The sequence below is a fragment of the Microcebus murinus genome, chromosome 31, assembly GCF_040939455.1.
Source record: "Microcebus murinus isolate Inina chromosome 31, M.murinus_Inina_mat1.0, whole genome shotgun sequence".
Classification (NCBI taxonomy): domain Eukaryota; kingdom Metazoa; phylum Chordata; class Mammalia; order Primates; family Cheirogaleidae; genus Microcebus; species Microcebus murinus.
Genome location: NC_134134.1, coordinates 3,548,777 through 4,033,355, shown reverse-complemented (window position 1 = coordinate 4,033,355; position 484,579 = coordinate 3,548,777). Strand labels below are relative to the sequence as shown.

Below are 484,579 nucleotides of genomic sequence, written 5' to 3'. Positions count from 1 at the left end.
CAGGCATTATCTACATGTGACACCACATTATGAGTGTTATAAGTTTTATCTCAGTTATACCTGAATAATTGCTAGGAAATACATGCTAGCATAATCCCCACTGTGAATGGTGGGAGGTTCTGGAAGCCCTGAAACACAAAATGACTTTTCTAGGGATACAGAAATTATAAGAAAAAGGAGCTTATGACCTAGCTCCATCTTCCCAAATCTGCAGCCCTGGCTGCATTCAGGTTTCCCCAGGATAATGAAGGTGGTGTGTTTGCTTATAAGGTGACATGGGGAAGGAAGGTGGCCAGTCAGTATCACAGTGTGGCCTATTGGTAGCTCTTATTGAAGGAGTGGAAGGGACAAAACCTTGAAAAAATGACTTCAACTTCTGGACAGATCCAAAGAGAACATGGAACTCAATGACAATGAAAACCATTTAATTTTTATGGGCAGATTCTGAATCGGGACCCATAAGATTTTACAGAAATGAATTTGAAATAACAAAGAGAATATATACTTACTTTTGAATTTTTTGAGGCTTCTACATTACTAGTAGATTATCAACATTTTTGGGATTGTCTGTTTTTGTCAATGTATATATTTTTTTTCTGAAACCAGATACACACTAACATAGACACAGTTACCTTTTCCATAATCCTCTTGAAGCTAAAATCTATACTTAGAGTGATATAATTTTATATTTCACTTCCTTAAATAAAAAATAATAGTATGTTTATGGTTTGCAGGCCAGAGAGTTCACAGGTTCAAAACAAATGTAAGATGCACTTTTGTAAATTGTCTCTTCAGGACTCAGAAACATATGCCTTTTTATGGCATTTTACCTATGCAAAGAATAATAATATAACCTATGGAAATGATGTTTTTCAAAATACTTGAAGTTTACAGCATATTGGAATAAAGGTCGCTAAACATGTCATTACGTCATGATATCCAATAGTATACTGTTACCATCTGTTACCTACAACTTTAAATAAGGTGAGACAGGTTAAGGTTGGTGGCAATGTAACACTTTATTCAATGTACAACACTCAACACATTAAACACTACTCTGTACAATTAATGCCAACATCACCTGCAATGCACTTACAAGTTAATCAAAAAGAGTCTCTCCATTTTATTCATGCATCTTAAATTTTAGTGTTTAGTGTACATTGTAAGAGCATATGAATGATGCCCACAAAATTTACAAAGACCTTTCATATCTTTGATGCAGCAACGATTGAACACACTCTTTCACAAAAATACTAGGAATGCTGGAATAGAATCAAGTAATTAAAATTGAATTACCTTGATATTCGATTTTCAAAAAAATATAAAAATTTTAATGTGAAAAGTAAACTCTAAATATAACTCTCCATAAAAGTCAATCTCCTGCTGATTTTAAACATATACATCAATTATTAAAGTATTTAACTTTGCATTCTCTATAACCAAAATTCTACTTTAGAAGAGTCTAGAAGTAATAGCACTAAGGTTCTTCCTACTGTGAGTCCTCCAGTATTTATTTAGACGTGATTTTTTTTTTTTTTTTTTGAGGCAGAGTCTCGCTTTGTTGCCCAGGCTAGAGTGAGTGCCGTGGCATCAGCCTAGCTCATAGCAACCTCAAACTCCTGGCTCAAGCAATCCTCCTGCCTCAGCCTCCCGAGTAGCTGGGACTACAGGCATTCGCCACCATGCCCGGCTAATTTTTTGTATATATATTAGTTGGCCAATTAATTTCTTTCTATTTTATATTAGAGACGGGGTCTCGCTCTTGCTCAGGCTGGTTTCGAACTCCTGACTTCGAGCAATCCGCCCGCCTCAGCCTCCCAGAGAGCTAGGATTACAGGCGTGAGCCACCGCGCCCGGCCTAGACATGATTTTTTAATTAACTATTTTTTCAGATTATAACATAAGTAAAATATATTTTCATATAACTTCTGGTGTTTTCAAAGCTATGTTACAGACCAAAAGTTTTTCTGAATTCATTCATTACATTCCTAGAGTGTCTCCACAACCCAAATTCCCTTAATTTAAATAAAGTTTGAGCAATAAATGGAGGATTCCACCTCCACTACAAATTCTCTTGTGTACAATATCTGTGATAAAAGTAAAGGTATCATGTCACTCTTTATAGTTGTAATTTTTTCTTAGTATAAATACTCCACTGTACTCTCAAATTTTTATGTTCAGAAAGGTGTTTTGATGCTCGTTACATTTATACCAGTTACTCAGTATAACTGGTGTTGAACAATGTGTGATGGATTATTAAAGGCTAGGCCACTTTATTAACATCTGTAGGATCCTGTTCCTGTATGAATTGTCTCATGTATGCTACCATAAAAGCACCAGGTAAAGCATTTGACACATATTTCATTTTTCTATGATTTCCTTCTGGTACCCTAGTTAAATTTAATCAGCTTTTAAAGCTTTTTTTCACATTCTTCACATTCATAAGTTTTCTCTCCTATATGAATTATCTTATATACAGAAAGATGTGAGTATTAGATACAGACTTACCCACATTGTTCACATTTGTAAGGATTTTCTCCAGTCAAATTAGCTCATGCATAGAAACTTAGAGCATAAGGTAAAGCATTAATACATTCTTTTTGTTTGAAAAGTTTCTCTCCAGTGTAAATTCTTTTTTGCATTCTAGTGTATGAACACAGATAAAAAGCTTTCCCTAATTGTTCTCATTTGTAGGGCTTCTCTTCAGTATGAGTTCTTCTATGTATGGAAAAGTGTGAGTATTGGTTAAAGGCTTTACCACATTGACATGTGAAGGGTTCTCTCCAGTATGAATTCTCTTAAGTCTTTTAAGTATTGAGGGACAGCTAAAAGCTTTGCCACATTCTTCCCATTTTACAGTTTCTCTCCAGTACAAATTCTCTTATCTCTATTGTCTTTTAAGGTCTGAGGAACAGCTAAAAGCTTTGCCACACTCTTTACATTTGTATGGTTTATATACAGTATGAATTATTGTATGTCTAATAAGGTGTAAGATCCGGGTAAAGGCTTTTCCACATTCTTAACATTTGTACAGTTTCTCTCAGGAATGAATTACCTTATGTGCAATGAGGACTGAGGACCACTTAAAGGATTTACCACATTCCTCACATTTGTATGGTTTCTCTCCAGTATGAATTCTTTTATGTTTAGAAAGGGTTGAGCTCTGGGTAAAGGCTTTGCCACATTCTTCACATTTGTATGGTTTCTCTCCAGTATGAATTCTCCTATGTATTTTAACTTTTGAGGAACACTTAAAAGCTTTGCCACATTCTTCACATTTGTATGGTTTCTCCCCAGTATGAATTCTCTTATGTATTTTAAGTTTTGAGGAATAGCTAAAAGCTTTTCCACATTCCTCACATTTGTACAGTTGCTCTCCATTATGAATTACCTTATGTGCAATGAGAATTGAGGACCAGTTAAAGGATTTACCACATTCGTCACATTTGTATGGTTTCTCTCCAGTGTGAATTCTTTTATGTTGAGTAAGGGTTGAGTTCTGGGTAAAGGCTTTGCCACAGTCTTCACATTTGTATGGTTTCTCTCCAGTATGAATTCTCCTATGTATTTTAACTTGTGAGGAACAGTTAAAAGCCTTGCCACATTCCTCACATTTGTACGGTTTCTCTCCAGTATGAATTCTCTTATGTGTTTTAAGTTTTGAGGAACAGCTAAAAGCTTTTCCACATTCTTCACATTTGTACAGTTGCTCTCCAGTATGAATTCTTTTATGTTGAGTAAGGGTTGAGCTCTGGGTAAAGGCTTTGCCACATTCCTCACATTTGTATGGTTTCTCTCCAGTATGAATACTCTTATGTTTTTTAAGTTTTGAGGAACAACTAAAAGTTTTGCCACATTCTTCACATTTGTATGGTTTCACCAAAGTATGAATTCTTTTATGTTCAGTAAGAGATGAGCTATGGGTAAAGGCTTTGCCACACTCATCACATTTGTATGGTTTCTCTCCAGTATGAATTCTCTTATGTCTTTTAAGGTCTGAGGAAGAGCTAAAAGCTTTTCCACATTCTTCACATTTGTACAGTTTCTCTCCAGTATGAATTACCTTATGTGCAATGAGGATTGAGGACCAGTTAAAGGATTTACCACATTCCTCACATATGTACGGTTTCTCTCCAGTATGAATTCTTTTATGTTTACTAAGAGTTGAGCTATGGGTAAAGGCTTTGCTACATTCCTCACATTTGTATGGTTTCTCTCCAGTATGAATTCTCTTATGTCTTTTAAGTTTTGAGAAACAGCTAAAAGTTTTGCCACATTCTTCACATTTGTATTGTTTCTCCACAGTATGAATTCTTTTGGGTTGAGTAGGGTTTGAGCTCTGGGTAAAGGCTTTGCCACATTCCTCACATTTGTACGGTTTCTCTCCAGTATGAATTCTTTTATATTGAGTACGGATTGAGCTATGGGTAAAGGCTTTGCCACATTCTTCACATTTGTATGGTTTCTCTCTAGTATGAATTCTTGTATGTCTTTTAAGGTCTGAGGAACAGCTAAAAGCTTTGCCACATTCTTCACATTTGTATGGTTTCTCAACAGGATGAATTATTTTATGTTTAGAAAGGTTTGAGATCTGGGCAAAGGCTTTTCCACATTCTTCACATTTGTACAGTTTGTCTCCAGTATGAATGACCTTTTGTGCAATGAGAGTTGAGGACCAGTTAAAGGATTTACCACATTCTTCACATTTGTAGGGTTTTTCTCCAGTATGAATTATCTTATGACTTTTAAGTTGTGAGGAGTAGTTAAAGGCTTTGGAACATTCATCACATTTGTAAGGTTTCTCTCCATTATGAATTCTCTTATATCTTTTAAGTTCCAAGCAACAGTTAAATGCTTTGCCAGACTCATCACATTGGTGTGGTTTCTCTCCAGTATGAATTATATTATGTCTTTTAAAGCATGAAGACCAATTAAAGATTTTGCCACATTCTTCACATTTGTAGGATTTCTCTCCACTATGAATTCTCTTGTGTTTAGTGAGGCTTGAGATATGATTAAACTTTTTGCCACACTCTGCACACTTGTAGGGTTTCTCTCTTTTATGAATTACTTTATGTATCAAAAGGGCTGAGTACCTGTAAAAGGCTTTGCCACATTCTTCACATTTGTGTGCTTCTCCTCCAGTATGAGCACTCTTGTGTTTAGTAAGGTAAAAGCACTGATTAAAGACTTTGCCACATTCTTTGAATTTGTAATAGTCTTTTGTATTAAAAATTATTTTATGTTGAGTAATGTGTGAGTATTGGTTACAGGCTTTCCCACATTCATTACATTTTAAAAATTTCTCTACACTATGTCCCACCTTATGTCTATTTTGATTTAACATTTTCCTGAAGACTTTCAAACATGCATTAGACTGGAAGATTTTGCTATATGTAGTCAAACATTGATTACATTTATTGTAATATCCTTTCTGTTCCTTACACTCACCCACACTTTCCCAGTCATTTTTAAATTGTATATTCTGAAGGCCGAAGCTTCCATATCTTCTTCTTATCACTTTTGGTAAAAGAAATTTTAAATGCTGCTCTGGCAAATAGTGTTGGGTAGAATGAGAAGATATTGCTGAAAGAAATTTTAAAAACAACAAATTATCCCACTTGTTTCTTACCTTCATAATCAAATAATAAATATTACAAAATTTATATGTAAAATTATCCTAAGCACATTAGCAGGATGGCACAATACAATATGTATGCTCTAATTCTCTTTTACACAAATAAATATAAAAAATTATGCTTACCAAATTGACTTTGTGAAATTCTAATAAGGAAAGAAGAGTTCACAGAAAATCATGTGAGAATAATACCAAAAGCAACAGAGAAAAGAAACAAAATTTCTTATACTGACACTCCAAGACCTCTCCTCCTCCTTAATACAGCATAGAAGTATATTACCAAACCCCAGCTTCTTTCTCAAAGAAAAGGAAAATGTTGATTATATTTCTAGCTTTTAGAAACCCTTCCAAAGACTGGTTTCTGTGTCCCATAACACAGAGTTCAGAAAAGAATCATGATATTAAGTGAAGGACAGAGTGTGCTGAAACCAAAGATAAAAGATTATTACAACGTCAGGGAAATTTCACTACCACAGATGGAGAATAGTTATAGAATATGATGACAGGCTACTAAGAAGAAATGTAGGAAAGTTTCTTTAAATGGAAAACAAATATAGTCACAGAAGATGCATTCTCAGAACATTTTTAAGGCTTCTTCAATCTCCAGTAAGGTGAATTGCTATCAGAGTCCCCCAGGACAAAGCCACTTGATGAAGTTTATGGAGCTGATTTTGCTAATTCTCAAATCTCAACCAACGATTACAATATTCACAAAATTCAGGGTAACATATCCCCATCCAAGAAACAAAATAACAAGAAATCAACCATAAAGGATTGGAGATGTATAAATTAAAATTAACCATAAAAATTAAAAATAACCATCTGAATGATGCTTAATTGGTGAAATTAGAATGATATTGAACATTAAATGAAATCAGGTAAATGATAATATAAACAAAACATAAGAAGCAGAAGAAAACATACACTGTTCAGCTGAGGCATACAATAAGAAATGACTTAGAAATTCTCAAAGGTAAGAAGAAATACACAAACAAATTGAGAATCTCAACATACTTCAGCTAAGAAAAACACAAAAGGACCCATAAAGGACAGGATGTAAGCAAAGTTTTAAAGTCATATAACAGGGGAATCTTCAAAGCAGCAAGAGAAAATTGATGTCATCTATAAGCATGCTTCCTAGAGATTACTAGTGGATTTATCAACAGAAAAGATGCATGTCAGAAAATAGTTGGGTGATATAGTCAAAGTGCTAAAAGAATGAAAACTTTAAAGCAGAACTATGTTTGACAAAACCACTCTTCTAAATGGAGAAAAATAAACATCTCTCAAGATAATTCATACTGAAAAGGATTCTTACCCACAAGAAATTTTAAAGGGAGCCCCTTGTATTAAAAATAAAAAAAGATGCTAGAAAATAACACAAATTATATGAAATCAAATAACTCTGGGAAAGACATGGATATATCTAAGTATATCTAAGTAAAATTCTCTGTTATCATAATAACAATGCAGAAGACATTTTTATTTATGATCTAAAATTTGAAGACAAAACAGAAAAATAACACCACACCTCTGTTAATGAGTATACAATATAACGAGATAGAACTGGTGACACTAATAACAAAGATAATGGCAGACGTAATGAGGCAAAATTTTTGTTTGTGTCTAAATTTCAGTTGTTAACATTTTAAAATATATTACTGTAACTCTAAGAAACACTGTGTTGTCAACATGGTAACCATAGTAAAAATACCTATAGAGATACACTAAAATAATAACAAAGGCATCAAACCATGTCACTATAGAAATCAATGAGACACAAAGGAGGAAACAAAGAGAAAAAAAGGAGCAAGAGATCTACAACAATAAAAATACAATTGATAAAATGGCAACAGTAAGTCAATCTCTTCCAGAAAATTATGAAAATATTAATGGAGTAAACTTCACAATAAAAAGACATACGTTGAATACAGATAGAGATTTAAGAAAATACTACTGAAAACATCCAACTATATACTGTCTGCAAGAGAACCACCTTACATCAAATGAGAAAATATGAAATAAAATTCATAGCACAGAAAAAAACATTTCATGCAAATGTTAATCAAATTAGAGCAGGAGAGGTCAAAATTAGGCACAATATATTTTGAGTCAAAAAAAAAAGTCAAAATATACTTTAAATCAAACCTGTTACAAAAGATACAGAATGATATTAAATAATAATAAAAGGGTTCATTCACTTGAAACCTGATTTATTTTTACATTTCTATATAAGTCTGTGTTTGTGTGTGTGCATGTGTATGTATATGTAAGTGTAAAATAAAGGTTGTCAAATATGGAAAGCAAACATAGACAGAATTAAAGCTAGAAATACATAGCGATGTGATAATGGTAGGATCCTTGAATACTCCACTTATGGTAATGGTTAATAATGCAAGAAACAATATTAACTGAGGGAACAGAGAACTTTAAAGCACTATAAAACAATTATACCTGATAGACATAGATAGCACTCCATGCAACAATACAATACAAAATCTTATCAATAGCTCAAAAAATATTCTCCTGGATAGAATAGCATTACGCCACAATACATTTTGTTACATATTTTTAACACTTAAACAATTACAGACATTTATGACTGAAATGTAATAAAACTAGAAATCAATAACAGATGGAAAAAGAGAATATCTGTAAATAGATGGAAACTAAATGATGCATTCTTGAGAATGCTCTTCAAAGGTTGAAAGACTTACCATTTTTAAGATGTCCCTACTGCCCAAAATGATCTACAAATTCAATGCCATCTTTTTAAAATTCTCAAAGTAAAATTTTTTAGAAAAAGAAGTTAAGAACTCATATGAAATGCCAAAGTACCATGAAGAGAACAACAATCTTGAGAAAAGAAATAATGTTGGAGGCATCACATTTTCTGATTTCAAGACATTTTACAAAGGTACAGTAATCACAGTAGTTTGCTACAGACATAGAGTCAGACAACGAGAACAATGAAACAAAATGTAGAACAGATATAAATCCCTCACATACATGGTCAAATGAAGAGTTATTTGCATATCCATATTTGCTGCAACATTATTCATAAAAGCCAATATATGAATACAACCCAGATCTGCCTCATAAAACAAATGGATAAATATAATTTCATATATAATAATAATGGAGTGTTATTCAATTTCAAAAAGGAGAAAATCTTCTAAGTTTACAATAAAGATAATGACTTCATGCTAAATGAAATAAGCTTGCCACCAAAACAATGACACTTTATGAATCTACTTACATAAAATACTTAAAGTAGGTTGATTATTAGAAACAAAATAAAAATAGAATAGTATTTGTAAAGGATATATGTTGCATAACATTGTTAATATACTTACTGTGAATAAACTGTATAATCAAAATATTTAAGATGTTAAATTTCATGTGTTTTATGAAAAATCAATAATACCAAAAATGGTTTAAAAGGTTTTCAAAAATCATCTTCAAATAATTCATTAACACAAATGAATCACACAAAGATAATATATCTTTACCAATAAATATGTGTCGAATTTAAGATAATTTTCATGACTATTCACCATCAGGGTAAAATATCCATTTACCACCAAGAAAAAAGTGTACTACTCATAAACAAAATAGGAATAATATTTATACAGGCAAGGAAACACAAAGAAAATCACATTCACAAAAGATATATGGCTGATTTATATTTTACATTTGCCCCACAATATGTTAAAGTATACAGAGTTCAATACTATCATGCAAAAGTAAAATATACACATAAAAACTAAAAAACATAATTGCCTAATGTGAAGTGGCCTACGTTAAAAAAGGATAGAGGAAAAAATGTAAAGAACTATGAAATCACAAAACAAAATTATAAAATTAATCTATAAAATTCTGAATAAACATAGTAAATGACTGAACAAGAATTCTAGATAACTGTAATTTTCAAACATGACTGGGCACCATGAAGAGCACAGATTCTGAAACATTAGCTTACACATAGGGCAATTTTATTTCACAAAACACATAATCATACATAAAGATCTTTGATAAATAAATGTTAAGGATTACGCATTGAAATGATGCTAGAGAACCTTATTTCTTATGTCATTGCTGTGACTTTAATTTGTTTTTGTTCTCTCCATTTCTCAAGGTGTTGAAAAAGAAACTACAGAAGATAAACTAAAGAAAATTTAAAAGGAACCAAAACAAGAAACTACAAAATCAATACAAGATATATTAAGGCAGTAAGAGAAAAATGAGTGAGGACATAGCCACAAGAAACAAAGTCAGAGTAACTTAATTTCTTTCAGTGGTAACTTTTAATATAAATGGATTAAACTCTTTAATCAAAAGAAGATAATATGGCTGAATGGATCAAGATTAAATAATTTTCTATAATATTTTGTCTACTAGAAACTCATTTTAGCTGCAAGGACTCAAATAAGCTGAAACTAAATACATGAAAAATATATTCCATGCAAATAGTAACTCTAAGTGGATACAGTATACATAATTATTACTATATTAGATAAAACACACACTTTAGGGCAAAATTGTCATGAAATAATATGATTGATATTACATAATGATAAAATAGGTCCATCTGCCAGGAAACTATTATATATGCGAGGTGCACATGTGTATTAATATTTATAAAATATATGTTGAGCAGACGAGAGCCAGAAGGAGGGGTACCTGAGACCCCAGGAGACTCCACGGGAGGAGGCTGCGGAGGAGAACTGGAGGCTGAGACCACCGGAGCAGCCCGGAGACCAGCGGCAAGAGTAGGCGGATTTGCTGTTTCCGCTCCTCTGCATTTGGGACTGGGGGTGGGCTCCCCAGAGGGTGGAGAGACCTGCGGACACCAGCCCAGAGATGGCTGCCGACAGCCAGAAGTGAGCCTGTAGCAGACATGGCACCAGGCTCCCAACTCCCAGCACCTCTGTATGCACAGACTCCAGCCACGCGGCAGGCGCCATATTGCCTCCTCCTCCCCTCCGCCAACCCTACCCACGGCTGCCCAGAGAGACAATACAGCCACCAGCCGGAGGCACCTCCAGGGAACGGGACCCTCCCTTTTGGGACCCTACAATTGACTCAGGGGAACTCAGACTGTGAGCTCCCTACCGGCCAGCCCTCCCAGGTGCTGCTGGCACAGTGTTCCCAGGAGAACGGTGCTGACTCAGAGGCTGAGACACATAGACCCAGCTTGGGCTCTCTGTGGGTGAATTGGGACCGGAACTCTTCTCCCTGGTGGGGATACAGTTTGAACTCTGGGACCCCTGCAGATGAGATCCCGAGCACCTAGGTCGAGCATTGCCTGGGGCACAGAAGAGTTATACCTGGACAGCCTACTGAGGTGTGTGTGCCTTCAGGAGCAGATCAGCATCCTAGAGGGCAACCCTCCTCCCAAAAGGAGGCAGTAACCCAGCCCAGGTGGCGTTCCTCCCCGCCGGCAAGGAACCTCCCCGCCGGCATCACAGTCTGGGGAGGCCCGGTGGCGTGTGGTCTGGCCTGCTGGAAGAGACCCAGGAGTAGCTGCGGAGCTGGGGAGGGTGGAAAGAAGCCAGGCCCTCTCTAGACTGCAGGTCTCAGACAGCCCCACCCCCACACGCAGACGTTCTGGCTGAGTGGGACCATTCCAGCCCTGCCCTGACAGCTTTTCCTGGAAGCAGAGAACAGAACTTTCACCCCTGCTAAGGACATTGGTGGTGCCTGAGGGCAGGCTTACCCAACCCAGATCCGCCCAGAACAAGAGCTGATAACAGGACACAAAATCAACAGAACAGCCTGTTCCTCCAATCTGGTGCCACCTACTTACAGGGACGGCATCCTGCACAGCCTTTTCACGGCACCCACTGACTCAATATACAGGGAATGGTTGAATCTCACCCACAGACACCACCTAACAGCTCAGAAACTAAACAAGGTGTGTGAACACCCAAACAAAAACCTAAAGGAAAGAAACAACGATGGATCGGCATGGGAAGAAATTAGCGAAAGAACTCAGGAAACATGAAGAACCAAACGAAAAACACACCCCCAAAGAGGAGCACCAGCCCCCTAGAAACGGACACCAACCAAAATCAGGCAACCAATATGACAGAAGAGGAATTTCGTATGTGGATCATAAGAACACTCACCGACCTGCAACAACAACTCAATAACCAACACAAAGAAACCACAAAAAGCCTCCAGGATATGGAACAAAGGTTCACTAAAGAGATCAGCACAGTGAAGAAAACATTAACCGAAGTCCTGGAGATGAATAATCAACTCAGAGAATTACAAAATACTGTGGAAAGTCTCAAGAACAGGGTAGATCAAAAAGAAGAAAGAATCTCAGAGATTGAAGATAACACCTTCCAATTAAATAAATCAGTCACAGAGATAGAGCAGAGAAACAAGAGAAAAGAGCAAAGCCTACAAGAGCTGTGGGATTATGTGAAGAAACCTAACGTGAGGGTCATAGGATTAGCAGAAGGGGAAGAAGACAACACTCAAGGGCTGGACAAGCTTTTTGAAGATATAATAGAAGAAAATTTCCCAGGCCTTGCTAAAAATCTCGATATACAAGTTCAAGAAGCCCAGAGGACCCCTGGGAGGTTCAATGCAAACAGGAAGATGTCATGTCATGCAGTCATCAGACTGACCAAAATATCAAATAAAGAGGCCCTTCTAAGAGCTATAAGAGGGAAGAAGCAAGTAATCTACAAGGGAAACCAAATACGAATAACACCAGACTTCTCTAATGAGACTTTACAAGCAAGGAGAGACTGGGGCCCCATTCTCACTCTTCTGAAACAAAACAATGCCCAGCCTAGAATCTTATTCCCTGCAAAACTAAGCTTTGTATATGAAGGAGAAATAAAGACATTCTCAGACAAGCAAAGTCTCAGAGAATTCACCAAGACAAGACCAGCCCTACAAGAACTACTGAATACAATGTTACGCACGGAGCACTATAATAAAAACTCACGAATATGAAAACAATGAAGACCCAAAGATTAAAGGCCAGATAATACAATGGCTGAAGAGATATCAAAGCAACAACATCCAACCCAACAGAATGAACAGTAATCTACCTCACATATCAGTTCTCTCAATAAATGTGAATGGCTTAAACTCACCACTCAAGAGACATAGGCTGGCTGAATGGATAAGAAAATACAGGCCAGGTATATGCTGTCTTCAGGAAACACATCTAACCTGCAAGGATGCATATAGACTAAAAGTAAAAGGGTGGAGATCAGTATTCCAGGCAAGAGGAAGCCAAAAGAAGGCTGGCGTGGCAGTTCTAATTTCAGACAATTTAGTTTTTAAACCAACAAAAGTAGTGAAAGACAAAGAGGGTCATTATATAATGGTGAAGGGCACAATTCAAAAAGAAGAGATAACAATTTTAAATATATATGCACCCAACTTAGGTGCACCCAGTTTCATAAAGCAAACCTTACTGGATCTAAGCAAATGGATTAATAGCAACTCCATAATCACCGGAGATTTCAACACCCCACAGATGGGACAAGACAGATCCTCCAAACAGAAAATTAATAAAGAAATAATGGACCTAAACAAAACCTTGGAACAACTGGGTCTGACTGACATCTACAGGACATTCTACCCACAATCCACTGAATATACGTTCTTCTCATCACCTGACGGGACATTCTCTAAGATTGACCATATCCTAGGACACAAAGAAAGGCTCAACCACGAAGAAATAGATTCCCTGTACAGACCAATCTGAACAGCTGAAATAGAAACAGCAATTAAAAATCTCCCTAAAAAGAAAAGTCCCGGTCCCGATGGCTTCACACCCGAATTTTACCACACTTACAAAAAGAATTAGTACCTATCTTGCAGAAACTATTGCACAACATCGAGAAGAACGGAAACCTCCCTGACACTTTTATGAAGTGAATATTACTCTGATACCAAAACCAGGAAAGGATGCAACAAAAAAAGAAAACTACAGACCAATATCCCTAATGAATATAGATGCAAAAATTTTCAACAAAATCTTAGCTAACGGAATCCAGACGCTTATCAAAAAAATTATCCATCACGACCAAGTGAGCTTCATCCCAGGGATGAAGGGATGGTTCAACATACATAAATCTATAAATGCAATTCACCACATAAACAGAAGCAAAAACAAAGATCACATGATTCTTCAATAGATGCAGAAAAAGCTTTTGACAAAATTCAACACCCTTTCATGATACGGACATTTAAGAAAATAGGCATAGAAGGGACATACCTAAAAATGATACAAGCCATATATGACAGACCCATAGCCAACATCATACTGAATGGGGAAAATTGAAATCATTCCCACTTAGAACTGGGACCAGACAAGGCTGCCCACTATCTCCACTTCTATTCAACATAGTGCTGGAAGTCTTGGCTACAACAATCAGACAGGTAAATGGAATTAAAGGTATCCAAATAGGGGCAGAAGAGATCAAACTTTCACTGTATGCTGATGATATGATATTATATCTAGAAAACCCCAAAGATTCAACCAAGAAACTCCTGGAACTGATCAATGAATTTAGTAAAGTCTCGGGATACAAAATCAACACACAGAAATCAGAGGCATTCATATACGCCAACAACAATCTAATTGAGAACCAAATCAAAGACTCAATTCCCTTCATAATAGCAACAAAGAAATTAAAGTACCTAGGAATATACTTAACCAAGGAGGTAAAAGACCTGTACAGGGAGAACTATGAAACACTGAGGAAGGAAAGAGCAGAGGATGTAAACAGATGGAAATCCATACCATGCTAGTGGATCGGCAGACTCAACATCATCAAAATGTCTATACTACTGAAACTGATCTACAGATTCAATGCAATACCTATTAAAATTCCATCAGCATTCTTCACAGATATAGAAAAAATAATTTTACGCTTCGTATGGTACCAAAGAAGACCCCGAATATCAAAAGCAATTATAGGCAACAAAAACAAAATGGGAGACATTAATATGCCAGATATCAAACTATACTACAAAGCTGTAGTAATTAAATCAATATGGTATTGGCACAAAAATAGTAATATGGACCAGTGAAATAGATGTGAGAATCCTGATATAAAACCATCCTCATATAGCCATCTAATCTTTGACAAAGCAGACAAAAACATACCCTGGGGAAACGAATCCCTTTTCAATAAATGGTGCTGGGAAAACTGGATAGCCACCTGTAGAAGGCTAAAACAGGACCCACACCTTTCACCTCTCACAAAAATCAACTCACGCTGGATAATAGACTTAAACCTAAGGTATGAAACTATTAAAATTCTAGAGGAAAAAGTTGGAAACACTCTCCTAGACATCGGCCTAGGCAAAGAGCTTATGAAGAAGTCCCCAAAGGCAATCACAGCAGCAACAAAAATAAATAAATGGGACATGATCAAACTACAAAGCTTCTGCACAGCGAAAGAAATAGAAATGAAAGTAAACAGACAACCTACAGAATGGGAGAAAATTTTTGAATCCTATGCATCCGATAAGAAACTGATAACTAGAATATACTTAGAACTCACGAAAATCAGGAAGAAAAAAATCAAATAACCCTATTAAAAAGTGGGCAAAGGACTTGAACAGAAACTTTTCTAAAGAAGACAGAAGAATGGCCAACAAACATATGAAAAAATGCTCAACATCTCTAATCATCAGGGAAATGCAAATCAAAACCACAATGAGATATCAGTTAACCCCAGTGAGAATGGCCTTTATCAAAAAGTCTCCAAGCAATAAATGCTAGTATGGATGCGGAGAGAGAGGAACACTCCTACACTGCTGGTGGGACTGCAAACTAGTTCAACCTCTGTGGAAAGCAATATGGAGATACCTTAAAGCGATACAAGCGAATCTACCATTCGATCCAGCAATCCTATTGCTGGGCATCTACCCAAAAGATCCAATGACACTCTACAAAAAAGACACCTGCACTTGAATGTTTATAGCAGCACAATTCATAATTACAAGGCTGTGGAAACAGCCCAAGTGCCCATCAATCCAAGAATGGATTAATAAAATGTGGTATATGTATACCATGGAGTACTATTCAGCTCTAAGAAACAATGGTGACATAGCACATATTATATTTTCCTGGTTAGAGCTGGAACCCATACTATTAAGTGAAGTTTCCCAAGAATGGAAAAACAAGCACCACATATACTCACCAGAAAATTGGTATTAACTGAACAGCACCTAAGTGGACACATAGATCCTGCAGTGATAGGGTATTGGGCAGGTGGGAGGGGGAGGGGGATGGGTATATACATATATAATGAGTGAGATGTGCACCATCTGGGGGATGGTCATGATGGAGACTCAGACTTGTGGAGGGAGGGGGAAAATGGGCATTTATTGAAACCTTAAAATCTCTACCCCCATAATATGCCTAAATAAAAAAAAAAGTAAAAATATATATATATATATGTTATGGATTATATGTTATATAATATATAAATTACATGTATATATAACATCAGGGATTTCAAACACATGGAAAAAAATATTGGCAGAAGTGAAGCAAAAAATAACACAGCAACATGGTTGCTGTTTATTTTAAGGCCACACCATCAATAATGATTAGGGGAATTAGAGAAAAGATCAATAAGAAAGTTGGAAACATAAATATTATATAGCAATTAGAACTAACAGACAAATACAGAATTCTCAAGTCAAAGCAGCAAAGTATACAGTATTTTCAATTACATATGGTGTCTTCTGTTAGAACACGTAAAAATCCTAATCAAATTTAAGATGACAGAATGGCAAGAAAGTTGATGAGAAAACCCACCAGCCAGAGTCTCTAAGCAAGAAAGACAAATTTTAGAAAAAAAGTGAAAAAAAGCCAAGGGGCAGGAAAACATAGATTGGTCAAGGATCAAAAGGAAGAGTGCCTGAAACTACAGAAGACTATAGGAAGAAGTTGTAGCAGAGAATTAGAAGAAAGACCCCCCCAAGAGATATAGAGACCAGTAAAAGGAAGGGTAATAGGAGCAGTTAAATTTCCCTTCCCTTGCATCTCAGACTGCTGGTGGACACCGGAGCAGTTAGAGAGACCTGCCAACATCAGCCCAGAGATGGCCACCACCAGTGAGTGGTGAGCCCCTTGCAGACTCCAGAATCCCAGCTCCCTTTGGGTACCTCCCAGCCCATAGACTCTAGCCAATATGTAGGCACCATACTGCTTCCTTCTACCCTTACCCTATCCTACCTGTGGCTGTGAGAGAGACAATTTAGCTACCACTCAGAGGCATCTGCAGGTAATGTGACCTTTCCTTTTGGGACCCTCTAGCAGACTGAGGGCTATTCAGACTGTGACCTCCTACCCTCCAGCTCTCCAGGGCTCCACACCTGCCTGGACTCCAGAACAATGGGGCATATCCTGGGGCAGAGAACGTTTATCCACTTTGGACACCTTGATCTCCTGGGCCCAGGAGACAGGCCTGCAGATGAGATCCCTTACACTGAGGTCCTAATCACATACACTGGGGCACAGAATGGATATTTGTGAATGAGCCTACTGACGTGTGTGTGTGCCTTCAGGGGCAGATCAGCATGCTTCAGGGACAACAGTCTTCCCACCAGAAGGCTGTCCACCTGGCCCAGGCTGCAATCCTGGGCAGGGAACCTCCCAGTGCACATCATGGACAGGGGATACGAATTGACTTGTGGTCTTGACTGCTGGCAGAAGTCCAGGAAAAACTGTGGAATGGGGGGATGAAAACGAGTGAGGCATGCTCCAAACTGCAGTCTCAGACAGATCCACTCCCACACATGGACTTTTCAGCTGAATGGGACAATTTCAGCCCCTCCCTGGAAGCTTTGCTCAGAAGTAGAGAACAGATCTTTGACCCCTACTAACAGCATCTGTGGAGTTTAAGAGCAGGCTCACCCAACCCAGCTGTGTCCAGTCTCATTCTCTCACCTACTACCACTGAGGTGAAGAATAAGGACACACCTGGAAGTCCCAGGGTCCCACTTACCACCTGAGGCATTAGAGGACCTCTGCAGAGGAATAAAAGCTAGTTACAGAACCCACAAACAACACTGCAGCCTGCTCCTCCGAGAAAGTGCTACAAACTGACAGGGAGGTAATTCTGCACATACCCTTTTACTGCATCTACTGACTCATCATAAAGGGTGTAATTGAACCTCACCCACAAACACCACCTACTGGCTCAGAGAATAAACAGGGTGTGTCATATTCGAATGAAAATCTAAAGGTAAGAAGCAATAGCTGATCCACATGGGATGGAATCAGTGAAAGAATTCTGGAAGTATGAAGAATCAAACAGAAAGCACACCTCCAAGGGGGAACACCAGCTCTCTAGCAATAGACATAAACTAAATTCCAAATGCTAAAATGACAGAAGAATTTTGAACATGGATTGTTAGAAAACTGAATGATGTGCAAAAAAAAAAAAAATGGATAACCAACACAAAGAAACCACACACAAAAAAACCCCAAAATCCAGGACTTTGAAAAAAAATCACTAAAGCAATTGAAATAAAGCAGTCATGAGAGGAAAATTTATATCCATAAATGCCTACAAGCAAAAGACAGAAAGATCACAAATAAACAACCTAATGAATCATCTCAAAGAACTGCAAGAATGAGCAAACCAACCCCAAACCCACCAGAAGAAATGAAGACAGAAAGATCACAAATAAACCATCTAATGAATAGTCTCAAGAACTGGAAAGGATGAGCAAACCGACCCCAAACCCACCAAAAGAAATGACATCACAAAGATCAGAGCAAAACTAAATTAAACTGATAACAAAAGACCTGTATAAAAGATTAATTTTTAAAAAGTTAGTTCTTTGAAAAAATAAATAAAAGTGACTCGCCTTTGCATAGATTAATGAGAAGCATATCAGAAAGAACTCTAAAGCTCCAATAGGAAGGAAAAAGGAGAAATTACAATGATGCAATGGAAATACAAAATATCATCCACGGATTTTATAAAAACTGCTATGCACATAAACTGGAAAATGTGGAGGAAATGGACAAATTCTTAGAAATACACAGCCTCACTACTCTCAATCAGGAAGAAATAGAATTCCTGAACAGACAAATATCAAGGTCCAAAACTGAAACAGCACTAAAAACCTTTCCTGAAAAGAAAAGTCCCGAACCAGATTTTTTCACACTCTAATTTTACCAGACCTACAAAAAGAAGTGGCGCCTATCCTGCAGAAAATATTTAACAACATGGAGAAGGAAGTTAACCTCTCTGACATGTTTTTTTGAAGCTAACATCACCCTGATATGAAAACCAGGAAAGGATGCAACAAAAAAACAAAACTACAGGCCAATATCCCTTATGAATATAGATGTAAGAATTCTCAACAAAATCCTAGCAAACAGAATTCAGCTTATTATAAAAAAAATAATCTATGACGATCAAGTGAGTTTCATCCCAGAGAAGCAGGGATGGTTCTACATCTGCAAATCTATAAATTCAACTTACCACATAAATAGAAGCAAAAACTAAGACCATATGATCCTCTTAATAGACACAGAAAACACATTTGAAAAAATTCAACATCCTTTGGTGATAAGAATGCTTAATAAAATAGGCAGAGACAGGACTTACCTACAAAAGGTAAGCCACATATGACAAACCCACAGCCACCATCATACTGAATGGGGAAAAACTGAAAGCATTCCCACTTAGAACTGAAACCAAACAAAGTTGCCCTCTATCACTGCTTCTATTCAACATAGTGCTGGAAGTCCTAGCCAGAGCAATCAGACAAGAGAATCAAATCATGTGCATGCAAATAGGGGCAGAAGAGATCAAACTATCTCTCTTTGCTGATGATATGAACTTGTCATCAGTAAAACCCCAAACAGTGTGCCATTAGATAGGGACAACAAGAATACAAAATGCAAAAAGAACGGTCTCTTCAGTTGGTGCTAGGAAAACAGGATATCCATAAGCAAAAAATAAGATTAGACAACTTTGCTTATAGCACTATCAAAAATTAACTCAGAATAAAACAAAAAGTCTCATGTAAGACATAAATCCTTTAAAATTTTAAAACATATTTTAAAAACCTTCTTGGTATTGATATTAGTAATACATTTTTTAGATATGACACCAAAGGTATGAAAACCAAAAGAAATATAAAACAAGTTGGGCTGCAACAAATTAAAAAGCTTCTGTGTGGAAAAGAAAACAATAAAAAAAAGAGTATTTTCTGATTTACAAATAATATACCTGCAGCCCATACTTATCAGGTATCCCAATTATGTAAGAAAGTTATTCAAATCAAAGGTAAAAATAATAAATAGTTTGAAAATAGGCAAAGACTAAATGTGTATCTTCTAGATGAAGTCACACAAATAAATGACCAAGAAGTATGTCAATATCACTTATAATATCTCAATATCAGAAATCATCAGAGAATTGAAAATCAAAATCGTGATGAATTATCACTGTATACCTGATAGAATGGCTCACATCAAAAGGAAGAGATAAGATTTAATAAGAACATGAAGAAAAAGAAAAAGAAATCCTGTAACCAGTTGGTAAATTTAAATTGGTCAATTATGAAAACCAATACAGAAATTCTTTAAACAATAAAATAGAAAAGGACTACCATACAATGCAACTGCCTCACTTCTATGTATATAACCAAAGGAAATAAAATCAGTATCTTGAACAAATATCTGCATCCTCATGTTTATTGCAACATTATTCAAAATTGCCAAGACATGAAAACCTAAACATTTGTAAAAGCTGAATGAATAAAGAAAATAGGGCACATATGCAAAATAGAATATCACTCAGCTATAAAAATTGTATTCAATCATTTCTACAACATGGATGGACGTGGAGGACATTATGCTAACTGAAATCATTCAAGCACACAAACATAAATACTGTAGAATCTTACATACATGGGGAATCTGAAAAGTTTAAACTCATAGAAACAGAGATTACAAGGCTAATTTCCAGGGCCTGAGGTGAAAAAAAAAGCAAAGATGTGGTTCAAGAGTACAAACATTAAGTTACAAGACCAAAAAGTTTTGTAGACATAATGTATATCATGGTGTCTATAGCTAATAATAATGTTTTGCATCTTAAAATTTACTGACTGTAGACCTTAAGTATTCTCACTATAAAAAAATAAGTAATTGTGAGGTAATATATATTTTCATTAACTTGGTTGTGTTAATCATATCAAAACGTATAATATATCAAATCATTACATTGTACATAATAATTATATAGTTATACTATTTTTATTTGTGAAGAAAATTCATATGACACACACAAACACATATATATATATACACACACAGATAAACATTTGAATGACACAGTACCAGTAGGCTTCATACTAAACAAGAGAAAATTATAGAATTAGAGTTGGTAACAGTTAAAGACTGGGAGTTTAATGTATGCTCAGCCGTGTTCTATGCACCCCAAACATATTTCACAATTGTAGGGTGTTGCAGGGCTTAGTGGCTCACGCCTATAATTCTAGCACTCTGGGAGGCCGAGGTGGGCGAATCGCTCCTGGTCAGGCATTTGAACCCAGACTGAGCAAGAGCAAGACCCCATCTCTACTAAAAATAGAAAGAAATGAATTGGCAAACAAAAATATATAGAAAAAATTAGCCGAGCATTTTGGCACATGCCTGTAGTCCCAGCTACTCCAAAGGCTGAGGCAGTAGCATTGCTCTAACCCAGGATTTTGAGGTTGCTGTGATGTAGGCTGATGCCACAGCACCCTAGCACAGGCAACGAAGGGAGACTCTGACTAAAAAAAAAATGTAAAGTGTACATACATTAAACTATATTAAAATTTAGAAATTTGGGCACATAGAATTAAATTATTAATCACAGTCACAAAAAACCCCAGAATTTTGAAGTAAAATAACATTATATTTTCTAATATTTAAGGAAATACTTAGTGTTCTGATAATGAGCATGAATTTCTATAGAAACACATTTAATCATTTCACAGGATAACAAAAACTAAAGCAGAAAACATATAACATCTGCTTGTGGTGACCCTGGGATTTCTGAACTAAATACCAATATCACCACCACACTCACACATTCCAGACATGATGCAATAAATGCAGAGCAATTAAAAGAAGGTTTGCAGACAGGTGTGGAGGCTCGTGCTTGTAATCCTAGTGCTCTGGGAGGGCAAAGGGGGAGGATCGCTTGAGCTCAGGAGTTCAAGACCAGTCAGAGCAATAGCAAGACACCATCTTTACTAAAAATAGAAAAATCAGCCAGGGACTTTGGCACATGCCTATAGTGTCAGCTACTCAGGATGCTGAGCAGGAGGATCACTTGAGCCCAAGAGTTTGAGGATTCAGTGAGCTACCACAAAGCCACTGCACTCTATCCAGGTTGAGAGAGTGAGACTCGGTCTCAAAAAAAATTCTTTACCATAGATTTTCTCAAATATACACACATATTTCCATGTCCTGTAATGTAATGGAACGCAGTCAGTACCTGCAGTCCATTATAAACCAAGAGTAGGGCTTTTGTTCTCACTCTAACCTTAAAAGAACAATAAAGAAAAATAAAGTCCTTAGATAATTTAAGAATAAAGGACAGGGAAGCCTCTATCAAAGATTAAGAGAAAGAAACCCAGGCTTCCCAGATCCAATTTCCATTGAAGCAGAGTTTTCCAAAGCACTTTTTAAGGTCTGGCTTCTTCCTTGACCTTTGAACTTCTAATATGTGTCATCTGCTTTATTCACTCCCACCTACCTGAGTTTTTGGCTACTGTCTTCTTCGTCTTCACATTCCAAGGCTCTTTTCCTTGCTCCAGACAGGTGATCAGGTCTGGCTTAGAGGCAACAAGACCTGTTTTATTTGAAAAATGTAACATATTTTTTGGGATTCTTCCATTACCAATTGAGTACTGTGCTCAGTAGAGAAAGGGGAACAATATAGAAAGATTCTTAAAAAAATCCCAAAATACTAATTTCTAACAGACACTTTAGAATATTTAGAAAGTATTTAAAATTTGGGGGTCCTTAGCTCCATTGCCCAATACTGTGGAATCAAATGTTGGTTATGGAAATTGGAATTTAAGATGTGAGCAATAGCATCTTATGCCACTAATGTTTTGGAATTACCACTGACGAAGAGTGAAGGGTACAGATCAGTTCAAGAAAGGGAAAGATTCATGTCAAGATAAAACAGATTGAAGATTTTCTTTCCTATACCAACAAATTTTTCCTTGAAAACAAACATCTTAACTTCCATTATGCAAAGAAGAAAATCCCGGAAAAATTCTACAAAGTTAGAATATAAAATCTGTAGTATGAAATAAAAATTGTGTATTGAAATGATCTTTACCCATGAACACCAAATGTCTGTAGTTGTCAAGCATCACATCTCTATACAACTTCTGCTGAGCATTGTCAAGACATGCCCACTCCTCCAGAGAGAATTCTATGGCCACATCCCTGAATGTCAACAGTCCCTGAAACAAAACAAAACAAAACACATATTCACCAAGTGGTCATGTAGAGAATTCTTAATCTCACAGCTGGTGAAATAATGGAGTGAAGAGAACTGGTTCTGACTCATATGAATAACTGGAATTATTCAAGCAGACAAATTTTAACACAAAAATATTCTCTAATATATTATCTAACTCTGGAGAGAGAGGGTGACATAAGGTCCACAAATCTCATGTAGATATTATAATTTTCTGGATAAGGAATAAAATTCCAGTCACCAACATAGACATTTATATTTGTGAGTACTATATTTATATCATACAGGATAAGTTGTGTATATTTTTCAGATAGAAAAATCATGTTGACTTAGAAGGTATTAATGCTTCTTAAATTTTGCAAAGACTTTAATACATACAACAACAAACTAGAAATAATCCTAAAATACAAATTTTTGATTTCAAAAATCTGGAGTGAAGCCTGAGTTTCTGAATTTCTAACAAACTCAGCAGTGACATCATTGCTTCTGGTAGAAAGGAAATATTTTTCAAACATTCAGTAAGCAGCAGAACCTGGCTTCATCTGAGTTCACTGTTCCAGGAAACAAAGATGAGAGACTTTACTTTCCAGAGCAAGTAATATGCAAATGGAATCTAATATAAAAGAAGAGCTTCCACATAAACTGTGATGGTTTATGCTCATCACTAAGTAAATCTTCACAAGGTACTTCATAATTGACAGGAAAATAATTAACTCTATACTAGAAAAATGATAGAGAACACATTAACCAAGTGAATGAAATTAATACCAACTATAATACAACAAATTACTATCAGGTATCAATGCACACAGACATACCACCACTGCTGTGATATTTTGATATTTTTGGCCAAAAGAAAACAGTAAATTATCATCTGAATCTAATCATGAACATGAGTTTTATGCAAAGTTCAAGCTACAGTTATCTCTCATGTTCTGTCATCTCAAATAATGTATTTAAATAGTCTTTCTTTAGTATCCCAGAGAGCTAGTGTCTTCTAATTATTCTTTTTCGCAGAACTTTCTAAGTTATCTAAACAATTAATGTGTATTCCACTAATCTCTTTCTGCACAGAACTGATGGAGCATCTAGATAGAACATAAACCGTACATGTACCCCTTCTTCACTGATATCCTGGGGATTGAACTCATCTCCAATAGTAATCTTGGGCATCCAAGATTCTGCCTCCAAGATGTTCAACAGCAAAGGGAATATTTTCAATATTGCAAGTTTTAAATTTATGGTGACAATTGTTCATGGTGCATAAGCATGGATGGAGAGAAGGCTCTGGCATATAGGGGGAGAATAATTTTTTAGAGCTCCTCGACTATCATTAAGAAAAAGAGGGAAAAAAGTATTTGAAATGAAGGCATTAGGTAGGAACAACAATGCAAAGTCTGTACACAAGACATAACAAGAGGAAAAGTGAACACAGCCCCTGACCTGGGACACATTCCCAGGAGAACCAGCCATTTCTTTCTCTTCCTCCTTCGAGAAATACCTTCTTAGTTAAGATTATCTGGAAAGATCACACATGTATCTTGAGAATATGCATCTAAAGGTGTTCGCACAACCTTTTCCCCTGCTACCACCTCACCCACAGCAAAAGGACCATGGTGCAGAAAAATTCACACTTCCCATTCCTTTATCACAGGAGACAGTTAGAAGCAATGATCTCCTACATATAGATCGAAATTTGAGGTTTTTTCCTTTCCTGCCCTCAGCTTTTCTGTCCTGCCAAAGTCACCAGCAATTTTTGCTGCAGCAGTGAGAATATGGACCATATTGACCTGCCCTTACAAAACACAAGAAACTTTTCTAAAGAAGACAGAAGAATGCGCAACAAACATATGAAAAAAAATGCTCAACGTCTCTAATCATCAGGGAAATGCAAATCAAAACCACAATGAGATATCACTTAACTCCAGTGAAAATGGCCTTTATTAAAAAGTCCCCAAACAATAAATGCTAGTGTGGATGTGGAGAGATAGGAACACTCCTACACTGCTAGTGGGACTGCAAACTAATCCAACCTCTGTGGAAAGCAATATGGAGATACCTTAAAGTGATACAAGTGGATCTACCATTTGATCCAGCAATCCCATTACTGGACATCTACCCAAAAGATCCAATGAAACTTTCCCAAAAAGACACCTGCACTCGAATGTTTATAGCAGCACAATTCATAATTGCAAGGCTGTGTAAACTTGCCCAAGTGCCCATCAATCCAAGAGTGGATTAATAAAATGTGGTATATGTATACCATGGAGTACTATTCAGCTATAGGAAACAATGGTGATATAGAACATCTTGTATTTTCCTGCTTAGAGCTGGAACCCATACTGCTAAGTGAAGTATCCCAAGAATGGAAAAACAAGCATCACATGTACTCACCAGCAAACTGGTATTAACTGAGCAGCACCTAATTGGACACATAGGAACTACAGTAATGGGGTATTGGGCAGGTGGGAGGGGGGATGGAGGTGGGCATATAGATACATAATGAGTGAGATGTGCACCATCTGGGGGATGGTCATGCTGGAAACTGAGACTTGTGGGGAGAGGGGGGAAAGGGCATTATTTGAAACCTTAAAATCTGTACCCCCATAATATGTTGAAATAAAAAACAAACAAACCTTAAAAATATCTCTAATCTTGTGAAGGGAATCAGGTCAGGTATTGTTGACCAATCCTTGTGCTGCTAATTTGAAGATCAATGTCTCTTATAGTAATTAACAATTCTAAACGGCCTATAAATTGAGCATTCCCATAACTCCCTTCTCAACTCCACTAATTCAATATAACTACTGATAGAACACAGCAAAACATTTTAATTACATTTTACAGTTTATTAGAATTGGTACACGCAGGAATGGCCAAATGGAAGAAATGTGCAGAGCAAGGCAAAGTGGTGGGGCAAGATGGCGCTAGAAACTAATGCTGGTAAATAGCTGTGATCTATTAAAGAAATCTCCCATCCTTTTTGTTCATTAAGAGCAGCTCACTGCAAAGAAACACCCTTTATGTTATGACTTAGATGATGCTCCCTATTTTATCTATCACAAAGCCAGACACAGACCCTAAAAAATCCCATTTTTGCTTCACAAACAATTAGAAGAACAATTCTGTATTCACTAGTGTAAACTAAATACTTGCTAACCATATGTGAGCTAAGTTACTCTCCTTTTGCCAGGCCCCTGAACTGTCATCCTCCCTCAGCGTTAACCAGTATATAACCCCACTCTCTGCCCCTCCTAAGAATAGTCTGACTTCAGGGTAATTTATTCTCTGATTTACCATCTACTTGTGCCGGCTGACATCCTGACATCTCCCTGAAATGCTGTTTCTAATCTCATTTTCTCTTTCCTATAAAAGGAAGCCCCTTTTTGCCTAAACTTTGAGATGCTTGCAGATCTTATATTTGGTGCTTCCCACAGTCGCAATACTCCTTCACAATAAAGACACTTCTCACCTAAATCTGAAATGGGGCCAGGCGCAGTGGCTCAAGCCTGTAATCCTAGCACTCTGGGAGGCCGAGGCAGGCGGATTGCTCGAGGTCGGGAGTTCAAAACCAGCCTGAGCGAGACCCCGTCTCTACTAAAAATAGAAAGAAATTAATTGACCAACTAAAAATATATATACAAAAAATTAGCCGGGCATGGTGGTGCATGCCTGTAGTCCCAGCTACTTGGGAGGCTGAGGCAGGAGGATCGCTTGAGCCCAGGAGATTGAGGTTGCTGTGAGCTAGACTGACGCCACGGCACTCACTCTAGCCAGGGCAACAAAAGTGAGACTTTGTCTCAAAAAAAAAAAAAAATCTGAAATGGTTGTATTTGCCAATGTCTAAAAACAGTCCCAGGACAATAACAGATGCACTCCCAAAAGGGGTATCACACAGTTTTCCATCCCTAAACCAACCAAACCTTCCAATGTGTCCTTGTTCCCAGTTTTCCAGGGGTCTGTAGCTTCTTTCACTATAAAGAGCTCCTTCCCTGGCAGACATGAGTAGGCTAGAACACCTAAGAGTTAGGTCCCTTAGGAAAAACTCACTGGGCATTCAATGACCTCCTTTTACAGGCTGAAGATTGGGGTAAGCTTGGAGGCCCTGGTTCCATGCCTCTGCTTCTCATTCAGGGTTACTCATTTCATTGTAAATAAAAGAATACCCAATGTTTGAAGAATCTAGCAAAATTTCTTAAACTCAGTTTCTTAAACTCAGCAAAACTTCTATAAACTCAGGTTTATAGAAGGACAATTCAGAAGGGAAAATACTCAGACCACAGTGTTTTTCCTCTGCTCTCACAGGACAACAACCAACACAGAAGATTTATAGGACCAAATGTGTACAAATTTCTCCCTAATAACAAACAAGCAATCACTTTTACAGCTAACTGTCCTCAAATACAGCTCAATCTGATACTATCTGACTGAAGATAGTCTCAAATCACACAGGTTTAGGATTCAACCCCCAAAACTATCCCCCCTTTCAGACACCACTTGCATGTCCAGGAATCCAAATCTTCTGATAGACCAGCCTCAAGTTGGAGTTCCATGACCTCCTCTGTATATTTGATTCATTTCCCAGACCAGCTCACAAAGCTCAGGAAAATACTTATTATATTTACTGATTTATCACAAAGGATATCTTGAAAGATATAAACAAAAATCCAGGTCAGGAGATACATAAGGCAAAGTATGGGGAAGAAGGGGTGCACAGATTCAAGCCCTTGACAGGCTTCCCACTTCCAGGAACCACCACCTGTTCAGCTATCTGGAAGTTCTCCAAACCCTGTCCTTTGGGATTTTTATAGAAGCTTCATTTATAAGCATAATTAGTTTGCCCATATAAGTTATTTACAATCCAATTAACCTTCAGCCCCTCCCTGCTACCCAAAGGCTGGGAATGGGACTGAAAATTCCATCCCTGGAAACAAATGGCAGGTTTCCCTGGCAACCAGCCTCCCACCCAGTGATTTCTGGCAGTTTTATAAAAACTGCCTTATTAACATAAGCTCAGAAGTGTTTGATAGGCTAATTATAAATAACAAAAGATTGCCTTTCACCTTTACCATTCAGGAAATACTTCAGGAACCAAGAAAGAAAGGCCAAATATTTTAACAAAAAGATATTGTTATTGCTATAGACATTTAGAAAATAACAAAGTCTACAGGAGCTGAGAGCCAAGAATCATGCATAGAAAAACAAAATATATCTATCATAATATCACAGAAATTGTAAGGCACTTAAATTTCATATTTCTAAAGGAAAACCAAAAGTATTTATCTCGTTTAGACAATAAGTAGGTCATTTATTATTTTCATTATAACAAATCATTTAGGAAACAATGGCATGTGAACTCTTCTAAGAGTTGCCAAATCTCATCTCATAGGCTTTATCGTTAAACTCCAATATCCAGATAACAGGACACAAAACAGAGTGATCCACTTTCACAAATCCTCAACCCTAAAAAAAAAAGAAAAGAAGTAGAAATAGGTGTGTGGTGACTCTTTGTCACTCACTAATTTTTTGCCCACACTTCCTTGTGGAAACCTATTCATTTTTCTGCAACCAAAATGGAACAAAAATTTGTTTCTATTTCAATTGCTGGGTATACTTGCCAAAGCAAAGCCCTGAAATTCTATTAAAAATAACTGGCAGGCTGGGTGTGATGGCTCAGGCCTGAAATCCCAGCACTCTGGGAGGCCCAGGGGGGCGGATTGCTCGAGGTCAAGAGTTCAAAACCAGCCTGAGCAAGAGCAAGACCCCATCTATACTATAAATAGAAAGAAATTAATTGGCCAACTAATATATATAGAAAAAATTAGCCAGACATAGTGACCCATGCCGTTAGTACCAGCTACTTGGGAGACTGAGGCAGGAGGACTGCATGAGCCCAGGAGTTTGAGGATGCTGTGAGCCAGGCAGACACTAGAGCACTCAATGTAGACTAGGCAACAAAGCGAGACTCTTGTCTCAAAAAAAAAATAAGTTTTCAAAATGCAATATATAAATAGAGTTTTTCTGAAATCTACTTTTATATGACTCCTTTTTATGATGACATAAAGACTACACAACTATAACCACTGAACTATTGAATTTGGTTTGCTGTCCCCTGGACTTTTTGAAAGTCTTTGATTTAAGCCCTCCTGATGGACCTCAAAAACAAACCATAGATGACTGCTCTCAGAACCATAAATCGCAGTTTGCTTTAATAAATACTGTCACCTTTTTAAGCGATGCCTTAGTTTAACTTTTAACATGAGAGTGGAGTGGTGGGGACCCCAGGGGCTACAGATTCTCCCACGCATGAACCCTGCAGCCCAGCTTAAATTCCTCCCTGATGACCCTGTAGTCACCCCACAATGTAGTGGAGACGCAGGGCTGCATCACAGAACTACCCAGATGACTCCCACTGGGCCACAGATGCCTGGGAGGATGAGACAGGGCGCTTCTGGTTCCAGCTGCGGCCCAAACCTGCTCTAAGCCGCAGGGGACTGAGGGCCAAGCCGGCCTAACGAGTCCCTTGTCGGCAGACTCCGGGTCTGGTGGGAAGCCGGGGTCCTGCCACAGCCAGTTCCACTGGGTTTCAAATCCCCTGGCACAGCCGGCCCCACACACTCACCATTTTCCAACTTCCTGGTGCCCTGGGATCCTTCTTGCAGATGTTTCAGAACCCGCAGTTCAGAGGGTGACAAAGGCTGAGGGTTACCTGACTTTCCCAAAGCAAAGAAGAAGGAGCACTGAAGACAAAAAGGAGCGTGGAGGACAGGCAGGAGACAAAGGCCCCTCCCCTTCCCCCCCCCCCCCCCGCAGGTCCCGGAAGTCCCGCCCTTCCACTGCGTGCCTGATTGGAGAGTTCCCATTCCAGGATTTCTGATTGGCTCGGACTCTAGGCCACACCCCTTCGAGCCCTGATTGGCATATAATGGGATCCACCTACTAATGGCGGCAACCAGGGATTTCTGTCTGCTCTGGGACCTGTTGGTACCTGCAGCACATTTGCATTTAACCTTGTATGTAGATTATATCAAAGCCAGGCATGGTGGCTCACGCCCGTAACCATAGCACTCATCTCAGGAGTTCAAGACCACACTGAGCAAGTGGGAGACCCTTGTCTCTACTAAAAAAATAAAAACAAATTAGCCAAACAACTAAAAATAAAAAAAGTTTAGCCAGGCATGGTGACACATACATGTAGTCCCAGCTAATCAGGAGGCTGAGGCAGGAGGATCCCTTGACCCCAGGAGTTGGAGGTTGCTGTGAGGCAGGCTGATTCCAGGGCAATCTAGCCCCAGGTGACAGAGAGAGACTCTGTCTCAAAAAAAAAAAAAAAGTTATATCCACTTATGCATAATGTGTATTGTATTCAAAATTAGAAACTGTATGATGACAAACATTTTAAAATTTCAGATTCAGTAAAGGTTGTATTTTTTTATTTCTTAACTTTTCTTATACACTTTGGTAGGTTTGGGAATTTTCTGCTGTCCTAATCTGTTTGTCTACTATCCTCAACACCACACTGCTTGAAATATAGAACATTTTAATGTGTTTTAATATGTTATAGGAGCAAAAGTGCTCATTGTGTGTTTTCCTCAGGAAGTTTGGCTATCCTTATATGTTTGTTTTTCCATGTGCAATTTGCAAAATCATTGCTGGCTTTAAAAATGTGACAGAATCTATTATGAGATCCAATAAATGTTGACGTTAGCTTAAGGGTAAAGGACGTCTTTATATTATTGATTTTGTTTTGTTGTAAATCAGTGGATCAAGGTGACTTGGACACCAGAATCCAATCAGCCAAATTAGTTTATTGATACCTGCACAGGGGCTGTCACCACTCCATGCAAGGAGGGAGAAGCAGCCATGAACAAAGCCTTTGTGGTTTTCTTATACCTTAGGGGCTGGCAGCTATGCAAGGGAGCAATCACAGAAGCAGAACTTTGTGGATAGTAGTTAATCAAGAGAACAATTGAAAGGTACATTGAGGGACAAGGAACTTTTCCAGGGACAAAGAACTTTTCCTGGAACAGGACCCATCTATTCTTTTTGGGAACAGGCCTCCTTGACTCCCTTCCTCCTCTGGGAACTTCCTCCAGGAACTTTAACTAATAGTTAGAGCAAGACTGATTCCATTTTAGATTTACAGGAGCCATCTTTTGTCTATCTACTTTATTCTCCACTGGTATTACTAGCTAATCAAATTCTTGATTCTACAAGGTGATCTGTGTCAGGTAATGTTTGGTATTGGGTGCTTAAGACCAACAGCTTGACTGCTTGCACCTGGTTTTGCACAAATGCCATGATAGGGTTAATTATGAGGGGGCCACAAGTAAGCCCTAGGAGAAGAAGAATTAAGGGGCCTGTGAGGGCAGATACTAGGGTTGTTGGAACAAAAACTGAAGTCATACCAAATTTTAATATGGTTTTTGGCGTCAGCGTTTTTCCAGGGGGCTATAGTTTCACAACCCCAGTGCTTACAGTAGTAATATGTGGCTCCTCCACAGCCTATAGCATTGGCTGGGCATGCGTAGACCTGTATATTGTTTAGATTGTGATCTTTGCAATGTGATGCCTGCACCAGTGGCCTCACCCCATAGCCTCCTGTGAATGATTTCCACCACCGTACTTGGTTAGGGAGGTTTGGGCCCATGAAGTCACACAGATCAACCACAAAAAAGGGTTGCTGATTGGTAGCGTTTGTCCAGGCAATCTCCTGTCGATCCTCCATGTGCAACAAAATCCAGGTATATGGGGACATGTAGTGGGATGTGTCCCAAGTCTGACTGGTCCAACCCAGGGGAGTTGCTGCTAGGAGCAAGAGGAGGACTATGGAGAGTGTCGGAACAAACGTACCTTTAGAACACACGCCTGTGTGTTCTATTTTCCATGTTTTTGGTATCTGGCTATCTTGGGCCCTTTTCACTTGCGTATAGTGGACCCAGGTCTTCTTTCCCCACAACCTTGACAGCTGTGAAAGTAGTGAGGATCACAGGGTATGGTCTGTCCCACCGAGCTTTGAGGGAGTCTAGGTTGTGTCTCTTAATCCACACCCAATCACTGGGCTCCAAATGGTGAAGCGGATCCAGACCAGGAGGGAGAGGCCTTGTGTCCTGCTGGGCCCAGACAGCTTTTTGGAGTTCCGATCAGAGATGCTGGAAGGCCTGTAAAGAGCTAATAAGGTTATGGTTACTTATGGAGGCCAGTGCCTCTTGCCTTAATTTTGGCAATATTGGCAGGGGAACTAGGTACATGATTTTAAAGGGGGTGATTCCCTCCCTGTAGGGAGTACAGCGGGTTTGCAGTAAGGCAAAGAGGAGTAGGCTAACCCAATTTTTGCCAATCTCTAAATGCCATTTGTTCAAAGTTTTTTTTTTTTTTTTTTTTTTTTTTTTTTTTTATGGTCCTATTTATTCTTTTAACCTGCCAGGAACTCTGAGTCCTATATGCACAATGCAACTTTTAAGTAATTTTTAATGCCTTGGCTACTGTTTTGGAGATCTGGGTAGTAAACACCAGGCCATTGTTGGACCCCAATGCTAGAGGGAGGCTGAATCAGGGGATTATCTCAGTGAGTAGGAACTTAGCCACTACCTGTGCTGTTTTCTTTTTAGTAGGTAAAGCTTCAGTCCAGCCTGAAAAAGTATCCACTAATATAAGGAGGTACCTGTACCCATACTTTCCTGGTTTTATTTTAGTGAACTTGAGCTCCCATTGTTTCCAGGGCTTTGTCCCCTTTGGCGTTGTCCAATGTATTGGGGGGTCTTAGTTTTATTCACTTTTACACAGGTTACACAACAACTAGCAATGTCCTTTGTTATCCCAGCCAGATTTGTGAGGATAAAATGCCTGGACACAAGCTGCTGAAGTTTTGAGCTCCTAGGTGAGATCCCTGATGAAGGTGTTGTAAAAGCTCCTGCCCTACTGCCTCAGGAAGGAATATTCTTCCAGCTGGGTCTTTATCTATCCATTTTCTCCTTGGACATAATTATCTCAGCCCCTACCCTTTGCTTCTTGTGGGAGTAAGTTGGTTTGGGGGGCAGGATTCTTTCAGGCAAGACAGGCAAAACATTGATAGGCCCTACTGGGCTTTGGGCTGCTTTCTTGGCACTCTGGTCAGCAAAGGTATTGCCCTTAGTTATGTCTGATTTATCTTTTTGGTGGCCCTGGCAATGGACAATTGCTACTGCTTTTGGAAGCCAAATGGCCTCTAACAGGGCCAGGATTTTTGCTTTTTTTTACTTTTTTTGTCCCCTGAGGTTAGGAGTCCCCATACCTGGTACAGAGCTCTGTGTACGTGTGTTGTTGCGAATGCATATCAGCTGTCTGTGTAGATATTGACAGTCTTTCCTTTGGCCAGCCTTCAAGCCTGGGTCACAGCTAGTAGCTCTGCCCTTTGAGCTGAGGTGTCATGCCCTAATGCCTGTGCCCATAGTACCTCAGTCATGGTGGTGACCACCGCTTCCACCACTCGCACTCCATCCAAGATGAAACTGTTCCCATCTGTGAAGAGTTGCAGGTCAGAGTTTGGCAAGGGCTCATCTCGGAGGTCCCGCCTTAGGCTAGATAAGGCTTCTAGAACCTGTTTACATTCATGCACTGGCAAGGTGAGGTCATCATCAGGTAGAAGGGTGGCTGGGTTAAGGGCCGTGGTGTGTGAGAAACTCACCCGCAAGGGGTCCAGCAGGAGGACTTGATACTGGGTGATACGAGCATTAGAAATCCACTGATCAGGAGGGCTTCGCAGTAGAGTTTCTACTGTGTGTGCCCCACCAACCTGTAAGTCCTGTCCCAGAGTTAGTTTCTTTCCCTCTTTTACTAAAAGGACTGTAGCCACAACAGCTCACATACATCCCAGCCACCCAGAGGCTGTGGGGGCCAGCCGTTTGGATAAGTAGGCTATTGGTTGCCACCACAGTCCCAGTGTTTGGGTTAGAACCCCTTTGGCTATTCCTGGGGCCTCAGATACGAACAGCTGCAACGGCTTTGTGACATCTGGTAGTGCCAGAGCTGGTGCAGCAGTGAGAGCTGCTTTTAGCGCCTCAAAGGCTTGTTGTTCTTTTTCTGTCCACACCAAGGATGGGTCCTTGCCCCCAGTGCTGGAGTATAGGGGCTTGGCTAAGTCTGCAAACCCTGGAATCCACAGATGGCAATATCCCACCGCCCCTAAGAACTCTCTGACTTGCCTTTTGGTGGTGGGTACAGGTATCTGCAATATGGCTCGGATTCTGCTCTGAGAGAGGGCTTGATGACCCCCAGTCAACTCATATCCCAGGTATGTTGACATCTTGGTGCAGAGTTGAGCCTTTTTTGCTGACACCCTATAGCCCAACCTTTGTAACTCTTGCAGGAGACTCAAGGAGGCGTGCTGGCATTCCTCCCCAGTTTCAGTAGCTATCAGCAGGTCATCGACATACTGTAGCAAAGTGACCTCGGGGTGTCTTTCCCGGTACCCCTGTAGATCCCTACATAAGGCCTCATCAAAGAGGGTTGGTGAGTTTGTGAACACATGGGGAAGGCGTGTACAGGTTAACTGCCCTGAATAACCTCCTTCAGGGTCTGTCCATTCGAATGCAAAAATTGGCTGATTCAGTGGGGAGATAAGCAAGGAGAAGAAATCATCTTTGAAGTCTAGAACAGTGTAGACCACCCGGTCAGGGGGAATGAGGCTCAGTAGATTGTAGGGGTTGTGTACCATGGGGTGGATAGTTTCCACTCTCTGGTTTACCTCCGTCAGTTCCTGTACTGGTCGATAGTCATTAGTTCCAGGCTTTTTAAATGGTAACAGTGGGGTTTTCCAGGCTGACCGACAGGGGATTAATATCCTGCATCCCTCAGGTGCTTGATGTGCACTGCTATGCCTTGTTGGGTGTCCAAAGAAATAGAGTACTGGCGTACTCACACTGGGCTTGCTGTACTACAGAGTTGCACTACTATGGGTGGTTAATGCTTTTCCCAGCTTGGGGGATTTGTTTTAGCCCATACGCCCAGGACTTGAGTCCTCCATTGTGCCAATAAGGCAGAGCTTCCTGAAGCCTGTGAGGCTTCCTCTTCAAATAGGACATATTCCTCAGACAAGGGGGTTGGGTACAGGATGCACTGCGGGGTCTCAGGAAGAGACAGAGTGGTTCCTTCCAAACTGAAGGAGATGGTGGCATGCAACTTTCAAGCAGATCTCTCCCGAGCAGTGGGTATGGGCAGTCTGGCATAACTAGAAAGGAGTGTGTGATGACCCCTTTTCCTAAATCTGTGGGCCTGGCAGTAGTCCATGGATACATCTTGGGCTGCTCCATTGCCCCCTCTGTGGGAGTCTTGGTTGTGGTTAGCGGTCCCACAGCCTCTTTTAGGATGGAGAAAGTAACTCCCGTGTCAACTAAAAAGTCCACAGGCCGGCCCCCTACCTTGAAGGTTATCATGGGCTTCCAGGGGCCAAGAGGGAAGGAGCCCAACCTCTTCATTGGGCACTTTCCAGGAGGACCTGGGCAGGCCTCTCCTTTGGCTTCCCCCTGCCGGGGCACTCGTTTTTCCAATGCCTGAATTGCTTCCAGACTGCACATTGGTCGGGGGCTAACGTTTTTCCTCTACTGGAGTGTCCTCCTGGGGGAGTTTTGCAGCTTCCTGGAGCGGGGCCTCCCTGTCTTCAGGGTGGCCTTGTTTCCTGCAGTGTGGCAATGACAACCCTTGCTATCATTTTAGAGGCTGCTACCTCAGCTGAGTCCTTGTTATTGAAGAACTCTTGAGCTATTTTTCCACTAACTCACTGAGATTTTTCCCTTCAAACCCATCTAATTTTTGCAACTTCCTCCAGATGTCTGGGGCAACTGGGACACAAAGGCAACATTAATAGCTCTATGGTTTTTAGGGGCCTCTGGGTCCATGGCGGCATAAATCTGGTAAGCCTCAAACAATCGCTCTAAGAAGGTGGCCAGACTTTCCCCACTTCCCTGAGCCAATCCACTAACCTTAGACATATTTGTGAGCTTCCTGGCTGCTCCACAGAGGCCCAGCAACAGAGTCTGGCGATATTGGGTCAGCGACCCCCTACCTTGATCAATGTTAGGGTCCCAGTCTGGTCTATGGTTGGGGAAGCGAGTCTCTGTGAAGTCTACATCGGATGCTGCTGCCCATCTGGGCCAAGGACGGCTTTTCTCACCTCCCAGTTTATTAGCTCGTGCTCTTCAGATGTGAAGAAAACCTGGAGGAGCTGCTGGCAGTCGTCTCATGTGGGTTGGTGAGTGTGACACACCATTTCCAAGAGGGAAATGAGACCCTGTGGTTTCTAGGAAATAGGAGGGCTTGGGGCCTTCCAGTTATACAAATCACTGGTAGAGAATGGGGCATAAACCATAAAAGGGCAGTCACTCCCGGGCAGAGGGGCCATCTGGCGCAGTGGTAAGATAGCCTGGGGTCCCCTGATGAGTCTGGCGAAGGGGTCGGTGTCCCCATCCACGGGTTTTTGTTGGGCTATAGGGTGGTTTAGGGGTTGCTTCTCTCTCACCCTGAGCCTCCTGTCACCTACCTAATTCTAGGGGCCGACCCCCTCTCCCATCCTGCTCATCTCCCCTGTCTTGTGTGGCCTCAGGGGGAGCATAAAACGGAGGTCACCATGGATAGCACAGGGGGCCTTCACTCTGCGATGGGAAGACCAGGGGACCGGTTTGAGGTGGGGGAGGGGGGTCCTGCCACATCTTTAGAGACTTATCAGGGAACGGAGATGTTCTACGCCTGCTCCCTGGGGTCTGGCTGGAAGTACCTGTGAATAAGACTTGAGAGGATTTGATGTCAACACACTTGGTAAGGTATTGGGGTCTTTCAGTAGCTATGTCAATCCAGACATCGATATATGGAAGTAGGTCTGGGTGACCTGGGTTATTGTAGACCACCCGATAAGTTAAAGAAGCCCTCAGGTGGCCAGTGAGTGCTAAAAGAAGGCCACTCTAATTCACATAAAATCCTAAAAGTGGGGTGTTGCCCCAGCACCACAATCCCTGGCTTGCCTGGAAAAGTCGGAGAAGTTTTTCAGGAGACAACCCAAGGGGGTTTTCTTTCTTTCTTTCTTTTTCTTTTTCTTTTTCTTTTCTTTTCTTTTTTTTTTTTTTTGAGACAGAATCTCACTTTGTTGCCTAGGCTACAGTGAGTGCCATGGTGTCAGCCTAGCTCACAGCAACCTCAAACTCCTGGGCTAAAGCAATCCTCCTGCCTCAGCCTCCCAAGCAGCTGGGACTACAGCCATGTGCCACCATGCCTGGCTAATTTTTTCTATATATATTTGTTGGTGAATTAATTTCTTTCTATTTATGGTAGAGATGGGGTCTCACTCTTGCTCAGGCTGGTTTCAAACTCCTGACCTCGAGCAATCCACCTGCCTCGGCCTCCCAGAGTGCTGGGATTACAGGTGTGAGCCACCGTGCCTGGCCCCAAGTGGGTTTTCTGAGCCAATGGACCCTGTCCCATCCTGAAAGTGAAAAGGCCAGCCGAAAGTGGGAGAGAATTTAGAAGTTAGTTCCAGGAAGGGATCCACCAGGACCCACAGAGAGGGGAGTCCCAAAGTCCTGTCCGGGTCAGCAAAGGAGAAGATGGTGGTGGATTTGTCATATGTTTAGGTGGCTCCGGCCCGGAGGCTCCCAACCACTTTTTCTTTTTCTCACAGTAAAAACAACACAGTACCGGCCCCTGGGGAGACAAGTCCCCCGTTTATGTTGTTGTCCCTCCCTTTCCCAACTTGAATGGAGCCACAAGACAGACAAAGGAGGGGGAGTTTTTTCTTTCAGGTGTCCACCTGGCTGCGTCCCTCGTGGGAACTTAGGTGCATCTTGGCTAATGCAAACCCATACAAAGCCCAGCCCGGTCACTCCCTATCACGGGGAGTGCATCGCTGTTATGCCGTATGCTGCCACCACAGAACCGCAGGTTAGGACCCACTCAGACCCTGTAGCCAAAGCCATGGGGCCACAGACTCAGTGGCTGCAAGCAGTCACCGAGTTGCTTTCACTCACACATGCATACAGAGGTTAAACTATTCCTCTCCCCAACACCCTGGGATATCCACTATCTTATCCTGACCTGGGTATCCTTACTGATGTCTCACAAAGATACCAGAGGTGGCCCTAGTGCTGCGTCAAGCAGTTCCAGTCCCCCAGAAAACTCTATACAGACACCTACTCACCAAGAGACGTCCCTTGTCCCGGCTCCACTGATCAATGGGGTCCCCAGTTTACAGCGGGGTGGAGGAACGTCTCTCCGTGGCCTCCCCTGCAGCGACTAGGGCCTGCCCCAATAGAATTTTCCCAGGAGGAGCCAAGACTCCTCCGATCTGGGTCTGCTCAGCAGTTGATCTCGCTGAGGCCTCCAAATGTTGTAACCAGTGGATCAAGGGGATTCAGACACCAGAATCCAATCAGCCAAATTAGTTTATTGATACCTGCACAGGGGCTGTCAGCACTCCATGAAAAGAGGGAGAAGCAGCCATAAACAAAGCCTTTGTGGTTTTCTTATAACTTAGGGGCTGGCAGCTATGCAAGTAAGCAATCACAGAAGCAGAACTTTGTGGTTAGTCACTAATCAAGTGAACCATGGAAAGGTACATTGAGGGACAAGGAACTTTTCCTGGAACAGGACCTCTCTATTCTTTTTGAGAACAGGCCTCCTCCATTCCCTTCTCCCTCCTCTGGGAACTTTCTGAACTTTTACTAATAGTTAGGGCAAGACTGACTCCATTTTAGACTTACAGGAGCCATCTTTAGTCTATCTACTTTAGTTTCTATCCAACAACAAGATATGACTCTCCATTTCTTTAAATCTTCATTCATATATTTCAGAAATGCTTTATTATTTTCTTTATATAGACTGCACATTTCCAATTAAATTTGTTACTGAGTAATAGTATTTTGATTTTTTAACTTTACTTTATATTATACTCTTTCATTGCATCCTTACACTGTACTGATGAGTTATTGTGAATTATACACAGGCTATTGTCTGGCTTCTGGCTGGTGGCCTCATCCCCTGCAGGGCAGGGCAGGGAAGGCACTAGTTAACTGGGTAACAAAGTATGCATCTGGGTGTTAATACAACCAGCGCTAGAAGCCTGTGGGAGGCAGGGCTGCAAGAGCAGGAATCACAGCAGTAGTGGGTTACCTGTGACCCACATCCTCTAGGAAGTGATTGTGCCAGCCCCAAGCAGCACTGCCGGGTGGGACCCACGTGACCTACTGTAACGTTAGGTGTACCTGGTGACCAGAAGCCTACAGGCACTGAAGTACTGAGAGAAATCTGTAGTGGGCTGGAGTGCCCTTTGCAAAGAGTCAGAGGAAGGAAAGAAAAGAGACCAAGAAAGAATGTAGCTTGGAGGAGGAGTCCTTAATAGCTAGGCCTACAGTTCCAGGTGCATGCGTGCATGGCAGGGAGCCATGATGTGCCCTGAGCCAGAGGAAAAGAGGGTGCCTGCAGGATTGTCCTCTGTGGAGCAGCCCTGTTTTGTCTAGATAGTTTGTGCAACAGTGGGGAAAACAAAGCACTGGTCACAGGAGGCCTACCAAGCTGTTTCCCAGTGTGTATTCCTCCCCCCCCAACTTGTCCCTTGATCCCTGCCTGGAACCTAAATGGTGGTCTCATCCTTGCTTCCAACTGCCTCAAGGGAGTCAACCAACACTTGGGGGAAGGTGAAGCCATGACCTGCAGAATTCCCCCAAAAGTGCCCGCTTTGTTTATCTGGTTAGCCTGGGCTACCACAGCAAAAACCTAGAGAGGAAGTGGACCCAGAGAAGAGCAAAGGGGAACAACCTGCCTGGATTTGTTCACCCAAGACAGGAGCCAAACAGACATGGGGAGTGTGAACTAAAATAAAATGTTAAGGCTTCCCCACACAGGCTAACAGAATCAGCCCCCTCTCGGCAAAGCGGATAACCTAAACTTCAGTTACTAGCCATGAGAGGGGAGGTCAGAGGTGCCTTATCATGGCCCCCTCCCTTCTTGCAGAGAGCCTTTGTTACTCATTATCAGGCCTAAGGCTATGTAAGACAAACCTGCAGATCCTCAAATTATACAACAAATAGGTAGCTGGTCTCTGAATAGCACACTTCCTTAACTTCACTTAAAACATTCCAAGACTTTATAGGAAACTTCATTTCTTTAGCCAATTACAAGTCAAAGAGTCTTTAAACAAACCTATAACGTGTAACCACCCCTCCTTGGAGATGTCCCACCTTTTCATGCCAAGCAAATGTATGCCTTCCACATATTGATATATGATTTACCTTTAATCCTTGTCTTCCTGAAATGAATAAAATGGAAGTGTAACCCAACCATGGCCAGTCCACTTTCTCAAGGCTTCTTGGGCATTGCTTGGGCCATGGTCTGAAATTTGGCTCACAATAAACCTCTTTAAATTATTTGACAGAATTTTGCTTCTTTTCCATTGACACCAGACACCAAGCTTCATGGCAGCACTTCAAGCTCACTATCCTGGAGCCCCTGGACCAGATTAAGGAGACATTCCAGTTCCTGCAGGTGCAGTATCACCACCTTCAAATAGAATGTGAGAAACTGGTAAGTGAAAACACAGAAATTGGGAGGCACGATGTGATGTATTATGAAATGTCATATGGATTAAACACTGAAATGCACAAACAGGCTGAAATCACCAAGAAATTGAATGTGACTTGTGCACAAGTCATCCCATTTCTGTCTCAGGAACATCAACAACAGGTGGACCAGGCCTTCAAGTCTGCCAAACCAGTGATCATGGCAGAGTTGAATGTCATCCTTGTGTAAGAACTTGCAAGCTCAGGGTGTATCACAATGTGAGAAACCACCAGTACCCCTAAAGTTCCAGCTTTAGGGACTTGGTACAATGGGGGTGAAGGAGCAGGTGGTAGGGCTGTGGCAGGTGATGACAGCTGGAAAGTGACAACTGAGATGGATCCTCGGTGCTTAATGGGGTGTGGGACCTTGGGGGTGACTGGTTCAGTGTAGGATCTATTCCTGAGATTTTTACTAGTGGTACTAGTAGTAATAATTATTATCAGAAATATAAAAATAATAGTTATTACAATTTTAGCATAACTAGAGCTGTTGTTGTTGCTACAAAGACACTGAATAAACTTTATCTGTAAAACCTGTTGGTTCAACTGAAAATCATTCAGGAGAGATTAACACCCCTGGGCTTTTGTGCATCTTAGTCTGGCAAGGCCCTGACCCAGCACTTTTGCAGCAACCACCACAGAGAGCCTGAGTCCCCACACCTCTTCAGCCCTTGTGTCCAAGTAGGCAGGACTGCACTGACAGTTTTCCTCATTTTCCTCTTCTTCCTCTTCTTCCTCTTCCTCCTCTTCCTCCTCCTCCTCCTTCTCCTCCTCTTCTTCTCTTCTTCTTCTTCTTCTTCTTCTTCTTCTTCTTCTTCTTCTTCTTCTTCTTCTTCTTCTTCTTTTCCTTGTAGAGACAGGGTCTTGCTCTGTCACCCAGGCTGGAGTGCAGTGGCACAACCATAGCCCACTGTAGCCTGGGTATCAAGTTATCTTCATGCTTCAGCTTCCCAAGTGCTGAGATTACAGGCATTAGCCACTGGCTTTCTCTAATTTTTGTTGTGGCTTCTAACATAGAACTGGTGGGGAAAGGAGAGCCAAACATGTCCTCACTCAACTGGCACATAGAGTGGTCATTGGTTGTATGCCCTTGCCTCCTTTCTCAAGCAGGCAACATCCTCCCAACAGGACTCTCCTTTCCCTTCTTCCCCCACACAGCTCACCCTCTCCTCTGCCTGCCTTCTAGTCTCTGCCAGAGGCAAACAAATGGTGGTGTTAGAGGTTTCTGGTGGTGGAGTCAACGCTCTTATTATATATAGCAAGCTGTCGGTAAACACTCCTCCTTCTCATTTGGGTGACACTCATGTGTCTTCATCCAGGAATTGAAGGAATCATTAATGAGGGCATAAGGAATTTGGAGACATCAATTATTAAGAGGTTACATAGAAATCAAAATCCTCCTGGAGGTTCCTCTGTCTAGACAGAAAAAAAAAAAAAAATCAACAGAGCAACCCCAGGAGTTAAAGTAAATTCTGAGCTTTTCACAAAAGGCAGAGATGTTAAGCCTGGCAGGTTTCAAATAACCTGCAAGATCTGTATACCTGAAAACTCACTCCCCAAAGCTGGAACACCATGTGTTCTGAGGGTCACCATCTGTGACTCTAAGACATTGGCCTCTTAGTCTTCATTGGAGAAGGGGCTTACAATTTCAAGTGTGAAATGCCTAAACAATCATCACCTTCAGGAGGATTTTGGGAAGTCTGTCCACTTAAACAGATGGGTGGAAATCACCCACAGACACATGCCTGGGAACTATATTCTCCTCTTCTCTTAGCAAATCCTGGGTAACCCAATAATTATGCTCTCTCATGACTAAACGTCCACATTAGCTAAAAAATGGAGTCAGCGAAGGTGACATTTCCATGAAGCCACAGTCCATGTCACCACCTGCAAAGCTCTGAAGTTGTTCAAAAGTGAGCCACGCAGAGAATTTCTCCAACAAGGGGCCAAACATGCACTCTAGCTGGAGAAAGCAGGGGCAGCGGCACAGTGGATGATGTCTGGGCTCTAAGGCTAGTGCCTATCTATAGTAGTTTGGGAAAGCAGGCAGCTCCGTGGGCTGGAGGAGATGGATGCTGTGGAAAGACCCCTGGGTGCAGGTGGGAAAGGAAATCATTTTGCACACCAGGAGGTTGAGCCAGGAGGAGACCCACCATATTAAGACAAATGCTAGGTGTTCTTTGCAGCCTCACACTCTCCTTACTATCCCGCCAAGGCCTGCCCCACCTGACCCTCTCCAGACTGACTTCCATCCCCAGACTGTGGCAGGGAACCACTAGCAGCCAGCAGCGCTTTGAAAATTTAAAGAGTTCACTGTCCTGCCCCTGCCTCTCCAGCTGCAGCAACTCCTATCTCTGCACACCCTGAGAATGTAGTCCTGCAGCTCTGGGAACAATGGGCTGAGAGTAAACAAGAGACTACAACTCCCAGAAAGCCACGCGAGGCAAGCACCTCCTTGAATTTCCTGCCATTTTGGCGCACTGCCCTAGAGCTTGATGCATGCTGGGATTGTATCCTGCAGCTCTGCAAACAATGGGCTCATAGTCCTTAAGAGACTATAGCTCCCAGCATGCCTTGCAGGGAGTGCTCCATATTGCCCCTCCCTACAGGAGCATGCACTGCCCTCAATCCCAATGCATCCTGGGATTGTAGTACTGCAACCTTGAGACACACAGGGCCTGGTGGTGGTGTAGAAACTACTACTTCTAGCATGCCTAGTGAGGCCACCATTCTTCCCTCCCTTCCAGGACTGTGGACCTCCTCTCAGGTCGATAAATGCTGGGATTGTAGTCCCATAGCTTTGAGACCAACAGGCTTGGAGTGTTAATGGACTACACTTCCTAGTGTGCTATGTGAATGTCCCTCCTTCTGCCTGGCCTACTTGTGTGCTCATACCAGTTTCTCCAGCTTGCCTTGGGCACAGCTTTTCAGAAACCTCTCTTGACTGCCAGAAGCTAGCCTGATCCGTATGATCATCTCTCTGTGTAATTGTGACACTGCCTCTCCAGTAGCTGCCAGCTTCTGACTTGGCTTTCCTGAAGTTTTATTCTTCACAAACCAGCAAGGGGACAGGGCATCTCAACTTTGCTCAGGGTTTCCATGGTTATGCTTGCCCTCCCAGCCCATTGCTTCTGCCCTCCACCTACACTTCTTTCCACCCTTGCCATATTCCCCTTCTCTCAGCACCACTCTTTCCCTCTCCTCCTTCTCCTCCATTTCCATTTGGACATGAACAGAACTGTCCTCCTTAGGAAGGGGGCTAACTGCCCATGGCCCTGGTGGTTCTCAGGCTTTTTGGGAACCCAGACAGAAAACTCCCTGGAAAGTGTCAGAAATGCCAGTTCACTGCTAAAATGATAATACCTAGTTCTTGATAATCTGGTAGTTCCCTTTTCAAAGCCACCATTTTCTCGATCCTTCTGGGGTGTCTCAGATCCACCTCTGCACTTATTGGACCTGTGGGTTAGCTGCATGACCCACACCTGAGTCAGGTTTCTCCAAATGACACCCCTGTGTCTGTTATAAAGAGGAGAAAACACAGGGGAAAGGTCTGATCCCTGCTTCATACAGTTAGGAGACTCAAGGAAGGACCCCCTAAGCTGCTTTGGGGCCACATGCACCACTTGTCTGAACCCCACTGAGGCTGGTTCCCAGGACTTGGGTTTCCTACTCTGGGCCTCTCGGCCATAATTGACACAGGCCAAAAGGACCCAAAGTGCATCTTGGTCCTTCCCAAAATATTAAGAAACTTTACATACGGATGTAATATACAATGTCTACATTTCTATTCTGACTTATGCTCCCATGGAAACTCTTTTGATATTCCCTATTAAATATTGTTTGGAACCATTTTTAATAATTTGCTATTGGAACTTCAGAGTGTTAATTTCCTTAATTCATGTTGGGGACTGACATTATACTTCCCTGGTTTAAGAAATAAATTCAATGAATAATGTACATGCTATGCCCAGAGCATTTGAAAGTAATGTGTTCCAGACAAGGTCCTTGTGACAAACGAGGTTGCTGCCTGGAGGCATAACTATAGACCCGAGTTTCTGCATTGAGGCAAGAGCTGCCCAGCACTATGATAAGTGGATGCCTGGGGGCCACACAATAAACACATTGTTCCTGTGATTGCTGCTTAGCCCCATAAGATGGCTGGTTAGTCAATGATGGGTAAGTCCCCTCAAGGAAGGGGCGACCTAAGACAGGCACAGCTGCAGGGGATTGGCCTAAGAGGAACTAGGGACAAAAAATGCTCCCTGTGGCTGCCTTACCCAACCTTGCTAATCTTGGTCTGTGATCTATGCCTGGCACCTTGAGCAACTGCCTGGAAAATTAGAGTCAGGGGACATCTGTGTCCTTAGACTACATGTTCCGGAATTTATGGCCATTGCTACAAGGTCTAGTTGGTCATGTACAAGAAAGTAACTTTGATTTTGGGGTGTATAAAAATAAAATGACTGGTGCATTCAGCACTGCAGTCTTGTAACAGACTTTTTGTGTGTCTGTGTGTCTTTTTGTGTTCTATGTTCATCCTCTGTCCTGCAAATGGGCCACAACAATTCTTTTATTTTTTTTTAAATCTTGCTCTGTCACCTGGGTTAGAGTGCTCTAGCATCAGCCTAGCTCACAACAAGCTCATACTCTTAGGCTCAGCAATTCTCTTGCCTCAGTCTACTGAGTTGCTAGGATTATAGGCACAGGCCACCACGCACACTTTAGTTTTCTATTTTTAGTAGAGACCAGGTCTCACTCTTGCTCAGGCTAGTTTCCAACTCCTGACCAAAATCAATCCTCCCGCCTCAGCCTCCCAGAGTTCTAAGATTACAGGAGTGAACCACTGTGCCCGGTCAATTTTCTTAATTCCTTTTTCCATTTAGTTTTTCAGATTAAGTTCTATACCACTACACACTTCTGAAACGGGAGTAGGCACAATGGCAATTCTGTGCAGGAAGTCTCCACAAGAGCATAATATCCATGATACATATGTCTGGAGCATCAATTTTACTTCTAGATTTGAAAGACACAAATTGAGTGATTTCCAAGGTAAGAAATTAAACTGGGAAACAAGGCTGGAAAATAATCTGGCTTAAATAACTCTCAGTAACACATGTCTGACATGTCAGAGTTTGTATGAGGAATAAAAATTAAAAATAAAAGAAGCTCTAAAGATAAAATTTTCTATTACTAAAATTAGTAATAATTAGAACTCATATCAAGTTAACTGAAACTCTGCCAAGCGTGCATCTGGACTCCTAGTTACTTGGGAGAATGAGTCGGGAGGATCGCTTAAACCCAGGATTTCCAGGCTGCAGTGAGTATGATTGCACCACTTCACTTCAGCCTGAGCAGCAGAGTGAAACACTGTCTTAAAAAAAAAAAAAGAGCAAAGAAATCCTGTTTTCTAAATCACAGAATGGCCTTTTTATGGTATTATTTGTATTTTGTTGAAGGTTGTTGACCCTTAGGATATAAACATTTAGGTTTTAAACAATTTTTAGAAGTTTTCAGCTAGTGGTGTTGATGTACTTTTGTACTTCATTTAAATTTTCTGTCTTTCCCATCTCCTTCTCAGACTCAATTATTCTACAGATCTCTAAGGCTCTGTTCATTTTTTCAACCTTTTTTAAACACTTTTCCTTAGATAGGATAGTATCTATTGCTTTGTCTAATTTGTTTAATCTGTGGATAAGCCCAAAAATATTTTTTTTCTTTTACTATCTTTTTATTTGGACTTTTTAATAATCTCCAATTCTCTACTGAGATTTCCACCTGTTCACTCATTAGAATATTTTCTTTTACACCTATTAATATATTTATAATGCCTGCTTTTAAATCCTTGTCTGCTCATTAGAGTATCTTAGACATCTTGGGGATAGCTTCTTCTGCCTGCTTTTTATCTTGCATATGGATTATATATTTATTTATTTATATTTGTCATGAATTTTATTTTGTATTATTTCAGAGTTTATTTTTTTGAGACAGAGTCTCACTGTGTTGCCGACACTAGAGTGCCATGTTGTCAGCCTAGCTCACAGCAACATCCGACTCCTGGGATCAGGTGATCCTCCTTCATCAGCCTCCTGAGTAGCTGGGACTACAGGTGTATGTCACCACTACCTGTTGGGTTTAAGGGTATGCTGCAGAAAGCATTTGCTAAATCTAGGACACTATGCCTTCTACCTAAATAAGTAGACAGCCTTTCCAATATTTGAGCCACCTCTGGGACAGCAGCATGTATGGCTGGAGGAAACTTATCTAGTTCCTGGTAATCAGCCACCCCTCTGCAGGTGCTCACAGGCTTTTCATGGCCACCCTGGGCTGCTGTGTGGGCTCTGTGTGTGTGCTCAATCCCACCCCTCCAGTTTGTGAATAGCTGCCACTATTTATTTGTGCCTTCCTGGGAAATAATATTTTTGGATACTATACACTAAAAATAAAATTTGAAGTCCCCAACTGACTGAATGAACCCTCTCTTGGCCAAGGGGACCTTAAAATCTGAGTTTCCAGACATGATGGGCTGAGAGGTCAGACAGCCCTCATTATACTCCCTACCTTTTAGGGTTTAGACATGACAACTGAGCAGCATTATTAATGTTAAAATAGAGATCATAAGACTGACAGAATGGACTCTACATGGCAATAAGATACCAGGTTATAAACAGAACCTAAGACACGTAAGAAAAGGGTTAAGTCACACACCCTTGTACTTAAAGAATCAGCTATGTTCTAACTGCCACCAGGTTTTCTTTTTCTCTAGCAGCTAAGTAAGCACTGGCCTCCATATGAGTAACATTAAAACAATTTTTAGCTCCACTGACAGATGCTGAGCCTTGCTCCCTGTTCCATTAGCCATAACCACAGCTTGGACTGGCACAAGAGACTGACTTCAGTAACTTTCCCCTGATACAAAGACCACTGACCTTGGACTGCTGCTGGCTTGCTTTATAGAGGCTGCACACTTGAGTGCCTTTGTGTCCTAAAAAAGACCTTTTGATGTAAGAGGCCTAATTGTAATATATTGACACGTTAATTCCCCATCCCATGGTGAACATGGGTCATATGCAACATGTATGTTTGTTCAATACATATTTGTTATGGCCACCTTCATGAATATTTTTAGATTCTCCTATAATTTGTTAAATATGCATATTTGGCCAACCTGGAGCTTAAATTTCTGTCTTACCCCTCCCTTCTCTGCTCTTTGATGAAGGTGATGCTTCCCAGCCTGTCATAATGGCCACCTTCCGGGCAACCTCAAACTCCTGGGCTCAAGTGATCCTCTGCCTCAGCCTCCCAAGGAGCTGGGACTACAGGCATGTACCACCATGCTCAGCTAATTTTTTTTATATATTTTTAGTTGGCCAATTAATTTCTTTCTATTTATAGTAGAGATGAGGTCTCACTCTTGCTCAGGCTGGTTTCAAATTCCTTACCTTGAGCGATCTGCCTGCCTCGGCCTCCCAGAATGCTAGGATTACAGGCATGAGCCACTGTGCCCAGCCAAGAAATAGACTGTAAATAAGCAACAGTTAAAAAAAAGACAAAAAACACATCACATAAAGGAATAGATTCCACAAGAAGATACAAATTTTCTACATATATAATGCACCTAACATCAGAGATTCCAGATTCATAATATAAATACTATTAGAACTGATAAAATAAATAAACAGTAATACATTAATTATGGTAGATTTCAACACTCCACTAATATTACTAGACAGAGCACAAGAAAAAAGTCAAAAAAGAAATTATAAAAAAAAAAAAAAAGAAATTATAGACTAAGTGGAACTTTAGAACAAATGTACCTAACAGATATTTTCAGAACATTTTATCCCCAAAGTGCAGAATATACGTTCTTCTCATCAGCATATGAAACATTTTCCAAAATATACCACGTATTAGGGTACAAAACAAGTCTCAACAAATTGAAAATAATTAAAATCAAACAAACTATCTTCTCAGTCCACAGTAGAAAAAAACTAGAAATCAATTGCAAGAGTAACTCTAAAAGCCATATGAACACATGGATATTAAACAACCTGCTGCTGAACAACCTTTATGTCAACGATAAAATTAAGATAAACATGTGAATTTTTTTCAAAATGAATGACAGTAAGGCCACTAGTTATCAAAATCTATAAAATGACACGTACTCACCAGCAAATTGGTTTCACTGATCAACACATAACTGCACATATAGGAATAACATTTATCAGGCATTGGGCAGCTGGGAGGGGGGAAGAGGGCATTAGTATATACATACATAATGAGTGTGATGTGCACCCCTTCTGGTAGATGGATATGCTTAAAGTTCTGAGTAGGGGTGAGGGGAGGGCAAGGTCAACGTATCCTAAATATTTGTAGCCCCAAAATATGGGGGTATAAATTATATATATAATATATAAATATATAACATATATATTATATATGTATCTATATCTATATGTATTTGTATATCTATCTCTCTATATGTATATGTTTAAAAAAACTCTAGGACACAGAAAAAACTGTGCTCAGGGAGAAGCTTATATCACTAAAAAACTACATCAAAAATACAGGAATATCACAAATCAACAACCTAAAATCATACTTCAAGAAACTAGAAGACAAAAATAAACCAAGAACAAAGTTAGCAGAAGAAAAGAAATACCAAAGATCAGACCATAATTAAATGAAATCAAAACAACCAAAAATTAAAAAGATCAATGAAATGAAAAGTTAGTTCTTTGAGAAGATAAACAAAATCAATATTACTAACTAGTTTAACCAAGAAAAATGAGAGAGGATTCAAATAAGCTCACTCAGAAATGAGATAGGAGACATGGCATCTGATACCACAGCAATACAAAAGATATTCTGACACTAGTATGAACACCTCTACACCCACGGACTAGAAAATCTAGAGGAAATGGATAAAATCCTAGAAGCACACAAACTCCTCTGGAAGATCAATAATTAGTAGCAAATTGAATCAGTAATTTTTAAAAATCCAAACTAAAAAGGCACAAAGACCAGATGGATTCACAGCTCAATTTTACCTGAACTTCAAAGAATAACTATTATCAATCCTACTGAAATTGTTCCAAATTATCAAGAAGGAGGGAAGTCTCCTTAACTCATTATACAATGTCAGTATCATCCTGAAACCAAAGCCAGGAAAGCACACAACAAAAAAAAGAAAACTGGCCGGGCGCGGTGGCTCACGCCTATAATCCTAGCTCTCTGGGGGGCCGAGGCGGGCGGATTGCTCGAGGTCAGGAGTTCGAAACCAGCCTGAGCAAGAGCGAGACTCCAACTCTACTATAAATAGAAAGAAATTAATTGGCCAACTAATATATACAAAAAATTAGCCGGGTATGGTGGCGCATGCCTGTAGTCCCAGCTACTTGGGAGGCTGAGGCAAGAGGAATGCTTGAGCCAGGAGTTTGAGGTTGCTGTGAGCTAGGCTGATGCCAGGGCACTCACTGTAGCCTGGGCAACAAAGCAAGACTCTGTCTCAAAAAAAAAAAAAAAAAAAGAAAACTATAGGTCAATATAGCTAATAAACATGGAAACAAAACTTCTCAACAACATATTAGCACAATGAATTGAAAAAACACATCAAAAATTATTCATCACAATGAAATGGGTTTCATCCCAGCGATGCAAGAATGGTTCAACATTCACAAACCAACAAGTGTGATTCACCACACAAAGAGATTTATAGAACAAAATCCATATGATCATCTCAATAGATGCAGAAAAAAATTTTGAAAAATAGAACATCCCTTCATGATAAAACCTTCAATGAACTAGGCATAGAGAAAACGTACCTAAAATTTTTTAAAAGGCAATATATAATGAAGACACATCTAAAACATGTTGCATAAGGAAAAAAGTAGAAAGCATTCCCCCTAAGAACTGGAATAAAATAAGGAGGCCCACTTTCACCACTTCTATTCAACATGGTACTGGAAGTTCTAGCCAGAGCAATCAGCCAAGAGAAACAAATAAATGACATACAAATTGGGAAAGAGAAACTCAAGTTATGTTTTTCAATGATAAAATTTTATACCTAAAAAACCCTAAAGACTACTTCAAAAGAGTCCTTGAATAGATAAGTGAATTCAGTAAAGTCAGGTTACAACATTAATGTACACAAATCAGTAGCATTTTTATAAATTTACAGCAACCAAGTTAAGAATGAAATCAATAACCCATTCCCATTGATAATAGCTGCAAAAATGAAAATACCTCGAAATATACTTAACCAAGGAGGTGAAAGATCTTTACAAGGTGAACTACAAACCGCCAATGAGAAAAACTGTACATGACACAAATAAACGGAAGTGCATCCCATGCTCATGAACTAGAAAATTCGATATTGTTAAAATATCCATACTGCCCAAAGTAATCAACTGATTTAATGCCATTACTATAAAAAAAACCTATGTCATTTTTCACAGAACTAGAAAAATTTATCTTAAATTTTAAATAACTGATCTTTAAAAAATGAGAAAAGATATGTAGACAGATATATTTTCCAGAGAAACCATTCATAATTACCATAGAAATGCAAATTGAAACCACAATGAGTTATCACCTCACACATGCCTCACACACATGTCAGGGTAAAGTTTATCAAAATTTCAGGCCGGGCGCGGTGGCTCAAGCCTGTAATCCTAGCACTCTGGGAGGCCGAGGCGGGCAGATTGCTCGAGGTCAGGAGTTCGAAACCAGCCTGAGCAAGAGCAAGACCCCGTCTCTACTATAAATAGAAAGAAATTAATTGGCCAACTAATATATATATATATATATATATATATATAATTAGCTGGGCATGGTGGCGCATGCCTGTAGTCCCAGCTACTCGGGAGGCTGAGGCAGAAGGATTGCTTGAGCCCAGGAGTTTGAGGTTGCTGTGAGCTAGGCTGATGCCATGGCACTCACTCTAGCCTGGGCAACAAGCAAGACTCTGTCTCAAAAAAAAAAAAAAAATTTCAAAAGAAAACAACAATTAGCAAGAATGTAGAGAATGGGAAACCCTCATACACTGTTAATGGCAATGTAAATTGATAAAGCCATTATGGAAAATAAACTGAAGGATAATCAAAAAATCAAAAAAGAACTAACATATGATTCAGCAATCTTACATCTGGGTACATGTCCAATAAAATTACTATCTTGAAGTGATATCTGCATTCCCAAGTTCATTGCAGCATTATTCACAATAGACAAGAAAGGAGAACAATCTAAATGTCCATCAACACATGAGTCAATTAATAAAACGTGATATAAATGTATTTATATATATTTATAATACATAATATGATATATATCAACACGTTATATTATGGGAATTATGGGAATTATGAGTAATTATGGGAAGTGATGGGTGTGTTATTTAACTTGATTGTGGTAATAATTTCACAACGCACACATATATCAAAACATCACATTATGCACCTTAATATATATATATATATATATATATATATATTTACTTGTCAGTCATACACAAATAAAGTCAAGAAAATATTAATTGGAACCAAAATAAATCTATCTGCATGTGAATTGCATTTAAAATTCTTTTAAATGAGTTCTAGATATGTAAAATACAAATTAATAAAATTTTTTGCAGTCAGGAAAGTTCTAATGAGCAAGCATGGTGTAAATACTAGAATTGGATATATGGCTAAAATATCTTAATAAATAAGAGCCAATTAAAATATCTTCAGAGGTAAAAATATTGAGAGACTCAATTATATATAGGAGATTATTAATATTATCCCTTGAGTAGAGAGAAACATTTCCTGGTATGAAGCTAAAATGAAAATGAATGTGTAAGAGACTTAATATGAGAATATCAACTCTGCTGGACATTGAACTAAATAAATTACATAGTCCTTGGATGCATCAGTTTCAAAAGTATTTAAAGATTTAAAAAGTGTAATTCCATGCATTCTATTTAAGTTAGATTTTTAAAATCTGGGCTGCTTGAACAATTTAACTATAGGGAAAAAAAAACTATATTTCAGAAAATGTTTTTCTTCACTAACTTGCTCAAAATTGGTTGCACTGTGGTTGCATATTTTGGAAAATATTGATCATTCTTTTATCAGAGCATATCTGTACCAAAGGAGCAACAGTGGCATGGGTATGACTGACAAGAATATGGACACTCAGGATGAAAGTGCTGTACATCCGTCTATGGTATGAAGAGGCTGAGATGATAAGGTCCACCAAGTATGTGACTACAAAGAAGCTCACCAGCAGCAGGATGGTCTGGGAGGCCCTTTTCTCTGGGGAAACTCTTGGAGAGAGGCTGGTGCTGTGAAGGTTCTGGGATTCTCTTTGATGCCTGGACAAAAAGATCACCATGTATGCACTTGAGATGAGCGTGATTCCTACAAAAAAGACATCTCTGGATAATGTGAGGGCTAAAAATACTCCTCTGATAACAGCAGTCATGGGAAAGACTGAGCAGTATTTACTGGCCTTAAGTAGATTGGTCTGGGTCACATTGAAAGCAGCCACAGTGAAAAATATCATGTTACCACTGAAAGTCAAATTGATGGACCAGAGAAATAAATAAACAACGATAATATTATTTCTGAATTTATGTTTAAACTTTGCCAGCCAGGAGGTGCTGGGGCTGATGGTGATGGCCTGAAACACACTCAGGTGGCAGGTGGTGCAGATAGAGAGGCCCCTCAACACTCTGTTTATGAAGAACAAAGTTTTACATTTGAAGTCATTCAGAAAAGGCAGTGGTTCAAATGTATTTTGAGACGAATTAAATACCACGGTGAGAAGCATCACTACATGAATGAAGGCCAAGTGACAGCTGATGAGGTCATGAGGCTTAGGCCTGTGATCCTGAAGGAATATGAAAATATGGAAGAAAAGGAAAATGATATTGGCTGAAAATCCAATGGCAGTTTGGACAAAAAACGCATTTTCAATAATACAATGGTTGGAAAGTATGTCCATGCTAATGGTGTAGAGGAAATATATTTCTTATATCTGGAGGAAAAAAAAACCAATAAATCTGACATCATTAATGTTTGTTCTTCAGTGTTTGAAATGATCACCATTATTATTATTTTAATTTGACCCACTGATTTTTGGTTAATCCTAACTATCTCATGTAAATTCTGGATAGTACTGTCTCTGCAGTATTTTCTACATCAAATAACATAGATGTAGAAATTAACATATCTGCAATAATGCCTGTATAGAGTGCACACTTTCTCAACTCTTAATATGCCTGAGCCTCCCTTTTAGAAATTATATTGTTGTTATTCTGTATTTCCTCATTTTACATTCAGCACCCAGAATAGCAATGAACATATGAAATTACTCAATGTAAACTTGTCCTTACACCAAAAAAAAAAAAGTACTCAGTGATATTCATGTAGTTGAATTGAAAGAAAGTTTTTGTGCATGTAGAAAGAATTTAAAATTCAGTTAACTCATTCTCACAAACCTTCACCTTAAGACATTCTATTCTTCATCACCCTTTCACAGTTTTGAACCGTGGTGATTCTACTGGACCGACTGTAATAATTAATGACAATGTCCATATGCTTTAATCAACAGATTACCCTCTTGACTACATAAGAAATCTTATATTTCCTTTGCATAAATTATAATGTATTGCAAATGTCTGAAAATTAATCTGGACATCTTTGGGGTGGGGGCCATTACCGTGCTTACCAGAAACCTGCTAACTGTATTATCTAAAAATTGTCCAGTCTCTCTCCAAGTTTATTTTCCTCAGAGATCCTTTATTTATTCTTTTTTTACTTACTTTTATTTTTATCTTTAAATTGTATTACTCTTTCTTTTTTAATACAAATTCTTCAGTGGGACATAGATCCTTTATGATACTTTTTAAATCTAAGTACAAGACTACTAATGTCCACTTCTCAGTTATCACAAGAAAAAGCACACTTTTAATCAATTTAATATAACAATGAGGTTGCATCAATGTGATCACATGTTTATTCCTTTCCTGAGACTTCACTTACTCCAGGGATACTCTGAAGTGTCTAGTAAAATACTGTCTTCAATAGTAAAGATAATTCCACTAAAGTTTTGTTAGAATATTTCCAAAACCAGAACATCTTGTAAAATTTCACAGAATAAATTTGCAGTTATTTTGTCAGATTACTTAGCTTGGACTCAGGCATCATTATTTTATCAATTGAATTTAACCCAGGGATTAGAACAACTTATTATTATGGCATTGAAGAATAAAAAAAAATACACACTCTGAGAAAAAAGTATGTCAACTATATTTTCAAGGTTACTTATCACTCTACTGTTATATAAATATGAATATGTGAGAAAGTGTAGAAATGTTCACAACCAACATTCTTTGATAGTAAAAAGGAATTAATGGGTGAGGTAGAAAATTGCTCTAAAACAATTTGACATATACACTTTTACAAAGGATACATTTTATAGTTGACTAAATGGTTCTTTCTCTTTCTCCAAAATCTTAATCTAGTAAGGGAATATATTTATCTTAGCTGAAAGAACAAAACAAGTAGTTTCTACCCATATGTAGTGGCATTCTTGGCACTGTTGCATTCTGCAATCCATTGAGAACAAAGAGGCTTATTGCCATAAGGTTAAATAAATGGTTTAATGTTCCCCACATATTAATATACTCCAGTACTAGTAAAAGAATATTTGGGCATGGACTAAATATATATGGAAAATTACTTCATTAGATAGTGTAGATAATAATTTTAGTGTTTTAGTCTCTATCAACAGATAATCAGCTCACCCCCTCTAATTCATGCCCTTCACTTTTTAAATGTATATGTAAAATTACATATTGAAAAAGACTTTATCTTCTGGATCATCAAATGGTGTATTTCTCCATGAGATTCTTGAGGACATTGCCACTGAGCCTGCACAGAAAAGAATCATGGTCCCCATGGAATAGGGTGTACAAATAATTAATTTTAATAATAAATATGCTGTATTATATTTTTGAAATTTATCTCAACTGCCAGAATTAAACAGATAGTTACCTTCAAAATTCAAATTTTAGGCCGGGCGCGGTGGCTCACGCCTGTAATCCTAGCACTCTGGGAGGCCGAGGCGGGCGGATTGCTCGAGGTCAGGAGTTCAAAACCAGCCTGAGCAAGACCCCATCTCTACCAAAATATAGAAAGAAATTAATTGACTAACTAAAAATATATATACAAAAAAAAAATTAGCCGGGCATGGTGGCGCATGCCTGTAGTCCCAGCTACTAGGGAGGCTGAGGCAGTAGGATCGCTGAGCCCAGGAGATTGAGGTTGCTGTGAGCCAGGCTGACACCATGGCACTCACTCTAGCCTGGGCAAGAAAGTGAGACTCTGTCTCAAAAAAAAAAAAAAAAATTCAAATTTTAAACTGGTTGTCCTTTATATTAATTTGGTAATTATGACAACTCCATTATAGGAGAACGATAGGATTTGTAATAATATGTTGATAAATTGGGAGCAATGAAATAGAAGAAAAATCTACAGACATTACTTATATTTTGGTTAAAGTGCAACAAAGAATTGGATTCTAACTGGTACATTTAAAAAATGGGAATGCACATCTTAGTTCTCATTATGGGAAGTGACAACCAGAGGCTGCTGGGGCTTAGAGTGAAGCTCTTGAACACTCATTGTAGAAAGACAATGCAGGTTACATTCACTGACTGACTTTCACCTTAGACTAGTCTCAATATTGTAAGTCCCAAAGTGAATGAATAATTATGACTAATGGTGGGGAAAATAACATCATTAAATGCACCAAGAAAAAAACTCATCATACAGGGTATGAATCAGACACTTGAAGTAAAGATAAAATGTACAATCAAAAGAGGGAATAATTTATAAGAAACCAACAGCTATTTTAGCTAGAATGAATAAGAAATTTTAAAGACAAAGTAGTTTGGGAAAATCTAAATTCTTATCTTTATCACAATATTTAATTTTTATAGTAGTGTTATTTTATTAGTTTTATGACAAATTCATAAATTTTACTTATAAACATTATGAATTTTATTTATCAATGATGGCACTCGAAAATGATATTTGTACTCTGCTTATTTAAAATTAAAAATATGATATATTTAATAAAAATCAGATGTTTTATTACTATATTAATTCAAAGTGCCATTTTTATTATAAATTTCCTCATATTCATTGAACAGTCCTATAAGACCTATCATTGACAGGAAAAACTGATTATGAGGATTTTAATTTCCAAATCATGGGTTTTGATTGACTAGTGGCAATAGGTTGCATCATAAGAAAGATAGCAGGCAGGCCGGGCGCGGTGGCTCATGCCTGTAATCCTAGCACTCTGGGAGGCGGAGGTGGGCGGATTGCTCCAAGTAAGGAGATTGAAATCAGCCTGAGCAAGAGTGAGACCCCATCTCTACTATAAATAGAAAGAAATTATTTGGCTAATATATATATATATATATATTCTATATATATATTACATATATAGAAATATATATAAATATATGTATATAGAAAAATATATATATATATATAATACTAATATATATAGAAACTAATATATATAGAAAACTAATATATATATATAGAAAAAATTAGCCGCACATGTGGCACATGCCTGTAGTCCCAACTACTTGGGAGGCTGAGGCAGTAGGATTGCTTGAGCCAAGGAGTTTGAGGTTGCTATCCGCTGGGGTGATGCCATGGCACTCACTCTAGCCTGGGCAACAAAGTGAGACTCTGTCTCAAAAAAAAAAAAAAGGAAACATAGCAGGCAAACTCAGAAAAGCAGAATACATACCCACCAAGGTTAATTCCATGAAAATATCTTATGAGATACACACGTCAGAAGAATAAATATGATAAGCATTAGATATCATTTTATGATTGCAATGCATGAATTAACAATTCTTTAGAAACTGAACTTAATTTATGGTACAGTTGGAAGTACAACTTTTGCTGACAAGGATATTGATAATTACAAAATATTTAATTATCAGCTGTCCTGTGGGAAAGATTAGGCAGGGAAAGTGTCACTGCAGAAGTCAGAGACAGAGAAACACTAGAGGGACTTGATCAAAAATTCTGTGCTACAAATTTTGGAAAACTTTAAAAATGTTGGATGTTTTCTTGGTTCCTATTTTGTTTCTTTGCTTTCTGATTATCCCACCCAAAAAGATGCCAGTGAGTGTAAAACTCTTTTTTTTTCTAAAGGCTTGAACGTCCTTGTACCATCATGTCCCTGTGCCTTACAGTAGAGAGATGATGAGAGTCATAATAACTGTGTCAAACACTAAATTTAGAGACATATTTTTTAGTTAGAAATTGAAATTTGCTGGATTGCATTCTTTTCTTTTCATGTACATTGACTAAAGATACTTGAGGTTATTTTGCCCTGACATTATTCTTCTTAAATGAATAAAATCAAGACATTTACAGCATTTAAAAATACATTCATTCCTTTGTCTCATGTTCAAAAACAAAAGTATTTTGTACTGTTAAATTTTCTTGAGGCTTTGATGCAATCATTGGTCACAAATGTGCAATCATTATTATTACTTTTTATTTCTGTTTCATTACCTTTACCTCATTCTCTCTGCATTCCATTTTAAAAACCAGACAGTAGAATGGAAATACCCCTCCTGAAATTAGTCATTAATTTGTGTATTTCAAGAATGAGTTGAAATATCACACTTGTGAATATATGTTTTAATAAGCAAATTCCAAATTTGAAACTTTCAGAGGAGACTGTAAATATAGAAAATTTACAATTTTTTTAAAGTAAGGAAATTTTCTGTCTCTCAAATTGTACAAAGTATTATTCTTTCATTACTATAAAATTACCTATATTAATACACAAACCATTTTATAAGTTTTAGTATAACAAAAAATATAAAATAATAAAACTGAATTCATATAAGTATTTGTAAACATGCTTGATATTACAATCTCTCATATCTGTCATGTAGTAATTAACACTACATATATTTGGCAAATGGCAAAAGGAGGTATTTTTAATTTCATAACAACCAGGAATAAATCCTATATGAGCAGTTATTATAACAGAGTAAAACAAAATGATATTTACGATCATTTGCTAAGAGATAATTAATATAATATGTTGAAAAAATTATTTCATATGACATCTTAATTTTAAATTGTTGTGAACAGTATAAAGGCACTATAGTTTTTCTAAATTAAAAAAATTTAAAAGAACAATGAAGAATGACTAAATCCTTTTGAAGTGGTTCAGATTTCTTTTCTTATACAATGTAAAATTTTACCAATGTACATGCCATAAGTCAAACTAAAAAAAAGTAAAATACAATCTCAATTAAAATGCAAATTATAAAATTTGAATTTTAACGGCAAGTAAAAAATTACAAAAACCTTTCAAATTTATAAATGTATAGCCTCATAAAATGTACAAAATTTATCTTTGATTTTGGAAACATCTAGTGTATTTAGTTATTATTCACTGAACTATAATACTGAGATTATGAGAAGACAATTCTTTTAGCAATTTGTTAAGAAAATTCTGACACCCAGCCACCCAGCTGAATATTGAGCTCTCTCTGTTAGTAATGCTGACAAATAGATGCTCACCCAGCTGTGTCTTGAAGTACATCCATGTGTGAGAGATGAAGTCCTCAAAATATGATTTAAAAGAAGTCATGACATCAGCTCATCTCTCCCCAGGCCAATAATTTTTAAGGCAGCTACAGAAGGGAGACAAGGACTAGCTTTGTGGTGGTTACAAAGGGAGCCACCAAAGGGAAAACCGAACTTACCTAATTACCAGAAAACAAAATAGGAACAGCAGGGTTCCCAACTTTTCCCCATGTGAGCTCATTTTCTAGATAACTTAGGCCTAGTGAATTGTATGATCTCAGTCCTTGTCAACAAAACAGATATGTCCCAATAATACAATCTTCAAAATGAGTTGAAGAGCTTGTCAGATTTCCCAGTGCATCCCCGCTGGTTCAAATGTTTCATAATGCATTTCATATATGTTCCTCATTGGTCTCTAATTTTCAGGGTAAGAACCAGACCAAAAGTACCTTTGGGGGAATCAGAAAAATAACACCTCTATTAGCTCTACATAGGCAAAGTGCTCTGTTCCCCAGAGGACACAGCTCTGAACCAGGGCACCAGATATGAATTAAAAAGTAGGCTGTTTTTCACTTTTCCTTTACACTAACTTGTCCAGGTGCACTTATTAAGAACAGGAGAATACCTCAATTCCAAGTACCATGAGTTTTGAGTTGTGAACTGTACCCTTTCAGAGACACTCTAATGATATGTGAGGTATTAAGCTATTCTGATGATGCTTAAGAGTGTGCTCAACCCACACTCTTACCTGGTGCTTCTACTCATAGGAATGTTTTATTGAAAACACTCAGCAGTAGAGCACCCACAATCTAGCAATAGCTATTTTTTCTTTTGTGATGCTCATATAGGAAACACTTCTGTTATTTTTAAACCTAACTTCAACTTAATCATAATTATGATTCATGATTCACTTAATCAAACATTATCTAATTTTAAACTTATGAATGTTTTTGCTATCAACCTATGGACATTATCACAGGGTAGAGCTCAGGCTGCTGGTGCTCAGCATGATGTGCTGTCACATGCCACCTATGATCGTCTAAAAAATAAGTTTTCCATCTGGTCTCAGTCAGAACCACTAGCTTCACAGACTTGTATTTTACAAAAAGTTTAATTCTTTCTGCCATCTCCAACCCAGTCCATTATATCATCTGTTATCATCAATATGACTTCATTTCTCAATGCAGTTGGCTTTCTTAGGTCTTGATTTGTTTGCTGTCTTGTAAGATTTCAACTCCACTTTAAACTCTTTTGTCAACTCCCCACATATAAAAACTGTTGGTCTGGAAGAATGGCTCACACCTGTAATCCTAGCACTCTGGGAGGGCAAGGAAGGAGGATCACTGGAGGTCAGGAGTTTGAGACCAGCAAGAGTGAGATCCTTTCTGTATTAAAAATACAAAAAAAAAATTAGCTGGACAACTAAAAGTATATAGAGAAAATTAGCTGGGCAAGGTGATGAATGCCTGTAGTCCCAGCTACTCAAGAGCCTGAGGCAGGAGGATTGCTTGAGTCCAGGGGTCTGAGGTCACTGTGAGCTAGGCTGATACCAGGGCTCTCTAGCCTGGGCAACAGAGTAAGATCTTGACTCAAAAAAAAAAAAAAAAAGAAAAAAGAAAAAAAAAGGAAAAGGAAAGAAAAAACTGTTGACCAAGAGTCTTATATCAAGGCAAGCTATCTATCAATAATAAAGGCAAAATAAACATATTTTGGGCAAGCAAAACCAGAAAATTTAGTGCTAGCAGACCCACCTTGCAGACAATATTAAAGTGAAGTTTTTATAGGCTGAAAGCAATTTATCATAGATACTTACTTGAATTCACATAAAATAAGAAAGAGCAATAGGCAAAAGTAATTATGTCATTATAAAATATAGTATAAAAGCCCATTTCTTTTCATTTCCTATCTTAACTCATCTAAGAAATTATATAAAAATATGAGTATATGTTTTATTGTTGAGCCTATTACAAATTTAAATTTAATATATTTTTCAATAACAACACAAAAAAGGCAAATAAGAACAAAGCTGTTTTTGTTTTGTTTTTTTTTTTTTGAGACAGAGTCTCGCTTTTTGCCCAGGCTACAGTGAGTGCCATGGCATCAACCTAGCTCACAGCAACCTCAGATTCCTGGGCTTAAGCAATCCTCCTGTCTCAGCCTCACAAGTAGCTGGGACTACAGGTATGCACCACCATGCCTTGCTAAATTTTTTCCTATATATATTAGTTGGCCAATTAATTTCTTTTTGTTTATGGTAGAGACTAGGTCTCACTCTTGCTCAAGCTGGTTTCAAACTCCTGACCTTGAGCGATCTGCCTGCCTCAACCTCCCAGAATGCTAGGATTACAGTCGTGAGCCACCGCACCCGGCCTCAAATTTTTTTGATAGAGGCCAATCTCACTGGGTTTAAGTGATATTGTGGTTTTGATTTGCATTTCTCTAATGATTAGAGATGTTCAGCATTTTTTATATGTTTGGTGGCCATTATTCTGTCTTCTTTGGAAAAATGTTTGTTCATTTCCGTTGCCCATTTCTTGATGGGGTTGTTTGATTTTTTCTTGTTAATTTTTTTGAGTTCTACATAGATTCTTGTTATTAGACCTTTATCAGAAGTGTAGAGGTAAAATAATTTCTCCTATTCTGTAGGTTGTCTAATGATAGTTTCCTTGGCTGTGCAGAAGCTTTTTCATTTGATCAGACCCCATTTGTTTATGTTTGTTGCTGTGGAGATTTCTTTGGAGGTCTTCTTCAAGAATTCTTTCCCTAGGCCAATGTCTGAAAGAGTCTTCCCAGCATCTTTGTCCAGGATTCTAAAGGTTTCATGCCTTAGGTTTAAGTCTGTTATCCATCTTGAGTGGATTTTTGTGAGGGGGAAGAGGTAATGATCCAGATTCTTTTTTCTGCATGTAGATATCCAGTTTTCTCAGCATCATTTATTCAAAAGAGAATGACCAGGTTGTCCTTATTCCAGGGATGCAAGGCTGGTTCAACATATGCAAATCTATAAATGCTATTTGCTTCATAAATAAAAACAAGAACAAAGACCATATGATTATCTCAATAGATGCAGAAAAAGCATTTGGCAAAGTCCAACACACCTTTATGATAAAAACTCTTAACAAAATAGGCATAGGGGGCTCATATCTTAAAATTATCAAGTCTGTTTATGACAAACCCATACTGAATGTGGAAAAATTGAAACCATTCCTACTTCCAACTGGAACTAGACAAGGATGCCTACTATCTCCTCTTCTATTCAGTATAGTGTTCAAAGTCCTAGCTATAACAATCAGGCAAGAGAGGGGTTTTAAGGGCATCCAAGTGAGGACAGAAGATATCAAACTCTCATTCTTCACTGGTGATATCATATTATATCTAGAAAATCCCATGGATTCGTTAAAGAGACTCTTAGATTTGATAAATGAATACAGTAAAGTCTCAGGTTACAAAATCAATATACACAAATCAGAGGCATTCATATATGCTTATAACAGTCAAGCCAAAATTCAAATAAAAAATACAATACCTTTTACTATAGCCCCGAAGAAAATTAAACATCTAGGAATATATTTCATGAAAAATGTGAAAGATTTAATACAAGGAGAATTGCAAAATGCTAAAAAAAGAAATTGTAGAAGATGGAAACAGATGGAAAAATCTATTTTGTTCATGTATGGGGGGAATCAATATCATTAAAATGTCAATAGTACCTAAAGTGATCTACAGAATAAATGCAATCCGCATCAAAGTCCCATCATCATTCTTTACAGATCTAGAAAAAAATAATTACTCACTTGGTATGGAACCAGAAAAGACCTCGTATAGCCAAAGCAATCTTAAGAAAAAAGAACAAACTGGGAGGTGTCAGTCTTGCAGACTTCAAGCTGTACTATAAAGCAATAATAACTAAATCAGCCTGGCACTGGCACAAGAACAGAGCCATTGATCTTGGGAACAAATAGAGAATTTTCATAAGGTGGAAATTTTTAAAAATGAGCCAAAATTAATTATGAATCTTAAAAGTACAATAAGTAAAATAAAAATGACTTAAGAGAGTCATTAAATAGCAGATTTGAGCATACAGAGAAAAGAATCAGCACATTTGAATATAGTTTAATTTTAATTATTCAGTCTGACTAACAAAGAGGGAAAAAATGAAGAAAAATGAACCTATCCTACGAGACAGGTAGTTGAATCTCAAATGTACCTACACAGGCATTATGGAATTCAAAGATGGAAAGAAGAGAGAAAAAGGGGCAAGATTATTTTTAAAGAATAATCACTTAAATCATTATGGAAAGGTATAAATTGCACAACTCCAAGAATCCTTATGACCTCCAAGTAGCATAATCTAAGAAAGATTCACCTTTTTTAATTCAGCTTTCAAAAGCCAAAGACAAAAAAAACATTGAAGGCAGTAAGAGAGACTTGACTTTTCATTTGCAAAGCATACTCGCTAAGTTAAAAGCTGATTTCTCATCAAGTCAGCTGACAGCAGGATTACATATGCAAGTAATGAGTATTGGTGGAATTTATCAACCTAGAATTCTATCTTCAGAAAAATGTTCTCATAGCACCTGTTCAGCAGGTGAATGTCCACTCACTCTGAGGCACAATGGTGACTCAGTTGTCTACCAGCTGTGTCCTTAGGATATCACTGCTGTTCCTCTGACAGGTAGTGTGGGCAGAAGATGAACCTCATAGGGTTCCTGTAGGGACTGAATAGCCTACAGCATGGCAAGCAGGCCCCTAGCATCTGACTCTGTGGAAAAGCTGTGGGGTGTGTTGTAGTTGTTCATATTTATTATTTTTCCTCTCCTCCTTCACTGAAGAAGCTTTCTGCCTCATGCTTCAATGGCCCATATTTCTATAGATAATAGAAAAGAACATAGAAAGCAAACATGGTTTCCCATTGTTAAAGAATATTTGGGTGTCCTTTTAGCTAGTCTTTACTCTTGATAGACAGAACAGTGGTCCCAGAGTACCACAAGAGTGTCTCCAGGCTTAGATAGATATTTGGGAAGGTTCTAGTTTGGGTTCATTCATTAGCCAGGTGTTTTGTATAGGCACTTTTATAGATACTTGGCATAATTTAATGAGCAAAGCAGATGACAGTCCCTGAGTCTCAGTTCTATTCAGAAAGCAGACACAGTAGACATCAGATGAAGTTCATGGCCTCCTCTGTGTAAAGAGGCATCTCTCTGATTCTTATCAGGATGACAAACACCAGGAACAACTAAAAAAATAATGAATTTGGGATCTGAAAAAAGAAACTCCTGCCCCACCCAAAGCATGGGAGATTCTGAGGACTGTGGCTGGAGATGACTGACAGATTCCTGGGTCTCACACATCTTATAATTCTCATGAGGGGCCTGAGGTCTAGGGTTTCTCTTACAAGAGGAAACGATTCAAAGATGGCTGTGGGTGGGGTCCCATGTCTCTGAAAATGAGAGGACCATCTCCATATTATACTAGCAACATCTCCATATGGCTGCTCTCCATGCCCACAGCCAGCCACTCTCTAATGGGGCAGTATCCCAGGGAGAAGATCTGGAAGGTGTAGTCATTCTGCTGCAGCTGTCATCCTCACACAATTCCCAGGATCTGACAGTGCTGTCCAAACTGTTCCCCAGAGCTTGGTGCCATCATTAGAAATGTCAATACACCTGACTGTATCTATGTGGCCCTGGAACTGTCTCATTAGTGTCTGGTTGTGCAGATCTGTGACATCACAGCGTGAGAAGCAGACCTTGGAATTCAGGCTGATGGCCAGGATATAGCAGGTAGCAGCTGAGGATGTCAGTTCTGCTTTGATGCATGAGGTCTGACCTGCCAGGTCTCAAATGGGCAAAGTACTGGCCTCCCCCTCACTACCAGAGTGCCACAATCAGGTAGCAATTATAGAAATGGATATAAATATCTTTATTTAGACAGTCAAGCTGAGAAACAGAACTCTTATTGCCAGGGGATTGATGTCCCAGATCTTGATGCAACCCTTCCTACTCATGTACACATGTCTCATGGGGTTGTGGATGTTCATCCTGGTTGAGGATGTTGATCTGGTGAGCATTCTGAGGGATTCAAGGTCCAATGAGGACATGAGGTTAAAGGGAACAGGTTGCATCAGAAACATTGCAGTAATGTAGAAGGAATATGTAGGTTTCCACCTAGGGATTCTTACTAAGTTTGGAGGCAGGATAGGTACTCTCATGTGAGGTAGAGGATCAAACCCCACTCATTGGGAAGCATACTTAGGCCATTCCTGCAGCCACCACACTTATCTGGGGAAACAAGATGTGCAGCCTTCTGTAAGTGGCACTTGTTCTGGTCAGCTTGCTGTTCTTACTAGTTTTGGGGACCATCCCAAATGTAGCAGTGTTCAGAGTTGGTCATTTCCAGGTGTGTTCTCAAACGAGCTGCCATTTAGTTAATGAGGTGGTCCCTAACTGGAGGCATGATGAGGCCTGGACCAACTCCCGGATAGGCATTGATGCCCAGCATTGGCACATCACTTTGAGGTATTGGTGTGCTGTATTCAAGAACAGGTGTGCTGGTTTTTTCACGCAAGCCCTTTCTTTGGATTTCAAAGAATTGGAACTTCCCAAGGGGGCCATGGAGGCTGGGCTGCTACAAGTATCTTTTTTGGCTTACAATTTTTTTTTTTTTTTTGAGACAGAGTCTCGCTTTGTTGTCCAGGCTAGAGTGAGTGCCATGGCGTCAGCCTAGCTCACAGCAACCTCAAACTCCTGGGCTCGAGCCATCCTCCTGCCTCAGCCTCCCGAGTAGCTGGGACTACAGGCATGCGCCACCATGCCCGGCTAATTTTTTATATATATATCAGTTGGCCAATTAATTTCTTTCTATTTATAGTAGAGACAGTGTCTTGCTCTTGCTCAGGCTGGTTTTGAACTCCTGACCTTGAGCAATCCGCCCGCCTCGGCCTCCCAGAGAGCTAGGATTACAGGCGTGAGCCACCGTGCCCGGCCTGGCTTACAATTTTTGTTAGTTTGGTTTTCCAAATGTGAATAGACAGTGATTGTTTTTTGAGGCGGGTCCTCAAAAGACACATCCACACGTAAGGTGTCACATTATTTGTCACCATCACTGGTGAAAGCTGGAGTCTTTATCATTAACCTTCATTTTCTTGAATTAATCAGAAAACTCTGGTACATTTATGCATTTATCTGTGCCTTTTAGACTGGGCCAAAGAGGGCATTATTTGTGCTTGACACTCTATCTTTGTGGTGCTCTGCATAGTGCTGCTTCTTGTAATCCTTTAATGCTAAGTGAGACAGCCCACTCAGAGCACTACATAGTGCCAGAAGGTGGGGACTGCCCCAGATGGGCAGGATTTCTGGAGGAAGAGGTCCCCAAGCCTGAGACATTAGGGGTACTGGTGGTCTGTGGCACTGTGACAGACACGGATCTTGCAACTGCTGTAGCACAAGGATGACATTCAACTCTGCCATGGTAAGTAGTTTGGCAGGCCTGAAGGCCTGGGTCACCTGTTGTTGATGTTCCTGGGACAGAAATGGGATGACTTGTGCATGTCACATTCAATTTCTTGGTGATTTCAGCCTGTTGGTGCATTTCAGTGCTTAATCCATATGACATTTCATAATATATCACATAGTGCCTCTGCATTTCTGTGTTTCACTTCCCATTTTCTCACATACAATTTGCACATGGTGATACTGCACCTACAGGAACCGGAATGTCTCCTTTATCTGGTCCAGGTATTCCAGGATAGTGAACTTGAAGGGTTGGCCTGAAGCTTGGTGCCTGGTGTCAATGGAAAAGAAGCAAAATTCTGTCAAATAATTTAAAGAGGTTTATTCTGAGCCAAATTTGAGGACTATGGCCCAAGCAATGCCCAATAAGTCTCCAGCAAGTGTACTTGCCATGGTTGGGCTACAGCTTAATTTTATACATTTCAGGGAGATACAGGGATTACAGGTAAATCATAAATCAATATGCATAGATGGCATACATTGGTTTGGCATGAAAAGGTGGGACATCTCAAAAGGGGGGTGTTTATAGGTTATAGGTTTGTTTAAAGACTCTTTGACTTGTAATTGGTTAAAGAAATGAAGCTTTGTCTCAATGCTTGGAATGTTTTAAGTTAAGGAAGTCTGCTAATCAGAGACAAGCTACCTATTTCTTGTAGAATTTGAGGACCTACAGGTTTGTCTTACATAGCCTTAGGCCTGATAATGAGTTACAAAGGATAACTTCAAGAAGGGAGGGAGCCATAATAAGGCACCTCTGACCACCCTTCTCATGGCTAGTAACTAAGGTTTAGGTTATCCCCTTGGCCAAGAGGGGGTACATTCAGTTAGCCAGTGGGGGACAGCCTTAAGATCTCATTTTAGTTCACACTCCCCATGCCCCCTGGGCTCATGTCCTGGGCCATCAAGTCCAGGCGGGTTACTCTCCTTTCCTCTTGTCCCGGTCTGCTTCCTCTCTCTCTTTTCGCTGTGGCAGCCCAGCCTAATGAGATACACAAACCAGGCACTTTTGGGGACTCCCACAGATCGTGGCTTCACCTTCCACCAAGTACGGGTGGACTCCCTGGAAGTGGTTATGAGCAAGGTTGAGGCCACCATGGAGACTCCAGGTGGGGAGCCAGGGATGACTGGGGGTGAGGGAAATACACACCGAGAAGGAGTTTGGCAGGTCCCCTGTGACCAGCGCTCAGTGCTCCCCACGGTTGCACAAACCCTTCTGACCTGGCAAGGCTGCTCCACAGAGGACAGTCCCACAGGTGCCCTCTGCTCCTCCAACTCAGGGCACATCATAGCTCTTTGCCTCGAGCATGGGTGCCCCCCACTGCAGGCCTGGCCATTCAGGACCCCTCCTCCAAGCTACATTCTTTCTCGTTCTCTTTTATTTCCTTTCTCTGACTCCCAGCAAAGGGCACTCCAGCCCACAACAGAGTTCTCTCAGTAGTGCAGCGCCTGTGGGTGGTCACCAGTGACAGCTGAGGTCGCTGTAGGTGCCATGGGTCCTGTCCTGCAGTGCCAGCTTGGGGCTGGCACAATGGCTTCCTGGAGGATATGGGGCATAGGTAACCCACTGCTGCTGTGATTCCTGCTCTTGCAGCCCTGCCTCCCACAGGCTTCTAGTGCTGGTTGTATTAACACCCGGATGCATACTTTGTTACCTACTTAACTAGTGCCCTCCCTGCCCTGCCCTGCAGGGGATGAGGCCCCCAGCAGGAAGCCAGACAATAAATAGCCTGTGTATAATTCGCAATTACTCAACAGTACAGTGTGAGGAAGCAATGGAAGAGTATAATATAAAGTAAATTTTAAAAATCAAAATACAATTACTCTGTAACAAATTTAATGGGAAACGTGCAGACTATATAAACAAAATAATAAAGAATTCCTGGAATATATGAACAAAGACTTAAAGAAATGGAGAGTCATATCATGTTCTTAGATAGAAACAAAACAACAATATAAAAAGGTCCTTTATCCTTAAGCTAACTTCAACATTGCGTTGTATTTCATAATAGATTTTTGTCAGCTTTTTTAAAGCTAACAATGATTTTGTAAATTGCACATGGAAGAACAAACGTATAAGGATAGCCAAATTCCTGAGGAAAACACACAATGAGGTGTTCTGCTCCAATAAGATATTAAAACACATTAAAATGTTCTATAGTTAAAGCAGTGTGGGGTTGATGAAAGCAGACAAACGGATTAGGACAGCAGAAAATTCCCAAACCTACCAGAGTGTGTAAGAAAAGTTAAAAATAAAAAATACAACCTTCACTAAATCTGAAATTTTAAAATGTTTGTCATCATACAGTTTCCAATTCTGAATACGACATAAATTATTTATAAATGGATATAACATTTTTTTTTAGACAAAGTCTCGCTCTGTCACCCAGGGCTAGAGTGCCATGGCGTCAGCCTCGCTCACAGCAACCTCAAACTCCTGGACTCAAATGATCCTCCTGCCTCAGCCTCTTGAGTAGCTGGGACTACTAGCATGCGCCACCATGCCTGGCTAATTATTATTATTATTATTTTTAGTTATTTGGCTAATTTCTTTCTAATTTTTTTTTTTTTTTGAGACAGACTCTCACTCTGTTGCCCAGGCTAGAGTGAGTTGCGTGGTGTCAGCCTAGCTCACAGCAACCTCAAACTCCTGGGCTCAAGCGATCCTCCTGCCTCAGCCTCCCAAGTAGCTGGGACTACAGGCATGTGCCACCATGCCTGGCTAATTTTTTGTATATATATTTTTAGTTAGTCAATTAATTTCTTTCTATTTATAGTAGAGAGGGTCTCGCTCTTGCTCAGGCTGGTTTCGAACTCTTGACCTCAAGCAATCCGCCCGCCTTGGCCTCCCAGAGTGCTAGGATTACAGGCATGAGCCACCACACCCGGCCTCTTTCTAATTTTTTAGTAAACACGGGACCTCACTCTTGCTCAGGGTGGTATCAGACTGCTGAGATGAAGCAATCCTCCCGCCTGGCCTCCCAGAGTGCTACGATTACAGGTATGAACCACCATGCCAGGCTTGGATATAACCTATATACAAGGTTAAATGCAAATACCCTCCAGGTGGTGCCAGGTCCCAGTGCAGAGAGAAAGCCCTGGTTGCCGCCATTAGTAGGTGGGATCCCATTATGTGTCAGTCAGGGCTCTGAGGGGTGTGGCCTAGAGCCCTACCCAATCACAAATTCGTTGGTTGGAACTGTCCAATCATGCACGCAGCGGGAGGGCGGGACTTCCGGTTCCTGCTGGGTTTTTGTCACCTGCTGGTCCTCCATGCTCACCCTTGTGTTCAGTGCTCTTTCTTTGCTTTGGGAAACTCAGGTAACCCTCATCCTTTGTCAACCTCTGACCTGCGGGTTCTGAAACATCTGCAAGACAAATCCCTGGGCACCACAGAAGTCGCAAAATGGTGAGTGTGCGGCCAGCTGTCCTAGGGCGTTTGAAACCCCGAGGAACTGGCTGTGGCAGGACCCGGAGTCTGCAGACCTGGGGACCCTTTAGCCCAGCTCGGCCTTCAGTCCCTGGGGCTGAGAGCGGGGTTGGGCTGCAGCTGGACCCAGGAGCCTCCTGTCTAATCCTCCCAGGCATCTGTGGCCCAGTGGGAGTCGTCTCGGTAGTTGTGTGATGCAGCCCTGCGTGTCCCCTGCATTGTGCAGTGACAACGCAGGGTCATCAGGGAGGAATTTCGGCTGGGGTGCGGGGTTCATGCGTGGGAGGGGCTGTAGCCACTGCAGTCCCACCACTCCGCTCTGGTGTTAAAAATTAAACTAAGGCACCGCTTAAAAACATGATAGAGGCCGGGCGTGGTGGCTCACACCTGTAATCCTAGCACTTTGGGAGGCCGAGGGGGGCGGATTGCTGGAGGTCAGGAGTTCTAAACCAGCCTGAGCAAGAGTGAGACCCCGTCTCTACTATAAATAGAAAGAAATTAATTGGCCAACTAATATATATAGAAAAAATTAGCTGAGCATGGTGGCGCATGCCTGTAGTCCCAGCTACTTGGGAGGCTGAGGCAGCAGGATTGCTTGACCCCAGGAGGTTGAGGTTGCTGTGAGCTAGGCTGATGCCACGGCACTCACTCTAGCCTGGCCAACTAAGCCAGACTCTGTCTCAAAAAAAAAAAAAAAGAGAGTTTATTAGAACAAACAGCGATTTATGGATCAGACAGCAATCGTCCATGGTTTGTTTTGGGCGTCCACCAGGGGGGCTTGAAGCAAAGACTTTCATAAAGAGCAGGAGACAGCAAACCGGATTTAAGAATTGAGTGATTACAGTTGTGTAGTGGTTATGTCTTCATAAAAAGGTAGATTTCAGGAAAAGTCTATTTATATATTGAATTAAAAAACTTATTATGTACCTATTTTCTTCCCCAGAGTAAGTGTAGTAGGTCTCTCAGGTCTGTTGCTTATTTGCAGGTGATTTTCAATAGAATTTCAGGGCTTTGCTTTGGCAAGTATACCCAGGAATTGAAATAGAAACAAATCTTTGTTCCATTTTGGTTGCAGAAAAATGAATACATTTCTACAAGGAAGTGTGGGGAAAAATTAATGAACGACAAAGATTCATCAAAACACCTATTTCTTCTCCTATTTCTTTTTGGGGGGTGGAGGGATTTGTAAGAGTGGTTCACTGTTTTGTGTCCTGTTATCTGGATGTTGGAGTTTACCAATAAAGCCTTTGAGATGGGATTTTGCAACTCTGAGAATAGTTCACATGGCATTGTTTACTAAATGATTTGTTATCATGAAAATAATAATTAAATGACCTACTTATATCTCAAAGAGATAAATACTTTTGGTTTTCCTGTAGAAGTATGAAATTTAAGTGCCTTATAATTTCTGTGATATTATGATATATATATATATTTTTGAGACAGAGTCTCACTTTGTTGCCCAGGCTAGAGTGAGTGCCATGGTGTCAGCCTGGCTCACAGCAACCTCAATCTCCGGGGCTCAGGGATCCTACTTGCCTCAGCCTCCCGAGTAGCTGGGACTACAGGCATGTGCCACCATGCCCGGCTAATTTTTTGTATATACATTTTTAGTTGGTCAATTTATTTCTATTTTTGGTAGAGACGGGGTCTTGCTCAGGCTGGTTTCGAACTCCTGACCTTGAGCAATCCGCCCGCCTTGGCCTCCCAAAGTGCTAGGATTACAGGTGTGAGCCACCACGCCCGGCCTGTTATTTTGGTTTTTTAATCTATGATTCCTAGCTCTGAGCTCCTGTAGGCTTTGTTATTTGCTAAATGACTATAGCAATAAGAATATATTTAAAAAACATATTTGGCCTTTCTTTCTTGGTTCCTGAAGTAGTTCCTGTATGGCAAAGGTGAAAGAAAATCTTTTCTTTCTTTACAATTAGCCTATCAAACACATCTGAGCTTATGTTAATGAGGCAGTTTTTGCAAAACTCACTGAAATCCCTGGGTGGGAGGCTGGTTGCCAGGGAAACCAGCCATTTGTTTGGAGGGATGGAATTTTCAGTCCCACTCCCAAGCTTTGGGGAGCAGGGAGGGGCTGAAGGTTAAGTGGATTGTAAATGACTTATACAGATAAACTAATTATGCTTATAAATGAAGCTTCTATAAAAACCCCAAAGGACAGGGTTTGGAGAACTTCTAGATAGCTGAACAGGTGGTGGTCCCTGGAAGTGGGGAATCTGTCAAGGGCTTTAATCTGTGCACCCCTTCTTCCCCATACCTTGCCCTATGTATCTCCTCATGTGGCTTTTTGTTTATATCTTTCAAGATATCCCTTATGATAAACCAGTGAATATGATAAGTATTTTCCTGAGGTTTGTGAGGTGGTCTGGGAAATGAATCAAATATACAGAGGAGGTCATGGAACTCCTACTTGAGGCTGATCTATCAGAAGATTTGGAGTCCTGGACATGCAAGTGGTGTCTGAAAGGGGGGATAGTTTTGGGGGTTGAATCCTAAACCTGTGTGATTTGACACTATCTTCAGTCAAATAGTATCAGATTGACCTGTATTTGAGGACATTTAGCAACAAAATTGATTGCTTGTTTGTTATTAGGGAGAAATTTGTGCACATTTGTTCTCATAAATCTTCCGTGTTGATTGTTGCGGTGTGAGAGCAGAGGAAAAATATTGTGGTTTGAGTATTTTCCCTTCAGAACTGTACTCCCTTGTATAAACCTATGATGCAGAAAATGTTGGGTGCCGGGATGTGGCCTCTTGCTGCCTCCCTGTAGCTACGGAACTCTGTGGACCAGTGCTGCATGTGGCCACCCCAGGCCCACAGGCTGCTGCCTGTTTCAAGGCCACACTGCTTGCATGATCCTGATTGGGTAAATTTTGAATCCCACTGTTGTTTTTTTTTTTTATTTATTTTTTATTTTTATTTTTTTTACCTTTTTGAATCCCACTGTTGTTAATTTGATGTTAAAGCTTGTTGTTGATTGGATGCTAAAGCTTGTTGTTGATTGGATGCTAAAGCTTGTTGTTGATTGGATGTTAAAGCTTGTAGTTGATTGGACGCTTTTTGAGCCCTACCAAGGGTATAAAAGCAGGAGCAAAAGGGGCTGAAGGCTCAGAAGATCGGAAGACACGAAGAGAGCTGTAACACTAGGTGTGCTGAGCCTGCTGTAGAAGAATAAAGGCTGTTCTCCAACTCTTCCGTGTGCCTCTTGGTTCTTTCCCTGGTCACATGAATAAGAGCTGTAACAAGAACTATAACGGCTCGCTAGCTGTACAGATTGCCACAACACCTAAGCACTGACTTTAAGTAATTTTGCTAGATTCTTCAAACACTGGGTATTTTTTTTTTTTTTGAGACAGAGTCTCACTTTGTTGTCCAGGCTAGAGTGAGTGCCGTGGCGTCAGCCTGGCTCACAGCAACCTCAATCTCCGCGGCTCAGCGATCCTACTGCCTCAGCCTCCCGAGTAGCTGGGACTACAGGCATGCACCACCATGCCCGGCTAATTTTTTTGTATATATATTTTTAGTTGGTCAATTAATTTATTTCTATTTTTGGTAGAGACGGGGTCTCGCTCAGGCTGGTTTCGAACTCCTGACCTTGAGCAATCCGCCCGCCTTGGCCTCCCAAAGTGCTAGGATTACAGGCGTGAGCCACCACGCCCGGCTGGGTATTTTTTTTATTTACAATGAAATGAATAAGCCTAAATGAGAAGCAGAGGCATGGAACCAGGGCCTCCAAGCTTACCCCAATCTTGAGCCTGTAAAAGGAGGTCATTGAAGGCCCATTGAGTTTTTCCTAAGGGGCCTCACTCTCAGGTGTTCTAGCCTACTCATACCGGCCACAGAAGGAGCCCTTTATACTGAGAGAAGCTACAGATCCCTGGAAAGCTGGGAACCAGGACCCACTGGAAGATTTGGTTGGTTTAGGGATGGAAAACTGTAATGCCCCTTTTGGGAGTGCATCTGTTATTTGTCCTGGGGCTTTTTTTTTTTTTTTTTTTTTGAGACAGTGTCTCACTTTGTTGCCCAGGCTAGAGTGAGTGCCGTGGTGTCAGCCTGGCTCACAGCAACCTCAGTCGCTGGGGTTCAGCGATCCTACTGCCTCAGCCTCCCGAGTAGCTGGGACTACAGGCATGCTCCACCATGCCCGGCTAATTTTTGTATATATATTTTTAGTGGGTCGATTAATTTATTTCTATATTTGGTAGAAATGGGGTCTCGCTCAGGCTGGTTTCGAACTCATGACCTTGAGCAATCCGCCCGCCTCGGCCTCCCAAAGTGATAGGATTACAGGCGTGAGCCACCACGCCCGGCCTGGGGCTGTTTTTGACATTAGCAAATACAACCATTTCAGATTTAGGTGAGAAGTGTCTTTATTGTGAAGGAGTATTGCAACTGTGGGAAAGCACCAATTATAAGATCTGCAAGCATCTCAAAGTTTAGGCAGAAAGGGGCTTCTTTTTATAGAAAGGAGTAAAAAAGATTAGAAAAAGCATTGTAGGGAGATGTCAGGATGTCAGGTGACACAATTAGATGGTAGATCAGAGAATGATTTACCCTGAAGTCAGACTATTCTTAGGAGGGGCAGAGAGTGGGGTTATCTACTGGTTAAGGCTGAAGGAGGATGACAGTTCAGGGGCCTGGCAAAAGGAGAGTAACTTAACTCACATATGGTTAGCAAATATTCTGTTTACACTAGTGAATACAGAATTGTTCATCTAATTGTTTGTGAAGCAAAAATGGGAATTTTTTGGGTCTGTGTCTGGCTTTGTGGTAGGTAAAATAGGGAGCGTTATCTAATTTATAAAGAGGGTGTTTCTTTGCAGTGAGCTGCTCTTAATGAACAAAAAGGATGGGAGATTTCTTTAATCACAGCTATTTACCAGCATTAGTTTCTAGTGCCATCTTGCCCCACCACTTTGTCTTGCACTACACATCTCTTTCATTTGGCCATTCCTGCGTGTACCAATTCTAATAAACTGGAAAGTGTAATTAAAGTGTTTTGCTGAGTTCCATGAGTAGTTATATCACATTAGTGGAGTTGAGAAGGGAGTTATGGGAATGCTGAATTTATAGGCAGTTTAGAAGTGTGAATTATTATAAGAGACATTGATCTTCAGTTTAGCAGCACAGGGACTGGTCAACAATACGTGACTGGATTCTCTGCACAAGATTAGAGGAAATTTTTTTAAATGATATTTTCAATAAATATACTTTCTAGGGTGCAGGTCATGATCTTTGATATTGGCATATCCTGGAACCTTGATGTAAAAAAGGAATGTTTAATTAAAATTAATTAATTTTCAATGTCAATTTTTTTTTTTTTTTGAGACAGAGTCTCACTTTTGTTGCCCTGGCTAGAGTGAGTGCCATGGCGTCAACCTAGCTCACAGCAACCTCAAACTCCTGGGCTCAAGTGATCCTCTTGCCTCAGCCTCCCAAGTAGCTGGGACTACAGACATGCACCACCCTGCCCGGCTAATTTTTTATATATATATTTTTAGTTGGTCAATTAATTTCTTTCTATTTTTAGTAGAGATGGGGTCTCGCTCAGGCTGGTTTTGAACTCCCAACCTCGAGTAATCCGCCCGCCTCGGCCTCCCAGAGTGCTAGGATTACAGGCGTGAGCCACCGCACCCGGCCTCAATGTCAGATGTTTAATGAGAAGCTTTGTAAGGCTTTGGCAGTAATGAAGAATATTATCTTTAAGGAAATCTGCTTTGTATGCTACTTAATGCATGTCCATGGGCCTCCCTAATCTTATTTTTATTTATTTATTTTTTGAGACAGAGTCTCACTTTGTTGCCCAGGCTAGAGTGAGTGCCGTGGTGTCAGCCTGGCTCACAGCAACCTCAATCTCCGGGGCTCAGCGATCCTACTGCCTCAGCCTCCCGAGTAGCTGGGACTACAGGCATGCGCCACCATGCCCGGCTAATTTTTTCTATATATATTTTTAGTTGGTCAATTAATTTATTTCTATTTTTGGTAGAGACGGGGTCTTGCTCAGGCTGATTTCGAACTCCTGACCTTGAGCAATCCGCCCGCCTCAGCCTCGAAAGTGCTAGGATTACAGGCGTGAGCCACCACGCCCGGCCTACATAATATTTCTGTGTTAAAAATTGTCTTTTTGAATAATTCCAGTTACTCATATGAGTCAAAACCAGTTCTCTTTACTCAGTTCTCTTTACTCTGTTATTTCACCAGCAGTGAAATTAAGAATTCCCCACATGACCACTTGGTAAATATGTGTTTCGTTTTGTTTTGTTTTTTCAGGGACTGTTGACATTCAGGGATGTGGCCATAGAATTCTCTCTGGAGGAGTGGGAATGTCTTGACAATGCTCAACAGAATTTGTATAGGGATGTGATGTTAGAGAACTACAGAGATTTGGTGTTCATGGGTAAAGATCTTTTCAATGCATAATTTTTATTCCCCACTAAGAATTTTATATTCTACCTTTGCAGAATTTTTCTGGGATTTTCTGCTTTGCATGAGTAAAGTTCAGATGTTTGTTTCCAAGGAAAAATTGGGATTTGTTGGTATAGGAAAGAAAATCTTCAATCTGTTTTATCTTGACAGTAATCTTTCCCTTTCCTGAACTGATCAGTATCTTTCACTCTTTGTTAGTGATAATTCCAAAAATTTGGTGGCATAAGATTTTGTTGCTCACAGTTTACAATCCAATATCCACCACCAATATTTGATTCCACAAGTATTGGGTAATGGAGCTAAGGACCCCCAAATTTTAAGTACTTTCTAAATATTATAAAATGTCTGACAGGCATTAGTGTTTCGGGATTAATTTTTTTTAGAGTCTTCTGTACTGTTCCCGTTTCTCTAGTGAGCACAGTGCTCGATTGGTAATGGAAGAATCTCAAAAATGTCATGTCACTTTTCTTTGAATAAAACAGGTCTTGTTGCCTCTAAGCCAGACCTGATCACCTTTCTGGAGCAAAAAAAAGAGCCCTGGAATGTGAAGACAAATGAGACTGTCGCCAAACACTCAGGTAGGTGGCAGTGAATGAAGCAGGTGACACAGGAGAGAGGTCCAAAGGTCAAGGAGGAAGCCAGACCTTGAAAAGTCTTTTGGAAAACTCTGCTTCAATGGAAATGTTTTCTGGGAAGTCTGAGTTTCCTTATCTTAATCTATGATACAGTCTTCCCTGTCCCTTACTGTTAAATTATCTAAGGACTTTATTTCTCTTCAGTGTAGTTAATTTAAGGTTAGAGTGAGAACAAAAGCCCTGCTCATGGTTTATAAGGGACTGCAGGTACTGACTGCTTTCCATTCCATTGCAGGACATGGAAATATGTGTGTATATTTGAGAAAATCTATGGTAAAAAAAATTTTTTTTTGAGACAGAGTCTCACTCTATCAACCTGGGTAGAGTGCAATGGCATCTTGGTAGTTCACTGCAGCTTCAAACTCTTGGGCTCAAGTGATCCTCCTGCCTCAGCCTCCTGAGTAGCTAGAACTATAGGTATGTTCCACAGTCTCTGGCTAATTTTTCTATTTTTAGTAAAGACCAGGTCTCACTCTTGCTCAGGCTGGTCTCCAACTCCTGTGCTCAAGCGATCCTCCCCCCCTTGGCCCTCCAGAGTGCTAGGATTACAGTCATGAGCCACCACATCTGTCTGCAAACCATTTTTTAATTTCTCTGTATTTATTACATCATGTCTGAAATGTGTGAGTGTCGTGGTGATATTGGTATTTGGTACAGAAATCCCAGATCACCACAAGGAGATGTTATGTTTTCTGCTTTATGATTTGTTATCCTGTGAAAGGATCTGGGTCCCAGATTTCAAACTGTATCCCCACCAGGGAGAGGAGTTCCAGTCCCAATTCACCCACAGGGAGCCCAAGCTGGGTCTATGTCTCTCAGCCTCTGAGTTGGCACAGTTGTCCTGTGAACACCGTGCCAGCAGCACCTGGGAGGGCTGGCGGGTAGGGAGCTTACAGTCTGAGTTCCCCTGAGTCAGCTGTAGGGTCCCAAAAGGGAAGGTCCCATTCCCTGGAGGTGCCTCTGGCTGGTGGCGTATTGTCTCTCTGGGCAGCCATGGGTAGGGTCAGCGGAGGGGAGGAGGAGACAATATGGTACCTGCCGCGTGGCTCGGGTCGGTGCACACGGAGGTGCCCGGAGGAAGTTGGGAACCTGGTGCCACGTCTGCTACAGGCTCACCGCTGGCTGGTGGCAGCGGTCTCTGGGCTGGTGTCCACAGGTCTCTCCACCCGCTGGGGAGCCCACCAGCAGTCCCAAATGCAGGGGAGGGGAAACAGCAAATCCACCTACCCTTGCCGCTGGTCTCCGGGCTGATCCAGTGGTCTCAGCCTCCAGTTCTCCTCCGCAGCCTCCTCCCATGGAGTCTCCCGGGGTCTCAGGTACCCCTCCTTCCGGTCCTTTTCCGCTGTATGCTCATCTTCTTGCTTCTTTCCTCTAATTTCTGCTAGAATCTGTCTTTTCTGCAGATACACTCTGTCTGGCGGTATTATTCATCCGCGATCTTGCTCTCCCCCCCTCTTGTGACAGTTTTGACTTAAAGTATATTTTAAAAATTATAACGTTTTTCACTTTAAAATAATATGCCTAATATAATTTTGAACTCCACTGCTCTTTGATGCTAAATGTTTTTCTGATATATCTTGCTATATCCTGCCAGTTGTAGTCTATTGTTCTCACCAGGTATGAAGTCAAGTCACTTTAGATTGAATATAGTTGGATTTTTTTTAACTCTTTATTTAACTGTGCTTTCTCACTGGAAACAGTAGTACATAAATATTTACATAATTTTCTCAAAGGAAGGACTTACAATTTCTCTTATGTTAATTGTTTTATATAACTTTTTTCACTGTCTTTTCTTTCTTTCCTCTCCCTCTGTCCTGCATTGTGCCTCACTGATTTTTAGTGACATATTTTGTTTCTTTGCCTAGCTTTCTTTTTTCTCTATAAACATTTTTTTCTGATGTTCACTGTGAGAACTATATAAAACCTTTTGAACTTGCAACTTATGTTAAATGAATAACTACTTCAGTTGCATATAAAAATTCTTAATCTTTACATCTGCCCTCACCTTTATGATATCGATGTCAGTAATTATGTCTTTTTATATTGTATAGAAATTAACACATGACAATGATCATTTTTTTATTTTGCCTTTCAAATTTTATAGCACAATTAAATATTTTGCACCATCATTATGATAATGCAGAATTTTATTCTTAATATGTGCATATTTTTCTCAGAGAGTTATGTAGTTGTCAAAGAAGGTGGAAACCAGCCTTTGGAAAGGCCACAAAAAACACATGTGTGGACATATGCCCATAGTTTCATTCTCTTTTGAAAGGGAATCCAGGAGATAGGATTTTACTACTAAAGTGATAACTCAGTGTCAGCATGGAGGAAGGGCTTTGGTGGGTAAATACAACAAAGTTTCCTTCCCCTTCCTGTGGTTCTTGGTGTTTTTCTCAATTGGGGTGCTATCAACTATTAGCAGTTATGATTTCTAAAAGAATCATGGTTGTAATTATATTATTAAGTTCATACATCTATGATGGAAGTAAGACCATGGTATTCTATTGTGCTTTCTTTCTAATGTACTTTCTATAGTTTTATCTATTCAAATTTTTAAGTATATTCACCAGAGTCTGCTTAGTGAGATACTTTATTTTCATCTCTTTCAGAACTCTCTTCCCATTGCAACAAAGACCTGTTGCCTGAGCAGTGTATAAAAGACCCCTTTCAGAAATCAATAATGAGATTATATGGAAGAAATGGCCTTGAATATATACACTTAAGAAGAGACTGGGAGTGTGGGGGTGAGCATAAGAGGCAGAAAGCATGTTATGATGGTCTTACCCAATGTTTGTCAACTTGCCACAGAAAATTATTCAAATGTTATAAATGTATAAATGTCTTTAGCAAATCATCAAATCTAAATAGACACAAGACAAGACATACTGGAGAGAAATGTTTCAAACTTAATGAAAGTGGCAAAACTTATAACCACAGCTCTAATGTTTCTGGACATAGAAAAAATCATACAAGAGAGAAATTCTACAAGTGTGAAGAATGTGGAAAACCCTTCAACTGTTGCTCAAAACTTATTATACATAGGAGAATTCACACTGGAGAGAAACCCTACAAGTGTGAAGAATGTGGAAAAGCCTTTATGTGTTGCAGAAAACTTACTCTACATAAAAAAATTCATATGGGAGAGAAACCATACAAATGTGAAGAATGTGGCAAAGCCTTTACCCATTTCACATCCCTTACTCAACATAAAAGAATTCATACTGGAGAAAAACCCTACAAATGTGAAGAATGTGGAAAAGCCTTTAGCCAGTGCACAAACCTTACTCGACATAAAAGAATCCATACTGAAGAGAAACCCTACAAATGTGAAGAATGTGGCAAAGCCTTTAACCAGTCCTCACTCCTTACTCGACATAAAAGAATCCATACTGGAGAAAAACCCTACAAATGTGAAGAATGTGGAAAAGCCTTTAGCCAGTGCACAGACCTTACTCGACATAAAAGAATCCATACTGGAGAGAAACCCTACAAATGTGAAGAATGTGGAAAAGCCTTTACCCTGTGCCCAAACCTTACTCGACATAAAAGAATCCATACTGGAGAGAAACCCTACAAATGTGAAGAATGTGGCAAAGCTTTTACCAGCTGCACACACCTTACTCCACATAAAAGAACTCATACAGGAGAGAAACCCTACAAATGTGAGGAATGTGGCAAAGCCTTTACCCAGGTCACACACCTTACTCGACATAAAAGAATTCATACAAGAGAGAAACTCTAAAAATGTGTAGAATGTGGCAAAGCCATTATCCCGTTCAGAGACCTCACTCAACATAAATGAATCCATACAGGAGAGAAACCATACAAATGTGAGGAATGTGGCAAAGCATTTCTCAGTGCTCACACATTAATCTACACAAAAGAGTTCATATCAGAGAAAAATTCTATGAATGTGAAAATTGTGACATAGTCTTTAATAACTGTTTACATCTTATTCTACATCAAAGAAATCAGACTAGATAAAAGTGAGATAAATGTAATGAGTATGTAAGTGCTTTACCAAAGGATTAGCCTTAAAATGCACAACAGTACTTATACTTAAAGCAAAGCTAATAATGTAGACTGCTGGCAATACCATTAGTTATAACAGATCTTATCGGACATGGGAGAACTTACACTGAAAATAATGCTCCAATATTTTCTCAAACATTGCTCATCATCACAAAAATTTTAAGGAATAGAAACCTTACAAATATAATGAATATGAAAAAATATTTATGCAAATGATATACCTTATAGAACAATGAACAATTGATACTTAAAATACTTTCATAAATTTCAGAATGCAATTAATCTAGAATCAAGTCTAAACATATATCAGAGGGCTCACAGTGCAATACACTAATGCACTAACACATTCACTCATTTCTTTAAACTAGGTTGTTGATTATAGAGAACGACTAAAATATTCAGTTGATTTAATTGTATGTCAGCTTTAAAAAAGAGAGAGATTTTGTGAGAGTTATAATGACATGTAAAATATACTTTCTGGTCCGGGTGGGGTGAAAATGTAATAAAGTATACATTTTTGCTATTTTTTGCAAGCAAGTACTGATATTATTCAACTTTAAATACCGTAGTTGGTATGCTTTCATTCTTAGTGTGTATGTGAATGTGTGCTTAATGATAGCTACATCACATTTATTAGAAGTCTTTTGTATTAAGTAGGCATTATTCATGTACGTTTCCATGGAAAATTAAAAACACTGATATGTAAGATCTATGAAATGGATAGGTACCAAGGATTTTCTTATAATAAACAGTATTTTAAGTGATATATGATGTAAGTATATGATGAAGTAATATTCTTCTCATTATAATCAGAATGTAAAAATTACAATATTAAAAATAACTAGTTTTACTACTGCACGTTACGATAATAAAATAGAATGTAATTTGGAATATTTTTAGATTACATGTAAACTTAATTTGTTTCATTAAATTAAAAATGTTTTTACTGTTTCCAACATGTTGTAGATTGAATAAAGTGTTATTATGCCACCAACATTAACCTATCCCATGTTACTCAAAGTTGGAGGAAATCGATTTTAAAAATGTACTATCACGCTACACAATACAAAGACCTAATTTGTGATCCATTTTATCAGTGGCTGTACTTTAAAGAGTAAGGTTCCCAAAGCTTTTTTTCATTACGTTTGTAATTACATTGTTACTGTAATGCTTATAATAAAGATTTTGCACTTAATGAAAGCCATACATTTCTTAACCCAGAATGACTAGATGTTATATTCTATCTTACAGTTTTCTTTCAACATGCAACCTGCCTGGCCAGTGAAACAGAAATAAGCATATTTTTTATTTATATTGAATCAGATATACAAATACATCATGGTTAAGTTGAACTATAGTTGTAGTATATTTACAGACTAAGGAATTTCTGTTTGTGGATGTATGCCTATTTTGAACAGAAAAGAAGAAATATTAGAAAAAATGGGTAATTTCAATTGTCGAGAATTTACTAGCAAACTAGAAACTTCAAAGATTCTGAAAGGAAATATTTTGTTTGCTTCATGTTTAATTAATTGTTTTAAACCCTAAAGCTTCTGAATGGGAACCTGCCCATTCCAATCCTCTGTTCTTACATACTTATTGCTCTTGATAGGCCTACTATGTTATTTTATTATTTCAAAGTTCATTACGTATCGTTTATATGACCTGATCTGCAATTCCAACAAGGATTGTTATAAAACTTAATGGTGCTCATAAAATTATCTGAATGTATTAGTAATTGCACAGTGTGGTAATATCATTTCACTTAGTACATTCTATCTTTTCATTCTAATTTGGGAAGCATATTGAAAGCACTTTTTGGTTACTCCTTTTTTTACTTTTGGTCATCGAACTAATTGATTTATTGACTTTATCAGGCTACTTTGTTCAGGTAAACACTAAGAAGGATTTATAAATTATGGAGTTGATTTTATATTTAAATAGAAGAAATAAGTACAGGACAGTGTTAGATAGGCAGTAGATGCTTTATAATTACCAGTCAATATTTTTGTGGGAGTGAACTTGTGGCTCCAGAGAAGAGATTGAAAATGCCCAGGGTAAAAAGTCACTGATTTTGCATGTAGAGTGAAGGAACTGGCAGAACAACCAACTCTTGGAATTTATAAGTGGAAATTCTGCTTCATTCATTGCATAATTATCTCCAGTTTTTTGCCATTTTTTTAAATCTTCATTCTGTTCTACAACTGTATCTAAGCCAGTCTTCTTTCTGCCTGTGCTTGGGCTGCAATATTCTCACTGTCGTACTCAATGCATGTAATTCTACATATAAGATATACCATATAATAAGATGTTATTAATAGGAAGAAATATAAAAGAAACAGAATGTATTCTTGTTAAAATATATATCTTTGTATAATTCATGGGTTATTTAAAGAAAAAGATGTAAGATATCAAAGAATTTAAAGTTTTATTTAGAAAGGTTAAAGAAAAGATAATGTAAAGAAAGGATCTTGCATAGAATTTTTTATCCTAAAATGATTCATTATGTAGGAAAAAGGAATTTTAGGACAAAACACAAAGTTTTATGGAAGGTGTTATAGATGCTGTGCATGATGAGATAAAGTTTATGAAAGGACATTTATTAAGAAATTTTGACTAAAACAAAGATTTTGGTTAATAATATACTCTTAATAAAATGGCATAATATACTTATCCTAATTCTTTAACATGTTTTGTTTTTAATTTTAAAATTATGACTACATAAATTTTTTCTTTAATTTTGGTAAATAACCTACAAAAATAATAACAAACTAGAACAACTGAGTGGCCAAGATCCTGAATAAAGTATTATTCCCCTTACTAATTCACAAGGTCAAAAGGCTTATCAGCAAAATCTGGATTGGCAATCACATATATCTGATTTTATAGAAACAATTGATAATCATTATCCACAAAATAAATTATTCCAGTTTCTACATTTAACTCAATAGATATTACCTAAAATAGTAAAAGACATACTCATCAAGCCTTAAAATATGTTATTTAAACAAAAAGGGGAGGTATATGTTCCCCTAGAATAGAAAAAATTAAGCCTTATTTACTTTAAATTTTTTTGAGTTATCATAAAAAAGATGATTTAACAGCAGTAGAGAAGTATTGGAAAGGGAGCCATCCACCAGATCCTTTCCCTCACCAGCCTATCTGGTAGAAAGATGATATAGAAGAATAAATGGAAAGAAGGATGGGCAAAGGTGTGGGGGAGAGGCTTTTCCTTGTCTTTTGAGAGCTGATGGACAAATAGTCTGGATTCCAAGCAGAAGAATCAAACCCAGAGTGGAAACAGGAGGGGAAAAAATGGAGGAGACCACCAGAAGGGAATGAGGCCCTGGTTGAGGGCTTTAAAAGGATGAAAATAAAGAATAGGAAGTGCTGAAGCAAGAAAACGTGCCAGCCACTGATCATGACATGTGGACAGCTGAAGAGGACCTGTGAAGAAGCAGACAGAATACTGAAGTCTATGTCTGCATCTAAAACATCTGTAAACCTCTTTCTTGCCATGATCTGCATAGTGAGCATGGTGGTAAGAATGTCTGATAACCACACTTATCATTACTGGGCCTATATTCCCAATGCACCTTTAAATGAGATTGTCAACTGGGCTGACATTCCTTTCTTAGTATTTAATAATGATTCTAATTGGCTACCAGGACCTTATGATTATTGTGGTCCAATGAAACTCAATGAAGCCATAGCTATAATTAATAAATACGAAGTTGAAACAAAAGGCCCGCCCATATGTATTGGTAAAGGTATTCATTGTTTAAAACCTGCATCTCAAATCTGGCTAGTCACCTACAACTCTACCAGTGATAAATCAAAAGCCTTGTTATTTCTTGTAAGTGCAACCTTTTTTTCTGCTTCTGGACATACTAAATTTGCACCTCCAGATGTACCCATCTGTAAGGAGGTAGTAATTTCTGACCCTTAAATCTGGGTACAATGGAAAAATTGTAAAAGTCACATGGGACGCATTCTTACTGGCTCACCTTCTTGAGGTTATGTATTAATTAGACTGGAGTCCCTATGGGCATCCTGCCTCATCTTATAAAGTTAAAAAACTTCGTTATAAAAAACCTGTCACCTCGATGTCTATAACAGACACTAACTTTGAAAGTCATGTTACCTGGCACCATTATGGTATGAGCACTCCAGCTACTCATAGTTTAGATGGCCCTATTCATCAGCAACTGTGGAAATTATTGGCAGCTTCACACCCTTTGCAGGCCTGGATTACCAAAAACACATTAGATATAAACAGCAGTGGAGAGTGGAATTTTTACCTAAACTCTACTCATTATACTCAACCTTGTGTTAAATTGCCCTACTTATTCATGATTGAATATGCTATCTATGATGCACCTTCCTTCCTAGTGACTTATACCAACTGTTCTTATTTTTCCTGTATCGATTAATCCATAAAATTCAATCCCCATAAAGAAGCACTTTATATTTTTAAAGCCAGAGCAGGGCTGTAATTACCTGTTGAAATGAATAGAATTTGGCAGGAAACCCCAGCAAAGTTTGCTTTGCATAAACTGCTTACCCAGATTCTTAAATGTACCAAAAGATTGATTGGTCTATTAATAGCAGCTACTTTGGGAATTATTGCAGTCACTGCAACTGCCACCAAGGCCAGTGTAGCATTACACCAAACAGCTCAAACCACTGAATTTGTTCAAAATTTGCATCACAAATCAAATCAATTATGGTCCACTCAGAATCAAATTGACAGCAAATTGGCTACCTAAGTGGCTGCCTTACAACAAGCAGTCACCATACTGGGAGACCAGGTCATAAGTCTGCAAAAGCAACTTAGGCTCTGTTGTGATTGGAATATTACTCATCTGTATTTCTCTCTCTTTCTCTGTCTGTATATATAAAATCAAACTGTATTTCCTTGGGAAAACATTAAAAAACATCTACTCAATCAAGAACGTCTGACTGAACAGATTGGAAATTTACAACAAAAAAATCCTAAATACCTTCAGTCACAAACTGAATTTACTCTCTAAGTCTGACACTATTACTGACATCTCATCTTGTTTGGAGTCAGCTGATCCACTTTCTCATCTTAAAATCTATAAAAATTCCACCATAATAACTTGTAACATTATTTCACTCACTTACCTGTGCTTATTTATAGTCTGGAGAAAACTCTAAAAAAACCCAAAAAAACAGCAGAGGACCGACGCATCACCATGATGGCCATACAACTGCATCAACTGATGTCTAATAAAAATAAAAAAAAGGGGGAATTTGTTGGAAAAATATGATTGAGGAATTAATGAAGTGTAGCTCATAAGACTATTATAGTATCACCCTATGTTACTATATTAAACACAGAAACAGGAGTGTGCAGGGTTTAGCCCTGAAAGAATGTGTGAACTCAATGGTTCACTTATCAGAAGCTGCTATCAAGGGCGTGCTCTCATGGCTCCCATAGGGATGTTTTCCAGAAAGGCTTCCTGGTATCTCAAAATCTGTGAGCTTCCTTGTTTCCTTAGAAGACAAGAAAGGGCAAATATGACTCACAGGATGGGAGCCAGAGACAATGAGTGCCCTTTGCCCAGAGAGATGCCCCTGTGTTCTAAACAACCTGTTCATAGAGATCATTTTCCTGCTCTCTCCTCACTGTTTACCTTTAAGTCCACAACAACTAGATCAAAAAATATAATGTCAGTATGCCTCTTTTGTTATACCTTTGTTAAATGATGACTATGTCTTAGAACTTAGAATTTAGCCCTTGAAAGACTTTGTACCTATTTGTTCACCTAGATAGAATAGAAACCCTATGAAAAGATTTTTGACTCCAACCAACTGCCTGTCTCCCATAGCAACTGCATGGCCTGATATTTAAATATGTTACCCTGAAAACTGGTAATTGATATCTGTGATTATAAGAACCTATGTAAGTCTAACCATACTTTTAGACATTCACAATGATATGTCTAGTCTACTGAATAAGCCCACTGTTATATCTGATCTTTTTATATAAAACTATAAACTATACTTTAGTCTCTGTATATTCTTTTATTCTATTTCCTATCAATTTTCTTATCCTCTGTGGTGACCACTATCTAAGGGACCAGGCTTCACGGGGAAAAGCAACTGATCTTTCCACAGCTCTGCCTCAACTCTTCCCCATACTCTATTCCACCTGGGATGTGAATCATCCCTTTGTCCAGCCTGTCCACACTATATATGCCACTATTTTTTATTAGTCATTGAGTTGCTATCACAGATATTAGACTGACTATCGTGCTACCAACATGTGTGTTTTCAAGTGACACTTATTTTACTTAATAACGAACACAGAACACAAGAGTAATAATGTTGGTATGTTGCTGTAATTGCTCTATTTTAATGTTAATTATTGTTAATCTCTTACTGTGTATGATTTATAAATTAAAATTTATAAAACGTATGTACATATAGAAAAAAATTCAAAGTATACATTGGTTTGGTGTATATCTGTAGCTTCAATCATTCACAGAGAGTCTTAAATATATGTCCTATGAAGAAGGGTGACTCCTGTATATGTTGACTAGATTAACTAATAAGGTCATTTGAACCCAGAGGGTCATACTGTAGAAAATGTTTTTAGTGTCAAATTCGATTTCTTAAACTAGATACAAGGCTATGCAGGTTTTCTTTTCTTTCTTTCTTTCTTTCTTTCTTTCTTTCTTTCTTTCTTTCTTTCTTTCTTTCTTTCTTTCTTTCTTTCTTTCTTTCTTTCTTTCTTTCTCTTTCGTTCATTCTCTTTTTTTTTTTTGGAAAAGGAGTCTCGCTTTTTTGCCTAGGCTAGAGTGCCGTGGCATCAGCCTAGCTCACAGAAAACTCAAACTCCAGGGCTCAAGCAATCCTCCTTCCTCAGCCTCCTGAGTAGCTGGGACTACAGGCATGTGCCACCATGCCTGGCTAATTTGTTCTATATATATTAGTTGGCCAATTAATTTATTTGTATTTATAGTAGACACGGTGTCTCGCTCTTGCTCAGGCTGGTTTCAAACTCCTGACATTGAGCAATTTGCCCGCCTTCACATCCCAGAGAGCTAGGATTATAGGTGTAAGCCACCACGCCTGGCCTATATAGGTTTTCTGTTTCTTGTTTTATAATTTCTGAAAATTTATATCTTTACAGAACTTACCCATTTGTCTTAAGCTGTCAAATGTATTGATCAAATTGTTAGTACTATTTCTTTATAATAAATTTAAATCTGTATGATTTTTAATGAAGTTCCACCTTCATTCATTATATTGGTCATTTGTGTTTTCTTTTATCTCCTAGATTGATCTAGCTAGAAGTTTATCCAGGGTGTTGATATTTTCAATAAACCAGCCTTAACTTGATTGGTCTGTGTAGTCCGTGCTAGGTAAGGATACTCAGACATGAGTTTCTTCACTAGCTCAGCCAGCATGTGATGAGATCTGTTTGTTTCTGTATGATGCAATGGTTTACGCAATGATATAAGCAGAAGAATAAAATTATAGTGCTGACTTGTCACACTCCCAGGCAGCCAACAGGGTAGTAGCACAGGAATGTTTTTTTCTCGGGACAATAGAAGATCCTGGACCAGACCAACTGCCAGAGAGTACTGAGAGAGCCCTGGACTAGATGAAGCAGTGGCAAGGCCACCATGGCACACCAGAGGGAGAAAGTGATCTAAGATGATAGTCATCAGAACTAAATTGATTGTATATTGGAAGGATGAGAGGGTGCAGAAGGAGATGGTTATATACACACCCAATGATTACAGTGTTCACCATCTGGGAGATGGACACACTTGAAGCTCTGACTCTTTTGAGGCAATACATAACCTAATCATCTTTGCCCCTGTAATATGCTGAAATAAAAAAAAATTAAAAAGAACTAAATCTTGTGGGAAGAGTACCACAAGGAGCTACTAATGCAGAAAGTCTATACTCAGCATTACAGAAATCCCCTCCAAAATTGAGAGATGTGGTGATTGGTACAATGGGCAAACATGGGGAGGGCACCCCAGGAAGGAGGTGTCAGGGGCTGGGGGATGGTGGTTGCAGGTGCCAGTGAAAGAAAAGACGCCTTTTTGCATGCCCCAACCTCTTTCATAGACTTCAAAAAAAAATTTTGAAGGGCTCTCATTCCACACTACATTATACATATTAGCTATATGAAAATTCATCCACAATATGATTCAATAATGTTGTAGGAAAAAAACAGAATGGCTTTTGATAATATCTCCTTGCAAATAATTATATTTTGCAAGGTTTTCATGTTTTCTTTTTGTTTGTATTTTGGTTTGTTTTTAACAAGCTAGAGGTTTTACATCAGGCTTCTGATATTGTTTTAGACCTTTGAAAGTTCACAGGTAGTAGCTTTTAGGCCTGTGTTGCTCCCCTGATAAAACAACCTTACCCTCCACTCTTCACTGTGCACACTGGGTAGTTTTATCTAGTCCTGTCACATCAGCTCCCCCTAAATGCTACAAGTGCTAAAATAAAGCTTCAGGTCCACATGGTAAACCACCACCAAGAAGTGGTTGCCTTCCCTGGACAACCAATACTCACACTTAGCTGGTTGGAAGCTATGCTCACACTGTACCTTCTTTCACAACCACCTAGGTACTTCAGAACATCTTGTCTCAGCAGAAGACACCACAATCATTCATCCTCTGAATTTGTAAGTCCAAGAGTTGTTATCAAGGCCTATCCTTCACTCCATATTCTTAACCACTTTGGTACTCGCTCACCAGCTGTGGAACCTTGCCTGGAGCTGGCAATGATAGTCCACAGGATAGTTTGTGCTGTACATTGGTGACGAATCCATTTTGCTCTTGTGTGATGAGGAAAGCTTTAAAGCACTGAAAGCTTGTTTTACTTTACAGGCAGCTTTAGGAAAACAACTATAATAACTCATAGTAAGGACTTGTTAAAAGGTCACAGATTTGTAGTAACTTATTTGCTGAACATACACACTGCAACTACAGAGATAAAAGCTGTAAAAGTAAAAGCTTTTGCTTGTTGCCTAAAGTCTACCTCAGCTGTGCACCTTCATATCATGGCTGTTGGCTAAAGTCAATACTCAGCTGTCCGTTTTCATCTGTGGCTGTCGACTATAGTCAATGCTCCTATAGAAGTGGTTAGTAGGCTTCAGTCCCATTGATTCCTTACTATTTCTGTTACCTGACTCATATGTTCCTACCTCAGTAAAAAAAATACCATTGTGCACTTCATTTCACCTCTAATATTACCTGAATCTACCTCTCTCCTTCCTGATTCCAAAGCCTCAGCTGGGCCCCAGTCACTGCCACCTTGATTGGTCTGATGGGTTCCCAACATGCCTTTCCCCTGAAAGTTGGCCACTCCAATCCGTCTTCTACACCTCTACTAGGTAGTGGGATTCTAAAAGGCCAGTTTTATCACATCAATCCCTCAGTAAAATTCTTCAGAGGCAGCCACCATTTCTGAGCTCTCAGAATCAGTATATAGGCCGGGCGCTGTGGCTCACGCCTGTAATCCTAGCTCTTGGGAGGCCGAGGCGGGCGGATTGCTCAAGGTCAGGAGTTCAAAACCAGCCTGAGCAAGAGCGAGACCCCGTCTCTACTATAAATAGAAAGAAATTAATTGGCCAACTGATATATATATAAAAAATTAGCCGGGCATGGTGGCGCATGCCTGTAGTCCCAGCTACCCGGGAGGCTGAGGCAGAAGGATCACTCGAGCCCAGGAGTTTGAGGTTGCTGTGAGCTAGGACGCCACGGCACTCACTCTAGCCTGGGCAACAAAGTGAGACTCTGTCTCAAAAAAAAAAAAAAAAAAAGAATCAGTATATAAAGCTCTTTTGTATGGACTCCAATTCCTGATAGTTTCCTCCCATGCTCTCCTCCATCACTCTGCCTGTGTTATTTTCATAAATGGTTAGGTATCTGCTATGCACCAGCCACTGCTGAAGGATCCTAGACATGTCCCATGCTCTCTCACCATTTACAAATAAATGGATGTTCTAAATACACCATGTCATTTTCTACTACTTTACCCATACAAACATTGTGGGTTTTTTTTTCCTGAACTCCTTCCCCAACTCCTGTGCCTAATTAGCTACAGTCCATAGAAGTGTTACTACAGACATAAAATATAGTGTGTTTTCTTTACTTAAAACTTACCTGGTTTTCTCTAGGAGCCCCCAGTCACAAATTTCAGGAAGAAAAAATTAAGTCCAACTCTCATTTCACAAATGAGAGCACTGAGATTCATTAAGCATAAAGAACTTGTTCAAAGTTATACAGGAAGTAGAGGAGCTTGATTTGCCCAAAGTGGTACTTAGAAGTATGCTATACAGCTTCTTTCCAAATGACATGGTTATAGAAGTTTTCGCACTGCTTACAGGAGCTTTCTGCTGTGAAGAAGCTTTGCTATGTGCTGAGTGGCTAAAATTTGGTCCATTCATTCAATTTAATTAATCCCTTCTGGCAACTTTCAGACTTTATAAGGAAAGAAAATCTCTCACTTAATGTTCCTTAGGCAAATGATACATTGGGGTATATTGAAAGAATACTAGAACTTGTATTGATGTTTACTTTTACCTTTAAATGTAGTGATGATGCTTTGCTAATATACAGATGATAATAAATAAAGACTCTCATATGCATGAATAAGGGTTGCATGCCCCCAAGTTTTAGATAAACAGTAGGGACCCCCGTTCTCTACTGACCTCAGCTCATTTCCTTCTACTCTCCACCCAAGTCATTCCACTTGAGCCACAACTCACCAAGCTCACACTCATTCAGCCCAAACCACCTGTCCACTGCCCTATATATTTTCTGATCAGCAAGCCATCCCTCATGTGCCAGTTTTCTAAGTCTATGTTTGTTTCTCAAATGGCCCTCAACTTTCTCTCTAGGGATCATCCCATCTCTGTCACTGACTGTGGCATTCATCTCTTCCTCCACATCACCCTGTTGGCAGCAGAGTGTCAGATGCTGGCCTTCCTTGCTTAGAACTGCTACCTGGCCATCTGTCACCCATTGTGCTACCCCATCCACATTCCCCATGTTCTCTGTGTTCTCCTAGTGCTTCCATCTTTGCTGGGGACAATGTTCAATGCCATGATCCATGTGCTCTGGCCTCTGACTTTCCATTACTTCACCTCCATGGAAGGTCATCATTTAGTTTCTGAGATCCCAGCTGTATTTAAACTAGTCTCTGCTGACACTTCCCTCTATATAAGGATCTTTTTATCCATGGTGTTATTTTTCTCTTCCCTCCTGTCTTAGCTATTACAGCCTCATATGTATATATACTGTCCACTCGACTGGTGACAGTCTCAAGCGTGGGGCACATGGAAACCCTGGCTACTTACTTCTCTCACATGCCCCTGGAGTCTCTATTCTATGTGGCTTCCATTACCAAGTACCTTCTACAAAAGTCTCATTCCCCTGGGCAGAAAAAGTGGTCTCTGTCATCTACACCATCCTAATTCCAATACTTAACCCTCTTATCTACAATCTGACAAATGGGGATGTCTTTGAAACCCCAAGAACAGTTCTCAGAAAATAGGGAATATGACATACTTAACTTTCCACTGAAAATCCAAATCTAAAACAGTGAAACATATACATTGAAACTGTGGAATTTACCATATGTAGAGACACATATTCATATGCATTGAACTATAAAGCCAGATATTTTTAAGAACGGATAATAGACAATCAGAAATGATCCTGTCTTCAAAGTTGATATGTAAATTGGTCATTTTCTTCCTTTTATATATTTCTGTATTTGTACTCCAATATAATACATTTGGAATGTAGCTTATTTGTGTACTATGTCAAATATCCATTTCTTATACCTGTGCAATCATCTTATTTGGTCATTGTTATTTATTTTGCTATATTTTTGTTTTTATTTGAGAAATAATTGTATATGTACATGTTGGACACAGTGTGATGATTTTATCTAGGCATACTTTGGGAAAGATGTGATAAAACTAATTGACATTTCTCAAAAAGCAGAAATGAATTTTCCACAGCTATATGTCAAAAAGCTCAACCAATCTAATCATCATGGAAATGAAAGTTAAAGCCACAGTGAGCTATTACCTCATACCTGTGAGAATGCCTGTTCTCAATATGATGAATGCTAAGTTCTGGTGAGGATGTGGAGAAAAGGAAACACTTGCATATTGTTTCTGTGAAAATAAATTAGGACAGCCAAATTTATTTGTATTTCAATAAATTAAGAGGGTATCAGTTGTGTTTTTTTCTTTTATGTCTACTCCCCAGCCCTGAATCCCTGGTGAGCACCACCACCATTTGAGCACTGTAGTGTTAATCAGTCAGTACCAATTTGATGGCAAGTATATGTGAAGCCCATTCTTCTGATCTTGTGTCACTAAAATTTGGATATTGGGCTCACTCAATTCAGGAAAATATAAGCAGTTCTAGCTAACTGTCATTTCTTAAAATTGAGTAATATTTCATTGTAAACATATGCCAAGTATTAATAATCCACTCATGAATTGATGGACTCTTGGGTGGTTATTTTTTTACTTTAAAATTGTAACATGCTCATTAATTTTATTTCATCAGATTTTGTATCTTCGGAGGTGTAGGTGCTTATCAAATAATCAACTGGTGTCTTGAAAGTTTCATCAAACTATAGGAGCTCCCTCTAAGAAAGCCCACAGGGATGTTGAACTGCAATGCAGATTAAGGGTAATGACATATTGATTACCCTTAGGATAACCTAGTTCACTTTGCAAATCTTATTATGTCTTGATGGGGAAACGCTATATTGATAAAACTTTCCCTCCTTCCTCAGGTGTAAAAGTGGCTCAGGGTAGAATTAAGGGTGGAGCAGCACCAAATTGGAATGGCAGCCTTATCCATCTCCCCAGCTGGAGCAATTGCTGGAAACAGCACCAAAACAGGGCACCATTGTCCCAAGAAGGACCAGAGATACTAACTATCTTCTTAAGATTTCTAAATCCTTTTGAAAGATTTCTAAAATGTTTTTATTAAAGAAATGCTTTTTCTGAAACTGAGAAACATCACTTTCAAATGAAATATCAAGGAACATAGCTCCCTATCCCACAATTTCCATGTGATGATGGGATCCAAACTTCAGTGAGCACCTAGCTTTAATTTGCAAAATTATCTCCTCCTGCATTCACTTTGAAGCTTGTTTTTTATTGGAATTTAACCAATTATCAAAAAAATAGAGTCTCACTAATTACCCAGTAAGTTTATGGTGCACTGTTCAGGACAAATAGGGCTGTCTAGACCTCTTTCTTCAAAGCTAATTATTATTTATCTAGATAACATGTATGTAAAAGTTAGGATATGCTTAGTTATATACAGGAAGGACTTTATGTGTCCCTTTGCAGTCTCTCAGTGGATTGGCACTGTGCACATCACATTGTGATTTGAGTAATAAAAGGGTTTCTTTTAATTCTCTTTTACCTTTTTGGAGTGGTTTTCTTAGTTGGATACTCTATACTATTAATATTTCCTGATCACTTTCCAGAATTAAAACTGCAACATAAACATAAAATGTGCCCACCACTTCTAAAATACAAGTGCTTTGAACACCAGATTCCTTCTTGAGCTTCTACTCTGTAACCTGCAAGTCTGCAGCACAGAGCTTCTCTGTCCCCACATCTGCACACAGTAAGTTCTCTAGGCCTCTTTGGTGTCTACTCTCCCTCCCAAGCATACTTAGACCAGATTCTTGTGAATACACTCTCATAATAATCAGTAGTTCTATCTTTTCTCTAAATGCATCTCACATCTTTAGCACTGAAATGGATTCAGAGACCATGGGGCTCAGACACAAATGGGAACAAGATAATGCACTCTGGGTTGGACACATAAACTCCTGTTCTGCCTTCTCTTCTTGCCCAAATGCCAGGAAATGTGCAGTGAGCCCAACTGAATTCATGGCTCTCTAGAGACCTAAATCTGCAGCTCTGAATTCTGAATCCAGGTTCTGAGGTTCCTCAGGATGCATTAGAGCAGCTTCCAAAGAGGAATTTCTCTTCCTGTTTTCATTTCCTCTCTGTACAAGCAAAGTATACAAAAGTTCAATCCAAACTAGACCTGGCCTGAACCTGGAATTCACAAGACAGTGACATTCTATGGACTGAGGAAGGACCAAAATCTCAGGGGAGACATATGCTTCAGTGTAAGAGATCAACATGGACTTGTAAATTGACTTTCAAAGGACCTATTTGGAGTGAGTGTAAAGAATTTTCTAGATCTTATGTAGTGTCATATTATAGTTGTGTGAGAAGAATAGAAAGAATGGCACCACATCTAAATTTTTCTGTAAATTATTGCACACTTACTATTCACCTTTCTGGTATAACAAGGATTAAATCACACAATGTAAATGCTCTTCACAGTGCAACAAACCATACTTCTGAGCACATAGCACATGTTCAGTAGACATTGCATTATGCTGCTCTTCACTTTGGAAATTAAGTATATGTTGTGATGAGTTTTGGGCAAAAGGCAGTATGTATGCTGTGCTTGCTGTCTCTACCTGAGTGCTACTAATAATGGATCTAGGTTGAGAGACATCAGCACCAAAGGGGGACCTGACAAAGAACCCAATGAATGTACCCCTTCGACACCAGCAAACCACATTTCTTTGAGTGAGGCCCACAGTACCACATGATTTATATTCACAGTAATGTTTCAGAGACGATTTTAAGGTAACTACCTCTCAGCCCAGGATTTCAATTAGGATAACCTGGCTAGATTGAAGAAACACCATCACCTGCCTACTGGGCTGGGTGGGAACATCCATGTGGTTGTAATTGTGCTCCAAATAATTCTAATTTGATACCAGGGTCAAGCATTAGGACTCCTGCATATATTAATGAGAATTGAGTTTAACCTTTGTTCCCGAGGGAAGTCACAGGTTCTGCTCTCTGGGTTTTGGTATAGGCAGATCAGTGTGGTCCAGACTCCAATTCCTGTAGCAGAAACTCCTGGCACCTGTAGCAGGAGAAGGTAACCAGAAGAAAAGACAGGAGAATCTCACATTTTGGTCTCCATGAATGAGCTGATCATAGCAGACTCTTTCCTGTGACTAAAAACAAGTGATTGTAGCCTTTCTGCATTTTATGTTCCTCCTGCTTGTGAATGTTGTGGAAACAAGGGGATAAATTGTGCTGACTCCTTTAAGGGCAGTCTGAAGATTTAATTGTAATTGTTCTACACAATCTCACCTGAAAAGAAATTTCAGAGTAGGAGAAGAAGGAGAAGAAATGGCTGGTTTTCAGGTAAGTGTGTCCCAGATTAGGGGGTGTGTCCACTATTTCTTCCAGATAGTCATGTAGAATGTCAATTTTTCGAACTTGTAAACCTTTACTTCTGATGTGTATGCCTAATAAGTTTTGTAACTACATTTTTTTAAATTTCTTCTTATGGTAGTCAAGGTTCTCTGGGAAATCGTTCCTTCCTATATAGCAAGCCTGCTGTACATTCTCTCCCACAAGCTTGTTACCACAATAACCATGTTTTCTAAGAAATATATGGCATATAATATTAAAAATGTTCCCATCGTGACACGTCAAGATACAGTAGTGTGAATGTTTGAGATTCCCATTGGGGATAGGATAGAGTCTTTGGATTTGAGTGAGGAAGGGAAACAAGTACTCTCAAAGTTTGATCTAGATGCTTCATCATCTCTACATAATATATTATTAGGAAAGTTCAGAAAGAAGAAAGCATTGATTGCCTAGGATAACCAGAAAATTATGGAAAAACTAGAAAATAAAAGACTTGCTCCGTATGATGCTAAAGTATTTACATACATTATTAAAGATAACAAAACATGGGAAGTATCTACATCTGAAATTTGCATAAATATGATGATTCTTCATGGTTACATACTGTTGGCCACTACCATTCCAGCAGTGATTTTGTATCCTCTTCTTTGCAAGGATGCCTAACACCAATTTGTTCGACTAAAGTTATATTAATTTCATTCATTTGCTTAAGATGCTTTCTGATAGTCATCCAATACGAAGTTAATTGTTTTTTTTTTCTTTATCGATAAGTGTCTTGTAGAGATTTATTGACTAATGTGCATGAGCCATCACATTTAATCTGGAAGCTCTAATTTTTTCTTCTAGCTTGCTTTGAAAAATGAGGGCTATTATCTGTGTTCTGTTCAGGTGAACTGAGATAAATTCAAAGTCTACCACTTATTAGATAATGACAAAATACGCTCCTTAGGCAAGAAGCATTGTTATCAGTAGTTATATCATGTGACATGCAGACATTCAGACCTCACCCAAGATCTACTGAATCAGAGTCTGTCTTTTAACAAAATCTCCAATTCTTTATTGTACTCGTAAAAATTAGGTGACACTTTCTAACTCTCTTTGTATCTCTATGTGAGAAATATGCACAATTTATTGACATGATGAAAATGTAACACTCATAAACTTATATTACTGTTGTAAGGGCCATAATTTTGTATTAAATACTTTATCATCCAAAGCAGAATCATATGCACATAGTTTCATACATCTTTTGTGATCCTCATTGCTATGAATAAGAGAATATATGCAAGAATATGAATGTGCTAAATAATATCTTATGGGATAATTCCAGTCCCTCATATGTCAGATAAAGTTCTCATAACCATTTTCCTTGTAGTCAAATTGAGAACTCTCCATTTGGCCACTTGGGAAATATGTGTCTTTTTACAGGAGATGGTGACATTCCAGGATGTGGCTGTAGAATTCTCTCCAGAAGAGTGGGCATGCCTTGACAACGCTCAGCGGAATTTGTATAGGGATGTGATGTTAGAGAACTATGGAAACCTGGTCTCCCTTGGTGAGGATCACTTATATACAGAATTCCTATTCCACATTAAGGCCATTATTTTATTTTTGTAGATAGTTTCTTAAAAGTTTCTTCTTTACATGAATGAATTTTATAGCAATTCTTTTAAAGAAAATTTGAAGCTTTTTGTTGTATAAAATAAAATCAGTAGATGTTTCATATTATCTTGAACCTTTACCTTTTTTGGGCTGATATGTATATTTCACAGTAGACTAGTGGTTACTCTAGACATCAGGGTATATAATTGTTGCCTGCACCTTAGAATAGAATTCACACCTCTTATTTATTTGGTGCTACTGGGGATTGGTGCTATAGTCATAAATTAGAAATAATTTTTTTGACATTCTACAGGGTCTGTGAGAAAACAATATGTTGCAAAAGAAGTTTCTAGAATATTCTATAATGTTCTCTCTACTAGGGATAGTACTGCATTAGTAATTGGAAAGACTTCAGCAAGAGTCATGTGAACTTTTTTCTTACAAAACAGGTCTTGCTGTCTCAAAACCAGAGCTGATCACATGTCTTGAGCAAAGGATAGAGCCCTGGATTATGAAGAAAGAGGAAACAACAGCTAAATATCCAGGTAGGTGAGATTCAGGGAAGCAGATAACAAATGTTAGAGAGGTAAACTCTAGGAAGAAGGCAGATAGTAAAAAGTGGTTTGGAATATTCTGCTGTGTTGTAAATGATTTTTAGAAGCCTGTGTATGTTTCTCCTTAACTTACAGATGGACTTCTTCTATCTCATGCTCTTAAGCTCTCTAAAAATCTACCCATGCAGTGATTTTCCTTAGAATTCAGTAAGAGCCAATCTTCTTGTCATGGCTTATAAGGGACTCTGTTATGTGTCAGTATTTGTATGGTTTGGGGGGATATGAGAATATATGTAAATATTTTTAAGACCTTTACATTAACCATCTTTTGACAGAATTTTGCTCTGCTGCCCCTTCCAGAGTGCGGTGGCTGATCATAGCTCACTGCAACCTCAAACTTCTATGCTCCAGTGATCCTACTACCTTAGTCTTCTAAGTAGCTAGGACTAACTATGGGCATGAAATATCATTGCAAGCTAATTTTTTATATTAATATTTTTTTGAAAAAAATGGAGTCTCCTTATGTTGCTGGTGCTGGATTCAAGATTCTGGCCTCAAGTGATCCAAGGCCTCCCAAAGTGCTGGGATTTTAAGTGTGATCCACCATATCCAGCTCTGTGTTAAATGTTCCCTTTGTTGCCTCATTGCTGTAATTTGTAAAGGGGGATATTAGAGATATTAAGATTTGTTTCAGTGATGCTAGAAACACTAGGGACAGATGTTCATATTGTGTGCATCATAAATTCCAATTCGAAGGTTTCAGAGGCAATCCTACAGAAATTCAGACTTATTAATTTTGTACAAATGTATAGCCTCTTCCTAAACATCAGAAAATCTAATCTTATTTTACTTCTAAATATCCTTTTATCTAGTACAAAATAAGAGTAAATTTGCAACTTAATTATACCCAAATCCCCAAACAGTAATATAGTTCATTTTGCATACTCACCTTATAGAATTCTTAAATATACTATCTCATTGAGTGCTTCAAATTGCTGAATATACTTATAATCACAATAGATACATAATATTTTGATAACTTATATTTCATAATTTTCCCCTAATTGGTACTATCAGGAATGTGTCATTCCTATGTGTGTGTGTGTGTGTTTGTATGTGTGTGTATGTGTGATAGGTGAACTTTTCCACAAATAAGAATTGTATAATTGTATACATTTATTGTTTATGCTGTAATGATTTGATGTGTGTATACACTGTAAAATAGAGTTAAAGTAATAAACATATCCATCACCTCACACGTTTATCATTTATTTATAGTGAGAACATTTACTTATAGTGAGGTCAACGGTCTTAACAAATTTCAGGCATATAAATCATTATTAATAACTGTAATCATGATACCATGCATTAGATCTCCAAGATTTATTTATCTTATAACTAAAAGTTTTTTCCATAAAACATTTCCCAACTTTTCTTGCCTCCACACTCTGGAAACCACTGTTGTACTATTTATTTTTAAAAGTTCTTCTTTTTTATATTACCCATAGCATTATTTATCTTTCTAGGAATGGCTTATAACTTAGCACAATGCCTACCATGTCCATCCATGTTGTTGAAATGGCAGAATATTTATACTTTTTATGGCTTAATAATATTCTATGGTATGTGTTTGTATACTCATTTTTTACTCTATTGATTATAAACAGTCATTTAGTTTGCTTCAATTTTACTGGCAAATGTGCATAGTGCTGCGAAATACATGGGGCTGCAGAATCTTCTTAACATACAGTTTTTACAACTTTAGTAATACCCATAAGTAGACTTGATGAATGATAAGGCAGTTCTATTTTTTACAATTGTTAATGAATCTCTATGATGACACTACCCATTTACAATCAATAACTGTATACAGGGATTGCTTTCCTTCACACTCTTGCCCACACTTGTTATGGCTCTTCTTTTGGACATTAGCCATTGAAACAGTTGGAAGGGGATACCCAACAAAAAATTTGATTTTTATTTCCATGGTGTTGTAGTGATGTTGAGTTTCCCTTCATGTTACTTGTTGTAAACTTGTATGATTTTTTTGAAAAAAATCTACACAAAGTTTTGCTTATTTTTGATTGTGTGATGATGATGATGATAATATTGTTTCTGCTTTTGAACAGTAGGAATTTCCTATATATTTTGAGTATTAATATATTATACAATGTAAAGTTTGAAAATATTTTCTCATTCTATATTTTCTTATTATTTTTGTTTCCTTGTTGTACAGAGCATTTGAAATTTGATGCAGCTCAATTTTTTTTTATATTTTGTTCCAGTGCTTATTTTGTCAAATACAAAAAAAAAAAGCAAAGAAAAGAAAATTTCAAGACTTATATCAAGGTTTACCCATATTTCTTCTTTTCATTTATACTTTTTTTAAAAGAAATATTACACTTTTAAGTCTACTGTTTAAATCTTTAATACATCTCAAGTCAGTTTTGGTGTGTCATGTAAGAAAATATAGTCTACTTTTATTAATTTGTTCATGGGTATCTAGTTTTCCAGCACCAAGCTTTGAAGAGACCATACTTCCTGCATTCGCATTGTTAGTGCCTTAGGTTAGTTACCTTATATGCTTCAGTTAATTTCTGAGCTCTCCATTCTCTTCCTTTGCTTTTTATGGTAGTTTTTGTACACATATTTTGTTGTTTTTTATTACTATCATATTGATATACAGTTAAAAATCAAAAATTGTGATGCCAGAACCTTTTCTCTTCTTTCTCAACATTGTTTTGGCTCATTAACATTATTTGCGCTATGATACAAATATTAGGATATTTTTGTTAATACTGTGAGTAATACCCCTAGAATTTTGATAGGGAGTGCATTGAACGTATGCATTGTTTTGGATAGTATCATTCTATTTACTGATGTCATCTTCAATTTCTTTTATTAATATCTTATAGTACTCAGTGCAAAGGATTTTTTACCACTTTGGTTTAATTTATTTCTTAGAAATCTATTATCTTGATGCTGTGGTAAATGACAGTGAATTATTTTCTTATTGGATAGCTTATTAGTGTATAGAAAAACAACTGATATTTGTATGTAAATTTTATATCCTGTGATTAGCTGAGTGGTTTTACTACTATATAATTTTTTTTCCTATCTTCTTTATGGTTTTTGATATATAAGATAACGTCATCTGCAAATAGTGTTATTTATACTTTTCTGTTTCTAGTTTCAGTAGATTCTTGTTATGTTCTTGCCTAACATGTCTGATTAGATCTTGTGGTAATATGATAAAATAGAAGCATTACAAGTGGTTGCACATTATCCTTATGTTGGTGTCTGTGCATGTGAAGGATTCAATACTTTTCCAGTTTTTATAAACTGATTTTGGAAGGTAAAGATATTTGCTTTAGTGTTCTGGGTTTTCAATGGATAGTTGCTATAGCTAGGTAACAAGGCTCCCCCTTGCTCTGCAGTGGAGTCTGCATTTGGTAGGCCAGTTCTGAAGTACTCGGGCGATTTTCAATGCTCTCTTGTGTCTGGGTAAACTGGTTTCCTTCAGGATTTTGATCTGTAGGACACCGACTAGGGCATGCTTGTATAGTGAGTCTGCATATAGTGGGGCTGATATTAGCTGTGTGGATGGGTGTGGCTCCGAATGAGTGCATTGGAAGTTTCCCTTCAGGTCACCATGTGGATCTATGCACTGAAAGAACTGGACATGGACTGTAGTTGAGACTGCTGTAGCAGAGTCACAGGTCTGCTTTACAGATGATAGCAAGACCAAGTTATACAGGCCTGCCTTCCTGGCTTCACATAGGTGTGTCTCTCCCAAAGTCACTGGATGAGCAGCACCACTCCAACTATGTCACAGGGAACCACTGGAGACTCTGTGTATCCCAGATGGTTGACCCATGTTATAGTGTGTTGTGAGGTCAAGGAGTCCTTAATTTTGCCACTAGATGAGAGCCTGAATATTCAAAATGACCTTCCTATTTCTGTGGTCCCTCTAGCATTTAATGACCATCAATTTAAGTCCCCCAATTCAGATAATTGTAATTTTCTGTTGATGGCTGCCAAATGTTTGTTGTTTGGGATAAAACTAGTGGATAGTTCCCCTCCGACCATATTGCTCATTTTACTCTTTTTTTAATTTCAGCATATTATAGGGGTACAAAAGTTAAGGTTATATATATTGCCCATCCCCCCCCTCCTCCCACCTGCCCAACACCCGATAAATGAAATTCCTATTTGTCCATTTAAGTGTTGATCTGTTAATATCAATTTGCAGGTGAATACATGTGGTGCTTGTTTTTCCATTCTTGAGATACATCACTTAGTAGAATGAGTTTCAGCTCTATCCAGGAAAATACAAGAGGTGCTACATCACCATTGTTTCTTAATACTTAATAGTATGCCATTGTATACATATACCACATTTTATTGATCCACTCATGTATTCATGGGCACCTAGGTTTTTTCCACACCTTTTCACGATTTTGAACTCTTCTGCAATAAATATTTGAGTGCAGGTGTCCCATTTGTAGAGTGCCTTTAATCTTTTGGGTAGATGCCCAGTAGCGGAATTTTTGGATCATATGGTAGATCTACTTGTATTGCTCTAAGGTATCTCGATATTGCTTTCCACAGAGGCTGAACCAGTTTGCAGTCCCACCAGCAGTTTAGGAGTGTTCCTATCTCCAAATCTATGCCAATATTTATTGTTAGGGCCTTTTGATAAAGGCCATTTTACTGGAGATAAGTGCTATCTCATTGCAATATGCTTAACATCTCTAATAATCAGGGAAATGCAAATCATTTTACTCTTTATGTATTTTAAATTTCTGATCACTTCTATATCTATTTTTTATAATATTAGAATTCAAGATTCAGAATGACATGGCAGCTTTTCAATTTCTCTACATTCTTACCATATATATTTATGTATATAGGTATATATATTTACTTATTTAAAAATTCTCAATGTAATGGATATGAGGTAATATTGCATTGTGATTTTGCTTTGCATTTCTCAAAACATTAATAATTTTGAGGACCGTTTCAAATTCCATTTGGCCATTTGTAGACCTGCTTTGCAGAAATGCCAGATCAATCCATTGTCCATTTAACTATCAAGCCATTCACTTTTTGTTGCTGAACTGTAGTCTTTTTTTATATATTCAGGATATTAAGTCTTATGAAATACGTAATTTCCGTCTATTTTTCCCAGTCTGCAGGAAGCATTTTTACTCTACTAAGTTTTGTCTTTGTGCAGAAATTTTGAAGTTTGATGCAATCTCATTTTTTCTTCATTTTTATTGCATATTCATGTGATGTTACCTCTACTAAAACAGCATCAGTACCAATATCATGATCTTTCCTTTATATTTTACTCTAAGAGTTTTATATTGTATTTCTTATGTTTAAGCATTTAATTCAATTAAAATATATTCTACATATAGTGGAAGGAAAGGGCCCAACATCATTATATTCTTTCATAGATATTCAGTTTCTACAATATTTGTAGAAAGGACTCTTCTTTTTCATTGTGTGGTCATTGTAATCTTGAGGAATGTAATTTGATCATGGACACAAAGGTTTATTTCAGGGTTCTCCACTGTGTTCTTTTATCTCATTATTTGTCTTTGTGCCAGGACCATGTTGCTTTTATTCCTGTAGATTTGTTTTCAAATCAAGAAGTGCAATGCTCCATGTTTGTATTTTCTAAAACTGTCTTGGTATTTATTGTTCCAACACACTTTAGAATTTATTTTTATATACCTCCAAAACAAGTATTAAGCATACCATTGTCATAGATAGGCAGAATCAACATTGTTAAAATATCTATACTACCCCCCCCAAAAAAAGTAATCTACAAATACAATACAATTCATGTTAAAGTAATAACATCATATTTTACACATTTAGAAAAAGGAATTCTATACTTCATATGGTACAAGAGAAGACCCCATAACATAAAAACAACCTCAAGGAAAATGAACATATTGAGAGGCATCTGTTTACCAGACTTTAAGCAATACTACAAGACTATCTCAACCAAAACAGCATGACACAGTCACAAGAACTGGACATAGAACAAAGGAACAGAACTGAGATCCCAGACATAAAACCATCCTCATGTAGGCATGTAATAGCAGACGAGAACATGTACTGGGGAAAGGAATCCCTTTTGTATAAATGGTCCAGTAAAATTGGATAGCCATATGTAGAAGAGTGAAACAGGATTCACACCTCTAATCTGTCACAAAAATCAATTCAAAATAGATGGCATGAAATCATAAGAATTCTAGAAGAAAATGTTGAAAATACTCTTACATACTTCAGCCTAGACAAAGAATTTACGAAGAACACCCAAAAACAATCACACCACCAACAAAAATAAATAAATCGGCCCTCATCAAACTAAAAAGCTTCTACACAGCCATTAAAGGTATAACTAGAGCAAATAGACAACCTAGAGAATGGGAGAAACTATTTGCATGCTATATATCCAATAAATTGCTAATAACTAGAATTTATACATAACTCAAGAAAATCAGTAAGAAGAAGTCAAACAACCTGATTGAAAGTGTGCCAATATATGAACACAAAGTCTTAAAAAGGACATGTACTATGGCCAAGAAACACATGAAGAAAGTGTGTACATCTCTAATCATCAGGGAAATGCAAATGAAAACCATAGGGAGGTATCCCTTAACTCCAGCGAAAATAGCTTTTATCAATAAGCCCAAAATAAGTGTAGCTGTGGATGTAGAGAGGTAGGAACACTTATAAACTACTAGTGGGGCTGCAAACTGCTACAATCTTCCTGGAAAGTTATATGGAGACACATCAAAATACTAAAAGTAGAACTACCATTTGATACAGAAATCCCACTAATTGGTATCTAACCTATGTAAAAATATCATCCTATAATAAAGACATCTGCACTTGAATGTTTATAGCATCAAAATTTACAATTGCAAAGAGGTGAAAACAACCTTGGCACTTAAAAATGCATTTATATAAATATATCTATAAATACATATAATATGTGATATATGTATTCGTTGGAGTACTACTGAGCCTCAAATTCAGTGGCTAAATAACACCTTTTGTATTATCCTTTATTGTGCTGGAGTCCATTCTTTGAAGTGAAGTATCACAAAAATGGATAAACAAGCACCAAAAATAGTTACTATCAAGTTGTTACCAATCGATCAACACATATGTGGACAAAGGGAAGTAAAATTCAGTGGATATTGGGCAGTAGGAAGGGTGTGAAGGTTTTGGGAAAATTCACTCATAATGGGTGTGATGCACACTATCTGTGGATGGGCACAGTTGTAGCTCTGATTGGTCAGTGCAAAAGCAAGATACGTAATCTAAATGATTTACTCCCATAATATTTTGAAATTAAAAAGACAGTTTTGTAATATGTAATATTTAAGAAAGTTTTGAAAAGTTGATCACTGTATCTCTTTAAGATATTATTTTTATTTTAATTATTGTAAAATCACAAAAATTGCAATGGTAATTACTTTTAGTTATTCACATCAGTCATGTTAGCTACATTTACATCATCATGCAATATATGTCTAGAATGTATGTTTTAAGTAAAAGTAAAATTCAGTACACATGAGAAAACTACCCATTATGCCCATTGCCTAACTGCTGACAAAAAGCATTGTTTTCTTTTGCTAGGAGTGTAACAGCTTAGAAATATTCTATAAATATAATCAACATACATCTGACTTACTGTGACTGACATTTCATTAAGCATGAAGTCATCAAGGTTTACCTATACTGTGGATGTTACCAGAGAATCTGTTTTATTAAGCTGAGAAATCATCCATTATTTCTACATTTCAAATTGTATTTATCTGTTCATTTGTCAAAGGCAGTTTATGTTGCTTTCATCTACTGACTTTTGTAAACGATGGTGAAATAAATATGCATATGAAGATAACTATTTATTTTACAATATATGCAAGAGTTTATTTGTGTTTCTTTCTCTTTCATTGGTCCAGATGTCTGTCTTTCTGCCATTAGATAACTTCATTGACTACTATATCATCTTTTTTCTATTTTTATTTCAGCATATCATCGGGGTAGAAATGTTTAGGTTATGTGTGTTGCCTTCATCCCGGAGTCAGAGTTTTAAAGGTGTCCATGCCCTGATGGTGCATATCGCACTCATTATGTTTGTATATACCCATCCCCTCCTCCCCCTCCCACCTGCCCGACACCCGATAAATGTTATTCCTATATGCCCACTTAGGTGTCGATCAGTGAAACCAATTTGCTGGCAAGTACATGTGGTGCTTATTTTTCCATTCTTGGGATATTTCACTTAGGATAATGGGGTTCAGCTCTATTCAGGATATTACAAGAGGTGCTATATCACTGTTATTTCTTATAGCTGAATAATACTCCAAAGTATACATTTTTGATGTTTTAAAATGGGTAAGCATGGGACCTATAGCATTGCTTCTCTTTGTGATGACTGTTCACATCTTTGTGGTCTCTTGAGATTTCATATTATTTTAGGGTTTGCTATTTCTATTTTTAAAAAAATGAAATTGAAAATTTGAAAGGAATTGTATTTAATCTGTAGATCACTTTGGACATCTTCACAATATTAGGTCTTCTTCTCTTGAACAAGAAAGTGTTCAAGAGTGTGTTGTTTATTTTCCTATGCTTTTGAATTTCTCTGTGTTTTTTGTGTCACTTATCTACAGTTTCATTTCATTCTGATCAGAAATTGTATAAAATTTCAATTTTCAAAAATTGGTTAAGACATGTTTTGTGTCTGAACAGGTAGATTTTGTAGAAAGAATTTTTATGAGCTATCGAGAATATTGTATATTCTGTTATTATTTAGCAGAGTGTTCTCTGTATATGTCTGAGGTCTTGTTGCTCTCTAGTGTTTTCAAATCTCCTATTTTATTACTAGTAATTTGACTATCTTTATTAGTATTGAGAGTGGAATACCATGCTATCCTATTATTTTTATGTCCATTTCTTGCTTCAATTGTGTCAATGATTTTTATATATTTGAGAACCTTTATGTGAGATATAGATAAATATCAGATATATCTATTATACTTAAAGAGTTCTCAGTGAATGACCTCTTTTTATATTAAATGTCCTTGTTTATCTCTTATGGCAGTTTTGACTTAAAGTATATTTTATAAACTATAACATTTTGCACTTCAAAAGTCATGTGCCTAATATAATTTTGAACTCCACTGCTCTGATATGGTGAGCATTTTCGTGGTATGTCTTGTTATTTCCTGTCACTTTTTGTCTATTGCTTTCACCAGGTATGAAGTCAAGTCTCTTTAGAGAGAACAGAGTTGGATTTTTTAATTTCTTTATTTAACTGTGTCTTCTGACTAGAAATACTATTACATAAATATTTGCATAATTGTCTAAAAGGGAAGGATTCAAAATTGCCCTAATATTAATTGTTTATATAACTTTTGTCACGATTTAGTCTTTCTTTCCACTCCTTTTCTCCTCATTCCACCTCACTGACTTTTAGTGATATATTTTGTTTCTGTGGCCACCTTCATTTATGTATTGCTTTAAAGATTTTTCTGGTGTTCACTGTGAGAATTACCTAAAATCTTTAGAAGCTGCAACTTATGTTAAACTGATAACTACTTAACTTCAATTGTACATAAAAATTCATAATATTTATATCTGCCCTCAACTTCATGATATAGATGTCAATAATTATGTCTCTTTATATTATGTCAATTAACATGTGGGAATAATCATTTTTATTTTGTCTTTCAAATTTGATAGCATAATTAAATATTTTTGCACCATCAATATAATACTGCAGATTTATATTTTTCATATGTGCATATCTTTCCCAGAATGTTATGTAGTTGTCTTGGGAGATAGAAACCAGCCATTCAAAGGCCATCAAAAACCAGATGTATGGGCACATGTGCCATTGATTTGAATCTCTTTTGAAAGGGAATCAAGGAAATAGAATTTTACTGCTAAAGTGATACCTCTGTATCAGTGGGGAGGAAGTGTTTTGCCGGGTAAATTAACAAATGTTCCTTCCCCTTCCATATGGTTCTTGGTGTCATACTCATCTGGGGTACCATGAAATATTACCACTTATGATTTCTCAATGAATCATGTTTGCAAATATATTTTGGAGGTCATATATCTATGATGGAAGTAAGACTATGGTATTCTATTGCACTTTCTTGCTAATGTGCTTGGTATAGTTTTGTATATTCAAATTATGAAGTATATTTACCTAAGTATAATTAGTGAGATACTTTATTATTTTCATTTCTTTCAGAACTCTCTTCCCATTGCACTGAAGACCCAATGCCAGAGCAGGGCATAAAACATTCATTCCAGAAATCAATAATAAGACCATACGGAAGCTCTGACCAAAAAATTGTACTTTTAAGAAAAGACTGGGAGTGTGTTGATGAGTGTAAGAGGCAGAAAGTATGTTATGATGGTCTTACCCAATGTTTGTCAGGTAACCATAGGAAAATCTTGAAAGGTTATAAATGTATAAAAATGTTTAGCAAGTCCTCAAATCTAAGTAAACCTAAGATAAGGCACACTGGAGAGAAAGGTTTCAAAGATAATGAATGTGGCAAACCTTTTATGCACAGCTCAAAAGTTCTTGGACATAGGAAATTTCACACTGTAGACAAACCCTCCAAGTGTGAAGAATGTGGAAAACCCTTTAACTGCTATACAAATCTCACTATACATAGGAGAATTCACACAGGAGAGAAACCCTACAAATGTGAAGAATGTGGCAAAGCTTTTACCCATTACTCAATCCTTACTCAAAATAAAAGAATTCATAATGGAGAGAAAACATACAAATGTGAAGAATGTGGCAAAGCCTTTACCCAGAGCACACACCTTACTCAACATAAAAGAATTCATAGTGGAGAGAAACCTTACAAATGTGATCAATGTGGCAAAGCCTTTATCAAGATTGGAGACCTCAATCGACATAAACGAATTCATACAGGAGAGAAACCCTACAAATGTGAGGAATGTGGCAAAGCCTTTACCTGGTGCTCAAGCCTAACTGTACATAAAATAATTCATACTGGAGAAAAACCATACAAATGTGAAGAATGTGGCAAAGCCTTTACACAGTGCATAAAACTTACACAACATAAAAGAATTCATAGTAAAGAGAAACCCTACAAATGTGAAGAATGTGGCAAGGCCTTTACTCAGAGCACATACCTTACTGAACATAAAAGAATTCATAGTGGAGAGAAACCCTACAAATGTGAAGAATGTGGCAAAGCCTTTAACCAGATTGGACATGTCAATCGACATAAACGAATTCATACAGGAGAGAAACCCTACAAATGTGAGGAATGTGGCAAAGCCTTTACCTGGTGCTCAAGCCTAACTGTACATAAAATAATTCATACTGGAGAGAAACCATACAAATGTGAAGAATGTGGCAAAGCCTTTACCCAGTGCAGAAAACTTACAGAACATAAAAGAATTCATAGTGGAGAGAAAGCCTACAAATGTGAAGAATGTGGCAAGGCCTTTACCCAGAGCACATACCTTACTGAACATAAAAGAATTCACAGTGGAGAGAAACCCTACAAATGTGAAGAATGTGGCAAAGCCTTTAACAAGATTGGACATGTCAATCGACATAAACGAATTCATACAGGAGAGAAACCCTACAAATGTGAGGAATGTGGCAAAGCCTTTACCCAGTGCTCAACACTTACTCTTCATAAAAGAAATCATAATGGAGAGAAACCATACAAATTTGAGGATTGTATCCAGTGCTCACACCTTAATCTATATGAAAGAGTTCATAACAGAAAAAAATTGTATAAATGTGAAAATTGTGACAAAGTTTTTAATAACTGCTCCAATCTTACTCATCATCAAAGAAATCATACTAGATATAAGTGAGATCAATGCAATGACTTTGGAGGTACTTTCCCAAAATATTAGCTTTAAAATGCACAACAGTCCTTATACTTATGTAAACAATAATAATGTAGAGTGCTGACAATATCTTGAGTTATGACAGAGATTTTATTGGACATGGGAGAACTTTCACTGAAAGTAATTCTCTAATATTTTCTGAAACATTGATCAACATCACAAAAATTTTCATAGATAGAGACCTTACAAATATAATGAATGTGAACAAATATTTATGAAAAAGGTATACCTTAGAGAACAACAAAGAATTGATACTTAAAACTCCTTTACAGATATAATAAATTTCTGAACAGATTTAATCAACATTAAGTCTAAACAGATATCAGAGGACTCACAGGAAAATGTGCTGAGGCACTAACACATTTAAACATTTCTTTAAACCATGTTGTTGAGTATAGAGAATAACCCTGTTAAAATAGTTAGATCACTTATTTGTATGTCAGTTTTAAAAACGAGATTTTTTGAAAATTATAATGATGTGTAAAATATACTTTCTCGTCAGGGTGGGATGCAAATGCAATAAAGTATATTTTTTTTGCAACCTTTGACAAGGAAATACTGATGTTATTCAACTTTAAAAACAGTAGATGCTATGCTTTCATTTTTAGTGTGTATGTGAATGTCTATGGTTAATGATAGCTGTGTCACAGTTATTAGAAGTCTTTGTGTATTAAGTACACATCATTCATGTACTTTTCCATAGAAAACTAAAATCACTGAAATGTAAGATGTATGAAATGGAGAGGTGCTGTGTGGTAGACTTCTAAAAAACAGTATTTCAAGTGATATATGATGTAGGTATACAGACTAATATCCTTCTCATTAAAATCAGAATGAAATGATGACAATATTACCAATAATTTGTTTTACTAATTGCACATTAGAATAATGAAACAATGAATTTTTAAATACTTTTAAATTACATGTAAACTTAATTTGTTTTATTAAATTAAAAAATGTTTTTATTGTGTCAAACGTGTTGTAGATTGAATGAACTGTTATTTTGCTTCAACATTCACCTATTCCATGTTACTCAAAGTTGGAGGCAATGAGTTATAAAAATGTATTATTGGGTTACACAGTAAAATTAAATCATTTGTGATCCTTTTTTCAGTGGCTTCAAATTTCTAATTATTTGAAGAATAATGTTCCCACAAGTTTTATTTTTATTATTTTTATAATTCCACTGTAACTGTAATGCTTATAATAAAGTTTGTGCATTTAATGAAAAGCCATATATTTCTGAATACTGAATGAGTACTACATTTTTCTTTCAACATGCAACCCGTCAGGCCAGTGAAACAGAAATAAACACACTTTTTTATTTATACTGAATCAAATATACAAATACATCACGTATAAGATGAACTTTGGTTGCAGATTTATAGAGTAAGTAATTATGTTTGTGTGAATATGGATGTATACTTATTTTGAAAAGAAAAGAAGAAATATTGAAAAAAATAGGTAATTTCATAAATGTTCATAATTTACTAACAAACTAGAAATTCCACAGATTCTGAGAGCAAATTTGTTTTTTGCTTTATGTTGAATGAATTTGCTTAAAATTCTAAAGTCTCTAATTCAGAACCTGCCCATGCATATCTTCTGTTCTTACATGGTTATTACTTCTGCTAGGCTTAATATATCATTTTATTATTTCAAAGTTCGTTATGTATTGTATATATGACCTGCTCTGCAATTATAAGAATGCTTTTTATAAAATTTAATTGTGGCTCCAGGTAATAGATTGAAATGTCCAGGGAGGAAAAATGTCACTGATTTGCATGTGCAGTGATGAGACATGCAGAGAAAACAACTCTGAGAATTTATAAGTGAGAATTCTGTTTCTTTCATTTCATATTTATTTCCAGTGTTTTTTTTTTTCTATCTTTTTGTCTTCATTCTCTTCTACAAATGTATCTAAGCCATTTTTCTTTCTGCCTGCACTTTGGCTACAATATTCTCACTGTTGTACTCACCCGCTGTGAGTTCACATAATACTTTAAAAGTTCTGATGAGAATTGTAGAATTATTTATTTTGGTGAAAAACATTTAACTAGAGAGTTTGAGGCCATTTATTGGCTATACATGCAGTATTCTGATTACTTAATTAAGATTAGAGAGATTCAGAATCCTAAGCTTAAAGTAAGAGCCTTAAGTGCAAAGACAGATATACAATTCTGAATGCCACAGGATTAAATCAGTAACTCAGTATTGTTTGCTTTATAAAAGCAAACTGTTATTAGATGCTAACATATAATGCCACAAATATGAAAATAATTTAAAAAATAAAGCATTAATAAGTGTGTGATGCATACAGTAAGTACTACATAAAGAAACATGAGAATCTGGCAATCTCTTAATAGAGAGTTTGGGTAAATAAAGAAGTTTGAATTTAATTTTCTATAAAGTACTTATAGTACAACATATGCATCCATCTAGAATCTACTTATGAGTGTGTATTTTCAGTGTTAGAATATAATAGAATGATTTCTGTGCATTTAAAATATTTGGAATACTATTTATCTGATATTTCAATCTAGAGAATTTATTTTACATGACTTTATCTTCCTTTATTTTAGTGGGTGTAGTACACAGTCCACAGTTCTCATTTTTAGTAATCTAATTTTGCCAAACTATTTGGTCATTCTCTCTAGAGGAATCTCATGGATCATAGCTGCTTTTTGATTGAAAATTTCACTAGTGATTTTGGATAAAATCTTGTTTTCTATGCTCACAGTGGCCAGAGGTGACACAGTGAGTACCACATACCTCTTTAGTCTCTTCCATAACATAATGATCAGCACCAGGAAGTCCAGGTGTCTTTAGCTTCAAATAAAAGCATTAAAACCCCTTTCATGTTCTGTGCTGGATTATGAATCTGCTGGTAAATATCAGAGTTTCCTTGCTTATGAATGACAAATGGAATGACAAAAACAGCACTCTCATTCTGTTGCCCAGGCTAGAGTGCCATGGCATCAGCCTAGCTCACAGCAACCTCAAACTCTTGTGCTCAAGCAATCCTTCTGCCTCAGCCTCCCTAGTAGCTGGGACTACAGGCATATGCTACAATGCCCTGCAGATTTATCTATATATTTTTATTTGGCCAATTAATTTCTTTCTATTTTTAGTAGAGACACAGTCTCATTCTTGCTCAGGGTTTTTTCAAACTTCTGACCTTGTGTGATTCTTCTGCCTTGGCCTCCAAGAGTGCTAGGATTACAGGTGTGAGTCATTGCACACAGCCAGCACAAACTCTCTTTACACAAACAGTTCACTTAAAGAATTGGCTCAATTAGAAATGTTAATTCCTTGGGATTGGAAATCTCCTGGGCAAACAGTTATATCTCTGATGAAATTTTTACAGTTCACCACCTGGCACAGGGATAATATGTGTCAGAAACCCTAGCTAAATGAGTCATCGGACCCACCAGTAAAAATTTCTGGCACAAATTATGGGTCAAGAAAATTGGTTTGATATTAATGTTCAACTAAAATGTGATTATCGGGCTATTTCTCAAATTCAACAGTGCTGTATTAAAGTATGGGAAAAGATAGCTTCTCTTATACTGTAGCTTTCTATATATATGTTAAAAATGTTAATGAAACTTATGTAGTTTTAATTGCTGTATTGCAATAAATATCAGGTACAAAAAATGGTAAGTCCTCCTATTTTAAGAAATATAATTTTGCATATATTGGCTTTTAATAATGTTAATTCTAAATGCCAGCAGCTTTATGCCAAGCAAAATTAAACAGCATGGTGCCACCACTGCCATGGCTGCTGAGCTACCCAGGCTGTGGCTGTGCTCAGCCAGGCAGCCCAGCACCAGCTCCCCACCACCACACCCCAATGGCACCTTATGGCCAAAGGGGAGCACCTGGCTGCTGAAAAAAACTTTTAAGAAATTGCCAGAAGGTCTTATCAGACATTTAAAATGCAACTTTTGGCTGAAACTGTTGGTCCAAAAGGTAATTTCACAGAACAAAGACCATATTGTGACAATGGCCTTTTCATACTGCCTACTGATAAATATATATATATATATATATATATATATATATATATATATAATTTGGCCAAATCCTCCAGGCACATTAATATTATTTAATAATTTGGTCATATTTCTGTTACATAAAAACGAGTATTAATACATTTAGGTATAACTGATTCACCTTATCTAAAAGACATTTCAGTTATGATGAGTTTCCCTTCCGTTTCTGCTATTCAGGCTGGAGACTGTATTGCACAACTTCTGTTATAACTTAATATGCAAATTAGAAAATCTAATGTTTTAAGCCAAGAAGTTTTTGGAAGTACTGGAACAAAAGTGTATTGGTAAACTTTTATTAATGACCAAAAACCTCAATTAGAAATTAAGCTAAATGGCAAATCTTTTGTTGGACTTATAGATACTGGAACTGATGCTAAAATTTTTTAAAGGTTTTTGGCTAAGGATTGGCATATTATAATAATAGACTTATTTTTTTAAGTTTTTTTCAAATATATTTAATTATCACATTCTTCACATATGCAGTAATTTGCCTCTTTCGGTATATACAAATTTTAAAATGTTTAAATTAATGCTAATACAATACATACTAATCAAAGTATTGGGACCAGTGATTAGACAATCAAGGATTTGCAGGACAGATTAGGAATTCAGGAAAACAACAAACAACAATAAATTGGAAAAGATACCTTTAATTAAAATGAAAAACTTTAAAAACAACTTCACATTTATGTGACCTTTCTGTTGGTTTCAGAACACTATGGATTAACATATAGACTGGAAAGACATGGGAACAGGAATGTGCTGCTCTATCCCAAATGGCAGAGCCTTGAGTGGGGCTTCAGCTCTCTTCCCACCCAAGAATTGGCACATTTGCACATGGGAATATAATAATACACTTAAAACACTGTTTTTTACTATCCTTTTGCAAATATCTTTTAGAGAAAAATTTGCCTTCACCATATGTCCTTTAAACAATCAACAGCCAACTAAACAGTATCAATGGAATGAAAGGGAAACAATTCTATACAAAAATTCTTTTTTTTTTTTTTTTTTTTTTTTTTTTATTTTGGCATATTATGGGGGTACAGATTTTAAGGTTTCAATAAATGCCCATTCCCCCCCTCCCCCCAAAAGTCTGAGTCTCCATCATGACCATCCCCCAGATGGTGCACATCTCACTCACTATGTATGTATATACCCGCCCCCCTCCCCCCTCCCACCTGCCCAATACCCTATTACTGTAGCACCTATGTGTCTACTTAGGTGCTACTCAGTTAATACCAGTTTGCTGGAGAATATATCTGGTGCTTGTTTTTCCATTCTTGGGATACTTCACTTAGTAGTATGGGTTCCAGCTCTAACCAGGAAAATATAAGGTGTGCTATATCACCATTGTTTCTTAGAGCTGAATAGTACTCCATGGTGGACATATACCACATTTTATTAATCCATTCTTGGATTGATGGGCACTTGGGCTGTTTCCACAGCCTTGCAATTATGAATTGTGCTGCTATAAACATTCGAGTGCAGGTGTCTTTTTTGTAGAGTGTCACTGGATCATTTGGGTAGATGCCCAGCAATGGGATTGCTGGATCAAATGGTAGATTCACTTGTATCGCTTTAAGGTATCTCCATATTGCTTTCCACAGAGGTTGAACTAGTTTGCAGTCCCACCAGCAGTGTAGGAGTGTTCCTCTCTCTCCGCATCCACGCCAGCATTTATTGTTTGGAGATTTTTTGATAAAGGCCATTCTCACTGGGGTTAAGTGATATCTCATTGTGGTTTTGATTTGCATTTCCCTGATGATTAGAGATGTTGAGCATTTCTTCATATGTTTGTTGGCCATTCTTCTGTCTTCTTTGGAAAAATTTCTGTTCAAGTCCTTTGCCCACTTTTTAATGGGGTTATTTGATTTTTTCTTCCTAATTTTCGTGAGTTCTAAGTATATTCTAGTTATCAGTCCCTTATCGGATGCATAGGATGCAAAAATTTTCTCCCATTCTGTAGGCTGTCTGTTTACTTTCATGACTATTTCTTTGGCTGTGCAGAAGCTTTGTAGTTTGATCATGTCCCATTTATTTATTTTTGTTGCTGCTGTGATTGCCTTTGGGGACTTCTTCATAAACTCTTTGCCCAGGCCGATGTCTAGGAGAGTGTTTCCAACTTTTTCTTCTAGAGTTCTAATAGTTTCATATCTTAGGTTTAAGTCTGTTATCCAGCGTGAGTTGGTTTTTGTGAGAGGTGAAAGGTGTGGGTCCTGTTTCAGCCTTCTACAGGTGGCTATCCAGTTTTCCCAGCACCATTTATTGAAGAGGGATTCTTTTCCCCAGCGTATGTTTTTGTCTGCTTTGTCAAAGATGAGATGGCTATATGAGGATGGTTTTATATCAGGATTCTCACATCTGTTCCACTGGTCAATATTCCTATTCTTGTGCCAATACCATATTGTTTTAATTACTACAGCTTTGTAGTATAGTTTGATATCTGGCATATTAATGCCTCCCATTTTGTTTTTGTTGCCTAGAATTGCTCTTGATATTCGGGGTCTTCTTTAGTTCCATACGAAGCGTAAAATTATTTTTTCTATATCTGTGAAGAATGCTGATGGGATTTTAATAGGTATTGCATTGAATCTGTAGATCAGTTTGGGTAGTATAGACATTTTGATGATATTGAGTCTGCCGATCCACGAGCATGGTATGGATTTCCATCTGTTTACATCCTCTGCTATTTCCTTCCTCAGTGTTTCATAGTTCTCCCTGTAGAGGTCTTTTACCTCTTTGGTTAAATATATTCCTAGGTACTTTAATTTCTTTGTTGCTATTGTGAAGGGAATTGAGTCTTTGATTTGGTTCTCAATTAGATTGTTGTTGGCGTATATGAATGCCTCTGATTTCTGTGTATTAATTTTGTATCCTGAGACTTTACTAAATTCATTGATCAGTTCCAGGAGTTTCTTGGTTGAATCCTTGGGGTTTTCTAGATACAATATCATATCATCAGCAAACAGTGAAAGTTTGATCTCTTCTGCCCCTATTTGGATACCTTTGATTCCATTTTCTTGTCTGATTGCTGTAGCCAAGACTTCCAGCACTATGTTGAACAGAAGTGGAGATAGTGGGCAGCCTTGTCTGGTTCCAGTTCTAAGTGGGAATGATTTCAATCTTTCCCCATTAAGTATGATGTTGGCTATGGGTCTGTCATATATGGCTTGTATCATTTTTAGGTATGTCCCTTCTATGCCTATTTTCTTAAGTGTTCGTATCATGAAAGGGTGTTGAATTTTGTCAAAAGCTTTTTCTGCATCTATTGAAAGGATCATGTGATCTTTGTTTTTGCTTCTGTTTTTGTGGTGAATTGCATTTATAGATTTACGTATGTTGAACCATCCCTGCATCCCTGGGATGAAGCCCACTTGGTCGTGGTGGATTATTTTTTTGATAAGTGTCTGTATTCGGTTAGCTAAGATTTTGTTGAAAATTTTTGCATCTATATTCATTAGGGATATTGGTCTGTAGTTTTCTTTTTTTGTTGCATCCTTTCCTGGTTTTGGTATCAGGGTAATATTCGCTTCATAAAAGGTGTCGGGGAGGTTTCCGTTCTTCTCGATGTTGTGGAATAGTTTCTGCAAGATAGGTACTAGTTCTTCTTTGTAAGTATGGTAAAATTCAGGTGTGAAGCCATCTGGACCGGGACTTTTCTTTTTAGGGAGATTTTTAATTGCTGTTTCTATTTCAGCTGTTGAGATTGGTCTGTTCAGGGAATCTATTTCTTCCTGGTTGAGCCTAGGGAGGCTGTGTGTTTCTAGAAATTTGTCCATTTCCTCCACATTTTCCAGTTTGTGTGCATAAAGATTTTTGTAGTATTCATAAATTGTATCTTGTATCTCTTTGGGATCAGTTGTGATATCTCCTTTTTTATTCCTGATGGAGCTTATTAGAGATTTCTCTTTTCTGCTTTTCGTTAGCTTAGCCAACGGCGTGTCAATCTTGTTTATTTTTTCAAAGAACCAACTTTTTGTTTTATTAATCTCCTGAATAGCTTTCCTGTTTTCAATTTCGTTTAGTTCTGATTTGATCTTGTTGATTTCACTTCTTCTGCTGGGTTTGGGGTTGGTCTGTTCTTCTTTTTCCAGCTCTTTGAGTCGTTTCATTAGATTGTCTATTTGTGATCTTCTTGCCTTTTGGTTATAGGCATTTATGGAGATAAACTTTCCTCTCAGAACTGCTTTAGCTGTGTCCCAGAGGAGTTGATAACTTGTCTCTCCATTGTCGTTTTCTTCATAGAAGTTTTTTATTTCCATCTTGATTTCTTCATTTACGAAGTAATCATTTAGTAGGAGGTTGTTTAATTTCCACGTTTTTGTGTAGAAATGTGCGTTTCTGTTAGGGTTGATTTCTAGTTTTATTCCACTGTGATCTGAGAAGGTACATGGTATGATTTCTATTTTTTTAAATTTCTTGAGATTTTCTTTGTGTCCTAGGATATGGTCAATCTTAGAGAATGTCCCGTGAGCTGATGAGAAGAACGTATATTCAGTGGATTTTGGGTAGAATGTTCTATAGATGTCTGTCAGACCCAATTGTTCTAGAGTTTTGTTTAAGTCCATTATTTCTTTATTAATTTTCTGTTTGGAGGATCTGTCTCGTGCCGTCAGTGGGGTGTTGAAATCCCCGGCGATTATGGAGTTGTTATTAATCCATTTGCTTAGCTCCAGTAAGGTTTGCTTTATGAATCTGGGTGCACCTAAGTTGGGTGCATATATATTTAAAATTGTTATCTCTTCTTGTTGGACTGTGCCCTTCACCATTATATAATGACCCTCTTTGTCTTTTACTACTTTTGTTGGTTTAAAAACTAAATCGTCTGAAATTAGAACTGCCACACCAGCCTTCTTTTGGCTTCTGTTTGCTTGGAATATTGATCTCCACCCTTTTATTTTTAGTCTATGTGCATCCTTGCAGGTTAAATGTGTTTCCTGAAGACAGCATATACTTGGCCTGTATTTTCTTATCCATTCAGCCAGCCTATGTCTCTTGAGTGGAGAGTTTAAGCCATTCACATTTATTGAGAGAACTGATAGGTAAGGTAGATTACTGATCATTCTGTTGGGTTGGATGTTGTTGCTATGATTTGTGTCTTGAGCCATTGTAATATCTGGCCTTTAATATCTTTGGGTTTTGGTTGTTTTTATATCCGTGGATTATTATTATGATGTTCCGTGCATAACGCTGTTTTAAGTACTTCTTGTAGGGCTGGTCTTGTCTTGGTGAATTCTCTGAGCCTTTGCTTGTCTGCGAATGTTTTTATTTCTCCTTCATATATGAAGCTTAGTTTTGCAGGGAATAATATTCTAGGCTGGGCATTGTTTTGTTTCAAAAGAGTGAGAATGGGGCCCCAGTCTCTCCTTGCTTGTAAAGTCTCATTAGAGAAGTCTGATGTTATTCGAATTGGCTTTCCCTTGTATGTCACTTGCTTCTTTTGTCTTACAGCTCTTAGAAGGGCCTCTTTAGTTGATACTTTGGTCAGTCTGATGACTGCATGACGTGACGTCTTCCTGTTTGCATTGAATCTCCCAGGGGTCCTCTGGGCTTCTTGAACTTGTATATCGAGATTTTGAGCAAGACCTGGGAAATTTTCCTCTATTATATCTTCAAAAAGCTTGTCCAGCCCTTGAGTGCTGTCTTCCTCCCCTTCGGCTAAACCTATGACCCTCACGTTAGGTTTTTTCACATAATCCCACAGCTCTTGTAGACTTTGATCTTTTCTCTTGTTTCTCTGCTGTATTTCTGTGACTGATTTATTTAATTGGAAGGTGTTATCTTCAAGCTCTGAGATTCTTTCTTCTGCTTGATCCACCCTGTTCTTGAGACTTTCCACAGTATTTTGTAGTTCTCTGATTTGATTCTTCATCTCCAGGACTTCGGTTAAAGTTTTCTTCACTGTGTCAATCTCTTTGTTGAACCTTTGTTCCATTTCTTGGAGGTTTTTTGTGTTTTCTTGGTGTTGGTTATTGAGTTGTTGTTGCAGCTGGGTGAGTGTTCTTATGATCCACATACGAAATTCCTTTTCTGTCATATTGGTTGCCTGATTTTGGTCGGTGTCCGTTTCTAGGGGGCTGGTGCTCCTCCTTGGGGGTGTGTTTTCCGTTTGGTTCTTCATATTTCCTGAGTTCTTTCGCTGATTTCTTCCCATGTCGATCAGTTGTTGTTTCTTTCCTTAGGTTATTGTTTGGGTATTCACACACCTTGTTTAGTTTCTGAGGCGTTAGGTGGTGCCTGTGGGTGAAATTGGACCACTCCCTGTATATTGAGTCAGTGGGTGCCGTGGAAAGGCTGTGCAAGATGCTGTCCCTGTCAGTAGGTGGCGTTTGCTTGGAGGAACAGGCTATGGTGTTGATTTTGAGTCCTGTTATCAGCTCTCGTTCTGGGCGGAGCTGGGTTGGGTAAGCCTGCCCTCAGGCCGTTAGCAGGGGTCAAAGTTCTGTTCTCTGCTGTCAGGGCGGGGCTGGGATGGTCCCGCTCAGCCAGAAAGTCTGGGTGTGGGGGTGGGGCTGTCTGAGACCCACAGTCTGCAGCAGGCCTCGCTTCTTTCCACCCTCCCCAACTCCGCAGCTACTCCTGAGCCTCTGCCAGCAGGCCAGACCACAAGCCACCAGGCCTCCCCGGACTGTGATGCCGGCGGGGAGGTTCCCTGCACAGGAACGCCACCTGGGTTGGGCGCACGGCCTCCTCCTGGGACGCCGTTCCGCCCGATCCGCCCCTGGAGGCACACAGACCTCAGTAGGCTGTTCACGTATAATCCTTCTGTGCCCCGGGCAATGCTAGCCCTCGGTGCAGGGGATCTGGTCTGCAGGTCCGACCTCTGGGTCCCAGAGTTCAAACTGTATTCCCACCAGGGAGAGGGTTTCCGGTCCTAATTCACCCACAGGGAGCCCAAGCTGGGTCTATGTCTCTCAGCCTCTGAGTCGGCACCGTTTTCCTGGGAACAAGGAGCCAGCAGCACCTGGGAGGGCGGGCGGGGTCCCAAACGGGAATGTCCCGTTCCCTGGAGGTGCCTCCGGCTGGTGGCTGTATTGTCTCTCTGGGCAGCCGCGGGTAGGGTCGGCGGAGGGGGGGAGGAGGCAATATGGCGCCTGCCGCGCGGCTCTCCGTGCACACGGAGGTGCCCGGAGGAAGTTGGGAACCTGGTGCCACGTCTGTTACAGGCTCACCGTTGGCAGGCGGCGGCAGTCTCTGGGCTGATGTCCGCAGGTCTCTCCACCCGCTGGGGAGCCCACCAGCAGTCCCGAATGCAGGGGAGGGGAAATAGCAAATCCACCTACCCTTGCCGCTGGTCTCCGGGCTGCTCCGATGGTCTCAGCCTCCAGTTCTCCTCCGCAGCCTCCTCCCGTGGAGTCTCCCGGGGTCTCAGGTACCCCTCCTTCCGGCCCTTGTCCGCTGTATGCTCGTCTTCTTGCTTCTTTTCTCTAGTTTCTGCTAGAATCAGTCTTTTCTGCAGAGACCCTCTGTCTGGCGGTGTTATTCGTCCGCCATCTTGCTCCCAAAAATTCTTAATGAAAAAGATTTAATACAAAAGTATTATATTTATTAAAAGATAATTTTGTTTATTGGTTTCTTAAACTATTATATTCAATATATAAATGGTCATTAAAAATTAAGTGTGTGTAAAAGTTAGTGATTATAAAACATTTATAAAAGTCTTAACAGTCAAACTGGTTAGAATTAGATGGATTTGTTTATAAGATTTTGTTAAAATTAACTTTATCATTAATACACCAATACAATGAAATTTGGTTTTCTCTTTCAAAATAGATTGTCATATGACATGAATAGAAATAATAAGATTTGTATTCATCTTTTAATAAATTGCAAAAATGAAGGCAAAGAAAAAAAGACAGATTCAGCCTCCTTATTAACTTGTACTACAGTCAGTGTATTTGGTCGTATACTTGTTTGAAAAACTGAGTCTACTCTCTCTCAAATGGAAGTTTTGGATTTTAAAAAATATTTGAATTGGCAGTTTGGCTATAAATTTATAGGAACCTACAATCTTTTTTCATGATGACAAGTGTTTTATGATGAACAATTGATGGCATCCTGCCTTTTAGGCTTTCATTAAAATTTAATGTTACTAAAAATAAGAATTCTGGTCAATGCATGTAATTCTACATGTAAAATATACCATAGAATAAGATGTTTTTAATAGGAAAAAATATAAAAGAAACAGATTGTGTTCTTGTTAAATATATATCTTTGCCCAATTCATCAGGTATTGGAAGATTGAATGAAAATAAATTTAAAAACAAAATAAAAAAAAATTGGACTTGTGAGAAAGAAAAAAAAATATAAGAAGTCAATGAATATAAAGTTTATTTCAAAAGTTTAAACAGAAGAATAATGTAAAGAAAAACTCGCATGCATTTTTTTGTCCTAAAATGACTGGTTATTTACAAAAAATCTATGTTAATACAAACAAAATTTCATTTTATTAATCTCCTGAATAGCTTCCCTGTTTTCAATTTCATTTAGTTTTGATTTGATCTTGTTGATTTCACTTCTTCTGCTGGGTTTAGGGCTGGTCTGTTCTACTTTTTCCAGCTCTTTGAGTAATATCATTAGATTGTCTATTTGTGATCTTTTTGATTTTTGGTTATAGGCATTTATGGAGTTAAACTTTTCTCTCAGAACCTCTTTAGTTGTGTCCCAGAGGATTTGATAACTTGTCTCTCCATTATCATTTTGTTCATAGAATCTTTTTATTTCCATCTTGATTTCTTCATTTATGAAGTAATCATTTAGTAGGAAGTTGTTTAATTTCCACGTATTTGTGTAGAAATGTGAATTTCTGTTAGGGTTGATTTCTACTTTTATTCCACTGTGATCTGAGAAGATACATGGTATGAATTCTATTTTTTAAAATTTCTTGAGGCTTACTTTGTGTCCCAGGAAATGGTCAATCTTAGATACTGTCCCATGAGCTGATCAGAAGAATGTATATTCAGTGGATTTTGGGTAGAATGTCCTTTAAAAATTGTGTCCAGACACAATTGTTCTAGAGTTTTGTTTAAGTCCATTATTTCTTTATTAATTTTCTGTCTGAAGGATCTGTCTCGTGCCGTCAGTGGGGTGTTGAAATCTCCGGTGATTATGGAGTTCCTATTAATCAAGTTGCTTAGCTCCAGTAAGGTTTGCTTTATGAATCTGGGTGCACCTAAGTTGGGTGCATATATATTTAAAATTGTTATCTCTTCTTGTTGGACTGTGCCCTTCACCATTATATAATGACCTTCTTTGTCTTTCACTACTTTTGTTGGTTTAAAAACAAAATTGTCTGAAATTAGAACTGCCACTCCAGCCTTCTTTTAGCTTCCACTTGCCTGAAATACTGATCTTCACCCTTTAACTTTTAGTCTGTATGCATCCTTGCAGGTTAGATGTGTTTCCTGAAGACAGCATATACTTGGCCTGTATTTTCTTATCCATTCAGCCAGCCTATGTCTCTTGAGTGGAGAGTTTAAGCCATTCACATTTATTGAGAGAACTGATAGGTGAGGTAGATTATTGCTTATCCTGTTGGGTCGGATGTTGTTGCTTTAATTTCTCTCTTGATCAATTGTAATATCTGGCCTTTAATCTTGGGTTTTGGTTGTTTTTATATTCGTGAGTTTTTATTATGGTGTTCTGGGTGTAACACTGTTTTGAGTACTTCTTGTAGGGCTGGTCTTGTCTTGGTGAATTCTCTGAGACTTTGCTTATCTGATAATGTCTTTATTTCTCTTTCATATATGAAGCTTAGTTTTGCAGAGAATAAGATTCTCGGCTGGGCATTGTTTTGTTTCAGAATAGTGAGAATGGGCTCCCAGTCTCTCCTTGCTTGCAAAGTCTCAGTAGACAAGTCTGGTGTTATTCGAATTGGCTTTCCCTCGTATGTTACTTTCTTCTTTTGTCTTACAGCTCTTAGAAGGACCTCTTTAGTTGATATTTTGGTCAGTCCGATGACTGCATGTTGTGATGTCTTCCTGTTTGCATTGAATCTCCCAGAGGACCTCTGAGCTTCTTGAACTTGTATATCGAGATTTTTAGCAAGGCCTCAGAAATTTTGCTCTATTATATCTTCAAATAGCTTGTGCAACCCTTGAGTGTTGTCTTCTTCCCCTTCTGGTAACCCTATGACCTTCACATTAGGTTTCTTCACATAATCCCACATCTCTTGTAGGCTTTGCTCTTTTCTCTTTTTTCTTCTCTATCTCTATCTCTGTGACTGATTTATTTAGTTGGAGGGCGTTATCTTCAATCTATGAGATTCTTTCTTCTGTTTGATCTATCCTGTTCTTGAGACTTTCCACTGTACTTTGTAGTTCCCTGAATTGATTCTTCATTTCCAGGAGTTTGGTTAAACTTTTCTTCATTGTGTCAATTCCTTTAGCGAACTTTTGTTCTAAGTCCTGGAGGCTTTTGGTGGTTTCTTTGTGTTGGTTATTGAATTGTTTTTGCAGTTCAGTGAGTGTTCTTATGATCCACATACGAAATTCCTCTTCTGTCATTTTGGTTGCCTGATTTGGGTTGGTGTCCGTTTCTAGGGGTCTGGTGCTCCTCTTCGACAGTGTGTTTTCCATTTGGTTCTTTATATTTCCTGAGTTCTTTCACTGATTTCTTCCCATGTCGATCAGTTGTTGTTTCTTTCCTTTAGGTTTCTGTTTGGGTATTCACATGCCTTGTTTAGTTTCTGAGCCATTAGGTGGTGTCTGTGGGTGAGATTCGACCACTCCCTGTATAATGAGTCAGTAGGTGCCGTGAAAAGGCTGTGCAGGATGCCATCCTTGTTAGTAGGTGGTGCTTGCTTGGAGGAACAGGATGTGCTGTTGTTTTTGTGTCCTGTTATCAGCTCTTGTTCTGGGCGGAGCTGGGTTGGGTAAGCCTGCCCTCAGGCACCACCAATGCTGTTAGCAGGGGTGAAAGTTCTATTCTCTGCTTCCAGGAAAAGCTGTCAGGGCGGGCTGGAATGGTCCCACTCAGCCAGAAAGTCTGCTTGTGGGGGTGGGGCTGTCTGAGACCTGCAGTCTGGAGTGGGCCTCGCTTCTTTCCACCCTCCCCAACTCCACAGCTACTCCTGGACCTCTGCCAACAGGCCAGACCTCACGCCACCAGGCCTCCCCAGACTGTGATGCCAGCAGGGAGGTTCCCTGCTCAGGAACTCCACCTGGGCCCACGGCCTCCCTTTGGGGGGAGGGTTGCCCTCTAGGACGCTGATCTGCCCCTGAAGGCACACACACCTCAGCAGACTGTTCACAAATATCCCTTCTGTGCCCAGGGCAATGCTAGACCTCGATGCACGGGATCTGGTCTGCAGGTCCTACCTCTGGGTCCCAGAGTTCAAATGTATCCCCACCAGTGAGAGGAGTTCTGGTCCCAATTCACCCACAAGGAGCCCAAGCTGTGTCTGTGTCTCTTAGCCTCTGAGTTGGCACCGTTCTCCTGGGAACACCGTGCCAGCAGCACCTGGGAGGGCTAGCGAGTAGGGAGCTCACAGTCTGAGTTTCCCTTAGTCAGCTGTAGGGTCCCAAAAGGGAAGGTCCCGTTCCCTGGAGGTGCTTCCGGCTGGTGGCTGTAATGTTTCTCTGGGCAGCTGCGGGTACGGTCGGCAGAGAGGAGAAAGAGGCAATATCGCGCCTGCCGCGAGGCTCAGGTCTGTGCACACGGAGGTGCCTTCGCTACAGGCTCATGGCTAGCTGGCGGTGGCCGTCTCTAGGCTGGTGTCCGCAGGTCTCTCCACCCACTGGGGCGCCCACCAGCAGTCCCAAATGCAGTGGAGGGGAAAGTGAATTATCCACCTACACTTTCTGCTGGTCTCCGGCTGCTCTGGCGGTCTCAGCTTCCAGTTCTCCTCCCAATATCGTTTTTTTTTTTTTTAACCACTGTGGTTAAATTTTTTTCTTAGAAATCTGTTATCTTGATGGTATTGTACATGAGAATGTTTTCCTTTTTTATTGTCTACTTTATTGGTGTATAGAAAAGCAACTGATATCTGTATGTAAATTTTACATCCTGTGACTTAACTGGGGGGTTTTATTACTTTATAAAGCTTTCTTCCTATCTTCTTTATGGGTTTTGATATATAAGATAATGTTATCTGCAAATGGTGTTATTTTTACTTTTTGCTTTCTAATTTGAGTTGATCTTGTCATGTTCTTGCCAAACTTTTCTGCTTAGGTCTTGTAGTAATATGATAAAATAGTAGTATTTTCAGTGGTTGCACATTATGCTTATGGTGGTATGTGTGCATATGAAGGATTAAATACCTTTCTAAGTTTTTATAAACTGGTTTAGAAAGGTAAAGATTTTTTTTCTTTTGAGTACTTGGGCTAAAGGTATCTCTACTGAGTTTTCCATGAAGAGTTTGTGTAGCTAGGACACAAGACTGTGCCATGCTCTGCAGTGTAGTCTGCATCTGGTGGGCTAGTTCTAAAGGGCTTGGGTGGTTTTCAATCCTCTCCTCTTTCTCGGTAAACTGGATGCTTTCAGGATTTGGATCCATATGACCCATACTAGGGTAAGGTTGTGCATTTCAGTCTGCATATTTTAGGGCTAATAACATATGTGTGGCTGGGTGTGGTTCCCAACGAGTACCTAGGAAGAGTCCCTGCAGGTCACTGTGTGGATCTTTGCACTGAAAGAACTGGATATAGACTATAGTTGAAAGTGCTGTAGCAGAGTCACAGTTCTGCTTTACAGATGACCAAGTTATTCAGGTCTGCCTCCATGGCTGCAGATAGCTGTGTCTCTCCCAAAGTCTCTGGATGAGCAGCAACACTCCAAGTTTGTCACAGGGAATCATCGGAGACTCTGTGTATCCAAGATGGTTGACCCATGTTGCAGTCTGTATTCAGGACAATGGGTCTTTAAGTTTGTCAGCTGGATGAGAGCTTGAATATTCTAAATGATCCTCCCAGATCCATGGTTCCACTAGAGTTTAATGACCTTCCATTTCAGTCTTCAAATTCAGATAATTGTAATTTTCTGTGGATGGCTGCCAAATTTTTGTTGTTCTTTGGGAAAAAAAACAAGTGGATCCTTCCCCTCCCACCATATACCTGATTTGCTCTCCTTATATATTTTAAGTTTTTAATCTGTTCTATTTCAATTTTTATAATTTTTAGAATCAAAGGCTCAGAATAACATGGCAGCATTTCAGTGTCTCTACATTCTCACCATATGTATGTATCTGCATATGATTTTATTTATTTAAATGTTTTCAATGTAATGTATGTGAGGTGATATCTCATTGTGATATTGATTGCATTTCTCTAAAGATTAACAATTCTTAGGATGCTTTCAAATTATGTTTGGCTACTAGTATATCTTCTTTGCAGAAATGTCAGATCAATCTATTGTCCATTTGTTAGTCAAGCTATTCACCTTTGTTTTTTAATTTTAATCAGTGTTTTTTCATTAAAGATGTTAACTTCTATCAAATATGTGATTTGCATCTATTTTTACCCATTTTGTAGGAGGCATTTTTACTCCACTAAGTTTTCATTTCTGCAAAACATTTGAAGTGTGATACATTCCCATTTTTCTTCTCTTCCTTTTTCTTGATTATGCATTTGATGTTACATCTACTAAAACAGTACCAGGACCAATATCATGATGTTTTCCTTATATTTTCTCTAAGAGTTTTATACATGTATTTATTATGTTTAAATATTTAATTTATTTAAGATATATTTTATATAGTACAAGGGAAGGTACCAACATCATGTTTTCCTCTCATAAATATTCAATTTGTACAACATTCGTTTAAGGGATTTTTCTCTTTCATTGCACAGTCATTGCAATCTTGAGGAACATAATTTTGGTCATGGACACAAAGGTTTATTTCTGGGTTCTCCATTCTGTTGTTTCATGTCATTATTTGTCTTTGTGCCAGTAGCATGTTTTTTTTATTCCTATAGATTTGGTTTTAAATCAAGAAGTGCTATTCCTCCTTGTTTGTATTTCTAAAACAGTCTGGCTTTACTTTGTTCCAATACACTTTAGAATTTATTTTTATATATCTCCAAAACAAGTATAATTGGACTATTATAGACACTGATTGAATTTGTATATCACTGTGGATAATATTGACATCTTAAAAATTTTAAATCATCTGACCATTGAGCATGAATACATTAAAGAGTGTGTTTAATTTTGACATATTTTTGTATTAGTGAGTTTGTGTTGTGCTTTTGATTTCTAGTTTTGATTTCTAGTTTCACTTCATTTTTGTTAAAAAGTATATGTTGTATGTTTTTAGGTTTCTTTGACTTGATAAAACTTAAGTGTCCTAACAGCATTTGCTATGTATGATTGAAACCATAGTGTATTCTGCTGCTTTTGACTGAATAGCTCTGTAAGTATCTTTTACATCTAAGTGGGCTATAATGTCTTTCCCATGATCTGTTTTCTTATATACCTTCTGTCAAATTTTTATATTCATCATTGAAATCAGACAAAGCCCTGATATATAATATACATTTTTAAATATCCATGCTAAAATATGTAAATTACATGTATATCATCTATGTGTATTCTGTTCCTTAGATTTCTCCTAAATGACCCATTTTGTCATTATAAAAGTCTTCTTCTCTTCTGATGGTTTTTGACTTAAAGTGTGTTTTCTTTAATTATGGCCACAATATCCTTCTCTTATTATTTATGTAGATTTTTTTTACAATTACTTTCAACCAGTTTGACTTTTTAGAAGTAAATGAAGGCTTTTGTAGGTGGCATATTGTAGGGTTCTGTTTGTTTTTATTCATACATTCATCTTATTTTCCATTATAGAATCTAAACCATTTATATTTAATAAAACTTCTGAAGGAAGAGTTTGCTGTTTTTTATTATTCAAAGTATGAAATTGAGAATTAGAAAGGAATTGCCTTTAATCTGTAGATCAATTTGGACATCTTCACAACATTAGGTATTCTTCCCTTGAAGAAGAACATATTCAAGAGTGTGTTGTTTATTTTCCTATATTTGTTAATTTTTCTGTTTCTTCTACTATTTATTTTATTTATAAATTTAAATTTATTTATTTACTTATTTCTGTTTCATTCCATTCTAGTCAAAAATTAAAGTGTGTAAAATTTCAACTTTCTAAAATTGGGTAAGACTTGTGGCTGAACAGGTAGTTGTTTAGGAAGAACGTTTTAGGAGCTGTCAAGAAGATTGTATATTCTACTAGTAATCTGTAGAGTGTTTCCAATATATCTGTTAGGTCTAATTGCTCTATAGTGTTTTGAAAACTTTTGTTTTCTTATTCATAATTTGAATCATTTTATTATTATTGAAAGTGGAATATCAAAGTATCCTATTATTTGATATCCATTTCTTCCTTCAATTCTGTCAATGCTATTTAAAATATATTTGAAAACCTTGATGTGAGATAAAGATAGTTATTATATATATGTATTATTTTCACAAGCCCTCAGTCAATGACCACTTTTTATATTTAATGCCCTTGTTTGTCTCTTGTGACAGTTTTGACTTAAACTATATTTTAAAAATTATAACATTTTTCACTTCAAAATAATGTGCCTAATATAATTTTTAAATCCACTGCTCTTAGATGCTAAATGTTTTCCTGATATATCTTGCCATATTCTGCTAGTTTTAGTCTATTGTTCTCACTAGGTATGAAGTCAAGTCGCTTTAGATAGAATATAGTTGGATTTTTTAAATCCCATTATTTAACTGTGTCTTCTGACTGGAAACACTAGCACATAAATATTTACATAATTTTCTCAAAGGAAGGATTTACAATTTATATAATGTTAACTGTTTTATATGACTTTTGTCATTATCTTTTCTTTCTTTCCTCTCCTTCTGTCCTGCATTGTACCTCACTGATTTTTAGTGACATATTTTGTTTCTTTGCCTAGCTTTCTTTTTTTATCTCTATAAACATTTTTTCTGCTGTTCACTGCGTGAACTACGTAAAATATTTTCAACTTGCAACTTACGTTAAATGGATAACTACTTAACTTCTGTTGTATACAAAATTTTTAATCTTTACATCTGCCCTTACCTTTATGATGTTGTTGTTAATAATTATGTCTTTTTATAATGTATACAAATTAACACATGGAAATGATCATTTTTTAATTTTGCCATTCAAATTTTATAGCATAATTAAATATTTTGCACCATCATTATGATAATGCAGAATTTTATTCTTGATATGGGCAAAATTTTCCCAGAGAGTTATATAGTTGTCTTGGGAGATAGAAACCAGCCTTTGGAAAGGCTATAAAAAAAACAGATATGTGGACATGTGCCTATAGTTTCATTCTCTTTTGATAGGAAAACCAGGACATGGGATTTTTCTACTAAAGTGTAACTCAGTATCAGCATGGAGTAAGGGCTATGGTGGGTAAATGCAACAAAGTTTCAATCCCCTTCCATGTGGTTCTTGGTGTTATTCTAATTTGGGTTGCTATTACCAATTAGCAGTTATAATTTCTAAAAGAATCATGGTTGTAAGTATATTTTTAAGGTCATACATCTATGATGGAAGTAATACCGTGGTATTCTAGTGTGCTTTATTGCTTATGTGCTTTCTATACTTTTATATATTCAAATTGTGAAGTATATTCACCTGAGTCTAGTTATTGAGATACTTTGTTATTTTCATTTCTTTCAGAACTGTCTTCCCATTGCACCAAAGACCTATTGCCAGAGCAGGGCATAAAAGACCCATTTCAGAAATCAATAATGAGACTATATGGAAGCTATGGCCTTGAAAAGGTACACTTAAAAAGAGATTTGGGGCCGGGCGCTGTGGCTCACGCCTGTAATCCTAGCTCTTGGGAGGCCGAGGCGGGCGGATCGCTCAAGGTCAGGAGTTCAAAACCAGCCTGAGCAAGAGCGAGACCCCGTCTCTACTATAAATAGAAAGAAATTAATTGGCCAACTGATATATACATAAAATTAGCCGGGCATGGTGGCGCATGCCTGTAGTCCCAGCTACTCGGGAGGCTGAGACAAAAGGATCACTCAAGCCCAGAAGTTTGAGGTTGCTGTGAGCTAGGCTGATGCCACGGCACTCACTCTAGCCTGGACAACAAAGTGAGACTCTGTCTCAAAAAAAAAAAAAAAAAAAAGGATTTGGATTGTGTCGTTGAGTGTAAGAAGCAGAAAGTATGTTCTAATGGTCTTACCCAATGTTTGTCAAGTTGCCATAGAAAAATCTTCAAAAGTTATAAATGTATAAAAGGCTTTAGCAAACCATCAAATCTAAATAGACAGAAGACAGGACATACTGGAGAGAAAAGTTTCAAACTTAATGAATGTGGCAAAATTTTTAATCACAGCTCTAATGTATCTGGACATAGGAAATTTCATATGACAGAGAAATCCTACAGGTGTGAAGAATGTGGAAAATTCTTTAACTGTTGCTCAAAACTTATTATACATAGGAGAATTCACACTGGAGAGAAACCCTACAAATGTGAAGAATGTGGCAAAGCCTTTAAGCAGTCCTCAATCCTTACTCAACATAAAAGAATTCATACTGGAGAGAAACCCTACAAATGTGAAGAATGTGGAAAAGCTTTTACCCAGTTCACACACCTTACTCAACATAAAATAAGTCATACTGGAGAGAAACCCTACAAATGTGAGGAATGTGGAAAAGCCTTTACCCAGTTCACATACCTTACTCAACGTAAAATAATTCATACTGGAGAGAATTCCTTCAAATGTAAAGAATGTGGCAAAGCCTTTAAGCAGTTTTCAATCCTTACTCAACATAAAAGAATCCATACTGGAGAGAAACCCTACAAATGTGAAGCATGTGGCAAAGCCTTTACCCACATTTCAACCCTTACTCAACATAAAAGAATTCATGCTGGAGAGAAACCCTAAAAATGTGTAGAATGTGACAAAGCCTTTATCTGGCTAAGAAACTTCATTCTACATAAATGAATCCATACAGGAGAGAAACCATACAAATGTGGGAATGTGGCAAAACATTGTCCCAGTGCTCACACCTTAATATACATAAAATAATTCATATAAGAGAAAAATTCTACGAATGTGAAAATTGTGGCAAAGTCTTTAATAACTGTTCAAATCTTATTAAACATTAAAGAAATCATACTAGATAAAGGTTAGATAAATGTAATGAGTATGGAAGTGCTTATTCAAAGTATTAGCCTTAAAATGCACAACAGTACTTAGAGTAAAGTATAATAATGTAGAGTGCTGACAATACCTTTAGTTATAACAGACATCTTATTGGACATAGGGGAACTTACACTGAAAGAAATGCTCCAATATTTTCTCAAACATTGTTCAACATCACAGAAAATTTAAAGAATAGAAACCTTACAAATATAATGTATGTGAAAAATATTTATACAAACGATATACCTTAGAGAACAAAGAATTGATAATTAAAACTACTCTACAGATATAATAAGTTTTGGAACGGATTTAATGAAGAATCAAGTCTAAACAGATAGAGTTCTCACAGGGCAATGCACTGAGTCACTAACACATTCTCACATTTCTTTAAACCAGGTTTTTGATTATAGAGAACAACCCAGTTAAAATAGTTAGTTGATTTATTTGTTATCAGCTTTAAAAAGAGAGAGATTTTTTAGAGTTATAATTACATGTAAAATACACTTTTTGTCAGGGTAGGGTGAAAATGTAATAAAGTATAATTTTTTGCTATTTTTGACATGCAAATACTGATGTTATTCAACTTTATATACAGTAGATGGTATTCTTTCATTCTAAGCATGTATGTGAATATGTGTGTGGTTAATGATAGCTACATCACATTTATTAGAAGCCTTTCTGTATTAAGCAGGCATTATACATATTCTTTTCCATGGAAAATTAAAAACACCGAAATGTAAGATTTATGAGATGGAGAGGTACTATGGAGTTTTCTTATACAAAAGAGTATTTTAAGTGATGTATGATGTAGGTATACAGACTAATATTCTTCTCATTATAATCGGAATGAAAAAATTACAATATTAAAAATAACTTGTGTTAGTATTGCACATTATGATAATAAAATAGAATGAAATTGGGAATATTTTTAGACTACATGTAAACTTAATTTGTTTCATTAAATTAAAAATAATTTTAATGTGTCAAAAATGTTGTAGATTGAATGAACTGTTATTTTGCACCAACTTTAATCTATACCATGTTACTCAAAGTTGGAGGAAATCAATTGTAAAAATGTACTGTTGGGTTACACAGTGAAATGACATCATTTGCGATCCTTTTTATCAGTGGCTCTACTTTGAAGAATAATGTTCCCAGTGCTTTTTAAAATTACATTTATAATTACATTGCTACTGTAATGCTTATAATAAAGATTTGTTTTTTTTCATTATATTATTTTTTTTTCTCTTTTTTTTTTATTTTGGCATATTATGGGGGTACAGATTTTAAGGTTTCAATAAATGCCCATTTCCCCCCCTCCCCCCAAAAGTCTGAGTCTCCATCATGACCATCCCCCAGATGGTGCACATCTCACTCATTATGTATGTATATACCCGCCCCCCTCCCCCCTCCCACCTGCCCAATACCCTATTACTGTAGCACCTATGTGTCCACTTAGGTGCTACTCAGTTAATACCAGTTTGCTGGAGAATATATCTGGTGCTTGTTTTTCCATTCTTGGGATACTTCACTTAGTAGTATGGGTTCCAGCTCTAACCAGGAAAATATAAGATGTGCTATATCACCATTATTTCTTAGAGCTGAATAGTACTCCATGGTATACATATACCACATTTTATTAATCCATTCTTGGATTGATGGGCACTTGGGCTGTTTCCACAGCCTTGCAATTATGAATTGTGCTGCTATAAACATTCGAGTGCAGGTGTCTTTTTTGTAGAGTGTCACTGGATCATTTGGGTAGATGCCCAGCAATGGGATTGCTGGATCAAATGGTAGATTCACTTGTATCGCTTTAAGGTATCTCCATATTGCTTTCCACAGAGGTTGAACTAGTTTGCAGTCCCACCAGCAGTGTAGGAGTGTTCCTCTCTCTCCGCAACCACGCCAGCATTTATTGTTTGGAGATTTCTTGATAAAGGCCATTCTCACTGGGGTTAAGTGATATCTCATTGTGGTTTTGATTTGCATTTCCCTGATGATTAGAGATGTTGAGCATCTTTTCATATGTTTGTTGGCCATTCTTCTGTCTTCTTTAGAAAAGTTTCTGGTCAAGTCCTTTGCCCACTTTTTAATGGGGTTATTTGGTTTTTTCTTCCTGATTTTCGTGAGTTCTAAGTATATTCTAGTTATCAGTCCCTTATCGGATGCATAGGATGCAAAAATTTTCTCCCATTCTGTAGGTTGTCTGTTTACTTTCATGACTATTTCTTTGGCTGTGCAGAAGCTTTGTAGTTTGATCATGTATTTCTAAAACAGTCTGGCTATTTATTATTTTAATACACTTTAGAATTTATTTTTATATTTCTTTAAAAGAAGTATGATAGGAGTATTATAGACATTGATTAAATTTGTATGTCACTGTGGATACTATTGACATCTTAACTTTTTAAAATCATCTGACCATTGAGCATGAATGCATTAAAGAGTGTGTTTAATTTTGACATATTTTTTTTTAGCCAGTTTCAGTTGTGCTTTTGATTTCTAGTTCCACTTCATTTATGTCAAAAAATATATGTTGTATATTTTTAGGTTTCTTCAACTTCATGAGACTTAAGTGTCCTAACAGCATTTGCCATGAATGATTGAAACTATAGTGTATTCTGCTACTTTTTACTGAAGAGCTCTGTAAACATCTTTGACATCTAACTGATCTACAAATTTTTCCCATTATCTGATTTCTTATTTATCTGCTGTGAAATTTTTGTATTCACCATTGAAAGTGAGGTCTTGCAGTCTCTATAACTAGTATGTTACTAGGTGTTTCTTGCCACACTTCTGTCCATACTTTTGTTCATATTTTCTTAATATATTTAGAAGCCCTGATATATATTTTTTAAAACCTCTATGCTAAAATATGTACATTCCATGTATATTATCTAAGTGTATTCTGTGCCATAGATTTCTCCTAAATGAGCCATTTTGTCCTTATAAAAGTCTTTGTCACTTTCGAAGGTTTTTGACTTAAAATGTATTGTCTTTAATTATGGCCAAAATATCCTCCTTTTATTCTTTATGTAGATTTTTTTTACAATTACTTTCAACCAGTTTGACTTTTTAGAGGTAAAGGAAGGCTTTTGTACGTGGCATATTGTAGGGTTCTGTTTGTATTTATTGATACGTTCATCTTATTTTTCATTAGAGAGTCTAAACAACTTATATTTAATGCAACTTCTGAAGGAAGAGTTTGGTTTTTTTTATTATTCAAAAACTGAAACTGAGAATTTGAAAGGAATTGCATTTAATCTGTAGATCAATTTGGACATCTTCACAACATTAAGTCTACTTCCCTTGAAGAAGAACATACTCAAGAGTGTGTTGTTTATTTTCCTATATTTGTGAATTTTTCTATGTTTCTTATATAATTCATTTTCAGTTTCATTTTATTCTAGTCAAAAATTAAAGTGTGTAAAATTTCAACTTTCTAAAATTGGGTAAGAGTTGTGGCTGAACAGGTAGTTTTTTAGGAAGAATGTTTTGTGAGCTATCAAGAAGATTATATATTCTGCTATTATTGTATAGAGTGTTTCCAATACATCTGTTAGGTCTAATTGCTCTATAGTGTTTTCAAATTTTTTGTTTTCTTATTAATAATTTGACTGGTTTTATTATTGTAGAAAGTGGAATATCAAAATATCCTGTTTTGCTGTCCATTTCTTCCTTCAATTATGTCAATGCTATTTAAAATATATTTGAAAATCTTGATGTGAGATAAAGATAGATATCATATATATGTATTATTTTCATAAGCCCTCAGTCAATGACCACTTTTTATATTTAATGCCCTCGTTTGTCTCTTGTGACAGTTTTGACTTACACTATATTTTAAAACTTATAATGTTTTTCACTTCAAAATAATATGCCTAATATAATTTTGAACTCCACTGCTCTTAGATACTAAATGTTATTCTAATATATCTTGCTATATTCTGCCAGTTTTAGTCTATTTTCTTACCAGGTATGAAGTCATGTCGCTTTAGATGGAATAGAGTTGGATTTTTTAAATCCCTTTATTTAACTGTGTCTTCTGACTGGAAACACTAGTACATAAATATTTACATAATTTTGTCAAAGAAAGGATTTACAATTTTTATAATGTTAATTGTTTCATATGACTTTTGTCACTATCTTTTCTTTCTTTCCTCTCTTTCTGTCCTGCATTGTACCTCACTGATTATTAGTGACATATTTTGTTTCTTGCCTAGCTTTCTTTTTTTTATCTCTATAAACATTTTTTCTGATATTCACTGTGAAAACTATGAAAAATCTTTTGAACTTGCAACTTATGTTAAATGGATAACTACTTAACTTCGGTTGCATACAAAAATTTTTAATCTTTATCTCTGCCCTTACCTTTATGATATTGATGTCAATAATTACATCTCTTTATATTGTATACAAATTAACACAAGGAAATAATATTTTTATTTTGCCTTTCATATTTTATAGCATAATTAAATATTTTGCACCAACATTATGATAATGCAGAATTTTCTTATTGATATGTGCATAGTTTTCCCATAGAGTTATGTAGTTCTCCTGGGAGATAGAAACCAGCCTTTGGAAAGGCTATAAATAAACAGACGTGTGGACATGTGCCTATAGTTTCATTCTCTTTACATAGAAAATCCAGGACATGGGATTTATCTACTAAAGTGATAAATCAGTATCAGCATGGAGGAAGGGCTATGGTGGGTAAATGCAACAAAGTTTCCTTCCCCTTCCATGTGGTTTTTGGGGTTATTCTAATTTGGGTTTCTATGAACAATTACCAGTTATTATTGCTAAAAGAATCATGGTAGTCAGTATATTTTTAAGGTCATACATCTATGATGGAAGTAAGACCATGGTATTCTATTGTGCTTTATTGCTAATGTGCTTTCTACAGTTTTATATATTCAAATCGTGAAGTATATTCACCTGAGTCTAGTTAGTGAGATACTTTTTATTTTTATTACTTTCAGAACTTTCTTCCCATTGCTCCAAAGAACTATTGCCAGAACAGGGCATAAAAGACCCATTTCAGAAATCAATACTGAGACTATATGGAAGCTGTGGCCTTGAAAATATACACTTAAAAAGAGAATGGGATTTTGTGGTTGAGTGTAAGAAGCAGAAAGTATGTTCTGATGGTCTTACCCAATGTCTGTCAAGTTGCCATAGAAAAATCTTCAAATGTTATAAATGTATAAAAGTCTTTAGTAAATCATCAAATCTAAATAGACAGAAGACAAGACATACTGGAGAAAAAAGATTCAAACTTAATGAATATGGCAAAATTTTTAATCACAGCTATAATGTATCTGGACATAGGAAATTTCATATGGCAGAGAAATTCTACAAGTGTGAAAAATGTGGAAAATCCTTTAACTGTTACTCCAAACTTATTATACATAGGAGAATTCACACTGGAGAGAAACCCTACAAATGTGAAGAATGTGGCAAAGCCTTTAACCAGTTTTCAATACTTACTCAGCATAAAAGAATCCATAGTGGAGAGAAACCCTACAAATGTGAAGAATGTGGCAAAGCCTTTACCTGGTGTACAAATCTTACTCTACATAAAAGAATTCATATGGGAGAGAAACCCTACAAATGTGAAGAATGTGGAAAAGCCTTTACCCAGTACACATACCTTACTGAACATAAAAGAATTCATACAGGAGATAAACCCTACAAATGTAAGGAATGTGGTAAATCCTTTACCCAGTCATCAACCCTTACTTGACATAAAAGGATCCATATTGGAGAGAAACCCTACAAATGTGAAGAATGTGGCAAAGCCTTTACTCAGAGCACACAACTTACTCAACATAAAAGAATCCATAGTTCAGAGAAACCCTACAGATGTGAAGAATGTGGCAAAGTCTTTACCTGGTGTACAAATCTTACTCTACATAAAATAATTCTTATGGGAGAGAAACCCTACAAATGTGAAGAATGTGGAAAAGCCTTTACCCAGTACACATACCTTACTGAACATAAAAGAATTCATACAGGAGATAAACCCTACAAATGTAAGGAATGTGGTAAATCCTTTACCCAGTCATCAACCCTTACTCAACATAAAAGGATCCATACTGGAGAGAAACCCTACAAATGTCAAGAATGTGGGAAAGCCTTTACCCAGTGCACACACCTTACTCGCCATAAAATGACCCATACTAGAGAGAAACCCTACAAATGTGAAGAATGTGGCAAAGCTTTTGCCTGGTGTACAAAACTTTCTGTACATAAAAGAATTCATATGGGACAGAAACCATACAAATGTGAAGAATGTGGCAAAGCATTTACCCAGTGGACAAACCTTATTCGACATAAAAGAATCCATACTGGAGAGAAACCCTACAAATGTGAAGACTGTGACAAAGCCTTTACCCGGTGCACATACCTTACTCAACATAAAAGAATTCATACAGGAGATAAACCCTACAAATGCAAGGAATGTGGCAAAGCCTTTACACAATCCTCAACCCTTACTCAACATAAAAGAATCCATACTGGAGAGAAACCCTACAAATGTGAAGCATGTGGCAAAGCCTTTACCCACTCCTCAACCCTTACTCAACATAAAAGAATTCATACTGGAGAAAAACCCTGAAAATGTGAAGAATGTGGCAAAGCCTTTACCTGGCTAAGAGACCTCACTCTACCTAAATGAATCCATACAGGAGAGAAACCATATAAGTGAGAGGAATGTGGCAAAACATTGTCCCAGTGCTCACATCTTAATCTACATAAAAGAATTCATATCAGAGAAAAATTCCACACGTGGATATTGTAGCAAAATCTTTAATAACTGCTCACATCTTAATCAACATCAAAGAAATCATACTAGATAAAAGTTAGATAAATGTAATGTGTATGAAAGTGCTTTCCCAATGTATTAGCCTTAAAATGCACAACAGTACTTAAAGTAAACTATAATGTAGAGAGCGACAATAGCTTTAGTTATAACAGAGATCTTATTGGACATGGGAGAACGTACACTGAAAGAAATGCTCCAATATTTTATCTAACATTGCTCAACATCACAAAAATTTTAAGGAATAGAAATCTTACTCATAGAATGAATGTGAAAATATATTTATGCAAAAGGTATACCTTAGAGAACAACAAAGAATTGATACTTAAAACTACAAACAGATATAATAAATTTCAGAACGCACTTAATCAAGAATCAAGTCTAAACAGATATCAGAGGACTCACAGGGCAATGCACTGAGTCATTAACATATTCTCACATTTCTTTAAACCAAGTTTTTTATTATAGAGAACAACCCAGTTAAAATAGTTGAATTTTTGTACATTAGCTTTAAAAAATTGGGATATTTTTTGAGACTTATAATTACATGTAAAATATACTTTCTGGTCAGGGTGTGGTTAAAATGTAATAAAGCATTGTTTTTGGCTATTTCTGACATGCAAATACTGATGTTATTCAACTTTAAATACTGTAGATGGTATGCTTTCATTCTTTGCATGTATGTGAATGTGTGTGGTTAATGATAGCTATATCACATTTATTCTAAAGAATACAGTCTTTCTATATTAAGTAGGCATTATTCATGTACTTTTCCATGGAAAATTGAAAACACTGAAATGTAAGATTTATGAAATGGAGAGGTACTATGGAGTTTTCTTATAACAAACAGTATTTCAAGTGATGTATGATGTAGGTATACAGACTCATATTCTTCTCATTATGATCAGAATGAAAAAATTACAATATTAGAAATAAATTGTTTTATAATTGCACATTACAATAATAAAATAGAATGATATTTGGAATGTTTTTAGATAACATGTAAACTTAATGTGTTTCATTAAATTAACAATATTTTTAATGTGTCAAACATGTTGTAGATAGAATGAAGTGTTATTTTGCACCAACTTTAACCTATTCAATGTTAGTCGTAGTTGGAGATCATGAATTGTAAAAATGTACTGTTGGGTTACACAGTACAAAGACATCATTTGTGATCCTTTTTATCAGTGGCTCTACTTTGAAGAATAATGTTTCCAAAGCTTTTTTTCATTATATTTATAATTACATTGTTGCTGTAATGCTTATAATAAAGATTTTTGCACTTAATGAAAAGCCATACATTTCTGAACCTGGAACGAGTAGTTGTTACATTCTATCTTATATTTTTCTTTCAACATCGACCTTCCTGCCAGTGAAACAGAAATAAGCATATTTTTTATTTATATTGAATCAAGTATATAAATACATCACAGTTAAGTTGAATTATAGTTGTAACATATTTATAGAATAAGTAATTATGTTTGTGTGACTGTGGATGTATACCTATTTTGAGCAGAAAAGAAGAAATATTAGACAAAATGGGTAATTTCAAAAGTGTCGAGGATTTACTAGCAAATTAGAAACTTCAAAGATTCTGTAAGGAGATATTTTGTTTGCTTTATTTGAATTAATTGTTTAAAACCCTAAAGCTTCTGAATGGGAACTTGCCCATGCCAATCCCCTGTTCTTACGTGCTTATTACTCATGCTAGGCCTACTATGATATTTTATTATTTCAAAGTTCATTAAGTATTGTTTATATGACCAGATCCGAAATTACAACAAGGATTGTTATAAAACTTAATGGTGCCCATAAAATTACCTGAAGGTATGAATAATTCCATCGTGTAGTAATTTAATTTTACTTAGTACATCCTATATTTTCATTCTAATTAGGGAATCACATTGAAAGCACTTTTTGGTTACTTTTTCTTTTACTTTTGGTCATAGAAGTATTTGATTTATTGACTTTATCAGGCATCTTTGTTCAGGTAAACACTAGAAGGATTTATAAATTATGGAGTTGATTTTATATTTAAATAGGAGAAATAAGTACAGGACAGTGTTAGATATCTAATAGATGCTTCATAATTAGCAGTCAATACTTCTGTGGGAGTGAGCTTGTGGCTCCAGAGAAGAGATTGAAAATGTCCAGGGTAAAAAGTCATTGATTTTTCATGTGGAGCGAAGGGATGAGCAGAACAACCAACTCTCGGAATTTATAAGTGGAAATTCTGCTTCTTTCATTTCATAATTATCTCCAGTTTTTGCCATTTTTTATCTTCATTCACTTCTACAACTGTATCTAACTCATTCTTATTTCTGACTGTGCTTGGGCTATGACATACTCAGTGTTGTACTCAACCCCAGCCAGTTCACAAAGTATTTAAAAAGTTTTGATGAGAAGTGTAGAGTATTTTTAATTTGGAGAAAAATAACATTTTAACTAGAAAGCTTGAGACCATTTACAAGCTATACATATAGCATTCTGATTATTTAATTAAGATTATAGAAATTCATTGTACTAAGTTTAATCTAAGAGTCTTAGTCCTATGAAAGATAAACAATTCTGAAGGCCAGAGGATTAAATGAAGAACTCAGCATTGTTTGCTTTTTAAAATGAAACTGTTACTAGATCCTAACATATAATGCCATAAATATGAAAATAATTACAATAAGTGAAGCATTAATAAGTGTGCGATGCATATCTTAAGTACTATATAAAAATATGAGAATTTGGCAATATCTCAATAGGGAGTTTAGGTAAATAGGATTGAATTTAATTTTCTATGAATTACTTATAGTACAACATATGCATCCATCTAGAATTTACTTATAAGTGTGTATTTTCAGTGTTAGAATATAATAGAATGATTTCTCTGGATAGAAAATATTTGGAATAATCTTTATCTGATATTTCAATCATGGAGAATTTAATTTACATAACTTTATCTTCCTTTATTTTAGTAGGTGCAGGGTGCAGTACACAGTTCTCATTTTTAGTCATCTACCTTTGGCCAACAATTCGGTCATTCTCTCTAGGGTTATCTCAGGGATCATGGCCACTTTTTGATTGAATATTTCATTAGTGATTTTGGATCCAATCCTGTTTTGTATGGTCACAGTGGCCAGAGGTGAAACAGTGAGCACCACATACCTCTTCAGTCTCTTCCATACCATAATCATCAGCACCAGGAAGTCCAGGTGTATTGAGCTTCAAATAAAAGCATTAAAAGCCCTTTCATGTTCTGTGCTGGAATATGAATTTATTGGAAAATATCAGAGTTCCCTTGCTTATGACTGACGAATGGAATGACAAAAGCAGCACTCTCACTCTGTTGCCTGGGCTAGAGTGCCATGGCCTCATCCTAGCTCACAGCAACCTCAAACTCTTGAACTCAAGCAATCCTTCTGCCTCAGCCTCCCTGGTAGATGGGATTACAGGCATATGCCACAATGCCCTGCTTATTTTTCTATATATTTTTATTTGGCTAATTAATTTCTTTCTATTTTTAGTAGAGACACAGTCTCATTCTTGCTCAGGCTGGTTTCAAACTCCTTGAGTGATCCTTCTGCTTTGGCCTCTCTGAGTGCCAGGATTACAGGTGTGAGCCACTGCTCCCAGCCAACACAAACTGTCGTTATACCAAGAGCTCAATTAAAGAATTGGCTCGATTAGAAATGTTAATCCATTGTGATTGGAAATCTTTTGTGCAAACAGTTATATCTTTGCCTAAAGTTTTATAGTTCACCACTTGGTGCAGGGAAAAGACGCATCAGCAGCCCTAGCTAAATGGGTCTATGGACCCACGAATAAAAATTTCTGACTCAAATTATGGGCCATGAATATTGGTTTGATATTAATGTGCAATTAAAATATGATGATCAGGCTATTTCTCAAATTCAACAGTGCTGTATTAAAGTAGGGAAAAGATAGCTTCTCTTAGGCTGTATCTTTCCATATAAATGTTAAACAAAATGTTAATGAAACTTATATAGATTTAATTGCTAAATTGCAAGAAATATCAGGTCAAGAAATAGTAAGTCCTCCTAATTTAAGCATTATCACTTTATATATACTGGCTTTTAATAATGTTAATTCTAAATGCCAGCAGCTTTATGCCCAGCAAAATTAAACAGCATGGTGCCACCACTGCCATGGCTGCTGAGCCACGTAGGCTGTGGCTGTGCTCAGCCAGGCAGCCCAGCACCAGCTCCTCACCACCACACCCTAGTGGCACCTTATGGCCCAAGGGGAGCACGTGGCTGCTAAAAAATCTTTTAAGAAATTGCCAAAATGTCTGATGAGACATTTAAAATGCAACTTTGGCTGAGACTCTTGGCCCAAAAGGTAATTTCAGAGAACAAAGACCATCATGTGACAATGGATTCTTAGCACCATCTACTGAGATATATATAACTATAGATATATGTGGCCTGATCCTACAAGCACATTAATATTAGTTAATAATTTGGTCATATTTCTGTTACATTAAAAAGAGTAATAATCCATTTAGGTATAAGTGATTCAGCTTATTCAAATGAAATTTCAGTTATGAGTTTCACTTCTGTTTATGTTATTAAGGTTAGAGACTGTATTGCACAACTTCTGGTATTAATATGAAATTTAAAAATCTAATGTTTTAAGACAAGGAGGTTTTGGAAGTACTGGAACAAAAGTATATTGGCAAACTTTATTAATGACCAAAAACCTCAATTAGAAATTAAGCTAAATGACAAATCTTTTGTTGGACTTATAAATACTGGAACTGATATTAAAATTTATCTAAAGGTTTTTGGCTAAGAATTGGCATATTATAATAATAGATTCAAAAGACTGTTTTTACTATCCTTTTGCAAATATCTGATAGAAAAAAATTTGCCTTCACCATACTTGCTTTAAACAAGCAACAGCCAACTAAACAGTATCAATGGAATGAAAGAGAAACAATCTATACAAAAATTTTTAATAAAAATGATTTGAAACAAAAGTATTAGTTTTAATAAAAGATAATTTTGTTTAATTTATTGATTTTTAAACCACTTGGTTTATATACTGATATAAGCAGAAGAATAAAATTACAGTGCTGACTTGTCACACACGCAGTCAGCCAGCACACATTTACCCAACACGCACATCTCCATACTGTGTCAGGCATTAGTAATGCAGAGATTGATCAGATATATTTGTTGACTTTAAGTAACTTACATATAAAAATACATTTAGTAAAGTACCTATAGATTTCAGGTAGAGCATAGCACAAATAAACATAAAAATGTGGGCCATAAAGTCTGGAAAAATTTTTGTATGTTCTCCAGACAGACGTTAAAAATGGGAGTGAGGAAGCCTTCAGGTAAAAGAGCAGGAGGTAATAAGGGAGGAATTATGGAATAGATTGTTGGACTCTTAAAACTGCATAAATGTCTACAGAGCTCATATGTTCAACACTGTGTTTTTCAGTCCTAAACGCATTGTAGATCACATTGCTTCCTGAATTAATAAATGAATGAATAAAAATACAGTGAGGAAAATTACAGGCCATAAAGTCAGTATTTAGGTATTTACTGAAACTGGGGGTTCCTTCTTTCTCTCTGTTGGAGATACTTTTGTTATTGTCTGTTTAAAAAATAAACTATGTTGCACAAAGTATCTAGAAGAATCAAATTCATAGAAGCAAAAATTAAAATGGTTGTGCCAGGGACTGGATGGAGAAATGGAGTTATGTTTAATCGGTGTTCTGGAAAAAAGTTCTCGAAATTTCTTGCACATAATGTGAATATGCTTAACACTACTGTACTGCATACCTAACAAGTTTAAGATGGTAAATATTATATTGAGTGTATTTTACCATAATTAACAATTTGAAATTACCTATATAGTCAGCAAGTGATTTAGAATAGGACAGGGTTATTCTGTCTATATTATCACATTGGTGATATTGGCCAAATTGGCCAGAATTTTTCTCAGTCATGAAATCCCCATTTTTGTTTTCATTGTTGATTTTTGTCAGATAGTCCTAGAGGGTTTTGATTCTATGTACGTGCTTAAAGTGGGAGAGGTTTTAGAACTCTTCCAAATCCTTTTTTAGAAAATAGATATCCAAGCTGAGATCCAATATTATGTCCATTACCTTGTGGGTTTGCCCTATACAGCAAGCTCTTTCCTGGGAGAATCCAGAGGAAGTTCTAGTAACAAGGCAGGTCCTCCGAAGGGCATGTGGGTGGAGCTAGAAGAGGGTGGGACATGATATAAGATCCTGGGAGGTAAGAACATGATGGAAAGGATGCTGACAGTGAAGTGAGTGACCTCTTTGAGGTCTACACCAGCAGAGGAGTAGCACAGGAATGCTTTTGTCAGGAGACAGCTTTTGTCAGGAGACTGCTTTTGTCTGGACCAGGTCAGCTGCCAGAGAGTATGAGAGAGTCCTGGACTAGATCAAGCAGTGGCAAGGCCACCATGGCACACTAGAAGGAGAAGGTGATCTAAGATAATGTTCATCACAACTAAATTCATTGGGTGTTGGGCTAATGGGAAGGTAGAGGAGGACACGGGTATATACACACCTAATGGCTGCAGTGCTCTCCATCTTGGGGATGGACACACTTGAAGCTCTGACTCAGGTGAGACAAAGGCCATGTACATAACCTCAACATTTTTACCATTGTAATATGCTGAAATAAAAAAAAAAATTAAAAAGTGCCAAATCTATTGGGAAAAGTACCACAAGGGACTACTAGCCCAGAAAGTCTACACTGAGTATTAAAGGAATTTCCTTGAAAAATGAGGGATGTGCTGAGGTGTAGAATGGGCAAGAGTGGGGAGAACACTCCAGGTAGGAGGAGTCAGAGGCTGAGGGATGGGTGTTGCAGGTACTAGTGAAATTGAAGATGCATTTTCACATACCCCAACCTCTTTCATAGACTTCGAGAATAATAAATTGGAAGTGGTCTCATCCCACATTACATTAGACATATTAGCTATATGAAAAGTCATCCACATCATCATTCAATAATTTTGTTGTAGGAAAAGGGCAGAATGACTTTTAAGAATATGTCTTTGGAAATAATTATATTTTGCAAGATTTTTATGTTTCTTTTCTTTTTTTTTTTTTTTTGTATTTTTGTTTTTAACCACTTCAGTATGGTGCTCACTAGCCCCGAAACCTTGCCAACATGGCACTCATATCTACACGATAGTTGGTGCTTTGCATTGACGACGAATCCATTTTGTTCTTGTGTGATGAGGAAAGATATAAAACACTGAAAGCTTGATTTACTTTACAGGCAGCTTTACTTGTAATGTAAATCAGAATAGGTAACATATACATATATATTTTTATTACATTATTTTTAAATGTTCACAATTTTATTTTGATAAATGAAAAATTAGAAAAGTCATGTCATGCTGTTCGTTTAGTTGATGCTCGGCTGTGCACCTTCCTATCACCGCTGTCGGCTAAGTTGCTGTGCATGTTCATCTGTGGCTATGGACTATAGTCGATGCTCAGCTGTGCGCATTCATCTGTGGATATCAACTGTAGTTAACACTCGTACTGAAGTGGTTAATAAGCTAGAGATTTTATATCAGGCTTCTGATATTGTGTTAGATCTTTGAAAGTCCACAGGTAGTAGCCTCTAGTGCTGTGTTGCTCCCCTGATAAAACAACCTTACCCTCCACTCTTCACTGTGCACACACCTTAAGCAGTTTTATCTCATCTTGTCACATCAGCACCCCTAAATGCTATAAGTGCTAAAATGCAGCTTCAGGTCCACACACCAAACCACCTCTCAGCTGCCTTCCCTGGGGAACCCATAGGAAACTCACACTTACCAGGTAGAAAGCTAGGCTCACTCTGCAGCTTCTTTCACAACCCCCTGTGGTACTTCAGAATATATTGTCATAGCAAAAGACACCACAATCATTCACCCTCTCGTTTGGAAGGCTAAGTGTCATTGTCAAGACCTATACTTCACTCCATATTCTTAAGTAGGCATAAGTCCCATGGATTACTTAACATTTCTCTTACCTCACTCATGTGTTCTAACCTCAGAAAAAGACACCCTTGTACACATCATCTCACCTCTAATATTACCTGAATGTACCTCTCTCATTTCTCAATACCAAAGCCTCAGCAGGGCCCTAGTCACTGCCATGTTGATTGGTCTGATAGGTTCCCAACTGTTCCTTTTCCCTGCAAGTTGGCCCCTCTAACTCATCCCCTAAAACTCTAGTAGCTACAAGATTGCCAAAATGCAAGTTTTATCACCTCTATTCCTCCCTAAACTCCTTCAGAGCCCCCCCCCCCCCAGTTTCTAGATTATCAGAATCAGTGTATAAAGTTCATTTGGATCGGGCTCTGATTCCTGCATAGTTTCCTCCCATACTCCCTTCCATCACTCCGCCTGTGTTATTTTCATAAATGTTCAAGTATCCACTATGCACCAGCCACTGCTGAAGGATCCTACACATGTCCCATGCTCTCTCACCATTTACAAATAAATGGATTTCCTAAAACACCATGCGATTTTCTACTACTTAACCTATACAAACATTGATTTTTTTTCTTCCTGAACATCTTCTACAACTCCTGTGCCTAATTAACTACAGTACATAGAAGCCTGACTACAGTGATAAAATGTAGTGTGTTTTCTTTACTTACAACATACTTGGTGTTCTTTAGGAGCCCCCTGTCACAAACTTCAGGGAAAAAAAATTAAGTCAAATTCTCACTTTACAAATGAGAAAACTGAGAGTCAGTAAGCATAAATAACTTGCTCAAATTTATACAGCAAGTAGAGGAGTTTGATTTGCCCAAAAGTGGTACTTATGAGTATATTATAAAGCTTCTTTCCAAATGGCTTGTTTATGGAAGTATTTGCACTACTTACACGGGCTTTCTGCTGTCAAGAAGCTTTGCTATATGCTAAATGACAAAAATTTGGTCTATGCAAGCAGTTTAATTAAACCCTTCTGGCAACTTTGAGACTTTATAAGGAAGCACCATTGCTCACTTAATGTCCCCTAGGCAAATGATACATTGCGGTAAAGTGAGAGAATACCAGAACTTGTATTGATGTTTACTTGTATCCTTAAATGTAGTGATGATGCTTTGCTAATATACTGATAATAGTAAATAAAGACTCTCTATATGCATGAATTATGGGTGCATGCCCCAAAGTTTTTTACTGGTAGGAGTTTGAGATAAAAAGTATAGGGTCCCATGATCTCTACTGACCTCTGTCCATTTCATTCTACTCACCACCCAACTCATTCCACTGGAGCCACAACTCACCAAGCTCACACTCAAGATTCTTCCCACATATCCTCACACAGTGCACTCACTACCTTTATCCAGGCCCCTGCTCAAATGGATCTCCCTAGGGGGACATCACCCATACCCCAACCCACCCCACCTTTAACGCTCCCTCCAATTATCCTGCTTTACTTCTCTCTGTCACAGCTGCATTTACCTGAAATTATATTTTGTGTAAATCACCAAAAACAGAATTAAAGCTCAGGGAGCCTGGGAGCCTTCTCTGCTTTGTTTCCCGCATTTTGTCCAGTGCAGTAGGAATTATGTTCTGAATGGATGAACGTAGATTTTGCTCTTCTGTTACCATGTACACTCTTGAGTGTAGGTCATTCTTTTGCTAAACTTGTTTGGCTGCCTTGTGGGTTTGTCTTATGTATAGGCCAGTATTGTCTCTCCCAGTGGCTGGTTTTTGCTAGGCATCCAAGGGAACATTCTTCAATACTGAAAAAGTTTAGTATCCATGCTGTAGTATAAGCTGTAGCCTTTAACTGCATGTTGCTATTTAGCTCTTGAAAAGTGTCTAGTGTAACTAAACACTGCATTTTTTATTGTATTTAGTTCTTCGGAATGTTTACTGTAATTGTGAGAGGATTTCAATTTCTAGAACTTTACTTAAGGAAAATATATTTCAAAAGTACATGTTCTAATTCAACAGTGATTATGCAAGTGTCATATTCTAGAACTCTTTCATGATTCCTTAGTAAATGATGGTGAAATGCAAATGTAATGATTTACTGAAACTAAAGGCAAAGGGAATGACAAAAATGAAATGAATGGGAACCTCTTCGGATCCCTCAGGATTCTTCTCAGAAAATAGGGAATATGCTATATTTAAATTTCCACTGAAAATCCAAATCTAAAACAAGGAAACATATTCATTGAAATGGTGTGATTTACCATATAGAGAGAGACATATTCATATGCATTTAACTATAAAGCCAGATATTTTGAGGAACAGATCATATACAGAAAGAAATGATATTGTCTTGAAAGTTGGTATGTAAATGGGTCATTTTCTTCCTTTTATTCATTTCTGTATTTGTAATCCAATAGAATATATTTGGAATGTGGCTTATTTGTGAACTATATCAAATATCCATTTCTTATTCCTGTGGAATCATCTTATTTGGGCATCATTATTTATTTTGCTTTATTTTTGTTTTGAATTGACAAATAATTGTATATGTATATGTCAGACACAGTGTGATGATTTTATCTAGGCCTATTTTGGGAAAGATATGATAAAACTAATTGACATTTCTCAAAAGACAGAAATGGATTGTCAATAGATATATGTCAAAATGCTCAACCTATCTAATCATCATGGAAATGAAAGTTGAAGCCATAATGAGCTGTTACCTCACACCTGTGAGAATGCCTACTCTCAATATGTGAGAATGCTAAGTGCTGCTGAGGATGAGGAGAAAAGGAAAACCTTGAATATTGTTGCTGTGAATATTAATTAGGGCAGCCAAATTTATCTGTATTTCAATAAATTTAGGGGGTACCAGTAGAGTTTTTTTCCTTGATGAATGTATGAATTATATAGTGTTAAATTCAGGACATTGAGTGTATCATTCATTCAATGAATACAGGTTTCACCCAGTAGATAAGATTTGATTGAACAATCCCAATCACCCTCCTCCCTTCTGAGTCTTAAAAATCTATTTTCTCATTACAGCCAATGTAGAAAATAGTATAGAGATTCCTCAACAATGAAAATTGAGTTACCATATGATCCATCACTCCCATATCTTCATGCATATTCAATTGAAGCAAAACCAGTATGTAGAAGACATATCTGTCCTTCCATGTTCATTACAACAATATTCATTCTATTTTAGGTAGAGAAGCAGCTTAAGTGTCCACCAGCACATGAGTGGATAAAGAAAATGAGGTGCATTTACACAATGAGCCTTCAAATGGAATGAAATTCTGTCATTTGTGACAACATGCTTTGAACTGGAGGACATGATGCTCAGTAAAGTAAGCCAGGCACAGGAAGACAAATACTGTATGATCTCACTTATCTGTGGAATCTAAAGAAAGGTGATTTCATAGTAGGAAGTGTGGTGACCACAGAGAGTGGGATTAGGAAAGTGAAAATCAAAGGGTACAAAGTATCAGTTTGTGCCTTTTTAAAAATTCATAGACCTCTAAATGGAAGAACAATGGTATCCTTACATAATTATCTCTATTAAAATGTAGTAATCTTCCAATGGTACCATTATAGACAATATAATAATTTATATTTTTTAATGTACAATTTTTCCTAAATTATAAATTTACCCTAAAGTCACCCTAACCCTAACTTCCTGGCATGAAATTACTAAGTCAAAATTTATTGATATATTTATAATTTTTAAAGAAGCTTGAAATTTTAGCTTAAGTTACTTTGAAATGATTACTTGATTGACCTTTGTATTTGCTTTGTGACTCAATATTGGGTATTTTTATGAAGTTTAGAAAAGATGTATGGTTTTTATATTTATTTTTTTATTTCAAAAAAATATGAGAGTATAAACATTTTAGTCGCATTATATATCTTTGCCTCTCCCTAGCAAAGGTTAGATTTATGCCATTCTGCTCCATGATGATCAAGGCGTCTTTCAGATGTGGGTCTATCCCCAAACACCTAAATTCCTGGTGAACACTACCACCATTTGTGCACCGTAGTGTTAATCATTCAGTACCAATTTCATGGCGAGTACATGTGGAGTCCATTCTTCTGATCTTGTGTTACTTCACTTCTGATAAAGGACTCACTCAATCCAGGAAAATATAAGCAGTGCTAGCTCACTGTCATTTCTTAAAATTGAGTAATATTTCATTGTATAGATATACCAAATATTAATAATCCACTCATGAGTTGATGGGCTCTTGGGTGGTTTTAATTTTTTTACTTTAAAATGGTAACATGCTCATTAATTTTATTTCATCAGACTTTGTATCTTCATGGGTGTAGGTTCTTTTCAAATATTCAAAAGGTGTCCTGAAAATTTCATCACACTATGGGATATCCCACTAAGAAAGCCTATGGTGGAGGGTGAACTGCAATGCAGATTAAAGCTAATGACATATTAATTACCCTTAGGATACCCTAGATCACCTTGCAAATCTTATTATGCCTTGGCTAGGGAAACATTAGAATGATAAAGCATTCCCTCTTTCCTCAGGTGTAGAGGTGGCTCAGGGTTGAATTAAGGGTGGAGCAGCACTGAAATCGAATGGCAGCCTTATCCATCTCCCCAGGTGGAGCAATTGCTGCGAACAGCACCAAAACAGGGCACCATTGAACCAAGAAGAGCCAGAGATCCTAACTATTTGCCTAAGACTTGTAAATACTTTTTAAAGATTTTAAAAAAAATTTTTTTAAGAAATGCTTTATCTGAAACTAAAACATCTCTTCGAAATGAAAGATCAAGGAAGATAGTTTCCTATACCACAATTTCCATATGAAGATGGGATCCTAATTTCAGTGAGCACCTAGCTTTAAGTTGCAAAATTATCTCCTCCTACATTGATTTAAGACGCTTGATTTGTATTTGAATTTAATCAATTACGAAAAAAAAAAGAGTCTCACTAATTACCAAGTAAGTTTATGGTGCACCTGTTATGACAAATAGGGCTGTCTAGTCTTCTTTCTTCTTTCTTGAAAGCTAATTATTTTTTGTCTAGACAACATGTATGTAAAAGTTATGATTTGCTTAGTTATATACAGTAACAACTTTATGTGTGCCTTTGAAATCTCTCAGTGGATTGGCACTGTGCACATCACATTCTGCTTTAATTCAGTAATAAAAAGGGTTTTCTTTTAATTCCCTTTTAACTTTGTGGAGATGTTTTCTTATTTGGAGACTCTTGACTTTTAATATTTTGGGAACACTTTCCAGAATTAAAATGCAGCATAAACATAAAATGTGCCCACCACTTCTAAATTAGAAGGGCTTTGGACACTAGATTCCTTCATGAGCTTCCAGTCTATAATCTGCAAGTCTGCAGCACAGAGCTTCACTGTCCCCATATCTGTACACAGTATGATCTCTAGGCCTCTTTGGTGTCTACTGTCCCTCCAGAGCATTCTTAGACCAGATTCCACTGAATACACTCTCATAGGATAAAAATCAGTAGTTCTATCCTTTCTCTAATCGCATCTCACATCTTTAGAGCTGAAATGATTTCAGAGACCATGGGGATCGGATACAAATGAGAACAAGATAATTCTCACTGGGTTGGACACATAAACTTTCTGCCTTCTCTTCTTGCCTAAATGCCAGGAACTGTGCAGTGAGTCCCACTGATACATGCCTCTCTAGAGACCCAAATCTGAAGCTCTGAATTCTGAATCCAAGGTCTGAGGTTACTCAGGATGCATTAGTCCAGGTTTCAAAGAGGAATTTCTCTTCCTGTTTTCCTTCCCTCTCTGTAAAAGCAAAGAATATACCAGTTTGATGCAAAGTAGACCTGGCCTCCACCTGGAATTGACAACACAGGGACATACTTTGGATTGAGGTTGTATCAAAAACTCAGTAGAGACATGTGCTACAGTGTATGAGATTGACATGAACTTGTAAGTTTGCTTTGAAAGGACCTTTTTGCAGTGAGTGTAGACAATTTTCTAGATATCGAGTAATGTTGTATTTTACTTGATTGAGAAGAATAGAAAGGCTGGCACCACATCTAAATTTTTCCACAAATTATTGGACACTTACGCCTCAGCTTTTCTGTTATAATAAGGATTACATCACACAATGTAAAGGCTTCTTCACAGTGCAACATAACATACTTCTGAGCACATAGCACATGCTCAGCAGACATTGCACTATGCTGCTCTTCACTTTGGAAATTAAGTATATGTTGTGATGAGTGTTGGGCAAAAGGCAGTATGTATGCTGTGCTTCCTGTCTCTACCTGAGTGCTACTAATAATGGATCTACATTGAGCAATCAGCACTAAAAGAGGACATGACAAAGAACCCAATTAATGTACCCCTTCCACACCAGCAGACCACATTTCTTAGATTGAGGCTCATAGTACCACATGGTTTATATTCACAGTGATATTTCAGAGACAATTTTAAGGTAATTACCTCTCAGCCCAGCCTTTCAATTAGGATAACCTGGCTAGATTGAAGAAACACCATCACCTGTGTGTTGGGCTGGGTGGGACCATCCATGTGGTTTCAATTGTGTTCCAAATTATTCTAATTTGTTTCTGGGTCAAGCATTAGGACTCCTGCATACATTCATGAGAAGTGAGTTTATCCTTTGTTCCAGAGGAAAGTAACAGGTCCTAATCTATTGAGTTTGGTAGAGGCAGATCAGTGTGGTCCAGATTCCCATTCCTGTAGCAGAAACTCCTGACACCTGTAGCAGGGGAAAGTTACCAAAAGAAAACACAGGAGAACCTCACATTTTGGTCTCAATGAATTAGCCACTCATAGCTGACTTTTTCTAGTGACTAAGAACCAGTGAGTGTAGCCCTTCTGTATTTTATGTTCCTCCTGCTTGTGAGTGTTGTGGAAACAAGGGAAGAAATTGTTCTGAGTCCTTTAAGAGCAGTCTCAAGATTCAGTTCTCATTGTTCAACACAATATCACCTGAAAAGAAATTTCAGAGTAGGAGAAGAGGAAGAAGAAATGGCTGGTTTTCAGGCAGTATGTATGCTGTGCTTGCTGTCTCTACCTGAGAGCTACTAATAATGGATCTAGGTTGAGCAACATCAGCATAAAGGGGACCTGACAAAGAACCCAATGAATGTACCCCTTCCACACCAGCAGACCACATTTCTTAGAGTGAGGCCCACAGTACCACATGATTTACATTCACATTGATGTTTCAGAGACAATTTTAAGGTAATTACCTCTCAGCCCAGGCTTTCAATCAGGATAACATGGGTAGATTGAAGAAATACCATCACCTGCCTGTTGGGCTGGGTGAAAACATCCATGTGGTTTTAATTGTGCCCCCAAATAATTCTAATTTGATACCAGGGTCAAGCATTAGGAATCCTGTATATATTCATGAGAATTGAGTTTAACCTTTGTTCCCGAATGAAGTCACAGGCTCTGCTCTCTGGGTTTTGGTAGAGGCAGATCAGTGTGGTCCAGATACTCATTCCTGTAGCAGAAACTCCTGGCACCTGTAGCAGGAGAAGGTAACCAGAAGAAAGGACAGGAGAAATTCACATTTTGGTCTCCCTGAATGAGCTGATCATAGCTGATTCTTTACTGTGAGCAAGAATAAGTGAGTGTAGCCCTTCTACATTGTATGTTCCTCCTGCTTGTGAGTGTGATGGAAACAAGGGAAGAAATTGTGCTGACTCCATTAAGGAAAGTCTCAAGATTTAATTCTAATTGTTCCACACAATCTCACATGAAAAGAAATTTCAGAGTAGGAGAAGAAGAAGAAGAAATGGCTGGTTATCTGGTAAGTGTGGCCCAGATTTGGCATTGTGTCCACTATTTCTTCCAGATAGTCATATAGAATGTCAATTTTTTGAACCTGTAAACCTTTACTTCTTTACTTCTGATGTGTATGGCTAATAAGTTTTGTAACTACATATTTTTATTTCTTCTTATGGTAGTCAACGTTTTCTGGGAAATCCTTCCTTCCTATATAAAAAAGCCTACTGTACATTCTCTCACACAAGCTTCTTACTACAATAACCATGTTTTCTAAGAAATATATGGCATATAATATTAAAAATGTTCCCATTGTGAGAGGTCAAGATAGAATAGTATGAATGTTTGAGATTCCCATTGGGGATAGGATAGAGTCTTTGGATTTGAGTGAGGAAGGGAAACAGGTACTCTAAAGTTTGATCTAGATACTTCATCATCTCTGCATAATATATTATTAGGAAAGTTCAGAAAGAAGATAGCATTGATTGCCTAGGATAACCAGAAAATTTTGGAAAAACTATAAAATAAAAGACTTGTTCCGTATGATGCTAAAGTATTTACATACATTATTAAAGATAAAACATGGGAAGTATCTGTATCTGAAATTTGCATAAATCTGATGATTCTTCATGGTTACATATTGTTGGCCACTACCATCCCAGCAGTGATTTTGTATCCTCCTCTTCTATCCTCCTCCCAACAATGCCTAACACCAATTCATTCTGCTAAAGTTATGCTAATTTCATTCACTTGCTTAACATGCTTTCTGACAGATTCATCCAATATAAAGTTAATTGTTTTTTTGTTTATCATTAAGGGTCTTGTGGAGATTTACTTTCTGATGTCCATAAGCCATCACATTTAATCTAGAAGCTCTAATTTCTTCTTATAGCTTGCTTTGAAAACTGAGGGATATTATCTGTGTTCTGTTTAGATGAACTGAGATATATTCAAAGTCTACCACTTACTGGATATTGACAAAATACTCTCCTTAGGCAAGAAGCATTGTTGTCAGTAGTTATATTATGTGAAATGCAGAGATTCAGACCCCACCCCAGATCCCCTGAATCAGAAGCTGTATTTTAACAAAATCTCCAGTTCTTTACTGTACTTCTAAAAATTATGTGATACCTTCTAACTCTCTATGATCCTGTATGTGAGAAATATGCACAATTTATTGATGTGATATAAATATAACACCCCAAAATTTATATTACTGTAGTAGGGGCCTTAATTTTGTATTAAATACTTTATCATCCATAGAAGAATCATATGCACACAGATTCATACATCTTTTTTGATCTTCATTCCAGCGGATAAGAGAATACGTTCAAGAATATCAATGTGCTAGAGAATATCTTATTGGATAATTCCAGTACTTCATGTGTCAGAAACAGTTCTCACAACTCATTTTCCTTGTAGTCAAGTGAATAACTCTCTCTATGGCCACTTGGGAAATATGTGTCTTTTTACAGGAGATGGTGACATTTCAGGATGTGGCTGTAGAATTCTCTCCAGAGGAGTGGGCATGCCTTGACAATGCTCAGCGGAATTTGTATAGGGATGTGATGTTAGAGAACTATGGAAACCTGGTCTCCCTTGGTGAGGATAACTTATATACAGAATTTCTATTCCACATTAAGGCCATTCTTTTTTATTAATAGTTTCTTAAAAGTTTCTACTTTACATGAATAAATTTTATTTTATTTTATTAATTTATATTTTAGCATTTTATGAGGATACAAGTGTTAAGGTCACTTATATTGCCCATGCCCCCCTCCTCCCTCAAATAAGAGCTTCAAACATGTCCAATCCCCAAACGTTGCACATCTTACACATTGTCGTTGTATATACCTATCCCCTCCTCCCACCCTCCCAACACCAGATAAATGTTACTCCTATATGTCCACATAAGTGTTGATCCATTAATACCAATTTGCTGGTGAGTACATGTGGTGCTGGTTTTTCCATTCTTGAGATACTTCATTTAGTAGAATGGGTTCCAGCTGTATCCAGGAATATACGAGAGGTGCTATATCATCATTGTTTCTTAAAACTGAGTAGTATTCCATGGTATACATATACCTCATTTTATTAATCCATTCATGAATTGATGGGCACTTGGGTTGTTTCCATAGCTTCACAATTGTGAATTGTGCTGCTATAAACATTCGAGTGCAGGTGTCTTTTCATAAAATGACTTTTGATCTTTTGGGTAGATGCTCAGTAATTGAATTGCTGGATCAAATGGTAGATCTACTTGTATCTCTTTGAGGTTTCTCCATATTGCTTTCCACAGAGGCTGAATCAGTTTGCCGTCCCACTAGCAGTGTAGGAGTGTTCCTATCTCCAAATCCATGCCAATATTTATTGTTAGGGGACATTTTACTGGAAGGTCATTCTTATTGGAGATAAGTGATGTCTCATTGCAGTATGTTCAACATCTCTGGTCATCAGGGAAATGCAAACCATTTTATTATTTCTGTATTTTTTCTGATCTGTTCTATGTCTATTTGGTATAATATTAGAATCCAAGGTTCAGAATAACATGGCAGCATTTCAATTTCTCTACATTCTCAACATATGTATGTACGTATGCATGTGTATATATATTTACTTATTTAAAAGTTCTCAATGTAATCAAAAAGTCCCCAAACAGCAAATGTTGGCGTGGATGCAGAGACAGAAGAACACTCCTACACTGCTGGTGGGACTGCAAACTAGTTCAACCTCTGTGGAAAGCAACGTGAATGAATTTCATATCCATGCTTTTAAAGAAAATTTGAAGATTTTGGTGCATAAAATAAAATCATTAGATGTCTCATGTTATCTTGAATCTTTCCTTTTGTTGGGATTTCACACTAGATTAGTGGTTAATCTAGAAATCAGGGTATAAAATTGTTGTCTGCACCTTGGAATAGAATTTCCAACTCTTATTTATTTGGTGCTAGTGGGAATTGGTGCTCAAGTCATAAATTAGAACAATTTTTATCATTCTACAGGGTCTGGGAGAAAGCAATATGTCGCAAAGGAATTTTCTAGAATCTTCACTAATGTTCTCTCTACTAAGGATAGTACTGCATTAGTAATAGGAAAGTCTTCAGCAAGAGTCATGTGAAATTTCCCTAATGAAACAGGTCTTGCCGAGTCAAAGCCAGAGCTGATCACATGCCTGGAGCGAAGGATAGAACCCTGGATTATGAAGAAAGAGGAAACAACAGCTGAATATCCAGGTAGGTGAGATTCAGTGAAGCAGATTAACAAATGTTAGAGAGCCAAAACTCAAGGAGGAAGGCAGATATTAAAAAGTGGGTTTGAATATTCTGTTCTTTGGAAATGATTTTTAGAAGGACATCTTCTGTCCCACGCTATTAAACTCTCTAAGAACTCTACCCATGCAGTGATCTTCCTTAGAATTCAGTGAGAGCCAAACTTCTTTTCATGGCTTATAAGGGAATACATTATCTATTAGCATGTCTATTGGTTAGGAGTTATGGGACTATCTGTGCATATTTGGAAGACCATGACATTAAACCATCTTTTGATAGCCTTTCGCTCTCCTGCTCTTTCTGGAGTACAGTGGCTGATCATAGCTCACTGCAACCTCAAACCTATGGGCTCCAGAGATCCTACAACCTCTGTCTTCCAAGTAACTAGATCTATGGGCATGAGCTACCATTTTGTTATTATTATTTTCTTATAAAAATGGAGTCTCCTCATGTTGCTAGGGCTGGTATCAAGATCCTGGCTTCCTTCTTGCTTGGTCTCCCAAAGTGCTGGGATTATAAGGGTGATCCTCCATGACCAGGTCCATGTTTTAAGTTCCTTTTGATGCCTCATTTCTGAAATGTGTAAAGGGGAATAGTGAAGATGTTGGGATTTGTTTCTGGAATGCAAGAAACACTAGGGAAAGATATTTATATTTTCTGCATCATGATTTCCAATTCTACGTTTTCAGAGGCAATCCTACAGAAAGTCAGATTCACTAATTTTGTACAAATGCATATCCTCTTCCTAAATGTAAAAATATCTAATGTTATTTGACTTAAAATAATCTTTTTCTAGTATAAAATGAGAGTAAAATTTCAACTTTATTATACCCAAATACCCAAACTATAATATAGTTTATTTTCTCTGTTCACCTTATATAATTCTTAAATACACTGTCTCATTCAGTGCTTCAAATAACTGAATATATTTATACTCCCAATTGATACATAATACTTTGATAACTTATGTTCCATAATTTCCTCCTATTTAGTAGCATCAGAAATGTGTCACTCATATGTGTGTGTGTGCATATATTTCTGTGTGTGGGGTGTTTAATGGGTGGAAGTCTCCACAAATAATATTTGTATAACTGCATAAATTTATTGTACACACTGTAGTGATCTGATGTGTGTATGAATGGTAAAACAATATAATTAAGGTAATAAACATATCCATCATCTCACATATTTATCATTTAATTATAGTGAGAACATTTATTAATAGTGAGTTCTATGGTCTTAAAAATTTTAAGCATATAAAACATTATTAATAACTCTAATCATGTTGCCATACAATAGATCTCTAAGATCTATTCATCTTATAACTAAAATATTTTACCCTTAAAATCTCCTCATTTTTCCTTCCTCTACACCCTGGAAACCACTGTTGTACTCTTTACTTTTGTAAATTCAACTTTTTAAAAATAATTATCCATAGCAGTATTTATCTTTCTGGGAATGGCTGATTTTACTTAGCATAATGCCTCCTATGTCCATCCATGTTGTTGAAATGGCAGGATATTTATCATTTTCATGGCTTAGTAATATTATATGGTATGTGTTTGTACAGTCATTTTTTATTCTATTCATCAAAGCAGGCATTTAGTTTGTTTCCATTTTCTTGGCTAATGTGCATAATGCTGGAATATATATGGGGGTGCAGAATCTTCTTCAGATACTGATTTTACATGAGTATACTCATAGGTAGAATTGGTGAATGACGAGGCAGTTGTATTATTTACATTTTTTAACAAATCTGTATGATGACACTATCCATTTATAATCAATAACAGTCTACAGGGATATATTTCCTGGACACCCTTCTCCTCACTTATTATGTCTGTTGTTTTGGACATTAGCCATTTTAAAAGTCTACAAATGTGAAGAATGTGGCAAAGCCTTTACCCAGTGCACACACCTTACTCGACATAAAAGAATCCATAGTGGAGAGAAACCCTACAAATGTGAAGAATGTGGCAAAGCCTTTAACCAGTGCACATACCTTACTCAACATAAAAGAATCCATAGTGGAGAGAAACCCTACAAATGTGAAGAATGTGGCAAAACCTTTACACGGTGCACACACCTTACTCAACATAAAAGAATCCATAATGGAGAGAAACCCTACAAATGTGAAGAATGTGGCAAAGCCTTTTCCCAATCCTCAATCCTTATTCAACATAAAAGAATACATACTGGAGAGAAACCCTACAAATGTGAAGAATGTGGCAAAACCTTTACACGGTGCACACACCTTACTCGACATAAAAGAATCCATAATGGAGAGAAACCCTACAAATGTGAAGAATGTGGCAAAGCCTTTTCCCAGTCCTCAATCCTTATTCAACATAAAAGAATACATACTGGAGAGAAACCCTACAAATGTGAGGAATGTGGCAAAACCTTTACAGGGTGCACACACCTTACTCAACATAAAAGAATGCATAATGGAGAGAAACCCTACAAATGTGAAGAATGTGGTAAAGCCTTCAGCCAGTGTACAAAACTTACTCTACATAAAAGAATTCATACAGGAGAGAAACCCTACAAATGTGAAGAATGTGGCAAAGCCTTTAACCATTCCTCAATCCTTACTCGACATAAAAGAATCCACACTGGAGAGAAACCCTACAAATGTGAGGAATGTGTCAAAGCCTTTACCCGGTGCACAAACCTTACTCGACATAAAAGGATTCATACTGGAGAGAAACCCTACAAATGTGAAGAATGTGGCAAAGCCTTTACCCAGTCCTCCACCCTTACTCAACATAAAAGAATTCATACTGGAGAGAAACCCTAGAAAAGTATAGAATCTGGCAAAGCCTTTATCCAGCTAAAAGGCCTCACTCTACAAAAATGAATCCATAGACCAGAGAAACCATACAAATGTGAAGAATGTGGCAAAGCATTTTCCCAGTGCTCACACCTTAATCTACATAAAAGAATTCCTATCACTGAAAAATTTTACGAATGTGAGATTTGTGGCAAAGTCTTTAATATTTGTTCACATCTTATTCAACATCAAGGAAATCATACTAGATAAAAGTTAGATAAATGTAATGAGTATGTAAGTGCTTTACCAATGTATTTGCCTTAAAATGCACAACAGTACTGAAACTTAAATATAATGATGTAGACTGCTGACAATACCTTTAGTTATAACAGATCTTACCGGATATGGGAGAACTTACACTGAAAGAAATGCTCCAATATATTCTCAAATATTGCTCAACATCAGAAAAATATTTAAGAATAGAAACCTTACAAATATAATGAATGTGAAAAAATATTTATGCAAAAGATATACCTTAGAGAACACAAAAACAATTGATACTTAAAACTACTTTAATAAATTTCAGAATGTAATTAATCAAGAATCAAGTATAAACATATATCCGATGACTCGCAGTGCAATACACTAATGCACTAACACATTCACACATTTCTTTAAACAAGGTTGTTCATTATAAAGAACTACCCAGTTAAAATAGTTAGTTGATTTATTTTTATGTTAGCTTTAAAACGAGAGAGATTTTCTGAGAGTTATAATTACATGTAAAATATACTTTCTTGTCAGTGTGGGGTGAAATTGTAATATAGTGAAAAAAAGTGATTTTGTTTTGCTATTTGTGACAAGTAAATACTGATATTATTCAACTTTAAATACACTAGATGGTATGCTTTCATTCTTAGCGTGCATGTGAATGTGTGTGGTTAATGATAGCTACATCACATTTATTAGAGGTCTTTCTCTAGTAAGTAGGCATTATTCATGTACTTTTCTATGGAAAATTAAAAACACTGAAATGTAAGATTTACTAAATTGAGAGGTACTATGGAGTTTTCTTATAACAAACAGTATTTTAAGTGATGTATGATGTAGGTATACAGACTAATATTCTCCTCATTATAATCAGAATGAAAAAATTACAATATGAAAAATAACTTGTTTTAATATAGCACATTCCTATAATAAAATAGAATGAAATTTGCAATGTTTTTAGATTGCATGTGAACTTAATTTGTTTCATTAAATTAAAAATATTTTTAATATGTCAAACATGTTGTAGATAGAATGAAGTGTTATTTTGCACCAACATTAATCTATCCCATGTTACTCAATGTTGGAGGTAATGGATTACAAAAATGTACTGTTGGGTTACACAGTACAAAGACATCATTTGTGATCCTTTTTATTAGTTGCTCTACTTTGAAGAATATTGTTCCCAAAGCTTTTTTTATTATATTTATAATTATATTGTTGCTGTAATGCTTATAATAAAGATTTTGCACTTAATAAAAAGCCATACATTACTGAACATGGAATGAATAGTTGTTACATTTTATCCTACAGTTTTCTTTCAACATGCAACTTGCTTGGCCAGTAAAACAGAAATAAGCATATATTTTATTTATATTGAATCAAATATACAAATACATCATGGTTAAGTTGATCTATAGTTGCACTGTATTTACAGAGTAAGTAATTATGTTTGTTTGAATGTGGATATATACTTATTTTGAACAGAAAAGAAGAAATATTAGACAAAATGGATAATTTCAAAAGTGTTGAGAATTTACTAGCAAACTAGAAACTTCAAAGATTCTGAAAGGAAATGTTTTGTTTGCTTTATATTGAATTAATTGTTTAAAACCCTTAAGCTTCTGAATGGGAACCTGCCCATGCCAACCCCCTGTTCTTACATGCTTATTACTCATGCTAGGCCTACTATGTTTTTTTATTATTTCAAAGTTGATTAAGTATTGGTTATGTGATTTGATCTGCAATTACAGCAAAGATTGTTATAAAACTTACTGGTGCTCATAAAATTACCTGAAGGTATGAATAATTCCACAGTGTAGTAATATCATTTTACTTAGTACATTCTACCTTTTCATTCTAATTTGGGAAGCATATTGAAAGCACTTTTTGGCTACTGTTTCTTTTACTTTTGGTCATCGAACTAATTGATTTATTGACTTTATCAGGCGACTTTGTTCAGGTAAATACTCAGAAGGACTTATAAATTATGGAATTGATTTTATATTTAAATAGGATTAAAAAGTACAGGACAGTGTTAGATATGTAATAGATGCTTCATAATTAGCAGACAATATGTCTGTGGGAGTGAGCATGTGGCTCCAGAGAAGAGATTGAAAATGTCCAGGGTAAAAAAAAGTCATTGATTTTGCATGTGGAACAAAGGGACAAACAGAACAACCAACACTCGGAATTTATAAGTGGAAATTCTGCTTCTTTCATTTCATAATTATCTCTAGTTTTTTGCCATTTTTTATCTTCATTCCCTCTACAACTGTATCTAGCCATTGTTCTTTTTGTCTGTGTTTGGTCTACGATATTCTCACTGTTGTACTCACCCCCAGCCAGTTCACAAAGTTTTTAAGAAGTTTTGATGAGAATTGTTGAGTATTTATAATTTGGAGGAAAATAACATTTTAACTAGAAAGCTTGAGACCATTTACAGGCTATACATATAGCATTCTGATTATTTAATTAAGATTAGAGAAATTCATTGTCCTAAGGTTAATGTAAGAGCCTTAAAGTCCTATGAAAGATAAACAATTCTGAAGGTCAGAGGATTAAATCAAGAACTCATTGTTTGCTTAGTAAAAGCAAACTGTTACTAGATCCTAACATATAACGTCATAATATGAAAATAATTACAATAAGTGAAGCTTTAATAAGTGGGTGATGCATATGGTAAGTACTATATAAAGAAATATGAGAATTTGGCAATCTCTTAATAGGGAGTTTAGGTAAATAAAGAGCATTGAATTTAATTTTCTATGAATTACTTATATTATAACATGCATCCATCTAGAATCTACTTATGAGTGTGTATTTTCAGTGTTAGAATATAATAGAATGATTTCTCTGGATTGAAAATATTTGGAATAACCTTTCTTATCTGATATTTCAATTTTAGAGAATTTGTTTTACATAACTTTATCTTCCTTTATTTTAGTATGTGCATGGTGCAATACACAGTTCTCATTTTTAGTCATCTACCTTTGGCCAACAATTTGGTCATTCTCTCTAGAGGAATCTCAGGATTCATGGCCACTTTTTGATTGAAAATTTCATTAGTGATTTTTGATCCAATCCTTTTTTGTATGCTCACAGTGGCCAGAGGTGAAACAGTGAGCACCACATACCTCTTCAGTGTCTTCCATAACATAATCATCAGCACCAGGAAGTCCAGGTGTCTTTAGCTTCAAATAAAAGCATTAAAACCCCTTTCATGCTCTGTCTGGATTATGAATCTCTTGGTAAATATCAGAGTTCCCTTGTTTATGAGTGACAAATGGAATGACAAATGCAGCACTCTCACTCTGTTGCCAAGGCTAGAGTGCCATGGCATCAGCCTAGCTCACAGCAACTTTAAATTTCTGAGCTCAAGCAATCCTTCTGCATCAGCCTCTCTAGTAGCTGGGACTACAAGCATATGCCACAATGCCCTGCTGATTTCGCTATATATTTTTATTTGGACAATTAATTACTTTCTATTTTTTAGTAGAGATATGGTCATCTTCTTGTTCAGGCTGGTTTCAAACTCCTGACCTTGAGTGAACCTCCTTCCTTTGCCTTCCAGAGTGCTAGGGTTACAGGGGTGAGCCACTGGGCACAGCCAGCACAAACTCTCTTGACACCAAGAGCTCACTTAAAAAATTGGCTCAATTAGAAATGTTAATTCCTTGGGATTGGAAATCTCCTGTGTGAACAGTTATATCTCTGATTAAATGTTTACAATTCACCACTTGGTGCAGGGATAAGATGGGTCAGAGACCCTAGCTAAATGAGCTTACAGACCCACCAGTAAAAATTTCTGGCTCAAATTATGGGTGAAGAAAATTGGTTTGATATTAATGTTCAACTAAAATGTGATGATCAGGCTATTTCTCAAATTCAACAGTGCTGTATTAAAGTATGGAAAAAGATACCTTCTCTTAGACTGTAGCTTCCTATATAAATGCTAAACAAAATGTTAATGAAACTCATGTAGATTTTATTGCTAGATTGCAAGAAAGATACGGTGCAAGAAATGGTTAGTCCTCCTAATTTAAGGAATAGTATTTTACATATATTGGCTTTTAATAATGTTAAATCTAAATGCCAAAGGCATTATGCCCAGCAAAATTAAGCAGCATGGTGCCACCGCTGCCATGGCTGCTGAGCCACCAAGGTGGTGGCTGTGCTCAGCCAGGCAGCCCAGCACCAGCTCCCCACCACCACACACCTATGGCACCTTATGTAGCAAGTGGAGCACCTGGTGGCTGAAAAAACTTTTAAGAAATTTCCAGAAGGTCTGGTCAGACATTTAAAATGTAACTTTTGGCTGAGACTGTTGGCACAAAAGGTAATTTTAGAGAACAAAAACCATCTTGTGACAATGGCCTGTTAATACCATCTACTGATATATATCTACTGATATATATCAGTTATATATATAATCAGTTATATATATCCGTTATATATATATATATATATATATATATATATATATATATATATATATTAGTAGATGATATAGCTTGCTGGACTCTGAAAATTGCAGAAATGTCTACAGAACTCATATGTTCAACACTGTGTTTTTCAGTCCTAGACACATTGTAGAATATATTCCTTCCTCAGTGAAAGAATGAGTGAATGAATAAAATATACAGGGGGGAACATCACAGACCTTAATCTCAGTGTTTAGGTACTTACTAAACCAGGGGTGTCTTTATTCTCTCTGCTGGAGATACTTTTGTTTTTGTCTTTAAAAAATACCTATATTATACAAAGTATCTAGAAAAATCAAATTCATAGAAACAAAAATTAAAATGGTGGTGCCAGGGACTGAACAAATGGAAAAATGGAGCTATGTTTACTGGGTGTAAAAAAGTTATGCAAATTTCTTTCACATAGTGTGAATATACTTAACACTACTGTACTGTATACCTAACAATGCGTAAGATGGCAAATATTGAACCTGGGGCCATCTTGTGACCGTTAGGTGAGGGGGAGGAGGCTGCGGTTACTAGGGGCTACTCTCGTGAAGCCACCTTTAGAAATCACCAGTTCTTAAAGCCTTCCTGGGATTGGAGTTTGATCTTCCCATAGGTACCAGCAAGATAATTGTTTAGATTAAGAGCTCTCTAAAAAAAAACAAAAAAACTGATCTTCGGAGCAAGATGGCGGAAGAATAACACTGCCAGACAGAGGGTCTCTGCAGAAAAGACAGATTCTAGCAGAAACTAGAGGAAAGAAGCAAGAAGACGAGCATACAGCGGACAAGGGCCGGAAGGAGGGGTACCTGAGACCCCGGGAGACTCCACGGGAGGAGGCTGCAGAGGAGAACTGGAGGCTGAGACCACCGGAGCAGCCCGGAGACCAGCGGCAAGGGTAGGTGGATTTGCAGTTTCCCCTCCCCTGCATTCGGGACTGCTGGTGGGCTCCCCAGCGGGTGGAGAGACCTGCGGACACCAGCCCAGAGACTGCGCCGCCTGCAAACGGTGAGCCTGTAGCAGACGTGGCACCAGGTTCCCAACTTCCTCCGGGCACCTCCGTGTGCACGGACCCGAGCCGCGCAGCAGGCGCCATATTGCCTCCTCCCCCCCTCCGCCGACCCTACCCGTGGCTGCCCAAAGAGACAATACAGCCACCAGCCGGAGGCACCTCCAGGGAACGGGACCTTCCCGCTTGGGACCCCGCCCGCCCTCCCAGGTGCTGCTGGCACCGTGATCCCAGGAAAACAGTGCCGACTCAGAGGCTGAGAGACATAGACCCAGCTTGGGCTCCCTGTGGGTGAATTAGGACCAGAAATCCTCTCCCTGGTGGGAATACAGTTTGAACTCTGGGACCCAGAGGTCGGACCTGCAGACCAGATCCCCTGCACCCAGGGCTAGCATTGCCCGGGGTACAGAAGGGTTATACGTGAACAGCCTACTGAGGTCTGTGTGCCTCCAGGGGCGGATCAGCAACCTAGAGGGCAACCCTCCTCCCAGGAGGAGGCCGTGTGCCCAACTCAGGTGGCGTTCCTGTGCAGGGAACCTCCCCGCCAGCATCACAGTCCGGGGAGGCCTGGTGGCTTGTGGTCTGGCCTGCTGGCAGAGGCCCAGGAGTAGCTGCGGAGTTGGGGTGGGTGGAAAGAAGCGAGGTTGCTGCAGACTGCGGGTCTCAGACAGCCCCACCCCCACACCCAGCCTTTCTGGCTGAGCAGGACCATTCCAGCCCCGCCCAGACATCTTTCCCTGGAAGCAGAGAACAGAACTTTGACCCCTGCTAACGGCCTGAGGGCAGGCTTACCCAACCCAGCTCCGCCCAGAATGAGAGCTGATAACAGGACTCAAAATCAACACCATAGCCTGTTCCTCCAAGCAAACGCCACCTACTGACAGGGACGGCATCTTGCACAGCCTTTCCACGGCACCCACTGACTCAATATACAGGGAGTGGTCCAATTTCACCCACAGGCACCACCTAACGCCTCAGAAACTAAACAAGGTGTGTGAATACCCAAACAATAACCTAAGGAAAGAAACAACAACTGATCGACATGGGAAGAAATCAGCGAAAGAACTCAGGAAATATGAAGAACCAAACGGAAAACACACCCCCAAAGAGGAGCACCAGCCCCCTAGAAACGGACACCGACCAAAATAACGCAACCAATATGACAGAAGAGGAATTTCGTATGTGGAACATAAGAACACTCACCCAGCTGCAACAACAACTCAATAACCAACACCAAGAAACCACAAAAAGTCTCCAGGATATGAGAAAAGAAATAGACACATTGAAGAAAGTGTAACCGAACTCCTAGAAATGAAGAATCAATTCAAGGAACTACAAAATACAGTGGAAAGTCTCAAGAACAGGGTAGATGAAACAGAAGAAAGAATTTCAGAGCTTGAAGATAACACCCTCCAATTAAATAAATCAGTCACAGAAATAGAGCAGAGAAACAAGAGAAAAGAACAAAGCCTACAAGAGCTGTGGGATTATGTGAAGAAACCTAATGTGAGGGTCATAGGGTTAGCAGAAGGGGAAGAAGACAACACTCAAGGGTTGGACAAGCTGTTTGTAGATATAATAGAGGAAAATTTCCCAGGCCTTGCTCAAAATCTTGATATACAAGTTCAAGAAGCTCAGAGGACCCCTGGGAGATTCAACGCAAACAGGAAGACGTCACGACATGCAGTCATCAGACTAACTAAAGTATCAACTAAAGAGGCCCTTCTAAGAGCTGTAAGACAAAAGAAGCAAGTAACATACAAGGGAAAGCCAATTTGAATAACATCAGACTTCTCTAATGAGACTTTACAAGCAAGGAGAGACTGGGGCCCCATTCTCACTCTTTTGAAACAAAACAATGCCCAGCCTAGAATATTATTCCCTGCAAAACTAAGCTTTGTATATGAAGGAGAAATAAAAACATTCTCAGACAAGCAAAGGCTCAGAGAATTCACCAAGACAAGACCAGCCCTACAAGAAGTACTTAAAACAGCGTTATGCACGGAACATCATAATAATAACCCACGAATATAAAAACAACCAAAACCCAAAGATATTAAAGCCCAGATATTACAATGGCTCAAGACAGAAATCATAGCAACAACATCAAACCGAACAGAATGATCAGTAATCTACCTTACCTATCAGTTCTCTCAATAAATGTGAATGGCTTAAACTCTCCACTCAAGAGACATAGGCTGGCTGAATGGATAAGAAAATACAGGCCAAGTATATGCTGTCTTCAGGAAACACATCTAACCTACAAGGATGCATATAGACTAAAAATAAAAGGGTGGAGATCAATATTCCAAGCAAATAGAAGCCAAAAGAAGGCTGGTGTGGCAGTTCTAATTTCAGACGATTTAGTTTTTAAACCAACAAAAGTAGTAAAAGACAAAGAGGGTCATTATATAATGGTGAAGGGCACAGTCCAACAAGAAGAGATAACAATTTTAAATATATATGCACCCAACTTAGGTGCACCCAGATTCATAAAGCAAACCTTACTGGATCTAAGCAAATGGATTAATAGCAACTCCATAATCACTGGAGATTTCAACACCCCACTGACGGCACGAGACAGATCCTCCAAACAGAAAATTAATAAAGAAATAATGGACTTAAACAAAACTCTAGAACAATTGTGTCTGACAGACATCTACAGAACATTCTACCCAAAATCCACTGAATATACGTTCTTCTCATCAGCTCACGGGACATTCTCTAAGATTGACCATATCCTAGGACACAAAGAAAATCTCAAGAAATTTAAAAAAATAGAAATCATACCATGTACCTTCTCAGATCACAGTGGAATAAAACTAGAAATCAACCCTAACAGAAACTCACATTTCTACACAAAAACGTGGAAATTAAACAACCTCCTACTAAATGATTGCTTCGTAAATGAAGAAATCAAGACGGAAATAAAAAACTTCTATGAAGAAAATGACAATGGAGACACAAGTTATCAACTCCTCTGGGACACAGCTAAAGCAGTTCTGAGAGGAAAGTTTATCTCCATAAATGCCTATAACCAAAAGACAAGAAGATCACAAATAGACAATCTAATGAAACGACTCAAAGAGCTGGAAAAAGAAGAACAGACCAACCCCAAACCCAGCAGAAGAAGTGAAATCAACAAGATCAAATCAGAACTATACGAAATTGAAAACAGGAAAGCTATTCAGGAGATTAATAAAACAAAAAGGTGGTTCTTTGAAAAAATAAACAAAATTGACACACCATTGGCTAAGCTAACGAAAAGCAGAAAAGAGAAATCTCTAATAAGCTCCATCAGGAATAAAAAAGGAGATATCACAACTGATCCCAAAGAGATACAAGATACAATTTATGAATATTATAAAAATCTTTATGCACACAAACTGGAAAATTTGGAGGAAATGGACAAATTTCTAGAAACACACAGCCTCCCTAGGCTCAACCAGGAAGAAATAGATTCCCTGAACAGACCAATCTCAACAGCTGAAATAGAAACAGCAATTAAAAATCTCCCTAAAAAGAAAAGTCCCGGTCCAGATGGCTTCACACCTGAATTTTACCATACTTACAAAGAAGAACTAGTACCTATCTTGCAGAAACTATTCCACAACATCGAGAAGACCGGAAACCTCCCCGACACCTTTTATGAAGCGAATATTACTCTGATACCAAAACCAGGAAAGGATGCAACAAAAAAAGAAAACTACAGACCAATATCCCTAATGAATATAGATGCAAAAATTTTCAACAAAATCTTAGCTAACCGAATCCAGACACTTATCAAAAAAATAATCCACCACGACCAAGTGGGCTTCATCCCAGGGATGCAGGGATGGTTCAACATACGTCAATCTATAAATGCAATTCACCACATAAACAGAAGCAAAAACAAAGACCACATGATTCTTTCAATAGATGCAGAAAAAGCTTTTGACAAAATTCAACACCCTTTCATGATACGAACACTTAAGAAAATAGGCATAGAAGGGACATACCTAAAAATGATACAAGCCATATATGACAGACCCATAGCCAACATCATACTGAATGGGGAAAGATTGAAATCATTCCCACTTAGAACTGGAACCAGACAAGGCTGCCCACTATCTCCACTTCTGTTCAACATAGTGCTGGAAGTCCTGGCTACAGCAATCAGACAGGAAAATGGAATCAAAGGTATCCAAATAGGGGCAGAAGAGATCAAACTTTCACTGTTTGCTGATGATATGATATTGTATCTAGAAAACCCCAAGGATTCAACCAAGAAACTCCTGGAACTGATCAATGAATTTAGTAAAGTCTCAGGTTACAAAATCAATACACAGAAATCAGAGGCATTCATATACGCCAACAACAATCTAATTGAGAACCAAATCAAAGACTCAATTCCCTTCACAATAGCAACAAAGAAATTCAAGTACCTAGGAATATATTTAACCAAAGAGGTAAAAGACCTCTACAGGGAGAACTATGAAACACTGAGGAAGGAAAGAGCAGAGGATGTAAACAGATGGAAATCCATACCATGCTCGTGGATCGGCAGACTCAATATCATCAAAATGTCTATACTACCCAAACTGATCTACAGATTCAATGCAATACCTATTAAAATCCCATCAGCATTCTTCACAGATATAGAAAAAATAATTTTACGCTTCGTATGGAACCAAAGAAGACCCCAAATATCAAGAGCAATTCTAGGCAACAAAAACAAAATGGGAGGCATTAATATGCCAGATATCAAACTATACTACAAAGCTGTAGTAATTAAAACAATATGGTATTGGCACAAAAACAGGAATATTGACCAGTGAAACAGATGTGAGAATCCTGATATAAAACCATCCTCATATAGCCATCTCATCTTTGACAAAGCAGACAAAAACATACGCTGGGGAAAAGAATCTCTCTTCAATAAATGTTGCTGGGAAAACTAAATAGCCACCTGTAGAAGGCTAAAACAGGACCCACACCTTTCACCTCTCACAAAAACCAACTCACGCTGGATAACATACTTAAACCTAAGATATGAAACTATTAGAACCCTAGAGGAAAAAGTTGGAAACACTCTCCTAGACATCGGCCTGGGCAAAGAGTTTATGAAGAAGTCCCCAAAGGCAATCACAGCAGCAACAAAAATAAATAAATGGGACATGATCAAACTACAAAGCTTCTGCACAGCCAAAGAAATAGTCATGAAATTAAACAGACAACCTACAGAATGGGAGAAAATTTTTGCATCCTATGCATCCGATAAGGGACTGATAACTAGAATATACTTAGAACTCACGAAAATTAGGAAGAAAACATCAAATAACCCCATTAAAAAGTGGGCAAAGGACTTGAACAGAAATTTTTTAAAGAAGACAGAAGAATGGCCAACAAACATATGAAGAAATGCTCAACATCTCTAATCATCAGGGAAATGCAAATCAAAACCACAATGAGATATCACTTAACCCCAGTGAGAATGGCCTTTATCAAAAAATCTCCAAACAATAAATGCTGGCGTGGTTGCGGAGAGAGAGGAACACTCCTACACTGCTGGTGGGACTGCAAACTAGTTCAACCTCTGTGGAAAGCAATATGGAGATACCTTAAAGCGATACAAGTGAATCTACCATTTGATCCAGCAATCCCATTGCTGGGCATCTACCCAAATGATCCAGTGACACTCTACAAAAAAGACACCTGCACTCGAATGTTTATAGCAGCACAATTCATAATTGCAAGGCTGTGGAAACAGTCCAAGTGCCCATCAATCCAAGAATGGATTAATAAAATGTGGTATATGTATACCATGGAGTACTATTCAGCTCTAAGAAACAATGGTGATATAGCACATCTTATATTTTCCTGGTTAGAGCTGGAACCCATACTACTAAGTGAAGTATCCCAAGAATGGAAAAACAAGCACCAGATATATTCTCCAGCAAACTGGTATTAACTGAGTAGCACCTAAGTGGACACATAGGTGCTACAGTAATAGGGTATTGAGGAGGTGGGAGGGGGGCGGGGGGCGGGTATATACATACATAATGAGTGAGATGTGCACCATCTGGGGGATGGTCATGATGGAGACTCAGACTTTTGGGGGGAGGGGGGGAAATGGGCATTTATTGAAACCTTAAAATCTGTACCCCCATAATATGCCAAAATTAAAAAAAAAAAAAGATGGCAAATATTATATTGGGTGCATTTTACCACAATTTCAAATTGTAAATTACCTATATAGTCACCAAGTGGTTTAGAATAGGACAGGGTCATTCTTTCTATATTATCACATTGGTGATATTGGCCACATTGGCCAGAATGTTTTCTCAGTCATGAACCCCCATTTTTGTTTTCATTTTTGCTTTTATTCAGATAACTCATAGAGGGTTTTGATTCTATGTATGTGCTTAAAATTGGGAGAGGTTTTAGACCTCTTTCAAAATATTTTTTTAGAAAATAGATATCCAAGCTGAGTTGCAATATTATGTCCATTACCTTGTGGGTTTGCCCTACACAGCAAGCCCTTTCCTTGCAGCATTCAGGGGCAGTTCTAGTAACAAGGAAGGTCCTCAGAAGCCAGAGCATGTGAGTGGAGCAAGAAGAGGGTGGGGCATGAAAGAAGATCCTGAGAGGTGAGAACATGGTTGAAGGGGTGTAGACAGGAAAATGGGTGACCTGAGTGATCTCTACTTCAGCAGAGGAGAAGCACAGGAATGCTTTTGTCTCAGGACAGCAGAAGACCCTGGACCAGGCCAACTGCCAGAGAGTACTGAGAGAGCCCTTGACTGGATCCAGCAGTGGCAAGGCCACCATGGCACACCAGAGAGAGAAGGTGATCTAAGATATTCATCAAAAGTAAATTGATCTTGTGTCAGGTGGCATAGAGGGTGGAGGATGGGCTGGGTATATACACACCTAATGCTTGCAGTGCTCACCGTCTGGGGGATGAACATAATGGAAGCTCTGACTCATGTGGGGCAAAGGCCATATACATAATCTAAACATTTTTACCCCTGTAATATGCTGAAATAAAAAAAAAATTAAAAAGACCTCAATCTTTTGGGAAAGGTACTACAAGGAGCTACTAACCCAAAATGTCTATACTCATCATTACAGAAATGCCCTCCAGAAGTGAGAGACATAGTGATTGGTCCCATGGGCAAGAGTGGGGAGGGCACCCCAGGAAGGAAGAGTCAGGGGTGAGGATGGGGGTTGCAGGTGATAGTGAAAGAGAAGACATCTTTTTGCACACCCCAACCTCTTTCATAGACTTCAAAAATAGTAAATTTGGAAGGGGTGTCTCATTCCATATCACAGTGGTAAGTAGGCTTAAATCCCATCAATTCCTTAATATTTCTCTTACCTGACTCCTATGTTCTTACCTCAGTAAGAAATACCATTCTGCACTTCATCTCACTTCAAATATTGCCTGAATCTACCTCTCTCCTTCCTCAATGCCAAAGCCTCAACAGGGCCCTAGTCACTGCCACCTTGACTGGTCTGATGGGTTTCCAACTATGCTTTTCCCCTGAAAGTTGGCTCCTCCAACCCATCCCCTACACCACTACTAGCTAGAGGGATGCTAAACAGCCAGTTTTAACACATCAATCCCTCCATAAAATTCTTCAGAGCCCTCCACAGTCTCTGAGCTTTCATAATCAGTATATAAAGCTCCTTTGGATTGGACTCTAATTCCTGATAGTTTCCTTCCATACTCTCCTTCATCATTCCGCCTGTGTTATTTTCATAAATGTTTAAGTATCTACTATGCAGCAGCCACTGCTGAAGGATCCTACACATGACCATGCTCTCTCACCATTTACAAATAAATGGAATTCCTAATGACACCATGCCATTTTCTACTACTTTACCTATACAAACATTGTGGTGTTTTTTTTTATTCCTGAACTCCTTCTCCAACTCCTGTGCCTAATTAACTACAGTCCATAGAAGCCTGACTACAGAGATAAAATATAGTGTGTTTTCTTTACTTATAACTTACCTGGTTTTCTTTAGGAGCCTCCAGCCACAAATTTATGGAAAAAAAAATTAAGTCTAATTCCCATTTTACAAATGAGAAAACTGAGAGTCAGTAAGCATAAAGAACTCGTTCAAAGTTATATACCAAGTAGAGGAGCTTCATTTTCCCAAAAGTGGTATTTATAAGTATGCCATATGCCTTCTTTCCCAATGGATTGTTTATGGAAATGTTTGCATTACTTATAGGAGCTTTTGGCTGTGAAGAAGTTTTGCTATATGCTGAGTGGCAAAAATTTGGTCCATTCAACCAATTTAATTAATCCCTTCTGACAACTTTAAGACTTTATAAGGAAGCACAATCACTCAATTAATGTCCCTTAGGCAAATGATACATTGGGGTAAAGAGAGAGAATACTAGAACTTGTATAGATGTTTACTTTTATCCTTAAATGTAGTGATGATGCTTTGCTAATATACTGGTACTAGTAAATAAAGAGTATATGTATGAATTTTAGGGGTGCATGCCCCAAAGTATTTTACTCTAGGAGTTTGAGAGAAATAGTATAAGGACCCTGTTCTCTACTGACATCTGCACCTTTCTTTCTATTCTCCACACAGATCGCACCACTTGAGCCAAAACTCACCAAGCTCACACTCAGGTTCTTCCCACATATCCTCACACAGTGCACTCACTACCTTCATCCAGGCCCTGCTCAAATGGATCTCACTAGGGGCACAACACCCACACCCCACCCCACCATCAACTCTCCTTCCACTATTCCTGCTTTACTCCTCTCCATCACAGTTACATTTACCTGAAATTATATATTTGTGCCCATCACTACAAACAGAATGAAAGCTTACAAAGCCTTGGAGTCTTCTCTGTTTTGTTTACAGCCTTTTCTCCAGTGCAGTAGGAATTATGACCTGAATGGATGAATGTAGATTTTGCTCTTCTGTTACCATGTACACTCCTGAGTGTAGATCGTTCTTTGGCTATACTTGTTTGGCTGCCCTGTGGGTTTGTCTTATGTATAGGCCAGTACAGTGTGATCCCATGGCTGGCGTCTGCTTGGCATCCAAGAGAACATTATTCAATACTGAAAATGTTCGGTATCCATGCAGTGGTATAAGCTGTAGCCTTTAAACACATGTTGCTATTTAGTTCTAACTAGCTCTTAGTCTAGTGTAACTATATTATTGTATTTGGTTCTTCAGAATGTTTACTGTAATTGTGAGAGGATTTCAATTTCTAGAACTTTAATTAAGAAAAAAATATTTCAAAAGTACATGTTCAAATGCAACAGTGATTATGCTCTCTCCTCCAATGTGTCAAGTGTCATATTCTAGAACTCTTTTATGATTCCTTAGTAAATCCTAGTGAAAGGGAAATGTAATTATTTACTAAAACTGAAAGAAGAAGGGTAGGACAAAAATGAATTTGAAGTGCTGGAAAGTGCCTTCTGATTTAGAGTAATTATGTACAGATTTGTCGCGCCCTCTCGCCAGCAAGGAAGACGCGGCAACCTGAGTTCTTCTGACAGCGCTTTAATGGGGATTGCTTAGCTAGTTACATGTGGAAGACGCCGAGGTGTTCTCGGCAGCTGCTTATATAGACAGTAAGTACACGGGGCATACCCTGATTGGCCAACACAGAACAGGGGAGGAGGCAAGGCTTTGCACATGCGCTGAACATCTGTTTGTCAGATGCACAGTAGGGTGTGACCAGGAAGCGGGCGCCATCTAGGAATGGCGTTGCCACCGCGCCCCACACAGATTGTGAATATATTTCTTTCAATCTATCTTGAAAGTTAACAAATAAGGAACAAGCATGGCAGAACAACCAGACATAAGGGGTGATGTCATCCTTTAGGCCTGTTTCATAGCCCCCAGGATTCCTGGCTTCTTTTTGTCCTCACCATGCCAGAACTCTTGGTCCTTTCTGGAAACACCACAGTCATCCTTCTCATTCGGCCCTACCCACCTCTCCACTGCCCTATATATTTTCTGATGAGCAAGCCATCCCTCATGTACCAGTTCTATATGTCCATGTTTGTTCCTCAAATGGCCCTCAAGTTTCTCCCTAGGAATCATCACATCTCTTGCACTGACTATGGCATTCATCTCTCCTCCTCATCACCCTGTTGGCAGCAGAATGTCACATGCTGGCCGTCTTGGCTTAGGACTGAGACATGGCCATCTGTCACCCATTGCGCTACCCCATCCACATTCCCCATGTTCTCTGTGTTCTCCTGGTGCTTCCATCTTGGCTGAGTGCAGTGCTCAATGCCCTGATCCATGTGCTCTGCCCTCTGAATTTCCATTACTTCACATCCAGGGAAGGTCGTCATTTTGTTTCTGAGATCCCAGCTGTATTTGAACTAGTCTCTGATGACAATTACCTATTTATTGGGTCTTTTTATCCATGGAGTTATTTTTCTCTTCCCTCCTATCTTAGCTATTATGGCCTCCTATGTATTTATACTGTACACTCAACTGGTGACCGTCGCAAGCCTGGGGCACATGGAAACCCTGGCCATTTACTTCTTTCACACGCCCCTGGAGTCTCTATTCTATGTGGCTGCCATTACCAGATCTCTTCTACAAAAGTCTCATTCCCATAAACAGGAGAAGTGCTCTCTGTCATCTACACCATCCTAATTCCAATGCTCAACCCTCTCATCTACAATCTGACAAATCAAGATGTCTTTGGGGCCCCAGGAGAGTTCTCAGAAAATAGGGAATATGAAATGCTTAACTTTCCACTGAAAATCCAAATCTAAAACAATGAAATCTATACATTGAAATGTGAGATTTACCATATGTAGAGCAACATATTCAGATGAATTTAACTATAAAGCCAGATATTTTAAGAACAGATAATAGACAAAAAGAAATGATCCTGTCTTGAAAGTTGATATGTCAATTGGTCATTGTCTTCCTTTTATTGATTTTTGTTTTTGTACTCCAATGTGATATATTTGGAATGTGGCTTATTTGTGTACTATATCCAATATCCATTTCTTATTCCTGTGCAATCATCTTATTTGGTCATTTATTTATTTTGCTATATATTTGTTTTTAATTCACAAAAAATTGTATATGTATATGTTGGACACAGTCTGATGATTGTATCTAGGTATACTTTGGAAAAGATATGATAAAACTACTCGAAATTTCTCAAAAGATAGAAATGAATTTTCAACAGATATATGTCTAAATGCTCAACATATCTAATCATCATGGCAATGAAAGCTAAAGTCACAATGAGCTATTACCTCACACCTATTAGAATGCCTGTTCTCAATATGATGAATGCTAAGTGCTGGTGAGGATCTGGAGAAAAGGAAACACTTGCATAGTTTTGTTGTGAATATAAATTGGAACAGCCAAATTTATTTGTATTTCAATAAACTGAGGGGTACCAGTCGTATTTTTTTCCTTTATGCATGTATTAATTATATAGTGCTAAATACGGGACATTTAGTGTGTCATTCATTCAATGAATATAGGTTTCACCCAGTAGATAAGATTTGATCCCTCAATCCTAATCATCCTTATCCCTCTGAGTCTTAAAAATCTATTTTCTCAATACAGCCATTGTAAAAAATAGCACAGAGATTTCTCAACACTGAATTACCATATGATCCATCTCTCCCATGTCTAGATGCATATTCAATTGAAGCAAAACCAGTATGTAGAAGATATATCTATCCTTCCATATTCCATTACAACAATATTCATTCTAGCCCAAGAATACAAGCACAAGTGTCCAATAGCACATGAATGGATGAAGAAAATGAGGTGCATTTACACAATGAGCCTTCAAACAGAATGAAATTCTGTCATTTGTGATAACATGTTTTGAACAGGAGGACATGATGATAAGTAAAGTAAGCCAGGCACAAAAAGACAAATACTGTATGATCTCATTTTGGAATCAAAGAAAACTGATTTCATACTGAGAAATGTGGTTACAACAGAGAGTGGGATGGAGAAAGACAAAATCAAAGGGTACAAAGTATCAGTTTGTGCAGTTTGTTAAATTCATACACCTCTAAATAGAAGAACCATGGTATCCTTACATAATTATCTCTATTAAAATGTAGTGATCTTCTAATCCTACCATTATAGACAATATAATAATTTATATTTTTAATGTATAATTTTTTCTAAATTATAATTTTCCCTAAAGTCACCCTAACCCTAACTTCCAGGCATGAGATTACTAAATCAAAATTTGTTGATACATTTATAATTTTAAATAAACTTGACTTTTTTGCTTAAGGTACTTTGAAATCATTGCTTGATTGACATTTATATTTGCTTTGTGAGTCAATAATTGGTATTTTTATAAAGTTGTATATTTATACTTTATATAAATTTATATTTATGGTATATTTATAAATACCAATACCAAAATATTGGTATTTTTTTAAGTTTAGGAAAGAAGTATGGTTTTTATTTTTATTTTTATTTCAGAAATATGAAGGACACACATTTCAGTCACATTTTATAACTTTGCCTCTCCCTAGCAAGGGTTAGAGGTATACCCTTCCCTTCCATGGTGATCAAGGCATCCCTCAGATGTGGGTCTACCCCAAACCCCTGGTGAACACCACCACCATCTGAGCACTATTGTGTTAATCAGTCAGTACCAGTTTGATGGTGAGTACATGTGCAGCCCATTCTTCTGATCTTGTGTCACTTCACTTCAGATAATGGGCTCACTCAATCCAGGAAAATATAAGCAGTGTTAGCTCACTGTCATTTCTTAAAATTGATTAATATTTCATTGTAAACATATACCAAATATTAATAATCCACTCATGAGTTGGCAGGCTCTTGTGTGGTTTTTATTTTTTTACTTTAAATTTGTAACACACTCATTAATTTTATTTCATCAGAATTTGTATCATCGGAGGTATAGGTTCTTATCAAATAATCAAAAGGTGTCCTGAAAATTTCATCAAACTATAGGAGCTCCCTCTAAGAAACCCCATGGGGGAGGGTGAACTGCAATGCAGATTAAAGCTAATGACATATTAATTACCCTTAGCACACCCTAGGTCACATTGTAAATCTTATTATGCCTTGGCTAGGGAAACGCTAGATTGATAAAGCATTCCCTCCATCCTCAGGTGTAGAAGTGACTCAGGGTAGAATTAAGGATGGAGCAGCACTGAAATCCAATGGCAGCCTTATCCATCTCGCCAGGTGGAGCAATTGCTGGAAACAGCACCAAAACAGGGCACCATTGTCCCGAGAAGAGCCAGAGATCCAAACTATCTGCTTAAGATATGTATATCCTTTTGAAGGTTTTTAAAAGTTTTTTTTTTTTTTTATTATAACAAATGATTTTTCTGAAACTGAAAAACATCTCTTTGAAATAAAACATCAAGGAAGTTAGGTCCCTATCCCACAATTTCCATAGGAAGATGTGATCCTATCTTCAGTGAGCATCTAGATTTAAGTTGCAAAATTATCTCCTCTGCATTGACTTCAGACGCATGTATTTTATTTGAATTTAACCAATTACCAAAAAAAGAAAGTCTCACTGAAAACTAAGTAAGTTTAGGGTGCACCGTTTATGACAAATAGGACTGTCCAGTCTTCTTTCTTCACAGAAAATTATTATTTATCTAGATAACATGTATGTAAAAGTTAGGATTTGCTTAGCTATGTACAGTAGCAACTTTGTGTGTGCCTTTGAAATGTCTCAGTGGATTGGAACTGTGCATATCACATTCTGCTTTAATTGAGTAATAAAAGAGTTTTATTTCAATTCTCTTTTATCTTTGTGGAGAGGTTTTCTTAGTTGGAGACTTTTAATATTTCCTGAACACTTTTCAGAATTAAAAATGCAACATAAACATAAAATGTGCCCACCACTTCTAAATTAGAAGGGCTTTGAACACTAGATTCCTTCTTGAGCTTCCAGTCTGTAACCTGCAAGTCTGCAGCACAGAGCTTCACTGTCCCCACATCTGCACACAGTAAGTTCTCTAGGCCTCTTTGGTGCCTACTGTCCTTCTGGAGCATACTTAGACCAGATTCCTGTGAATACCCCCTCATAGGATAAAAATCAGTAGTTCTATCCTTTCTCTAAATGCATCTCACATCTTTAGAACTGAAATGGATTCAGAGACCATGGGGCTCAGACAGAAATGGGAACAAGAAACTGTGCACTGTGTGTGATACATAAACTCCCTTTCTGCTTTCTGTTTTGCCCAAATGCCAGGAAGTGTGCATGAGTGCTACTGAATCCATGCCTCTTTAGAGACCTAAATCTGCAGATCTGAATTCTGAATGAAAGGTCTATGGTTCCTCAAGATGCATTAGACAGGTTCCAAAGAGGAATTTCTCTTCCTGTTTTCCTTCCCTCTCTGTAAAAGCAAAGGATACACAAGTGTATACACACGTTGTATACACACGTTGTATACACATGTTGTGTATCCTTTGCTTTTACAGAGAGGGAAGGAAACTAGCCCTGCCTCAACCTAGAATTCGCAAGACAGGGACATAATCTGGAATAGGGATGTACCAAAAACTCAGGGGAGACATATGCTGCAGTGTTAGAGATCAACATGGACTTGTAAGTTGAGTTTGAAAAAACCTTTTTGGGGTGAGTGTAGACAATTTTCTAGATCTTCTGTAATGTCATATTATAATGTCTTATAATGTCTTGTATTATAATGTCTTGTGTAATGTCATATTATAATTGTGTTAGAGGAATAGAAAGGCTGGCACCACATCTAAAGTTTTCTGTAAATTATTGGACAATTACTACTCACCTTTTCTGGCACAGCACGGATTAAATCACACAATGTAAAGCCTTCTTTACAGTGCAACATACTATACTTCTGAGCACATAGCACATACTCAGTAGACATTGCATTATGGTGCTCTTCACTTTGGAAATGAAGTATATGTTGTGATGAGTGTAGGGCAAAAGGCAGTATGTATGCTGTGCTTGCTGTCTCTACCTGAGTTCTAATAATAATGGATCTAGATTGAACAACATCACCACTAAAAGGGGACATGTCAAAGAACCCAATTAATGTACCTCTTACACACCACCAGACCACATTTCTTAGAGTGAGGTCCACAGTACCACATGGTTTATATTCACAGTGATGTTTCAGAGACAATTTTAAGGTAATTACCTCTCAGCCCAGGTTTCAGTTAGGATAACGTGGCTAGATTGAAGAAACACCATCACCTGCCTGTTGGGCTAGGTGGGAACATCCATGTGGTTTTAATTGTGCCCCACTAAATTCTAATTTGATACCTGAGTCAAGCATTAGGACTTCTGCATATATTCATGTGAATTGAGTTTAGCCTTTGTTCTAGAGGGAAGTCACATGTTCTGCTCTCTGGGTTTGGTAGAGGCAGATCAGTTTGGTTCAGATTCCCATTCCTGTAGCAGAAACTCCTGGTAATTGTAGCAGGAGAAGGTAACCAGAAGAAAAGATAGAAGAACCTCACTTTTTGGTCTCCATAAAGTAGCTGATCATAGCTGAATCTTTTCTATGACTAACAACAAGTGAGTGTAGCCTTTCTGCATTTTATGTTCCTCCTGCTTGTGAATATTGTGGAAAAAAGGGAACAAATTGTGCTGACTCCTTTAAGCGTAGTCTGAAGATTTAACTATAATCGTTCTACACAATCTCACCTGAAAAGGAATTTCAGAGTAGAAGAAGAGGGAGAAGAAATGGCTGGTTTTCAGGTAAGTGTGTCCCAATTAAGAGGTTGTGTGCACTCTTTCTCCTAGAAAGTCATGTAGAACCTCAATTTTTTGAACTTGTAAACCTTTACTTCTTTACTTCTGATGTATATGCCTAAAAAGTTTTGTAACTACATGTTTTTTCTTTCTTCTTATGATAGTCAAGGAGCTCTGGAATATCCTTCCTCCCTATATAACAGAACCTGCTCTATATTCTCTCCTACAAGCTTCTTACTACAATAACCAAGTTTCATAAGAACTGTATGACATGTAATATTGAAAATGTTCCCATTGTGGTGATATAGCACACCTTATATTTTCCTGGTTAGAGCTGGAACCCATACTACTAAGTGAAGTATCCCAAGAATGGAAAAACAAGCACCAGATATATTCTCCAGCAAACTGGTATTAACTGAGCAGCACCTAAGTGGACACATAGGTGCTACAGTAATAGAGTATTGGGCAGGTGGGAGGGGGGAGGGGGGCGGGTATATACATACATAGTGAGTGAGATGTGCACCATCTGGTGGATGGTCATGATGGAGACTCAGACTTTTGGGGGGAGGGGGGAAATGGGCATTTATTGAAACCTTAAAATCTGTACCCCCATAATATGCCAAAATAAAAAAAAAATTAAAAAAAAAATGTTCCCATTGTGACAGGTCAAGATGGAATAGTGTGAATGTCTGAGATTCGTCCTGGGGATGGGATAGAGTCTTTGGATTTGAGTGAGGAAGGGAAACATGTACTCTCATTGTATGATCTGGATGCTTCATTAGCTCTACATAAAATATCCTTAGGAAAATTTTGAAAGAAGATAGCATTGATTGAAAAGAATAACCACAAAATTATGGAGAAAAACGAAACTAGAAGAGTTGCTCTGTATGATGCTAAAGTATTTAGATACATTATTAAAGACAACAAAATATAGGAAGTATCAGTATCTGAAATTTGCATAAATTGATGATTCTTCATGGTTACATATTGTTGGCCACTACCATCCCAGCAGTGATTTGTGTCCTCCTCTTTGCAACGATGCCTAACACCAATTTGTGCAGCTAAAGTTATGTTAATTTCATTCACTTGCTTAAGATGCTCTCTGACAGATTCATCCAATATAAAGTTAATTGGTTTTTTTTCTTTATTGTTAAGTGTCTTGTGGAGATTTACTGACTGATGTGCATGAGGCATCACATTAAATCCGGAAGCTCTAATTTATTCTTATACATTGTTTTGAAAAATGAGGGCTATTCTCTGTGTTCTGTTCAGATGAACTGAGATAAATTCAAAGGCTACCACTTATTGGATATTGACAATATACTCTCCTTAGGCAAGCAGCATTGTTATCAGTAGTTATATTATGTGACAGGCAGAGATTCAGACTACACCCCAGATCTACTGAATCAGAGCCTGCTTTTAAAAAAAAAATCTCCAGTTCTTTATTGTACTGATCAAAATTATGTGATACTTTCTAAATCTCTGTTTCCCTATGTGAGAAATATGCACAATTTACTGATATGATGTAAATATAACACCCATAAATTTATATTTCTGTACTGAGGCCTTTAATTTTGTATTAAATACTTTATCCTCTAAAGCAGAATCATATGCACACAGTTTCATACATCTTTTCTGATCCTCATTCGTGTGAATAAGAGAATATGTTCAAGAATATCAATATGCTAAAAAATATCTCATTGGATAATTCTAGTCACTCATATGTCAGAAAAAGTTCTCATAACTCATTTTCCTTGTAGTCAAATAAATAACTCTCTCTATGGCCACTTGGGAAATATGTGTCTTTTTACAGGAGATGGTGACATTCCAGGATTTGGCTGTAGAATTCTCTCCAGAAGAGTGGGCATGCCTTGACAATGCTCAGAGGAATTTGTATAGGGATGTGATGTTGGAGAACTATGGAAACCTGGTCTCCCTTGGTGAGGATCACTTATGTACAGAATTCCTATTCCACATTAAGGCCATTAGTATATTTTTGTAGATAGTTCCTTAAAAGTATCAACTTTACATGAATGAATTTAATATCCATGCTTTTACAGAAAATTGGAAGATTGTTGTTGTATAAAATGAAATCAATAGATGTCTCATGTTACGTTGAACCTTACCCTTTCTTGGAGTGATATGTATATTTCACACTAGATTAGTAGTTACACTAGAAATCAGGGTATATAATTGTTGCCTGCACCTTAGAATAGAATTTCCACCTTTTCTTTATTTAGTGCTAGTGGGAATTGGTGCTCTTGTCATAAATTAGATATAATTTTTTATCATTCTACAGGGTGTGTGAGAAAACAATATGTTGCAAATGAATTTTATAGAATCTTCTGTAATGTTGTGTCTACTAAGGATAGCACTGCATTAGTAACTGGAAAGTCTTCAGGAAGAGTCATGTGAAATTTTTCTAATGAAACAGGTTTTGCTGTCTCAAAGCCAGAGCTGATTGCATGTCTGGAGCAAAGGATAGAGCCCTGGATTATGAAGAAAGAGGAAACAACAATTAAATATCCAGGTAGGTGAGATTCAGTGAAGCACATAACTAATGTTAGAGAGGTATATCTCAAAGAGGAAGGCAGATATTTAAAAGTGGCTTGGAATATTCTGGTCAGTTGGAAATGATTTTTAGAAGCCTGTGTAAGTTGCTCTTTATCTTCCAGAAGGAAATCTTTTGTCCCAGGCTCTTTAACTCTCTAAGAATTCTACCCATGAAGTGATCATCCTTCGAAGTCAGTGAGAGCCATACTTCTTGTGATAGCTTATAAGGGACTACATTATCTATTAGCATTGCTAATAGACGCGACTATCTGTGCAGGTGGAGTTTATGAGTTATGGGACTATCTGTGCATATTTTGAAGACCACTACATTAAACCATCTTTTGACAGGGTTTTGCTCTCCTGCCATTTCTTGAGTACAGTGGCTGATCATAGCTCACTGAAAACTCAAACATCTGGGCTCCAGGGATCCTAAAACCTCTGTCTTCCAAGTAGCTAGAACTATGGGTATGAATTATCATGGCCAGCGATTATTTTTCATTATTATTATTATCTGGTAAAAATGGAATCTCCTTATGTTGCTAGGGCTGGTATAAAATCCTGGCCTCAAGTGATCCTTCTTGCTTGGCCTCCAAAAGTGCTGTGATTATACGTGTGATCCTCCATGCCCAGCTCCCTGTTTTAAGTTCCTTTTGATGCGTCATTTCTGAAATGTGTAAAGGGGAACAGTGGAGATATTTGGATTTGTTTCTGTAATACCAGAAACCCTAGGGAAAGATAGTCATATTTTCTGCATCATGATTTCCAATTCTAAGTTTTCAGAGGCAAGTCTACAGAAAGTGAGGCTCACTAACTTTGTACAAATGCATAGCCTCTGCCTAAATGTAAGAAAATCTAATGTTATTTCACTTCTAAGTAATCTTTTTCTAGTATAAATAAGAGTAAATTTTCAACTTTATTATAGTCAAATACCAAAACTATAATATAGTTTATTTTGCACTCTCACCCTATAGAATTCCAAAATAATCTGTCTCATTCAGTGCTTCACATACATGAATATATTTATATTCCCAATTGATTCACACTATTTTGATAACTTATATTCCATAATTTCCCCCTGTTTAGTAGCATCAGAATTGTGCCATTCATATGTGTGTATGTGTGCATATATTTCTGTGTATGGGATGTTTAATGGGTGGAAGTTTCCACAAATAAGAATTGTATAACTGTATATATTTATTGTACACACTGTAGTGATCAGATGTGTGTATAAATAGTAAAACAATATAATAAAGGGCATAAACTATTCCATCATCTCACATATTTACCATTTAATTATACTGAGAAAATTTATTAATAGAGAGGTCTATGGTCTTAACAAATTTTAAGCATATAAAACATTATTAATAACCCTAATCATGTTGCCATACAATAGATCTCCAAGATCTATTCATCTTATAACTAAAAGATTTTACTCTTAAACATCTCCTCATTTTTCCTGACTCTACACCCTGGAAACCACTGTTGTACTCTTTATTTTTGTAAATTCAACTTTTTAAAAATAATTATCCATAGCAGTATTTATCTTTCTGGGAATGGCTGATTTTACTTAGCATAATGCCTACTATGTCCATCTATGTTGTTGAAATGGCAGGATATTTATCATTTTCATGTCTTAGTAATATTATATGGTATGTGTTTGTGCAGTCATTTTTTAATCTATTCATCAAAGCAGGCATTTAGTTTGTTTCCATTTTCTTTGAAAATGTGCATAATGGTGCGATATATATGGGGTGCAAAATCTTCTTCAGATACTGATATTACATGGTTATAGGTAGAATTGGTGAATGATAAGGCAGTTGTGTTATTTATATTTTTAACAAATCTCTATGACAACACTATCCATTTACAATCAGTAACAGTCTATAGGGATTGATTTCCTGCACACTCTTGTCCTCACATGTTATGTCTCTTGTTTGAAACATTAGCCATTTAACACTTGTGTGGTGATCCCTTATCATAGTTTTCATTTGTGTTTACATGATGTTTTGGTTATGCTGTGTTACTCTTCATGTTTCCTGTTGAAAACTGGTATGTTTTCTTTGAAAATAATCTACATAAACTTTTGCTTATTTTTAAGTGGGCGATGACATTGTTTTGCATTTGAAAAATATGAGTTTCCTATATATTTTGGGTGTTAACATTTTATACAATATAAACATTGAAAATATTTTCCCCCATCCTATATATTTTCTTATTTTGTTTTTTTCCTTGCTGTGCAGAGGATTTTAAGTTTGATGCAGCCAAAATTGTTCATATTTTGGTCCAGTGCTTATTGTGTCATATCCAAAAAAAAGATAATTGCAAGTCTTAGGTCAAGGTTTTCTCATATTTCTCCTTTTCTTTATACAATTTTTCTAAGATATATTACAGTTTTATATCTTCCATTTAAATCTTTATTACATATGGAGTTACATTTTGGGTGTCATATAAGAAAATAATAGTCTGCTTTTATTCATTAGTTTTTGGGTATCCAGTTTTCAAGCACCAAGCATGGAAGAGCCATACTTTCTGCATTGTGCATTACTAGTGCCCACATAAATGTTACTTGACCTTATATGTTTTGGTTTATTTCTGAGTTCTCCATTCTCTCCCATTGTTATTTGTGTTGGATTTTAGGCACATATTTAGCTGTTTTTATTACTCCCACCTTAAAATTTATTTTGAAATCTGAAAGTGTGATGCTGGAACCTTTTTTCTTCTTTCTAATTATGTATAGGGTTCATCAATGGTGTTTGTGAGATCATATAAATATTAGAATTTTTGGTTAATACTGTCAAGTAATGCCCCTGGAATTTTGATAGGGAGTGCATTGAATGTATACATTCTTTTGGATAATGTATTTCTATTTCCTCATGTCATCTTCAGTTTCTTTTATTAATATCATAGAGTAGTCAGTGTAAGAGGTTTTTTTAACCAAATGTTAATTTTTTTTTCTCAGAAATCTATTATCTTGATGGTATTGTACATGAGAGTATTTTCCTTTTTTATTGTGTACCTTATTGGTGTATAGAAAAAAAACTGATATCTGTATGTAAATTTTACATCCCGTGACTTAAGTGGGGGTTTTATTACTTTTAAAGCTTTCTTCCTATCTTCTTTATTGTTCTTCATATATATGATAATGTCATCTGCAAATAGTGTTATTTTTATTTTTTCCTTTCTAATTTGAGTGGATCTGGTCATGTTATTGCCTAATTTTTCTGCTTAGGTCTTGTAGTAATTTGATAAAATAGAAGCATTAAGAGAGGTTACACATTAACCTTATATTGGTATCTGTGCATATGAAGGATTAAATAGCTTTCCCAGATTTTATAAACTGGTTTTGGAAGGTAAAGATTTTTTTCTTTTGAGTATTTGGGCTAAAGGAATCTCCACTGGGTTTACAATGAAGAGTTTCTGTAGCTAGGTCACAAGGCTGCCCCTTGCTCTGCAGTGGAGTCTGCATCTGGTGGGCCAGTTCCAAAGGGCTTGGATAGTTTCCAATCCTCTCTTGTTTCTGGGTAAACTGGTTGCCTTCAGGATTAGGATGTGTATGCCACATACTAGGGTATGGTTGTGCATTTCAGTCTGCATATTTTAGGGCTGATACTATATGTGTGGCTGAGTGTGGCTCCCAACGAGTATCTTGGAAGAGTCCCTGCAGGTCGCTGTGTGGATCTATGCACTGAAAGAACTGGACATGGACTATAGTTCAGACTGCTGTAACAGAGTCACAGTTCTGCTTTACAGATGATAGCAAGACCAAGTTATTCAAGTCTGCCTCCATGGCTGCAGATAGCTGTGTCTCTCCCAAAGTCTCTGGATGAGAAACACCACTCCAACTTTGTCACAGGGAACCATTGGAGACTGCATATCTAAGATGGTTGACCCATGTTGCAGTCTGTATTCAGGACAATGGGTCCTTAAGTTTGTCAGCTGGATGAGAGCCTGAATATTCTAAATCACCTTCCCAGATCTATGGTTCCACTAGAGTTTAATGACCTTCCATTTAAGTCCCCAAATTCAGATAATTGTAATTTTCCATGGATGGCTGTCAAATTTTTTTGTTCTTTGGGGGAAAAACAAGTGCATCCTTCTTTACCCACCATAGAGCTGATTTTGATTCCTCATATATTTTAAATTTGTGATCTGTTCTATTTCAATTTTTTTGTAATTTTTAGAATCAAAGGCTCAGAATAACATGGCAGCATTTCCCTTTCTATACATTCTCACCATATGTATGTATTTGCATAGGCTTTTATTTACTTTTAAGTTCTCAATGTAATGCATGTGAGATGGTAAATCATTGTGATATTGTTTTGATTTCTCTATAGTTTAATAATTTTTAGGATGCTTTCAAATTATGTTTGTCCATTAGTATATCTTCCTTGCAGAAATGCCAGAACAATCTATTGTCCATTTATTAGTCAAACTATTCACCATTGTTTTTGAATTTTAATCATTTTTTACTTATTCACCATGTTAACTTCAATCAAATATTTGATTTGCATCTATTTTTACCCATTTAAAAGGAGGCATTTTTACTCTACTAAGTTTTTCCTTTCTGCAAAAAAATTTGAAGTGTGATACAATCCCATTTTTCTTCTCTTCCTTTTTCATTATTATGCATTTCATGTTACATCTACTAAAACAGTGTCAGGATCTTAACAATTTTAAATCATCTGACCATTGAGCATGAATGCATTAAAGAATGTGTTTAATTTTGACATATTTTTGTATTAGCCAGTTTATATTGTGCTTTTGATTTCTAGTTCCACTTCAATTTTGTCAAAAAATATATGTTGTATGATTTTAGGGTTCTTCAACTTGATAAGACTTAAGTGTCCTAATAGCATTTACCATGTATGATTGAAACCATAGTGTATTCTGCTGCTTTTGACTGCAGACCTCTTTAAATGTCTTTTACATCTAACTAGTCTATAATGTCTTTCCCATTATCTGTTTTCTTATTTATCTTCTGTCAAATTTTTGTATTCATCATTGAAATCATATATATGAGGCATAGCCTTATATATTCATCATTGAAATAATCACATATCATGCAAAGCCCTGATATATAATATATATTTAAAAAATATCTAACCTAAAATGTGTACATTACATGTATATCATCTGTCTATGTGTGTTCTGTGCTATAGATTTCTCCTAAATGACCGATTTTGTCATTATAAAAGTCTTTGTCTCTTCTGATGGTTTTTGACTTAAAGTGTATTTTCTTTAATTATGGCCACAATATCGTCTTCCTATTATTTATGTAGTGTTTTTTACATTACTTTCAACCATTTGACTTTTTAGAGCTTTTAAAGGAAGGATTTTGTAGGTGGCATATTGTAGAGTTCTGTTTGTTTTTATACATACATTCATCTTATTTTTCATTTGAGAGACTAAACCATTAAATTTAATGAAACTTCTGAAGGAAAAGTTTGCTGTTTCTATTATTCAAAAACTGAAATTGAGAATTTGAAAGGAATTGCATTTAATCTGTAGATCAATCTGGATATCTTCACAACATTAGGTCTTCTTCTGTTGAAGAAGAACGTATTCAAGAGTGTGTTGTTTATTTTCCTATATTTGTAAATTTTTCTGCGTTTCTTCTATTATTTATTTTCAGTTTCATTCCATTATAGTCAAAAATTAAAGTGAGTAAAATTTCAATTTTCTAAAATTGGTTAAGACTTGTGGCTGAACAGGTAGTTTTTTAGGAAGAACGTTTTATGAGCTATCAATGAGATTGTATATTCTACTATTATTCTGTAGAGTGTTTCCAATATATCTGTTAGGTCTAATTGCTCTGTAGTGTTTTCAAATCTTTTGTTTTCTTATTAATAATTGACTGGTTTTATTATTATTGAAAGTGGAATAGAATATCAAAGTATCGTATTACTTTGTTGTCCATTTCTTGCTTCATTTCTGTCAATGCTTTTTAAAAATATATTTGATAACCTTGATGTGAGATAAAGATAGATATCATATAAATGTGTTATTTTCATAGGCCCTCCATGAATGACCACTTTTTATATTTATTGCCTTTTTTTTCTCTTGTGACAGTTTTGACTTAAAGTATATTTTAAAAATTATTACGTTTTTTACTTCAAAATAATGTGCCTAATATAATTTTGAACTCCACTGCTCTTAGATGCTAAATGTTTTTCTGATATATCTTGCTATATCCTTCTAGTTGTAGTCTATTGTTCTCACCAGGAATTAAGTCAAGTCGCTTTAGATAGAATATAGTTGGATTTTTTTTAACTCTTTATTTAACTGTGCCTCTGACTGGAAACACTAGTACATAAAATTTACGTAATTTTCTCAAAGGAAGGACTTACAATTTCTCTTATGTTAATTGTTTTATATAACTTTTGTCACTGTCTTTTCTTTCTTTCTCTCCTTCTGTCCTGCATTGTGCCTCACTGATTTTTAGTGACATATTTTGTTTCTTTGCCTAGCTTTCTTTTATCTCTATAAACATTTTTTCTGATGTTCACTGTAAGAACTACTTAAAATCTTTGAACTTACTACTTATGTTAAATGAATAACTACTTCAGTTGCATATAAAAATTTTTAATCTTTACATCTGCCCTCACCTTTATGATATCAATGTCAATAATTATGTCCTTTAATATAGTATAGAAATTAACACATGGCAATGATCTTTTTTTATTTTGCCTTTCAAATTTTATAGCATAATTAAATATTTTGCCCAACATCATTATGATATTCCAGAATTTTATTCTTAATATGTGGATATTTTTCTCAGAGAGTTATGTAGTTGTCAAGGGAGGTGGAAACCAGCCTTTGGAAAGGCCACAAAAAACACATGTGTGGACATGTGCCCATAGTTTCATTCTCTTTTGAAAGGGAATCCAGGAGATGGGATTTTACTACTAAAGTGATAACTCAGTGTCAGCATGGAGGAAGGGGTTTGGAGGGTAAATGCAACAAAGTTTCCTTCCCTTCCTGTGGTTCTTGGTGTTTTTCTCAGTTGGGGTGCTATGAACTATTAGCAGTTATGATTTGTAAAAGAATCATGGTTGTAAGTATGTTTTTAAGGTCATACATCTATGATGGAAGTAAGACCATGGTATTCTATTGTGCTTTCTTGCTAACGTGCTTTGTATAGTTTTATATATTCAAATTGTGAAGTATATTAACCTGAGTCTGGTTAGTGAGATACTTTGTTATTTTCATTTCTTTCAGAACTGTTTCACTATTGCACCAAAGACCAATTACCAGAGCAGGGCATAAAAGACCCCTTTCAGAAATCAATAACGAGACTATATGGAAGCTGTGGCCTTGAAAATATACACTTAAGAAGAGACTGGGAGTGTGTGGCTGAGTGTAAGAAGCAGAAAGTATGTTCTGATGGTCTTACCCAATGTTTGTCAACTTGCCATAGAAAAATCGTCCAATGTAATAAATGTATAAATGTCTTTAGCAAATCATCAAATCTAAATAACCACAAGACAAGACATACTGGAGAGAAAAGTTTCAAACTTAAAGAATGTAGCAAAACTTTTAACCACAGCTCTAATGTTTCTGGACATAGAAAAATTCATACCACAGAGAAATCCTACAAGTGTGAAGAATGTGGAAAACCCTTTAACTGTTGCTCAAAACTTATTATACATAGGAGAATTCACACTGGAGAGAAACCCTACAAATGTGAAGAATGTGGCAAAGCCTTTACCTGTTGCACAAACCTTACTATACATAAAAGAATTCATACTGGAGAGAAACCCTACAAATGTGAAGAATGTGGCAGAGCCTTTTCCTGGTGCACAAACCTTACTGTACATAAAAGAATTCATACTGGAGAGAAACCCTACAAATGTGGAGAATGTGGCAAAGCCTTTAACCAGTTCTCAATCCTTACTCATCATAAAAGAATCCATACTGGAGAGAAACCCTACAAATGTGATGAATGTGACAAAGCTTTTAACCTGTTCTCAAGCCTTACTCAACATAAAAGAATTCATACTGGAGAGAAACCCTACAAATGTGAAGAATGTGGCAAAGCCTTTACCTGTTGCACAAACCTTACTCTACATAAAAGAATTCATACTGGAGAGAAACCCTACAAATGTGAAGAATGTGGCAAAGCCTTTAACCGGTCCTCAATCCTTACCCTACATAAAAGAATTCATACTGGAGAGAAACCCTACAAATGTGAAGAATGTGGCAAAGCCTTTAACCAGTCCTCAATCCTCACTCGACATAAAAAAATTCATACTAGAGAGAAACCCTACAAATGTGAAGAATTTGGCAAAGCCTTTAACCAGTCCTCAGTCCTTACTCTACATAAAATAATTTATACTGGAGAGAAACCCTACAAATGTGAAGAATGTGGCAAAGCCTTTACCCAGTGGTCAAGCCTTACTCAACATAAAAGAATTCATACTGGAGTTAAACCCTAAAATGTTGTAGAATGTAACAAAAGTCTTTTTCCAGCTCAGAGACTTCACTCTACATAAATGAATCCATACAGGAGAGAAACCATACAAATGTGAGGAATGTGGCAAAGCATTTTTCCAGTGCTCACACCTTAGTCTTCATAAAATAATGCATAACAGAGAAAAATTCTATGAATGTGAGAATTGTGGCAAAGTCTTTAATAACTGCTTGCATTTTATTCAACACCAAATAAATTATACTAGATAAAAGTGAGATAAATGTAATGAGTATGGAAGTGCTTTCCCTAAGTATTAGCTTTAAAATGCACAACAGTACTTATACTTAAAGTAAACAATCATAATGTAGAGTGCTGACAATACTTTTAGTTATAACAGAGATCTTATTGGACATGGGAGAACTTACACTGAAAAAAATGCTCCAATACTTTCTCCAACTTTACTCAACATCACAAAAATTTTAAGAAATAGAGACCTTACAAATACAATGAATGTGAAAAAATATTTATGCAAAAGATATACCTTAGAGAACCACAAAGAATTGATACTTAAAAATACTCTACAGATATAATGAATTTCAGAATACATTTAATGAAGAATCAAGTCTAAACAAATATCAGAGGATTCACAGTGTAATACACTAATGCACTAAGACATTCACAAATTTCTTTAAACCAGGTTGTTGATTATAGAGTACCACCCAGTTAAAATAGTTAGTTGATTTACTTGTATGTCAGCTTTAAAAAGAGAGAAATTATATGAGAGTTATAATTACATGTAAAATATACTTTCTGGTCAGGGTAGGGTAAAAATATAAAAGGTAAATTTTTTTTTTCCTTTTTGACAAGCAAATACTAATGTTATTCAACTTTAGATACAGTAGATGGTATGTTTTCATTCTTAGCGTGTATGTGAATGTGTGTGGTTAATGATAGCTACATCGCATTTATTAGTAGTCTTTGTGTATTCAGTAGGCATTATTCATGTACTTTTCCATGAGAAATTAAAATCACTGAAATGTAAGATTTTTGAAATCGAGAGGTACTATGGATATTTTTTTATAACAAACAGTATTTCAAGTGATGTATGATGTAGGTATACAGACTAATATTCTTCTCATTATAATCAGAATGAAAAAATTAGAATATTAGAAATTACTTGTTTTAATATTGTACATTATGATAGATAATAAAATCGAATGAAATTTGGAATATTTTTAGATTACATGTAAACTTAATTTGTTTCATTAAATTAAAAGTAATTTTAATGTGTCAAACATGTTGTAGATTGAATGAAGTGTTATTTTGCACCACAATTAACCTATCCCATGTTACTCAAAGTTGGAGGTAATGGGTTGTAAAAATGTACTGTGGGGTTACACAGTAACAAGACATCACTTGTGATCCTTTTTATCAGTGTCTCTGCTTTGAAGAATAATGTTCCCAAAGCTCTTTTTCATTACATTTATAATTACATTGTTACTATAATGCTTATAATAAAGATTTTGTACTTAATGAAAAGCCATACATTTCTTAACACAGCATGACTAGTTATTACATTGTATCCTACATTTTTCCTTCAACATGCAACCTGCCTGGCCAATAAAACAGAAATAAGTATATTTTTATTTATATTGAATCAAATATACAAATACATCATGGTTAAGTTGAACTATAGTTGTAGTATATTTACAGAGTAAGTAATTATGTTTGTGTGAATGTGGATGTATACCTATTTCAAGAGAAAAAAAGAAATATTAGAAAAGATGGATAATTTCAAAAGTGTTGAGAATTTACTAGCAAACTAGAAACTTCAAAGATTCTGAAAGGAAATATTTTGTTCACTTTATGTTGAATTGTTTAAAACCCTAAAGCTTCTAAATGGGAACCTGCCCATGCCAATCCTCTGTTCTTACATGCTTATTACTCATGCTAGGCCATCTATGTTATTTTATTATTTCAAAGTTCATTAAATACCATTTATGTGACTGATCTACAATTACAACAAGGATTGTTATAAAACTTCATGGTGCTCATAAAATTACCTAAAGGTGTGAGTAATTCCACATTGTAGTAATTACATTTTACTTAGTACATTCTATATTTTCATACTAATTTGGGAAGGATATTGAAAGAACATTCTGGTTACTGTTTCTTTTACTTTGGGTTATCGAACTAATTGATTTATTGACTTTATCAGGCTACTTTGTTCAGGTAAACACTCAGAAGGATATATAAATTATGGAGTTGATTTTATATTTAAATAGAAGAAATAAGTACAGGACATTGTTAGATATTTAATAGATGCTTTATAATTAGCAGTCAATATTTCTGTAGGAGAGAGCTTGTGGCTCCAGAGAAGAGATTGAAAATGTCCAGGGTAAAAAATCACTGATTTTGCATGTAGAGCGAAGGAACTGGTAGAACAACCAACTCTTGAAATTTATAAGTGGAAATTCTGCTTCTTTCATTTCATAATTATCTCAAGTTTTTTGGCATTTTTTATCTGCATTCCCTTCTACAACTCTATCTAAGCCATTCTTCTTTCCATCTGTGCTTGGGCTATAATATTCTCACTGTTGTACTCAAGCCTGGCCAGTTCACACAATACTTTAAAAGTTCTGATGTGAAGTGTAGAATTTTTTTAGTTTGGTGAACAAAAATTTTAGCTAGACAGCTTGAGGCCATTTATAGGCTATACATACAGCATTCTCATAACTTAAGTAAAATTAGAGAGGTTCAGTGTCCTAAGGTTAAAGTAAGAGCCTCAAAGGCCAAAGAAAGATAAACAATTCTGAAGTCCAGAGGAGTAAATCAAGAACTCAGCATTGTTTTCTTTTGTAAAAGCAAACTGTTACTAGATCCTAACATATAACGTCATAAATATGAAAATAATTGCAATAAGTGAAGGATTAATAAGTGTGTGATGTATATTTTAAGTACTATATAAAGAAATATGAGAATTTGGCAATCTCTTAATAGGGAGTTTAGGTAAAGAGCTTTGGATTTAATTTTCTATTAATTATAGTACAACATATGCATCCATCTAGAATCTACTTTTGAGTGTGTATTTTCAGTGTTAGAATATAATGGAATGATTTCTCTGCATTGAAAATATTTGGAATAATCTTTCTTTACCTGATATTTCAATCTTAGAGAATTTATTTTACATAACTTTATCTTCCTTTATTTTAGTAGTTGGAGTGTGCAGTACACACTTCACATTCTTAGTCATCTAACATTGGCCAATAATTTGGTCATTCTCCCTAGAGGAATCTCAGGGATCATGGCCACTTTTTGATGGAAAATTTCATCAGTGATTTTGGATGCAATCCTGTTTTTGATGCTCACAGTGGCCAGAGGTGAGACAGTGAGCACCACATACATCTTTAGTCTCTTCCATAACATAATCATCAGCACCAGGAAATCTAGGTGTCTTTAGCTTCAAATAAAATCGTTAAAGCCCCTTTCATGTTCTGTGCTGCATTATGAACCTGCTGGTAAATATCAGAGTTCCCTTGCTTACAACTGACAAATGGAATGACAAAAGCAGCACTCTCACTCTGTTGCCTGGGCTAGAGTGCCATGGCATCAGCCTAGCTCACGGCAACCTCACACTCTTGGGCTCAAGCAATCCTTCTGCCTCAGCCTCCCTGGTAGATGGGACTACAGGCATATGCCACAATGCCCTGTGTATTTTTCTATATACTTTTATTTGGCTGATTAATTTCTTTTTATTTTTAGTAGAGACACAGCCTCATTCTTGCTCAGGCTGGTTTCAAACTCCTGACCTTGAGTGATCCTCCTGCTTTGGCCTCCCAGAGTGCCAGGATTACAGGTATGAGCCTCTGCTCCCAGCCAACACGAACTGTCATTACACAAAGAACTCGATTAAAGAATTGGCTCAATTAGAAATGTTAATCCTTTGCGATTGGAAATCTTTTGTGCAAACAGTTATATCTTCACCTAAATTTTTATAGTTCACCACTTGGTGCAGGGAAAAGATGCATCAGCAACCCTAGTTAAATGGGTCTAGAGACCTACGAATTAAAATTTCTGACTCAAATTATGGGCCAGCAATATTGGTTTGATATTAATGCGCAATTAAAATATGATGATCAGGCTATTTCTCAAATTCAACAGTGCTGTATTAAAGTAGGGAAAAGATAGCTTCTCTTAGGCTGTATCTTTCCATATAAATGTTAAACAAAATGTTAATGAAACTTATATAGATTTAATTGCTAAATTTCAAGAAATATCAGGTTCCAGAAATGGTAAGTCCTCCTAATTTAAGCAATATCACTTTACATATACTGGCTTTTAATAATGTTAATTCTAAATGCCAGCAGCTTTATGTCCAGCAAAATTAAGCAGCATGGTGCCACCGCTGTCATGGCTGCTGAGCCACCCAGGCTGTGGCTGTGCTCAGCCAGGCAGCCCAGCACCAGCTCCCCACCACCGCACCCCAGTGGCACCTTATGACCCAAGGGGAGCACCTGGCTGTGGAAAGAACTTTTAAGAAATTGGTAAAAGGTCTGATTAGACATTTAAAATGCAACTTTGGCTGAGACTCTTGCCCCAAAAGGTAATTTCAGAGAACAAAGATTATCTTGTGACAATGGACTCTTAACATTATCTACTGAGATATATATAACTATAGATATATTTGGCCTGATCTTACAAGCATATTAATATTAGTTAATAATTTGGTCATATTACTGTTACATTAGAAAGAGTAATAATACATTTAGGTATAATTGATTCAGCTTATTCAAATGAAATTTCATTTATGGTGAGTTTCACTTCTGATTATGTTTTTCAGGCTAGAGACTGTATTGGACAACTTCTGCTATTAACATGCAAATTAAAAAATCTAATGTTTTAAGACAAGGAGGTTTTGGAAGTACTAGAACAAAAGTATATTGGCAAACTTTATTAATGACCATTAACCTCAATTAGAAATTAAGCTAAATGACAAATCTTTTGTTGAACTTATAAATACTGGAACTGATATTAAAATTTATCTAAAGGTTTTTGGCTAAGGATTGGCATATTATAATAATAGATTTAAGAGACTGTTTTTACTATCCTTTTGCAAATATCTGAGAGAAAAATATTTGCCTTCACCATACCTGCTCTAAACAATCAACAGCCAACTAAACAGTATCAATGGAATGAAAGGGAAACAATTCTATACAAAAATTTTTAATAAAAATGATTTAAAACAAAAGTATTAGTTTTATTAAAAGATAATTTTGTTTAATTTATTGATTTTTTTAACCACTTGGTTTATGTAATGATATAAGCAGAAGCATAAAATTACAGTGCTGACTTGTCACACACACAGTCAGCCAGCACACATTTACCCAACACACATCTCCATAGTGTGTCAGGCATTAGTAATGCAGAGATTGATCAGATATATTTGTTGATTTTAAGTAACTTACATATAAAAATACATTTAGTAAAGTACCTATAGATTTCAGGTAGAGCATAGCACAAATAAACATAAAAATGTGGGCCATAAAGTCTGGAAAAAATTGTTGTACGTTCTCCAGACAAGTGTTCAAAATGGGAGGGAGGAGGCCTTCAGGTAAAAGAGTAGGAGGTATTAAGGGAGGAATTATGGAATAGATTGTTGGACTCTTAAAACTACATAAATGTCTACAGAGCTCATATGTTCAACACTGTGTTTTTCAGTACTAAATACATTGTGGAACACATTGCTTCCTGAAATAATAAATGAATGAATAAAAATGCAGTGAGGAAAATCACAGCCCTTAAAGTCAGTATTTAGGTACTTACTAAAACCAGGGGTTCCTTCTTTCTCTCTGCTGGAGATACTTTTGTTATTGTGTGTTTGAAAAATAAACTATGTTATCCAAAGTATTTAGAAGAATCAAATTCATGGAAGCAAAAAGTAAAATGGTTGTGCCAGGGACTGGAAGAATGGAGAAATGGAGTTATGTTTAATCGGTGTTCAGGAAAAAAAGTTCTTGAAATTTCTTTCACATAGTGTGAATATGCTTAACACTCCTGTACTGCATACCTAACAAGTGTAAGATGGTAAATATTATATTGGGTGTATTTTACTACAGTTAACAATTAGAAATTACCTATATAGTCAGCAAGTGATTTAGAATAGGAGTGGATTGTTCTGTCTATATTATCACATTGGTGATATTGGCCACACTGGCCACAATGCTTTCTCAGTCATGAAACCCCAATTTTTGTTTGTATTTTTCCTTTTTTCAGATAGTCCTAAAGGGTTTTGATTCCATGTATGTGCTTAAAAGTGGGAGAGGTTTTAGACCTATTCAAATTTTTTGGAAAATACATATCCAAGCTGAGGTCTAATATTATGTCCATTTCCTTGTGGGATTGCCCTACACAGCAAGATCTTTCCTGGCAGTATTCAGGGGCAGTTCTAGTAACAAGGTAGGTCCTCAGAAGCCAAGGCATGTGAGTGGAGCAAGAAGAGGGTGGGATATGAAATAAGATCCTGAGAAGTGAGAACATGGTGGAAGGGATACAGACAGTAAAGTGGGTGACCTCTGTGAGCTCTATTTCAGCAGAGGAGTAGCACAGGAATGCATTTGTCTTGGGATAGCAGAAGACCCTGGACCAGGTCAGCTGCCAGAGAGTACTGAGAGAGCCCTGGACTGGGTCAACCAGTTCAAGGCCACCATGGCACTCTAGAATGAAAAGGTGATCCAAGATACTGTTCATCACAACTAAATTCATTGGGTGTTGGGCTAATGGGAGGGTGGTGGAGGGGATTGGTATATATAACCTAATGGTTGCATTGCTCGCTGTGTGGAGGATGGACACACTTGAAGCTCTGACTCATGTGGGGCAAAGGCCATATACATAACCTAAACATTTTTACCCCTGTAATATTCTGAAATAAAAAAAAATTAAAAAAAGCTAAATCTTGTGGGAAAAGTACCACAAGGGACTACAAACCCAGAAAGTCTACACTCAGTATTACAGGAATCTCCTCCAAAAGTGAGGGATGTGGTAAAGTGTAGAATGGGCAAGAGTGTGGAGAAATCTCCAGGAAGGAGGAGTCAGAGGCTGAGGTAGGGGTGGTGCAGGTGCTAGTGAAAGATAAGATGCATTTTCACACACCCCAACCTCTTTCATAGACTTCAAGAATAATAAATTTGGAAGGGGTCTCATCCCATATTACATTAGACCTATTAGCTATATTTAAATGCATCCACAACATGATTCAATAATTCTGTTCAAAAGAACAGAATGGCTTTTAAGAATATTTATTTGGAAATATATTTTGCAAAATTTTTATGTTTCGGGTTTTTTTGTATTTTTATTTGTTTTTAACCACTTCAGTAAGGTGCTCACCGGCCCCGAAACCTTGCCCACAGGTGGCACTCATAGTCTGCATGATAGTTTGTGCATTGCAGTGACAGCAAATCCATTTTGCTCTTGTGTGATGAGGAAAGCTTGAAAGCACTGAAATCTTGATTTACTTTACAGGCAGCTTTACTTGTAATGTAAATCAGAATAGATAATATATACATATATGTTTTCATTATGTTATTTTTAAATGTTCACAATTTTATCTTGATAAATGAAAAATTAGAAATGTCATATCATGGCTTTCAGCTACAGTCAACACTCAGCTGTGTGGTTTCATATCACGCTGCCAGCTAAAGTCACTGTGAGTGTTCTTCTGTGTCTATCTATTATAGTCGATGCTCAGGTGTGCGCCTTCATCTGTGGCTATCAACTATAGTTGATGCTTGTACCTACATGGTTAATAAGCTAGAGATTATATGTCAGCCTTCTGATATTGTCTTAGATCTTTGAAAGTGCAGAGATAGTAGCCTCTAGTGCTCTGTTGCTCCCCTGATAAAACAACCTTACCCTCCACTCTTCACTGTGCACACGCCTTAAGCAGTTTTATCTCATCCTGTCACATCAGCACCCCCTACATGCTACAAGTGCTAAAATGCAGCTTCAGATCCAAATGCCAAACCACCTCTCAGCTGCCTTCCCTGGGCAACAAATAGGAAACTCACACTAACCAGGTAGAAAGCTAGGCTCACCCTGCAGCTTCTTTCACAACCCCCTGTGGTCCTTCAGAACATATTGTCGCAGCTAAAGACACCACAATCATTGACCCTCTCAATTTGGAAGGCTAAGTGTCATTGTGAATGCCTATCCTTCACACCATATTCTTAAGTAGCCATAAGTGCCATGGATTCCCTAACATTTCTCTTACCTGGGCCATCTGTTCCTACCTCAGAAAAAGACATCATTGTGCACATCATCTCACCTCTAATATTACCTCAATCTGCCTCTCTCCTTCCTTAATACCAAAGCCTCAGCATGGCCCTAGTCACTGTCATGTTGATTGGTTTGATGGGTTCGCAACTGTTTTTTGCCCTGCAATTGGCCACTCCAACTCACCCCCTAAAACTCTACTAGCTAGAGGATTTCCAAAATGACAATTTTATCACCTGAATTCCTCCATAAACTCCTTCAGAGGCCCCCAGAGTTTCTGGGCTATCAGAATCAGTGTATAAAGCTCATTTGTATCGGGCTCTGATTCCTGCATAGTTTCCTCCCATACTCCCCTCCATCACTCCACCTTTGTTATTTTCATAAACGTTTAAGTATCTATGATGCACCTGCCACTGCTGAAGGATCCTACACATGTCCCATGCTCTCTCACCATTTACATATAAATGGATTTCCTAAATTCACCATGCCATTTTCTACTACTTTACCTATACAAACATTGATTTTTTTTCCTGAACTCCTTCTCCAACCTCTGTGCCTAATTAACTACAGCCCATAGAAGACTGACTACATAGATAAAATGTATTTTGTATCCTTTACTTATAACTTACCTGGTTTTCTGTAGGAACCCCCAGTCACTAAATTCAGGAAAAAATTAAGTCCAATTCCCATTTTACAAATGAGGAAAGTGAGAGTCAGTAAGCATAAAGAACTTGTTCAAAGTTATACAGCAAGTAGAGGAGCTAGATTTGCCAAAAAGTGGTACTTATCACGATGCTATACAGCTTATTTAGAAATGGATCATTTATGGACTTTTTAGCACTGCTTTAGGGGCTTTCTGCAGTGAAGAAACTTTTTTATATGCTGAATAGCAAAAATTTGGTGCATTCAACCAATTTAATTAATGCCTCTGGAAACTTTAAGACTTTATATGGAAGCACAATCGCTCACTTAATGTACCTTTGGCAAATGATACATTGGAGTAAAGTAGGAGAATATTAGAACTTGCATTGATGTTTACTTTTATCCTTAAATGCAGTGATGATGCTTTGCTAATATACTGATAATAGTAAATAAAGGCTCTCTATATGAATGAGTTAGGGGTGCATGCCCCAAAATTTTTTACTTGTAGGAGTTTGAGATAAAAAGTATAGGGACACCTGTTCTCTACTGACCTCTGCTCATTTCCTTCTACTCTCCACCCAGCTCACACCACTTGAGCCAAAACTCACCAAGCTCACACTCAGGTTCTTCCCACATATCCTCCCACAGTGACCTCACTACCTTCATCCAAGCCCCTGCTGAAATGGATCTCCCTAGGGGAACATCACCCACACCCCACCCCACCATCAACTCTCTGTCCACTAATCCTGCTTTACTCCTCTCCATTACAGCTACATTTTCCTGACATTATATATTTGTGTGAATCACCACAAACAGAATGAAAGCTCAGGGAGCCTGGGAGCCTTCTCTGTTTGGTTTCCATCCACTTCTCCAGTGCAGTAGGAATTATGACCTGAATGGATAAATGTAGATTTTGCTCTTTTGTTACCATGTACACTCCTAAGTGTAGATCATCCTTTGGTTACACATGTTAGGCTGCCTTGTGGGTTTGTCTTATGTACAGGCCAGTACTGTCTCTTCCCATGGCTGGTTTCTGCTTGGCATCCAACAGAACATTCTTCAATACTAAAAGTGTTCAATATCCGTGCTGAAGTATAAGCTGTAGCCTTTAACCACATGGTGCTATTTAGCTCTTGAAAAGTGTTTAGGGTAACTAAAACACTGAATTTTTTATTTGTATTTAGTTCTTTAGAATGATTACTGTAATTGTGAGAGGATTTCAATTTCTAGAACTTTAATTAAGGAAAAATATTTCAAAAGTACATGTCCAAATGCAGCAGTGATTATTCTCTCTCTTTCAATGTGGCAAGTGTCATATTCTAGAACTCTTTTATGATTCCTTAGTAAATTCTGGTGAAATGCAAATGTAATTATTTCTTGAAACTAGAAGAAGGGGAGGGAAAAAATGAATTTGAAGTGCTGGAATGTGCCTTGTGACTTAATTTGGTGTAATTATGTACAGATTGTGAACAAAATACTCTTTCAAACTGTCTTCAAAGTTAACAAATAAGGAAGAAGCACGGCAGAACAACCGGACATCAAGGGTCATGTCATCCTTTAGGCCTGTTTCACAGACCACAGGATCCCTGGCTTCTTTTTGTCCTCACCATGCTGGAACTCCTAGTCCTTTCTGGAAACACCACAGTCATCTTCCACATTCAGCCATACCCAGCTCTCCACTGCCCTATATATTTTCTGCTCAGCAAGCCATCTGTCATGTTCCAGTACTATATGTCCATGTTTGTTCTTCAAATCGCCCTCAACTTTCTCTCTAGGGAACATCACGTCTCTCTCACCGAATGTGGCATACATCTATTCCTTCTCATCACCCTGTTGGCAACAGAGTGTCACACGCTGTCCATCCTGGCTTAGGACTGATATGTGGCCATCTCTCCCCCATTGCGCTAGCCCATCCACATTCCCCATGTTCTCTGTGTTCTCCTGGTGCTTGCATCTTGGCTGAGGACAGTGCTCAATGCCTTGATCCATGTGCTCTGCCCTCTGACTTTCCATTACTTCACCTCCAGGGAAGGTCGTTATTTTCTTTCTGGTATCCCAGCTATATTTAAACTAGTCTCTGATGACACTTCACTCTATATAAGGGTCTTTTTTATCTATGGTGTTATGTTTCTCTTCCCTCCTATCTTAGCTATTATGGCCTCTTATGTATTTATACTGTCCACTCGACGGGTGACAGTCTCAACCCTGGGGCACATGGAAACCCTAGCCATTTCTCTCAAATGCTCCTGGAGTCTCTATTCTTCTGCTGCCATTACCAAGTACCTTCTACAAAAATCTCATTCCCCTGAGCAGAAGAAGTGGTCTCTGTCATCTACAGCATCCCAATGCAGATGCTCAACTCTCTCATCTACAATCTGACAAATGGGGATGTCTTTGGAGCCCAGGAGAGTTCTCAGAAAATAGGGAACATGACATATTTAACTTTCCACCGAAAATCCAAATCTAAAACAAAAAAATAAACATATATGTTGAAATGGTGGGATTTACCATATGGAGAGAGACATATTCATATGCATTTAAGTATGAAGCCAGATATGTTGAGGAACAGATAATAGACAAAAAGACATGATCCTGTCTTGAATGTTGATATGTAAATTGGTCATTTTCTTCCTTTTATTCCTTTCTGTATTTTTACTCCAATGCTTATTTGCATACTATATCAAATATCCATTTCTTATTCCTGTGCAATCATCTTATTTGGTCACTGTTATTGATGTTGCTATATTTTTGTTTTATATTGACAAACAATTGTATATGTAAATGTCAAACACAGAGTGAAGATTTTATCTAAGCCTACTTGGGGAAAGATATGATAAAACTAATTGACATTTCTCCAAAGACAGAAATGATTGTTCAAGAGATATATGTCATAATCCTCAACCTATCTAATTATCATGGAAATGAAAGTTAAAGCCACCATGAGCAATTACCTCACACCTGTGAGAATGCTTGTTCTCAATATGATGAATGCTAAGTGCTGGTGAGGATGTGGAGAAAAGGAAACACTTGAATATTGTTGAGGTGAATATAAATTAGGTCAGCCAAATTTATTTGTATTTCAATAAATTTGGTGGGTATCAGTCGTGTCTTTTTCTTTGATGAATGTATGAATTATATAGTGTTAAATTCAGGATATTTAGTATATCATTCATTCAACGAATATAGGTTTTGCCCAGTAGATAAGATTTGATCCCTTAATACCAATCACCCTCCTCCGTTCTGAGTCTTAAAAATCTATTTTCTCAATACAGCCACTGTAGGAAATAGTATAGAGATTCCTCAACAATCAACAATGAAAATTGGATTGTTATATGATCCATCACTCCCATTTCTAGATGCATATTCAATTGAAGAAAAACCAGTGTGTGAAAGATATATCTATCCTTCCATATTCATTACAATAATATTCATTCCAGCACAGGTATAGAAGCAGCTTAAGTGTCCACCAGCACATGAGTGGATAAAGAAAACGAGGTGCATTTACACAATGACCCTTTAAACAGAATGGAATTCTGTTATTTGTGACAACATGTTTTATACTGGAGGATATGATGCTAAGTAAAATACGCCAGGCACAGAAGGCAAATACTGTATGATCTCACATATCTGTGGAACCTAAAGAGCGCTAATTTCATATTTTGAAGTGTGGTGACAACAGAGAGTGGGATGGGGAAAGAGAAAATCAAAGGGTACAAAGTATCAGTTTGTGCTGTTTTTAAAATTCTTAGACCTCTAAATAGAAGAATCATGGTATTCTTACATAATTATCTCTATTAAAATGTAGTAATCTTCTAATGTTACCTTGATAGACAATATAATAATTTATATTTTTTAATGTATAATTTTTCCTAAAGTTTAAATTTTCCCTAAAGTCACCCTAACCCTGCCTTCCTGGCATGAGATTACTAAATCAAAATTTATGGATACATTTATAATTTTTAAATAAACTTGAATTTTTTGCTTAAATTACTTTGAAATCATAACTTGATTGACCTTCATATTTTCTTTATGACTCAATATTTTGTATTTTTATGAAGTTTAGGTAAGATGTATGGGTTTTATTTTTATATTTTTATTTCAAGAAAATATGATAGTACAAACAATTTAGTCACATTTTATATCTTTGCCTCTTCCTAGCAAGGGTTAGATGCATGACCTTCCCCTCCATGATGATCAAGGCATCCCTCAGATGTGGGTGTACCCCCAAACCCCTGACTCCCTGTTGAACACCACCACCATTTTAGTACCATAGTGTTAATGAGTACCAATTTGATGGTGAGTACATGTGGAGCCCATTTTTCTAATCTTGTGTCACTTCACTTCAGATAATGGGCTCACTCAATCCAGGAAAATATAAACAGTGTTAGCTCACTGTCATTTCTAAATATTGAGCAATATTTCATTGTAAACATATGTCAAATATTAATAATCCACTCATGAATTGGTGGGGTCATGGGTGGTTTATATATTTTTAATTTAAAATTGTAACATGCTCATTAATTATGTTTCATCAGAGTTTATATCTTTGGAGGTATAGGTTCTTATCAAATAATCAACAGGTGTCCTGAAAATTTCATCACACTATAGGAGCTACCTCAAAGAAAGCACATGGGGAAGGGTGAACTGCAATGCAGATTAAAGCTAATGGCATATTAATTAGCCTTAGGATACCCTAGGTCACTTTGTAAATCTTATTATGCCTTACTGGGGAAATAGTAGATTGATAAAGCATTCCCTCCTTCCTCAGGTGTAGAAGTGGCTCAGAGTAGAATGAAAGGCTGAGCAGCACCAAAATAGAATGCCAGCCTTAGCCATCTCCCCAGGTGGAGCAATTGCTGGAAACAGCACCAAAACACGGCACCTTTGTCCGAGAAGAGCCAGAGATCCTAACTATATGCCTAAGATGTGTAAATCCTTTGAAAGACTTTTTAAAAGGATTTTTTAAAGAAATTCTTTTTCTGAAACTGAGAAACATGTCTTTGAAATGAGATATCAAGGAAGATAGCTCGCTATCCCCAAATTTCCATAAGAAGATGGGATCCTAACTTCAGTGAGCACCTAGCTTTAAGTTGCAAAATTATCTCCTCCTGTATTGAGTTGAGACACTTTTTTTATTTGAATTTAGCCAATTACCAAAAAAAAATGAAAGTCTCACTAATTACCAAGTAAGTTTACAGTGCACTCTTTATGACAAATAGAGCCGTCTAGTCTTCTTTCTTCTTTCTTCAAAGCGAATTATTATTTACCTAGATAACATGTATGTAAAAGTTAGGATTTGCTTAGTTATGTACAATAATAACGTTATGTGTGCCTTTGAAATCTCTCAGTGGATTGGCACTGTGCACATCACATTCTGCTTTAACTGAGTAGTAAAAGGGTTTTCTTTTAATTCTCTTTTAACTTTGTGGAGAGGTTTTCTGAGTTGGATACACTTTACTTTTAATATTTCATCAAAACTTTCCAGAATTAAAAATGCAACATAAACATAAAATGTGCCCATCAATTCTAAATTACAAGGACTTTGAACATTAAATTCCTTCTGAAGTTTCCAGTCTGTGACCTGCAACTCTGCAGCACAGAGCTTCACTGTCCCCACATCTGAACACAGTAAGTTCTCTAGGCCTCTTTGGTGTCTACTGTCCATTCGGAGCATACTTAGACCAGATTCCTGTGAATACACTCTCATAGGATAGGAATCAGTAGTTCTATCCTTTCTCTAAATACATCTCGCATCTTTAGCACTGAAATGGATTAAGCGACCATGGGGCTCAGACACAAACAGGAACAAGATAATGCGCTTTGAGTTGGACATATAAACTCCCTTTCTGCCTTCTCTTCTTGCCCAAATGCCAGGAAATGTGCAGTGAGTCCTACTGAATTCATGCCTCTCTAGAGACCTAGAGACCTGCAGCTCTGAATTCTGAATCCAAAGTCTGAGGTGCCTCAGGATGCATTAGAGCAGCTTCCAAAGAGGAATTTCTCTTCCTGTGTTCCTTCCCTCTCTGTCAAAGTAAAGAATACAGAAGTTCGATCCAAACTAGACATGGCCTCAACCTGGAATTCGTAAGACAGGGACATACTTTGGACTAAGGATGTACGAAAATCTCAGGGGAGACATAAGCTGCAGTGTAAGAGATCAACATGGGCTTGTAATTTGATTTTGAAAGGACCTATTTGGGGTGAGTGTAAAGAATTTTCTAGATCTTGTGTAGTGTCATATTATAGTTGTGTGAGAAGAATAGAAAGGCTGGCGCCACATCTAAATTTTTCTGTAAATTATTGGACACATACTACTCAACTTTTCTGGTATAATAAGGATTAAATCAAATGACGTAAAGGCTTCTTCACAGTGCAACAAACCATACTTCTGAGCACATAGCACATCCTCAGTAGACATTGCATTATGCTGGTCTTCAATTTGGAAATTAAGTATACGTTGTGATGAGTGTTGGGCAAAAGGCAGTATATATGCTGTACTTGCTGTCTCTACTTGAGTGCTACTAATAATGGATCTAGGTTGAACCACATCAGCACTAAAAGGTGACCTAACAAAGAACCCAATTAATGTACCCCTTCCACACCAGCAGAACACATTTCTTAGAGTGAGGCCCACAGTACCACATGATTGATATTCACATTGATGTTTCCAAGAAAATTTAAGGTAATTACCTCTCAGCCCAGGCTTTCAGTTAGGATAACCTGGATAGATTGAAGAAACACCATCACCTGCCTATTGGGCTGGATGGGAAGATCCATGTGGTTTTAATTGTGCCCAACATAATTCTAATTTGATACCAGGGTCAAGCAAAAGGACTTCTGCATATATTCATGTGAATTGAGTTTCGCCTTTGTTCCCAAAGAAAGTCACAGGTTCTGCTCTCTTGGGTTTGGTAGAGGCAGATCAGTGTGGTTCAGATTCCCATTCCTGTAGCAGAAACTCCTGGCACCTGTAGAAGGGGGAGGTAACCGGAAGAAAAAACAGGAGAACCTCCCATTTTGGTCTCCATGAATGAGCTGATCATAGCTGACTCATTACTGTGACCACGAATAAGTGAGTGTAGCCCTTTTGCCTTTTATTTTCCTCCTGCTTGTGAATGTTGTGGAAACAAGGGAAAAAATTGTGCTCACTCCTTTAAGTGCAGTCTCAAGATTTAATTGTAATTGTTCTGCACAATATCACCTGAAAAGAAATTTCAGAGCAGAAGAGGAAGAAGAAATGGCTGGTTTTCAAGTAAGTGTGCCCCAGATTTGGATTGTATCCACTATTTATCCTAGAAAGTCATGTAGAACATCAATTTTTGAACTTGTCAAGTTTTACTTCTTTACTTCTGATATGTATGCCTAATAAGTTTTGTAACTACATTTTTTTTATTTCTTCTTAAGATAGTCAAGGAGCTCTGGAAAATCCTTCCTCACTATATAACAGAGCCTGTTTTACATTCTCTCCCACAAACTTCTTAATACAATAATCAAGTTTCCTAATAAATATATGACATGTACTATTGAAAATGTTCCCATTGTGAAAGGTCAGGATAGTATAGTGTGAATGTCTGAGATTCCCATTGGGGATGGGAGATAGTCTTAAGATTTGAGTGAAGAAGGGAAACATGTACTCTCAAAGTTTGATGTGGATGCTTCATCTGCTCTATGTAAAATATTACTAGGAAAACTCAGAAACAGTATAGCATTAATTGCTTAGGATAATCAGAAAATTATGAGAAAAAGAGAGAATAGAAGGCTTGCTCTGTATGACGCTAAAGTATTTACATACATTATTAAGATAACAAAACATGGGAAGTATCTGTATCTGAAATTTTCATAAAACTGATGATTCTTCATGGTTACATATTGTTGGCCACTACCATCCCAGTAGTGATTTGGTATCCTCCTCTTTGCAATGGTGCCTAACTTCAATTTGTCCCAATATGGTTATGTGAATTTCATTCACTTGCTTAAGATACTCTCTGACAGATTCATCCAATATAAAGTTAATTGTTTATTTTTCTTTATCATTGAGTATCTCATGGAGATTTACTGAGTGATGTGCATGAACCATCACATTTAATCAGGAAACTTCCCTTTCTTCTTATAGCTTGCTTTGAAAAATGAGGACTATCATCTCTGCTCTGTTGAGATGAACTGAGAAATTTTTAAAGTCTATCATTTACATATGTTGAGAAAATACTCTCCTTAGGCAAGAAGTATTGTTATTAGTAGTTATATTATGTGCCATGCAGAGATTCAGACCTCACCCCGATCGTCTGAATCAGAAGCTGTATTTTAACAAAATCTCCAGTTCTTTATTGTACTTGTAAAAATTAGGTGATACCTCCTAACTCTCTACGATCCTGTACGTGAGAAATATGCACAATTTATTGATGTAATATAAATATAACACCCATAAATTTATATTACTGTAGTAAGGCACTTAATTTTGTATTAAATACTTTATTATCCATAGCAGAATCGTATGCACACAATTTCATAGACCTTTTGTGATCCTCATTCCAGTGGATAAGATAATATGTTCAGGAATATCAATGTGCTAGAAAATATCTTATTGGATAATTCCAGTCACTCATGTGTCAGAAACAGTTCTTATAACTCATTTTCCTTGTACTCAAATGAATAACTCTATGGCCACTTGGGAAATATGTGTCTTTTTACAGGAGATGGTGACATTCAGGGATGTGGCTGTAGAATTCTCTCCAGAGGAGTGGGCATGCCTTGACGATGCTCAGCGGAATTTGTATAGGGATGTGATGTTGGAGAACTATGGAAACCTGGTCTCCCTTGGTGAGGATCACTTATGTACAGAATTCCTATTCCACATTAAGGCCATTAGTATATTTTTGTAGATAGTTCCTTAAAAGTATCTACTTGACATGAATGAATTTTATATCCATGCTTTTACAGAAAATTTGAAGAATGTTGTTGTGTAAAATAAAATCATTAGATGTCTCATGTTATGTTGAACATTTTCCTTTCTTGGGCTGATATGTATATTTCACACTAGATTGGTGGTTACTCTAGAAATCAGGGTATATAATTGATGCCTGCACCTTAGAATAGAATTTCCACCTTTTATTGATTTAGTGCTAGTGGGAATTGGTGCTCTAGTCATAAAGTAGAAATAATTTTTTATCATTCTACAGGGTCTGTGAGAAAACAATTAGTTGCAAAGGAATTTTATAGAATCTTCTGTAATGTTGTGTCTACTAAGGATAGCACTGCATTAGTAATTGGAAAGTCTTCAGTAAGAGTCATGTGAAATTTTTCTAATAAAATAGGTCTTGCTGTCTCAAAGCCAGAGCTGATTGCATGTCTGGAGCAAAGGATAGAGCCCTGGATTATGAAGAAAGAGGAAACAACAGTTAAATATCCAGGTAGGGTGAGATTCAGTGAAGCACATAACAAATTTTAGAGAGGTAATCTCAAAGAGGAAGGCAAATATTAAAAAGTGGCTTGAATATTCTGTTCAGTTGGAAATGATTTTTAGAAGCCTGTGTACATTGCTCTTTATCTTCCAGAAGGACATCTTTTGTCCCAGGCTCTTTAACTCTCTAGGAATTCTACCCATGAAGTGATCATCCTTAGAAGTCAGTGAGAGCCATACTTCTTTTGATGGCTTATAAGGGACTACATTATCTATCAGCATTTCTATTGTTTAGGAGTTATGGGACTGTCTGTGCATATTTTGAGGACCACTACATTAAACCATATTTTGACAGGGTTTTGCTCTCCTGCCATTTCTTGAGTAAAATTGATGATCATAGCTCACTGCAAACTCAAACATCTGGGCTCCAGGGATCCTAAAACCTCTGTCTTCCAAGTAGCTAGATCTATGGGCAAGAGCTACCATAGTGAGCAATTACGTTTCTTTATTATTATTATCTGGTAAAAATGGAATCTCTTTATGTTACTAGGGCTGGTATAAGTTCCTGGCCTCAAGTGATCCTTCTTGCTTGGCCTCCAAAATTGCTGGGATTATAGATGTGATCCTCCATGCCCAGCTCCATGTTTTAAGTTCCTTTTGATGTGTCATTTCTGAAATGTGTAAAGGGGAACAGTGGAGATATTTGGATTTGTTTCTGTAATACCAGAAACACTAGGGACAGATAGTGATATTTTCTGCATCATGATTTCCAGTTCTAAGTTTTCAGAGGCAATTCTACAGAAAGTCAGGCTCACTAACTTTGTACAAATGCATAGCATCTGCCTAAATGTAAGAAAATCTAATGTTATTTCACTTCTAAATAATCTTTTTCTAGTGTAAATAAGAGTAAATTTTCAACTTTATTATAGCCACATACCCAAACTATAATATAGTTTATTTTGCACGCTCACCTTAAAGAATTCCTAAATATACTGTGTCATTCAGTCCTTCACATACATGAATATATTTATACTCCCAATTGATTCACAATATTTTGATAACATATTCCATAATATCCCTGTTTAGGAGCATCAGAATTGTGCCACTCATATGTGTATATGTGTTCATACATTTCTGTGTAGAGGGTGTTTAATGGGTGGAAGTTTCCACAAATAATAATTGTATATTGTATATATTTATTGTACACACTGTAGTGATCTGATGTGTGTATAAGTAGTAAAACAATATAATAAGGTAATAAACTGTTCCCTCTCACATATTTACCATTTAATTATAGTGAGAACATTTATTAATAGTGAGGTCTATGGTCTCAACAAATTTTAAGCATATACATTATTAATAACCCTAATCATGTTGCCATACAATAGATCTCCAAGATCTATTCATCTTATAACTAAAAGATTTTACCCTTAAACATCTCCTCATTTTTTCTGACTCTTTACCCTGGAAACCACTATTGTACTCTTTATTTTTATAAACTAAACTTTTTAAAAATAATTATCCATAGCAGTATTTATCTTTCTGGGAATGGCTGATTTTACTTAGCATAATGCCTACTACGTCCATCCATGTTGTTGAGATGGCAGGATATTTATCATTTTCATGTCTTAGTAATACTATATGGTATGTGTTTGTACAGGTATTTTTTAATCTATCATCAAAGCAGGCATTTAGTTTGTTTTTATTTTTTTGGCAAATGTACATAATGCTGCGATATATATGGGGGTGCAGAATCTTCTTGAGATACTGATTTTACATAGTTATATTCATAGGTAGAATTGGTGAATAATAAGGCAGTTGTATTATTTACATTTTTTGACAAATCTCTGTGATGACACTATCCATTTACAATCAAGAACAGTCTACAAGGATTGCTTTCCTGCACACTCTTGTCCTCATTTGTTATGTAACAAATGTCTCTTGTTTTGGACATTAGCCATTTTAACACTTGTGAGGTTATACCTTATCATAGTTTTCGTTTGTGTTTACATGATGTTTTGGTGATGCTGAGTTACTCTTGGTGTTTCCTGTTGTAAACTGGTATGCTTTCTTTGAAAATAATCTACATAAACTTTTGCTTATATTTAAGTGGGTTATGACATTGTTTTACATTTGAAAAATATGAGTTTCCTATATATTTTGGGTATTAACATATTATAGAATATAAACTTTGAAAATATTTTCTCCCATCCTATATGTTTTCTTTTTTTCCTTGCTGTACAGAGGATTTTAAGTTTGATGCAGCCCAAATTGTTCCAATTTTGTTCCAGTGCACATTGTTTCATATCCAAAAAAAAAAAAAAAAAGAAAGAAAATTGCAAGTCTTATGTCAAGGTTTTCCCCTATTTCTTCTTTTCTTTATACTATTTTTTAAGAAGTATTACAGTTTTATATCTTCCATTTAAATCTTTATTACATCTGGAGTTAGTTTTTGGGTATCATATAAGAAACAACAGTCTGCTTTTATTCATTTGTTTTTGGGTATCCAGTTTTCCAGCACCAAGCATTGAAGAGCCATACTTTCTGCATTGTGCATTGCTAGTGCCTAGATAAATGTTACTTGACCTTATATGTTTCAGTTTATTTCTGAGCTCTCCATTCTCCTCCATTGTTATTTGTGTTGGTTTTTATGCACATATTTTGCTCTTTTCATTACTCCCACATTAACATTTAGTTTGAAATCAGAAAGTGTGATGCTGGAACCTTTTTTCTTCTTTCTCATTATTGCATAGGGCTCCCAATGGTATTTGTGATATCATACAAATATTAGGATTTGTTGGTTAATACTGTCAAGTAATGCCCCTGGAATTTTGATAGGGAGTGCATTGAATGTATACATTGTTTGGATAATATCTTTCTATTTACTCATGTCATCTTCAATTTCTTTTATTAATATCTTATAGTACTCAGTGTAAAGGGTATTTTTACCACTTTGGTTAAATTTTTTTTCTTAGAAATCTATTATTTTGATGGTACTGTACATGAGAGTGGTTTCCTTTTTTATTGTCTACTTTATTAGTGCATAGAAAAGCAACTGATATCTGTATGTAAATTTTATGTCCTGTGACTTAACTGAGGGATATACTTAACTTTTAATGCTTTCTTCCTATATTCTTTATGGTTTTTGATCTATAAAATAATGTCATCTGTAAACAGTATTATTTTTAGTTTTTCCTTTCTAATTTTAGTGGATCTTGTCATGTTCTTGCCAAACTTTTATGCTTAGGTCTTCTAGTAATATGGTAAAATAGTAGCATTAACAGTGGTTGCATATTATGCTTATGGTGTTATCTGTGCATATGAAGGATTAAATAACATTTCCAGTTTTTATAAACCGGTTTTGAAAGGTAAAGATTTTTTTCTTTGAGTACTTGGGTGAAAGGTATGCCCACTGGGTTTTCAATGAAGAGTTTCTGTATCTAGGTCAAAAGATTGCCCCTTGTTCTGCAGTGGAGTCTGCATCTAGTGGGGCAGTCCCAAAGAGTTTGGGTGGTTTTCAATCCTCTCTTGTGTCTGGGAAAACTGGTTGCCTTCATTATTTTGATCTGTGACACATACTAGGGCATGGTTGTGGATTTCAGTCTGCATATTTTGGAGCTAATACCATATGTGTGGGTGGGCATGGCTCCCAACAAGTACCTTGGAAGAGTCCCTGCAGGTCACTGTGTGGATCTATGCACTGAAAGAACTAGACATGGATACAATCCCATTTTTCAGACAGCTGTATCAGAGTCACAGTTCTGCTTTACAGATGATAGCAAGACCAAGTTATTCAGGTCTGCCTCCATGGCTGCAGATAGGTGTGTCTCTCCCAAAGTCTCTGGATGAACAGCACCACTCCAAATTTGTCACAGGGAACCATCAGAGACTCTGTGTATCCAAGATGGTTGGCCCATGTTGCAGTCTGTATTCAGGACAATGGGTCCTTAAGTTTGTCAGCTGGATGAGAGCCTGAATATTCTAAATGACCCTCCCAGATCTATAGTTCCACTAGAGTTTAATGACCTTCCATTTAAGTCCCCAAATTCAGATAATTGTAATTTTCCAGGGATGGCTGCCAAATTTTTGTTATTCTTTGGGAAAGAGTAAAATAAAACAAGTGGATCCTTCCCCTCCCACCATATAGCTGATTTCCTCTCCTTATATATTTTAAATTTGTGATCTGTTGTATTTCAATTTTTATAATTTTTAGAATCAAAGGTTCAGAATGACACAGCAGCATTTCAGTTTCTCTACATTCTCACCATATGTATGTATCTGCTTATGCTTTTATTTATTTAAAACTTCTCAATGTAATGGATGTGAGGTGATATCTCATTGTGATTTTGTTTTGCATTTCACTAAAGATTAACAAGTTTTAGATTGCTTTCAAATTATGTTTGGCCATTAATATATCTTCTTTGCAGAAATGCCAGATCAATCTATTGCCCATTGGTTAGTCAAGTTATTCACCTTTGTTTTAGAATTTTAATCATTGTTCATTTATTCATGATGTTAACTTCTATCAAATATGTGCTTTGCATCTATTTTAACCCATTTTGTAGGAGGCATTCTTACTCCACTAAGATTTTCCTTTTTGCAGAAAATTTGAAGAATGATAGAATCCCATTTTTCTTTTCTTTTTTTTTTCTTTTTTTTTAAATTTTTTTCCATTTTTCTTTTTTTTCTTTTTCTTTTTTTAATTTTTTTTTATTTTGGCATATTATGGGGGTACAGATTTTGAGGTTTCAATAAATGCCCTTCCCTCCTTCCCCCACAAGTCTGAGTCTCCAGCATGACCATCCCTCAGATGGTGCACATATCACTCGTTATGTATGTATATACCCGTCCTCCTTCCCCCCCCCAATACCCTATTACTGTAGTACCTATGTGTCCACATAGGTGCTACTCAGTTAATACCAGTTTGCTGGAGAATATATCTGGTGCTTGTTGTTCCATTCTTGGGATACTTCACTTAGTAATGTGGGTTCCAGCTCTAACCAGGAAAATATAAGAAGTGCTATATCACCATTGTTTCTTAGAGCTGAATAGTACTCCATGGTATACATATACCACATTTTATTAATCCATTCTTGAATTGATGGGCACTTGGGCTGTTTCCACAGCCTTACGATTATGAATTGTGCTGCTATAAACATTCGAGTGCAGGTGTCTTTTTTGTAGAGTGTCATTGGATCATTTGGGTAGATGCCCAGCAATGGGATTGCTGGATAAAATGGTAGATTCATTTGTATCACTTTAAGATATCTCCATATTGCTTTCCACAGAGGTTGAACTAGTTTGCAGTCCCACCAGCAGTGTAGGAGTGTTCCTCTCTCTCCACATCCACACCAGCATTTGTTATTTGGAGACTTTTTGATAAAGGCCATTCTCACTGGAGTTAAGTGATATCTCATTGTAGTTTTGATTTGCATTTCCCTGATGATTAGGGATGGTGAGCATTTTTTCATATGTTTGTTAACCATTCTTCTGTCTTCTTTAGAAAAGTTTCTGTTCAAGTCCTTTGCCCACTTTTTAATAGGGTTATTTGATTTTTTCTTACTGATTTTCATGAGTTCTAAGTATATTCTAGTTATCAGCCCTTTATCGGATACGTAGGATGCAAAAATTTTCTCCCATTCTGTAGGTTGTCTGTTTACTTTCATGACTGTTTCTTTAGCTGTGCAGAAGCTTTGTAGTTTCATCATGTCCCATTTATTTATTTTTGTTGCTGCTTTGATTGCCTTTGGGGATTTCTTCATAAACTCTTTGCCTAGGCCAATGTCTAGGACAGTGTTTCCAACATTTTCCTCTAGAATTCTAATGGTTTCATACCTGAGATTTAAGTCTGTTATCCAGCGTGAGTTGATTTTTGTGAGAGGGGAAAGGTGTGGGTCCTGTTTTAACCTTCTACAAGTGGCTATCCAGTTTTCCCAGCACCATTGGGGACTCCAAATGTATTTTAAATTTGTGATCTATTAATTTCAATTTTTATAATTTTTAGAATCAAAGATTCAGAATAACATAGTAGCATTTCAATTTGTCTACATTCTCACCATATGTATGTATCTGCATATGCTTTTATTTACTTAAAAGTTCTCAATGTAATGGGTGTGGGGTGATATCTCATTGTGATTTTGTTTTGCATTTCTCTAAAGATTAACAATTTTTAAAATGCTTTCAAAATATATTTGGCCATAAGTATATGTTCTTTGCAGAAATGCCAGATCAATCTATTGTCCATTTGTTAGTAACGTTATTCACCTTTGTTTTTGAATTTTTATCATTTTTTACTGATTCATGATGTTAACTTCTATCAAATATGTGATTTGCATCTATTTTTAACCCATTTTTTAGGAGGCCTTTTTACTCCACTAAGTTTTTCCTTTGTGCATAAAATTTGAATTTGTATACAATCCCATTTTTTTCTCTTCCTTTTTCTTGATTATGCATTTGATGTTACATCTACTAAAACAGTGCCAGGACCAATATCATGATGTTTTTCTTATATTTTCTCTAAGAGTTTTATAGATGTATTTCTTATGTTTTAGTATTTAATTTATTAAAGATATATTCTATATTCTATATAGTGAAGGTACCAACATCATTTTTTTTTTCTATCAGAAATATTCAGTTTTCTACAACATTTGTTGAAGTGACTGTTGTTTTTCATTGCATGGTCATTGTAATCTTGAGGAACCTAACTTTGGTCATGGACAAAAAGGTTTATTTCTGAGTTCTCCATTTTATTATCTCATCTCATTATTTGTCTTTGGGCCAGTAACATGTTTTTTTAATTCCTGAAGATTTTTTTTCAAATCAAGAATTGGTATGTCTCCTTGTTTGTATTTCTAAAACAGTCTGGCTATTTATTGTTCCAATATACTTTTGAATATATTTTTATATATCTTCAAATATGGTCCTAAGGTCCTACAAATGGTCCTACGTATGATAGGACCATTATAGACATTGAATTAAATTTGTATATCACTGTGGATATTATTGATATCTTAACAGTTTTAAATCATCTGACAATTGAGCATGAATGCATTAAAGAGTGTATTTAATTTTGACATATTTTTGTATTAGACAGTTTGTGTTGTACTTTTGATTTCTAGTTCCACTTCAATTTTGTCAAAAAATATATGTTGTATCATTTTAGGTTTCTTCAACTTGATAAGACTTAAGTGTCCTAATAGCATTTATCATGTATGATTGAAACCATAGTGTACTCTGCTGCTTTTGACTGAAGACTTCTGTAAATGTCTTTTACATCTAACTAGTCTATAATGTCTTTCCCATTATCTGTTTTCTTATTTATCTTTTGTCAAATTTTTGTATTCATCATAGAAATCATATATATTAGGCATAGCCTTAAATATTCATCATGAAATAATCATATATCATGCAAAGCCCTGATAAATAATATATATTTAAAAATATCTAAGCTAAAATATGTACATTACATGTTTATGATCTGTCTATGTGTATTCTGTGCCATAGATTTCTCCTAAATGACCCATTATAAAAGTCTTTGTCTCTTCTGATGGTTTTGACTTAAAGTGTATTTTATTTAATTATGGCCACAATATCCTCCTATTCTTATTTATGTAGAATTTTTTACATTACTTTCAATCATTTGACTTTTTAGAGCTAAAGGAAGGATTTCGTAGGTGGCATATACTAGGGTTCTGTTTGTTTTTTATTCACACATTCATCTTATTTTCCATTGGAAAGACTAAACCATTTACATTTAATGAAATTCCTGAAGGAAGAGTGTGCTGTTTCCATTATTCAAAAACTGAAATTGAGAATTTGAAAGAATTGCATTTAATGTGTAGACCAATCTGGACATCTTCACAACATTAGGTCTTCTTCCCTTGAAAAACAATGTATTCAAGACTGTGTTGTTTATTTTCCTATATTTGTGAATTTTTTTATGTTTCTTTTATTATTTATTTTCAGTTTTCATTCCATTCTAGTCAAAAATTAATGTTAGTAAAATTTCAATTTTCTAAAATTGGTTAAGACTTGTGGCTGAACAGGTAGTTTTTTAGGAAGAACATTTTATGAGCTATCAAGGAGATTGTGCATTCTACTATTATTCTGTAGAGTGTTTCTACTATATCTGTTAGGTCTAACTGCTATGTAGTGTTTTCAAATCTTTTGTTTTCTTATTAATAATTTGACTGGTTTTATTATTATTGAAAGTGGAATAGAATATCAAAGTATCGTATTATTTTGATGTCCATTTCTTGCTTCATTTCTGTCAATGCTTTTTAAAAATATATTTGAGCACCTTGATGTGAGATAAAGATAGATATCATATAAATGTATTACTTTCATAGGCCCTCCATGAATGACTACTTTTTATATTTATTGCCCTTTTTGTCTCTTGTGACAGTTTTGACTTAAAGTATATTTTAAAAATTATTACGTTTTTTACTTCAAAATAATGTGCCTAATATAATTTTGAACTCCACTGCTCTTAGATGCTAAATGTTTTTCTGATATATCTTGCTATATCCTGCCAGTTTTAGGCTATTGTTCTCACCAGGTATGAAGTCAAGTCGCTTTAGATAGAATATTGTTGGATTTTTTTAACTCTTTATTTAACTATGCCTTCTGACTGGGAACAGTAGTACATAAATATTTACATAATTTTCTCAAAGGAAGGACTTACAATTTCTCTTATGTTAATTATTTTATATAACTTTTTTCACTGTCTTTTCTTTCTTTCGTCTCCTTCTCTCCTGCATTGTGCCTCACTGATTTTTAGTGACATATTTTGTTTCTTTGCCTAGCTTTCTTTTTTCGCTATAAACCTTTTTTTCTGATGTTCACTGTGAGAACTATATAAAATCTTTTGAACTTGCAACTTATGTTAAATGAATAACTACTTCAGTTGCATATAAAAATTCTTAATCTTTACATCTGCCCTCACCTTTATGATATCGATGTCAATAAATATGTCTTTTTATATTGTATAGAAATTAACACATGACAATGATCTTTTTGTTATTTTGCCTTTCAAATTTCATAGCATAATTAAATATTTTGCACCATCATTATGATAATGCAGAATTTTATTCTTAATATGTGCTTATTTTTCTCAGAGAGTTATGTAGTTGTAAAGGGAGGTGGAAACCAGCCTTTGGAAAGGCCACAAAAAACACATGTGTGGACATGTGCCCATAGTTTCATTCTCTTTTGAAAGGGAATCCAGGAGATGGGATTTTACTACTAAAGTGATAACTCAGTATCAGCATGGAGGAAGGGCTTTGGTTCGTAAATGCAACAAAGTTTCCTTCCCCTTCCTGTGATTCTTGGTGTTTTTCTCAATTGAGGTGCTATGAACTATTAGCAGTTATGATTTCTAAAAGAATCATGGTTGCAAGTATATTTTTAAGATGATACATCTATGATGCAAGTAAGACCATGGTATTCTATTGTGCTTTCTTGCTAATGGGCTTTGTATAGTTTTATATATTCAAATTTTGAAGTATATTCGCCTGAGTCTGCTTAGTGAGATACTTTGTTATTTTCATTTCTTTCAGAACTGTCTCACTATTGCACCAAAGACCTATTACCAGAGCAGGGTACAAAAGACCCCTTGCAGAAATCAATAACGAGACTATATGGAAGCTGTGACCTTGAAAATATATACTTAAGAAGAGATGAGGAGTGTGTGGCTGAGTGTAAGAAGCAGAAAGTATGTTCTGATGGTCTTACCCAATGTTTGTCAACTTGCCGTAGAAAAATCTTCAAAAGTGACAAATGTATAAAAGTCTTTAGCAAATCATCAAATCTAAATAGACACAAGACAAGACATACTGGAGAGAAAAGTTTCAAACTTAAAGAATGTAGCAAAACATTTAACCACAGCTCTAATGTTTCTGGACATAGAAAAATTAATACCACACAGAAATCCTACAAGTGTGAAGAATGTGGAAAACCCTTTAACTTTTGCTCAAAACTTATTATACATCGGAGAATTCACACTGGAGAGAAACCCTACAAATGTGAAGAATGTGGTAAAGCCTTTACCCAGTGCATACACCTTACTCAACATAAAAGAATCCATACTGGAGAGAAACCCTACAAATGTGAAGAATGTGACAAAGCCTTTATCCAGTTCTCAATCCTTAGTCGACATAAAAGAATTCATACTGGTGAGAAACCCTACAAATGTGAAGAATGTGGCAAAGCCTTTAAATGGTCCTCAACCCTTAGTCTACATAAAAGAATTCATACTGGAGAGAAACCCTACAAATGCGAAGAATGTGGAAAACCCTTTAACTTATGCTCAAAACTTATTATACATCGGAGAATTCATACTGGAGAGAAACCCTACAAATGTGAAGAATGTGGTAAAGCCTTTACCCAGTGCATCCACCTTACTCAACATAAAAGAATCCATACTGGAGAGAAACCCTACAAATGTGAAGAATGTGACAAAGCCTTTATCCAGTTCTCAATCCTTAGTCAACATAAAAGAATTCATACTGGAGAGAAACCCTACAAATGTGAAGAATGTGGCAAAGCCTTTAACTGGTCCTCAACCCTTAGTCTACATAAAAGAATTCATACTGGAGAGAAACCCTACATATGTGAAGAATGTGGAAAACCCTTTAACTGTTGCTCAAAACTTATTATACATAGGAGAATTCACACTGGAGAGAAACCCTACAAATGTGAAGAATGTGGTAAAGCCTTTACCCAGTGCATCCACCTTACTCAACATAAAAGAATCCATACTGGAGAGAAACCCTACAAATGTGAAGAATGTGACAAAGCCTTTATCCAGTTCTCAATCCTTAGTCAACATAAAAGAATTCATACTGGCGAGAAACCCTACAAATGTGAAGAATGTGGCAAAGCCTTTAAATGGTCCTCAACCCTTAGTCTACATAAAAGAATTCATACTGGAGAGAAACACTACAAATGTGAAGAATGTGGCAAAGCCTTTAACCAGTCCTCAATCCTTACTCGACATAAAAAAATTCATACTGGAGAGAAACCCTACAAATGTGAAGAATGTGACAAAGCCTTTAACCGGTCCTCACACCTTACTCAACATAAAAGAATTCATACTGGAGAGAAACATTACAAATGTGAAGAATGTGGCAAAGCCTTTACTCAGTGTTCAGGCCTTACTCAACATAAAAGAATTCATACTGGAGAGAAACCCTAAAATGTTGTAGAATGTGGCAAAGTCTTTATCCAGCTCCGAGACTTCACTCTACATAAATGAATCCATACAGGAGAGAAACCATAGAAATGTGAGAAATGTGGCTAAGCATTTTCCCAGTGCTCACACCTTAATCTTCATAGAAGAATGCATAACAGAGAAAAATTCTATGAATGTGAGAATTGTGGCAAAGTCTTTAATAACTGCTCACATTTTATTCAACACCAAATAAATTATACTAGATAAAAGTGAGATAAATGTAATGAGTATGGAAGTGGTTTCCCTATGTATTAGCTTTAAAATGCACAACAGTACTTATATTTAAAGTAAACAATCATAATGTAGAGAGCTGACAATACCTTTAGTTACAACAGAGATCTTATTGGACATGGGAGAACTTACACTGAAAAAAATGCTCCAATATTTTCCCCAACATTGCTCAACATCACAAAAATTTTAAGAGATAGACACCTTACAAATATAATGAATGTGAAAAAATATTTATGCCAAAGATATACCTTAGAGAACCACAAAGAATTGATAGTTAAAATTACTCTACAGATATAATGAATTTCAGAACACATTTCATGAAGAATCAAGTCTAAACAAATATCAGAGGATTCACTGTGCAATACACTAATGCACTAACACATTCACAAATTTCTTTAAACCAGGTTGTTGATTATAGAGTACTACCCAGTTAAAATAGTTAGTTGATTTACTTGTATGTCAGCTTTAAAAAGAGAGAGATTTTGTGAGAGTTATAATTACATGTAAAATATACTTTCTGGTCAGGGTAGGGTAAAAATATAAAAGGTATATATATTTTTTCCTTTTTGACAAGCAAATACTAATGTTATTCAACTTTAAATACAATAGATGGTTTTCATTCTACAACATTTCAATAGAATGTTTTCATTCTTAGGGTGTATGTGAATGTGTGTGGTTAATGATAGCTACATCACATTTATTAGTAGTCTTTGTGTATTCAGTAGGCATTATTCATGTACTTTTCCATGGGAAATTAAAATCACTGAAATGTAAGATTTATGAAATGGAGAGGTACTATGGATATTTTTTATAATAAACAGTATTTCAAGTGATGTATGATGTAGGTATACAGACTAATATTCTTCTCATTATAATCAGAATGAAAAAAATAGAATATTATAAATAACTTGTTTTAATATTGTACATTATGATAGATAATAAAATCGAATGAAATTTGGAATATTTTTAGATTACATGTAAACTTAATTTGTTTCATTAAATTAAAAGTAATTTTAATGTGTCAAACATGTTGTAGATTGAATGAAGTGTTATTTTGCACCACAATTAACCTATCCCATGTTACTCAAAGTTGGAGGTAATGGGTTGTAAAAATGTACTGTGGGGTTACACAGTAACAAGACATCACTTGTGATCCTTTTTATCAGTGTCTCTGCTTTGAAGAATAATGTTCCCAAAGCTCTTTTTCATTATATTTATAATTATATTGTTACCATAATGCTTATAATAAAGATTTTGTACTTAATGAAAAGCCATACATTTCTTAACACAGCATGACTAGTTATTACATTGTATCCTACAATTTTCCTTCAACATGCAACCTGCCTGGCCAATAAAACAGAAATAAGCATATTTTTATTTATATTGAATCAAATATACAAATACATTATGGTTAAGTGGAACTATAGTTGTAGTATATTTACAGAGTAAGTAATTATGTTTGTGTGAATGTGGATGTATACCTATTTCAACAGAAAAAAAGAAATATTAGAAAAGATGGATAATTTCAAAAGTGTTGAGAATTTACTAGCAAACTAGAAACTTCAAAGATTCTGAAAGGAAATATTTTGTTCCCTTTATGTGGAATTAATTGTTTAAAACCCTAAAGCTTCTGAATGGGAACCTACCCATGCTGATCCTCTGTTCTTACATGCTTATTACTCATGCTAGGCCACCTATGTTATTTTATTATTTCAAAGTTCATTAAATGCCATTTATGTGACCTGATCTGCAATTACAACAAGGATTGTTATAAAACTTCATGGTGCTCATAAAATTACCTAAAGGTGTGAGTAATTCCACATTGTAGTAATTACATTTTACTTAGTACATTCTATATTTTCATACTAATTTGGGAAGGATATTGAAAGAACATTCTGGTTACTGTTTCTTTTACTTTGGGTTATCGAACTAATTGATTTATTGACTTTATCAGGCTACTTTGTTCAGGTAAACACTCAGAAGGATATATAAATTATGGAGTTGATTTTATATTTAAATAGAAGAAATAAGTACAGGACATCGTTAGATATTTAATAGATGCTTTATAATTAGCAGTCAATATTTCTGTAGGAGAGAGCTTGCGGCTCCAGAGAAGAGATTGAAAATGTCCAGGGTAAAAAATCACTGATTTTGCATGTAGAGCGAAGGAACTGGCAGAACAACCAACTCTTGGAATTTATAAGTGGAAATTCTGCTTCTTTCATTTCATAATTATCTCAAGTTTTTTGGCATTTTTTTATCTACATTCCCTTCTACAACTCTATCTAAGCCATTCTTCTTTCCATCTGTGCTTGGGGTATAATATTCTCACTGTCGTACTCAAGCCTGGCCAGTTCACACAGTATTTTAAAAGTTCTGATGAGAAGTGTAGAATTTTTTTAGTTTGGTGAACAAAAATTTTAGCTAGACAGCTTGAGGCCATTTATAGGCTATACATACAGCATTCTAATAACTTAAGTAAAATTAGAGAGGTTCAGTGTCCTAAGGTTAAAGTAAGAGCCTTAAAGGCCAAAAAAAGATAAACAATTCTGAAGGCCAGAGGAGTAAATCAAGAACTCAGCATTGTTTTCTTTTATAAAAGCAAACTGTTATTAGATCCCAACATATAATGTCATAAATATGAAAATAATTACAATAAGTGAAGCATTAATAAGTGTGTGATGCATATGGTAAGTTCTATAAAAATAAATATGAGAATTTGGCAATCTCTTAACAGGGAGTTTAGGTAAAGAGCATTGGATTTAATTTTCTATGAATTACTTATAGTACAACATGCATCCATCTAGAATCTACTTTTGAGTGTGTATTTTCAGTTTTAGAATATAATGGAATGATTTCTCTGCATTGAAAATGTTTGGAATAATCTTTCTTTACCTGATATTTCAATCTTAGAGAATTTATTTTACATAACTTTATCTTCCTTTATTTTAGTAGTTGGAGTGTGCAGTACACACTTCACATTCTTAGTCATCTAACTTTGGCCAATAATTTGGTCATTCTCCCTAGAGGAATCTCAGGGATCATGGCCACTTTTTGATGGAAAATTTCATCAGTGATTTTGGATGCAATCCTGTTTTTGATGCTCACAGTGGCCAGAGGTGAGACAGTGAGCACCACATACATCTTTAGTCTCTTCCATAACATAATCATCAGCACCAGGAAATCTAGGTGTCTTTAGCTTCAAATAAAATCGTTAAAGCCCCTTTCATGTTCTGTGCTGCATTATGAACCTGCTGGTAAATATCAGAGTTCCCTTGCTTACAACTGACAAATGGAATGACAAAAGCAGCACTCTCACTCTGTTGCCTGGGCTAGAGTGCCATGGCATCAGCCTAGCTCACGGCAACCTCACACTCTTGGGCTCAAGCAATCCTTCTGCCTCAGCCTCCCTGGTAGATGGGACTACAGGCATATGCCACAATGCCCTGTGTATTTTTCTATATACTTTTATTTGGCTGATTAATTTCTTTTTATTTTTAGTAGAGACACAGCCTCATTCTTGCTCAGGCTGGTTTCAAACTCCTGACCTTGAGTGATCCTCCTGCTTTGGCCTCCCAGAGTGCCAGGATTACAGGTATGAGCCTCTGCTCCCAGCCAACACGAACTGTCATTACACAAAGAACTCGATTAAAGAATTGGCTCAATTAGAAATGTTAATCCTTTGCGATTGGAAATCTATCGTGCAAACAGTTATATCTTCGCCTAAATTTTTATAGTTCACCACTTGGTGCAGGGAAAAGATGCATCAGCAACCCTAGTTAAATGGGTCTAGAGACCTACGAATTAAAATTTCTGACTCAGATTATGGGCCAGGAATATTGGTTTGATATTAATGCACAATTAAAATATGATGATCAGACTATTTCTCAAATTCAACAGTGCTGTATTAAAGTAGGGAAAAGATAGCTTCTCTTAGGCTGTATCTTTCTATACAAATGTTAAACAAAATGTTAATGAAACTTATATAGATTTAATTGCTAAATTGCAAGAAATATCAGGTTCAAGAAATAGTAAGTCCTCCTAATTTAAGCAATATCACTTTGTATATACTGGCTTTTAATAATGTTAATTCTAAATGCCAGCAGCTTTATGTCCAGCAAAATTAAACTGCATGGTGCCACCACTGCCATGGCTGCTGAGCCACCCAGGCCGTGGCTGTGCTCAGCCAGGCAGCCCAGCACCAGCTTCCCACCACCGCACCCCAATGGCACCTTATGGCCCAAGGGGAGCACCTGCGTGCGGAAAAAACTTTTAAGAAATTGCCAAAAGGTCTGATCAGACATTTAAAATGCAACTTTGGCTGAGACTCTTGCCCCAAAAGGTAATTTCAGAGAACAAATATCATCTTGTGACAATGGACTCTTAACACCATCTACTGAGATATATATACCTATAGATATATTTGGCCTGATCCTACAAGCACATTCATATTAGTTAATAATTTGGTCATATTACTGTTATATTAAAAAGAGTAATAATACATTTAGGTATAATTGATTCAGCTTATTCGAATGAAGTTTCAGTTATGATGAGTTTCACTTCCGATTATGTTATTCAGGCTAGAGACTGTATTGCACAACTTGTGCTATTAATATGCAAATTTAAAAATCTAATATTTTAAGACAAGGAGGTTCTGGAAGTACTGCAATGAAAGTATATTGGCAAACTTTATTAATGACCAAAAACCTCAATTAGAAATTCAGCTAAATGACAAATCTTTTGTTTGATTTATAAATACTGGAACAGATATTAAAATTTATCTAAAGGTTTTTGGCCAAGGGTTGGCATATTATAATAATAGATTTAAAAGACTGTTTTTACTATCCTTTTGCAAATATCTGATAGAAAAAAAATTTGCCTTCACCATACCTGCTTTAAACAATCAACAGCCAACTAAGCAGTATCAATGGAATGAAAGGGAAACAATTCTATACAAAAATTTTAATAAAAATGTTTTAAAACAAAAGTATTAGTTTATTAAAAGATAATTTTGTTTAATTTATTGATTTTTTAAAACCACTTGGTTTATGTAATGATATAAGCAGAAGAATAAAAGTACAGTGCTGACTTGTCACACACACAGTCAGCCAGCAAGAATTTACCCAACACACACATCTCCATACTGTGTCAGGCATTAGTAATGCAGAGATTGATCATATATATTTGTTGATTTTTAAGTAACTTACATATAAAAATACATTTAGTAAAGTGCCTATAGATTTCAGGTAGAGCATAGTACAAATAAACATAAAAATGTGGGCCATAAAGTCTGGAAAAAATTGTTGTGTGTTCTCCAGACAAATGGTAAAAATGGGAGGGAGGAGGCCTTCAGGTAAAAAAGCAGGAAGTAATAAGGGAGGAATTATGGAATAGATTGTTGGACTCTTAAAGTTGCATAAATGTCTACAGAGCTCATATGTTCAACACTGTGTTTTTCAGTCCTAAACACATTCTAGCACACATTGCTTCCTGAATTAATAAATGAATGAATAAAAATACAGTGAGGAAAATCACAGGCCATAAAGTCAGTATTTAGGTATTTACTAAAACCAGGGGTTCCTTCTTTCTCTCTGCTGGAGATACTTTTGTTATTGTCTGTTTAAAAAATAAACTATGTTACGCAAAGTATCCAGGAGAATCAAATTCATAGAAGCAAAAATTAAAATAGTTTTGCCAGAGACTGGAATAATGGAGAAATGGAGCTGTTTACTGGGTGTAAAAATGTTCTTGAAATTTCTTTCACACAGTATGATTATACTTAACACGACTGTGCTGTGACCTAACAATGTGTAAGATGGCAAATACGTTGCGTATACTTTACCACAATTTCAAATTTTAAATTACCTATATAGTCACCAAGTGATTTAGAATAGGATAAGGTTATTCTGTCTGTATTATCACATTGGTGATATTGGCCACATTGGCGAGAATTTTTCTCAGTCATGGCATCCCCATTTTTGTTTTCATTTTTAGTTTTCATCAGACAGTCCTAGAGGGTTTTGATTCTAGGTATCTGCTTTAAAGTGGGAGAGGTTTTAGACCTCTCCCAAAATCTTTTTAAAAAAATAAATACCCAAGCTGAGGTCCAATATTATGTCCATTGCCTTGTGGGTTTGCCCTATACAGCAAGCCCTTTCCTGGCAGTATCCAGGGGCAGTTCTAGTAACAAGGCAGGTCCTCAGAAGCCAGGGCATGTGATTGGAGCTAGAAGAGGGTTGGACATGAAATAAGATCCTGAGAGGTGAGAACAGGGTGGAAGGGATGCAGACAGGAAAATGGGCTGAGTGAGCTCTACCCCAGCAGGGGAGTCGCACTGGAATGCTTTTGTCTGGAGACAGCAGAAGACCCTGGACCAGCTAAGCTGCCAGAGAGTACTGAGAGTGCCCTGGACTGGATCAAGCAGTGGCAAGGCCACCATGGCACACTAGAAGGAGAAGGTGATCTAAGATAATGTTCATCACAACTAAATTCATTGGATATTGGGCTAATGGGAGGGTGGAGGAGGGGATGGGTGTATACACACCTAATGGCTGCAGTGCTCACCATCTTGGGGATGGACACACTTGAAGCTCTGACTCAGGTGAGACAAAGACCATGTATATAACCTAAACATTTTTACCCTTGTAATATGCTGAAATTAAAAAAAAAAATAAAAAAGAGCTAAATCTTGTGGGAAAAGTACCACAAGGGACTACTAACCCATAAAGTCTACACTGAGTATTACAGGAATTTCCTTGAAAAATGAGGGATGTGCTGAGATGTAGAATGGGCAAGAGTGGGGAGAACACCCCAGGAAGGAGGAGTCAGAGGCTGAGGGATGGGTGTTGCAGGTACTAGTGAAATCAAAGATGTATTTTCACACACCCCAACCTCTTTCGTAGACTTCGAGAATAATAAATTGGAATTGGTCTCATCGCACATTACATTAGACATATTAGCTATATTCAAATGCATCCACCTCATGATTTAATAATTTTGTTGTAGGAAAAGAGCAGAATGGCTTTTAAGAATATTTCTTTGGAAAAAATTATATTTTGCAAGATTTTTATGTTTTATTTTTTTTGTACTTTTGTTTGTTTTTAACCACTTCAGTATGGTGCTCACCAGTCATGAAACCTTGCGCACAGGCGGAAGTCATAGTCTGCATGATAGTTTGTGCTTTGCATTGAGGGAAGAATCCATTTTGCTCTTGTGTGATGAGGAAAGCTTGAAAGCACTGAAATCTTGATTTACTTTACAGGCAGCTTTACTTGTAATGTAAATCAGAATAGGTAACATATACATATATGTTTTCATTACCTTATTTTTAAATGTTCACAATTTTATCTTGATAAATGAAAAATCAGAAAAGTGATGTCATGGCTGTCGGTTTAGTTGACGCTCGGCTGTGCGCCTTCCTATCATGGCTGTCAGCTAAAGTCGCTGTGCATGTTCATCTGTAGCTATCGACTGTAATCGATGCTCAGCTGTGAGTTTTCATCTGTGGCTACCAACTATAATTATGATGCTCACCTGTGCACGTTCATCTGTGGCTATCAACTATAGTTAACACTCGTACCAAAGTGGTTAATAAGCTAGAGATTTTATATAAGCCTTCTGATATTGTCTTAGATATTTGAAAGTTCAGAGATAGCAGCCTCTAGTGCTGTGTTGCTCCCCTGATAAATCAACCTTACCCTCCACTCTTCACTGTGCACACGCCTTAAGCAGCTTTATCTCATCCTGTCACATCAGCACCCCTAAATGCAACAAGCGCTAAATGCAGCTTCAGATCCACACACCAAACCGCCTCTCAGCTGCCTTCCCTTGCAACCCATAGGAAACTCACACTTACCATGTAGAAAGCTAAGCTCACTCTGCAGCTTCTTTCACAACCCCCTGTGGTACTTCAGAACATATTGTCACAGAAAAAAACACCACAATAATTCACCCTCTCTTTTTGGAAGCCTAAGTGCCATTATCAAGGCTTATCCTTCACACTCTATTCTTAAGTCGGCATAAGTCCCATTCATTCCTGAAAATTTCTTTTACCTGACCCATTTGTTCCTACCTCAGAAAAAGACACCATTGTGCACATCATCTCACCTCTAATATTACCTCAATCTGCCTCTCTCCTTTCTCAATTACCAAAGCCTCAGCAGGGCCCTAGTCACTGCCCTGTTGATTGGTCTGATGGGTTCCCACTGTTCTTTTTCCCTCAATTTGGCTCCTCCACCTTATCCCCTAAAACTATACTAGCTACAGGATTGCCAAATTCCAGTTTTATCACCTCAATTCCTCCATAAACTCCTTCAGAGGCCCCCACAGTTTCTGGGCTATCAGAATCTGTATATGAAGCTAATTTGGATCAGGCTCTGAATCCTGCATAGTTTCCTCCCATACTCCCCTCCATCACTCCACTTGTGTTATTTTCATAAATGTTTAAGTATCTACTATGCACCAGCCACTGCTGATAGATCCTAAACATGTCCCATGCTTTCTCACCATTTATAAATAAATGGATTTCCTAAAGACAACCTGCCATTTTCTATTACTTTACCTATACAAGCATTGCTTTTTTTTTTTTTTCTTCCTGAACTCCTTCTTGAACTCCTGTGCCTAGTTAACTATGGTCCATAGAAGCCTCACTAGAGGGATAAAATATAGTGTATTTTCTTTACTTATAACTTACCTAGTTTTCATTAGGAGCCCCTAGTAACTAAATTTAGTGAAAAAATTAAGTCTAATTCCCATTTTACAAATGAGAAGAGTGAGAGTCTGTAAGCATAAAGAACTTGTTCAAAGTTATACAAAAAGTAGTGGAGATAGATTTGCCCAAAAGTGGTACTTATAAGTATGCTATACAGCGTCTTTTGAAATGGCTTGGTTATGGAAGTTTTTCCACTACTTACAGGGGTTTTCTGCTGTGAAGATTTGCTATATGCTGAATGGTAAAAATTTGGTCCATTCAACCAATTTTATTAATCTCTACTTGGAACTTTAAGACTTTATAGGACAGCAGAGTCACTCAATGTCCCTTAGGCAAATGATACATTAAAGTGAGAGAATACTAGAACTTGTATTGATGTTTACTTTTACCCTTAAATATAGTTATGATGCTATGCTAATATACTGATAATAGTAAATAAAGACTCTCTATAAGCATGAATTAGGGGCACGTGCCCCAAAGTTTTTTAATGATAAGAGTTTGAGAAAAATGATATAGGGACTCCTGTTCTCTACTGACTTCTGCTAATTTCCTTCTACTCTCCTCCCAGCTCACTCCACTTCCGCCACAACTGACCACACTCACACTCAGGTTCTTCCCACATATCCTCATACAGTGCACTCACTACCTTCATCCAGGCCCCTGCTCAAATGGATCTCCCTAGGGGAACATCACCTACACCCCACCTCACCATCAATGCTCCCTCCACTTATCCTGCTTTCCTCCTCCCCTTCACAGTTACATTTACCTGACATTACATATTTGTGTCAATCACTGCAAACAGAATGAAAGCTCCAGGAGCCTGGGAGCCTTCTCTGTTTTGTTTCCAGCCTTTTCTCCAGTGCAGTAGGAATTATGACCTGAATGGATGAATGTAGATTTTGCTCTTCTGGTACCATGTACACTCCTGAGTGTAGATCATTCTTTGGTTAAACTTGTTTGGCTGCCTTGTGGGTTTTTCTTATCTATAAGCCAATACTGTCTCTTCCCATGGCTGGTTTCTGCTTGGCATCGAAGAGAACATTCTTCAACACTGAAAATGTTTGGTATCTGTGCTGTAGTATAAGCTGTAGCCTTTAACCTCATGTTGTTACTTAGCTCTTGAAAAGTGTCTAGTGTAACTAAAACACTGAATTTTTTATTCTATTTAGTTCTTAAGAATGTTTACTGTAATTATGAGAGGATTTCAATTTCTAGAACTGTAATTAAGAAAAAAATGTTTAAAAAGTACATGTTCAAGTGCAACAATGATTGTCTTCTCTCTTCCAATGTGGCAAGTGTCATATTCTAGAACTCTTTTATGATTTCTTAGTAAATCCTGGTGAAAGAGAAATGTAATAATTTACTGAAACTAAAAGAAGAAGGGCAGGGAAAAAATGAATTTGAAGTGCTGGAAAGTGCCTTGTGATTTAATTTGGTGTAATTATGTACAGATTGTGAACATAATGCTCTTTCAAACTGTCTTCTAAATTAACAAATAAGGAACAAGCACGGAAGAACAACCAGACATCAAGGGTGATGCCATTCTTTAGGCCTGTTTCACAGACCACAGGATTTCTGGCTTCTTTTTGTCTTCACCATGCTGGAACTCCTGGTCTTTCTGGGAACACCACAGGCATCCTCCTCATTCACCCTACCCACCTCTCCACTGCCCTACATATTTTCTGATCAGAAAGACATCGCTCATGTACCAAATCTATATGTGCATATTTGTTCATCAAATGGCCCTCAACTTTCTCTCTTGGGATAATCACATCTCTCTCACTGACTGTGGCATTTATCTCCTCCTGATCATCACCCTGTTGGAAGCAGAGTGTCAGATGCTGGCCACCCTGGCTTAGGACTGCTACGTGGCCATCTGTCACCCATTACACTACCCCATCCACATTCCCCATGTTCTCTGGGTTCTCCTGGTGCTTGCATCTTTGCTGAGCGCAGTGTTCAATGCCTTAATCCATGTGCTCTGCCCTCTGACTTTCCATTACTTCACCTCCAGGGAAGGTCGTCATTTTGTTCCTGACATCCACGCTGTATTTAAACTAGTCTCTGCTGACACTTCCCTCTATATCAGGGTCTTTTAATTCATGGTGTTATTTTTCTCTTCCCTCCTATCTTAGATACTATGGCCTCCTATGTATTTATACTGTCCACTCGACTGGTTACAGTCTCAAGCCTGGGCCACATGGAAACCCTGGCTACTTACTTCTCTCACATGCCCCTGGAGTCTCTATTCTATGTGGCTGCCATTACAAAGTACCTGCTACAAAAGTTTCATTTCCCTGAGCAGGAGAAGTGGACTCTGTCATCTACACCATCCTGCTGCCAATGCTCAACCCTCTCTTCTACAATATGACAAACAGTGATGTCTCTGGAGCCCCCTGAAGAGTTCTCAGAAAATAGGAAATATGACATATTTAACTTTCCACTGAAAATCCAACCTAAAACAATGAAACATATACATTGAAATGGTGGGATTTACCATATGTAGAGAGACATATTCATATGCATTTAACTATAAAGCCAGATATTTTGAGGAACAGATAATAGATAAAAAGACATGATTCTGTCTTGAAAGTTGATATGTAACTTGGTCATTTTCTTCCTTTTATTCATTTCTGTATTTGTACTCCAATAGAATATAATGGAATGCAGCGTATTTGTGTATTATATCAAATATCCATTTCTTATTACTGTGCAATCATCTTATTTGGTCATTGTTATTTATTTTGCTATATTTTTGTTTTAATTCACAAATAATTGTATATGAATATGTCAGACACAGTGTGATGATTTTATCTAGGCATATTTTGGGAAAGATATGATAAAACTAATTGACATTTCTCAAAAGACAGAAATGAATGTTCAACAGCTATATGTCAAAATGTTCAACCTATCTAATCATCATGGAAATGAAAGTTAAAGCCACAGTGAGCTATTACCTCACACCTGTGAGAATGCCTACTCTCAATATGATGAATACTAAGTGCTGGTGGGGATGTGGGGAAAAGGAAACACTTGCATATTGTTGCTGTGAATATAAATTAGGTCAGCCAAATTTATTTGTATTTCAGTAAATTAAGGGGGTACCAGTCGTGTTTTTTTCTTTGATGTCTACCACCCAAGCCCTGAATCCTTGGGGAACACCACCACCATCTGAGCACCGTACTGTTAATCAGTCAGTACCAATTTGATGGCAAGTACATGTGGAGCCCATTCTTCTGATCTTGTGTCACTTCACTTCAGATAATGGGTTCACTCAATTCAGGAAAATATAAGCAGTGCTAGCTTACTGTCCTTTCTTAAAATTGAGTAATATTTCACTGTAAACATGCCAAATATTAATAATCCACTCATGAATTGACTGGCTCTTGGGTGGTTTTTTTTTTTAACTTTAAAATTGTAACCTGCTCATTAATTTTATTTCATCAGAATTTGTATGTTCAGAGGTGTACGTGCTTATCAAATAATCAACAGGTGTCTTCAAAGTTTCATCAAACTATAGCAGCTCCCTCTAATACAGTCCATAGGGGAGGGTGAACAGCAATACAGATTAAAGTTAATGACATGCTAATTACCGTTAAGATAGCCTAGGTCACTTTGCAAATCTTATTATGCCTTGGCTGGGGAAAAGCTAGAATGATAAAGCATTCCCTCCTTCCTCAGGTATAGAAGTGGCTCAGGGTACAATTAAGAGTGGAGCAGCACCAAAATGGAATGGCAGCCTTATTCATCTCCCCAGGAGGAGCAATTGCTGGAAACAGCACCAAAACAGGACACCATTGTCCTGAGAAGAACCAGAAATACTATCTGCCTAAGATTTGTACATCCTTTTGAAAGATTTTTTAAAAGGTTTTTTTTTTAAGAAATGCTTTTTCTGAAACTGAGAAACATCTCTTTACAATGAAATATCAAGGAAAATAGTTCCCTATCCCACAATTTCCATGTGAAGATGGGGTCCTAAATTCAGTGAGCACCTAGCTTTAAGTTGCAATATTATCTCCTCCTGCATTGACTTCAGAAGCTTGTTTTTTATTTGAATTTAACCAATTACCAAAAATATACAGTCTCACTAATTACCAAGTAAGTTTACGGTGTACTCTTTATGACAAATAGGGCTGCCAAGTCTTCTTTCTTCTTTCTTCAAAGCTAATTATTATTTATCCAGATAACATGTATGTAAAAGTTAGTTACATACATTTTGTACATACATACAATTGTACATACATACAATTTGCTTAGTTATATAAAGACTTTAGGTGTGCCTTTGAAATCTCTCAGTGAATTTTCAGTGTGCACATAATATTCTGCTTTAATTGAGTAATAAAAGGGATTTATATCGATTCTCTTTTAACTTTGTGGAGAGGTTTTCTTATTTGGAGAGTCTTGAGTTTTAATATTTCCTGAACACTTCCCATAATCAAAAATGCAACATAAACATAAAATGTGCCCACCACTTCTAAATTAGAAGGGCTTTGAACACTAGATTCCTTCTTGAGCTTCCACTCTGTAACCTGCAATTCTGCAGCACAGAGTTTCACTGTCCCCACATATGCACACAGTAAGTTCTCTAGGCCTCTTTAGTGTCTACTGTCCCTCCAGAGCATACTTCGACCAGATTCCTGTGAATACACTCTCATAGGCTAATAAGTAGTTCTACCCTTTCTCTAAACAAATCTCACATCTTTAGAATTGAAATGGATTCAGAGACCATGGGGCCCAGACACAAACTGGAACAAGATAATGCGCACTGGGTTGGACACATAAACTCCATTTCTGTCTTGTCTTCTTTCCCAAATGTCAGGAAATGTGCAGTGAGTGCTACTGAATCTATGCCTCTCTAGAGACCTAAATCTGAAGCTCTGAATTCTGAATCCAAGGTCTGAGGTTCCTCAGGGTGCATTAGAGCAGGTTCCAAAGAGGAATTTCTCTTTCTGTTTTCCTTGTCTCTCTGTATAAGCAAAGACTACACAAGTTTGATCGAAAATATACATGGCCATGGACTCTACCTGGAATTTGCAAGACAGGGACAGACTTTAGACTGAGGATGTACCAAAATCTCAGGGAGACATATGCTGCAGTGTAAGAGATCATCATGGACTTGTAAGTTGACTTTGAAAGGACATTCTTACGGTGAGTGAAAACAATTTTCTAGGTCTTGTGTAGTGTCATATTTTAGTTGTGTGGGAAGAATAGAAAGGCTGGCACCACATCTAAATTTTTCAGTAAATTATTGGACACTTACTACTCACCTTCTCTTGTATAATAAGGATTAAATCAAATAATGTAAAGGCTTCTTCACAGTGCAACAAACCATACTTCTGAACACATAGCACATGCTATGTGCTCAGGAGACACATGCTCAGGAGACATTGCATTATGCTGCTCTTCACTTTGGTATTAAGTATATGTTGTGATGACTATTGGGCAAAAGGCAGTATGTATGCTGTGCTTGCTGTCTCTACCTGAGTGCTACTAATAATGAATCTAGGTTGAGCAAAATCAGCATTAAAAGAGGACAAGACAAAGAACCCAATTAATGTACCCCTTCCACACAGCAGACCACATTTCTTAGAGTGAGGCCCACAGTACCACGTGATTTATATTCACATTGACGTTTCAGAGACAATTTTAAGGTAATCACCACTCATCACAGGCTTTCAATTAGGATAATCTGGCTAGCTTGAAGAAACACCATCACCTGCCCGTTGGGCTGGGTGGGAACATCCATGTGGTTTTAATTGTGCCCCAAATAATTCTAATTTGATACCAGGGTCAAGCATTAGTACTCCTGCATACATTCATGAGAATCGAGTTTAGCCTTTGTTCTACAGGGAAGTCACAAGTTCTGCTCTATTGAGTTTGGTAGAGGCAGATCTGTGGGGTCCAGATTCGCATTCCTGTTGCAGAAACTCCTGGCACCTGGTGCAGGGGGAGGTAGCTGGAAGAAAAGACAGGATACCCTCACATTTTGGTCTCCATGAAGGATCTGATCATAGCTGAATCTTTCCTGTGACTAAGAATCAGTGAGTGTAGCCTTTCTGCATTTTATGTTACTCCTGCTTGTGAATCTTGTGGAAACAAGGGAAGAAATTCTGCTGACTCCTTTAAGAGCACTCTGAAGATTTAATTCTAATTGTTCTACAAAATCTCACCTGAAAAGAAATTTCAGCGTAGGAGAAGAGGAAGAAGAAATGGCTGGTTTTCAGGTAAGACTGTCTCAGAATAGCGGTTGTGTCCAATATTTCTTCCAGAAGGTCATGTAGAACGTCAATTATTTGAACTTGTAAACCTTTACTTCTGATGTATATACCTAATAAGTTTTGTAACTACATTTTTTTATTTCTTCTTATGATAGTCAAGGTTCTCTGGGAAATCTGTCTTCCCTATATAACAGAGCCTGCTGTACATTCTCTCCCACAAGCTTGTTACTACAATAACCAAGTTTCATAAGAAATGTATGACATTTAATATTAAAAATGTTCTCATCTTGGGCCGGGCGCGGTGGCTCAAGCCTGTAATCCTAGCTCTCTGGGAGGCCGAGGCGGGCGGATTGCTTGAGGTCAGGAGTTCGAAACCAGCCTGAGCAAGAGCGAGACCCCGTCTCTACTATAAATAGAAAGAAATTAATTGGCCAACTAATATATACAAAAAATTAGCCGGGCATGGTGGCGAATGCCTGTAGTCCCAGCTACTTGGGAGGCTGAGGCAGGAGGATTGCTTGAGCCAGGAGTTTGAGGTTGCTGTGAGCTAGGCTGACGCCACGGCACTCATTCTAGCCTGGGCAACAAAGCGAGACTCTGTCTCAAAAAAAAAAAAAAAAAAAAAAAAAAAAAAAAAAAAAATGTTCTCATCTTGACAGGTCAAGATAGAATAGTGTGATGTTTTAGATTCCCATTGGGGATGGGATAGTCTTTGGATTTGAGTGAGGAAGGGAAACATATACTCTCAAAGTTTGATCTGGATGCTTCATCATCTCTATGTAATATTATCAGGAAAGTTCAGAAAGAGATAACATTGATTGCTTAGGATAACCAGAAAGTTATGGAAAAAAAATAAAATAAAAGACTTGCTCTGTATGATGCTAAAGTATTTACATACATTATTAAATATAACAAAACATGAGAAGTATCTACATCTGAAATTTGCATAAATATGATGATTCTTCATGGTTACATACTGTTGACCACTACCATCCCAGCTGTGATTTTGTATCCTCCTCTTTGCAACAGTGACTACCACCAATTTGTTCCACTAAAGTTATGTTAATTTCATTTATTAGCTTAAGATGTTTTCTGATAGAGTCATCCAATACAAAGTGAATTGTTTTTTTTTCTTTATCAATAAGTGTCTTGTGGAGATTTACTGACTTATGTGCATGAGCCATCACATTTAATCTGGAAGCTCTTATATCTTTTTATAGATTGCTTTAAAAAATGAGGGCTATTATCTGTGTTCTGTTCAGATGAACTGAGATAAATTCAAAGTCTACCACTTACTAGATATTGACAAAATACTCTCCTTAGGCAAGAAGCATTGTTAGCAGTAGTTATATCATGTGACATGCAGAGATTCAGACCTCACCCCAGATCTACTGAATCAGAGTGTGTCCTTTAACGAAATCTCCAGTTCTTTATTGTACTCCTAAAATTAGGTGAAACTTTCTAACTCTCTTTCTTTCTCTATGTGAGAAATATGCACAATTTATTGATATGATGTAAATATAACACCCATAAACTTATATTACTGTTGTAAGGCCCTTAATTTTGTATTAAACACTTTATTATCCAGAGCAGAATCATATGCACACAATTTGATACGTCTTTAGTGATCCTCATTCCTGTAAATAAGAGAATATGTGAAAGAATATCAATGTGCTAAAAAATATCTTATTGGATAATTCCAGTCTCTCATATGTCAGAAACAGTTCTCACAACTCATTTTCCTTGTAGTCAAATGAATAATTCTCTCTGTGGCCACTTGGGAAATATGTGTCTTTTTACAGGAGATGGTGACATTCCAGGATGTGGCTGTAGAATTTTCTCCAGAGGAGTGGGCATGCCTTGACAACGCTCAGCGGAATTTATATAGGGATGTGATGTTAGAGAACTATGGAAACCTGGTCTCCCTTGGTGAGGATCACTTATATACAGAATTCCTATTCCACATTAAGGTCATTATTTTATTTTTGTAAATAGTTTCTTAGAAGTTTCTACTTTACATGAATGAATTTTATATCAATGATTTTAAAGAAAATTTGAAGATTTTTGGTGTATAACATAAAATCATTAGATGTCTCATCTTGAACCTTTCCCTTTCTTGGGCTGATATGTACATTTCACACTAGATTAGTAGTTACTCTAGAAATCAGGGTGTATAATTATTGCCTGCACCTTAGAATAGAATTTCCACCTCCTATTTATGTGGTGCTAGTGGGAATTGGTGCTCTAGTCATAAATTAGAAATAATTTTTTATCATTCTAGAGGGTCTATGAGAAAACAATATGTTTCAAAGGAATTTTCTAGAATATTCTATAATGTTCTCTCTACTAAGGATAGTACTGAATTAGTAATTGGAAAGACGTCAGCAAGAGTAATGTGAACTTTTTTCTTACAAAACAGGTCTTGTCCCAAAGCCAGAGCTGATCAGATGTTTGGAGCAAAGGATAGAGCCCTGGATTATGAAGAAAGAGGAAACAACAGTTAAATATCCAGGTAGGTGAGATTCAGTGAAGAAGATAACAAATGTTAGAGAGATAAACTCAAAGAGGAAGGCAGATATTAAAAAGTGCTTTGGAATATTCTGCTCGGTTGGAAATGATTTTTAGAAGCCTGTTTCTCTTTACCTTATAGAAGGACATCTTCTGTCCCATGCTCTTAAACTCTCTTAATATCTACCCGTTCACTGATTATTTTTAGAATTCAATAAGAGCCAATCTTCTTGTCATGGATTATAAGGGACTCTATTATCTGTCAGTATTTCCATGGTTTGGTGGGATATGAGAATATCTGTAGGTATTTAGAAGACCTCTACATTAACCATCTTTTGACAGAATTTTGCTCTGCTGCCACTTCCAGAGTGCCGGCTGATCATAGCTCACTGCAACCTCAAACTTCTATGCTCCAGTGATCCTACTGCCTTAGTCTTCTAAATAGCTAAGACTATCTATGGGCGTGAAATACCATTGCAAGCTAATTTTTGATATTAATATTTTTAGAAAAAAAGGTATCTCCTTATGTTGCTGGGGCTGGTTTCATGATTCTGGCCTCAAGTGATCCAAGGCCTCCCAAAGTGCTGGGATTATAAGTGTGATCCACCATGCTCAGCTCCATTTTTTAATTTCCTATTGTTGCCTCATTGCTGTAATTTATAAAGGGGGATACTAGAGATATTAGGATTTGTTTCAGTAATGCTAGAAACACTAGGGACAGATGTTCATATTGTCTGCATAATAATTTCCAATTCATAGGTTTCAGAGGCAATCCTACAGAAATTCAGACTGTTTCTGCTATAACAATATATCTTAATCTCATAACAACTTCACTTCAATTGAATACTAAACCCATATGTCTTAGAGTGCCACATTTTGTTATTAATGTCACAAATGACATGTTTTTTTTTAATTTTATATATGAGAACAGATTTTTTCACACTTGTGCTTTTGGTTATTTTTAATTCTATAGAATAATTATGAGGGTTTATGAGCCATCATGATCATATAGAATTCTATATCTGTTTATAGATTTATATTTAACCCAGAGGTTTATGTTTTTAAGTGTTTATTATGGTACCCAACATCATTTTATTTTTCATCACAGTGGACTCCCTTTACTTTCTTGTGGGCTATTCTAGTGGAGATGAACACCATTGGATTTTGCTTGAGTTGGAAAATATTTAATTTTTGTATTGGTTTTGAAAAAAATTTCTAGGTGAGGTATTCTTAGTTGGTATTATATTTTTTATCACTATGAAATTTAGAAAATTGTCTGCTGATTTATTATCCAAATAATCTTTATTCCATTTTCCCACTACATTCTTCTTCTAGGAGTCTTTCTTAAATATATTGATCTATTTGACTGTGTCCAATAAATCCCTTTATCCATCTTTACTTGTCTCCCTTTTAAAATTTTGCTTCTATGACTCAATATTTATACATGAAATGTCTTCAACTTTCTGATTCTTCTGTTTCATTAAGTGTGCTTCTGTGCTTGTCCAGTGAATTTCTCAACTCACTAATTGTATACTTAAGCTCTACAATTTTTATTGGGCTCTTGTTATACTTTTTATGTTTTGTTAATATCTCACTTTCTTCAGGCATCATTTTTCAGATTGTGTTGGCAGTGTTCTGTAATTTCTTGTAGAGCATGTTTCAGATGATTATTTTTAATTGTTTTCAGATACAGTAAACATCTCTATTTCTTAAGAGTTGATTCCTGGAGATTTGTATTTTTTGTGGATGTGGGACAAGTTTTCTGAATCATCTGCATGGCCTGAAATCTTGTGATAAGTTCAGTTAATTTTGTCTTTGTTTTTAACTCTATGTTGTAATTTTGTGTGACGATACTGAATTCTGTTCACATTAACACTTTATGGGTTAATATTTTAAAAAGAAATAGCCATTCATCCATTGCCAAAATAATTATCTATGTATTGGGGTGCCCATATGAGTAAAAATGATGTATATTTTGCTTGAAATTTACATATTTGTTTTCTTGGTTTCCAGTCAATAGTTGTTTTATCTTCACTAGGTCATTAGTCATGACAATTGTAATTTCCGCAGCTCTTTATATGTGAAAGTGTATTATATTTCTGTGAGAGAAATAATTGTGTAAGGAGACTTCAAAATGACTGATGATAATCAAGGCTTGTTGGACCTTCCAAGTAGAACAGTTGAGGATTGAACATAGGGGAGTGGGAGATGATTCCTGATCAGCAGGGGACAGTAGGGAAAGAAATAAGTGGAGTCCAGGACACTAACAGCAGGTAGTGAGCAGTTGAGAGAGAGGAAGATAGAAGCTCAAAACTCACATAAACAAAATCAGAGGACTTCTAGAGCCCAGCGAAAGAGTAAGGGATTTTGACCTCCCCCACCCAGTTGCCTCAGGCGTACAATGGGATGCAGGTCTCTCATCCCATGGGAGTGTGCTAAGAGCAACACGAGAGCCAGAATCATTACACCTGGACACCCCTTCCTCTGTATCTACTACACTCCATGCATCTCAGATACTAATTTTGGTTCAAGGTTCTCATAGATGTGTGACCACACTCACCTCATAGCAACTGCCAAAGCACGTTGTACTGAGTGACTGAGCCTGCCGTGGGCAATGGGTAGCACACTTCCAGCAAAAGCTGGACTGAGTGACAGAGCCTGCCTTGGGCAATGGGGTGCAACATGCCAGCCAATGCTGCCTTTGAAAGTATAGCTGGTGCTACACTCAAAGTGGAGGAGGGTGGTTTGGCACACAAACAACAGTTTCATAGTACTACAGGAAGACCATGACACCTTCTCGCCACTATAGTCAACGATGGAATTGTCTGTGCTGAGATGCCCCCCTTTCAGTGCCAGGGGTGCATTTTCACCCAGCTCCAGCAGGATGGCCTTAGCTTGTGATCTTCCCATTGACAGGTATTTGGTGCTATTTCTATTTTTGAAAACATGAAATTGAGAATTTGAAAGGAATTGCATTTAATCTGTAGATCACTTTGGACATCTTCACAACATTAGGTCTTCTTCCCTTGAACAAGAATGTGTTCAAGAGTGTGTTGTTTATTTTCCTATACTTTTGAATTTTTCTTTTTTTTTTTTGTTATTTATTTACAGTTTCATTCCTTTCTGGTCAGAAATTAAAGTGTGTAAAATTTCAGTTTTCTACAATTGGTTAAGACATGTTTTGTGTCTGAAAAGGGAGTTTTGTAGGAAGAAAGTTTTCTGAGCTATCAAGAATATTGTATATTCTACTATTATTCAACAGAGTGTTCTCTATATATCTGTGAGGTCTAATTGCTCTCTAGTGTTTTCAAATTCCTGTTTTCTTATTAGTAACTTGACTGGCTTTATTATTATTAAAAGTGGAATACAATGGTATCCTATTATTTTTCTCTCCGTTTCTTGCTTCAATTGTGCCCGTGGTTTTTTATATATTTGACAACCTTTATGTGAGGTATAGACAGATATCAGACATATCTATTATATTTAAAGGGTTCTCAGTGAATGACCTCTTTTTATATTAAATGTCCTTGTTTATCTCTTGTAGCAATTTTGACTTGAAGTATATTTTATAAGCTATACCATTTTGCACTTCAAACGTAATGTGCCTAATATAATTTTGAACTCCACTGCTCTTGTATGCTTAACATTTTCTTGGTATATCTTGTTATTTCCTGCCACTTCTTGTCTATACTTTCAGCAGGTATGAAGTCAAGTCTCTTTAGAGAGAATATAGTTGGATTTTTAAATTCCTTTATTTACCCATGTCTTCTGACTAGAAATACTAGTATATAACTTTGCATAATTTTCTCAAAGGAACGGATTTATAATTTCCCTATTATTTATTGTTTTATATAACTATTGTCACTATTTTTTCTTTCTTTTCTCTCCTTTTCTTCTCGTTGCACCTTCTTGATTTTTAGTGATATATTTTGTTCCTGGGCCACCTTCCTTTGTGTATCTCTTTAAACATTCTTCTGCTCTTCACTGTGAGAATTACCTAAAATCTTTTGAAGTTGCAACTTATGTTAAACTGATAACTACTTAACTTCAATTGAATACAAAAATTCATAATCTTTACATCTGCCCTCAATTTTATGAAATTGATGTCAATAATTATGTCTTTTTACATTGTAAGTCAATGAACATATGGGAATGAGAATTTTTATTTTGACTTTCAAATTTGATAGCATAATTAAATGTTTTTGTACCATCAATATTATACTGCAGAATTTTATTTTTGATATGTGCATATATTTCCCAGAGAGTTGTCATGGAAGATAGAAACCAGCCATTCAAAGGCCATCAAAAACCAGATGTATGGACACATGTGCTATTGGTTTGAATCTCTTTAGAAAGGGCATATAGGAAATTGAATTTTACTGATAAAGTGATAACTCTGTATCAGTGGGGAGGAGGGGTTTTGCTGGATAAATGTAAAAATATTCCTTCCCCTTACATATGGTTCTTGGTGTCATACTCATCTGGGGTGCCATGATATATTACCACTTATGATTTCTCAATGAATCATGTTTGCAAGTATATTTTGAAGTTCATTCATCTATGATGGAAGTAGGACTATGGTATTCTATTGCACTTTCTTGCTAATGTGCTTGGTATAGTTTTGTATATTCAAATTGTGAATTATATTTATCTAAGTATAAATAGTAAGATACTTTGTTATTTTCATTTCTTTCAGAAATGTCTTCCCATTGCACTGAAGACCCATTGCCAGAGCAGGTCACAAAAGATTCATTCCAGAAATCAATAATGAGACTATATGGAAGCTGTGACCTTGAAAATGTACAGTTAAGAAAAGACTGGGAATGTGTTGGTGAGTGTAAGAGGAAGAAAGGATGTTATAATTGTCTTACCCAATGTTTGTCAAGTAACCGTAGGGAAATCTTCAAATATTATAAATGTATACAAATCTTTAGCAAATCCTCAAATCTAAATAAACCTAAGAGAAGACATACTGAATCGAAAAGTTTCAAACATAAAGAATGTGGCAAACCTCATAGCCACAGTTCAAACGTTCTTGGACATAGGAAATTTCACACTGTAGAGAAACCCTACAAGTGTGAAGAATGTGGAAAACTCTTTAACTGCTACCCAAAACTGACTATACATAGGAGAATTCACACAGGAGAGAAACCCTACAAATGTGAAGAATGTGGCAAAGCTTTTATCCATTGCTCAAACCTTACTCAACATAAAAGAATTCATAGTGGAGAAAAACCATACAAATGTGAAGAATGTGGCAAAGGCTTTACCCAGTGCACACAACTTACTCAACATAAAAGAATTCATAGTGGAGAGAAACCATATAAATGTGAAGAATGTGGCAAAGCTTTTACCCATTGCTCAAGCCTTACTCAACATAAAAGAATTCATAGTGGAGAAAAACCATACAAATGTGAAGAATGTGGGAAAGGCTTTACCCAGTGCACACACATTACTCAACATAAAAGAATTCATAGTGGAGAGAAACCATATAAATGTGAAGAATGTGGCAAAGCTTTTACCCATTGCTCAAACCTTACTCAACATAAAAGAATTCATAGTGGAGAAAAACCATACAAATGTGAAGAATGTGGCAAAGGCTTTACCCAGTGCACACACCTTACTAAACATAAAAGAATTCATAGTGGAGAGAAACCATATAAATGTGAAGAATGTGGCAAAGCTTTTACCCATTGCTCAAGCCTTACTCAACATAAAAGAATTCATAGTGGAGAAAAACCATACAAATGTGAAGAATGTGGGAAAGGCTTTACCCAGCGCACACACATTACTCAACATAAAAGAATTCATAGTGGAGAGAAACCATATAAATGTGAAGAATGTGGCAAAGCTTTTACCCATTGCTCAAACCTTACTCAACATAAAAGAATTCATAGTGGAGAAAAACCATACAAATGTGAAGAATGTGGGAAAGGCTTTACCCAGCGCACACACCTTACTGAACATAAAAGAATTCATAGTGGAAAGAAACCATACAAATGTGAAGAATGTGGCAAAGCCTTTACATGGTACACACACCTCTCTCTACATAAACGATTTCATAGTGGAGAGAAACCATACAAATGTGAAGGATGTGGCAAAGCCTTTATCCAGATTGGAGACCTGAATCGACATAAAAGAATTCATACTGGAGAGAAACCCTACAAATGTGAAGAATGTGGCAAAGCCTTTACCCAGTGCACAAACCTCACTCTACATAAAAGAATTCATACAGGAGAGAAAGCCTACAAATGTGAGGAATGTGGCAAAGCCTTTACCCACTGCTCAAACCTTACACATCATAAAAGAATTCATAGTAGAGAGAAACCTTACAAATGTGAGATATGTGGCAAAGCCTTTACCCTGTGCACACACCTTACTTCTCATAAGAGAATCCATACTGGAGAGAAACCCTAGAAATGTGAACAATGTTGAAAAGCCTTTTCCCAGCGCTCAATCCTTACACTACATAAAAGAATTCACAGTGGAGAGAAACCATACAAATGTGAAGAATGTGGCAAATCCTATATCTAGTGTAGAGACCTCACTCTACATAAAACAATTCATACTGGAAAGAAATCATACATATGTGAAAAATGTCACAAAGCCTTTATCTGGTTCAGAGACCTCACTCTACATAAACGAATTCATACAGAAGAGATACCATACAAAGGTGAGGAATGTGGCAAAGCTTTTGCCCAGTGCTCACACCTTAATCTAAATGAAAGAATTAATAACAGAGAAAAATTCTACAAATGTGAAAATTGTGACAGTCTTTAATAATTCTTTACATCTTTCTCATCAAAGAATTCATATTAGATAAAAGTGAGATAAATGTAAGGACTTTGGAAGTACTTTCCCAAAATGTCAGCTTTAAAATGCACAACAGTACTTATACTTAAGTAAACAGTAATAATGTAGAGTGCTGACAATACCTTGAGTTATAACAGAGATCTTATTGGATATGGGAGAACTTACACTGAAAGTAATGCTCCAATATTTTCTGAAACATTGTTCAATATCACAAAATTTTTTATAGATAGAAACCTTACAAATATAATGAATGTGAACAAATATTTATGCAAAAGATATACCTTAGAGAACAACAAAGAATTGATACTTAACTCTACTTTACAGGTATAATAAATTTCAGAACACATTGAATCAAGAATCAAGTCTAAATAGATACCAGAGGACTCACAGGGCAATGCACTGAGGCACTAACACATTCACACATTTCTTTAAACCAGGTTGTTGAGTACAGAGAATAACCCTGTTAAAATAGATAATTCATTTGTATGTCAGTTTTAAAAAAGAGATTTTTGAGGGTTATAATGACATGTAAAATATAGTTTCTGGTCAAAGTGGGATGCAAATGTAATAAAGTATAATTTTTGCAGCTTTTGACAAGGAAATACTGATGTTTTTGAACTTTAAAAACAGTAGATGCTATGCTTTCATTTTTAGTGTGTATTTGAATGTCTATGGTTAATGATAGTTACATCACAGTTAATAGAAGTCTTTGTGTATTAAGTACACATCATTCATGTACTTTTTCATGGAAAATTAAAATCACTGAAATGGAAGATGTATGATATGGAAAGGTGCTTTGTGCTAGACTTCTGACAGTATTTCAAGTGATATATAATACAGGTATACAGGTTAATGTCCTCATTATAATCAGAATGAGGCAATGACAATATTACAAATAACTTGTTTTACTAATTTCACATTAGAATAATGAAACAGTGAATTTTGAAATATTTTTAGATTACATGTAAACTTTGTTTTATTAAATTAAAGAATGTTTTTATTGTGTCAAACGTGTTGTAGATTGAATGAACTGTTATTTTGCCACCAACATCAGCCTATTCCATGTTACTCAAAGTTGGAGGCAATGGATTGTAAAAATGTACTATTGGGTGACACAGCAAAATTAAATCATTTGTGATCCTGTTTTCAGTGGCTTCAAATTTATAATTCTTTGAAAAATAATGTCCCCAAAAGTTTTATTTTATATTATTTTTATAATACCATTGTAACTGTAATGCTTATAATAAAGTTTGTCCACTTAATGAAAAGCCATACATTTCTGAACACTGAATGAGTACTTGTTACATTTTATCCTACATTTTTCTTTCAACATGAAACCTGTCTGGCCAGTAAAACAGAAATAAACACATTTTTTAAAAATTTATACTGAATCAAATATACAAATACATCACGTATAAGATGAACTTTAGCAGTAGTAGATTTACAGAGTAAGTAATTGTTTTCTTTTTGTGAATGTGGATGTATACTTATTTTGAAAAGAAAAGAAAAAATATCAAAAAAATATAAGTAATTTCATAATTGTTGAGAATTTACTAGCAAACTAGAAACTCCAAATATTCTGAAAGCCAATTTTTTTGGCCTTTATGTTGAATTAATTTGTTTAAAATTGTAAAGTTTCTAGGTCACAACCTGACCATGCCAATCCTCTGTTCTCACATGCTTATTACTCATGCTAGGCCTATTATACTATTTCATTATTTCAAAGTTTGTTATATATTGTATATGTGACATACTCTGCAATTATAAGAATGATTTTTATAAAATTTAATTGTGGCTCCATGTAAGATAATGAAATGTCCAGGGTGAAAAATGTCACTGATTTTCATGTGGAGTGATGAGACCGGCAGAACAAACAACTCTCAGAATTTATCAGTGGGAATTCAGTTTCTTTCATTTCTTAATTATTTCCAGTGGTTTTTTTTTTTTTTTTTTGGTCTCTTTTTCTCTTCATTCCTTTCTACAAATGTATCTATGCCACTCTTTTTTCTGCCTGCACTTGGGCTACAATATTCTCACTGTTGTACTCACCTGCTGAGAGTTCACATAATGACTTTAAAAGTTCTGATGAGAATTGTAGAATTAATTTAATTTGGTGAAAAACATTTAACTATAGAATATGAGGGAAATTATTGGCTATACATGCAGTATTCTGATTACTTAATTAAGATTAGAGAGATTCAGAATCCTAAGCTTAAAGTAAGAGCCTTAAGAACAAAGACAGATATACAATTCTGAATGCCAGAGGATTAGATCAAGAACTCATTATTGTTTGCTTTGTAAAAGCAAACTGTTATTACATCTTAACATATAATGCCATAAATATGAAAATAATTTCAATAAGTAAAGCATAAATAAGTGTGTGATGCATACAGTAAGTACTATATAAAGAAACATGAGAATCTGGCAATCTCTTAATAGAGAGAGTGGATAAATAAAGAAGTTTGAATTTAATTTTCTATAAAGTACTTATAGTACAACATATGCATCCATCTAGAATCTACTTATGAGTGTGTATTTTCAGTGTTAGAATATAATAGAATTATTTCTGTGTATTTAAAATATTTGGAATAATATTTATCTGATATTTCAATCTAGAGAATTTATTTTACATGACTTTATCTTCCTTTATTTTAGTGGGTGTAGTACACAGTGCAGTTTTCATTTTTAGTCATCTAACTTTGACAAACGAATCGGTCATTCTCTCTAGAGGAATCTCATGTATCATAGCTGCTTTTTGATTGAAAATTTCATTAGTGATTTTGGATGCAATCCTGCTTTCTATGTTCACAGTGGCCAGAGGGGAGACAGTGAGCACCACATACATCTTTAGTCTCTTTCATAATATAATCATCAGCACCAGGAAGTCCAGCTGTCTTTAGCTTCAAATGAAATTGTTAAAGCCCCTTTCGTGTTCTGTGATGCATTATTAATCTGTTGGTAAATATCAGAGTTCCCTTGTTTATGAATGACAGGTGGAATGACAAAAACAGCACTCTCACTCTGTTGCCCAGGCTAGAGTGCCATGGCATCAGCCTAGCTCACAGCAACCTCAAACTCTTGGGCTCAAGCAATCCTTCTGCCTCAGCTTCCCTAGTAGCTGGGATTACAACCATATGCCACAATGCCCTGCTGATTTATCTATATATTTTTATTTGGCTGATTAATTTCTTTCTATTTTTAGTACAGAAACAGTCTTGCTCTTGCTCAGGCTGGTTTCAAACTCCTGACCTTGAGTGATCCTCCTGCCTTAGCTTCCCAGAGTGCTAGGATTACAGGTGTGAGCCACTGCACCCGGTCAGCACAAATTCTCTTTACACCAATAACACGTTTAAAGAATTGGCTCAAATGGAAAGATTAATTCCTTGGGTTTGGAAATCTCTTGTGTGAACCATTATATCTCCGTGTAAATTTTTAAAGTTCACCACTTAGTGCAGGGATTAGATGTGTCAGAAACCCTAGCTAAATGAGTCCACGGACTCACCAGTAAAAATTGATGGCACAAATGATGGGACAGGAAATTTGGTTTGATATTAATGCTTAACTAAAATATGGTGATCAAGCTATTTCTCAAATTCAACAGTGCTGTATTAAGGAATGGAAAAAGATAGCTTCTCTTAGACTGTAGCTTCCTATATAAATGTTAAACAAAATGTTAATGAAACTCATGTAGATTTTATTGCTAGATTGTAAGAAAGATATGGTGCAAGAAATGGTTAGTCCTCCTAATTTAAGAAATATGGTTTTACATATATTGGCTTTTAATAATGTTAAATATAAATGCCAGTGGCTTTATGCCCAGCAAAATTAAAGTGCATGGTGCCACCGCTGCCATGGCTTCTGAGCCACTAATGCTGTGGCTGTGCTCAGCCAGGCAGCCCAGAACCAGCTCCGCACCACCGCACCCCAATGGCACCTTATGGAGGAAGGGGATCACCTGGCTGCTGAAAAAACTTTTAAGAATTTGCCATTATTTGTCCTGGTCCAACAAGCACATTAATATTAATAATTTGGTCATATTTTTGTTACATGAAAAGGAGTATTAATACATTTAGGTGTAATTGATTCAGCTTATTCAAAAGAAATTTTAGTTATCAAGGAAAATAGCTCCCTATCCCACAATTTCCATCTGAAGATGGGATCCAAAGTTCAGTGAGCACCTAGCTTTAAGTTGCAAAATTATCTCCTCCTGTATTAACTTCAGAAGCTTGTTTTTTATTGGAATTTAACCAATTATCCAAAAAAGAGAGTCTCACTAATTACCCAGTAAGTTTATGGTGCACTGTTTAGGACAATAGGGCTGTCTAGACTTCTTACTTCAAAGCTAATTATTATTCATCTAGATAACATTTATGTAAAAGTTAGGATATGCTTAGTTATGTACAGGAACAACTTTATGTGTCCCTTTGCAATCTCTCAGTGTATTGGCACTGTGCACATCACATTGTGATTTGAGTAATAAAAGGGTTTCTTTTAATTCTCTTTTAACTTTGTGGAGTGGTTTTCTTAGTTTGATACTCTTTACTATTAATACTTCCCGAACACTTTCCAGAATTAAAACTGCAACATAAACATAAAATGTGCCCACCATTTCTAAATTAGAAGGGCTTTGAACACTAGATTCCTTCTTGAGCTTCCAGTCTGTAACCAGCAAGTCTGAAGTAGAGAGCTTCACTGTCCCCACATCTGAACACAGTGAGTTCTCTAGACCTCTTTGGTGTCTACTGTTCCTCTGGAGTATAGTTAGACCAGATTCCTGTGAATACACTCCCATAGGATAATAATTAGTAGTTCTATCCTTTCTGTAAATGCATCTCACATCATTAGAACTTTTATGGATTCAGATACCATCGGCCTCAAACACAAATGGGAACAATATTATGCACACAGAATTGGACACATAAACTCCCTTTCTGCCTTCAATTCTTGCCCAAATGCAAGGAAATGGGCAGTGAGCCCTACTGAATTCATGCCTCTCTAGAGACCTAAATCTGCAGCTCTGAACTCGGAATCCAAGGTCTGAGTTTCCTCAGGATGCATTAGAGCAGCTTCCAAAGAGGAATTTCTCTTCCTGTTTTCCTTCCCCCTCTGTAAAAGCGAAGAATACACAAATTTGATCCAAACTAAACCTGGCCTCAACCTGGAATTTGCAAGACAGGGACACGCTTTGGACTGAGGATGGATCAAAATCTCCGGGGAGAAATACGCTGCAGTGTAAGAGATCAACATGGACTTGTAAGCGGACATTGAAAAGACCTATTAGGGATAAGTGTAAACAATCTTCCAGATCTTGTGTAGTGTCATATTATAGTTGCATGAGAAGAAAAGAAAGGCTGGCACCACATCTAAATGTTTCTGTAAATTATTGAACACTTATTACTCACCTTTTCTTGTATAATGAGGATTAAATCACACAATGTAAAGGCTTCTTCACAGTGCAACAAACCATACTTCTGAGCACATAGGACATGCTCAGTAGACATTGCATTATGCTGCTCTTCATATGGATATTAAGTATATGCTGTGATGAGTGTTGGGCAAAAGGCAGTATGCATGCTGTGCTTGCTGTCTCTACTGAGTGCTCCCAATAATGGATCTATGTTGAGCAACATCAGCACTAAAAGGGACATGGCTAAGAACCCAATTAATGTGCCCCTTCCACCCCAGCAGACCACAATTCTTAGAGTGAGGCCTACAGTACCACATGATTTATATTCACAATGATGTTTCAGACACAAATTTAAGGTAATTACCTTTCAGCTAGGCTTTCAATTAGGATAACCTGGCTAGATTGAAGAAACACCATCACCTGCCTGTTGGGCTGGATGGGAACATCCATGTGGTTTTAATTGTGCCCCAACTAATTCTAATTTGATAACAGGTCAAGCATTAGGATTCCTGCATATATTCATGAGAATTGGGTTTAGCCTTTGTTGTAGAGGAAAGTCACAGGTTCTGGTCTCTTGGGCTTGTTAGAGGCAGATCACTGTGGTCAGATTCCCATTCCTGTAGCAGAAACTCCTGGCACCTGTAGCAAGGGAAGGTAACCAGAATAAAAAACAGGAGAACCTCACATTTTGGTCTCCATGAATGAGCTGATCATAGCTGACTCTTTACTGTGAGCAAGAGTAATTGAGTGTAGCCCTTCTGCATTTTATGTTCCTCCTGCTTGTCAATGTGGTGGAAACAAGGGATGAAATTGTGCTCACTGCTTTAAGCGCAGTCTCAACATTTACTTCTAATTGTTCTACAAAATCTCAGCTGAAAAGAAATTTCAGAGTAGAAGAAGAGGAAGAAGAAATGGCTGGTTTTCAGGTAAGTGTGTCCCAGATTAGAGGTTGTGTCCACTCTTTCTCCTAGAAAGTCATGTAGAACTTCAGTTTTTTGAACTTGTAAACCTTTAATTTTTACTTCTGTTGTGTATGCCTAAGAAGTTTGTAAGTACATTTTTTTTTCTTTTTTCTTATGATAGTCAAGAAGCTCTGGAAAATCCTTCCTTCCTATATAACAGAGCCTGCTCTACATTCTCGCCCAGAAGCTTCCTAATACAATAACCAAATTTTATAAGAACTGTATGATATGTAATATGAAAATGTGCCCACTGTGACAGGTCAAGATAGAATAGTGTGGATGTCTGAAATTCCTGTTGGGCATTGGATATAGTCTTTGAATTTGAGTGAAGAGGGGAAACATGTACTCTCAAAGATTTATCTGGTTGCTTTATCAGCTATACATAAAATATCATTAGGAGAATTCAGGAAGAGGATAGCATTGATTGTGTAGGATAACCAGAAAATTATGGAAAATAAAGAAAATAGAAGACTTGCTCTGTGTGATGCTAAAGTATTTACATACATTATTAAAGATAACAAAACATGGGAAACATCTGTATCTGAAATTTGCATACAACTGATAAATTTTCATGGTTACATATTGTTGGCCACTACTATCCCAGCGGTGATTTTGTATTCTACTCTTTGCAATGATGCCTAACAACAATTTGTCCCACTAAAGTGATATTAATTACATTCACTTGCTTAAGATGCTCTCTGAGAGATTGTTCCCATATAAAGTTAATTGTGTTTTTTTTCTCTTTATCATTAAGTGTCTCATGGAGATTTACTGAGTGATGTGCATGAAGGATCATATTTAATCTGGAAGCTCCCCTTTCTTCTTGTAGCTTGCTTTGAAAAATGAGGGCTATCATCTCTGTTCTGTTCTGATGAACTGAGATAAATTCTACCTTTTACTGGATGTTGACAACATACTCTCCTTAGGCAAGAAGCATTGATATCAGCAGTTATATCATGTGCCATGCAGAGATTCAGACCCCACCCCAGATCTCCTGAATCAGAATATGTATTTTAACAAAATCTCTAGTTCTTCATTGTACTCGTAAAAATTAGGTGATACTTTCTAACTCACTATGTTTCTCTATGTGAGAAATATGCACAATTTATCAATGTGATGTAAATATAACACCCATAAATTTATATTACTGTTGTAAGGCCCTTAATTTTGTATTCAATGATTTATCATCCAAAGCATAATCATGTGCACACTTTTTCATACATCTTTTGTGATCCTCATTCCAGCAGATAAGACAATATGTTCAAGAATATCAATGTGCTAAAAATTATCTTATTGGATAATTGCAGTCACTCATATGTCAGAAACAGTTCTCATAACTCATTTTGCTTGCAGTCAAATTAAGAACTCTCTCTATGACCACTTGGGAAATATGTGTCTTTTTACAGGAGTTGGTGACATTCAGGGATGTGGCTGTAGAATTCTCTCCAGAGGAGTGGGCATGCCTTGACAATGCTCAGCGGAATTTGTATAGAGACGTGATGTTGGAGAACTATGGAAACCTGGTCTCCCTTGGTGAGGATCACTTATATACAGAATTCATATTCCACATTAAGGCCATTACTTTTTTTATTGATAGTTTCTTAAAGGTTTCTACTTTACATGAATGAATTTTATTTTTTTAATTTTTATTTTAGTGTATTATGGGGGTACAAGTCTTAAGGTTACTTATATTGCCCATGCCCCCCTCCCCCCTTGAGTAAGAGTTTCAAGCATGTCCATCCTCCAAACATTGCACATCTTATTCGTTGTGGTTGTATACACCCATCCCCTCCTCCTCCCTCCCACCCTCCTGACACCTGATAAATGTTACTCATATGTGTCCCCTTAGGTGTTGATCCGTTAATACTAATTTGCTGGTGAGTACATGTGGTGCTGGTTTTTCCATTCTTGAGATACTTCACTTAGTAGAATGGGTTCCAGCTGTATCCAGGAATATATGAGAGGTGCCATATCACCATTGTTTCTTAAAGCTTAATAGTATCCCATGGTATACATATAGCAAATTTTATTAATCCATGCATGAATTGATGGGCACTTGGGTTGTTTCCATAGCTTCACAATTGTGAATTGTGCTGCTATAAACATTCGAGTGCAGGTGTCTTTTTCATAAAGTGACTTTTGATCTTATGGGTAGATGCCCAGTAGTGGAATTGCTGGATCAAATGGTAGATCTACGTGTATCGCTTTGAAGTATCTCTATATTGCTTTCCACAGAAGCTGAACCAGTTTGCAGTCCCACTAGCAGTGTAGAAGTGTTCCTATCTCTCCACATCTATGCCAATATTTATTGTTTGGGGACTTTTTATTGGAAGGTCATTCTTACTAGAGATAAATGATATCTTATTGCAGTATGCTCAACATCTCTGATCATCAGGGAAATGCAAATCATTTTATTCTTAATGTATTTTTAATTTTTGATCTGTTCTATGTCTATGTTGTATAATATTAGAATCCAAGGTTCAGAATAACATGGCAGCATTTCAATTTCTCTACATTCTCAACATATTTATGTATGTATGTATGTATGTGTATATACGTTTACTTATTTAAAAGTTCTCAATGTAATCCAAACGTTCCCAAACAGCAAATGTTGGTGTGGATGCAGAGAGAGAGGAACACTCCTACACTGCTGGTGGGACTGCAAAGTAGTTCAACCTCTGTGGAATGCAACATGAATGAATTTTATATCCATGCTTTTAAAGAAAATTTGAAGATTTTGGTCCATAAAATAAAATCATTAGATGTCTCATGTTATCTTGGACCTTTCCCTTTGTTGGGATTTCACACTAGATTAGTGGTTACTCTAGAAATCAGGGTATAAAATTGTTGTCTGCACCTTGGAATAGAATTTGCACCTCTTATTTATTTGGTGCTAATGGGAATTGGTGCTCTAGTCATAAATTAGATCAATTTTTATCATTCTACAGGGTCTGTGAGAAAGCAATATGTTGCAAAGGAAGTTTCTAGAACCTTCTCTAATATTCTCTCTACTAAGGATAGTACTGCATTAGTAATTGGAAAGTCTTCAGCAAGTGTCATGTGAAATTTCTCTAATGAAACAGGTCTTGCCGAGTCAAAGCCAGAGCTGATCACATGCCTGGAGCAAAGGATAGAGCCCTGGATTATGAAGAAAGAGGAAACAACAGCTAAATATCCAGGTAGGTGAGATTCAGTGAAGTAGATTAACAAATGTTAGAGAGCCAAAACTCAAGGAGGAAGGCAGATATTAAAAAGTGGGTTGGAATATTCTGCTCTTTTGGAAATGATTTTTAGAAGCCTGTGTATGTTTCTCTTTATCTCACAGAAGGACATCTTCTGTCCCACGCTCTTAAACTCTCTAAGAACTCTACCCATGCAGTGATCTTCCTTAGAATTCAGTGAGAGCCAAACTTGTTGTCATGGCTTATAAGGGAATACATTATCTGTCAGCATTTCTATTGCTTAGGAGTTATGGGATTATCTGCATATTTTAAAGACCATGACATTAAACCATCTTTGACAGTATTTCGGTTTTCTGTCCTTTCTGGAGTACAGTGGCTGATCATAGCTCACTGCAACCTCAAACCTATGGGCTCCAGAGATCCTATAACCTCTGTCTTCCAAATAACTAGATCTATGGGCATGAGCTACCATTTTGTTATTATTATTTTCTTATAAAAATGGAGTCTCCTCATGTTGCTAGGGCTGGTATCAAGATCCTGGCTTCCTTCTTGCTTGGTCTCCCAAAGTGCTGGGATTATCAGGGTGATCCTCCATGCCCAGGTCCATGTTTTAAGTTCCCTTTGATGCCTCATTTCTGAAATGTGTAAAGGGGAATAGTGAAGATGTTGGGATTTGTTTCTGGAATGCAAGAAACACTAGGGAAATATATTTATATTTTCTGCATCATGATTTCCAATTCTATGTTTTCAGAGGCAATCCTACAGAAAGTCAGATTCACTAATTTTGTACAAATGCATATCCTCTTCCTAAATGTAAAAATATCTAATGTTATTTGACTTAAAATAATCTTTTTCTAGTATAAAATGAGAGTAAAATTTCAGCTTTATTATACCCAAATACCCAAACTATAATATAGTTTATTTTCTCTGTTCACCTTATATAGTTCTTAAATACACTGTCTCATTCAGTGCTTCAAATAACTGAATATATTTATACTCCCAATTGATATATGATACTTTGATAACTTATGTTCCATAATTTCCTCCTATCTAGTAGCATTAGAAATGTGTCACTCATATGTGTGTGTGTGCATATATTTCTGTGTGTGGGGTGTTTAATGGGTGGAAGTCTCCACAAATAATATTTGTATAACTGCATAAATTTATTATACACACTGTAGTGATCTGATGTGTGTATGAATGGTAAAACAATATAATTAAGGTAATAAACATATCCATCATCTCACATATTTATCATTTAATTATAGTGAGAACATTTATTAATAGTGAGTTCTATGGTCTTAAAAATTTTAAGCGTATAAAACATTATTAATAACTCTAATCATGTTGCCATACAATAGATCTCCAAGATCTATTCATCTTATAACTAAAAGATTTTACCCTTAAAATCTCCTCATTTTTCCTTACTCTACACCCTGGAAACCACTGTTGTACTCTTTACTTTTGTAAATTCAACTTTAGAAAAATTATCCATAGCAGTTTTTATCTTTCTGGGAATGGCTGATTTTACTTAGCATAATGTCCATCCATGTTGTTGAAATGGCAGGATATTTATCATTTTCATGGCTTAGTAATATTATATGGTAGGTGTTTGTACAGTCATTTTTTATTCTATTCATCAAAGGAGGCATTTAGTTTGTTTCCATTTTCTTGGCTAATGTGCATAATGCTGCAATATATATGGGGGTGCAGAATCTTCTTCAGATACTTATTTTACATGAGTATACTCATAGGTAGAATTGGTGAATGATGAGGCAGTTGTATTATTTATATTTTTAAACAAATCTGTATGATGACACTATCTATTTATAATCAATAACAGTCTACAAGGATGGATTTCCTGCACACTCTTGTCCTCACTTATATGTCTCTTGTTTTGGACATTAGCCATTTTAAAAGTCTACAAATGTGAAGAATGTGGCAAAGCCTTTACCCAGTGCACACACCTTACTCGACATAAAAGAATCCATTCTAAAGAGAAATCCTACAAATGTGAAGAATGTGGCAAAGCCTTTAACCAGTGCACATACCTTACTCCACATAAAAGAATCCATAGTGGAGAGAAACCCTACAAATGTGAAGAATGTGGCAAAGCCTTTACCCAGTGCACACACCTTACTCGACATAAAAGAATCCATAATGGAGAGAAACCCTACAAATGTGAAGAATGTGGCAAAGCCTTTTCCCAGTCCTCAATCCTTATTCAACATAGAAGAATACATACTGGGGAGAAACCCTACAAATGTGAAGAATGTGGCAAAACCTTTACATGGTGCACACACCTTACTCGACATACAAGAATCCATAATGGAGAGAAACCCTACAAATGTGAAGAATGTGGCAAAGCCTTTTCCCAGTCCTCAATCCTTATTCAACATAAAAGAATACATACTGGGGAGAAACCCTACAAATGTGAAGAATGTGGCAAAACCTTTAAATGGTGCACACACCTTACTCGACATAAAAGAATCCATAATGGAGAGAAACCCTACAAATGTGAAGAATGTGGCAAAGCCTTTTCCCAGTCCTCAATCCTTATTCAACATAAAAGAATCCATACTGGAGAAAAACCCTACAAATGTGAAGAATGTGGCAAAGCCTTTTCCCAATCCTCAATCCTTACTCAACATAAAAGAATACATACTGGAGAAAAACCCTACAAATGTGAAGAATGTGGCAAAACCTTTACACGGTGCACACACCTTACTCAACATAAAAGAATCCATAATGGAGAGAAACCCTACAAATGTGAAGAATATCGCAAAGCCTTTTCCCAGTCCTCAATCCTTATTCAACATAAAAGAATACATACTGGAGAGAAACCCTACAAATGTGAAGAATGTGGCAAAACCTTTACATGGTGCACACACCTTACTCAACATAAAAGAATCCATAATGGAGAGAAACTTTACAAATGTGAAGAATGTGGTAAAGCCTTCACCCAGTGTACAAAACTTACTCTACATAAAAGAATTCATATGGGAGAGAAATGATACAAATGCGAGGAATGTGGCAAAGCCTTTACTCAGTGCACACACCTTACTATACATAAAAGAATCCATACTGGAGAGAAACCCTACAAATGTGAGGAATGTGTCAAAGCCTTTACCCTGTGTACACACCTTACTGGACATAAAAGGATTCATACTGGAGAGAAACCCTACAAATGTGAAGAATGTGGTAAAGCCTTCACCCAGTGCACAAACCTTACTCGACATAAAAGAATTCATACAGGAGAGAAACCCTACAAATGTGAAGAATGTGGCAAAGCCTTTAACCATTCCTCAATTCTTACTCGACATAAAAGAATTCACACTGGAGAGAAACCCTACAAATGTGAGGAATGTGTCAAAGCCTTTACCCAGTGCACACACCTTACTCGACATAAAAGGATTCATACTGGAGAGAAACCCTACAGATGTGAAGAATGTGGCAAAGCCTTTACTTGGTGCACACACCTTACTCAACATAAAAGAATTCATACTGGAGAGACACCCTAGAAAGCAATAGAATCTGGCAAAGCCTTTATCCAGCTAAAAGGCCTCACTCTACATAAATAGAGCAGAGAAACCATACAAATGTGAGGAATGTGGCAAAGCATTTTCCCAGTGCTCACACCTTAATCTACATAAAAGAATTCCTATCACTGAAAAATTTTACGAATGTGAGATTTGTGGCAAAGTCTTTAATATTTGTTCACATCTTATTCAACATCAAAGAAATCATACTAGATAAAAGTTAGATAAATGTAATGAGTATGTAAGTGCTTTACCAATGTATTTGCCTTAAAATGCACAACAGTACTGAAACTTAAATATAGTGATGTAGACTGCTGACAATACCTTTAGTTATAACAGATCTTACCGGATATGGGAGAACTTACACTGAAAGAAATGCTCCAATATATTCTAAATATTGCTCAACATCAGAAAAATATTAAAGAATAGAAACCTTACAAATATAATGAATGTGAAAAAATATTTATGCAAAAGATATACCTTAGAGAACACAAAAACAGTTGATACTTAAAACTACTTTAATAAATTTCAGAATGCAATTAATCAAGAATCAAGTATAAACATATATCCGATGACTCGCAGTGCAATACACTAATGCACTAACACATTCACACATTTCTTTAAACCAGGTTGTTCATTATAAAGAACTACCCAGTTAAAATAGTTAGTTGATTTATTTGTATGTTAGCTTTAAAACGAGAGAGATTTTCTGAGAGTTATAATTACATGTAAAATATACTTTCTTGTCAGTGTGGGGTGAAATTGTAATAAAGTGAAATTTTGTTTTGCTATTTGTGACAAGCAAATACTGATATTATTCAACTTTAAATACAATCGATGGTATGCTTTCATTCTTAGCGTGCATGTGAATGTGTGTGGTTAATGATAGCTACATCACATTTATTAGAGGTCTTTCTGTGTTAAGTAGGCATTATTCATGTACTTTTCTATGAAAAATTAAAAACACTGAAATGTAAGATTTACTAAATTGAGAGGTACTATGGAGTTTTCTTATAACAATCAATATTTTAAGTGATGTATGATGTAGGTGTACAGGCTAATATTCTCCTCATTATAATCAGAATGAAAAAATTACAATATGAAAAATAACTTGTTTTAATATCGCACATTACGATAATAAAATAAAATGAAATTTGGAATGTTTTTAGATTGCATGTGAACTTAATTTTTTTTATTAAATTAAAAGTATTTTTAATATGTCAAACATGTTGTAGATAGAATGAAGTGTTATTTTGCACCAACATTAATCTATCCCATGTTACTCAATGTTGGAGGTAATGGATTATAAAAATGTACTGTTGGGTTACACAGTACAAAGACATCATTTGTGATCCTTTTTATTAGTTGCTCTACTTTGAAAAATATTGTTCCCAAAGCTTTTTTAATTATATTTATAATTATATTATTGCTGTAATGCTTATAATAAAGATTTTGCACTTAATGAAAAGCCATACATTCCTGAACATGGAATGACTAGTTGTTACATTTTATCCTACATTTTTCTTTCAACATGCAACTTTCTTGGCCAGTAAAACAGAAATAAGCATATTTTTTTTTATTTATATTGAATCAAGTATACAAATACATCATGGTTAAGTTGACCTATAGTTGCAGTATATTTACAGAGAAAGTAATTATGTTTGTTTGAATGTGGATATATACTTATTTTAAACAGAAAAGAAGAAATATTAGACAAAATGGGTAATTTCAAAAGTGTTGAGAATTTGCTAGCAAACTGGAAACTTCAAAGATTCTGAAAGGAAATATTTTGTTCCCTTTATATTGAATTAATTGTTTAAAACCCTTAAGCCTCTGAATGGGAACTTGCCCAGCCAATCCCCTGTTCTTACATGCCTATTACTCATGCTAGGCCTACTATGTTTTTTTATTATTTCAAAGTTCATTAAGTATTGGTTATATGATGTGATCTGCAATTACAGCAAAGATTGTTATAAAACTTACTGGTGCTCATAAAATTACCTGAAGGTATGAATAATTCCACAGTATAGTAATATCATTTTACTTAGTACATTCTAATTTGGGAAGCATATTGAAAGCACTTTTTGGTTACTGTTTCTTTTACTTTGGGTTATCAAACTAAATGATTTCTTGACTTTATCAGGCTACTCTGTTCAGGTAAACAATAAGAAGGATTTATAAATTATGGAGTTGATTTTATATTTAAATAGAAAAAAGTACAGGAAAGTGTTAGATATGTAATAGATGCTTCATAATTAGCAGTCAATATGTCTGTGGGAGTGAGCTTGTGGCTCCAGAGAAGAGATTGAAAATGTCCAGGGTAAAAAAAAGTCATTGATTTTGCACGTGGAGTGAAGGGACAAACAGAACAACCAACTCTCTGAATTTATAAGTGGAAATTCTGCTTCTTTCACTTCATAATTATCTCCAGTTTTTTGCCATTTTTTATCTTCATTCCCTCTACAACTGTATCTAGCCATTTTTCTTTCTGTCTGTTTGGTCTATGATATTCTCACTGTTGTACTCAGCCCCAGCGAGTTCACAAAGTTTTTAAGAAGTTTTGATGAGAATTGTAGAGTATTTATAATGTGGAGGAAAATAACATTTTAAGTAGAAAGCTTGAGACCATTTACAGGCTATACATATAGCATTCTGATTATTTAATTAAGATTAGAGAAATTCATTGTTCTAAGGTTAAAGTAAGAGCCTTAAAGTCCAATGAAAGATAAACAATTCTGAAGGCCAGAGGAGTAAATCAAGATCTCAGCATTGTTTGCTTAGTAAAAGCAATCTGTTACTAGATTCTAACATATAACATCATAAATATGAAAATAATTACAATAAGTGAAGCATTAATAAGTGGGTGATGCATATGGTAAGTACTATATAAAGAAATATGAGAATTTGGCAATCTCTTAATAGGGAGTTTAGGTAAATAAAGAGCATTGCATTTAATTTTCTATGAATTACTTGTAGTATAACATATGTATCCATCTAGAATCTACTTATGAGTGTGTATTTTGAGTGTTAGAATGTAATAGAATGATTTCTCTGGATTGAAAATATTTGGAATTATCTTTCTTTATCTGATATTTCAATCTTAGAGAATTTATTTTACATAACATTATCTTCCTTTATTTTAGTAGGTGCAGGGCATAGTACACAGTTCTCATTTTTAGTCATCTAACTGTGGCCAACAATTCGGTCATTCTCTCTAGAGGAATCTCAGGGATCATGGCCACTTTTTGATTGAAAATTTCATTTGTGATTTTGGATCCAATCTTGTTTTGTATAGTCACAGTGGCCAGAGGGGAGACAGTGAGCACCACACACCTCTTTAGTCTCTTCCATAACATAATCATCAGCACCAGGAAGTCCAGGTGTCTTTAGCTTCAAATAAAAGCATTAAAACTCCTTTCATGCTCTGTGCTGGATTATGAATTTGTTGGTCATTATCAGAGTTGCCTTGCTTATGACTGACAAATGGAATAACAAAAGCAGCACTCTCACTCTGTTGCCTTGGTTATAGTGCCATGGCATCAGCCTAGCTCACAGCAACTTCAAACTCTTGGACTCAAGCAATCTTTCTGCCTCAGCCTCCCTAGTAGCTGGGACTACAAGCATATGCCACAATGCCCTGCTGATTTCTCTATATATTTTTATTTGGCCAATTAATTACTTTTTATTTTTAGTAGAGACATGGTCAAGGTCTTGCTCAGGCTGGTTTCAAACTCCTGACCTTGAGTGATTCTCCTGCCTTGGCCTCCCAGAGTGCTAGGACTACAGGTGTGAGTCACTGCACCCAGTCAGCACAAACTCTCTTTACAGCAATAACTCATTTAAAGAATTGGCTCAAATAGAAAGTTAAATTCCATGAGTTTGGAAATCTCCTGTGCGAACAGTTATATCAATGCCTAAATTTTTGTGGCTCACCACTTGGTGCAGGGATAATATGTGTCAGAAACCCTAGCTAAATGTGTCCACGGACCCACCAGTAAAAATTTCTGGCACAAATTACGGGTCAAGAATATTGGTTTGATATTAATGCTCCACTAAAATATGATGATCAGGCTATTTCTCAAATTCAACAGTGCTGTATTAAAGTATGGAAAAAGATACCTTCTCTTAGACTGTAGCTTCCTATATAAATGTTAAACAAAATGTTAATGAAACTCATGTAGATTTTATTGCTAGATTGCAAGAAAGATATGGTGCAAGAAATGGTTAGTCCTCCTAATTTAAGGAATAGTATTTTACATATATTGGCTTTTAATAATGTTAAATCTAAATGCCAATGGCATTATGCCCAGCAAAATTAAGCAGCATGGTGCCACCACTGCCATGGCTGCTGAGCCACCAAGGCGGTGGCTGTGCTCAGCCAGGCAGCCCAGCACCAGCTCCCCACCACCGCACCCCAATGGCACCTTATGTAGCAAGTGGAGCACCTGGTGGCTGAAAAAACTCTTAAGGAATTCCCAAAAGATTTGCTCAGACATTTAAAATGCAACTTTTGGCTGAGACTGTTGGCACAAAAGGTAATTTTAGAGAACAAAAACCATCTTGTGACAATGGCCTGTTAATACCATCTACTGATATATATATATATATATATATATATATATATCTACTGATATATATCAGTTATATATATATCAGTTATATATATCAGTTATACATATATAATCAGTGATATATATCAGTTATATATATATATACATATATATATATTAGTAGAAGATATAGCTTGCTGGACTCTGAAAATTGCAGAAATGTCTACAGAACTCATATGTTCAACACTGTTTTTCAGTCCTAGACACATTGTAGAATATATTCCTTCCTCAATGAAAGAATGAGTGAATGAATAAACTATACAGTGGAGAACATCACAGACCTTAACCCCAGTGTTTAGGTACTTACTAAAACCAGGGGTGTCTTTATTCTCTGCTGGAGATACTTTTGTTTTTGTATTTAAAAAATACCTATATTATACAAAGTATCTAGAAAAATCAAATTCATAGAAACAAAAATTAAAATGGTGGTGCCAGGGACTGAACAAATGGAAAAATGGAGCTATGTTTACTGGGTGTAAAAAAGTTCTGCAAATTTCTTTCACATAGTGTGAATATACTTAACACTACTGTACTGTATATCTAACAATGTGTAAGATGGCAAATATTATATTGGGTGCATTTTACCACAATTTCAAATTGTAAATTACCTATATAGTCACCAAGTGGTTTAGAATAGGACAGGGTTATTCTTTCTATATTATCACATTGGAGATATTGGCCACATTTGCCAGAATATTTTCTCAACCATGAACCCCCATTTTTGTTTCCATTTTTGCTTTTATTCAGATAACCCATAGAGGGTTTTGATTCTATGTATGTGCTTAAAATTGGGAGAGGTTTTAGACCTCTTTCAAAATATTTTTTTTAGAAAATAGATATCCAAGCTGAGTTCCAATATTATGTCCATTACCTTGTGGGTTTGCCCTACAGAGCAAGCCCTTTCCTTGCAGCATTCAGGGGCAGTTCTAGTAACAAGGCAGGTCCTCAGAAGCCAGAGCATGTGAGTGGAGCAAGAAGAGGGTGGGGCATGAAATAAGATCCTGAGAGGTGGGAACATGGTGGAAGGGGTGTAGACAGGAAAATGGGTGACCTGAGTGATCTCTATTCCAGCAGAGGAGAAGCACAGGAATGCTTTTGTCTCAGGACAGCAGAAGACCCTGGACCAGGCCAACTGCCAGAGAGTAGTGAGAGAGCCCTGGACTGGATCAAGCAGTGGCAAGGCCACCATGGCACACCAGAGAGAGAAGGTGATCTGAGATGATATTCATCAGAGCTAAATTGATCTTGTGTCAGGTGGCTTAGAAGGTGGAGGATGGGATGGGTATATATACACCTAATGCTTGCAGTGCTCACCGTCTGGGGGATCAACATAATGGAAGCTCTGACTCATGTGGGGCAAAGGCCATATACATAATGTAAACATTTTTACCCCTGTAATATGCTGAAATAAAAAAAATTAAAAAGACCTCAATCTTTTGGGAAAGGTACTACAAGGAGCTACTAACCCAAAATGTCTATACTCATCATTACAGAAATGCCCTCCAAAAGTGAGAGACATGGTGATTGGTACAATGGGCAAGAGTGGCGAGGGCACCCCAGGAAGGAGGAGTCAGGGGTGAGGATGGGGGTTGCAGGTGATAGTGAAAGAGAAGACGTCTTTTTGCACACCCCAACCTCTTTCATAGACTTCAAAAATAGTAAATTTGGAAGGGGTGTCTCATTCCATATCACAGTGGTAAGTAGGCTTAAATCCCATCAATTCCTTAATATTTCTCTTACCTGACTCCTATGTTCTTACCTCAGTAAGAAATACCATTCTGCACTTCATCTCACTTCTAATATTGCCTGAATCTACCTCTCTCCTTCCTCAATGCCAAAGCCTCAGCAGGGCCCTAGTCACTGCCACCGTGACTGGTCTGATGGGTTTCCAACTATGCTTTTCCCCTGAAAGTTGGCTCCTCCAACCCATCCCCTACACCACTACTAGCTAGAGGGATGCTAAACAGCCAGTTTTAACACATCAATCCCTCCATAAAATTCTTCAGAGCCCTCCACAGTCTCTGAGCTTTCATAATCAGTATATAAAGCTCCTTTGGATTGGACTCTAATTCCTGATAGTTTCCTTCCATACTCTCCTTCATCATTCCGCCTGTGTTATTTTCATAAATGTTTAAGTATCTACTATGCAGCAGCCACTGCTGAAGGATCCTACACATGACCCATGCTCTCTCACCATTTACAAATAAATGGAATTCCTAATTACACCATGCCATTTTCTACTACTTTACCAATATAAACATTGTGGTTTTTTTTTTTTATTCCTGAACTCCTTCTCCAACTCCTGTGCCTAATTAACTACAGTCCATAGAAGCCTGACTACAGAGATAAAATATAGTGTGTTTTCTTTACTTATAACTTACCTGGTTTTCTTTAGGAGCCTCCAGCCACAAATTTCAGGAAAAAAAAATAAGTCCAATTCCCATTTTACAAATGAGAAAACAGAGTCAGTAAGCATAAAGAAATCGTTCAAAGTTATATACCAAGTAGAGGAGCTTGAGTTGCCCAAAAGTGGTACTTATAAGTATGCCATATGCCTCTTTTCCAAATGGCTTGTTTATGGAAATGTTTGCATTACTTATAGGAGCTTTTGGCTGTGAAGAAGTTTTGCTATATGCTGAGTGGCAAAAATTTGGTCCATTCAACCAATTTAATTAATCCCTTCTGACAACTTTAAGACTTTATAAGGAAGCACAATCACTCAATTAATGTCCCTTAGGCAAATGATACATTGGGGTAAAGTGAGAGAATACTAGAACTTGTATAGATGTTTACTTTTATCCTTAAATGTAGTGATGATGCTTTGCTAATATACTGATACTAGTAAAAAAAGAGTATATGTATGAATTATAGGGGTGCATGCCCAAAGTATTTTACTCTAGGAGTTTGAGAGAAATAGTATAAGGACCCTGTTTTCTACTGACATCTGCACCTTTCTTTCTATTCTCCACACAAATCACACCACTTGAGCCAAAACTCACCACGCTCATACTCAGTTTCTTCCCACATATCCTCACACAGTGACCTAACTACCTTCATCCAGGCCCCTGCTCAAATGGATCTCCCTAGGGGCACAACACCCACACCCCACCCCACCATCAACTCTCCTTCCACTATTCCTGCTTTACTCCTCTCCATCACAGTTACATTTACCTGACATTATATATTTGTGCCCATCACTACAAACAGAATGAAAGCTTACAAAGCCTGGGAGTCTTCTCTGTTTTGTTTCCAGCCTTTTCTCCATTGCAGTAGGAATTATGACCTGAATGGATGAATGTAGGTTTTGCTCTTCTGTTACCATGTACACTCCTGAGTGTAGATCATTCTTTGGCTATACTTGTTTGGCTGCTCTGTGGGTTTGTCTTATGTATAGGCCAGTACAGTGTGATCCCATGGCTGGTGTCTGCTTGGCATCCAACAGAACATTCTTCAATACTGAAAATGTTCGGTATCCATGCAGTGGTATAAGCTGTAGCCTTTAAACACATGTTGCTATTTAGTTCTAACTAGCTCATAGTCTAGTGTAACTAAATTATTGTATTTGGTTCTTCTGATGTTTACTGTAATTGTGAGAGGTTTTCAATTTCTATAACTTTAATTAAGGAAAAATATTTCAAAAGTACATGTTCAAATGCAACAGTGCTTATGTTCTCTCTTCCAGTGTGGCAAGTGTCATATTCTAGAACCCTTTTATGATTCCTTAGTAAATCCTGATGAAAGGGAAATATAATTATTTATTGAAACTAAAAGAAGAAGGGGAGGGCAAAAAATGAATTTGAAGTGCTGAAAAGTGCCTTGTGATTTAATTTAGAGTAATTATGTACAGATTGTGAATATATCTCTTTCAATCTGTTTTCAAAGTTAACAAATAAGGAACAAGCAAGGCAGAACAACAAACATCAAGGGTTGTGTCATCCTTTAGGCCTGTTTCACAGCCCCCAGGATCCCTAGCTCCTTTTTGTCCTCACCATGCTGGAATTCCTGGTCTTTTCTGGAAACACCACAGTCATTCTTCTCATTCAGCCCTACCCTCCTCTCCACTGCCTTATATATTTTCTGATGAGCAAGCCATCCCTCATGTACCAGTTCTATATGTCCATGTTTGTTCCTCAAATGGCCCTCTAATTTCTCTCTAGGGATCATCACATCTCTCACACTGACTATGGAATTCATCTCTTCCTCCTCATCACCCTGTTGGCAACAGAGTATCAAATGCTGGCCATCCTGGCTTAGGACGGCTACCTGGCCATCTGTAACCCACTGTGCTACTCAATGCACGTTACCCATGTTCTCTGTACTCTCCTGGTGCTTCCATCTTGGCTGAGGACAGTGCTCAATGCCTTGATCCATGTGCTCTGCCCTCTGACTTTCCATTTCTTCACCTCCAGGGAAGGTCATCATTTAATTTCTGAGATCCCAGCTGTATTTAAACTAGTCTCTGCTGACACTTTATAAGGGTCTTTTTATCCATGGTGTTATTTTTCTACTCCCTCCTATCTTAGCTATTATGGCCTCCTATGTATTCATTGCATCCACTCAATTGGTGACAATCTTAAGTCTGGGGCACATGGAAACCCTGGCTACTCACTTTCCTCACATACCCCTGGAGTCTCTATTCGATGTGGCTGCCATTATCAAGTCCCTTCCACAAAAGTCTCATTCCACCGAGCAGGAGAAGTGGTCTCTGTCATCTACACCATCCTAAATCCAATGCTTAACCCGTTCATCTACAATATGACAAACGGGAGCCTCTAGGAGAGTTCTCAGAAAATAGGCAATATGATATATTTAACTTTCCACTGAAAATCCAGATCTAAAACAATGAAACATATACATTGAAATGGTGGGATTTACCATATGTAGAGAGACATATTCACATGCATTTAACTATAAAGCCAGATAATTTGAGGAACAATAACAGACAAATAGAAATGATTGTGTCTTGAAAGTTGATATGTAAATTGGTCATTTTCTTTCTTTTATTCATTTCTCTATTTGTACTTCAATGTAATACCTTTGGAATGTGGCTTATTTGTGTACTATATCAAATATCCATTTTTTATTCCTGTTCAAAAATCTTATTGGGTCATTGTTATTTATTTTGCTATATATTTGTTTTTAATTGAGAAATAATTATATATGTATATGTTGGACACAGTGTGATGATTTTATCTAGGTATACTTTGGGAAGGACATGATAAAGCTAATTGACATTTCTCAAAAGACAGAAATGAATTTTCAACAGATATGTGTCGAAATGCTCAACCTATCTAATCATCATGGAAATGAAAGATAAAGCCACAATGAGCTATTACCTCACACCTGTGAGAATGCCTGTTCTCAATATGATGAATGCTAAGTGTTCATGAGGATGAGCAGAAACTGAAACACTTGCATAATGTTGCTGTGAATATAAATTAGGACAGCCAAATTTATTTGTATTTCAATAAATTTAGGAGGTACCAGTCATGTTCATTGATTTGATGAACCTATGAATTATATAATGTTAAATTCAGGACATTTAGTGTATCATTCATTGAACAAATATAGGTTTCACCCAGTAGGTAATATTTGATCCCTCAATCACAATCACCCAATGTAGAAAATAGTATAGAGATTTCTCAACAATGAAAATTGGGTTACTATATGACCCATCACTCCCAATTCTAGATGCATATTCAATTGAAGCAAAAACAGGATGTAGAAGATATATCTGTCCTTCCATATTCATTACAACAATATTCATTCTAGCCCAGGTATACAAGCACAAGAGTCCAATAGCACATGAATGGATGAAGAAAATGAGGTGCATTTACACAATGAGCCTTCAAACAGAATGAAATTCTGTCATTTGTGACCACATGTTTTGAATTGGAGGACATGATGCTAAGTAAAGTAAGCCAGGCACAGAAAGACAAATACTGTAAGATCTCACTTATCCATGGAATCAAAATAGCTGATTTCATACTGGGAAGTGTGGTTACAACATAGGGTGGGATGGAGAAAGAGAAAATCCAAGGGTACAAAGTATCAGTTTGTGCATTTTTTTAAATTCCTAGACCTCTAAATAGAAGAACCATGGTATCCTTACATAATTATCTCTATTAAAATATAGTAATCTTCTCATGCTACCATTATAGGCGACATAATAATTTATATTTTTAACGCATAATTTTCCCTACATTTTACATTTTCACTAAAGTCACCCTAACCCTAAATTCCTAGCATGAGATTACTAAATCAAAATTTATTCATACATTTATAATTTTTAAATAAACTTGACTTTTTTGCTGAAGTAACTTTGAAATCATTGCTTGATTGATGTTTATATTTTCTTTGTGACTCAATATTTGGTATTTTTAAAAAGTTTAGAAAACATGTATGGTTTTTATTTTTTTATTTGAGAAAATATGAGGGTACAAACATTTCAGTCAAATTTAAATCTGTGCCTCTCACTAGCAAGGGTTAGAGTTATGCCCTTCCCCTCCATGATGATCAGGGCATCCCTCAGATGTGGGTCTATTTCCAAACTCCTGAATCCCTGGTGAACACCCACCACCATCTGACCACTATACTGTTAATCAGTCAGTACCAATTTTATGGCGAATACATGTGCAGCCCTTTCTTCTGATCTTGTGTCACTTCACTTCTGATAATGAGCTCATTAAATCCAGGAGAATATAAGCGGTGCTAGTTCACTGTCATTTCTTAAAATTGAGTAATATTTCATTGTAAACATATAGTAAATATTAATAATCCACTCATGGGTTGATGGGCTCTTGGGTGGTTTTTATTTTTTTACTTTAAAATGGTAACATGCTCATTAATTTTATTTTATCAGAATTTGTATCTTCAGAGGTGTAGGTTCTTATCCAATAATCAACACGTGTCTTGAAAATGTCATCAAACTATAGGAGCTCCCTCCAAGAAAGCCCATGAGGAGGGTGAACTGCAATGCAGATTAAAGCTAATGACATATTAATTACCCTTAGGATACCCTAGATCACTTTGTAAATCTTATTATGCCTGGGCTGGGGAAAGGCTAGATTGATAAAACATTCCCTCCTTTCTCAGGTGTACAAGCAGATCAGGGTCGAAATAAGGATGGAGCAGCACCAATATCCAATGGCAGCCTTATCCGTCTCCCCAGGTGGAGCAATGGCTGGAAACAGCACCAAAACAGGGCACCATTGTCCCGAGAAAAGTCAGAGATCTTAACTATCTGCCTAAGATATATATATTCTTTTGAAAGACTTTTGAAAAGGATTTTTTAAAGAAATGTTTTTTCTGAAACTGAGAAATATCTCTTTGGAATGAAATATCAAGGAAGATAGTTCCCTATCCCACAATTTACATATGAAGACGGGATCCTAACTTCACTGAGCACTGAGCTTAAGTTGCAAAATTATCTCCTCCTGCATTGACTTGAGATACTTGTTTTTTATTTGAATTTAACCAATTACCAAAAAAAGAGCCTCACTAATTACCAAGTAAGTTTATGGTGCACTGTTTATGACAAACAGGGCTGTGTAGACTTCTTTCTTCTTTCATCAAAGCTAATTACTATTTATCTAGATAACATGTATGTAAAAGTGAGGATTTGCATAGTTAGGTACAGTAACAACTTTATGTGTGCCTTTGAAATGTCTCATTGGATTGGCACTGTACACATCACATTACGCTTTAATTGAATAATAAAAGGGTTTTCTTTTAATTCTCTTTTAACTTTGTGGTAAGGTTTCTGAGTTGGATACCCTTTACTTTTAATATTTCCTGACAACTTTCCAGAATTGAAAATGCAACATAAACGTAAAATGTGCCCACCACTTCTCAATTAGAAGGGCTTTGAACACTAGATTCCTTCTTGAGCTCGCAGTATGTAACCCGCAAGTGTGCAACACAGAGCCTCACTGACGCACATCTGCATATAGTAAGTTCTCTAGGCCCCTTTGGTGTCTACTGTCCCTCCAGAGCATACTTAGACCATATTCCTGTGAATACACTCTCATAGGATAATAACCAGTAGTTCCATCCTTTCTCTAAAGGCATCTCACATCTTTAGCACTGAAATGGATTCAGAGACGATCGGCCCCAGACACAAATGAGAACAAGATTATGCGCACTGAATTGGACACATAAACCCCCTTTCTGCCTTCTCTTCTTGCCCAAATTCAAGGAAATGTGCAGTGAGCCCTACTGAATCCATGCCTCTCTAGAGACTTAAATCTGCAGCTCTGAATTCTGAATCCAAGGTCTGAGATTCCTCAGGATGCATTAGAGCAGGTTGCAAAGAGGAATTTCTCTTCCTGTTTTATTTCCTTCTCTGTAAATGCAAAGAATACAAAAGTTCAGTGCAAACTAGGCCTGGCCTCAACCTGGAATTTGCAATAAAGGGACATGATTTGGACTGAGGTTGGACCAAAAATCTCAGGGGAGGCATATGCTGCAGTGTAAGAGATTACCAGGGACTCGTAAGTTGACTTTGAAAGGACCTATTTGGGGTGAGTGTAAACAATTTTCTAGATCTTGTGTCTTGTCATATTATAGTTGTGTGAGAATAGAAATGCTGGCACCACATCTAAATGTTTCTGTAAATTATTGTACACTTACTACTCACCTTTTCTGGCATAACAAGGATTAAATCTCACAATGTAAATGCTCTTCACAGTGCAACAAACTATACTTCTGAGCACATAGCACATGCTCAGTAGACATTGCATTATGCTGCGCTTCACATTGGAAATTAAGTATATGTTGTGATGAGAGTTGGGCAAAAGGCAGTATATATGCTGTGCTTGCTGTCACTATCTGAGTACTACTAATATTGGGTCAAGTTTGAGCAACATCAGGACTAAAAGGGGACACAATAAGTAACCCAATTAATGTAGCCCTTCCACACCAGCAGATCACAATTCTTAGAGTGAGGCCCAAGGTACCACATGATTTACATTCACATTGATGTTTCAGAGACAATTTTAAGATAATTACCTCTGAGCCCAGGCTTTCAATTAGGATAATCTGGCTGGATTGAAAAAACACCATCACCTGCCTTTTGAGTTTGATGGGAACATCCATGTGGTTTTAATTGTGCCCCACAAAATTCTAATTTGATACCAGCGTCAAGCATTAGGACTTCTGCATATATTCATGTGAATTGAGTTTAGCCTTTGTTCTAGAGGGAAGCCACAGGTTCTGCTCTCTGGGTTTGGTAGAAGCAGATCAGTTTGGTTCAAATTCCCATTCCTGTAGCAAAAACTTCTGGCACCTGTAGCAGGGGAAGGTAACCAGAAGAAAAGATAGGAGAACCTCACATTTTGGTTTACATGAAGGAGCTGATCATAGCTGAATCTTTTCTATGACCAAGAACAACTGAGTGTAGCCTTTCTGCATTTTATGTTCCTCCTGCTTGTGAATATTGTGGAAACAAGGGAACAAATTGTGCTGACTCCTTTAAGCGTAGTCTGAAGATTTAATTATAATCATTCTACACACTCTCACCTGAAAAGGAATTTCAGAGTAGGAGAAGAGGGAGAAGAAATGGCTGATTTTCAGGTAAGTGTGTCCTAATTTAGGGGTTGTGTCTACTCTTTCTCCTAGAAAGTCATGTAGAACTTTAGTTTTTTGAACTTGTAAAATTTACTTCTTTACTTCTGATGTATATGCCTAAAAAGTTTTGTAACTACATGTTTTTCTTTCTTCTTATTATAGTCAAGGAGCTCTGGAAAATCCTTCCTTCCTATATAACAGAACCTGCTCTATATTCTCTCCCACAAGCTTCTTACTACAAAAAACAAGTTTCATAAGCACTGTATGACATGTAATATTGAAAATGTTCCCATTGTGACAGGTCAAGATGGAATAGTGTGAATGTCTGAGATTTGTCCTGGGGATGGGATAGAGTCTTTGGATTTGAGTGAGGAAGGGAAACATGTACTCTCAATGTATGATCTGGATGCTTCATTAGCTCTACATAAAATATCATTAGGAAAATTTCGAAAGAAGATAGCATTGATTGAAAAAAATAACCACAAAAATATGGGGAAAAGTGAAAATAGAAGAGTTGCTCTGTATGATGCTAAACTATTTACATACATTATTAAAGACAACAAAATATAGGAAGTATCAGTATCTGAAATTTGTATAAATTGATGATTCTTCATGGTTACATATTGTTGGCCACTACCATCCCAGCAGTGATTTGTGTCCTCCTCTTTGCAACGATGCCTAACACCAATTTGTGCAGCTAAAGTTATGTTAATTTCATTCACTTGCTTAAGATGCTCTCTGACAGATTCATCCAATATAAAGTTAATTGTTTTTTTTTCTTTATTGTTAAGTGTCTTGTGGAGATTTACTGACTGATGTGCATGAGCCATCACATTAAATCTGGAAGCTCTATATTATTCTTATATATTGCTTTGAAAAATGAGGGCTATTATCTGTGTTCTGTTCAGATGAACTGAGATAAATTCAAAGTCTACCACTTATTGGATATTGACAATATACCCTCCTTAGGCAAGCAGCATTGTTATCAGTAGTTATATTATGTGAAAGGCAGAGATTCAGACTACACCCCAGATCTACTGAATCAGAGCCTGCATTTAAAAAAAATCTCCAGTTCTTTATTGTACTGATCAAAATTAGGTGATACTTTCTAAATCTCTATGTTTCCCTATGTGAGAAATATGCACAATTTACTGATATGATGTAAATATAACACCCATAAATTTATATTACTGTACTGAGGCCTTTAATTTTGTATTAAATACTTTATCCTCTAAAGCAGAATCATATGCACACAGTTTCATACATCTTTTCTGATCCTCATTCCTGTGAATAAGAGAATATGTTCAAGAATATCAATATGCTAAAAAATATCTCATTGGATAATTCTATTCACTCATATGTCAGAAAAAGTTCTCATAACTTATTTTCCTTGTAGTCAAATGAATAACTCTCTCTATGGCCACTTGGAAAATATGTGTCTTTTTACAGGAGATGGTGACATTCCAGGATGTGGCTGTAGAATTCTCTCCAGAAGAGTGGGCATGCCTGGACAATGCTCAGAGGAATTTGTATAGGGATGTGATGTTGGAGAACTATGGAAACCTGGTCTCCCTTGGTGAGGATCACTTATGTACAGAATTCCTATTCCACATTAAGGCCATTAGTATATTTTTGTAGATAGTTCCTTAAAAGTATCAACTTTACATGAATGAATTTTATATCCATGCTTTTACAGAAAATTTGAAGATTGTTGTTGTGTAAAATAAAATCATTAGATGTCTCATGTTATGTTGAACCTTACCCTTTCTTGGAGTGATATGTATATTTCACACTAGATTAGTAGTTACACTAGAAATCAGGGTATATAATTGTTGCCTACACCTTAGAATAGAATTTCCACCTTTTAATTATTTAGTGCTAGTGGGAATTGGTGCTCTCGTCATAAATTAGAAAAATTTTTTTATCATTCTACAGGGTCTGTGAGAAAACAATATGTTGCAAAGGAATTTTATAGAATTTTCTGTAATGTTGTGTTTACTAAGGATAGCACTGCATTAGTAATTGGAAAGTCTTCAGTAAGAGTCATATGAAATTTTTCTAATGAAACAGGTCTTGCTGTCTCAAAGCCAGAGCTGATTGCATGTCTGGAGCAAAGGATAGAGCCCTGGATTATGAAGAAAGAGGAAACAACAGTTAAATATCCAGGTAGGTGAGATTCAGTGAAGCACATAACAAATGTTAGAGAGGTATATCTCAAAGAGGAAGGCAGATATTAAAAAGTGGCTTGGAATATTCTGTTCAATTCGAAATGATTTTTAGAAGCCTGTGTACGTTGCTCTTTATCTTCCAGAAGGACATCTTTTGTCCCAGGCTCTTTAACTCTCTAAGAATCCTACCCATGCAGTGATCATCCTTAGAAGTCAGTGAGAGTCATACTTCTTATGCTGGCTTATAAGGGACTACATTATCTATCAGCATTTCTATTGTTTAGGAGTTATGGGACTATCTGTGCATATTTTGAGGACCATTACCTTAAACCATCTTTTGACAGGGTTTTGCTATCCTGTCATTTCTTGAGTAAAATGGATGATCATAGCTCACTGCAAACTCAAACATCTGGGCTCCAGGGATCCTAAAACCTCTGTCTTCCAAGTAGCTAGAACTATGGGCATGAGCTACCATGGCTAGCCATTATTTTTCATTATTATTATTATCTGGTAAAAATGGAATCTCCTTATGTTGCTAGGGCTGGTATAAAATCCTGGCCTCAAGTGATCATTCTTGCTTGGCCTTTAAAATTGTTGGGATTATAGGTGTGATCCTCCATGCCAAGCTCCCTGCTTTAAGTTCCTTTTGATGCATCATTTCTAAAATGTGTAAAGGGGAATAGTGGAGATATTTGGATTTGTTTCTGTAATACCAGAAACCCTATGGACAGATAGTCATATTTTCTGCATCCTGATTTCCAATTCTAAATTTTCAGAGGCAAGTCTACAGAAAGTGAGGCTCACTAACTTTGTACAAATGCATAGCCTCTGCCTAAATGTAAGAAAATCTAATGTTATTTCACTTCTAAGTAATCTTTTTCTAGTATAAGTAAGAGTAAATTTGAAACTTTATTATAGCCAAATACCAAAACTATAATATAGTTTATTTTGCGCTCTCACCCTATAGAATTCCAAAATAATCTGTCTCATTCAGTGCTTCACACACATGAATATATTTATATTCCCAATTGATTCACAATATTTTGATAACTTATATTCCATAATTTCCCCCTGTTTAGTAGCATCAGAATTGTGTCATTCATATGTGTGTATGTGTGCATATATTTCTGTGTATGGGGTGCTTAATGGGTGGAAGTTTCCACAAATAAGAATTGTATAACTGTATATATTTATTGTACACACTGTAGTGATCAGATGTGTGTATAAATAGTAAAACAATATAATAAAGGGCATAAACTATTCCATCATCTCACATATTTACCATTTAATTATACTGAGAAAATTTATTTATAGAGAGGTCTATGGTCTTAACAAATTTTAAGCATATAAAATGTTATTAATAACCCTAATCATGTTGCCATACAATAGATCTCCAAGATCTATTCATCTTATAACTAAAAGATTTTACTCTTAAACATCTCCTCATTTTTCCTGACTCTACACCCTGGAAACCACTGTTGTACTCTTTATTTTTGTAAATTCAACTGTTTAAAACTAATTATCCATAGTAATATTCATCTTTCTGGGAATGGCTGATTTTACTTAGCATAATGCCTCCTACATCCATCCATGTTGTTGAAATGGCAGGATATTTATCATTTTCATGGCTTAGTAATAGTATATGGTACGTGTTTGTACAATCATTTTTTAGTCTATTCATCATAAGCAGGCATTTAGTTTGTTTCCATTTTCTTGGTAAATGTGCATAATGCTGCGATATATATGGAGGTGCAAAATCTTCTTACGATACTGATTTTTCATGGTTATACTCATAGGTAGAAATGGTGAATGACAAGGCAGTTGTATTATTTACATTTTTTAACAAATCTCTATGGTGACACTGTCCATTTACAATCAATAACAGTGTACAGGGATTGCTTTCTTGCACACTCTTGTCCACACTTGTTATGTCTCTTCTTTTGGACATTAGCCATTTTAACAGTTGTGAGGTGATACCTAATCATAGTTTTCATTTGTGTTTACATGATGTTTTGGTGATGCTGAGTTACTCTTCATGTTTCCTGTTGTAAACTGTTATGTTTTCTTTGAAAAGAATCTACATCAACTTTTGCTTATTTTGAAGTGGGTGATGACATTGTTTTGCATTTGAAAAATATGAGTTTCCTATGTATTTTGGGTGTTAACATATTATGCAATATAAAATTTGAAAATATTTTCTTCTGTCCTATATGTTTTCTTATTTTGTTTTTTTTTCCTTGCTGTGCAGAGGATTTTAAGTTTGATGCAGCCAAAATTGTTCAGATTTTGTTCTAGTGCTTATTTTATCATATACCAAAAAAAAATAAAATTGCAAGTCTTATGTTAGGTTTTCCCATATTTCTTCTTTTCCTTTATACTTTTTTTTTTTTTTACAAACATTACAGTTTTATGTATTCCATTTAAAATCTTTATTATATCTGGAGTTAATTTAGGGTCTCATATAAGAAAAAATAGTTTGCTTTTATTCATTTGTTTTTGGGTATCCAGTTTTCCAGCACCAAGCATTGAAGAGCCATACTTTCTGCATTGTGCATTCCTAAAGCCTAGATAAATGTTAGTTGACTTTATATGTTTTGGTTTATTTCTGAGCACTCCATTCTCTTCCATTGTTATTTGTGTCGGTTTTTATGTGCATATTTTGCTGTTTTTATTACTCTCACCTTAAAATTTAATTTGAAATCATAAAGTGTGATGCTGGAACCTTTTTTCTCCTTTTGCCTTATTGTTTAGGGCTCATCAATGGTTTTGTGATATCATACAAATATTAGGATTTTTTGGTTAATACTGTCAAGGAATGCCCCTGGAATTTTGATAGGAAGTACATTGAATGTATACATTGTTTTGGATAATATCTTCCTATTTTCTCATGTCATCTTCAATTTCTTTTATTAATATCTTATAGTACTCAGTGTGAAGGGTTTTTTTTTAATTAACTTTGGTTAAATATATTTCTTAGGAATCTATTATCTTGATGGTATTTTACATGAGTGTTTGTTTTCCTTTTTTATTTTCTACTTTATTAGTGTGTAGAAGAGCAACTGATATCTGTATGTAAATTTTACATCCTGTGACTTAACTGAGATGTTTTATTACTTTTAAAGCTTTCTTCCTATCCTCTTTATGGTTTTTGTTATATAAGATAATATATCATCTGCAAATGGTGTAATTTTTACTTTTTTCTTTCTAACATGAGTGGATTCTTGTCATGTTCTTGCCTAATTTTTGTACTTATGTCTTGTAGTGTTATGATAGTATAGAAGCATTAAGAGAAGTTGACCATTATTTTTATATTGGTATCTGTGCATGTGAAGATTTAAATACATTTCCCAGATTTTATAAACTGGTTTTGGAGGGTAAAGATTTTTTCTTTTGAGTACTAAGGCTAAAGGTCTCTCCACTAGGTTTTCAATGAAGAGTTGCTGTGGATAGGTCACAAAACTGCCGCTTGCTCTGCAGTGGAGTCTGCATCTGGTGGGCCCGTTCCAAAGGGCTTGGGTGATTTTCAATCCTCTCTTGTTGCTGGGTATACTGGTTGCCTTCAGGATTTTGATGTGTATGACACATACTAGGGCATGGTTGTGCATTTCAGTCTGCATATTTTCTGGCTAAACCCATATATGTGGGTGGGTGTGGCTCCCAAGTTATACCTTGGAAGAGTCCCTGCAGGCCACTGTGTGGATCTATGCACTGAAAGAACTGGACATGGACTATAGTTGAGACTGCTGTAGCAGAGTCACAGTTCTACTTTACAGATGATAGCAAGACCAAGTTATTGAGGTCTGCTTCAATGGCTGCATATACGCCTGTATCTCCCAAAGTCTCTGGATGAGCAGCACCACTCCGACTTTGTCATAGGGAACCATCGGAGACTCTGTGTATCCAAGATGGTTGACCCATGTTGCAGTCTGTATTCAGGACAATGGGTCCTTACGTTTGTCACCGGGATGAGAGCCTCAGTACTCACAATGACCATGCAGACCTATGGTTCCACTAGTGTTTAATGACTTTCCATTTAAGTCCTCAAATTCAGATAATTGTAATTATATATGAATGGCTGCCAAATTTTTGTTGTTCTTTGGGAAAACAAAAACAAAAACAAAAACAATTGGATCCTTCCCCTCCCACCATATAGCTGATTTGCTCTCCTAATGTATTTTAAATTTGTGATCTATTATATTTCAATTGTTATAATATTTAGTATCAAAGATTCAGAATAACATAGTAGCATTTCAATTTCTCTACATTCTCTTCATATGTATGTATCTGCATATGCTTTTATTTACTTAAAAGTTCTCAATGTAATGGGTGTGGGGTGATATCTCATTGTCATTTTGTTTTGCATTTCTCTAAAGATTAACAATTTCTAGAATGCTTTCAAATTATGTTTGGCCATAAGTATATCTTCTTTGCAGAAATGCCAGTTCAATCTATTTTCCATTTGTTAGTAACGTTATTTACCTTTGTTTTTGAATTTTGATCATTGTTTACTGATTCACGATGTTAACTTCTATCAAATATATGGTTTGCATCTATTTTTACCCATTTTTTAGGAAGCCTTTTTACTTCACTAAGTTTTTCCTTTGTGCAGAAAATTTGAATTTGTATACAATCCCATTTTTTTTCTCTTCCTTTTTCTTGATTATGCATTTGATGTTACATCTACTAAAACAGTGCCAGGACCAATATCATGATGTTTCCCTTACATTTTCTCTAAGAGTTTTATACATGTATTTCTTATGTTTTAATATTTAATTTATTTAAGATATATTCTATATAGTGCAAGGGAAGGTACCAACATCATTTTTTTTCTATCATAAATATTCAGTTTTCTACAACATTTGTTGAAGTGACTCTTCTTTTTCATTGCATGGTCATTGCAATCTTGAGGAACCTAAGTTTGGTCATTGACAAAAACGTTTATTTCTGAGTTCTCCATTCTGTTATCTCATCTCATTACTTGTCTTTGGGCCAGTAACACATTTTTTTATTCCTGCAGACTTGTTTTCAAATCAAGAAGTGCTATGCCTCCTTGTTTGTATTTCTAAAACAGTCTGACAATCTTTTGTTCCAACACACTTTAGAATTTATTTTTATATATCTTCAAAATAAGTATGATAGGACCATTATAGACATTGAATTAAATTTGTGGATATTATTGACATCTTGACAGTTTTAAATCATCTCACCATTGAGCATGAATGTATTAAAGAGTGTGTTTAATTTCGATATATTTTGTATTAGTCAGTTTGTGTTGTGCTTTTGATTTCTAGTTCCACTTCAATTTTGTCAAAAAATATATGTTGTATAATTTTAGGTTTCTTCAACTTGATAATACATAAGTGTCCAAATAGCATTTATCATGTATGATTGAAACGATAGTGTATTCTGCTGCCTTTGACAGAAGAGTTCTGTAAATGTCGTTTACATTTAATTAGTCTATAATGTCTTTCCCATTATCTGTTTTCTTATTTATCTTCTGTCAATATTTGTATTCATCATTGAAATCATATATATCAGGCATAGCCTTATATATTCATCATTGAAATCATCATATACCATGCAAAGCCCTGATAAATAATATATATTTTAAAATATCTAAGCTAAAATGTGTACATTACATGTATATTATCTGTCTATGTGTATTCTGTGCCATAGATTTCTCCTAAATCACCCATTTTGTCATTATAAAAGTCTTTGTCTCTTCTGATGGCTTTTGACTTAAAGTGTATTTTCTTTACTTATGCCCACAATATCCTCCTCTTATTATTTATGTAGAATTTTTTACATTACTTTCAACCATTTGACTTTTTAGAGCTAAAGGAAGGATTTTGTAGGTGGCATATACTATGGTTCTGTTTGTTTTTTATCCATACATTCATCTTATTTTTCATTGGAGAGACTAAACCATTTACATTTAATGAAACTTCTGAAGGAAGAGTTTGCTGTTTCTATTATTCAAAAACTGAAATTGAGAATTTGAAAGGAATTGCATTTAATCTGTAGATTAATCTGGACATCTTCACAACATTACATCTTCTTCTCTTGAAGAAGAACGTATTCAAAGGGTGTTGTTTATTTTCCTATATTTGTGAATTTTTCTGTGTTTCTTCTATTATTTATTTTCAGTTTCATTCCATTCTAGTCAAAAATTAAAGTGAGTAAAATTTCAATTTTCTAAAATTCGTTAAGACTTGTGGCTGAAGAGGTAGTTTTTTAGGAAGAACATTTTATGAGCTATCAAGGAGATTGTATATTCTACTATTATTTTGTAGAGTGTTTCCAATGTATCTGTTAGGTCTAAGTGCTCTGTAGTGTTTTCAAATCTTTTGTTTTCTTATTAATAATTTGACTGGTTTTATTATTATTGAAAGTGGAATAGAATATCAAAGTATCGTATTATTTTGATGTCCATTTCTTGCTTCATTTCTGTCAATGCTTTTTAAAAATATATTTGATAACCTTGATTGGAGATAAAGATAGATATCATACAAATGTATTATTTTCATAGGCCCTCCGTGAATGACCACTTTTTATATTTATTGTCCTTTTGGTCTCTTGTGACAGTTTTGACTTAAAGTATATTTTAAAAATTATAACGTCAAAATTATAACGTCAATTATACTTCAAAATAATGTGCCTAATATAATTTTGAACTCCACTGCTCTTTGATGCTAAATGTTTTTCTGATATATCTTGCTATATCCTGCCAATTGTAGTCTATTGTTCTCACCGGGAATGAAGTCAAGTCACTTTAGATAGAATATAGTTGGGTATTTTTTAACTCTTTATTTAACTGTGCCTTCTGACTGGAAACAGTGATACATAAATATTTTCATAATTTTCTCAAAGGAAGGACTTACAATTTCTCTTATGTTAATTGCTTTATATAACTTTTGTCACTGTCTTTTCTTTCTTTCCTCTCCTTCTGTCCTGCATTGTGCCTCACTGATTTTTAGTGACATATTTTGTTTGTTTCTTTGCCTAGCCTTCTTTTTTATCTCTATAAACACTTTTTTTCTGATGTTCACAGTGAGAACTATGTAAAATCTTTTGAACTTGCAACTCTTGTTAAATGAATGACTACTTAACTTTGGTTGCATATAAAAGTTCTTAATCTTTACATCTGCCCTCACCTTTATGATATTGATGTGAATAATTATGTCTTTTTATAATGTATACAAATTAAAACATGGGAATGATAATTTCTTTATTTTGTCTTTCAAATTTTATAGCATAATTAAATATTTTGCACCATCATTATGATAATGCAGAATTCTATTCTTAATATGTGCATATTTTTCTCAGAGAGTTATGTAGTTGTCAAGGGAGGTGGAAACCAGCCTTTGGAAAGGCCACAAAAAACACATGTGTGGACATATGCCCATAGTTTCATTCTCTTTTGAAAGGGAATCCAGGAGATAGGATTTTACTACTAAAGTGATAACTCAGTATCAGCATGGAGGAAGGGCTTTGGTGGGTAAATGCAACAAAGTTTCCTTCCCCTTTCGTGTAGTTCCTGGTGTTTTTTTCTCATCTATGAACAATTAGCAGTTATAATTTCTAAAAGAAATATGGTTGTAATTATATTATTAAGTTCATACATCTATGATGGAAGTAAGGCCATGGTATTCTATTGTGCTTTCTTTCTAATGTACTTTCTATAGTTTTATATATTCAAATTTTTAAGTACATTCACCAGAGTCTGCTTAGTGAGATACTTTGTTATTTTCATCTCTTTCAGAACTCTCTTCCCATTGCAACAAAGACCTGTTGCCTGAGCAGGGTATAAAAGACCCCTTTCAGAAATCAATAATGAGATTATATGGAAGAAATGGCCTTGAAAATATACACTTAAGAAGAGACTGGGAGTGTGTGGGTGAGTATAAGAGGAAGAAAGCATGTTATGATGGTCTTACCCAATATTTGTCAACTTGCCACAGAAAATTATTCAAATGTTATAAATGTATAAATGTCTTTAGCAAATCATCAAATCTAAATAGACACAAGACAAGACATACTGGAGAGAAATGTTTCAAACTTAATGAAAGTGGCAAAACTTATAACCACAGCTCTAATGTTTCTGGACATAGAAAAAATCATACAAGAGAGAAATTCTACAAGTGTGAAGAATGTGGAAAACCCTTCAACTGTTGCTCAAAACTTATTATACATAGGAGAATTCACACTGGAGAGAAACCCTACAAGTGTGAAGAATGTGGCAAAGCCTTTATGTGTTGCACAAAACTTACTCTACATAAAAAAATTCATATGGGAGAGAAACCATACAAATGTGAAGAATGTGGAAAAGCCTTTACCCTGTGCACAAGCCTTACTCGACATAAAAGAATTCATACTGGAGAGAAACCCTACAAATGTGAAGAATGTGGCAAAGCCTTTAACCAGTTCTCAGTCCTTACTCGACATAAAAGAATCCATACTGGAGAAAAACCCTACAAATGTGAAGAATGTGGAAAAGCCTTTAGCCTGTGCATAACCCTTACCCGACATAAAACAATCCATACTGGAGAGAAATCCTACAAATGTGAAGAATGTGGAAAAGCCTTTACCCTGTGCACAAACCTTACTCGACATAAAAGAATTCATACTGGAGAGAAACCTTACAAATGTGAAGAGTGTGGCAAAGCCTTTAACCAGTCCTCAGTCCTTACTCGACATAAAAGAATCCATACTGGAGAGAAACCCTACAAATGTGAAGAATGTGGCAAAACTTTTACCCGCTGCACACACCTTACTCAACATAAAAGAAATCATACAGGAGAAAAACCCTACAAATGTGAGGAATGTGGTAAATCCTTTACCCAGGTCACACACTTTTCTCGACATAAAAGAATTCATACTGGAGAGAAACCCTACAAAGGTGAAATATGTGGCAAAGTCTTTAACCAGTCCTCAGTCCTTACTCGACATAAAAGAATCCATACTGGAGAAAAACCCGACAAATGTGAAGAATGTGGCAAGGCCTTTAGCCTGTGCACAAACCTTACACGACATAAAGAATCCATACTAGAGAGAAACTCTAAAAATGTGTAGAATGTGGAAAAGCCATTATCCGTTCAGAGACCTCACTCAACATAAATGAATCCATACAGGAGAGAAAACATACAAATGTGAGGAATGTGGCAAAGCATTTTCCCAGTGCTCACACATTAATCTACATAAAAGAATTCATATCAGAGAAAAATTCTATGAATGTGAAAATTGTGACATAGTCTTTAATAATTGTTTACATCTTATTCCACATCAAAGAAATCAGACTAGATAAGAGTGATATAAATGTAATGAGTATATAAGTGCTTTACCAAAGGATTAGCCTTAAAATGCACAACAGTACTTATACTTAAAGCAAAACTAATAATATAGACTACTGACAATACCATTAGTTATAACAGATCTTATCTGACATGCGAGAACTTACACTGAAAATAATGCTCCAATATTTTCTCAAATATTGCTCTTCATCACAAAAATTTTAAGGAATAGAAACCTTACAAATATAATGAATGTCAAAAAATATTTATGCAAAAGATATACCTTAGAGAACAATGAACAATTGATACTTAAAATACTTTAATAAATTTCAGAATGCAATTAATCTAGAATCAAGTCTAAACATATATCAGAGGACTCACAGTGCAATACACTAATGCACTAACACATTCACTCATTTCTTTAAACCAGGTTGTTGATTATAGAGAACCACCCAGTTAAAATAGTTAGTTGATTTAATTGTATGTCAGCTTTAAAAAAGAGAGAGATTTTCTGAGAGTTATAATTCCATGTAAAATATACTTTCTGGTCCGTGTAGGGTGAAAATGTAATAAAGTATAAATTTTTGCTATTTTTGGCAAGCAAGTACTGATATTATTCAACTTTAAATACCGTAGTTGGTATGCTTTCATTCTTAGTGTGTATGTGAATGTGTGTTTAATGATAGCTACATCACATTTAATAGAAGTCTTTTGTATTAAGCAGGCATTATTCATGTACGTTTCCATGGAAAATTAAAAACACTGAAATGTAAGATTTATGAAATGGATAGGTACTAAGAATTTTTCTTTTTTTTCTTTTTTTTTGATTTTTCTTATAATAAACAGTATTTTAAGGGATATATGATGTAAGTATACAAACTAATATTCTTCTCATTATAATCAGAATGTAAAAATTACAATATTAAAAATAACTTGTTTTACTACTGCACGTTACAATAATAAAATAGAATGTAATTTGGAATATTTTTAGATTACATGTAAACTTAATTTGTTTCATTAAATTAAAAATGCTTTTACTGTTTCCAACATGTTGTAGATTGAATAAAGTGTTATTATGCCACCAACATTAACCTATCCCATGTTACTCAAAGTTGGAGGAAATCGATTGTAAAAATGTACTGTCGGGCTACACAATACAAAGACCTAATTTGTGATCCATTTTATCAGTGGCTGTACTTTAAAGAGTAAGGTTCCCAAAGCTTTTTTTCATTATGTTTGTAATTACATTGTTACTGTAATGCTTATAATAAAGATTTTGCACTTAATGAAAGCCATACATTTCTGAACACAGAATGACTAGATGTTACATTCTATACTGCAGTTTTCTTTCAACATGCAACCTGCCTGGCCAGTGAAACAGAAATAAGCATATTTTTTATTTATATTGAATCAGATATACAAATACATCATGGTTAAGTTGAACTATAGTTGTAGTATATTTACAGACTAAGGAATTATATTTGTGTTTGTGGATGTATGCCTATTTTGAACAGAAAAGAAGAAATATTAGAAAAAATGGGTAATTTCAAGTGTCGAGAATTTACTAGCAAACTAGAAACTTCAAAGATTCTGAAAGGAAATATTTTATTTGCTTCAAGTTTAATTAATTGTTTTAAGCCCTAAAGCTTCTGAATGGGAACCTGCCCATCCCAATCCTCTGTTCTTACATACTTATTGCTCTTGCTAGGCCTACTATGTTATTTTATTATTTCAAAGTTCATTTATATGACCTGATCTGCAATTCCAACAAGGATTGTTATAAAACTTAATGGTGCTCATAAAATTATCTGAATGTATTAGTAATTACACAGTGTGGTAATATCATTTCACTTAGTACATTCTATCTTTTCATTCTAATTTGGGAAGCATATTGAAAGCACTTATTGGTTACTCCTTCTTTTACTCTTGGTCATTTAACTAATTGATTTATTGACTTTATCAGGCTACTTTGTTCAGGTAAACACTAAGAAGGATTTATAAATTATGGAGTTTATTTTACATTTAAATAGAAGAAATAAGTACAGGACAGTGTTAGATATGCAATAGATGCTTTATAATTACCTGTCAATATTTCTGTGGAAGTGAACTTGTGGCTCCAGAGAAGAGATTGAAAATGCCCAGGGTAAAAAGTCACTGATTTTGCATGTAGAGCGAAGGAACTGGCAGAACAACCAACTCTTGGAATTTATAAGTGGAAATTCTGCTTCTTTCATTGCATAATTATCTCCAGTTTTTTGCCATTTTTTATCTTCATTCCGTTCTACAACTGTATTTAAGCCAGTCTTCTTTCCACCTGTGCTTGGGCTACAATATTCTCACTGTTGTACGCAATGCATGTAATTCTACATATAAGATATACCATATAATAAGATGGTATTAATAGGAAGAAATATAAAAGAAACAGAATGTATTCTTGTTAAAATATATATATCTTTGTATAATCCGTGGGTTATTTAAAGAAAAAGATGTAAGATATCAAAGAATTTAAAGCTTTATTTAGAAAGGTTAAAGAAAAGATAATGAAAAGAAAGGATCTTGCATAGAAATTTTTATCCTAAAATGATTCATTATGTAGGAAAAACGAATTTTAGGACAAAACAAAGTTTTATGGAAGGTGTTATAGATGCTGTGTGATATATGCATGATGAGATAAACTTTATGAAAGGAAACTTATTAAGAAATTTTGACTAAAACAAAGATTTTGGTTAATATTAATATACTCTTAATAAAATGGCGTAATATACTTATCCTAATTCTTTAACATGTTTTGTTTTTAATTTTAAAATTATGACTACATAAGTTTTTTCTTTAATTTTGGTAAATAACCTACAAAAACAGCAACAGACTAGAACAACTGAGTGGCCAAGATCCTGAATAAAGTATTATTCCCCTTACTAATTCACAAATTCAAAAGGCTTATCAGCAAAATCTGGATTGGCAATCACATATATCTGATTTTATAGAAACAATTGATAATCATTATCCAAAAAATAAATTATTACAGTTTCTACATTTAACTCAATAGATATTACCTAAAATAGTAAAAAACATACTCATCAAACCTTAAAATATGTTATTTAAACAAAAAGGGGAGGTATATGTTCCCCCAGAATAGAAAAAATTAAGCCTTATTTACTTTAATTTTTTTGAGTTATCATAAAAAAGATAATTTAACAGCAGTAGAGAAGTATTGGAAAGGGAGCCATCCACCAGATCCTTTCCCTCACCAGCCTATCTGGTGGAAAGATGATATAGAGAATAAATGGAAAGAGGGATGGGCAAAGGTGTGGGGGGGAGGCTTTTCCTTGTCTTTTGAGAGCTGATGGACAAATAGTCTGGATTCCAAGCAGAAGAATCAAACCCAGAGTGGAAACAGGAGGGGAAAAAATGGAGGAGACCACCAGAAGGGAAGGAGGCCCTGGTTGAGGGCTTTAAAAGGATGAAAATAAAGAATAGGAAGTGCTGAAGCAAGAAAACGTGCCAGCCACTGATCATGACATGTGGACAGCTGAAGAGGACCTATGAAGAAGCAGACAGAATATTGAAGTCGATGTCTGAACCTAAAACATCTGTAAACCTCTTTCTTGCCATGATCTGCATAGTGAGCATGGTGGTAAGAATGTCTGATAACCACACTTATCATTACTGGGCCTATATTCCCAATGCACCTTTAAATGAGATTGTCAACTGGGCTGACATTCCTTTCTTAGTATTTAATAATGATTCTAATTGGCTACCAGGACCTTATGATTATTGTGGTCCAATGAAACTCAATGAGGCCATAGCTATAATTAATAAATACGAAGTTGAAACAAAAGGCCCGCCCATATGTATTGGTAAAGGTATTCATTGTTTAAAACCTGCATCTCAAATCTGGCTAGTCACCTGCAACTCTACCAGTGATAAATCAAAAGCCTTGTTATTTCTTGTAAGTGCAACCTTTTTTTCTGCTTCTGGACATACTAAATTTGCACCTCCAGATGTACCCATCTGTAAGGAGGTAGTAATTTCTGACCCTTAAATCTGGGTACAATGGAAAAATTGTAAAAGTCACATGGGACGCATTCTTACTGGCTCACCTTCTTGAGGTTATGTATTAATTAGACTGGAGTCCCTATGGGCATCCTGCCTCATCTTATAAAGTTAAAAAACTTCGTTATAAAAAACCTGTCACCTCGATGTCTATAACAGACACTAACTTTGAAAGTCATGTTACCTGGCACCATTATGGTATGAGCACTCCAGCTACTCATAGTTTAGATGGCCCTATTCATCAGCAACTGTGGAAATTATTGGCAGCTTCACACCCTTTGCAGGCCTGGATTACCAAAAACACATTAGATATAAACAGCAGTGGAGAGTGGAATTTTTACCTAAACTCTACTCATTATACTCAACCTTGTGTTAAATTGCCCTACTTATTCATGATTGAATATGCTATCTATGATGCACCTTCCTTCCTAGTGACTTATACCAACTGTTCTTATTTTTCCTGTATCGATTAATCCATAAAATTCAATCCCCATAAAGAAGCACTTTATATTCTTAAAGCCAGAGCAGGGCTGTAGTTACCTGTTAAAATGAATAGAATTTGGCAGGAAACCCCAGCAAAGTTTGCTTTGCATAAACTGCTTACCCAGATTCTTAAATGTACCAAAAGATTGATTGGTCTATTAATAGCAGCTACTTTGGGAATTATTGCAGTCACTGCAACTGCCACCAAGGCCAGTGTAGCATTACACCAAACAGCTCAAACCACTGAATTTGTTCAAAATTTGCATCACAAATCAAATCAATTATGGTTCACTCAGAATCAAATTGACAGCAAATTGGCTACCTAAGTGGCTGCCTTACAACAAGCAGTCACCTTACTGGGAGACCAGGTCATAAGTCTGCAAAAGCAACTTAGGCTCTGTTGTGATTGGAATATTACTCATTTGTATTTCTCTCTCTTTCTCTGTCTCTCTATATAAAATCAAACTGTATTTCCTTGGGAAAACATTAAAAAACATCTACTCAATCAAGAACATCTGACTGAACAGATTGGAAATTTACAACAAAAAAATCCTAAATACCTTCAGTCACAAACTGAATTTACTCTCTAAGTCTGACACTATTATTGGCATCTCATCTTGTTTGGAGTCAGCTGATCCACTTTCTCATCTTAAAATCTATAAAAATTCCACCATAATAACTTGTAACATTATTTTACTCATTTACCTGTGCTTATTTATAGTCTGGAGAAAACTCTAAAAAAACCCAAAAAAACAGCAGAGGACCCACGCCTCACCGTGATGGCCATACAACTGCATCAACTCATGTCTAATAAAAATAAAAAAAGGGGGAATTTGTTGGAAAAACATGATTGAGGAATTAATGAAGTGTAGCTCATAAGACTATTATAGTATCACCCTATGTTACTATATTAAACACAGAAACAGGAGTGTGCAGGGTTTAGCCCTGAAAGAATGTGTGAACTCAATGGTTCACTTATCAGAAGCTGCTATCAAGGGTGGGCTCTCATGGCTCCCATAGGGATGTTTTCCAGAAAGGCTTCCTGGTATCTCAAAATCTGTGAGCTTCCCTGTTTCCTTAGAAGACAAGGCAGGGCAAATATGACTCACAGGATGGGAGCCAGAGAATGAGTGCCCTTTGCCCATAGAGATGCCCCTGTGTTCTAAACAATCTGTTCATAGAGATCATTTTCCTGCTCTCTCCTCACTGTTTACCTTTAAGTCCACAACAACTAGATCAAAAAATATGTCACTATGCCTCTTTTGTTATACCTTTGTTAAATGATGACTATGTGTTAGAACTTAGAATTTAGCCCTTGAAAGACTTTGTACCTATTTGTTCACCTAGATAGAATAGAAACCCTATGAAAAGACTTTTGACCCCAACCAACTGCCTGTCTTCCATAGCAACTGCATGGCCTGATATCTAAATATGTTATCCTGAAAACTGGTAATTGATATCTGTGATTATAAGAACCTATGTAAGTCTAACCATACTTTTAGACATTCATGGTGATATGTCTAGTCTACTGAATAAGCCCACTGTTATGTCTGATCTTTTTATATAAAACTATAAACTATACCTTAGTCCCTGTATATTCTTTTATTCTATTTCCTATCAATTTTCTTATCCTCTGTGGTGACCCCTATCTAAGGGACCAGGCTTCACGGGGAAAGGCAACTGATCTTCCCACAGCTCTGCCTCAACTCTTCCCCATCCTCTATTCCACCTGGGATGTGAATCATCCCTTTCTCCAGCCTGTCCACACTATATATGCCACTATTTTTTATTAGTCATTGAGTTGCTATCACAGATATTAGACTGACTATCGTGCTACCAACATGTGTGTTTTCAAGTAACACTTATTTTACTTAATAACGAACACAGAACACAAGAGTAATAATGTTGGTATGTTGCTGTAATTGCTCTATTTTAATGTTAATTATTGTTAATCTCTTACTGTGTATGATTTATAAATTAAAATTTATAAAAGGTATGTACATATAGAAAAAAATTCAAAGTATACATTGGTTTGGTGTATATCTGTAGCTTCAATCATTCACAGAGAGTCTTAAAATATATGTCCTATGAAGAAGGGTGACTCCTGTATATGTTGAATAGATTAACTAATAAGGTCATTTGAACCCAGAGGGTCATAGTGTAGAAAATGTTTTTAGTGTCAAATTCGATTTCTTAAACTAGATACAAGGCTACGCAGGTTTTCTTTTCTTTTCTTTCTTTCTTTCTTTCTTTCTTTCTTTCTTTCTTTCTTTCTTTCTTTCTTTCTTTCTTTCTTTCTTTCTTTCTTTCCTTCCTTCCTTCCTTCCTTCCTTCCTTCCTTCCTTCCTTCCTTCCTTCCTTCCTTCCTTCCTTCTTTCTTTCTTTCTTTCTTTCTTTCTTTCTTTCTTTCTTTCTTTCTTTTTTTTGGAAAAGGAGTCTCACTTTGTTGCCTGGGCTAGAGTGCCGTGGCATCAGCCTAGCTCACAGAAAACTCAAACTCCAGGGCTCAAGCAATCCTCCTTCCTCAGCCTCCTGAGTAGCTGGGACTGCAGGCATGTGCCACCATGCCTGGCTAATTTGTTCTATATATATTAGTTGGCCAATTAATTTATTTGTATTTATAGTAGACACGGTGTCTCGGTCTTGCTCAGGCTGGTTTCAAACTCCTGACATTGAGCAATTTGCCCACCTTCGCATCCCAGAGACCTAGGATTATAGGTGTAAGCCACCACACCTGGCCTATATAGGTTTTCTATTTCTTGTTTTATAATTTCTGAAAATTTATATCTTTACAGAACTTACCCATTTGTCTTAAGCTGTCAAATGTATTGATCAAATTGTTAGTACTATTTCTTTATAATAAATTTAAATCTGTATGATTTTTAATGAAGTTCCACCTTCATTCATTATATTGGTCATTTGTGTTTTCTTTTATCCCCTAGATTGATCTAGCTAGAAGTTTATCCAGGGTGTCGATATTTTCAATAAACCAGCCTTTACTTGATTGGTCTGTGTAGTCCGTGCTAGGTAAGGACACTCAGACATGAGTTTCTTCACTAGCTCAGCCAGCATGTGATGAGATCTGTTTGTTTCTGTATGATGCAATGGTTTATGCAATGATATAAGCAGAAGAATAAAATTATAGTGATGACTTGTCACACTCCCAGGCAGCCAGCAGGGTAGTAGCACAGGAATGTTTTTGTCTGGGACAACAGAAGATCCTGGACCAGGCCAACTGCCAGAGAGTACTGAGAGAGCCCTGGACTAGATGAAGCAATGGTAAGGCCACCATGGCACACCAGAGGGAGAAAGTGATCTAAGATGATAGTCATCAGAACTAAATTGATTGTATATTGGAAGGATGAGAGGGTGCAGAAGGAGATGGTTATATACACACCCAATGATTACAGTGCTCACCATCTGGGAGATGGACACACTTGAAGCTCTGACTCTTTTGAGGCAATACATAAACTAATCATCTTTACCCCTGTAATATGCTGAAATAAAAAAAATTAAAAAAGAACTAAATCTTTTGGGAAGAGTACCACAAGGAGCTACTAATGCAGAAAGTCTATACTCAGCATTACAGAAATCCCCTCCAAAATTGAGAAATGTGGTGATTGGTACAATGGGCAAGCATGGAGAGGGGACCCCAGGAAGGAGGTGTCAGGGGCTGGGGGATGGGGGTTGCAGGTGCCAGTGAAAGAAAAGACGCCTTTTTGCATGCTCCAACCTCTTTCATAGACTTCAAAAAAAATTTTTTGAAGGGCTCTCATTCCACAGTACATTACACATATTAGCTATATGAAAATTCATCCACAATATGATTCAATAATGTTGTAGGAATAAAACAGAATGGCTTTTGATAATATCTCCTTGCAAATAATTATATTTTGCAAGGTTTTCATGTTTTCTTTTTGTTTGTATTTTGGTTTGTTTTTAACAAGCTAGAGGTTTTACATCAGGCTGCTGATATTGTTTTAGACCTTTGAAAGTTCACAGGTAGTAGCTTTTAGGCCTGTGTTGCTCCCCTGATAAAACAACCTTACCCTCCACTCTTCACTGTGCACACTGCTTGGGCAGTTTTATCTAGTCCTGTCACATCAGCTCCCCCTAAATGCTACAAGTGCTAAAATGCAGCTTCAGGTCCACACGGTAAACCACCACCCAGAGGTGGTTGCCTTCCCTGGACAACCCATACTCACACTTAGCTGGTTGGAAGCTATGCTCACACTGTACCTTCTTTCACAACCCCCTATGGTACTTCAGAACATCTTGTCTCAGCAGAAGACACCACAATCATTCATCCTCTGAATTTGTAAGTCCAAGAGTCGTTATCAAGGCCTATCCTTCACTCCAAATTCTTAACCACTTTGGTACTCGCTCACCAGCTGTGAACCTTGCCTGGAGCTGGTACTGATAGTCCACAGGATAATTTGTGCTGTACATTGGTGATGAATCCGTTTTGCTCTTGTGTGATGAGGAAAGCTTTAAAGCAATGAAAGCTTGTTTTACTTTACAGGCAGCTTTAGGAAAACAACTGTAATAACTCATACAAAGGATTTGTTAAAAGGTCACAGATTGGTAGTAACTTATATGCTGAACATACACACTACAACTACAGAGATAAAAGCTGTAAAAGTAAAAGATTTTGCTTGTTGCCTAAAGTCTACCTCAGCTGTGCACTTTCATATCATGGCTGTTGGCTAAAGTCAATACTCAGCTGTCCGTTTTCATCTGTGGCTGTCGACTATAGTCGATGCTCCTATAGAAGTGGTAAGTAGGCTTAAGTCCCATTAATTCCTCAATATTTCTGTTACCTGACTCATATGATCCTACCTCAGTAAAAAAAATACCATTGTGCACTTCATCTCACCTGTAATATTACCTGAATCTACCTCTCTCCTTCCTAATTCCAAAGCCTCAGCTGGGCCCCAGTCACTGCCACCTTGATTGGTCTGATGGGTTCCCAACATGCCTTTCCCCTGAAAGTTGGCCACTCCAACCCATCTTCTACACCTCTACTAGGTAGAGGGATGCTAAAAGGCCAGTTTTATCACATCAATGGCTCAATAAATTCTTCAGAGGCCGCCACAGTTTCTGAGCTCTCAGAATCAGTATATAAAGCTGTTTTGTATAGACTCCAATTCCTGATAGTTTCCTCCCATGCTCTCCTCCATCACTCTGCCTGTGTTATTTTCATAAATGGGTAAGTGTCTACTATGCACCAACCACTGCTGAAGGATCCTATACATGCCCCATACTCTCTCACCATTTACAAATAAATGGATGTTCTAAATACACCATGTCATTTTCTACTACTTTACCCATACAAACATTGTGGTTTTTTTTTTTCCTGAACTCCTTCCCAATTCCTGAGCCTAATTAACTACAGTCGATAGAAGTGTTACTACAGAGAAAAAATGTAGTGTATTTTCTTTACTTATAACTTACCTTGTTTTCTTTAGGAGCCCCCAGTCACAAATTTCAGGAAAAAAAAATTAAGTCCAACTCTCATTTCACAAATGAGAACACTGAGATTCAGTAAGCATAAAGAAGTTGTTCAAAGTTATACAGGAAGTAGAGGAGCTTGATTTTCCCAAAGTGGTGCTTAGAAGTATGCTATACAGCTTCTTTCCAAATGGCTCGGTTATAGAAGTCTTTGCACTGCTTACAGGAACTTTCTGCTGTGAAGAAGCTTTGCTATATGCTGAGTGGCTAAAATTTGGTCCATTCATTCAATTTAATTAATCTCTTCTGGCAACTTTTAGACTTTATAAGGAAAGAAAATCTCTCACTTAATTTTTCTTAGGCAAATGATACATTGGGGTAAATTGAAAGAATACTAGAACTTGTATTGATGTTTACTTTTACCTTTAAATGTAGTGATGATGCTTTGCTAATATACAGATATTAATAAATAAAGACTCTCATATGCATGAATTAGGGTTGCATGCCCCCAAGTTTTAGATAAACAGTAGGGACCCCTGTTTTCTACTGACCTCAGCTCATTTCCTTCTACTCTCCACCCAGCTCATTCCACTTGAGCCACAACTCACCAAGCTCACACTCATTCGGCCCAACCCACCTGTCCACTGCCCTATATATTTTCTGATCAGCAAGCCATCCCTCATGTGCCAGTTTTCTAAGTCTATGTTTGTTTCTCAAATGGCCCTCAACTTTCTCTCTAGGGATCATCCCATCTCTCTCACTGACTGTGGCATTCATCTCTTCCTCCATCACCCTGTTGGCAGTAGAGTGTCAGATGCTGGCTGTCCTTGCTTAGAACTGCTACCTAGCCATCTGTCACCCATTGTGCTACCCCATCCACATTCCCCATGTTCTCTGTGTTCTCCTGGTGCTTCCATCTTCACAGGGGACAATGCTCAATGCCATGATCCATGTGCTCTGGCCTCTGACTTTCCATTACTTCACCTCCATGGAAGGGCATCATTTAGTTTCTGAGATCCCAGCTGTATTTAAACTGGTCTCTGCTGACACTTCCCTCCATATAAGGGTCTTTTTATCCATGTGTTATTTTTCTCTTCCCTCCTGTCTTAGCTATTACTGCCTCATATGTATATATACTGTCCACTCGACTGGTGACAGTCTCAAGCCTGGGGCACATGGAAACCCTGGCTACTTACTTCTCTCACATGCACCTGGAGTCTCTATTCTATGTGGCTTCCATTACCAAGTACCTTCTACAAAAGTCTCATTCCCCTGGGCAGAAAAAAGTGGTCTCTGTCATCTACACCATCCTAATTGCAATACTTAACCCTCTCATCTACAATCTGACAAATGGGGATGTCTTTGGAACCCCAAGAACAGTTGTCAGAAAAAAGGGAATATGACATAACTTTCCACCGAAAATCCAAATCTAAAACAATGAAACATATACATTGAAATTGTGGGATTTACCATATGTAGAGACACATATTCATATGCATTGAACTATAAAGCCAGATATTTTTAAGAACGGATAATAGACAATCAGAAATTATCCTGTCTTCAAAGTTGATATGTAAATTGGTCAGTTTCTTCCTTTTATTCATTTCTGTATTCGTACTCCAATATAATATATTTGGAATGTAGCTTATTTGTATACTAGATCAAATATTCATTTCTTATTCCTGTGTAATCATCTCATTTTTTCATTGTTATTTATTTTGCTATATTTTTGTTTTATTTTGAGAAATAATTGTATATGTACATGTTGGACACAGTGTAATTTTATCTAGGCATACTTCCAGAAAGATGTGATAAAACTAATTGACATTTCTCAAAAAGCAGTAATGAATGTTCCACAGCTATATGTCAAAAAGCTCAACCAATCTAATCATCATGGAAATGAAAGTTAAAGCCACAGTGAGCTATTACCTCACACCTGTGAGAATGCCTATTCACAATATGATGAATGCTAAGTTCTGGTGAGGATGTGGAGAAAAGAAAACACTTGCATATTGTTGCTGTGAAAATAAATTAGGACAGCCAAATTTATTTGTATTTCAGTAAATTAAGAGGGTACCAGTCGTGTTTTTTTCTTTGATGTCTACTCCCCAGCCCTGAATCCCTGGTGAGCACAACCACCATTTGAGCACCATAGTGTTAATCAGTGACTACCAATTTGATGGCAAATTGAAGCCCATTCTTCTGAACTTGTGTCACTTAAATTCGGATATTGGGCTAACTCAATTCAGGAAAATATATGCTGGGCTAGCTAACTGTCATTTCTTAAAATTGAGGAATATTTCATTGTAAACACATGATTTATATTCACAGTGATGTTTCAGAGACAATTTTAAGGTAATTACCTCTCAGCCCAGGCTTTCAATGAGGATAACCTGGCTAGATTGAAGGAACACCATCACCTGCCTGTTGGGCTGGGTGGGAACATCCATGTGGTTTTAATTGTGCCCCTAATAATTCTAATTTGATACTGTTGTCAAGCAATAGGACTCTTGCATACATTCATGAGAATTGAGTTTAGCCTTTGTACCAGAGATAAGTCACAGGTTCTTCTCTGTTGAGTTTGGTAGAGGCAGATCAGTGTGGTCCAGATTCCCATTCATGTAGCAGAAACTCCTGGCACCTGTGGCAGAGGGAGGTATCTGGAAGAAATACAGGAAAACCTCTCATTTTGGTCTCCATGAAGGAGCTGATCATAGCTGAATCTTTCCTGTGATGAGAAACAAGTGCTTGTAGCCTTTCTGCATTTTATGTTCCTCCTGCTTGTGAATGTTGTGTAAACAAGGGAATAAATTGTGCTGACTCCTTTCAGGTCAGTCTAAAGATTTCATTTCAATTGCTCTACACAATCTCACCTGAAAAGAACTTTTGGAGTAGGAGGAGAAGAAGAAGAAATGGCTAGTTATCAGGTAAGTGTGTCCCAGATTTGGCATTGTGTCCACTATTTCTTCCAGATAGTCATATAGAATGTCAATTTTTAGAACTTGTAAACCTTTACTTCTTTACTTCTGATGTGTATGCCTAATAAGTTTTGGAACTACATTTTTTTATTTCTTCTTATGGTAGTCAAGGTTCTCTGGGAAAACCTTCCTTCCTGTATAACAGAGCCTGCTGTACATTCTCTCACACAAGCTTGTTACTACAATAACCATGTTTTCTAAGAAATATATGGCATATAATATTAAAAATGTTCCCATCGTGAGAGGTCAAGATAGAATAGTGTCAATGTTTGAGATTCCAATTGGGGATAGGATAGAGTCTTTGGATTTGAGTGAGGAAGGGAAACAGGTACTCTCAAAGTTTGATCTAGATGCTTCATCATCTCTACGTAATACATTATTAGGAAAGTTCAGAAAGAAGAAAGCATTGATTGCCTAGGATAACCAGAAAATTATGGAAAAACTATAAAATAAAAGACTTGCTCCATATGATGCTAAAGTATTTACATACATTATTAAAGATAACAAAACATGGGAAGTATCTGTATCTGAAATTTGCATAAATCTGATGATTCTTCATGGTTACATATTGTTGGCCACTACCATCCCAGCAGTGATTTTGTATCCTCCTCTTTGCAACAATGCCTAACACCAATTCATTCTGCTAAAGTTATGCTAATTTCATTCTCTTGCTTAACATGCTTTCTGACAGATTCATCCAATATAAAGTGAATTGTTTTTGTTTATCATTAAGGGTATTGTGGAGATTTACTTTCTGATGTGCATGAGCCATCACATTTAATCTAGAAGCTCTAATTTCTTCTTATAGCTTGCTTTGAAAACTGAGGGATATTATCTGTGTTCTGTTCAGATGAACTGAGATATATTCAAAGTCTACCACTTACTGGATATTGACAAAATACTCTCCTTAGGCAAGAAGCATTGTTGTCAGTAGTTATATTATGTGAAATGCAGAGATTCAGACCCCACCCCAGATCGCCTGAATCAGAAGCTGTATTTTAACAAAATCTCCAGTTCTTTACTGTACTTGTAAAAATTACGTGATACCTTCTAACTCTCTATGATCCTGTATGTGAGAAATATGCACAATTTATTGATGTGATATAAATATAACACCCATAAATTTATATAACTGTAGTAGGGGCCTTAATTTTGTATTAAATACTTTATCACCCATAGAAGAATCATATGCACACAGATTCATACATCTTTTTTGATCCTCATTCCAGTGGATAAGAGAATATGCTCAAGAATATCAATGTGCTAGAGAATATCTTATTGGATAATTCCAGTACTTCATGTGTCAGAAACAGTTCTCACAACTCATTTTCCTTGTAGTCAAGTGAATAACTCTCTCTATGGCCACTTGGGAAATATGTGTCTTTTTACAGGAGATGGTGACATTTCAGGATGTGGCTGTAGAATTCTCTCCAGAGGAGTGGGCATGCCTTGACAATGCTCAGCGGAATTTGTATAGGGATGTGATGTTAGAGAACTATGGAAACCTGGTCTCCCTTGGTGAGGATAACTTATATACAGAATTTCTATTCCACATTAAGGCCATTCTTTTTTATTAATAGTTTCTTAAAAGTTTCTACTTTACATGAATACATTTTATTTTATTTTATTTATCTATGTTTTAGCATGTTATGGGGATACAAGTGTTAAGGTCACTTATATTGCCCATGCCCCCTCCCCCCTCAAATAAGAGCTTCAAACATGTCCAATCACCAAACGTTGCACATCTTACACATTGTCGTTGTATACACCTATCCCCTCCTCCCCCCTCCCACCCTCCCAACACCAGATAAATGTTACTCCTATATGTCCACTTAAGTGTTGATCCGTTAATACCAATTTGCTGGTGAGTACATGTGGTGCTGGTTTTTTCATTATTGAGATACTTCACTTAGTAGAATGGGTTCTAGCTGTATCCAGGAATATATGAGAGGTGCTATATCATCATTGTTTCGTAAAACTGAGTAGTATTCCATGGTATACATAGACCTCATTTTATTAATCCATTCATGAATTGATGGGCACTTGGGTTGTTTCCATAGCTTCACAATTGTGAATTGTGCTGCTATAAGCATTCGAGTGCAGGTGTCTTTTCATAAAATGACTTTTGATCTTTTGGGTAGATGCTCAGTAATTGAATTGCTGGATCAAATGGTAGATCTACTTGTATCGCTTTGCGGTTTCTCCATATTGCTTTCCACAGAGGCTGAATCAGTTTGCAGTCCCATTAGCAGTGTAGGAGTGTTTCTATCTCCAAATCTATGCCAATATTTATTGTTAGGGGACATTTTACTGGAAGGTCATTCTTACTGGAGATAAGTGATACCTCATTGCAGTATGTTCAACATCTCTTATCATCAGGGAAATGCAAATCATTTTATTCTTTCTGTATTTTTAATTTCTGATCTGTTCTATATCTATTTGGTATAATATTAGAATCCAAGGTTCAGAATAACATGGCAACATTTCAATTTCTCTACATTCTCAACATATGTATGTATGTGTATCTATATTTACTTATTTAAAAGTTCTCAGTGTAATCAAAAAGTCCCCAAACAGCAAATTCTGGCATGGATGCAGAGACAGAGGAACACTCCTACACTGCTGGTGGGGCTGCAAGCTAGTCCAACCTCTGTGGAAAGCAACATGAATGAATTTTATATCCATGCTTTTAAAGAAAATTTGAAGATTTTGGTGCATAAAATAAAATCATTAGATGTCTCATGTTATCTTGAACCTTTCCCTTTGTTGGGATTTCACACTAGATTAATGGTTACTCTAGAAATCAGGGTATAAAATTGTTGTCTGCACCTTGAAATAGAATTTCCACCTCTTATTTTTTTGGTGCTAGTGGGAATTGGTGCTCTAGTCATAAATTAGATCAATTTTTTATCATTCTACCTGGTCTGTGAGAAAGCAATATGTTGCAAAGGAATTTTCTAGAACCTTCTCTCATATTCTCTCTACTAAGGATAGTACTGCATTAGTAATTGGAAAATCTTCAGCAAGAGTCATGTGAAATTTCTCTAATGAAATAGGTCTTGCCAAGTCAAAGCCAGAGCTGATCACATGCCTGGAGCAAAGAATAGAGCCCTGGATTATGAAGAAAGAGGAAACAACAGCTAAATATCCAGGTAGGTGAGATTCAGTGAAGCAGATTAACGAATGTTAGAGAGCCATAACTCAAGGAGGAAGGCAGATGTTAAAAAGTGGGTTTGAATATTCTGCTCTTTTGGAAATGATTTTTAGAAGCCTGTCTCTCACAGGCTTCTTTATCTCACAGAAGGACATCTTTATCTCACAGAAGGACATCTTCTGTCCCACGCTCTTAAACTCTCTAAGAACTCTACCCATGCAGTGATCTTCCTTAGAATTCAGTGAGAGCCAAAGTTCTTTTCATGGCTTATAAGGGACTGCATTATCTATTAGCATTTCTATTGGTTAGGAGTTATGGGACTATCTGTGCATATTTTGAAGACCATGACATTAAACCATCTTTTGACAGCCATTCACTCTCCTGCCCTTTCTGGAGTACAGTGGCTGATCTTAGCTCAGTGCAACCTCAAATATCTGGCCTCCAGGCATCCTACAACCTCTGTCTTCCAAATAGCTAGAACTATGGGCATGAGCTACCACGGCCAGTCATTTTTTAAATTATTATTATTTTCTTGTAAAAATGGAGTCTCCTTATGTTGCTAGGGCTGGTATCAAGATCCTGGCCTCAAGTGATCCTTCTTGCTTGGCCTCTGGAAGTGCTAGGATTATAGGTGTGATTCACCATGCCCAGCTCCCTGTTTTAAGTTCCTTTTGATGCCTCATTTCTGAAATGTATAAAGGGGAATAGTGGAGATATTGGGATTTGTTTCTGGAATGGCAGAAACACTAGGGACAGATAGTCATATTTTCTACATCATGATTTCCAATTCTAAGTTTTCAGAGGCAATTCTACAGAAAGTCAGACTCACTAATTTTGTACAAATGTATAGCCTCTTCTTAAATGTAAGAAAATCTAATGTCATTTCACTTCTAAATACTCTTTTTCTTATATAAAATAAGAGTAAATTTTCAACTTTATTATACCCAAATTCCCAACGTAATAATATAGTTTATTTTCCCTCCTCACCTTATGGCATTCTTAAATATACTGTCTCATTCAGTGCTTCAAATAGCTGAATATATTTATACTCCCAATTGATACAGAATACTTTGATAACTTATGTTCCAAAATTTTGTCCTATTTAGTTGCATCAAAAATGTGTCACTCATATGTGTGTGTGTGCATATATTTCTGTGTGTGTGGTATTTAATAGGTGGAAGTTTCCACAAATAAGAATTGTATAAGTGTATATATTTATTGTACACACTGTAGTGATCTGATGTGTGTATAAATGGTAAAGCAATATAATTAAGGTAATAAACTATTCCATCATCTCACATAGTTACCATTTAATTATAGTGAGAACATTTATTAATAGTGAGGTCTATGGTCTAAACAAATTTAGAGCATATAAAACATTATTAATAACTCTAATCATAATGCCGTACGTTAGATTTCCAAGATCTATTCATCTTATAACTAAAAGCTTTTACCCTTAAACATCTCCTCACTTTTCCTGAAGCCACATCCTGAAAACCAATGTTGTACTCTTTATTTTTGTAAATTCAACTTTTTAAAAGTTATCCATAGCAGTTTTTATTAGCAATATTTATTAGCAGTATTTAATTATCCATAGCAGTATTTCTGGGAATGGCTGATTTTACTTAGCATAATGCCTACTACGTTCATCCATGTTGTTGAAATGGCAGGATATTTATTATTTTTATGGCTTAGAAATATTATATGGTATGTGTTTGTACAGTCATTTTTTAGTCTATTGATCATAAGCAGGCATTGAGTTTGTTTCCATTCTCTTGGCAAATGTGTATAATGCTGCGATATACATGGGGGTGCAGACTCTTCTTAATATATTGATTTTACATGGTTATACTCAGAGGTAGAATTGGTTAATGATAAGGCAGTTGTATTGTTTACATGTTTTAAACAAATCTCTATGATGACACTATCCATTTACAAGCAATAACAGTCTACAGGGATTGATTTCTTGCAAACTCTTGTCCACACTTGTTTTGTCTCTTCTTTTACACATTAGTCATTGTAACAATTGTGGGGTGATACCTATCATAGTTTTCATTTGTGTTTACATGATGTTTTGGTGATGCTGACTTACTCTTGGTGTTTCCTGTTGTAAACTGGTATGTTTTCTTTGAAAATATTCTACATAAACTTTTGCTTATTTGTAAGTGGGTGATGACATTGTTTTGCAGTTGAAAAATATGAGTTTCCTATATATTTTTGGTGTTAACATATTATACAATATAAAATTTGAAAATATTTTCTCAATCCTATATTTTCTTATTTTGTTTTTTTTCCCTTGCTGTGCAGATAATTTTAATTTGATGCAGCCCAAATTGTTTATATTTTGTTCCATTGATTATTTTATCATATCCAAAAAAAAAAAGAAAGAAAATTGCAAGTCTTATGTCAGGTTTTCCCATATTTTTTTCTTTTCCTTTATACTTTTTTTTTTTTTTTAGAAACATTAGAGTTTTATGTCTTCCATTTAAATCTTTATTACATCTGGAGTTAGTTTTGGGGTATCATATAAGCAAAAATAGTTTGCTTTTATTCATTTGTTTTTGGGTATCCAATTTTCCAGCACCAAGCATTGAAGAGCCATACTTTCTGCATCGTGCATTCCTAAAGCCTAGATAAATGTTACTTGACCTTATATGTTTCCATTTATTTCTGAGCTCTCCATTCTCTTCTATTGTTATTTGTGTTGGTTTTTATGTGCATATTTTGCTGTTTTTATTACTCCCACCTTAAAATTTAGTTTGAAATCAGAAAGTGTGATGCTGGAACCTTTTTTCTTCTTTGCATTATTGTTTAGGGCTCCTCAATGGTATTTGTGATATCATACAAATATTAGGATTTGTTGGTTAATGCTGTCAAGTAATGCCCCTGGAATTTTGATAGGAAGTGCATTGAATGTATACATTGCTTTGGATAATATATTTCTATTTATTCATGCTATCTTCAATTTCTTTTATTAATATCTTATAGTACTCAGTGTAAAGGGTATTTTTAACCACTTTGGTTAAATTTATTTCTTAGAAATCTATTATCTTGATGGTATTGTACATGAGAGTGTTTTCCTTTTTTATTGTCTATTTTATTAGTGTATAGAAAAATAAGTGATATCTGTATGTAAATTTTACATCCTTTGACTTAACTGAGGGGTTTTATTACTCTATAAAACCTTCTTCCTATCTTCTTTATGGTTTTTGATTTATAAGATAATATCATCTGCAAATACTGTTCTTTTTTCTTTTTGCTTTCTATTTGAGTGAATCTTGTCATGGTCTTGCCAAATTTTTCTGCTTAGGTCTTATAGTAGTATGATAAAATAGTAGCATTTACAGTGGTTGCACATTATGCTTATGGTGGTATCTATGCATATAAAGTATTAAATACCTTTTCCAGTTTTTATAAACTGGTTTTGAATGGTAAAGATGTTTTTCTTTTGAGTACTTGGGCTAAAGGTATCTCCACTGGGTTTTCAATGAAGAGTTGCTGTAGCTAGGACACAAGACTGTCCCTTGCTCTGCAGTGGAGTCTGCATCTGGTGGGCCAGTTCCAAAGGGCTTGGGTGGTTTTCAATCATCTCTTCATTCTCGGTAAACTGGATGCCTTCAGTATTTGGTTCCATATGACACATACTTGGGTAAGGTTGTGCATTTCAGTCTGCATATTTTGGGGCTAATTCTATATGTGGGGTTGGGTGTGGCTCCCAATGAGTACCTTGGAAGAGTCCCTGCAGGTCACTGTGTGGATCTATGCACTGAAAGAACTAGACATGGACTATAGTTCAGACAGCTGTAGCAGAGTCACAGTTCTGCTTTACAGATGATAGCAAGACTAAGTTATTCAAGTCTGCCTCCATGGATTCAGATAGGTGTGTCTCTCCCAGAGTCTCTGGATGAGCAGCACCACTCCAACTTTGTCACAGGGAACCATCGGAGACTCTGTGTATCCAAGATGGTTGACCCATGTTACAGTCTGTATTCAGGACAATGGGTCCTTAAGTTTGTCAGCTGGATGAGAGCCTGAATATTCTAAATGACCCCCCCCAGATCTATGGTTTCATTAGAGTTTAGTGACCTTCCATTTAAATCCCCAAATTCAGATAATTGTAATTTTCTGTGGATGGCTGCCAAACTTTTGTTGTTCTTTGGGAAAAAGTAAAATAAAACAAGTGGATCCTTCCCCTCCTACCATATAGCTGATTTGCTCTCCTTATATATTTTAAATTTGTGATCTGTTGTATTTCAATTTTTATAATTTTTAGAATCAAAGGTTCAGAATGACATAGCATCATTTTAGTTTCTCTATATTCTCACCATATGTATGCATCTGCATATGATTTTATTTATTTAAAAGTTCTCAATGTAATGGATGTGATGTGATATCTCATTGTGATTTTTTTGCATTTCTCTAAAGATTAACAATTTTTAGGATGCTTTCATTTTATGTTTGGCCATTAGTATATCTTATTTGAAGAAATGCCAGATCAATCTATTGTCTATTTGTTAGTCAAGTTGTTCACCTTTGTTTTTGAATTGTAATCATTGTTCATATATTCACGATTTTAAATTCTAACAAATATGTGATTCGCATCTATTTTTTTCCATTTTGTAGGAGGCATTTTTACTCCACTAAGTTTTTCTTTTCTCCAAATTTGAAGTGTGATATAATCCCATTTTTCTTCTCTTCCTTTTTCTTGATTATGCATTTGATGTTACATCTGCTAAAACAGTACTAGGACCGATATCATGATGTTTCCCTTATATTTTCTCTAAGATTTTTACACATGTATTTCTTATGTTTTAGTATTTAATTTATTTAAGATATATTCTATATAGTACAAGGGAGGATACCCACATCATTTATTTCTCTCAGAAATATTCAGTTTTCTACAACTTTTGTTGAAGTGACTCTTCGTTTTCATTGCATGGTCATTGCAATCATGAGGAACATAATTTTGGTCATGGACACAAAGGTTTATTTCTGGGATTTCTATTACATTGTTTCATCTCATTGTTTGTTATTGTGCCAGTTGCTTGTTTTTTTATTCCTGTAGATTTGTTTTCAAATCAAGAACTGCTATGCCTCTTTGTTTGTATTTCTAAAACAATCTGGCTATTTATTGTGCCAATACACTTTAGAATTTATTTTTATATATTTTCAAAACCAGTATGATAGGACTATTATAGACATTGATTCAATTTATATCACTGTAGATAGTATTGACATCTTAACTTTTTAAATCATCTGACCATTGAGCTGAATGCATTAAAAAGTGTATTTAATTTTGACTTATTTTTATATTAGCTAGTTTGTGTTGTGCTTTTGATTTCTAGTTCCAGTTCATTGATGTCAAAAAATATATGTTGTATGTTTTTAGGATTCTTCAACTTGATAAGACTTAAGTGTCCTAACAGCATTTATCATGTATGATTGAAACCATAGTGTATTCTGCTGCTTTTGACTGAAGAGCTCTGTAAATGTCTTTTACATCTAACTGGTCTATAATTTTTTTCCCATTATCTGTTTTATTATTTATGTTCTGTCAAATTTTTGCATTCATCATTGAATGTGAGGTCTTGCAGTCTCCTATAAGTAGTGTGTTGCTAGGTGTTTCTTACAACACTTGTGTCCATACTTTTGTGCATATTTTCTTAATACGTTTAGAAACCTTGTTATAGAATATATATTTCAAAATATCTATGCTACAATAGGTAAATTACATGTATATCATCTGTCTATGTGTATTCTGTGCCATAGATTTCTCCTAAATGACCCATTTTGTCATTATAAATGTCTTCTTCTCTTCTGATGGTTTTTGACTTAAAGTGTATTTTCTTTAATTATGGCCAAAATATCCTCCTCTTATTATTTATGTAGATTTTTTTTACAATTACTTCCAACCAGTTTGACTTTTTAGAGCTAAAGGAAGGCTTTTGTAGGTGGCATATTGTAGGGTTCTCTTTGTTTTTTATTCATACATTCATCTTATTTTTCATTAGAGAATCTAAACCATTTATATTTAATGAAACTCCTGAAGGAAGAGTTTGCTGTTTCCATTATTCAAAAACTGAAATTGAGATTTTGAAAGAATTGCATTTAATCTGTAGGGCAATCTGGACATCTTCACAACATTAGGTCTTCTTCCCTTGAAGAAGAATGTATTCAAGAGTGTGTTGTTTATTTTCCTATATTTGTGAATTTTTCTGTGTTTTTTCTATTATTTATTTTCAGTTTAATTCCATTCTAGCCTAAAATTAAAATGAGGTAACTTTCAATTTTCTAAAATTGGTTACGACTTGTGGCTGAACAGGTATTTTTAGGAAGAACGTTTTATGAGCTATCAAGGAGTTTGTGTATTCTACCAATATTCTGTAGAGTGTTTCCAATATATCTGTTAGGTCTAACTTCTCTGTAGTGTTTTCAAAACTTTTGTTTTCTTATTAATAATTTGACTGGTTTTATTATTATTGAAAGTGGAATAGAATATCAAAGTATCATATTATTTTGATGTCTATTTCTTGCTTCAATTCTGTCAATGCCTTTTAAAAACATATTTGAGAACCTTGAGGTGACATAAAGATAGATATCATATATATGTATTATTTTTATATGCTCTCAGTGAATGACTACTTTTTATATTCAATGTCCTTGTTTGTATCTTGTGACATTTTTGACTTAAAGTATATTTTTAAAACTATAACATTTTTTCACTTCAAAAATAATGTGCCTAATATAATTTTGAACTCCACTGCTCTTAGATGCTTAATGTTTTCCTGATGTATCTTGCTACCTCCTGCCAGTTTTAGTCTATTGTTCACACCATGTACAAAGGCAAGTCGCTTTAGATAGAATATAGTTGGATTTTTTAATCCCTTTATTTAACTGTGCCTTCTGACTGTAAACATAAATATTTACATAATTTTGTCAAAGGAAGGACTTACAATTTCCCTAATGTTAATTGTTTTATATAACTTTTGTCACTCTCTTTTCTTCCTTTCCTCTCCTTCTTTGTTCATTATGCCTCAATGATTTTGAGTGACATTTTGTTTCTTTGCCCAGCTTTCTTTTTGTATCTGTATAAACATTTTTTCTGATGTTAACTGTGATAATTATGTGAAATCTTTTGAACTTGCAACTTATGTTAAATGTATAACTACTTAAATTCAGTTGCATACAAAAATTCTTTATCTTTACATCTGCCCTCAACTTTATGATATTGATGTCAATAATTATGTCTTTTTATATTGTATTCAAATTAACACATGGTAATGATCATTTTTTTTATTTTGTCTTTCAAATTTTAAAGCATAATTAAATGTTTTGCACCATCATTATGATAAGGCAGAATTTTATTCTTGATATGTGCATATTTTTCCCAGAGAGTTATGTAGTTGTCATGAGAGATGGAAACCAGCCTTTGGAAAGGCCATAAAAAAAAAGATGTGAGGACTTGTGCCCATAGTCTCATTCTCTTTTGAGAGTAAATCCAGAACATGGGATTTTTCTACTAATGTGATAACTCAGTATCAGCATGCTGGAAGGGCTTTGGTGGGTAAATGCAAGAAAGTCTCTTTCCCCTTTCATGTGGTTCTTGTTATTATTCTAATTTCAGTTGCTATGAACAATTAGCAGTTATGATTTCTAAAAGAATCATGGTTGTAAGTATATTTTTAAGGTCATACATTTATGATGAAAGTAATACCATGGTATTCTATTGTGCTTTCTTGCTAATGTGCTTTCTATAGTATTATATATTCGAATTGTGAAATATATTCACCTGAGTCTAGTTAGTGAGATACATTGTTATTTTCATTTCTTTCAGAACTGTCTTCCAAATGTACCAAAGACCTATTGCCAGAGCAGGGCATAAAAGACCCATTTCAGAAATCAATAATGAGACTATATGGAAGCTGTGGCCTTGAAAATATATACTTCAAGAGAGATTGGGAGTGTGTGGGTGAGTGTAAGAAGCAGAAATTATGTTCTGATAGTGTTACCCAATGTTTGCCAACTTGCCATAAAAAAATATTCAAATGATATAAGTGTATAAATGTCGTTAGCAAATCATCAAATCAAAATAGACATAAGACAAGACATACTAGAGAGAAAAGTTTAAAACTTAATGAATATGGCAAAATTTTCAATCACAGCTCTAATGTTTCTGGACATAGGAAAATTCATACCAGAGAAAAATCCTGTAAGTGTGAAGAATGTGGAAAACTCTTTAACTGTTGCTCGAAACTTATTATACATATGAGAATTCACAGTGGAGAGAAACCCTATAAATGTGAAGAATGTGGGAAAGCCTTTAGCCAGTCCTCAATCCTTACTCAACATAAAAGAATCCATACTGGAGACAAACCCTACAAATGTGAAAAATGTGGCAAAGCCTTTATCTGGCACACAAATCTTACTCTACATAAAAGAATCCATACTGGAGAAAAACCCTACAAATGTGATGAATGTGGCAAAGCCTTTACCCAGCATACAAAACTTACTCTACATAAAAGAATTCATATGGGAGAGAAACCATACAAATGTGAAGAATGTGGAAAAGCCTTTACCCAGTGCACACACCTTGCTGAACATAAAAGGATTCATACTGGTGAGAAACCATACAAATGTGAAGAATGTGGCAAAGCCTTTACCCGGTCCACACACCTTACTCAACATAGAAGAATTCATACTGGAGAGAAACCCTACAAATGTGAAGAATGTGGCAAAGCCTTTAACTGGTCCTCAAACCTTACTCAACATAAAAGAATTCATACTGGAGAGAAACCTTACAAATGTGAAGAATGTGGCAAAGCCTTTACCCAGTGTTCTGGCCTTAGTCAACATAAAAGAATTCATACTGGAGAGAAACCCTAAAATGTTGTAGAATGTGGCAAAGTCTTTATCCAGCTCCGAGACTTCACTCTACATAAATGAATCCATACAGGAGAGAAACCATAGAAATGTGAGAAAGGTGGCAAAGCATTTTCCCAGTGCTCACACCTTAATCTTCATAGGAGAATGCATAAAAGAGAAAAATTCCATGAATGTGAGAATTGTGGCAAAGTCTTTAATAACTGCTCACATTTTATTCAACACCAAATAAATTATACTAGATAAAAGTGAGATAAATGTAATGAGTATGGAAGTGCTTTCGCTAAGTATTAGCTTTAAAATGCACAACAGTACTTATACTTAAAGTAAACAATCATAATTTAGAGTGCTGACAATACCTTTAGTTACAACAGAGATCTTATTGGACGTGGGAAAACTTACACTGAAAAAAATGCTCCAATATTTTCTCCAACATTGCTCAACATCACAAAAATTTTAAGAGATAAACACCTTACAAATATAATGAATGTGAAAAAATATTTATGCAAAAGATATACTTTAGAGAACCACAAAGAATTGATAGTTAAAATTACTCTACAGATATAATGAATTTCAGAACACATTTCATGAAGAATCAAGTCTAAACAAATATCAGAGGACTCAGAGTGTAATACACTAATGCACTAAGACATTCACAGATTTCTTTAAACCAGGTTGTTGATTATAGAGTACCACCCAGTTAAAATAGTTAGTTTATTTACTTGTATGTCAGCTTTAAAAAGAGAGAGATTTTGTGAGAGTTATAATTACATGTAAAATATACTTTCTGGTCAGGGTAGGGTAAAAATATAAAAGGTATATATTTTTTTTCCTTTTTGACAAGGAAATACTAATGTTATTCAACTTTAAATACAGTAGATGTTATGTTTTCATTTTTAGCGTGTATGTGAATGTGTGTGGCTAATGATAGCTACATCGTATTTATTAGTAGTCTTTGTGTATCCAGTAGGCATTATTCATGTACTTTTCCATGGGAAATTAAAATCACTGAAATGTAAGATTTATGAAATGGAGAGGTACTATGGATATTTTTAATAACAAACAGTATTTCAAGTGATGTATGATGTAGGTATACAGACTAATATTCTTCTCATTATAATCAAAATGAAAAAATTAGAATATTAGAAATTACTTGTTTTAATATTGTACATTATGATAGATAATAAAATCGAATGAAATTTGGAATATTTTTAGATTACATGTAAACTTAATTTGTTTCATTAAATTAAAAGTAATTTTAATGTGTCAAACATGTTGTAGATTGAATGAAGTGTTATTTTGCACCACAATTAACCTATCCCATGTTACTCAAAGTTGGAGGTAATGGGTTGTAAAAATGTACTGTGGGGTTACACAGTAACAAGACATCACTTGTGATCCTTTTTAACAGTCTCTCTACTTTGAAGAATAATGTTCCCAAAGCTCTTTTTCATTATATTTATAATTACATTGTTACTATAATGCTTATAATAAAGATTTTGTACTTAATGAAAAGCCATACATTTCTTAACACAGCATGACTAGTTATTACATTGTATCCTACATTTTTCCTTCAACATGCAACCTGCCTGGCCAATAAAACAGAAATAAGCATATTTTTATTTATATTGAATCAAATATACAAATACATCATGGTTAAGTTGAACTATAGTTGTAGTATATTTACAGAGTAAGTAATTATGTTTGTGTGAATGTGGATGTATACTTATTTCAACAGAAAAAAAGAAATATTAGAAAAGATGGATAATTTCAAAAGTGTTGAGAATTTACTAGCAAACTAGAAACTTCAAAGATTCTGAAAGGAAATATTTTGTTCCCTTTATGTGGAATTAATTGTTTAAAACCCTAAAGCTTCTGAATGGGAACTTGCCCATGCCAATCCTCTGTTCTTACATGCTTATTACTCATGCTAGGCCACCTATGTTATTTTATTATTTCAAAGTTCATTAAATACCATTTATGTGACCTGATCTGCAATTACAACAAGGATTGTTATGAAACTTCATGGTGCTCATAAAATTACCTAAAGGTGTGAGTAATTCCACATTGTAGTAATTACATTTTACTTAGTACATTCTATATTTTCATACTAATTTGGGAAGGATATTGAAAGAACATTCTGGTTACTGTTTCTTTTACTTTGGGTTATCGAACTAATTGATTTATTGACTTTATCAGGCTACTTTGTTCAGGTAAACACTCAGAAGGATTTATAAATTATGGAGTTGATTTTATATTTAAATAGAAGAAATAAGTACAGGACATTGTTAGATATTTAATAGATGCTTTATAATTAGCAGTCAATATTTCTGTAGGAGTGAGCTTGTGGCTCCATAGAAGAGATTGAAAATGTCCAAGGTAAAAAATCACTGATTTTGCATGTAGAGCAAAGGAACTGGCAGAACAACCAACTCTTGAAATTTATAAGTGGAAATTCTGCTTCTTTCATTTCATAATTATCTCAAGTTTTTTGGCATTTTTTATCTACATTCCCTTCTACAACTCTATCTAAGCCATTCTTCTTTCCATCTGTGCTTGGGCTATAATATTCTCACTGTTGTACTCAAGCCTGGCCAGTTCACACAATACTTTAAAAGTTCTGATGAGAAGTGCAGAATTTTTTTAGTTTGATGAACAAAAATTTTAGCTAGACAGCTTGAGGCCATTTATAGGCTATATATACAGCATTCTCATAACTTAAGTAAAATTAGAGAGGTTCAGTGTCCTAAGGTTAAAGTAAGAGCCTTAAAGGCCAAAGAATGATAAACAATTCTGAAGTCCAGAGGAGTAAATCAAGAACTCAGCATTGTTTTCTTTTGTAAAAGCAAACTGTTACTAGATCCTAACATATAACGTCATAAATATGAAAATAATTGCAATAAGTGAAGGATTAATAAGTGTGTGATGTATATTTTAAGTACTATATAAAGAAATATGAGAATTTGGCAATCTCTTAATAGGGAGTTTAGGTAAAGAGCTTTGGATTTAATTTTCTATTAATTATAGTACAACATATGCATCCATCTAGAATCTACTTTTGAGTGTGTATTTTCAGTGTTAGAATATAATGGAATGATTTCTCTGCATTGAAAATATTTGGAATAATCTTTCTTTACCTGATATTTCAATCTTAGAGAATTTATTTTACATAACTTTATCTTCCTTTATTTTAGTAGTTGGAGTGTGCAGTACACACTTCACATTCTTAGTCATCTAACATTGGCCAATAATTTGGTCATTCTCCCTAGAGGAATCTCAGGGATCATGGCCACTTTTTGATTGAAAATTTCATCAGTGATTTTGGATGCAATCCTGTTTTTGATGCTCACAGTGGCCAGAGGTGAGACAGTGAGCACCACATACATCTTTAGTCTCTTCCATAACATAATCATCAGCACCAGGAAATCTAGGTGTCTTTAGCTTCAAATAAAATCGTTAAAGCCCCTTTCATGTTCTGTGCTGCATTATGAACCTGCTGGTAAATATCAGAGTTCCCTTGCTTACAACTGACAAATGGAATGACAAAAGCAGCACTCTCACTCTGTTGCCTGGGCTAGAGTGCCATGGCATCAGCCTAGCTCACGGCAACCTCACACTCTTGGGCTCAAGCAATCCTTCTGCCTCAGCCTCCCTGGTAGATGGGACTACAGGCATATGCCACAATGCCCTGCGTATTTTTCTATATTCTTTTATTTGGCTGATTAATTTCTTTTTATTTTTAGTAGAGACACAGCCTCATTCTTGCTCAGGCTGGTTTCAAACTCCTGACCTTGAGTGATCCTCCTGCTTTGGCCTCCCAGAGTGCCAGGATTACAGGTATGAGCCACTGCTCCCAGCCAACACAAACTGTCATTACACAAAGAACTCGATTAAAGAATTGGCTCAATTAGAAATGTTAATCCTTTGCGATTGGAAATCTTTCGTGCAAACAGTTATATCTTCGCCTAAATTTTTATAGTTCACCACTTGGTGCAGGGAAAAGATGCATCAGCAACCCTAGTTAAATGGGTCTAGAGACCTATGAATTAAAATTTCTGACTCAAATTATGGGCCAGGAATATTGGTTTGATATTAATGCGCAATTAAAATATGATGATCAGGCTATTTCTCAAATTCAACAGTGCTGTATTAAAGTAGGGAAAAGATAGCTTCTCTTAGGCTGTATCTTTCCATATAAATGTTAAACAAAATGTTAATGAAACTTATATAGATTTAATTGATAATTGCAAGAAATATCAGGTTCCAGAAATGGTAAGTCCTCCTAATTTAAGCAATATCACTTTACATATACTGGCTTTTAATAATGTTAATTCTAAATGCCAGCAGCTTTATGTCCAGCAAAATTAAACTGCATGGTGCCACCACTGCCATGGCTGCTGAGCCACCCAGGCTGTGGGCATGCTCAGCCAGGCAGCCCAGTACCAGCTCCCCACCACCGCACCCCAATGTCACCTTATGGCCCAAGGGGAGCACCTGGCTGTGGAAAAACTTTTAAGAAATTGGTAAAAGGTCTGATTAGACATTTAAAATGCAACTTTGGCTGAGACTCTTGCCCCAAAAGGTAATTTCAGAGAACAAATATCATCTTGTGACAATGGACTCTTAACACCATCTACTGAGATATATATACCTATAGATATATTTGGCCTGATCCTAAAAGCACATTCATATTAGTTAATAATTTGGTCATATTACTGTTACATTAAAAAGAGTAATAATACACTTAGGTATAATTGATTCAGCTTATTCGAATGAAGTTTCCGTTATGATGAGTTTCACTTCCGATTATGTTATTCAGGCTAGAGACTGTATTGCACAACTTGTGCTATTAATATGCAAATTTAAAAATCTAATATTTTAAGACAAGGAGGTTCTGGAAGTACTGCAATGAAAGTATATTGGCAAACTTTATTAATGACCAAAAACCTCAATTAGAAATTCAGCTAAATGACAAATCTTTTGTTTGATTTATAAATACTGGAACAGATATTAAAATTTATCTAAAGGTTTTTGGCTAAGGGTTGGCATATTATAATAATAGATTTAAAAGACTGTTTTTACTATCCTTTTGCAAATATCTGATAGAAAAAAAATTTGCCTTCACCATACCTGCTCTAAACAATCAACAGCCAACTAAGCAGTATCAATGGAATGAAAGAGAAACAATTCTATACAAAAATTTTAATAAAAATGTTTTAGAACAAAAGTATTAGTTTTATTAAAAGATAATTTTGTTTAATTTATTGATTTTTTAAAACCACTTGGTTTATGTAATGATATAAGCAGAAGAATAAAAGTACAGTGCTGACTTGTCACACACACAGTCAGCCAGCACGCATTTACCCAACACACACATCTCCATACTGTGTCAGGCATTAGTAATGCAGAGATTGATCAGATATATTTGTTGATTTTTAAGTAACTTACATATAAAAATACATTTAGTAAAGTACCTATAGATTTCAGGTAGAGCACAGTACAAATAAACATAAAAATGTGGGCCATAAAGTCTGGAAAAAATTGTTGTGTGTTCTCCAGACAAATGGTAAAAATGGGAGGGAGGAGGCCTTCAGGTAAAAAAGCAGGAGGTAATAAGGGAGGAATTATGGAATAGATTGTTGGACTCTTAAAATTGCATAAATGTCTACAGAGCTCATATGTTCAACACTGTGTTTTTCAGTCCTAAACACATTGTAGATCACATTGCTTCCTGAATTAATAAATGAATGAATAAAAATACAGTGAGGAAAATCACAGGCCTTAAAGTCAGTATTTAGGTACTTACTAAAACCAGGGGTTCCTTCTTTCTTTCTGCTGGAGATATTTTGTTATTGTCTGTTTAAAAAATTAACTATGCTATACAAAGTATTTAGAAGAATCAAATTCATAGAAGCAAAAATTAAAATGGTTGTGCCAGGGACTGGAAGAATGGAGAAATTGAGTTATGTTTAATTGGTGTGCTGGAAAAAAAGTTCTCAAAATTTCTTTCACATAGTGTGAATATGCTTAACACTACTGTACTGCATACCTAACAAGTGTAAGATGGTAAATATTATATTGGGTGTATTTTACCACAATTAACAATTTGAAATTACCTATATAGTCAGCAAATGATTTAGAATAGAACAGGATTGTTCTGTCTATATTATCACATTGGTGATATTGGCCACATTGGCCAGAATATTTCCTCAGTCATGAAATTCTCATTTTTGTTTTCATTTTTAGTTTTTATCAGATAGTCCTAAGGGTTTTGACTCTAGGTATCTGCTTAAAATTTGGAGAGGTTTTAGACTTCTCCCAAAATATTTTTAAAAATATAAATACCCAAGCTGAGGTCCAATATTATGTCCATTACCTTCTGGGTTTGCCCTACAGAGCAGCTCTTTCCTGGCAGTATTCATGGGAAGTTCTAGTAACAAGGCAGTTCCTCAGAAGCCAGGGCATGTGATTAGAGCTAGAAGAGGGTGGGTCATGAAATAAGATGCTGAGAGGTGAGAACATGGTGGAAAGGATGCTGACAGTGAAGTGAGTGACCTCTTTGAGGTCCACCCCAGCAGGGGAGTAGCACAGGAATGCTTTTTTCTGGAGACAGCAGAAGACCCTGGAGCAGGTCAGCTGCCAGAGAGTACTGAGAGAGTCCTGGACTGGATCAACCAGAGGCAAGGCCACCATAGCACACCAGAAGGAAAAGGTGATCTAAGATAATGTTCATCACAATTAAATTCATTGGGTGTTGGGGTAATGGAAGGGTGGAGGAGGGGACAGGTATATACACACCTAATGGCTGCAGTGCTCACCATCTTGGGGATGGACACACTTGAAGCTCTGACTCAGGTGAGACAAAGGCCATGTACATAACCTAAACATTTTTACCATTGTAATATGCTGAAATAAAAAAAAAAATTAAAAAGAGCTAAATCTATTGGGAAAAGTACCACAAGGGACTACTAACCCAGAAAGTCTACACTGAGTATTACAGGAATTTCCTTGAAAAACGAGGGATTTGGTGAGGTGTAGAATGGGCAAGAGTGGGGAGAACTTCCCAGGAAGAAGGAGTCAGAGACTGAGGGATGGGTGTTGCCGGTGCTAGTGAAAGTGAAGATGCATTGTCACACACCTCAACCTCTTTCATAGACTTCGAGAATATTAAATTTGGAAGGGGTCTCATCCCACATTACATTAGACATATTAGCTATATTCAAATGCATCCACCTCATGATTCAATAATTTTGTTGTAGGAAAAGAGCAGAATGGCTTTTAAGAATTTTTTTTTTGGAAATAATTATGTTTTGGAAGGTTTTATGTTTTGTGTTTTATTTTTTTGTACTTTTTGCTTGTTTTTAACCACTTCAGTATGGTGCTCACTGGCCCCAAACGGTGAATCCATTTTGCTCTTGTGTGATGAGGAAAGATTGAAAGCACTGAAAGCTTGATTGAATTTATAGGCAGCTTTAATTGTAATGTAAATCAGAATAGGTAACATATACATATATATTTTTATTACATTATTTTTAAATGTTCACAGTTTTATTTTGATAAATGAAAAATTAGAAAAGTCATGTCACGGCTGTTCATTTAGCTGATGCTCGGCTGTGTGCCTTCCTTTCACCACTGTCGGCTAAAGTCGCTGTGCATGTTCATCTGTAGCTATCGACTATAGTTAACGCTCATACCAAAGTGGTTAATGAGCTAGAGATTCTATATCAGCCTTCTGATATTGTCTTAGATTTTTGAAAGTCCAGAGATAGTAGCCTCTAATGCTATGTTGCTCCTCTGATAAAACAACCTTACCCTCCACTCTTCACTGTGCACACACGTTAAGCAGTTTTATCTCATCCTGTCACCTCAGCACCCCTAAATGCTACAAGTGCTAAAATGCAGCTTCAGATCCACACACGAAACCACCTCTCAGCTGCCTGCCCTGGGCAACCCATAGGAAACTCACACTTACCAGGTAGTAAGCTAGGCTCACTGTGCAGCTTCTTTCACAACCCCCTGTGGTAATTCAGAACATATTGTCACAGTGAAAGACACCACAATCATTCACCCTCTCAATTTGGAAGGCTAAGTGCCATTGTCAAGGCCTATCCTTCACTCCATATTCTTAAGTAGCCATAAGCCCCATGGATTCCTTAACATTTCTTTTACCTGACCCATCTGTTGCCAGCTCAGAAAAAAACACCATTGTGCACATCATCTCACCTCTAATATTACCTCAATCTACCTCTCTACTTCCTCAATACTGAAGCCTCAGCAGGGCCCTAGTCACTGCCATTTTGATTGGTCTGAGGGGTTCCCAAGTGTTCTTTTTCCCTGCAAGTTGGCCCCTACAACTCATCTCCTACAACTCTACTAGCTAGAGGATTGCCAAAATGCCATTTTCATCACCTCAATTATTCCACAAACTCCTTCAGGGGCCCCCACACTTTCTGGGCTCTCAGAATCAGTGTATAAAGCTCATTTGTATTGGACTCTGATTCCTCCATAGTTTCCTCCCATACTCCCCTCCATCACTCCACCTGTGTTATTTTCATAAATGTTTAAGAGTCTACTATGCACCAGCCACTGCTCAAGGATCCTACACATATCCCATACTCTCTCTCGCCATTTACAAATAAATGGATTTCCTAAGTACACCATGCCATTTTCTACTACTTTACTTATACAAACATTGATTTTTTTCTTCCTGAACTCCTTCTCCAACCTCTGTGCCTAATTAACTATAGCCCATAGAAGACTGACTACATAGATAAAATGTATTTTGTATTCTTTACTTATAACTTACCTGGTTTTCTGTAGGAACCCTCAGTCACTAAATTCAGGCAAAAATTAAGTCCAATTCCCATTTTACAAATGAGGAAAGTGAGAGTCAGTAAGCATAAAGAACTTGTTCAAAGTTATACAGCAAGTAGAGGAGCTAGATTTGCCAAAAAGTGATACTTATCACCATGCTATAGAGCTTATTTAGAGATGGATTGTTTATGGACTTTTTTGCACTGCTTACAGGGGCTTTCTGCTCTGAAGAAGCTTTTTTATATGCTGAATAGCAAAAATTTGGTGCATTCAACCAATTTAATTAATCCCTCTGGAAACTTCAAGACTTTATAAGGAAGCACAATCACTCACTTAATGTCCCTTAGGCAAATGATACATTGGAGTAAAGTGAGAGAATATTAGAACTTGTATTAATGTTTACTTTTATCCTTAAATGCAGTGATGATGCTTTGCTAATATACTGATAATAGTAAATAAAGGCTCTCTATATACATGAATTAGGGGTGCATGCCCCCAAATTTTTTACTTGTAGGAGTTTGAGATAAAAAGTATAGGGACACCTGTCCTCTACTGACCTCTGCTCATTTCCTTCTACTCTCCACCCAGCTCACTCCACTTGAGCCAAAACTCACCAACCTCACACTCAGGTTCTTCCCACATATCCTCCCACAGTGACCTCACTACCTTCATCCAAGCCTCTGCTGAAATGGATCTCCCTAGGGGAACATCACCCACACCCCACCCCACCATCAACTCTCCGTCCACTAATCCTGCTTTACTCCTCTCCATTACAGCTACATTTACCTGACATTATATATTTGTGTCAGTCACCACAAACAGAATGAAAGCTCAGGGAGCCTGGGAGCCTTCTGTCTTTTGTTTCCATCCAATTCTCCAGTGCAGTTGGAATTATGACCTGAATGGATAAATGTAGATTTTGCTCTTCTGTTACCATGTGCACTCTTAGTGTAGATCATTCTTTGGCTAAACTTGTTTGGCTGCCTTATGGGTTTGTCTTATGTATAGGCCAATATTTTCTCTTCCTCAGGCTCATTTCTGCTTGCCATCTAAGAGATATTCTTCAATATTGAAAATGTTCGGTATTCGTGCTGTAGTATCAGATGTAGCCTTTAACCACATGTTGGTATTTAGCTCTTGAAAAGTGTCTAGTGTAACTAAAACACTGCATTTTTTATTCTATTTAGTTCTTAAAAATGTTTACTGTAATTATGAGAGGATTTCAATTTCTAGAACTTTAATTAAGGAAAAAAATATTTCAAAAGTACATGTTCAAATGCAACAGTGATTATGCTCTCTCCTCCAATGTGTCAAGTGTCATAATCTAGAACTCTTTTATGATTCCTTAGTAAATCCTGGTGAAATGCAAATGTAATTATTTACTGAAACTAAAAGAAGAAGGGTAGGGCAAAAATGAATTGGAAGTGTTGGAAAGTGCCTTGTGATTTAATTTAGAATAATTATGTACAGATTGTGAATATATCTCTTTCAATCTGTCTTGAAAGTTAACAAATAAGGAACAAGCAAGGCTGAACAACCAGACATCAAAGGTTGTGTCATTCTTTAGGCTTATTTTGCAGATTCCAGGATCCCTGGCTTCTTTTAGTCCTCATCATGCTGGAATTCCTGGTCTTTTCTGGAAACACCACAGTCATCCTCCTCATTCAGCCCTACCCACCTCTCCACTGCCCTATATATTTTCTGATGAGCAAGCCATCCCTCATTTGCCAGTTCTGTATGTCCATGTTTATTCCTCATATGGCCCTCAACTTTCTCTCTAGGGATTATCACATATCTCTCACTGACTGCGGCATTCATCTCTTCCTCCTCATCACCCTGTTGGTAGCAGAGTGTCAGATGCTGGCCGTCCTCACTTAGGACTGCTACCTGGCCATCTGTCCCCCATTGCGCTACCCCATCCACATTCCCCGTGTTCTCTGTGTTCTCCTGGTGCTTCCATCTTGGCTAAGCGCAGTGCTCAATGCCTTCATCCAAGTGCTCTGCCCTCTGACTGTCCATAACTTCACTTCCAGAGAAGGTCATCGTTTTGTTTCTGAGATCCCAGCTGTATTTAAACTAGTCTCTTCTGACACTTCCCTCTATATAAGGTTCTTTTTATCCATGGTGTTATTTTTCTCTTCCCTCCTATCTTAGCTATTATGGTCTCCTATGTATTCATCCTGTCTTCTTGACTGTTGACAGTCTCAAGCCTGGGTCACATGGAAACCCTGGCTACTTACTTCTTTCAAATGGCCCTGGAGTCTCTATTCTATGTGGCTTCCATTACCAAGTCCCTTCTACAAAAGTCTCATCTCCTTGAGCAGGAGAATTGGTCTCTGTCATCTACACCATCCTAATGCCAATGCTCAACCGTCTCATCTACAATCTGACAAACGGGGATGTGTTTGAAGCCCCTGGGAGAGTTCCCAGGAAATAGGAAATATGACATATTTAACTATACACTGAAAATCCAAATCTAAAACAAGGAAACATATACATTGAAATGGTGGGATTTACCATAAGTAGAGAGACATATTCATATGCATTTAACTATAAAGCCAGATATTTTGAGGAACAGATAATAGACAAAAAGAAATGATCGTGTCTTGAAGATTGACATGAAAATTCATGATTTTCTCCTTTTATTCATTTCTGTATTTTTACCCCAATAAATATATTAGGAAAGTGGCTTATTTGTGTACTATATCAAATATCGTTTCTTATTGCCGTGCAATCATCTTATTTGGTCATTGTTATTTATTTTCCTATATTTTTGTTTTTAATTGACAAATAATTGTGTATGTATATGTCAGACACAGTGTGATGATTTTATCTAGGCATACTTTGGGAAAGATATGATTAAACTAATTGACATTTTTCAAAAGAGAGAAATGAATGTTCAACAGATATATGTCAAAATGCTCAACCTATCTAATCATCATGGAAATGAAAGATAAGCCAAAATGAGCTATTACCTCACACCTGTGAGAATGTCTATTCTCAATAAGATGAATGCTAAGTGCTGGTGAGGGTGTGGAGAAAAGGAAACACTTGCATATTGTTGCTGTGAATATAAATTAGGACAGCCAAATTTATTTGTATATCAATGAATTTAGGGAGTACTAGGCATGTTTTTTCTTTGTATGTTCTTTGATTGTATGAATTATATAGTGTTAAATTCAGGACACTTATTGTATCATTCATTCAATGAATATAGGTTTCACACAGTAGATAATATTTTATCCCTCAACCCCAATCACCCTCCTCCCTTCTGAGTCATAAAAACCTATTTTCTCAACACAGCCATTGTAGGAAATAGTATAGAGATTCTACAAAAATGAAAATTGAATTACCATATGATCCATCACTACCATTTCTAGAAGCATATTCAGCTGAAGCAAAACCAGAATGTAGAAGATATATCTGTCCTTCCATATTCATTAGAACAATATTCATTGTAGTCCAGGTATAGAAGCAGCTTAAGTGTCCACCAGCACATGAGTGGATAAAGAAAATGAGGTGTATTTACACAATGAGCTGTCAAACAGAATGAAATTCTGTCATTTGTGACAACATGTTTTTAACTGAAGGACATGATGCTAAGTAAAGTAAGCCAGGCACAGAAAGACAAATACTGTATGATCTCACTTATCTGTGGAATCTAAAGAAAGCTGATTTCATAGTGGGAAGTGTGGTCACCACAAAGAGTGGGGGATGGGGAAAGAGAAAAATCAAAGGGTACGAAGTATCAGTTTGTTCATTTTTTTAAATTCATAGACCTCTAAATGGAAGAACCCTGGTATCCTTACCTAATTATATCTATTAAATTGTAGTATTCTTCTAATGCTGCCATTATGGACAATATAATAATTTATATTTTTAATGTATAATTTTTCCTAAATTTGAAATTTTCCCTAAAGTCACCCTAACTCTAACTTCCTGGCATGAGATAACTAAATCAAAATTTATTGTTATATATATAATTTTTAAATAATCTTGACATTTTTGCATAATTCACTTTGCAATCATTACATGATTGACCTTTATATTTGCTTTGTGACTCAATATTTGATATTTTTATAAAGTTTAGGAAAGATGTATGGTTTTTATAATTTTTTTTATTTGAAGAAAATATGAGAATACAAAAATTACAGTGACATTTTATATCTTTGCCTCTCCCTAGTGAGTGTTAGAGGTATTTCCTTACCCTCAATGATGATCAAGGCATCCCTCAGATGTGGGTCTTCCCTAAATGCCCTGAATCCCTGGTGAATACCACCACCATTTGAGTACCATAGTGTTAATCAGTCAGTACCAATTTGATGTGGAGCCCATTTTTCTGATCTTATGTCACTTCACTTTGGATCATGGGCTTGCTCAATCCAGGAAAATATAAGCAGTGCTAGCTCACTGTCATTTCTTAAAATTGTGTAATATTTCATTGTAAACACATACCAAATATTAATAATCCACTCATAAGTTGACGAGCTCTTGAGTGGTTTTTATTTTGTACTTTAAAATTGTTACATGCTCATTAATTTTATTTCATCAGAATTTGTATCTTCAGAGGTGTAGGTTCTTATCAATTAATCAACAGGTGTCCTGAAAATTTCATCAAACTATAGGAGCTCCCTCCAAGAAAGCCCATGAGGAGGGTGAACTGCAATGCAGATTAAAGTGAATGACATACTAATTACACCTAGGATACCCTAGATCACTTTGTAAGTCTTATTATGGCTTGGCAGGGGAAATGCTAGATTGATAAACCATTCCCTCCTTCTTCAGGTGTAGAAGTGGCTCAGGGTAGAATGAAAGGTTGAGCAGCACCAAAATGGAATGGCAGCCTTATCCATCTCCCTGGTGCAGCAATTGCTGGAAACAGCACCAAAACAGGGCACCATTGTCCTGAGAAGAGACAGAGATCCTAACTATCTGCCTAAGATTTGTAACACATTTGAAAGATTTTTAAAAAGATTTTGTTTTAAGAAATGCTTTTCTGAAACTGAGAAACATATCTTTGAAATGTAATATCAACAAAGATATTTCCCTATCCCACAATTTCCATAGGAAGATGAGATCCTAACATCAGTGAGCACCTAGCTTTAAGTTGCAAAATTATCTCCTCCTGCATTGACTTGAGACACTTGTTTTTTATTTGAATTTAACCAATTACCAAAAAAAGAGTCTCATTAATTACCAAGTAAGTTTATGGTGCACTCTTTATGACAAATAGGGCTATCTAGGCTTCATTCTTCTTTCTTCAAAGCTAATTATTATTTATCTAGACAACATGTATGTAACAGTTAGGATTTGCTTAGTTATGTACAGTACCACATTTATGTGTGCCTCTGAAATGTCTCAGTGGATTGGCACTGTGCACATCACATTCTGCTTTAATTGAGTAATAAAAGTGTTTACTTTTAATTCTCTTGTAACTTTGTGGACAGGTTTCTTAGTTGGAGAGTCTTCATTTTTAATATTTCCTGAATACTTTCCAGAATTAAAAATGGAACATAAACATAAAATGTGCCCACCACTTCTAAATTAGAAGGGCTTTGAACACGAGATTCCATCTTGAGCTTCCAGTCCTTAACCTGCAACTCCAAAGTACAGAGCTTCACTGTCCCCACATCTGCACACAGTAAGTTCTCTAGGCCTCTTTGGTGTCTACGGACCCCCAGAACATACTTAGACCAGATTCCTGTGAATACAGTCTCACTGGATAATAATCACTAGTTCTATCCTTTCTCTAAATGAATCTCACATCTTTAGAACTGAAATGGAGTCACAGACTGTAGGGCTCAGACACAAATGGGAACAAGATAATGCGCACTGGGTACAACACATAAACTCCCTTTCTGCCTTCCCTTCTTGCCCAAATGTGAGGAAATGTACAGTGAGTGCTAATGAGTCTATGACTCTCAAGGGACCGAAATCTGCAGATCTGAATTCTGAATCCAAGAATCTAAGGTCTGTAAAATGATGAATCTGAATCCAAGGCCTTTAAAAGCAAAGAATACACAAGTTTGTTCCAAACTAGACCTGGAATCAACCTGGAATTCCCAAGACAGAGGACATACTTTGGACCAAGTATGTACCAAAAACTCAGGGGAGACACATGCTGTGGTGTAAGAGATCAACATGGACTTTTGGGTTGATTTTGAAAGGAAATTTTGGGGTGAGTGTAAAGAAATTTCTAGATCTTCTGTAGTGTTGTATTATAGTTGTGTGTGAAGAATAGAAAGGCTGGCACCACATCTGAATTTTTCTGTAAATTAATGGGGGTTTACTAGTCACCTTTTGTGGAATAACAAGGATTACATCACACAATGTGAAGGTTTCTTCACAGTGCAACAAAACATACATCTGAGGACATAGCACATGCTCAGTAGACATTGCATTATGCTGCTCTTCACTTTGGTATTAAGTGTATGTTGTGATGAGTGTTGGGCAAAAGGCAGTATGTATGCTGTGCTTGCTGTCTCTACCTGAGAGCTACTAATAATGGATCTAGGTTGAGCAACATCAGCATAAAGGGGACCTGACAAAGAACCCAATGAATGTACCCCTTCCACACCAGCAGACCACATTTCTTAGAGTGAGGCCCACAGTACCACATGATTTACGTTCACATTGATGTTTCAGAGACAATTTTAAGGTAATTACCTCTCAGCCCAGGCTTTCAATCAGGAATACCTGGGTAGATTGAAGAAACACCATCATCTGCCTTTTGGGCTGGGTGAAAACATCCATGTGGTTTTTTTTTTTTTTTTTTTTTTTTTTTTTTTTTTTTTTTTTTTTTTGAGACAGAGTCTCACTTTGTTGCCCAGGCTAGAGTGAGTGCCGTGGCGTCAGCCTGGCTCACAGCAACCTCAATCTCCGGGGCTCAGCGATCCTACTGCCTCAGCCTCCCGAGTAGCTGGGACTACAAGCATGCGCCACCATGCCCGGCTAATTTTTTTTTTTTGTATATATATTTTTAGTTGGTCAATTAATTTCTTTCTATTTTTGGTAGAGACGGGGTCTCGCTCAGGCTGGTTTCGAACTCCTGACCTTGAGCAATCCGCCCGCCTCGGCCTCCCAAAGTGCTAGGATTACAGGCGTGAGCCACCGCGCCCGGCCCCATCCATGTGGTTTTAATTGTGCCCCAAATAATTCTAATTTGATACCAGGGTCAAGCATTAGGAATCCTGCATATATTCATGAGAATTGAGTTTAACCTTTGTTCCCCAATGAAGTCACAGGTTCTGCTCTCTGGGTTTTGGTAGAGGCAGATCAGTGTGGTCCAGATACTCATTCCTGTAGCAGAAACTCCTGGCACCTGTAGCAGGAGAAGGTAACCAGAAGAAAGGACAGGAGAAATTCACATTTTGGTCTCCCTGAATGAGCTGATCATAGCTGATTTTTTACTGTGAGCAAGAATAAGTGAGTGTAGCCCTTCTGCATTGTATGTTCCTCCTGCTTGTGAGTGTGATGGAAACAAGGGAAGAAATTGTGCTGACTCCATTAAGGAAAGTCTCAAGATTTAATTCTAATTGTTCCACACAATCTCACATGAAAAGAAATTTCAGAGTAGGAGAAGAAGAAGAAGAAATGGCTGGTTATCAGGTAAGTGTGTCCCAGATTTGGCATTGTGTCCACTATTTCTTACAGATAGTCATATAGAATGTCAATTTTTTGAACCTGTAAACCTTTACTTCTTTACTTCTGATGTGTATGGCTAATAAGTTTTGTAACTACATATTTTTATTTCTTCTTATGGTAGTCAACGTTTTCTGGGAAATCCTTCCTTCCTATATAACAAAGCCTACTGTACATTCTCTCACACAAGCTTCTTACTACAATAACCATGTTTTCTAAGAAATATATGGCATATAATATTAAAAATGTTCCCATCATGAGAGGTCAAGATAGAATAGTATGAATGTTTGAGATTCCCATTGGGGATAGGATAGAATCTTTGGATTTGAGTGAGGAAGGGAAACAGGTACTCTAAAGTTTGATCTAGATACTTCACCATCTCTACATAATATATTATTAGGAAAGTTCAGAAAGAAGATAGCATTGATTGCCTAGGATAACCAGAAAATTATGGAAAAACTATAAAATAAAAGACTTGTTCCGTATGATGCTAAAGTATTTACATACATTATTAAAGATAAAACATGGGAAGTATCTGTATCCAAAATTTGCATAAATCTGATGATTCTTCATGGTTACATATTGTTGGCCACTACCATCCCAGCAGTCATTTTGTATCCTCCTCTTTGCAACAATGCCTAACACCAATTCATTCTGCTAAAGTTATGCTAATTTCATTCACTTGCTTAACATGCTTTCTGACAGATTCATCCAATATAAAGTTAATTGTTTTTTTGTTTATCATTAAGGGTCTTGTGGAGATTTACTTTCTGATGTGCATGAGCCATCACATTTAATCTAGAAGCTCTAATTTCTTCTTATAGCTTGCTTTGAAAACTGAGGGATATTATCTGTGTTCTGTTCAGATGAACTGAGATATATTCAAAGTCTACCACTTACTGGATACTGACAAAATACTCTCCTTAGGCAAGAAGCATTGTTGTCAGTAGTTATATTATGTGAAATGCAGAGATTCAGACCCCACCCCAGATCGCCTGAATCAGAAGCTGTATTTTAACAAAATCTCCAGTTCTTTACTGTACTTCTAAAAATTATGTGATACCTTCTAACTCTCTATGATCCTGTATGTGACAAATATGCACAATTTATTGATGTGATATAAATATAACACCCCAAAATTTATATTACTGTACTAGGGGCCTTAATTTTGTATTAAATACTTTATCATCCATAGAAGAATCATATGCACACAGATTCGTACATCTTTTTTGATCTTCATTCCAGCGAATAAGAGAATACGTTCAAGAATATCAATGTGCTAGAGAATATCTTATTGGATAATTCCAGTACTTCATGTGTCAGAAACAGTTCTCACAACTCATTTTCCTTGTAGTCAAGTGAATAACTCTCTCTATGGCCACTTGGGAAATATGTGTCTTTTTACAGGAGATGGTGACATTTCAGGATGTGGCTGTAGAATTCTCTCCAGAGGAGTGGGCATGCCTTGACAATGCTCAGCGGAATTTGTATAGGGATGTGATGTTAGAGAACTATGGAAACCTGTTCTCCCTTGGTGAGGATCACTTATATACAGAATTTCTATTCCACATTAAGGCCATTCTTTTTTTATTAATAGTTTCTTAAAAGTTTCTACTTTACATGAATAAATTTTATTTTATTTTATTTTATTTTATTTATTTATATTTTAGCATGTTATGGGGATACAAGTGTTAAGGTCACTTATATTGCCCATGCCCCCCTCCCCCCTCAAATAAGAGGTTCAAACATGTCCAATCCCCAAACGTTGCACATCTTACACATTGTCGTTGTATATACCTATCCCCTCCTCCCCCCTCCCACCATCCCAACACCAGATAAATGTTACTCCTATATGTCCACTTAAGTGTTGATCCATTAATACCAATTTGCTGGTGAGTACATGTGGTGCTGGTTTTTCCATTCTTGAGATACTTCACTTAGTAGAATGGGTTCCAGCTGTATCCAGGAATATACGAGAGGTGCTATATCATCATTGTTTCTTAAAAGTGAGTAGTATTCCATGGTATACATATACCTCATTTTATTAATCCATTCATGAATTGATGAGCACTTGGGTTGTTTCCATAGCTTCACAATTGTGAATTGTGCTGCTATAAACATTCGAGTGCAGATGTCTTTTCATAAAATGACTTTTGATCTTTTGGGTAGATGCTCAGTAATTGAATTGCTGGATCAAATGGTAGATCTACTTGTATCGCTTTGAGGTTTCTCCATATTGCTTTCCACAGAGGCCGAATCAGTTTGCAGTCCCACTAGCAGTGTAGGAGTGTTTCTATCTCCAAATCTATGCCAATATTTATTGTTAGGGGACTTTTTACTGGAAGGTCATTCTTTTTTTTTTTTTTTTTTTTTTTTTTTTGTTGAGACAGAGTCTCACTTTGTTGTCCAGGCTAGAGTGAGTGCCGTGGCGTCAGCCTAGCTCACAGCAACCTCAAACTCCTGGGCTCGAGCGATCCTTCTGCCTCAGCCTCCCGAGTAGCTGGGACTACAGGCATGAGCCACCATGCCCGGCTAATTTTTTATATATATATCAGTTGGCCAATTAATTTCTTTCTATTTATAGTAGAGACGGGGTCTCGCTCTTGCTCAGGCTGGTTTTGAACTCCTGACCTTGAGCAATCCGCCCGCCTCGGCCTCCCAAGAGCTAGGATTACAGGCGTGAGCCACCGCGCCCGGCCTGGAAGGTCATTCTTACTGGAGATAAGTGATATCTCATTGCAGTATGTTCAACATCTCTGATCATCAGGGAAATGCAAATCATTTTATTCTTTCTGTATTTTTATTTTCTTATCTGTTCTATGTCTATTTTGTATAATATTAGAATCCAAGGTTCAGAATAACATGGCAGCATTTCAATTTCTCTACATTCTCAACATATTTATGTATGTATGTATGTGTATATGTATTTACTTATTTAAAAGTTCTCAATGTAATCAAAAAGTCCCCAAACAGCAAATGCTGGCATGGATGCAGAGACAGAAGAACACTCCTACACTGCTGGTGGGACTGCAAACTAGTTCAACCTCTGTGGAAAGCAACGTGAATGAATTTCATATCCATATTTTAAAGAAAATTTGAAGATTTTGGTGCATAAAATAAAATCATTAGATGTCTCATGTTATCTTGAACCTTTCCCTTTGTTGGGATTTCACACTAGATTAATGGCTACTCTAGAAATCAGGGTATAAAATTGTTGTCTGCACCTTGGAATAGAATTTCCACCTCTTATTTATTTGATGCTAGTGGGAATTGGTGCTCTAGTCATAAATTAGATCAGTTTTTTATCATTCTACAGGGTCTGTGAGAAAGCAATACGTTGCAAAGGAATTTTCTAGATTCTTCACTAATGTTCTCTCTACTAAGGATAGTACTGCATTAGTAATTGGAAACTCTTCAGCAAGAGTCATGTGAAATTTCTCTAATGAAACAGGTCTTGCCAAGTCAAAGCCTGAGCTGATCACATGCCTGGAGCGAAGGATAGAACCCTGGATTATGAAGAAAGAGGAAACAACAGCTAAATATCCAGGTAGGTGAGATTCAGTGAAGCAGATTAACAAGTGTTAGAGAGCCAAAACTCAAAGAGGAAGGCAGATATTAAAAAGTGGGTTTGAATATTATGCTCTTTGGAAATGATTTTTAGAAGGACATCTTCTGTCCCACGCTCTTAAACTCTCTAAGAACTCTACCCATGCAGTGATCTTCCTCAGAATTCAGTGAGAGCCAAAATTCTTGTCATGGCTTATAAGGGAATACATTATCTATTAGCATTTCTATTGGTTAGGAGTTAAATGACTATCTGTGCATATTTTGAAGACCATGACATTAAACCATCTTTTGATAGCCTTTCGCTCTCCTGCTCTTTCTGGAGTACAGTGGCTGATCATAGCTCACTGCAACCTCAAACCTATGGGCTCCAGAGATCCTACAACCTCTGTCTTCCAAGTAACTAGATCTATGGGCATGAGCTACCATTTTGTTATTATTATTTTCTTATAAAAATGGAGTCTCCTCATGTTGCTAGGGCTGGTATCAAGATCCTGGCTTCCTTCTTGCTTGGTCTTCCAAAGTGCTGGGATTATAAGGGTGATCCTCCATGACCAAGTCCATCTTTTAAGTACCTTTTGATGCCTCATTTCTGAAATGTGTAAAGGGGAATAGTGAAGATGTTGGGATTTGTTTCTGGAATGCAAGAAACACTAGGGAAAGATATTTATATTTTCTGCATCATGATTTCCAATTCTACGTTTTCAGAGGCAATCCTACAGAAAGTCAGATTCACTAATTTTGTACAAATGCATATCCTCTTCCTAAATGTAAAAATATCTAATGTTATTTGACTTAAAGTAATCTTTTTCTAGTATAAAATGAGAGTAAAATTTCAACTTTATTATACTCAAATACCCAAACTATAATATAGTTTATTTTCTCTGTTCACCTTATATAATTATAATTCTTAAATACACTGTCTCATTCAGTGCTTCAAATAACTGAATATATTTATACTCCCAATTGATATATGATACTTTGATAACTTATGTTCCATAATTTCCTCCTATTTAGTAGCATCAGAAATGTGTCACTCATATGTGTGTGTGTGCATATATTTCTGTGTGTGGGGTGCTTAATGGGTGGAAGTCTCCACAAATAATATTTGTATAACTGCATAAATTTATTGTACACACTGTAGTGATCTGATGTGTGTATGAATGGTAAAACAATATAATTAAGGTAATAAACATATCCATCATCTCACATATTTATCATTTAATTATAGTGAGAACATTTATTAATAGTGAGTTCTATGGTCTTAAAAATTTTAAGCATATAAAACATTATTAATAACTCTAATCATGTTGCCATACAATAGATCTCCAAGATCTATTCATCGTATAACTAAAAGATTTTACCCTTAAAATCTCCTCATTTTTCCTTACTCTACACCCTGGAAACCACTGTTGTACTCTTTACTTTTGTAAATTCAGCTTTAAAAGAATTATCCATAGCAGTATTTATCTTTCTGGGAATGGCTGATTTTACTTAGCATAATGCCCCCTATGTCCATCCATGTTGTTGAAATGGCAGGATATGTATCATTTTCATGGCTTAGTAATAGTATATGGTATGTGTTTGTACAGTCATTTTTTATTCTATTCATCAAAGGAGGCATTTAGTTTGTTTCCATTTTCTTGGCTAATGTGCATAATGCTGCAATATACATGGGGGTGCAGAATCTTCTTCAGATACTGATTTTACATGAATATACTCATAGGTAGAATTGGTGAATGATGAGGCAGTTGTATTATTTACATTTTTTAACAAATCTGTATGATGACACTATCCATTTAAAATCAATAACAGTCTACAGGAATGGATTACCTGCAAACCCTTGTCCTCACTTATTATGTCTCTTGTTTTGGACATTAGCCATTTTAAAAGTCTACAAATGTGAAGAATGTGGCAAAGCCTTTACCCAGTGCACACACCTTACTGAACATAAAAGAATTCATACAGGAGAGAAATCCTACAAATGTGAAGAATATGGCAAAGCCTTTAACCAGTGCACATACCTTACGCAAAATAAAAGAATCCATAGTGGAGAGAAACCCTACAAATGTGAAGAATGTGGCAAAACCTTTACACGGTGCACACACCTTACTCGACATAAAAGAATCCATAATGGAGAGAAACCCTACAAATGTGAAGAATGTGGCAAAGCCTTTTCCCAGTCTTCAATCCTTATTCAACATAAAAGAATACATACTGGAGAGAAACCCTACAAATGTGAAGAATGTGGCAAAACCTTTACACGGTGCACACACCTTACTCAACATAAAAGAACGCATAATGGAGAGTAACCCTACAAATGTGAAGAATGTGGTAAAGCCTTCACCCAGTGTACAAAACTTACTCTACATAAAAGAATTCATATGGATGAGAAACGATACAAATGCGAGGAATGTGGCAAAGCCTTTACCTGGTCCACAAACCTTACTCAACATAAAAGAATTCATACAGGAGAGAAACCCTACAAATGTGAAGAATGTTGCAAAGCCTTTATCCATTCCTCAATCCTTACTCGACATAAAAGAATCCACACTGGAGAGAAACCCTACAAATGTGAGGAATGTGTCAAAGCCTTTACCCTGTGCACAAACCTTACTCGACATAAAAGGATTCATACTGGAGAGAAACCCTACAAATGTGAAGAATGTGGCAAAGCCTTTACTTGGTGCACACACCTTATTCAACATAAAAGAATTCATACTGGAGAGAAACCCTAGAAAAGTATAGAATCTGGCAAAGCCTTTATCCAGCTAAAAGGCCTCACTCTACATAAATGAATCCATAGAGCAGAGAAACCATACAAATGTGAGGAATGTGGCAAAGCATTTTCCCAGTGCTCACACCTTAATCTACATAAAAGAATTCCTATCACTGAAAAATTTTACGAATGTGAGATTTGTGGCAAAGTCTTTAATATTTGTTCACATCTTATTCAACATCAAAGAAATCATACTAGATAAAAGTTAGATAAATGTAATGAGTATGTAAGTGCTTTACCTATGTATTTGCCTTAAAATGCACAACAGTACTGAAACTTAAATATAGTGATGTAGACTGCTGACAATACCTTTAGTTATAACAGATCTTACCGGATATGGGAGAACTTACACTGAAAGGAATGCTCCAATATATTCTCAAATATTGCTCAACATCAGAAAAATATTAAAGAATAGAAACCTTACAAATATAATGAGTGTGAAAAAATATTTATGCAAAAGATATACCTTAGAGAACACAAAAACAGTTGATACTTAAAACTACTTTAATAAATTTCAGAATGCAATTAATCAAGAATCAAGTATAAACATATATCTGATGACTTGCAGTACAATACACTAATGCACTAACACATTCACACATTTCTTTAAACCAGGTTGTTCATTATAAAGAACTACCCAGTTAAAATAGTTAGTTGATTTATTTGTACGTTAGCTTTAAAACGAGAGAGATTTTCTGAGAGTTATAATTACATGTAAAATATAATTTCTTGTCAGTGTGGGGTGAAATTGTAATAAAGTATAATTTGTTTTGCTATTTGTGACAAGCAAATACTGATATTATTCAACTTTAAATACAATCGATGGTATGCTTTCATTCTTAGCGTGCATGTGAATGTGTGTGGTTAATGATAGCTACATCACATTTATTAGAGGTCTTTCTGTATTAGTAGGCATTATTCATGTACTTTTCTATGAAAAATTAAAAACACTGAAATGTAAGATTTACTAAATTGAGAGGTACTATGGAGTTTTTTTTATAACAAACAGTATTTTAAGTGATGTATGATGTAGGTATACAGACTAATATTCTCATTATAATCAGAATGAAAAAATTACAATATGAAAAATAACTTGTTTTAATATTGCACATTCCGATAATAAAATAGGATGAAATTTGGAATGTTTTTATATTGCATGTGAACTTAATTTGTTTCATTAAATTAAAAATATTTTTAATGTGTCAAACATGTTGTAGATAGAATGAAGTGTTATTTTGCACCAACATTAATCTATCCCGTGTTACTCAAAGTTGGAGGTAATGGATTGTAAAAATGTACTTTTGGGTTACACAGTACAAAGACATCATTTGTGATCCTTTTTATTAGTTGCTCTACTTTGAAGAATATTGTTCCCAAAGCTTTTTTTATTATATTTATAATTATCTTGTTGCTGTAATGCTTATAATAAAGATTTTGCACTTAATGAAAAGCCATACATTCCTGAACATGGAATGACTAGTTGTTACATTTTATCCTACATTTTTCTTTCAACATGCAACCTGCCTGTCCAGTGAAACAGAAATAAGCATAATTTTTATTTACATTGAATCAAATATACAAATACATCACAGTTAAGTTGAACTATAGTTGTAGTATATATACAGAGTAAGTAATTATGTTTGTATGACTGTGGATGTATACTTATTTGGAACAGAAAAGAAGAAATATTAGACAAAATGAGTAATTTAAAAAGCATTGAAAATTTACTAGCAAACTAGAAACTTCAAAGGTTCTGAAAGAAAATATTTTGTTTCCTTTATATTAAATTAATTGTTTAAAATCGTAAAGCTTCTGAATCGAAACCTGCCAATACCAATCCCCTGTTTTTACATGCTTGTTACCCATGCTAGGCCTACTATATTATTATTTCAAAGCTCGTTTAATATTGTTTATATGACCTGATCTGCAATTACAACAAGGATTGTTATAAAACTTAATGGTGCTCATAAAATTACCTGAAAGTATGAGTAAATTCACAGTGTATTAATTTAATTTTACTTAGTACATTCCATATTGTAATCTTGAGGAATGTAATTTGATCATGGGCACAAAGGTTTATTTTAGGGTTCTCCACTGTGTTCTTTCATCTCATTATTTGTTTTTGTGCCGGGACCATGTTGCTTTTATTCCTATAGATTTGTTTTCAAATCAAGAAGTGCAATGTCTGTGTTTGTATTTTCTAAAACCGTCTCAGTATTTATTGTTCCAACACACTTTAGAATTTATTTTTATATACCTCCAAAACAAGTATTAATGGAATATTATAGACATTGCATTAAATTTGTATATTACTGTGGATAGTATTGACATCTTAACAATTTTAAATTATCTGACCATTGAGCATGAATACCTTGAAGAGTGTATTTAATTTTGACATATTTTTCTATTAGCCAGTTTATGTTTTGCTTTTGATTTCTAGTTCCACTTTATTTTTGTCACAAAATATATGTTGTATATTTTTAGTCGTCTTCAATTTGATAAGACTTAAGTGTCCTAATAGCATTTGCCATGTATGATTGAAACTATTGTGTATTCTGCCTCTGTGGACTGAAGAGCTCTGAAAATGTCTTTTACATCTAAATGGTCTATAATGTTTTTCTCATTATCTGTTTTCTTATTGATCCTCTATCAAATCTTTTTTTTCTTTTTTTTTTTTACATTTTCTATTTTTTTTTTTATTTTGGCATATTATGGGGGTACAGATTTTAAGGTTTCAATTAATGCCCATTTCCCCCTCCCCCCAAAAGTCTGAGTCTCCATCATGACCATCCCCCAGATGGTGCACATCTCACTCATTATATATGTATATATATATGGGTTGGCAGAATCAACATTGTTAAAATGTCTGTACTACTCAAAGTGATCTACAGATTCAATGAAATCACTATTAAAATACCAACATCATTTTTCAGAAACCTAGAAAACATAATTCTATGCTTCATATGGAAAAAGAGAAGACCCTGTATAGCAAAACCAATCTTAAGTAAAAAGAACAAATTGGGAGGCATCAATTTGCCAGACTTCAAGCTATATCACAAGACTATACTGGCTAAAACAACATGGAGCCGGCACTAGAACAGAGACATAGATTGATGGAGCAAAATGAGAACCCAGGTATAAAACCATCCTCATATAGCCATCTACACTTTGACAAAGCAGACAAAAACATACACCGGGGAAAAGAATCTTTATGCAATAAATGGTGCTGGGAAAACTAGATGGCAACATGTAGAAGACTGAAACAGGATCTGCACCTTTCACCTCTCACAAAAGTGAACTGATGGTGCACAACAGATTTAAACCTAAGGTGCGTAATTATAAGAATTCTAGAAGAAAATGTTGGAAAAACTGTTATAGAACTTGGTCTGGGCAAAGACTTTATGAAGAAGACCCCCAAAGCAATCACAGCAACAAGAAAAATAAAGAAATGGGACAGGATCAAATTAAAGAAGCTTCTACAGAGCCATGGAAACTACCACGAGAGAAAACAGACAAGCTACAGAATGGGAGAAAGATATTGACATGCTATACATCCAATAAAGGGCTGATAACTATAATCTATATAACTCAGGAAAATCAGCAAGAAAAAAATCAACCCTATGAAAAAGTGGGCAAAGAACATGAACAGAAACTTTTCAATAGAAGAGAAACTAATGGCCAGGAAACATATGAAGAAATGCTTAACATCTCTAATTATCAGGGAAATGCAAAGAAAAACCACAATGAGATATCACTTCTCTCCAGTGAGAATGGCCTTTATCAAAAGTCCTCAAACAATCAATGTTGGCTTCGTTGGGGAGAGACAGAAGCACCCATACACTGCCGATGGGACTGCAAACTAATACAACCTCTGTGGAAAGCATTATGAAGATACCTCAAAGAGATACAAGTAGTACTACAATTTAATCCAGCAATTCCATTACTGGGCTTCTTCTCAAAGGAAAAAAAAATATTCCATAAAAAAAGACACCTTCACTTGAATGTTTATAGCAGCACAATTCAAAAAGGCGAAGATGGGGGATCAACTCAAGTGCCCACTGAGTGGCCATGGAGACAGGCCCAGAGCCCTTTGCGCTCACTGTGATCTCTGAAGCCCTTCTGTCACTCTGTTCCACCTGGCTCAGCCACAGTTCATGACCAGTGCTGCCCACTTAGGAACCCACACAGTGACCTGAGGAAAGCATCCCAGATATTCAGTGGGAGCCACACTCATCCATAAACCTGGCATCAGGCCCAGCCTCTGCAGACCCAACTGTAAGTGCCTGCCCTAAAGATCAAAGCCATGAAGGAAATCCAGTCTGCCCATGAATAAGACAGGATTCACAACTACCCAAGCTTCTGCTAACAGGCCCATACTAAAGGCAGTCCTCACTACATACCCATCAGCACACTTGTGACCCAGCTACAACCCCATTTATCTCAAAATCCAGAGAAATTCCCATCTTCCTGGGAACCCAAGAAGGGAAAATCTTTACCTACTTAAACTAGCTTATTAAAACTGGAAGAAGTGTTTGCTCCTTTAAATACACAACACCAATGAAAACGTATATTATGACCATATTCAATGCTTCCATTTAACATAGTATTGGAAATCCTAGGCAGAACTATTAGGCAAGAAAATTTTTTAAAATGTATCCAAAAAGAAAAGAAAATTTAAAAAGTCAGTTGTAAAATACATGATGTCATATAAAAGAGAACCATAAATAGTAGGCCAAAAACCTGTTAAATTAAAACACACACTCAGTAAATCTGCAGAGTATTAAATGAACATGAAAATATCAGTGTTTCAATACACTAAGAACAAACTATCAAATAGAATAAGGAATAAAACAACCTCATTTATATTAGCACAAAACAATGACTTTTTTAGCAATAAATTTAACAAAGGAGTTAAAATAGGTTTACATTGAAAAAGATATTGATGAGAAAAATTGAAGATGTCACAAATGTAAAAATATCTTGTGTTAGGGTTTAGGCTTAGTGTAGGGTTTAGAGTTAGGGTAGGCGTTAGGGTTGAGTGTCAGGGTTAGGGGTTATTGTTTAGGTTCAGATTAGAGGATAGGGTTGAGTGTTAGGTTTAGGGGTTATTGTTTAGGTTAGGGTAGGGGGTAGTGTTTAGGGTTAAAGGTTACTGGTTAAGGTTTAGGGTTCGCATAGGTATTAGTGGTTAGTGTTAGGGTTTAGGGCTTAGGGTTACAGTTTAGGGCTATGTGTTCGGGTTACATAAGTGTTATTAGGGTTTAGGTTTAGGGTTAGAGATAGTGTTTATGATATGTGTTAGTGGATGGGGATGGGAGCTCTGGCAACCTCATAGGCTGGATTGGCCTTCCAACCCTCCCCTACATCAGCCCCATCCTCCCCTACATCACCCAACTCTCCAAGGCATGCTACAGAAAAGTGGCAAAAGCCTACAGCACCTGGTATTCCCAGGCGGTCTCCCATCCAAGTACTAATCTGTCCTGAGCCTGCTTAGCTTTCAAATCAGATCAGATGGGTCACATCAAGGGTGGTATGGTGGTAGTTGGTGGTGAGTATTGTTGGATGCCTCAAGAAACCTTGTTGCTAGGCATCCCTGCCAACCCAGTGGCCCATAAACCCCCCTGCCTCCCAGCACTAACCCTGGGCCTCAGTAGTGTCTGCTTGTTCATGTTTGTGACATTACAGCATGAGGAGCAGACTTTGGAACTCAGGCTGATGGCCAGGGCATAGCAGGCAGCAGCTGAGGATGTCAGTTCTGCCTTGAAGCATGAGGTCTGACCTGCCAAGTCTCAAATGGGCAAAGTACTGGCTTCCTGTCTCACCACCAGAGTGCCACCAGCAGATAGCAATTATAGAAATGGGTATAATTATCTTTATTCAGACAGTCAAGCTGAAAGACAAGACTCTTATTGCCAGGGGGTTGAAGTCCCAGACCTTGATGCATCCCTTCCTGCTCATTTCCTGTGTCTTGTGGGGTTGCTGATGTTCACTGTGGTTGAGGGTGTTGATCTGGTGAGCATGCTGGGAGATTCCACTCCAAAGAGGGCCTGAGGGAACTGGCTGCATCTCACCCCTTGTATTAAAGTGGAAGGAATATGTAGGTTTCCACGCAGCAATTCCTGCCAGGTTTGGCAGTACAGTGTAAGCATGCAACAAAAGAGTATACTATAAAGTGAGTTTGAAAAATAAAAATACAATCAGTAACAAATTGAATGGAAAATGTGGAGCCTATATAAACAAAATACAAGAGCATTCTTGAAATATATGAACAAAGACTTAAACACATAGAGAGTTCTATCTTGTTCTTGTAGGGATACAAAATCAATACTATAAAGAGGTCCTTTGTCCTTTGTGCCTTCAACATGGCATTGGATCTCATAATAGATTCTGTCAGCTTTTTAAAACCTAGCAATGATTTTGCAAAATGCACATGGAAGAACAAACTTATAAGTATAGCCAAACTTCCAGTGGGAAGCACACAATGAGATTTTCTTCTCCCATAAGAAGTTAAAACACTTGAAAATAAATGTTCTGTACTTAAAGCAGAGTGGTGTTGATGAAAGTAGACAGATCAGGACAGCAGAAAACCCCCACACCTACCAAAGTGTATCAGAAACATTAAGCAGTAAAAAAAACCACCTTTACCAAATCTGAAATGTTAAAATGTTTGTCATTGTACAGTTTCCAATTTTGAATATGATATATGTTATTCATAAATGGAGATAACGTTTATTTTTCCTTTTTTCTGAGACAGAGTCTCACTTTGTGGCCTGGGCTAGAGTGCTGTGGCATCAGCCTCACTCACAGCAGCCTCCAACATCTGGGCTCAAGGGATCCTCCTGCCTCAGCCTCCTGAGTAGCTGGGAGTACAGGCATTCACCTCTATGCCTGGCTAATTTTTTTTGTATGTATTTTTATTTGTCCGACTAATTTCTTTCTATTTTTTTTAGTAGTAACAGGGTCTCACTCTTGCTCAGCCTTCCCTTAAACTCCTGTCCTTGAGCGATCCTCCTGCTTCAGCTTCCCAGGGTGCTGGGATGACATGTGTGAGTCACTGCGTCCAACATGGATATAACCTACCACGTTTCCCCAAAAATCAGACAGGATCTTTTATTTATTTTCCCTCAAGAAGACAACCGAGGGCTTATTTTCAGGGTATGTGTTTTTTTTTAAGCACGGTACAACCATCTCCATGGATTCAAATAGAGTGAAGTCGTCTTCTTCTAGAGCATCCTCCTCACTCTCCAAAGCCCGGATCCCATCCTGAATGTCTTCTGACTCTGTTTCCTTTAGAACCATCTAGAACCCATGTCTCCTGTCTAGCCACAGAGCTTTAAGGGGGCAGATGAGAAGGGCTGCTCTTCCTCTGTCCGCCCCCCAGCGACACGCATGGGTTGTGCAGATGTGCTGCGTAGCCACACCCATCACTAGGGCTGATTTTCGGGGTGGGGCGTCTATGGTGCGTGTGCTTACACATCCTGCAGGTGCTTATTGTATGGGGTCGGGTGACTTTCGAGGAAACACAGTATATACAAGGTTAAATGGGAACATCCTCCGGGAAGCACCAGAGAGAAAGCCCTGATTGCCGCCATTAGTGGGTGGGATCCCATTATATGTCAGTCAGGGCTCCGAGGGGTGTGGCCTGGAGCTCTACCCAATCAGAAATCTTGGTGCGGGAACTGTCCAATCAGGCACGCAGTCGGAGGGCGAGACTTCCGGGACCTGGCCCGGTCTTTTTCTCCTTCGAGTCCTCCAAGTTCCGGTTTGTCGTCTGTGTGTTCAGTTCTTCTTTGCTTTGCAGAACTCAGGTGACCCTCTGCTTCTGCCGCCCTCTCACCTGTGGATTCATCTGCAGGAAGGATCCCTGGGCACCACGGAAGTGAGAAAATGGTGAGTGTGCATGGCGGCTGTGCTAGGGGGTTTGAAACTCATCAGAACTGGCTGGGGCAGGTCCCCGGTTTCCCGCCGGTCCAGAGTCTGCAGACATGAGGATGCACCAGCCCAGCTTTGCCCTCAGGCCATGCGGCTGAGAGCTGGGTTCCTCCGGGTGGTTCCAAGGTGCAGCCCTGTGTCTCCCCTAGCTTGTGCAGGGACTATGGCAGGGTCATCAGGGAAGGATTTCGACTGGGGAGCGGGGTTCATGCGTGGGAGGAGCTGTAGGCCCTGTGGTCCTCGTCCCTCCCCTCTGGTGTTAAAATTACTCTAAGGCACCCCTTGAAGACAAGATAGAGGCCGGGCACAGAGGTTCACGCCTGTCATCTCAGCACTCTGGGAGGCCCAGGAGGGAGGAGCACTGGAGGTGGGGAGTTTGAGACCAGTCTGAGCAAGAGCGAGACCCTGTGTCTACTAAAAATAGAAAAAAATTAGCTGGAAAATTAAATATGTATGTATATACACACATATATATGTATATATGTATATATATATATATAATATTAACCAGGTGTGATGGCACATGCCTGTACTCCCAACTACTTGAGAGGCTGAGGCACGAAGATTGCTTGAGTCCAGGAGTTGGAGGTTGCTGTGAGTGAGGCTGACACCACGGCACTCTAGCCCTGGGTGACAGAGCGAGACTCTGTCTAAAAAAAAAAAAAAAAAAAAAAGACATAATAGAGTTTATTAGACCAAAGAGAGATTTATGGATCAGAGAGCAATCTTCCATGGTTTGTTTCTGGGGTCCACCAGGGGGGCTTGAAGCAAAGACTTTCAGATAGATAAGGACAAAAGACTATTTGTTTTGAGGCCTTTTGTGTATTCCTCTGCATTTAGCAGTTGCTGCACAAGTTACAAGACAGTAAATATAAAGACAATAGAAAAATCCCTGCAAACTACAGTCCACTTTTCCTTTGTCTATCTGTTCCATCTGATTATATTTAGCTTTTATTCTGTACCATTTTCTTTCTTATTTATTTATTTATTTGGAACAGAGTCTTGCTCTGTCACCCAGGCTAGGGTGCCATGGCATCAGCCTAGCTCACAGCAACCTCTACCTCCTGGGCTCAAGCGATCCTCCTGCCTCAGCCTCCCTAGTTGCTGGCACTACAGGCATGGGCCACCGTGCCTGGCCAATTTTTCCTATATAGTTTTAGTTGGCCAATTAATTTCTTTCTATTTTAGTAGAGCCAGGGTCTCACTCTTACTCAGGCTGGTCTCAAACTCCTGACCTTGAGCAATCCGCCTGCCTCAGCCTCCCAGAGTACTAGTGCTAGGTGAGCCACCACGCCCGGCCTTACATTTTTCTTTTAAAATCATGATAGTTAAAAGAATGAGGTGGGCCAGGTGTGGCAGCTCAGGCCTGTAATCCCAGCACTCTGGGAAGCTGAGGCAGACGGATTGCTGAAGGTCAAGAGTTAAAAACCAGCATGAGCAAGAGTGACCTTGTCTATACTATGAATATAAAGGAATTAATTGGTTAACGAAAAATGTGTATAGAGAAAATTAGCTGAGGATGGTGTGCATGCCTGAGGTCCCAGGTACTCAGGAGGCTGAGTCAGGAGGATCACTTGATCCCAGGAGTTGGAGGTTGCTGTGAGTGAGGCTGATGCCATAGCACTCTAGCCTGGGTGACAGAGCAAGACACTGTGAGAAAGAAAGAAAGAGAGAAAGAGAGAGAGAGAGAGAGAGAGAGAGAGAGAGAGAGAAGGAAGGAAGGAAGGGAGGGAGGGAGGGAGGGAGGGAGGGAAGAGAGAAAGAGAGAGAGAGAGAAAGAAAGAAAGAAAGAAAGAAAGAAAGAAAGAAAGAAAGAAAGAAAGAAAGAAAGAAAGAAAGAAAGAAAGAAAGAAAGAAAGAAAAATAAAGGAAACAGGGTGGGCCCATCACCTAAATTCTGGAAATTATGGGGACTTTGGTATTCACCTCCCAGGGTATTATGAGAATTAACTCCCAAACTTGGAACTTTCCACCACTGTAACACAGTGATCCACCAGTTATGGCGAGTTGTAGAATTATTTTATTATGTGTTACAATGTAGTAATTTGAAATTCACAAAAAAATGCAATGTAATTGAATCATCCCCAAACCATACTCCAACTCCCCAGTGTGGGGGAAAATTGTCTTCCTTGAAAATGGTCCCAGGTACCTGTAATAAGGTTGGGGACCACTGATGCAACATACTTGCGAACACATCCTACATGCCCAGGAAATGTAGCATTAAGGCATGGCTCATGTTGTTTTCGAAATGCAGACTTACTCAGACACCGCCGTTTTCTCTAGCCTCTGTAATCTTTTAGTAGAATGCCATGTTTCAGGCTGGCAATTGGTGGTCTTCACTTTGGACCAAAAGTATTTTTGTCATAAGAGTGTTGGGTGTGATGCTCTCTATGTGCTGTTCTTGCTGTCTATAGCTGAGTGCTTCTCATAGTGGGTCTAGGAGAAGCAACGCCAGCATTCACAGGGGACTTTTTCAGGAAGCCAATTCATGGACCCCTTGGATGAATTCCTTGGCTCTAGGATCACATTACTTAGAGTGGGCTCCAGATTACCAAATGATTTGTAGGCACATTCTAAGAGATTCTCCCTCCAGGCACCATCACCTGTGCCCTCTCCTACAGAGTGTCCATTGGTCTAGGTGGGACCATGGATGTGATTTTAATGAAGTGCCCACATGGTGCTAAGTTGCAGCTAGGGGAAAATACAAGGGCTCTGAGATATATCCACGAGACTTGAATTCACACATTGTTCCAAAGGAAGGCCACAGGCCCTGCTCTGCTTGTATTTTATAAGGACAGGTCTGTGTGGTCCATATATCCACTCCTGTGCAAAAATTGCTGATGACTGTGGGAGGGAAGGGGAGCTGAGAGTAGGAAAGAAAAGACTCAAATTTTGATATTTATGTAGGAGTTTGACGCTCCTTACTCTCTCTTGTAATAAAGGACAAGGCAGTGTCAATTTTTTCTGCACTTCATGGTCTTTTTGCTCTGTGTGCGGAAGTATCAGGGGGAAGGGTTGTGCTGACACCTTTAGATGCATACTCTCAAGATGCAAGGGTGAATTTTCCAGATAATCTTAACACAGAAGGAATTTCAGAGAAGGAAGCAGACAAAGAAATGGCTGGTTCTCAGGTGAATGTGTCCCAGGTCAGTGGCTGTATTCACTTTTCCTCTCGGAATGTCATGTTCAGACTTTGCAAACTTGAATTTTTCTCCTTTGATTTCTGTACCTAATCTGTTCATCTCAACTGCTTTTTTTCCCCTTTTTCTTAAAGATAGTCAAGAATCTCTGAAAAATTCTTTTTGTCTATATACTAGAGCCTTCTTTCCATCCAGGCTTCTTGTAGGCTATCAACAATTGTCACCATACTTTTATAACCTCCAATATTAAAAATATTCCCTTTGTAGCTATTGAAGATCTTGGAAGCAGAATCTTGGATGCCCAAGATTACTATTAGATATGAGTTCAGTCTCTAGGATATCAGTGAAGACGGGTAACATGTACCATTTAGGTTTTATCTACATGCTCCGTCAGTTCTGTGTAAAATAAGATTAATAGAATACACATTAATTGTTCAGAATAACTCAGAACATTCTGAGAAAAAGAATAATTAGAAGAGACTTCCTCTGTAGGATACTAAAGAAAGACTATTTAAATACCTCATTAGAGATTACAGAACAAAATAGATATCAGTAGCTTGAACTTTGCATAAAACTGATGTTCAGGATTAGATTCAGACTATAATTTACTTTTTTCCTTTGGCTAAAAATATCAAAATATCACAGCAGTGGTGGTATGTCTGTGTGCATTGACACCTGATACTAATTTGTTGTATTATAGTTGACATTAATTTTATTCACTTGGCTAACGTGTTTTCTATCATTTTTCTAGTATAGAGTTAATTATTTTTTTTCTTAATTATTAAATACCTTGGGTAGTTTTACCTAATCATGGGCATAAACCATCACATTTTATCTGGAAGCTCCCGTTTTCTTTTTAGATTCCCTTTGCATATAACCTGCTTTGGAAAATAAAGGCTCTCATCTTTCTTTCCTGGTTAGATGAACTGAGATAAAGGCAGGCTCTGCTGCTTTCCAATTGTTTGAAAAATATTCCCTTTTGGCCAGAAGCGTTGATGTCACTGCTGAGCTTGTTAGAAATTCAGCAACTCAACTTCGCCCCAGATATTTGAAATGAAAATCTATTTTAATAGGATTTGTAGTTCATTGTTGTACATATTGAAATCTTTGTAACACTGAAGAAGTATTAATACCATGTAATTGAACATGACTTTTCTATCTGAAAAATATACATGACTTGTGCTGTATGATATAAATATAGTACTCAAAAATATAAATGCCTGTGTTGGTAACTTGAATTTTATACCTTATCTGTCAAAAAACTATAATATCTACATGAGTTTTGTGGACCTTATGTCATTGTCTCTCCCCAGAGTCAGATAACACATTAGAGAATATTTCTGTGTTAAAAATTGTCGTTTTGAATAATTCCAGTTACTCATATGAGTCAGAACCAGTTCTCTTTACTCTGTTATTTCACCAGCAGTGAAATCTCCACATGACCACTTGGTAAATATGTGTTTCATTTTGTTTTGTTTTTCAGGGACTGTTGACATTCAGGGATGTGGCCATAGAATTCTCTCTGGAGGAGTGGGCATGTCTTGACAATGCTCAGCGGAATTTCTATAGGGATGTGATGTTAGAGAACTACAGAAATTTAGTGTTTGTGGGTAAAGATCATCTCAATACATAATTTTTATTCCCCACTAAGAATTTTATATTCTACTTATGCAGAATTTTTCTGGGATTTTCTGCTTTGCATGAGTGAAGTTCAGATGTTTGTTTCCAAGGAAAAATTGAAATCTCTTGGTATAGGAAAGAAAATCTTCAATCTTTTTTATCTTGACATTAATCTTTCTCTTTCTTGAACTGATCAGTATCTTTCACTCTTCGTTAGTGATAATTCCAAAAATTTGGTGGCATAAGATTTTGTTGCTCACTGTTTACAATCCAATTTCCACCACCAATATTTGATTCCACAAGTATTGGGTAATGGAGCTAAGGACCCCCCAAATTTTAAGTACTTTCTAAATATTATAAAGTGTCTGTCAGGCATTAGTGTTTTGGGATTAATTTTGTTTTAGGGTCTTCTGTACTGTTCCCGTTTCTCTACTGAGCACAGTACACCATTGGTAATGGAAGAATCTCAAAAATGTCATGTCACTTTTCTTCAAATAAAACAGGTCTTGTTGCCTCTAAGCCAGACCTGATCACCTGTCTGGAGCAAAGAACAGAGCCCTGGAAAGTGAAGACAAAGGAGACAGTCGCCAAACACCCAGGTAGGTGGCAGTGAATGAAGCAGGTGACGGACAGGAGAGAGGTCCAAAGGTCAAGGAGGAAGCCAGACCTTGAAAAGTGGTTTGCAAAACTCTGCTTCCATGGTTCTGGCAAGCCTGAGTTTCCTTATCTTAATCTTTGATACAGGCTTCCCTGTCCCTTACCGTTAAATTATCTAAGGACTTTATTTCTCTTCAGTGTAGTTAATTTAAGGTTAGAGTGAGAACAAAAGCCCTGCTCATGGTTTATAAGGGACTGCAGGTACTGACTGCTTTCCATTCCATTGCAGACATGGAAATATGTGTGTATATTTAATAAAATCTATGGTAAAGAATTTTTTTTTTTGAGACAGAGTGTCACTCTGTCAACCTGAGTAGAGTGCAATGGCATCTCGGAAGCTCACTGCAGCCTCAAAGTCTTGGATTCTGGATGTATCCTCATTCTCCCCCTCAGTGGGGACTGATCTTGGAGTGAGTCTGGGCAGAGCTGGGTTGGGTCAGCCTGCCCTCAGGCACCACCAATGCCATCAACAGGGGTCAAAGTTCTGTTCTCTGCTTCCTGTAAAAGCTGTCAGGGAGGGGCACTCTGGGCTGATGTCGGCAGGTCTCTCCTACCACTGGGGAGCCCACCAGCAGTCTGAGATGCAAGGGAGGGGAAAGTTAACAGTTCAACCTACCCTTGCCGCTGGTCTTTAGGCTATTCAGGAGGTCTCTGCTTCCAGTTCTCCTCCACAACCTCCTCCCATGGGGTCTCTGGTAGTCTCCGGTACCCCTCCTTCCAACCCTCGCCGGCTGTATACTTGTCTGCTTGCTTCTTCTTATTTGTCAGAGTATGTCTTTTCTGCAGAGACAGTCTGCCTGGCAGTGTTTCTCATCCACCATCTTGCCTGATCCCCAAAATTCTAAATGAAGAACTACCGTTTGATCCAGCAATCCCACAATCTGGAATCTACCCAATGTAAAAACGTCATCTTAAAATAAAGATATCTTGACTTGAATGTTTATGGCCTAAAGATTTACAATTGCAAAGATGGGGAAACAACCTCGGTACTTACTAATACATATATATAAATATATGTATAAATACATATAAAAATTAGTGTATGTATACCATGGAGTACTGCTGAGTCTCAAAAAATCAGTGGTTAAATAACGCTTGTATTATCCTGGATTGTGTTGGAGCCCATTCTTTGAATTAAAGTATCACAAAAATGGAAAAGCAAGCACCACGCATACTCATTATCATATTGTTGCCAATTGATCAACACCTACGTTAACAAATGGAAATAAAATTCAGCAGGTATTGAGCAGTAGGAAGTGGGTGTAGGCATTGGGAAAATTGACACCTAATGGATGTGGTGCACACAATCTATGCATGGGCACAGTTGTAGTCCAATCAGTCAGTGCAAAAGCAATATATGTAATCTAAATGATTTACTCCCATAATATTTCTAAATTAAGAAAAAGAAACAGTTTTGTCAAATGTAAGAAAGTTTTGAAAAACTTCATAACTGTGTATCTCCTTCAGATATAATTTTTATTTTAATTATTGTAAAACCACAAACATGACAACCTGATTTACATTTAATTATTCACATCAGTCTCTTTAAATATATGTCCATCATTATGCAATATATCTCTAGAATATATGTATTGTGTGAAACTAAAATTTAATACACGTGAGAAAACTACCCATTTTCCCCCCTTGCCTAAGTGCTGATAAACTCCATTACATTTTCTGTTTCTCGGGGTGTAACTGGTTTAGAAATATCATACAAGTATAATCATAAAACATCTGATTTATTGTAACTGACATTTCATTAAGCATAATGTCATCAAGGTTTATCTCTACTGTGGACATTATTAGATTATCTGGGTTTTTAAACCTGAGAACTAATCTATTATTTCCAAATTTCTACTTGTATTTGTCCTTTTGTTTAGTAAGGACAGTTTGGGTTGCTTGCATCTACCAGCTTTTGTCAATAATGGTGAAAAAATATATGGGTTTGAAGATACCTCTTTAGTTTACAACATATGCAAGTGTTTATATTTGTGTTTCTCTCTGATTCATTCATGCAAGAGTCTGTCTTTCTGCCAGTGGAAAACTTCATTGACCACTGTAGGATTTTTTTTTAATATGCGGAACTGTGGGTACCTATAGCACTCTTTTTCTTTTTGATGATTGTTCAGATCTTTGCAGTCTCTTGAGATTTCATATTATTTTGGGGATTGCTGTTTCTATTTTTGAAACAAAATAAAATTGAGACTTTGAAAGGAATTGCATTTAACGTGTAGATCACTTTGGACATCTTCACAACATCAGGTCTTCTTCCCTTGAACAAGAACATGTTCAAGAGTGTGTTGTTTATCTTCATATATTTGTGAGTTTTCCTGTGTTTCTTGTGTTATTTATTTACAATTTCATTCAATTCTGGTCAAAATTTAAAGTGTGTGTAAAATTTCAATTTTCTAAAATGGGTTACGACTTGTTTTGTGGCTGAAAAGGTAGTTTTTTAGGAAGAATGATATATGAGCTATCAAGATTGTATATTCTACTATTATTCTATAGAGTGTTCTCTGTGAATCTGTGAGGTGTCATTGCTCTAGAGTGTTTTCTAATCTTCTGTTTTCTTATTAATAATTTGACTGGCTCTATTATTATTGAAAGTGGAATATCAAAGTATCCTATTATTTTGCAGTTCATATCTTCAATTATGTCAATGCTTTTTTTTACATATCTTTGAGAAACTTGATGTGAGGTAAAAATAGATGTCATATATATGTATTATTTTCATAGGTTCTCAGTGAATGACCTCTTTTTATAGTAAATGTCCTTGTTTGTCTCTTGTGGCAGTTTTGACTTGAAGTATATTTTATAAACCATAACATTTTCACTTCAAATGTAATGTGCTGAATATAATTTTGAATTCCACTGCTCTTATATGCTTAAGGTTTTCATGGTATATCTTATGTCCTGCCAGTGTTAGTATATTGTTTTCACCAGGCATGAAGTCAAGTCTCATTAGAGAGATTATAGTTGGGTTATTTAATCCCTTTATTTAACTTTGTCTTCTGACCAGAGATACTAGTACATAAATATTTCCATAATTTACTCAAAGGGAAGGGCTTACAATTACCCTAATGTTAATTATTTTATATACCTATTGTCACTATTTTTTTCTTTCTTTCCTCTCCATTTGTCCTGCATTGTGCCTCACTGATTTTTAATGACATATCTTTTTTCTTTGCTCATCTTCCTTTGTGTATTTCTAAGAACATTTTCCTGATGTTCGCTATGAGAATTTCCTAAAATGTTTTGAAGTCACAACATATGTTAAACTAGTAACTACTTCACTTCAATTGCATACAAAATTTTTAACCTTTACATTTGCCCTCAACTTTACAATGTCGATGCCAGTAATTATGTATTTTCATGTTGTATAAAAATTAACATGCGGCAATGATGGCTTTTATTTTCTCTTTCAAATTTTATAGCATAATTAAATGCTTTTACACCATGATTATAATACTGCAGAATTGTATTTTTGATATGTGAATATCTTTCCTTGAGGGTGAGGTAGTTGTCATGGAAGATAGAAGCCAGCCTTTGGAAACACCATCAAAAAAGAGATCTTTGGACACATGTGTCAATAGTCATATTCTCTTTTCACAGGGAATCCAAAAGATGAGATTTTACTACTAAAGTGATTGCTCTATATCAGAGGGGAGGAAGGGCTTTGGTGGGTAAATGTTACAAGCTTTCCTTCCACTTCCATATGGTTGTTGATGTCATTCTCAACTAGGGTGTTATGAATTCATAGCCGTTATGATTTCTCAAAAAGTCATGTTTGCAAGTATATTTTTAAGGTCATACCTCTATGATGGAAGTGAGATCATGGTATTCTGTTGTGCTTTCTTGCTAATGTGCTTGGTATAGTCATATATATTCAAATTGTGAAGTATATTCACTTGAGTCTAGTTAGTGAAATATTTTGTTATTTTTCTTTCTTTCAGAACTGTCTTCCCATTGCACCCAAGACCTATTGCCAGGGCAGGGCATAAAAGATTCGTCTCAGAAATCAATAATGAGACTATATGGAACCTGTAGCCCTGAAAATGTACACTTAAGAAAAGCCAGGGAGTGTGTGGGTGAGTGTAAGAGGCAGAAAGTATGTTACAATGGTCTTACCCAGTGTTTGTCAAATACCCATAGGAAAAACGTCAAATGTTATAAATGTATAAAAGTCTTTACCAAATCTTCAAATCTCAATATACATAAGATAGAACATACTGGTGAGAAAAGATTCAAATGTAATGAATTTGGCAAGATGATAAACCACAGCTCAGAACCTTCTGGACATAGGAAAATTCATACCGGAGAGAAACCTTACAAGTGTGAAGAATGTGGAAAAGACTTTAAGCATTCCTCCAAACTTACTATACATAAGAGAATTCAAACTGGAGAGAAACCCTACCAATGTGAAGAATGTGGGAAGGCCTTTACCCAGCTTGATGTAGTCACTCGACATAAAAAAATTCATAGAGGAGAGAAACCATACAAATGTGAGGAATGTGGCAAAGCCTTTATCTGGCTAAGTGACCTCACTGGACATAAAAGAATTCATACAGGAGAGAAACCATACAGATGTGAGGAATGTGGGAAAGCCTATACCTGGCTCTACAGCCTCACTCGACATAAAAGAATTCACACTGGAGAGAAACCATACAAATGTGAGGAATGTGGCAAAGCCATTATCTGGCTAAGTGACCTCACTGTGCATAAAATAATTCATACTGGAGAGAAACCATACAAATGTGAGGAATGTGGCAAAGCCTTTATCTGGCTTAAAGACCTCACTGGACATAAAAGAATTCACACTGGAGAGAAACCATACAAATGTGAGGAATGTGGGAAAGCCTTTACCTGGTGCACACAGCTTAATCAACATAAAATAATTCATAGCGGAGAGAAACCTTACAAATGTGAAGAATGTGGCAAAGCCTTTACCAGGTGTGCATACCTTACTCAACATAAAAGAATTCATACAGGAGAGAAACCCTACAAATGTGAGGAATGTGGCAAAGCCTTTACCTGGTGCACACTCCTTACTCTACATAAAAGAATTCACACAGGAGAGAAACCATACAAATGTGAGGAATGTGGCAAAGCCTTTATCTGGCTAAGTGACCTCACTGGACATAAAAGAATCCATACAGGAGGGAAACCATACAGATGTGAGGAATGTGGGAAAGCCTATACCTGGCTCTACAGCCTCACTCGACATAAAAGAATTCACACTGGAGAGAAACCATACAAATGTGAGGAATGTGGCAAAGCCTTTATCTGGCTAAGTGACCTCACTGTGCATAAAAGAATTCATACTGGAGAGAAACCATACAAATGTGAGGAATGTGGGAAAGCCTTTACCTGGTACACACACTTTACTCAACATAAAAGAATTCATACTGGAGAGAAACCATACAAATGTGAGGAATGTGGCAAAGCCTTTATCTGGCTTAAAGACCTCACTGGACATAAAAGAATTCACACTGGAGAGAAACCATACAAATGTGAAGAATGTGGGAAAGCCTTTACCTGGTGCACACAGCTTAATCAACATAAAATAATTCATAGCGGAGAGAAACCTTACAAATGTGAAGAATGTGGCAAAGCCTTTTCCAGGTGTGCATACCTTACTCAACATAAAAGAATTCATACAGGAGAGAAACCCTACAAATGTGAGGAATGTGGCAAAGCCTTTACCTGGTGCACACACCTTACTCTACATAAAAGAATTCACACAGGAGAGAAACCCTACAAATGTGAGGAATGTGGCAAAGCCTTTATCCAGTGCTGGACTCTTACTCAACATAAAAGAATTCACACCAGAGAGAAACCCTACAAATGTGAGGAATGTGGCAAACTCTTTACACAGTTCTCAACCCTTACTCAACATAAAAGAATTCATACTAGAGGGAAACCCTAAACATGTGTAGAATGTGGCAAAGCCTTTATTTGCCTCAGAGACCTCACTCTACATAAATGAATCCATACAGGAGAGAAACCATACAAATGTGAGGAATGTGGCAAAGCATTTTCCCAGTGCTCACCCCTTAATCTACATAAAAGAATTCATATCAGAGAAAAATTCTACAAATATGAAAATTGTGGCAAAGTCTTTAATAACTGCTCACATCTTATTCCACATCAAAGAAATCATACTAGATAAAAACGAGATAAATATAATGAGTATGTAAGTGCTTTACCAAAGTATTAGCCTTAAAATGCACAACAGTACTTATACTTAAAGTAAAAAAAATAATAATGTAGACTGCTGACAATACCTTTAGTTATAACAGAGATCTTACTGGACATGGGAGAACTTACACTGAAAGAAATGCTCCAATATCTTCTCAAATATTGCTCAACATCACCAAAATTTTAAGAGATAGAAACCCTACAAATATAATGAATGTGAAAAAATATTTATGCAAAAGATATACCTTTAAGAAAAACAAACAATTGCTACTTAAAACTACCTTAATACATTTCAGAATGCAATTACTGAAGAATCAAGTCAAAACATATATCAGAGGACTCACAGTGCAATACACTAATGCACTAACACGTTCACACATTTTTTAAAACCAGATTGTTGATTATAGAGAACAACCCAGTTAAAATAGTTGATTTATTTGTATGTCAGCTTTAACAAAGACAGAGATTTTGTGAGAGTTATAATTACATGTAAAATATACTTTGTGGTCAGGATTTGGTGAAAATGTAATAAAGTATATATTTTTTTGCTATTTTTCACAAGCAAATACTGATATTATTCAACTTTAAATACAATTGATGGTATGCTTTCATTCTTAGCATGTATGTGAATGTGTGTGGTTAATGATAGCTGCATCACATTTGTTAGAAGTCTTTCTGTATTAAGTAGGCATTATTCATATACTTTTCCATGGGAAATTAAAAACACTGAGATGTAAGATTTATGAAATGAATAGGTACTATGGAGTTATCTTATAAAAACCAGTATTTCAAGTGATGTATGATGTAGGTATATAGAGTAATATTCTCATTATGATCAGAATGAAAAAATGACAATATTAGAAATAACTTGTTTTACTATTGCACATTATGATAATAAAATAGAATGTAATTTGGAATATTTTTAGATTACATGTAAACTTAATTTGTTTCATTAAATTAAAAATGTTTTTACTGTTTCCAATATGTTGTTGATTGAATAAAGTGCTATTTTGCCAACAACATTAACCTATCCTATGTTACTCAAAGTTGGAGGAAATCGATTGTAAAAATGTACTGTTGGGCTACACAATACAAAGACATCATTTTTGATCCTTTTATCAGTTGCTCTACTTTGAAGAATACTGTTCTCAAAGCTTTTTTTTCATTATGTTTATAATTACATTGTTACTGTAATGCTTATAGTAAATATTTTGCACTTATCAAAAAGCCATACATCTCTGAACACAGAATGAGTAGTTGTTACATTCTATCCTACATTTTTCTTTCTACATGCAACCTTCCTGGCCAGTGAAACAAAAATAAGCATGTTTTTTATTTATATTGAATCAGATATACAAATACATCACGGTTAAGATGAACTATAGTTGTAGTATATTTACAGAGTAAGTAATTATGTTTGTGTGAATGTGGATATATGACTATTTTGAACAGAAAAGAATAATATTAGAAAAAATGGGTAATTTCAAAAGTGTTGAGAATTTACTAGCAAACTAGAAACTTCAAAGATTCTGAAAGGAAATATTTTGTTCGCTTTATGTTGAATTAATTGTTTAAAACCCTAAAGCTTCTGAATCGAAACCTGCCCATGCCAGTGCTCTGTTCTTATATCCTTATTACTCATGCTAGGTCTATTATGTTATTTTATTATTTCAAAGTTCATTAAATATAGCTTGTATGACCTGATCTGCAATTGCAACAAGGATTGTTATAAAACTTAATGGTGCTCATAAAATTACCTGAAGGTATGAGTAATTCCGCAGTGTAGTAATTTCATTTTACTTATTACATTCTATATTTTCATTCTAATTTAGGAAGCATTTTGAAAGCACCTTTTTGATTACTGTTTCTTTTACTTTTCTTGATCGAACCAATTGATTTATTGACATTATCAGGCTACTTTGTTCAGGCAAACACTAAGAAGGATTTATAAATTATGGAGTTGATTTTATATTTAAATAGAATAAATAAGGACAGAACAGTGTTAGATATGTAACAGATGCTTCATAAATAGCAGTCAATATTTCTGTGGGAGTGAGCTTGTGGCTCCAGAGAAGAGATTGAAAATGTCCAGGGTAAAAAAATCACTGATTATGCATGTGGAGTGAAGGGACCTACAGAACAACCAACTCTTGGAATTTATAAGTGGAAGTTCTGCTGCTTTCATTTCATAATTATTTCTAATTTTAGGCCATTTTTGTCTTCATTCCCTTCTACAACTGTATCTAAGCCATTCTTGTTTCTGCCTGTGCTTGGGCTACAATATTCTCACTGTTGTACTCACCCCCAGCTAGTTCACACAGTACTTTAAAAGTTTTGATGAGAAGTGTAGAGTTTTTTTTTAATTTGGAGGAAAAAAATTAACTAGAGAGCTTGAGACCATTTATAGGCTATACATACAGCATTCTGATTATTTAAGATTAGAGAGATTCAGTGTCCTAAGGTTAAATTTAGAGCCTTAAAGTACAAAGAAAGAAAATCAATTTTTAGTGCCAGAGGATTAAATCCAGAATGCAGTGTTGTTTGCTTTGTAAAAGCAAAATGTTATTACATCCTAACATATAATATCATAAATATGAAAATAATTACAATAAGTAAAGCATTAATTAGTGTATGATGCATATCGTAAATACTATATATAGAAAAATGAGAATTTGGCATTCTCTTAATAGAGAGTTTAGGTAAATAAATAAGTTTGAATATAATTTTCTGTGAATTACTTATAGTACAACATAGGCATCCATCTAGAATCTACTTATGCTTATGTATTTTCATTGTTGGAATATAATAGAATGATTTCTGTGTATTGAAAATAATTGGAATAATCTTTATCTGATATTTGAATCTTAGATAATTTATTTTACATGACTCTATCTTCTTTCATTTTAATGAGTGCAGTGTGCAACACACAGTTTTCATTTTTAGTCATCTAACTGTGGCCAACAGTTTGGTCACTGACTCTCGGAATCTCAGGGATTATGGCAGTCTTTGATTGAAAATTTCATCAGTGATTTGGGATGCAATCCAATTTCTGTTTTCTGTTCTCACAGTGGCCAGAGGTAGGACAGTCAGCACCACATACCTCTTTAGTGTCTTCTATACCATAATAATCAGCACGAGGAAGTTACAGGCATCTTTATCTTCAAATAAAATCGTCTAAGCCCCTTTCGTGTTCTGTGCTGGATTATGAATCTGTTGGTAATTATCAGAGTTTCCTTGCTTATGATTGACAAATGGAATGACAAAAACAGCACTAAAATGTTATATTTTTGATACAGTTCAGCTAAGCTCATGACAAAGATCCAGGCTCAGTATTTGGAACAGTGCTATACTTCAAAGATTTTACTGATTTGTTCTTGTAATTGACAGATAACATTATTTGTATTTATCATGTAAAATGTGATGTTTTGAAGTACATACACACACAAACACTGTCTAATGCTTAGTCTAGCTAATTAGCAGATGCTTTACTTCCCATATTTATCATGTTTGTGGTGAAGAACACTTATCATTGACTCTCTCAGCATATTTTAAAAATACATCATCATTAAGTATAGTAAGCATGCTGTATACAGTATATCTCTTGAATTTTTTCTTTCTACCCAGCAGAAATAATGTATCCTTTAAAAGACATCCCCCCCCCCGATTGTACACTTTCCTAAAACCACAGTGCTGTGGCCTATTTACAGGATGGAGGATGAACACAGAACACAGAAGAAAACACAGAGACACATACAAAGATGGTTGACTTGAGTGTTAATACACTGGGTAAGTTATATTTTTATACTCTAAAAAATTGAAGTTACTTCCTTGTACATTACCACCCAGGCATTGCAGCAATGGCCATAAATTCTGGAACACATAGCCTTAAGGACACAGATGTCCCCTACTCAAGGTTTCCAGGTGGTTGCTTTAGGCACCAGGCATAGATCATGCAGCAAGATTAGCAAGGATGGGCAAGGCAGCCACAGGGAGCATTTCTCGCCCCCAGTTTCTCTTAGGCTGGTCCCCTGCAGCTGTGCCTGGCTTAGGTCACCCCTCCCTTGAGGGGTCTTATCCATCATTGAGTAGCCATCCATTTTTAAGGGGCTTAAGCAGCCTTCAGAGGAACAATGTATTTATCATGTGGCCTCCAGACCCCCACTGCCTTGGGGCTGGGCAGCTCTTGCTTACTTGCAGCTCAGGTCCTTTGTTATGCCTCTAGGCAACACCTTGTTTATCACAGAGACCCTGTCCGGAACACATTACTTTCAAACACTCTGAGTAGAGCCCGTACATTACTCACTAAATTTAATTCTTAAACTAGGAATATATAATGTCAGTCCCCTACATCTCCCCCGATTTTATTTAATTTTGAAGGTGAACACACTGGAACACGGCCATGACATTTTATTTTTGCTGTTGCTGAGTTGCTTGCCTTTTTTGCCAGCACCTGTAGATTAAGAGCAAAAAACATAATACAAGGAGGAGAACACCCAAATTATTCCCAACACTACTGAGCATTGTTTTTAATGAAGCCAAAGGATAGGCCTGTGACAATTGACTGGCCAGGCCAGAAAAGAACTCCTCATTATTAAAATCTGGCAGATTGTCCTGAAAAGCAGAGGTGATTTCCTGTACTAATTTTTGGAGGTCACCAGTTAGGTTTTGGCCTCCATTTAACAATTTTCATAATAACATCCAATGTTGACTACTATTGAAAGGAATAGGAGTGACACAAAAACGGGAAGAATTCCAATCACAATGGAAAAAAATATTGAGTTGTCAAAACCTGAATTTGGTCTCCCAGCCACTGAACTGTATTCTGCATCTGAATAATTTTACCTTCCAGGTGAGTATCAATTTCTTGCTGATATTTCCATAATTTATGTGAAACATCATGCCACTTAGGAACAAAATCAGCTGTTTGCACAGAAAGGTGTAATGCAACCCCAGCAATAGCAACTGAGGAAGCAACAGCTATTAAGCCAACTACTGCCATGATTGTCAGACCAATGACTCTTTTTATTCTACAAGCCAGAGGAGTTATTTTATTTAAAAGAGTGGTGACCAGGACTGAATCGCCCCAAGGTCGAGATAGGTTGACAGGCAACCATATCTCCTTACGAGCCTTGAGAAAATACAGACTATGTAAGGATTTGTTAAAAGTAGCCCATGAAGTGAAGTTTATACAAGTAAATAGGGCACAATTACCAGGAAAGTCAGCTTTCCTGCAGACTGATTCCAATAAACAGTTCCCATGAGTAAAAGATAAGGATAAGGAACGCATGCCAGTAAAGTTTTAGAATGGCGATGGTGGAGGTGTCTGACAAATGATAATGTCTTAGGAGCCTCCAGGAGAGTTCTCAGAAAATCAGCAATATGACATGTTTAACTTTCCACTGAAAATCCAAATCTAAAACAATGAAACATAGACATGGAAATGGTGGGATTTACCATATGTAGAGAGACATATTCATATGCATTTAACTATAAAGCCAGATATTTTGGGGAACAGATAATAGACACAAAGAAATGATCCTCTCTTGAAAGTTGATATGTAAATTGGTCATTTTCTTCCTTTATTTTCATTTCTGTGTCTGTACTCCAATATAAAATATTTGGAATGTGGCTTATTTGTGTATTACATCAAATACCCATTTTTTATTCCTGTGCAATCATCTTATTTGGTCATTGTTATTTATTTTGCTATGTTTTTGTTTTAATTCACAAATAATTGTATATGAATATGTTAGACACAGTGTGATGATTTTATCTAGGCATACTTTGGGAAAGATATGATAAAACTAATTGACATTTCTCAAAACAGAGAAATCAATGTTCAACAGATATATGTGAAAATGCTCAACCTATCTAATCATCATGGAAATGAAAGTTAAAGCCACAATGAGCTATTAACTCACACGTGTGAGAATGCCTGTTCTCAATAGAATGAATGCTAAGTGATCGTGAGGATGTGGAGAAAAGAAACACTTGCATATTGTTGCTGTGAATATAAATTAGGACAGACAAATTTATTTGTATTTCAATAAATTTGGGGGGGCTCCAGTCGTGTTTCTCTCTTTGATAAATGTATGAATTATATAGTGTTAAATTGAGGACATTTAGTGCATTATTAATTCAATGAATATAGTTTTCACGCTGTAGATGAGATTTGGTCCCTTAATCCCAATCACCCTCCTCCCTTCTGAGTCTTAAAAATGTATTTTCTCAATACAGCCTTTGTAGAAAATAGTATGGTGATTCCTCAACAATGAAAATTGAATTACCATATGATCCATCACTCCCGTTTCTAGATGCATATTCAATTGAAACAAAACCAGCATGTAGAATATATATCTTTCCTTCCATATTCATTACAACATTATTCATTCTAGCCCAGGTATAGAAGCAGTTTAAGTGTCCACCAGTACATGAGTGGATAAAGAAAATGAGCTGCATTTACACAATGAGCTGTCAAACAGAATGAAATTCTGTCATTTGTGACACCTGTTTTGAACTGGAGGACATGATGCTAAGTAAAGGAAGCCAGGCACAGAAAAACAAATACAGTATGATATCACTTATCTGTGGAATCTAAAGAAAGCTGATTTCATAGTGGGAAGTGTGGTTACCACAAAGAGTGGGATGAGGAAAGAGAAAATCAAAGGGTACAAAGTGTCAGTTTGTTCATTTTTTAAAATTCATAGACCTCTAAATAGAAGAACCCTGGTATTCTTACCTAAATATATCTATTGAATTGTAATAATCTTCTAATGCTGCCATTATGGACAATATAATAATTTATATTTTTAATGTATAATTTATCCTAAATTTGAAATTTCCCCTAAAGTCACCCTAACTCTAACTTCCTGGCATGAGATAACTAAATCAAAACTTATTGATATATTTTTAAGTTTTAAATAATCTTGACATTTTTGCTTAATTTAGTTTGCAATCATTACTTGATTGACCTTTATATTTGCTTTGCGACTCAATATTTGGTATTTTTACAAAGTTAAGGAAAGATGTATGGTTTTTATTTTTATATTTTTTATTTCAAAAAAATATGAGAGTACAAACACTTTAGTCACATTTTATATATTTTTCTCTACCTAGCAAGGGTTAGAGGTATGCCCTTACCCTCCATGATGATCAAGGCTTCCCTTAGATGTGGGTCTACCTGCAAACCCGTAAATCCCTCTTTGAACAGCACCACCATTTGTGCACCATAATTTTAATCTGTCAGTACCAATTAGATGGCGAGTACATGTGGAGCCCTTTCTTCTGATCTTGTGTCACTGCACTTTGCATAATGGGCTCACTCAATCCAGGAAACCATAAGCAGTGCTAGCTCACTGTCATTACTTAAAATTGAATAATATTTCATTGTAAACACATACCAAATATTAATAATCCACTCAAGAATTGAGGAGCTCTTGGATGGTTTTATCAATTTTTCACTTTAAAATTCTAACATGCTCATTAATTTTATTTCACCAGCATTTGTATCTTCGGAGGTGTAGGTTCTTATCAAATAATCAACAGGTGTCCTGGGAATTTCATCAAGGTGTAGGAGCTCCCTCTATGAAAGCCCATGAAGGAGGGTGAACTGCAATGCAGATTAAAGCTAATGATGTATTAATCCCTTAGGATCACCTAGATCACTTTGTAAATCTTATTATGCCTTGGCTACGAAAATGCTAGATTGATAAAGCATTCCCTCCTTCCTCAGGTATACAAGTGGCTCAGGGTTTAATTAAGGATGGAGCAGCACCAAAATGGAATGGCAGCCTTATCCATCTCCCCAGGTGGAGCAATTGCTGGAAACAGCACCAAAACAGGGCACCATTGTCCTGAGAAGAGCCAGAGATCCTAACTATCTGCCTAAGATTGTAAATCCTTTTGAAAGATTTTTAAATATGCTTTTTTTTAAAGAAATGCTTTATCTGAAACTGAGAAACATCTCTTTGAAATGAAATATCAAGGAAGATAGTTACCTATCCCACAATTTCCATAAGAAGATGGCATGCTAACTTCAGTGAGCACCTACCTTTAATTTGCAAAATTATCTCCTCCTGCATTGACTTGAGACACTTGTTTTTTATTTGAATGTAATCAATTACCAAAAACATAGAGTCTCACTAATTACCAAGTAAGTTTATGGTGCACTCTTTATGACAAATAGGGCTGTCTAGTCTTCGTTCTTCTTTCCTCAAAGCTAATTATTATTTATCTAGATTACATGTATGTAAAAGTTAGGATTTGCTTAGTTATGTACAGTAATGACTTTATGTGTGCCTTTGGAATCTCTCAGTGGATTGGCACTCTGCACATCACATTCTGCTTTAATTGAGTAATAAAAGGGTTTTCTTTTAATTCTCTTTTAACTTTGTGGAGAGGTTTTCTGAGTTGGAGACTCTTTACTTTTAATATTTCCTGAACACTTTCCAGAATTAAAAATGCAACATAAACATAAAATGTGCCCACCACTTCTACATTTGAAGGGCTTTGAACACTAGATTCCTTTTTGAGCTTCCAGTCTGTAACCTGCAAGTCTGTAGCACAGAGCTTCACTGTCCCTGCATCTACACACAGTAAGTTCTCTAGGTCTCTTTGGTGTCTACTGTCCCTCCAGAGCATACTTAGACCAAATTCCTGTGAATACACTCTCAAAGGATAATAATCAGTAGTTCTATCATTTCTCTAAACGCATCTCACTTCTTTAGATCTGAAACGAATTCAGAAACTATGGGGATCAGACACAAATGGGAACAAGATAATGCAGACTTGGTTGAACACGTGAACTCCTTTTCTGCCTTCTCTTCTTGCCTAAATGCCAGGAAATGTGCAGTGAGTCCTACTGAATTCAAGCCTCCCTAGAAACCTAAAGCTGCAGCTCTGAATTCTGAATGCAAAGTCTGAGGTTCCTCAGGATGCATTAGAGCAGGTTCCAAAGAGGAATTTCTCTTCCTGCTTTCCTTCCCTCTCTGTAAATGCAAAAAATAAAAAAAGGTCAATCCAAATTATACCTGGCCTCAACCTGGAATTCAGAAGACAGGGACATACTTTGAATTGAGTATGTATTAAAAACTCAGGGGAGATATGTAGTGCAGTGTAAGAGATCAACATGGACTTGTAAGTTGACTTTGAAAGGATCTTATTGGGGTGAGTGTAAACAATTTCTAGATCCTCTCTAGTGTTGTATTATACTAGCATGAGAAGAATAGAAAGGCTGGCACTACATCTAAATTTTCTGTAAATTATTGGACACATACTACTCAACTTTTCTGGTATAATAAGGATTAAATCACACAATGTAAAGGCTTCCTCACAGTGCAACAAACCATACTTGTGAGCACATAACACATGCTCAGTAGATAATGCATTATGCTGGTCTTCACTTTGGAAATTAAGTATTCATTGTGATGAGTGTTGGGCAAAAGGCAGTATGTATGCTGTGCTTGCTGTCTCTACCTGAGTGCTACTAAGAATGGATCTAGGTTGACCAACAGCAGCACTAAAAGGGGACCTGACAAAGAACCCAATTAATGTACCCCTTCCAAACCAGCCGACCACATATCTTAGAGTGAGGCCCACAGTACCACATGATTGACATTCACATTTATGTTTCAGAGACAATTTTAAGGTAATTACCTCTCAGCCCAGGCTTTCAATTAGGATAACCTGGCTAGATTGAAGACACACCATCACCTGCCTGTTGGGCTGGATGGGAACATCCATGTGGTTTTAATTGTGCCCCAAATAATTCTAATTTGATAGCAGGGTCAATCATTAGGACTCATGCATACATTCATGAGAATTGAGTTTAGCCTTTGTTCGAGATAGAAGTCACAGTTTCTGCTCTATTGAGTTTGGTAGAGACAAATCAGTGTGGTCCATATTCCTACTCCTGTTGCAAAAACTCCTGGCACCTGTATCAGGGGGAGGTAACAGGAAGAAAAGACAGGAGAACCTCCCATTTTGGTCTCCATGAATGAGCTGATCATAGCTGACTCTTTCCTGTGAACAAGAAAAATTGAGTGTAGCCTTTCTGTGTTTTATGTTCCTCCTGCTTGTCAGTGTTGTGGAAACAAGGGAAGAAATTGTGCTGACTCCTTTCTGGGCAGTCTCAAGATTTAATTCTAATTGTTCTACACAATATCACCTGAAAATAAATTTCAGAGTAGGAGAAGAGGAGGAAGAAATGGCTGGTTTTCAGGTAAGTGTGTCCCAGATTAGGGGTTGTGTCAACTGTTTGTCCTAGAAAGTAATGTAGAACTTCAATTTTTTGAACTTGTAAACCTTTACTTCTTTACTTCTGATGTATATGGCTAATATGTTTTGCAACAACATTTTTTTTTATTTCTTCTTATGATAGTCAAGGAACTCTGGAAAGTCCATCCTCCGTATCTAACAGAGCCTGCTCTACATTCTCTCCCATAAGCTTCTTAATACAGTAGCCAATTTGTATAAGAAACGTATGACATGATTGAAAATGTAACCATTGTGACAGATCAAGATAGAATAGTGTGGATGTCTGAGATTCCTGTTGGATATAGTCTTTGAATTTGAGTGAAGAGGGGGAACATGTGTTCTCAAAGTTTTATCTGGCTGCTTGATCAGCTCTATGTAAAATATTATTAGGAGAATTCAGGAAGAGGATAGCATTGATTGCCTAGGATAATCAGAAAATCATGGAAAAAACAGAAAATAGAAGACTTGCTCTGTATGATGCTAAAGTATTTACATACATTATTAAAGATAACAACAAATGGGAAGAATCTGTATCTGAAATTTGCATAAAATTGATGATTCCTCATGATTATATATTGTTAGCACTACCATGCCAGCAGTGATTTTGTTTCCTCCTCTTTTCAATGGTACCTAACACCAATTTGTCCTGTTAAAATTATGTTAATTTCATTCACTTGCTTAAGATACTCTCGGACAGATTCCTCCAATATGAACTTAATTGTTTTTTTCTTTATCATTAAGTGTCCCGCGGAGATTTACTGACTGTTGTGAATGAACCATCACATTTAATCTGGCAGCTCCCCTTTCTTCTTATAGCTTGCTTTAAAAAATGAGGGGTGTCATCTGTTTCTGTTCAGATGAACTACGATAAATTCAAAGTCTACCATTTACTGCATCCTTACAAAATACTTCCCTTAGGCCAGAAGCATTGATATCAGCAGTTATATCATATGATGCAGAGATTCAGACCCCATCCTATATCTCCTCAATCAGAATTTGTATTTTAACAAAATCTCTAATTCTTCATTGTACTCATAAAAATTAGGTGATACCTTCTAACTCTCTATGTTTCTCTGTGAGAAATATGCACAATTTATTAATGTGATGTAAATGTAACACCCATAAATTTATATTACTGTAGTAAGGCCCTTAATTTTGTATTCAGTAATTTATCATCCAAAGCATAATCATATGCCCACAGTTTCATACATCTTTTGTGACCTTCATTCCAGCAGATAAGAGAATGTGTTCAATATATCAATGTGCTAAAAATTATCTTATTGGATTATTCCAGTCACTCATATGTCAGAAACAGTTCTCATAACTCATTTTCCTTGTAGTCAAATTAAGAACTCTCTCTATGGCCACTTGGGAAATATGGGTCTTTTTACAGGAGATGGTGACATTCAGGGATGTGGCTGTAGAATTCTCTCCAGAGGAGTGGGCATGCCTTGACGATGCTCAACGGAATTTGTATAGGGAGGTGATGTTGGAGAACTACGGAAACCTGGTCTCCCTTGGTGAGGATCACATATATACAGAATTCCTTTTCCACATTAAGGCCATTATTTTATTTTTGTAGATAGTTTCTTAAAAGTTTCTACTTTACATGAATGAATTATTTATCCATGCTTTTACAGAAAATTTGAAGATTGTTGTTCTGTAAAATAAAATCATTAGATGTCTCATGTTATCTTGCACCTTTCCCTTTCTTGGGCCAATATGTATATTTCACACTAGATTAGCGGTTACTCTAGAAATCAGATTACTGTTGTACCCTATACAAGTGTTGCCTGCACCTTAGAATAGAATTTCCACCTCTTACTTATTTGGTGCTAGTGGGAATTGGTGCTCTAGTCATAAATTAGAAATAATTTTTTATCATTCTACAGGGTCTGTGAGAAAATGGTATCTTGCAGAGGAATTTTCTAGAATCTTCTATAATGTTCTCTGTACTAAGGTTAGTACTGCATTAGGAATTGGAAAGTCTTCAGCAAGAGTCATGTGAAATTTTTCTAATGAAACAGGTCTTGCCATCTCAAAGCCAGAGCTGATCACATGTTTGGAGCAAAGGATAGAGCCCTGGATTAAGAAGAAAGAGGAAACAACAGCTATATATCCAGGTAGGTGAGATTCAGTGAAGCAGATAACAAATGTTAGAGAGCCAAAGCTCAAGGAGGAAGACAGATATTAAAAAGTGACTTGGAATATTCCATTGGAAATGATATTTAGAAGACTGTATGTTTCTCTTTATCTTCCAGAAGGACATATTCTGTACCAAGCTTTTAAACTCCCTAATAACTATCCATGCAGTGATCTTCCTTAGAATTCAGAGAGAGCCAAACTTCTTGTCATGGCTTACAAGGAACTACATTATCTATCAGCATTTCTATTGTTTAGGGGTTGTGGAACCATCTATACATACTTTGAAGACCTCTAGATTAAGCCATCTTTTGACAGGGTTTTGCTTTCCTGACCTTTCTGGTTGCAGTGGCTGATCATAGCTCACTGGAACCTCAAACCTCTGGGCTCCAGAGATCCTACAACTTCTGTCTTCCAAGTAGCTAGATCTATGGGCATGAGCTACCATGGCCAGCCATTTTTTTAATTATTATTATTTTCTCATAAAAATGGAGTCCCCTCATGTTGCTAGATCTTGTATTAGGATCCTGGCCTCAAGTGATCCTTCTTCCTTGCCTCCCGAATTCCTGGGATTATAGATGTTATCCTCCCTGTCCAGTACCATGTTTTAAGTTCCTTTTGATGCCTCATTTCTGAAATGTGTAAAGGGGAATAGTGCAGTTATTGGGATTTTTTTCTGTAATGCCAGAAACACTAGGGACAGATATTCATATTTTATGCAACCTGATTTTCAATTCTAAGTTTTAAGAGGCAATCCTACAGAAAGTCAGACTTACTAATTGTATATAAATTCATAGCCTCTTCCTAAATGTAAGAAAATCTAATGTTATTTCACTTCTACTTACTCTTTTTCTAGTATAAAATAAGAGTAATTTTTCAACTTTATTATACCAAAATTCCCAAACTATAATATAGTTTATTTTCCCTGCTCACCTTATAGAATTCTTAAATATGTCTTATTCTTAAATATGTCTCATTCAGGGCTTCAAGTAATTGAATATATTTATACTCCCAATTGATATATAATACTCTGATAACTTATGTTCCATAATTTCCCCCTATTTAGTAGCATCAGAAATGTGTCACTTATGTGTGTGTGTGTGTGCATATATTTCTGTATGTGGGACGTTTAACAGGGGAAGTTTTCACAAATAAGAATTGTATAACTGTATATATTTATTGTACACACTGTAGTGATCTGATGTGTGTATAAATGGTAAAACAATATAATTAAGGTAATAAACATATCCATCATCTCACATATTTACCATTTAATTATAGTAAGAACATTTATTAATAGTGAGTTCTATGGTCTAAACGAATTTTAAGCATGTAAAACATTATTAATAACTCTAATCATGATGCCATACATTAGATCTCCAAGATCTATTCATCTTATAACTGAAAGATTGTACTCTTAAACATCTTACTTTTCCTGACTTCACATACTGGAAACCACTGTGGTACTCTTTATTTTTTGTAAATTCTACTTAGCATAATGCCTACTACATTCATCCATGCTGTTGAAGTGGCAGGATATTTATCATTTTCATGGCTTAGTAATGTATGGTATGAGTTTGTACAGTTATTTTACAGTGTATTCATCATAAGCAGGCATTTAGTTTGTTTCCATTTTCTTGGCAAACATGCATGATGCTGCGATATATATGGGGGTGCAGAACCTCTTAAGATACTGATTTTACATGGTTATACTCATAGGTAGAATTGGTGAATGATAAGGCAGTTGTAGTATTTACATTTTTTAACAAATCTCTATGCTGACACTATACATTTACAATTAATAACAGTCTACAGGGATTGATTTCCTGCACACTCTTGTCCTCACGTATTATGTCTCTTGTTTTGGACATTAACCATTTTAACAGTTGGGAAGAGATACCATATCATAGTTTTCATTTGTGTTTACATGATGTTTTGGTGATGATGAGTTACTTTTCGTGTTTCCTGTTGTAAACTGGTATGTTTTCTTTGAAAATAATCGACATAAACTTTTGCTTATTTTTAAGTGTGTGATGACATTGTTTTGCATTTGAAAAATATGAGTTTCCTATATATTTTGGGTTTTAACATATTATACCATATAAACTTTGAAAATATTTTCTCCTGTCCTATATGTTTTCTTATTTTGTTTTTTTCCTTGGTGTGCAGAGGATTTTCAGTTTGATGCAGCCCAAATTGTTCAGATTTTGTTCTAGTGCTCATTGTTTCATCTCCAAAAAAAAAAAAAAAAAAAAAAGAAAAAAGAAAATTGCAAGTCTTATGTCAAGGTTTTTCTATAATTTTTTCTTTGCTTTATACTATTTTTTTTTAGAAACATTACAGTTTTATGTCTTCCATTTAAATCTTTATTACATCTGGAGTTAGTTTTTGGGTATCATATAAGCAAAAATAGTTTGCTTTTATTCATTTGTTTTTGGGTATCTAGTTTTCCAGCACAAGCATTCAAGAGCCATACTTTCTGCATTGTGAATTGGTAGTGCCTAGATAAATGCTACTTGACCTTATGTTTTGTTTTATTTTGGAGCTCTCCATTCTCTTCCATTGTTATTTCTGTTGGTTTTTATGCACACATTTTGCTATTTTTATTACTCCCACCTTAAAATATAGTTTGAAAACTGAAAGTATGATACTGGAACTTTTTTTCTTCTTTCTCATTATTGCATACAGCTCCTCAATGGTATTTGTGATATAATACAAATATTAGGATTTTTTGTTTAATACTGTCAAGTAATGCCCCTGGAATTTGATAGGGAACACATTGAATGTATACACTGTTTTGTATAATATCTTTCTATTTATTCATGTCATCTTCAATTTATTTTATTAATATTTTATAATACTCAGTGTAAAGGGTTTTTTTAAACCACTTTGTTTAAATATATTTCTTAGGAATCTATTATCTTGATGGTATTGTATATGAGAGTGTTTTCCTTTTTTATTGTCTACTTTATAGGTGTATAGAAAAGCAACTGATATCTGTATGTAAATTTTACATCCTGTGACTTAACTGGGGTTTTATTACTTTATAAAGATTTCTTCCTATCTTCTTGGTAGTTTTTTATATATAAGATAATGTCATCTGCAAATGGTGTTATTTTTACTTTTGCTTTCTAATTTGAGTGGATCTGGTCATGTTCTTGCCTAATTTTTGTGCTTAGGTCTTGAAGTCATATAGAATAGAAGCATTAAGAGAGGTTGGACATTATCCTTATATTGGTATTTGTGCATGTGAAGGATTAAATACCTTTCCCAGATTTTATAAATTGGTTTTGGAAGGTAAAGATTTTTTTCTTTTGAGTTCTTGGGCTAAAGGTATCTTCTCTAGGTTTTCAATGAAGAGTTTCTGTAGCTAGGACACAAGACTGCCCCTTGCTCTGCAGTGGAGTCTACATTTAGTGGGCCAATTCCAAAGGGCTTGGGTGGTTTTCAATCCTCTCTTGTTTCTGGGTAAATTGATTGCCTTCAGGATTTGGATCTGTATGACACATACTAGGGTATGGTTGTGCATTTCAGTCTGCATATTTTAGGGTAATACCATATGTGTGGGTGGGCATGGCTCCCAATGAGTACCTTGGAAGAGTCCCTGCAGGTCACTGTGTGGATCTATGCACTGAAAGAACTGGACCTGGACTATAGTTGAGACTGCTGTAGCAGAGTCACAGTTCTGCTTTACAGATGATAGCAAGACCAAGTTATTCAGGTCTGCCTCCATGGCTGCAGATAGGTGTGTTTCTCCCAAAGTCTCTGGATGAGCAGCACCACTCCAACTTTGTCACAGGTAACCATCAGAGACTCTGTGTATCCAAGATGGTTGACCCATGTTGCAGTCTGTATTCAGGACAATGGGTCCTTAAGTTTGTCAGCTGGATGAGAGCCTGAATATTCTAAATCACCTTCCCAGATCTATGGTTCCACTAGAGTTTAACAACCTTCCATTTAAGTCCCCAAATTCAGATAATTGTAATTTTCCGTGGATGGCTGCCAAATTTTTGTTGTTCTTTGGGAAAAAAAAAATAAAACAAGTGGATCCTTCCCCTCCCACCATATACCTGTTTTGCTCTCCTTATATAGTTTAAATTTGTGATCTGTTGTATTTCAATTTTTATAATTTTTAAAATCAAAGGTTCAGAATAACATAGCAGCATTTTAGTTTCTCTACATTCTCACCATATGTATATATCTGCATATGCTTTTATTTATTTAAAAGTTATCAATGTAATGGATGTGAGGTGATATCTCATTGTGATTTTGTTTTGCATGTATCTAAAGATTAACAACTTTTAGGTTGCTTTCAAATTATGTTTGGCTATTAATATATCTTCTTTGCAGAAATGCCAGATCAATCTATTGTCCATTAGTTAGTCAAGTTATTCACTTTTGTTTTAGAATTTTAACCATTGTTCATTTATTCACGATGTTAACTTCAATCAAATATGTGATTTGCATCTATTTAACCCATTTTGTAGGAGGCATTCTTACTCCACTAAGTTTTTCCTTTGTGCAGAAAATTTGAAGAATGATAGAATCCCATTTTTCTTCTCTTCCTTTTTCTTGATTATGCATTTGATGGTACATCTGCTAAAACACTGCCAGGACCAATATCATGATATTTCCTTTATATTTTCTCTAAGAGTTTTATACATGTATTTCTAATGTTTTAATATTTAATTTATTTAAGATATATTCTATATAGTGCAAGGGAAGGTACCAACATCATTTATTTTCTCTCAGAAATATTCAATTTTCTACAACATTCGTTGAAGTGACTCTTCTTTTTCATTGCATGGTCATTCCAATCTTCAGGAACCTAAGTTTTGTCATGGATACAAAGGTTTATTTCTGGGTTCTCCATTCTGTTGTTTCATCTCATTGTTTGTCTTTGTGGCAGTAGCTCATTTTTTCATTCCTGTAGATTTGTTTTCATATCAAGAAGTGCTATTCCTCCTTGTTTGTATTTCTAAAACAGTCTGGCTATTTATTGTTCCAATACACTTTAGAATTTATTTTTATATTTCTTTAAAAGAAGTATGATAGGAGTATTATAGACATTGATTAAATTTGTATGTCACTGTGGATAGTATTGACATCTTAACTTTTTAAAATCATCTGACCATTGAGCATGAATGCATTAAAGAGTGTGTTTAATTTTGACATATTTTTGTTTTAGCCAGTTTCAGTTGTGCTTTTGATTTCTAGTTCCACTTCATTTATGTCAAAAAATATATGTTGTATGTTTTTAGGTTTCTTCAACTTCATGAGACTTAATTGTCCTAACAGCATTTAGCATGAATGATTGAAACTATAGTGTATTCTGCTGCTTTTTACTGAAGAGCTCTGTAAACATCTTTGACATCTAACTGGTCTACAAATTTTTCCCATTATCTGATTTCTTATTTATCTTCTGTGAAATTTTTGTATTCACCATTGAAAGTGAGGTCTTGCAGTCTCTATAACTAGTGTGTTACTAGGTGTTTCTTGCCACACTTCTGTCCATACTTTTGTTCATATTTTCTTAATATATTTAGAAGCCCTGATATATATTTTTAAAACCTCTATGCTAAAATATGTACATTCCATGTATATTATCTAAGTGTATTCTGTGCCATAGATTTCTCCTAAATGAGCCATTTTGTCCTTATAAAAGTCTTTGTCACTTTCGAAGGTTTTTGACTTAAAGTGTATTGTCTTTAATTATGGCCAAAATATCCTCCTTTTATTTTTTATGTAGATTTTTTTTACAATTACTTTCAACCAGTTTGACTTTTTAGAGGTAAAGGAAGGCTTTTGTAGGTGGCATATTGTAGGGTTCTGTTTGTATTTATTGATACGTTCATCTTATTTTTCATTAGAGAGTCTAAACAACTTATATTTAATGCAACTTCTAAAGGAAGAGTTTGGTTTTTTTTTATTATTCAAAAACTAAAACTGAAAATTTGAAAGGAATTGCATTTAATCTGTAGATCAATTTGGACATCTTCACAACATTAGGTCTACTTCCCTTGAAGAAGAACATACTCAGGAGTGTGTTGTTTATTTTCCTATATTTGTGAATTTTTCTATGTTTCTTCTATAATTCATTTTCAGTTTCATTTCATTCTAGTCAAAAATTAAAGTGTGTAAAATTTCAACTTTCTAAAATTGGGTAAGAGTTGTGGCTGAACAGGTAGTTTTTTAGGAAGAATGTTTTGTGAGCTATCAAGAAGATTGTATATTCTGCAATTATTGTATAGAGTGTTTCCAATACATCTATTAGGTCTAATTGCTCTATAGTGTTTTCAAATTTTTTGTTTTCTTATTAATAATTTGACTGGCTTTATTATTGTTGAAAGTGGAATATCAAAATATCCTGTTTTGCTGTCCATTCCTTGCTTCAATTATGTCAATGCTATTTAAAATATATTTGAAAATATTGATGTGAGATAAAGATAGATATTATATATATGTATTATTTTCATAAGCCCTCAGTCAATGACCATTTTTTATATTTAATGCCCTCGTTTGTCTCTTGTGACAGTTTTGACTTAAACTAATATTTTAAAACTTATAATGTTTTTCACTTCAAAATAATATGCCTAATATAATTTTGAACTCCACTGTTCTTAGATACTAAATGTTTTCCTAATATATCTTGCTATATTCTGCTAGTTTTAGTCTATTTTCTTACCAGGTATGAAGTCATGTCGCTTTAGATGGAATAGAGTTGGATTTTTAAAATCCCTTTATTTAACTGTGCCTTCTGACTGGAAACACTAGTACATAAATATTTACATAATTTTCTCAAAGAAAGGATTTACAATTTTTATAATGTTAATTGTTTCATATGACTTTTGTCACTATCTTTTCTTTCTTTCCTCTCCTTCTGTCCTGCATTGTACCTCACTGATTATTAGTGACATATTTTGTTTCTTGCCTAGCTTTCTTTTTTTATCTCTATAAACATTTTTTTCTGATATTCACTGTGAAAACTATGAAAAATCTTTTGAACTTGCAACTTATGTTAAATGGATAACTACTTAACTTCGGTTGCATACAAAAATCCTTAATCTTTATCTCTGCCCTCACCTTTATGATATTGATGTCAATAATTACATCTCTTTATATTGTATACAAATTAACATAAGGAAATAATATTTTTTATTTTGCCTTTCATATTTTATAGCATAATTAAATATTTTGCACCAACATTATGATAATGCAGAATTTTATTATTGATATGTGCATAGTTTTCCCATAGAGTTATGTAGTTCTCCTGGGAGATAGAAACCAGCCTTTGGAAAGGCTATAAATAAACAGACGTGTGGACATGTGCCTATAGTTTCTTTCTCTTTACATAGAAAATCCAGGACATGGGATTTTTCTACTAAAGTGATAACTCAGTATCAGCATGGAGGAAGGGCTATGGTGGGTAAATGCAACAAAGTTTCCTTCCCCTTCCATGTGGTTTTTGGGGTTATTCTAATTTGGGTTTCTATGAACAATTACCAGTTATTATTGCTAAAGGAATCATGGTTGTCAGTATATTTTTAAGGTCATACATCTATGATGGAAGTAATACCGTGGTATTCTATTGTGCTTTATTGCTAATGTGCTTTCTACAGTTTTATATATTCAAACTGTGAAGTATATTCACCTGAATATACTAGTCTAGTTAGTGAGATACTTTTTTATTTTTATTTCTTTCAGAACTTTCTTCCCATTGCTCCAAAGACCTATTGCCAGAGCAGGGCATAAAAGGCCCATTTCAGAAATCAATACTGAGACTATATGGAAGCTGTGGCCTTGAAAATGTACACTTAAAAAGAGAATGGGATTTTGTGGTTGAGTGTAAGAAGCAGAAAGTATGTTCTGATGGTCTTATCCAATGTCTGTCAAGTTGCCATAGAAAAATCTTCAAATGTTATAAATGTATAAAAGTCTTTAGTAAATCATCAAATCTAAATAGACAGAAGACAAGACATACTGGAGAAAAAAGATTCAAACTTAATGAATATGGCGAAATTTTTAATCACATCTCTAATGTATCTGGACATAGGAAATTTCATATGACAGAGAAATTCTACAAGTGTGAAAAATGTGGAAAATCCTTTAACTGTTGCTCCAAACTTATTATACATAGGAGAATTCACACTGGAGAGAAGCCCTACAAATGTGAAGAATGTGGCAAAGCCTTTAACCAGTTTTCAATACTTACTCAACATAAAAGAATCCATAGTGGAGAGAAACCCTACAAATGTGAAGAATGTGGCAAAGTCTTTACCCGGTGTACAAATCTTACTCTACATAAAAGAATTCATATGGGAGAGAAACCCTACAAATGTGAAGAATGTGGAAAAGCCTTTACCCAGTACACATACCTTACTGAACATAAAAGAATTCATACAGGAGATAAACCCTACAAATGTAAGGAATGTGGTAAATCCTTTACCCAGTCATCAACCCTTACTCAACATAAAAGGATCCATACTGGAGAGAAACCCTACAAATGTGAAGAATGTGGCAAAGCCTTTACCTGGTGTACAAACCTTACTCTACATAAAAGAATTCATATGGGAGAGAAACCCTACAAATGTGAAGAATGTGGCAAAGCCTTTACCCAGAGCACACACCTTACTCAACATAAAAGAATCCATAGTGGAGAGAAACCCTACAAATGTGAAGAATGTGGCAAAGCCTTTACCTGGTGTACAAATCTTACTCTACATAAAATAATTCATATGGGAGAGAAACCCTACAAATGTGAAGAATGTGGAAAAGCCTTTACCCAGTACACATACCTTACTGAACATAAAAGAATTCATACAGGAGATAAACCCTACAAATGTAAGGAATGTGGTAAATCCTTTACCCAGTCATCAACCCTTACTCAACATAAAAGGATCCATACTGGAGAGAAACCCTACAAATGTGAAGAATGTGGCAAAGCCTTTACCCAGTGCACACACCTTTGTCAACATAAAATGACCCATACTAGAGAGAAACCCTACAAAGGTGAAGAATGTGGCAAAGCTTTTGCCTGGTGTACAAAACTTTCTGTACATAAAAGAATTCATATGGGACAGAAACCATACAAATGTGAAGAATGTGGCAAAGCATTTACCCAGTGCACAAACCTTATTCAACATAAAAGAATCCATACTGGAGAGAAACCCTACAAATGTGAAGAATGTGGCAAAGCCTTTACCCGGTGCACACACCTTACTCAACATAAAAGAATCCATAGTGGAGAGAAACCCTACAAATGCGAGGAATGTGGCAAAGCCTTTACACAATCCTCAACCCTTACTCAACATAAAAGAATCCATACTGGAGAGAAACCCTACAAATGTGAAGCATGTGGCAAAGCCTTTACCCACTCCTCAAACCTTACTCAACATAAAAGAATTCATACTGGAGAAAAACCCTGAAAATGTGAAGAATGTGGCAAAGCCTTTACCTGGCTAAGAGACCTCACTCTGCATAAATGAATCCATACAGGAGAGAAACCATACAAATGTGAGGAATGTGGCAAAACATTGTCCCAGTGCTCACACCTTAATCTACATAAAAGAATTCATATCAGAGAAAAATTCTACATATGTGGATATTGTAGCAAAATCTTTAATAACTGCTCACATCTTAATCAACATCAAAGAAATCATACTAGATAAAAGTTAGATAAATGTAATGTTTATGAAAGTGCTTTCCCAAAGTATTAGCCTTAAAATGCACAACAGTACTTAAAGTAAACTATAATAATGTAGAGAGCGACAATAGCTTTAGTTATAACAGATATCTTATCGGACATGGGAGAACGTACACTGAAAGAAATGCTCCAATATTTTATCTAACATTGCTCAACATCACAAAAATTTTAAGGAATAGAAATCTTACAAATATAATGAATGTGAAAATATATTTATGCAAAAGTTATACCTTAGAGATCAACAAAGAATTGATACTTAAAACTACGAACAGATATAATAAATTTCAGAACGCACTTAATCAAGAATCAAGTCTAAACAGATATCAGAGGACTCACAGAGCAATGCACTGAGTCATTAACATATTCTCACATTTCCTTAAACCAAGTTTTTTATTATACAGAACAACCCAGTTAAAATAGTTGATTTTTTTGTATGTCAGGTTTAAAAAATTGGGATATTTTTTGAGACTTATAATTACATGTAAAATATACTTTCTGGTCAGGGTGCGGTTAAAATGTAATAAAGCATGATTTTTTGCTATTTTTGACATGCAAATACTGATGTTATTCAACTTTAAATACAGTAGATGGTATGCTTTCATTCTTTGCGGGTATGTGAATGTGTGTGGTTAATGATAGCTACATCACATTTATTCTATCTTAAGAATACAGTCTTTCTATATTAAGTAGGCATTATTCATGTACTTTTCCATGGAAAATTTAAAACACTGAAATGTAAGATTTATGAAATGGAGAGGTACTATGGAGTTTTCATACAACAAACAGTATTTCAAGTGATGTATGATGTAGGTATACAGACCCATATTCTTATTATGATCAGAATGAAAAAATTACAATATTAGAAATAAATTGTTTTATAATTGCACATTACAATAATAAAATAGAATGATATTTGGAATGTTTTTAGATGACATGTAAACTTAATGTGTTTCATTAAATTAAAAATACTTTTAATGTGTCAAACATGTTGTAGATAGAATGAAGTGTTATTTTGCACCAACTTTAACCTATCCCATGTTAGTCGTAGTTGGAGATCATGAATTGTAAAAATGTACTGTTGGGTTACACAGTACAAAGACATCATTTGTGATCCTTTTTATCAGTGGCTCTACTTTGAAGAATAATGTTTCCAAAGCTTTTTTTCATTATATTTATAATTACATTGTTGCTGTAATGCTTATAATAAAGATTTTGCACTTAATGAAAATCCATACATTTCTGAACATGGAATGAGTAGTTGTTACATTCTGTCCTACATTTTTCTTTCAACATGTGACCTTCCTGTCAGTGAAACAGAAATAAGCATATTTTTTATTTATATTGAATCAAATATATAAATACATCACAGTTAAGTTGAATTAGAGTTGTAGCATATTTACAGAATAAGTAATTATGTTTGTGTGACTGTGGATGTATACTTATTTTGAGCAGAAAAGAAGAAATATTAGACAAAATGGGTAATTTCAAAAGTGTCGAGGATTTACTAGCAAATTAGAAACTTCAAAGATTCTGAAAGGAGATATTTTGTTCGCTTTATTTGAATTAATTGTTTAAAACCCTAAAGCTTCTGAATGGGAACTTTCCCATGCCAATCCCCGGTTCTTACATGCTTATTACTCATGCTAGGCCTATTATGTTATTTTATTATTTCAAAGTTCATTAAGTATTGTTTATATGACCAGATCTGAAATTACAACAAGGATTGTTATAAAACTTAATGGTGCTCATAAAATTACCTGAAGATATGAATAATTCCACCATGTAGTAATTTAATTTTACTTAGTACATTCTATATTTTCATTCTAATTAGGGAATCACATTGAAAGCACTTTTTGGTTACTTTTTCTTTTACTTTTGGTCATAGAAGTATGTGATTTATTGACTTTATCAGGCATCTTTGTTCAGGTAAACATTAGAAGGATTTATAAATTATGGAGTTGATTTTATATTTAAATAGGAGAAATAAGTACAGGACTGTGTTAGCAGTCAATACTTCTGTGGGAGTGAGTTTGTGGCTCCAGAGAAGAGATTGAAAATGTCCAGGGTAAAAAAAGTCATTGATTTTTCATGTGGAGCGAAGGGACGAGCAGAACAACCAACTCTCGAAATTTATAAGTGGAAATTCTGCTTCTTTCATTTCATAATTATCTCCAGTTTTTCCCATTTTTTATCTTCATTCCCTTCTACAACTGTATCTAACTCATTCTTATTTATGACTGTTCTTGGGCTATGATATTCTCACTGTTGTACTCAACCCCAGCCAGTTCACAAAGTATTTAAAAAGTTTTGATGAGAAGTGTAGAGTATTTTTAATTTGGAGGAAAAAAACATTTTTTTTTTTTTTTTGAGACAGAGTCTCGCTTTGTTGTCCAGGCTAGAGTGAGTGCCGTGGCGTCAGCCTAGCTCACAGCAACCTCAAACTCCTGGGCTTGAGTGATCCTTCTGCCTCAGCCTCCCGAGTAGCTGGGACTACAGGCATGCGCCACCATGCCCGGCTAATTTTTTATATATATATCAGTTGGCCAATTAATTTCTTTCTATTTATAGTAGAGACGGGGTCTCACTCTTGCTCAGGCTGGTTTTGAACTCCTGACCTTGAGCAATCCGCCCTCCTCGGCCTCCCAAGAGATAGGATTACAGGCGTGAGCCACAGCGCCTGGCAGGAAAAAAACATTTTAACTAGAAAGCTTGAGACCATTTACAGGCTATACATATAGCATTCTGGTTATGTAATTAAGATTAGAGAAATTCATTGTCCTAAGTTTAATCTAAGAGCCTTAGTCCTATGAAAGATAAACAATTCTGAAGGCCAGAGGATTAAATGAAGAACTCAGCATTGTTTGCTTTTTAAAAGCAAAGTGTTACTAGATCCTAACATATAATGCCATAAATATGAAAATAATTACAATAAGTGAGGCATTAATAAGTGTGCGATGCATATCTTAAGTACTATATAAAAATATGAGAATTTGCCAATATCTCAATAGGGAGTTTAGGTAAATAGGATTGAATTTAATTTTCTATGAATTACTTATAGTACAACATATGCATCCATCTAGAATCTACTTATGAATGTGTATTTTCAGTCTTAGAATATAATAGAATGATTTCTCTGGATAGAAAATATTTGGAATAATCTTTTTCTGATATTTCAATCTTAGAGAATTTAATTTACATAACTTTATCTTCCTTTATTTTAGTAGGTGCAGGGTGCAGTACACAGTTCTCATTTTTAGTCATCTACCTTTGGCCAACAATTCGGTGATTCTCTCTAGGGTTATCTCAGGGATCATGGCCACTTTTTGATTGAATATTTCATTAGTGATTTTGGATCCAATCCTGTTTTGTATGGTCACAGTGGCCAGAGGTGAAACAGTGAGCACCACATACCTCTTCAGTCTCTTCTATACCATAATCATCAGCACCAGGAAGTCCAGGTGTATTGAGCTTCAAATAAAAGCATTAAAAGCCCTTTCATGTTCTGTGCTGGATTATGAATTTATTGGAAAATATCAGAGTTCCCTTGCTTATGACTGACGAATGGAATGACAAAAGCAGCATTCTCACTCTGTTGCCTGGGCTAGAGTGCCATGGCCCCATCCTAGCTCACAGCAACCTTAAACTCTTGAACTCAAGCAATCCTTCTGCCTCAGCCTCCCTGGTAGATGGGACTACAGGCATATGCCACAATGCCCTGCATATTTTTCTATATATTTTTATTTGGCTGATTAATTTCTTTCTATTTTTAGTAGAGACACAGTCTCATTCTTGCTCAGGCTGGTTTCAAACTCCTTGAGTGATCCTTCTGCTTTGGCCTCTCTGAGTGCCAGGATTACAGGTGTGAGCCAATGCTCTCAGCCAACACAAACTGTCATTATACCAAGAGCTCGATTAAAGAATTGGCTCAATTAGAAATGTTAATCCCTTGTGATTGGAAATCTTTTGTGCAAACAGTTATATCTTTGCCTAAACTTTTATAGTTCACCACTTGGTGCAGGGAAAAGATGCATCAGCAACCCTAGCTAAATGGGTCTATGGACCCATGAATAAAAATTTCTGACTCAAATTATGGGCCATGAATATTGGTTTGATATTAATGCGCAATTAAAATATGATGATCAGGCTATTTCTCAAATTCAACAGTGCTGTATTAAAGTAGGGAAAAAATAGCTTCTCTTAGGCTGTATCTTTCCATATAAATTTTAAACAAAATGTTAATGAAACTTATATAGATTTAATTGCTAAATTGCAAGAAATATCAGGTTCAAGAAATAGTAAGTCCTCCTAATTTAAGCAGCATCACTTTACATATACTGGCTTTTAATAATGTTAATTCTAAATGCCAGCAGCTTTATGTCCAGCAAAATTAAACTGCATGGTGCCACCACTGCCATGGCTGCTGAGCCACCCAGGCTGTGGCTGTGCTCAGCCAGGCAGCCCAGCACCAGCTCCCCACCGCCGCAACCCAATGGCACCTTATGGCCCAAGGGGAGCACCTGGCTGTGGAAAAAACTTTTAAGAAATTACCAAAAGGTATTATCAGACATTTAAAATGTAACTTTGGCTGAGACTCTTGGCCCAAAAAGTAATTTCAGAGAACAAAGATCATCTTGTGACAACGGACTCTTAACACCATCTACTGAGATATACATACCTATAGATATATTTGGCCTGATCCTACAAGCACATTAATATTAGTTAATAATTTGGTCATATCTCTGTTACATTAAAAAGAGTAATAATACATTTAGATATAATTGATTCAGCTTATTCGAATGAAATTTCAGTTATGATGATTTTCACTTCTGATTATGTTATTCAGGCTAGAGAATGTATTGCACAACTTCTGCTATTAATATGCAAATTAAAAAATCTAATGTTTTAAGACAAGGAGGGTTTGGAAGTACTGGAATAAAAGTTTATTGGCAAACTTTATTAATGACCAAAAACCTCAATTAGAAATTAAGCTAAATGACAAATCTTTTGTTGGACTTATAAATACTGGAACTGATATTAAAATTTATCTAAAGGTTTTTGGCTAAGGATTGGCATATTATAATAATAAATTTAAAAGACTATTTTTACTATCCTTTTGCAAATATTTGATAGAAAAATATTTGCCTTCACCATACCTGCTTTAAACAATCAACAGCTAACTAAACTGTATCAATGGAATGAAACGGAAACAATCTATACAAAAATTTTTAATAAAAATGATTTAAAATGAAAGTATTAGTTTTATTAAAAGATAATTTTGTTTAATTTATTGATTTTTTTAACCACTTGGTTTATGTAATGATATAAGCAGAAGAATAAAAGTACAGTGCTAACTTGTCACACACACAGTCAGCCAGCAAGCATTTACCCAACACACACATCTCCATACTGTGTCAGGCATTAGTAATACAGAGATTGATCAGACATATTTGTTGATTTTAAGTAACTTACATTCAAAAATACAGTTAATAAAGTACCTATAGATTTCAGGTAGAGCATAGCACAAATAAACATAAAAATGTGGGCCATAAAGTCTGGAAACCATTGTTGTTTGTTCTCCAGACAGATGTTAAAAATGGAAGGTATGAAGCCTTCAGGTAAAAGAACAAGAGGTAATAAGGGAGGAATTATGGAATAGATTGTTGGACTCTTAAAACTGCATAAATGTCTACAGAGCTCATATGTTCCACACTGTGTTTTTAAGTCCTAAATACATTGTGGAACATTGCTTCCTGAATTAATAAATGAATGAATAAAAATATAGTGAGGAAAATCACAGGCCTTAAAGTCAGTATTTAGGTACTTACTAAAACCAGGGGTTCCTTCTTTCTCTCTGCTGGAGATATTTTGTCATTGTCTGTTTAAAAAATAAACTATGCTATACAAAGTATTTAGAAGAATCAAATTCATAGAAGCAAAAAGTAAAATGGTTGTGCCAGGGACTGGAAGAATGGAGAAATTGAGTTATGTTTAATCGGTGTTCAGGAAAAAAAGTTCTCAAAATTTCTTTCACATAGTGTGAATATGCTTAACACTCCTGTACTGCATACCTAACAAGTGTAAGATGGTAAATATTATATTGGGTGTATTTTACCACAATTTCACATTTTAAATGACCTATATAGTCACCAAGTGATTCATAATAGGACAGGGTTATTCTGTTCATATTATCACATTGGTGATATTGGCCACATTGTCCAGAATGTTCTCTCAGCCATGAACCCCCATTTTTGTTTTCATTTTTGCTTTTTGTCAGATAGTCCTAGAGGTTTTTTATTTTATGTATGTACTTAAAAGTGGGAGAGGTTTTAGACCTCTTCAAAATCTTTTTTAGAAAATAGATATCCAAGCTGAGGTCCAATATTATGTCCATTACCTTGTGGGTTTGCCCTCCACAGCAAGCTCTTTCTTGGCAGTATCTATGGGCAGCTCTAGTAACAAGGCAGGTCCTCAGAAGCCAGGGCATGTGAGTGGAGCAAGAAGAGATTGGAGCATGAAATAAGCTCCTGAGAGGTGAGAACATGGTGGAATGGATGCAGACAGGAAAATGGGTTGCCTGAGTGAGCTCTCCCTCAGCAGGGGAGCAGCACAGGAATGCTTTTTTTCTCAGGACAGCAGAAGAACCTGGACCAGGCCAACTGCCAGAGAGTACTGAGAGAGCCCTGGACTGGATCAAGCAGTGGCAAGGCCAACATGGCACCCCAGAGGGAGAAGGTGATCTAAGATGATATTCATCAGAACTATATTGATCGCATGTCGGGAGGATGAGAGGATGGAGGAGGGGATGGGTATATACACACCTAATGGTGGCAGTGCTCACTGTCTGGGGGATGGACACACTTGAAGCTCTGACTCATGTGGGGCAAAGGCCATATACATAACCTAAACGTTTTTACACCTGTAATATGCTGAAAAAATATTAAAAGATAACTAAATCTTGTGGGACAAGTACCACAAGGAGCTACTTGTGGTTTCTAACCCAGAAAATCTATACTCAGCATTACAGAAATCACCTCCCAAAGTGAGAGATGTGGTGACTGGTACAATGGGTAAGAGTGGGGAGGGCACCCCAGGAAGGAGGCGTCAGGGGCTGAGGGATGGGGTTGCAGGTGACAGTGAAAGAGAAGACACCTTTTTGCACACCCCAACCTCTTTCATAGACTTCAAAAATAATAAATTTAGAAGGGGCCTCATTCCACATTACATTACACATATTAGCATTATTAAAATTCATCCACAATGTGATTCAATAATATTGTTGTAGGAAAAAAACAGAATGGCTTTGATACTATTTCTTTGCAAATAATTATATTTTGCAAGGTTTTTATGTTTTTTTTGTGTGTGTATTTTGGTTTCTTTTTAACAACCTAGAGGTTTTACATCAGGCTTCTGATATTGTTTTAGATCTTTGAAAGTTCACAGGTAGTAACTTTTTGAGGTGCATTGCTCCCCAGATTAAAAAAAAACAACAACTTACCCTCCACTCTTCACTGTGCACACTCATTGGGCAATTTTATCTAGTCCTGTCACTTCAGCTCCCCCTAAATGCTACAAGTGCTAAAATGCAGCTTCAGGTCCACATGCTAAACTACCACCCAAAGGTGGTTGCCTTCCCTGGGCAACCCATACTCACACTTAGCAGGTGGAAAGCTAGGCTCACTCTGTTCCTTCTTTCACAACTCCATGTGATACTTCAGAACATCTTGTCTCAGGAGAAGACACCACAATCATTCATCCTCTGAATTTGTAAGCCCAAGAGTCATTATGAAGCCATATCCTTCACTTGATATTCTTAACCACTTCGGTACTGTGCTTACTGGCCCTTAAACCTTGCCCTCTGCCAACACTCATACTCTGCCCGATAGTTTGTGCTATACATTGATGACAAATCCGTTTTGCTCTTGTTTGATGAGGAAAGATTTAAAGCACTCAAAGCTTGCTTTACATTATAGGCAGCTTTAGGAAAATAACTATAATAACTCATAGTAAGGACTTGTTAAAAGGTCACAGATTTGTAGTAACTTATTTGCTGAACATACACACTGCAACTACAGATATAAAAGCTGTAAAAGTAAAAGCTTTTGGCTGTCGCCTAAAGTCTACCTCAGCTGTGCACCTTCATATCAGGGCTGTTGGCTAAAGTCAATACTCAGCTGTCCGTTTTCCTCTGTGACTGTTGACTATAGTCGATGCTCCTATAGAAGTGGTAAGTAGGCTTAAATCTCATTGATTCCTTAATATTTCTCTTACCTGCTTCATATGTTCCTACCTCAGTAAAAAATACCATTGTGCACTTTATCTCACCTCTAATATTACCTGAATCTATCTCTCTCCTTCATCAATGCCAAAGCCTCAGCAGGGCCCTAGTCACTGCCACCTTGATTGGTCTGATGGGTTCCCAACTATGCTTTCCCCCTGAAAGTTGGCCCCTCCAACCCATCTTCTACACCTCTACTAGCTAGAGGGATGCTAAAGGCCAGTTTTATCACATCAATCCCTCCGCAAAATTCTTCAGAGCCCCCACAGTTTCTGCGCTATCAGAATCAATATATAAAGCTCCTTTGTATTGAACTCTAATTCCTGATAGTTTCCTTCCATACTCTCCTTCATCACTCCACCTGTGTTATTTTCATAAATGTTTAAGTATCTACTATGCAGCAGCCACTGCTGAAGAATCCTACACATGACCCATGCTCTCTCACCATTTACAAATAAATGGATTTCCTAATTACACCATGCCATTTTCTACTACTTTACCTATGCAAACATTGGTTTTTTTTTCTTCCTGAACTCCTTCTCCAACTCCTCCTGTGCCTAATTAACTACAGTCCATAGAAGCCTGACTACAAAGATAAAATGTAATGTGTTTTCTTTATTTATAACTTACCTGGTTTTCTTTAGGAGCCCCTGTCACAAATTTCAGGAAAAAAATTAAGTCCAATTCCCACTTTACAAATGAGAAATCTGAAAGTCAGTAAGAATAAAGAACTTGTTCAAAGTTATACAACAAGTAGAGGAGCTTCATTTGCCCAAAAGTGGTACTTATCAGTATGCTATACAGCTTCTTTCGAATGGATTGATTGTGGAAGTTTTTGCACTGCTTACAGGAGCATTCTGCTGTGAAGAAGCTTTGCTATACGTTGAGTGGAAAAAATTTGGTCAATTGAACCAATTTAATTAATCCCTTATGGCAATTTTAAGACTTTATAAGGAAGCACAATCTCTCACTTAATATCCCTTAGGTAAATGATACATTGAGGTAAAGTAAGAGACTACTAGAACTTGGATTGATGTTTACTTTTATCCTTAAATGTAATGATGATGCTTTGCTAATATACTGATAATAGTAAATAAAGACTCTCTATATGCATGAATTAGGGATGCATGCCCCAAAAATGTTTACTAATACTAGTTTGAGATAAACAGTATAGGGATTCCTGTTGTCTACTGACCTCTGCTCACTTCCTTCTACTCTCCACCAAGCTCAATCCACTTGAGCCACTACTCACCAAGCTCACACTCAGGTTCTATCCACATATCCTCACACAGTGCACTCACTACCTTCATCCAGGCCCCTGCTCAAATGGATCTCCCTAGGGGAACATCGCCCACACCCCACCCCACCATCAACTCTCCCTCCATTACCCTGCTTTACTCCTCTCCATCACAGTTACATTTACCAGCCATTATATATTTGTGTGAATCACAACAAACAGAATGAAAGCTCAGGGATCCTGGGAGCCTTCTCTGTTTTGTTTCCAGCCTTTTCTCCAGTGCAGTAGGAATTATGACCTGAATGGATGAATGTAGATTTTGCTCTTCTGTTACCATGTTCACTCCTGAGTGTAGATCATTTTTTGGCTAAACTTGTTTGGCTGCCTTGTGGGTTTGTCTTATCTATAGGCCAGTACAGTCTCTTCCTGTGGTTGGTTTCTGCTTGGCATCTAAGAGAACATTCTTCAATACTGAATATATTCTGTATCCATGCTGTAGTATAAGCTGTAGCCTTTAACTACATGTTGCTCTTTAGCACTTGAAAAGTGTCTAGTGTAACTAAACACTGAATTTTTTATTGTATTTAGTTCTTCGGAATGTTTACTGTAATTATGAGAGGATTTCAATTTCTAGAACTTTACTTAAGGAAAAAATATTTCAAAAGTACATGTTCAAATTCAACAGTGATTATGATCTCTCAATTTGGCAAGTGTCATATTCTAGAACTCTTTCATGATTCCTTAGTAAATGATGGTGAAATGCAAATGTTATTATTTACTGAAACCAAAGCCAAAGGGCATGACAAAAATGAAATGAACGGGAACCTCTTCGGATCCCTCAGGATTCTTCTCAGAAAATAGGGAATATACCATATTTAAATTTCCACTGAAAATCCAAATCTAAAACAAGGAAACATATTCATTGAAATGGTGGGATTTACCATATAGAGAGAGACATATTCATATGCATTTAACTATAAAGCCAGATATTTTGAGGAACAGATCATATATAGAAAGAAATGATCCTGCCTTGAAAGTTGGTATGTAAATGGGTCATTTTCTTCCTTTAATTCATTTGTGTATTTGTACTCCAATAGAATATATTTGGAATGTGGCTTATTTGTGAGCTATATCAAATATCCATTTCTTATTCCTGTGCAATCATCTCATTTTGTCATTGTTATTTATTTTGCTATATTTTTGTTTTGAATTGACAAATAATTGTATATGTATATGTCAGACACAGTGTGATGATTTTATCTAGGCCTACTTGGGGAAAGATATGATAAAACTAATTGACATTTCTCAAAAGACAGAAATGAATTGTCAACAGATATATGTCAAAATGCTCAACCTATCTAATCATCATGGAAATGAAAGTTGAAGCCATAATGAGCTATTACCTCACACCTGTGAGAATGCCTACTCTCAGTATGTGAGAATGCTAAGTGCTGCTGAGGATGAGGGGAAAAGGAAAAACTTGAATATTGTTGCTGTGAATATAATTTAGGGCAGCCAAATTTATCTGTATTTCAATAAATTTAGGGGGTACCAGTAGAGTTTGTTTTTTTTTTTTTTTGATGAATGTATGAATTATATAGTGTTAAATTCAGGACATTGAGTGTATCATTCTCTCAACAAATATAGGTTTCACCCAGTAGATAAGATTTGATTGAACAATCCCAATCACCCTCCTCCCTTCTGAGTCTTAAAAATCTATTTTCTCATTACAGCCAATGTAGAAAATAGTATAGAGATTCCTCAACAATGAAAATTGAGTTACCAAATGATACATCACTCCCATATCTTCATGCATATTCAATTGAAGCAAAACCAGTATGTAGAAGACATATCTGTCCTTCCATGTTCATTACAACAATATTCATTCTATTTTAGGTAGAGAAGCAGCTTAAGTGTCCACCAGCACATGAATGGATAAAGAAAATGAGGTGCATTTACACAATGAGCCTTCAAATGGAATGAAATTCTGTCATTTGTGACAACATGTTTTGAACTGGAGGACATGATGCTAAGTAAAGTAAGCCAGGCACAGAAAGACAAACACTGTATGATCTCACTTATCTGTGGAATCTAAAGAAAGGTGATTTCATAGTAGGAAGTGTGGTGACCACAGAGAGTGGGATTAGGAAAGTGAAAATCAAAGGGTACAAAGTATCAGTTTGTGCCTTTTTAAAAATTCCTAGACCTCTAAATGGAAGAACTATGGTATCCTTACATAATTATCTCTATTAAAATGTAGTAATCTTCCAATGGTACCATTATAGACAATATAATAATTTATATTTTTTAATGTACAATTTTTCCTAAATTATAAATTTACCCTAAAGTCACCCTAACACTAACTTCCTGGCATGAAATTACTAAATGAAAATTTATTGATATATTTCTAATATTTAAATAAGCTTGAAATTTTACCTTAAGTTACTTTGAAATGCTTACTTGATTGACCTTTGTATTTGCTTTGTGACTCAATATTGGGTATTTTTATGAAGTTTAGGAAAGATGTATGGTTTTTATTTTTATTTTTTTATTTCAAGAAAATATGAGAGTATAAACATTTTAGTCACATTATATATCTTTGCCTCTCCCTACAAAGGTTAGATTTATGCCATTCTGCTCCATGATGATCAAGGCGTCTTTCAGATGTGGGTCTATCCCCAAACACCTAAATTCCTGGTGAACACTACCACCATTTGTGCACTGTAGTGTTAATCATTCAGTACCAATTTCATGGCGAGTACATGTGGAGTCCATTCTTCTGATCTTGTGTTACTTCACTTCTGATAAAGGACTCACTCAATCCAGGAAAATATAAGCAGTGCTAGCTCACTGTCATTTCTTAAAATTGAGTAATATTTCATTGTATACATATACCAAATATTAATAATCCACTCATGAGTTGATGGGCTCTTGGGTGGTTTTAATTTTTTTACTTTAAAATGGTAACATGCTCATTAATTTTATTTCATCAGACTTTGTATCTTCAGGGGTGTAGGTTCTTTTCAAATATTCAAAAGGTGTCCTGAAAATTTCATCACACTATGGGATATCCCACTAAGAAAGCCCATGGTGGAAGGTGAACTGCAATGCAGATTAAAGCTAATGACATATTAATTACCCTTAGGATACCCTAGATCACCTTGCAAATCTTATTATGCCTTGGCTAGGGAAACATTAGAATGATAAAGCATTCCCTCTTTCCTCAGGTGTAGAGGTGGCTCAGGATTGAATTAAGGGTGGAGCAGCACTGAAATCGAATGGCAGCCTTATCCATCTCCCCAGGTGGAGCAATTGCTGCGAACAGCACCAAAACAGGGCACCATTGAACCAAGAAGAGCCAGAGATCCTAACTATTTGCCTAAGACTTGTAAATACTTTTTAAAGATTTAAAAAAAATTTTTTTAAGAAATGTTTTATCTGAAACTAAAACATCTCTTCGAAATGAAAGATCAAGGAAGATAGTTTCCTATACCACAATTTCCATATGAAGATGGGATCCTAATTTCAGTGAGCACCTAGCTTTAAGTTGCAAAATTATCTCCTCCTACATTGACTTAAGACGCTTGATTTGTATTTGAATTTAATCAATTACGAAAAAAAAAAGAGTCTCACTAATTACCAAGTAAGTTTATGGTGCACCTGTTATGACAAATAGGGCTGTCTAGTCTTCTTTCTTCTTTCTTGAAAGCTAATTATTTTTTATCTAGACAACATGTATGTAAAAGTTATGATTTGCTTAGTTATATACAGTAACAACTTTGTGTGTTCTTTTGAAATCTCTCAGTGGATTGGCACTGTGCACATCACATTCTGCTTTAATTCAGTAATAAAAAGAGTTTTCTTTTAATTCCCTTTTAACTTTGTGGAGAGGTTTTCTTATTTGTAGACTCTTGATTTTTAATATTTTGGGAACACTTTCCAGAATTAAAATGCACCATAAACATAAAATGTGCCCACCACTTCTAAATTAGAAGGGCTTTGGACACTAGATTCCTTCATGAGCTTCCAGTCTATAATCTGCAAGTCTGCAGCACAGAGCTTCACTGTCCCCATATCTGTACACAGTATGATCTCTAGGCCTCTTTGGTGTCTACTGTCCCTCCAGAGCATTCTTAGACCAGATTCCACTGAATACACTCTCATAGGATAAAAATCAGTAGTTCTATCCTTTCTCTAATTGCATCTCACATCTTTAGAGCTGAAATGATTTCAGAGACCATGGGGATCAGATACAAATGAGAACAAGATAATTCTCACTGGGTTGGACACATAAACTCTCTGCCTTCTCTTCTTGCCTAAATGCCAGGAACTGTGCAGTGAGTCCCACTGATACATCCCTCTCTAGAGACCCAAATCTGAAGCTCTGAATTCTGAATCCAAGGTCTGAGGTTACTCAGGATGCGTTAGTCCAGGTTTCAAAGAGGAATTTCTCTTCCTGTTTTCCTTCCCTCTCTGTAAAAGCAAAGAATATACCAGTTTAATGCAAAGTAGACCTGGCCTCCACCTGGAATTCACAACACAGGGACATACTTTGGATTGAGGTTGTATCAAAAACTCAGTAGAGACATGTGCTACAGTGTATGAGATCGACATGGACTTGTAAGTTGACTTTGAAAGGACCTTTTTGCAGTGAGTGTAGACAATTTTCTAGATCTCGAGTAATGTTGTATTATACTTGATTGAGAAGAATAGAAAGGCTGGCACCACATCTAAATTTTTCCACAAATTATTGGACACTTACGCCTCAGCTTTTCTGTTATAATAAGGATTACATCACACAATGTAAAGGCTTCTTCACGGTGCAACATAACATACTTCTGAGCACATAGCACATGCTCAGCAGACATTACATTATGCTGCTCTTCACTTTGGAAATTAAGTATTCGTTGTGATGAGTGTTGGGCAAAAGGCAGTATGTATGCTGTGCTTGCTGTCTCTACCTGAGTGCTACTAATAATGGATCTACATTGAGCAACATCAGCACTAAAAGGGGACCTGACAAAGAACCCAATTAATGTACCCCTTCCACACCAGCAGACCACATTTCTTAGATTGAGGCTCACAGTACTACATGGTTTATATTCACAGTGATATTTCAGAGATAATTTTAAGGTAATTACCTCTCAGCCCAGCCTTTCAATTAGGATAACCTGGCTAGATTGAAGAAACACCATCACCTGTGTGTTGGGCTGGGTGGGACCATCCATGTGGTTTTAATTGTGTTACAAATAATTCTAATTTGTTTCCGGGTCAAGCATTAGGACTCCTGCATACATTCATGAGAAGTGAGTTTAGCCTTTGTTCCAGAGGAAAGTGACAGGGCCTAATCTATTGAGTTTGGTAGAGGCAGATCAGTGTGGTCCAGATTCCCATTTCTGTAGCAGAAACTCCTGGCACCTGTAGCAGGGGAAGGTAACCAAAAGAAAACACAGGAGAACCTCACATTTTGGTCTCAATGAATTAGCTGCTCATAGCTGACTTTTTCTAGTGACTAAGAACCAGTGAGTGTAGCCCTTCTGTATTTTATGTTCCTCCTGCTTGTGAGTGTTGTGGAAACAAGGGAATAAATTGTTCTGAGTCCTTTAAGGGCAGTCTCAAGATTCAATTCTCATTGTTCAACACAATATCACCTGAAAAGAAATTTCAGAGTAGGAGAAGAGGAAGAAGAAATGGCTGGTTTTCAGGTAAGTGTGTCCCAGATTTGGGTTGTATCCACTATTTCTCCTAGAAAGTCATGTAGAACTTCAATTTTTGAACTTGTAAAGTTTTACTTCTTTATTTCTGATATGTATGCCTTATAAGTTTTGTAACTACATTTTTTTTTTAATTTCTTCTTAAGATAGTCAAGGAGCTCTGGAAAATCCTTCCTCCCTATATAACAGAGCCTGCTTTACATTCTCTCCCACAAACTTCTTAATACAATAATCAAGTTTCCTAATAAATATATGACATGTACTATTGAAAATATTCCCATTGTGACTGGTCAAGATAGTGTAGTGTGAATGTCTGAGATTCCCATTGGTGATGGGAGAGAGTCTTTAGTTTTGAGTGAAGACGGGAAAGATGTACTCTCAAAGTTTGATCTGGATGCTTCATCTGCTCTACATAAAATATTTTTATGAAAACTCAGAAACAGTATAGCATTAACTGCTTGGGATAACCAGAAAATTATGAGAAAAGGAGAAAATAGAAGGCTTACTCTGTATGATGCTAAAGTATTTACATACATTATTAAAGATAACAAAACATGGGAAGTATCTGTATCTGAAATTTGCATAAAACTGATGATTCTTCATGGTTACATATTGTTGGCACTACCATGCCAGCAGTGATTTTGTTTCCTCCTCTTTTCAATGGTGCCTAACACCAATTTGTCCCATTAAAGTTATGTTAATTTCATTCACTTGTTTAAGATGCTCTCTGAATTATTCCTCCAATATAAAGTTAATTGTTTTTTTCTTTATCATTAAGTGTCTTGTGGAGATTTACTGACTATCGTGAATGAACCATCACATTTAATCTGGAAGCTCCCCTTTCTTCTTATAGCTTGCTTTAAAAAATGAGGGCTGTCTTCTGTTTCTGTTCAGATGAACTGAGATAAATTCAAAGTCTACCATTTACTGCATCCTTACAAAATACTGTTCTTAGGCAAGAAGCATTGATATCAGCAGTTATATCATATGATTCAGAGATTCAGACCCCATCCCAGATCTCCTGAATCAGAATCTGTATTTTAACAAAATCTCTCATTCTTCATTGTACTCATAAAAATTAGGTAATACCTTCTAACTCTCTATGTTTCTCTATGTGAGAAATTTGCACAATATATCAATGTGATGTAAATGTAACACCCATAAATTTATATTACGGTAGTAAGGCCTTTAATTTTGTATTCAATAATTAACATCCAAAGCATAATCATATGCACACAGTTTCATATATCTTTTGTGATCTTCATTCCAGCAGATAAGAGAATGTGTTCAATAATATCAATGTGCTAAAAATTATCTTATTAGACAATAAGATATGAGTGACAATGCCAGTCACTCATATGTCAGAAACAGTTCTCATAACTCATTTTCCTTATAGTCAAATTAAGAACTCTCTCTATGACCACTTGGGAAATATGTGTCTTTTTACAGGAGATGGTGACATTCAGGGATGTGGCTGTAGAATTCTCTCCAGAGGAGTGGGCATGCCTTGACAATGCTCAGCGGAATTTGTATAGGGATGTGATGTTGGAGAACTATGGAAACCTGGTCTCCCTTGGTGAGGATCACTTATATACAGAATTCCTATTCCACATTAAGGCCATTAGTATATTTTTGTAGATAGTTCCTTAAAAGTATCTACTTTACATGAATGAATTTTATATCCATGCTTTTACAGAAAGCATGGATATCCATGCTTTATATCCATGCTTATACAGAAAATTTGAGGATTGTTGTGTAAAATAAAATCATTAGATGTCTCATGTTATATTGAACCTTTCCCTTTCTTGGACTGATATGTATATTTCACACTAGATTAGTAGTTACTCTAGAAATCAGGGTATATAATTGTTGCCTGCACCTTAGAAAAGAATTTACACCTTTTATTTATTTAGTGCTAGTGGGAATTGGTGCTCTAGTCATAAATTAGAAATAATTTTTTATCATTCTACAGGGTATGTGAGAAAACAATATATTGCAAAAGAATTTTATAGAATCTTCTGTAATGTTGTGTCTACTAAGGATAGCACTGCATTAGTAATTGGAAAGACTTCAGTAGGAGTCATGTGAAATTTTTCTAATGAAACAGGTCTTGCTGTCTCAAAGCCAGAGCTGATTGCATGTCTGGAGCAAAGGATAGAGCCCTGGATTATGAAGAAAGAGGAAACAACAGTTAAATATCCAGGTAGGTGAGATTCAGCGAAGCACATAACAAATGTTAGAGAGGTAAATCTCAAAGAGGAAGGCAGATATTAAAAAGTGGCTTGGAATATTCTGTTCAGTTGGAAATGATTTTTAGAAGCCTGTGTATGTTGCTCTTTATCTTCCAGAAGGACATCTGTTGTCCCTCCCAGGCTCTTGAACTCTCTAAGACTTCTACCCATGAAGTGATCATCCTTAGAAGTCAGTGAGAGCCATACTTCTTTTGATGGCTTATAAGGGACTACATTATCTATCATCATTTCTATTGTTTAGGAGTTATGGGACTATCTGTGCCTATTTTGAAGACCACTACATTAATCCATCTTTTGACAGGGTTTTGCTCTCCTGCCATTTCTTGACTACAGTGGCTGATCATAGCTCACTGCAAACTCAAACATCTGGGCTCCAGGGATCCTAAAGCCTCTGTCTTCCAAGTAGCTAGAACTATGGGCATGAGCTACCATGGCCAGCCATTATTTTTCATTATTATTATTATCTGGTAAAAATGGAATCTCCTTATGTTGCTAGGGCTGGTATAAAATCCTGGCCTCAAGTAATCCTTCTTGCTTGGCCTCCAAAAGTGCTGGGATTATAGGTGTGATCCTCCATGCCTAGCTCCATGTTTTAAGTTCCTTTTGATGTGTCATTTCTGAAATGTGTAAAGGGGAACAGTGGAGATATTTGGATTTGTTTCTGTAATACCAGAAACCCTAGCGACAGATAGTCATATTTTCTGCATCATAATTTCCAATTCTAAGTTTTCAGAGGCAATTCTACAGAAAGTCAGGCTCACTAACTTTGTACAAATGCATAGCCTCTGCTTAAATGTAAGAAAATCTAATGTTATTTCACTTCTAAATAATCTTTTTCTAGTATAAATAAGAGTAAATTTTCAACTTTATTATAGTCAAATACCAAAACTATAATATAGTTTATTTTGCACGCTTACCTTATAGAATTACTAAATATACTGTCTCATTCAGTGCTTCACATCCATGAATATATTTATACTCCCAATTGATTCACAATATTTTGACAACTTAGATTCCATAATTTCCCCCTGTTTAGTAGCATCATAATTGTATCATTCATATGTGTGTATGTGTGCATATATTTCTGTGTGGAGGATGTTTAATGGGTGGAAGTTTCCGCAAATAATACTTAAATAACTGTATATATTTATTTTACACACTGTAGTGATCTGATGTGTGTATAAATAGTAAAATAATATAATTAAGGTGATAAACTGTTCCATCATTTCACATATTTAGCATTTAATTATAGTGAGAACATTTATTAATAGTGAGGTCTATGGTCTTAATCAATTTTAAGCATATACATTATTAATAACTCTAATCATGTTGCCATACAATAGATCTCCACGATCTATTCATCTTATAACTAAAAGATTTCACCCTTAAACATCTCCTAATTTTTTGTGACTCTATACCCTGGAAACCACTGTTGTACTCTTTATATTTATAAATTCAACTTTTAAAAAATAATTATCCATAGCAGTATTTATCTTTCTGGGAATGGCTGATTTTACTTAGCATAATGCCTGCTATGTACATCCATGTTGTTGAAATGGCAGGATATTTATCATTTTCATGGCTTAGTATTAGTATATGGTATGTGTTTGTACAGGCATTTTTAAATCTATTCATCAAAGCATGCATTTAGTTTGTTTTTATTTTCTTGGCAAATGTGCATAATGCTACAATATATATGGGGGTGCAGAATCTTCTTGAGATACTGATTTTACATGATTATACTCATAGGTAGAAATGGTGAATGATAAGGCAGTTATGTTATTTACATGTTTTAACAAATCTCTATGATGACACTATCCATTTACAATCAATAACAGTCTACAGGGATTAATTTCCTGCACACTCTTGTCCTCACTTGTTATGTCTCTTGTTTTGGACATTAGCCATTTTAGAGTTGTGAGGTGATACCTTATCATAGTTTTCATTTGTGTTTATGATGTTTTGGCGATGCTGAGTTACTCTTTGTGTTTCCTGTTGTAAACTGGTATGTTTTCTTTGAAAATAATCTACATAAACTTTTGCTTATATTTATGTGGGTGATGACATTGTTTTGCATTTGAAAAATATGAGTTTCCCAATTATTTTGGGTATTGACATATTATACAATATCTACTTTGAAAATACTTTCTCCCATCCTATATGTTTTCTTATTTTTTTTCCTTGCTGTACAGAGGATTTTAAGTTTGAGGCAGCCCAAATTTTTCCAATTTTGTTCCACTGCACTTTGTTTCATATCAAAAAAAAAAAATTGCAAGTCTTATGTCAAAGTTTTCCCATATTTCTTGTTTTCTTTATACTATTTTTAAAGAAATATTAGAGTTTTATGTATTCCATTTAAATCTTTATTACATCTGGAGTTAGTTTTTGGTATCATAGAAGAAAAGAATAGTCTGCTTTTTTTCATTTGTTTTTGGGTATCCAGTTTTCCAGCACCAAACATTGAAGAGCCATACATTCTGCATTGTGCATTGCTAGTGCCTAGATAAATGTTACTTGACCTTATATGTTTCGGTTTATTTCTGAGCTCTCCATTCTCCTCCATTGTTATTTGTGTTGGTTTTTATGCACCTATTTTGCTGTTTTCATTACTCCCACCTTAAAATTTAGTTTGAAATCAGAAAGTGCGATGCTGGAAACTTTTTATTCTTTCTCATTATTGTATAGGGCTCATCAATGGTATTTGTGAGATCATACAAATATTAGAAGTTTTTGGTTAATCCTGTCAAGTAATGCCCCTGGAATTCTGATAGGGAGTGCATTGAATGTATACATTGTTTTGGATAATATCATTCTATTCACTCATGCCATCTTCAATTTCTTTTATTAATATCTTATAGTACTCAGGGGAAAGGGTTTTTTTAACCACTTTAGTTAAATTTATTTCTTAGACATCTATTTTCTTGATGGTATTGTAAAGGAGAGTGTTTTCCTTTTTCATTGTCTACTTTATTAGTGTATAGAAAAACAACTGCTATCTGTATGTAAATTTTAGATTCTGCGACTTAACTGAGAGGTTTTGTTACTTTTATAGCTTTCTTCCTTTCTTCTTTATGGCTTTTGATCTATAAGACAATGTCATCTGTAAACAGTGTTATTTTTAGTTTTTCCTTTCTAATTTGAGTGGATCTTGTCATGTTCTTGCCAAACATTTCTGCTTAGGTGTTGTAGTCACATAATAAAATAGCATTAACAGTGGTTGCACATTATACTTATGATGGTATCTGTGCATATGAAGGATTAAATACCTTTCCAAGTTTAAACTGGTTTTGGAAGGTAAAGATTTTTTCTTTTGAGTACTTGGACTAAAGGTATCTCCACTGGGTTTTCAATGAAGAGTTGCTGTAGCTAGGACACAAGTCTGCCCCTTGTTCTGCAGTGGAGTCTGCATCTGGTGGGCCCATTCCAAAGGGCTTGGGTGGTTTTCAATCCTCTCTTGTTTCTGGGTAAATTGGTTGCCTTCAGGATTTGGATGTGTATGACACATACTAGGGTATGGTTGTGGATTTCAGTCTGCAAATTTTAGGGCTAATTCCATATGTGTGGTTGGGTGTGGCTCCCAACAAGTACCCTGGAAGAGTCCCTGCAGGTCACTGTGTGGATCTATGCACTGAAAGAACTGGACATGGACTATAGTTGAGACTGCTGTAGCAGAGTCACAGTTCTGCTTTACAGATGATAGCAAGACCAAGTTATTCAGGTCTGCCTCCATGGCTGCAGATAGCTGTGTCTCTCCCAAAGTCTCCGGATGAGCAGCACCACTCCAACTTTGTCACAGGGAACCATTGGAGACTGTGTATCCGAGATGGTTGACCCATGTTGCAGTCTGTATTCAGAACAATGAGTCCTTAAGTTTGTCATCTGGATCAGAGCCTGAATATTCTAAATGATCTCCCCAGATCTATGGTTCCACTTGTGTTTAATGACCTTCCATTTAAATCCCCAAATTCAGATAATTATAATTTTCCATGGATGGCTGCCAAATTTTTCTGTTCTTTGGGATAAAGTAAAATAAAACAAGTAGATCCTTCCCCTCCTGCCATATAGCTGATTTGCTCTTTTTATATATTTATAAATTTGTGATCTGTTGTATTTCAATTTTTATAATTTTTAGAATCAAAGATTCAGAATGACATAGCAGCATTTTAGTTTTTCTATATTCTTACCATATGTATCCATCTGCATATGCTTTTATTTATTTAAACGTTCTCAATGTAATGGATGTGAGGTGATATCTCATTGTGATATTGTTTTGCATTTCTCTAAAGATTAACAATTTTTAGATTGCTTTCAAATTATGTTTGGCCATTAGTATATCTTCTTTGCAGAAATGCCAGATCAATCTATTGTCCATTAGTTAGTCAAGTTATTCACCTTTGTTTTAGTATTTTAATCATTGTTCATTTATTCATGATGTTAACTTCTATCAAATATGTGATTTGCATCTATTTTAACCCATTTTGTAGGAGGCATTCTTACTCCACTGAGTTTTTCCTTTGTGCAGAAAATTTGAAGAATGATAGAATGACATTTTTCTTCTCTTTCTTTTTCTTGATTATGCATTTGATGTTACATCTGCTAAAACACTGCCAGGACCAATATCATGTTGTTTCCTTTATATTTTCTCTAAGAGTTTTATACATGTATTTCTTATGTTTTAGTGTTTAATTTATTTAAGATATATTCTATATAGTGGAAGGGAAGGTACCAACATCATTTTTTTTTTACTCATAAATATTCAGTTTTCTACAACATTCGTGGAAGTGACTCTTCTTTTTCATTTCATGGTCATTGCAATCTTGAGGAACCTAAATTTTGTCATGGACACAAAGGTTTATTTCTGGGTTCTCCATTCTGTTGTTTCATCTCATTATTTGACTTTGTGCCAGTAGCTCATTTTTTTATTCCTGTAGATTTGTTTTTAAATCAAGAAGTGCTATTCCTCCTTGTTTGTATTTCTAAAACAGTCTGAGTATTTTTTGTTCCAATACACTTTTGAATTTATTTTTATATATCTTCAAAACAAGTATGATAGGACTAATATAGACATTGATTAAATTTGTATGTCACTGTGGAGTATTGACATCTTAACTTTTAAAAATCATCTGACCATTGAGCATGAATGCATTAAAGAGTGTGTTTAATTTTGATATATTTTTGTATTAGCCAGTGTCAGTTGTGCTTTGGATTTCTAGTTCCACTTCATTTTTGTCAAAAAATATATGTGGTATGTTTTTAGGTTTCTTCAACTTCATGAGACTTAAGTGTCCTAACAGCATTTGCCATGTATGATTGAAACTATAGTGTATTCTGCTGCTTTTGACAGAAGAGCTCTGTAAATATCTTTTATATCTAACTGGTCTATAATTTTTTCCCATTATCTGTTTTCTTATTTATCTTCTGTCAAATTTTTGTATTCATCATTGGAAGTGAGGTCTTCCAGTCTCTATAACTAGTGTGTTACTAGGTGTTTCTTGCCATACTTCTGTCCATAATTCAGTTCATATTTTCTTAATATATTTAGAAGCCCTGATACATAATATATTTTTTAAAACATCTATGCTAAAATATGTACATTCCATGTATATGATCTGTCTATCTCTATTCTGTGCCATGGATTTTTCCTAAATGACCCATTTTGTCCTTATAAAAGTCTTTGTCAACTTTGAAGGTTTTTGACTTAAAGTGTATTTTCTTTAATTATGGCCAAAATATCCTCCTTTTATTTTTTATGTAGATTTTTTTTTTACAATTACTTTCAACCAGTTTGACTTTTTAGAGGTAAAGGAAGGCTTTTGTAGGTGGCATATTGTAGGGTTCTGTTTGTTTTTATTCACAGGTTCATCTTATTTTTCATTAGAGAGACTAAACAATTTATATTTAATGAAACTTCTGAAGGAACAGTTTGCTGGTTCTTTTTATTATTCAAAAACTGAAATTGAGAATTTGAAAGGAATTGCATTTAATCTGTAGATCAATTTGGACATCTTCACAACATTATGTCTTTTTCCCTTGAAGAAGAACATATTCAAGAGTGTGTTGTTTATTTTCCTATATTTCTGAATTTTTCTATGTTTCCTCTATTATTCATTTTCATTCCATTCTAGTCAAAAATTAAAGAGTGTAAAATTTCAACTTTCTAAAATTGGGTAAGTCTTGTGGCTGAACATGTAGTTTTTTAGGAAGAATGTTTTATGAGCTATCAAGAAGATTGTGTATTCTACGATTATTCTGTAGAGTGTTTCTAATACATCTGTGAGGTCTCATTGCTCTTTAGTGTTTTCAAATCTTTTGTTTTCTTATTAATAATTTCACTGGTTTTATTATTACTGAAAGTGGAATATCAAAATATCCTATTTTGCTGTCCATTTCTTCAATTCTGTCAATGCTATTTAAAACATATTTGAAAACCTTGATGTGAGAAAAAGATAGATATCATATATATGTATTAATTTCATAAGCCCTCAGTGAATGATCACTTTTTATATTTAATGCCCTTGTTTGTCTCTTGTGAAAGTTTTTACTTAAACTATATTTTAAAAATTATAATGTTTTTAACTTAAAAATAATGTGCCTAATATAATTTTAAATTCCACAGCTCTTAGATGCTAAATGTTTTCCTGATATATCTTGCTATATTTTGCCAGTTTTAGTCTATTTTTTTCACCAGGTATGAAGTCTAGTCACTTTAGATAGAATATAGTTGGATTTTTTAAATCCCTTTATTTAACTGTGTCTTCTGACTGGAAACAGTAGTACATAAATATTTACATAATTTTCTCAAAGGAAGGATTTACAATTTCTATAATGCTAATTGTTTTATATGACTTTTTCACTATCTTTTCTCTCTTTCCTCTCCTTCTGTCCTGCGTTATACCTCACTGATTTTTAGTGACATATTTTGTTTCTTTGCCTAGCTTTCTTTATTTATCTCTATAAACATTTCTTCTGATGTTCACTGTGAGAACTACGAAAAATCTTTTGAACTTGCAACTTATGTTAAATGGATAACTACTTAACTTCGGTTGCATACAAAAATTCTTAATCTTTACCTCTGCCCTCACCTTTATGATATTGATGTCAATAATTACATCTCTTTATATTGTATATAAATTAACACATGGAAATAATATTTTTTTATTTTGCCTTTCAAATTTTATATCATAATTAAATATTTTGCACCAACATTATGATAAAGCAGGAATTTATTCTTGATATATGCATATTTATCCCATAGAGTTATGTAGTTGTCCTGGAAGATAGAAACCACCCTTTGGAAAGGCTATGAAAAAACAGATGTGTGGATATTTGCCTATAGTTTCATTCTCTTTTGATAGGAAATCCAGGACATGGGATTTTTCTACTAAAGTCATAACTCAGTATCAGCATTGAAGAAGGGCTTTGGTGGGTAAATGCAACAAAGTTTCCTTCCCCTTCCATGTGTTTTTTGGTGTTATTCTAATTTAGGTGTCTATGAACAATTAGCAGTTATGATTTCTAAAAGAATCATGGTTGTCAGTATATTTTTAAGGTCATACATCTATGATAGTATATATGACAGTATATTTTTAAGGTCATACATGGATGATAGATACCATTGCTAATGTGCTTCCTACAGTTTTATATATTCAAGTTGTGAAATATATTCACCTGAGTCTAGTCAGTGAGATACTTTGTTATTTTCCTTTCTTTCAGAACTGTCTTCCCGTTGCATCAAAGAACTATTGCCACAGCAAGGCATAAAAGACCCATTTCAGAAATCAATACTGAGACTATATGGAAGCTGTGGCCTTGAAAATGTACACTTAAAAAGAGAATGGGATTGTGTGGTTGAGTGTAAGAAGCAGAAAGTATGTTCTGATGGCCTTACCCAATGTCTATCAAGTTGCCATAGAAAAATCTTCAAATGTTATAAATGCATAAAAATCTTTAGTAAATCATCAAATCTAAATAGACACAACAAAAGACATACTGGAGAAAAAACATTCAAACTTAATGAATGTGGCAAAATTTTTAATCACAGCTATAATGTATCTGAACATAGGAAATTTCATACGACAGAGAAATCCTACAAGTGTGAAGAATGTGGAAAATCCTTTAACTGTTGCTCAAAACTTATTATACAGAGGAGAATTCACACAGGAGAGAAGCCCTACAAATGTGAAGAATGTGGCAAAGCCTTTAACCAGTCCTCGATACTTACTCAACATAAAAGAATCCATAGTGGAGAGAAACCCTACAAATGTGAAGAATGTGGCAAAGCCTTTACCTGGTGTACAAACCTTGCTCTACATAAAAGAATTCATATAGGAGAGAAACCATACAAATGTGAAGAATGTGGAAAAGCCTTTACCCAGTTTACACACCTTACTCAACATAAAGTGATCCATACTGGAGAGAAACCCCATAAATGTGAAGAATGTGGCAAAGCATTTACCCGGTGCACACACCTTACTCAACATAAAAGAATCCATTCTGGAGAGAAACCCTACAAATGTGAAGAATGTGGCAAGGCCTTTACTCAGTGCACATACCTTACTGAACATAAAAGAATTCATACAGGAGAGAAACCTTACAAATGTGAGGAATGTGGCAAATCCTTTACCCAGTCCTCAACCCTTACTCAACATAAAAGGATCCATACTGGAGAGAAACCCTACAAATGTGAAGAATGTGGCAAAGCCTTTACCTGGTGTACAAACCTTAGTCTTCATAAAAGAATTCATATGGGAGAGAAACCATAGAAATGTGAAGAATATGGAAAAGCCTTTATCCAGTTCACACACCTTACTCAACATAAAATAATTCATACTGGAGAGAAGCCTTACAAATGTGAAGAATGTGGCAAAGCCTTTAAGCAGTCCTCAATCCTTACTCAACATAAAATGACCCATACTGGAGAGAAACCCTAGAAATGTGAAGAATGTGGCAAAGCCTTTGCCTGGTGTACAAAACTCCCTCTATATAAAAGAATCCATACTGGAGATAAACCCTACAAATGTGAAGAATGTGGCAAAGCCTTTACCCGGTGCACACACCTTACTCAACATAAAAGAATTCATACAGAAGAGAGATCCCACAAATGTGAGGAATGTGGCAAAGCCTTTACACAATCCTCAACCCTTACTCAACATAAAAGAATTCATACTGGAGAGAAACCCTAAAAATGTGAAGAATGTGGCAAAGCCTTTACTGGGCTAAGAGATCTCACTCTACATAAATGAATCCATACAGGAAATAAACCATACAAATGTGAGGAATGTGGCAAAAAATTTTCCCAGTGCTCACACTGTAATCTACATAAAAGAATTTATATAAGAGAAAAATTCTACAAATGGGGATATTGTGGCAATATCTTTAATAACTGCTCACATCTTATTCAACATCAAAGAAATCATACTAGATAAAAGTTAGATAAATGTAATGTGTATGGAAGTGCTTCCTCCAAGTATTAGCCTTAAAATGCACAACAGTACTTAAAGTAAACTATGGTAATGTAGAGAGCTGACAATAGCTTTAGTTATAACAGAGATCTTATTTGACATGGGAGAACTTACACTGAAATAAACGCTCCAATATTTTCTCAAACATTGCTTAACATCACAAAAAGTTTAAGGAATAGAAACCTTACAATTATAATGAATGTAAGATATACATTCATTTTATGCAAAAGATACACCTTAGAGAACACCAAAGAATTGAAATTTAAAACTACAAGACAGATATAATAAATTTCAGAATGCACTTAATCAAGAATCAAGTTTAAACAGATATCAGAGGACTCACAGGGCAATGCACTGAGTCACTAACACATTCTCACATTTCTTTAAACCAGGTTTTTGATTATAGAGAACAACCCAGTTAAAAAAGTTAGTTGATTTATTTGTATGTCAGCTTTAAAAAAGACAGAGTTTTTTTAGAGTTATAATCACATGTAAAGTATACTTTCTGGTCAGGGTGGTGGTAAAATGTAATAAAGTATAATTTTTTGCTATTTTTGACATGCAAATACTGATGTTATTCAACTTCAAATACAGTAGATGGTATGCTTTCAATCTTACCCTGATGTGAATGTGTGTGGTTAATGATAGTTACATCACATTTATTCTATATTAAGAATACAGTCTTTCTATATTAAGTAGGCATTATTCATGTACTTTTCCATGGAAAATTGAAAACACTGAAATATGAGATTTATGGAATGGAGAGGTACTTTCGAGTTTTCTTGTAACAAACAGTATTTCAACTGATGTATGATGTAGGTATACAGATTCATATTCTTATTATGATCAGAATGAAAAAATTACAATATTAGAAATAACTTGTTTTACAATTAAACATTCAGATAATAAAATAGAATGAAATTTGGAATGTTTTTAGATATGTAAACTTAATTTTTTTCAATAATTAATATTTTTAATTTGTCAAACATGTTGTAGATAGAATGAAGTGTTATTTTGCACCAACTTTAACTTAACCCATGTTACTCAAAGTTGGAGGTAATGGATTGTAAAAATGTACTGTTGGATTACATAGTACAAAGACATCATTTGTGATCCTTTTAATCAGTGGGTCTACTTTGAAGAATAATGTTCCCAAAGCTTTTTTTTCATTATATTTATAATTACATTGTTGCTGTAATGCTTATAATAAAGATTTTGCACTTAATGAAAAGCCATACATTTCTGAACACAGAATGACTAGTTGTTACATTCTATCCTACATTTTTCTTTCAACATGCAACTTGCTTGGCCAGTAAAACAGAAATAAGCATATTTTTTTTTTGAACTTTGTTATAAAAATTTAATGTCAACAAATAGAATAATTCAAAAAGATATTATAATACTCATCCAATTCCTGCTTTATGAATTCAATAGTTTCCTTTTTCCACTTTATACATCAGTAGTGTCAGTTTATAAATCAAAATATGTTTATGAAAAGTCAGTATAGCACTTGAAACATGGCAGAAAACTAGTACAGTGCCTTAGTCCTTTTTTTTGTTGCTACAACTGAATACCACAGACTGGGTAATTTATAAAGACAATAAGTTTTTTCTTACCATTCTGGAAGTTGAGAAGTCCAAAGTCTAGAGGCCTGCCTCTAATGTTTTTTTTTTTTCTGAGTCATCTCCCATGGTGGAAGGCAGACAGGCAAGAGAGTACATGAGAGAGGCAGGGAGCGAATGAGGCTGAACTCGTTCTTTTATCAGAAACATGCTGCAATAACTAACTCACTTATGTGACATTAATCCATTTATGAAAGTAGAGTTCTTATTACCTAATCACCTCTTAAAGGTCCCATTTCTCAACATTTTTTCACTGGAAATTAAGTTGCCATCACATTTATTTGGGGGAACTTTTCAAACTGTAACATGTAGAGTTGCTGAATGATGCTATCAAACATTTACTAAGTGTTTAGGGAATAAAATAAAAATGCACACATATTTCATTTCAGAAAAGGTCTATTGCTTTAACTTCCATCTTTAAAAAAGTATCATCTTGCTTACACAGTGAAATTCAAACTCCTTCTGGGCATAATTTGAGATTCCTTTGCTTTCCAGACACCATTTACTCTAGCCAGTTATTTCCATAACCATATAGGTGAGCTCCTTATCATTCTACATTCCATGCCTGTTTGCCTTTCCTCAGGCTTTTTTTTTTTTCAGCATATTATGGGGGTACAGATTATAAGGTTTCAATAAATGCCCATTTCCCCCCGTCCCCCCAAAAGTCTGAGTCTCCATCATGACCATCCCCCAGATGGTGCACATCTCACTCATTATGTATGTATATACCCGCCCCCCACCCCCCTACCACCTGCCCAAACCCTATTACTGTAGTACCTATGTGTCCACATAGGTGCTACTCAGTTAATACCAGTTTGCTGGAGAATATATCTGGTGCTTGTTTTCCCATTCTTGGGAAACTTCACTTAGTAGTATGGGTTCCAGCTCTAACCAGGAAAATATAAGATGTGCTATATCACCATTGTTTCTTAGAGCTGAATAGTACTCCATGGTATACATATACCACATTTTATTAATCCATTCTTGGATTGATGGGCACTTGGGCTGTTTCCACAGCCTTGCAATTATGAATTGTGCTGCTATAAATATTCGAGTGCAGGTGTCTTTTTTGTAGAGTGCCATTGGATCATTTGGGTAGATGCCCAGCAATGGGATTGCTGGATCAAATGGTAGATTCACTTGTATCGCTTTAAGGTATCTCCATATTGCTTTCCAAAGAGGTTGAACTAGTTTGCAGTCCCACCAGCAGTGTAGGAGTGTTCCTCTCTCTCCTCAACCACGCCAGCTTTTATTGTTTGGAGATTTTTTGATAAAGGCCATTCTCACTGGGGTTAAGTGATATCTCATTGTGGTTTTGATTTGCATTTCCCTGATGATTAGAGATGTTGAGCATTTTTTCATATGTTTGTTGGCCATTCTTCTGTCTTCTTTAGAAAAGTTTCTGTTCAAGTCCTTTGCCCAATTTTTAATGGGGTTATTTGATTTTTTCTTCCTAATTATCGTGAGTTCTAAGTATATTCTAGTTATCAGTCCCTTATCGGATGCATAGGATGCAAAAATTTTCTCCCATTCTGTAGGTTGTCTGTTGACTTTCATGACTATTTCTTTGGCTGTGCAGAAGCTTTGTAGTTTGATCATGTCCCATTTATTTATTTTTGTTGCTGCTGTGATTGCCTTTGGGGACTTCTTCATAAACTCTTTGCCCAGGCCAATGTCTAGGAGAGTGTTTCCAACTTTTTCCTCTAGAATTCTAATAGTTTCATACCTTAGGTTTAAGTCTGTTATCCAGCGTGAGTTGGTTTTTGTGAGAGGTAAAAGGTGTGGGTCCTGTTTTAGCCCTCTGCAGGTGGCTATCCAGTTTTCCCAGCACCATTTATTGAAGAGGGATTCTTTTCCCCAGCGTATGTTTTTGTCTGCTTTGTCAAAGATTAGATGGCTATATGAGGATGTTTTTTTTTTTTTTTTTTTTGAGACAGAGTCTCACTTTGTTGCCCAGGCTAGAGTGAGTGCCGTGGCGTCAGCCTGGCTCACAGCAACCTCAATCTCCGGGGCTCAGGCGATCCTCCTGCCTCAGCCTCCGGAGTAGCTGGGACTACAGGCATGCGCCACCATGCCCGGCTAATTTATTTTTTGTATATATATTTTTAGTTGCTCAATTAATTTATTTCTATTTTTGGTAGAGACAGGGTCTCGCTCAGGCTGGTTTCGAACACCTGACCTTGAGCAATCCGCCCGCCTCGGCCTCCCAAAGTGCTAGGATTACAGGCGTGAGCCACCGCGCCCGGCTGAGGATGGTTTTATATCAGGATTCTCACATCTGTTCCACTGGTCAATATTCCTATTTTTGTGCCAATACCATATTGTTTTAATTACTACAGCTTTGTAGTATAGTTTGATATCTGGCATATTAATGCCTCCCATTTTGTTTTTGTTGCCTAGAATTGCTCTTGATATTCGAGGTCTTCTTTGGTTCCATACGAAGCATAAAATTATTATTTCTATGTCTGTGAAGAATGCTGATGGGATTTTAATAGGTATTCCATTGAATCTGTAGATCAGTTTGGGTAGTATAGACATTTTGATGATATTGAGTCTGCCGATCCACGAGCATGGTATGGATTTCCATCTGTTTACATCCTCTGCTATTTCCTTCCTCAGTGTTTCATAGTTCTCCCTGTAGAGGTCTTTTACGTCCTTGGTTAAGTATATTCCTAGTTACTTTAATTTCTTTGTTCCTATTGTAAAGGGAATTGAGTCTTTGATTTGGTTCTCAATTAGATTGATGTTGGCGTATACGAATGCCTCTGATTTCTGTGTCTTGATTTTGTATCCTGAGACTTTACAAAATTCATTGATCAGTTCCAGGAGCTTCTTGGTTGAATCCTTGGGGTTTTCTAGATACAATATAATATCATCAGCAAACAGTGAAAGTTTGATTTCTTCTGCCCCTATTGGGATACCTTTGATTCCATTTTCCTGTCTGATTGCTGTAGCCAAGACTTCCAGCACTATGTTGAACAGAAGTGGAGATAGTGGGCAGCCTTATATGGTTCCAGTTTTAAGTGGGAATGATTTCAATTTTTCCTCATTCAGTATGATGTTGGCTATGGGTCTGTCAAATATGGCTCGTATCATTTTTAGGTATGTCCCTTCTATGCCTATTTTCTTAAGTGTTCATATCATGAAAGGGTGTTGAATTTTGTCAAAAGTTTTTTCTGCATCTATTGAAAGAATCATGCGGTCTTTGTTTTTGCTTCTGTTTATGTGGTGAATTGCATTTATAGATTGACGTATGTTGAACCATCCCTGCATCCCTGGGATGAAGCCCACTTGGTCGTGGTGGATTATTTTTTTGATAAGTGTCTGGATTCGGTTAGCTAAGATTTTGTTGAAAATTTTTGCATCTATATTCATTAGTGATATTGGTCTGTAGTTTTCTTTTTTTGTTGCATCCTTTCCTGGTTTTGGTATCAGAGTAATATTTGCTTCATAAAAGGTGTCAGGGAGGTTTCCGTTCTTCTCAATGTTGTGGAATAGTTTCTGCAAGATAGGTACTAGTTCTTCTTTGTAAGTATGGTAAAATTCAGGTGTGAAGCCATCTGGACCGGGTCTTTTCTTTTTAGGGAGATTTTTAATTGCTGTTTCTATTTCAGCTGTTGAGATTGGTCTGTTCAGGGAATCTATTTCTTCCTGGTTGAGCCTAGGGAGGCTGTGTGTTTCTAGAAATTTGTCCATTTCCTCCACATTTTCTAGTTTGTGTGCATAAAGATTTTTGTAGTATTCATAAATTGTATCTTGTATCTCTTTGGAATCAGTTATGATATCTCCTTTTTTATTCCTGATGGAGCTTATTAGAGATTTCTCTTTTCTGCTTTTCGTTAGTTTAGCCAATGGTGTGTCAATTTTGTTTATTTTTTCAAAGAACCAACTTTTTGTTTTATTAATCTCCTGAATAGCTTCCCTGTTTTCAATTTCGTTTAGTTCTGATTTGATCTTGTTGATTTCACTTCTTCTGCTGGGTTTGGGGTTGGTCTGTTCTTCTTTTTCCAGCTCTTTGAGTCGTTTCATTAGATTGTCTATTTGTGATCTTCTTGTCTTTTGGTTATAGGCATTTATGGAGATAAACTTTCCTCTCAGAACTGCTTTAGCTGTGTCCCAGAGGAGTTGATAACTTGTCTCTCCATTGTCGTTTTCTTCATAGAAGTTTTTTATTTCCGTCTTGATTTCTTCATTTACGAAGTAATCATTTAGTAGGAGGTTGTTTAATTTCCACGTTTTTGTGTAGAATCGTGAGTTTCTGTTAGGGTTGATTTCTAGTTTTATTCCACTGTGATCTGAGAAGGTACATGGTATGATTTCTATTTTTTTAAATTTCTTGAGATTTTCTTTGTGTCCTAGGATATGGTCAATCTTAGAGAATGTCCCGTGAGCTGATGAGAAGAACGTATATTCAGTGGATTTTGGGTAGAATGTTCTGTAGATGTCTGTCAGACCCAATTGTTCTAGAGTTATGTTTAAGTCCATTATTTCTTTATTAATTTTCTGTTTGGAGGATCTGTCTCGTGCCGTCTGTGGGGTGTTGAAATCTCCGGCGATTACGGAGTTGCTATTAATCCATTTGCTTAGCTCCAGTAAGGTTTGCTTTATGAATCTGGGTGCACCTAAGTTGGGTGCATATATATTTAAAATTGTTATCTCTTCTTGTTGGACTTTGCCCTTCACCATTATATAATGACCCTCTTTGTCTTTCACTATTTTTGTTGGTTTAAAAACTAAATCATCTGAAACTAGAACTGCCACACCAGCCTTCTTTTGGCTTCTATTTGCTTGGAATATTGATCTCCACCCTTTTATTTTTAGACTCTATACTTCTTTGCAGGTTAGATGTGTTTCCTGAAGACAGCATATACTTGGCCTATATTTTCTTATCCATTCAGCCAGCCTATGTCTCTTGAGTGGAGAGTATAAGCCATTCACATTTATTGAGAGAACTGATAGGTAAGGTAGATTATTGATCATTCTGTTGGGTTGGATGTTGTTGCTATGATTTCTGTCTTGAGCCATTGTAATATCTGGCCTTTAATATCTTTGGGTTTTGGTTGTTTTTATATTCGTGTGTTATTATTATGATGTTCTGTGTGTAACGCTGTTTTAAGTACTTCTTGTAGGGCTGGTCTTGTCTTGGTGAATTCTCTGAGCCTTTGCTTGTCTGAGAATGTTTTTTTTCTCCTTCATATATGAAGCTTAGTTTTGCAGGGAAGAATATTCTAGGCTGGGCTTTGTTTTGTTTCAAAAGAGTGAGAATGGGGCCCCAGTCTCTCCTTGCTTGTAAAGTCTCATTAGAGAAGTCGGATGTTATTCGAATTGGCTTTCCCTTGTATGTTACTTGCTTCTTTTGTCTTACAGCTCTTAGAAGGGCCTCTTTAGTTGATACTGTGGTCAGTCTGATGACTGCATGTCGTGATGTCTTCCTGTTTGCGTTGAATCTCCCAGGGGTCCTCTGAGCTTCTTGAACTTGTATATCAAGATTTTGAGCAAGGCCTGGGAAATTTTCCTCTATCATATCTTCAAACAGCTTGTCCAACCCTTGAGTGTTGTCTTCTTCCCCGTCTTGTAACCCTATGACCCTCACATTAGGTTTCTTCACATAATCCCACAGGTCTTGTAGGCTTTGCTCTTTTCTCTTGTTTCTCTGCTCTACTTCTGTGACTGATTTATTTAATTGGAGGGTGTTATCTTCAAGCTCTGAGATTCTTTCTTCTGTTTGATCTTCCCTGTTCTTGAGACTTTCCACTGTATTTTGTAGTTCCTTGAATTGATTCTTCATTTCCAGGAGTTCGGTTAAAGTTTTCTTCATTTTGTCTATTTCTTTTCCCATATCCTGGAGGCTTTTTGTGGTTTCTTTGTGTTGGTTATTGAGTTGTTGTTGCAGCTGGGTGAGTGTTCTTATGTTCCACATATGAAATTCCTCTTCTGTCATATTGGTTGCCTGATTTTGGTCGGTGTCCGTTTCTAGGGGGCTGGTGCTCCTCTTTGGGGGTGTGTTTTCCGTTTGGTTCTTCATATTTCCTGAGTTCTTTCGCTGATTTCTTCCCATGTCGATCAGTTGTTGTTTTTTTCCTTAAGTTATTGTTTGGGTATTCACACACCTTGTTTAGTTTCTGAGGCATTACGTGGTGTCTGTGGGTGAAATTGGAACACTCCCTCTATATTGAGTCAGTGGGTGCCATGGAAAGGCTCTGCAAGATGCCGTCCCTGTCAGTAGGTGGCGTTTGCTTGGAGGAACAGGCTATACTGTTGATTTTGTGTCCTGTTAACAGCTCTTGTTCTGGACGGAGCTGGGTTGGGTAAGCCTGCCCTCAGGCCGTTAGCAGGGGTGAAAGTTCTGTTCTCTGCTTCCAGGGAAAGCTGTAAGGGCGGGGCTGGAATGGTCCCGCTCAGCCGGAAAGTCTGTGTGTGGGGGTGGGGCTGTCTGAGACACGCAGTCTGGAGCAGGCCTCGCTTCTTTCCACCCTCCTCAACTCCGCAGCTACTCCTGGGCCTCTGCCAGCAGGCCAGACCACAAGCCACCAGGCTTCCCCGGACTGTGATGTCGGCGGGGAGGTTCCCTGCACAGGAACGCCACCTTGGCTGGGCACACGGCCTCCTACTGGGAGGAGGGTTGCCCTCTAGGACGCCAATCCACCCCTGGAGGCACACACACCTCAGTAGGCTGTTCACGTATAACCCTTCTGTGTCCTGGGCAATGCTAGCCCTCGGTGCAGGGGATCTTGTCTGCAGGTCCGACCTCTGGGTCCCAGAGTTCAAACTGTATCCCCACCAGGGAGAGGATTTCCGGTCCCAATTCACCCACAGGGAGCCCAAGCTGGGTCTATGTCTCTCAGCCTCTGAGTCAGCACCGTTCTCCTGGGAACACGGTGCCAGCAGCACCTGGGAGGGCTGGCGGGTAGGGAGTTCACAGTCTGAGTTCCCCTAAGTCAGATGTAGGGTCCCAAATGGAAAGGTCCCATTCCCTGGAGGTGCCTCTGGCTGGCGACTGTATTGTCTCTCTGGGCAGCCACGGGTAGGGTTGGTGGAGGGGAGGAGGAGGCAATATGGCGCCTGCCGTGCGGCTCGGATCTGTGCACACTGAGGTGCCCGGAGGAAGTTGGGAACCTGGTGCCACGTCTGCTACAGGCTCACTGCTGGCTGGTGGCGGCGGCGGTCTCTGGGCTGGTGTCCGCAGGTCTCTCCACCCGCTGGGGAGCCCACCAGCAGTCCCAAATGCAGGGGAGGGGAAACAGCAAATCCACCTACCCTTTCCGCTGGTCTCTGGGCTGCTCTGGTGGTCTCAGCCTCCGGTTCTCCTCCGCAGCCTCCTCCCGTGGAGTCTCCTGGGGTCTCAGGTACCCCTACTTCCGGCCCTTATCCGCTGTATGCTCGTCTTCTTGCTTCTTTCCTCTAATTTCTGCTAGAATCTGTCTTTTCTACAGAGACACTCTGTCTGGCGGTGTTATTCGTCCGCCATCTTGCTCCGCCCCCTATTTTTTTACTTTAAAATTCTAACACACTCATTAATTTTATTTCATCAGGATTTGTATCATCAGAGGTGTAGGTTCTTATCAAATAATCAACAGGTGTCCTGAAAATTTCATCAAACTATAGGAGCTCCCTCTAAGAAACCCCATGGGGGAGGGTGAACTGCACTGCAGATTAAAGATAATGACATATTAATTACCCTTAGCACACCCTAGGTCCCATTGTAAATATTATTATGCCTTGGATAGGGAAATGCTAGATTGATAAAGCATTCCCTCCATCCTCAGGTGTAGAAGTGACTCAGGGTAGAACTAAGGGTGGAGCAGCACTGAAATCGAATGGCAGCCTTATCCATCTCCCCAGGTGGAGCAATTGCTGGAAACAGCACCAAAACAGGGCACCATTGTCCCGAGAAGAGCCAGAGATCCAAACTATCTGCCTAAGATATGTATATCCTTTTGAAGATTTTTAAAAGTTTTTTTTATTATAACAAATGATTTTTCTGAAACTGAAAAACATCTCTTTGAAATAAAGCATCAAGGAAGTTAGGTCCCTATCCCACAATTTCCATAGGAAGATGTGATCCTATCTTCAGTGAGCATCTAGATTTAAGTTACAAAATTATCTCCTCCTGCATTGACTTCAGACACATGTATTTTATTTGAATTTAACCAATTACCAAAAAAAGAAAGTCTCACTGATAACCAAGTAAGTTTAGGGTGCACCGTTTATGTCAAATATTGCTGTACAGTCTTCATTCTTCACAGAAAATGATTATTTATGTAGATAACATATATGTAAAAGTTAGGATTTGCTTAGCTATGTACAGTAGCAACTTTGTGTGTGCCTTTGAAATGTCTCAGTGGATTGGAACTATGCATATCACATTCTGCTTTAATTGAGTAATAAAAGAGTATTCTTTCAATTCTCTATTATCTTTGTGGAGAGGTTTTCTTAGTTGGAGACTTTTGATATTTCCTGAACACTTTCCAGAATTAAAAATGCAACATAAACATAAAATGTGCCCACCACTTCTAAATTAGAAGGACTTTGAACACTAGATTCCTTCTTGAGCTTCCAGTCTGTAACCTGCAAGTTTGCAGCACAGAGCTTCACTGTCCCCACATCTGCATACAGTAAGTTCTCTAAGCCTCTGTGGTGTCTACTGTCCCTCCGGAGCATACTTAGACCAGATTCCTGTGAATACACTCTCATAGGATAAAAATCAGTAGTTCTATCCTTTCTCTAAATGCATCTCACATCTTTAGAACTGAAATGGATTCAGAGACCATGGTGCTCCGACAGAAATGGGAACAAGATACTCTGCACTGTGTGTGACACATAAACTCCCTTTCTGCTTTCTGTTTTGCCCAAATGCCAGGAAGTGTGCATGAGTGCTACTGAATCCATGCCTCTTTAGAGACCTAAATCTGCAGATTTGAATTCTGAATGAAAGGTCTATGGTTCCTCAAGATGCATTAGACAGGTTCCAAAGAGGAATTTCTCTTCCTGTTTTCCTTCCTTCTCTGTAAAAGCAAAGGATACACACGTTGTATACACACATTGTGTATCCTTTGCTTTGAAGAGAGGGAAGGAAACTACACCTGGCCTCAACCTAGAATTTGCAAGACAGGGACATACTCTGGATTAAGGATGTACCAAAAACTCAGGGGATACATATGCTGCAGTGTTAGAGATCAACATGGACTTGTAAGTTGAGTTTGAAAAAACCTTTTTGGAGTGAGTGTAGACAATTTACTAGATCTTCTGTAATGTTGTATTATAATGTCTTATAATATCTTGTATTATAATGTCTTGTGTAATGTCGTATTATAATTGTGTTAGAAGAATAGAAAGGCTGGCACAACATCTAAAATTTTCTGTAAATTATTGGACACTTACTACTCACCTTTTCTGGCACAGCAAGGATTAAATCACACAATGTAAAGCCTTCTTCACAGTGCAACATACTATACTTCTGAGCACATAGCACATACTCTGTAGACATTACATTATGCTGCTCTTCACTTTGGAAATTAAGTATATGTTGTGATGATGAGTGTTGGGCAAAAGGCAGTATGTATGCTGTACTTGCTGTCTCTACCTGAGTTCTAATAATAATGGATCTAGATTGAACAACATCACCACTAAAAGGGGACATGTCAAAAAACCCAATTAATGTACCCCTTCCACACCACCAGACCACATTTCTTAGAGTGAGACCCACAGTACCACATGATTTATATTCACAGTGATGTTTCAGAGACAATTTTAAGATAATTACCTCTCAGCCCAGGCTTTCAGTTAGGATACCTTGGCTAGATTGAAGAAACACCATCACCTGCCTGTTGGGCTGGGTGGGAACATCCATGTGGTTTTAATTGTGCCCCACAAAATTCTAATTTGACACCAGCGTCAAGCATTAGGACTTCTGCATATATTCATGTGAATTGAGTTTAGCCTTTGTTTTAGAGGGAAGGCACAGGTTCTGCTCTCTGGGTTTGGTAGAGGCAGATCAGTTTGGTTCAGATTCCCATTCCTGTAGCAAAAACTCCTGGCACCTGTAGCAGGGGAAGGTAACCAGAAGAAAAGACAGAAGAACCTCACATTTTGGTCTACATGAAGGAGCTGATCATAGCTGAATCTTTTCTATGACCAAGAACAAGTGAGTGTAGCCTTTCTGCATTTTATGTTCCTCCTGCTTGTGAATATTGTGGAAACAAGGGAAAAAATTGTGCTGACTCCATTAAGCGTAGTCTGAAGATTTAATTATAATCGTTCTGCACAATCTCACCTGAAAAGGAATTTCAGAGTAGAAGAAGAGGGAGAAGAAATGGCTGGTTTTCAGGTAAGTGTGTCCCAATTAAGGGGTTGTGTCCACTCTTTCTCCTAGAAAGTCATGTAGAACCTCAATTTTTTGAACTTGTAAACCTTTACTTCTTTACTTCTGATGTATATGCCTAAAAAGTTTTGTAACTACATGTTTTTTCTTTCTTCTTATGATAGTCAAGGAGCTCTGGAAAATCCTTCCTCCCTATATAACAAAACCTGCTCTATATTCTCTCCTACAAGCTTCTTACTACAATAACCAACTTTCATAAGAACTGTATGACATGTAATATTGAAAAGGTTCCCATTGTGACAGGTCAAGATAGAATAGTGTGAATGTCTGAGATTCATCCTGGGGATGGGATAGTCTTTCGATCTGAGTGAGGAAGAGAAACATGTACTCTCAATGTTTGATCTGGATGCTTCATTAGCTCTACATAAAATATCATTAGGAAAATTTCAAAAGAAGATAGCATTGATTGAAAAGAATAACCAGAAAATTATGGAGAAAAGCGAAAATAGAAGAGTTGCTCTGTATGATGCTAAACTATTTACATACATTATTAAAGACAACAAAATATAGGAAGTATCAGTATCTGAAATTTGTATAAATTGATGATTCTTCATGGTTACATATTGTTGGCCACTACCATCCCAGCAGTGATTTGTGTCCTCCTCTTTGCAATGATGCCTAACACCAATTTGTGCAGCTAAAGTTATGTTAATTTCATTCACTTGCTTAATATGCTCTCTGACAGATTCATCCAATATAAAGTTAATTGTTTTTTTTTTCTTTATTGTTAAGTGTCTTGTGGAGATTTACTGACTGATGTGCATGAGCCATCACATTAAATCTGGAAGCTCTAATTTATTCTTATACATTGCATTGAAAAATGAGGGCTATTATCTGTGTTCTGTTCAGATGAACTGAGATAAATTCAAAGTCTACCACTTATTGGATATTGACAATATACTCTCCTTAGGCAAGCAGCATTGTTATCAGTAGTTATATTATGTGACAGGCAGAGATTCAGACTACACCCCAGATCTACTGAATCAGAGCCTGCATTTAAAAAAAAAATCTTCAGTTCTTTATTGTACTGATCAAAATTATGTGATACTTTCTAAATCTCTGTTTCCCTATGTGAGAAATATGCACAATTTACTGATATGATGTAAATATAACACCCATAAATTTATATTACTGTACTGAGGCCTTTAATTTTGTATTAAATACTTTATCATTTAAAGCAGAATCATATGCACACAGTTTCAAACATCTTTAGTGATCCTCATTCCTGTGAATAAGAGAATATGTTCAAGAATATCAGTATGCTAAAAAAATATCTCATTGGATAAGTCTAGTCACTCATATGTCAGAAACAGTTTTCATAACTTATTTTCCTTGTAGTCAAATGAATAACTCTCTCTATGGCCACTTGGGAAATCTATGTCTTTTTACAGGAGATGGTGACATTCAGGGATGTGGCTGTAGAATTCTCTCCAGAAGAGTGGGCATGCCTTGACAATGCTCAGCGGAATTTGTATAGAGATGTGATGTTGGAGAACTATGGAAACCTGGTCTCCCTTGGTGAGGATCACTTATGTACAGAATTTCTATTCCACATTAAGTTCATTAATTTATTTTTGTAGGTAGTTTCTTAAAAGTTTCTACTTTATATGAATGAATTGTATATCCCCACTTATAAAGAAAATTTGAAGTTTTGGTGTACAAAATAAAATCATTAGATGTCTCAGGTTATCTTGAACATTTCCTTTTCTTGGGCTGATACGTATATTTCACACTAGATTAGTAGTTACTCTAGAAATCAGGGTATATAGTTCTTGCCTGCAAGTTAGAATAGAATTTTCACCTCTTATTTATTTGGTGCTAGTGGGAATTGGTGCTCTAGTCATAAATTAGAAATAATTTTTTATCATTCTACAAGGTCTGTGAGAAAACAATATCTTGCAAAGGAATTTGTAGAATATTCTATAATGTTCTCTCTGCTAAGGATAGTACTGCATTAGTAATTGGAAAGACTTCAGCAAGAGTCATGTGAATTTTTTTTTTTTTTTTATAAAACAGGTCTTGTTGTCTCAAGGCCAGAGCTGATCACATGTCTGGAGCAAAGGATAGAGCCCTGGATTATGAAGAAAGAGGAAACAACAGCCAAATATCCAGGTAGGTGTGATTCAGTGAAGCAGATAACAAATGTTTGAGAGGTAAAGCTCAAGGAGGAAGGCAGATATTAAAAAGTGGCTTGGAATATTCTGCTGTGTTGGCAATGATTTTTAGAAGCCTGTGTATGTTTCTCTTTAACTTACAGAAGGACATCTTCTGTCCCATGCTCTTAAACTCTCTACAAAGTCTACCCATGCACTGATTTTCCTTAGAATTCAGTAGGAACCAAACTTCTTTTTTTTTTTTTTTTTTTTTTTTGAGACAGAGTCTCGCTTTGTTGTCCAGGCTAGAGTGAGTGCCGTGGCGTCAGCCTAGCTCACAGCAACCTCAAACTCCTGGGCTCCAGTGATCCTTCTGCCTCAGCCTCCCGAGTAGCTGGGACTACAGGCATGCGCCACCATGCCCGGCTAATTTTTTATATATATATCAGTTGGCCAATTAATTTCTTTCTATTTATAGTAGAGACGGGGTCTCGCTCTTGCTCAGGCTGGTTTCGAACTCCTGACCTTGAGCAATCCGCCCGCCTCGGCCTCCCAAGAGCTAGGATTACAGGCGTGAGCCACAGTGCCCGGCCTATGAGCCAAACTTCTTGTCATGGCTTATAAGGGACTCTATTATCTGTCTCTATTTCTATTGCATGTGGGGATATGAGAATATCTGTACATATTTTGAAGACCTCTACATTAAATCATCTTTTGACAGAGTTTTGCTCTGCTGCCCCTTCTGGAGTATAGTGGCTGATCATAGCTCACTGCAACCTCAAACTTCTGTGCTCCAGGGATCCTACTACTTTAGTCTTCTAAGTAGCTAGGACTAACTATGTTCAGGAGTTACCATTGCAAGCTATTTTTTGTTATTAATAGTTTTTTTTAAAAAAAAAAATGGAGTCTCCTTATGTTGCTTGAGCTGGTTTCAAGATTCTGGCCTCAAGTGTTCCTCTTTCCTTGGCCTCCCAAAGTGCTGGGATTATAAGTGTGATCCACCATACCCAGCTCCATGTTTTAAGTTCCTTTTGTTGCCTCATAACTGTAATTTATAAAGTGGAATATTAGAGATATTAGGATTTGTTTCAGTCATGCTAGAAACACTAGGGACAGATGTTCATATTGTCTGCATCATCATTTACAATTCCAAGGTTTCAGAGGCAATCCTACAGAAATTCAGACTCATTAATTTTATGCAAATACATAGCCTCTTCCTAAACATAAGAAAATCTAATGTTATTTCACTTCTAAATATCCTTTTTTCTAGTAGAAAATAAGAGTAAAATTATAACTTTATTAGACCATAGTTTCCAAGCAGTAATATAGTTTATTTTGCATTCTCACCTCATAGAATTCTTAAACATACTGTCCCATTGAGTGCTTCAAATTGCTAAATATGTTTATAATCACAATTGATACATAATATTTTGATAACTTATATTTTGTAATTTTCCCCTAATTAGTACCATCAGGAATATGTGATTCCTATGTGCATATGTGTGCGTATATGTGTGTGTGTGTGTGTGTATTTGTGTGTGTGGTGTGTGTGTCTAACAGGTGTACTTTTACACAAATAAGAATTGTATAACTGTACACATTTATTTTTTATGCAGTAATGATTTGATGTGTGTATACATTGTAAAATAATAGAGTTAAAGTGATAAACATATCCATCATCTCTCACATTTATAATTTATTTATAGTGAGAACATTTACTTATAGTGAGGTCTATGTTCTTAACAAGTTTCATGTATATAAATTATTTTTAATAACTGTAACCATGATGCTGTGCATTAGTTCTCCAAGAATTATAACTAAAAGTTATTTCCCTTAAACATCTGCCCACTTGTCTTGCCTCTGCACTCTGGAAACCAATGTTGTACTATTTATTTTTATAAGTTCAACTTTTTTATATTACCTATAGCAGTATTTATGTTTCTGGGAATGGCTTATTTTACTTAGCATAATCCCTACCATGTCCATACATGTTGTTGAAATGGCAGGATATTTATCATTTTTATGACTTAATAATATTCTATTGTATTTGTTTGTATACTCATTTTTTAGCCTTTTCATCATAAACAGTCATTTAGTTTGTTTCCATTTTATTGGCACATGTGCATAATGCTGTGATATACATGGAGGTGCAGAATCTTCCTAAGATACTGATTTTACATCTTTGGTTATACTCATAAGTAGAATTGATGGATGATAAGGCTATTCTCTTTTTTTACAATTGTTAATGAATCTCTATGATGACAGTACCAATTTACAATCAATAACAGTGTACAGGGATTGCTTTCCTGCACAGTCTTGCCCACACTTGTTATGTCTCTTCTTTTGGACATTACCCATATTAACAGTTGGGAGGGGATACCTTAACAAAATTTTGATTTGTGTTTGCATGACGTTGTAGTGATGCTGAGTTTTTCTTCATGTTGCTTGTTGTAAACTTGTAGGTTTTCTGTGAGAAAAATCTACACAATATTTTTCTTGTTTTTGATTGGGTAATGATGTTGAAGATAATATTGTTTTTGCTTTTGATTAATAGGAGTTTCCTTTATATTTTGGGCATTAACATATTATAGAATATAAAGTGTGAAAATACTTTCTCCTATCTTAAGTTTTCTTATTTTTTTCTTTTCCTTGCTGTACAGAGGATTTGAACTTTTATGCAGCTCATATATTTTATATTTTTTCCAGTGCTTATTTTGTCATATATATCCCCCCCAAAGAAAAACAAAAAACAAAACACAAAATTTCAAGACATATATCATGGTTGTCCCATATTTCTTCTTTTCACTTATGCTTTTTTTTAAAGAAACATTACAGTTTTAAGTGTACCATTTAAATATTTAATACATCTCAAGTTAGTTTTGGTGTATCATGTAAGAAAAAATAGTCTACTTTTATTAATTTGTTTGTGGGTATCCAGTTTTCCAGCACCAAGCATTGAAGACACCATACTTCCTACATTCACATTGCTAGTGCCATAGATAAAGATTAGTTAGCTTATATGTTTCCGTTAATTTCTGACCTCTCCATTCTCTTCCTTTTCTTTTTGTGCTTTTCTAATACTCATATTTTGTTGTTTTTATTACTGTCATCTTGACATACACTTAAAAATCATAAAGTGTGATGCCAGAACCTTTTCTCTTCTTTCTAAACATTGTTTTGGCTCATCAAAGTATTTGTGATATGGTACAAATATTAGGAATTTTTTTGTTGATACTATGTGTAATACCACTAGAATTTTGATAGGGCGTGGATTAAATATATGCATTGTTTTGGATAATATCTTTCTATTTACTCATGTCTTATTCAATTTCCTTTATTAATATCTTCTAGTAGTGAGTGCAAAGGATCTTTTTTACCACTTGGTTAAATTTATATCTTAGAAATCTATTATCTTGATGCTATTGTAATTGACAGTGTTTTCTTTACTTAATGGATAGTTTGCTAGTGTATAGAAAAACAACTGATATTTGTATGTAAATTTTATGTCCTGTGAATAGCTGAGTTGTTTTACTACTTTATAATTTTTTTTCTATCTTCTTTATGGCTTTTGATATATAAGATAATGTCATCTGCAAACAGTGTTAGTTTTACTCTTCTGTTTATAATTTGAGTGGATTCTTCTTATGTTGTTGCCTAAAATTTCTGATTAGATCTTGTAGTAATATGATAAAATAGATGTGTTAAGAGTCATTGCATATTATCTTTATATTGGTATCTGTGCATGTGAAGGATTACTTTTCCAGTTTTTATAAAGTGATTTTGGAAGGTAAAGATGTTTTCTTTAGGGTTCTGGGTTTTCAATGGATAGTTGCTGTAGCTCGGTAACAAGACTGCCTCTTGCTCTGCAGTGGAGTCTGCGTTTGGTGTGCTAGTTCTGAAGCACTTGGGCCATTTTCAATCCTCTCTTGTTTCTGGGTAAACGGCATTCCTTCAGGAGTTTGATCTGTATGACACCAATTAGGGCCTGGTTGTATAGTGACTCTGCATATGGTGGGGCTGATACCAGCTGTGTGGGTGGGTGTGGCTACCAATGAGTACCTTGGAAGTTACCCTTCAGTTCACCATGTGGATCTACATATTAAGAAAACTGGACATGGACTGTGGTTGAGACTGCTGTAGCAGAGTCACAGGTCTGCTTCACAGATGATAGCAAGACCAAGTAATACAGGCCTGCCTTCATGGCTGCACATAGGTGTGTCTCTCCTAAAGTCACTGGATGAGCAGTACCACTCCAACTTTGTCACAGGGAACCATTGGAACCTCTGCACATTCCTGTTGGTTGACTCATGTTATAGTCTGTAGTGAGGACAAGGAATCCTTAATTTTGCCAACTGGATGAGAACCTGAATATTGAAAATGACTTCCTAGATCTGTGGTACCTCTATGGTTTAATGACCATCCATTTAAGTCCCCAAATTCACATAAATGTAATTTTCCGTGGATAGCTGCCAAATTTTTGTTTTTTGGGATAAAACAACTGGATATTTTCCACCCGACCATATTGCTCATTTGATTCTTTTTTTTTTTATTTTGGCATATTATGGGGGTACAGATTTTAAGGTTTCAATAAATGCCCATTTCCCCCCCTCCCCCCAAAAGTCTGAATCTCCATCATGACCATCCCCCAGATGGTGCACATCTCACTCATTATGTATGTATATACTTGCCCCCCTCCCCCCTCCCACCTGCCCAATACCCTATTACTGTAGTACCTATGTGTCCACTTAGGTGCTACTCAGTTAATACCAGTTTGCTGGAGAATATATCTGGTGCTTGTTTTTCCATTCTTGAGATACTTCACTTAGTAGTATGGGTTCCAGCTCTAACCAGGAAAATATAAGATGTGCTATATCACCATTGTTTCTTAGAGCTGAATAGTACTCCATGGTATACATATACCACATTTTATTAATCCATTCTTGGATTGATGGGCACTTGGGCTGTTTCCACAGCCTTGCAATTATGAATTGTGCTGCTATAAACATTCGAGTGCAGGTGTCTTTTTTGTAGAGTGTCATTGGAACATTTGGGTAGATGCCCAGCAATGGAATTGCTGGATCAAATGGTAGAGTCACTTGTATCGCTTTAAGGTATCTCCATATTGCTTTCCACAGAGGTTGAACTAGTTTGCAGTCCCACCAGCAGTGTAGGAGTGTTCCTCTCTCTCCGCAACCATGCCAGCATTTATTGTTTGGAGATTTTTTGATAAAGGCCATTCTCATTGGGGTTAAGTGATATCTCATTGTGGTTTTGATTTGCATTTCCCTAATGATTAGGGATGTTGAGGATTTTTTCATATGTTTGTTAGCCATTCTTCTCTCTTCTTTAGAAAAGTTTCTGTTCAAGTCCTTTACCCACTTTTTAATGGGGTTATTTGATTTTTCCTTCCTGATTTTCATGAGTTCTAAGTATATTCTAGTTATCAGTCCCTTATCGGATGCATAGGATGCAAAAATTTTCTCCCATTCTGTAGGTTGTCTGTTTACTTTCATGATTCTTTATGTATTTTTAAGTTCTGATCTGTTCCATGTCTATGTCTTATAATATTAGAATCCAAGGTTGAGAAAAACATGGGAGCATTTCAATTTCTCTACATTGTCAACCTATGTATGTATGTGTATATATATTTACTTATTTAAAACTTCTCAATGTAATGGATGTGAGGTAATATCCCATTGTGATGTTGCTTGCATTTCTCTAAAGATTAATAATTTTGAGGACCATTTCAAATTCTGTTTGGCCATTTGTATATCTGCTTTTCAGAAATGCCAGATCAATCCATTGTCCATTATTTAATCAAGTCATTCATTTTTGTTGTTGAGTTGTAGTCATTTTTATATATTGAGGATGTAATCTATTATGGTTAAGTGGGCTTCATCTGAGAGATGTAGGCATGGTTAAACATAGGCAAATCCATAAATGTAATTATATACATAAAAGGAAAGTAAAAACAAAGACCATATAATATTCTCAAGAGACCCAGAAAAAGCATTTAACAAAATCAGGCCTCTTTGGTGTAAGAATGCTTAACAAGATAGGCATTGAGGGGACTTACCTCAAAATGATAAAGGTCGTATATGACAAACCCCCAGTCAATCTCACACTGAACAGAGAAAATTTGAAAGCATTCCTGCTTATAAACAGATAATATATCCCTTTAAGTTATTGTAAACATAGTACTGGAAATCATTGCCAGAGCTTCTGGCAAGGGAAAGAAACTAAGGGAGTCTCAATCAGAGCAGAAGAGGTCAAACCATCACACTTTACAGATTAATGATCTCAGAAAACACCAAAGAGTCTGCCAAAAGCTACTGGAGTTGATGCATAAGTTCAGCAAAGTCTCAGGTTACAAAGTCAATGTACACAAATCAGGAACTTTCTCATAGGCCAACAACTGTGAAACTGAGAACCAAGTCAAAGATGCATGCCTTTCATAATTGAAACAAAGCAAATGAAATACTTAGGAATATATTTACTAAGGATGAGAAGGACTTCTACAGGGAGAATTATAAAACACTGAGGAAGGAAATAGAAGAGAGTAGAAACATACGGAAAAGCATCCCATGGTCAAAGATAGGCAAAATCAACATTGTTAGAATATCTATACTACCCAAAGTAATCTACAGATTCAATACAATTTGTGTTAAACTAATAACATCATTGTTTACAGATTTAGAAAAGTAATTCTATACTTCATATGGTACAAGAGAAGGCCCCATAAAACAAAAACGACATTGAGGAACATGAACAAATTGAGAGGCATCCGTTTACTAGACTTTCAGCTATAGTACAAGGCTATCGTAACCAAAACAGCATGGCATTGTCACAAGAACAGGAAATAGAACAAAGGAACAGAACTGAGATCACAGATATAAAACCATCCTCATATAGCCATGGAATAGCAGACAAGAGCGTGTACAGGGGAAAGAAATCCCTTTTGAATAAATGGTCCAGTGAAAATTGGATAGCCACATGTAGAAGAGTGAAACAGGATCCACACTTCTCATCTCTCACAAATATCAACTCACAATGGATGAAAGACTTTATTCTATGGCATAAAACCATAGAATTTTAGAAGAAACTGTTGAAAATGCTCTTACATACTTCAGCCTAGACAAAAAATTTAGGAAGAATACCCCAAATCAATCACACCACCAACAAAAATAAATAAATCAGGCCTCATCATACTAAAAAGTTCCTACACAGCCATTAAAAGTATAACTAGAGGCCGGGCGCTGTGGCTCACGCCTGTAATCCTAGCTCTTGGGAGGCCGAGGCGGGCGGATTGCTCAAGGTCAGGAGTTCAAAACCTGCCTGAGCGAGACCCCGTCTCTACTATAAATAGAAAGAAATTAATTGGCCAACTGATATATATATAAAAAAAAAATTAGCCGGGCATGGTGGCGCATGCCTGTAGTCCCAGCTACCCGGGAGGCTGAGGCAGAAGGATCACTCGAGCCCAGGAGTTTGAGGTTGCTGTGAGCTAGGCTGACGCCACGGCACTCACTCTAGCCTGGGCAACAAAGCGAGACTCTGTCTCAAAAAAAAAAAAAAAGTATAACTAGAGCAAGCAGACAACCTAGAGAATGGGAGAAAATATTTGCATGCTATATATTCCATATATTGCTAATAGCTAGAATTTATACACATAAGTCCAGGAACTCAGTAAGATAAAATCAAACAACCTGATTAAAAGCATGCCAATATATGAACAGAAAGTTTTAAAAAGGACATGTACTATGGCCAAGAAGCATATGAAAAAAGTGTGTATATCTCTATTCATCAAGGAAATGCAAATGAAAACCAAAGCGAGATATCTCTTTACTCCAGTGAAAATGGCTTTTATCAATAAGCCCAAAGTAAGTGTAGGTGTGGATGTAGAGAGGTAGGAAGACTTGTATACTACTAGTGGGACTGCAAACTGATACAATCTCTCTGGAAAGTTACATGGAGACACAGGAAAGTACTAAATTTAGAACATCCATTTGATCCAGAAATCCCACTACTTGCTATCTAACCAATGTAAAAACATCATCCTATAATAAATACATCTGCACTTGAATGTTTATAACATCAAAATTTACAATTGCAAAGAGGTAGAAACATCCTTGGTACTTATAGATACATTAATATAAATATATCTATAAATAAATATAAAATGTGATATATGTATACCATAGAGTACTACGGAGCCTCAAATTCAGTGGCTAAATGACACCCTTCTATATTATCCTTGATTGTGCTGGAGGCCTTTCTTTAAAGTAAACTATCACAAGAATGGAAAAACAAGCACCACAAATAGTCCCTATCAAATTGTTACCAATCGATCAACACATATGTGAACAAATGGAAGTAAATTTCATTGGGTATTGGGCTGTTGAAAGGGGGAGAAGGTGTTGGGAAAATCCACTCCTAATGAGTGTGGTGCACACGATCTGTGGATGGGCACAGTTGTAGCTCTGGTCAGTCGATGCAAAAGCAATATACATATTCTAAATGATTTACTCCCATAATATTTTGAAATTAAAAAAACAATTTTGTAATATGTAAGAAAGTTTTGAAAAGTTCATCTCTGTATCTCTTTAAGATATTCTTTTTATTTTAATTATTGTAAATTCACAAAAATTGAAATCTTAATTACTTTTAGTTGTTAACATCAGTCATGTGAGCTATATTTACATCATCATGTACTATATTGTCTGGAATGTATGTACTAAGTAAATGTGAATTTCAGTACACATGAGAAAACTACCTGTTTTGCCCATTGCCTAACTGCTGACAAAAAGCATTATGTTTTCTGTTCCTAGGAGTGTAACAGCTTAGAAATATCCTATACATACAATCAAAATACATCTGTCTTATTGTGACTGACGTTTCATTAAGCATATTGTCATCGAGGTTTATCTATATTGTGGATGTTATTAGAGAATCTGTTTTTTCTTAAGCTGAGAAATAATCCATTATTTCTACATTTCAAATAGTATTTATCTGTTCATTTGGCAAAGGCAGTTTGGGTTGCTATCATCCACTGACTTTTGTAAATTATGGTGAAATGAATATGCATATGAAGATAACTCTTTATTTTACAATATATGTAAGAGCTTATTTGTGTTTCTTTCTCATTCATTGGTCCAGGTGTCTCTGCCATTAGATAACTTCTTTGACTACTGTATCATTTTTTTATTTTTCTATTTTTATTTCAGCATATCATGGGGGTAGAAATGTTTAGGTTATGTGTGTTGCCTTCACCCCCAGAGTCAGAGTTTTAAGCGTGTCCATGCCCTGATGGTGCACATCGCACTCCTTATGTTTCTATATACACATCCCCTCCTCCCCCTCCCACCTGCCCGACACCCGATAAATGTTAATCCTATATGTCCACTTAGGTGTTGATCAGTGAAACAAATTTCCTGGTGAGTACATGTGGTGCTTGTTTTTCTATTCTTGGAATATTTCACTTAGGATAATGGGGTTCAGTTCTATCTAGGAAATTACAAGAGGTGCATATCAGTGTTGTTTCTTATAGCTGAGTAGTATTGCAAAGTATACATTTTTAATGTTTTAAAATGGGTAAGTGTTGTACCTATAGCATTGCTTCTCTTTTTGATGATTGTTCACATCTTTGTGGTCTCTTTAGATTTCATATTATTTTGGGGTTTGCTATTTCTATTTTTGAAAAAATGAAATTGAGAATTTGAAAGGAATTGTATTTAATCTGTAGATCACTTTGGACATTTTCACAACATTAGGTCTTCTTCCCTTGAACAAGAACATGTTCAAGAGTGTGTTGTTTATTTTCCTATACTTTTGAATTTCTCTGTGTTTTTTGTGTCACTTATCTACAGTTTCATTCCATTCTGGTGAGAAATTAAACTGTGTAAAATTTCAATTTTTGAAACTTGGTTAAGACATGTTTTCTGTCTGAACAGGTAGATTTGTAGGAAGAATTTTTATGAGCTATCAAGAATATTGTATATTTTATTATGTTCTATATATGTGTGAGGACTTATTGTTCTCTAGTGATTTCAACTCTCCTGTTTTCTTACTAGTAATTTGACTGACCTTATTAGTATTGAAAGTGGAATACCATGCTATCCTATTATTTTTATGTTCATTTCTTGCTTCAATGTTGTCAACACTTTTTATATATTTGAGAACCTTTATGCAAGACATAGATAGATATCAGATATATAAATTATATTTAAAGGGTTATCAGTGAATGACCTCCTTTTATATTAAATGTCCTTGTTTGTCTCTTGTGGCACTTTTGACTTAAAGTATATTTTATAAACTATAACATTTTGCACTTCAAAACTCATGTGCCTAATATAATTTTGAACTCCACTGCTCTTGTATGCTGAGCATTTTCGTGGTATGTCTTGTTATTTTCTGTCACTTTTTGTCTATTGCTTTCACCAGGTATGAAGTCAAGTCTCTTTAGAGAGAATATAGTTGGATTTTTTAATTTTTTTATTTAATTGTGTCTTCTGAGTAGAAATACTAGTACATAAATATTTGCATAATTGTCTAAGAGGGACGGATTCAAAATTGCCCTAATATTAATTGTTTATGTAACTTTTGTCACTATTTAGTCTTTCTTTCCACTCCTTTTCTCCTCATTCCACCTCACTGATTTTTATTGATATATTTTGTTTCTGTGGCCACCTTCATTTGTGTATTGCATTAAACATTTTTCTGGTGTTCACTGTGAGAATTACCTAAAATCTTTTGAAGCTGCAACTTATGTTAAACTGATAACTACTTAACTTCAATTGTACATAAAAATTCAAAATACTTATATCTGCCCTCAACTTCATGATATAGATGTCAGTAATTATGTCTCTTTACATTATGTCAATTAACATGTGGGAATGATCATTTTTATTTTGTCTTTCAAATTTGATAGCATAATTAAATGTTTTTGCACCATCAATATAATACTGCAGAATTTTATTTTTGATATGTGCATATCTTTCCCAGAATGTTATGTAGTTGTCTTGGGAGATAGAAACCAGTCATTCAAAGGCCATCAAAAACCAGATGTATGGGCACATGTGCCATTGATTTGAATCTCTTTTGAAAGGGAATCAAGGAAATAGAATTTTACTGCTAAAGTGATACCTCTGTATCAGTGGGGAGGTAGTGTTTTGCCGGGCAAATGTAACAAATGTTCCTTCCCCTTCCATATGGTTCTTGGTGTCATACTCATCTGGGGTACCATGAAATATTACCACTTATGATTTCTCAATGAATCATGTTTGCAAATATATTTTGGAAGTCATATATCTATGATGGAAGTAAGACTATGGTATTCTATTGCACTTCCTTGCTAATGTGCTTGGTATAGTCTTGTATATTCAAATTATGAAGTATATTTACCTAAGTATAATTAGTGAGATACTTTATTATTTTCATTTCTTTCAGAACTCTCTTCCCATTGCACTGAAGACCCAATGCCAGAGCAGGGCATAAAACATTCATTCCAGAAATCAATAATAAGACCATACGGAAGCTCTGACCAAAAATATGTACTTTTAAGAAAAGACTGGGAGTGTGTTGATGAGTGTAAGAGGCAGAAAGTATGTTATGATGGTCTTACCCAATGTTTGTCAGGTAACCATAGGAAAATCTTGAAAGGTTATAAATGTATAAAAATGTTTAGCAAGTCCTCAAATCTAAGTAAACCTAAGATAAGGCACACTGGAGAGAAAGCTTTCAAAGATAATGAATGTGGCAAACCTTTTATGCACAGCTCAAAAGTTCTTGGACATAGAAAATTTCACACTGTAGACAAACCCTCCAAGTGTGAAGAATGTGGAAAACCCTTTAACTGCTACACAAATCTCACTATACATAGGAGAATTCACACAGGAGAGAAACCCTACAAATGTGAAGAATGTGGCAAAGCTTTTACCCATTGCTCAATCCTTACTCAACATAAAAGAATTCATAATGGAGAGAAAACATACAAATGTGAAGAATGTGGCAAAGCCTTTACCCAGAGCACACACCTTACTCAACATAAAAGAATTCATACTGGAGACAAACCCTACAAATGTGAAGAATGTGGCAAAGCCTTTATCAAGATTGGAGACCTCAATCGACATAAACAAATTCATACAGGAGAGAAACCCTACAAATGTGAAGAATGTGGCAAAGCCTTTATCAAGATTGGAGACCTCAATCGACATAAACGAATTCATACAGGAGAGAAACCCTACAAATGTGAAGAATGTGGCAAAGCCTTTATCAAGATTGGAGACCTCAATCGACATAAACGAATTCATACAGGATAGAAACCCTACAAATGTGAAGAATGTGGCAAAGCCTTTATCAAGATTGGAGACCTCAATCGACATAAACGAATTCATACAGGAGAGAAACCCTACAAATGTGAGGAATGTGGCAAAGCCTTTACCTGGTGCTCAACCCTAATAATACATAAACTAATTCATACTGGAGAGAAACCATACAAATGTGAAGAATGTGGCAAGGCCTTTACCCAGAGGACATATCTTACTGAACACACAAGAATTCATAGTGGAGAGAAACCCTACAAATGTGAAGAATGTGGCAAAGCCTTTAACAATATGGGACATGTCCATCGACATAAACGAATTCAGACAGGAGAGAAACCCTACAAATGTGAGGAATGTGGCAAAGCCTTTACTCAGAGCACACACCTTACTCAACATAAAAGAATTCATACTGGAGAGAAATCCTACAAATGTGAGGAATGTGGCAAAGCCTTTACCCAGAGCACACACCTGACTCAACATAAAAGAATTCATACTGGAGAGAAACCATACAAATGTGAAAAATGTGGCAAAGCCTTTAACAAAATTGGAGACCTCAATCGACATAAACGAATTCATACAGAAGAGAAACCTTACAAATGTAAGGAATATGGCAAAGCCTTTACCTGGTGCTCAACACTTACTCTTCATAAAATAAATCATAATGGAGAGAAACCCTACTAATGTGAAGAATCTTGCAAAGCCTATATCCGGTGTAGAGACCTCACTCAACATAAAAGATGTCATTCAGGAAAGAAATCATACAAATGTGAGGAATGTGGCAAAGCCTTTACCCAGTACACACACTTTACTCTGGATAAATGAATTCATACTTGAGAGAAACCCTAGAAATGTGAGCAACGTGGAAAAGCCTTTTCCCAGTGCTCAATCTGTACACTATATAAAATAATTCATAGTGGAGAGAAACCATACAAATTTGAGGAATGTGGCAAAGCTTTTATCCAGTGCTCACACCTTAATCTATATGAAAGAGTTCATAACAGAAAAAAATTGTATAAATGTGAAAATTGTGACAAAGTCTTTAATAACTGCTCAATCTTACTCATCATCAAAGAAATCATACTAGATATAAGTGAGACAAATGCAATGACTTTGGAAGTACTTTCCCAAAATATTAGCTTTAAAATGCACAACAGTACTTATACTTATGTAAACAATAATAATGTAGAGTGCTGATAATATCTTGAGTTATAACAGACATTTTATTGGACATGGGAGAACTTTCACTGAAAGTAATTCTCCAATATTTTCTGAAACATTGATCAACATCACAAAAATTTTCATAGATAGAAACCTTACAAATATACTGAATGTGAACAAATATTTATGGAAAAGGTGTACATTAGAGAACAACAAAGAATTGATACTTAAAACTTCTTTACAGATATAATAAATTTCAGAACACATTTACTCAAAATTAAGTCTAAACAGATATCACAGGACTCACAAGAAAATGTGCTGAGGCACTAACACATTTAAACATTTCTTTAAACCAGGTTGTTGAGTATAGAGAATAACTCTGTTAAAATATTTAGATAACTTATTTTTGTGGCAGTTTTAAAAGCATGAGATTTTTTGAAAATTATAATGATGTGTAAAATATACTTTCTTGTCAGGGTGGGATGCAAATGCAATAAAGTATAATTTTTTTGCAACCTTTGACAAGGAAATACTGATGTTATTCAACTTTAAAAACAGTAGATGCTATGCTTCATTTTTAGTGTGTATGTGAATGTCTATGGTTAATGATAGCTGCGTCACAGTTATTAGAAGTCTTCGTGTATTAAGTACATATCATTCATGTACTTTTCCATAGAAAACTAAAATCACTGAAATGTAAGATGTATGAAATGGAGAGGTGCTGTGTGGTAGACTTCTAAAAAACAGTATTTCAAGTGATATATGATGTAGGTATACACACTAATATCCTTCTCATTAAAATCAGAATGAAATGATGACAATATTACCAATAATTTGTTTTACTAATTGCACATTAGAATAATGAAACAATGAATTTTTAAATATTTTAGATTACATGTAAACTTAATTTGTTTTATTAAATTAAAAAATGTTTTTATTGTGTCAAACGTTTTTTACTTTGAAGGAACTCTTATTTTGCTACCAACATTAACCTATTCCATGTTACTCAAAGTTGGAGGCAAGGGATTGTAAAAATGTACTATTGTGTTACACAGTAAAATTAAATCACTTGTGATCCTTTTTTCAGTGGCTTCAAATTTCTAATTCTTTGAAGAATAATGTTCCCACAAGTTTTATTTTTATTATTTTTATAATTCCATTTTAACTGTAATGCTTACAATAAAGTTTGTACACTTAATGAAAAGCAATATATTTCTGAATACTGAATGAGTACTTGTTACATTTTATGCTACATTTTTCTTTTAATATGCAACCCATCTGGCCAGTGAAACAGAAATAAACACATTTTTATTTACACTGAATCAAATATACAAATACATCACATATAAGAAGAACTTTAATTGTTGTAGATTTACAGAGTAAGTAATTCTGTTTGTGTGAATGTGGATGTATATTTATTTTGAAAAGAAAAGAAATATTAAAAAAATGGGTAATTTCATAATTGTTCACAATTTACTAGCAAACTAGAATCTCCATGGATTCTGAAAGCATATTTTTTTCCTTTATGTTGAATTAATTTGGTTACAATTCTAAAGTTTCTAATTCAGAACCTGCCCATGCCTATCTTCTGTTCTTACATGGCTATTACTCATGCTAGACTTACTATATCATTTTATTATTTCAAAGTTTGTTATGTATTGTATATATGTCCTACTCTGAAATTATAAGAATAATTTTTATAAAATTTTAATTATGGCTCCAGGTAATAGATTGAAATGTCCCGGCTGAAAAAAGTCACTGATATGCATGTGGAGTGATGAAACTTGCAGTACAAACAACTCTCAGAATTTATCAGTGGGAATTCTGCTTCTTTCATTTCATAATTATCTCCAGGATTGATTTTTCTTTTGCTATCTTTGTATATTCATTCCCTTCTAAAAATGTTTCTAAGCCATTCTTCTTCCTGCCTTCACTTGGGATGCAACATTCTCACTGTTGTACTCACCCCCTGTGAGTTCACATAATACTTTAAAAGTTTTAATGAGAATTGTAGAATTATTTATTTTGGTGAAAAAAAGTTTAAGTAGAGAGTTTGAGGTCATTTATAGGCTATACATGCAGCATTCTGATTACTTAATTAAGATTAGAGAGATTCAGAATCCTAAGCTTAATGTAAGAGCCTTAAGTACAAAGACAGATAAATAATTCAGAATGCCAGAGGATTAAATCTGGAACTCAGTATTGTTTGCTTTTTAAAAGCAAACTGTTATTAGATCTTACCATATAATGCCATAAATATGAAAATAATTACAATAAGTAAAGCATTAATAAGTGTGAGATGCATATGGTAAGTACTATATAAAGAAACATGAGAATCTGGCAATCTCTTAATAGAGAGTTTAGGTATATAAAGAAGTTTGAATTTAATTTTCTATGAAGTACTTATAGTACAACATATGCATCCACTAGAATCTAATTATGAGTGTATTTTCAGTGTTAGAATATAATAGAATGATTTCTGTGCATTTAAAGTATTTGGAATAATATTTCTTTTCTGATATTTCAATCTAGAGAATTTATTTTACATGACTTTATCTTCCTTTATTTTAGTGGGTGCAGTACCCAGTACACAGTTCTCATTTTTAGTCATCTAACTGTGGCCAACAATTTGGTCTTTCTCTGTAGAGGAATCTCAGGGATCGTGGCTGCTTTTTGATTGACTATTTTATGAGTGATTTTGGATGCAATCCTGTTTTCTATGCTCACAGTGGCCAGAGGTGAGACAGTGAGCACCACATACATTTTTCGTCTCTTCTATAACATACTCATCAGCACCATGAAGTCCAGGTGTCTTTAGTTTCAAGTGAAAGCATTAAAACCCTGTTCATGTTGTATGCTGGATTATGAGTCTGCTGATAAATATCAGAGTTCCCTTGCTTACGACTGACAAATGGAATGACAAAAACAGCACTCTCACTCTGTTTCCTGGGCTAGAGTGCCATGGCATCAGCCTAGGTCACAGCAACCTCAAACTCTTGGGCTCCAGGGATCCTTCTGCCTCAGCCTCCCTAGTAGCTGGGACTATAGGCATATGGCACAATGCCCTGCTAATTTTTCTATACATTTTATTTGGCCAATCAATTTCTTTCTATTTCTAGTAGAGACATGGAAATATTAATAAATATTTATTTATTTTATTTTTCTCTTGTTTCTGTGCCAAAACTATGAAAATATATGACCTTGATTACTGTGGTTTTAATCTAAGTCTAAACATCTGCTGCTGTAAATCCTCCTAATTTTTCTTCTTCTTGATTCTCCTGACTGTTATTGGCCCTTACTTCTATGTATAATAAATTTTGAAACTGGCTAATCAGTTTCCACAAGCTACCTGCTAAGATGCTTTATTGTGGCTGTTTGAACCCATCAATGAATTTGGAGAGAACAGGAATATTAATAATACAAGAGAAACAAAACAAAACAAACAAAACACCAAGAAAACCCATCCAAAACAAAACTAAAGACCATAATAAAAAAGAAAGAATAAATGGGGAATACATATTTACAACTCATATCACAAAGGGGCTTAAATCTTTAATACATAAAGAATTCTGAGAAATCTATAAGAAAATAAATGGGCACAAAGTAGAATAATAACCCCCAGTTCACATAAAAAGAAATCTCAATAGATTGTAGAAGATGTCAATATCCTAAGGCTCAGCATAATATGACAATGTTGTCAAATTCAAAGTTTGACAATACACTTTGGCACCATGCGGCCACATCTGAACACACTGGTGTTGCCCACAGGCCCCAAAAGGCCTAGAGTATAAAGAGCAGGCAGAGACTGAAGCTGAAGTATTATATGGGACTGGCTTGAAGAGCAGAGCTGTGGGTGCACTGTGCATGCCCACTCAAATTGGGACAGGACACCTGGTTTCCCTATGCTTTATGTCCATGGCACAGGCCATGACAGGAGTCCTGTGCCCTCCTGTGTGACTGTGCTCAGCCCATGCTGACATCCTATCTGGTGTTGATGAATCCCGACACCATGTCCTCACTCAATACACACTTATTCAAATTCTCATTGTACAATTGGGAAACTGAGGCACAGAATGAGGATGGCACTAGCCCATACCAAGGAGGTGGACAGACTCTGGAGCATTAGGAAGTATTCTGTCTTCCTAGGCCTTAGCCCACCTTTTCCCAGAAGGTTTTCTTTGCAAATGGAACTTGAAAGAATCTGAAAGACCCTTTCTAACTGCCTCTCCACCTGAGGCCACTTCCCTTTACACATGAGTTCAGACAACTTCAATCTCCACAGGAGTTCATACAAGCACACACATGCACAGTGTGTGCAGTGAATTCTCAGGTGAGGACCATGGATCTTGAGTAACAGGAGTTCACACTAGAGATGTGAAAAGACAGAAAGAAGATAAGTTGAAGGTGGCAGTGCTATGAGGCAAGGACATCCACTTCCTAAATACATGCCATGCCAAGGGACCAAGATTATGAGCAAGTGCAACCTCCAGGTCCCCAAAGTTCTATCTGGACTAGGGTCACAGAAAACACAACCTTGAGAGGGCAGGCCTTGGGTCCTATCCTCAGCTTTGTGGCCTCTTGAAGCTAGCATGAGCCTGATGAACAAAGGATATGGGAGAGAAATCCTGTTTCCTCCTGTATAAATTGGGATGTTTGGAGTGGGTAACACTAGGAGGTCAAAATGATCATAAATAGCTTCTGGCTTTGGGTTTCATTTGATGACTCACTGTGCTCTGAGACTTTAGAAAAATGCATTTCACTCCCTGGAGAACCTTCAGAGCTGAAAGAAAATTGGGAGCTTAAGAGACCAAAAACTTGGACTAGGGCAGAATGTTGGAGAGCACTGGACACCAAGTGTTATGTCCAGGGATTATACAAGGTCTTCTTGGGTCCTTCAGGTCCTTATTTGGAAGCTGGTAGAAATCATTGCCCTGGCTGAGGTGACGATGCTTCCTGAATAAGCTGCACACCCCAGGAGGTGGAAGCAAAGAGGGGACAAGGCAGGTTTCTGGTGTAGGTCTTCCTGCCCTTGGAGCAAGAAGATCCTGATCTTTGCCCCCTTGGAACCATGGAGAGCCACTGCCTTGTACATCCTTAAATGCAAGTGGCTGTTTTGTTCCCTGATGCTCCTGCATGGGGCTGCATTAAGAGTTCAGGCAACAGGAGGCAGCAAGCTCCTGTTTCTCTGGTTTTCCGTGAGCGTGGCTAGAACAGCTGGAGCCAGGGGAGACTCAGGCCAAGGTCATTCCGTCTGTTCCTTCTCTCAGACCCAACTCAAACCTCCTGTTCTTACCAATGATGCCCACTTAATGATGTGGTCAAAATCAGCAAGGCAGGATTGAGATCCCCACATTAATTCACTCAGCAGCACCACCCTGAGCATCACCTTGTGCCAGGTGCCCTGGTGGTCCAAGCATGTGGTCTACCCCAAGGAGCCCACAGTCTGAGCACAGCTGGACAAAATCACTAAAGCAAGTAGATGTGAAAAAAGAGAATAAGTGCTATAGTGACAATAAAGCATAAGGATGGCAGGGAGGGCTATGGGGTCACTGTGTTGGATCTAAAATGCCTCACTGAGGTGAAATGCTGTGACCAGAATGACAAATTCTGGAACTGCACAAGTGTGAAAACTGTGTATCAGGAACATGCCACTATGGGAGTAGACAGTCACTGGTAGAAGTGACTTTGCAGAGAAGGTTAAAAAAAGGACAGTGTGGGCCGGGCGCGGTGGCTCACGCCTGTAATCCTAGCTCTTGGGAGGCCGAGGCAGGCAGATTGCTCAAGGTCAGGAGTTCAAAACCAGCCTGAGCAAGAGCGAGACCCCATCTCTACTATAAATAGAAAGAAATTAATTGGCCAACTGATATATATATATATATAAAATTAGCCGGGCATGGTGGCGCATGCCTGTAGTCCCAACTACTCGGGAGGCTGAGGCAGAAGGATCGCTCGAGCCCAGGTGTTTGAGGTTGCTGTGAGCTAGGCTGACGCCAGGGCACTCACTCTAGCCTGGACAACAAAGCAAGACTCTGTCTCAAAAAAAAAAAAAAAAAAAAAAAGGACAGTGTGGCTAGAGGCAGCCTGGGGGAGAGAGAAGCAAAGGAAGAATCCTGGGGCTGCAAGATGAGAGGAGTGCCCTTCTCTTCTATGAAAACACTGCCCCCATAATTACCACCTTTACACAACAAATACCTAATACCTTATAATTTCTGTTTACTACAATTTGGGCACAGCTTAGCAGGTAACTCTGCCTCAAGGTCTCCAAAGAGTCTGGGGCTGTGGTCTCAACTGAAGTTGGATTGTGAAAGAGTCAGCTTCCAAACTCATACATGTGGGGATTGGGAGGAATCCGTGTAGACTGAGAGCCTGATTTTCTTTTGGTTCTTTTAGTTTCACTCCCTCAGTTCTTTGCCATTCAGCATCTACAAAAAGCAGCTCATATCACTAGAGCTTGCTTCACCAACTTTAAGGATACACTCAAGAGAGGGAAAGGTTAATGGATAGAACATATGAGAAAGGAAATAAGATGGATATTAGTAGCTTTGTTCATAATCAATTTCTGGAATTCACAATGGACTGTCCTCCAAAAATGGATATGTTAAACTCCTTCTCCCCAGTGCGACCTAATTAGGAGATGAGTCCACTGGTAAATTATTATGTCCAAGGGTAGAGCCCTCATGCTTGGGTTTACTAGCTTTCTACAAGAAACCACAGAGAGCTCTCTTCTCCTCTCTCTGCCAGGTGAGTATAAAACCTGCAACTAAGAGGAGATGAAGTCTGCAACTAAGAGGAGAGTCCTCACCAGAGCCCAGCCAGGTTGAAACCCAGATGTTGAACATTTGGTCACCAGAACTGTGTGCAGTTAAACTTTGTTGTTTATAAACTGCACAGTCTATGGTTCTTTGCTATAGCAGCCTGAAGTAACACAGAAGTAATAGCTAATCATTTGTGTGGCGTTGTCTTAGTCAGAAGTGATTCATTAACCACAGATTGCTGTGAGCCTTTGTGGAGGCTGCACAGCACACAGGCTGAGATGAGGCACATGGATCTGATTCTAAATATAATGGGAGGGCGTTGGAAGGTTTGATGTCAGAGGATGACAATGTTTGGATTTCATTTAATTTAAATTTCTTTCTTGTGCAGAATGAAAAATGAGGCCCAGAAAGGAAATGACTTTCCCCAGATCACACAACTGGGCCCAGTCCTGTCTGAGGTGTATTCTATGCTGTCTTCCATCTCTCTTTCTTCCATCTCTAAATTCAGGCATTATCTACATGTGACACCACATTATGAGTGTTATAAGTTTTATCTCAGTTATACCTGAATAATTGCTAGGAAATACATGCTAGCATAATCCCCACTGTGAATGGTGGGAGGCTCTGGAAGCCCTGAAACACAAAATGACTTGTCTAGGGACACAGAAATTATAAGAAAAAGGAGCTTATGACCTAGCTCCATCTTCCCAAATCTGCAGCCCTGGCTGCATTCAGGTTTCCCCAGGATAATGAAGGTGGTGTGTTTGCTTATAAGGTGACATGGGGAAGGAAGGTGGCCAGTCAGTAGCACAGTGTGGCCTATTGGTAGCTCTTATTGAAGGAGTGGAAGGGACAAAACCTTGAAAAAATGACTTCACTTCTGGACAGATCCAAAGAGAACATGGAACTCAATGACAATGAAAACCATTTAATTTTTATGGGCAGATTCTGAATCGGGAGCCATAAGGTTTTACAGAAATGAATTTGAAATAACAAAGAGAATATATACTTACTTTTGAATTTTTTGAGGCTTCTACATTACTAGTAGATTATCAACATTTTTGGAATTGTCTGTTTTTGTAAATGTATATATTTTTTTTCTAAAACCAGATACACACTAACATAGACACAGTTACCTTTTCCATAATCCTCTTGATGCTAAAATCTATACTTAGAGTGATATAATTTTATATTTCACTTCCTTAAAGCAAAAATAATAGTATGTTTATGGTTTGCAGGCCAGAGAGTTCACAGGTTCAAAACAAATGTAAGATGCACTTTTGTAAATTGTCTCTTCAGGACTCAGAAATATATGCCTTTTTATGGCATTTTACCTATGCAAAGAATAATAATATAACCTATGGAAATGATGTTTTTCAAAATACTTGAAGTTTACAGCATATTGGAATTAAGGTCGCTAAACATGTTATTACATCATGATATCCAATAGTATACTGTTACCATCTGTTACCTACAACTTTAAATAAGGTGAGACAGGTTAAGGTTGGTGGCAATGCAACACTTTATTCAATGTACAACACTCAACACATTAAACACTACTCTGTACAATTAATGCCAACATCACCTGCAATGCACATACAAGTTAATCAAAAAGAGTCTCTTCATTTTATTCATGCATGTTAAATTTTAGTGTTTAGTGTACATTGTAAGAGCATATGAATGATGCCCACAAAATTTACAAAGACCTTTCATATCTTTGATGCAGCAATGATTGAACACACTCTTTCACAAAAATACTAGGAATGCCGGAATAGAATCAAGTAATTAAAATTGAATTACCTTGATATTCGATGTTTAAAAAAAATATAAAAATTTTAATGTGAAAAGTAAACTCTAAATATAACTCTCCATAAAAGTCAATCTCCTGCTGATTTTAAACATATACATCAATTATTAAAGTATTTAACTTTGCATTCTCTATAACCAAAATTCTACTTTAGAATAGTCTAGAAGTAATAGCACCAAGGTTCTTCCTACTTTGAGTCCTCCGATATTTACTTAGACATGATTTTTTAATTAACTATTTTTTTCAGATTATAACATAAGTAAAATATATTTTCATATAACTTCTCGTGTTTTCAAAGCTGGGTTACATACCAAAGGTTTTTCTGAATTAATTCATTACATTCCCAGAGTGTCTCAACAACCCAAATTTCCTTAATTTAAATAAAGTTTGAGCAATAAATGGAGGATTCCACCCCCACTACAAATTCTCTTGTGTACAATATCTGTGATAAAAGTAAAGGTATCATGTCACTCTTTATAGTTGTAATTTTTCTTAGTATAAATTCTCCACTGTACTCTCAAATTTTTATGTTCAGAAAGGTGTTTTGATGCTCCTTACATTTATACCATTTACTCAGTATAACTGGTGTTGAACAATGTGTGATCAATTATTAAAGGCTAGGCCACTTTATTAACATCTGTAGGATCCTGTTTGTGTATGAATTGTCTCATGTATGCTACCATAAAAGCACCAGTTAAAGCATTTGACACATATTTCATTTTTCTATGATTTCCTTCTGGCACCCTAGTTAAATTTAAACAGCTGTTAAAGCTTTTTGTCACATTCTTCACATTCATAAGGTTTCTCTCCTATATGCATTATCTTATATACAGAAAAATGTGAGTATTAGATACAGACTTACCCACATTGTTCACATTTGTAAGGATTTTCTCCGGTCAAATTAGCTCATGCATACAAACTTAGAGCATAAGGTAAAGCATTAATACATTCTTTTTGTTTGAAAAGTTTCTCTCCAGTGTAAATTCTTATTTGCATTCTAGGGTATGAACACAGATAAAAAGCTTTCCCTAATTGTTCTCATTTGCAAGGCTTTTCTCCAGTATGAGTTCTTCTATGTATGGAAAAGTGTGAGTATTGGTTAAAGGCTTTACCACATTGACATGTGTAGGGTTCTCTCCAGTATGAATTCTCTGGGACAGCTAAAAGCTTTGCCACATTCTTCCCATTTTACGGTTTCACTCCAGTACAAATTCTCTTATGTCTTTTAAGGTCTGAGGAACAGCTAAAAGCTTTGGCACACTCTTTACATTTGTATGGTTTATATACAGTATGAATTATTGTATGTCTAATAAGGTGTAAGATCTGAGTAAAGGCTTTTCCACATTCTTAACATTTGTACAGTTTCTCTCAGGAATGAATTACCTTATGTGCAATGAGGACTGAGGACCACCTAAAGGATTTACCATATTCCTCACATTTCTATGGTTTCTCTCCAGTATGAATTCTTTTATGTTGAGTAAGGGTTGAGCTCTGGGTAAAAGCTTTGCCACATTCTTCACATTTGTATGGTTTCTCTCCAGTATGAATTCTCCTATGTATTTTAACTTGTGAGGAACACTTAAAAGCTTTGCCACATTCTTCACATTTGTACGGTTTCTCCCCAGTATGAATTCTCTTATGTATTTTAAGATTTGAGGAATACCTAAAAGCTTTTCCACATTCTTCACATTTGTACAGTTGTTCTTCAGTATGAATTACCTTATGTGCAATGAGAATTGAGGAACAATAAAAGGATTTACCACATTCCTCACATTTGTATGGTTTCTCTCCAGTATGAATTCTTTTATGTTGAGTAAGGGTTGAGCTCTGGGTAAAGGCTTTGCCACATTCTTCACATTTGTAGGGTTTCTCTCCAGTATGAATTCTCCTATGTGTTTTAACTTGTGAGGAACACTTAAAAGCTTTGCCACATTCTTCACATTTGTACGGTTTCTCCCCAGTATGAATTATCTTATGTATTTTAAGATTTGAGGAATACCTAAAAGCTTTTCCACATTCTTCACATTTGTACAGTTGTTCTCCAGTATGAATTACCTTATGTGCAATGAGAATTGAGGAACAGTTAAAGGATTTACCACATTCCTCACATTTGTATGGTTTCTCTCCAGTATGAATTCTTTTATGTTGAGTAAGGATTGAGCTCTGGGTAAAGGCTTTGCCACATTCTTCACATTTGTAGGGTTTCTCTCCAGTATGAATTCTACTATGTATTTTAACTTGTGAGGAACAGTTAAAAGCCTTGCCACATTCTTCACATTTGTATGGTTTCTCCCCAGTATGAATTCTCTTATGTTTTTTAAGATTTGAGGAATACCTAAAAGCTTTTCCACATTCTTCACATTTGTACAGTTGTTCTCCAGTATGAATTACCTTATGTGCAATGAGAATTGAGGAACAGTTAAAGGACTTACCACATTCCTCACATTTGTATGGTTTCTCTCCAGTATGAATTCTTTTATGTTGAGTAAGGGTTGAGCTCTGGGTAAAGGCTTTGCCACATTCTTCACATTTGTAGGGTTTCTCTCCAGTATGAATTCTCCTATGTATTTTAACTTGTGAGGAACAGTTGAAAGCCTTACCACATTCTTCACATTTGTAAGGTTTCTCTACAGTATGAATTCTCTTATGTTTTTTAAGTTTTGAGGAACAGCTAAAAGCTTTTCCACATTCTTCACATTTGTAGAGTTGCTCTCCAATATGAATTCTTTTATGTTCAGTAAGAGTTGACCTATGGGTAAAGGCTTTGCCACACTCCTCACATTTGTATGGTTTCTCTCCAGTATGAATTCTCTTATGTCTTTTAAGGACTGAGGAAGAGCTAAAAGCTTTTCCACATTCTTCACATTTGTACAGTTGCTCTCCAGTATGAATTACCTTATGTGCAATGAGGATTGAGGAACAGTTAAAAGATTTACCACATTCCTCACATTTGTACGGTTTCTCTCCAGTATGAATTCTTTTATGTTTAGTAACAGTTGAGCTATGGGTAAAGGCTTTGCCACATTCCTCACATTTGTATGGTTTCTCTCCAGTATGAATTCTCTTATGTCTTTTAAGTTTTGAGGAACAGCTAAAAGTTTTGCCACATTCTTCACATTTGTATTGTTTCTCCACAGTATGAATTCTTTTGTGTTGAGTAGGGTTTGAGCTCTGGGTAAAGGCTTTGCCACATTCCTCACATTTGTATGGTTTCTCTCCAGTATGAATTCTTTTATGTTGTGTAAGGATTGAGCTATGGGTAAAGGATTTGCCACATTCTTCACATTTGTATGGTTTCTCTCTAGTATGAATTCTTGTATGTCTTTTAAGGTCTGAGGAACAGCTAAAAGCTTTGCCACATTCTTCACATTTGTATGGTTTCTCAACAGTATGAATTATTTTATGTTTAGTAAGGTTTGAGATCTGGGTAAAGGCTTTTCCACATTCTTCACGTTTGTACAGTTTGTCTCCAGTATGAATGACCTTTTGTGCAATGAGAGTTGAGGACCAGTTAAAGGATTTACCACATTCTTCACATTTATAGGGTTTTTCTCCAGTATGAATTATTTTATGACTTTTAAGTTGTGAGGAGTAGTTAAAGGCTTTGGAACATTCATCACATTTGTAAGGTTTCTCTCCATTATGAATTCTCTTATATCTTTTAAGTTCCGAGCAACAGTTAAAAGCTTTGCCACACTCATCACATTGGTGTGGTTTCTCTCCAGTATGAATTATATTATGATTTTTAAAGCATGAAGACCAATTAAAGATTTTGCCACATTCTTCACATTTGTAGGATTTCTCTCCACTATGAATTCTCTTGTGTTTAGTGAAGCTTGCGATATGATTAAACTTTTTGCCACACTCTACACAGTTGTAGGGTTTTTCTCTTTTATGAATTACTTTATGTATCAAAAGGGCTGAGTACCTGTAAAAGGCTTTGCCACATTCTTCACATTTGTGTGCTTTCTCTCCAGTATGAGCTCTCTTGTGTTTAGTAAGGTAAAAGCACTGATTAAAGACATTGCCACATTCTTTGAATTTGTAATAGTCTTTTGTATTAAAAATTATTTTATGTTGAGTAATGTGTGAGTATTGGTTACAGGCTTTCCCACATTCATTACATTTTAAAAATTTCTCTACACTATATCCCACCTTGTGTCTATTTTGATGTAACATTTTCCTGAAGACTTTCAAACATGCATTAGACTGGAAGATTTTGCTATCAGTAGTCAAACATTGATTACATTCATTGTAATATCCTTTCTGTTCCTTACACTCACCCACACTTTCCCAGTCATTTTTAAATTGTATATTCTGAAGGCCGAAGCTTCCATATCTTTTTCTTATCACTTTTGGTAAAAGAAATTTTAAATGCTGCTCTGGCAAATAGTGTTGGGTAGAATGAGAAGATATTGCTGAAAGAAATTTTAAAAACAACAAATTATCCCACTTGTTTCTTTCCTTCATAATCAAATAATAAATATTACAAAATTTATATGTAAAATTATCCTAAGCACATTAGCAAGATGGCACAATACAATATGTAGGCTCTAATTATCTTTTACACAAATAAATATAAAAAATTATGCTTACCAAATTGACTTTGTGAAATTCTAATAAGGAAAGAAGAGTTCACAGAAAATCACGCGAGAACAATACCAAAAGCAACAGAGAACAGAAACAAAATTTCTTATACTGACACTCCAAGGCCTCTCCTCCTCCTTAATACAGCATAGAAGTATATTACCAAACCCCAGCTTCTTTCTCAAAGAAAAGGAAAATGTTGACTATATTTCTAGCTTTTAGAAACCCTTCCAAAGACTGGTTTCTGTCTCCCATAACACAGAGTTCAGAAAAGAATCACGATATTAAGTGAAGGATGGAGTGTGCTGAAACCAAAGATAAAAGATTATTACAACGTCAGGGAAATTTCACTACCACAGATGGAGAATAGTTATAGAATATGATGACAGGCTCCTAAGAAGAAATGTAGGAAAGTTTCTTTAAATGGAAAACAAATATAGTCACAGAAGATGCATTCTCAGAACATTTTTAAGGCTCCTTCAATCTCCAGTAAGGTGAATTGCTATCAGAGTCCCCCAGGACAAAGCCACTTGATGAAGTTTATGGAGCTGATTTTGCTAATTCTCAAATCTCAACCAACGATTACAATATTCACAAAATTCAGGGTAACATATCCTCATCCAAGAAACAAAATAACAAGAAATCAACCATAAAGGATTGGAGATGTATAAATTAAAATTAACCATAAAAATTAAAAATAACCATCTGAATGATGCTTAATTGGTGAAATTAGAATGATATTGAACATTAAATGAAATCAGGAAAATGATAATATAAACAAAACATAGAAGCAGAAGAAAACATACACTGTTCAGCTGAGGCATACAATAAGAAATGACTTAGAAATTCTCAAAGGTAAGAAGAAATACACAAACAAATTGAGAAGCTCAACATACTTCAGCTAAGAAAAACACAAAAGGACCCATAAGGACAGGATGTAAGCAAAGTTTTAAAGTCATATTAACAGGAGAATCTTCAAAGCAGCAAGAGAAAATTGATGACATCTATAAGCATGCTTCCTAGAGATTACTAGTGGATTGATCAACAGAAAAGATGCATGTCAGAAAATAGTTGGGTGATATAGTCAAAGTGCTAAAAGAATGAAAACTTTAAAGCAGAACTATGTTTGACAAAACCGCTCTTCTAAATGGAGAAAAATAAACATCTCTCAAGATAATTCATACTGAAAAGGATTCTTACCCACAAGAAATTTTAAAGGGAGCCCCTTGTATTAAAAATAAAAAAAAAGATGCTAGAAAATAACACAAATTATGTGAAATCAAATAACTCTGGGAAAGACATGGATATATCCAAGTATATCTGAGTAAAATTCTCTATTATCATAATAACAATGCAGAAGACATTTTTATTTATGATCTAAAATTTGAAGACAAAACAGAAAAATAACACCACACCTCTGTTAATGAGTATACAATAACAAGATAGAACTGGTGACACTAATAACAAAGATAATGGCAGACATAATGAAGCAAAATTTTTGTTTGTGTCTAAATTTCAGTTGTTAACATTTTAAAATATATTGCTGTAACTCTAAGAAACACTGTGTTGTCAACATGGTAACCATAGTAAAAATACCTATAGAGATACACTAAAATAATAACAAAGGCATCAAACCATGTCACTATAGAAATCAATGAGACACAAAGGAGGAAAAAAAGAGAAAAAAAGGAGCAAGAGATCTACAACAATAAAAATACAATTGATAAAATGGCAACAGTAAGTCAATCTCTTCCAGAAAATTATGAAAATATTAATGGAGTAAACTTCATAATCAAAAGACATACGTTGAATACAGATAGAGATTTAAGAAAATACTACTGAAAACATCCAACTATATACTGTCTGCAAGAGAACCACCTTACATCAAACGAGAAAATATGAAATAAAATTCATAGCACAGAAAAAGACATTTCATGCAAATGTTAATCAAATTAGAGCAGGGGAGGTCAAAATTAGGCACAATATATTTTGAGTCAAAAAAAAAGTCAAAATATACTTTCAATCAAACCTGTTACAAAAGATACAGAATGATATTAAATAATAATAAAAGGGTTCATTCACTTGAAACCTGATTTATTTTTACATTTCTATATATGTCTGTGTTTGTGTGTGTGCATGTGTATGTATATGTAAGTGTAAAATAAAGGTTGTCAAATATGGAAAGCAAACATAGACAGAATTAAAGCTAGAAATACATAGCGGTGTGATAATGGTAGGATCCTTGAATACCCCATTTGTGGTAATGGATAATAATGCAAGACACAATATTAACTGAGGGAACAGAGAACTTTAAAGCACTATAAAACAATTATACCTGATAGACATAGATAGCACTCCATGCAACAATACAATACAAAATCTTATCAATAGCTCAAAAAATATTCTCCTGGATAGAATAGTATTACGCCACAATACATTTTGTTACATATTTTTAACACTTAAACAATTACAGACAATTATTTATGACTGAAATGTAATAAAACTAGAAATCAATAACAGATGGAAAAAGAGAATATCTGTAAATAGATGGAAACTAAATGATGCATTCTTGAGAATGCTCTTCAAAGGTTGAAAGACTTACCATTTTTAAGATGTCCCTACTGCCCAATATGATCTACAAATTCAATGCCATCTTTTTAAAATTCTCAAAGTAAAATTTTTTAGAAAAAGAAGTTAAAAACTCATATGAAATGCCAAAGTACCATGAAGAGAACAACAATCTCAAAAAAAGAAATAATGTTGGAGGCATCACATTTTCTGATTTCAAGACATTTTACAAAGGTACAGTAATCACAGTAGTTTGCTACAGACATAAAGTCAGACAACGAGAACAATGAAACAAAATGCAGAACAGATATAAATCCCTCACATACATGGTCAAATGAAGAGTTATTTGCATATCCATATTTACTGCAACATTATTCATAAAAGCCAATATATGAATACAACCCAGACCTGCCTCATAAAACAAATGGATAAATATAATTTGATATATAATAATAATGAAGTGTTATTCAATTTCAAAAAGGAGAAAATCTTCTAAGTTTACAATAAAGATAAATCATGACTTTATGCCAAATGAAATAAGCTAGCCACCCAAACAATGAAACTTTATGAATCTACTTACATAAAATACTTAAAGTAGGTTGATTATTAGAAACAAAATAAAAATAGAATAGTATTTGTAAAGGATATATGTTGCATAACATTTTTAATATACTTACTGTGAATAAACTGTATAATCAAAATATTTAAGATGTTAAATTTCATGTGTTTTATGAAAAATAAATAATACCAAAAATGGTTTAAAAGCTTTTCAAAAATCATCTTCAAATAATTCATTAACACAAATGAATCACACAAAGATAATATATCTTTACCAATAAATATGTGTCGAATTTAAGATAATTTTCATGACTATTCACCATCAGGGTAAAATAACCATTTACCACCAAGAAAAAAGTGTACTACTCATAAACAAATAGGAGTAATATTTATACAGGCAAGGAAACACAAAGAAAATCACATTCACAAAAGATATATGGCTGGTTTATATTTTATTTTTGCCCCACAATATGTTAAAGTATACAGAGTTCAAAACTATCATGCAAAAGTAAAATATACACATAGAAAATAAAAAACAGGGCCGGGCGTGGTGGCTCACGCCTGTAATCCTAGCACTTTGGGAGGCCGAGGCGGGCAGATTGCTCGAGGTCCGGAGTTCGAAACCAGCCTGAGCGAGACCCCGTCTCTACCAAAAATAGAAATAAATTAATTGACCAATTAAAAATATATATAAAAAATTAGCCGGGCATGGTGGCGGATGCCTGTAGTCCCAGCTACTCGGGAGGCTGAGGCAGTAGGATCGCTGAGCCACGGAGATTGAGGTTGATGTGAGCCAGGCTGATGCCACAGAACTCACTCTAGCCTGGGCAACAAAGTGAGACTCTGTCTCAAAAAAAAAAAAAAAAAAAAAACTAAAAAACATACTTCCCTAATGTGAAGTGGCCTACGTTAAAAAAGGATAGAGGAAAAAATGTAAAGAACTATGAAATCACAAAACAAAATTATAAAATTAATCTATAAAATTCTGAATAAACATAGTAAATGACTGAACAAGAATTCTAGATAACTGTAATTTTCAAACATGACTGGGCACCATGAAGAGCACAGATTCTGAAACATTAGCTTACACATAGGGCAATTTTATTTCACAAAACACATAATCATACATAAAGATATTTGATAAATAAATGTTAAGGATTACGCATAGAAATGATGCTAGAGAACTTTTTTATTATGTCATTGCTGTGACTTTAATTTGTTTTTGTTCCCTCCATTTCTCAAGGTGTTGAGAAAGAAACTACAGAAGATAAACTAAAGAAAATTTAAAAGGAACCAAAGCAAGAAACTACAAAATCTATACAAGATATATTAAGGCAGTAAGAGAAGAAATGAGTGAGGACATAGCCACAAGAAACAAAGTCAGAGTAACTTAATTTCTTTCAGTGGTAACTTCTAATATAAATGGATTAAACTCTTTAATCAAAAGAAGATAATATGGCTGAATGGATCAAGATTAAATAATTTTCTACAATATTTTGTCTACTAGAACCTCTTTTTAGCTGCAAGGACTCAAAAAAGCTGAAACTAAATACATGAAAAATATATTCCATACAAATAGTAACTCTAAGTGGACACAGTATACATAATTATTACTATATTAAACAAAACGCACACTTTAGGGCAAAATTGTCATGAAAGAATATGATTGATATTACATAATGATAAAATAGGTCCATTTGCCAGGAAACTATTATATATGTGAAGTGTACATGTGTCTTAATATTTATAAAATATATGTTGAGCAGACGAGGGCTGGAAGGAGGGGTACCTGAGACCCCGGGAGACTCCACGGGAGGAGGCTGCGGAAGAGAACTGGAGGCTGAGACCACCGGACCAGCCCAGAGACCAGCAGCAAGGGTAGGTGGATTTGCTGTTTCCGCTCCCCTGCATTTGGGAGAGGGGGTGGGCTCCCCAGAGTGTGGAAATACCTGCGGACACCAGCCCAGAGACGGCTGCCGACAGCCAGCAGTGAGCCTGTAGCAGACGTGGCACCAGGCTTCCAACTCCCTCACGGCACCTCTGTGTGTACAGACCCCAGCCGTGCGGCAGGCGCCATATTGCCTCCTCCTCCCCTCCGCTGACCCTATCCACGGCTGCCCAGAGAGACAATACAGCCACCCGCCAGAGGCACCTCCAGGGAACAGGACCTTCCCTTTTGGGACCCTACAGCTGACTCAGGGGAACTCAGACTGTGAGCTGCCTACCCGCCAGCCCTCCCAGGTGCTGCTGGCACGGTGTTCCCAGGAGAACAGTGCTGACTCAGAGGCTGAGACACATAGACTCAGCCTGTGCTCCCTGTGGGTGAATTGGGACCAGAACTCTTCTCCCTGGTGGGGATACATTTGAACTCTGGGACTCAGAGGTGGGACCTGCAGACCAGATCCCCTGCACCTAGGTCAAGCATTGCCCGGGGCACAGAAGAGTTATACCTGGACAGGCTACTGAGGTGTGTGTGCCTTCAGGGGCAGATCAGAATCCTAGAGGGCAACCCTCCTCCCAAAAGGAGGCTGTACACCCAGCCCAGGTGGCGTTCTGTGCAGGGAAGCTCCCCGCTGGCATCACAGTCCGGGGAGGCCCGGTGGTGTGTGGTCTGGCCTGCTGGAAGAGACCCAGGAGTAGCTGCGGAGTTGGGGAGGGTGGAAAGAAGCCAGGTCCTCTCTAGACTGTGGGTCTCAGACAGCCCCACCCCCACACGCAGACTTTCTGGCTGAGTGCGACCATTCCAGCCCCGCCCTGACAGCTTCTCCTGGAAGCAGAGACCAGAATTTGACCCCTGCTAAGGACATTGGTGGTGCTTGAGGGCAGGCTTACCCAACCGAGCTCCGCCCAGAACAAGAGCTGATAACAGGACGCAAAATCAACAGCATAGCCTGTTCCTCCAAGCTGGTGCCACCTACTGAGAGGGATGGCATCCTGCACAGCCATTTCACGGCACCCATTGACTCAATATACAGGGAGTGGTCGAATCTCACCCACAGACACCACCTAATGGCTCAGAAACTAAACAAGGTGTGTGAATACCCAAACAAAAACCTAAAGGAAAGAAACAACAACGGATCAGCATGGAAAGAAATCAGCGAAAGAACTCAGGAAACATGAAGAACCAAACAGAAAACACACGCCCAAAGAGGATCACCAGCCCCCTAGAAATGGACACCAACCAAAATCAGGCAACCAATATGACAGAAGAGGAATTTCGTGGATCATAAGAACACTCACCAACCTGCAACAACAACTCAATAACCAACACAAAGAAACCACAAAAAGCCTCCAGGATATGGAACAAAGGTTCACTAAAGAGATCGAAACAGTGAAGAAAACTTTAACCGAAGTCCTGGAGATGAATAATCAACTCAGAAAATTACAAAATACTGTGGAAAATCTCAAGAACAGGGTAGATCAAACAGAAGAAAGAATCTCAGAGATTGAAGATAACACCTTCCAATTAAATAAATCAGTCACAGAGATAGAGGAGAGAAACAAGAGAAAAGAGGAAAGCCTACAAGAGCTGTGGGATTATGTGAAAAAACCTAACGTGAGGGTCATAGGGTTAGCAGAAGGGGAAGAAGACAACACTCAAGGGCTGGACAATCTTTTTGAAGATATAATAGAGGAAAATTTCTCAGGCCTTGCTCAAAATCTTGATATACAAGTTCAAGAAGCCCAGAGGACCCCTGGGAGATTCAATGCAAACAGGAAGACATCACGTCATGCAGTCATCAGACTAACCAAAATATCAACTAAAGAGGCCCTTCTAAGAGCTGTAAGAGGAAAGAAGCAAGTAACCTACAAGGGAAACCCAATACGAATAACACCAGACTTCTCTAATGAGACTTTACAAGCAAGGAGAGACTGGGGCCCCATTCTCACTCTTCTGAAACAAAACAATGCCCAGCCTAGAATCTTATTGCCTGCAAAACTAAGCTTCGTATATGAAGGAGAAATAAAGACATTCTCAGACAAGCAAAGTCTCAGGGAATTCACCAAGACAAGACCAGCCCTACAAGAACTACTGAATGCAGTGTTACACACGGAGCACCATAATAAAAACTCACGAATATAAAAACAACGAAGACCCAAAGATTAAAGGCCAGATAATACAATGGCTGAAGAGATATCAAAGCAACAACATCCAACCCAACACAATGAACAGTAATCTACCTTACCTATCAGTTCTCTCAATAAATGTGAATGGCTTAAACTCACCACTCAAGAGACATAGGCTGGCTGAATGGATAAGAAAATACAGGCCAAGTGTATGCTGTCTTCAAGAAACACATCTAACCTGCAAGGATGCATATAGACTAAAAGTAAAAGGGTGGAGATCAGTATTCCAGGCAAGTGGAAGGTAAAAGAAGGCTGGCGTGGCAGTTCTAATTTCAGACGATTTAGTTTTTAAAGCAACAAAAGTAGTGAAAGACAAAGAGGGTCATTATATAATGGTGAAGGGCACAATTCAACAAGAAGAGATAATAATTTTAAATATATATGCACCTAACTTAGGTGTACCCAGTTTCATAAAGCAAACCTTACTGGATCTAAGCAAATGGATTAATAGCAACTCCATAATCACCGGAGATTTCAACACCTCACAGATGGGACAAGACAGATCTTCCAAACAGAAAATTAATAAAGAAATAATGGACCTAAACAAAACCTTGGAACAACTGGGTCTGACTGACATCTACAGGACATTCTACCCACAAACCACTTAATATACGTTCTTCTCATAAGCTCACGGGACATTCTCTAAGATTGACCACATCCTAGGACACAAAGAAAATCTCAAGAAATTTAAAAAAATAGAAATCATACCATGTACCTTCTCAGATCACAGTGGAATAAAAGCAGAAATCAACCATAACAGAAACTCACATTTCTACACAAAAATGTGGAAATTAAACAACCTCCTACTAAATGATCACTTCATAAATGAAGAAATCAAGACGGAAATAAAAAAATTCTATGAAGAAAACAACAATAGAGAGACAAGTTATCAACTCCTCTGGGACAAAGCTAAAGCAGTTATGAGAGGAAAGTTTATCTCCATAAATGCCTATAACTAAAAGACAAAAGATCCCAAATAGACATTCTAATGAAACGACTCAAAGAGCTGGAAAAAGAAGAACAGACCAACCCCAAACCCAGCAGAAGAAGTGAAATCAACAAGATCAAATGAGAACTAAATGAAATTGAAAACAGGGAAGCTCTTCAGGAGATTAATAAAACAAAACGTTGGTTCTTTGAAAAAATAAACAAAATTGACAAACCATTGGCTAAGCTAATGAAAAGCAGAAAAGAGAAATCTCTAATAAGCTCCATCAGGAATAAAAAAGGAGATATCACAACTAATCCCAAAGAGATACAAGATATAATTTATGAATACTACAAAAATCGTTATAAATACAAACTGGAAAATGTGGAGGAAATGGACAAATTTCTAGAAACACACAGCCTCCCTAGGCTCAACCAGGAAGAAATAGATTCCCTGTACAGACCAATCTCAACAGCTGAAATAGAAACAGCAATTAAAAATCTCCCTAAAAAGAAAAGACCCGGTCCCGATGGCTTCACACCCGAATTTTACCACACTTACAAAAAGAACTAGTACCTATCTTGCAGAAACTATTCCACAACATCGAGAAGAACGGAAAGCTCCCTGACACCTTTTATGAAGCAAATATTACTCTGATACCAAAACCAGGAAAGGATGCAAAAAAAAAAGAAAACTACAGACCAATATCCCTAATGAATATAGATGCAAAAATTTTCAACAAAATCTTAGCTAACCGAATCCAGATGCTTATCAAAAAAATAATCCATCATGACCAAGTGAGCTTCATCCCAGGGTTGCAGGGATGGTTCAACATACGTAAATCTATAAATGCATTTCACCACATAAACAGAAGCAAAAACAAAGTTCACATGATTCTTTCAATAGATGCAGAAAAACCTTTTGACAAAATTCAACACCCTTTCATGATACGAACACTTAAGAAAATAGGCATACAAGGGACATACCTAAAAATGATACAAGCCATATATGACAGACCATAGCCAACATCATACTGAATGGGGAAAAATTAAAATCATTCCCACTTACAACTGGGACCAGACAAGGCTGCCCACTATCTCCACTTCTATTCAACATAGTGCTGGAAGTCTTGGCTACAACAATCAGACAGGTAAATGGAATTAAAGCTATCCAAATAGGGGCAGAAGAGATCAAACTTTCACTGTTTGCTGATGATATGATATTGTATCTGGAAAACCCCAAAGATTCAACCAACAAACTCCTGGAACTGATCAATGAATTTAGTAAAGTCTCAGGATACAAAATCAACACACAGAAATCAGAGGCATTCATATATGCCAACAACAATCTAATTGAGAACCAAATCAAAAACTCAATTCCCTTCACAATAGGAACAAAGAAATTAAAGTACCTAGGAATATACTTAACAAAGGAGGTAAAAGACCTCTACAGGGAGAACTATGAAACACTGAGGAAGGAAATAGCAGAGGATGTAAACAGATGGAAATCCATACCATGCTCGTGGATCGGCAGACTCAATATCATCAAAATGTCTATACTACCCAAACTAATCTACAGATTCAATGCAATACCTATTAAAATTCCATCAGCATTCTTCACAGATATAGAAAAAATAATTTTACGCTTCGTATGGAACCAAAGAAGACCCCAAATATCAAAAGCAATTCTAGGCAACAAAAACAAAATGGGAGGAATTAATATGCCAGATATCAAACTATACTACAAAGCTGTAGTAATTAAAACAATATGGTTTTGGCACAAAAAATAGGAATATGGACCAGTGGAATACATGTGAGAATCCTGATATAAAACCATCCTCATATAGCCATCTAATCTTTGACAAAGCAGACAAAAACATATGCTGGGGAAACGAATCCCTTTTCAATAAATGGTGCTGGGAAAACTGGATAGCCACCTGTAGAAGGCTAAAACAGGACCCACACCTTTCACCTCTCACAAAAACCAACTCACGCTGGATAACAGACTTAAACCTAAGGTATGAAACTATTAGAACTCTAGAGGAAAAAGTTGGAAACACTCTCCTAGACATCGGCCTAGGCAAAGAGTTTATGAAGAAGTCCCCAAAGGCAATCACAGCAGCAACAAAAATAAATGGGACATGATCAAACTACAAAGCTTCTGCACAGCCAAAGAAATAGTCATGAAAGTAAACAGACAACCTACAGAATGGGAGAAAATTTTTGCATCCTATAAGAAACTGATAACTATAATATACTTAGAACTCACGAAAATGAGGAAGAAAAAATCAAATAACCCTATCAAAAAGTGGGCAAAGGACTTTAACAGAAACTTTTCTAAAGAAGACAGAAGAATGGCCAACAAACATATGAAAAAATGCTCAACATCTCTAATCATCAGGGAAATGCAAATCAAAACCACAATGAGATATCACTTAACCCCAGTGAGAATGGCCTTTATCAAAAAGCCTCCAAGTAGTAAATGCCGGCATGGATGCGGAGAGAGAGGAACACTCCTACACTGCTGGTGGGACTGCAAACTACTTCAACCTCTTTGGAAAGCAATATGGAGATACCTTAAAGCGATACAAGTGAATCTACCATTCGATACAGCAATCCCATTGCTGGGCATCTACCCAAAAGATCCAATGACACTCTACAAAAAAGACACCTGCACTCGAATGTTTATAGTAGCACAATTCATAATTGCAAGGCTGTGGAAACAGCCCAAGTGCCCATCAATCCAAGAATGGATTAATAAAATGTGGTATATGTATACCATGGAGTACTATTCAGCTCTAAGAAACAATGGTGACATAGCACATCTTATATTTTCCTGGTTAGAGTTGGAACCCATACTATTAAGTGAAGTTTCCCAAGAATGGAAAAACATGCACCACATATACTCACCAGAAAATTGGTATTAACTGAACAGCACCTAAGTGGACACATAGGTACTACAGTGATAGGGTATTGGGCGGGTGGGAGGGGGGAGGGGGGCGGGTATATACATATATAATGAGTGAGATGTGCACCATCTGGGGGATGGTCATGATGGAGACTCAGACTTGTGGGGGTGGGGAAATGGGCATTTATTTAAACCTTAAAATCTGTACCCCCATAATATGCCGAAATAAAAAAAAAGGAAAAAATATATATATATATGTTATATGCTATGGATTATATGTTATATAATATATAAATTACATGTATATATAACATCAGGGATTTCAAACACTGGAAAAAAATATTGGCAGAAGTGAAGCAAAAAATAACACAGCAACATGGTTGCTGTTTATTTTAAGGCCACACCATCTATAATGATAGGAGAATTAGACAAAAGATCAATAAGAAAGTTGAAAACATAAATATTATATAGCAATTAGAACTAACAGACAAATACAGAATTATCAAGTCAAAGCAGCAAAGTATATAATATTTTCAATTACATATGCTGTCTTCTGTTAGAACACGTAAAAATCCTAATCAAATTTAAGATGACAGAAGGGCAAGAAAGTTGATGAGAAAACCCACCAGCCAGAGTCTCTAAGCAACAAAGACAAATTTTAGAAAAAAAGTGAAAAAAAGCCAAGGGGCAGGAAAACATAGATTGGTCAAGGATCAAAAGGAAGAGTGCCTGAAACTACAGAAGACTCTATAGGAAGAAGTTGTAGAGGAGAATTAAAAGAAAGACCGCCCAAAAGGTATAGAGACCAGTAAAAAGAAGGGTAATAGGAGCAGTTAAATTTCCCTTCCCTTGCATCTCAGACTGCTGGTGGACACCGGAGCAGTTAGAGAGACCTGCCAACATCAGCCCAGAGATGGCCACCACCAGTGAGTGGTGAGCCCCTTGCAGACACCAGAATCCCAGCTCCCTTTGGGTACCTCCCAGCCCATAGACTCTAGCCAATATGTAGGCACCATACTGCTTCCTTCTACCCTTACCCTATCCTACCTGTGGCTGTGAGGGAGACAATTTAGCTACCACTCAGAGGCATCTGCAGGTAATGTGACCTTTCCTTTTGGGACCCTCTAGCAGACTGAGGGGTATTCACACTGTGACCTCCTACCCTCCAGCTCTCCAGGGTGCCACCTTCCTGGACTCCAGAACAATGGGGCATATCCTGGGGCAGAGAACGTTGATCCACTTTGGACACCTTGATCTCCTGGACCCAGGAGACAGGCCTGCAGATGAGATCCCTTACACCGAGGTCCTGATCACATACACTGGGGCACAGAATGGATATTTGTGAATGAGCCTATTGACGTGTGTGTGTGTCTTCAGGGGCAGATCAGCATGCTTCAGGGACAACAGTCTTCCCACCAGAAGGCTGTCCACCTGGCCCAGGCTGCAATCCTGGGCAGGGAACCTCCCAGTGCACATCATGGCCAGGGGATACGAATTGACTTGTGGTCTTGACTGCTGGCAGAAGTCCGGGAAAAACTGTGGAATGGGGGGATGAAAACGAGTGAGGCATGCTCCAAACTGCAGTCTCAGACAGATCCACTCCCACACATGGACTTTTCAGCTGAATGGGACAATTTCAGCCCCTCCCTGGAAGCTTTGCTCAGAAGTACAGAATAGATCTTTGACCCCTGCTAACAGCATCTGTGGAGTTTAAGAGCAGGCTCACCCAACCCAGCTGTGTCCAGTCGCATTCTCTCACCTACTACCACTGAGGTGAAGAATAAGGACACACCTGGAAGTCCCAGGGTCCCACTTACCACCTGAGGCATTAGAGGACCTCTGCAGAGGAATAAAAGCTAGTTACGGAACCCACAAACAACACTGCAGCCTGCTCCTCCTAGAAAGTGCTACAAACTGACAGGAGGTAATTCTGCACATACCCTTTTACTGCATCTACTGACTCATCATAAAGGGTGTAATTGAACCTCATTCACAAACACCACCTACTGGATCAGAGAATAAACAGGGTGTGTCATATTCAAATGAAAATCTAAAGGTAAGAAGCAATAGCTGATCCGCATGGGATGGAATCAGTGAAAGAATTCTGGAAGTATGAAGAATCAAACAGAAAGCACACCTCCAAGGGGGAACACCAGCTCTCTAGCAATGGACATAAACTAAATTCCAAATGCTAAAATGACAGAAGAATTTTGAACATGGATTGTTAGAAAACTGAATGATGTGCAAAAAAAAAAAAAAAAAAAAAATGGATAACCAACACAAAGTAACCACACACAAAATCCAGGACTTTGAAAAAAAATCACTAAAGCAATTGAAATAAAGCAGTCATGAGAGGAAAATTTATATCCATAAATGCCTACAAGCAAAAAACAGAAAGATCACAAATAAACAACCTAATGAATCATCTCAAAGAACTGCAAGAATGAGCAAACTAACCCCAAACCTACCAGAAGAAATGAAGACAGAAAGATCACAAATAAACCATCTAATGAATTGTCTCAAGAACTGGAAAGGATGAGCAAACCGACCCCAAACCCACCAAAAGAAATGACATCACAAAGATCAGAGCAAAACTAAATTAAATTGATAACAAAAGACCTGTATAAAAGATTAATTTTAAAAAAGTTAGTTCTTTGAAAAAATAAATAAAAGTGACTCGCCTTTGCATAGATTAATGAGAAGCATATCAGAAAGAACTCTAAAGCTCCAATAGGAAAGAAAAAGGAGAAATTACAATGATGCGATGGAAATACAAAATATCATCCACGAATTTTATAAAAACTGCTATGCACGTAAACTGGAAAATGTGTAGGAAGTGGACAAATTCTTAGAAATACACAGCCTCACTACTCTCAATCAGGAAGAAATAGAATTCCTGAACAGACAAATATCAAGGTCCAAAACTGAAACAGCACTAAAAAAACTTTCCTGAAAAGAAAAGTCCCGAACCAGATTTTTTCACACTCTAATTTTACCAGACCTACAAAAAGAAGTGGCGCCTATCCTGCAGAAAATATTTAACAAGATGGAGAAGGAAGTTAACCTCTCTGACATGTTGTTTTGAAGCTAACATCACCCTGATATGAAAACCAGGAAAGGATGCAACAAAAAAACAAAACTACAGGCCAATATCCCTTATGAATATAGATGTAAGAATTCTCAACAAAATCCTAGCAAACAGAATTCAGCTTATTATAAAAAAATAATCTATGACGATCAAGTGAGTTTCATCCCAGAGAAGCAGGGATGGTTCTACATCTGCAAATCTATAAATTCAACTTACCACATAAATAGAAGCAAAAACTAAGACCATATGATCCTCTTAATAGACACAGAAAACACATTTGAAAACATTCAACATCCTTTTGTGATAAGAATGCTTAATAAAATAGGCAGAGACAGGACTTACCTACAAAAGGTAAGCCACATATGACAAACCCACAGCCATCATCATACTGAATGGGGAAAAACTGAAAGCATTCCCACTTAGAACTGAAACCAAACAAAGTTGCCCTCTATCACTGCTTCTATTCAACATAGTGCTGGAAGTCCTAGCCAGAGCAACAGACAAGAGAATCAAATCATGTGCATGCAAATAGGGGCAGAAGAGATGAAACTATCTCTCTTTGCTGATGATATGAACTTGTCATCAGTAAAACCCCAAACAGTGTGCCATTAGATAGGGACAACAAGAATACAAAATGCAAAAAGAACGGTCTCTTCAATTGGTGCTAGGAAAACAGGATATTCGTAAGCAAAAATAAGATTAGATAATTTTGCTTATAGCACTATCAAAAATTAACTCAGAATAAAACAAAAAGTCTCATGTAAGACATAAATCCTTTAAAATTTTAAAACATATTTAAAAAACCTTCTTGGTATTGATATTAGTAATACATTTTTTTAGATATGACACCAAAGGTATGAAAACCAAAAGAAATATAAAACAAGTTGGGCTGCAACAAATTAAAAAGCTTCTGTATGGAAAACAAAACAATAAAAAAGAGTATTTTCTGATTTACAAATAATATACCTAATAAGAGGTTAATATCCCAATTATGTAAGAAAGTTATTCAAATCAAAGGTAAAAATAATAATAAATATTTTTTTTTTGAAAATAGGCAAAGACTAAATGCATATCTTCTAGATGAAGTCATACAAATAAATGACCAACAAGTATGTCAATATCACTTATAATATCTCAATATCACAAATCATCAGAGAATTGAAAATCAAAATCGTGATGAATTATCACTGTATACCTGATAGAATGTCTCACATCAAAAGGAACAGATAAGATTTAATAAGAACATGAAGAAAAAGAAAAAGAAATCCTGTAACCAGTTGGTAAGTTTAAATTGGTCAATTATGAAAACCAATACAGAAATTCTTTAAACAATAAAATAGAAAAGGACTACCATACAATGCAACCGCCTCACTTCTATGTATATAACCAAAGGAAATAAAATCAGTATCTTGAACAAATATCTGCATCCTCATGTTTATTGCAACATTATTCAAAATTGCCAAGACATGAAAACAACCTAAACATTTGTAAAAGCTGAATGAATAAAGAAAATAGGGTACATATGCAAAATAGAATATCACTCAGCTATAAAAATTGTATTCAATCATTTCTACAACATGGATAGACGTGGAGGACATTATGCTAACTGAAATCATTCAAGCACACAAACATAAATACTGTATAATCTTACATACATGGGGAATCTAAAAAGTTTAAACTCGTAGAAACAGAGATTACAAGGCTAATTTCCAGGGCCTGAGGTGAAAAAAAAAGCAAAGATGTGGTTCAAGAGTACAAACATTAAGTTACAAGACCAAAAAGTTTTGTAGACATAATGTATATCATGGTGTCTATAGCTAATAATAATGTTTTGCATCTTAAAATTTACTGACTGTAGACCTTAAGTATTCTCACTATAAAAAAAATAAGTAATTGTGAGGTAATATATATTTCCATTAACTTGGTTGTGTTAATCATATCAAAACATATAATATATCAAATAATTACATAGTACATAATAATTATATAGTTATACTATTTTTATTTCTGAAGAAAATTCATATGACACACACAAACACATATATATACACACATAAACATTTGAATGACACAGTACCAGTAGGCTTCATACTAAACAAGAGAAAATTATAGAATTAGAGTTGGTAACAGTTAAAGACTGGGAGTTTAATGTATGCTCAGCAGTGTTCTATGCACCCCAAACATATTTCACAATTGTAGGGTACTGCAGGGCTTAGTGGCTCACGCCTATAATTCTAGCACTCTGGGAGGCCGAGGTGGGCAAATCGCTCCTGGTCAGGCATTTGAACCCAGACTGAGCAAGAGCAAGACCCCTACTACTAAAAATAGAAAGAAATGAATTGGCAAACAAAAATATATAGAAAAAATTAGCCGAGCATTTTGGCACATGCCTGTAGTCCCAGCTACTCCAAAGGCTGAGGCAGTAGGATTGCTCTAACCCAGGATTTTGAGGTTGCTGTGATGTAGGCTGATGCCACAGCACCCTAGCACAGGCAACGAAGGGAGACTCTGACTAAAAAAAAAATGTAAAGTGTACATACATTAAACTATATTAAAATTTAGAAATTTGGGCACATAGAATTAAATTATTAATCAGAGTCACAAAAAAAAAACCCAGAATTTTGATGTAAAATAACATTATCTTTTCTAATATTTAAGGAGATACTTAGTGTTCTGATAATGAGCATGAATTTCTATAGAAACGCATTTAATCATTTCACAGGATAACAAAAACTAAAGCAGAAAACATATAACATCTGCTTGTGGTGACCCTGGGATTTCTGAACTAAATACCAATATCACCACCACACTCACACATTCCAGACATGATGCAATAAATGCAGAGCAATTAAAAGATGGTTTGCAGACTGGTGTGGAGGCTCGTGCTTGTAATCCTAGTGCTCTGGGAGGGCAAAGGAGGAGGATCGCTTGAGCTCAGGAGTTCAAGACTAGTCAGAGCAATAGCAAGACACCATCTTTACTAAAAATAGAAAAAGTAGCCAGGGACTTTGGCACATGCCTATAGTGTCAGCTACTCAGGATACTGAGCAGGAGGATCACTTGAGCCCAAGAGTTTGAAGATTCAGTGAGCTACCACAATGCATTGCACTCTATCCAGGTTGAGAGAGTGAGATTCAGTCTCAAAAAAAAATTCATTACCATAGATTTTCTCAAATATACACACATATTTCCATGTCTTGTAATGTAATGGAACACAGTCAGTACCTGCAGTCCATTATAAACCAAGAGTAGGGCTTTTGTTCTCACTCTAACCTTAAAAGAACAATAAAAGGCCGGGCGCGGTGGCTCCCGCCTGGAATCCTAGCTCTCTGGGAGGCCGAGGCGGGCGGATTGCTCGAGGTCAGGAGTTCAAAACCAGCCTGAGCAAGAGCGAGACCCCGTCTCTACTATAAATAGAAAGAAATTAATTGGCCAACTAATATATATAGGAAAATGAGCCAGGCATGGTGGCGCATGCCTGTAGTCCCAGCTACTCGGGAGGCTGAGGCAGGAGGATCTCTCGAGCCCAGGAGTTTGAGGTTGCTGTGAGCTAGGCTGATGCCACGGCACTCACTCTAGCCTGGACAACAAAGCGAGACTCTGTCTCAAAAAAAAAAAAAAAAAAAAAAGAACAATAAAGAAAAATAAAGTCCTTAGATAATTTAAGAATAAGGGACAGGGAAGCCTCTATCAAAGATTAAGAGAAAGAAACCCAGGCTTCCCAGATCCAATTTCCATTGAAGCAGAGTTTTCCAAAGCACTTTTTAAGGTCTGGCTTCTTCCTTGACCTTTGAACTTCTAATATGTGTCATCTGCTTTATTCACTCCCACCTACCTGAGTTTTTGGCTACTGTCTTCTTCGTCTTCACATTCCAAGGCTCTTTTCCTTGCTCCAGACAGGTGATCAGGTCTGGCTTAGAGGCAACAAGACCTGTTTTATTTGAAAAATGTAACATATTTTTGGGATTCTTCCATTACCAATTGAGTACTGTGCTCAGTAGAGAAAGGGGAACAATATAGAAAGATTCTTAAAAAAATCCCAAAATACTAATTTCTAACAGACACTTTAGAATATTTAGAAAGTATTTAAAATTTGGGGGTCCTTAGCTCCATTGCCCAATACTGTGGAATCAAATGTTGGTTATGGAAATTGGAATTTAAGATGTGAGCAATAGCATCTTATGCCACTAATGTTTTGGAATTACCACTGACGAAGAGTGAAGGGTACAGAGCAGTTCAAGAAAGGGAAAGATTCATGTCAAGATAAAACAGATTGAAGATTTTCTTTCCTATACCAACAAATTTTTCCTTGAAAACAAACATCTTAACTTCCATCATGCAAAGAAGAAAATCCCGGAAAAATTCTACAAAGTTAGAATATAAAATCTGTAGTATGAAATAAAAATTGTGTATTGAAATGATCTTTACCCATGAACACCAAATGTCTGTAGTTCTCAAGCATCACATCTCTATACAACTTCTGCTGAGCATTGTCAAGACATGCCCACTCCTCCAGAGAGAATTCTATGGCCACATCCCTGAATGTCAACAGTCCCTGAAACAAAACAAAACAAAACACATATTCACCAAGTGGTCATGTAGAGAATTCTTAATCTCACAGCTGGTGAAATAATGGAGTGAAGAGAACTGGTTCTGACTCATATGAATAACTGGAATTATTCAAGCAGACAAATTTTAACACAAAAATATTCTCTAATATATTATCTAACTCTGGAGAGAGAGGGTGACATAAGGTCCACAAATCTCATGTAGATATTATAATTTTCTGGATAAGGAATAAAATTCCAGTCACCAACATAGACATTTATATTTGTGAGTACTATATTTACATCATACAGGATAAGTTGTGTATATTTTTCAGATAGAAAAATCATGTTGACTTAGAAGATATTAATGCTTCTTAAATTTTGCAAAGACTTTATTACGTACAACAACAAACTAGAAATAATCCTAAAATACAAATTTTTGATTTCAAAAATCTGGAGTGAAGCCTGAGTTTCTGAATTTCTAACAAACTCAGCAGTGACATCATTGCTTCTGGTAGAAAGGAAATATTTTTCAAACATTCAGTAAGCAGCAGAACCTGGCTTCATCTGAGTTCACTGTTCCAGGAAACAAAGATGAGAGACTTTACTTTCCAGAGCAAGTAATATGCAAATGGAATCTAATATAAAAGAAGAGCTTCCACATAAACTGTGATGGTTTATGCTCATCACTAAGTAAATCTTCACAAGGTACTTCATAATTGACAGGAAAATAATTAACTCTATACTAGAAAAATGATAGAGAACACATTAACCAAGTGAATGAAATTAATACCAACTATAATACAACAAATTACTATCAGGTATCAATGCACACAGACATACCACCACTGCTGTGATATTTTGATATTTTTGGCCAAAAGAAAACAGTAAATTATCATCTGAATCTAATCATGAACATGAGTTTTATGCAAAGTTCAAGCTACAGTTATCTCTCATGTTCTGTCATCTCAAATAATGTATTTAAATAGTCTTTCTTTAGTATCCCAGAGAACTAGTGTCTTCTAATTATTCTTTTTCGCAGAACTTTCTAAGTTATCTAAACAATTAATGTGTATTCCACTAATCTCTTTCTGCACAGAACTGATGGAGCATCTAGATAGAACATAAACCGTACATGTACCCCTTCTTCACTGATATCCTGGGGATTGAACTCATCTCCAATAGTAATCTTGGGCATCCAAGATTCTGCCTCCAAGATGTTCAACAGCAACAAAGGGAATATTTTCAATATTGCAAGTTTTAAATTTATGGTGACAATTGTTCATGGTGCATAAGCATGGATGGAGAGAAGGCTCTGGCATATAGGGGGAGAATAATTTTTCAGAGCTCCTCGACTATCATTAAGAAAAAGAGGGAAAAAAGTATTTGAAATGAAGGCATTAGGTAGGAACAACAATGCAAAGTCTGTACACAAGACATAACAAGAGGAAAAGTGAACATAGCCCCTGACCTGGGACACGTTCCCAGGAGAACTAGCCATTTCTTTCTCTTCCTCCTTCGAGAAATACCTTCTTAGTTAAGATTATCTGGAAAGATCACACATGTATCTTGAGAATATGCATCTAAAGGTGTTCGCACAACCTTTTCCCCTGCTACCACCTCACCCACAGCAAAAGGACCATGGTGCAGAAAAATTCACACTTCCCTGTCCTTTATCACAGGAGAAAGTTAGAAGCAATGATCTCCTACATATAGATCAAAATTTGAGGTTTTTTCCTTTCCTGCCCTCAGCTTTTCTGTCCTGCCAAAGTCACCAGCAATTTTTGCTGCAGCAGTGAGAATATGGACCATACTGACCTGCCCTTACAAAACACAAGAAACTTTTCTAAAGAAGACAGAAGAATGGCCAACAAACATATGAAAAAAAATGCTCAACATATCTAATCATTAGGGAAATGCAAATCAAAACCACAATGAGATATCACTTAACTCCAGTGAAAATGGCCTTTATTAAAAAGTCCCCAAACAATAAATGCTGGTATGGATGTGGAGAGATAGGAACACTCCTACACTGCTAGTGGGACTGCAAACTAATTAAACCTCTGTGGAAAGCAATATGGAGATACCTTAAAGTGATACAAGTGGATCTACCATTTGATCCAGCAATCCCATTACTGGACATCTACCCAAAAGATCCAATGAAACTTTCCCAAAAAGACACCTGCACTCGAATGTTTATAGCAGCACAATTCATAATTGCAAGGCTGTGTAAACTTGCCCAAGTGCCCATCAATCCAAGAGTGGATTAATAAAATGTGGTATATGTATACCATGGAGTACTATTCAGCTATAGGAAACAATGGTGATATAGAACATCTTGTATTTTCCTGCTTAGAGCTGGAACCCATACTATTAAGTGAAGTATCCCTAGAATGGAAAAATAAGCATCACATATACTCACCAGCAAACTGGTATTAACTGAGCAGCACCTAATTGGACACATAGGAACTACAGTAATTGGGTATTGGGCAGGTGGGAGGGGGAGGGAGGTGGCATACATAATGAGTGAGATTTCCACCATTTGGGGAATGGTCGAGCTGGAAACTCAGACTTGTGGGGAGAGGAGGGAAAGGGCATTATTTGAAACCTTAAAATTTGTACCCCCATAATTGTTGAAATAAAAAACAAACATCAAGGTATCAATGGGGTCTAAAAAAAAAAAATAAATAAATAAAAAAACAAAAAAAAAAACAAACCTTAAAAATATCTCTAATCTTGTGAAGGGAATCAGGTCAGGTATTGTTGACCCATCCTTGTGCTGCTAAATTGAAGATCAATGTCTTTTTAGTATTTACACTTCTAAACTGCCTATAAATTGAGCATTCCCATAACTCCCTTCTCAGCTCCACTAATTCACTATAACTACTCATAGAACACAGCAAAACATTTTAATTACATTTTACAGTTTATTAGAATTGGTACACGCAGGAATGGCCAAATGGAAGAAATGTGCAGAGCAAGACAAAGTGGTGGGGCAAGATGGCACTAGAAACTAATGCTGGTAAATAGCTGAGATTGATTAAAGAAATCTCCCATCCTTTTTGTTCATTAAGAGCAGCTCACTGCAAAGAAACACCCTTTATGTTATGACTTAGATGATGCTCCCTATTTTACCTATCACAAAGCCAGACACAGACCCTAAAAATCCCATTTTTGCTTCACAAACAATTAGAAGAACAATTCTGTATTCACTAGTGTAAACTAAATACTTGCTAACCATATGTGAGCTAAGTTATTCTCCTTTTGCCAGGCCCCTGAACTGTCATCCTCCCTCAGAATTAACCAGTATATAACCCCACTCTCTGCCCCTCCTAAGAATAGTCTGTCTTCAGGGTAATTCATTCTCTGATTTATCGTCTACTTGTGCCAGCTGACATCCTGACATCTCCCTGAAATGCTGTTTCTAATCTCATTTTCTCTTTCCTATAAAAGGAAGCCCCTTTTTGCCTAACGTTTGAGATGCTTGCAGATCTTATATTTGGTGCTTCCCACAGTCGCAATACTCCTTCACAATAAAGACACTTCTCACCTAAATCTGAAATGGTTGTATTTGCCAATGTCTAAAAACAGTCCCAGGACAATAACAGATGCACTCCCAGAAGGAGTATCACACAGTTTTCCATCCCTAAACCAACAAACCTTCCAATGGGTCCTTGTTCCTAGCTTTCCAGGGGTCTGTAGCTTCTTTCACTATAAAGAGCTCCTTCCCTGGCAGACATGAGTAGGCTAGAACACCTAAGAGTTAGGCCCCTTAGGAAAAACTCACTGGGCATTCAATGACTTCCTTTTACAGGCTGAAGATTGGGGTAAGCTTGGAGGCCCTGGTTCCATGCCTCTGCTTCTCATTCAGGGTTACTCATTTCATTGTAAATAAAAGAATACCCAGTGTTTGAAGAATCTAGCAAAATTTCTTAAACTAAGTTTATAGGTTTATAGAAGGGAGAACAATTCTGAAGGGAAAATACTCAGACCACAGTGTTTTTACTCTGCTCTCACAGGACAACAACCAACACAGAAGATTTATAGGACCAATGTGTACAAATTTCCCCATAATAACAAACAAGCAATCAATTTTGCGGGTAACTGTCCTCAAATACAGCTCAATCTGATACTATCTGACTGAAGATAGTCTCAAATCACACAGGTTTAGGATTCAACCCCCAAAACTATCCCCTCTTTCAGACACCCCTTGCAGGTCCAGGACTCCAAAACTTCTGATAGACCAGCCTCAAGTTGGAGTTTCATGACCTCCTCTGTATATTTGATTCATTTCCTAGACCAGCTCACAAAGCTCAAGAAAATATTTATTATTTTCACTGATTTATCACAAAGGATATCTTGAAATATATAAACAAAAATCCAGGTCAGGAGATACATAAGGCAAGGTATGGGGAAGAAGGGGTGCAGATTCAAGCCCTTGATAGGCTCCCCACTTCCAGGAACCACCACTTGTTCAGCTATCTAGAAGTTCTCCAAACCCTGTCCTTTGGGGTTTTTATAGTAGCTTCATTTATAAGCATAATTAGTTTATCTATATAAGTTATTTACAATCCAATTGACCTTCAGCCCCTCCCTGCTGCCCAAAGGCTGGGAATAGGACTGAAAATTCCATCCCTTCAAGCAAATGGCCGGTTTCCCTGGCAACCAGCCTCCCACCCAGTGATTTCTGGGAGTTTTATAAAAACTGCCTTATTAACATAAGCTCAGAAGTGTTTGATAGGCTAATTATAAATAACAAAAGATTGCCTTTCACCTTTACCATTCAGGAAATACTTCAGGAACCAAGAAAGAAAGGCCAAATATTTTAACAAAAAGATATTGTTATTGCTATAGACATTTAGAAAATAACAAAGTCTACAGGAGCTGAGAGCCAAGAATCATGCATAGAAAAACAAAATATATCTATCATAATATCACAGAAATTGTAAGGCACTTAAATTTCATATTTCTAAAGGAAAACCAAAAGTATTTATCTCTTTTAGACAATAAGTAGGTCATTTATTATTTTCATTATAACAAATCATTTAGGAAACAATGGCATGTGAACTCTTCTAAGAGTTGCCAAATCCCATCTCATAGGCTTTATTGTTAAACTCCAATATCCAGATAACAGGACACAAAACAGAGTGATCCACTTTCACAAATCCTCAACCCTAAAAAAAAGAAAAGAAGCAGAAATAGGTGTGTGGTGACTCTTTGTCACTCACTAATTTTTTGCCCACACTTACTTGTAGAAACCTATTCATTTTTCTGCAACCAAAATGCAACAAAAATTTGTTTCTATTTCAATTGCTGGGTATACTTGCCAAAGCAAAGCCCTGAAATTCTATTAAAAATCACTGGCAGGCTGAGTGTGATGGCTCAGGCCTGTAATCCCAGCACTCTGGGAGGCCCAGGGGGGCGGATTGCTCGAGGTCAAGAGTTCAAAACCAGCCTGAGCAAGAGCGAGACCCCATCTCTACTATAAATAGAAAGAAATTAATTGGCCAACTAATATATATAGAAAAAATTAGCCAGACATAGTGACCCATGCCGTTAGTACCAGCTACTTGGGAGACTGAGGCAGGAGGACTGCATGAGCCCAGGAGTTTGAGGTTGCTGTGAGCCAGCCAGGCTGACACTAGAGCACTCAATGTAGCCTGGGCAACAAAGCGAGACTCTTGTCTCAAAAAAAAAAAAAATAAGTTTTAAAAATGCAATATATAAATAGAGTTTTTCTGAAATCTACTTTTATATGACTCCTTTTTATGATGACATAAAGACTACACAACTATAACCACTGAATTATTGAATTTGGTTTGCTGTCTCCTGGACTTTTTGAAAGTCTTTGATTTAAGCCCTCCTGATGGACCTCAAAAACAAACCATAGATGACTGCTCTCAGAACCATAAATCGCAGTTTGCTTTAATAAATTCTGTCACCTTTTTAAGCGGTGCCTTAGTTTAATTTTTAACATGAGAGTGGAGTGGTGGGGACCCCAGGGGCTACAGATCCTCCCACGCATGAACCCTGCAGCCCAGCTTAAATTCCTCCCTGATGACCCTGTAGTCACCCCACAATGTAGTGGAAACGCAGGGCTGCATCACAGAACTACCCAGATGACTCCCACTGGGCCACAGATGCCTGGGGGGATGAGACAGGGCGCTCCTGGTTCCAGCTGCGGCCCAACCCTGCTCTAAGCAGCAGGGGACTGAGGGCCAAGCAGGCCTAATGAGTCCCTTGTCCCCAGACTCCGGGTCTGGCGGGAAGCCGGGGTCCTGCCACAGCCAGTTCCACTGGGTTTCAAATCCCCTTGCACAGCCGGCCCCACACACTCACCATTTTCCAACTTCCGTGGTGCCCTGGGATCCTTCTTGCAGATGTTTCAGAACCCGCAGTTCAGAGGGTGACAAAGGCTGAGGGTTACCTGACTTTCCCAAAGCAAAGAAGAAGGAGCACTGACGACAAAAAGGAGCGTGGAGGAGAGGCAGGAGACAAAGGCCCCTCACCTCCCACCTCCCCCCACCCCCCACAGGTCCCGGAAGTCCCGCCCTTCCACTGCGTGCCTGATTGGAGAGTTCCCATTCCAGGATTTCTGATTGGCTCGGGCTCTAGGCCACACCCCTTAGAGCCCTGATTGGCATATAATGGGATCCACCTACTAATGGCAACCAGGGCTTTCTGTCTGCTCTGGGACCTGTTGGTACCTGCAGCACATTTGCATTTAACCTTGTATGTAGGTTATATCCAAGCCAGGCACGGTGGCTCACGCCCGTAACCATAGCACTCATCTCAGGAGTTCAAGACCACACTGAGCAAGTGGGAGACCCTTGTCTCTACTAAAAAAATAAAAATAAATTAGCCAAACAACTAAAAATAAAAAAAGTTTAGCCAGGCATGGTGACACATACATGTAGTCCCAGCTAATCAGGAGGCTGAGGCAGGAGGATCCCTTGACCCCAGGAGTTGGAGGTTGCTGTGAGGCAGGCTGATTCCAGGGCAATCTAGCCCCAGGTGACAGAGAGAGACACTGTCTCAAAAAAAAAAAAAGTTATATCTACTTATGCATAATGTGTATTGTATTCAAAATTAGAAACTGTATGATGACAAACATTTTAAAATTTCAGATTCAGTAAAGGTTGTATTTTTTTTATTTCTTAACTTTTCTTATACACTTTGGTAGGTTTGGGAATTTTCTGCTGTCCTAATCTGTTTGTCTACTATCCTCAACACCACACTGCTTGAAATATAGAACATTTTAATGTGTTTTAATATGTTATAGGAGCAAAAGTGCTCATTGTGTGTTTTCCTCAGAAATTTTGGCTATCCTTATATGTTTGTTTTTCCATGTGCAATTTGCAAAATCATTGCTGGCTTTAAAAATGTGACAGAATCTATTATGAGATCCAATAAATGTTGAAGTTAGCTTAAGGATAAAGGACGTCTTTATATTATTGATTTTGTTTTGTTGTAAACCAGTGGATCAAGGTGACTTGGACACCAGAATCCAATCAGCCAAATTAGTTTATTGATACCTGCACAGGGGCTGTCACCACTCCATGCAAGGAGGGAGAAGCAGCCATGAACAAAGCCTTTGTGGTTTTCTTATACCTTAGGGGCTGGCAGCTATGCAAGGGAGCAATCACAGAAGCAGAACTTTGTGGATAGTCGTTAATCAAGAGAACAATGGAAAGGTACATTGAGGGACAAGGAACTTTTCCTGGGACAAAGAACTTTTCCTGGAACAGGACCCATCTATTCTTTTTGGGAACAGGCCTCCTTGACTCCCTTCCTCCTCTGGGAACTTCCTCCAGGAACTTTAACTAATAGTTAGAGCAAGACTGATTCCATTTTAGATTTACAGGAGCCATCTTTTGTCTATCTACTTTATTCTCCACTGGTATTACTAGCTAATAAAATTCTTGATTCTACAAGGTGATCTGTGTCAGGTAATGTTTGGTATTGGGTGCTTAAGACCAACAGCTTGACTGCTTGCACCTGGTTTTGCACAAATGCCATGATAGGGTTAATTATGAGGGGGCCACAAGTAAGCCCTAGGAGAAGAAGAATTAAGGGGCCTGTGAGGGCAGATACTAGGGTTGTTGGAACAAAAACTGAAGTCATACCAAATTTTAATATGGTTTTTGGCGTCAGCGTTTTTTCAGGGGGCTATAGTTTCACAACCCCAGTGCTTACAGTAGTAATATGTGGCTCCTCCACAGCCTATAGCATTGGCTGGGCATGTGTAGACCTGTATATTGTTTAGATTGTGATCTTTGCAATGTGATGCCTGCACCAGTGGCCTCACCCCATAGCCTCCCGTGAAAGATTTCCACCACCGTACTTGGTTAGGGAGGTTTGGGCCCATGAAGTCACACAGATCAACCACAAAAAAGGGTTGCTGATTGGTAGCGTTTGTCCAGGCAATCTCCTGTCCATCCTCCATGTGCAACAAAATCCAGGTATATGGGGACATGTAGTGGGATGTGCCCCAAGTCTGACTGGTCCAACCCAGGGGAGTTGCTGCTAGGAGCAAGAGGAGGACTATGGAGAGTGTCGGAACAAACGTACCTTTAGAACACACGCCTGTGTGTTCTATTTTCCATGTTTTTGGTATCTGGCTATCTTGGGCCCTTTTCACTTGCGTATAGTGAACCCAGGTCTTCTTTCCCCACAACCTTGATAGCTGTGGGAGTAGTGAGGATCACAGGGTATGGTCTGTCCCACCGAGCTTTGAGGGAGTCTAGGTTGTGTCTCTTAATCCACACCCAATCACTGGGCTCCAAATGGTGAAGCGGATCCAGACCAGGAGGGAGAGGCCTTGTGTCCTGCTGGGCCCAGACAGCTTTTTGGAGGTCCGACCGGAGATGCTGGAAGGCCTGTAAAGAGCTAATAAGGTTATGGTTACTTATGGAGGCTAGTGCCTCTTGCCTTAATTTTGGCAATATTGGCAGGGGAACTAGGTACATGATTTTAAAGGGGGTGATTCCCGCCCTGTAGGGAGTACAGCGGGTTCGCAGTAAGGCAAAGAGGAGTAGGCTAACCCAATTTTTGCCAATCTCTAAATGCAATTTGTTCAAAGTTTTTGTTTTTTTTTTTTTTAATGGTCCTATTTATTCTTTTAACCTGCCAGGAACTCTGAGTCCTATATGCACAATGCAACTTTTAAGTAATTTTTAATGCCTTGGCTACTGTTTTGGAGATCTGGGTAGTAAACACCAGGCCATTGTTGGACCCCAATGCTAGAGGGAGGCTGAATCAGGGGATTATCTCAGTGAGTAGGAACTTAGCCACTACCTGTGGTGTTTTCTTTTTAGTAGGTAAAGCTTCAGTCCAGCCTGAAAAAGTATCCACTAATATAAGGAGGTACCTGTACCCATACTTTCCTGGTTTTATTTTAGTGAACTCGAGCTCCCATTGTTTCCAGGGCTTTGTCCCCTTTGGCGTTGTCCAATGTATTGGGGGGTCTTAGTTTTATTCACTTTTACACAGGTTACACAACAACTAGCAATGTCCTTTGTTATCCCAGCCAGATTTGTGAGGAGAAAATGCCTGGACACAAGCTGCTGAACTTTTGTAGCTCCTAGGTGAGATCCCTGATGAAGGTGTTGCAAAAGCTCCTGCCCTACTGCCTCAGGAAGGAATATTCTGCCAGCTGGGTCTTTATCCCTCCATTTTCTCCTTGGACATAATTTATCTCAGCCCCTACCATTTGCTTCTTGTGGGAGTAAGTTGGTTTGGGGGGCAGGATTCTTTCAGGCAAGACAGGCAAAACATTGATAGGCCCTACTGGGCTTTGGGCTGCTTTCTTGGCACTCTGGTCAGCAAAGGTATTGCCCTTAGTTATGTCTGATTTATCTTTTTGGTGGCCCCAGCAATGGACAATTGCTACTGCTTTGGGAAGCCAAATGGCCTCTAACAGAGCCAGTATTTTTGCTTTGTTTTTTATATTTTTGACCCCTGAGGTCAGGAGTCCCCATACCTGGTACAGAGCCCTGTGTTCATGTGCTGTTGTGAATGCATACAAGCTGTCTGTTTAGATATTGACAGTCTTTCCTTTGGCCAGCCTTAAAGCCTGGGCCACAGCTAGTAGCTCTGCCCTTTGAGCTGAGGTGCTATGCCATAATGCCTGTGCCCACAGTATCTCAGTCATGGTGGTGACCGCTGCTCTCGCCACTGGCACTCCATCCTGGATGAAACTGCTCCCATCTGTGAAGAGTTGCACGTCAGGGTTTGGCAAGGGCTGATCTTGGAAGTCCCGCCTTAGGCTAGATCAGGCTTCTAGAACCTGTTTACATTCATGCACTGGCAAGGTGAGGTCATCAGCAGGTAGAAGGGTGGCTGGGTTAAGGGCCGTGGTGTGTGAGAAACTCACCCGCAAGGGGGTCCAGCAGGAGGACTTGATACTGGGTGATACGAGCATTAGAAATCCACTGATCAGGAGGGCTTCACAGTAGAGTTTCTACCGTGTGTGCCTCAGCAACCTATAAGTCCTGTCCTGGAGTTAGTGTCTTTGCCTCTTTTACTCAAAGGGCTGTAGCCGCAACAGCTCACATACATCCCAGCCACCCAGAGGCTACCGAGTCCAGCCGTTTGGATAAGTAGGTTACTGGTCACCACCATGGTCCCAGTGTTTGGGTTAGAAACCCTTTGGCTATTCCCAGGGCCTCAGACACAAACAGCTGGAATGGCTTTGTGATGTTCGGTAGTGCCAGAGCTAGTGCAGCAGTGAGAGCTGCTTTTAGGGCCTCGAAGGCTTGTTGTTCTTTTTCTGTCCACACCAAGGATGGGTCCCTGCCCCCAGTGCTGGAGTATAGGGGCTTGGCTAAGTCTGCAAACCCTGGAATCCACAGATGGCAATATCCCACCGCCCCTAAGAACTCTCTGACTTGCCTTTTGTTGGTGGGTACAGGTATCTGCAATATGGCTCGGATTCTGCTCTGAGAGAGGGCTTGATGACCCCCAGTCAACTCATATCCCAGGTATGTTGCCATCTGGGTGCAGAGTTGAGCCTTTTTGCTGACACCCTATAGCCCTACCTTTGTAACTCTTGCAGGAGACTCAAGGAGGCGTGCTGGCATTCCTCCTCAGTTTCAGTAGCTATCAGCAGGTCATCGACATACTGTAGCAAAGTGACCTCGGGGTGTCTTTCCCGGTACCACTGTAGATCCCTACTTAAGGCCTCATCAAAGAGGGTTGGTGAGTTTTTGAACACATGGGGAAGGCGTGTACAGGTTAACTGGCCTGAATAACCTCCTTCAGGGTCTGTCCATTCGAATGCAAAAATTGGCTGATTCAGTGGGGAGAGAAGCAAGGAGAAGAAATCATCTTTGAAGTCTAGGATGGTGTAGACCACCCGGTCAGGGGGAATGAGGCTCAGCAGATTGTAGGGGTTGGGTACCATGGGGTGGATAGTTTCCACTCTCTGGTTTACCTCCCTCAGGTCCTGTACTGGTTGATAGTCATTAGTTCCAGGCTTTTTAAACTGGTAACAGTGGGGTTTTCCAGGCCGACTGACAGGGGATTAATATCCTGCATCCCTCAGGTGCTTGATGTGCACTGCTATGCCTTGTTGGGTGTCCAAAGAAATAGAGTACTGGCGTACTCACACTGGGCTTGCTGTACTACAGACGTGCACTACTATGGGTGGTTAGTGCTTTTCTAAGCCTGGGGAATTTGTTTTAGCCCATACACCTAGGACTTGAGTCCTCCATTGTGCCAACAAGGCAGAGCTCCCTGAAGCCTCTGAGGCTTCCTCTTCAAAGAGGACATATTCCTCAGACAAGGGGATTGGGTACAGGATGCACTGTGGGGTCTCAGGAAGAGACAGAATGATTCATTCTGAACTGAAGGAGATGGTGGCATGCAACTTTCTAGCAGATCTCTCCCAAGCAGTGTGTATGGGCAGTCTGGCATAACTAGAAAGGACTGTGTGATGACCCCTTTTCCTAAATCTGTGGGCCTGGCAGTAGTCCATGGATACATCTTAGGCTGCCCCATTGCCCCCTCTGTGGGAGTCTTGGTTTTGGTTAGCCGTCCCGTAGCCTCTTTTAGAATGGAGAAGGTAGCTGCCATATCAACTAAAAAGTCCACAGGCCGGCCCCATACCTTGAAGGTTATCATGGGCTTCCAGGGGCCAAGAGGGTAGGAGCCCCAACCTCTTCATTGGGCACTTTCCAGGAGGATCTGGGCAGGCCTCTCCTTTGGCTTCCCCCTGCTGGGGCACTCATTTTTCCAATGCCCGAATTGCTTCCAGACTGCACATTGGTCGGGGTCTAATGTTTTTCCTCTACTGGAGTGTCCTCCTGAGGGAGTTTTGCAGCTTCCTGGAGCGGGGCCTCCCTGTCTTCAGGGTGGCCTAGTTTCCTGCAGTGTGGCAATGACAACTCTTGCTATCTTTTTAGAGGCTGCTACCTCAGCTGAGTCCTTGTTATTGAAGAACTCTTGAGCTATTTTTCCACTAACTCACTGAGATTTTTCCCTTCAAACCCATCTAATTTTTGCAACTTCCTCCTGATGTCTGGGGCAACTGGGACACAAAGGCAACATTAATAGCTCTATTGTTTTTAGGGGCCTCTGGGTCCATGGCGGCATAAATCTGGTAAGACTTGAACAATCGCTCTAAGAAGGTGGCCGGACTTTCCCCACTTCCCTGAGCCAATTCACTAACCTTAGACATATTTGTGAGCTTCCTGGCTGCTCCACAGAGGCCCAGCAACAGAGTCTGGTGATATAGGGTCAGCAACCCCCTACCTTGATCAGTGTTAGGGTCCTAGTCTGGTCTATGGTTGGGGAAGCGAGTGTCTATGAAGTCTGCATCAGATGCCGGATGCCCATCCAGGCTAATAACAGCTTTTGTCACCTCCCAGTTTATGCACTCGCATTCTTCGGATGTGAGAAAAACCTGGAGGAGCTGCTGGCAGTCATCCCATGTGGGTTGGTGGGTGTGACACACCATTTCCAAGAGGGAAATGAGACCCTGTGGTTTCTAGGAAATAGGAGGGTTTGGGGCCTTCCAGTTATACAAATCACTGGTAGAGAATGGGGCACAAACCATAAAAGGGCATTCACTCCCGGACAGAGGGGCCATCTGGCACAGTGGTAAGATAGCCTGGGGTCCCCTGATGAGTCTGGCAAAGGGGGTCGGTGTCCCCATCCACGTGTTTTTGTTGGGCTATAGGGTGGATCAGGGGTTGCTTCTCTCTCACCCTGAGCCTCTTGTCCCCTAACTAATTCTAGGGCTCAACCCCCTCTCCCATCCTGCTCATCTCCCCTGTCTTGTGTGGCCTCAGAGGGAGCATAAGGTGGAGGTCGCCATGGATCACACAGGGGGTCTTCACTCTGGGATTGGAAGACAGGGGACCGGTTTGAGGTGGGGGAGGGGGATCCCACCACATCTTTAGAGACTTATCAGGGAACGGAGATGTTCTACGCCTGCTCCCTGGGGTCTGGTTGGAAGTGCCTTCGCATAAGACTTGAGAGGGTTTGACGTCAACACACTTAATTAGGTATTGGGGTCTTTCAGTAGCTATGTAAATCAAGACATCTATATAGGGAAGAAGGTCTGGGTGACCTGGGTTACTGTAGACCACCCGATAAGTTGAAGAAGCCCTCTGGTGGCCAGTGAGTGCTAAAAGAAGGCCACTCTAATTCACATAAAATCCTAAGAGTGGGGTGTTGCCCCAGCACCATAATCCCTGGCTCGCCTGGAAAAGTCAGAGAAGTTTTTCAGGAGACAACCCAAGGGGGTTTTCTTTTTTTTTGAGACAGAGTCTCACTGTTGCCTAGGCTAGAGTGAGTGCCATGGTGTCAGCCTAGCTCACAGCAACCTCAAACTCCTGGGCTCAAGCGATCCTCCTGCCTCAGCCTCCCAAGCAGCTGGGACTACAGCCATGCGCCACCATGTCTGGCTAATTTTTTCTCTATATATTTGTTGGCGAATTAATTTCTTTCTATTTATGGTAGAGATGGGGTCTCACTCTTGCTCAGGCTGGTTTCAAACTCCTGACCTCGAGCAATCCACCTGCCTCGGCCTCCCAGAGTGCTGGGATTACAGGTGTGAGCCACCGTTCCTGGCCCCAAGGGAGTTTTCTGAGCCAATGGACCCTGTCCCATCCTGAAAGTGAAAAGGCCAGCCGAAAGTGGGAGAGAATTTAGAAGTTAGTTCCAGGAAGGGATCCACCAGGACCCACAGAGAGGGGAGTCCCAAAGTCCTGTCCGGGTCAGCAAAGGAGAAGATGGTGGTGGATTTGTCATATGTTTAGGTGGCTCTGGCCCGGAGGCTCCCAACCACTTTTTCTTTTTCTCACAGTAAAAACAACACAGTACCGGCCCCTGGGGAGACAAGTCCCCCGTTTATGTTGTTGTCCCTCCCTTTCCCAACTTGAATGGAGCCACAAGACAGACAAAGGAGGGGGAGTTTTTTCTTTCAGGTGTCCACCTGGCTGCGTCCCTCGTGAGAACTTAGGTGCATCTTGGCTAATGCAAACCCATACAAAGCATGGCCCGGTCACTCCCTATCACAGGGAGTGCATCGCTGTTATGCCATATGCTGCCACCACAGAACCACAGGTTAGGACCCACTCAGACCCTGTAGCCAAAGCCGTGGGGCCACAGACTCAGTGGCTGCAAGCAGTCACCGAGTTGCTTTCACTCACACATGCATACAGAGGTTAAAGTATTCCTCTCCCCAACACCCTGGGATATCCACTATCTTATCCTGACCTGGGTATCCCCCTACTAATGTCTCACAAAGATACCAGAGGTGGCCCTAGTGCTGAGTCCAGTGGGTCCAGCCCCCAGAAAACTCTATACAGACAGCTACTCACCAAGAGACATCCCTTGTCCCAGATCCACTGATCAATGGGGTCCCCAGTTTACAGCGGGGTGGAGGAACGTCTCTCCGTGCCCTCCCCTGCAGCGACTAGGGCCTGCCCCAATAGAATTTGCCCAGGAGGAGTCAAGACTCCTCTGATCTGGGTCTGCTCAGCAGTTGATCTCGCTGAGGCCTCCAAATGTTGTAACCAGTGGATCAAGGGGACTCGGACAACAGAATCCAATCAGCCAAATTAGTTTATTGATACCTGCACGGGGCTGTCACCACTTCATGAAAGGAGGGAGAAGCAGCCATAAACAAAGCCTTTGTGGTTTTCTTATACCTTAGGGTCTGGCAGCTATGCAAGTAAGCAATCACAGAAGCAGAACTTTGTGGTTAGTCATTAATCAAGTGAACAATGGAAAGGTACATTGAGGGACAAGGAACTTTTCCTGGAACAGGACCTCTCTATGCTTTTTGAGAACAGGCCTCCTCCACTCCCTTCTCCCTCCTCTGGGAACTTTCTGAACTTTTACTAGTAGTTAGAGCAAGACTGACTCCATTTTAGACTTACAGGAGCCATCTTTAGTCTATCTACTTTAGTTTCTATCCAACAACAAGATATGACTCTCCATTTCTTTAAATCTTCATTCATATATTTCAGAAATGCTTTATTATTTTGTTTATATAGACTGCACATTTCCCATTATATTTTTTTATTGAGTAATTGTATTTTGATTTTTAAAAATTTACTTTATATTATACTCTTTCATTTCATCCTTACACTGTACTGATGAGTAATTGTGAATTATACACAGGCTACTGTCTGGCTTCCCGCTGCTGTCCTCATCCCTTGCAGGGCAGAGAAGGGAGGGCACTAGTTAACTAGGTAACAAAGTATGCATCTGGGTGTTAATACAACCAGCACTAGAAGCCTGTGGGAGCCAGGGCTGCAAGAGCAGGAATCACAGCAGCAGTGGGTTACCTGTGACCCACATCCTCCAGGAAGTGATTGTGCTAGCCCCAAGCAGCAATGTGGGGTGGGACCCATGCCACCTACCATGATGTTAGGTGTCCCTGGTGACCAGAAGCCTGCAGGCACTGAAGTACCCAGAGAACTCTGTAGTGGGCTAGAGTGCCCTTTGTAAAGACTCAGAGGAAGGAAAAAAAGAGACCAAGAAAGAATGTAGCTTGGAGGAGAGGTCCCGAATGGCCAGGCCTGCAGTTCCAGGTGCATGCATGCTGGGCAGGGAGCCATGACATGCCCTGGGCCAGAGGAAAATAGGGCACCTGCAGGACTGTCCTCTGTGGAGCAGCCCTGTTTGTTCCGGATAGTTTGGGCAACCATGGGGAAAACAAAGCACTGGTCACAGGAGGCCTTCCAAGCTGCTTCCTGGTGTGTATTCCTCCCACCCCAGTCAACCCCCACCTGGAGCCTACATGGTGGTCTCACCCTTGCTCCCAACTGCCTCCAGGTAGTCCACCAACACTTGGGGGAAGGTGAAACCATGACCTGCAGAGTTCCCCCAAAAGTGCCTAGTTTGTGTATCTGGGTAGCCTGGGCTACCACAGCAAAAATCTAGAGAGGAAGTGGACCCAGAGAAGAGCAAAGGGGAACAACCTGCCTGGATTTTTTCACCTAAGACAGGAGCCAAGCAGACATGGGGAGTGTGAACTAAAATAAAATCTTAAGGCTTCCCTACCCAGGCTAACGGAATGGACCCCCTCTCGCCAAAGGGGATAACCTAAACTTCAGTTACTAGCCATGAGAGGGGGGGTCAGAGGTGCCTTATCATGGCCCCCTCCCTTCTTGGAGAGATCTTTTGTTACTCATTATCAGGCCTAAGGCTATGTAAGACAAACCTGGAGATTCTCAAATTATACAACAAATAGGTAGCTTGTCTCTGAATAGCACACTTCCTTAACTTCACTTAAAACATTCCAAGACTTTAGACAAAACTTCATTTTCTTTAGCCAATTACAAGTCAAAGAGTCTTTAAACAAACCTATAACGTGTAACCACCCCTCCTTTGAGATGTCTCACATTTTTATGCCAAGCAAATGTATGCCTTTCATATATTGATATATGATTTACCTTTAATCCTTGTCTTCCTGAAATGAATAAAATGAAAGTGTAACCCAACCATGGCCAGTCCACTTTCTCAAGGCTTCTTGGGCATTGCTTGGGCCATGGTCTGAAATTTGGCTCACAATAAACCTCTTTAAATTATTTGACAGAATTTTGCTTCTTTTCCATTGACACCAGACACCAAGCTTCAGGGCAGCACTTCAAGCTCACTATCCTGGAGCCCCTGGACCAGATTAAGGAGACATTCCAGTTCCTGAAGGTGCAGTATCATCACCTTCAAATACAATGTGAGAAACTGGTAAGTGAAAACACAGAAATTGGGAGGCACTATGTGATGTATTATGAAATGTCATATGGATTAAACACTGAAATGCACAAACAGGCTGAAATCACCAAGAAATTGAATGTGACATGTGCACAAGTCATCCCATTTCTGTCTCAGGAACATCAACAACAGGTGGCCCAGATCTTCAAGCCTGCCAAACTACTTACCATGGCAGAGTTGAATGTCATCCTTGTGTAAGAACTTGCAAGCTCAGGGCCTATCACAACGTGGGAAACCACCAGTACCCCTAATGTTCCACCCTGAGGGACTTGGTACAATGTGGGTGAAGGAGCAGATGGTAGGGCTGGGGGAGGTGATGACAGCTGGAAAGTGACAACTGAGATGGATCCTCGGTGCTTGATGGGGTGTGGGGCCTTGGGGGTGAGTGGTTCAGTGTAGTAACTATTCCTGAGATTCTTACTAGTGGTACTAGTAGTAATAATTATTATCAGAAATTTAAAAATAATAATTACAATTTTAGCATAACTAGAGCTGTTGTTGCTATGGTTGTTGCTACAAAGACACTGAATAAAGTTTATCTGTAAAACCTGTTGGTTCAACTGAAGATCATTCAGGAAGGATTAACAGCCCTGGGATTTTGTGCATCTGAGTCTGACAAGGCCCTGACACAGCACCTTTGCAGCAACCACTGCTGACAGTCTTCTTCTTCTTCTTCTTCTTCTTCTTCTTCTTCTTCTTCTTCTTCTTCTTCTTCTTCTTCTTCTTCTTCTTCTTCTTCTTCTTCCTCTTCCTCTTCCTCCTCTTCCTCCTCTTCCTCTTCTTCTTTTTCTTCCTCTTCTTCTTCTTCTTCTTCTTCTTCTTCTTCTTCTTCTTCTTCTTCTTCTTCTTCTTCTTCTTCTTCTTCTTCTTCTTCCTCTTCCTCTTCTTCTTCCTCTTCCTCTTCTTCTTCTTTTTCTTCCTCCTCTTCTTCCTCCTCTTCCTCTTCTTCTTCCTCCTCTTCCTCTTCTTCCTCCTCTTCCTCTTCCTCTTTTTTGGTAGAGACAGGGTCTTGCTCTGTCACCCAGGCTGGAGTGCAGTGGCACAACCATAGCCCACTGTAGCCTGGGTATCAAGTTATCTTCTTGCTTCATCCTCCCAAGTGCTGAGATTACAGGCATTAGCCACTGGCTTTCTCTAATTTTTGTTGTGGCTTCTAACATAGAACTGGTGGGGAAAGGAGAGCCAAACCTGTCCCCACTCAACCGGCACATAGAGTGGTCATCTGTTGTCAGCCCTTGCCTCCTTTCTCAAGCAGGCAACATCCTCCCAACAGGACTCTCCTTTCCCTTCTTCCCCCACAAAGCTCACCCTCTCCTCTGCCTGCCTTCAAGTCCCTGCCAGAGGCAAACAAATGGTGCTATTAGAGGTTTGTGGTGGTGGAGTCTATGCTCTTATTATATATAGCAAGCTGTCAGTAAACACTCCTCCTTCTCATTTGGGTGACGCTCATGTGTCTTCATCCAGGAATTGAAGGAACCATTAATGAGGGCATAAGGAATTTGGAGACATCAATTATTAAGAGGCTACATAGAAATAAAAATCCTCCTGGAGGTTTCCTCTGTCTAGACAAAATAAAAAAAAAAAAAATCAACAGAACAGCCCCAGGAGTTAAAGTAAATTCTGAGCTTTTCCCAAAAGGCAGAGATGTCAAGCCTGTCAGGTTTCAAAAAAGCTGCAAGGGCTCTATACCTGAAAACTCACTCCCCAAAGCTGGAACACCATGTGTTCTCAGGGAATAGGTCACCATCTGTGACTCTAAGACATTGCCTCTCAGGCCTCAGTGGAGATGGGCTTACAATTTCAAGTGTCAAATGCCTAAACAATCATCACCTTCAGGTGAATTTTTGAAAGTCCATCCACTTAAACGGATTGGTGGAAATCAACCACAAACACATGCCTGGGAACTGTATTCTCCTCTGCTCTTAGCAAATCCTGGGTAACCCAATAATTATGCTCCCTCATGACTAAACGTCCATATTAACTAAAAAATGGAGCCAGCGAAGGTGACATTTCCATGAAGCCACAGTCCATGTCACCACCTGCAAAGCTCTGAAGTTGTTAAAAAATGAGCCACGCAGAGAATTTCTCCAACAAGGGGCCAAACATGCACTCTATCTGGAGAAAGCAGGGGCAGCGGCACAGTGGATGATGTCTGGGCTCTAAGGCTAGTGCCTATAGTAGTTTGGGAAAGCAGGCAGCTCCATGGGCTGTAGGAGATGGATGCTATGGAAAGACCCCTGGGTGCAGGTGGGAAAGGAAATCATTCTGCACAGCATGAGGTTGACCCAGGGGGAGACCCATCATATTAAGACAAATGCTAGGCATTCTTTGCAGCCTCACACTGTCCTTACTGTCCTGCCAGGACCTGCACCACCTGACCCTCTCCAGACTGACTTCCATCCCCAGACTGTGGCAGGGAACCTCTAGCAGCCAGCAGCGCTTTGAAAATTTAAAGAGCTCACTGTCCTGCCCCTGCCTCTCCAGCTGCAGCGACTCTTACCTCTGCACACCCTGAGAATGTAGTCCTGCAGCCCTGGGAACAATGGGCTGAGAGTAAACAAGAGACTACAACTCCCAGAATGCCACGCGAGGCAAGCACCTCCTTGCATTTCCTGCCATTTTGGCGCACTGCCCTAGAGCCTGATGCATGCTCAGAATGTATCCTGCAGCTCTGCAAACAATGGGCTCGAAGTCCCTAAGAGACTATACCTCCCAGCATGCCTTGCATGGAGTGCTCCATCTTGCCCCTCCCTACAGGAGCATGCACTGCCCTCAATCCCAATGCATTCTGGGATTGTAGTATTGCAACCTTGAGACAAACAGGGTCTGGTGGTGGTGTAGAAACTACTACTGCTAACATGCCTGGTGAGGCCACCATTCTTCCCTCCCTTCCAGTACTGTGGACCTCCTCTCAGGTCGATAAATGCTGGGATTGTAGTCCCATAGCTTTGAGACCAACAGGCTTGGAGAGTTAATTGACTACACTTCCCAGTGGGCTCTGTGAATGTCCCTTCTGCCTGGCCTACTTGCGTGCTCATACTAGTTTCTTCAGCTTGCCTTGGGCACAGCTTTTCAGAAACCTCTCTTGACTGCCAGAAGCTAGCCTGATCAGGATGATCATCTCTCTGTGTAATTGTGACACTGCCTCTCCAGTAGCTGCCAGCTTCTGACTTGGCTTTCCTGAAGTTTGATTCTTCACAAACCAGCAAGGGGACAGGGCGTCTCAACTTTGCTCAGGGTTTCCATGGTTATGCTTGCCCTCCCAGCCCATTGCTTCTGCCCTCCACCTACACTTCTTTCCACCCTTGCCATATTCCCCTTCTCTCAGCACCACTCTTTCCCTCTCCTCCTTCTCCTCCATTTCCATTTGGACATGAACAAAACTGTCCTCCTTAGGAAGGGGGCTAACTGCCCATGGCCCTGGTAGTTCTCAGGCTTTTTGGGAACCCAGACAGAAAACTCCCTGGAAAGTGTCAGAAATGCCAGTTCACTGGTAAAATGATAATACCTAGTTCTTGATAATCTGGTAGTTGCCTTTTCAAAGCCACCATTTTCTCCATCCTTCTGGGGTGTCTCAGATCCACCTCTGCACCTATTGGACCCCTGGGTTAGCTGCATGACCCACACCTGAGTCAGGTCTCTCCATGTGACACCCCTGTGTCTGTTATAAAGAGGAGAAAACACAGGGGAAAGGTCTGATCCCTGCTTCATACAGTTAGGAGACTCAAGGAAGGACCCCCTAAGCTGCTTTGGGGCCACATGCACCACTTGTCTGACCCTCACTGAGGCTGGTTCCCAGGACTTGGGTTTCCTACTCTGGGCCTCTGGGCCATAATTGACACAGGCCAAAAGGACCCAAAGTGCATCTTGGTCCTTCCAAAAATATTAAGAAACTTTACATACGGATGTAATATACAATGTCTACATTTCTATTCTGACCTATGCTCCCATGGAAACTCTTTTGATATTCCCTATTAAATATTGTTTGGAACCATTTTTAATAATTTGCTATTGGAACTTCAGAGTGCTAATTTCCTTAATTCATGTTGGGGACTGACATTATACTTTCCTGGTTTAAGAAATAAATTCAGTGAATAATGTACATGCTCTGCCCAGAGCATTTGAAAGTAATGTGTTCCAGACAAGGTCCTTGTGACAAACGAGGTTGCTGCCTGGAGGCATAACTATAAACCCGAGTTTCTGCATTGAGGCAAGAGCTGCCCAGCACTATGATAAGTGGATGCCTGGAGGCCACACAATAAACACATTGTTCCTGTGATTGCTGCTCAGCCCCATAAGATGGCTGGTTAGTCAATGATGGGTAAGTCCCATCAAGGAAGGGGAGACCTAAGACAGGCACAGCTGCAGGGGATGGGCCTAAGAGGAACTAGGGACAAAAAACGCCCCCTGTGGCTGCCTTCCCCAACCTTGCTAATCTTGGTCTGTGATCTATGCTTGGCGCCTTGAGCAACTGCCTGGAAAACTAGAGTCAGGGGACATCTGTGTCCTTAGACTACGTGTTCTGGAATGTATGGCCATTGCTACAAGGCCTGGTTGGTCATGTACAAGAAAGTAACTTTGATTTTTGGGGGTATAAAAATAAAATGACTGGTGCATTCAGCACTACAGTCTTGTAATGGGCTTTTAGTGTGTCTGTGTGTCTTTTTGTGTTCTATGTTCATCCTCTGTCCTGCAAATGGGCCACAGCAATTCTTTTATTTTTTTTAAATCTTGCTCTGTCACCTGGGTTAGAGTGCCCTAGCGTCAGCCTAGCTCACAACAACCTCATACTCTTGGGCTCAGCAATT

The 484,579-nt window shown here is 36.8% G+C and overlaps 6 protein-coding genes across 7 annotated transcripts; 3 read left to right on the top strand and 3 right to left on the bottom strand.

Annotated features, from left to right (window-relative positions):
* Positions 1-2,998: 2,998 nt before the first annotated feature.
* Positions 2,999-23,060, bottom strand: LOC142865691 (uncharacterized). The gene is made up of 3 exons (XM_075998881.1): positions 22,999-23,060; positions 22,405-22,500; positions 2,999-5,586 (listed from the first exon to the last, which is right to left on the bottom strand). The coding sequence occupies exons 1-3, from the start codon at positions 23,030-23,032 to the stop codon at positions 3,041-3,043; spliced, it is 2,676 nt and encodes an 891-aa protein (XP_075854996.1). The 5' UTR covers positions 23,033-23,060; the 3' UTR covers positions 2,999-3,040.
* LOC109729190 (KRAB domain-containing protein 5-like) lies at positions 23,009-468,991 on the bottom strand. 2 transcript variants are annotated; one of them, XM_075998883.1, is made up of 4 exons: positions 468,882-468,991; positions 462,424-462,550; positions 461,831-461,926; positions 23,009-23,125 (listed from the first exon to the last, which is right to left on the bottom strand). In XM_075998883.1, the coding sequence occupies exons 1-4, from the start codon at positions 468,882-468,884 to the stop codon at positions 23,064-23,066; spliced, it is 288 nt and encodes a 95-aa protein (XP_075854998.1). In that variant the 5' UTR covers positions 468,885-468,991; the 3' UTR covers positions 23,009-23,063. The 2 variants fall into 2 exon arrangements, with proteins under 2 accessions (XP_075854998.1, XP_075854999.1); XM_075998884.1 differs by lacking the exon at positions 23,009-23,125 and having other exon boundaries at positions 461,699-461,926; positions 468,882-468,990.
* Positions 70,256-355,104, top strand: LOC142865668 (uncharacterized). Its single transcript, XM_075998850.1, is given in 12 exon segments — positions 70,256-70,462; positions 76,563-76,689; positions 77,201-77,296; positions 137,961-138,269; positions 173,355-173,360; positions 193,515-193,964; positions 222,349-222,832; positions 222,944-223,317; positions 259,559-260,272; positions 285,699-286,163; positions 311,558-311,665; positions 352,548-355,104. Coding segments are annotated over 12 exon segments (4,578 nt in total). The 3' UTR covers positions 353,786-355,104.
* Positions 184,915-193,123, top strand: LOC105885181 (KRAB domain-containing protein 5-like; the record flags this gene model as incomplete). Its single annotated transcript, XM_075998851.1, has 3 exons — positions 184,915-184,952; positions 185,441-185,507; positions 193,046-193,123. Coding segments are annotated over exons 1-3 (183 nt in total), but the record flags the coding sequence as incomplete, so codon positions are not given.
* On the top strand, positions 374,517-375,947 carry LOC142865667 (uncharacterized). The gene is made up of 2 exons (XM_075998849.1): positions 374,517-375,378; positions 375,463-375,947. Exons 1-2 carry the CDS (start codon positions 374,517-374,519, stop codon positions 375,876-375,878), a joined length of 1,278 nt encoding a protein of 425 aa, XP_075854964.1. The 3' UTR covers positions 375,879-375,947.
* Positions 440,672-443,448, bottom strand: LOC109730968 (uncharacterized). Its single transcript, XM_075998882.1, has 2 exons — positions 443,135-443,448; positions 440,672-442,882 (listed from the first exon to the last, which is right to left on the bottom strand). Exons 1-2 carry the CDS (start codon positions 443,408-443,410, stop codon positions 440,672-440,674), a joined length of 2,487 nt encoding a protein of 828 aa, XP_075854997.1. The 5' UTR covers positions 443,411-443,448.
* Positions 468,992-484,579: the final 15,588 nt, after the last annotated feature.

Bases quoted from the DNA above. Each gene is read 5' to 3' on its own strand.
- LOC142865667 (XM_075998849.1), top strand. From the start codon at position 374,517: ATGACAGAGAAATTCTACAAGTGTGAAAAATGTGGAAAATCCTTTAAC. The intron at 375,379-375,462 runs GTGAAGAATGTG...AACCCTACAAAG, and splicing joins TGGAGAGAAACCCTACAAAT to GTGAAGAATGTGGCAAAGCT.
- LOC109730968 (XM_075998882.1), bottom strand. From the start codon at position 443,410: ATGTTACATCAAAATAGACACAAGGTGGGATATAGTGTAGAGAAATTT. The intron at 442,883-443,134 runs GTAATTCATAAA...AAAAGATATAAG, and splicing joins CAGCCCTTTTGATACATAAA to AGAATTCATAATGGAGAGAA.
- LOC142865691 (XM_075998881.1), bottom strand. From the start codon at position 23,032: ATGCTTGACAACTACAGACATTTGGTGTTCATGG. The intron at 22,501-22,998 runs GTAAAGATCATT...CAAATAAAACAG, and splicing joins CAGACATTTGGTGTTCATGG to GTCTTGTTGCCTCTAAGCCA. The intron at 5,587-22,404 runs GTAGGTGGGAGT...AATTTCTTTCAG, and splicing joins GACAGTAGCCAAAAACTCAG to CAATATCTTCTCATTCTACC.
- LOC109729190 (XM_075998883.1), bottom strand. The intron at 461,927-462,423 runs GTAAAGATCATT...CAAATAAAACAG, and splicing joins CAGACATTTGGTGTTCATGG to GTCTTGTTGCCTCTAAGCCA. The intron at 23,126-461,830 runs GTAGGTGGGAGT...GTTTTGTTTCAG, and splicing joins GACAGTAGCCAAAAACTCAG to GGACTGTTGACATTCAGGGA.